Below are 429,468 nucleotides of genomic sequence, written 5' to 3' on the forward strand. Positions count from 1 at the left end.
AGCTATTATAAGATATTAAAATATTAATAAAATTAAAAAAAACATTACTTTTAATTATTATAGTTAACCTCTTAGGATATATTATTAGATTAGGCAAGATTTATATAAAGGGATAAAGTCTCTGCTAAAATTAATTAAAAGTTTCCTATTATTATTAAAAAAGTATAAGCCATTCTAGGCTTTATAAATTATTATAGAAAGTATACTAATAACTTTAGTAAGGTTATAAGTCTGCTTATAGAGCTAATTAAGAAGAATTAAACCTTTATTAGAATAATAAGTTTTATAAGTATTTAAGTAGCTTAAGTAAGTAATTCTTAGTAGAATTATCTTAGTAATCTTTAATTTAATAAAACAAATTAAACTATAAAAAAATATATTAGATTTTACCTCAGGAGAATAAATTAAATAATAAGATATTACTAGAAACCTATATCTTATTATTCCTACTTAAATAAGCTATATAGAGCAGAATTAAACTACCCTATATATAATAAGGAGTTTTCTATAATATCTAATTGCTTTAAGGAATTTAAATTCTACCTTATAGGAAACTAGTATCACATTAAAGTCTATATAGACTGTAAGATTATTATTTACTTTACTATAATATATGAATTTAATAGATAATAAATAGAATATACTAAGTATTTAGCTTTATCATTACTTATAAAAAAGGATTAGATAGTATAAAAACTAATATAGTTAGCTTGTAAGTAGACTTTAATACTAGTATAATAAAAGCCAAGGAATAACTTCTTAAATTAATTTAATTGGGAGAATATAAGTTTATATAATAAGTACAAGTCTTAGGCCTTATTATAAAGCAAATAGGAAAAATAATTGAATAGAGTAAAAAATAGAATGATTAAATCTAGATAGAAATAATTAAATATAACCTATAAGACCCTATAGAATAAGACGTTACGCTATAATAATATAATAATAATATATACATACTAAAAGTTTTATAATATAGATTAATATAGGAAATCTATATATATCCCCTATATAGCTACTAAGGCATTATAAAGATACTTAAGAGAATATAAAAATACTTTAACTAGGAGAAAAGTTAAAAAATAGGAAAATAAGTTATTATATAATATATCTTATATAAAAAAACTAAAGTATAATAATATAAGCCTTATAAAAACCTATAATTATTGTCTATTATGTAATAACTATATGACTTAATAATAATAGATTTTATTATAAACTTACTATTCTTAGAAAAACCTTTAATTAGAATCTTCTATAATAATATATTAGTTATAGTAGACTGTTTAATAAGATTCTACTATTATATATCCTTACTAGGAATAAATTACTTAATATTTACTATACTTAGACTATAAATGAACAAATAAATTAAATAAATAAAACAAATACTAAAATAATACTTATATTATTATATTAACTATAAATAAAATAATCAAGTTAAAAAGCTACTTATTACTTTATTTACTTATAATATTATAATAAGTATTTGATATAGATCTAAGGTTAATATATTTTAACATGAACTTAGTGCTTTTATTATAAGCTATAAAAAAGACCTTAAAATAATAAACCCTATAGCAATACTAAAAGTAAATAACCTTAAGAATCTATATAAGGAAATAAAAAGGGAACTAAGAAATATTAAATAGCAAATAAAGCGGTATTATAATATTAAGAAGGTAAAGGGATTAACTATTAAGGAGGGAAATATAGTTTACCTATTAATAAGAAAAAATGTAATAAATAACCTTTATATAAACTTAACTATAAGTATATTAGGCTATATAAAATTAAATAGTAAGTTAAGAAAGATATATATAACTTAGAATTATCCCCTAAAGTTAGACTTTACTTAGTCTATTATATCTTCTTTCCTAAACTAATAGCTAATACTATTTAAATTAAAATTAGTAATAAACTAGAGGAGATTAATAAACTAGAAAACTATAAAGTAACAGCAATTAGGGATATATAAAAGATTAATAAGAAAATAATATATTTAGTAAAATAGAAAAAAATATCTAGAAAAAAAATATATAGGAAATACTAAAATACCTAGTTAATGCCTTATAATTTTTAAATAACTTCTACTAATAACTAGATTAATCTACTTAACAGAAATGCTAGTAAAAATAGAATCCTAATTAACTAAATCTACTGCGCCTACTTATAGACTCTACTATAGCATCTAACTCAGGAGAAATATAATTCTCTACCTTATCTTACTTAGTTATTTGCATAATATCCTTATCTAGTAACTTTAAACTCTTATTTTAAATTTAATACTTTAATATACAATAAAAGAAGGCTAGAAAAATTACGCAGAACATACTTATTGCAGTTATACTTATAATAGTAAGGGTATTTCCTTATCAAAAGGTAGGTATTATCTTATTATTATATTTTAGAGTATTTGCTACTTTATGTAAAAGATTATATTAAGGCTAATAAAGAGGCTACTAAGGAGGAGCTAATTTAATTATAGCGTTAGTTAAATAAGCATTTATTAAAGTTAATAAATGTTTATTATTAAAAGGCAATTCCTAGTATAAATAGTACAAGGTATAATTTATAACCTTTTAGAAGCAATAATTCTAGCTTAAGCAGTATAATACTAGGATACTGCAGAAGATATAATTAACATAATAAATAATTACAAGTCTGAGTTAATTTATATATATAATAAGAACTAATAGCAATAAATAAGTAAGGCCTTAAGGATAAAACCTAAGGAGGGGAAATATTATATTATAATCTTAGTTATTATATTATATATGCCTTACATTTTTTACTAATTAGATAGAATCACTAGGTATACCTAGATTTGACTAATAATTATTAAGATTGGATTACTGCTAAAAATAAATAATTACTAGTAACTCTAGAAGAATTACTAGTAATTACTAGAATTACTTAGTAATCCTAATCTAATATAGTAATTACCTTAAGTATATATATTCACTTAATAATTATTAATATGCTTACCTTAATAACTATTAATAAAATATTTTTACCTAAAGATACTTAACCTGCCCTATTTACTATTAAGGGATATAATATTTTATAACTAATTAATATTATATACTCTATATCTCTGCTAATATAAACTTAGAATAAACTAATTTATTTCTTAGAAAACCTAACCATTATAATATAGTAAAAGTATTATAACTATATATTAATTCCCTATTGTAATTTTAAATTATATTTTAAACTAAGGGTTTTTAATTTATTTATATAAATTCTTTCATTTTAAATTTATAAATTTTTTTGGAAAAGATTTATGCTTAATATAAAGTAGAAAGTAAAAAAAAAAAGATAATAATAAGTAATTATAAATGTCTAACTTATTTATAGTGAGAATGTCCACGGCGCTCTGGAACCTTTCCAGTTTGCGCTGATGCCAAGTTTAATCCTTCCCTCATAAGCTTTTGTCTTGTACTGTCAGGATGCTTCTGGCCCATAAAACCATCAACCAAAGCTGCACCAAGAGCAGCAGTGGCCACCTTTGCTCCTTTGGGGCCTAACCAAGGACCGGATTCTTTACCAGATTTCATCGCTGCTTGGGCACCAGCAGTAAAAGCAGTACGCGCGCCTGCCTGCACCATAGGGTTCTGCCACCATGCAGCAGCCTTGTTCTTCGTAGAAGCCGGCATAGAGCTTCGACGTCCAGATGGGGCGCCGCGAGCTTTCTGGGTAACTGGTGGGCGACCACGAGTCGGAGATTGTTCAAGATTTCGTCCGCGCCGGTCTCTTCCCTGAGAGCGTGAACGTCGTCGACTAGCAGCCGCCGCAGCTCCCGCTCCCGCTCCTGCGGCTCCAGCTACGTAATGACCGTTTTCTGTATCTGATCCAGAATCTGAGTGCCGCGATCTCCCAGTTCTTCCTCGTGATCTTGATCGGGCAGCTGGCGGTACTGACCTTCCGTGGCGACGGGGAGGATAGTCGGAATCAGGATCCCTGTTTTGAGCACGACGGGTTTCCCGTGCCTCGTCTGGATATCCTCGCTGAGGTGGCCCTTGGGTATATGGGTCACGATTATAAGGATATGATGATGGACTGTCATTCTTATATCGTGGGTCTCTTTCTGGGCGCCCTGCACGTTCATCTCTAATGGGTACGTCGCGCTCCCGTCTAGGCCGTGGCTCTCTTGAAGACTGACGATGTTCATATTCAGGGCGATATGACTCTCGTTCGGGCCGCGCGGATCGGGCTTTGCGACGAGGTGAATCTGGGGGCGGTCCAAATGGTGGAGGGCTCAGTTTTCGTGATCGCCGATTAGGTCCTACACTATGACCACGACGTTCTGGCTCGTATCTATGAGAATGGCTGCGATACTCGGGCCCACGGTCATCTGCCATGGACTCATCGCGATAGACAGGTCTTCCTGGACTTCGTGGGCGGCGGCCTCTTTCCGACTTGTAACGGCGTGGTGGAGGCCCAGACGACGCATCGGTCGCCGGTTCTCTTCGTACTCTGCGGGGCGGGGCTTCGTCGTAAGGATTATATGATCTCTCGGGATCGGGAGCAACGAAATCATCATCATATCGATATGGACGAGATTGTTGCCTGGGCTGATGATAGTATGCCATGGATGCAACAACAATACGTCTTAACAAAGGGTACTGGTTTGGGGAGTTTGAAAAGGAATCTTGGTGTAACTGTTGAGTAAATATGGTTATAACAGCAGCGATCAATCAATGGTGGAGAAGCAAGTAATAAGAGAAAATGACGGGAATACACTCTTCTTTATGTAAAGAGACGTCTGCATAAAAAAGACGTAATGCAACAGGTGATGAGCGGTAAAGAAACAGAGCATAACTTAAGGCTGATCAGGGATCCATTGGTGGTGCACGACTTGGTTCGGACAGGCTAAGGCATAAGGATACAAGAATGGATGTCACAGCATCTGATGCAACTGAAAGGATTTCCCTTCAGTCCTCTGACACTGACTGACTTAGATTGGGTGACCCTGGTGGCGGAAATATGCGGTGACCAGACCCTTCGTCATTTAATAAGCACGAAGGATATAAATGTCTACGCATCCAAGTTAAAGAATGGCGTAGAGCTGCAGTTCCGGAGGAAGATACCAGCCATCCAGCCATCGACTTGACGAGTTTCGTGGGGAAACCGACGTGGAATCCATTTAGACCCTGCATGCTCGACGTCATAAGACCCAGTCTGCTCAGCTGATTGACGTCACAACCTCAATTGGGACGCTCTGGAACCAAAAGAATGGTGGCCAACTGCATTGCACCTTATACCTACCTACCACTAACAACATATGATCATGTTGAACAGGTCTGAACTCAACAGCCATTAATTAGATCTTAACCGTGGTTTGCCGGCACACGTCTGCTCTGTCAAATGATGCTTGGGCAAACGCTGGAAAGAAACGCGTGCTGCTCCGTTGATATGCATCAGTTGTACTGGTCGCTTCCTTTATACTATGACGATGGTGTTGGGCAGATCTCCCTAGTGTCTGATATAGCTGGTGTTTATAACTTGAACCATGTCCCATCTGTTGTCGACGATACCGGGACTATTCAGATCCAATCAGGCACTCTAGCATATCTCATAAGGCATGAATAGCTTCTGTATTCCAGCTTCTCGACAGTACCACCATAACTAAAAGTCTTGACGAACTCCTGATAGTGCATTAGTTCATGTTTGTTTGGAGACATATGTTTCAATCCACAGGAACTGTATTGTAGGTTGTTGTGGAACTCGAGACTAAAGTGATCGCATTTTGATGGGCTGGGGTTGCTTGTAGCGTCGGGGGGTTTTGCCTTGTCTCAGCTGATCGCATTTAAACTCACATCAACACGCGTAGACGCATAAGACAAGGGTTCCCCATACAGTCACATTGCACGATTAGGCTTAGGGGGAAGCATGCTGTATTCTACCATGCTACGGCTTGCCTGCCTGGATCTACCTCGTCCTCAGTTAGTTGGGGGTAGTCTCATTGGACGCCTTGTCTTACTTAATGGCAGCCGACCATCGGTCCTCATGAAGAACAGAGTCGGAACTCACACGTTCCCTGCACGCACAGAAGAAATGAGATCGATGGCGGTGAGTGAGCGAGTATCGTCGGGTCATGCCGCCATCACGCTGAAGTGATACCAGTGCCAGGATATGGTTGAGACAAATTTTCATATATGAAACTCGGAGCTTTGAGCTCATCTACAACAGCGGGAGTACGCACCCAAGGTCTACCTTGGGAAAGTGGGGGGCGGAAGCCTGCAGGCCAAGTGCCTTGCCTTGTACACATCCAAACCTGGGGAACACGAAAAGACAGTTCGTTCTAAGTGCCAGGAGGCCGGCAGTGAGCTGAAACTAAGCCATGAGGATGGGATTATATGGAGCTATGAGAGAACCAAAATCCCTTGGCAGTGGCTCGTGATGATGATACCTGATTGTGCAGATGGTCACACAAAGCAAAGCCAGGATTTGGCTACCAACATATTCATATTCAGTGTGTAGGGAATTGAGGGACAAGAACACTGGCTGAAATAAGTCCGAGATGCAGTGACTAAAACACAATGAACGACTTGAGAGCCCTTGCAGAAGCCGCCATGAGTGAATGAATGATCAAGGCAATGTCTTGTAAATAACTGTCGCCGGAAATAAAGCATTCGTGAGAAGGTGTTGTCGGAATAATTCGGATGGATCTCAGGCACAACTGAACATACATATATTTCGTTCACTAAAACTGTTAGCAGCCGAAACTCGATCCTATGCGATAAAGGATAAAGATCGGAGGACGGCCCTTTTCTGGGTCTCCGTTATCTCTTCCATGCTTATCGCCACTGATAAACGGCAAGGGTTAGATTGTCGACCGTGCACAGGATGGAAGTACCTCAGATTTGAACAACTGTTTCCGCACGGTGCGTCCAAAGTTCCAGCACAGCAGCGCACGCGAGGGTACTTTCTCCAACTCCGACATAGGAAGGCGCTCAGCCACAAGCTGACACAGCAGCACAACCGCCAGGCTTACCCACACCTGCCTACTACCTGCCCCGTTAATAAAGACGATAAACGTCCTCACTCATCTGGTAGTGGAGACCCCAGCCAGTTCAACGTTGATTAACAATTAATTAAAGTAAGCACTTATATTACTTTGTCGCAGAGTGTACATGCACAGACGACTTGATAAACCGTTTATCGACCTGAAAACTGAAAACTGAAATGGGCAATCTTGATGCACATTATGTATAGACTTAAGCAGATCTCACCTGCCCTGCCTGCCTGCCTGCATAGCACAACGCAAGGGCAGATAGACATCAAACATGCACCGTCGCAGAGCGCCGCTGTCCTATTCATCTATAGATAGGTATGTCTATCAACAAGAGAGACTTCGTGGGGTACAGCTAAAGGTGCCTGTTCAACTGAATCCATCTTACAAATTGTATCACGTCTCGGCTTTTTGTCTGCGTCACTGTGTGTAACTGGCCAACAAAGCAGATAAACACAAGATCGATGGATGTAACCATTGGTACATCAATTGAATAGCACCCGAGCCTCGTGTCTGCTATCATCATCTGTGCTTTCCTGGCTCGAGTCGTTCGTTTCCTTTATGGTTCCACAAGAACGAAACTCGCTAGCTTGAATATCGACGTATACACCTCTACCCACCTGTACAGCTTCGTTCGAGATCACTCACCTTGGAAGCACCATTCAGTCAATTGTCTCATGTCTTAATTGCGACAGGGGATGCTCGGTTTAACACACGAAGCCAAGATCAAATTCGAGGCCTGTAGCTGGACGGGCATCTTGTGCGTGGCGTTGTACCCGCGTCGTTATCACTGTCGACTCCACGTTACCCGCACGATGGCTTGCAGACTGGCGCGCTTCCTAGACTCGAGAGGCGATAGCGTTTTAGGAAAGGCTGGTAGAAAGAAGGGTTCAATGAAGCAGCTAGTCTACTCTGTTTCAATGGGACCAAAAAGAACTGGGGACACAAGCTGATGAAGAAGAAGAAAAAAAACCGACCCAACCTCGGTATTTCCGGCCAATTCGTACTTGCCTTTTTTTTTTGTTTTAGCGGAGCATTTTTGGCTTGGCCTGGCTTGATTTGGAACCGGAACTGGAGCTGGAGCTGCTATCACGAATTCGCCTTCCGCAATTTTGATTTTTCTCGATTTTTCTTTTCTTTCGCCCTCTCTCTCCCTCTCTTTCTTCTCTTATCCTGCGCAAAATCAACAATCTCGCTTGGTCGCGACCCTTTGCTCAAGCCTGTTGTGCTGGGATCACTGACATCTTGTCGTGGATATAGCTGAAGCCTCTCGTTCTATTCCACCTTGGAGAAACTTTTCCTCGGCAGGTCTCCGCCACACCAGAAAAAAATCTCGACAATTTGGACGGGCTAGACTACTACTCGATATTCACTTGGCAACGAGAGATCAACTTTCTACCTGCCTACCCCAAGCTCTTTTTGCTGCAAGTACTAGTTATATCGGACCTCTGCTCCTCGAGACCCTTGATATCAGAACCCTACTATCTTCCCTAATACGGTGCACTCGTCCGTCGTCGCATTGCGCCGTCTTCCTATCAACACACTGCAATTGGGACCGTTACTTTCCGTCCCATCTTGCCTTGTCCAAAAGCGACAGCTGCATCTGCAACTACACCACCCGCGCATTGCATTACTAGGTCCCCTTGCACCACATACGAGGTTATACCTTATTAGCAAGCGCTCTCTTTGTACCTCATTCGGTAAGTGCCTAGTTCATTACCTTGCCTGGGTCTTCTGTCCCCCAGATCGCCCTTGCACACCAATGTACAACCTTCGTCTTTGTATACCATGTACTGGTGATTTGCATTCATCCACAAACTCGAAACCCCCGGCTCTTGTCTTCCCCAGTCTCTTATCTCCCCCGTTTATAAGTCAGCAGCTTTGACCCCGTTCCATATCCCACATTCCTGCCCATGGTTGTCGCTAGTTCAAATCTTACTCCGTCCATCTTTATCGCAGGCACACCGTTGGCCAACTATCTATCCCACCCAAGCTGAAGCAAAAGGAACTAACTCTAATAGACTAGCTGTTCCGCCCGGTACACTAGCCAGGCCGCTGCTCTAAAAGGTTGCTGCTCCCCAGCTTCGTTTTGGATTTTCTTGTCTGCCAGTCTCGTTTGTCCCTTGGCTTTTGGGGCATTGCTTGAGTCTTGTACATCTTTGGACACACATTGTTGCCGCCTCGACCTTCAAGATGGGTTGGATGGAGAATGCCAACCACAAGATCGCAGCCAGCGCTGTTGGTCGTTGGTTCCAACTTGATGGCTCCGGTCATGTAAGTCAATTAACCTTCTACAATCTCGGTTGCATCACTGACAAAAGCCTGGTGTTAGCCTCGTGAGCGCAAAGGCTCTCTGTTCTTCACCGAGATCCGGGCTGGCCTCGCCACCTTTTTTGCCATGGCGTACATCATTGCTGTAAACTCCTCGATCGTTTCCGAGTCTGGCGGTACCTGCGTTTGCCCTGCTTACAAGGATGGTGCTTGTGTTCCGGATGATGCTTATCAACTTTGTGTTGCTGAGGTCAAGCGCGACGCTGTTACCGCAACTGCTGCCATCTCTGCTTTGGCTACATTCTTCATGGGTCTCTTTGCCAATCTCCCTGTCGGTCTCGCTCCTGGAATGGGCTTGAATGCGTATTTTACATACACCGTCGTCGGTCCCAGTGGTTCTGGTCCCGTGCCCTATGAGCTTGCTCTTACAGCCATTTTCATCGAAGGCTTCATCTTCTTCGGTCTTGCTCTTTTCGGTATGCGCCAATGGTTGGCGCGTGCCATTCCTCGTTGTATCAAGCTCGCCACTAGTGTTGGTATTGGCCTCTTCTTGACCCTTATCGGTCTTACCTATAGTGAGGGTATTGGCCTCATCGTTGGCAGTACTTCTACTCCTCTGGAACTGGCAGGTTGCGAAGCCAGCTACCGAGACCCCGCGACGGGTCTGTGCCCTTCTTCTCAGAAGATGAGAAATCCTTCTATGTGGATTGGTATTTTCTGTGGTGGTATCCTCACTGTGTTACTCATGATGTACCGGGTTAAAGGTGCTGTTATCGCCGGAATCTTGCTTGTCAGTATCATCTCTTGGCCACGAGGCACCGACGTCACATACTTCCCCTACGACACTCTTGGTGACGACCGATTCGACTTTTTCAAGAAGGTTGTCGACTTCCACCAGATTAAGCGTACGCTTAACGTTCTCCAATTCGACATTTCTGGCCACAGTGGTCAATTTGGTTTGGCGCTCATCACCTTCTTGTATGTCGACATCCTGGACTGCACAGGTACTCTATATGGTATGGCACGTTTTGCCGACCTTGTCGACCCGGTCACCCAGGATTTTGAGGGTTCCTCGATTGCGTATATGGTGGACGCTCTCAGTATTTCCATCGGCGCTGTTCTCGGTGTGCCTCCCGTAACTGCTTTTGTCGAGTCTGGTGCTGGTATTTCCGAAGGTGGTAAGACTGGCATTACCGCCATGGTTGCTGGAATTTGCTTCTTCATCTCCATCTTCTTTGCCCCTATCTTTGCATCCATCCCACCATGGGCCACTGGATGCGTTCTGATTCTTGTCGGTTCTATGATGGTTGGTGCTGTGACAGAGATCAACTGGAAGTATATGGGAGATGCTGTACCAGCTTTCCTCACCATTGCCATCATGCCTTTTGCATACTCCATTGCCGATGGTCTGATTGCTGGTATTTGTACCTACATGGTTATCAACACCGTCGTCTTGCTTGTCAAGGTCATCTCTGGAGGTCGTATCGTGCCCCCCAACTACGAGGAGAGAGACGGCTGGACCTGGCGCATCCCCGGTGGTTTCTTGCCTCCTTGGATGAACCGACTAGCTCATGGCAAGAAGGACTTTTGGCGTGAGGATAACCCACCTCACAACACCAACAACGAGACAATCGTCAACGATACAGCTGTTCCCAAAGAGAACGGTTCTGATCATGGCGGATCCGAAGGTGGTAAGCTAGCGGAAACTACTCTTCCCCGAGAGAAAGAGACTTAGATGTTTGTAACAGTTGGGATGATATCCGAGGTGTAAACATATTGAGTGAGGAGAGAAAGATAGATACCCAGAAAAGGAATGACGTTTTGTTTATATGCAATGAGTCCTCATACTTGTAGCCTGAAATCCAATTGTGATCTTTGTGCCGAAATGAGTTGGTATCGTCGTCTGGCGAACGTTTCTTATTAGATCGAGGTTGAGTTTCTTGAGAGCCAAGAGAATTTTCTTACCGTTCTGCGACGCACACAGACATATCGTAGTATGAGTGAGAACTAGCATAACAACGATCCAAATACAGATCTTAGAATGTGGTAACAATGTTTTTTTTTTAGTATTTCATTAGCATGTGTTCAGAAATTCATGCAGTAGATAAACGAGACTATTGTACTCATAATATCTCACTTCATACACTGTGATCTGTAAATTGTCACTAGCTTTCGATCCGTATCGTCATGAATCATTACTCCACATGTCCCGTGGTCTGTAGAAATTCACCGTCAAGTCATCAACGCAATGTGCTTCAGTTCTCTGTATCATGATCAGTACCAAATTGATTTTGGGAGGGATGTGTTGACGTACGCCTGTACTTGGTGTCCAACCTTCATAGGGGGGTACTCAGCCTCCCGCCCTTCGTCACTTCCCAGTTCCTTCTGGCGCTCCCTGACTTCCTTCGCTCTCGCCGCAAGCTTAGGTACAGGTGTCAGGTCAACGTCACTTCCCAGGTGCCAGAACAGGGTACTTGAAATCCTGACAAGAGGCCTGTCAGGGAATTCGCGCTTCCTCCTCTCGATTGTCTCGATAGTCTTATCGTTGACGATTACTTCATGGAAACCAGCCTTGATGAGCCCGCCGGTTATGTGCTCGAGCTGTTTGCCCGCCTGGACTAATAAGTAGTTCCCGGGCGGGATCTTTACTGCAATCCGATTTCCAGTGTTGCGAGCCCAAATGTGAAGACCGGGGTAGCGGGAGCGCCCATGAATGGTGAGAAAGTTGAGGTCGGTATGGAACCCAGCGAGGATGGTATCCTTCTGGCCATACTTGGTTAAATCTGAAGCTGTGGGAGCAAGCAGGTGAGGTCTGTGGAGCGTGTGAGTCTAGAGAACTGTCATGGAAGTTTATAAGAGGAACAAACCCATATTTTCCAGCATCACTGAAGAACTGAGCCGGCAAGTCAAGGCCAACAGCAGTCATTTCTGCAAGTTTGGAGACACTGCATATCCAATGATAAGCACTGAACTGGTCAAGCGTGAGCAGCTCGGGTACTTACGAGCTCTTCATAGATGTTCCCCATTGGTTCATGGCCGGTTCCCAACGGTCCTTGATGTGAGAGGCTTCAGGCACAACGTTTGCGGCGTTCAATCCAGGGAATTCAGTCTCGAAAGGCGGCTGCTCCCCCATCCTCCAAAAGAACCTGCATTTTGGATCAGGAGAGTGTGCTGTGATGTCCAGGGGTCTTTGCGATGGGTCAAGTCTCTGGATGACATCCAAGCAAGGCTCATCGACTGCACACTTTGGCTTTTCGGTGTTTTCTAGGGTGACACCAATCTGATAGCTTAGCTCAGGCTTCTCATCCTTCTTGAGAATTTCCACGGGCTGTGCAAAGTAATCTTCAAGAATGTCGAGGAAAGTTGAGTTATCTTTTTCTGAGACGCGGCTGTCGTGAAGTACAAGGGCTCCGTAGGTGATAAGGGCACTGGCTGCTTTGCGACATTCTTCCTGTACGGCCTCCGAGTCGACAGGATTGTTGAGGTAGACATCGAGGTCGATCACAGGCAAGTTCATCGAGGGTTCTGCTGAGATTGAATCCATCTTGTTGTGCGTAGTATTGTAAGCTGACTGGTCGATAAGCCAGTTGGTTCTTCTTACCACCTGTTGACGGATTATACCACGGATATATATACGAGGAAAAAAGGAAGAGAAGGGAAAATTTAGCGGCACAGCAAAACCTTCGTCTCAGGGTCCCTCTTTCGGAAGTTGTTGCGGATTGAATGTGTCTATGTGATAGAATTGTAAATTACTCGTGTCCTGATTGGTTAACATCTTGTGGTCTTGAGGCGGAGTTGGCCGGTTCCCGATGGTAACTCATTGTGAGGCCCGGAGTTGAACGGATTTGGACGGAGTTGGGACTTGATCCAAGCGGATGCAAAGTCTTGCTTGGTCCCTGACTATCGGGTCATTTTGGACATGCCATGACTTTGCCTAGAATGTGTGATGACGGGCGCTTAATGCGTATGTGTAGAAATGACTTTTGGGTCCTTGTACGAGCTATCCGTAAAGAAAATACCATTCGCGACATCCGGGCAAGTCAAATATATACGAAGCAACAAGCCCTGAGTATGTCGTAAAGCAACCTGATTAGAGCAATTGCATATCAGCCCTTATATTGAGAACAGTCAAATAATCAAGATGAATGTGCAGAAAGTTGCGGTATGAGCCGACTGGTGTTTCTGCTATCTTTTGTCGTTTGTTTATCATCAGCTCTACTCTCATGTCCTTCAAACTTGACTTGTAGCTTAGTGAAGGCGCTCGCCGAGTCAGTAAGTTCCTTCTCGAAACCGATGCGACGAGAGAACATGGCACGGAGCACATCTAACCTTTATGCAGGAAACAATAATGGTTCAATGAATCTATTTCCACGTATCGCAGGAAAACTGGCCAGGCCATTGAGGGAGTGCCCTCCTCCGCTGGTAATATACGCCTCTTTTCTCTCGACCTTTCTTCAGTGCCTGCTTAAAATTTACCGCTACTGTTGTTCACGAGCGCTCCGTCTCCAATTCTCGCTCAGCCTGTTGGTAATACTTGGCTGTGTCAACACCGTGCTGGTTGTGGTTGACAAAGTTGAACCAGGGGATCGTGCTCAGGAACAGAGCAGAGTACCTGCTCTGCCGGGCAGCGACACCCTGAAGATGAGGGCTTAGTCGACTAACTCCATACAGAGGCTCTCCCTTCTTAACCTTGTCAACCATCTCGCGCATGTCCATCTGAATTTCGCGGGAGTTCTCAGTAGCACCGTAGAATCGGACTGTTCAGATTAGTTCAACATGTTCCAGCTGTCACCAAGACGGTGTAGACATACGGGCCGATCTTTGGTAGAAGTAGAGAAAACCGCCCAAGACACCGATGCCTCCGGCCAATCGCATAGCCTTAGCGAAACCACCTTTTCCTACGTGTGACGGGGCAAACTTCTCAAGAGCATAGAGGGCTGCAGGAGCGAAAGCGGCAGCGGCGGTGCCGGCGAGGTAATCGGAGGTTCGGGCATATCCAACGACTCGCTTGAAGTGACTGCTGAGGGTCAGCAATGCCCACAATCCAACAAATCCAGTTCATTCATCCGTATCGACCAGGGAAGCAGTTGTTTCAGCACGTGTCGTCGTCGCTTAGTATCGAATGAGCTTGGTTTACGTACGGGTCGTTGTCAATGAGCTATAACATCATCAATTAGCAATAGCAATTGTAGCGTCAATTACAACATCACTCACAGGGTAGTCAGTCTGGACGACCTTGCTGGTCCCGACAAAGGATGGGGTCGCCTGCTTGGTCGCGGTCTCAGCCATTGTGTGGTGCGTCGTCCGTGACAATTCCTTGAATACTAGCACCAAGCCTTTCGAGGTCGTCGGTTTCTGATACACTCAGAAGCTGAGTTCCAGTCTTGATGCCTCAGGATAAATCACGTGGGGTCAGCCGAGCATGCCAGTAATTGGTCACGTGTCGTGAGGTGGACCTGCAATCAATTAAACTCACGACGCGTCTCCCTACAAGACGCGTCTAGCAGTTGAGTTGAGTCTATCTACACAGGTACTTACTGACATACCCACATTGCTGATCAGATCTTATAACACAGTCAATCTCACAATGCCAGCATTAGACTCCGACCCAGCCAACGGCTTAGACAACTACGACGTCGCTGACCTGTCGGACGATCCTTTCGCATCTCCCCCACCTGAAGCATTCAACAAGAAGCGCAAGGAACCAGATTCGGGTCTTGGAATTGATGAAGAGGTTGATGTCAAGAAACGTGCCCGAGCTCCCAATGTCAAGCTTGATGAAGAAAGGTTTGTAGATAGTTGGATTCCCAGTGGTATACAGATAAGACTAACAAAAGCAACAGGCTACTTAGCGCTAAAGGAATACCCAAACTAAGGCAAAGAGCACGAGACCTGAAGATCAAGGGCAAAGGCCATGAGGTATTCAGACGTCTAGAAATCGATCGAACCGAGTTGTGCTAATTTTGGTTCCAGTTTTCAGATGCCTCGCGGCTCCTATCCTTCTATCAGTTATGGCTTGATGACCTTTTCCCAAAAGCCAAATTCCTCGACGCTTTGAGCATGGTAGAAAAAGCAGGCCACAAAAAGCGAGTCATAATTGCACGCAACGAATACGTCAACGAGAGTAAACCCAAGGATACTGTGGCCGACGATGAAGGGGAAGACCTCTTCGGTCAGGATAGCATTTCGAGACCCACGGATGAAGCGATGAGACCAAGGACGCCAGAGCAAGACCGAGACGTACCAGATGATGACGATCTATATGACGCGACACCAAGGCCCTCTCGGCCAATTGTGCCTATCCGGAACGATGTCCCTGAAGAAGACGATCTTGAAGCCCTAATCGCAGAGGCAGAGGGTCAAGACAGAGCCCAGAAAGCGAGGCCTGCACAAAAAGAACCCGACGAGGATGATCTGGACGCATTAATGGCCGAGGCAGAGGGACAGGCGATGACGAAGAAACCAGGTCCGCCTCGACAAGATCCCAATGAGGATGATCTGGATGCTCTCATGGCAGAAGCTGAGAGTCGAGATCAGACAATAAAGAGAGATGGGCAGATACGGATAGGGAACAGCAAAAGCATGAACGCCTACGAAGACGATGAAGCAGCAATGCAGGAGATAGATGGGCTATGGTAGTTCCTAGAAGAATGGCGTCAGGCGTTGGAACATTAAAGATGTGCCAATCGTTATTGCATTTTATGGGATACGAGCCACAATCGTTATGTCGAGCTGTCCAGGCGTTGTTTTGGGACAGATAAATTGCCTAGGGTAGGCACATACAGCTGACAAAACACTTTCAATAACGAACAAGAGTGATAGTGACCTTAACAGTAGTACCCCAGAATTAGGTCAGGTGCCATGTGTAAGAGCGAAAGCATATTGTAGACATATCTTTATTTGCTACAAAATGGTCAAATGCTTCTAGAGACTGGCCACCCATGCATAACAAGTCGAGATGTTCCATCTCACATTATGTGTTAAGATTCATACACACAAACGCCACCCGAGTTACCATGAAGGCAATTTACCATATCAGCCCTGTGTGTCCATTCAGCTAGCAAAGTTGATTTCTCAATCACGGCATTGAAAAAAGACAGAAACACAAGTGTAGGGGAAAGATGATGACGATCATGCGCTTCTTTGAGCGGTTCATTGTATTTGTTACAGAAGACCTATCTTGTAGGTTCTTTACCGGTCCCTCCTGGGACATTGATCCTTTACGCCTTGCACCACCATTAGGTTTTCAAACAAATAAACGTAAGCACATTACAACAGGTCATCATGAGGCAGGCCCTCACGATTCTGTCCAATTATTCTCTGCCTCCGAAATAACTGGCGAAACAGATTTTTTGGTTGGTTGGTGTCTGTGTGATGGAGAGCGAGTCTGCGGGTCGAGAGCTCGGCCATTGCCACGTTCAAGTCGACGTTCTTCTGATTGTATTGTCCACAGAATCGTCATCAGTAGTTCACGCGACGGCAAAGCCATGTTAGTCAAATATCCTGTCAACACGTCTTGGCCGCGCGATCCGTCAGTTCCGCGCCTCAAGACCTCGACCCTGTCCTCGCATCTCTCAGACACCAACCGCAATGCCACCAACGTCGCATCCTTGAGTGGACGCGCCAGGATGGGGCTGCTGGATAGGATTTTCCGAAGAGACTTGATTCTCAGGTTCATAGATCTTGGGCTCGAGGCCCTGGATCGCAGCGGCGAAGTCGCTCGTTGCCATAGATTCTGATGAGATGGCGCTGTCGTCGTTGAGCCAGAGGCTGATGTCGAAGTCGTCGTTGAGGTTGAACGCGGGAGTGTCACCAACCAGATTATCGTCGCCAATAATTGAGGAGTCGGATGAAGAGAGATACCCGTTTTCAAGGACATAGCGATCTGCGTCAAGGGACGTTGGCAGAAGGTCAGAGTTGCCAAGGCTGAAAGCAGCATCGCCTGGAAGGGCGGGAGCCAGGCCGAGGTTGGCGGCATCGAGGTTGGCGGCGCTGGGAACGACTTGAGCATCTCCGCCGACTTGTGACACTGCAGGTCAGACAACATCGCGGCAGGACGTTGTGTCAGGTCGGGAGAGGTGCTTTCAGTCAGTTCCGGCTTGGCCTCATTCGATGGCTCTTGGTCGGCAATCTCTTCAGAACATTCAGCCACTGGTGACAGAACAGGGGAAAGTGCTGTGGGATCGACGGTGGTGTTGGAAGACACTAATGCGTCGATAGGTTCGTGCGTGTGCTGGGAGCTAAAAAGCTCCTGTGATAGTGAAGGATTGACTCGGAAAGAGTCCAAAACCGAGGGGGAGTATGAAACGGCTCCAGACCGTCGGATCTGCTCGAGTTCCATCATGAGTTTAGCGTTGGCTTGTTCGGCCGCCATTACGGCTTGTTCAAGTTCCTCATTTCTCTTCTCGAGAGCCTCGACCTCTTGTCTCTTGCGTTCACGAGAAGACTGAGCAGCGCGGCGATTTCGAAGAACGCGCTCAACGCGGCGCTGCTCTTTTTCGTCTTCAGTCTTTGCTCGTTTTCTGTATAGTGTCAGTTGGCTTGGCTTAGTGACGATATGCCTCAATATATCACCATACCTAGGGGGAAGATTTGTCTTGGGCTCGGGAAGGACTTGTCCCCACGACTTTCGCTTCTTGGTTGTCTTCTTCTCAGGGGCAGGAGATGATGATGGCGTTGACATGTCCTCCTCTTGCTTGATCTGAGGAAGGGATGAAGGGATTTGGTCGTCTGTGAAAGACTTAGGGGTCATCATCTCCATTGGGTTCATTGTTGAAGTGGCACTGGGGGTGGTGACGTCGAACAGCGATGTGAAGCTGTCCCCTGGAATTGACATGAGAGACTCGGCGGGCGAGTGTTGAAACTTATCGATAGGCAAGCTTTGTTGGTAGTCCATTTTGGGTGGGTGTTGTGTGATGTGTGAAAGAGGCAGTTGTGGATGTTGTTGATGATGTTCTCCAATATCAGATATCCAGTGGGAACAGATGAGATATTATGGGGATGGCCGTTAGTATTAGAGTTGCATAAAGTGCAGGCAGCGACGTTCCACCACGAGAATCACAAGACTCGATCAAGTAAGTGTGAGTCAGGGACTAGGCTTGATTGTCGTTGCCTTGTCAAAGGTGATGAGTCAGGCAGTGATGGCAATGGCAATGACGAAAGGGTGCACTCCAAGAGGATGTAAAGGACAGACTGTTCACTTGACAAAACGCTCTCTTCGTGACCAGTCGCTGAGTGTCGGTTGGCTTGTGATTTCAGGACAAGTTGGATGGAGCGGACAGGCCCTCTTTATCTCTTGAGGACACGTTGAGAGTTTGGAGGGGCACAGCTCGGTAGATCCAACAGCCTGAGGCATCAACCCCTGAAATAACACCCCCTGAACGTGTTTTGGGGACCCAAAGGGGGAAGGTGGCTCGGAAAGAACCCTTTGGGTGCCGGGATGTGCTTGCCTCGCAAGCCAGCCCAGCCCATACTAGAACAGGCTCCAAGGGGGGCGCAAGACAAGAGTCAAAGAGGGAGGAGCCACCAAGCGACACGCAGTCTTACCCCACTGCCATTAGGGAAGGGGAAGGAAGGAAGGGCTGAAGGGGAATGGAAACACTCAACGCAACTAACTGCAGGGGGAGGAGAGGGCTTGGGATGCTCTCCACAATATTGATGTCAAGTTTTGATTGGCGGAATACGATTGTCACAGCGCTTTCGGAGATCCATGGACCGTTCGAGTTTCCAAAAAAAGGGGGTTGATCAATCGGAAGCTGCGAGACGCCCGCCGTTAGTAGACGGACACGGAGGCTACACTGAACTATCTACCTTTGTAGAGACGAGACTCTGTTCTTCCTTCTTTGTAGAGTAGTAGGTACTAATCATAGCAAACGGACCTAGTTGCTCCATGCGCCTCTATTTGATCATGGTGCGACGAGTTTCTTTGCACTTGTGGCAAACACATGAGTACTGAGGTTGGTCGACGCGGCGACAATTAGAGTGCTCCCGTATTTCCTTTGCTACGTTACGCACGCTACGCCATGTCCAATAAGAACCGCACTGATATGAATCAACACAACATCAAAAGTCAAGTTAAGAGCACGGAGGCTTTCTTTGTTTTTTATGATTCAAGACGTGTTTCCAACCCCTCTTTACCAAGCAAGACCAGCCTTCGGGAGCTTACCCAATAGGTCTGCACAATGACGAGATCGCCTCATCCTCCAAAAACGGAAACCAAGGAATATGAGCGAAGGAGGCCAAAGGAAATGTGTACGACCACACTTCGCACTGTAATTAGGTGGCCCGTCACCCCCAAAAAGAGGCATCATACTGTACAAACACAGTCAGCCTCTGTAAGCTCGTAAGCTCTCCACAAAGGCCGAGTTGATCCCCACCTCTCCACCCGAGCCACGCCAACTCGACCGAGGGAGAGAGAGTTAATGCAGGGCAGTGACACTATCGATGGTGACGAGAATTGTGGTCAACAAGGGAGACAACATTTCATCACCATGAACTTGCAATTCCGAATTATTAGATGCGTCCCAAATATCGATTGGTATGTGACCACAAGAAGATCAACATTCGTAGGCATTCAACTTGCAAACCAAGTTATCAAGTCAGCCATCAAAACCCCAAGCAACTAACTGCTTGTAGGTAAAATACCCTTCGATTTAATGTTAGGGGACGAGTGCTAACAAACACTTCGCACGATATCACCGAGCTCGACCGCCTTTCACTGGGCATGCCATCTATGCGTATGCAGATGCAGACCTCGTAAGACGACGTCGTCTCTTTGCTCTTTGATCCCGATCAGCGGTGATATCTTGAGTTAGATGGATGCAGAGAGGGCTGACGCTGACCGACCTACCGACCAAACGACTCAGCAGTGCGACAGTGGACCTTCTCATGCGTGTTCCAATAATAAGAGAATCTATCACCGGCCATACCGGGGACGTATCCGTCAACACCAAAAAAGCCCACCATTACTACCACCTCCTCGTTTTGTTTCGCTGGCTACTATTAGCCTTGCTGGCTAAAAATGTCTAGAATCTCAAAGATATCCACCAGAAGCCCCGTTTGCCATCATTGACTGAACCGCACCCAACTCGATTTGTTGGATGTGGGAAGTGCAGTCTTCATTGCTCGCCGCAACCAGGACAATCACAGTCTTAATATTAGGATTAGTTTGGCTTTGGCTTGCGCAGGCACTGATATCACATTGCCCAGATAGATGGGCATCGTAGCCTAACAGATGAGATCCGATACGTATGATAGGTATTTAACCGAAGTATCGGGAATGCCCTTATCCCAATACCCGCACTAAGATTACCGACAACCGTAACATGCGTCAATCCTACGCCATTCGATAAACATGTCGCCATTTATTAGTTCCGCCTGGTGTTTGGGACTAGTTACTATGTATGTCCGTGAGCCAAACAAAGAATAGCTTTTCAGCTTCGACTTTCCAAGCCTCAATACCCCATCAGTATTGAGAAGCTACAGATACATACCTTAGTACCTTATTAGGCAGGGAAACAACCAGCTCTATGCTTTCTATGACCGCCAATTCACCAAACATCGGTCAAGCTCTCTACCCCATCCTGCAATGCATCTATCCATCGGGTTCCATCCCCGGGGCTTGGAATGCGAAGCTACATATATAGCTGGCTGGACATGCAGCTGGGATTTGGAGATGGAGCCCCTTTTCTTGGCGAAACTGATCAACTAGCCTAGGTACGTATCTAGGTAGGCAAAGTTAAAGAGAATCTCATCAAGCGAGCGGGAATCTAGCGAATCTACGGATATCTATCTCTCTACCAGCCGTCAGTGACATACAAGAAGGATAAGGACTTCCTCTGTGAGACACGGAAGGGAGAGATATGCCAACGGTCACAAGACAGGAGAGACACAAAATGCTTCAAGGCTGTCTAGGTGTAGCTAATTGCGACTGCACTATCGCCATTAATTATTTGTTTCTCGTTTCTCGTTTCTCAACTGTCTCAAGAGTACTTACCATGTTTCGTATTAAGTTCAATGATCTTCGTGTTTCCTGTTCCCTGCCTCGCCAGTAGCCGACCCTGATCTTCAAGAACCCCTTTCTCAATCCCTTCTATTGCCTAAGAATGCTTCTGCGCTCCTCACAGGAAAAGACCCTGGCAGTCACCTTGGATTAGATCCCGTTCCGATTTTCCTCGTGCCCCTGTCTCCCTTAAGGCCCCCTTCTGCCACGGCACTGAGAAGTCATAGACTAACTGTTCCAGCCTTTAACAAGTCTGACGATAAAGTCGCATATCGAGAAGGTCGGTCGGTTCATTTTGGCCCATTCCAAACATAGCTCACAGCTTTGTGAACCCTGGTCGGCAATCTCGAGTCTCATATGAGCTTAATTGAGCCAATTAATCTCAACCCCCATTTCCGGATATTACATATTTATCTCAACGCCATATTATTATTATTATTATTATTATCGTGGAAACTCATCTCATACGCCTCCATATTGTATCAGGTTTACCGCCCCACCCCTGTGATAAAGAAGTAAATGGAAGCACTATGAACCCACTTTACTTTTGAGATCAGACGTCTATTTACAATCTCCATATGATTGACTTTCCCATCTCTTCTCACCAGCTAAAACTTGTGCGCTGTTGCATTGATCACTATCAAGCCTCTACTGTCGCTCAGCCCCCTCTAGCACTCGAGCGTTCAACCACTACGGTACCACCCGCTTTTCCTTGGTTACTAGACACTGTTAGGGCCAGACACTGAACAAGGCGAATCCCGGTTACCCAAGCCTGGCTTGGGCTTTCAGGTGGCTCCGTCAAGGAATACGCAGTGCTGTATTTCACATAACGTAGTTTTCCACGTCACCTTATGGGAAATGGCTTTGTGGGTAGTAGAAAAGTTGCCTCCGAGTCCAAGTATAAGATACAGAGTCTAAAAAGTCTGGTCTGAATATCGTAGATTGATTAATCTTGTTGTGTGTTGGTTTGGTGTTGCGTCTGTTCATGTACATATTTGAGTCATCAGCAACTCAACTCCATCAAGTTTCTGGCAGCATAGAATGGAGTTAGTCAATGCATGACCTCTCTCTAACAAGTTGTGGATGTATTGAATGTCTGATCCAAAAATTTGGTGATTTTACACGATTTCTAAAGTATAATATTGACTTTTTGTCTGCCTGACGTTTATTAAGGTAGTAGTTACCCTGAATCACTCGTTATTTAGTGGCTGTGCATAAACTCATTCAGCCTGCTTTCTCACCCCTCTCAAATAATCCGGTTCCGTTGGTTGCGTCATTCGCCCGCTTCCCCATCCTGTCTTCGTGTGCGCCCCGCAACCTATTATCGCGGGTCTTGATTCTAGGCCTTCGGCGGTTCCATGTCAACCTAAAACACTCACATGACATTGACTGTCTCTTCCAACCTCGACACGCAACTGTAAAATCTACGCTCGACGACTCCAGCCACCGACCTATCCATTTCGCGCCCGAAAAAAAAAGTACAAGCAGAACCCTTTGGCCCACAATGTCTAACCGTCAGATGGCTCGCGATATGCAGGTAGAGTTCCAGGCTCGATTCCAAGCCAAACAGGCTCGTCGCGAGGCCCAAAAGGCCGCCAAGCAGGACCCCATCCTCAAGAAGCAGATACAAGACCTACTCAAGAAGGGAGAGACCCAGAAGGCGTACCAGAAGGCCAAGATGCTTCTCTCCAAGCAGGCACTCGCTCAGCAGATGGACCAGATGGCCGACATGGCTGAGCTGTCTGCTGCACAGATCCAGGCCAACAACTCGATGAATCGAATGACCCAGATGATGGCCCAATCATCGCGAACCATGAACGTTGCCCAGAAGAACACCAATCCTGAAAAGGTCAGTCCATATACAAGTTCATCACGTCCAACTATAACTAATAACTTGCCAAGACCCTCGTCACCCTCGAGCAATTCAAACAGCAAAACGAAGAATACGCCATGTCCAACGGCATCTACCAAGACGCCATTACCCAGTCTACCTCGACCCAGGTTGGCGAGGATGCTGTCCACGAGCTACTCGGAAAGCTGGCCGATGACGCTGGCCTTGAGCTCAGCAAGGAGCTCAGCCAAGCGACACCTTCAAACGCTGAGCCTGCACAGACTAATGAGCCCAGCGCTGAAGAAGAAGATAAGCTCCAGCAGAGACTGCGAGCTCTGCGAGCATAGTCTTCATGTTGCAGGCCGCATAAGTTCAGGGGAGCCTTGATATTTTCTCCCCACGTGACAATGATACGACATGCATAGCAATCGATTCTTCAGAAAGGTGCCTTTTTTGGTTATGGTTTGGCGTTTCGGGGTTTTCGGGAGGCGACACGAATTCATCTCTAATTTGAGAACAATGCGAATGTTTCAATGGTTACCACACATCCGATAGGGCCACTTCTTCACATTTCACTTTGATTCATTATAACGTACATGACGGACACGCTGCTGAATTCAACAGTTCTCTCTGCCTCTATGATGCCTGTAGATATTACACCCATTGCAGACTCGAAAAACACGGCGAATACCTCATCTTAATGCTGGGTTTACATGTAAAGACTTGCCACTGCTGTGATATCCCTCTTGATCATCTCCTGAGCCTGCTGCATCTTCTGATACAGTTCTGGATCACCCACAATTCTGGCCGCATTCTTCACTTCACGGCATGTCTCGTCTAGTCGTGTAATCGTTCGCACAATAGTGCCCTCTAAAACGTCGGTCAACCCGGTGATGTTCTTAAAGCTCATGCCCCGAGCCCATTCGTACACCACCTCCATGAGGCCGAATCGTGGCCGAGACACGAAATCGTTAGAGTCATCAGCAGATTGGATCACCTGCAATCGAGTTTGTACATCGTTGACCTTCTCGGAAATAGCGACAATGGTTTCTTTTCCACGCTCGAGGTTGCCAGTCAAAGACGGTTCCATGTCGGTCTTTTCTTGGAACACAAAGGCGGACAGGAGGGCGGCAATTTCAGCTGGTTCGTAGTCGGCAAGGACATTGTCGAGAATGAGCTCAGTAAGAACCAACTCATCACCGGAATGGATTTCACATGCAACCTTGCCTTTGAGCTGAATACGGGTGGCGTCATCAATGAAACCAAGCTCTTTGAGCACTTGAACGCGCTGCTCGTAATCGGGCAGAAGCTGCAGATTTTGATCCGATAAAGATTGCTTCAGCTGAGAGATATGCTCCTTAATGAGCCATTCATCATGACACATGGCGAACTGTTATAATGATTAGTTCCATAAGTTAGTCGCACAGAAAGGTGTGAACATACATGCTTCAAAAACTCCGAGCACCTTTCAGCAGGCGAGTTCGATATCGTCTTAACCAAGTCAACCCTTGTCTCTACAATCTCCTGAAGCTGTAATTGCTTGATTCGAGACAAGTCCAGCTCTTCTAATCTATCATCCCATGAGCCACATAGTTCTTGCAAGCGATCCTTCGCTTGATGGTAGCCATCTCCACCCTGGAAAATCTCAGGGACGATGCCCTTTGTTACCCATCTTGTAAGGCATTCTACGTCGCTCAGCGGGACATGAAGGGTTTTTGTCTGTACCCGCTTCTTGCTCTTCGGGAGCTCGTGGAAGTATTTTCGGAATGCAGGAACGAATGGAAGCTGGTCGGTGGCATCGCGTCGGTCCCGAAGGGACTTGATGGCGCATATGTGGAGTGTTGGATCTTCCGACGTACCCTTATTACTAATTCCGTCTGCCAGAAGAATACCGACTGAACGGATGCCGTCCCAGTTAAACACCACAAGACGATGTTGGGAGAACATCCTTCGTCCTATAGGGATGGCCAGTAAGCCCTTGTAGAGATCGAACGTGAGCTTTTTGAAGTCCTGAGAAGCTTGGTGGCATTCGTCCATTGAGACGTCACAGATCTCACACGAGTCTCGCTTGACTTTCGCCAGATCTGCCTGTGCTAGTTTCACATCCTTCTCATGCTCCGGAAGCAGCTGCTGAGTGGCGTGTTCAGAGAAACTGCGCTTAATCATCTCTTCAATCTTCAATGCCTCTACTCGAAGGAGGTTCAGGATCATGTTGTATGTCAGCCGGAATTGCGAGCGTAGCTTTGAAGGTTCTCCCAAGATCATGTTGCGCAGGTCTGCAACGGGGGGTGCATCGTCGAGACCCCCCGGTGGTACAATGATGACGGATCCAACAGTGTCCAAACCACGACGGCCAGCTCGGCCAGCCATTTGAGTGTATTCTCCAGGCAGCAGATTTCGGAACGAATGTCCGTCATGTTTGCGGTATCCCGAGAAGACTACCGTGCGTGTAGGGAGGTTCAGGCCCATGGCGAACGTCTCGGTGGCAAACAGCACTTTCACTAGTGTCTGAGCAAAGAGGATTTCGACCAATTCTTTCACAATGGGCAACAGTCCACCATGATGAACAGCGATACCTCTGCTCAACAGTTCCCTCAGCCTGATAATCTGTGGAAGCTGCCTGTCATCTGGCTTCAGCCGCGCGACTGACTTTTCGATGATCATGTGAATATGGCTTTTCTCAGATGCTGTGCAGAAATCTTGGTTGCTAAGAGCATCGGCATTCTCTTCACATCGCTTCTTCGAGAACACGAAGATACAGGCTGGAAGTAGGGTTTGCTTCTTGAGGTATTGAACGAGATGGACCCAGAGGTTTTTGTCCTGCGCAACAGATGTGAAGCCACCTGCACGACCGCCACGGCCCATATGACCAGGCGCATGACTTGCACGAGGTGGCCCTCCGCGACCACGCTGCTGGTTTCCTCCCCTTTGCTGGCCTCCGCCTCGCCCGCCTCGTTGAGGCCCTCCTCTTTGAGTACCGCCGCGTTGGTTGCCCCGAGGGTTACCTCCACGCGCAGCAACAGTAGCCTCTGCAGGCTTTTGCTTGTCCCTTCCCTGGATAGCAAAATGTGCATCTTTCCAGCCCTTTTCGATGAACTTCTTTTCCGAATCCACAATCTTATGGATGTCTTTCCCAGCCCAAAGGTAATGCTCAAGAGGCACGGGTCTCTTCGGGGTAGAGATAACGTAGATATCCTTCTGTTTCGTTCGACCAACCCACGAAGCGAATTCTTTAGTGTTCGGAACAGTCGCTGATAATAGGATGAGTGACACGTGCTCAGGCAACATTATGATAACTTCTTCCCAGACAACACCGCGTTCAAAGTCGTTGACGTAATGGACTTCATCAAAGATAACGAACTCAACATCTCGAATAATATCAGCGCCCCGATAAAGCATGCTTCGAAGGATTTCCGTCGTCATGATCAGGCAGCTGGCCTCAGGGTTGATCTGAACATCGCCAGTGAGGATACCCACTTCATCAAATGTTTGTCGGAAATCGCGGAACTTTTGGTTGCTCAGCGCCTTGATCGGCGAGGTATAAATTGCTTTCGTCATATGCTTAGCAGCCAACGCAATCGCGTACTCTGCCACAACAGTTTTGCCAGCCGATGTATGCGCTGCAACAAAAACCGAATCACCATTTTCCAGGTGATATACTGCTTCCTTTTGGAAAGTGTCGAGTTCAAATGGCCACTCTCTAGCCATATCAGGCACAAGCTCTCTGAAATTGGACATATCGTGGTTGATGTCAACCATGTGCGCCCACTCGCGACCAGCTTTGCGAGCACTCGAAGCTGCGAGGACTCCATGGGGCTCTAGAGCAGGGAATTCCACTGGCAAGATGCCGTCGATATCATCCCCATCTTCCCCAGAGTCTGCATTTAGCTCTGGCGTAGCGGTATCTGGTGAAATTTCGTCACCCTCAGGACCAACCTTGGCTTCCTCGGGTTCCTCCTCAAGCACTTCCTTGATAGCATTTGCATCCTCTTGGCTGACACTTATCTTTTTCTTCGCGAAGTCAATACCTCGACTCATTCCAGGTGCAATCTCCAACAGCCCGCCTTCGGCACCGAGTTGTATGACTCGTTCCAATTTGTTCCCAGTACTGCCTGGCTCTGCAACACCTCCTGTGTGAACGGAGTCCTCGAATGCTGCTGTCGCCTCAATGCCTTCAAGACCACCGGGTGCGAACGGGAAGAAGCCAGCAGCCCCTCTCACAAAGTCAGCGCGGTTCGCAGGTTTTCTCGAAAGACTAGTCGAATTCTTGGCTGTGGCACTGTTGGCAGGAACTGTAACGTTCTTGTAGCCTGTAACGCGACCTTCCAGTCCATGACGCTGAAATCTAGTAAGTGTTCGAGTGTGTGGTGGTGCAACTTTGTACAGAGATGTATAATCAGCCTCGAAGTCCCATCGCTGTTGTAGACGGTTCAGCCATTCTGACGAGAACTCTGGTGAAGGCGAGAGGAGTAGCTCCTCTAGATGACGCTTGAGCTCCTCAGAATCCTGGGTCGAAGGTTGTCGCTGGCCGATCTCTTGAGCTTCCCCCTCAAGGAGAGCATCTATAGCAGCCATGCCAGTTGAGTTCTTACGACTTCAAATGTAATCAATGCCGTGTTGTTTTTCTTTTTCGTTATGCCAAGATCAAAGTGATGAAAGCTCCAAGTTAGAAATGCCCCACCATTGACGTTGGTGATTCTGACATTCATGGCGGGACATTCATGGCAGCTTATAGCTCCACTTCATCTACCCTGTACTGACCAACACACGTTTGATGATAACTTGAGACGTCGAAATTTGTTCGCAGAAGGAACTTGAGATTTCTTTATTTGAGCGGCCTCATGGGTGAAACTCTATACTGATTTGTGAGTGGACATTTAAGAATTTATTCTATCATGGTGACATGACCACTATTTCTCGAAACATCTTTTGGCATTGCCCTGACTTGGGCAAATCACGACACTAGTTCACCATCATCTATTTAAAGCACATATATGAATTTGTAGATCATTAATAAGACGGGTGCCGTGCCCTTAACATACATGGCAACACTCGATAAAATTACATTTCCTTTCCTTCCGCACGTCTATCAAAGGTAGCGTCCATCAAATACGCCAATCGGACCAGGTTTTTATCTGTCTCAATCCCGATGATCACAACGAGCAGCGTAGGACACGCACTGCCACGCTGGGCACATAAACATGGGCGCTGTCCTGATGTGTGCAAGCAGCTGGACCGGATTCTTTCTCAGCACTCATTTCTCTCTCCTTTTTTTCTTACAGACGAAGAACCTTGGCAGCGTAGTCCTCAATCAACTTCTCAGTAGGGAAGGACATCTCCTCGAGCTTCTGAGCATAAGGAGTAGGGACCTCGGCACCAGTGACTCGAGCAGCAGGAGCATCGAGATAGTCGAAACCGTACTCCATTGTCAAGGCAAGGATCTCAGATCCAACACCGAAGGCAGGGTAGCCAGACTCGACAGATAGAAGACGGTGTGTCTTCTTAACGGACTGGATGATGGTCTCAACATCAAGAGGCTTGATGGATCGCAGGTTGATGACCTCGGCTTCAACACCGTACTTCTTCTTGAGGTTCTCAGCGGCAATCAGAGACTGGCCAACAGTGCGGCTGAGGGACACGATGGTCAAGTCCTTGCCGGATCGCTCAATCTTGGCCTTGCCGAAGGGAATAACGAAGTCGTCCTTCTGGGCGGCCTCGGACATGGGGAAGCTCTGACCGTACATCAACTCGTTCTCGAGGACAACGACAGGGTTGGGGTCACGGATGGCGGCCTTCAAGAGACCCTTGGCATCCTCGGCACTCCAGGGAGAAACGACCTTAAGACCGGGAATACTGCCGTACCAGGCGGAGTAATCCTGGGAGTGCTGAGCGGCAACACCAGCAGCGAAACCATTGGGACCACGGAAGGTGATGTTGCAGGGCTGGATACCTCCAGACATGTAGAGGGTCTTGGCGGCAGAGTTGATAACCTGATCGATAGCCTGCATGGCAAAGTTGAAGGTCATGAACTCACACTAACAAGGCAAAAGCGGTCAGAATGTGATTGAACATGACGAAGCAGGTGCTGAGATACTTACAACGGGGTGGAGACCACTGAGGGCAGCACCGACAGCGAGACCACAGAAACCAGACTCGGTGATGGGGGTGTCGATGACACGCTTGTCGCCGAAGCGGTCGAGAAGACCCTTGGTCACCTTGTAGGCACCGTTGTATTGGGCAACCTCCTCTCCGAGAATGAAGACCTTCTCGTTCTGCTCGAGCTCCTCAGCGAGAGCCTCGTTGAGCGCATCTCGGACGGTGTACTCCTTGACGCCGGAGCTGTTGTCGGCGTAGGATCGGGTCTGGGCGGAACCGAAAACAACGGGTCGCGCAAGAGCAGCGCGGGTGATGGCAGACTGGGCAGCCGAAGGAGCAACGGGAGCACGGATAGCTCGAGTCGAAGCAGCAAGGCGAGCTGCGGGTCGAAGGATGCGAGACATGATGTACGTTTGTTGAACAGCCAATTGACCCAAAGTCGAGAAGAGGACGGTAGATTGTCGACGAGGACGAGAGAAGGAAACGTCAAAGGCAAGAAGCTGCAGAGAACAAGCTTCTCGTAATTCCCGAGTCGTCGACTTTGACGTGGGAATTGAAAATGGTGATAAGCTGAAGTTGGTGTTGAGAAATGAACAAGTCGGGTTGAGAGAGGGAATTTCACCGAAGAACGCTTCTGCTGGCCAGCTCTCAGTTTTTTTTTGGGGCCAGTCGGTACGTATCGTGCCGGAACTGCGAGGTACTTAAGCCCTCACCAAGTTTGGGTGACTAATGGAGTACCCGCTCTCCAAATCCCCCCGAGCGACCCTCCGTTAGTTCGGGCAGCTTTATCCCTCTTTACTCCCCGCCTACAGAAGTGCAGCCAACGTTTCGAAAGACCCTTGCCATTGAGTGAGTGTAGCATTGTTTGGAAGGGGTAGATAGCCAACTAGACTAGTAGAAAGCGCCTATCAAAGCTCAGAGCACATCCTTTGCGACCCATTCAGACAGTCTGTTGGGGGATCCAGGGGGAACATTGAGGGACCATTCTGAACCCACCCAAAGCATAGAAAAAACGTGTGCACCAATTGTGGTTCATCATGGGCGGTACCGGAGAAACAGAGGAACCGCATATTCTTATCAGCATCCATTGATAGAATGAATGGAGGCGGATGAACGACCGGAGATGAGTTATGGATAATCATGCTATCAACGACAAGAAAGATGAAATTGTATTGGTATGTGTTTATTACAATTATAAGCCAATATTGTCCCCAAACTCCTCTGCCTTCTGGGTCCTCTATATCCCGAGGCGTGCCACTTCATACGTATGTGCATCATCAGCCAGCATAATTTACTCCCTTTTTGACCCTCGTGAGAAATTGTTGTTTGGAAATTTTGTTGTCATGAACCTGTCTGTTTACGCAGCAGGCTTGCGAGCCACCATGAGGTACATGGGGGTGAAGAGCTTGTCTCGGCCACCAGCGACCAGACAGTCAGCAGCAAGAGCCAAACTGTCAGCAGTCTTCTTGGTTCCGGCAGGGGCAAGCTTAAAGGTCTCGAGGATACCAGCAAGACCGTGGGCGATGGTTCGACCCCAGGTGGTCATGCGCACGATAGTGAAGAAGTCACCGACAGTCTGGACGTAGCGAAGCTCACCAGCCAGAGGCCAGTACCAGGGGAGGGCATCGGGACGATCCGCGAGATCCTCGTGGTGGAGCATCTCGAAGCCAGAGTCGTGGATGGCAGCAATACCCTCGGAGACCTTGCACATGTTGGAAATGCCATCACCCTGCTCGATACCCAATCGAATCTCACGGTGACGGAGGTTGTCATTGTCATACTCGTCAGTCATGAGCCACTCGTACACACCAAAGACACCACCCGGCTTAAGAACACGGAAGATCTCGCTGTAGATGCCCTTGAGAGTGGGAGCGTGGACGGTAGCCTCGATGGCATAAACGGCATCAAAGCTGTTGTCAGGGAAAGACATTTGCTAATAACGGAATTAGCCTGCATCTAGGATACCGAGGTAACTGGAAACTACTAACCATGAAATCACCCTTGACAAACTGAAGCTGGTTTGACAGACCCTCCTTGAATGCGTAGTGGGTGGCTCGCTCAATTTGGTAGTTGTTGTTGTTCAGGCCAGTAATGTGAGCACCTGTGAACTTGGCGATCTCACGGGCGGGACCACCCACACCGCAACCAACATCAAGAACCTTCATGCCCTCCTTGATACCAATCTGGTGGGCAAGGTAGTGCTCATGGCGGGCAATGGCCTGGTAAAAGGGCTCGCCCTGGGAGAATCGGCAGAAGTGGAAGGATTGGCCCCATCCGTATTCGTAGAGATCGGTAGCAAGGTTGTAGTAGCTGCGAGGTTCAAGTCAGTACTTGGCTTGGTAAAAACCCGAGGCTTTTTGGACACGACTCAGAAAGTCAAGGGAAACGAAGACAGAGATTAGGTTACTTACTGTCGGGTCAGAGTAGCGTACTCAGCTTGACGGGCCTGACCGCTGCGTTAGTCACCGCTATCAAGGAATAGGAGGGGCATCTTACAGCTCGCTCTTCAGGAGTCTCGTTCTCTGCGGGCTTGTTGTCCCAATGCTTGAAGTACTCATCAACAGCAGCCTGCTTAGCAGCACCGCCCTTGCGGAACATGGCAGCGACACCACCTCGGGCCTGGGCTGAGGTGCCGTGCATGGCCCTGTTGAAGTCGGCATCGCGCTGGTGATCCTCGCGCTCGAGGCCGGTGTTCGATGAGGCAACCATGTTGAATATGGTGTGAAGTGTTGAAGTGAAGTGTTGAAGTGAAGTGAAGTGAAGGCGAGAAAAGATAAACGAGAAGTCAAAGGAGAAGAGGACAACAGGCGAATTGAAGATGTAGGGTTTGAAAAATCGAAACTTTGAGGGAACGGGTTGGCTTTAATGGTAAAAGGGTATGCAGACTTGACGGGTTGTACAGTAGCAACAAATTTCAGGGCCTCCCCTGAGCTGCACAAGCCATCCCGTCTAAGGGTATCCAATCTCAATCGCGAATTGAGTAATATCCGTACACTATACCTTATGTGTACTAGACCCCCTGTCTATCGTTTAGGTTTGGGGTGATCGGAAAGAATACGACCAGAAGTAATAGTGCAGAGGATCAACTCTCCACAACACCTCAAGACTCTATACATGTGATAAAGAAAGACATGGACTTTTCTTACGCTCCCTCTTCTATTAAAGAGACTCTGACTTGCTTTTGCATGATGCAAACAGAATTATCCTTGCAACTTTGTCGTCGCATTCGCCCCAGCTTGCGAATGGTTGGCGGTGAGTGTGCAGCTAACAGATAACAACGTAGATGCTCGCATAGTATGTACTGTCAATTTGCGAGAAATGATACGAATACGAAAGCGCCTACGAGAATAAGTTATCAGTAACAACACTGTTGAAATATCAAAAAGAATCAAAACGGGATATGTTCTAGCCGTGGTGATATTAACATTGCAAAAGATGTACCGAATTCCTTACCCGTTACAATGTGAGCTGTGGTTGGAATCGGTACCATGATGTCCTTCGTTTTCGTATAGATACCGAGTTGAGTTGACTGCTGCACACCCACCTCAAGTCAGCACGAATCCTCATATCTACATATTAAGAGACAACAATGCAGCATGATCTTGGGTAAGCATAATGATGACAGTGTTTTCTAATGATCGGTATATTCGTGATCCTTCTAGGTATCTTATCCATCCCGGTTTTGCTTGAGCTTACAAGTCTAACCACCCAACAATGACGGTGCTTGTCAAGGTACAGGCGCTCCAAAAAGTTATGCCGATGCTTATCGATAAGTGGAACACGCTTGAGTATTCCCAGTGCCCAATAGCGGCCAACTCCGGCATTGCAGTTTGTTCTGAGCCCATTCTGTATTACATAAGGTGGCGGATGACCGAATTTCCACGCCTCAACGCCAAAAGTTATCAATGCTAGCTTGAAGCTTTCCTGCGCAACCATCCTTTCAAGTATCCGCCATGCCACCCCAGATCAAGCAAGATCTTAATCGTTCAGGATGGGAGACCACCGATTTCCCCTCCGTTTGCGAGACGTGTCTCCCCGAAAATCCTTACGTTAAAATGCTCAAAGAAGACTATGGTGCGGAATGCAAATTGGTACGTTGACCGCGCGGATCTCTTTCGTGTATTCGCATCAACACAAAGCTAACGTGATATATAATAGTGCACTAGACCTTTCACTGTATTTGCTTGGAGCGCTACGCGTGCGAACGGTCGCAAGAAGCGAACCAACATTTGCCTGACGTGCGCGCGGCTCAAGAATTGCTGTCAGTGTTGCATGCTCGATCTTTCCTTTGGCCTTCCTATCGTCGTACGCGATGCTGCCCTCAAGATGGTCGCCCCCGGACCCCAGTCCGACATCAACCGAGAATACTTCGCCCAAAATAACGAACAATTGATTGAGGAGGGAAAGGTTGGACAAGAAGAATACGAAAAGACAGACGAGAAGGCGCGTGAGCTGTTACGAAGACTCGCAAATAGTAAACCCTACTTCCGCAAAGGAAGGACTATCGAGGAGGGTGAAAGTTCCAAGAGTGGAAATGCAGCTGTTGGTGCTGGCCTTGGCGGACCTGGCCCTATTCGAACTCGAGATTCTAAGGCTGCCGCGGCTGCGGGAGCCAAACCAGGCGGTAAGGGTCGTCAGGTGTTCCCAAGTGCTGCTCAGTTGCCTCCGAGTCCGCGCGATTGGCTACCCCCTGCCGACAAGAGCATCATGTCGCTTTTCGTGACTGGCATCGAGGACGACCTACCCGAGTACAAGCTCAGGGACTTTTTCAAGGCGCACGGTAAGATCAAGAGCTTGGTCTGCTCACACATGTCACACTGCGCCTTTGTCAACTACGAAACTCGAGAGGCGGCTGAGAAAGCCGCGGAGGCATGCCAAGGTCGGGCTGTCATTGCTGGATGTCCGTTACGGGTTCGATGGGGACAACCAAAGGCAATCGGTACTATGGATAAAGAGCAAAGAAGTCAGATGCTGCGTGATGCCAGACAGCGCCAGGGAGGTTCTCGGGGTCAAGGCTCACGATCAGCGGATGGCGGTGGCGAGTCTACTACCCGGCCTGCAGCTCTCCCTGCACCTGTGGCAGCACCTCCTGGAGCCTCTGATACACCTGCCTACGCTGCTCTTTCTGGAGACTAGACGATGCCATGACCTCTTTTTTAATGTTGATCAAAGGTAGATAGATTGCCTGTCATGCTTTCGGAGTTTGGCGTTAGGAAAAGAGCATCATGGTAAGGTGGTCTTTAGCGAAAATGATAATTAATCATGCCGGCTGGGAAATGCTCGAGATAGGTATAAGTGGGAAGAAAAGTGCAAGAGTGGTCATTATTTTGTTTCACTTATTCTTCAGGGTATCGTTACAGTATGTTACAAATTGTACAGTGGGACTAAGAGTCCTCTTGTTTTTTACCACCGCCGCAGCAGCCTCCACCGATTGTGCCTTTGCCAGCTGTCTTGATAGACTCGTTGTCGCCTCGCTCGATGTCTTTGTGTATTCTCAGCTCTAAATTGCCAATGAGTCCTTTTCCGTGCTTGATGACATGAAGTCTATCCCGAACTTACTGTAAGAATCTTTGCCATCCTCTATTCTTCGACCCTGAACGACATTCTGGCGGAGGACCTTGGCAACCTCCTCGGCGTGCTTGATCGCCGCAGGAGCATCAGACGCATCGATCGTGGCCTTTTGACGAAATTCATTGCGGATCTGGATCTGAGCTGCAGACATGACAGGAGCGTCCCCTAAAACGCCAAACAGTCAGTATAGCCGAGACGTTGAACTGCCTCAACAGGAGCAAAATGCCCCGTTCGGTTCTGGCTTGGTTGCATACCTTGGAAAGCAATGCGCGCCGCGCGCATCAGGTGTCGGTAAGCATTGAGAGCCGGGACGGTAGTCATTTTGGCCCTTTGGAGATTGTGAAAAGTCGAAACCTCTAAGACTTGGGATTCACAGCAATTCGTGAGTCTATCGTGCTGGGGAATTATCCGAGGTCGTCAAATATGGCTTTCAAATCGAGAGAGAAAAAAGCACAGTCCAACTTCAATTGGATTGGATGGATGCTTCCAGCGTCTTTGACGGTTCAGCGGAGTCCATGCATTAGTGGGCCACAGGCTTGCCAGCACTATCTTATGCAGCACTAAGTTACCTAATTCCGGAACCGCCCAGGGCACCGTCTCACTGTAATCTATTGGTATAATCAAGATTCTGTACCTACCAATTGAAGGATGCCCGGTGCTATGGAGGATTTACCCCGCCAATAATGTTCATGGTGGGGGAAGTCGATGTAGCGCCATTGAAAAAAATTATTGCAGGAAGAAAAAACTGTCGGTTTTTTTCCCTCTCCATCACCATCAAACCCACACATCACATCACATAATGGCTTCTGTGGCTACTGTGACACTCCCCCTTCCCGCCCTTCCCAGCGGCTGGGCTGCTGATAAGGACTTCAAGGCTGTTGGCAAGCTTTCTGAGGCTACTCAGCGAAGCATCGAGCCTGTCGGTCCTCACTTCCTCGCCCATGCTCGACGAGCCCGTCACAAGCGTACTTTCTCTGAGGATGACCGCATCCAGGCTCAGGAGAGCGCCAAGAATGTCGAAGATGGCGACGTCAGCGACGAGAGCGAGCCTGAGGACCCCATGATGCTTCAGCGTGAGGCCAAGGACTGGAAGGTACGTAATTATCGATATGCACCTCAGCACTTTTATTAACGCATATACCTCTAGACCCAGGACCACTACAAGATCCTCGGTATCTCCAAGTACCGCTGGAGGGCCACTGAGGACCAGATCAAGAAGGCCCACCGCAAGAAGGTTCTCAAGCACCACCCCGATAAGAAGGCTGCCCAAGGTCGTGTCGACGACGATCAGTTCTTTAAGTGTATCCAGAAGGCCACCGACGTCCTCCTTGACCCCATTAAGCGCCGCCAGTTTGACTCCGTTGATGAGGAGGCTGAAGTCGAGCCCCCTACCAAGAAGCAGCTCCAGAAGGCCGACTACTACAAGGCGTGGAGCAAGGTCTTCAAGTCCGAGGCTCGCTTCTCCAAGACTCACCCCGTCCCCTCCTTTGGAAGTGCCGACGCCACCAAGGAGCAGGTCGAGGACTTTTACAACTTCTGGTACAACTTCGACAGCTGGCGAACTTTCGAGTACCTCGATGAGGATGTTCCTGATGACAACGAGAACCGTGACCAGAAGCGACACCAGGAGCGCAAGAACACTAACGCTCGCAAGAAGAGAAAGGCCGAGGACAATGCTCGTCTCCGCAAGTTGCTAGACGATGCTTCAGCTGGAGATGAGCGTATTAAGCGATTCCGACAGGAAGCCAACGCTTCTAAGAACAAGAAACGTCTCGAACGTGAGGCTGCTGAGAAGAAGGCCAAGGAGGAGGCCCAGGCTGCTAAGGAAGCTGAGGAGAAGGCTGCCAAGGAGGCCGAAGAGAAGGCCAAGGCCGATCGTGATTCTTCCAAGAAGGCTAAGGAGGCTGCCAAGAACGCTGTCAAGAAGAACAAGCGTGTGCTCAAGGGATCCGTCAAGGACGCCAACTACTTCGCTGCCGGCGAGCCCACACCTGCTGATATCGACTCTGTTCTTAATGATGTCGAGACCATTCAGGGCAAGATTGACCCCGATGAGATTGCTGCCCTTGCTGGCAAGCTCAACGGCCTCAAGGTTGCCGACGAGATCAAGGCTGTCTGGAGCGGCGAGACCAAGAGGCTTGTCGAGGCTGGCAAGCTCAAGGATGGTGACATCAGGGTTTTGGCTTAAGCGATGCGTTTAATGTGACTGGGGAAAACGTTTGGGATTGTCATGATAGGCTCTAGATAAAATAGAAATGACGTTATGGATTCTAGATTAAGATGAGACGAACTATAGACTATGGTTGGGGTATGTCCTGATTACAATCATAGTTACATGTCTTGTTCCCTCCTTTGGGGTCGTGCGTACCCGTTTGTGTGACAAGCTTCATCATGGTGGCTACTGAGATATAGATTCTATTTGTTCCAACCCTATGGGATTTGGTCTATGAAGAATATTACAAGAATCTATCGATATATGCCGGAAATGCCACGACTATGGCTAAGTCAAGAACAGATGAGAAGAGATGACACACCAAAACCTAGAACAAACCGATATCCGCTGCCATGTGATCAAAACAATAAAGATTTAGTCCTCTCAAACCCCGACGCACTTCTGAAGCATCATGCCTCTCTATCTAGAGATTGGCCCAAAACCATTTCATAATACAACCCCCTCTTCGCAACAAGATCTTCGTGTCTCCCTCTCTCGACGATTTTCCCACCAGAAAATACGCAGATGGTATCCGCCTCCCGGATTGTGCTTAGTCGATGTGCGACAGCGACTGTCGTCCTTCCCTCGGCTGCTCGATCCAGCGCCTCCTTGACTACCTTTTCGCTCTCTGCGTCAAGGGCACTAGTGGCTTCGTCGAGAAGTAACAAACGGGGTTTGCGAACAAGAGCGCGGGCAATAGCGATGCGTTGGCGTTGGCCACCTGAGAGCGAGAGTCCTTGGTTGCCACAAGAAGTGGCGAGGCCTTCGGGAAGAGAGGACACAAAATCATAGACGTTGGCTTGTTTGCAAGCCTCGATGATGTCGTCGTCAGGCGGGTTGCCCTCTTCGATACCGAGGGATATGTTGTCTCGGATCGAACCTTGATACAGAACCGGCTCCTGTTGAACAAGAGCGATGTCTCGTCTATGCAATCGCCTATCTTTTGTGCTGATATCTTGACTTTCCGCCATTATCATGCCACTGGTTGGATCGTAAAACCGCTCAAGTAGTGCAATCATAGTTGACTTGCCACATCCAGATGCCCCAACGAGAGCTACCATCTTGCCAGGTTCGATGCTGATGTCCACACCTCGAAGCACCGGCAGTTTAGGTCGACGAGGATACGCAAAGGCGAGCTCTTGGCAAGAAATATCGATGCCCTTCCCATTCGGGTTCTTCTCACAGCTAGGCTCATTCCCTATGTCATCGTGAAGCACCTTTTGGCGTCGAAGCTCGAATATGTAGTTGATCGCTGTCCGTGCTTTTGTGATACTCGTAGTGTACTGGAATAGCATTGCTGATGTTTCTCCCGAGAAGACGACGGCGATGAAAATTACATAGAATTGATCAGTGGTATACTCACCAGTGGAAACAAGACGCCCGCCATACCTGTGGTCACCTGTCAGTGCTGTCTCAACCATTCGCAAGCAAGTGATACATACCAAAAGCCAAGTGCCATGGCAAGGAAAGATGCTGACTGGCTGAAGGAGTAAAACAACATCTTCCAGCCCAGGCTTCCGATCGCCTCTTTTGCAAGACCTTCGAGGGCATTGCTATAACGCTCGATGACAGCTCGTTCCAATGCTAGCGAGGAAACAGTCCGTATGCCCAGTACCGCTTCTGAAGCTAAACCACTGCTTTTGGCGAATCTTCCAGCAGTATCGTCATCAAACTTGTATTCAAGTCGGATTCTGACATATCCCGAGCCAACTAGCACTGGTAGGGCGGCAAGTGTAAGGACCAGGCCCAACTTATAGCCGTAGGCGATCGCAAGTACGGAGCTTGATAGAACTGTAACTATGTTGATCATGATGAGTGATAAGTTCATGGACAATAATTCCTGGAGACTAGTGGGCTCAGCGGCCAGTCGTGAGACAAGGGCACCAGTTCCGCGGTCCGGGTCGTCGAAGAAGCTCATGTCTTGTCGGAGAGTGTTATCAAAAAGCTCACTTCTATATATCGTCATTATATACTGAAGAAAATTAGCTAAAAAGGGATGTTGGAGGCAGGCGAGTAGACAAATTACTTACTTGGCCGATCTCGTTGCAGACCCAGCCAGCCACGGCGTATATGACAAAGTTGGCGAGGGCGACCACAAAGAACATTAACGAAAAGAAGTTCGCATCGCTAACATCTATAGTCTCGAATGCCTTCATGGTTCTCGAGAAGAGAATAGCGAGTGCTGGATACGTGGCACCTGAAGTAGTGTAAGTAAGCTTCTTTCCCCTTCGAGACGTGGACAAACAACTCACCTCCCAAAATAGAAATGATGACCAGAATGAAACCAGAGAACCATAGAGGTCTCTGTTCTCTGATCACAAGCCATAGTCCTTTCAAAAGTCCGTAGTTAATTGCGTCGTTCTGTGTAATATCCGCTACAGCATGCTGAGAAGCGCGGGACAAGACAGGATCAAGACGAGCACCTGTCTCGTCTTTCACTGTATCTTCATCCTCATCATCTGAAGATACACTGCCCTTGCCAAGGTCCTGTAAGCGGACCAAACGCGAGTATGTGCCGCCTTGTTGGAGGAGTTCGTCGTGTGAGCCTTGTTCGATTGTTTCGCCCTTGGCCATAACGATGATGTTGTCAGCATCGCGAATTGTAGACAGTCGGTGCGCGATAACGATCATTGTTCGACCTTTGGCGACATTATTGAGAGCTCGCTGTACGATCTTTTCGGCGTTGGGGTCGAGAGCACTCGTAGCTTCATCCAACATCAAAACCTTGGGGTTAGAAATGATGCTACGAGCGATAACTACACGTTGTTTCTGGCCACCGGATAACGACGCTCCCCTTTCGCCTATCCAAGTATCGTAGCCCTGGGAGAAGTCAGTGGAGGACAAAAAAGATAAGAGACGAACATACCTTGGGCAGCGTCTCGATGAAGTCGTGGGCGTAGGCGGATTTACAGGCTTCGATAACCATTCTTTGCTTCTCATCTTCTGGAAGATCGGCCATGGACGTACCAGTCAAACCGTCGACGACATTTTGATAAATGGTACCACTAAATAAAGTTGGTTCCTGAACAGATGTGAGCAGTTACTAGGTATTTGACATTGGATGCCTCATGCACACCTGCTGAACCATTCTGATATTTGTCCGCAACCACTGTATGTTTAGATTCTCAACCGGATGTCCATCGAGTGTGATCAACCCACTGATTGGCATATACCATCGTTCCAAGAGTCCAAATACAGTGCTCTTTCCGGATCCACTGGCACCTACAAGCGCCGTGGTCCGATCAGCAGGAATGTCGAGATCCAGTGAGCGAAGAATCGTCACGTTAGAACGGGAAGGGTAGGCAAAATTGACCCCACGGAATTGAATATTGCCTTTGAAATCGGGTATGGTCTCGCCTTTTTGGGATAGCGGATCGATTTGCGACCTGCGGTCAATCATTTCGAACATCTCTTGCGCAGCAGCAGTGGCCTTGGAGATGGCTATTGTCTGGGGTGCAACCTGAGTAAGTGCTGTAGCAGCAACTAGAATAGCAAAGATGACACTATGAAGTTCAAAGTTAGTCAAATCATCCTAGGTAGAAGCATGTCAAAAACACTCACGTTACGACGGTGCCTGGCTGCGTGATCTCGCCCTCGGAGTACATCCTCATTCCCTGCCAAAAGGCCAGGCCATAACCTGCAAAGATACAAAAGAATTCAGTGGGGAACAGAATCATGTACACCCAAGACTTCTTGTGGCCAATTCTCCTTGCTTCTTGGAGCGTGCTTGTAAATCGTTTTGACAGCTTTGGGAAAGCCCAGAAAGCGTGGGCTGTACGAATAGTCGAGAAAGCCTCCTCAGCCAAGGAACTAGACCTCGAGTAGACGTCAAACATTGCATACTCGTAGCCAGTATCGATAGCCACGCAGATGATAGTGACGACGAGATTCACTGGGATGATGGCGAGTACGATGAGAGTGAGCTTCCATTGGACTGCAAACGCCACGATGAAGGCAGAAACAAAGGTCGAAAGGGCTGCAATGGTAATACCAAACTTTTCAGAGATTCCTTGGTTGATGAGGTTTCCATTAGTCGTGATCTGCCCGGGGATTGAAGATGCGGGAGAATCAAAGAACGAGACCTCTTGGCGAAGAGTGCTCCTGACAAAGTCAACGCGGAGCGATTTTGTCGTGTTGATGGCTGCGATGGAAACAAGTATCTGGGCACGCATTTGATTAGCACCACATGGACTCGAAGACTACTGCCTACCTAGGCATGTAACTTGGCGGGTGAGCGGGAGGTACTTACTGTCCATATATATGTCAGAACAAATTTCGCAATAAAAAGATAGACAAAGTACAAGCTATAAGCAAAACAATGGTCAGTTTAGGTGTCCAACCCTGGGAGCGCACCGCACAATTGATAGAAGGCCGCACCTGTACTTGCTGACCTCAGTTCGGTATCCAGCAGGTGATAATGATCCAGTAGCAAAATCGGTAAAAACATTGATGAATTTTCCAAAAACAAAATCCATCAGGGGCAGAATTGTGCCTGCAGCAACCATGCAGACAAATGCGACCCCATTGAGGATCCATCCTAAGCGATCGTTGTAAGTAAAGACGCGCTAAGATATATTGTTAGCGTTAGCTGTAAGAGACATTCAAGTAAAAAGAACTTGCCAAATAATATTTGAAGCTTGTATCCTTCTTTTCTTCTTTTGTATCGCCATCGCTCTCGCCCTTGTCTCCAAGTGTAACCGTCATTGTGCTGTTTGGCTGTTCTGTTGATACTCCTTCGGTCTTGGAAGACGAATTGCCAATTGAGCCCTCTTGTTTCATTGTATACCCCGGGTTTTTCCACTGGAAAACGACTATAGAGGTAGCTATGTAATTAAAAACGGACAAACGTCAAGACTTTTAAAGAAAGGATGACTCTTGGCGTTGACGTTGGACGCATCCCGCGCGATACGATTCAGCCAATGAGCTTACACAGGCATCAGACACCAATGAGTTTAGGAGAGAGTCTAAGACCGGGGCAAATATTTAGCCGTCTGTGGTTAATTTCGACTACCTTGTTGCTCTTTGCAGGACCACCATCAGAGAAGAGAGTTGAAGGTCAGATTGAGTTTATTGGTGGGCTTTGTGACTTACTACCTCTAACCTACTACCATAGGTAACGAACACGAAAAAGAACTTGAACCCGATTTGGTGATGGATCAAGTATTGACTTTCCATGCAGCCACATTTATTTTGACAAGCCACAATTCGGTACCTGACGTTTTGTTATCGGTCCCCGCGCTTTCCGAACCCTCCTTCCCTTTCTTCCATCCCATCATAGTACGATATTCTCTCTCATCTGTTCCTGTTCCGCGTCGTCAGTACCCAAATTCCAGTATTTTTCCCCAATTACGAAAAAGAGGGAATCTTAGCTGCTCCTTTATTTGCCTCATTTCCCATCTCGACGTCATTCATTGGCCACGTCAAGATACATACATTCATTCGTTATGGATCATTCCAGTACTGGCCCGGGATTCACCAACAACGGACCCGCGGCTCCCGATGACTCTGCACGGCGTGCGGTAAGTGACATTTTCCACATTAGGCATTCTTCACGGGCCGACATAGTTGCCGCTTGTACTGCAATGGACCTGTTCTGTTGTTTGCGAGATCCCATTGCTTTTGCTTCGGTTTGGGCGCATATGCCACAAACTTGAATGCATGCATGCATCATGTATGCATACATGCATGGGTCTAGTTGCTTGTCCAGTATCACAACTACTAACTAAATATCTCGTGAATCAGTGTGATCAGTGTCGTATGCGCAAGGTAAGCACATCCCATAGGTGCCATCACAAAATAACGTAGTCTGTGTGCTTTGTATCAATAACGCTCGTATGGAATAGATCCGTTGCGATAAAGACTGGCCTTGCTCCAACTGTCGCACTGCCAAACGCTCTTGTACATCCACTGGTGTCGGTCAGAGACCTAAAGAGCCCAGGCAACGAGTGCTCATCTCGTCTCAATAGTCGGTTACCCCGTATCCTCTTGACTCCAAGAAACCTACATCGTCTCTGCCATTTCTATTTGCAAGCAGGCCATACCATTTGCTAACCAGTGACTTGCGCTTCCTTCAGTGAGCGCAAGATTGATCAGATCGAAGTCCGCCTAGCTAACATAGAAAACCTCCTCCGCGACCTCTCTCAGCGCCCCACCTCAACACCAGGTAGCAATGTTTATCTCCCCGTAACCCCTACAGCCTTTGCTGGTCTAGATGCCAACGCTGCCTCGACGGTCGGCTTTGAAAGCTCTGATGATGAATCTGCACTGGGCGGCGATTCTGTGATTGCCCAGCAAACCACGTTTGCTAGCGAACTCCTTGAGCATGCCGTAGAGCGTACCTCATTGCACGATGTCAGCCCTAAGATGTGGGAAGCCCTTGCCAACCTAAGACAGATAGCCGAACTCCAGAGTCGACAATCCATCAGCCATGGCCCCAGGTTTCCATTGCAACAACCATTGCCACCGGGTGGCCTGGGTCAGCTCAAGATGCCTCCTATGGATATCGTTGTCTCTATGCTGAAGCGTGCCAGGGGTATGTGTGAAAACATCTGCTCTTCAAACCGTCTGCTCACCGACCAATTCTAGCTTCTCCTCCGGGACTCTTCACATTCGTGTGTTATTTCGTAGGCATTAGTGACTTCTCAAACCTTTGTCGAATGGTCTACTTCCCCACTGAAGACTTTACTGATGCTACATTTATCATTGTCAACGTTGGGCTCTATTATTTGTTTCTCGAGCAACATTCATTGGCCACAGACAACAAGGCCCTCAAGGACGAGTTTGCCTCGCACCTTTACACAAGTCGAGTCAACTTGGAAACAGGACTGGCAAACATGTCTCTCTTCATGTCGGTTAAGATCGAGACGGTCCAAGCTCTGTTGTTGGGGGTGAGGAAGCGCTTTCTTGTGATGAGAAGTATCAGAATAGACACTAACAGAACCATCAGACGTTGTACGCCATTGATGTGTGCAGACCCTCGGTGGCCTGGCACCTTAATAGTGCTGCCGCACAAATGTGCCAGACCGCAGGTTTTCACCGCAAAGACCACTCCGTTCGCAATCCGGAAGAAGCTAGTATCAGGGCAATCCTCTTCTGGTACGTTTACACGACAGATAAAGCATTGGCAATCCGACTTGGACGTGCCCCTCTCATCCAGGATTGGGAAATTGACATCCCACGCACCTTTCACTTTGAGGGCATATTGAGCCTTGAAACCAAAGCTGTTGCAGCCATGTGGCTCAGCGCTGCAACGCTCCAAGGCCAAGTATATGAGCAGCTGTAGGTTTTCTAACATTCGTCTTTGGCTGTTCTTGCTAAACGGAATCAGCTTTTGCCCAGCAGCACTAGCTCAGCCTCCTGCTGTTATTGCTGAGAGGGCTCGGATGCTAGCAGCAAAGTGTCGAGAGGTAGAGGCGCAGGCGTACGAGAGCCGAGGAATGGCCATTGCCTCGCTCGAGAAAATAGGAGCATCCCCCCTTGTCGATATTCACGTCAAGGGTGACGAAGTCCAGCTGTTATCAACCATGACACTCATCTACCGAGCGATCCCGGCCCCCGAAGGCTCCTCCAGCAGGTTCTGTGACGAGTGTATCGAGACCGCACGAAGGGCAACACATACGCATCTATCTTGTATGGAACTGGTACGGAAGGATCCTCATGCGAGAAACATCTATGTCCATTGGTATGTTCACAGTAACAATTATTCCTGAACTCCGAGTACATCTGACACTGTGGCAGGAACCTGGTATTGACTCCATTCGCCCCCTTCTTCGTTCTGTTCTGCTATGTCATAGAGACATCATCGGCAGAGGACCTGCGTCTCTTGTGTGACTTCAGCACATCAATTGGCGAAACCAGTGACGCTTCGGAAACCATGCAAAAACTATCACGGCTGTGCCAAGTCATGAGCAATGTCGCGGCGCTTTATGTCGAGGCCAAGTCGCAACAGCAAGAAGATCAAACAATGGTGCCAATCGGAGACGAGTTTGACGTTTATCTGAGCCAACTGGGCTTCATGCCTGTAATGGACCCAAACATCAACACCGCCGGCAGTGACTCTAATGCTGCATTTCCGGATAACTCGCAGGTGGCGCAAATGGCAGACTGGATGTCTGGAAGCCGCAACTTGCTGGGATTGTTGGAACAGGATATATCTCAAATAGGCGGTCCCCAGTGGCCACCAATGTGAAGGGTGAAGGGCAGGGCCAATAGATAGAGATGTATCATTGCAACGTTATCATTCAGTGTTCCGAGTGTCGCAAGATCTAGTTCGTAGGAAACCGCGGATTGTAAACCTCATAGCCTTCGTCTTCAGTGTCGCTTTCTGGCGAGAGGTTTTTCTGGAGACCAGGGTTGATAGGAGCAGGCTCAAACGCGTTGGTCGGCTTGGGGTTCTCAATGATTGATGGTGTTGATCCCGACCCGCTACTTTCGACTTTGGTGAAAGCACTCTTGAAGCCACTCTTCTTAAAACCGCCTTTCTTGAACCCTCCGGCTCCGGCTCCTGTACTCGCAGCAGCTTCCTGGCCGGGGAGCTTGATGCTAATGAGACCATCCGCTTTGGCCTCTGCCTTACGCGCACGTGAGCCAGCATTGGGGTCACGAACCATGGCTTTCATATCCTTAAGGCGCTGTTTGTGACTATGGTCATAACTGCCGAGATGAGCTTCATAGTCGTTCATCCTCGAATAGCCTTTGGAGCAGAGCTGACAGTAGAAAGACTTTTGCGCTTCCCGCGCAGCCGCAGTCTGTGCTGCTGGAAGTGTTTGGTGTCGCTGAAGACGCGTTAGTAAGAGGGCGATCATCGTGTTGCTTGAGGCTTACTGGAGGCATGTTTCGTTGCTTGATGTTCTCTTCAAGCGCGTATGGTGGATTTGCTATAAGATGTGGATCTCATCGACTGGTGAAAGTTTGATCAGGAAAGATTGAGCAGCGACCCAGCGCCTGGATACCTATGGAGATAAGGTACTAGGGGCCTCGGGCACTAACTTCATATGGCCAAGGTTTTCTAAGGCATCTGCCACCAATCAGAATTTGGCATGTGTTGCTGACCGGGTTCCCAGAACATCAATGAACGTCATTCCCAGGGGCTTTCGGCAGGGGCTTCCAGAACAACTGCCCCAGAATCTATGGCAGCTTCCCCCCGTCTCCAACCACGTTGAGGCGCTAATCCCAACTGGAAAAACTTCCCTGTCACGAGCGCGCCATCATCTCTTCTTCTACGTTTGGGCTCCCCGCCTACATTTCCAGGAGCTGTTTCTCTCATCTTCGTACGTACAAAGAAAGGTAGCACGCTGGGCGTGGTAACACCATGGATTTCGACCAATCTCCTGACCGTCGAGCCTCACAGGCAAGCTTCTTATCTCTACAACAGCTTGACCCTTCCCCGATAGATTCTCCGCCAGCAGATCCCACTATTGACCGCCGTGATCTTGGGCGACTACCTCGAGGAAGCGATGATGGGTACGAGATGGTGAACGCTGAGGAAATGGAGAACAGCACCTCATCCATCAGGGCCCCTTCGACCGGTGCTCCAGGTTTGAGTGCAAGCGCGAACCTCAACCAGTCTGGAGCTGGTCCTGGTCCTATCTTCTACCGTAAGGATATACTCGTGTGTATAATACCCAACAGAGCCATGCTTACTCTCGATTAGTTATGCGGATTCAGAAGTTCTCAAGTTACGCAATGGGTATCTTCACATCCCTTCATCTTGCCAACGTTTCCCTCATCCCCGCTATCACTCGCTCGGTTCCCGGCTCCGAAACCTACCTCCTTATGACTCGTGAAATTTACCAAACCTCACTCACCGAACCCATACTGGTCGCTCTACCTATCATCGCCCATATCGGATCAGGAATTGCCCTTCGATTACTGAGGAGGTCGCAGAACATGCAGCGTTACGGTGCAGCGACCCCAGGAATGTACGCCCTTCATCGCTCAAGGACAGAACTTGAAAAGGATCAAAAGAGTGCCAGGGCCGCTTCACCATGGCCAGCATTGAGCTACATCTCGATCTCCGGATACACTTTTACATTCTTCTTCGCTGCCCATGTCTTCGTTAATCGTATCTTACCTCTACAGGTTGAGGGTGACAGCTCTAACATTGGCCTTGCCTACGTCGCACATGCTTTCGCTCGACATCCCATCACGTCTTGGTTTTCTTATGTCGGTCTTCTTGCCGCTGGCTGTGGTCATATGGTTTGGGGGCAGGCTAAGTGGTTCGGTCTGTCTCCTACGACCAAGTATATCTGGGGAACAAGCAGCGTTCCTGCCGAGAAAAAGGCTATGAGGCAAAGAAGACGAAAATGGGTTGCTCTTCACGGCGCTTCCGTTGCATTCGCTGCACTCTGGGCGGTCGGAGGACTGGGTGTTGTCGCAAGAGGCGGACTGATGGACGGCTGGGTTGGCAAAGTCTACGATGATCTCTTCTCGGCGATCGGTTTGTAAAAGCAGAGTTAGTTTAGCATCATTGGAGTTTGGGAACACTTATACGGTAGACATTAGGTTTCTACCTTGACACGCATTATGGAAATACCCTGCGTTTATACGTCAGAGAAAGAAGTAAATAAGCACAAGGACGTCAGAAAGAACTTTAATGAACACGTTTCGACACTAGCAGAACTATATTAACATTATGCTCCTCACACATGGCGATTATTTCCTTGTACTGATCTATTGGTAATGGTGTACCAACAATAATTGGCGAATATGTGTGACCCCCACTGTCTAGGCATACTTAACTTGCGAACGATGTGGTTAAAAGTCCATACGTAGGCATGTATATACCATGGGACAAGTCAAGACAAAGGTATGAATATAATTATATGGCTATTAACGTTAAAAATGTTAAATAGGTCCTTCTGTATTTGGGGTTTACACACACACTGCCTTTATCCCCCAACCATGATTTCAGATAGCACACGTATAGGGTAAGCGTCAGGACTGCAAGCTCCAACTATCGCCACCGATATTTCTAGCCTTCCTCGAAACATCTTTTGCTCCACATCATCTTGACATTCAAGCATAGAAACTTACTTTGAACCTCTGCAGCTGTAAGTTGGCTTGGGCTGCTCAGCGCAACAAGTGATTTTCAAATGTCAAAGCGTAAGGGTGCATACAGCGAGGAGAGCTCTGGCTCTCACACCCATGATGTAGTTCAACCTCGGCCATTAAAGCGTTCACGCATCGCCAATGCAGCTTGCAACTCGCCATTTCAGGATATACTCACCAGAATATCTTCTGAAATCCTGTTGCGAATCCTTTCATTTCTTTCATCATCCGAGCTCCTCACCATTTCCCCCACTTCCCGTCGCCTTTACCGTCTTGCCTCGGATCCTCACCTGTGGCGCGAACATTACTACGAGCGGTTTGTCCTCCCGCGCGCGTTGCGCATACCTGGATTTCGCATCGGTGGAGCTGGCGGTACCAGACTTCAATACTCGGCGCGGCGGGCTGTGTGGGCAGACGGAAGAAAAGGCAGAGCGCCGGACGATGAGTTCTTGAAAGAAGGCAGCAAGAACGAAAGCGTTGATTGGAAGAGACAATACAAGTTACGCCACAACTGGGCCAGAGGTAAATGCGCAGTGGAGGAAGTCAGCGTGCGGGATGCGTCAGAAGAGGGTGACGGGCAAAAGAGAACGCTGATCAAGGTCGTTGAGGGCATAGCGATAACGGCCGACTCGGAATCTGGATTACGCGCATGGGACCTTCGGACGCGACGGCCAACCGCGCAACTCGAATTTCGCGAGGGCGACGAACATGATGATAATGCGCCGACATCGCTTGCAGTGGACGAAAGCAGCTCCGTGACAGAGGTGGATATTGTAGTGGGATTTGCTAATGGCGGTTTCGGGCTGTGGCGGTTGAACCTGGAACAACAAGAATTGACACGGAGATACCGGCACGAGAAAAGCTGCAATGGGGAAATTATCGCGGTTGCCTGCGGTCATCCTTATGTATTAACAGCGACAACGGCTGGTCTGATCTCACTCTATACATTTAATCGACCGGCCCCTGAGCCTACAGACGACTCTACGAACAATGCCAACAAGATTATCAAACCGCTCTCGCACGGGGCAGTGGAGCAACAGGTGAAGCCTCGAAACATGAGCACGATCCTGCCGCCGCCCTACCTTCTTACGTCTCTCAAGTCGCACACCACACACCTTCCTCTCGCTCTATCGATACGACGTATGCCGGCTTCCGCAAACGCCTCTATCGCGTACACCTTCCCAGTCCGCGACGGCTGGTGTATCGGCGTCCAAGACCTACTCATAACGCCGTCTCCCGATGGCTCCGGCGTTGACAAATTGACATCCCGCCTTGCTTCGACACTCCCCATTGCAGCCTCAGGCGGCGTCGATACTGTCCGAACTCACGGGTCACGTTCAGAGCTTATGACCCTCTGTTACAGCCACCCATACCTCCTCGCCACACGGCCAGACAACACACTTGTTTTATATCTCTGCACGTCAACCACCAAATCTTTCTCGCTGTCTTCTGGCATCCGCCTCTGGGGCCACACGTCAGGCATCTCGGACGCTGAAATTACACCGCGGGGTAAGGCTGTTAGTATAAGCACACGGGGCGACGAGATCCGCGTATGGGAGCTAGAGGGCCGCGTCGGAGGCAGCAGCATCGAGGTGCGACCTACGACTAGGCAACCGGCTGATGGCACAGACAGTCCTACAACAGTACCGCGGGCCGAGTGGGAGGACCGCAGGAATTGGGTCGGCTTTGACGATGAGATGGTCATCGTTCTCAAAGAGACACGAGACGGTCGCGAGAGCTTGATGGTTTACGACTTTACATGATGCTGACTGCCCGACACCGCCATTATCGTCAAGTCAAAAGCGACTTCATCATTGTTCTATTGAGAAATGGACAACATACATTCGCGTCGGGACTTTACCTACAATGGCAATCGCCGCCGCCTCCGGCTCACGCCACGTTCCTGGCGAGGGACACCAGCTAGGCGTGGCAAGTGACAATACCAGAGTGTGTATCATGATTCAGCGGAAGTCCTAGCAGCCACCCGTTGCAAACCAATGCTTGTCTATTGAGGCTCTAGGCACCAAGGCAGCACGGCTGAAAGTCCTAGCAAGCCTTGCTTACGCGGAGCGGACACAAGTCTGGCGCATCATCAGTGATACGGACACAAGTCTGGCGCATCATCAGTGATACGGACAAAGAAAGAAGTAGGTCGACTGGGTCCTGCTTTTTAATCGCAGCAACTGATAACCTGACTGTCCAGGCGTTGCGATTAAACTCTGAGCGACATACCGATGGATCGTCCGACATAGTCACTGGCTCGTAGGCCGGAGCATCAATCCAGGCACTTCCGTTTCGCTAGCTGAAGCTTATCGAGACATGGAAAGCCAATTCGGAAAAAGGCAACGCAAGCCAAACCAAGGTCGTACAGAAGCTGCATTTCATCAGGGGGTGGCTGTATGGACGGATTCATAGCCTGGGCTGAAATGTCTCGAATAGCCCGAGGCCACCAATCTGGGGTGACTTGTCAGGTTGTATACTGTAGATACCTAGGTAATGAGCGATCAATGCATCAACGCAAAGATTAAACTTCATCCTGAGAGGGGAGATCTTCAGGCCCCCATGTTTCTGAAACAACACCCATTGACTCAACGATGCACCAGAAGTCTGCTGAAGTGTCTCCCCAGTGAAATTGGCGTTGCATATCATGTCATGCATTGTGTGGCTCCACGGCATGAAACGGAGAAACCAAGGTCACACTGACAGCGCATCAGAGAGGAGACAAGGGAAAAAACAAAAGAGTAACTTTCATCGCATCTTGCCATTCCAGTAGACGTGTTGATCAGCTGCACAATGCCATTGGGTTTCCTCTACCCAAGCAGATACTGACACGCCAAGGTTCTGAAACGACCATGGATGGGAATAGTACAGTGCCTTGTGCCAGCGTATCAGCTATGTCAATTGAGTTCTGCTTGGATTCAATTCAATGCAGTGGCCATCCATTGCTTGCCTGGCAGCCCTAGCCTTGTCCGACCGAGCCAACATGCGCCACGCCGCCAGGCTTTTTCTTGGTCTTGACCGTATGTTCCTTTGCAGAGAGGCAATTCGTTAGACTTGTACTGTGAAATACCCACATGATGACCTACTATCTGGGTACGTAAACACTGGACTAGACCATTAGAAAGTGCACGTTGCCGATGTTCGTAACCGTCGAGAACAAAGACCCCCACCAAGCGAGGGGTATCGACTTTCACATGGTAGTAACAGAGGAGCCATTTTTCCATTCTCTATCTAATCAAGTCAAGTCTAGGAACAAGACCTAGATGATTGACTGGATGTTGTGGAGCCCGTCCTTTATACTTATACCTAGTAGAGTTGAGTTGTCTTGTGGCCATGGGTGGGTGATAGTGGGGATGCTTTTCTTTAGGCGGAGGGAGACAGGACAGGCAGGCGGTTCTAGTTGGGGGAGTGTGATTATCACGGACTTGGATGTGCGAAGTTGACTTGCCATTGAATGCTATTGACACAAGAATATTGCGTGGAGTAGATGAATTTTGGAGCCATCTGTGATAAAGAGTCAGCAATGGGCCTAGGAAGCAGTAATTACAAAAACAAAGATGTTGATACACCAAACACTGAAAAACAGGTGTCGTAACTGATGACTCAAATGAAATTTAGCTTTAGTTGTTACCCGTGCACGCGGCCCGAATTTATCTACTACAACCTAGCCGCCAAACAAGGCAATATCCCTCACCAATTGTCGCCAGAGATTGGCCGAACCGAAAGACGGCAGGGACGACACATGGGAAACGGAGGGCCGATAATTATGTGTATTTACAAGACGGCTTGGGCAGAGACGGTGGATCAGATTACGCTCACCGTTTCTTTGACTGGAACAAAATGATAGTAATAACGAGCAGTGGGTTTACAGCCAAAAGACAGAAAAGAACAGATGACACTCTTCTAGTCGACGCTGTAAGCGCATGAAACATGGAATTGATCCCTCAAAACGGCGCTATAGACACTCCGCCCCATTGCGAATGACGCGGGTCAGAGGTGAGATATAATATCTCATTCAATTGTTGGAGTGAATTGACTCAATTCGACCCCTCCATCGCGGGGTTGCTGGCTCGCACCGCTAGAAAACAGCACTAAAGTCTATGCCTCTAGTACCTGCTGTAGTAGGAGCTGATACGCCTGTGACATGGAAGGTCTTTGATATGACGTCTTTCGCTAGCACATGCACATGCGCGGGCAGTTCTAAATCTGAGGGTCTAGATCGTGTAGGATCCAGCAACGCCTTGGATTGTTGCATCCACCTCTAACCTCGTCGGATGAATGAATATCAATGGAGAAGGAACAACTTGGAGAATGCTGACCGCTCTCGATAAAAATCGATCAATCAACTAATCTTTCCACCGTCGCGCCCATCGGCCAATACTAGCATTGGTTCTCATTAGTGCGAAGTTGGTTACTGTTCTTGTAGTTCCCTGTGTTGACACTGAGACAATGGTCAACAATGACTTGCTTGATGTGCTGCTAATGCTGATGCGCAACACATCTCCTCCCCTCCCTCACCTTCGCTGACTTTCCGAAAGCGACCTAGAACCCAGGGTATGTCTGGTGCTGATTGTCTCCGATCCTGTAGGGCCATGCGCTGCCATGCCATGCAATGCGGTGCGGGAGTTGCTTAGTCTCGTGCGTGTTTTACCTTGGGGACTTAGTACTTCTTTGTGGGAGAGAGATTGAGACATTGTCTGAGCGTGTCAAGATAAAGCGAACTGTCTCAGACCAAGGCAGTCAAATGACCGAATGTATGGTAGTAGTAGTGATGCTCCACGGAAACATGCCTCGTGAGCCTCAGAGACACACACTCTTATCAAGCCGTGGTCCTCTCAAGTTTGAAAGCCACCCTCTAGGAGCAAGCCTTGACAACCACCATCAAAACGATGAGTACATGAAGTGGATGGGACGGAGGGTTCACGCGCCGAGCGGGCCGTTTCACAACCAAGGCATTGGAGAAGTCGACTCTGGCACCAATTCGTGGAGGGTAGATATTATCAGGACCACTTGAATTGAAAGGGACATCCTGAAGTAGTTGAGCATCTCGTTATCTAAAGATTCGACAATCAATCATAGGTAGTCATGCGCTCCTTCAATCACTCAGCTGCCAAAACGTCGGTTGATGATCAAAAAAGAAATGGTGGGGAACCTTGTTAGCAGCGCACTACCTCCACCGCTTCTACTACTAATGTAAGTCCAAAATCTGGGGAACGGTCTACTCGATCGATAGATCACGAAACAAGCTGTGTAGGCAAGAGATAATTACGAATCAAGTTCATCTGGCGAAAGGACTTGGCTCGGCTGACTTCTCGGCCCAACTTTGCTTATGTGAGTTGTCTTGCAAACAAGTACCCAAGTTGGTACTTACGGAGCCTGCACTTCCTGGGTCCGATTCTCCTTCGGCTGGGCCGGACACTCATCAATGATGAGCTTGGGATACGGACAGCACAACAAGCCGTACATAATTACAGAGCCAATATTTAGTAGTTTATGCAGTGGAAGATCGAAAGGAACCGAATTTGCATTGCCCTTCACCATAGATTGTCTTTTGCTGACAGACTGAATCGATAGGGGGGATACAGGCCAACATATTTCATGTAATCTTCAGAGTCCATCGATAAAAAGAGTTGACTCATGCCATTGGCATCAAGGGACAGAGCGTTTAGGACCTGGCTATGGTGTATGTAAATGCCATCATATAATTCCTCATCAACTACAACTCAATTCATCGTCAACGCCCAACAGTCAGTTACCAATCAACAATCTTTCCAGAAGCCTCCAAGGTACCAATTTGGCAGACCCCCCAAAGTCCTTATCGATAATCTACGGTGATGTTCGTCAATCATCAGGCCAGCCACTCACTCCCCCTGTCGCAATTCACATCCATCTCAATGAGCCCCCAAATATGTCAAGGGACTAGACTCACTAGACCGGATATAACTTGGCGCCAGGTCTTGTTTCGGTCTCTTTAGTCTATTTTGTGATAGACCAAGCCTGTTTCTCTCTGTCCTGTGACTCACATCATATTGGTGTGGGAGACGCACCACGACGCTGTGTCTGAATGTAAGATGTCTGAATAGAAAGGTGAACGAGAAGCATTCAGCCTCAATTGATGAGGATTGGGAGCGCAATTGATAGTGGAATAACCGAAGGCGGCAAATATATAGTCTGACAAAACATCCCTTCATAGCTTAAGATGTCATATTGACCACGCATGATTCGCAATACACACATACATGTATGAACGACCCAACGCTCATATACTGCGATAATTCAGTCATGCGATACACTTCATGCGCCTAACATCGGATTAGATCATGAGTCGACACGAACCACAATGAATGGTTGAATAAATGAACATTGCCGTGCCATGACAGTTCTTGGTACTTGGACAATGTTGATCCTCCAGGACCCTTCAGGGCCGAAACAAAGGGTCTGGAAATCGAAATCCGGATGCGGGAACGATTGACGAGATGCAGTGCCAAGCGGGGAACCATGGGAGTCGAAGATGATAGAGCATCTGAGTGCTGGCACATTAGTCGCCTGTGTTATTCCGAATCCACGTATGTGAATGTGGTCAAGGTGATTGTAGAGGTATGTGCAAGTCGTGACAACTGGCGAGATGACGTCCTTCAATCAATTGGGCACCGGGTAGCGAGAAAAAGGAGGGCTGATTCAAGACATGAACCATCACACACGGATACTACACGCCCCCTCAGATACTGGGTATTATGTATCGTTGCGATCGTGATTTGTCGCGGTGGGAAACAAGCAGGGGGGGCGGGGGGCGACAAGACGAGATCAGTCTTTCTGTCGAGAGACTCAATAACACAATAAGTGGGTGAGGATTAAGTAGCAAATACAGTTGAAGACAGTCAATCAGTGATGGTGTTGTGAAGCCTACTCGTGTGATGTCCTCAAGTTCAGATGGCATCATGATCGCCCTGGCACTGGTAGGAACATGTTTAACATAAAGACGCGCATCTGCCGCTGAATAAACGCAGGCTAGATCTCTTGTCCGAAGGCTTCTGTAGGAACAGAACAGGAGGATGGCGCCTACGTTGGAAACTAGCTGAGTTTGGGAGACTTGGCGCCGGCCTCGTGGACATTGCCAATTCTGACCAAGCCACACAGCGCCTCTGTATGTGATGGAAGGCTGAATAGGATAGGTGGAACGTGTACCTACATTCATACCGCATTCCAAGGACGCAATGGCGTACAAACTGCTGGCATCACCAGTGCCCTGGCAAAAATGCTTGATGGACAGCCTCTGCCCCGATCCATGCCTTGGTCTCAAGACCGAATTGTGACGGGCAAACAGACGCCTACACAAAACTACCTGGGCGGCGATCTCAGTGACCACCGATGCACCTCAGGCTGCCCTGGCATATTACCGTAGGTAGATAGAGATAGTCTAGAGGCACGAGATGAGATGCTCGCTCGAGATATTGGGCAATTTTACCCGCGGAGCTAATAAGGGACCTGACGGCTGTCCTGAGTGGCATGGTCCGTCCATCTTGATGTGGAATACGACAGGCAAGGGGAGGTAGGCTTTGGGCCTTTGGCTGAGGCTTTCAGATTGATTGTCACTGTTCAATTGTGAGTTGCTTTGTCCTCTTCTCCTCTGCTTCATCATTCATTCATTCATTCTCCACCCACACACTAGCTTAAGCCCGAGATTCCTCGTTTGAATTGACTTTACAGCCCAATTCCTTGCTGAGCGTCAAAGAATAGGCTGGACAATTGGAGTCTAGGTAGGTAGGTTTGCGATACTGAGGCTGTTGTAATTGACAATCTGCCTGCCCGCCTGCCTCCTTGTTTACAACAACCAACAGCCTGGAAAATGTAGGCACAGGCACACCCTTAGTGATTCAGTTTCCAGATGATTGTGGTAGGATATTTATTTTGGGAGGGAAGAAGGAAGGAAGGAAGGGTCAGCCCGTCACCACCCGCTTGCTCTGGAAACCAGGACGGGACCCACAGATCCACCCCTCCCGTGGTTGACAAGAAGTCCCTTATGACCTTTGCGCGATCACACATGACTTGGCTTGAGAAGCAGATGATGGGGGATCAAAGATACACTCAAATACAAGGTCAATTGATTGTGAAACTCTTTGCGTCAATTCTTACTCTTACCATGAATCAACAATGTCCTCAAATTGTCATTTTGATCCAATGTCTGAGTAGGTAGTCACCGGAATTAATTCATAATTCCTTACCAATGGATCCTCACTCTCTCTCTCTCACCGAAGGCTAATCGAACCTTCTATGGCACTGGACAGTTGTTCGGGGCCCACTTACATATGCTAGGTTAGCTTTGGATCTCCCCTACAGCAATCAGGGTCGGTGCAGGGAGCTGCAGGTGTCTAACTTACAATTCAAGCCCCGGAAACCTATCGTCTAGGAAGGGGAAGGGAAAAGGGAAGGGAGGTCGCCAAGGTGACAATTGATGTCTATTGGATGCTGAATGATATAGATTACCTACTACCGACGTACGGATACTGTATCAGTACTGTCCAGTATCTCAAAAAAGAACAAGAAAAAAGAGGCCAGGCTTAGGTGTGTGAATAGTAATATTGACTCTGTTGCATCCCATCTCAATGTGGCTGCGCCAAACCCACGTTTCCTTTATTACGCACACGCCTAGTCGATCTTCTACACTCTGCCTTACCCTGACCCCCTCCCTCTCCTTCTTTGATCTTTCCCGTCCGCCTGTCTTCCTTTCTCCGTTTCCACAAGGCGCCACTGTGTGAGTAAAGGGAGTCTCAGTGTATGAGCTGAGCCATTATACCGAAATAATAGACTCTGAGTGCATTGTAGTTCAACTACACCGTATTGTAGTGTATAGATTGTGCTGATTGTTAGGCAGTTCACATCAGCCATGACACGCCCCTTTCTGTGCTCTTGCTTGCTTGTTTTCTTTTCCTTTCTCCCTTTCCATTCCCCATTCCCTTTTCCTTTGCTGCTCTCCTCTGCACTGTGACTTTGAGCATCACTGATGGACCCTTAATCTCTCCTCCTGACCCCGGCCGGCTGCAACGTTTATTGCCTTTACGTTGACCTGAGCATCAATCGACATCTCGTTCCACTAGCACCCCCACACGCCTGTCTGCTTGCTCAAGCAAGCGCACAGTCATCCTGACGGTTCCTGCTCTGGCGCCGTCTCGAAACGAAAGGCCTCTCCTCTCTCCTCTCTCCCTCAACTGCTGCTCTACTCGCAGGGGAGGAGTATTCGACTACGACCTAATCTATTCCCAATTGGACATTCGTTGGGGAAGGTGAACAAGACTTCCTGTTGCTGGCTCTTTACCGAGACAAAGACCTCCTTTCTTTGTACTCGCTCTCCTCTCTTCTGCTTGATATTCTCCTTACCTCCGTTCGCATCTGCATTGAAATTTTGCGCAAACAAATTGAACCGTATACATACTTTCCCCAGTTGCAAATTGAAAACCTTGATCTACTATTACCTTTTCTGCCCACATTGAACTCTCGTGTGCAGCTCTATGCGGGAAAGGTTTCTTTTTTTTTCTTTTCCACTGCTTTATAAACAGCACCTGCATTCTCCTTTTCAATTGCATGCCAGAACCTCGACCAATTCGTCAATCATTCGAGAGTCTCGTTCCGATAGCCTTCATCTCAACAAACATCTTTCTGCGCGCAACCGTCATTGAGCGCCCCCTAGCCATCAGCATTCTCATCAATCGATAACCATTGGCCTAGTCACATCATCAACCCTCAAAGGTCATCAGGTTACGGTCGAATTGATTGTCCAGTCGGCAGTATCAAGAACCATTGCTCTCCAAAGTCATACGGTCTGGTACGGTGCCCGTCCCACAGATCGGGTTTTGCTTGGACTTTCGGACCTATATCTCACCCCCCTCCCTCTTAACTCCGCCCCCCTCCTTCGCCCCCCCTCCTCCAGTTTCGCCGCCCTGTTGCTGCCTAGGTACTCTGGTTTTAGGCGCCCGTCCAGTCACTGACAGCGCACTTATAAACACTTTGGGCATACGCAAACAAAGCCGACAAGACTCATACTCCGGCTTATTCAGGCGTTTCTCTCAACCTATTAATTGCGAGCCCGCCGCTCTTTTTAGTTCCTAAAAAGAGCTCAAACAAACGGCTTTGCCACACCAACAGTCATTGTCGCTGACTGACTGCAACTCGACTCGTGGCTGACAAACCATCCTCCGTCTTTGCACTGCCAGACATCTTCCACCGCGTTCGACCATAACTAACAATTCCAAACGCATTATTCCAGTTCAAACACTCATCTGGATTTCTTCCCCTCTTCATCAACATATCGTCGTTCAACACAAACATCGCAGCAATGGCGTCCAATTCTATGGACCGCGCGCAAAGGAGCAGCCCAATGGGCCCTCCCAAGTACCCTGCCTCAAAGGCCTACAACAACAACCATCCTCACTTGATGTCGCCTCCGGATCACGTTCAAGATAGTTTTCATCACAATCAATACGACACCGGAAAGTCAGCATTTTCCAAGACTGATGGCGAGAAGCAGCACCCAATGCCGATGTCTCCTCCAATTTCTCCTTACAACCAGCCCGTCTCGACCGCAGAGGCTCCAACTGGGCCCTCCAATGCAATCAAGGACCCTCTTCTCTATCCTGTCGACGAGGTGCCGTCTAGCCCTGCTCAACAGCCTCTCTTCGCCACCGCTGAGGTTGAGCAAGACCACGATAAAATCATCGATCAACATATCCGTGCTCGCTCTCAGTCCCCTGCAGCTTTCAGCATGGTCGCACCACCAAATCGCGAGCATTATCGTCTGGTTCTTTCCTTCAAATCCCAAGTTATGAAGCACTTTCGACAAGATCCCCGGGGCTGGCTCCGACAGGAACGGCGCTACCTCCAAGAGGACCAAGCCGCTCGCAATGCTCATGGTAAACGTTTCCCAAAGATCATGCCTGCCAAAACCTCAAAGTCACCTCGACAACGCGGCGATCGGGTCCAGAAGCCCCAATCCACCCCGCGGCCGATCCGTACCCACCCTCCCGCCGGCCCCAGCCCTGGCGCCGGCATCGTGCGACCAGCTCGTCGTGTTAGTGCCACTCCTGAGCCGTCTCGTCGTGCCGTTCCTCCCAACCGTGAGGATAAGGACTTTGCCTCGCTGGAGAATTACTGCCCGCCTCTTGATTCATTGCCAAACAAACCCAACAGTCTCAAGGTGGAGTGGAAGGGTCAGCCACTCGATCTCAGCAACGATCCAAACAAGATACACCTTCATCCCGATGAAGTGTCCCTAGCAAGCAGCCTGCGCCTGGATGCTGCCACCTACTTGACTAGCAAGAGACGTATATTTATGTCACGACGTGACTGCTACCGTCGCAAGAAAGAGTTCCGCAAGACGGATGCTCAACAGGCTTGCAAAATTGACGTGAACAAAGCCTCAAAACTGTGGACTGCTTTTGAAAAGGTCGGCTGGCTCAATTCGAAGTGGATGGAACAGTACCTGTGAGATTGGTCTGTTGCCATGTCTTTTCATCGCACGACAGACATCACAGCACACCTCGTTCAAGACATACGACTTCATGGATTATGGGAATGAGCATTATTATATTCAGCGAGTCGATTACTTGTAACCGCCTGATTGGATGGTTCTTTCTTCTCCTGGAATAGCCGAAGCAACATTGCATTCCAGGTGTCTCTGGCCTTGAATAGGCCTTCTTTTCTCTCTCTTTATCTTTACGCCTTTGTTTGTTTTGGAGCACATCTGTTGGCATGCTTGCTTTTCGTTTCGTCTCTTCGTTTCATCTCTCTGCCTGAATTCACGCATGATTACAGGCACCATTCGGCATCACGGCACATTTGAACGATACAACAGAGCATAAGGGATTCTCATCATCATGATACCCGGAGTGCGATATACACTGACCCCCTCGCGCGATCACGTCACCACTCCACTTTTTCTTACTACTCGTTCTCGATTTTCTTTGGTTCACCTCGCCCCTAACGAGTCTTGTTGTTTTCCATACTGTTGGGGCGAGGGTTTGCAAATATCGAGGCATTGCATGTACGGCGTTTTTGTATATGGTCCCTACCAACAGACTGTTGTGGCATGGGAACCATTTTATCTGGAAATTGAAGATGTAGACTCACATCGAGTCGATGAGGGTACCGAAAGCTGTCAAGCCGCCACGCTTGCAGATTACAGATTACAGATTACAGGATGGATTGAGGTTATTCCACATCAGCCTTGCTGAGGCGGCCTCAAAAGGACAACCTTCTGGTCCGTGGCAGAGATTGAGCGAGCCACTGTTTGTGGCATGGTTAACCTATATGAGAAATAAGGACTTTTTTCTTCAAACATCTATTGAAATGTAATGTTCGCTACGAATACAAAGTGATGGCTTATGAATGAACAAAGACAAATGCCGCGATCAATCAACCACGAAGAAGAGAATCGTGCCCAGACACCAGCCATGGTTTGGTAGCCCAATGTCGCAATGCAGCAGGATGCATGTAGGGCACTCTTGGTAGAAAATCCCTTCAGCCCTACACTACTCCGGGGGCCGGCCGCTTCCTCTAGAGGTTAAGCGTGAGCCATATTTCTGGGAACGGATGGATGTCTCTTGATGTGCGTGCGGTACAGCGGGTGAAGCCGCCATTGCAGCGGGGACCAGTGAGGGCTTGCAAGTCAGTCGTATGTACTTCTGTGGTTACTTATGGTGGCCTGGTACATGGTTGGTGAGGGGGGAGTGTGCTAGGAAGGGACATGAGCACCAGGATCTCGGTGAGGTGGAGTCAGACAGCGGGAGCTTATCAAGTGGAGTAAAGGAAAAGAGAGAGCGAAGGGCAAAAAAGAAAGGTGGTAAAATGTGGCTGTAGCGACGTGGCTTAAGGGCCTTACGATCAAAGTTTCCAATAGTCAAGAGGCACTGAGTACCTAAGTTTATGGGTAGATTCAGTCATGTCCATAAATGTCTGAACTTTGCCTACCGGACTGCTTCAAGTCTTTGTTGCGGGATTGTGTTTTGACGGTTTCCCACAAAGTAACTGACTCTTTTTGAAAAGGTTAAGACCAAAGACTTCAGGGAAATGGCAAATACACTTGCTGGCTACATCCAGGTTATGGGAGATCGACTTGGAACCGCTATCAAAGCTATGCAAGTCCTTCAATCATTCACGACACTCTAAAGTGAATTCGAGAGCCAGTACCTTGTCGCCTACCATACGACTGCCACTCGATAAAACCAAGGAAGAATAGAAGGGCAGAAACTAATTATTGAACTAGTTTGTTAGGTAAATAGAGATGTCAAGACCCTAACCATGCTGTTGTTGGTCTTGTGCAACGTGCTCTGGAGTGTATGATGTATTCTGTCAAATCTCTTTAACTATAATCCGGTATGGTGTAGTGGCTAACATTTCGCGCTCTCATAATCTGAGAGATCAAGTACCGCGGAGCCCAGGGTTCGATTCCCTGTACCGGAGTATTTTATTTTGCCGACCTACCGGCAATCTAAAGACTGTCTTTTTTTTGTGATAGCAAAAACAGAACTTGTTATGAAGCCTGTCAATGATTTAACGTGTACCCAGCAGCTCTTGGCAATATTCTACTCATGACAAACTTGAAATGATTGTAACCATTTTATTTCCTGCTGTTGCATATCAAGACAATGATCAGTTACTTTTCACGCCAGGAAACCATCGTCAAACCCTGTTGTATCATAATGTCCCATTCATTAATATTGTTTCGTTCTAATATTATAACTTGAGTATTTACTCTCACTCTCTACTGACCAGCGGCAATTGTGTAGCCTCCATCGACAGCAAGTGTCTGTCCAACCAAGTACTGGTTTGTGGCAAAGAACAGTACAGTGGCAGCCATGTCCTGATCCTTGCCGGCCCGTCCAGCGGGAACCTTCTCGGCATATTTCTCTTTGGGGATGAAGCTCTTTTGGGCCTCGTCGCTTCCGTCAGTGGTCATCTCGGACGGGAATACACCAGGGGCGATGCTGTTGACTCGAATCTTGAGCTTGTTGCTAACAACTTCTGCGGCGAGCATGCGAGTGAGGTGAACAGCAGCACCCTTGGAAGCGTTGTAGGCAAAGTGGTGCTGAGATTTCTGAATCAAACCACTGATGGAACTGATGTTGATGACGGTAGAACTCCAGCCTTGGTTCTTCTCACTGCTCTGCTGGAGAAGAGGCAGAAAGGCGGCGGTGGTGAAGTACGTTCCAGTAACATTTGTGTTGTATGTTTGGTTCCAGTCCTCAAAGGTGGCATCCTTGTTGTCGAAAAGGTTCACCTTCATCTCCTGTGCGGAATTGTCCTCAACCTGGAAAGAGTTGCTTGAGATACCGGCGTTGTTGACGAGGATGCATAGACAGTCCTCTTTGGTCTTGTACTCATCCAAGAGTTTCTGAATGCCCTCCTTGTTACCGATATCGGCCTGAATGGGAATGATCTCTCCGGCAATATTTTTGCCGTAGTTCTCGACAACACGGTCGAGCTTCTCCTTCGTGCGGCCAGTGATGTAGACCTTTGCTCCGTTGACAGCGAGAGCCTGGGTAGCCATTAGGCCAATGCCAGAGCCACCGCCTGTTTATTATCAGCTATAGTTTTTGAGAAAGGAGTCGAGATACCAAACATACCTGTTACAAGAGCGACCCTGCCCTTGAGGTCAAAAAGACTGTCGCGAGCAAAGTCTCGCTGCTCGCCGCCGCTAGCTGGTTGTATGCCTGCCATCTTGTTTGTGGTGTATTGGAAATATCTCCGGATGCTTGTTTGAAAGGTTCTGAATTGGGTTGTAGCTGGGACGCAAGAGTTCTTAATCAGAGGCGCTGTGAATCGGAGGGTAGGGGCAAGAATGCTTCTGGAGTTGGAAACTCCAGGAATATGAGCGAGCTGCTTGGACATGATTCTTATATGGATTTCAAATTTCAAATGCAGAAAAAAAGAGGGGTAGTTACACAATAAAAAGGAATAACTGACAGGAAGAGGCTGTCATGAGCATGAATGAACCTCCTCCTTGTCCTTGTATTTACGCACATGACGAGCTCATAGCTCCAACATGAGGTCAATGCAGCTCTCCTGCCGTAGAAGCTCTATCCATGACGAAACTTGTCGGAGGAAAGTGCCCGGCGTGGCCAGAGAAAGCACGTCAATGGAAAAACAATTGGAGTTGCACATTCTTTTTGTGCTAGAGAAGGTCTTATCATGACGTCGACGTGGAGTCAGCATGATGAATGATCCGTACTTCTGCTGGCCATGATCGCGATCTCCAAGGTCAATTGAAGGCCGACAAAGGGAATACACGGCGAATGCTGCAATAAATCAAGCCAACCAAGACTCCAGATAAATCTGTAATCTCTGCATATTTTTGAGTGTCATGACTTCTATTGAGGCTAACCGGAGCTTGGGGACCCACTCAACCTTCGACAACTTCAACACCATCACGATCCCTTACATTACTGAGGCTCCTTCCTAACAGTGACGTCCATTTATTTCACAATATTCCTACAATTATCTCTGTAGCTGTACCGTTACAGATCTCAGCTACGTGAAACCCAACTCACGAACGCCGTTCCATGATATCCTGTCCATCCTCCTTTGGCTTCATCCTGCACCATCTATTTAACCTCAATATGTTGTACAGCTTTCTGCCACTTCTGCTCGTCCATCCTAGTGATACCAGATTAGCCACTGTCTATTAGAATACAGTCGGTAGTAAGTAACTCACTTGTCGAAGCGCAACAACTTGCCAAGCACTGGTACAAGCTGCGCTCTTAGTTTGGTGTCCTTTTGCTCCAAGAACTGTAGTAGGATTGTCTTGAGGTAGACAGTATCCGGGGCTCCAGCTGGTGAACCATTGCTTCCGCTTCGTACCGAATCAAACGAACTACGGCTCGAACTAGCTACGAGTTTGGTCTGCGCTGCCTTGAGATCCTTGGATAACTTCTCATAACGTTGCCTCGACTCTTCCAGCATGCGTCGAAGTTCTGCTCGCTGCTTCTCCACATCGCGGACTTGCTTCTCTGATGCATCTAAGGCTGTTCGGAGCTGTAACGCCGTTGTTCGGAGCTCGTCGGCTTCTGCCTCAGCCTTTTCTTCGACTGACTCGAGCTCTTCCCTTCGTTTGCGCCACTCCTTTTCGCGTTGCTCAAGCTCATCTCGCTCATGAGTCAAAGTCTTGACCTCGCGTTCGAGGTCCTTCAGCTTCTGTTTCAAATCTTCCGTCTCTCGTGTTTTGCGCCGTGCAAGGGTGGCCGACTCATCCTCGATTCGATCTCGCTCTTCGACTGCAGCTTCCATTCGTACCCTCATATCTCGTACCTTGTTGTCGGCGCGTTCGTCAACGTCCGCCAAGAGCCGTCGCATTGTTTCGCCCTCGCGTGTCCGCTCCTGAAGCAAGCGCTGAACTTCAGCCAACTCCTCCTCCAACGACTCGGCTTGGGATTTGGATTCCTTCAGTTGTAGTGACATCTCGGCCGTCTGGTCTCGCATGCTGCTCAATAAACCTTGGGCATTGCTGTATTGCTGCGTCTTGAAGTCCACCTCCTCCTGCGCTGCTGTTTTCTCTCGCTTCAGTTTGTGCATTTGCTCTTCAAGCTCCTTCACCTTGGGTCGCAGTTTGCCGAGTTCCTCCTGCACTGCCTGAAGCTCCTGCTCCGCCTTGTCAGCCCTTGCACCAACTTCAGCCTTCTCGGCCTCGCTTCGACGAAGGTCTCGTCCGGAAACTCGCTGAGCATCCTCGAGGCGAAGCTTAGCGTTGATCTCGACAGTCAGCTTCTCCTGTAGACTCTTGATCTCAGTCTCGCGATCGGAGGATAGCTTCTGAGCACGTTCCACATCCCGCTTTAGGTCCTTCTCTCGTTTCTCCATATCTCTGAGCTCCTTAGTCTTGTTGGCGAGCTCTTCTTTCGTCGTCTTCAACGTAGCGGATTCCTGGCGTAGGCTCTTCAACTCTGGCTGCGCCTTTTGTAGTACCTCACGTAATTCTGTCAGGTCCTTGAACCGGTTTTGAGCCAATTGTTGCGCGGCACCAAGATCAGCTTGCAGAGTAGACGTCTTCTCCTTAAGATCGTTGTATTCTGTCCTGATGGAGTCCATTTCGCTCTGCAGCTTGGAGCCAGCCTCGGCGTCTGATGTGGATGAACTGATCTTCATTTCTAGATCAGTAATCTGCGCCCTTAATTCCAACTTCTCAGCTTCGAGATCCTTAATCTTGTCCTTGGCCTCAACATGATCTTGGCCAATCATGAGAAGGTTCTCTTGCAGTGACTCGATCTCCTCCCGTAAATCTTCCTCAGTCTTACGCTTCTTGCTAAGACGATCGATTTGCATGTCCTTTTCAACAACCTCTTCCTTGAGTCTAGCAATCTCAGCCTCTAGCTCGGCATTTCCAGCGGCGTCAGAAGTAGTTGCTGGCTCAAGAGTTTCCACGGGACCTCCTGCTGCTGGAGCCTGAGAGGGTGCTGCGGCACCACCGGCACCGCCCTTGCCCTTCTTCTTCTTGTTGTTCTTCTTCTTACCGCCGCCACTGGCAGCTGTAGCAGAGGCCGCCGTGGGTTGCGAAACTGTAGGCGTTGGTGTTGCGGCAGGTGTAGTCGTTTCGGGCGTGGGCTTGGATTCTAATCTCTTGGTCAAATCGGTAATCTTGCTCTCGCTATCGGACCTTTCCTTCTTCAAGGTGTCAATCTGGTTGTTGAGGTCATCGATCAGCTTCTTGGAAATGGTTTTTGCGTTAGAAGCCTTGGCCAACTCTGCGTCAAGCTGGCTTGCGCGCTTATCTGACGATGCGATTGAAACCTTGAGTTCGTCAACCTTGACTGTATGCGCATTCTTGTCCTCTTCTAGCTGTTTGAGTTGCGCCTGTGCCTCCTCCAGTCGTTGATTGAGGTTTGTGATCTCCTTGTTGCGGTCATCAAGCTGGGCCTGTAACGATTCCTTTACCGTAGCAGCGTCGCGAGTCTCGCTCAGCTCTCTAGTAGCACTCTCCAGGCTTTCAACTAAACCAGTACTAGTCTCTCTGGCTGTAGTGAGCTCCTTCTGGAGGTCCTCGACTTTAGACTTAAGTTTCTCAATCTCTTCGGACTTTGACGCAACATCAGCCTGAAGCTGGGGGATCTCATCGTCGTAAGAAAAGAACTCCTCGTTAGACCCCTTTGTTTCGGCGACCTCGCTGAGTGGCTTTTGAGGCTTGTGCTTGGGTGAGAACATGCCCATGACAGAGGACACAGGGGATTTCGATTTTTCGGGCTCCTCTGTGGAAGTGTCTTTACTCTTATCGTTCTGGGCACCCTGAGAAGTCTCCAAATCACCCGTCTTTGGTTGATCAGCGCTTGCAGATTTCGCTGTCGCTAGCTCTTCTTCCAGCTTTTTTGCCCTTTCTTCGGCTTCGTTATACTTTTTCTGCAGTTCCTCCTTATCTGTCGATACCTTCTTCAGTTCCTGCATCACCATGTCACTCCGGAGGTTCACTTGGTTGAGGTATTCTACAAGGGCATCGGGATCACTGATAGAAGTCAAGGGTGTGTTCTCGCGAAGGGCTTTCTCGAACGGCTCGATTGCCGTGGCACGTCTATGGGCAACACGGTAGGAGCGAAGCAGTTCTAGACATTGGGGTCAGTCCCAGAAACATCTATAATATCATAGGGTTGAGCTTACCAGGATATGTCGCCTCGAGCTTTTCCAACTTGCGCAACTTCTGTCGAATCTCAGGGCTCAACTCCTGAGGCTTCGGTGCCTGTGGTTTAGTTGCTGGAGCATCGGTGACACCATCTTGACCCTTGTCCATACTGGCTTCGTCTTTGACTCCCTGACCTTCCGGAGTCTTGCCTTCTAACACGTTTTCTTGACCATTGGTATTGTCGGCATCGGCACCAGCAGGAGGCAATGGGGTAGCAGCTCGACTCGGTTCGTCACTATCATCAATCACGAAAGCGGCCTCAAATACAGCAGGATCTGGGTTGGGGGCGTCGCCTACATCGGAAGCTTGCTTTCGGGACTTCGCGCGCTGACCCGGTGTGGCATCGCCTTTGCGCGACGACGTCGAGCCTGTTCTAGAGGGGCTTCTCGACTGGGTGGCTGTCTGCTGGCGGGCTTGTTCCTCGGCAATGGTCCGATCGATGGCGCTTTTGAAACGCTGTTCAATTGTAAGTGACCGCACGTATAACGCAGATCAGATAGCTGTCACGGCAGAACTCACTTGGAACATGATGGCTCCCTCAAGTCGAAGACCAACGTCTTAGAGACCAAGGGACGCGCGCAACGTAGGTAATGGTGTAAGTCTTGGAGATAGTAAACAGGAATGTGTAAATGAGTGTCCGGGAAATGAAGACGAAGGGAATGTCAAGAAGCTCAACAAAACGCCTTCATGGCAAATGAGAGATTGTTGGCGGTTGAAATGATGAAAGGAGTTGCAGGCTCTTGGTCCCTGCTGGCAGAAGTAGCTAGTTAGTGGACAGAGTTACAGTGTTTCCATGCGTCAGGGTACCAGAAACGTTAGCCGCTACAAGCACAAGAGACGAAATAAATAGACCAGTCTATGCAGTACAAACCATACTTCTTAGGTTATTTATTTTTGTATCTTGAACCTTGGATGCTAACTTTTCTGCTACCCACTAGTAACCGTAAAATTTCTGGGGAAAGATTATGTGGCTCGTGTATTTCTGTGGCTTAGACACTTGAATTTAATACCTACCTCTCCCCGGACAGGCATACAAGCATCCAGATAGTTAGATGAAATAGTCCTTCCTAGTTTACTATATGTGCAAGTTTAACTGATGAGCCCCTCTTTGCGACAGAAAAGTTTAATAGCCCATTTCCGAGATATAGAAGCTGCGTAGGATGGGTTATAGTCTGAACTATATATAACACAGAGAGGTGTGCAAGATGACCTGTATATATTATGTATTGGCGTTTTAAATAGGCGTATGGACATCCTTAGCAAGATTAGAGAAGATAAGACGAGAGGGTAGCGAATCGTTTCGGTTATTGTGAATGAGTTCTACTCGCTGACAATCAAGGCGTCCTATAACTAACACGACAGATCTATAACAACGTTTGTACTATATAGGTCTAGTTCTCCTGTAAGCAAACGACGTGTATCTTGATCGTGATGTTCTGAGAAGTAAGTTGAGTTAGTAACAATGAAACATATTGAAGGGAGAATCGTCCATAAGTCCTGTTGGTATACATTCTCCCCTGATTTAGCGAACATTGTTTCAGTTGATGCTATCTGTCATTTATCCTGGGTAGACCATTGAAGCTCAAGCTCCCATTTTTAGCATCAGTGGAGCTATCACAGGCTAACTGCCCTCCCTGTTCTCCCCCTGGGTCCTCAGGTCGCCCACATGAGCTGAGCCCGCTGAATGAGGTCACACCTTGCACTTGTTCAACTCAACTTCACATTCTACCATTCCTTTACATCGCCACTTTTCTCTATTTTCCCCTTCATCTCTTCTTCGCCTTGCGATATTTTCTTTTCGCCCATCACTTGGGCATACTCTCCCTTCCTTGTGTTCTTTCCTTCTGTTGTCTTCTCTTTGTATACTTGGCCCTTCCTGCACTATCTATCTTCTTGATTAAAATGGTGGCCTTTTGGCCCTGGGGGGTAATGCCTCGTCTCTGCTGAAATAGAGTGCAATTGCTAACATATCCTTGGTAGGGCGAATCCTCCGACACCGCTTCCTTCGAAAAAACCCTTTCTACGCTTTCGACTAAGATCAATGATGCTCAGGCCTCGCTCGACAACTTCCGCGCAAGCTCTCGCCGCGCCCGTGTCATTTGGACACTATACCTCAGCTTTGCTTATCTCGTTTATGCGATCGTCCTTCTTCTTGTCGTCGGATATGACAACCTCGGTGCTTTCGAATGGGGCGGTCTTACAGGCGGTCCGGTGCTGTAAGCTCTTCACCGAACGTAGGCAATGCGACTTACAAACTGACGAAATTGTGACAGTATCTACGTAACGCGCACGACCCTCGCTACGTACTACAGCTTTCGCATCGAGACTCTCAGTGCCCGTCTTAGAGAGCATCAGCAAGAGCGCGCAAAGACGATCCAGAAACTCAAGGAGGCCACCAAATATGACTCCACTATGGAGTTAATCGAGAAGTACGGCGGGGCTGACAATAAGAGCAAGAAGAAGGATGGCGAGCAGAATACAGACAAGACGTCTGGCAAGCAACAACATGCTGCCCCTGGCCAGGGGCCTCCAGGTCGAACGCGCATGCCTCCTCCTCCAACAGCCAACATCCAGCGGGCTCACAGTCCTATGCCAGGCCCAAACCCCATGGAACCCGGTGCCGAATTCGCTCCTAATGCCGAATGGTCTACACCTCTGCCACCTCCTTCAGCTCCCGGTACCCCTCAGCCTCCTCCTCCACCCCCGCTGCCGCAGAGAAGTTACTCTTCCTACTCGACCGCTGCCCCTGAAACTCACTGGTACGACCGTATCTTCGATGTCCTCCTTGGCGAGGATGAGACCGCCCCCAAGAATCGTATCGTTCTTATCTGCCAATCGTGCCGAGTTGTAAATGGCCAGGCCCCCCCCGGAACTAAGACGTTGAGCGAGCTTGGACAATGGAGATGTATGTCATGTGGTGCCTCGAACGGAGAGCTAGACGAAGGGAGGCGTATCATGAACGAGGTTCTGGACGCCGCCAAAAACGCAGAGACTGATGGCGACAGTGTTCATGAGAAGTTCGCTCCTGAAGACAGTGAGCCCCCCATGGTCGATGTGAGCACGCCCAATGATGGTCCCGCTGCAAACACCAGAAAACGCAAGGGGGGTAATGGAAAGAAATGAGATGTATCGATCTACAATGTAGTCCTGCACGACCACGAAAGTATTGACAAATTACGGAGATGGGGTTTATGGCATTTATTAATAATCGAACGTTTTGAAAGCTACCTATCTACATTATATGAGCCTTGGAGGAAATACGTATATGCTACTGTTTCTTTACTCGATTTTCCACTTACGAAGACGTAACTTCCGTTATCCCTTAATTACTTCTAACTTAGATTACTGCTCTAGAAAGTAGACTATGATGATTGATCGTTCGGTGTAGAAGCTTGAAACGCCCTTCACGTTGATAAATCCTTTGCCTTTACATGTCGACACATGCAAACCAGCACTAGTTTTAATCACATTGGGTGCTGTATAGCCTTGTGCATTGGGCGCAAATTATTTTACATCAGTCGCTGTGAAACAAGTCAAGTCTATCATTTTCACCTACATAGTCCTGTGACTAATTTCAACAATGCAACTCTTGAGACTTTCATGTAATAGTGCAAGTCCAACATATGTACCCCAATATCTCTTCATGGCCAAAACCAAGGCACGCTGAGCAATTGGTTAAGTATGAAACCTTTTTCCTGTCCAAAAAGACGAGAAATCATGCGGCTTTGAGGAGATTGCCTTGGTCCGAACAGATGCACAAGTGTAGCACCTAGGGCCGCGTGGGTCATCAACAAAAAAAGACTAGTCATCCGCATCATCTGGATGGCCTAGAATGTCGGCTTGTGTTCATTCGTTCCTCTGTATTCGACATGTCCGGAGCGTCTATAGTCCTTCTATCTCTTCCTCACCTCCGTCGACCACCCGTCGATGCCCTCACCGCGACCACCAACCTCCAAGCCTTCAATTTTCAATCCTTTCATGCCGGGCGTGTCCTCTAACCAGTTATGGCCTGCCATACCACCTGCGTTGGCTCGCTTGTCGGGAACCAGCTCCAACATTGGGGTCAAGAAGTCTGCAATACGCTTTGCTTCGTCTTCTTTGAAGTGATATTTTTCGCGTAGGACATCTGTTAGAGCCCAGTGTCTAAGTCGGTGAATGTTCCGCAACTCTCCCTTTCGATTGAAGATCTCTTGACTCCACTTGCCACTGAGACATAAAGATTTGGGAAACGGTCCAAGAAGTTCAATGATCTGGGCGATATGATCGTCGTCCTTACCATACTTGGTGCCTGACTGGGGATCAAACAAGTAGTCACCTGTAATCAACTCAAACACCTAGTAATTGCAGTCATGTTAGCAAGAGCTGTGACAGCCTCATCAAGAGTTTGGGGGCCCATACCATAGCTGCCATACTCCATACATCAGTGCTAGCACCCCATTTCGAACCCAAAATTACTTCCGGCGATCTATATTGTCTTGTCTGAATGTCGTTGGTAAAGTGATGGTTGACCCAGCAAGCATTACCCAGGTCTGCAATCTTGACGCTGATAACGTCGAAGGCATGCGCATCTTCAGCCTTGCGCTTATCGCCTGCTGCGGCAGGGGGGGAGCTTGATTTGTCCAGAGAAATGCCAGAGACCTCACGGCTGAGAAGGTCGCTTCAAGTTCGTTGTCAGTATTTGAACAAACTTTTATTTGGTGAGGATAATTAGCTTACGCTGACTTTTCTCGTTGCTTCTGAGCGTCGTCGGATGGCTTAGGGGATGCCTCATTTGATGATTTGCCTATTGGCATAATGTATTAGCCATGTTTCTATCGAATAGGACAAGGCAATGGGAATGCCTGAGCGACTTACCATCGTTCAAAACACCAGCAAGACTCGAGTGGGGGGTCGGTGAGGGAAAAAGGTTGGACTGGTTGAAGCTCGTGTTGAGGGGAGATGGGAGTGGTTGACTGCCAGTGATGAGAGTTCTTCGACGTCGCCGTCCGTTACGATTGTTCTCTTTCTCAGCAGCTTCGGGCTTAACGACACGCTTAACAATCTGCTCGACGTCTCCAATCTCAATAAGAACGTTTTCTGGTTTGAGATCGGTGTGGATGATACCGCATTCGCGATGGAGGTAATCGAGGCCGAGAAGCACCTGCTTTGTGATTTGTTTTACAAGGGGCATGGGAATACCACGATGGTTCCAACGCTTGATGAGGCCGAGCAAGTTCTCTCCTAGGACCTCGAAAACCATACATACGTGGGTGCCATGAGGTCCCTTGTGCTCAAACGAGTCCAAAAGACTCACAACATGCTTGCGACCTGGGTGGTCGGGCTTGGCCTGAACAATCTTATTGAGAAGCTTGATCTCGTCGATGGCGGTCTCGGTATAGTGGGCGGCGGAGCGGACGACCTTGAGAGCAACATGTTTGCCGTTGGTGTTGTCTCGGGAAAGCCAGACGGTTGAGAAATGGCCCCATCCTAGCTTGCGAACGACTGTGTATTTTCCGTCTTTAAACTTCTCTCCAACCTGTACTGGGTGGTAACCACCTTTGCAGTAGTCTTCAGAATCTTCCTCGTCTGCAGTGTTTTCGGCGGCGTCTTCGACGGACGAGGATGAGGGGGAGTGGGCCATGGCCGAGAGTTGGTGAGATCTAGAATAGGAGAAAAGAGGTTAGTGATGGCCCAGAATGTATCTTGGTATGCGGCAAATATCAGCGCACGAAGGCAAGGGTCTGATGATGAATGAAAATAATGGCGGAGCCAATGCAATCTGAACAAACAACCACGGTCGCAAGATTTGGTGGGAGAGCGACGGCGGCGAAAGCGCTGATGGCCTTGCGCGTGGTGGGGGACCTTTTCCGGATTGGGCTTGGGAGTGGTGAAATGGCGGGGAAGCATCAAAACATCATCCAAGAAGATAAGGTAGCAACGAGTCAAGACGTGCTGGCGCAATGCATTCATGGAACCAGCGCGTCGAACCTCAGACCCTAAACTACCAACAGCCCAAAGCCCAATCCTGGGCGCCAGCATGTAATGGAAGAGCGTCAACGGGGTAGGGAGGTGCAACCTTGATTTGAGAAAGCTGCTCATGGTGTCTTTACATGACGCAGCTTACGCTGGTAATAAATAAGCCGGGCGCTGGTTCTTCTTCTTTGCACTCTGCACTCCTTGGCTTTAGGAGCACGTCCAAGTCAATTGGGCAGCGAAAGTGGTTATAATCGAGGCAAGAGTACGCAAAGGTTACGCTGGTGAGTGGTGTGGCGGACGATGGGCGGGGAATAGGGAAAGAAGAGAGAAAGAACAAGGATCTTGTGAAAATGACGATGATGACCAAGGTGTATGTTAGGTGACGATAGCGGTCGCGGGCGTCTGCAAGCTATGGCAAAGAGCAATAGGAGAGGGAAGCAAAGGAAGGGGAAAATAATATATATATAAAGACAGGCCAGGCCAAGACGAGGGAGATTTGTTGGAGATTAACCAGAGGTCGGGGGCGTGCTCCTTGTCTTTGGTTTTGATTCTTTGACTCTGGGCTCAGCGTCTTTGCGGATCTGCACTCGCTTGGCTTTCAGTTCTCTAGGGCCCTGCCAAAGGCCATGGGATGGCTGGCACGCGGCGCAACACGGAGCGTCCCGCCCGGCGAATAAAAGGGTCTTTGAGAGCTCAAGTCCAAATGTTCAGCTCACCAAGAACCTTCTGAAAGACAGGGAACGTGAATGCTGAATGCGCAGTGATGGCAGAATGGCAGACACACAAGTCAGGTGGTTGTAAATCAGACAGCCATAGGGACAACCACTATGGCAATCACATTCTCATCGTCCTCCGCTTTCATTAGCCAAGGGCAGCCCCAGGCACCTCGAAAGGTGCAGTAGGCGAGTGACCAAGTGCACCTCTACCAGGGCAGGCCAGGCTGAGATCAGGTACAGAGGGGCCCAGTGATCGATCGAGGGATTCAAGGTTGGTGAATGCCCAAGATTTATGGGGTCGTGTCGTCCTATCAAGGCCCAAGCCCACAGTCCCCCAGAGGCTCAGTGCAAAGGGAACAATGCCGCTGTGAGCAATGTCCACACTTGTTTCAACTTGCTTCACGGCTGTTCCCTGTGAGGTGACACAGCATGCCACGCCATGTTGTTGAGTGTTTCCTGGGCACCTGAATAGGATGATGTTTGCATGGTTGGGACCGCCATTGACTTTTGCCAATCGCCAGACATAAGCAAGCCGTGAGCGTAGTTTCATGTCCGTAGCAAAATCCCGTATTCTGTGGATGGACAATCGCAGGTACCAATGCGCACCAAAACTTGTTGGTGACGCCGTAGCTCGTGCAAAAGACCAGCGGTCACAAATCACTTGAGTAGACCACGCAGACTTCGTTCGGGCGGTTTCAATGCGACAAGCAGAACAAGGTGCGACCATGAAATTTCCAAGGCTAGTGGAAGTTTGCCAGAACCAAGACAGGATGGAAAGTAACGAGGGTAATGCAGAACGGAAGATAAACAGAGATAACACGACGAACAAATAAATATCTTATACATACTCATCTGTCTGGTTTGCACCCTCCATGGTGATTATAGGCTTCAGATCCTTCTTGCGCTTCTTAGCCGCCAGACTGCTATTGTTGCTGTTTGATCCGTTGCTGTTGGCATTCAAGGCCTTCTGGGCGTCGGGAGATTGTGTGCCGTTCATTGTGTTTGGTTCGTTCAGTCTGCTTGTGCGCGACTGTGCAGGGTCTATATGGTAATGCGAGATCGGAATAAAGAGAGCGCTCGTATGTCCAAGTCGTTAATGGTCTGTGTCGTGAATTCGTTCAACTTTCGTAATGTATGTTTGTAGGATGCGACAAGCGTCTAATTTCTTTGATTGTCGGTAAGATAGGTAGGTTGGTATGGAAGTTGAAGTGGGGGAAGAGGGGTGGTGCTTGTAAGTGCTCGGTTGGTCGGTATCGCAAAGAGAGTATGTCTATGTTTTTTTTCGCCTTTCGTATCAATGATACCTAATACCGAAATCGCCCAGATGAACTGCTCCAGATGAAATAGAGTCAAGATAACCAGAAGATGATTGCGGTAGGTACTCCAATTGCGATCTTGGTGCGGCAGGGTCGTGTTGCGTAGTAGCGGCCCAGCACAGTATTTTACCAGGATCAAACAAAAGTATCAGTGCTAGCTGGTGTGCTATATTGGTTCCAAGGTGAGCCAGCAAGCTATTGTAGGTAACTTGGTTGACTGAGTAATGGCTTATGACGGGGAGATGGTGATCCAGATGAGTCGCGATAGGTGCTGGAAGGTGAAGAATAAACAGCCGTGTACTATTTAAAAAGATAAAATCTATGGACTTAGAATGCAGAAGAGTGAAGAGAAATAGCCAGCTGCCAACTGATGGAAACAAGGAGGGGCCCAGATGCCAGGGTCCCGGTTGATGGGTTGGGCTGGGATAAGAGGAAGGTGACAGATTTTTGCAGTGTATGTACACCTAACGTTAGCAGCCAACAGAATTTTGCGTTGACTTCTGTAAACATGGCAAGCGTCTAAATTCACAACCCTATAAACACAAACAAGATTACAACAGCTCCATTATGATGGCAGTCTCAGACGACTCACGGCATAATTAATATCAAAATAATAACAGGGACAGATAGTCCATCCGCGAGATACATGCATGTGTGGATAGGTATGTCAAGTCGCAAAGCGATTCACGGCCCTGGAGCAGCCCAAGAACCTACAGCAAGGACTGACAAAGAGAAAGACGAGCTTGTCGTCGCAATCGAAACTTGATCTCTTGTTCTATTGATCCCTGCTGTGCCTAAAGAACGACGGGCTCAAGGCAAGGATTCGTAGAAACAATGCATTTGGACGGCCAGGTAGCGGCATTTGTTTTGGGTAATTGCTTGTGTCGGTAGTCGCGGTGATGCTCTCATATTAGGCGCTAAAAGTTGACTTGCACATTCATTGATTCGAGCAAGGAGCTGACGCCATTCTTGCAGGTACCGAGCAGGGCACTCCAGGTTGTCTCCTGCAAGGATGCATGTCGCAAGTTTGTATACCGATATTAGGCACTAAAATGATTCAGAACACTGTAAAACTGATTTAACTTTACGTGTAGCAGATGCAGATGCAGATGTATCTCATAACTATGGCGCGCTTCGACTGCTGCTCAAACTTCTCATTGACCGTTTTGATCGTAGTCGCATCCATAGCGCATGTCAAACATGGAGGTAGCCTCTCCATCGAATCTTGGGCTTCATCAATTGAGACCTGACGTCACCGTTCCAAGAACTTACCAAGGCACAGTTCCCGATAGTTCAGTCGTGAAACCAATATTGGGTAAGAATACCATGCAACTATATGAGCGATTGGTGTGTCCGATTTAGATTAGTACCCTGGAACGGCGCTCCTTTGGGATGTAGGGTTGTGTCCAATATTTTCTTCTTTACCTAGGTATTTATAGGATGGGCTCATATTATCTATGCCGTCTTTTTGTGTCTGGATCTCGTGCATTTGTACAGAAGCACGGCGACGCTACGTTTTAACAAGATGACAAAACTTGCCTATTATTTGCCACGTGGCTAATAATAACATCTTACAGTCGTGTAAGTGATCACGCCCGGATCAGCTTCTTCTTCTTCTTCCAGTGTCAAGCGCGTGCATTGCACGTGTGTTATGGATCACCCGTATTGTACTAGGACATGGGACAAACAACCATACTGCTACCCAAGTCGGAAATGGGACATATGAGATCTTGAGAAAGCAGTTCACATTAGCCCATCATGATGGGCTTCCATTTTATGAGTTTAATAGCCTTCCTTGTATACGTACGCCCTAAACGCCAAACCCGATATCTGCCTCTGCCATCGTCGCCTTTGATATCAACCAATAGCTCGCAATCAATACGCTCCTCAATGAAAGATGCAACTTCAAATAATCTCAGTGGAGGAGTCCTATATTAGCCGTCTTAGTTGGCACGCTTCTTGCTCTTCTGCGTCATCTTGCGGAATGCCTCCATACCACCGGCACCCAGAGGACGATGGCCCGAGCCCTGGCTTCCCATGAAAGTGCTTTGAGGGGCGACTGTGTAGCTCGAGGGAAGATTAACCATACGGGCAGAGTTGTTGCCGCGTGAAGGGGCTAGAAGACGCTCACGCTCAGCCTCCTTGGTGTTAGGTGCAGGACGTTGGGATAGACTGAACTGCGAGTTGGTTTTCTGGCGTTGTGCAATCTTGGCAGCGCTGATATCTTAGTTAGCAAAAGTGGTATTAAAGAGAGCGATGAGCCACTTACTCGTAATCATAATCCCGTGTCTCAATCTGTCGCTTTTTGTAATCGTCGGTTCGGTTGAGGATAGGTCTGCTCCACTCTCCAAGAAGACGCTGCGCAATTCTCTTGATGCTAGGCTCGGGCTTCTTACTCCGAGTGTAGAAGACAACTACCTTTCCAATACCACTGCTGAGGAGCGCTTCCTTTTCGATATTCATTTTGGCAAGAGCATTGAAAATATCTCGCTGGATGTTGTAGGCCGGGAGGGACCCGTCGTTCAACGGTTCCAAAAAGAACTTGACATGTTGCAAAAAGTTGGTGTCTGGATCGAGAACTTCATGCTGAACATTGTTGCGGTTCATGATAGCAGTGACTTCAGGAAGCAGCTTCAATTTGTGAAGTGCTGGTTGACCAGCCTCACGAGCCTGATTGTCGGACTGGCATGCTCCCTCCATTCTAACCTTGAGATCCGCCAGTAGGTCATCGATCTCGGCCTCAAGATCCTTTGGAAACGAAAGTTAGTTATCGCCCTTGTCTATGCATCAAAGTACCTACGATCTCGTCCTTCTTCTTGCGCTTCTGGCCGCTAGGCTTTTTGATCGCTGCATCAAGAGCTCGGTCAATAGCCCTCTTTCGCCGTTCTTCTGGTGAAAGATGGTCTTCGTTCTCGGGTTCCGGCGTGGCAGCCTTGGACTTTTGGCGTCGTTCTCCATCAGCAGCAGCGCGCCTTGATCGTCGGGGCTTTTTGGTCCCGTCGTCTGCATCATCCATCTCGATATCTTCATCCCGATCTCGACGCTTCTTATCTCGGCGACCTTCGCGAGGCTTCTTTGGTGCCTCACCTTCTGCACGCTTACGCTTCGTTGCCTTCAGCGTGCGAGCAACATCTTCATCAATTTCAACGGGACGATCTTCAATATTGGCAGTTTCAGGGTCGTAGTCCTCGAATTGGTCCTCATCTACTTCGGACAGCGCATCCGAGTCGCGATCAGAGTCGGCAGCAGCAAGAGCATCTTCGTATTCCTGCTCCTGACCATCGTTGACAGGCTCGTTGGCGTGCTCGCCGATCGGGGAATCCCTTTCGGACATCGTCGCGTCGTCGATCGCGTTTGACTGCGTCAGCAATTATTTCGGGATGGTGAGATGGTAGATTCTCTAAGGACAGGCAATATTGAAAGAGGGGCTTTGCTGGAATTTCACCCGTGAAAAGTGTTTAAGAGCTTTGATCATCAAAGATCAGGTAAAGAAACAACAATCCGCAAACCTTCAACTTTCTTTGCCTGGTTGGAGCCGCCACAGGCATGAGGCGCGACCCTTGTCTGCTGACATAATCACATAGCTCCAATTAGGAGCCTGAGGCAAGTGACCCGCACCTTTGTTTACATTGGCCTTTTAGGTAGTTGCCATGGATTGATTCATGAATCTGGTGGCAGCTGCTTTTGTTCACAAAAAGCTGCCAAACTTCAAAAAGATCTCTGTTCATCTGGGAGGGCCTTATACCGTAACACTTCGAGCTACTCATTAGCTGTCAATCGATTATGGATCGTCGAACTTACGAAAGTCCTATGGACTGGGAATACCAGGACAGCGGCCCTTTTGATCCCACGAGTCCCTTTACACATGCAGCCAAGAGTAATTCGCAGAATGGTGAGTTGAGACTTTGCAGGATTTCAAAGTCCCTAAACCAAGTCAACAGGCCCTTCTCAAGTGCCAGCAGCTAATATCCCGTATCGCAGTCTTTCCTTCGCCCTCAAAATCGAGCTTAAAACCCAACCCTTTCGCAAACTTAGGGACACCTTCGAAACCCAACCCTTTCGCAAATTTAGGGACACCTTCGAAATCACAACCACCTCGGGCATCTTTCTTTACTCCCCAAGTCCCATCTAGGGCTGCCGCGCCTCCGTTCCGAAACCCTGCTTTTACAACGCCGCGGCGACCATTCGAGGATTTAGCATTGTCTGAAGCTTCAGGTGCAGAGGATAGTCCTGCCCCAACAGAGGTGTCTGACTTCCCAAACGATACTCCTGAAGTAGACCATACCAGCGATATCAATATGGGTGGTATGGCAAGTCCCTCCAAGATTGACAAGTCGCACCGATACAACAAGACTCCTTTCTCGAGTAAGAAGCACACCCCGGGTCGAGGCGAGATCAGAGCAAACCGAGACCTCCCCGTATCCGAGTTTATTCGCAAACGGAAGCGACACAACCTTGACAGGGACGTCAGCAACATACCTCGGCATCGATGGACAGAGTCAGACTCCGACTCAGGTGATAGTATCGCACCACGACGACGATCGCGCGGCAAGAGAAATACAAAGGAAGAGCCCAAGGGCTTCCTGGGCTCCCTACTTCATATGTTGGATGAACACCCCAATGCCCCTGATAATCTATATCGTTGGGTGAAGTTGCTTGTCAACTTTTTCCTTGTCGCAGTCTTCGTCTATATTGGGTGGTCAATCGTGAGCACTATCAAGACAGATATCGAGAACGCAAATGAGATGGCCCGTATCGAAATAATGGGCAGAATCACTGAGTGTCAGACACAATACACCATCAATGGTTGCTCAAGAAACGACCGCCCCCCAGTGATTGCAAAACACTGCGATGAGTGGTTCGAGTGCATGACGCAAAACCCTGAAGCTATCATGAGGGTCAAGGTGACAGCAAAACAAATCGCGGAGATCATCAACGAATTCTCTGACGCCATGAACCTCAAGGCTTGGGTACGCTGTTCCTTCGAATTGTCTATTAACTTATAACTAATATTTGTTTAGGGTTTCTTCTTCGCTGTCCTCATTTTCTGTGCCTTTGCGAACAACTTCTTTTTGGGAGGATATGTTAACAAGCCGGCGGCGCCCGTTCCATCACAACCTGCCTCTTCATCACGCGAGGCATCAATGGTTCCAGAGAACGGCCCTGGGTTCATGTGGGTTCCCGTACAGACACCAAGAATGAAGCGTCATATGATTCTCGACGAGGGGACGGACACGGACAATACACCACCAAAAATGAAGGCACTACTTCCACCATCTTTCACGCCTTCGATCCGCCGAAGCTCAAGCAAAGGAGATCGAGGTCGCAGCCCTGTCAAGAATCGGAGCCCAAGTAAGGGACGCCGGGAACCATTCGCATAGCGAACTGTGATGAATAAGAATATACAATTATTTATTTTGTTATGATTGTCGAGAGATAGGAACTGTATAACACTGATGCATAGTAACTGGGCGCATACATATGGCGGCGGGATGGATGGTGTTTGGACAACCAGGTTATGGTATTGGATTATGGGAAAGATCATGGATGTTGGGTGATACTCTGGTTAGGTAGATAGTTTCTCGGTCCATCTTACTACTGTTTTCTTCAATCAAAGGTCCCTTCCATCATGGACGAACATGGTGGCCTGTAGGACATATCATGATTGGGCGCTTGTTGAACTAGCTGAATATCATTTTCAAGCTGAATTGACTTGGGGTGATGTTAATAAGGCTGTGATGTATTTATGCTAATGACGTCGATACTGTGGGGTTTCTGAGGCCAGGGTCAAGCTGATAAAACAGCGATGAAAGAGGTTCATTGTTGTAGATACCAGGTGATTATCGACGAAATGCTACCTAGACAGTTGCCAGAGATCATTTTAAGACTCAGTAGCATGCGAGTAGACCTTTCTCTCACCTATATCGCATAACTATGTTCAAATCCTTATTCGGTTGAGTTGAAGCTTCTGTGAGTAGAGACAAGCTTGGGGCATTGAGACTAAGAATCACGCTAATTAAACAGGAGATTGGGTGGTAGCCGTTTACTCAGGAACGACCATTCTACCCTGTCTATCTGCCATTCCCAAAGGAGTAGCTGGCCAATTCTGTTGTTCACAAGGAGTGAGGGGCTTGTGATGACGGGATGCCGGTACTAATGCTGATCATAGTCTGGGGTAGCAAGATGAGTTCAAAACACTGATGTCTGACATCATCCTCGCAGGGGCAGGAAACCTTTTTTACCTGGGAGGTCCAATTGGATGAAGCGGGGTCCAAATGGCCATATGTTTTATGCCCAAGAAAGACACATCCAATGCGAAAAGCCAAGATGATGTGGACTGTTGGTGGGCTTAAGCCAGGTGCCTTGCAAGGGAGAATGCACAACCTAAACGGTCCGTGCCGATCCAATGGGAGACTGAGAGTGATCAAGATCCCAAATCGGGCTTCAATGAGGCTTGGAGGTTGACATAACAGACAATAGTAGCGTAGTTCTGCTGCTAGTTGTTGAAATGTCTGATAGAGACAAGAGATGGAATGAAGGAAAACACGGCAAGTTGTTGTAAGCACGGAAGGTGATATCCGCCGTCTACAGAGGAGGTGACGAGAACACAGATGCTGGCAAATTGATTTGCTTTGACTAGACAATATAACCGTCTGGAAAGAAGACAGAATTTGTCGTTGCCCAGTAATCACATTAAAGAAGATCGATCGCGCTTCCTCCGTGACTGGTTACAGATCACTCTCTTCGTTCATTACCGGCAACCTTTTCGTCTGGCCTTTTAAACTCAACCTCGTGTCTTCTTTCTTGACTGTTCCAAAGACCATTCCCGTCTTCCCTTCACTCCTCACTCTTTCTCTCTCTGAGTTGAAATGGTATGAGACTGAGATTGACCCTCGGCGGTTACCTCTGATCTGTTTCTAAAGTACAGAGCCGCCGGGTCGAATCGTACAACATTTTGCAAAAAAAGAATTCACTCAGGAAACCTGCGTACCTGGAATTGGGCGCAACGGTAATTGTGATCGCAGTTACCTTGGAGTCAGAATTTTCTTTTTCTTTTTCTGTTCTTGTTCCCTTCCCCGACTTCTCTAGATTGCCTGTCAACTTTATGTTAACTGCGCGAAATTTCCGCTCCTAGTCTTATTGTCGACTACTCATTTCGTCATTGCCAATTGCTGCACGCCAGTTATGGTTTGGTAGCTGTCAATTCATGCTGTGCATTGACCACTTCAGCCAGCAGTTTCTGGTCTCTATAGTACCGACACCATCGACGATCGAGTGGACACCGATTATCTATCTAATCCTCTAGCTAACAGCATCGTGCGTTCATTCCTCCTGCAAAACGCAAAACACAAAACACGGTTACAAAAAGAAAGAGGAGACTCTATTGTGCGCTTCGAAGCGCCATTGATCTTGCAACATTCTCACGCCAAGTTTCTTTCCCCTTGACTCGCGAGACCAGTCACAAGCGCCTTCAGCCCCCAGTCGCAATCCACAAACTTGCAAGCTTCAAAGCTCACTTCTAGTCCAGTTACGTCGTTGCTAGCTACATGCGTATCTGCCTACTACCTGGCTAGGTCAACAAGTGCGCAGTTGCTGGTCTGTTTACCGAACAATAAACTATAACCAAGTGCGACTCGTCTCCAATTCATTGTGAGAGCTTGGGTCACTTCAGCATTGTGTCTCCGCATCGCATTCTCCCCGCTACGAGGCGTGACGCGACATTGAATCCAGAAGCCATTCAAGTAGCAGCAGCCCAAAATATTCCTGAACCAGGCCAGGCGCAAGAGCCAGTACTGCATCTCCGGCGCCAGCAGAGAAAACGAGAGCTCGAATTTTCAAACTCAAGTTTTTACTCGGGCGATACCAACACGATTTCCTCTACAGCATGTCCGATTGCGCCGTATCCTCCACTGTCGCCCCTCCTAGACCTCATCCCACCAGAAGCTCGTCGAGCTGAAGGTAGGACTTCAAAGCCTAACGGCAAACGCTGGGCTCGATTCGCATACGACTATTTCGGGCCCGCCCTTCTTCCGCCGCTTTTATCATATCTGTGATAGCCTATAGACAAGGCTACAGTTCGAGAGATGGACGTAGACAACGAGCATTCAGATGGCGGTAGTCAACCGCCCCCCAGCGCTGAACACACGCCTCAGGGAACTTCTGCGCAAGTTGGAGGAGCATCGGGAAATCCAACCCCTACCTCGGTTCAGTCTGCAAACACGCCCTCGACTGCATCCGGCAATGCATCTATTGTCGCCCATTCTCAGAACTCGAAACGTCGCCGAGGGTTGGGTGTCGTGACGCCCAATGCCTGCACCGAGTGTCGTAAGAAACGCGCAAAGGTATGTAGCAAATTGGCCCGCCTCCTTCTGCTCCTATATCCCCAATCGTGGTGAAATGCTTATTTTGGCTTGCACATGACGCTGTCTGACGATAAATCGTGTTGTCGGTTTTGCGACGGAGTCTTTTATATGCATCTTGTCTACGCAACGTATATTTGTATTTGCGTTGCTTCTCGGCTAACAATTGCTGCGCATAGTGTGATGGGAAGAAACCATGTGGGCGCTGCAGAGCACAAAAAGATGTCGAGTGTGTATATGAAATACCAGTGCGCCAGTCAAAGGAGAATTTGCGAACCGAAATCGAGACTCTACGTCAAAAACAACGATCTAGTGATCAAATCTTCGCTGCGCTTGTTCGACCCGAGCTATGGGAAGGGGTTCTCACCCGACTTCGAGGTGGACAACCCATCGAGAGCATTTCAGAATGGCTAGCGAGCGTGCCGCCCTCTGGAGGGGGTCCGATGCCTAACTTTTCCAATCGACCCGAGGGACCTACGATGGGACCCGCGCCAGGTTTCCCGGGAGGTGGACTGGGAACGTTGGCGGCGATGAGTCTAGGTGTGAACCAGGGGCCGCCGCAGCAGCCTCCGATGAGAGAGATGGGCCAGCAAAGTCCCTGGCATTCTTCTTTTCACAGTCAAACAGGATCAACGAGGAGTAATTCCTACCCAGATGTTATGAACTGGACGCCACAAAACCGTGTCGGATCTTGGGCAGAAGGAATGCATCCAGAACAGATGTCAGATGGCTTGCCGCGATATCGAGGGGTCGAGCAGATTTTGTCCCCTCTGAACGAACCGGAACTCCGAACACCTACTTCAACATGGACCGCTCTCACTAGCGATAATACTCTCGTTCAGCATCTTTTGGCACTGTATTTTTGCTGGGAGTACCCGACATTTGCATCCCTCAGCAAAGAGCATTTCTTACATGATTTTCAAGAAGGACGAAATCGCTACTGTTCGCCGATACTAGTAAACGCCCTCCTCGCGTTGGGCTGTCGTTTCTCAACTCAGCCCATGTCTCGAGCGAATCCCAATGACCCATACACTTCCGGAGACCATTTCTTCAAAGAGTCACTACGACTCTTCTCTCAAGAGACAGACCATCACTCGTTGACCACCATCCAAGCCCTGGGCATAATGTCTATCCGGGAAGCTAGTTGCGGACGCGATTCGGAGAGTTGGTATTACGCTGGTCAGAGTATCCGGCTAGCTATTGAGATGGGATTGCACAGAATCATGGACGAAGGGGATGAGGACGAACTCGCTGTGCAATCAGCGACCTTCTGGGGAGCATTTGCACTAGATCAGTATGTCTATCTCTGTGTTGCGAGAAAGTATTTGTCTAACTTGCCCCCGCAGCGCATGGTCCCTTGCTACAGGCTCACTGCCACAATGTTCCTGCTTCCCGCACTTACCGCCAAAACCGGCAATAATAGGAGACATAGAGGCTTCCTTATGGGTACCATATACCGATGATGGTAAGTTTGTTATCGAATGGTTCCATAGGAAGTTACTAACGATATCAGGAGCTCCATTACAACGATCCTGCCAGCAACCGTCAAATGTTAGGTCTGTGTACAAGTGTTTCTGTGAGCTGAGCGAGCTGGTACACCAGTCTTTGTACATTCTACATTCTCCCGGTAAACCTCTCACGGCGAGAGAGCTCTTGAGCATGTATACCCAGTACCTAAACTGGTATGATAGAATCCCCGAGGTTCTTCGGTTGGGGCACAACTTTACCCCAGCTGTGTTATTTGCACAGTGAGTTTCAGCATGAAGATGCTCTTGTCGAGATAAAATACTAACCGGGAATAGCATGTACTACCATTTTGCCATCTTACTCTTGTTTCGGCCTTTAATCAAGCTACGAATCATCGGGTCCAAAGTCTCTCCCCGCGACGTCTGCTCCCAGGCAGCTGACGCCATCCAAGGTCTCCTGAGATCTTACTCTTCCCTCTACACGCTGCGAAGAACTCCCTCATTCGTGCCGTATTTCGTCCTCACATCAGCCATCATGCACCTGGCAATCGGCGCGATTTCTGTCAATCCGGAAGCCACTGAAGCCGATATGAAGAAGGCGGTCAAGGTTGATCCTCGCGTGGCTGAATCTATTACCCAAGGCATCTCGGATCTTACTGAGATGGCCCCTTGTCACCAGTTTGCCGAGCAGGCACTCAACATACTACGATATCTTGCTGTGAAGTGGAATATTGACGTCGAAAACAATGTCGATAAGCTCACGGCGGAAGAATATGATCGTCTTGTCCTGCCACAAACTGGCAGTTTGAACTTTTTTTCACCGAATTTGCGTCATGGAGATATAACGTGCCAGTGGGGCACAGGAAACTTCATGCCAGGAACACCAAAACAGTCGCCTTCAGTCCAACAGACGGGGGACAATTTGGAAAACCCTCTTTTCTGGCCCTTTCCTATGCAAGGCCGGCCTATACTTCCCGATGGCATTGAGTTAGAACATGCCGGCTTTTCTGTGCTCTAAGATACCCAAAATAGCTGACCCTTCGGATAAAGCTTTTCTGTTGCTCGTGTATGAGTTTATATACAAATACAGGCTTCATGTTGGAGTAAACTGGAATCAGGGTCAGTACTTTTACCAGGTGAAACAGGGATCAAAGCCAATGTGATGAGCATCTTCTGGCGAATTGGAGCTTTGGGTGTGTTGAGTCATCATCTAGGTTCCAAAGGCGAGTGTCAATGTTCCATGCTGTGTGTGCGTACATCCAGTGAAGGGGATGGGTGATTAGTCGTCAGGAATTATGGGCTTTCGTCGCCATGTTTCACGAGGAACTGATTGAACCTACCCTATAGGCTGAATAACAAGAGCATCAACTCCTCTCCTATTTTGTGGCCAAGGGAAGTTGTATTTGTGATTGTGTGGGTTAAGAAAACTGATATATGTAGTATCTGATAGCTTAGTAATTTGTAGTAGACAAATCCTTTCATGGCCACGTTAATGACTTGCCACGCACCATTGTCAAACTAATGCCTAGGGTTTGTCGTTACTAGGTAGAGGTAGGTAAAGTAACAAAGTGATATCTAGATAAATCAGCTCAGCACTATCTTTACCGATCGTCGATTCTAGCAATGTCAATAACAAGTGTCTGGATTTCTTCCGGGATGTTTATCGGTGCACTGTTTTGGAGGTTTGCATATTTCATTAAATGGCTTCATGCGCGACAGGATCCCCTTCACACCGACACATTATTTGTGGAAGTACTCTAGAAGCATAGGGAAACCATGCAGATAGCCAATCTGCATACTAAAAAGACTCCATGCATAGGGGTTTCGGACGCATCTGACCGGCGTGCTGGATGTGCAAGGCAAACTGAGAGCCACTATCTGCGGCTTCCCGCGATTTCGCCAGAGGATTTTTGGCATCGCTCGAAGCACGTTTCCTTCACGTTCTTCTATTTGTTTCTCATGCATTCTTTCCAATATTACAAGAAAGTCTTTCAATATGTGGTTATATCAAGTTCTTTATTGAGGTTGGAGTAGTATCTTCATCGACGAGTTACGATACAATACCCCTGAGACAGCCACCTGCTATAAGGTTATTCACGAGCAAGCGACTTAACACATAGGATATATCCTTCTTAAACTACAAATAATCCTATTGATTAGAGATATCCTGGATATATTACGGCTTACGACTTGAAATAATACTGCGCAATCTAGATTTTGCTACTTGACGCTGCAGGGGATTCTTCTTACCTTCGGCGACGGCAGCCACCGAACTACACCGCAACAACGCTCCTATCTATCGCAACAACTGACTGGTACAAGTAATTGGCGTGAATAATTTACTACAGCCATTCGATAATTTTATGCAAAATACTAGTGTTGGGCTGGAAGGCATTTGCGACTCGATACATTACCTCATCAGGGGCAAGCATACATTACTCCTACAGCTGTTGCAGCTGCTCAAAATTGAGGAAAGAAAGCACAGCTCCTTACACGCTTGAAAGAGAAAGGAACCAACCCCAAAGTTCCAGTGCCCTCAATGAGTTGGTGTCATTTATATTTACTTATCACTAGACGTACATTCTTCTCTAGGCAACTCAGGCATTGGAAACACTCTCTCGGACCTGCAGACACCTGCTAGGCAGCTGGCAGTAACTCAATTTTCTAGATTAATCCATCACGATTGGTAGGGAAGGTCCATGCTTCCTTCTTCGGGAGGGCAATCCGTTTCACTGCTTCCTCCCCCACACCTTTTTCTTCTCTCCTTCTCCTTCTCACTCCCTCTCCCTAGGTAGTCCCCTTCTCTTCTTACCTTCCTTCCGTCGCACATAAGCTGCCCAGAAACTTGAGAACCTGGGTTGTGAAGCCCGGAATTTTTCAACAAAGCAACGCCGTCTGCATATTTCACACACACTCGAAACATCTCTCTGCCATCACCATTTGGTGTCTATTCTTGATTTCCTACAGTCCAAGTTACGCTGTTCCTGTTTAAGTTGTCCCCTTGTATTTTATCCTACTGCTCATCATTTATCCTTGCCACATTCAAGTGTCAGCTGCACTTGCAGCTCAACCTCTCCGCAAGATTCCTGTATCGCACCACGCTGCCTGTTCTTCAGCCAGGCATACTGTACTCTGCTTCAAAGATGAATCGCGAATATGAGGCAAGAATGAGAGCCACAAGTTTACCTGTACCTGCTAATAACACCATACAGGTTTCAAGGGACCAGCACCCGATTGAGATTATAACCCAACATGTGATGCATAGAAATAACACCGACACACAAAGCCGACACTGGCTTACATCTCCCGAGCTTCCTCGGCCCGAAGAGTTGATGGCAGAATACCCTGCTGAACTGCCTGCCGGGTCTTTAGACGAGAATCCGCTTGACAAAAACGCTTACCTGGAGTTCCAATACGCCATGAACCGTTTCGAGGGTACTGAGCTGCTGAGGCGAGCGATCAGAGACTTCAGACAAAGACCGGTGAAGGAAGATTCAGACTCTTTCCATGTCTACACTCAGGTTAGTTTTCTTCTCGTTGTCTTTTGTATCATTAGCTCAACTACAAAAGGTACGCATTCAGGGATATCTGCTTGCAAAAAGAGGGCCTGCCTGTCGAATCTCTTTTTCGACTGAGTGCTCGACAACAAAGGTAGTCTGGCATCAATCCACCCGTCTCACCACGGGAACTCTCGTTGCGCTGTCTCCTCGGTCAGATAACTTCAACAAACAGTGCTTTGTCGCTGTAGTTGCAGCCCGGTACCTTCTTGGTGGGCTAGAGCCGAACCTTGATGACGGCGAGGACATCAACACCCCACCACGTATCGAAATCTTCTGGTCCAACGTCGAGACTGCTGTGTTTGATCCTTCGGTCGAGTTGGTGATGCTCGAGGCTAAAGGCGGCTATTTTGAGACTGTTCGTCATGCAATGGTAGGGCTACAGCATGCTGCTAAATTCGAGTAAGTCTTTCTCTCCCTCTTGTCTTCTACAGCCCAGTGTTGATACCTAGAACAGATCCAAATTCGATAAATACATCATTGATGGGTCGAATAAGGAATGTACTGCCGCCTATCTCACTGATGAGGGTGCTACGATTCCAGAAAGAGCCAAACACTTTGATCCGTCTCAACTGGAAGCCTTTCATCTCATGACTTCACGAGAGCTCGCGGTGGTTCAAGGCCCTCCGGGTACTGGAAAAACTTTCACTTCAGTTGTGGCTCTTGGAAGCCACATACGTACTCTTAAAGCTGTCCAGGGAGGCAAGGCTATCGCGCCCGTTATAGTCGCTGCACAAACCAATCATGCATTGGACCAACTCCTCGCTCGATGCTTAGAGTTCGAGGCTGTCATCGCTCGTCTAGGTGGTCGTACAGAGAATGAAGACATTGAGGCTCGAACACTCTACAACATCAGGAAAGACTCCAATATTGCACGTGGTCCTACACGAGGCGAGAGATTTCGAAAGCAAGTCCAGATCCAGATCCAAGATCTTTTGAAGGGATGCTTCCCTGCCCAATTCATCGCAGCGGAAGAATTTCTCCGCGAAGGATTAATAAGTCAAGAACAGTATGAGTCGTTGGACGACGAAGAGTATGAAACATTACCCATTGCGGGAGGCAACGGACAGAAAGACGACGAAGCAGTTGATTCCATCAAGTCGTGGCTCGGCACATGCGTGGAGCACGACCAAACATATGTGTATCGCCCCCCCAAAGGTCAGACAGAACCTCCAGAAAACAAATACAATGCTATTGATGAATCAAAGGAGGAAAACGACAAAGAACGACTTCACGGAGACTTCTTCCCCACCAAGTTCTACATGACTGGTTCTGTTCCCTCCAGGTATGCGGATGGGGACGCCATATCCGCTCAAGCCAGCAGATTGTTGCTGAAATATCATGATCTATACGATATCAAACCAGCGCAACGCGGCATAGTCTACCGTTTACTAAGAAAGAGACTCATTAATGCGAGAGCCAAACGCTTTCCGGAGCTCCTCAAAGCTTACCAAGAAACTTGTGACGAGATCAAGATCGCTCGATCATTGAGCGATGTCAAAGTCCTCATCAATGAGAAGGTCGAGATTCTGGGCTGTACAACTACAGGGCTGTCAAAATATCGCGGCTTGATTGCAGCCCTGAAACCCCGTATCTTGATGATCGAGGAGGCAGCTGAGACACGAGAAGCGAACATAACGTCGGCTTTATACCCTAGTCTTGACCAGATCGTCCTGGTCGGAGATCACCAACAACTTGTTCCACGTGTGGATGTCAGTGAACTCGAATGCGAACCATACAACATGCATGTCTCGCTGTTTGAGCGATTGGTCAACCTCAAATTGCCGTATACCATGCTCCAGGTGCAGCGCCGTATGGTGCCACCAATCCGCCAAGTGGTAAATGCATTCTATCACAAACTTACTGACCACTCTTCTGTCAATGATCCTAGAAACCGACCTCCCGTTTTGGGAATGGGGAATAAGAGTCTTTGGTGGTTCCAACATGGTTGGGAGGAGTCTCGAAATACTAATGGCTTTTCCTACTCAAACTCCAACGAAGTGAGCATGATCGTCTGCTTCGTTCGGTACCTGGTACAAAATGGAGTCTCTCCCAGTCGCATAACTATTCTGACCTTTTACAAGGGTCAGGTCAATCTCTTGCTCGAGATCTTGCGACGAGACCCAACTTTGTCGGCCAGGAACCCGACAAAAGAATGGTCGGTCAAAACAGTAGATGGCTTCCAAGGTGAAGAGAACGACATTGTGATTCTCTCGATTGTACGAAGTGCTCGCCCAGGCTTCGTACGGAACAAGAACCGAGCCGTGGTTGCTCTTAGCCGCGCGAAGTGCGGCATGTACGTCTTTGGCAATGCTGGGGCTCTCTTGGAAGAGGAAGAAAGCTTTGCAACTTGGTTGGGTGTCTATAACGTCTTTCATGAGCAGGGTTGCTTCGACGATTTCCTTCCCGTCACCTGCGAGAATCATGGGCGTGAGACTAAAATATCCTGCATTGAGGACTGGGAAACAATCGCTGCAGCCGGCTGTGACGAGCCGTGCACAGAGCAATGCTCAGAAGGTCACCCTTGCACGAAGACCTGTCACCCGTTCAAGCATTCAGAGTTGAGATGTGAAGCGAGATGTAAGCGGATCTTGAGTTGTGGCCACAAGTGCAGCTCGTCATGTGGCAATCCTTGTCGTTGCATCCAGCGATGTGATGAGGTCTATACCCAAGCTTCTCGTGCACCGAAATCTCAAGCGCCCATTCAGCCTCTCCGACTTGCACGCACACCACAAAGTTATGAAGCCAAGGGCTTCCAAGCTACCAGAGGTGGAAGAGGCGGAAGATCGACGACTGATGTGCGACATGGACGAGGCGGAACAGTTCGACACGGTGTCTCTGGTACGGGTTCATCGACCTCCACAAAATCTTTGGAGAGTAGTCGGAGCGCCTCTCAAATCCGTGCTCATAGCGACAACATAGGAATGCGGTCAGGACAGCTCAACTCCGTTGCCGGAGAGTCCAGTGTGCAGGAACCCACCAGTGAACAGTTCATGGAAATGGGCTATTACTCAGGGCCAACTTGCCGACATGAGCAGCTTACTGTCCAGACCCAGAACAACTTCAAATTAGCACCCGCATCCTCAACTACAAATTCTCTTTCGGACAGATGGAGTCCGGAGAAAATTTCGCAAAAGGATAGATCGCTCGGTGAGGAAGCTAAACGGGCGTCACGACAAAGAAGTCCCTGTTCGGTTGTTATCAGGACCACGTACCGCCCAACTACAATGGAGCCAGACGGAAGGCGTCGGTACGGGGTGCAAACACGTTCAAGCCACACCGTCCCAAAGCCTCTCCCCATAAGGAAGCAGATGCTCCATGATGCTGCTGCCGGACAGTACATCACTGACCAACATCAACAAGATGAGCTGCCGGGCGCGGACGTAGAGCAAGTGATTACAGGGAACGGAGGATCTGATGTCGTTGCCGGGCAGTATATCATTGATCATCGACAACAACAAGGTGAGCAGCCAGGCGCAGACACGAAGCGCGTGGGTACAGGGAGTAGAGGATCAGATGTCGAAGAAGATTTGATCAGTTTCGACTAAAGAGTCAAAAACACAGTTGATGACACGATGTACGTTGCGAGGCCATACTCATGGATATCCCGTGGACTGATGATGTTTTGTATGCTTCCGCTTTGGTGGGTTAGCATAGGTGTCAAGGGATATGAGCCACAAGGAAGAAGGCAAAGGCAGTGGAACAGATCAACACCAGCTTATTTGAGAAGCGAGGCAAGAGTACATGGCAGAAACTACAGTAAAGTAGAGAGTACTGGAACTTGTACAAGTACTGTACGTTACAATACAACTATCGTTGATATTATGATTCAGTGAATCTGCATTGTAGGCACAAAATTGGCGATCTGAACTGTGGCAAATGGCCATTGTATTGTGATCTGGGTTATCTCTAACTAGGTGTACAGAAGAACTCTCAAGTTAGCACCGCTCGGTCCAACGCCTCAAACAGAAAGACAGATTTTTTGGGAAGTTGAGCGCTCAATTCAAAGATGGTCGGTCCATGCTCCCTTTTCTCGGCCAGAATTCATCCGTCAGTGACATTGATCTCATAGCCGATAAGAACTTCAGTACTGGTGCCTTCCCATCCTCTAGTACCTGCTGCGCTCAGCATGAAGCGGCTGGTCGGGTCGATGTAAAGACTAGAGATGACACCTGCACGGGGAGGGCCAGGGATAATCAGGAAGGGAACAGTGGAGTGCTTGAATGCACGGGTGTCACGGAGGTCGTATAGGCGGAGGATGTCATGGGAGGCGCTGATCCTGTTAGCAAGAGAGAGAGAGAGAGAGAGAGAGAGAAGCGGCGGAGAAGAATGAACCTACCAGACGAGATGACGGCCGTTTACCATGGGTCTTACGGCGCTAACAGCTCCACTGCCAGCAGGGAACTTGAAAGTTCTCTGGGGTTCCCAGTTTCTCTTCGCCTTGTGGATATCGAACTCTTCAACTGTGCCGTTACGACGACCTGCGTAGATAGCATTGCCTGAGGGACTCCAACATGCCCCCATGCACCAGGGCGGGACACCGTTACGAGTGCCTATGCGCGCGACAGGATCGGGCTGGCGCCTATCCCATATGCGAAGGTACCCATCCATGGCGGCGGAGAGGAAAGTTGTTGGAGATGTTTGTGTAGGGTCGTGCTGCGTTGGGGCGTGAGGTGATGTGAGCATGAGAGATGGTGAAGCGGGGACTTCTTGAGATGCAAGAGGTTGAGAATCCTGTGTTGGTTGGGAAGGTTCTGTGGTCTGTGTTGGAGCAGGAACGAGATCTACGTCCATAGCATCGGCTGCATCCTGCGATGTGTCTGGTGGAGGAGGTTCAACGGCGGGAGCAGGTTGTATTTCCGCATCTTTCCCTGCGTCGAGAGCAGCCATGTCTGCAGAGTGGTCCATTGCACTGTCATGGCCGTGGCCAGGCATCATGTCCATGGATCCAGCGCCAAACTCATCGTCATCATGCCCAAAGGGCTGATCTTCCTTTGTTTCGCCGAATAGGCTTCCTGCATCGCTTCCCCCAAAAAGACTGTCATGAGCAGGAGATGCTTGGCCATCGCCGGTATTGGCGTCGGGGTTGAAATCGGCATTCATGTCGTCTACCCCATCTTGAGTTAGTCCATCTGTAAAGCTCCCGCTTGCAACTGGAGCTCCGTTATTGGTGACCATTGTCGTAGATGGCAGTGGCTCGTCATCGTCTTCTGGGATGGGGGCACCATTAGCAGGCCGCAGCTCGAGGGCTGAAATCTGGCCAGCATTGCCGTCAAAACTACGGATTGTCTGGCCGGTGTTTAAGTCCCAGTCGTAAATATTTTTATCCCAACCGCCACTCAAAACACTCTTCTCATCCTGTGCTAACGTTAAGACGGACACGGCGTTGGTATGCTGTTGTAGACAGTGGATCCGTTTGCCCTCGTCGTGTCGAACACTCTGCAAGTTGATACCGCCTGACTCAAGACCAGATAAAAGCCACAGAGCCTCAGAGTGGACAGCAAGGGAGTAAACAGGAGAAAGTATGTGTTCTTGGTCGCCTCGGCCAGGGGGTGAAGGCTCTTCGTTCTCCCAGTATGACATGAGGATGCCAGCTTTTGTAACGCTGTCCACAAAAGGATGCCTCTGGGCTACGGTCAAAGGCAGCTTTCCGTTGATGGTATTGGGACCGTCGTATTTGCGGATGTAGCCGTCAGAACCTCCTGTGATCCAATATCGCAAATCAGGTGTGATGGCCATGGCATTAACACTGGTCGACTGAGGTGCTGCCATAGTTGGTACGATGTCGTAAAGGCGGGCATTGATGACCTCTGGTCGAGGCTGAGGCCATTTCCTGTGCGAGCTCGGTGAGGGTGTGGTAGATTCGCGCTCGGTATCACCACCATTGGGCTCGGTCTTGATATGAGCACTCGTCTGGTCATTGGAGTCGGTAGCGGGAGGTTGGCTTTCGTCGCCATCGCCTTCACCATCAGCATCTCCATCTCCATCTCCATCATCGTTTGCGTCACCATTCTCATCATCGTCGTCGTCGTCGTCGTTATTATCATCGTCGTCACCTTCTGCGTCCTGGTCTTGATCGCCGTTATCGTCTACATCCTCCATTGCCTCATCGGCGTCATTGTCCCGATCAATGCGGTCGTTATCATTGTCATTGTCGTTATCATTATCGTTGTCCGAGTCGTTTGAGCTGTTGGACAGCCGATCATCGTCTAAGACATTCATTATGAATAATACTAGACAAATGAGTTAGCCAGGACTTGTTAAAGTGGGATACAGCACCAAGATGATTGAGAAGGTAGAAATAACAGTGTTTGTTTGGATTTTAGGCATACATTAAAAACTAGCTTCTTAACATGTAATCGAGAGCATCGATCAATACATGGGCAGATGGTTCGCAATAGACCTGGTTGTCAATGGCAATCGGAAGAGTCGCAATGAACCTGGAACGGTGCGCGGGGGCGACAGAGCGTATTTGAAGTTTTGTGTAGAAGCGCAAATGACTGAAGAACGTCCTGAAACCTGAAGAGAATAATTATTGATTTGGACTGTGAGCTAAAAGGTGACACTTTTTGTGCTGCGCTGTTGGTACTGCGGGGCGTAACATATGGGTAAAGATCCAAGTTGAAGCTTGTTCGCGTCGCGTGGAAATGGAAATACAGACATGGGTGGGGCTACCCAGTAGCTATCCCCTTCCTTTCATTGACTTACACAAGACAACTGCAACAAATTTTTAATTGTACACGAGAAATTCAAACAAAAGAAATATATTGATTGCTGTACGTAGCTTGTCTATAGTCTCTCTCACTGAGACATGCTCTACTTCTACGTCTACTTCTACTTCTACCTTTCGGGCCTACACACTCCAATTGATACTAATAATCATCAATCCGGGTACTTCACCAGAGGGCTAGTTCCTTCAACCCATCTTGTCTGACTCAATGTCGGCGGCGACTCTGTCGTGAACTCCCATTGTGAGAGTCTCTAGCACGAGATCCATGTGGCCCTCTGCAATCCTGCCCACGACGGTGCATCGGAATCTGGGTGGCACTGTCGTCAGGGGCCAAACTAGCACCATCGCGACCTTGATCTGGGCCAGGCCAAACGGTCACATAGCTCCCTCCGAATACAGACGGTTCCTGGTCTGCACCATGTCGCTCATTAGGAACCTCGGTGACGGTGTTGCGCCAGCTACCGACACGATTACGCGAGCGTTCAAGAGGCACGCGAGAGATGTTTTGCGCTGTGGGCCATACATCTGAGTTTACTTGTTGGACCGGGGGAGCAGGGCGAGGATTGCTGAAGAATTGTGACTCTTGCAGAGACTGGGCGTTCACCTCAGTCTCTCTTTGGTTGTCCTCTCGGGATCCTGCTTCGCCTGTCCGCTGCCCAAAACTCTCACTAGCTCGCTGCTGATGAACGAAAACGTCGTCTATATCTCGCCTTACCTCAAAGTTAGGAACATTAGCGAACAGTTGATCGTTGTTAGCATTGAAACTTACGTCATTTCGCGAAAGCGGGCTGGTAGGTTCCTGCATGGACGTGCGACCTACAATGCGATCCAAAAGCGAGTCTCGTTGTCTAACAGCCCCATGTGCACGAGTCACTGCTGAACTCGAAGAGTGTGACCATGCAGAGCGAAAGGGGCCCGGCTCAGGCTGTTTTTCAGGGGGGAGAGACCGTCTCGTATTCTCACGGCTGTCATCTCCATCCTCTGCATCTGTGCAGTATCCGGCAGGGACTTGATCGGCATACTCCCGCCACTGACGAGCTGTGAGGTTCAGTTCAGGCGGTGCATTGTCAAGACGAGCCTGTCTATACGCTTCGGTATGGCGATGTGGACGGCCACCGTGACGAGAAGTGCGACGAGAAGACTCAGGGCCCATAGTCCACTGTCCAAGAGCTTCTAGGAAGCTGACAGAGTGGCGACGGGAGCTATGCTTACGAGGCATTGTGAATGTGTTGTTAGGTTAGTTGAGGTATGAAATAAATGACGAACCTGGTGTGTGGTGATGGTCCTCTATTATAAAAGATCTGGAGATTTGTTGATGAGGAATTTGTAAGTCAGTATATGCGAAGATTCTTGTCATTATATAATTACAAGAACAATAGCCATCATGAACACAATGAGTTACTTTGTAGTGTTCGTAAGAATCGCCATCGGGAGGGTTGTTACCAAACAAAGGATGATCGGTAGTCATGTTCCTTCATTCTATACATTAACACATTTTGACTGTTCGATGCGATGCCTTTGTATGAACTGAGGATATGGAGCGAATATCAGAACACGTCCGTCCCTTGGCAACAGTGACTGGAGTTGCAGATGAACTCCACGACTCCTGGATAACTGGTCAGGCACACCTAGTCACATTCATACAGGTCTTTGAAAGGCTAGGGGGCATTTCAGTGTTCAACACAACTCTCTGGTGTCATAGGTCGTGACTTCACATCTCCATATAAGCCAAATAGGTTCCAAGATAGATCCCTGGTTGGAGTTCAGCATACATGTCATACCGAGGCATTCCCTACCTAAGCATTGTCTCACATGCATGTCATTTCAGTTGCATTCCTCACATAGCCTCATAAAAACGGCCTCTTGCGCACTTTGTTCATTCAAATCCGTTCCTTCCGGGGTCTCTATTCCTTCCTCTACCCTATCTTACAGCACCTAGGTTTCCAGTGTCGTCGTGCGTGCTGCATGCGCACCGCCTTAAATGGCCAGTCCATGACTCTCCAGCCTCGGCCCCTATATTCCAAGCCCATCCAGCCCATGGGGTAACTCCCGCAAGACTTTATCCATCAATCACATCAAGGAAACAAAGGACGACAGTGACAGCATCCCAACTCCACCTTTTTTTTAAACCAAGGACATGAGAAGCCAATCCACTTCTTTCAGACTGCCGTGACAAGACAAAAAAGCAATCCACATGCCCTCACATGCCGTCTCGATGATGGGGTATTATCATTATCTACTAAAGAAAAACAAAACAAAAAGGAAAATGCTTGCACAGGGATAGCTTTCGCAGCATGTCGATAATGTTCGATTCAAGGAAAAACGTGGCAAACCCAAATTTGGGTAGACAATAAAGCAATTGGCTCGGTAAAGTCCAAAGTGTCAAAGAGTGGCTTGAGCGTGAGCTCATGAGGTGACCCGGGGGTCATTAAAATACTGCACCATGCCCCAGTCGGCTGGTGGTCCGTTATGCTGTTGGCCAGGCTGTTCAATAACAGCGCCTGTGAGACTCTCCCAATCATCAAACACTACAGGGGCCGGTGAATATTCGAAATCCATCATTGATTCGCCGTTTTCGTGTCCTTGAGATTGAGGTGGAGGTGGTAGCGGAAGCTCACGCTTTTCCAAGGGCGACGGTGCTGGTGGAGGCATCAGTGGTGATGTTGATGGCCCCAACGGTGAGTGAGCCGACGATGCAGGCGAAGGCCTTGAAGGTGAGGTGAATTGTTGGGAAGGCACCATTATCGTGTTTCGGAAAGGTGTGGTGAATTGCGTCTGTTGAGGATCGGGTGAAGGCATCAAAGACTGGTGACCTGGGTGGCCTTGAGTGGGCAGTGGCATGAATGACATGCGAGGATCGTGTCCAAAACCTTGGGGTCCAAGAGAGGCATGAGAATACTGCGGCGAGGGGATAGGCGCTGAGGTGAGAACAATATCGGCCAGGTCATAAGCAACGCTGACAATCCACTGCGCTTCACCCTCATCGCCGGAAAAGAATTCAAGAAGATCTTGAAGCTGGCCGGGATTCTCGTTCTCGAGGAATCCTTGGGCACGACCAGTTTTGCTTGGGTGCCAACTGAACTGAGGTCGTCGTCCATTGTACTCGGGCTGCTTGCTAACGACAAGCGCGTCCCAAGCCTCGTGGATCAAAGGCTGGTGCAGAAGACCATAAACAACACGCGAGTGCATCCAGTCGCCTTTGGTCATGCCCGACTCAAAGTGGCGGGCAACATGTTCGACATGGCGCTCGCGAGCTGGATGAAGAGCAGAACAGAAGCCACAAGCCCAGTACTTACGTTTTCGAAGAAACTTAACGACTTTCTCGGCGTGGGGACAAGTCTTGCAGCCATGGCATTGCTTGTGATGCTGATTGAACGAGTTGGATCCCCAAAAACTGCGGTTACATCCAGGCTCGGGACAAGGGTACTTGCGCCAGCGCTCGTGAAACTCGTCCTCGTGGCGCTTCCAGTCGTACTTGCGCTTGAAGCTCGTTTCACAGGAGGTGCACCAATAGATGTTTGTCTTGCCAGCTGTACCTACCGGGGCACTCATAGGGCTAAGACCGTTCATGGAACTGGAAGGGGGAATCGGAAGCGGCGCCTGTGATCGGTTACAGGTGGAAGTAGATTGCCATGACATTGCTGACTGCCCCGAGTTGGTTGACCAGATCGACGCATGGCCGGAGGATCCAGAGCTTGTCGAAGAGACGGAGATACGAGGACGATGGCTGAACGCGACCTGAGGGGGGAGGAACATGGCTGTGTCGTGATCTTTGTAAGCATACATGTCAGTAAAGCTAAAGGGCTAGGGAATCGACACCACATGTCGGGTGGGAACAACGCACAGTTCACGTCCTCGGAGAGGACTTCATGCTTAATCTCAACGGACGGGGTCGGGGTCGTCGCAGTCGATGAACGGCGAGAAGGAGCTATTGTAACGGCCTGGAGACTAGGCACATTCGATGCAACGGGGGGCGGGGGAGGGCATCGCATTGGGGGTGGAGGAGCAAGCGAAGCTGTATTGGCGCTTTGATTCGGGTTGCTGGGTTGCTGGTTGAACTGAGTCTGAGAGTGAGGCTGAGATTGAGATGGAATCGCGGGCATAGTTTGCATGGCAGTCATCGCGCTGAGATTAAGATTGAGAGCCTGGCTCCCGTCGACCAGCTGGTGCAGCAGTTCCTTGGACAGGCCTGAGTCAATTAGGCACTGTAGATTCTTGCGTGCCTCGGCGAGGACGTCTTGAGGGTTGGCATCGTGGGCCTGTTGAGCCGAAGGGCTTGGCTGCTGCGACATGTTGTGTTGCTGAAATTCGAACTGTTGTTGAGAAGTATTGGTCTGGTGCTGGCTCTGTCTTAGAGACATGGGCTCCGCTCACATGGAGGAAGAGTCGGTGATTAGAGTATGAGCCAGAACAAAATCTTGCGAGATGATTCTATTCCTTGCTAAACGGTTCAGGTTGCGGATTGATTATAAAGTGGTTGTTGAAGCGAATGTGATGGCCTTGGGCGATGAGCTGATGGCACGGGGTAGCGAGAGTTGGTTGGATCCTTCAGATTCCGGGAACGAGCAAACAGCGAGTGACAAGAGCGAAAGTTGGAGGTCCCAAGACCTTTGAGCGAGAGTGGATATGAAGCAAAAAGAAACAAGAACGAAAGAAAGAAATGTTGGTGATGGTTGGTTTGGAGTTGTGAAGAGACGACGGAAGAGGTGGGAAGGGGATGGGGGATGGGAGGGTAGTGTAAGAAGGAGTAAATACAGGCGCAGACGTTGGCTGGTCCAGGCACAAGGCAAGGCAAGGTAGGAGACAGGAAGGAAGCTAGACCAGGGGTGCTTGCTCTCTTGCTGGAGATACCGTGCTGGGTCCTGTCTGCTGGGAAAGAGGCAGGCAGGTACGGATACAGTACAAGAGCCGGGTACTCTATGTGGAGGAAAGAGAGATGGACGGGACAATCAATCAGTGAGTGAGTGAAAGTTGGGTTAGACAGGATAGCCTAAGGAAGGGGCGTGGGCGTGTGTGTGGTCAGGTTATTTCTCCGACAGTATTGTAATTAATTAATGATCGCCTGTGGTGTTTTGTATCTTGCTGTTGTGAGCAGGGGGGTATGATTTGAGAGGCGAGAGAGGATGGAGATGGATCCAAGGCCCGGGCTGCAGGCGCTGTAAACTTCTGGCGGGCTGCTGTCTGTATCCGTAGGAGGAGAGAGGCCTGCGCTGAAGGAAGGGCGGGCAGGCTTGTTCTGAGTCCCGTGCTTCAAGCTGTGGTCTAGCACCACCAACACAGGCACAGGCAGACGCAGCCAAACCCACGAAACTAGGACTGGGACCTAAAAGAGAGAGAGAAAAAAAAGGAGCAGAGTAGACTCAGTAGAATAATGGATTGACCCGGGTGGGCAAGAAAAGAGACGGAAAGAAAGCTAAAGCCAACCAAATATGGGCCTGTGCTGGGGTGTTTTTCTGGTCGTGACTGGGTACAGAGTATGTATCCGCGCTCTGATTAGGCTCGGGTACCTTGCTGTTGAGGTCTTTTTTGGGGCCTGTACCTAAATCTGTACTTGTCCCTAGATGACCAGTTCTTTTTTCTTCTTTTTTTTGGGTTCTTTCTCCCAAGCCCCGTGCAGTCCGTCTCTGGGCCACAGTTTCACAAGAATTAATAAACTGCAAGAGTTTCCTAGGCGGAAATGAAGATGTCGGCAGCCAGCAGGAAGCCTAAAATGCCAGGTTCATTTCTCGAACAAAGAAAGAGTGTAAACGGAAGAGAATATGGTGAATGAAAACTGTATGTGGAGGAGAAAAGCATCCGGGGGGATCGTGGTAAGATCCAAGGTCTAGGATAGAATCGACAAGTACAGCGTGGTAGGTAGAGTGACGTGACGTGCAGGAAAGGATTGACTGGATGATTGCAACTGATACGATGTGGTGAGCTTTCCCTGTTCTGCTGACGGATACTACCTGGTGTTTGTGGATGGGTCCTTTCAAGAGACAATGTATTAGAGCAGCTTAATGGATGATAGAGAAAGGTGCCTTCTGTCTCTGTGTGTTTCAATTGTGCTATTGTTATGATTAAACGCTAGCCTGTGGGTGGACTACTCAGCATGTATCTTGAGTACCTTGGTATACAGATAGCTTTTCTACACTGATTAAGCTTACCTGCCTACCTCATCACGATCTCATTTAGTTGGGAGCGTCATGACAACAAGATCTCCTCTCGCGCCGTCGACCGACAAGCGGGACCTGATAGTATCAACCAGGAGTATCCCTGCCGTCTTTGGACCAATTCCCACTTTGGAACGGCATCAGGGGTTAACCACGAGCCAGGAGCCTAGGACAGGGGCTTCTGCAGCAGAAACCAATCTAGCCTAACCAAGACAAGTCAACCAAAGGCAACACTCAGTGCTTGAGACAAAGCTCCAAATAGGATAGCAGATGGGATGGGCATGATTGATCGCACAGACATGAATTAGTCCCAGAGGTCAAAGGCGTTGAGTGAGTTGAGAGTTATTTGTGACAGACAAGAAACAATAGTGCGAGCGAGCGCTCGTGCACAAGCATGTATTGTTACGCCATATTCTTCAGCACCACCACGCCAGTATTTTAATTACATCCAACACACAAGACTTCTCTCTGTTTCACCACTTATTGACTCTAAAGATAGTAGTGGTCTTTTACTTTTTGATGGCACAAACAACAATATCTCTTCTCTTCTTGGGAGCCAAAGCAGAGCCCCTGTCCTGCGCAGAGAGAAGCTTGGCTGCAGGTTCAGGTTCAGTAACAGGCAAAAGGGAAAACGCCATGGGATGGATCGTGTTCGGCACTGTCACTCAAGATTACGATGAAGCTGTTCTCATCCGATAGTAATAGTAATAGTAATAGGCGCATGCATAATAAATTTACCATGGCACGATCAATTGACCCACAGCAAAGAAAATCCATTTAACGTCCCCATTATCCTTATGGATGGACTTTGATGTATAGAGTACAAATGAATGATTTCAAGCATCCACTGACTACTAACCAGGCGGTACTAAAAGACACCCGATTGCTGATCCTAGGCTGTTCGTTTCCCAATTCCTCCTCGTCACTGCGGGATTTGGCTCGATCAAGGTAGTCTACTCCGTCGCACGTCCCGTCATATCAAAGCTGCTCGCTAGCTAAAGAACGATAGGAGATCACCACGTTTTCTTGCAATTTCTAGGATCATCGGGCAATCAGATCGGGGGTTTACCCGCACGACTCTTGAGCCACCGAGGCCAAGGATAAGAAAATGCTGTACCACATGTAGCACACGCTGAGCTGAGCTGGGCTGAGCTGAGCTGATCTGATCTTATCTGTCTTGGAGGACGGAACACACATTGTAACAGAATGCTTACCTGAAACACGCGACAAGCATTCAACAAGGAATACCCAGGGTCTATCTACCTCTTCTGTTACTGTTGGATGGCGACCCTTTGGTTATGCCCGTTGACGCCGGCTGTTGAGCGTTTCGAAACGGTTTTCCGCCAATCAGCCACTGCAAAACGTAGTGGTCTTGGTTCCAAAGGGAAGCCGTGCTCCGTGCTCCGACAAGAGAGGGGGAGGAAAAGGAGCTCCGTCCATCCTTGGCTCGAATGTTGCGATTTTCATGGCCTATACGAACAAGGGTGGTTTACTTCAATCAGAGTCGTCTTTACTTGATCTCGCTTCGCTTCTGCTGGTCAAAAGCAAAAGGCGACCGTTGGTAAATCAAGCATGGATCATGACATATGCCGATTCACATGTCAGTCAATCCTGTACTGTACTGTCTTGTCTGTACAGACTCCCTTTTGTGATGGGGAGGCCGGGTTCTTACTTCTGGGGCTGAAGCTGGAGCTGGGGTTGGGGTTGGTTAATCAAGTTAGGCTGGTCATCGATTATGGCACCATCGTGTCTGCACTGCAACTTTGCGTCGCGTCGCACCTTTGACGCCTCTTTCATCAGCCCGGGCCTCTTTTGGTTTCTTATCCGCGGTGCAGAAGTGTTATTAAAAGATACAATGGCGGAAAGCCGTTGTGGTAAAAGTTTGGTAGTAGTTGTGCCATCATCGTCATTGCTGATTTATCTCTCTACCCGTCTTGGCTCTGCTCCACCAACGAACGATGGACAGAATCTCTGAGCGAAACCCTTTTTCAAGCGAACCACAGAGAGCGAGCGCGCGAAGCGGAACAGCTGCAGACGAATTAAATCAACCAACTTCCCGGGCATTAAATGAACGACTAAGTTTGAATGTTCAGGGGTGAACTTCTGGGCACGGCAGATGTGGAAATTGCCTGACTCTTGTCAAGACCTAACGTGCCCCCAATTCAATAGTTACCCTTCATCAGCCTCAGCCTCTAGAGTTATTACATACACACTGCTTCTTCCCGCACAACAAGGAAATCTTCCGCTGCCAATCATGTGAGATTAGAAATAAAGACGATTTGCAACCAGTGCTCCATCAGACCCAGTAATACACACAGCCAGCAGTGGAGGGGAGGGCCCGACCGACTTCGAGAAGCAGACCAGACCGGCTTTTGTTCTTACTTGCATCATTTCGCGTATCACGAAGCCCATGTCTCGCCCCTTTTAACGGCTTTGAACTCGGATCAGTTCCGCAGAGAAGGAGCAAAGACAGGACGATCATGAGAACCCTGAATGATGATGATTATGGATGATTATGGATGATGACAAGGACAATGGAACTGTAGCATCCCGTCTGACAACGATTATGTCGGCCCCGATGGAAATTGAAGCTAGGCAAACATCTCATCTCATTACCCTACCCTATTTAGCCCACTCATTTATGATATCCATTTCAATTGTTGGCGTCCTACGGATACTCCGTACAGAGAGAGTACAGTACTACCTGCATCGTGACTGGCCCTTGAACTCTGTCCCTATCCGTTCTAGTCAGGGACCAAAGGTTACATGTCATCATCATCACATGAACCCCGATCAACGGCGCTATATCGCTATAGGCATGGTTGCCGAGCCTGAGCATCCGTGCTCTAATTTTACCTAGAGGGCATTCGCATAAGATAAACCCAGCAGAAAACGTATGACCCAAGCTAAGGGTACAGAAAATAGATAGTCTAATAACGGGTCCGATGTAGCATAAAAGTGACCGAATTATTCTGTCTCTTAGACAACCAGCATCATGTTTTCTGTAACCCCAATGGACTTTTATGAAGCGACTATCCATCCATTCAGATTTGTCACTGCTTATGAACACTTGATCGGCTTGTGCAGCCACAAACTTACTCTTCCAGTCTAAGAATACGCTCAGCATCATCAAAGCGTGGACCCATGCCGTTTTTAAAAGCAGATCATATGCACCAGCATCTTGCGGTCTACCCGATTTCTGGTTATTAGCCTGTATCTACAAAGTACATTCTCATGGATGCTTCATGTAGGCGTGTTTGTGTCTCTGCCTTGGTAGGTATGCTTAATAAAGCTTGCTGCTCAGTCACAGCCTCTGTTATTTTTAAGCTCGCGAAACTCTGTGCACCTTTGCCAGGTACGCACTGCGTTCGAGGTAAATCTATCATCGAACCCAACTTTAGGCGTACTAGTCTTCCCGAATTGCCCATTTCAGCCCTAGTTCCTTACCGAGAAAAGGGAAAAATTCAACGTTCAACGTTTCACCATTCTTGGCTCGGGTACCTACTAACTTACCAAAATTTTGTCTCAAGGTGTACTGTACCAAGGTACAAGCTACAATACCGTGGAGATAAGAATGTATCCATTTGGAAAAGAGAGAAAACAACATGTACGAAATAGGGGATGACAGCTCTGCTAAGACATGGGCAACGTTAGCAAGCAACCCTGCCAGATGAACAGAACGTTTCTATACCAAAAGAGCAATATAGCGCCGAACCCTGGAATTTAAAATGGCAGCTGGAGACCTCGAATATATATATAGCACAGCCAAATATCGTTGTATGCAAGGTACCGCGTTACACTGCAAATTCTTCCTGCGAAATGATGTTGTACACATCTCTTCACCGTCTCTTTGTCGATTCTTGCCTTTCACGAGTACATCGTATACCATGAAAGAATTCCCTTTTGTCAATACGACAGAATGCAGTAGAAAAAAAACAGCCCACCAGACACTCCTTCAACTTCAACTTGAAACCCGCCTCCAAACAACCGGCTCAAAGGCCGCTGCATCCTTCTCCTCCACATACACCCCGAAGCTCCGTGCTTTTTCCAGAAACCCTGAAAAGACCAGGGGTCTCTTTTCTCTTGAGTTTTCCTCATTCTTCACAATCGTTGATAGCTGTATGGATGGATACCTTACAGTACATAGATACATGGTAGAGGCTCGTTCTCGGCCGAACGTTGCACAGCCCAGTGGGACTATATGCACACCCCTTTTTCGCCTAAAGCATCATTCATGTCTAGTCTCGATCCTAGTCTGGGAGATGGATGGGATGTCCTTCTCAGGGTTACATTTCGTATCTCGAATTAATTAATGAAAAGAAAAGGCAAAAAAGCGAAAGCCGATTTGCAGTTGTTGTTGTTAGAAAGGTTTGTAGTTGTAAGCAGTTATGTCATACCCAAACGCCCATGCCATTTAATCAACTGTACAAGTGCATAACATTATACGCATCGCCATAAAAGTAAAAGGAAAAGCTAAATAGCTGAGTAATGTAAACAGAATACTGCCAGCCGGCAAACAGAATTCTCTGTTCGATCGCCCGACGCTGATCGGAGAGGGCCTCCCAACACTTTTAGGTACCGCACGGGCAGCTGAAAAAGCAATCGTGCAACACCGGCGCGAATGTGGTTATCCAAATCGGCAGAGGGGTCCAGAATAGCCACAAGATCAAAGCTCCCAACCTGCCCATCCTGTTCCACCTTCCGATCTGGTTCTCTATTGTGTTTTGCTGGTTGAGCAAGAGAGGATCCAAAACGTCCATCCCTGGATTATGCCAGATTCGTGAACTGACAAGTCCCGGCGAACTATTAACGTTCATTGTACTCGAGACAAATGATCTGCTGCGCCGCTGTGCTTCTTATGCACTGGTGCTAAAGTAGTAATTCTCCCACAAGTACTCGTAGTCTTCAAGAATACCTCCAATGAAAGAGGGCATTCTCTTACTAACTCCTCCCACAACGCCCTTGGTGATGTTCTCGTAGGCGGCACCCCTCATAGCCCACCAACCCATGGCCCATCCACGCTTGCTCCATTCTTCACGCTCCAGGGACGTAGTCCGCAGACCGCGGTCCCTCAATTGTCGGGCCGCGTACTCGACTGCAAATCCGATCAACCAGGGGGTCCAAGCTTTCTTGTCCCCTCCACGCCTGATGTTGTGAGCCATAGCGGCAGCGTAGATGAGTGGCGACAAGATCTGCAGAATCTCGGCACCGTGGCTGCTGCCCTGGAGCTGGTTGAGCAGCTTAGTCGCAGGTTTAATGTCATCAGCGGTCAACACACGACCCAGCAAGTAGGAGCTGATATCTCCTCCAGTAGGCAGCGATGGCAGGCTCATACCCGTTCGGGGCATGTTCCACTCGCGCTCGTGCGCAGGTCTCGACGACTGCGAAGATCCTGATCCGTCCGCCGATATCTCATCCATCAGCTCGCTCTCACTTCGATACGCAATCTCTTCATCCTCTTCTGCAGCTGCTACGTCTTCGGGTATAGGCTCCCGCTCCGGCAACACCGGCGTGACTAGTGGTCGAGACTTGGTAATGCGTAGGAGCAAAAGCCGGCAAAATGCCTTTAGTGCTTCGAGGAGCAAGACCACCTTCCACCGGGACTTCTCGCCACCCTTTCGCTTGGCCGTCATCTCCCATAACATCTCTGTATAGATGATCATCTGCAAAAACATGGCTATTCTTCGATATGCGCCACTCCTTTGGGTCCAGTATCGTGTGTATCGAGCATGCGCTGATGGCATGCTGGCCATTGGCAGACGTGCGATAGCCTTTTGAAGTAGAGAGTCATGGTATAGTGATAGGAGTTGAACACCCGAATGAATCGACTCGGATGCGATTTCGGCATCGCGGAATCGGCCTGGTAGTGATTAGATACTGCTCTTGTGATGAGAGACTGCCTTTCAGGTTGGCTCACCTGGAATTATATATGTCAAACTCCGTAGAGCGCTCTCGATCTGCGAGACTTGACCAGCGTTCTTGGTTATGAACTCATCATACATGGAGAGCCATTGTGGAGGTAATGATAGAATGCGTCCGATTCCTGGTCGCGGTGACTGTTTAGAAGCCGTAGAGGGAGATGGTATCTTGGTAGAATTAGGAGCCGAATTCGGCAGATCGCGCGTCAAAGATGGATCCATGTCGGCGTTGTTGGGAATAGGGTATGATATAGAAAGGAGATGCGCGCGTGATGTTAAAGCAGCGAGTAATTCGGTCAGTCACCAGCCATGACGCGTCAATAGGAGTTAAGGATGCAGGTTTTTAGTGATGGCGGTGATGTTGAAAGGCGGTGGGTGATGTTTGTGTATTGAGTTCAGTTGTATTGGGTTTGATTTGATTATGGATGGGATGCTGGTCAGCCAGCTCAGTCCCTGGGGTGCCCGCCAATTCACTCCGAGGCACGTCACCTCTACTGTCGAGAATGTGGAGGTGGCGCGTGCCTGAGGCCGGTTACCTCGGCACATGCGCCGAGGTACCCTATACATGGCAGTTGAAGTGAACAACGAATATTAATGAGGTTATCATCAACTATTCGATACTATATGACTTGGAAATAACTGTTGTGTCTTTATCGTCACTTAATCAATTTAGCAGAGATTGTTATGATGTTGTTGTTTGGTTGCTAAACGATTTCACCTAGTAATTTACACCACAGATCACCTCGTCAGAGATGCACCAGGACTATCCAAATACCCTCAGAAGCGCAACGCTTGGGGATACCGAAAACAAAACATCAACATCTGGATATTACGCTCCTCAATACTTCACACCCGTACGAGCTCCTGCAAAAGCGACCATTTTCAAATGAGTGATAACACTCGGGACCTGTAATCGCAACCATTCCTGTTCATTCGTTGCCTTGATAATAACATATCTGGTTGATCGCAGCCTAAAAGCACGCACGCCAGAACTCCTACGCTTATCTAAAAACCAATGCAGGCTCCGTCTCCTGCTCCGTATAGAACCATGTTCAACCTTCCTCCACTAACATACCCCCGATAGAATTGAGATGGATTCGGAGATCGGTTGTCTATGCCAATCCAATTGTCCATCCTCGCCAACCATAAAGGCCGCCACCTCCTCGACAAGATTCCATTCCCCAGTCATTGGGTTCTTCTCTGCATAACGGAAGATAATGTTCATACCGAGATCCTCAAACACCAATTCTCTTCTCCTGAGCCGCAGCCACTGCTCGTCTTCGTCATCCTCCATGGCGTTCATCGCCTCAACCTCCCAATTCTTGAGCGCAATTGCACGGAACACGCGGCTATCGCGCAGGGCATTTCGAATAGGGTATTTTCCAAGGATACGGATGGCGTCCTCCTTGACGGCTTTATCTCGACACCCGAAAGCTGACACAAAGAGCGGCCATGTCCAGCCAGAGTCCATCGCGAAGCCACAGTTGGGACGAGACGCAATTAGTGTCTCAGCGATGATATTGATCTGGCTATACTGCGGCGTGAGATCCTTGGCTGTTTCGAGACCTGAGTATCGTGGCATGGATGTATACACATAGAGGATGAGGAACTCAATGTGCAAATTGATGGCGTTTAGGTAAGACTGTGAGTCGCTCTGTCGATTATCCGACACAGATTGGAGCAAAGGGCTAAACGAGGTTGACCATCGATGGAGCCATGATCTTGAATCCTCCAAGAATTTGGCGATTCGTGGGGTTTGTCGCACACTGGACAACTTGGCTAAAAGTTCATCCCTGTCTTTGACCTTTGGCAAAGCGAGCTGCGCCGTTGTCGCAGTCAGAAGAGGAATGTACTGAACCATAAACCTCTGTAGTAAAGTCCAGTAGCCATGGGCCTCATCCAACGAGCTGAAAGCTGCCGGCATATCATCGATAACGGTAATGTTGGTCTGTCTGGGTCGAAAGTAGGGTGAGTGTTTGGTGAACGGTGCAATACCTGGCGGTCTCTGTGGTGCTGCTCGCGGGGGTGTCTGTTGGTTTGGCATTGCCTGTGGACTTGCTTGACTCTGAGGACTTGGCAAACCGACAGAATTCTGTTGGCCCGGAGTCGCGCCCGCCCATGGTGTACCAGGTTGGCTCACTGGACTAGACATGTTCTGAGGGCTGGAAGCCTGGTTCGGAGGAGCTTTATTGGACACAACACCAGGTGGCTTAGGTGGAAAGAAGAACTTCTTATAGGAACCCATGAAAGACCGCGACTGCAATTCCAGGGGCTTATAGCAGTCTAAGATCTCCTGAACCAGCGCAGGAGGTGCTGGTGCAATTCTGACGAGACTAGGGGCTTTGTCTGAACATGCTGCCAGTTCATTGAGCATGCTAAAGCCGTGGATGATGTGCTTGAGAGCTGCTGGCATGTTGCCTCGTTGCGTCTCGAAGCAGATGAAGAGGAGGGATGCTAACAAAGCTGTTCGTAAGCCTTCCTTTGTTGGCCTAGCTTTGGCCTGTAATTGCAGAGCCTCGCAGTAGTAGACAATTGCGTTGAGATAGTGCTTGTTATTGCCGGCGAGCTCATTCCCGGGGGAAGATGCTTCAAACTCGACATTTGAGGACTTGCGCAATGCGCCAACTGCCATGGCAGCATATCGCAACGAAGGTTCCTGTAGTGTAAGTTGAGGCATCGTTGTAGTCCATAACCGCGAATCGCCTAGACCTCCGCTGAGGAAGGTGACACTGAGGGAGGACCATTCGTCGAAGTAGGATCGCTGTTCACTGCTTGTAAAGCATATGATGTTGATTGAAGGTTCCTCCGGGATCGTCGGTACCCTCGCAGTAACGGCCGTAGATCCTGTGCTAACTTTTATTTTCGGAACTGCCCGAGACTTGGCTGAAGAGTTCGTAGACGGTTTTGGCCTTGATGTAGCAGGGCGTGGTCGTTGTTCTGTGGTAGTGGCTTCAGACGGAAGAGCTGAAGCATCAGCGTAGCCGTCGCAAGAGCCCCTCCATTTCAAGCAGTTGAGACATGATGGCTTGGTTTCATCGCATTTAACATGTCGCTTCCTAGAATGTATTAGTGATGAGCTCCCCAAACTGTCACACGACTCGCGAGCACTGCAAAACCCGACAGAAATAGTATACTTACTTGCCTAATAAATAGTCAGCGACCCGTAAACAATGAATATACAGCAAACTCACATGTGGCACATCCTGTACGAGCTCTGCTAGAGCTGCGCCGAGTATGCCGGGCCCGTGTCTCAAGCGCAAAGCGATGAGTGCCGCCGCCACGGGCAGCGGTGTCATTTGCAGATCTCTCAGTGGAAGAGGCTGATGCCGATGTAGAACTAGAAGGACAAAGGAATTGTCAGCTCAGCTGTACTGTACTGTACTGTAGTATACTGTACTGTTGAATGAAGGAAGGGTCCATGTACGACAGGGTTTCGTAGCTTACCTAGCTGAACTGTTGCGCCCACCGTTGATAGGTATCGAGAATTGGATCTCCATGATTATGGTTGGCTCGGGTCCCACCGGATTGCTGTAAGAAACGAGTAAACAGACAAGCAAACACGGTTCGACGTATGAGGTTCAGCTCGGAGTGGTAGTTGGTTGGGAGTGAGGAGAAGCTTGTGCAGAGACGAGAAGCCGTTCTGGTAATGTAGGCAGGGAATGGGTACTGCGAACCCCAGGAGGAACTCGGCACTTGGAGTGCCTAGGGAATTTGCAACCCCTGCCGTAGCGTACCTGGCTAGGAGAGTCAGGGTGCAGGATCTTTCAACGTCAGCGGCGTTTAGTATGGATTGAGACGCAGCATTATGTGAAATGATTTGACGATAGAAGCGATAGAAGCGCCCCTGGTTCCATTAAATACCTACCTCCAGGTGCTGTACAGTAGCCAGGGAGGTACCCAGTGCCCACATACAGCGAGCGTACAGTCCTTGAAGTCAAGGAGCCATGAAAGGGAAAAAGGAGAGGACAAATGTGGGCGTGTTTGGATAGGATGCCTTGTGCCAAGGACAAGAGTCACCACTTAGTCAAGCACCGACACGATTAAAATAAAAAAGACCCCTCCACTAGAATTGGAATGAAGCAATTCTTGAGGTCCAAGACAAGACGCCTCGTTGTGTTTCGGGCAGAATGAGACAGTATTCCCGTGGGACTTGCTCTCTTGGGCACGTCTGGTCTAACTAGATGAAGAAGCTCATTATTAATGCATCACAATTCCGCGTTTAGTCGAGGCGAGCGGTATGTTATGGATCAACGGGGAGGCGTTTTTGGCGTGGCTAGTTAGTTCTAGCTTGTGTAACTCCCGGGGCATGAAGAGGATCTTTGAGCGGGATGAAGATTCTTGATTGGTTGAGGGCACGACGGTTATTGTAATTTTTGAAGGGGGGGATAAACAATGGAGTGCTCAGGCAGAGAGTTGACGTCTTGAGCTTCACTTGGTGCTGCAGTATTCGTACATGTGGTGTGTTGTCGAGGAACAAAGAATGCCGAGTAGGATTCCAAAATACCTAGTTGAGGTGGTGTAGTTAGGTTTGAGATAGGTGAATCCTTCAGACATACATGTACGTCACTGAACAAGATTAAGATCAAGATTAATATCTAGCATGGCGCGTGGCTGTGGATACAGCATGGCTAGGTAAGTATCTAGTCCAGATTCGACGAGAACTGCCGTTGCAGCCGAGGACAAGATGAGGAGATGTACAACTATGAACGAGGAAAGAGAAAACTTAGTACCTACTCACCTGTTCCTAGGTGTCCAGACCTGTGAATATTGATAAGATGCTGGCGGCTATCCAAGACAATATTCTCAATGACATTTTGACAGTAGTTTACTTTCTCAACTCCGACACAAACTCTCACAATATTTCAGTCACCTTGACTCTGATCATCAATCACTGCCAATCGAGTCTCGCCTATTTCCCCCCACGGTGGAGATACAGGGACCGTTGGAGGCGCCGCAGCAGGGATTGTCTTAAATGCTGCACATACCGAGAACAGAATTGAGTTTTTTGTCAAGGAGGAGACGATGATCAAGGTAACATCAACGGTAAGGTTCATGCTCCTGCGATTTCAGGGCTGACTACGAGGCATTCTTGAACACTGAATGGATGTTGATATTGCAAGACACAGGGCCGAGGGCTACATCAGGCTGTAAAACTTAACATGTACAACCTCATTTTGTCCCATGTAAGCCTATCTGGTTGAGAAGAATGTTCATGTTTCAGGAACTAACGCCACTATCGGCACTTGATGCCCAACGAGATCACCGCAAAGGATCAAGTGCCGCCCCAACTGCATTCCGCATGAATGCAGTCTGATTGATAATCAGTTCCTTCCATAACCTACTCGGTTCCTTCGGATGCTCACTCTGGCAAATACAATACGTTGGGCATCTGTTCCAACCGTAGCTTGCAATGAGTGCTGCTGATTTATAGTCTTCACTCATAGGTTCACATGCACCACGGCTCCAAGATTGTCATCGTTGTTCATATCATTGGCATTGACTCATTAAGCCTCCGTGGCTATTACTACAGTTCTTGTCCGCACAGGAGACAATTTTCAACGACGCTCGCTCGCAACCTCCTCAGCCTTAGCAGGCTCACGATCTTCAGCACCAGCATAATCCAGCGCGTTCTCGCCACCCTTTCCACGATAGTTGGTAGGGTGGTCCCGATCAGCGCCCTTGTCGTGGATGGGATCAGAAGGGTTGGCACCAACGCCCTCAAGACCGGAACGGTTCTTCTTCTCTGTGCCGTGCAGCTCCTGGCTAGTCTGTCCAGAAGCGGGCTTGCCTAGACCGGTGTGGACGTCGGCAGAAGTAGCTCCTCCGAGAGTTGCGGCCGCAGGAACGGCGCCCTCGTTACCGGAGGCTTGGGCTGGGATTTCGGACTCGGGGTTGGGTTGAAAGGTGTTCTCGGAAGGGGCTGTACCGGGAGGGTGCATCTCAGCATGGAACTCGGGGGCAGCCTCGTTGCCAACGAGGACTCCGGGAGCGTGCTGAACAAGTTGTAAGTACAAATGTTTGAGACGACAAAAATATATATGATGATCAACTTACACCACCCTTCATGAGAGGCTCGGCGGGAGCGACCTTGCTGCGGAACTCACCCTGCTGGGGAGTAGCGGACTCGGGGTTCACAGACATGATGATTATTGATGAGGAGATGAAGGGCTTGATTGGATGTGTGTATGCTGGTGGCGAGGGATCCTTTAAGGTATATGATTGCGGAGATGGTATTGTGAGAGTGATGAAAACAAAGTCATCTCTTTTATGCTGCGAAGCTACATATAAATCCTCATGATGCCGTCGTTTCACATGTATGACATCAACACCTGAGTCGTCGACATGACATCACGGTGACCAGATCGGAGCAGGCCCTTCCATTATGAATGGCTCCTTCGTCTTCGCCTTACCGTCCGTAGAGTAGCAAGAGCATATCGAGCATGTCTGAAGAAATCGCAGTCGAAACAGACAGAGGAATGCCACTTTTCGACGTGCAATCGATCGACATAGATATTCAGGTGAGCATAATATGTGGAGCGGATGTCGGAGTTATGCTCCGCGCACCAGCTCGTTGGTTGGGGTTGTGGAGGATAGTCCTTGTATACAACGTCATTATGTGCTTGGCTAACATGGTCAATGGTGAGATTTCGGTGAATGTGTGCTTGTATGACCTTGCGATGCCGGCTTCGAGGTTGAGAACAAAACGATTTTCTTCAGAACTAGCTGGTGTTTGTTCAAAGGTCCGATCACATGAGCGGGTTGATCCAGCATGGCGATATATACAACCAGGGCTCATGCTATGTTTCCTTGTTCTACAATTAGTCTACTAGGTAATTATAGATTGCGGCGAGGAGAAGCTATTCTACTTGGTGGTCTATACGTTGAAGACACTAGAGATGGAGCTGTTTGACAGGTAACCAATGGAATTCTTCATAGTGCTCAGCAACTAAGAGTCACTCTTATTTCGGTTGCAGTCTACATGTAGGAGCACAATACCAAGAGATTCATGCCCCCTACCAAACAGGTAACTTGATTCCTTCCTTAATGGTCGCACTCAACAAATGCTTTGTCAATTCTATGGCCTGCATACTCAACGTAGCGCATGGTGGCTTGGAATCCGGCCATATAAATAGATGTAAGCCATCAAACACAGCAATACGAGTCGGAGCCTCCGTGATGGCAAGCAAGGAGCAAGGTGGTACCAAAGTTGGAAGAAATATTACCAAGACTAAACATCATGATCAATACTTAGATATTTGAGATGTAGAAAACACCGTATAGATTCAAATCAGGTTAGAAGAGAAGCTAGGCTTCATAGCCATGGCTTCTCTTCCAGAAGCCTCCCTGGTTTGGCAGCTTGCCTCCAGTGAATAACTAACAAACATAAACTAGGCCTTAGGTATCACTCCTGCCTAACATCAATTGCGTAAACGCAGTCGGATTCATCGAGCCATACCTAGATGTGGTCGACGTTGACTACCCTGGAGCGTAATGCCATGTCGCAGGTCTGCAGTAAACAACAACCACGTACAACTTATACACCATATGATACATCAGCAGCCGGTGTGATATCTAGGTGTCAAAATTGACTGTGTATCAACGGTATGCATTGGTATGATGATGTCCATATATGCTTAGTGTAACGTTCCACGACAGTCTCTAGACAGAGTGTTGGTTTGTTAAACAATTGAAGTTAGATGTACGAAACACCGTGACCAGATACCTGCCATTAGCTATTAGCAATATGCGGTGACTTTGGTAAGTCTCAAAATCTCCGAATAGGAGTCTCAGCGCTAGCATTCCTTAATTTATCGCGTGATCTCTTTTGTTCAGCCTCAAGGGTCCATGACTGATTTGACTGAGCTGAAGCTAGACATAGTTCTAGCCGCGATTGCCTACTAACCTGGTCACGAGAATAGCACTACCTCAGCCCTAAAGTAACGCTTGTCAAGTTTAAGGACATGCCACTGTTAGAAAAGCCTGGCGTCGAGACTATTTAATTGTTAGTGCTTTGCTTGAGAAGAGAGAATTGACATGTTTAGGGGAAGCCTCTGTTGGACTGTAATTGGACGACTGGCTCATCGTCGATGACATGTACAATGTTGCGGCGATCGTTATCATAAGTCTTATCGTCCAAAGCACAGATCTTTTTGATCAACAAAAGTGTCACATAAACACTTCTGGATCACCAATTAAATGAAAGCGTCGCACTAAGTAAAGGAAAAAAATGGGAGCAAGACTGGGTCAGTGAGGATCCTTTAATCTGCTGATTGTTGTAAGTAGGTCCGCAAACAAGCAAGATAACAAAAGGCGAGTGACGATGGTTAGTTAATTCAGTCGAGCATTATTTAATTTGAGCAAATAGTGACTGGGAAGACGCGATATAACGAACGGTGCTGGGCCTTATTTTTAGTCGCTGTGCCGTCGGTGATAATCAAGGCGATAAATTAATATAACGCCACGAACCAGGCCCCCAATGTTTGTATTGCATTAATTAATAATTGCCCATGTTGTGTTGGATGTAAACTGTACCGCCTCATCAATGTGAAATGCATTGCTTTGCTGATTGCAATGCGTGCTGGAATGGATAGATACTCTGTAGTCTACACGCTGTTTAATTGACCCATATCGCTTTGCCGCGTTCCATGATCCTGGGCCGCTTGATCGTCAATCGACAGGCGAAAGTACAAGTACCATACTTCGCCAAGAGGAGCCGTCCATGGACTAGGGGAGGTACTGACTGGGGTTAGAGTCGAGAATTTACTGTGCCATGCTCTTACAGAATAACCCTCATGTAACGAACGAGGTCTCAATACAACGACGCTATTGTTGTAAACATAGATTCCCATGTTAGATTAAAAGGGACAAAGACTAGTCTAGACAGGAAGAAGTTGGCTGAAAAAAAAACGGTTTCCGAATATAGATCAAAGTTTTGAGAGAGACGGTAAAGTAAAAAAAAAAAGGACGCGCAACGCATCCACGATAGAAATAGCCTCAGCAAGCCAACCTAAGCTGCCTGACCAACCCCGTGTTGGTGATTCTCTTACACCATCTGACGACTAAGATGGTTTAGATCATTGCCAACCTCGTTTTCTGCCGTTGGACCCGACCCGATTTGGGGGAGAGGGAGGCTGTGCTCGTAAAACCTCTTGTCTCGTTTTTCTTCACCAGACAAGATTCATTTCGTAATTAAAGACCGTTTTCAATATGATCAAGTATTCCTTTTGATTGGAATAGAGTGACAACAAGTCGAGGAGGTAAGGAGATAGTGTAGACTAAAACGTCTGCGTCACGGGTCCCGCCTCTTACCGGGGTTATTGACCTGCTGTATTGTAGCTGTAGGGGCCGGTTGCCGGGGAGTCCAGGGCGGAACTCCCGCTAAAAAGGGCAATTCCAGGTTATCGGTCCGCATCCGGTGTGGCTCCCTAGAAGCTGCTTGATCCTCTCATTCGTTCTTTCCAACTTTGCAACGGCCCCAAAGTTGCACTGAAATCAAGACTCTTGCATCTCCTCCATCTTTTCCCCCCTTCCATTCCCTTTCATCTTATTTACTGTACGCATACTCGTCAATCAATAGCTCAAGACTCGGTCTTTTTATTCCACTCGCTCACTTGTATTCCTTGCATTTGTTGGTCTTGCTCCGCTTCCTGTCGCTAAAGCCACCACAAACCATCATCCGATCCACTTGATAATAGCCCCATCACCTTGAGGCGGCTCGCCGCTGCTGGCATCATCCATACTCTTGGCATTGCATTGGCTGCTCTCGAGTCGCAATCCCTAGTATCGACGGATACTCTGCCACTTCCTTTCGCTGGGCTCCAACTTTCTACGGATACCTTATCCACAATGCAGAATTACCACGGGGATCCTTACGAGCGAGAACCTCTCGACTCTCAAAACTACTACAATCCCTCGCCGCAGCGACCCATTCCTCCACCCCATAGTTATTCGCAAACCGCTGCACACGACGCTCCCGCAAGGTCGAACCACCCAAGCGCCCATCCCGATTCTTCCTACAACCGCGTGCAGGGCGGCTACGACGATTACCATTCTCAAGGTCGCTCGGCTTCACCTTACGGAGGATCAGCTGGCTACGACAGTCCTCGGCGCCCATCACCTCACCAAGGCGACCGCAACTACCACAGCGACCGTGACTACCACGCCGACCAGGGCTACAACACCTACGGGGGTGGCGGAGGAGGACATCTGGGGTAAGATCATTCAAACTTCTATACTGTACCGGTCGCAGATAAGTTTGGAATGTCGGCGTCTGGTAGAAAGACAAGAATCGCACACGTTGCTAACCGTAATCCTTATAGTAGTGGTACAGGCGCAATGGAACACTCTCGTTTGCCTCCACCCCCATCGCGGACACAACAGAACCCGCATGGAGGAAATGGCGGCTACGGCTACGGATACGATTCGCCTCGTGGACCTCCAGGCTCATCATCAACATCCCATTACAACGGAAGTGACCCTTACGTTGACAACCCCTACCACGGATACACCAACTCACGAAACGGTAGCGCCAATCTTGGTGTGGTGAATCCTAATGAGATCGTCGACGATGGAGATGATGGACTGGTGTATGGAAAGAGTCAACGAAACTCGATGCTAAGTCTCTCCAATTCAGACCGCGCAAAGAGAGGTGCTTCTGCTTCTGCTGCTGCGGTTGGAGGTGGTGCGGCTGCTGGCGGTGTGGCTGCTGGCGGCCTGATGAGCGGTAGAGGTCAGTATTTACTTACTCCTGGGTATAATGCGTAGTTGCTAATACGATGCAGGAGGAGCTTATGAAATGAACGCAGCACGTGAAAAGCATTATGGTTCGGCAGCTAACGACACTGGGAGAAGCAAGAAGTGCAAATGGCTCGTCATCATTGTGGTATTCCTCGTCATTGTCGGTGCCATTGTGGGCGGCGTCGTGGGTAGCATGGTCAACAATGGAAGGGACGAAAGCGGAGGAGCGGGTGGCAGCAATCAGGGAGAGTCAGCTAAGGACGACACGAAGAAGAACGGTGATCTCGGCAAGAACAGCGCTGAGATCAAGGAGCTCCTCAACAACCCTGACCTGCACCGGGTATTCCCTGGCATGGACTACACCCCGCTCAACTCTCAGTATCCCGACTGCATGCATAACCCACCCTCTCAGAACAATATTACACGCGACGTTGCCATATTGGGTCAGCTTACCAACAGGATCCGACTCTACGGTACAGATTGTAACCAAACTCAGATGCTGATTCACTCCATTCAGCGCTTGGAGCTTGACGACACCAAGGTCTGGATGGGTGTTTGGTTGGACAAGAACGAGACGACCAACGAGCGACAGATGAGCCAAATGTGGGACATTCTGGATGAGTACGGTGATGACCCGTTTGAAGGCATCATTATTGCCAACGAGATCCTGTTTCGAGAGGAGATGAACATCACCACCTTGGCAGAGATTCTTGCCGACACCCGCACCAAGCTCAAGAAGAAGGGCCTGAAGCTGCCTGTTGCCACCTCGGATTTGGGCGATGATTGGGATTCCGAGCTAGCCGCCGACAGTGACTACATTATGGCCAACATTCATCCTTTCTTTGCAGGCGTCGAGGCCGATGAGGCAGCTGATTGGACCTCCAGCTTTTGGAAGAACAACAATGGACAATTTTGGAAGTCGGACAAGGAGAAGAACATCATTTCAGAGACGGGCTGGCCAACTGGTGGTGGAACCCACTGCGGCGGTACCGCAACTTCTTGTACCAAGGGTTCAGTCGCTGGCGTTGATGAACTGAACACCTTCATGGAGGACTGGGTTTGCCAGGCCCTCAAGAATGGGACCAACTACTTTTGGTTTGAGGCATTCGACGAGCCCTGGAAGGAGAGGTACAACGAAAAGGGCAAGGAGTGGGAGGACAAGTGGGGCCTCTTGACTATTGATCGCGATCTCAAAAAGGGAGTCAAGATTCCTGACTGCGACGGCAAGACGCTCAAGGATTACAGCGCCTTTTCCTAAACGACCAGAGACGCAATTCTACGACATTCTCAGCCACGATGCATCCTTCAGTCGATACCAGCTTACGAGGATAAGGGTATGCATTGGATATAGCCAATAGCGACTCTTGACACTCAGTATTTAATGTCTTTTTTTCTTTCTTTTCCTCATGGAACCGGAGTTAAGGAGTGCCAGGAAAACGAGCGGAAACCTTGCGATGCCTGTTGTTTATTTCATGTTGAAGATGATGATTGTTTTGTAGAGATGGACCGGAAAGAAGGTTTCCTGCGACGACTCGTGCTTGCGAAAGTATATAGTTGATGCATGAGGTAACAAATAGGAAGCATATTTGATGAATCGGGTCATTGGCTGTTCGCTATGGTGATAAACACAGGGAAGTTATTCGGTTCGGGCTAAGGCGCTATCGTGTATAGACAGTTTCGTTGTCATTATCGTCATTCATTATGAGCTATTTGGCAAAGCTAGAAGTATTCATCGTTTTCCCACCCCATGTTTGTAATCAGTTCCTCTCGATTTGCGTCGTGCCTCTAGTCCAGTCCTTTTGCTGATTGTATCTTTTGCGCCCCATAATCTCATCCCATTTGTTCAAGCTTCTACCAATGGTGCGCCTCCCTCTTGACCATCTTCATCCCCATTTCCGTCCGAGATCTGGCTCGCAGGCGTCACCTGCCCTTCCATGGCAAAGTTGAGGTCACCGCTATTGAGACCTTCCAACGGATATTGCATGGCATAGTGAATGGGATAGACAGGCTGGGCAAAGGCTGCAGTTCGGCGTTCCTGGCTCATCTGTTGCATCTGACCCTCGAGTGTAACGATCCGTCTGTGGTAGCCGCGGAGGGTATTGACCAATCTCTCCATGAGCTCTTTCTGAGCGGCCACTTCGTCACATAAAGAACGGACGGTATGGCTCTCGGTGTGCATCGGCATGTCCAAACCAGGGGGCACCGCCGGGACTTGAGGCAGATGCTGACTCTGCGGGATAGCTAAATAGGGGATTTGACCTAGATTCTGAGCGGGGTTGAAAGCCGCAGGGTTGGCATTGTAATGCTGGGGCTCGGCAAGGAAAGGAACCAAGTTCGGGGCCGGGTTCGGAGCAGGAACAGCGGCCTGCATCCTGCGAGGAGGCGCGCGATAGCGGAGACGAGTGACTTCGCGTTGAATATGAAGATCGACCATGCTGGTCACGTTGGTTCTGCACATAGTCTTGCCCTGAGCACGTCTATCCAACAAGGTTAACAAAGTCCAAGAGATGAAGTCAATGGATGTACCTCCTCTCAAGACGATCGTAGCAAGCAATGCGCAAGATTTCACGCTTTGTCTCCCCGTCGGCATAGATGTAGTCGCCACTTCTTGTGGCGCGATCGCAGGTTTGCCAAAGGGCTTGATATTCTGCTTCTCTGGCCTTTGAGTCGAAGCCCTTAGTCTCGGGCGAAGAAGACATTGTTGAAAGGATGAGGAAAGTTTAGGAGAGAAGGGTTGAAAGGGATGGAACTTATAGTCTGCTGCCGCAAGACCTTTGTGAATCACTGTCGAAGACGGCGAGTGTAGAATTGGCCGTTCAACATAGCCAATTGAAGCCCTCATCGGAACCTTTCTCTTTCCAATATCCTCCTCTAATCCATCCAAATCTTCATCTCCAATTAGTAGCAGCAGACTATAAATTCCATCCCTTTCAACCTTTCTCTCCTCAACTTCCCTCATCGTCTTCTCAACACACACCAAGCAACAACAGGGATGAATAGGTCAAGCCAAGTGATATGCAAAGATAAGGGAAGTTGGCGGGTCGCAGAAAAGTTGTCCGCTAGAAGTATAAGAGACGAAATTAGTAGGTTATTTTATGCTTCTTAGACCATAGTTTGTAGACTATTTATTTTTGTGCCCTAAGACTTAAGGAGACTGCCTTTTCTACTGTCAGTCAAACGCTGATGGCACCGCACAAGAGTAAATCTCCACAAAGTAAATTGACTCGTTGATAATTACTTATTACGAGATAGTAGTCGACTCGAGTTTCTTGGCTAGTTCATCCTCGTCTTCTTCCTTGACTGCAACCTTTTCCCTCTCATCCTCTCCCTTCTCCTTTCCTTTGCCCTTGTCTTTGTCCTCGACCGACTCCTCCTTCTCACCCTCAACCTTCCAGTAAATGCTTGTAGTCGAAAACGCCGTGTCATACTTGTCCTCAGGAAACCTGCAATGCTCATATGTCTTGTGTATCTCGCGAATTTCTTCGAGACCATCTAGACTCGGCATACTGAAAGTTCACTGTTAGCCACATCTGACCATCAAGTATCGGAGGGCAACTTACTCGTCCCAGGCATCCCAGCCTGTTCCGATGAAGAGCGCAGGGAGATGCTTCTCCAACGCTTCTTTATAAACACCCCTGTAGAGATGAACACCAAAGAAGAACGTGGTTGGTGTGACGAGGTCGTTTCCAGCTGGTTCTTCGACGACAGTATGGCCAATGTTGCCGAGGAAGGTCTTGTCGGAGGCACTGAACATTGGATCCTGAACATAAGTCTCCATCTTCTCACCCGTGATTTTCTCTATACATGACCGTTAGCTTTCTACTTTTACAAGAGTCAAGTTGCCATACCTAATTCTTCTACAATGATATCAAATGCTGCGAGTTGCACAAACGACGCCTTGGGATCATATGCCCCCTTTGGATCAAACGTGCCAACGCCAAAGTTGACAGCACGATTGACGTTGTTGAGTTGTGAAGCTTTGCTTGTGATGAGATCGCGGACTTTTGCACATGATGGCTCAGACTCCCAACGCTCGCGGTATCGTCTGTAAGATGTTTCAAGCTCAGCCGGGTTGCGGATGTTTTCTGTATTGGGAACGTTCACGCGGGCGGCGACACGCGGGCTAGATGATGAAGATACTTGATTGGAATTTGTGGAATTGTTCTTGTTCTTGCGAGATCTGCGAGAAACTTGTGTCCATTCTTGAGAATCTCTAGGGGAAGACATTGTGATGAGTCAGTGGAGTGATATTTGTAACAAAGTCAAGGCGGGGGGTAATCGGGAATGAGATGATGGTAAGTGTGAAGTATGGGATTAATCGATCTTGAGTGAAAAGAATGTTCTTGTGAGATGTTCACTTTTATAGTGAGTTTCAGTGAGGATGTCGTGAAGGTTGAGATTTTGGGACTCCACCGCCTCGGTGTAGCTCGGTGAGGTCAAGGTGAGCTAGTAGGTAGCAGAAAAATTAGCCTCCAAAGTCTTAGGGTACAAAAAATAAGTAGTCTAAGTACTATCGTCCGAGGAGCATAAAATAACCTACTAATTTCGTCTCTTATGCTTCCAGCGGTTAATTTTTCTGATACCCTGATGAGAGGTGCTTTACTTGGTGAACAATTAGATTAATAATAATATAATTCTCCGACTGGCTTGGACTTGAACATGGCTTTATAGTATTTTATGAATGAATGGATGATTGTCTTGATTATCTTTTGTTGTTCTACAACATGGCATTGCGGTTCACGAGTACAAGACGAGGTTGTGATTCATCCCAGTGGCCGAACTGCTAACAATCAAGCCAACGTTACAACGTAGTACTGTGACTGTGACAACTATCAGCTTACGGTTGTGTCTGTACTCTGTACTGTACAACACGGCGTTTACTCTAAAAAGTCAGCAGATGAATGATTACGGATAGGCAAGAGTGATACTAAAAATCGGCTCAACTGATCCGATATTTAAACAAAGTCGGTTCATAGAGTTTAGTTTTTCTTCAAGACATTTAATTTATCCCCTTGTCAAGCGGGGAGATAGAAGAAGTTGGAGGTTGGATATGGAAGCCGAGCGCCACGATATAACCTCCCGTAGATCATTGGCCCTGCGCCCCGCCCCGCCCTAGCGTCAGCGCTTAAAGCAACCCAACCAAAAGCCAGAAACAAGTCAACTCACAGATTGTCACTCCTTCCTGAGCTTCCTACTGGCCCTCTCTACGGGTCCTGCAGCAGGGGTCACACCCTCCAGCAAGCATCCCCAACGGCTTCTTACTGGGCAGGTTTCCCAAATCACACTCAGCACTGCTTCTTTGCACCTTGACCTCTTTCACCATGTCCATGTCCATCACATCAAATCAAGTGCTTGCAGCCGCCGCCCTAGAACCCGGCCATGGAAAAAATGGCCACTCGGTTCCCCGGCTCCTTAAGACCATGTCCATGCCCCCTCGAGGCCCTGCGGCCAGTTCATAAGCCCTTTTCTCCATCTTCAATCATTCTTCTGTTCTTTTTTTCTCCGATAGTCCTTGACAGCTATTCTGTTTATTGATTCGTGACATGTTCATTGCTTCACGAGGCTGAGCCTTATCACTTGGACGCGAAACATAGCGACATCTGTTTGCTTGCTACAGCACAGCCCAAAGAGTACCAACTCAACTCTTACCGATATACCGATAACCCTTACACAATCGCAAACATGCGGACGTCAGCACTTCTCACCATCGTCCTTGCGACAATCGTATCCGCCCACAGTGTAATCACCTATCCAGGCTGGCGCGGCAACAACCTCATCACCAACGAGACCTTTCCCTATGGCATGCAATGGATATATCCATGTACGTCCCTCGTGTACTCAAACAAACACGGAGCAATCAGCTAATCAGTAACAAGGTGGTGGTCACAATGTTACGACAAACCGCACATACTGGCCCACGACAGGCGGTGCCATTGCTTTCCAGCCCGGCTGGTTCCGTGGTCACGAGACAGCATTTGCCTACATCAACATGGGTTTCGGCGACGACGGTCCAGACGGTGGCCCTGCAAACATGACTCTCCCCATGGTCCCCATGTTCCAGATCCTCGGTCCCACCAACAATCCATTCCCTGGAACCATCTGCCTTCCTCAGGTGCCTCTGCCAAAAAACACAACAGTAAAGGCCGGAGACAAGGCGACAATTCAAGTCGTTGAACTCGCCGTGCACGGCGCAGCTCTCTACTCTGTACGTCACATGAAATCAACTAAGCGTTGTCAACAGTCAGCTAACACAAACGCAGTGCGTCGATATCATCTTCGCAGAACCTGGCGACAAGAACCTCAAAGAGGTGAATGAGACTAACTGCTTCAACTCGACCGATATCGGCTTCGCAGAGATATACACCATCACGACCAAGGAATCCGGCTCAGATGAATACGTGAGCGAGTCCGGCGCCACCCTTGCCTTCCGCCAACTGGGCTGGATACCCTTGGTGGCAGCTGGTTTCTGGGCTTTTCTGCTAGCGTGATGAAGTGAAGAAAATGTATACCTGAAAGCATAATGAATGGCGTTTATGGTGGGAATTGGGATATCCCCGGATTTTGTTGTTTCTTTAATTACTTCTGACAGACCCTGAAATGGGCCAGAACGTCTTGTTTAGGTGTTGGAGGAGCTTCTATATTGCTTCTTTCATTTGAGACACTACGTCAAATAACATATTTACGATTATTCAACCCCAAAATACTTGCGGTATTAGTCTAGCAGCGAAAGTGAGATCCACTCGATAATGCACATCCAATTCACCTAATAGGGTCACACGAGTGAACATCGAGACTAGACAAAATGGAAGCTTCACTCGCTACGGGCAAAAACAGCTGGTATCCATTTACTGCTCTATGTACTCTGCAATTCCCTTCTAATACCTTACTTCCGTCCCTCTACGTCAAGCGGAACCCGGCTTGGCGCTGCAACACACTTGCATTGCCGCCATCGCCATCACATTTATGGAGCTACCTTAGTGCATTCTGCCGCGACAGACTTGACACGCTCTTCTGAGCTGCGTCCTGCAGCACCCTGGATCCACCCCTTGATGCCGAGATTGGCTGCTTCAGTCTTTGATGCTGAGAGCAATGTGCCGAGCGCCACAAGGGCACGGTATAGAACTTCTGAGTCCGTCTGACCATCACGAGAAAGGATTGTACCGAGAAGAATAGCTAGGCGACGACGTTGATCGGGAGTGAGAAGACGCTCGCGGTGTACGAGAACTGAGAGGTTGATTGCTGCTGTGGTGGCCGCAATGAGAACGTTACGGTTCAAGGGTCCAATAGGATCGGATGATACACCAACGACGCGCTCCAAGAATGAGATTGCTTCATCCGATTGAGCGCTCACAATCGAGCGGCCATTGGCGGTGGAGAAGATGTTTGCGAGAGTACGAAGGCCCATCATGACTGCGTTCTCATTGGGAGTTTCGCCTTGGGGCAGAGATGATGCGAAAGCAAGATCGAGAAGAGAGCCCACTGTCGGATCAGAGAACTGTGCGACAAGAGGATACTTTGCCACGCAGCGGAGGAGATCGAGGCCAGCTAGACGGTCTGAATAGGGCCATTGGGTAAGAATTCGGACGAGAAGAGGCATGGCGTGTTGAGGGACAGGCTTGTTGGACTCAATGGCAGTGCGTAGCTCAGATAGTGTGGATTCGTCAGATGGGTTGAGAGCAGCATCTTTGCCACCTGATGAAACCATGTTCTTGTTGATGGTCAATATTTTGTTGAACATAGCTAAATAGTCAGCGGATGTTTGAGCAATGAAGATAAAATAGGAGACTTACCTTCATATTTAGCTGCTGTGATGCTGAGATATTCCTTCTGAGGGAGCACCTTGGGCTGAGTGTTCTCACCAGGGCGATACCGCGACTCGGTGCCAAGAGGATCAGGACCGCCGGGCTCTGAAGTCTGGCCTAGAGTGGCGCCCTTGGTATTCTCCGTAATAAAATTGGCTACATTATCGAGGTAGGAGAGTGGCAACTCGTTATCGCCCAAGAACTTGGTAGCTCGCTCGTAAGGGTTTTCAGAGAGGTTGTAGGGAAGCTTGAGAGCAGGTTTTCCGTCCTCAATATCAACATCAAATACAAAATCGTACATTTTTCCGTTGTACTCGACCTTCTTGCCAGTACTGCCGACAGCATCGACGACTGTTCCGACATTGACCCATTGCTGCTGGCTCATGGACCATGTGTGAGCAGTCACGGCACCATTGTCCTCCTTGATCATTTGAACTTGACCCTCCTTGGTACCAGCCTTGGAAGTCAGGAAGTCGGGTCCGGGGAGCTTCTCCTTGTTGATGCCTCCGACTTGTTGTTGGGGAATCGATGACGACTTGACGGATTCTTCGAACTCCTTAAGCATCGCGTCGTCACCAGTACGTTCAGGGCTTCTTGTGAAAACGCGAGCAATGCTATCGCTGGCGCCTGTAACGATATCTCCAGTTTCGGGGTTCGCCGCCACTGTCCATACAGAGATGGCGGGGTGAGTAATGGTCTGTACACACTCGTTGCCTTTCCATACTCTTACAGTGCGATCCTCTCCTGCGCTGACCAGTTCGCCTGTAGGGAGACTTGTGATACTGTAAACGAAGCTCTCATGGCCATGAAGTTCTGCAACCTGCTGGCCGTTCAATTTCCATAGACGGATAGTGCCATCGTTGCTCGCGCTCGCAATATCGGCACCGCTCGGGTGATTCTGAGGAACCCGGCAGAGGGCGCGGACAACGTCGGGTGTATAAATAGTCGAATTTGGTGCTACATCTCCAGAGGTAGACTGCCGCAAGTCAAAGATGCGGATGTTTTTGTCGGCGCAACCAGTTACTACTGTATGGTCGTTGAGAGCAACAACGCTCCAGACCGACATGCCTTCGTGGCCACTTAGTAATAGCTCTGTTTCCCACTTCTGGGGGCTCCAAACACGGGCTTGACCGTCCCAGCCGCCGGACACTAGATACTTGCCACTGGGGGCAGCATCAATAGTGCAGACATTGTTTGAGTGACCGATCAGAAGGCGCTCGGCATTATCGGTGCTGGTTGCGTTGGGGGACTTGACTTCGATGATGGTATCTTTTCCGCCAGAGACAACATAGCCATCAGGGTGCTCGTTTGATGGAGGAAAGAAGGATAGAGAGTTGACATATTCGGAGCCGCGGCTCAAGAGAGTGGCTTCAAAATTCGGAGGAGATGCTTGGGTGCGACGCCATGCGCGGACGCTGCAATCGCGAGAGGCAGTCACGACGGTATCGGGAGAGGGGAAGCTTGCGGCTCGAACCTAGACAACCCGTTAGTCGGGAGCACCTTTTAAATGTGGACTGAATAATAGCACCTACATCAGCTTCATGGCCAACCAACTGTGCTGATAGCTTGAAGTCAGTCATCTTGATGATGGTGATAGACAAGATGAGTTGGGTATGTAACACTGCTCAATGTAGTGGGGACCTCAACGGACTGGATGGGATGATGATGCAAGAGTGACAAAGGAGAAAGAGAAGGGCCTGCTATCTTTCCAAGAGAGAAACCACCGACGTCAAGAAAGAATTACGGAAGAAGGGATCATCAAAGAGCAATGTGACAAATTGTAAAGTCGTTGACAGATCGAAAGTGGTCAGTGATGGAAGCTGATCGATTGCCCCTTCCCGTCAGTCCAGCTTAAGCCACACTGCGTCACTAGAAACTATCAACCAACCTAGCCACCTCCACTCGGCCGGACTTATGCAGACAACCAGAATGTAAAGACAAGAACATGAACACCTAAAGCCGGGGTTCGGCGTTGAGATGTAGCAGTTCACTTGTTTTAAAGAATTGCACTTTATAGAATCCTTTCCCCTTGTCGTCACACATCAATCACTACTATGTACATATAAATCTCGGCCGTACAAGGCAACCTGCAGCACCCCGCCCTGTGGCGGTGCATAGGTGTTCCGAAGGAAAGGTCCACCGCCTTCATTCCTGTAACCCCGCTGTACGAAGTGGGCAAGCGTGACCCTGTCTTTTGAATGCGCGCTGCTGTTTCCCCGTCTTTCGCAAAGATTTGGCAATTTATCACCGCCCACCCTCCTTTTGTCTTCTCCTCTTCCTACTCTTTTCTTGCACGGGGGTTTGATTTGGGGGCACACTTACGCTTCTCTTATTCTGCGATTCTCTCCGGTACTCCCAATCATCCATCCCTTTCCTCCAAGTCTCGCCCTTGTCATCGCTTGAGAAAGACGCTCCACACTTCTGCGACGACACGCGATAATCACTGCCACGAGTCACGATACAGATCGCTCTTAACGACGCTTACGACCGTTACGACTTCAACTCTCCTTTTTAGAAATTTGACGCTCGGTTCCCATTGAGCAATCCCTTCTTGTCTGTCTGATACAGCTTCACATTTCGATCAGCCGCAATTGGCCAGAGTCAACAAACACCATAGACTATCGATTCTTACAACTGTCGCAATGTCCTCTGAACCTCGGCAGTATCATCCTCTGACCTGCCACGGTCACTCTCGACCCGTCCCGCATATCGCCTTCTCGGCTATCGAGAAAGACACCGACAAAGACAAGAACGATGTCTACTACATGATCTCGGCCTGCAAAGGTGCGTTATTGGGTTTCTTCTGGTAGAGCGTATGCTGACATTTGTTAGATGGCAACCCGATGCTTCGCAACGGTATTACTGGCGACTGGTAAGGTGTCCTTGGCAATGATCCACCGGCTCTTCTGACTCGTCTAGGATTGGCACTCTCATCGGTCACAAAGGTGCTGTTTGGCAGGCTCGGCTCAGCCCCGATGCCCACCATGCTGCGACTGCATCCGCCGACTTCACAGCGTAAGTTAGCTCGATGGACAAGGTGTTATTGCTTCGCTTACACTCTCAAAGCAAGATTTGGGATACCTATACCGGCGAGCTGCTTCACACTTTGCAGCATGACCACATTGTGCGTGCCATTGCGTATCCTCCCGATAATTCTGATCTCATCGCGACCGGCGGTATGGAGAAGAAGCTACGCATCTTTGACTTATCAGAGCTGCCAGTAGCCGGGTCCCCAACTACCATCAACGCTTCGACTGGGTTTGAGATAGGCGAGGGCGTCCACACTGGTTCTATCAAGTTCATTTGCTGGACCCAGGACCCCAATATCGTTGTGACTGCCTCCGACAAGACACTCCGCTGGTTGGACCTGCCCAGCCGAGCTTGCATCCGGCACGAGGTTCTTGATGGAGACATCAAGTCCTGTGAAATGGTGTCAATGGCCCCCCAGTACGCCTCGCCCAGCGATATTGGTGGCGGAAAGCCTGTACTCGCTGTTGCGGCTGGAAAGACGGCGTACTTCTGGGGTGGTGTTCAGGCGCAGGACGAGCTGAAACGCATTTCTTTGCCCTACACTATCGCTAGTGTCTCGCTGGATCTTAAGGGTCGTAAACTTGTCGTCGGCGAAGAACCTGGTACTTGGGCCAAGGTGATTCGATATGACGATGGAACGGAGATTGACACACACAAGGGACATCACGGTCCCATCTGGTCGATCGCATTCTCCCCTGATGGCAAGCTTTACGCAACCGGATCCGAGGATGGTACCATCAAGCTGTGGAAGAATTGTGAGGGTTTTTACGGCCTTTGGCGCGGAGGCGCGGAGAAAGCTGCAGAATAGGAGCGCAGGTCTACTTCCGTTTCATCTGTGAGTGGTGAGCCCAACTCCGGCGGACAACAATCCGGGACTGTTTCTACCCAGAAGCAGGACAGTCCAGAATCCGTCAGACAAGAAACCACCGCTGTTGGAAAGAGAGGCGCTAAACGGAGAAGGGGTCAACGTTTGTCCAGAGCGGCCACTTGCAGCTTGGACTAGTCTTTGAACAAAGCTTCTCTGCTAGATCGCGCTTGTTTAAAGGAGGGGGATGCAGAGGTTATGTTAGACACTACACATGTTAGGGGTAGAGGGCCTCGGTGGCCGCTGAATAAGGGCAAGATATTAAATACTTATCTACAGACGCCATTAATACCAGTGTACTATCAGCATATCTCGATACGGAATGCGATCATATTGTACCTAGATGCCTTGTGCTACCCAAGTCTACCCAAGACTAAGATATCTGTATACGATAGGTAATCTCCTACGATACCAGTCTAAGCGATCTCCAAGATCACAACCTACAAGACACTCCACATCTTATAATGAGATTACTATCAAGGGCGCAAGTCTCATTGCCCAAGAAACAACTACGGTTACAAGCAAGTACGCACGGTCAGCATTTTATACTTTTACTTCTCGTGTGCACCAGGGAGCATGATCACTTACGGTCTGTCTTAGAGTCATGCTGCAGATGGCGCTGAAGTCGAATGCATGCGTGCTCGAACGGCTCACTGAGGATGAAGGCAGCGCAGTCTTCATCCAAGAAATCCATAACGTCACCGTAGCTGGTGATTTCTGAATCGGCCCGGGAGGCCGTATACTTCTCGCCGGGACGAGAGACTATCACCCAGTCATCCTAGGCGTCGTCTTGGGTAATGTGGGCGCCTCATCGAGCGAGGGTTGTTGACAATTACCCAATCCTTAAAACCGTAGTATAAATGCTTGTGCTTACTTACCCTGCGGCGAGAAGGGCGACGGCCGCGATTCTTGGATGGGATGTAGACAATTGTGTCGGCTTTGCGGCAGAACTTGATATGTCGTGAGGTATCGGGGGAGGATGGGGTATTCTGGGACAACTTCAGAATACCCTTCAGGGCAGGGGCGGGTTTAGTGATATGTTTGCCCTTTCCCCATAGACCTGAGGCTGCGATGTTCCTTTGGTTAGACATGTTATTGACGTTGTGTCGATAGTAAACGATTTGGTGTTTGTAGTGTAGATAGGGGATTAGGATAAGAAGGCAAAATAAGCAAGGCGTAATATGCGTAATCAAGAAAGGGTTAGGAGGAAAGGAAGTGGGGGTCGTGACCGAGGATTGTGGAGCTGTTATAGATACTGTTATGTTGTTAATGTCTCGATTGCTCTTTGTAAGTTGATTAAGTGAGGCGGGGTGTCCGCTTGTCCTAGAAACAACATGGCAATCGACTATCGAGAGTTGCGCGAATAACCAGTAATATGTATAGAACTGGTGACCAGGACTATGGTGTCAATTCTTGAAGATGTCTCCAGTGTTCGTGAGAACATGTGTGAAGTGATGGTGTTGTTTGGGGGTTGAGTTGAGTGTGACACTGACGGCATGTTCGACGTTGATCCCAGTGCTCAGTAACAGATACTCCCAAAGCAATTACCAGCGATACTAAGAAGCTCTGTACTACATAGAATCACCGTGAATGGGCTTTGTGACATACTAATAAAGGTTATGCTGGTTTCCCTGAGTGTTAGCAAGTGAACATTCTGCAGGGTATGTCCTTTAAAGGAATCCTGGAACTCGGTAATAACAATAGTGACAAGCATTTCTAGGCAATGTAGAGAAGTTGAAAAGAAACCAGAGGATCTTATAATTAATCAAGGAAAAGATAACTAATGATGTGATTCTTCGACTGTCTTCGCATGCTCCTTGGTCGTGAACTTGAACCACGAACGTGCATCACAAACGTATTATAGTCTTGTCGAAGATCAAATATTGTATCGGAGCTCACTTAAAACTATGAAGCAAGCTTCATAGTGTTCGAAGATTGTTTAATGTATGAATAGATCGCCTTTGATGAGCAAGGTGCTGGTGCAAGATCTACAGTAGATCAAAAGCGACACCTGGACATCAATGAGTTCAACGACACAAGAATTCCTGTTGCAATTATTAGATGTGCTTTTTGGGCGTATTGAAACGTAATGATATTATCAGAGTATCAATCTTTAACTCTGTGATACAAGAGGACGAGTGACTGGGCTTCTTGTTGTCTGGAAGTACTTCTAGCCTGATGAGCTCGCGTTACCAACATGCTCTTCTTTCAACCCTCGTAAACAAAGAATATACAGTAGTCTCCACGTACCATGTGACTCGTCATTATTTAAGGTAAAACAACGTTTCTGCCATGTGAAATTGAATGCGGATCCTTGTTAACAACCTTGATCAGCTCCAAGACTGAAAACTTGCGCGGCCGTCGGCTGTGAACGACTGACAAGCCGCCAAGCCGTCAATTGTGGACCAGAGTATGTATCGAGGCAACTTGATGTAAACAAAGAAGTTAAAGTCTGCCAGATCACTGGAACCAGCTTCCACCGTGACTGTGCCTCCCGGGAGTCCCGAAGTCCGGATGGCCGGTAGTTCTGGTTCTGGTTCTCTTGCAACTTGCCGGCCACGGCATCTAAAATCGCAATAACCACCTTCTCAATGGCACAACTCTTAGTATCATGTCTAGACCAAGCTACAACAAGGGGACTGCTTATTTACTCTTGGCTTCTGCTGTGTCACGTCTCCAAGTGGAGCTTATCTACTACCTTACTGGATACACGTTAGCTTTGAGGTGCAGATTGGCGAGCTGAGGGATTCCAATGAGTACAACGGCAAAATTAGGAAGGTTACCATGCAGATCAATTGGCGAGGCGAAGGTGCCGTGTACCGAGAACAAACGAGGGGAAAGAGGTTGGCTGCAACAGTCGGGTTCTGCACCAGTGAGCGAGATGCGGCAAAGCCTCGACAGAGATCCTGCAGACTTGGCTTGGCTGGGGAATGGAAGGGTCGAGGTCTGATGCCAACGGTTCAAGGTGGAGGTAGAGAGTGTCAGTGTGGCAGCGCAAGGTTGCAGGGCAGCAGGAAATATGCATGTTGTGCTTCAGCATCTGGGATTGGGAGGTGCTTTGAGTGTGCGTGCAGTAGACATGAAGCAGGGCAGAGAACAACCAACATGGATACGAGCATAGGAGATGAGGGGTGATTGTCCGTTTGTTGGCCACAGGTTTGCGACAAATTGGGCGGTTATTTGCATGGACAATGGTTCGTCTCAAAGACATCGGCGATGTAGCATTTTATGAGATATCATCTTTTCTCGACTGAGGTACCACATTAATGTACTGTGAGGGGGAGGGAAGCAAACGGGCCTCAAGCAAGTCAAGACCAACAGAGACAAAATGACAATGATAGGTAACAGAGACAACCCAGCGCAACAGGCCGGCAAACCTACAATACGAATTTCCACTTCAATGGCAGACACTGTTCGTTGCGAGTTATAGCGCATGCGCCACTTCGGGAAGGGACATTTTGGCCAAGACGGAGAAGTTTACCAAAATGACATTTTTGACAATTGGCTTGGTCTGTGTTGAGAATAGAGGAGCGATGGACTGGACTTCCACTCGTCCGGCCGAGCTGCAGGGTTAAAGTTTGTCCATATGAATGTGGGCATCAAGCATTGAACACATAGGTACTGAATAGCTTCAATGAGAAGGGTAAGATCTGCTCTGCTAAGAGTTTGTGTGATATCATGCTGCATTTAAACAATGTCAGATCCCCTCAGGATTTAGGTCACCAGAGAAAACATGTGCAGCTGGTCCTGATGATTAAAATCGATATGGATGAAGTGGAAGATGATGCACGGACGTTGGGGCGTCGAGAGGTTAATTAACCAAATAAAAGATCTCAGTATGTACCTATACCGGAACTAAAATGCATCAGGCCTATGGAGTAAGGAGAGTACCGAGGAAAAAGAAACATTCAGTTGAGCTACGGTATTGAGAGGAGGGTATGTGTGTGCTGTAAATGATTGTCCACACCAAAATTGACAAAAGCAATTCTAGTGGATGGAAATGGTTAGCCGAGGCGGGCCGCTGCAGGGACGTTACGCCGTGCCGCATGTCAGCTACCTAAAAAAAAAAAATACATACTTGACCTTTTGCTTCTTCTTTGCGTTGCAGCTTCTTTTCAGCTTTGACGTTTCCTTGTGTTACGATACGAATTTTTGACTCAGCTGCAGTATCCCGTTCGACGTTTGTTATTGTAAAACGGCGTGGCTTGGAGGTACGGGGAAAACACTCCGAGAGTAGAGATCATCCATGAGGTGAGTAGCAAAATGTAGGTATCCGCATCAGATGAAAGACATGCCTCGGTTTGTCTTTGTGAACATGGTTCCGATCCGGGGTTAGGATGATCTCTTCTGTGCTTTTGCTAGAACAGGGCTGGCTGATCAACGCCGACGACCTGAGCAGAAAAACAATTCAACGTTTATGCTGTGCAGATCGAGTATCTGTACAGAGAGTTTGTTCTCTCAAACACAGTCGTGATGTCTCACTCATTATTGTTTGTTTGTAGTCCAACTCTAAGAGACACAGAGAGAGGTTAGTCTGCGGCACGTTATTTTAGTGGCACACCAAACTAGACTAAACCTAATCATTTGCCGCAATGATGCCGCTCGAGACCGCAGACATGCCGCAACCATGACGGGCTTGCTCTGCCGTAGACTTGAGTGTCTGTGGTGTAGAATGGGGTATTCCCGGTGAAACACGGTGATAGTTACCGTCAAGTATTGACGATGATCTCTTAAACGCGCGATAATTAGGTCCGCGTTTATTGTTTAAGGCGACTCCCGGCTCCGAGGCACCGTTAGGACCAAGGAAAAGGAAACGGGACCTCGTGATGCCCGCAAAACATCCCATCAGCTGTACAACGGACGACGACGGGGACGTCTCGACGAGTATTTCCCGCGATGTTGATCAAGTACTTGTGTGCTAAGGGTAGGTGTGGAAGTACAATAAAACTAACACCGCGTTTCCCGAACTCTCCGTTCCGGCCCCCGCCGCTCACGCGTTTTTGGGTGGTCTCTTCAGTTATGGGCTGTTGAAGAAATCAGGCCACTTTTCCCTCCCACCATGACATCCCTGCGCCTATCCTAGGTAGTTACACAGCCAAATCTACCTGGCTCGTAACGATTGTCACAGATACAGATGTCTGTTTGATGGGATATTTCTGATCTTGTTTCCGATATTTCCAACTAAACTAGGATTGAGATGGATTTCCGACGGGAGCTTGCATATTAACGGTATGATGTGAGTGCATCGCGACGTCATGTTCTATGGTGGAAGCTTTGAGATCGAGATGGTCATATCATCATGAGGCTGTAGACTGGACTAGTCGATAGGGTATGTATCTTTAGATTGAGAATTCTGCTCAACACGTGGGTTATTCCGATCGTATTGAATGAGTATTTTAGGCGTTGAGAACAGACGTCGACATGGATTCTATGCACGGCATTACAAAGAGTGGACATGATGTGGTCGCCCATCTGTCAGATATTGGTGATGTTGCACATGCATAATCTCTAGAAATGCCATCTCTAGAACATATTGTTTTGACCGCTGTGGGAAACCCTTGAAAAAGAGTAATCTGGGCCATCTCGGTAGGAACAATCTCTCTATGATCCCACGTTGTCATGATCTGCACGTTTCCCACCCTGCCGTGATTCAACATCAAAACGGTAGAAGCTATCCACATTTCTTTGTCGAATTTCCTATTTGGGCATCTCGTTAGACGCCACTGTACTCCATCTTCGGTCGCCAAACGTCTTGGAACGTTCCTGGCCTTCTAGGCGCGCGGGCCTTTCGGAAACTTGTAAGCGAAGAGAAGTCTGCGGCAGATAAAGTGTATAGACTGGACTAGAACTACCACAAGGCAGATGGATACTACAGTACCTTTTGCCACGATGCAACGCGGAATAATGCCGGGTGATAAGATGGAGATGACTGATGAGACGCGGGATGGTATGCTAAGGGATGTATTTGGGCCCCAATTTAAACGAGCCCAACACTAACAATATAAGCAAGACAAGGCAGGTCTGGAACGATAGGCGAGGCGCGCTCGTTCGCTTCGGTGAATGCGGATGCGAGTCGGGTATAATTCGTTCTTCAAAACGCTCGAGTCAATTTGAGGCTGATTAATTAGTTGCGATAGTGGAGGAAGATGGACAAATGGATATTATGGATACGAACAATATTCCTTTGATGGAGGAGCCTAACTGAGTACCAAGGTTGTACCGAGATGTTGCACTCATGAACAAAAGAGTCAATGCATGTATGTTCGCTTAGAGGTGAAGAGTTCAATGCTATATTTGCCACAAAATGGAGATGGAGATCAAGATCAAGATCAGAGATAAAAAGATACAAGATTGTTTGTACTGCGAGTCATTATCGGCGACGGCACGCCGTCGCTCTGACAGCTAGGTAATTTAGTCCCCTTTTCTTGTAGGCTGTTCCGCCCGTACCTCGAAACTAGGATTTAAGGCTGTGTTGTAGTGTGGGCTTAGCGCTTGAGCTGCCAGGAGTGTACAGGTACCTTGGCCGCTGAGTCGGCGTTCTGGACCTTTTTGAGATCCCGAGGTGCAGCGGGAGATCATATTTTGACAGCGCTTACAGCGCACGACGAGGCAAAGAGCCAATGATTAGGTGATTGATGATGACGACCTCGACAAACGTAAAGCAAGACATCGCCTTTCTTTTTCACGGGTGGCTGAGAGAAAACAAACGCTCAACTAGCAAACGATTGATTGACACTGTAGATCGGAATCTTTGATATGTTTTTCGTGCATTGCAGCTGCTGCGAGCTGGGAATCAGAGACAGCACAGCAAAGCACAGGGCAGATGATGGACCTGACAAGCGAAGGACGGACAGGGATACATCAATTGAAACCCACAAATGATCCATTCTCATTCATTCTCATTCTCTCTTTTCGATTCTCGTCCGTCGTCTCGTCGGGGTTCCCCTTGCGTTCACTGCCTGGTTTCGAACGACCAAGGCCACGCAGTGTCGATCACGGGAAACGGGAGCCATTGCTTTTTTACTCACCCCTGGTGACATGCACCTGTCGATAGCCGCTGTAATACAGGGCTTTACTTAACTCGAGCAAATTAAATTGAAAGGATGCAAGAAAAGAAAAGGTGTGTTGCTAGGATAACTGAATACCGTTACTGAAAAGGCGAAGGCGAAGTAAATCTTTGTTGCAAGGAAGTTGGGGGTTGAACCAACAGAACATTTGGCCTTGTTTATCTGGTATCAAGAGGGAATCAATCCTACAGAGGATAGAGTGTAATGACCCTGGTCTACGATAATGAGGGGGGGAAAAACGACCCATGGGAGTTAAAAGTCAGTTACAAAGTTGCCCATTATTTGAACGACAATTCCATGGCATGGCATGGGACCTGATGCTGTCTGTATCTTGTTGTTCTACTAGGATTAAATTTAATTGCAGTCGCAAGAAAGAAACAGTGTCGTACCTGTACCTTGGCAAAAAAAAGATACGTATCTCACCAAGATCCTTGTCGGCGGCAGCCCCCGCCAGTCTTATGGTGCGGTCGTATGACGCGGAACGTACTTGTCGGGCGCTGTCGCTCTAAGCTTTCCCGTCCATGCCAGACCAGACATCCTTGGCTCCTTGACTTTTCGCTGTATACTTACCGGAGAAAAAATGCATCGACCATGGAAGAAGCTATATATCGCTTGCCCCGTCTCGCCATCCCAAGAAGAAAGAGTGTCTGACCATCCCATCACATCCTGTCCCATACATTCAACAACATACAACACAAGATACATCACGACATTACCGTCTGATAGCGATTCTATTCTCAACTCGACGGTTTAACAATTTATCTACTCTACTCGGTATAAACATCAACACACCCTTTTATATCCACACACCCTCGACTTGACTGGCCTCGCCTCGACTCGACTACCATACATACACAACATCACTCATCAATCAGCCAATATACAAAACCAAATCAGATACAATGGCCGACATATCATTCGACTACTTTGACCATCCTCAGAACAAACAGGTACGTTATCGACTCTCCATCTCGGTCCTTTCCCTCTCTGCCTCTGCCTCTGTCTCCACGATATGTAATGTAATTGCCCACACCCCCTGGTCTCTCACTCTGGGGCATTACACTTTATATGCCACATGCCATGCCCATTTTCCCCTCCTGTCCCCCTCACCTCACCTTACCTTCACCTCATCTCAGCCCACTCTTCCTCTTTGAGCATCCCACAACCTAAAGCTTGAACAAGCTATATCTATCAATCTCATCTTTATATCATATCTGCACATCCTCTCACCACTAGACTTTACTTGTACCACACCACAAACCACCTCATCAATCTACAAAGCTTCTGTCCTAACAATCTACTGCAGCATCTCGGCTTCTACGACCCTGCAGACTTCAGTGGTGATTCAGCTCACTCTCCCGACTCACCACTCTCTCCCGTCTTTGCAAACCCATACCAGCTTCCTGTCTCCAACGACTGGATAAATTGGGACGACAAAGCTGCGCTATCACCTGATCTCGACGCTCTTCCCAAGCAGGAACCATTTGAAGGCATCAACCTTTCTGCCATTCCCTCAAGAAACAGCATGGAGCTTAGCCCAGCCATCAACCCACACGACCTCTCGGGTACTATCCCTGATGCCGTCCCCTTTGGCCGAGTCGGTCTCAACGACATCGACACTCAACCTCTTTTCCAAACTCCCATTCCTGCCATCTCTTCTCAGCCTCCTCATCTCCAGTCCAGTATGATGCGTCCCAACCCACCTCAGATGTCTTCTTCTCTCGACAGCATCACCTCCAAGGATGCCAACGGTCGATATCCTTCGCGCAAGCGCAAGTCATCAGGCTCTGGAAGTTCTTCTTCTCGTTCTTCCACCTCTCCTCCCCCCGCGACCCGCCGCCATTGCTCTCCTCCCAAGAAGACCGCGCATAACATGATCGAGAAGCGCTACCGCACCAACCTCAACGACAAGATCGCTGCTCTCCGCGATTCCGTCCCAGCCCTTCGCGTCATGGTCCACCGTTTGGAGCAGCCCTGCGTTGAGGGCATGGAAGAAGATGGTGATGAGGACCTCGGTGGTCTCGCACCAGCTCACAAGCTCAACAAGGCCACAATCCTCAGCAAGGCAACTGAGTACATCGCCCACCTTGAAAAGAGAAACAGAAGCCTTGCTCAAGAGAACGGCCAGCTCCGAAATCGCATGGAAGGTTTCGAGATGATGGTAATGTCTCGAGATCAGGGACCACCAGCAGGCGTCTGGGCATAGACTGTGTTTACTTGATTATCTTGTGCACTTGCCCTAGACTTGTTTTTTTAGAATATTTGTTTTCTTTTTCTTTTGTGCGATATTATCTTTTGGATCGACAAACTGGAAACGCAACGCAACGCTTCAAGCTTGTGTGATTGACGAATCATGATATCCCCGGTGTTTATCGTTTTTACAAACTCGGCGTTTATGAGGATATGGGAAAGGCATTCTGATGATATCTTATGGCGTCACAAAAGCGAGCTCTGTGTGATGAGCTGCTTGAACAAAAATATGGGCATTCCGAATGGAATAGTATAAACAATATCCAATACACATTTAATGTTTTGCACTATCTACCTCGACCTAAAGAGCTTCCACTGCCGTGATACTAACTTTCAGGAACATCAAACACCAAGGATCCACACCCGTGGAGATGTCTCTTGCAACTTGAGCCTCAACGCTCGCTTGTAGATCGTGGGTCCCCAAGTCAGATGCAGGGTCCAACATTCCGTCCCATCTCTTCTAGAAGGATGCGAATAAGAGCAGGGGAGTTCATGCCATGTCAGGCCACGGCAGTGAGAGTGTGATCCGGTGGAAGGGGCAGGTGATGGAGATCAGACCACTATGGGTCGGTGACTTAGACGGTATATAGTCCCATGTGAGGCTGATGGACATGATAAGCGTGTGTTAAACGGGTGATCGTGGGATGGATCGAAGAGGAAGAGCCGATAACTGTTGGGGAGGAAGCTGTTGGGTACGGGAATCGGTGAATACATTGGATCGAGTGAAATGTTTGGCTGCATTCGATCCGAGGCGGTGAAAAGGTCGACCTGGAGATACTAACATATCCAAGATCCTTCCTTTCTTGAGGTCCTGGCTATGGGTACAAGTGACTGTAGATAGTAATTCTTCTACCATAACGAGGGTGAGAAGCCAAAGATGTGTCTTGACTTCGTGACTCATGATTCATGGTCTACTGCAAAGCTACGCACAAGTAGATCCTCACATCATAGCCTTCAAAGCTACCTCGAACTCTTCGGAAATGGTCTCTTCCCATCGTAAATCATCTTTTATCGGCTTCCACCCCAGTTCCTGGCTCCTGGCTCCTTGTGTTTGAGAACTACAAAATATCAGTAAACGGTGGAATGAAAGTGTAGGAGGACTTACTGAGAACAAATAGCAGGTTCTGTCATATCTTCATCACCATCGAAGAACGCCCGACCCGCCTCACACAGAGAAACACTCCTTGGTTCAGCAGCGAGTTTACCTCTCTGGTATCCTACCTTTGCAATGCCCTTTGCTATGTCTAGCCAGCTCTGAGTCCCGTGATTGGCAAAGTAAAAGCCGTCTTTTCCTGAGTAAATCTTCTCTCCATCAAGGACTTTGGCCACGATGAGGGTGTATAGGTTGGCGATGTCCTCAACATGCGTGTGATCCCAGACTCCTAGACCGTCGCCTGCGTAGATGGCTTCGCCCCTTTGAAGAGCAGCTTTGATCATGATAGGAATCTGGATGGATGATTTGTTGAAAAGACCCGTTCCACGGCCGTAGATCAGAGGTGAGCAGATGATATAGGTCTCGACGCCTAGTTCAACACCTGTTTCGAAAACGACCACATCTCCAGTTCGTTGCTTGTACTGTTCCTTCTCTTCTCGGAACTTTTCATAAGCGTAAATGTCGTCTTTGTCCGAGAACACTCTTGGTTCTTCAATATACTTTCCAGAGACAGGTCTGTTGCCAAAATTGGAAGTGCCAGAGTTGTGGATGTAGTGCACTGATTTTCCTGTCTTTGCTTTGCGTTGGGACAGACCTGCGAGGAGGGCCTTTGCCGAAGGGATATGATAGCCGTTTGCAGCATGGACAACAATGTCGTGGGTTGATGCTGCTTCAGTGAGCAACTCGGTGTCATCTAGACTTTTGAAAACCATGGGAGTGACACCGAGATCGAACAGAGTGTCGGCTTGGTCTTGTCGACGAACGAGGACTGTGATGTGGATGTTTTTGAAAGACGGGTGGGAGGAGGCCATTATGGTGTTTAAAACAGTTCCGCCTCTGGTATTGTTAGTCTTTTGAGCCAGAGATCTACATAAAGTAAAGCTTACATGTAGCCAGTAGCACCAGTGAGAAGGACTCTCGGAGTTTCCATTGTAAGACGTGGTTGATCGCAAAGTGAATAGATTCTTGAGCCAAACTTGTGTGTCTGTTTATCTTTTCGTTGAAATATTCCGTCTCAGGGCTGTTCTATATAACCTTCAAGGACTATCTCACACTTGGTAGAACATCAGCCGAAAGGAGTTTTTGGAGTTTATGGAGTCCCAGAAACAGCAATTCTTGTTTACTGGAGTTAACATCGGGGATAAGTGACCGGACTTAAAGCAGAGCCTCCCCAAATGCGTGGTTTGCAGATCATTGATTCAAAAAGTGTCGACTATAACGTTATCAGTCTTGAATGGAATAACGCTAGATTCTCTGAGTTATGGTCACGCTGAAACTCGGTGTCATGCATGATGAACAAACAGCAACTGTCGCGACTGGATGAGACATTGGAGTGATCTCGTCGTGGCAGAAAGAAGAATAGGTGCAAGTGATTGGGCAAATCTAATGTGACTGCGTAAGCAAATACAAATGATTCTTTACAATAAAATAAAGCTCAAACATATAACTTTGTTTTGAAACTTTGAAGGATGCAGCTTGACGCAACAGGCAACAGAGCGATGACTGAAGTGACCAATCAGAGCGACGAATCTACCCGGCGACGACACAACCACCAATCAAATGCTCGGAAAGGACTCATAGGCAGAGGAGGCAGCCACTGAACTAAACTCAATCAACGTCACTCAGCATTAAACTTGAGTCACAGCGAACAAAGAAGGAGCAATTGCTTACATCTATAAGAATGTCTCTTTAGACTGATCTTTTCAGAAACATATTCTCCATCAACAATAACATCAACTCCTCATTCACAGACACTCTGCATCTCAATCTGACTTGGTCTGTTCAGCTGAGCTTACCTCCCCCAGTACAATCCAACGATTACTATCTATATCACGACTTTTTATTTCATCCGCATCCTCACTCCATACCCTTCAACGTCATGGTTTTCGGCTCAATCAACCCCGGCTGGGGAAATACCAACATGACTACCCTCTGTGGCTGCTACGTCTTCATCGACAACAACCTCAAATACCTCCCCCAAGTCCAGGTCGACGCCCACACCACAATCCTTGCCACAACATCTCGCACCAACCTCACTCAAACTTTTGTTAATCCCACCTCCAACACCATCCAAGAACTTCGCTATGTATTCCCTCTTTATGACGGCGTCTCTGTCGTCGCCTTTACCTGCACTGTTGGGTCCAAGGTCATCAAGGGAGAAGTCAAGGAACGCCAAAAAGCACAGCAGGACTACAACAAAGCCAAAGCAAAGGGCCAAGTCGCTGGTCTTTTCAAACAGTCCCTCGAAGCCGCTGACACTTTCACCACAACAATTGGCAACGTTCCAGCCGGTGAAAGCGTCCTTGTCGACATCACCTATCTTGGCGAACTCAAACATGATGCCCAAGTCGACGGTGTTCGCTTTACCATTCCGACCAACATTGTGCCCCGATACGGATCTGCTGAGTCGCTGGCTGGACCCAACGTGACTCAACAAGGCTTTTCCTTTACTATTGATGTCGAAATGCCCAACGGCTCCTCCATCAAATCCATCCAGTCTCCTTCGCACCCCCTGTCTGTTGAGATCGGCACCACTTCTACTACAAAATCCCAGGAGCCTACGCTTCGTAAAGCCTCTGCAACACTGCAACAGGGAACCACCCATTTAGAGCAGGACTTTGTGGTACAAGTGGTCGCTACAAACCTTGGTGAACCATCAGCCATCCTTGAAACTCATCCTGGTCTGCCTAACCAGCGTGCAATTATGACAACATTGGTGCCCAAGTTTAAGCTTCCTGCCGACAAGCCTGAGATTGTCTTCATCTGTGATCGTAGTGGAAGTATGGGCAATCAAATGTCCAATCTCAAAACCGCCCTCGAGGTCTTCCTCAAATCGATTCCTGTCGGTGTCAAGTTCAATATCTGTAGCTTTGGGTCCGACTTTAGCTTCCTTTGGGACCGTTCTCAAACCTACAGTCAAGAAACTCTTGACAAAGCGATCCAGCATGTTAAAACCTTCTATGCCAATTACGGCGGCACTGAGATGTACAGGCCTGTCGAGGCTACCTTCAAGAAGCGCTATAGGGACATGAATCTCGAAGTCTTCCTTCTCACGGATGGTGAAATCTGGGAACAGGATGCACTTTTCAAGCTCATCAACGACGAGGTCGCTCAAAGCAAGGGTACAGCGAGGGTATTTTCCCTTGGCATTGGATCTGGCGCCAGCACCTCTTTGATTGAGGGCATTGCTCGCGCAGGTAACGGCTTTTCTCAAACTGTTGCCGATCATGAAAAGATGGACAAGAAGGTGGTCCGTATGCTTAGAGGAGCTTTATTTCCTCATATTACCGACTATTCTCTTACCATCAGGTATGAGAAAGTTGAAAATGACGGTTTTGAGTTGATCGAAAAGGTCATGGACGGCCTCAAAATTAACACTGCCGAGGTTGCTGGCCAAAGTTCTGGAGGAAGACAAGCACCGAAGAAGCCAGTGTCACTTTTTGATTCATCTATCGACAACGATGACAGCAGTGGCATGATTGAAGCGCCCGCTGTCGACAACAAATTTGACCACCTTCCCACTGTACCAGTGCCACGTTATCTCCAGACTCCTAGTCAGATTCCTCCCCTCTTCCCCTTCAGCCGCACTACTGTCTATATTATCCTCTCTGATGAGGCCCCTGAGAAGCGACCGAAGTCAGTTGTTCTCAAGGGCACTTCTCGCAACGGGCCACTCGAACTTGAAATCCCCATCACTGAATTTTCCGAGAGAGATTCAACAATTCACTGTCTTGCAGCTCGCAAGGAAATCAAGGAACTTGAAGAAGGCAGAGGTTGGCTAACCCACGCCAAAGACTACTACGGCAAGCCTCTCAAAGAAAGATACGACGGTTATTTCTCAGACATGGTTGAGCGAGAAGCAGTGCGCCTTGGCGTCAGATTCCAGGTTAGCGGCAAGTGGTGCTCATTCGTTGCTGTTGAACAAGATGGACAGGAGGCGAATGTTGAACAAGTTCATACATTCGACTTTGAAGAAGGACAAGACGAGTCCCTCAGGCCAGCAGCCTTTGGTGCTGGTGTTACCGCCGTGAAGAGGGGGCGTACAATGATGCACGCTCAGGCTGCATCTGTCTTTCAAATGAATGCTCGCCCCCCTACATCGAACTCCTTGTTTGGAGGCATGCCAAATACTGGTAACACTGGAGGTGGTCTTTTCGGTTCGGCCTCAGGAGGGCAACCCAGTTCTGGTGGTGGACTTTTTGGATCAGCATCAGGAGTTTCGTCCAAAGCCGGTATGAATCCCTTCGGCTCAGCCTCAGTAGGACAGCCCAGCACTAGTGGTGGACTTTTTGGAGCCGCTCCTGGAGGGTCGTCGGGTTCTGTTAATTCTCCTTTTGGTGGTGCTACCCAGGGCCTTTTCGTCAACAGTCAGCCTCCAGTCGTGCAGGCCGCAGCACTTGCACCTCCAGCAGCACCAGTCGACGAAAACCTGTTAATTCAGTACCAAAGAGAGATGGACGCGGCTGCTGCCATGCCATTGGCGGACGAGTCAGATGAAGACATGGGCTTTGGGCTTTTTGATGATGGACCTGCTGCTCCTCCTTCCGCCGCTCCCTCTTCCTCTACGTCAGTCAAGGATAAAGATCCGTTGCAAGCTCTTACAAGTTTGCAGACATTCTCGGGTAGCTGGTCGTGGAGTGCAGACCTTGAACGCGTGCTTGGCGTGAGCTTTGAACAGGTCACTAAGCTTGGTCTTCCATCTACTTACAAGGATGACATTCTAGCAACAGCTTGTGCGATCTTGTTCTTCAAGCTCAAGCTGAAGGAAGAGGAGGATGTCTGGGAGATGCTGGTAGAGAAGGCCGAAGGGTGGTTGGAGGACAACATTGGAGAAGATGGTGTCAAGGAACTCCAGGTTGCTCTTGAAAAGCTGTTCTAGGCATTGACAGGAGCAGCAAAAGGTTAACTTCTGAGTGTTAGGTGGTTAGGAATGGATAACATAGCTAGCTGTTTCCTCTTATGGGAATAATACAAATTGATAACGTATATTCTTCTTTCAACTCAGGTGACTATGGAGGGCTCCAAACTTTAGGATACAAATAAACAGCCGTAAGTTTGACCTAAGCAGCATAAACCGACCTACTGATTTCGTCTCTTATGCTTCCAGCGGCTAATCTTTCCGATACCTTCCCTGATGGTGCTTTCCTTGCGGTCCATAGGCTTTCGGCTTGTGGGATGATGCTAGCAAGCACCAGGATTCGAGATCCATACGATGACAAGCAAAAGTTGTAGCCGCAGTGATGAGGGAAAATGTATCGGGAATAATTATTTTTGCCGAACACAAACTCGTCTGACCAATTCTTTCAGGGCTGTCAACTATAACAGTTTTAGTTTAACGGCTTTGGTTGGGTTTTGTCGGTTTTATTATTCCCGGACGGGGATCCCACATCCTTGGGCGTTGAAGAGTGGATGCTCAAGTGTTTTAGTAGGGTAACGTAATTAAAATAAGAACCAAGTTCCATCCTGACCTGATCTGACTCTGACGTAGAAATTCGAGAATTGGAAGGAATAAGCTTTTAGCTGGTCGGTTGGCTGTGGGCCTTTCTCATGTTCAGTCTTGTCACTGTTTCAAATGCATGAATTACCATGGGCCATAACACGAGAATGGACATTACCTGTTGGCTAAGAAGAGGTCGAGTCAAACCTTGCTGCAGGACATAAGCAAGCTAGAGACTGTTTTTACAAGTTGTTTGTGCGACTGTTACTAACCAATGTCTCAAATCTTGGTTTGTACCCTGTATGGAGATCATAGTCCGGTCATGTTTTGATGCCCAACAATAACACAACCTGCCCACAACAACCAATTAATTCCAAAGTCAGCAGCAAGTCGAATTAAGGTTGATGTAACAGTAACGTGGAATGATCTGGAATGAACAATCCGTCGATCCAAACAGCCAATAGTCCGATCGTCGTGATACTATCATTTGCATCCATCACAAGTAAATAAAAAAATTCTAAAACGATTCGCTTGCTATTGATTCACAAAGAAAATCTAGATAGAAGAGAAGAGAAGGTCTAAGTATATCCAAGATATCTAGCCAAGAAGAAAATCAACATCAGAAAAGAGTCCCCCATGTTTTCCCGCTCTCATAAAACTCCAAACTTTTTTTCAACCCAATCCAAAGAACTTTTTTACGAAGTCAAGATTACCGCCCCCAATTGCCAATTCGCACACATCAAAATACACGCTAGCCACAAACAAGAAATCTGAGGGTATCGGGGGTATCCTATGTTGTACAAAGTAGCGATTCCATTGCCCTTCCCGTATACTTTTGCTTCTCTCCCAACTCCAGTGACATAATATATATAAACGAGAAAAGATGACATAAGAAAATGAAGAATTAAATGCGGTTCGTCAGAGAAATGCCAGGCGAGGCAGGACGGTCCAGCTCAAGGCGGTGCATGTGAGCGTCGAGAGCGCTGACCGAGGTAGAGGCGCCGATGGAAGTGTGGCGCTTATGACGAGAGGGCTTCTTGGTGACACTCATCTTGCGAGGGCGACCATTCTTCTCGGGGATTGGTGACTTGGGGGACTTGTCGTCGGCGCTGGTGGAGGAGATGGACGAGGCGGAGGAGTGGCTGGATGCGTTGCTGGTGTAGGATGAGGCGCGCGAGATGGACGAGTGGACGGACGATCGCGAAGAGGCGGTCTGAGGTCGCTCGGCGATGTCGGAGAGAATCTCTTGGGGCGTACGGGGCTTGTTGTTGACCATTCCCAGGCAACGCTGCCACCAGCCCTTGTCCTTCTCATCCGAGAACTCAACCATGTCAGCCAAAGCCTCCTCCGCTCGCTCCGTCTTGTCCTCGTCGAGAACCAAGGCACCATGCTCAGAGGCCAAGTCGAGCAGGGCAGCTGCATCGCAGGCATCGCGTCGCTTGCTGTTGTCGTTCTCGTGGAGACCGCAGGCGTCCATCTTGAAGATGATGATGTCCTCGAGGGATGTGTAAGGCAGGGTGGACTCGCCCTTTACATCGCGGACGCGCTTGGCGGCTTCGGGGAGGTATGGGCTGAGCCAGTCGGGGATGAGCTTGACTTCAATCTCCCATCCTGTTGTGTGGCGGTACAGAACGACGCCGGACTTTTCGACGAGGGGAGTGATGGGATGGCCGACAATTTCCTTCTTGACGCGACCGGGAGAAGAGGACTTGCTGATGACCAAGTCGATGCTCTGTTGGCGGATGTTAGAGAAGGGTTTGGGAGGTTGAGATTGTGTGGGATGGCTTACTGTAACTTTGGCTTGTTGCGACAAGTATTTGTTGACAGCCAAGTCTCCAACAATGGCGAGACGAGTGTTCTCGAGGCCGGGAATGTCTGCGATGAGACGAATAATGTGAAGAGCAGCCTGCTCGAGCTGGGCGAAGCTTAGTCGTTGTGTCATTGTGGACTGCGCTTTTCTGTTTTGGAACCGTTAGAAAAAGCGACTAAACACTTCGCCCAGTGGCTGTTTCTTTTAGTTAAATGAATGAATGGTAGGAAATCCCTAATGGCTTCATTGTTTTGTGAGTGCAGTCCCCTTGATATATGTGAATTTATTTTTGAAAGGTCCCTGCGTCTGGGGCCTGTCAACAAAAGGACCCGCGGGGTGCATAGGGACCTTACGCTTTGAGCCTTTGGGCCCTGAAAGGTTGGTCTAATGCCCAACAGGGCCGAAAGTGTTATCAGCAGGGGGTACCATGCTGTACCTGAATTTGCAATTTTAATAATTTCAGGGTGATCCCAGCACCGGGTTGAATTGGAGCCCAAAGGGGCCATTTCGCTAAGTTTTTTGGGCGCTGGAATGGACAAATATGATGACGTTGTTGTGGGAATTGGCTTTTCCATGGGACAATACTCTTCAACTCTCGTATCCGACAAAAACAATAAACAGGGAATCAAATCTCGATGTATGGAATGAGTAGGAATGTGGTAGGGTTCAATTGGCACGGCCTTTTCTCATCAAGATGGTGTATGACTGAGATTCCGACTTGTCTAGAAGTTGACCACCCTTTTTTTTTTTTCTTTTTTTTCTTTTCTTGTCCCTTTCTTTTCTTCTTTCATCCTTCTCGACTGTTAATTACTGGACCCCTGTTCTTTTTTGTCAACAAACAATTCTCTTGTCGCATGTTTTTAACGAGGTCGGGTAGAATAACCACCAAGCCGGTGAACTAATTAAATGCTGACAGCCCAGGTCTGACAAGGCTTACCCGGAAAAAGAGATCAGCGACGTAGTGAAACATTGGGCGCAGTTTCAGAATGACTCTCATAATATTCATGGAATGTTTTTCCAATACTCTGGAGATGAAGGAATACCCGAAACTGATTTCCCATAAGTCGAAACATGACATCCATAACGATTAATGTTTCGATGAATACCTCGACAACAGACATCATGCGCCTCGTTGGAGTTGAACTTGGTAATTATGCATAGAAGTATGAAAGAGAGAGGGAAACTCACTGCTCATTTCAAATGCACTCCGAATAAGGCTGTCTCCCTTACAGGCTATATGCAGGGTAGGTGCACTCTCACAGCCTCTTAATTGAAATGCGGCAGAGTGAATACTTCTACTCCTTACGGCTTTTACCTCTTGCTGTCTCAGTTGTCACTTAATCCGGCCTGGAACAGCTCTAGGCAGAACAGTCACTTCAAAACCAGAGGTCTAACTACCCCGTTGCTATAGCTCTAAAGGCACGTAACCTAAGACAATAATACTCTTCCCTAGTCCAGATCGAGATCGAGACTTGTCCAATGTGACAGTAAAAGCTCATGTGGCTAGCAACAGCCGTTATTTACATTTGCAACTCAGTAGTAGCATTCTATCTATATTCAGTTCTCAGCATGGTTGATACGCTATTTAACATTGTGCAGGGACTAAAATCCAACACAGCTCCGGTAACACGCCACTCAGAGTAAATGTCAGAAAGAGAAGGGGCCACTACCGCACGGGTGAGGCGTTTCTCAACGTCGTTGGAGCATGGAGCAACACACATTAACCGCCAGGTACCAGAACAGGGCCATGTTGTACGACCGGTGAAGGACGTTTCATCTTAGACACATAACCTATATACTTCGCTCAGAATTGGTAGTATGGTGCGTTGGCCTAGTCCCTTCGTTCTGTGCCTCGAGATCCATAATCTGGCTTCTCCGAAACTCTGGCCCAAGAATCTCCTCTTCACTCTGATCGTCTCCAAGACGCCTTGCATCACTTTTGGGATAAACTCTCGTCCTTGCAAACGGACTGTTAATGCCCATCTTTCGCTCACGTTCTTCGATGTGTTCGTGAGTATCAGCCGTGCTGCCGCTGCCATTCCTATCCACCCGCTTAGCTGGATGTACACCTCCGCCTATCGTTTGTAGAGGGTATGACGCTGCAGAGTTGGGGCAATTGCTGGAACCGCGAGACGTCCACCTTGTAAAACATTTCTTGTATAGAGGTCGGCAGACAGGAACAGCAATGCAAATCATTGTTACTGTGAGCTCAGCGGCTGACCAGACAATCAATCCCATTGGATCCTCTTAGCAGATGTTAGTTGAGTTCCAGCTATTATGTTAAAGGGTTACTTGCTCGTATGGTTTGGACTTTTAAGCTTGGGAACCTCGAGTGTTCGCTTGATTCCAAATGCTCCAGCACTGTAGATCGGTTAGTCAGTATCATCAGCAATGAAGAATGACTCTTACATAACGCCTAAGCTAAGACTCAAGAGAATCACCATCTTCTCTTTCATCTTCATCTGTAAGCCGAGGATAAACAGCCAGGGAAAGCCGGCGAAGAAGAAGTCGGCCACCACACAAAGAACTATCAAGTTTAGCTCGCCATGAAAATAATACGAAGGAGGTCCGAAAATACTTACCACAAAGTAGCATCGACGCCGGGGCCGTATCTACATGACAATGACCTGGTATATTGCGATTCCAAAGGTATTGCGGTGGAGTACACTGAAGCCAATAGACGAAACATACTGAGATGGAAGCTGACATCAGACAAGCCATCATGCACCAGATAGCAATCCTGTGCCATTTCTCCTTCACGAGTCGTAGTAGGAAGAGGCCCAAAGACCACTTTGCGATACTCATGGCTATTATCGCAAACGTTTGGCTAGCAGCTTCGTAGAGTAGTGAAAGTGGCAGATGTTCGGGGTCATCTCTCGAAATATCCATTAGATTCCGACCCAAGCCATAGTGTACCCCTATGGTCATCAAGATGGTGTTGATGAGAAGGAAGAACTGTGATACAAGATATCAGTAAGATGCATCGATGGTGACAGGGAATGCTGGACTAACAAAAGCAAGATTGTACATATGATCGTCAACGCCAAAAGACTTGACGATGTAGACTCTCGTGTACGTCCGCAACACGACAAAGACGAAGCTGATGACCGTCAATGGCCACATGGAAGCAAGGACCCAATATCCATCGCCCCCAACCGCCATGGCAGTCTGAAGTTGAGAAGTTGTCGCTAATACGAAACTGCTGACTTGTAAAAAAACAAAAAAACAAAGAAAACAAAAAAAAAACAGAGTACACAGGTAGAATTCAGTCAAGGGTGCTGATTATGCATTTTGGTCGAGGAAGGAGTAGGAATGGACAGTCTTGCTGAAGAAGGGAAACCAACAGTTTTCAAGCAAGCCATAGTAACACAAGAACCGTCTCGACACCAAGACGCCGGGACGAATACCAAATGCGGATGGAGGCAAAGTGGTCACTCGTTGTTGACTTCTATTGAGGCAATCAAGCCACATTCCTAGCCCACCAGGTCGGTTAGAGAACCTTTTTGTCCGCCTGCAACCCAAATACTTACTGTAGTTTTGAGTAAAAGACTGTCCTTGGCTAGTTGTCGATTAGTGAGAATATCAATGACTGCAATTATTGAAGTGATTCTTGACCAGCTGAATGGCAGGGGTTAGTGAGTGTGTAGGTTACAGAAGCTGCTTTTTTGAGTTTAATAAAACCCAAGCACTTAAAGATTCGACCATGAACAATGTCTATGCGCAGCTGTCCTCCTAGTGGGCGCAGCAAGGATCTTCCATTAAACAAACACTCGGTTAGTAAAGAGCCGATCAGATCTTAGGTTCCCTTGAATACCAACTGCATACCATTGACTGTGATGGAAGACGCCGAGATGATATGATAATACGCACATGGACATATTGACCTACAAATCAAGACTACACTACCCGCTCGTAATTAATGGCCAGGAACGTCACCTTCTCAACAAAACACAACGTCTAATTAACCAAGAGCGCTGTGGAGTCGTACAAAACCCGTACGTATCCAGCCCTGTAGCTCGCTAGCCAAAAGAGGCGTTTTGACAATAGGAACCTTGATGAGGTGGCGGGCGCTTGATCGTCGTCGATCGAGACAACAATAGTTTGTGGCTGACAGCCTTGAACCATAAAGTGGAAATTGCACTGAGAACAACGAATGACCCTGGATGGGCTTTATGTAGATATATCAGATCATGGACGCATAATTGGGAATATTGATGTCAAATCTTTGCTCTTTAACAACACATTTTGTTACCATTATACTTTTGACTAATGGACAGTTCAACTGGGGGGGAAGCCAACACTGTTCTGTCTCGGTGGCGTCGACTCACCAATGGTCTCTACTCACTGAAACAAAACTCTGTCTGTCTAAACAGAGTCTTACATCCGGCCAAGTGCTTACATGCCAGTGGTTTTCGAAACTTCCTTCCAGTTATTCATCAGTCCTTCTTCTCACGAACCTCATATGCAAACATCTGGTTCGACGCCACTCCATGTCTATCCTTCATCTTGATAGCTGTCTCCTTGCCAGCAACTGGTAAGCGATACTCAAAACCGGCATCAGAAGTTTGACCATCTGGTAGAGCATAAGGGAACGGTAGATACTCAGGCAATAGACCCAACTGTCTAAGTAAGGTTCCTTGGTCCCAAGAGATATGCTCATGATACAGGCGGTCTCCTCGAATATTGACCACCGCCGTGAACGGGACTTCGGCTTTGATGTTGGTGGGCGGGACACCAGGTAACCTGCAATGATTTAGCATAGCGGCCTCGCATGTTTGGGGAATACTAACATCCAAGGAATCTCTTGATTGTGTGTAAACTTAAAGAGAAATTCGTCAACCACACGATCTATTCCAATGGTTCGACTAATCAAGTCCAGTTCAGAGTCTGAAGAGTTGTTAAAGATAAAGTTATGCCGATAAAAGTCTGATAGTTTGTCTCGGCCAATCCCTCCTGTCAACTATAATTTCGTCAGCCCTATCATCAGGAGCACTTGTATGTCCACTCACAGTAGGCGTATGGTTGACGTATGGTTCTTGAACCATGGTACTCATGGTATGCTCAACTGAGCGATCGGCAAACTCATAGTGAGTATGCTCTTCCCAGATGTACTCAAGATCAAAGTAAGGTCCCCCGACCTTGGGTTTGAGGAACTGGAGGTTTCTCGTGTGCGAAACAGACTCCATGTTGTAGTCAAAGTGCTGGTGGAATGGCGTTGCAAAAGCGCAGCTTTCAGCTTTGGGATAGTAGTACTCGATTCCATCTGACTTGTCAGAACTACGCTTGCCGGTAGGCCCAACTATATGTCGTACAAGTGGAATGTTCGCGGAAGATAGTTCTGATAGGTTGTCGGCGTTGGTGTATACGGCTGCTGCTACAACATCATGGACGTCTGATAGGCTTGGCGCAATTGTGTTCCAGAGACTTGAAGAATATGCTACGGATCATCAGCAGATTTCATGAAGATATCATGTTTGCCTTACCGACTAAACCAATATTTCCTTCGTCATATTTATCACATTGGCGCATAGTCTCCAAAGCGTCACGTAAGATATCTACGCTATTGCCATCTTCAAACGCGGAAGCATCGATTTGGACTACTGTATATCCTTCCTCAGCCCATTTGATAAGCACAGACGGTACGCCATCTTCTATCTTGAGAAGATCCTCGGAAGTTGGTGTAAGAACCACAAGCCCTGGGCCATGGCCTCGACGTGAGAGCGGAGGCAACAGCGAGACACCTGACCGCACGGCTTTGAGCTGAGCTGTAGGGAGTGGCTTCGGCGGCTGAGTAATATCAGCAAACATCTTGATCGGTTTGTTATGTGATAGTCAAGTTGCAAGAGTCAAGTCGGTTTTGACCAGAGATCACTTCTCCGCACGATTGAGGGGTTTCGGATATAACTTCCCGTTGAGGAACACATGACCGGCAGAAGTGTAGTCCGAATTGCAAAACCAGACGACTTTGTATAACACTGAGAATAGAATGGAAAGGGAGAACAGAGACACTGAGAGAAGCATATGTGTACAACAAGGGGCTATTGACTTTCTCTAGAGTTCAATAGAGACGGCACCATTCATTTGACATCGTCCAGATTGTTCAATTAGGCTCAAAAGATTGCAAAGAAGGATGGTAAACTTAAGATGTGTTCATATCTCATAAATGTCAAACTCAATATGGTATATGGTGCTGAAATCAACCCACGCGTATGTTCCGACATGCTTCAAATTGGTATAAATCGTTCCAAAGTCCCCAAAGCAAATTAGACCTTGGCTTGCTTGTCGTCAATAACCAACAACCCAGCATCAACACCTGCCCTAGCAAATCGATCTCCGAGCACACCAACTGTGCGCTGGAAATCTCTCTCTACGCCAAAGTCTTCCACAAGAAGGTTGTCAAACAGTGGGTGCGAACGGCCAACGATGACCAAATCGCCGACGCTGAAGCGAGACTTGCCAACGAGTTCACGGGAGTGAGCTACAGCAAGATCAGGCAGGTTGCGAACCGAATCAACAGGGATCTCAACAAAAGTGACGCGGCCCTCGAGTTTACCTGCAGCGTTATTCTTTGCGGTGTTCAGAAGGTCCATGTCGCTTGCAGATGGGAAGCCGACTGCGTTCTTTCCAAGTTCGTTACCCGTGGAAGGATCGCTGTCAGGTGATGCATTGAGTGCTTCATGATCGTCTTCGCTGAAATGTAGGTGGACGACGTGAATAGAGACGTGAGGGTTATGAGCGAGCTGGAGAGCAAAGAGAAGGGCAGCACGATCATCCTTGCCGCCAATGAAGGGCACGAAGATAATTTGGCGCTGATCAACGGGTCTTTGAACAACTGCGCCGTCATGGGCGCTGTGAACAGACAAGCCGGTGCGAGTTCGTGTAAGGGTAGGTTTCTTGGTCAAGGCATCGTGGGGAATTCGGTTGATGAAGATACCAGTGGTGCAACTTGACCTGTCGATAGCGTTCTGGACATAATCGATGTAAGTTCTACTAAAGAAACGATCGTTGATGTTGCCAGTCTCGGTCAAGGCGGCGGTAGAGCTTTCCTCGGCGATACCGCCATATGTGCTCCAAGGGATGATCATGAAGTCAGACCTGGCTTCTTCGGCATACTTGACAATAGTCTCGGCGTAAGCATTGGTTGGGATGATAGAAACTTGGCCAGCAACGGCAACACCGTTGAGACGAGAGAAGGTCTGGAAAGCTGAGAAGACGGCGTCGCGGGAAGCGAACTCGTCGAGTTCGGCAGATTGCATGACGGACGAGGTACGGTCGGTCAGCTCCATAAGCCGAACACCACGAACCTCGAACGGGCGGCTGGGGATGACTTGAGTCTTTTCCTCAGCAGGAGTAGCATCTGCGCCGTCATCGTTGGGTGCGGGAGTGATAGCAGGGAGAGTTTGTTTTCGGGATCCACCAAGAAGTGAAACGAGGTTGAACAATCCAGGAAGTGCATCAAGGCGGAGGTGAAGAACGAGGCGGTTGGTTTGAGACTTATCAAGAGCCTCTTCCATCTTATGCTCAGAATTCTGGGCCTCGGTTTGGAGAGGGTTTCCATCCCAGTCGATCTCCCCTCGGCGCCACTTCTCCACCTTGAGGCGGTAAGAGAGAGGGTAGAGCCACCTGGTGAGTGGTGAGGTTGTGACGGTGGTGACCTGGCATGGTTAGCGAAGCATTGTACAAGGATGCGAGATACTTACAACTGCCATGACGACAAACATGGTGAAGGTCCGGGGCGAAAGAATGCCAGCTTGAAGACCGATGTTCTAAACAGATGTTAGCGGGGGCTACGTGACTGGCGACGTCAACTTACCAAGACAATCAGCTCGACAAGACCCTTACAACTCATAAGGGCACCAATGGTGAAACTCTCTCGCCACAGACATTTGGTCAACCGCGCGGCGAGGGTACCGGCAATGATCTTGCCAAAGAAAGCGCATGCGATAATGGCAATGACATATCCCCAGGTAGTGCCATCATCAAGCAGACCCAAGTTGGTGTTGAGGCCAGAGAGTGCAAAGTAGAGAGGTAAGAGAATAGACCCAACAAGATCTTCAATCTTTTCAGTCAATTTGATGGCGAAACCACCATCGTGAGGGCATATAAGACCGATGAGGAAGGCACCAAAAATAGCGTGGACACCGATAGCGGCTGCGCAGAGTGTTAGGGTTAGTTGTCCCTCGACTTGGGGTAGATGACTTACCAGTGAACCAAGAAGAAGCCAGGACAAGAAGCAGAGTCAAGGTAGTGATACCTTGAGATGGACCGTTCTGGATACTGTCCGTTCGGCGCAACACCCAGAGAAAGACAGGGCGCACAGCATAGACGAGGAAAAGGACCCATGCGACTGCAGTCAAAAACACATACAGCGCCGTGAGGCCATTGGCGTTGTTAACCAGAGCGACACTGAGAGCGAGCAGAACCCAGCCAACGACGTCGTTTCCGATACCGGCAGCGAGGACTGTCACACCAACAGAAGTGCTGAGAAGCTGAAGCTCGGAGAGAATACGACAAAGGACAGGGAAAGCAGTAATGGCGAGCGCAGTTCCAATGAAGAGCGCAAAGGTGCCAAACTCCATGTCCTTCATAGTTCCCTCATCTCCGTATTCTTCATACAAACCCCAAGCAACAGCGACACCAAGACCAAAGGGAAGCACCATGCTGGCAAGACCAACACTGGCAGCGACACGCCAATTGGACTTGAACATGCGTGTATCAACCTCGAGTCCAACAAGGAACAAGAAAAGAAGCAGACCAATGGTAGCGACAGTGGAAAGAACAGGCATTGACTCGGTAGGGAATATGTTCTCCTTGAAACCGGGGATGCGCATCATGACGGAAGGACCGAGGACGATGCCACCAATAACTTCTGCGATGACGCGCGGTTGGCCTAACTTGGAGAGAGGCCATTGAAGAAGACGACAGAAGATGATGATAATGAAGGCTTGGACGATGAAGAGCGCAATGGGGTCCTTGGGGTTGTACGTGATTGGGTTGAGGCCTTCGATAATGCCTCCTTGGGGATGGGCACTCGTGGCTGCCGCAGCCGTCGTCGTCGGTGAAGACGACATTGCGAGACTGTGAGCTCTGTGCGACTGTGTAGTATTCTAACAAAACTGATTGTTCTTTCGTGTCTCGGTCGTTTCGTGCGGAGGAGGCGCAGACGTGAGACGACGTCGCAAGAGGAAAACCTCTATAAGGAGGAGGAGAAGAGGAGAGGAACAAAGGACAAGATAGTAAATACAAGAAACAAGGGTCGGGTCGAGGGAGCAGCGACTGGCGCTGGAGCCTTTTTGTATCTGTCGCCCGGAGGATGGATCAATTGGCGACCAAGAAAAGAAATGATCAAAAAGTTGGGATTCAAGGGAGAAAAGAGGCGGGGGGTCATTCGCTGAGGGGAATAGAGTAGTGGGGAGCTGTAGGCCAAGGACCAAGGGTCTAGGCTATCGTAATGGAGGGTACGATGCATGCACTGACTGAACTGCCTAGACTTGTCACTTTTCTTTGGTGTTGTCTTTATCCAATATGAGTCAAGGGTCTTTTTTCCCTGTCTGCTGTGTTACCTGGACCAGGGTTGATCGAGAAGATAATGCAGTATAGCAATTGTAACCGAGTACGTGTATTTCCCAAGCTGTTAATTCTGTGTACGATTAAACCAGCAAAGGTTGAATGTTCCGTTCTAATTTATAGGTACTTACCACAGTATTGACTGCACTGACTGTACGACCATCTCCCCTAGCGCAAGCCAATTCAGTGGAGAAACCCCAACCTCAAGACTTGGCAATGTCAAGTCTGGTCAGAGGAGGTGACTTGTGATTGTGCTGAAGCGGGCGCAAGCACATATTGCTGGACTAGACAGATTATTCTATGTATGGAGATAGTTTCCCCATATATGAAACCTGCTTATGGGCGGTTAATCCGGAACGGTTTTTTATTTTATCGTAGGTATTGTAAACAAATCTTGGCTTTGACTTAAACTTTGGAATCAACAATCGATTGTGGAGTAACAATCATCATCCCAGTCTGACTGTACATATTGACCATGTTTTTTTCTTTATTTGCCAACCGAGTTGCCCTTTCAACAGCAATCCAACGACGATCCAAAGCCAGGGAATGCACTCCTTTGTCTCATCTCCCTGCCCGAATGTTATTGATCACTCCTCCCTCTACTCCCCGCACATGTGATCCTCCCCGTCCTCCTCAATCGCACCACCCCTGTCGCTCACGCGCCGTTGTGTCTCACCGCTTGCATCTAGGCCCGGGCCCTTCAAGATCTGACCTGCCTACCTGCCATGTTGGGTGGTCTTTGCTTTCTGTTTTGTTTCCGACCAAGATCGGCTTTAACTGAGGCTGAGTTCTGTTGCTGACTGGCGTTTGACGCACGAGATGCAATATCACAAGTGGTTTGTTGGTGGTGAGTTTTGTGTAACCACCCACCATGGCGGGCAACTTAAGGTTAGACGTCGCACTCATTCACCGCTACACGGTCGTCGAATACCGTTACACTGGTCTTCGTTACGATGCATCGGTTCAAAGGCAAATTCCTTAATTCAAGCATGATTCAATACCCAGACCAAGGATCGCCACAATTGCAACAGCTTGCATTGTGAAGTTATTAGGTCAAAAGGTGGAGAGTTACTAGACCCCGCATAGGGTCACATTGACACATTGCCGCAACTCTTGGCTCCAACTCCGAGGCTCTGTCAACGTGCAGCACCTTTCAGCCAATCTCTGGGCATCGCGATACCTGATCAGCAGGGGTTGTCGGCTGATGGTAAGCCAAGAGTAATGTTTCTTGAGAGCATGAACTTAATTTCCACATCGATTTTTATGGTTGTCTAGTTCTATAGTCCTTGTCTTGTTTCAAACGATCGTGCGCTAGACATGAACGGTGTCTCATTAAACTGTTTAGATTCGATCGCCCAATCCGTCAAGGTATTGTTTGAAGCTATTCCCAGTTGTACCTCCCCACTGTAGTAATACTACTCAATGAGTCGGCACTTGAATTTTCCCACTCAAACCTTTTATTGACATGGTTCTTGGTGCAAGGCCCTTATCAAATTCGCTCTTTACGATCTGAATTCCATTGCTGTGTTCTATGTCACAGCGGATATGTTCTGTCTTGGACCAAACACTCATCAACGTCAGTGCCATCGGTATAGCAATCTGCTGGAACCATTTAGCCAGTGTATCAAGACCAGGTTCTGCTCTGTGCATCTACTTCAAAGTAGATATGCTTATACTTTGTGAGATTGTTTACACCCACTGTGACGATAGACCCTGGCCCCAGAAACAAAAGAAAGCACAAACTAGACAAAGCCATCATCGCAAACCAACACTACAAGCCATGGCAACACCTTCACAAAGCACAAAGTTTCACATGTCTTTGTACACCAACGGACCCTACATGTTACATCCGCTAGCCTGTGTTCTTTCAGCCACCTCTACGGACCAGACACGTGTTGCGACACTAATTGTCACTGAAGGTTTTGCACAACTCAAGACTATAATATCAATGTTGAGGGGGAAGAGATAACAAACTTACGATTGTACTGGATCGACTATTCCATGCACATATAACCAATGATAGTGAATGGTGATTTGTGGTAGATTCAATGGACGATATCAATTCATAAATATCTCTTAATATAAAACTGTATCGTTTGCTGTGTCGAGAAAATGTATTTCGTTTTTTACAGGTATTTGATGGCATAAGAATAATCAGAACATATTTAATTTCAATATTAATAAGTACGCTTTTTGTGTGCTATTTGATGTAATGCATGTAATCTCATCGTGACGCCCAACCTGTAACCTCTATAATCGGTTGGCGATCTCCTCTAGCAGCTGAAGCTCCTCCTGCATAAGGAAGAGATCCTGAGGCAAAGCAAGTGCACCACCGGGCTTGAGAACAATCTCCTTGCCGTCATGTCTCTCGTGCCGATCGGAATCACTTCCATCATCTGGCACCACCTCACTTGGCTTGCCCTTTTCAACATCCGCCGATTTCTCCCTCTCCCCTTCGGTCCTCTCAGTGCGTAGGCTCTCAGGTGTCCACCAATAGACAGGGTACACGCGCTGGATATTATTTACGAGGAGTGCCACTCCGAACATGATTGTGCAGTTGAAGAGCACCACGGGGATGAAGAACCAGCCCAGTTGAAGAAGTCGGTCATCGACTACGGCGAGAAGGCCCGTTGCACCGGCGGGCGGGTGAATCGTTTTTGTAAGAGCCATGATGGAAGTTACCGTCGCGCAGGAAATGGCGCCACCGAGCCATTGAATGGAGGAGAAGCTGTCACTAAGGAGGAAGAGCTTTCCAATACTGACACCGATGACGGCGGCGATGAGTTGACCGCCGAAAAAATTACGCGGTTGTGCGAGGGGAGATTCAATAGCATAGAACTCAAGAACAGCGCCCGCACCCTAGGATTGTTAGCATATCATATCAAGGATTTGGTCTTATGGCAGCGGGAGAACATACAAAAGATCCGACAATAATAGGAGCGCCTCTCTCAACAAATGAAGGAATACGCTCCGAAGCCAATTCAATAACCGATAGTGAGATGAAAATGCCAATGAATGCCCAAATCACTGGCAGAATAGTCCCAATGCTACTGGGTTTTTGGTGACGGTATCCAAAGATGTAGGCGATGGGATATGGGAGGTGTTTCCATGGCGGCGGTGGAATGAAGGGATTGATGAACCGATCAATGTCGAAGGTCCATTTTTTGGGGTCCCGGGACGGCATCGAGATAAAATGGGGTGACCTGATGTGATGTGATGAGATGGGGTTGTAAAATCCGGGGTAAATGCAGATGAGATCAGGCAATGCAACCAGCCAGAGTCAATGAATGCGAAAGGCGAGAATGGTTGAAGAAACAGAAAAAGAAAGTTGAGTAAAACGACGTCGAATTGAATAGAGATGGCGTCAGAAGGCGTCAGATGAAACAGCGAAAGTTTTAATTAAGCCGGAACCTCTTTTAACATGGAGTTAATCTCGACTGGCGATGGCTTCAAAACTCCTAACAGAACAAGCCAAAGCTTCCATGGAACGACAGCGCCTCTGGTCCTTATACCAAGCACGTTGGCCCGCGGAGATGATCTATTATTTCCCCTCTCTAAAGAGAACCCGTCTAAAAAAGTATGACACCAAGGAACACAACAAACAAAGCCGATTCAACCGGTCAAGAGAAAATGGGAGACTTCTATTGGCATCATTAAGACTCGATTTCGTAACAAAAACTCGAATGTCCCTGTACGTGACCAGGAACGATGACGGCTAACAGTGGACCTGTACCCATTTATTCCTCTTTCGGAATCCGGAGAAATGGAGCGCCGGGGTTTGTTCGGTATAGTGGATTTACAATGACATAATAGCAAAGAGTCTTGTTTTCTTTTTACTCTGCACCAGCCCGAAACGACATTCCTACACCGAATTACTTACTCTTTCTCGGTATCCCCGATATATACGGGCAGGCGAAAACTAACCTTACAAAATAATTTCGGCATCGCGAAGTTTGGAAAATGCTTCAATCCAACCCTCTGATGGATCTCGTTCCTCCTTGAAGCCTACGCTTCGTAACCTTTCCGCGCTCAATTGGCGATCAAATGTCAACCACCAGCCCACATTATCGAGTTGTTTCCTTCCTGCTCCGACACCCGCCGTTTTACCATACTCCCCCAAGAGATGACAATAGGTCTCGGTGTATTCACTCGGCCGCTGACCCTCGGCATTCCTCGGCGCGACACCGACAAGCCCGAAAAACGACGCGATACGAGGCCACGCTTCCGCGAAAGTGGTTGGTTCCGCACGATCGAGCATGTTGATAATCTTGCCTCCGCACGATGATGGATTGAGTGCTGCGTGGATTGCGATACGGCCGAGAATACAAGACGACACGGACGTGAAGCGCGCACTGTAGGCTTCCTCGTTCCCCGGAAACACCACCTCTGCGCCTTCTCCGTTGTTCTTCGCATACAGGGAAAGATACTGCGCCCAGTGCAGGGCGAGAGAGTAATTCGAGCCAATCGCACTGAAGCCTACGACCACGTCGGGACAGACCTCTGTCCATGTCCATTCGCGACCGGCTGAAGCATCAGTAAGAATGCTGCGAAACCACGGGTAAGCGACCGTCTTTGCGTAATCCGCGGGTATATTATCGGCCATGGATTCTTCAAGAGGATGCGTGAAGATACCACCGGGAATGTAGATACCGTAACCCTACAAGAGTCAGTGATTGTACGTAAGTGAAAGGTAGAGGAAGTTGTACCCTTGTGCCACCAGAGTAAACGACAGACTTGAGATTGGGAGAGAGGTCGTTGAGTGCGGATGCGACATTGCGCATCATGGCGCAATTAATCTTGCATTCCTCTTGGTGGTCCTCGTCATGCGGTGCAAATACTGTCGCGGTAAGCAAAGGTCATTGTGCGTTTCTGCAATGCTCACCAAAGTAAAAGACGTGGGTAGTTCTCTCGATTCCAGTCACGTTATCCCTCAATTGTTCTTTCAATTCACCGCTCTTGAGATCTACACCTGACACTAGTCGAAGTTCTGGTCTTTCACCGGACTCTGCGGGCCAGAATGTTCGGTGTGCGTCCAAGGGTCGATTGCTCACAGCTGTCACGCTTGCAAAGGTGTTAGGTGCAGGGTAGTTCGAGAGGAGTTGATTGACAGCGGCCCAGCCGACGAGGCCTGTTGCGCCAAAGATGACAGCGTGGTTTTGAGGAGTAGACATTGTCAATTGCGAATTTGGTGCCATGCAAGGTGATGTTTAGTTAAGGCATCCGTGGTAATATTTATTCGAGCGTTGTTCTCATATTGGAGTGTTCACATCATGGCTCACCGATCTCCACTGCCCAAAACAGCTCGCCGAACACGGCCTGACTCGTTTAGTAGTTTGAACGTTAGGATGAACCACATTTTTTACGACAAAACGCCCTCCACGGATGGGCCAATCTATAGTTCTGAATGCATTGTCAAAAGGACATCAAAAACTCAAAGAGAAAGTATTGGCCTTGAGCGGATAGCTTTATGGCTCGGGCCATGTATTTATTAAATTGCGAATATCTCTGTTGGTTAAAAGCCATCAAGTTTATTGATAGACAAGGTAAGAAAAATTGAATAATAACACAGATTAACGCAACCAAATGTACCAGATATCGCTTAGCCGAGAGAGAAACAATAATCTGCTCAACCAACTACAGCATATAAACCATCGCAGCCACAGACAGAACAAGGCCAATAACGTTATTTCCAATCTTCACTCCGGCAGAGCCATCTTCTTTGCCATCCCCGCTACCACCAGTCCTCGACTCAGAAGACCAGTCACTCTCATTCCACTTCTCAAACGTCAGTCCAGGATCAAGTCTCGGCTTCAGGTCAAAGTCAGCAGCGGTAGCCTTTCGTGAACTCGTGGTTCCGTTCCAGCAGTGCTTATTGAAACACTCATCACATTGCTTGGGCAGGTCAATATCCACTCTTCGTAAGGAACCCTTGATAGCAGCACATGCTAGACAAGCGGGCCAGTTCTCATCGACACTTCCGTTACCGTATGTAGCAACCTGGAAAGCGTTATCGAAAGCAATGTCCAGCTGGTTCGAGGTGAATTCGGCTTGCATGTACGAGTAGTTTGTATAGCCTGTCCACGGTGCATTAGGGAGCCAGAGAAGAAGAGGGGTCTCTTCACTGGCGTTGCACCCGAAGAATGTGGGCTGAAAAGAGAGGTTCTGAGCTACAATTGTATTCACGTCGGGAATTTCAGGGAACGGAATGTTGCCTTGAGAAGCGGCGATGGCCGTGTCTGAGTTGTTGTTAGCGTTAATCTTGTTCAAACGTTTGCACGACGTACGTCTCAGGTTTGTTCCATTGACCCATCCATTAGGCGCGTCAGATGATGCTTCGTACACAATTATCAAGTCGAGTTTTCGTTCAGGAATGATTAAAGGGCGGAGAGGATTGGTATCCAGGGCAAGACTGCCATCGATCTAAACAAGTCAGCAAAGTTCTTTATGTAAGTTGGTTGAAACCTACGAGTAGAAGCTCCGAAACATCTTTCATGTCCTCATTGTAGCCCTCGAAAGGGTTGGGATAAGTCGCCCAAAGTGACTGGTTGAAGGTCAAGCCAAAGTATGAAGCCGTCTGGTTGGCAAGTTCCACCAGCGGATTATCATATTCATCATCCGGGATAGGAACGTCGTTGATATCCGGGTTCACCTGCTGTCTCTTATCCAACCAACGCTTCGCAAATATCGGAACCCCATAGAAAGAGTCGATGAACCATGCGGTAAAAGCGTTGGTAGTGGTTCCTTGCATGAAAGTGAGTTTATCGAAGCCCTCTACGCACTCGCTTCTGTTCTGTGGTTTGCCGTCAGACATGGACGTGCCGAGATACTTGGTTGGTATGAAAGCTTGCACACGGCCACCAGCCCAAGACCCAAACTCGTATGGTGTGACTTCATAGGCGGTCAAGTTGAAGAGATTGGAAGTGTTGCGAGTTGGAAACATGAGCTTTCCGATCTCGGGTGACTTGCCAGGTACGACCTCTGCAAAGCACATGATGGGCATAGGAGCATCGCCCATAGCAAAGGCTGTGCCATTGCTAGCAACGTCGGAGTAGTTACTAAAAAGTTGGTCCTCAGGGAGCCATGTTCCCCAGAACTGGCCAAAGGTATCACCGACAGACACTGGGAAGCCGGCTTCTAATTTGGCGCCGGTGTTTTCGAAGATAGTGTTGAGGAACTCTGTCTGGTTGCCATCGGGACCTTCAGCATATGAAGTTGAGAAGTTGGTGGTATTTTGGATGTTGTCTGTTGTGGTGAAGTTGTTTGCCGCGCTGAATGGTAAGTATGGCGGATACTAAGATTGATGTATGAACTTACAGGAGGCCGACAGTGACAGCACCACCACCTGATAGACCAGTGATGTAGGACAGAAGCTGGGCTAGACCTCCGGTACGAGCAGCAATGGCTGCATCGGAACGAGAATCAAAGGCCTTCCAGACACCAAGGCCACCTAGACCAGACTGCGTACCGCCACCCGAGACAGAAAGACCAACAATTGGGACGTCATCTTCTTTGAGCTTGTCCATGTACTTGTTGATGTCAAAATCATTGATTTTGGCTAGCTTCAGGTAGTCCTCTAAGTTAGACATCATCTGCTTTGCTCGAAGTTCTCTCCATGCACTTTCTTCGTCAGACAGGCCCTGGAATGGTTAGCATGCGTCATACGATAAGCTATGTGATGCTTACATCTTTTGCAGCGCGAATCTCTAAGTCTCTCGGACATTGTGTGTAGACGGGGACATAAGGATCAGCGTCAGCGCCTCCCTGAGCCAACGCAAGGCTAGAGTATGCAGAAAGAAGGAAAAAATGTTGCGACAAGGAGAGATGCATCCTGAAACTTGCAGGTGCAACTAAGGTCAGAATCTCAACAGTTTACGATTGAGAGACGTTGGGGAAGGTTTGGCATGTAGTCGCACACTGGGTTTTAATATCCTGAACCGTAATCATACCACGTGAAAAGCATACCAGCAAATTGCCCCCTTTGCCATCAACCCAGCCAGCGGTACTCTGATGCCGGCGGGGTTGAACGAGACTTTCCCACTAATAAACTCGACGAAACTCAATGGCGAGCTCCAGCCAACGAGAACAACGAGGATCTGGGGTAAGCCGCCCCAATGCCTAATATAGCGTCCGCAGCAGCGATGCATCTGGAGGCGTAACGAATGCGAGAACAGCCACGGCTTGAAGTTTTGCTGAGATGCAGCTGTTATGTCTTGGCAGAGGAATGGTGCCGTAGACCCGAATAACTTCGGGTTCTGGGACCTTTGCAAACGAGCTTGACACGTTAGACCGTTTAGTCATAGACTGGACAAGTCTGGTAGGGGCGAATTGCCATGGCGTTGTCATTCGGATCTTGCACTGGAACCGACATTAGGTAAAGACTAACTTTTGTCTATTCCTTCTATGGTAAACCATTCAACATATGCATCTTTGATACCTTTTATGCCTCTAGCTCAAAATGCCATCCCTCTGTTCCATTAACTTTAATCTTAATTGTCTCACACGATAAAACATAATCTACTGTTTCCAAGTTCTACTGAATCTTGCAATTAATAAGACAAAAACGCCCGCAACGAGGGATAGACTTGTGGCTTTTGGTGGTTAGCGGCGTATTGGTCTTTTGGTAAAAGGAGTTTACTTACTGACAGTAAACGCCCATCCTACCCCAATACCATCAATCATGGGAACTACTCCGCCAACACTTATGGCACCAAAGCTGTACTGAATGACATATTTGCCCGTGATCACAGCAGTTCTATGTGCAGGACGTACTTCTGTAAAAGTGTCAGCAAGAACAACAAAGCACATAGATTTCAACTTACCAGCAGCAAATGTATTCAATCCACTGAACGACGCCATAAGTCCAAATCCTTCAATGAATGAACTGACAATCGGTAACGCCATGCCACCTATTCTAGTCTGAACACTCCATCCGTAAAGCAGAGTACCGAGAGGTAATATGATGAGAATACTGGGCAAGCTGCTGTTCAGTCGATCTTCGGGACACCTTTCTCCGTTTCGCTTGCGTATATATCGTTTGACGACAATATCAGAAATCTTACCACCCACTGTACTTCCAACAAGAAAGCCTGCACCTGGGGCAAGATAGAATAAACCGCTGGAAAGAGGGGAGTCGAGCTTAAAGCGAGGGTTGATGACGCGGCGGACAGAACTAAGAAGACCATATTGGTTGAAACCCAAGAGACCGCAAGCGATATTCTATCCATGTCAGCTAGTTTTCATCTTGCAAGTCATATAGTACTCACTGCGATGATGACCTTGGGGTATGAGTATTGACAAAGCACGTGCATAGGGTTGAATGTTTGGACAATTTCTCTCCTTGTTCGAGGACGTGGCTCGGCGAGTTTTGGATTCTCAACTTCACTTGCTCGAGGGATGAACAACACGGAAAGAATAAGACCGAAGAGAGACATGCCCGCTTCCACGCCGTATATGACCCTCCAGCTAGTATATGTAGCAATTACACTACCGAGGAGAGGAGCTGCAAGAGATTAGTCAAAGCATTGAGTGTGATCCTGGGTTGACTTACCAATCGTGTTGGCAGAAACACAACTTCCTAGAAAGAAACCCACAGCTGTCCCACGAACAGTCTATTGATGGTCAGTTACGGCTCTCTCCCATCCTTCCAATTACTTACAGGATCAAAGATGTCAGCAAGGATAGTTTGTCCCGCTACCAGAAAGAATGGCCCTGCAGTCCCACCAAGAATCCAAAGGGATGCAAATCCAGCTAGGTTCGGAACCACAGCGCAACCAATTGCACAGAGACAAAGCACAGCATTTGCAGCAAGATACGCAGATTTTCGACCGATGATAGTGCTGATCGGTAACCAAATTAGTCCTGACAGAGCTTGTGCGACGAAAACTCCAGCGTTGACTGTTGTGATAGTGGTCATGGGTATGTTCAGGTCCGAGGCCACTTCGATGGTGGCAGGCATGATGGCCGTGCTCCAGAAAGTCATGGGCAGAGGCATCCAGCAGACGACAAAGAGAATGACCCATTTTCGCCAGGAGGGTATCGAGGCCACATCATCGTCTATTGCTCTGACTTCTGGTTGAGGTGATGCCTCTGGGGCCGCTAACGTTTCCGTTTTTGGTTCACTCATAGCGATTGTTTTTGAATGATACAGAGACAGGAGTGCATATGGATGGGAAATTTATAATAAAATTACAACAAAAAGCAACAGAAATTACTTTATAAATTTGTGAAAAATATACAGAAAAGAGTGTCTGATCCTACTTTAGCTGCTGAACCTAAAGTCTAAGAGAGTTCTAAGAAGAGTTTTAATAAAGCGCACCTTCTCTTTTAAGAAGAGTCCTCTTACTCATTTCAATGGCGATATGTGGATCTTCCAAGACTTCATTAAGCGGTGTCGGCTCCTTCAAGTATGATTATCATCACGTTCATCTAAAACCCGGTTAATTTCCATGATCTATTCGGCCTAACACTCAGATCCGCCGATGGACCCGAGGTTAGTATAGGAGTGCTGACTCATCACGGTCAAATTCAATTTTCTCGCCGCAAAGCTTCGGCTTCTTGCACCGTTATTCCCATCTTTCTCAGAACGTCACGCGAGCAACCGTTGAACAAAGCAAATCGATCACTGACTGTAAATGGAAGTTTGCAGATCTTAGCGGGGAAAAATTAAGTCATTAGATTGGTTAAGATCCTCTGCGGCCCTGCGTTACCGAAGCCCGATCTTTCGAATTTATTGACCTTGACAATTTCGGGTTACGCCATGACTTCCAACGATGAGAGTCCTCGCGATTCGGAGCTTGAAAGTAGAGATGATCTCGGCTCTTCGAACGTTACGCCTTTCAGCATGACTGACAAACGACAGAGAAAGAAAAAGTCTACGGCGTAAGTGAGGCGTCTCTCAATCTAGAACAAACTTTTTTGCTAACTCAACTGTAGATGTCGAAGGTGTCACGCACGTAAAGTTAAATGTTCTGGCGGTCAACCATGTCAGAATTGTCGACAGGCGAGTAAAGGCGCTGAATGCTCTTATCCACGTAAGAACAGACTTGTCAAAGTCAGCCAACAGTATGGTATTTTCCCTTCTTAATCTTCTATTATTCTCATCAATCGCTACAGGTATATTGATGATCTCGTTGCTGAGAATGAGCGCCTCCGTAATCAAAATGCAGACCCCAAACCTCATCCCGAGACGACTATATCAGACGTGGCCATACCTTCTACCAACCAAATAGAGGCACCCTCAACATTGCAGGGCACCTTGTTAGAAGAAAGGCCCTGGTTCTTTGACATGAATGTTCTTCATACCCCTGTGCTCATCGGCGAAGCTTCCGATGCTGCCTTTGCAACTCGCTTTCGGCAAGCCATCTCCGAGCCGGGACATAGCCACATACCGAGAGTCAACTACGCTCCAGACGAGACATTGCTTGCTCTTTCAGATGAAGATTGTCCGTGGCCCATACCATCCCGGGCACGACTTCTCGTAAACGTTGCGTTAAAGTACGTTAGCAGGAGCTATTACATTGTACGCAAGAGTCAGATATTGGAAGGACTTGAACAGACAATTCTGAACCCTCACTCTACAGATTCACTCCTAAAGAGCAAATTGTGGGTTCTTTTTGCTATTGGAGAGATGTACTCGACTAGGACAGCGGCAAAGGACAGGAACTTTCCTGGTATGGCTTACTTTGCCAGGGCCACAAGGATACTTCGTATTATTAGTGAAAGACCACGGATTGATGCCATCGAAATTCGCCTGCTTCTTGTAAGTGCCATACTCAAGTATGGAAGATACTTAGCTGACCTCTCAGTCTTTTTACTCGCTCGCCCTGAATCGCCGCTACACTGCCTACGCTCTAGCAGGCTCATCCGTTCGACTCAGCGTAGTGATGGGTCTAAATCTGAACGTGCCAGAATCACAGCTCCGCGATGCCGGTGCTCGAGAACACAGGAATCGCGTATGGTGGACAGCCTACAGCTTCGATCGCATGTGGGCATCCAGACTCGGTCATCCTGTAGCTATACGCGAGGATGAAATACAAGTTGACTTGCCGACCGATCCGGTTCTTGAGATACCTTCAGATGATTTTGGAGACTCGTCGTATTTCATCGCCAGTATACGACTTGCAAGCCTAGCTGCGAAGGTAATTAATTCGATCTACACGAGGAGGCCACAGCAGAAGACCCTCTCGCAAAGGGTACAAGAAGCACTAAAAGATTTGAGGGCTTTTGTGGAGGAGTTACCGGCACATCTTCACATTGAACCTACTGATGCCCCTGAACCAAGTCCCAAGCCTTTGTCATTGCATCTATACTTTAACCAAGTAAGTGGTTTACCAAAATGCTGAACTGAGCTGATCAATACAGGTTGCCATCACGGCTACCCGACCTATTCTTCTTCATGTCCTACGAACCCACGTAGCGGCATGGAACACGCAACCACGTACCGAGCCTCAAATTCCAGTCTCGGCAATGACACTCTCAGAAGCCTGCGTCCGCTGCGCCCGACACTCATGCCGGCTACTGATCGAATGCTGGATTGACGGTTCTTTTGCAACCTTTGACTACTTCTACACGCAATATCTCTTCGCAGCAGCAACAGTGCTTGCAATATCGAGCCTCATCGATGGCAAAGAGTCACGTAGCGACAAGGAGCAATTCGAATCAGCCGCACAATTCCTTGCCCAACTCAAAGAGAATGGAAACTTTGCAGCAGAGGAATTTTGTAGACATATTGATGCGATGAAAGTTTGCATGGTGACGCGGCAGGGACAGTTCGCGCCAGACGCTGTGATTCAACAGTTTGACGGGATTGATGTAGGAGGGTTTTCCAACCCGACGGCCGGGATGGCTCTGTCGGAACCTTCATTGCAGGAGCTCTTGTCGCAACCGGTATTGGACTTGCAATTTATTGATGCATCAATGTATCAAGATGGAGCGCAAGGGCTGTATTGGCCCGATATAAGCCCTGAGAGTTGGACCACCAATGGCTGGACGCCGAGTGGATAAAGTTGGTCTGGGTCTATGTATGATAGATAATAGTATTGGTAATTACTTCTTCTATAAAACCGTAATTAATATTGGAGGTTTAGATACGCTCGAGTCAGGCTGCTTCGAAAAGGCCTCTATGAAACTGGGGTGTTGTGGCCGGCAAAACTCGGCGTTTCGGGATATTAATATAAATGAGAGATATTGCCTACCTGAAATGTCGCTTCCAGATTGGTAAAGATGCATCTATATTATCAGGAGACATATTGTCACAAGTCGAGAGGGACTGGAAATGTGGTGTGACTGTTGACTCTTAGAAAACGCGGGCACGTATCGGAAGCTCGGCTTGGAGATTTGCCCCGTGGGGTCCAGGTCGAAGACATGGTTAACGTCACTCACATGCTTGTACTGTACAAGTTAGCTTGCGGCTCCGAGACATGAACCACCCAAAACGTCAACCCCATTTTCAGAAATGGTGAGATTATCGAGGCATATAAATACTCCCTTGGCACCCAAAGCTTTAGGCTCTTTCCCTCTACGATTACAACTAATTTTCCATATCCTATCTTATCTTTGTCTTTCTTATCTTGACCCAACCATGTCCATTGTACAACCCATCATTAGGGACGAACTATTCCTCCAAGATGATGACGACTGGGACTCAGTACACCATGTCGAATGGGAAATTGACGCCAACTTCTTCACCGGCAATAACACAAGACCCAGAACGCCATTTTGCAAGGCCACAGCAGACCATCAAATCATCATCGCCCGCGCCGCAGCGCTCATAATCCGCGCATCTCTCAACAACATTCCAATGGATATCCCGGACTTTGATCCCACCACACTTACAGGCCCGAGAAAGAGCTTGTACCAATGGATGAGTGCCTACAACACTTCCCAGGCGGGTAAATTGGTGTTAAATGATGTTACCATGACTGCCATGATTGAGATCCTTTCCTCGTTGACAAAACTGGATCGTGAGGGCGAGATTCTTGATAAAATTGGTCCCGATATCGGTGGTATTCTCCAGGGAAAGGTTGATCCTATCGAGTTAATGGTTCAAGGCGACAGGATCCATCACATGCAGGACGGTATGGAGCTGATGTTGAAAATGAAGGCGCACCTTGGAGAATATCTATCACATTTCGCAACCAAGAAATCCGTTCAAAATGTTCTCGAAGTCGGAGCTAGCACAAGCAACATGACCAAAACACTCTTCAATGCCTTTCCTGTCGAAAAAAGCATTGCTTATACCCTCGCAGACCGATCGCTTCCAATACTGGAGCAGATGAAAGCCTCACTGAGGGGTTCGTTTAAGCTCAAAGCTCTGGACATCAACCAGGATTCACTTGAACAGGGTTTCAGTCCAGAGTCTTTCGACTTGGTCATCGTCAACAATATTCTATACACAGCCAATTCTTTGTCAGGGGCTCTGAAGAATCTCCGTAGAGTTATCACCCCTGGCGGCGTCCTCGTCCTTGTAGGACTTTCAAGTATTTCTCCAGCCTATAATCTGATATTCGGTATGAATGAAAATATGTGGTCAGGTATGCGTACCCATGTGTCATTTCAATAGAATGTTTACTAACAATACTGGAGACGAACGATTTGAGCCATTGGAATACCCTTCTGTAAGCGAGTGGAACAAGGTTTTGCAGAGCAACAACTTTAGCACACTCGAACCGGCGACGAGAACATTTGATTTCATAGGGCAGTCATCGTACTGTTTGGTTTCAACAGCCCTTGCATCTACTCAGAATCCAATGGTCAATATTCTACCTCGTACTCAGGGTGACCCTCTCAGCTTCGCGAACCAGCTATCAACCGCTCTTGCAGAAGACAACACAGCATCGACCATCTCACCAAAATTCCCTGATGACATCTCGCCTCGTTTCATCTACACTGTTATTGATGACGGCTCTGCTCCTTTAAGGGAGTACGAGAAGCTCATCAAGACCAAGAATATTTTGTGGATCAGCTTGAAGACAGATGATGCTGAGCCTCGCGACATGGCAGTGGTACAACGCTTTGCGCGCCATGCTCGTAAAGCTAACGACAACATCAAAATTGTTACACTCGATGTCAAGCAGAAGTTTCCAGATCATGCGGATATCTTGAAGGTAGTTACACGAATCATTCGAGTCTCGTTTCAAGAAGGTCGAGGCACCCGGACGGAACTTGAATACGAGTATGTTAATGGTCAGGTGTTTGTACCGCGTGTGAAGCATTTGGAATTAGCTGGTAAGATAGGATAAGATAAGAACCTAAAACGTGATTTACTGAGCTTGTATTTCTCACTACTCTGGAGGGGATTTCTTTTTATTAAGTTATAAATGATGGGAAACCTTAATAGGCCAAGCTTTGGGAGTTCATTCGTGTATCAAATAATGTCATAGGCAGCCGCACTTCAAGGTGTTTGGTTGAATCATGTCTCTGAAAAACGAAAGTTTGGTGGATATAGTTTTGTACAAATTGACTTCATCATCTGATTTAATAACCGCAATGAATCGACATGAGGGCATGTAGACAAACACACATTTTGTAACAGCGCAATTATGAACTTATTCATTATTTAAAACCCATCAATGCATAGAGAGGTTTATAGAGTTTCATTGCCTTGAATATATAAAAAAGCAATTGCTTCTCACATCCTCTCACATTTACTTCCCCTTCCCATCCAATACTACACGCTGACCTTCACAGTCTTTATCTCTTGCACACCTCTCTGCTTAATCAATATGCTCGAAACATCACATACCCAGGAGGCTTTTCTCCAAACTTGTTCGTACCATCGAAGCCGATATTATTTCCCGCTGCTTGAGACAAACCCCAGCAAGGTTCCTGACATATTGTTTGAGGGTTTGTTAACCACATCGTCTTTAGCCCAGACAGATTTAAATAATTCGGAACCAATTTGCAATCTGCCTCCGGAGATTATTTCCACCATCACAATGATGCTCAACATCAAGTCATTTCATTCTTTTCGAAATGCCAATCGCCAAACGCGTCTCATATTGAATGAGATCCCTCAATATCGACAAGTCGTACAGCATAGCTCCGAGGGCATCAAGGCACTTGCTCGAACAGCTCTGAGTCGCCATGTCACATATCAAGACCTCTATCATGCTCTTATCAATGGAGAGTGCACATTGTGTGGAGAGTTCGGAGGCCTCCTCTTCTTCCTGACCTGCACTCGCTGCTGCTACCATTGCCTTCGTGAAAAACTAGAGTTGGCTGTGGTGGAAGGCGATGACATTTACTGCCCCGGTATACTTGGGGATATGTTCAACACATTGGGCTATCGCTATCTGAACATCCAAGACTGGGCTAACCCCACGATGATGCTGAACAAGACTTTAGGTATACCGGCCGTTGACATGTGCGAAGAGATTCGGTGGCTTGACTCTATCCAAGGCAATCTCGGAACCGCTCTTCATCGAGGTTAGCTGCACTATCGCTCGGCAGCATGCATCGTGTACCCTACTTTGAACCAAGATGCAATGAAGGTTGAGCGTGGAGTAAGCTGCAAGGGGTGTGAGAAAGCATTCGTTGGGGAGCGTTTCGAGGCTGCTGGTCAGGGCTGGGTGAGATCTGACATTCCCTCGGATTGTGTAGATCGCGATTTATCTTTCTCTGCGGTTGGTTTCCAGAAGCATTTCGAGTCCTGTGAGCATGCTTAAAAGATCTGGGAGGATAGTGAGTACGGATCAAAAGGCATCAAGGACTCGCAGACTATAAAGAATAGAGGACGGCATCTCGGGCAAGCGGGTATGTCCGGTTACATACACTATCATAGGAATTAATTGATTCATCTGCTTGAGAGGATATCTCGTTGGCGATGTTTCGGTGCCTAGATGGAAATGAATCAGGATGGGGTACTGTACAGTTAGGATAAGAATGGAGCAACGAGTCAGACAAGGAAATATTGCAAAAATACTCAACTCTACTGTATCTGGCCTGCGTTTGCTTGCTCATGACGAATTACTCGGTTGAATTTATTAGCAGTTTTCTTATTCATTGATGATTTGATATGGTATCCAACTTTCAACATGCGACTATCGATAGAAGAGGAATATCATGCAAGCACTGCCTCTCTTAGTCGACCTATGGCATACAAAGGATGCCGGCGTTGGGATCCATCTCGCTCTCGCTTACAGACGCTCTAACTGTTTTCGTTAACTCATTCGAAGTTGATAACCACTCGGAACTATAATCGGAGTCTCCTATTGGTTGAATAAGAACATTCCTAAGGCTGAGACGTTGCCGTACAAATGCCGCTCTACCCGATGACGAAGTGGCCGATCCAAGTGGAGGTTAAATGGGCTTTGGAGATTGATATAAGATGACAGTTCTACTCTCAACTTGGAGTCTAGATCATATCAATTCATTTAATCTATGCTTAGCGGCCCATTACTCCTTTCATCAATAACTTGTTTCTTCATTCACGTTCATAATGTCTTCTAGCAAAGAAGCAGAGCATATCGCCAACCAGGCTCAGCTTCAACAACCTCCAGCTCCTGCATACAGCGAAGCTGGTCCCTCATCACAAGCTGGTCCCCAATCGAATGACAAAGTTCCCACTGCAGAGAACCCCTTCAACTTTCCTGAATCTTCTCTTCCCACATATTCTGAAGTCTCAACAAGCAAGGAAGCTCCCATCGCCATCCCTCAAGAGTCACCTTCTCAAACATCCCCATTTCTCAAAGCTTATGCGCCAGCACTTCTTGGCCATGGTATTACTCAAGAAGCTTGGTCTGCGTTTCTGGATACTATCTCGGCTTTCATGACTGCCAAAGTCGGCGAAAAGGCTATTAATCATGCTGGAGACGTGGCCAAGACCATGGGTCAGCAACCAGTGTCGTATGTCAAGGGAGTCGGAAATCATGCCAAAAGCGTTGGAAAGAACATAGTTGCGAATGCAAAGAAGGGAAACATCCTTGGCGCAGCATTTGGAGTTGTCGGTGGTGCTATATCCATCCCTGTGGGCGCCGCCTTTGGTGCAGTAGGAACTATTGTTGGACTACCTGGACGCACAATCGCAGCGGCTGTAAAGAAGCCCAAGACACCTGCTGAAAGAGCTGTCGCGTATGTCGCTGTTGCGAACCATGACTGGTTGAACAAGAGGGGTCTTCATGCTACTCTGGTCAATACTGAGCAGCTTTCAGAGGTTGTCGGGGTCTCTGTCAAGGCCTTATTGGAAGCTTCAGCGGAAGGAAATAAGAGTGCTGGACCTTTGGGACCTATGAGTGCTTTGAGTGAGCATATCGCTCATCTTGAGGTGAAAGGACCTGGTGTTGTCGATATTGGAACGGAAACATGGTGGTTGACTGTGGTTCAGATTGAGACTGCTTCATGAGTTTAGTTGTCTCTTTATTGTTTATTTCTTTTTATTACCTAGATTTATTCATATTTTGTTAATATCCTCTAATTTACGTGGTTATTTGCGCTGTTGATTAAATTTGGGTCACGATTATTTACCCCGCATGTGCTGCAAAAAGTGACACCTCGTGAACTAACCTCGCGTCAGCCGATTTCGCTCACAAGACGCATAAAAAAGCTGAGTCAACCAACACATGCCACTATTCCTTGACTTTATTTATATATCTATATCTCGGGTTACTTCCTCAATTCCTTTGATAGCGTAAACCCTACTGAGCTAGGCTCATCTTGAAACGCCATGGCTCCAAGCTCACAAGCCGTTTCCAACTATCTTTCCAGCCTCTTCAGCCTCGCCGGCAAAGTCGCCGTCGTTACTGGAGGAAGTTCCGGAATAGGAAGAGAGATGGCAATCGCCTTGGGTCGTTCTGGATGTCGGATCGTTCTCATTGCGCGAAGGCCAAAACCGCTGCAGGATACCATAGATCATCTTGCTGATCTGCATGTCACTGCCGAAGCTATTGTCGCCGATCTTGGCGACCAGACTTCTGTGAAAGATGCCATTCAAGCTATCAAGGCGACTGTTGGATCGCCTGATATTCTCGTCAATGCTGCAGCTGTCAACTATAGACCTCATATGAACGACCTCTCCCAAGGAGCCTGGGATGAGACAATTGCTGTCAACCTGACTGCACCCTTCACTCTTGGTCAAGCATTTGGACCAAAGATGGCAGAGAATGGCTGGGGTCGTATCATCAACATCATTAGCCAACAGGCGTTCCGATCGTACGGCAATAGCGGTGCATATGGAGCCTCCAAAGCAGGTCTCTTGGGTCTGACACGATCACAAGCAGAAGCATGGTCTCGACATGGTGTTCTCTGCAATGCCATCGCACCAGGTGTCGTCGATACGCCCATGACTCGTGTTGCGTTCAATGACCCTGCAAAGGCTGAGGCTCATGCAGCAAGGACCATGATAGGAAGGAATGGTCTGCCAAGAGATTTTGCGGGGGTTGCTGTGTATCTGGCGAGTGATGCAAGTGCTGCAGTTACGGGGCAGACAATCTTTGTGGATGGTGGTTATTCTTCCACATGACTAGAGGAACGGTATCTTAGAATTGGATAGGCGTCAATAATAACAAGAAGCTCATTAGACGACAACTGGAGGGATCATTTTCTTTTACTTGAACAATAATCTCACAAGTTTAGTGTAATGGATTGGGTTTTCGGGTGTTCAAATTATATCCTTTACAGCTCAACAAAATTCTGATACGTTACAATCTATACTACATGTTGGTCAGCCTCAATAGAGAAACTTGGGTATTTTTTATAGGTAAAAGACCTCTGACTATCCAATGTAAACTGGCTCTCGCGTATGAAGGGTAGATGAGTGGCATGATATTGACGGAGAAGCTGACTTTGATCAGAGAATTAGTCTACCCTGTAAAAGAATGATCCAATAACGTGTGGGCTATGCTTGCATAAACTAGCCACTAATATGTCCCCGCTTTGGTTCGCATAAAGGCAAGGCATATTTTCTTCAGTAACGACCAATTTGACCAAGACTGTCAACCTTGAGTAAAACATGTTTGATCAAACATCAATGTCACATACTGAGTCTATCTACCATGCTCAACCATCAGAAAACCAAATCCGCCTTCTCCGACTCAACACGGATACGTCATCTTCAGATGCAGGTTTTCTCGAGATAGTATCACTCGACGATGCACCACAATTCTACGCCATTAGCCATTGTTGGGGTACTAAAGCTCATGATACTGTCATTAAAATTGATGGACGTCCACTAAGTTTAACGTCGGACTTGGCATCTGGACTCAACGTGTTGCAAGACCTAGCCATCACTGGTTCCAACTTCGACCCTCCACTGAGATATATCTGGATCGATAGTATCTGCGTCAACCAACAAAGTATCTCAGATCGCTCAACACAGGTGGCTCTCATGCGACAAATTTATTCGACATCGGTGACCACTCTGGTATGGCTCGGACCTGAACAACCTTGGGTCACGTCAGCATGGAGGCTACTGGACCAGATATATCATGTCTTTAAGTCTACCTGCCCCGAGGTACAGCGTGAGAACGACATGTCTGTTGGCACATACTCGGACTCATTACATCAACACACAGGCCTGCCCACATGGGATTACGAGAGTTGGGGACATCTTAGAGAAATGATGCACCTCGACTGGTTCTCTAGGATCTGGGTTGTACAAGAGGTCGTTCTATCCCCCAAAGATCCCACCATCATCTGCGGAAGTCATCTATACCCATGGCATAGACTGCAATGGGCAAGTTCGTGGCTACGTCGGAAGGGATATATGAGACTATCGCAAATTCCAGAAAAGCTACTCAATGTAAGTAACATGGGTAACTTACGATACTGCCGGGCAAACTGGCCACTGGACGCCTTGTTGTCGTTTACAATGACGAAATTCCACGCAACAGACCAGAGAGATAAGATATTCGGTCTTCTCGGTATAGCGGCAGAGTGTCAAGATCCATCACGAATTCCACCTGCCTTGCGTCCAGACTATAGCGCCGACTTGACAAGTACGTATTTAAAAGTGGCTCGTTTCTTGTTGGAGAATGGCAGTTCACTTGCTATACTCACTCGGGCACATGGCGCAGATGGCTGCTTAATGAGAAAACAGCGAGTACACAATCTTGCAGACTTGCCCTCTTGGACTCCCGACTGGAGCGATTTTCGGGTCTTTAACAAAGGTATACGGACAAGTCTTGCTCGTGTGCACTTCTCTGATCTAGAAAAGCCACCTAGGCTAGGGTTTGCCAAGTCATTTGCCGCATCTTCTAGCCTGGAGCTGAAGTTACATGAAGTCGAGAACATGTCTGTTCTCCGCGTTAGTGTTGCGAGATTAGCTATAGTAACCCATTGTTGTTACTTTGGCGAGAACGAGGCATCGAAAGAAGATTTCAAACATACAATCGACCAGAACCTGCGAGCGGCATGGAATATGTCTCTTTCAGTGCTGACTGTAGGTGACTTGACTTCTTGGGTAACAAGCTTCGTCAAGACCACTACTGCCGAGCGCTATGACCTTATCGGACTTTCATACGAACAGACAATGAAAGACGGCATGGCGTATCTCGTTCGGCAATTAGAGATTCAAGGAACGGAAATGAGGTTGCCTTGTGACGAGGGCGATAGGGGAAAGAATATCGACCTGCTGCAACAGCTGTCGGTAGGCGGAAATGCCAAGGACTACATTACTCTAGCCTACACTTATTGCTTTAGTAGGTGCTTCGTGACAACGTCTACGGGGAATGTCGGGATTGGTCCATCGGATACCCGGGTTGGTGATTTCGCTGCTGTCATCCTGGGTAGCGATGTGCCGTACATTCTTCGGAATAATGGAACTTTGTGGTCCTTTATCGGGGAGTCGTACATGGAAGGATATATGGATGGTGAGGCGGCGAAGATGATAAAGCAAGGGGTAATTCAAGAGGAGGTACTGGATATTAGATAGGATCATGACTTGGTAGTGTGGGATACCCGTTTATAAATGTGAGGCCAGAGACATTCATGCACTATCTTATGCCTGTCCTTGATCTGAAACGACCTGCCATTCTTTGGCATAGGATAAAACATGGGATGAAAGATCGCGAAATAATTCAAAGGACCAGGATTGTTACAAGCGCTCACTACCAAGATTGGTGATGTTTTCTAACCCATGACGCAAAACAGAGTGCTGGTAAGAGTTCCACCATTCCAAAATTCCATCCCGCGGAAGCTTCATCCAGCGTAGGTGTGCCTTGTCGTAACGAGGAGATGTGAGAATCTGTTCAACATATAGAAAACTCCAGATGTTTCTTCCGGACCCGACGTACAAGTCGGTATTCCAGTCAAGACGGAACTTCTCCAGCGTTTTATCAAAACGGAATCGACCAAGACATTCTCGATGGCCGTTGCCATAGTACACTAGCATCCCTATAATGGGTCTATGCGGAAATGAGGAATCCCTGCAAAGGGTTATTTCACTTATGTCTTTCATGCTGCAAGATGATTTGAACCAAGGGCCGTTGGTTTTGGTGCAGATGCTTGGGAAGTCAGGAACCAGAGAAGAGGGAATCGGCTTTTCTTCTAAGGATGATAGACCTTCGCTGAATGCAATATATCGTATTTGGTCTATGAAGTCGTATGCCCAGTCGTTGATATAAATCTGCGAACCATTTGGTGAGAGTGTTGCCAACTGGTGGAATGCCGTGATGTCAACCAGGGAGCGAGCGGCGCCGAACAACCTGGTTCTCCCTTTGTTTGTAACGAACTGTTAGGTATGTCAGAGAGTTTCGAGACCGAAGAGTAAGGTTTTATCATACCACAAAACTGCCTAAAGACTCTTCGTCGGAGTAGGGATCTTTCCCATGACGACGGTAGATTTCCGTCAGATATTCTCCTTCATCCAGCGGCATGTAAATGAAGAAGCCACAGGGCCATGAGTGCTCTATCTCATCATAAAATCTAGCCTTTTCGCCAGATCTATGGGCATGGACAGTGGCTGTTCGGTGTCCGTCAGTGACCACGGTATACCCGGTGATACCCTCAGCGTTGTAGTCAAAAGATGCCATCCGGACGTTTCTATTGTCATTATTCAGGCCTTTTGTCATGTTCAAAAGATCTACGATGTTGGATGGGTGCTCGAGATTTGCCCACTGCGTGTCGTCGCTAATACGTGGATGAGGCTCTCTTGGGACATCTATGCCCCATATCATTAAACCCTGGAGACGGGTTAGTAAGTGTTCTTCTTTTGTTGAAGTCTGCTCACATTTTCGTGGATGACCATCTTTTCAGCGTCAGGGATGTTTCTCCAATAACAATCCGTGATGGGACCTGGACCCGACAAAGGCACATGTGATGGGTCTAACCTGATTGCTCGGACACCTCTAAAGTCATGCGCAATGTAAAGTCGGCTATGAGTATACCCTTCCTTGCTGAGTTGTGTGTATTCTTCTCTGTCTGGCACAGGGGAATTCGTGAGACTCTTGACATAACGCACACCATCGACAACGGAATAGGTCGCATATACCGCAGAGTCCAATCGAATTGTCCGAGCGTCTTCACCTCTCCCCAAAGACTGTTCTTCGTTTGTGATTGTAGCACATTCGTGAACAAGCATCTCAGCTATTGTGTCTAATACCTCGGCGGGAAGCTTCACTTGGAAAATGCCATCCAATCTTCGCGCCAGAGAATGCTTGATACGAGTGAAACGCCGATTCTGCTCATGTACAGTCGGTTCAAAACGGAAGCATCCAGTGGACACAACTCTGAAAACGTCACGCTGTTTGAATTTCCAACACTCAGCGTGGAAGAACGGGGTGAGGCGGCCCCTTTTTTCACAAGGCCGACGACAGGCATGTATTCGGATGTGGTTGACACTGTCGTATGTGTGATGCATTATTGAGAAAGTGAATTCCTGGGAGAACTTTTCCTTTGGGGTATCCGACACCCGGGCGACAACCATATCATCTTCCTCCAAGTTGAACAGACAAAGTCTACATCTCAAATCCTCCAGGCATAATCGTCTAGGTTGTGAGAATATGGCATCTTTTTTCTTCTTGACTTTGTCCAACTCCTCAGTGAGGGTAGTACGGTCCATCGACATGAGATCCATCGAAAGGCAGGTCAATGTAGCCACCACGATGTGGGATTAGAAGCTTAATAGAAGTGTCTGGTACAAGCTTCCCTAGCAGGGCGAATTTGATGAATCATTTTGCAAAGATGAAGGAATGAAGATTGTCTTATAATAACACGTCTAAAAGTAATACAATTTCCGTAAGCCGGGGCGGTCAAATATTTGCCCGTGTGCGATCAAAATCCATCCATCTTGCAATGCCTCGTCTATGTCTGACCAACGAACATTATGATACTCGGGCGATGCGCAATAAATGTCACATCTGTTGTATTTCAAAAACTGGAGGTCCAAATCGACTGATGAGATCAGAATTTCGTATCCCATTCTACGTTGCGCAGTGTCGGTTTAACAGCCTTAACTGATGAGTCTTTTTGGAGAGATGGAACTCTATTGTACAAACTTCATAAACTTTGCCCTACAATTTGGGAGCTCTATTACATCAAAAAACCCGGTAGATCAACCTCAGAACTTGGCTGTTTCAAACACGCCATGTCTACCCACTCCACCACTAAAAGCTGCAGCACCCTTTACACTCTCAGTATTGATGACCTTGACACCATTCTCATACTCATTCCTCAGAGCATCCTGAAAGGAGCTAGCATTGTACACAGAATAGTAGCAGCTAGATCGATCAACATTCATACAATCTTGGGGAAATGTTAGAAGCTGTTTAGCAATCTTGGTAGCTTCTGTCAATGCCTGACCCTTGGGGACAACTCGGTTGGCAAGGCCAAATTGCAGTGCCTCGTCAGCCCTTACGGTTCGTCCTGTGAGGATCATGTCCATGGCTCGGCCTAGACCAATTATGGCTTGGAGTCGAACAGTACCGCCATCAATAAGCGGTACTCCGAATCTTCGACAAAATATGCCAAAAACGGCATCTTCTTCGACGACGCGCATGTCACCAATGAGTGAGAGCTCCAATCCGCCAGCCACAGCGTATCCTGAGACTGCACTGATGACAGGTTTCTTGACTTGCATTCTTGAAGGACCCATCGGGCCATTGTTTCGACCGTCAACTGTTTGTGTAGGATCGACAGTTGGGCCACGATACTCCACAGATTCTTGGCCCGAGTTGTACTTTGCGACTTCATGAAGATCGAAACCAGCACAGAAAGTACCATGATCTCCATAAAGAACGCAGACTTTTTGGGTTGCGTCATTTTCGAAAGCCAAGAATGCTTCAGCAAGCTTCTTCGCAGTGGCTCCATCTACCGCATTCTTGCGATGTGGCCGGGAGATGATGATGGTTGTGATTCCATCTGGAGTTTGAGTAGCTCGAATAGCCTGAGGCTCTAGATCAGTCATTGTTGGAAAGTACAGTTTTATAATGTTATCACTAGTGGTATAACAGGCACAATCATGATGCGGGGTGATCTCTTGAATGGCTTATATGTGTTGTGATCGGCAATCACGGGTCAGTCAACCCGCAGTAGCCGAGGCTGGACGATGTGATTTATCACCGACTTCGGATATTTTTATTTCAACTATGATGGTAAAATGCCATTCTGACTCATGGGAAGCATACTCTGCCATATTCATTGGTATGTAGATGAGGATCTTATCCTGTTACTTTGTTAATCTTGATCCATGGCCAGCCTTTCGCGTCCATTTGGTCGTTATGCTTGCTCGATAAGCCACAGTCAGCGTCGAGTGAATGTCATGTTCGATATACTTGTTATGTTTATCATGGGACCACGTGAAATCCATGGCAGTTTGGATTTAGCCGGCTCAAGTAGTGCTTTGTTTCATGCGATACCAGGCATATAAGCGGATTTCAAGCTCTGAACCTCATGAAACCATGCGGTGGTCTTCATAACATCGCCAGAGCATCTGGGCGTATGGGGGTAGTTTTGAGTTTAGCATTCTTCAGAGTTCCATATAGTTGTAAAGTATGGCATGTTTTGATATGTTTCCGCTGGAAACCGATATAGGGTATTGATGTGCAGTCTAGCCTCCACTTTCCTTGTGACATTCGCTCCCTCTATCGAGTAGAGAGACTTACTCATTGGTAGTAGTACCCCAGCAGCCTCCATCGTATTTCATGTTGCGAACTATAAGCGCTTCCTTTCTCGATAATCCCCTTCAAGGTTCAATTGTATCAAGTAGCACCGTTATTATTGCGAGATTGCGGCCGCGTACGTCTTCTGTCTGACCGGCAATCTCCTTCCTATTGGGGACAAAAAAGACTATATGTCATATGTACATATCTTCCAGTTCCCGCACCATGGACAAGAATCCTGCGAAACGGTGGAACAGAAGATCTTTCGAGGCTATGCTCGATAATAAGCATGATTGTTACCCAATTAACAAGAGAAGTGTGATCCGTAGTAGTGAGTTGAACATACTTTTATACGCCAAGAGTTCACGTAGACAGCTGTGAGCGGTAACTTCGTATTGAGACTCTCCTTTACAAGTCTGTATTTTTAACGATAACCAATTACCTGTTCTGGTGGCTGGCCTAATTTTGTCATCGCGGAAAGTTCCATGCCCATCTTAATCTCACCACGCTTTGGTTTTTCTTCTATCAGGTAATAAATAAAGAATTGTCAAAAATTAACAATACTGACAGTGATTATTTGTCATGGAAACTCGTGGAATAATGCCTTGAGAATTGGTTAGTCTCGGGACAAAAGATCCTTTCTGTCGTGAGAGCATCGCTAAGTCTTACAACTTAGACAAAGGCATGGTCCCTGCCAAGACAACAGTGAAACTGCCTTATGGGGTTGTTAGTCTCATAAGCTAGAGAATCGACTATCAGATGTGAATGTGATGTATAGTTGAAGAATCTTGATTGGTTATAATGTGCCGACATGTGAATTATGCAACGAAACTGTGACAAAATTCAGGTCCAAGGAACGGTGAGTCAACCAACATACGTAAGCATCTTCGGTCAGCAACTTCGGTCTAGCAAAAGTGCATTAAAGTCTGGGGAAGTCAGCCTTGCCAAGAGGGAGTCTTGTGCCGTAGCCGAAAGCACGAATAACGGAGGTACATGATCTGAAGATATATCACATCACATCGGATTTATTGTTGTTCTAGACTTGAACATGGCGTTGGGAGGAAAGGCTTAGTGCTCACGGTGATAGGTGTGATTACGACGCTTTAATTAACCGAAGATTTATGCATGCCTGTCGTATCTCGGCAATTTGGAATGAGTCTACAAGTTGATGAAACAAGGCTATATCCAAGAATTTCATGGAGATCACCATATTAAACTCTTGTTCACTTGCTAAGTCACATTAGGTTATTGTTTGTAATTTGAAACACAGCCTCAAACATAGCACATCCCAGATATCACTTTGTGATAGCCCTGTTAGGCGGACTTTCGGACAGCGAAACACCGAAAAGACGCTAGAAATTAAGTTTCGGTATGACACAGAATAACCGAGCAAGGAGACACGACTTCAGCTCTTTAGTAGAGCCTCCCATTGGCTGCACCGTAAAAGCAGGGATCCGACATGTCTTAGCGTCTCGGCTTCGCCCCCTGAAGACTCCACGTAGCAGATCTTTGATATTTCCCTTGTACGGCTCGTCCAACAGAATAACTTCCTTTGCATCCTCTTCCTTAGTCAAAGCCTTTCTACTCTTTTTCGGCTCGTCTACAGATTACATCAATTCGAAATGAAGACAGCGAACCAGAACAAGCTTGTCATTCTGCCCAGGAAACCCAAATGGCAGCGTGCTTCCAAGCCCAAAGTTCGCACCGGCTGCTTAACTTGGTAAGTTGTATCCCTGCTTCATCCAATAAGCTTGGTCATGAGTCTGTAGCTGATAAATGAATTTTGCTTTTTATAGCAAGTTCGTCTTCCTTTATACCAATACTATTGTGTGATATCCTAACCCCTCCTAGAGTCAGGCATGTTAAATGTGACGAAGAAAAACCAACATGTCGTCGCTGCCGTGATGGCCGCGTAAAGTGCGACGGCTATGCAGCACCTGACAAGGCCAAGCTCCAGGCGCGTGCTGCTGTCTCTGTACCCGTCAAGGCATATCCTCTCTCCGTCTTCAACCCTAGTATCGCGGAAACATCCATCGAGAGCTGCTATTTCCATCACTTCCACCACTGGACATCAACACAACTCACCTGTGCTCCCGGTTCATCAAACTTTTACCTCACAGTTGTCTTACCTTTAGCACATCAATGTGAGCCCATCAAGCATGCCATCATTGCTGTCGGCGCAGCGCATCGCTTCTTCATGGCTGGCCAAGACACATGCTCTCCACTCCAACAACTCAAAGGCTTGGCTATGTCGCAATATCAGAAGGCCATCTCGCGTATCATACCCCACATGTCACTCGAATCAGCTTTCGATATCCAATGCACTCTCGTGTGCTGCCTCTTGTTTGTTGCATTTGAAGGTATCACTGGCCGATACGCAGAGTCAATTCGACACATTCGTGCCGGGACCCGTCTTCTATCCTCGCCAAGCCTAGCCTCCAACCCGTTCGAACAGAAAATTGCAACCAAGCTGCTCGACATGTTCTCCAGTCTTGGCTGCGAGGCCTCAGCCTTTATGGAAGATATAATCATTCCAGACATACGGACTGGACCGTTTGCTCTGACTTACGATACAGAGTGTCCCGACGAGCCTTTTCGGGATCTCGACGAAGCAACGAGCGCACTTCGAAGACTAGATGTTGAGACGGTCGAATTGATATCGAGCATGCCTCGTGGAGATGGCTATGGTTCTCCAGGGGGCTCATTCAATGATTTGGATATCATCACAAAAACGATCATGCAAGAATCATGGGATCAACTTGAAGACCGGTTCCGAGCCTGGAGCAGGCGTTTTGAATTGACCAAGAAGTACATAGCCACGTGGGAATACCAAGAATGGACATCGCCACAGCTCATGTACCTCGATCTACAACAGCAATTTTGGAGGTTGAGTATGTCTCTCGAGCTAGAAGACGATTCGGAGCCAGATCCACGGGCCGTAGAGGCCTATCTCGATGCCGCGGAGGCTTTTGCACAAAGATTAATAATACCCGGCCAACCAAGTTTCTCGCTTGATGGCGATCTAATTTCCAGTTTGTCCTTTGTCATCTGGTGCTGCTCTGAGTCTCACCAACGATATCGGGCACTGAATATTCTTCGAGGTTTAAATAGGAGGGAGGGTATGTGGGACAGCAGGGACTTGGCTGAGATGCATGAGGCGGCGCTGTCAATGGACAATCCAAAGGAGTGGTATAGCAAGGAGATCCCTGGCGGCGTCCCTGGTTTCATGGCTGAGTTGGCCAAGACGTCATCAAAGTATGGACTGCATCGGTCGAGACTCTTGATGGAAAATCATGATGGTGAGTATGCCTTGTAGTAATAGTAAATAATTCCTGGGTCGAGGTGGAAACACAGCAATCAAAAGAAAAGTATCTAATATATATCATGAGAGTGTTTATACTGAGTTTGTGAAAGTTCAACTGATGTCATTTTTGTGTTGTGTAACGATGAGAAAGGTCTAGTGGTAATGGTCTCGCAGCATCCAACGTCATTCTTCAAAACAACACCTACGTCACCAGCTAACGACAATCTGAATCTATCACTTCCAACGAACCCGACCTCCTACAAATAGTTTTTATTTCCAATACTATTCAAGAAATAAACCGCCGACCCTCCAATACTGGCCAACATGTCCCACCTCGAGCGATCCCTCAGATCAACGAGTCTTGCAGAGACACTATCGACTTATGACGAATGGGCAAAGAATTACAACCAAGATGTTGAAAAAGAAGAGTATGTCGCACCAAAGGTGGCTGCTGAGAAACTGGTCAATCATCTGCACCCTAGAAATATTTCAGAAGTAAAGATTCTCGATGCAGGATGTGGAACAGGCCTTGTCGGCGAAGCCTTGCTCAACCTCGGTGCAAAGCACATCGATGGCATCGACCTTAGCCCTGGTATGCTTGAAGTCGCCGAGAGAACAGGCGTCTACGAGTCTCTCAGTATCGCGAATCTGGCTGAACAGCTCGAGATTGCAGCAGACAGTTACGACGCCGTTATCTGCGTTGGGACCATGACAGAAGGCCATGTTGGACCAGAGGCTTTCGATGAGTTTGTCAGAATTACAAAGCCTGGTGGAATAATCGTGTCTACTATCAGAGAGTCTGTGTGGAAACCGAAAGGCTATGAGAAAAAGGTAGATGGTCTCATCCAAGACCGGAAGGTCAAACTTGTCAGCAATCTGAAGGAGTATCAGAGGATTGGAGCAGGGGTCTATGCTTACTTTGTTATCCTTCAGGTTATTTAGTATTGGATCGGATATGGAAATGACAGTCTTGGGATGAGGGGGCAACGACTATGATGATGCTCACGTCAGACAGGCTCGGACTTGGAAGGCTAATATCTGTCTTTTGGCACTGATAAGTGATAGGATTTTGGCAAGATATTACTAGTGTTTTTGACTTGCATCACATTTCTGAATTTGGAGATATCTAAATACATAGTAGAGAAATCATACCATATCCATGACCATTAATCAACTTCGTAGAAGTGACTCACGCACTATTGCCAAATCGGGAAGGTGTCAATACAAGAAGCTGCCGCATAGCCGATTACCACCTCCGTTAAGTAACCTCCTGTATGTAATTTAGACTAACTGTGTGGTATGAGTCTTACATGTCTCGAATAGTGACATGAGTGGAGTATAAAACCACACGTTACCATCCTTCAAACGGGACTTCAGTACATACACGATCATCGTACTTTATCATGGACATGCCAAATATACCACAAACATATTCCTCTGAAAGGCTCATCTATAGAGCTTTGGAGAACAATGAACAGGATACAGCATATATCTTCAAGTTTCACGAAAATGACCCCTTCAACACAGCTCTGGCAGATCACTCCCTGCTCCGCCCACGAAACAAGAAGAGCTCAGAAGAACTCATATCCGGAATCCAGAAGTGCGCTCTGTCAGTGATGGTCTGCCTATCACCGTCAGAAGCAAAAGCTCAAGGGATTGAGTCCTCTGATCTAGTGCCCATCGGCTTTGCCATCTTGGGCTGGGGGGGCATCCCAGCTGGTCGCGAGCACCACAGACGTACATCGCTGGGTATCACACTCAGTGAACCATATCTTAACAAGGGATATGGAAGTGAAACTATCAATTGGCTTCTTGATTGGGCTTTCAGGTTTGGGGGCTATCATCGAGTGGGGTTGAGTACGGTTGGGTTTAATACGCGAGCCCAGCATGTTTACACCAAGTTGGGATTTAAGGAAGAGGGAAGGGAGAGGGAGACTTTTTATATGGATCGGAAGTGGTATGATATGATCAACTATGGCATGTTAGAACAGGAGTGGGTCGCTTTAAGAGGGATTGAGTAATTGTTGGTCATCATCGTGAAAGGGTTTCTCAAAGGGATATAACATTATTACTGATGAAACTTGTCATAATGAAAGAACTAATCAGAGTTTTCGACTAAACCCAATCCTTATTATCCAAGCAATCTCAAACTCCAACCTCATTAATAATGCGACCCTCAGAGTCTTCAGCGTAAGCATCGACCTTGGTCTCAGCAAACTTCCTAGCAGGTGTCTTGTTGGCGAAAAGAATATCGATCTCCTCAAATGACCGGTCCTGGAAATAATTAGAAACTGTAACACCAATTGCTTAGAGGCCCATACCTTGGTTTCGGGGAGACGGAAGTAAGCCCAGACGAAAGTCAATAAAGAAAGACCGGCCTATGTTAAGGTTAGAAAAGGAACGGTTCTGCAGGTAATGTGTAGACTTGCCCAAAAGTAACCAACTTTACCCTTCCAGTCGCCCTCAGTGGGGTTAATCATATACGGTCCATAAGTATTGTTCAAGATCTGTGAAATGTAGTACGCAATACGAGCAAGACAAATACTCTTGCTACGAACATTGACAGCAGGGATCTCGCCAATGATTGCGTAACAAACAGGGCCGATAGTCGCGTAAAACACAATCTCCCAGATCAACACAATACCCGCCTGTCCAAAACTCACAGACTGGCTTTGTGGAAGGCTGGCAAGGATACCGATGAGAAGCATGAGCACCGTACATGCGCCACAAGCCCAGACGTACAGTGTTCGCCGGCCGATGCGGTAAATGAGAGCCCATGAGAGGATAACACCAACAGAAGCGAGACCAAGAGCACCCGTGGCAAACTTGAAGGAGTTCTTGGGATCGACACCGGCTTGGACGAAGAAGTAGGTTGGTGTGCCACCGATACCTACACCAGTGGTGTTTTGCGCGACAAACACGAGACTGACAATCTCAGTTCGACGAAGGTTAATACCCTTGAAACAGTCCAGGTAGCTAGATCCGGTGCTATGCTCGCTTTCGATCTTGTTTGTATGCACGATCATGGCAAGTTGCTTATCAAGATCCTCATCGGACTTGTTGCTCTTGGCCGAAATTCGTCGAAGAACCTTCTTCGCATCTTCGAGTCGGTTCTTTCGAGCGAGCCAGTAGGGAGATTCGGGAGTGAACCACAGAATGATCAGAAGAGGGATGGGCCAAATCCACTGAATCGCAAAAGGGATGCGGTACGCCCACTGCGTAGCATTGTCAGAGAAACTGAAAAGAACACCAGCCGCGAGGAGTTGACCGAGAGCCCAGCACAGACAAACGTAGTTTGCAAGATATCCTCTAAGAGCCATGGGACAAATCTCGGAGGCGTAAGCTGGAGCCATAGTTGCAAAGACGCCCCATGGTAGACCACATAGAGTAGAACCAACGAGCAACATGGGCAGGTTGTGAGCGAAAAAGGTGATAAAGATGAAGCCTGTAATAGCTAGAAGTGATGCTACCAGTGTTTTTCGATATCCGAAACGTTGAGTAAGCCAACCATTGGCAAAGGCACCAATGATAGTTCCAATGGCAGTGGCATTGCCAAGTCCGGACTGCCATGGCCCAGAAATCTGATAGCCGAGTTCGTCGCCGTACCAGTCGCCATACTTCCTCTGGAAGGCGGGTTGGGCCATGAGGTTACCAATGAGGACAATGTCATAGCCTTCCATGATGATAGACGAAGAGAGTAGGAATGACCAGGTAATGGCACCGGGATAAGCCTTTACGGCTTCCCAGAGTGTCATGTTTCGATCAATGTCAGCACCCTGTTGGCCCTGGATGTGACTCCATTCCTTCGAGTCAGATGCGACTTCATCTTCAACATGATTGATACTGGGAGTCTTTTCGACTGCCATGTTGATGAGTTTTCCAAAAGAGTAAAAGATGAAAAGAGTCGTGTGTGGATATGATGACTCTTGAAATTGGTAATGAGCATGAAGAAGGATAGATCTTCAAACCTGCGGCTCAAAGGAAGTTTAAGTATCAACTCGATCTGACGATATCGACAAGGATTTACCCCGGGACCCCATGGGGAAAAGAGGTCCAAAGGTCTGGATCAGGATTGCCTTGTTTGCGGGGGAGGTTGAAGAACGAAACGCGCCAATCGGAGACACAATCCCACCGGAAATCCCACCGGAGACCCCCGCGGCGGGTTCGGTCCATATTGTGGCTTTCACGAGTGACCTTGAAATGAACTATAAACTTAGCATGGCAAGTGATCATTTTCACAGTAGCTTTAGAGTCATATCCTCAAGAATAATTTTCCAAGATGCCTGAAGATTATATGTCAATGTTGCGGAGCCTACCCGATGAGGAGGCGAAAGTCAAAGGACCTGCTGTTGGTGTCGCAACCGTTGACTTGACCGTCACAACTGGGCCACCTCGCCACCTTGCCTCTGGTATTCTTTATGGTATACCTGATAAGCCTGATCAGATTCCTGAGCGGTTTTACAAGGAGATTAGTTTCAACTACGGGCGAGGTGGAGGGTCTCAGCTTCCAAACACCAGAGGCTATGCCGTCAGTAAGGAAGACTATAAGGTGAGCTCATATGATCTTCTGAATATCAAGTAACTCACATATCTACAGGCACGATTCTCATCAGCATTGAGTAATTACAGGACAACGCGCAAGTATGGGGGAGAGTTCATCTACCTACTCCCTCCGCTTTGGGGAGCTGATGGTGGCCAATCTGAGAACTTCGAGTACCCTGGTGACAATAGTGACTGGACGCGCTGGGATGCCTTCTTGGAGCAGACACTTAAGGACATTCAGGACTCTGATATGTCAAAGGGCCTTGTCATTGACATCTGGAACGAGCCTGATCTAAGCTTCTTCTGGGGTGCTTCCAAAGAGCAGTGGCTAACTCTTTGGTCTCGCACTTTCAAGAAGGTCAAGTACGTACAACTTTACATCTTCCATCTTTATACCTGTATACTAATGACTCATAGGGAAACACTTCCATCAATCAGGATAGCAGGTCCAAGCATATCAGCAATCCCAACCACCACTCATGAATGGTGGAATGACTTCCTGTCTGAGTGCCTCAAGAACGACACTCTCCCTGATCAATGGTCATGGCACATGGAGAGTGGTAACGACTGCGATACTATGGCCGGATCGATTAAGACATTTCACGAACTTTTAGCCAAATTCGACATTCCTTTGGATAAAGCGCAGGATGTCAACATTAATGAGTACGCTGTCTATGGCGAGCAGGTCCCGTCTGCAGGGGCCTGGTGGATCGCCGGTCTCGAACGCGAAAACGCTCATGGGCTGAGAGGTAACTGGGCGATAGCCGGAGCTCTGCATGACTTCTTGGCTGGTAAGTTTCATGTTTGATGTTTAGCAAACTATTACTGACATTGTTCCAAGGTCTGTTATGCAAACCAAACAAGGCAGATGGAGAATACCAGATTGAGGGCGACGGATACTGGCCTACAGCAGAGTATCAAGTATACAGGTACTACGGCTCCAATATGACCGGCGAACGCGTCAAGACCACACCAACCCCAGATGGTTTCCTAGACGTCTACGCAACAAAAGACGCAAACGTCATCCGCATCCTTGCTGGAACTCGCTCCAGATCTGGTGACTGGTCTATCGAGGTGATGGGCTTGCCGGACAATGCTGAAGTTCAGATGAGAACTCTGGCGTTTGCGGTAGTGGGGGAAGACAAGTTCAAAAGGGTTGATGGTCCTGAGCATTTGGGGGAGACGACGCGGGTTGCTGAAAATGGTAGTTTAAGACTCAAAATGGAGCATAAAGACACGACGACGGCTTATGCTTTTGAGGTCACGCTTCCGATGGAATAAAAAGGATGGTGTTGGCCCTAAATTACTTAAGCCATATAGACTAGTCTCAGCAATAGACTGACCCTCATCCAAGAGCTTTCAACAAATCCAAGTACTCTGTGCTTCGACCCCAAGCCAGGGACACTGACTCAAGAATCTTCCTCCCCTCGCGCAGAATGCGAGTAGGCGCTGTAGGGGCATATATGTCTCCAACGCCACTAATATAGGCCTTCAAAACCCCTGCCCTCACGAATAATTGGACCATTTCATCGTCGTTAGGTCGATCTAGTCTTATGAATGTCGGGTTCTCGTCGTCCGAAATGGCCTTGACATGATCTGGTGATGGACGGCGTGTCACACTCCCACTACGCTCTTCGTCTGAAGATCGCCTTGACTTGGATGAGTACACACTGTAGGCCCATAAAGTGAGGATCGCCCAGAACACGCATGAGGGTTCGTAAAAAGCCATCTTGGCATACCGACGGATGTGCCAAAGGAAGCAACCACAATGCAAAACTGCGAGTCGTGCTTTTGACTGAACTTTTGTTAAGGTATGTTTCAAAACACCGACATGCTTGACTTACCCCATCCTGTTGCGCCCATTTGGAGATTTCCCGTTCAGCCTGTAACGCTTTTTGCTGATTCAACGCCATCTTCCTGACCCTCTCTGGCGACTCAATGTATTTTGCCAAAGTCATTAGTATTTCCCTAGGTACAAGCAGCACAACCCTCGAGAAGTGTAAGTGAAGTACAGTAGGATGCTCAGCACCTAGCAATGAAGCTATCATCCCATTCGCCGCCCAGTGTAGTGTATCTACACAATCGAGTGCAGCATTTCTCCAGTTCGACTCAGTAAGAGTTAGTACGCTCGAGTCTTCGCTGTGGTGATCAGGGTTGTTCTGCGGCATCCATGATGATAAAGGGCGCTTGCAGTAGGTATTTACGGTTGAGTATTCTCGATAGACTGCGTGAAGCAGAAGGATGCGCGAAAATTCTCCCAGGTCCGACTTGGCGGTTCGATCGCGGAAGATGGTGCTTGTAGCTGATGAGAGCGAAGGGTTTTCTGCGATTCGTAAGTGACCTGTCTAGTGCTTTGGTCATACATAGGATACATACCCTCAACACGCTTGTATGCTTTTGACCAGTCTGACGAACATGTTTGAGACCATAGGCCATCGTGAGGCAAACTGATATCTTGCACATCAAACGTGATAGCTTGATGGTCGGTAAAGAAGTAGCAGCTCATCCGATCCAAAAGCTGTGGGGAAGTCAGTCCAACCTTTTCACTTGATGACACTCGATGGGATCTCACCCAAATAAAGTAGCACAGTCTCCTCAAAGTCTCTTCTTGAACCCATATCTTCCACTCTTCATGGGAGTTGGAACCCCTTCGGTTGAGTTGAGTATTGATATCGCTCTTCGACTGTGAATAGGATTGCCAGTACAGGTTGACGACTTTTTGTAGGTCACCAACTCGTTGACAGCCGCTTCGACGAAATTCGCTTGTACCATAGTATAGCAGACCTACCTGACTTAAGACAAGAGCCTGTGCTAAAGCGAGGTTCATTTCCGAATTTTCCAACTGTAAACGAACGACCAAAACTCTCCTGAGAAACTCATGTAGGGGTCGAACACATGCGTCAATGTCCTCAGTAGCCGAATACTGGCTTCCTATTGCACAAATCGCGAGGGTAAGGATCCAGTCAGCATTGAGGTCCGTCAGATTTGGGTGTACAAGAGGAAAGATGGGATTAAAGTGTTCGAAGAAGAGCTTTGTGCAATAATCCAAGACTGCTAGTGGTGGGAATTCCGAAGATGTAAACTCGTTTGTAAAAATGCCCGATTCGAGGCATGTGTTCTCGAAAGAGTCATACATATTCGCATAGGTGGATTCTGTGATTGTTGACTCTCTGAGCCCTTCAATGTCTTGGATGTTGATGTGATCCAAGTCTGGAAACGCCCAGTCACTATTTTTTGTTCGTGATCTAGAATCTTGAGAAACGGGAGGCAGTTGTTTGCAGCTCTCAACACCTGGTGGAGGAAATAATTGCTTTGATCGAGCCGTGCAAGGTCTTCGTGCACCATTTGAGCTCGTAGCATACAAGTCGCCAGGGTTAGTGCGATCGGACGTCATACTGAGCTGGGGAGAGGCAGCCACTCCACTTCCTTGGGAGAGTGAAGCAACCGTCGAGACTGTCTGCGGAGTGTTGCCCATGGGGAAAGAGCTCAAAGTGGTCTGGTTCATGGGTTGCTCGTTTCCATACGAAGGGTCGAGAGACCCTGTTGAAGTCGTGTTTCCATTGAGACCCAGTATTGAACAGTAATTGGTTTCGATGTCGTTGTTGTATGGTAGCCAGTTAATGGGAAAGTCCCAGTCAATATCGCACGGTCCAAGGTCATATTCAAATGTCTGAGGTTGTTGCATCGTTGTTTCCTCGTTACTCTCATGATATTGGCTTGGCCTTGTACTTGGTTCATCCTGAGGTGATATCGGAAAATGCATGTTGGATGGCATGGATTGCATGTTGGTTGTAAGATCCACGCCACTGTCTGATTGCACAAGGGGTGCGCTATCTTGCTGTACTGGCGGCATGGTTGGTTGCCTGTCCATGTTGTTTGGATATTCGCAGCTTAATGACTTTATTGAACATCTTTGACAGGGTGTACTTCTTGAGCACTTCTCTCGTGCTCGGGCACATTCCAGACAGGCTCTTTGCCGAGTAACATCGCGTCTGGCTGAGGCTGGATGGTCATGAATAGCTATGTGCTTGGTCAAGATATCACTAGACTATAGTTAGTGACCCCTTGTTTTATGCATTTTAAATGCTTGTTACCTGCGAGTAAAGCCCTTGTGGCAGATGTCGCATTCGAAGCGTCTGTGCGTTTCGTGACCTTTTTGATGTCGCCTGAGGTGCTCTTGTCGCTTGAAGTTTCTTGGACATTGTCCACATTGGAATTTATCCATCGGTTTCGGGTGGAGAGATGATGCGACACCATGGAGGATGTTTCGCGATCGGATGATGAGAGAGAGTCAATATCGACTTGGAGGGAGGCTGGCAAGCATGATTGAGGCAAACCCCACTTCCCTCCTCGTGGTCAAAAAGTGGTCTAGTTCAGTTTAGGCTGTAACTGCCATTTTCCTAAAATTCCATCATCAGAAAACATTTACTGTATGTGCACATAATATTCTTCTATCGATCGAGTCTCTGTCTAACCTCTGCGTAGTGATGTGGTTTGCTATAAAAAATACTGAGTCAAAGCATCAAAGTCGATCAAACAACGGCATGATCTGTCACGACCTCGCTTCATTTTTCACGCTAATAAAATAAGCTCGGGTCGAGACTTGCTCTGGTAAGATCTTTGCCAGCCAACCAACAGCGGAAAAATCCAGCGATTACTTTCAACAACCAGATCGAGCCTTGATAATGAGGTTAAATATATTGACTTGATCATACATTACATAAATAATAAATTGCAAAGTTGGTATTGGGCCTTTTTTGCTCGGCATGGATTTTGTTAACTCGTGGTGGCGATGATAACTCATTTTAATTATTTCAGAGGTAGGTCATTACTCACAAACAAGGAAAAACACGAACAAACGCACAAGTAACAAGCCAATTAACCAAACAGATACTTATCAAAGATTAGGAATGTAAGATAGGTCGATATCCAGCTTTTTTTTCCCATGTCCACCTCCCACTTCAAACCCATCAATGTTGCACTTTCTCAGCTCTAGGGTATTCTCTACCATTCCGGTGGGATGCCCGGTGGGCTTTCCGGCTCCAATATCCCACCGTAAACCACTAACGCCACATTATCAACCGAAACCGAGCGACTGCATCAATGAAACGATAAGTACTCACGAACCAAAGCCCAGGATTCAACCTCGAATCGCTTCTGGTATACCCCTCACCATGTCTCATCCTCAATCTACCTTCCGCCACACGACCTTTGCCCCAGGCTCCATCCTACATCGTCGACGGACCACAATTGCAAAGACAACTCTGCACACACAACTAAAGCGTCTTCGCGAAACAGGTCGTTATGACTGCTTCAAACTAAAATGGCATGATATCTATGGCGACAAGTCTATGTGGCCTGTCCCCTTCCATCTTTTCTGGGATAGTGACATAGCAAAGTGGATTGAAGGCGCTTGTTACTTTCTTCATGATGAGTTTGATCCCGAGATAGACACCGCTGTCAAGGAGTTGGTTGAGACTATTCGTGGAGCACAACAAGATGATGGGTATCTAAATGTCCACTATACCGTGGTTGAGCCCGGGAAAAGATGGACTAATTTGCAGGACATGCATGAATTGTATGTGGTCTAATCCGAATCATGTCTCTTCATTCTTATCACTCACATTCAAATTAGGTACAACGCAGGGCACCTTATCGAAGCCGCTATCGCACACCATCACTACTACAAGAACAACCTCCTACTTGAACCCATCGAGAAATACGTTGCTTTGATCCATCGAACGTTCGGGTCTGCAGACAATCAATTACACGGCTATCCAGGCCATCCAGAAATTGAACTAGCACTCTTCCGACTTTACCAAGCTACTGGTAATCAGACAGCCTACGACCTATCTCGATACTTCATAGAAGAGCGAGGTAACAAGACAGGACAAGCCGGAGAGCACTACTTCGAGTGGGAGTCCAAGCAGCGAGGCCAGAACATCTATCAGAGGCCTGACAGCTACCCAGAGCATGCTTCCCACTGGTACTGCCAAGCTCACAAGCCCATCCTGGAACAAGATACTGTGGAAGGCCACTCCGTTCGAGCAATGTATCTTTTAACCGCCGTCGCTGACATGGTCTGCATCGACAACCAATCCCTCCAAGCCTCATCAGACTGGAAGAACACACTAAACCGTCTATGGAACAACATGGTCGAAAAGAAAATGTACCTTACCGGTGGCATAGGGGCTATCAAACAGTGGGAGGGTTTCGGTCGTGATTACTTCCTTCCTCAGAGCACCGACGAAGGAGGTTGTTATGCCGAGACTTGCGCCTCCATTGCTGTCATGATGCTTGCGGAACGCCTTCTCCACATAGACCTCGACGGGAGGTTTGGAGATGTCATGGAATTGTGTCTATACAATAACGTCATGACGTCAATGAGTCTCGATGGAAAGGCTTTCACGTATGTGAACCAGCTTGGAAGTTCAGAAAGTGACAAGAGCGTTCGTGAGGAGTGGTTCTGGTGCGCTTGTTGTCCGCCCAATGTTACGCGTCTGTATGGCTCCTTGGGCGGATATCTCTGGGACTTCGGGAACATCTCCGAGGGTGAAGTGTATATCAATGTGCACTTGTACTCAAAAGCTAGCCTGAAGTTCGAGGTCGCTGGACAAGAAGTGTTACTGGAGCAAGACTCAGACTGGCCATGGGATGGGCTTGTCAAGTTTCGTCTATCAGCCCCCGAGTCACTGAAGACCACAATACGACTCAGAATCCCTGGGTGGTCTCGAAGTCAGTATCAAGTAACCCCAGAGCCAAGTCAAGGAAGCGTTAATCTACATAAAGGTTATCTTACCCTTAACTCGGCTTACGTCGCCAAGTACCCAGAGTTCTCTTTAAGCATCGGCAACTTCAAACCACTATATCTTGCGCCTCACCCATATACCAACCAGCGCACATTAACGCTTACTCGGGGACCTCTGGTGTACTGTATGGAGGACGCTGATAATAACTGGGAGGATAATCATTTCAAGGATATCGGGCTAAAAGCGTCTACGTTGGTTGATGAGGAGAGGAAGAAGTTTGGAGATGAGGAGTATGTTGAATTGAAAACGTCCTGTTGGCGCCGAACGTTGAATGATGCCGAAGCTGGTACGGCTCCTGGTCCTGGTAGTGTAGTTGATTGTGAAGAAAATGCAGGTACAAAGATGGAAGCCATTTTTGTGCCTTACTATCTACGGGCGAACAGAGGAGGCAATGGACACATGAGAGTTGGACTCAACCGTATCTGAGTTAGACAGACTATGATACAGATAAATACATTCCTTCCAACTCCCTTGCTAAAACCCTCACTGATATGGGACTACAAAAATTGGTCCTGCATCCTGGACCAAGAGTTGTCCTGGCGACGATCTTCTTGTAGGCCATTTTGCTACCTCAACAAAAATCCCAACAGATGGTTCCCTTTGTTGCACATGGCTTGGCAGGCAGATAGATTGAGACGTATGATTGAGTCTTCTCCACCAAATCCCCAACTCGGCAGCTTTATTGTCATCCCATAGGGCTTTGTGCCAGGGACATTCTGGTGCTGTCGATGGCGTTATTTCCTGGATTCTTGGATTCCCCCCTCCTCCTCTACTTAGCGTCTCTGTCTTAGAGGAAGCTGCCTTGATGTTGCCATATAGGGACTTAGGCGCTACAAGGCTCCCTACTCCGCATCCAGAGGCTGACAGTGTAACTTCTCGACCTGTATTCGCGTGAAACTGCTACATATTTTAGATTCAGATGCCAAGTCTTCATTATGGATCAAACTTACCACAACTTTATCAAATTTCTCTTCAATTATTGGCCTCCAGTGACTCCGCGAAGTCTTTATTTCCAAGCATGTTACGCGTTCGTTTTGTCCTATTACTGCAGAAGCCTTGATTCCTGATGTGAGGCCGACGCAACTTGAGAATTTATCACCATAGCAAAATTCGAAACCGCAAAGACACTGTCCCTCAAAATAAAAATAGGCATGGATGTGGGTGACGGTTTGGATCTTAGCTTTTGAGTCTCGAATTTCCCAGAACAAAAATTCATTGGTGCAAGGTGTCTTGAGGCCAAGGCAGGAGACCAGCCTTCCTCGTGCTGGATCGCTCGGTCTTTTCTCGACTGTGGCTGTATTACCTGTAGTGCTCGGTGTCCATGTCAAACTGTTCTTACTTTGGTGTTAGTAACTTCTGGCTTTGCTTGAAAGGGCGTTCATGTACCTACCAGTCGTTCAAACTGATTCGCTCTGAAAACTAAGGGTCTCTTATCACACAACACATCACTCACTTCGTCCCCGTGAACTTCAACTGCTGTGATCCCCGATCCTGACTTTTAGATCCTGATCCCAATGATCTCACCATGATAACGCCAAAACTTGATGTGCTCTATTCCATCTTCCGGGCTCAAAAGCAGCCAGTCGACCGCCGTGGACCGACGGCCCATGTAAACTGGCGGAGTCAGGTCCCAGACCTCGAAGCAAAGGCCCGATATGTACTTTCTTAGCAGATTTCGCAGACAGGCAGCTGTATACATCCTAGTTCTTCTGACTCTCTCCAAACAGACCATGGTGGTGATGCTGGGATAGCCAAAGTCTGGATTTGTAGTCCGTTCCCACTGTGGCTTGTTCTTGGCAAGCAGTCCTTCTCTGGGTCCATCGGCTTTGAACACAAGGTTTGATGTGAGAGGATTACCTTGATTTTAGATACAACTGATTCCAAGAGTCTCTATCCTCCCACTGCCTAAAAGGAGCTATGTATGGCACATATAAACTTCATGAACCATTGCGAGCCAGGGCAGTGATCTGGGCTTACCTCGACAGATGCGAGAATTCCAATGATAGTCTGCCCATCAGGCACCTCTCTGCTTTGGATCAACAGGTTTTGTGTCGAACTTCGCATGCTGTCTCCCCTTTTTCTATCGTCCTGTTGCATCTTCAAGACTCTAGCGAAATTGGTGATAACCTGGGAACGGATAAGTCAGTCAACTGTTCTCTCATCAGGTCACCGTTCCTCAACAGGGAATGGCCATAAGTCATGAGTCATACTCTGAGTTGAAAGTTATTGTCCTAATTTCCGAGCATAACCGCGGTATTTCTTTCTCCACCTGGCCCATTCAGCGGAAACCCTAGTTCGCGAACGACGGAGCGACGGCCTCGAAAATATGCCTTATCAGCCCGGAACCAATACAGTTTACAAGATCCGTCCTTATAGTAAAAAGCCAGCCCCCTGGGTGCGTGGGTTGTTTCAGAGGTAAAAACCGAAATTTGGAAGAGAAGTGGAAGCCAGGTTCCATCTGGGCCGCCGAAGTTCATGTTGAATGCGACAGTCGGTTGCCCAGGATGAGCCCAAAAATCTGGCTCTTCGTTCTCGGCTTGAGAGTTACCACACCAGAGAAGTCCGGTAACTTATCAAGTTGACCCACCGATTGCCACAGAGCCTGGCCTGTAGCGTCCTCCTCTTGAAAGTCAAGCCCGATTATGTCTCCGATCGAGACAGCGACTCGGATAGCCACCAAATGTTCTGATGCACGAAAACAAAGATGCGTCTCGGTGGGTGGTAAAACAAAACCAATGCGTGAGATCTCGTCTTCGGCAATTATGCCATCTCCCGTATAGATCCTCATGCCACAGATATAACGAGTGGATTTGAGGGATATGGTAGATATGCAAACCGGCAAATCATCAGCCTCGGCGCGTTTTGGATCAAGGTCGAGAAACTATGAGCATTTCTCTCTGAGCAATTTCATCTTAGCGAGGCCTTGAGTCTTTTCCGTAACATGAAATCCCTGTAAAGTAATGTCCTTAAGGAGGCCCCTAGTGCCTTGGAAATTAGGAGTTTGCTGGAGCATTATCTTAATGGGTCACCTCAAACGCTTGACACAACGCCAGATTCGTTTCCGACTCCGCATATGACCCATTCTGGAATGTTCCCTTAGGTTTTCTTTCAACTTGAAATATAATTGCCACCAGTCTTTATGAACAAGTAAAGTTTCCCAGTTCAGTGGAAAGAATCCCATTTTGTGATCGGCAGCGAATCGACTTGCCCAAAATGCTTGAGGAAGGTTATAGGAGTGAATCAGGCTCGCGATAGCCCTTGGAGACAGTCTGAAATTGCATAGAGATGGAGAATCTATGAATGAGATGAGAAGATGAATTAACTCGGTGGGTAGCCGGGTGAAGCTGTTTGCGTCAGCTTCAAAAGGCAAGGGTCCCGTTTCGGTCTTGAAGGTTTTCATGTCCTTGACATGTATCATAGATAGCGTATCTGGGTTTGCTCCTGCATATTCATATCTTATTGGCAGGGGAGAGTTTTCCCGCCAAAGTCTTGTGAAGCCTTGCTGTCCGATAATGACAGAGCAATATTCACCCTGCGGAGGTTCAGAAACAATATCATAGAGACACTGAGAAATGTCGTTCTTCTCATGTTTAATGGTCGTTTTGAGGGAGAAATAGTCCAGTAGCATATTCCACCATGAATCATGAAAGACCGTCGGTGGAAAGAAAGGCTTGTTCCAATGTCGTTCCGGTTCAGGATTAGATTCCCCAGGGCTAATGCAAAACGATGCATCTTCGGGGACAACGCACCCGTTCCGTACAGCGTATCCGACTCCTGTGACCGTGGCAAACGAACCTTTTGATCGTGGACAGCGAGCTGGAGAGAGTTTAGCATGATATTCAAAATGTCTTACTCATTGCACATTTCCAGGAAGTGTACGATATCAGATATTCTCATACCTAGACGTATACGGCCAAGCCATTTTTGTGCGTCACTAATCAGAGACGAGAGAATAAGTCTCCCGCAGATCACGCGAGTTTGTTCCATTGTCAGTTGTGACGATGATGTAAGAAAGTTCTGTGGATTGATGATTGAAGGAGAAAGAAATAGTTTTTGGCATAAATCCCAGCGGAAGCTTCTTCTGTTAAATAGTCCTTGTTAGAGAGTTTAGTCGTTGCTATGTCAGTCACGTACATACCTTTGTTGAGAAAATTACTTGTTGAGACCAACATTATTCCAATCTTTCAATTTTCTAATCTACACAATCCTTCATGAAAGTTTCAGGGAAATTCAAGACTCGGGCTTCGGTTCACAGACCAAAAACATAAAATAAAAGGTAAGAAGTTCACATGGATAAAATTTAACCACGCCCTACCTGCCCCGGGCATATGCCATAATTGGTGATTACTTGGCTCTTTCCTACTCGTCATGTTATACCGAGCTTTTAGAATTAGCTTGCTTTCTCGGCAAAATGATAAACAGGAAAAAACAGCAAGGCCATCATTCCACAAATCTTCTATGACCTTCGGTCCTAAGTACAATCCTATGAGGAAATGGCTTCACCCTGGCAATAACTCCCGGCAACTGCTCATATACTACATCAATTTCTCTCCCCTCCTCATCCACATCTTTCTCAATATTGAAAACAGCCAAAGTCTGTGCAATAATCAAGAACATTGTCTGTTCAGCAATCCACTTGCCCGGACAAGTTCTACGTCCAAACCCAAATACTACATCAGACGGCGAAGGCTCATTGTACGGTTCGGAATACCGTTCAGGTCTGAAGGTCATCGGGTCGTGATATATCTCTGGGTCATGCGTGATCGAAGCTACTGCGGGAAATAAGAGAGTGTTCTTCGGGATAAAGTAACCGTTGTATGTGTCGTCTTCTGTAGTCATGTGTGGGAACCCCATAGGTGCGAGTGTGTGCCATCGTAAGGCTTCTTGGGCTATCGCGTTGATGTAAGGAAGATTTACCTTGTCAGAGAAGGAAGGGAGACGTGAACCTCCAACGACACGATCAATCTCCTCCTGTGCTCGCTTCTGAACGTCTGGGTAGATGACCATGGCCGCAAAGAACGATAGAAGTGTGGCGCCAGTTGTGTCTGTGCCAGCGTTCATCATAGAAGCAGCCGTCCACTGGATGACACTCTCCTCTTCTGGGTCTATTTTACGATGGATGTCTTTGACCAAACCAGCAACATACGAGACATTGTCGTTACCTCGAGCCATCTGATCTCTCACGTAATCGTAAGGGTCTTTGACATTTTGCAGAAGATGCTTCCGGTAGATCTTGGCTGTCTTTTTGAAGCTTGCACCGGGCATCCATTCTGGTAGGTATTTGAGCCACGGTATCAAGTCTACCGTCCAAGCACCTGGACTTGTCGCCTTCGAGAACTCTTCCATGACTGTATTGGCCATGGAGACGATATGGTCGTTCTTACTAGGGTCTGTTTCGTAGTTGTAGAGAATGCGGAGCATGATGGAACCTGATACTCTTGGATATTTTAGATAATGTTGACTTGACACAAAGGTTGGCTTACTGGTTCAAATGCTCGGGTAGATTACCACCATCATTGTCTTTGTAGATGCGCTGTAACAGTCGGAGAATTTCAAGTTCCTGTATCGGCTCGAATCTACCAATAGATTTGCTACTGACTTGGGTCGCCGTGAGCTTTCGATGCAACCGAAACGTCCTGTCAAACGGCATCATGCCCATGATACTATCATATCCAACACTGTGTAACAAAGGTTAGCAAAGAAAAATCACCAGGCTGAGAGATTTCCTACACGTCACCCGCAAACACCAGCTTTGGCCTTGAAGCACTTTTCAAGGCACGCATCTCCAACAGATCTGTGATGGTCTGTTTGTCGTGCAGTATGACAAACAACTGTCCCAGAACGGAGACGGAAGAGATTGGACCATATTTGTCTTTGTGTTTCTGCCAGTGAAGCCACTCTATCGTGCCCGGTGAGGGGAGATCAAGTACATTTCCGAAAAGAGGTAAACCTTTAGGGCCTGGCGGTAAAGAACCTTTCGTACGTTGTTGAGTGTACTTGAAGATGAGGTAAGTGACCAAGGCCAAGGCGCTGTAATAAAGAATGGGAACCACAGTCATAGTGGTGTTTGTACAAGGGAAAGGGATGTTTCTCATATCAAGTTCTTAGAGCGAGGAGCAGAGGTATTTATAGGTGAATCTGTTACAAAAAACATCTTGACCCATCAATATCATCGCTGACATTCTGCAGGAGTATCACCCTTGGATAGCGTTGCGGGGCGTTGCGCACTGAGAGAGGTCTGATTGGCTGCTGAAAGACTGGGTGCTATGATAGGGCTGACCTACGGCCAAAAGGATGCGTTAGAACTTGGCGTGATCCTAACTACTAAGCTTTTTGGGTTCATGCCTTCGCAGTACAGTAAGGACTGTATAGTAAGTCAGTGGCTCTCAAAAAAAGAAATGGATTACTGTCGACCATAGTAACTAATGAAAGAAAAAACAGAAACTCCAGATCTCGTGCCCCCTTCTATATTCGTTTGCCATCCCGCACTAAGTGAAGGACCTTGGCGTTTAGCAGTATTTGCGCGATGTTGCTTGCCAACTACTTCACTCAGCATTAGTGACTCGCCCCATTCCTCGAAACATCTCCGCCAGCACATCGCCCGCTGAAACACGGTCCTTGGGGTCATTAGCCGCCATAGCCTCGAGAACAGAAATCCAATCTGGCTGAACGCGGCCTTGCTTGTCATAAACTTTGTCATCATAGGTCAGGCCAAAGCCAAATATAAAACAGAGCGAGACACAGAGTGACCAGATGTCAATCTTGGTCGTATGGGGATCGTCGCGATCCAGATCCTCAACCTCGGGTGCCATGAACAGTGAGGTTCCATCGCCAAGAAGCGGGTGGGGGCCGTTGTCGCCATACTAAAGCCAGCGAGACGGTAGTGGTAGGTGTGTTTGTCGATGCGGCGATATAGAATGTTTTTTGGCTCAACATCCCGGTGGATTATTTCGTTCAACGAAAGATAGTCCAAGGCTTGTAACATCTGATGTATTAGAGGTCGGCCGACGTTTTCCCCAAGCTGGAACAAGCCTCGGGCATCCACGAACCCCTCTATGTGTGTGAGTTCATAGACATTGCCATCCTGCAACTCCATGACAAGATAGAAGTAGTCTCCCATGATTTCGACTTGGAAGAACCCCATCATGTAAGGCTGCTAACGTTAGTTCTGGGTTCAAGAAGCGGATTCAAGTATTCTTACATGGTTCAATTCAGTGGTGAGTTCCTTTCTCGACTCTCCTTCCAAGCGATAGCGACCCGGTTCTGCGTCAATGACCGTCTTGATGACCACAAGATGGCCAGTGAGTGCATCGATGCCACTGGTGATTATTTAGCGTCTCTCATCATGGATGTTGTCGCGTGGCAGATACCGGTTCTCTCGGTTGGCGCCATCGAAATCCAAACGTGTTGTTGGCGGAATGCTTCGGAGTGCCATATTTTATCCGATCCGAGCATGGAAACCTACTTGCGCTGCCCAAGTCTGCATGTCGATTGGCCCTGGCATTTGCCAATCAACAGCCCATTTCATCCAAAAAAGGGCTTCCTCTCTCGCCGGAGTGGAGTATGGTTCTTTTGGCTTGTGGAGAAATGACCATGGCTCCAAAATCTCTGAAATCCAGGATCTCACGGGACACTTTGGTGGTGTAGCGCACATAGCAAGTCTGGTTAGGTGACTTATCCACAAGCATAACCTCTCCAGTGTCTTTATGGATTTCAAAAGCGCACTGGATGTTCGCGGGGAATGCTTTACGTAGCATGATGTGCCCTGTCCGGCCGATTGTGGACGGATAGATGCCTTCACCGCGATGAGGGTTGAAGGTGATGTAAATCTCATTCGAAGGTGCATGTCGATCGGGTCTTTTGCAGAAGCGCCTGTTGCGGAAGTCTTCCTGGACATTGGTAGAGGCAGTGTTGAGCGGGGTGAGAGTAAGGAGCACAGGACCAGTTCTGCAGTACTGTGAGGATGCCATGGCGCAGATAGCCTGGGGGCATGCGGTTGTGTCGTAAAAGATAGAAGAGGAAGATGGTTGTGCTGTGTTGGTGATTTGATTTTGAAAGTGCAGAGCTGGTGGTATTTTGGTATTTCCGGTGGAGGCAGTCTGTTGTTGATGCGGCAGGCAGTAGCAGTGGCAGTGGCAGTGGCAGGCAGGTGGCATTCTACTGTTTCTTGACCTCCTCCTTCCAAACCAACTACCTTGTGGGTACAAAGACAACACCATTCTGTTTTCCCCCCTCTTTCTTTGTTCGTGGCTTTGTTCATTAATTCCTCTCGAGCTTCGTTCTCCAGTGAATGGTAATCATAACCGTATATTATTTAGAACAGTTTTTCACCGCCGCCTTTACACCACAGCATAAGCTTAGTATTTGATGGAAGCACAAAAAGATTTACCATGGCCATAGTATCTCTTTACCTTGTGGTAGAACATTGCACAAAGCCATTAGGTAGACAATCCGACTTATCATAATGGCTAGCGATTCAGGTTGTTTATAGCAGCCACTGATTTCATTTCTACAACGGAGAACAAAGACAGGAACCCTACAGTACGCTCAACTCAAGTCAGTTAGTTGCATGGCAATCGGAAGACTTTGATGTATCAAAAATTGGCTGCTGAACACCAGAGACGGAATTAGGATGTAAACTTTTGATTCTCAGACCAGACTTTTTAGGTTGTTTATTTTGGTAATCCAAGACTTGGAAGGCTAGTGTTTCTGCTATGGATATGTCCACTAGGAAGGATTTTTAAATCATAAGTACAAGGGTAAGGTTCTGGGTGTATTGTTCCTTTTTTAGCAACAGTGCCCATGTGAAAGTTGTCATCAAACACATCACCCCACTAACACCATGATCAAGATGTCGGATACTCATCAACAAATTACGCAGAAGACCTAGTCTTGTCACACATTACACTAATGAGCATCAAGTCCGAATCATTTCATTAACAACGTGTGATGTAGTAAATGGATTCAATTATTTAAGAGTAATCCAGGACATTATACTAGTGGTATCTTAACTAAAGCGATAACAACTCTTGCACTCCTTTGGGAGTCACATCTTCTCAACATCCCGAGGAGCATTGGAAGGCTCCTCATGCTCATCGGCAACCTTGTTCTCAACAGCATTGGGTTGGTATCCACCCTGGAACTCTGAGGCCTTGAGCATGTTCCACTTGTCTTCCTCACCGTCGAGGTGCTTGAATTGGAACCAGAAAGCAACACCGCCGACAAAGGCGATGACAGCAACAACGGTGTAGTTCCAGACGAGGAGAGGGTCATCGGAGAGAGGTGTGAAAGCCTGACCGATGGCGGAGGCAAAGGCAGACATGAAGAGGTTGACACTCATGACAAGTGACTTCATGTTCTCGGGAGCCTTGGAGTAGGCGTACTCGTAAGAAGTGACGTTGGTGAAGATCTCACCGAGACCGATGAAGATGTAGGGAAGGCACTGAGCCCAGACGTTGATATCGGCGGGAGCGCACTTCTCGCCAGTTGAAGGGTCGTCACCGTTGGCATACTTGCCACAAGGGCTCTTTTGGTAGATGTAGTGTTGCATCTTTTACAAGTTAGCATCGAGTTATTTGATATTGAAAAGATAGTACTTACCACTGCAGAGGCGACCATGGATAGGGCGGAGATCAAGAAACCAACTGTCATACGCTTGATGGGGGTGAAAGAGATGCCCAGCTTTCGGAGACCGGGGTACAGAACGTGATCGATGATGGGAACCATGATGACAATGGAGATAGGGTTCAGGTTCTGGATAACATCGTTGGGGACACCGTTAAGAACCATGGTGGAAGCCTGGGTGGTCAGGTTACCGGTCATCTGGTTGTAAGCCAGATGGAAGACGGGCAGGTAGAGGAAGACCTTGCAGGCCATGAGACCACGTCGGACTTCGTCAACCCAGGCGTCATCGTAGGTCATCCAAGCAGGGCGCTGGTCGACAGGAATCTGAGAGGGCTTGGCGTGCTCCCAGTTAGGTCGGAAAGCAGGGCTGCGCTTGGAGACGTAGATGAACATGCGCAAGAATTTGGACAGGACGGAACCAGTCGCAGGCTTGAGCTTGTACTTCTTCTTGTTGACAGCCAGGACAATGGGAGCGATGAGGAAGAAGATGGTAGGGATGAAGAAGGCCAACCAGAAGGAGTGGTACTTCTCAACGTAGACCATAGCAATCTGACCGCAGACGGAACCGATGTTGATGGCAAGGTAGAAGTAGAGGAAGACACGGGTGTTTGTCACGGCAGGGTCGACAATAACTCGCTCGCCGTTGCGGACCTCGACGCGCATCTTGGTGTCCTCATTCTGATCAGCCAGGAGGGGAGAAACGTTGGCCTTGAAGAAACCAGTTCCGACGCAGAGAGTGATGAGACCGACGATGAAGGCACCGAATGCAGGGTCCTTGCGGACAATGACGTTGGGGGATGAAGCAGCGACCAGGATAGTGTGAGCAATGGTAGAGATGGCAATGGCGATGTGAAGGGTGAGGAAACGACCGAGCTTAGCATCGGCAACCCAGGCACTGTTGAGATGTTAGTGAGATTCGAGAGATGAGACGCGATGAGATGTAACGTACCCGACAAGAGGCATCAGATAAGCGAAGAACTGGTTGAACAGAGAGATACCCTGGGCGGCTTTGGGACCCATGCCAAGAGCGCCAGCCTGACCATCGGGATCAAGAGGAGCACCGGTTGTGGAACCAGGAGGGAGCTTCTGGGCAACAAAGTTGGTGTAGAGCACAGCGGATCCGTAGTAGGAGAAACGCTCGCAGGCCTCTACGAAGGCAATGGTGTACATGGCCCACTTGATCTTTCCAGAGACACGACGGAGCGTCTGAAGCTCCTCCTGTGTGGGAAGCTCATCGTCAGAGTCGGAGACGGAGCGGCGTGTCACGTCCATAGAGCCCTTGGCGGCGACCTGGGGGATGCCGTGAGTCTCGGGGTCTACGAGCCCTGAGCGGGCGATGGCGTCGTTGTCGATAGGACCGGTGGAAGTCATTTTGACTTGAGTCCTGCTGGCAGTCTGATGTGGGAAAGACTGTTGAAACGAAGGGGGGTGAAACGAGATGTCGAGGATGCCCTGAGGGAAAGGAAACGGAGAAGTGGGAGGATACGGGATGGTTATATATCAGATGCAGGAATGGGGGTCGTGTTGCCCCAGACTCAGAGGTGAATGCACATCTCCAATATCCGACAGGACGGGCTTGGCCGTTGCCACCTTCCCTGGGATGAAGCGACGATCCCAGCATGATAGCAGTTGTAACAGACCAGACCCCAGAGTTTCCACTTTGACTTTGACAAACTGTAGTCTATCAACAGTAGAGTTAATGAGTGGAGACAACGACCTTATCTTCGCTAGCACCAATTGACGACCCCAGAACAAAAGTCCCCAAGGCCATGTAACAGAGGTTATGCCACATGCGGGGTCAAGGCCCGAGCACTAACGGAGAAGGTAGACAGATGTTCGGTCCTTTTGCCGATGTCTTATCGCCTAACAGGGAAGGTCGACCTTTTGGAGGAGCATTGCAGCACTTCAGTCGGCCGATGGTCATGTCGTTGGCTTTGAGGCTCGGGGCCAAGACGGCAGATTAGTTACTTGGCCATCTCTTGACATTTCTTGGAAGGGGGAATCCCGGAGCAGTGGTTATATCCGAGCTGTGGTCAATTCTCAGCCTCAGCTTCAGCTTGTGCTTTATTCTCAGCTTTAATGCAGAGTCTGGACCTCTTCTGCTGGAGATGCGACAATGCATTGATGCAGTAACATTGTTTCGCGAAGCCATGAATAGAAGCGTGGCGTATTGAGGTACCGAGGCACAAATGAGAGAGTTGCCATTTCCAAATTTACTGCCCTCCATTACCGCTTCGGAGCTGGGCGTCTTCCGGCTCCGAATCAGATTCCCAGCTTTTCATTGGTTCAAGCCACAGAAATTTGGAAGACGGGAGCGGCAATCTGTGGCTTCATCTTGGTTACCGTTTCAGCTGCCAAGAGGGTAATCGCCTTTGTTCAAATTCGAGTGGTCACTCTTGAAGAATGGCTTTCCCTTGGTGTAGATCGTTCCTGGTTGTGAATGTCGTAATATTTACTCTTACAATCAAGTGATGAAAGTGGCTTGCGCATGTCACGTCTTGTCTTGGCAGTGACATTAGAAGGGAAAACTTACCAACTGTCGCGTGCTTGGATGTACTCTAGGGTTGGCTCAAGACCGTGCTCATCGGAATACCCCGATGAGAGATTGGAAACCCACAATCGTTATGCCTCATATTCGTGTCGTAAATAATTTCATATCAAAAACTCACAAGTTGACGCTACAATATAATTGATAGCGCGACTCGCGCACATGTTAGCTTCGTGATAATGGTACAGTTTGCCTCCTGATTTCTTCGCCTCATGTAACAGTAACCTTCCTAACCTGGTTACGGTTGTTACAGCTTCGGGAATACAGTGGGATAGCGATTCTATGGCAAGTACTTCTAACGCTGACATCGAGATTACCAGAAGCTCTAGAACAATGAGTCCAGCAATTGAAGACAGCACTGACGAATCACTCTGCATTGAACCCGAGTATTGTTCAAATACGTTCTCGTCACGCTCCAATCCTACTGATAATGCCCCGGAAATGTTACTCCAAAAAGCCCAATCCACCGCGTCTAATTAAGCTCCATCGTAAAAGGACAGCCAACCCTGGAGTCCTGTCAAAGGTATCCCCACCAAATTAACATTAGATGCATCACCGTTGGCCTCTGCGAATGGATTTTCTTACCTCACAGATTCACCATGAGCTGCCCCTTTTGGGGCCTCCTTCCACCAACAAGTTAAGCTTGTTGAGCAAGGTTACTGGTTAGACTTCACCCTCCTACCGGTCATGGTCTCGTGCGTTGCGGGGAACAAATCAATTATGTAAAACCCCGTATTATACCTGGGGGAACTGGACCTTTTGCTTTTCGACTCCTAAATCAAAAGAGAAACTGTTTCGTTCGCGTTTAAAAGCCATTACCAAGAACAGACTGTAGGCGCGCGTGGCGTTTTGCTAATCGGAACTTTTGGCATGATGAATCCTTAGAGGTCTAAGTCCAAGACGGACTTTTCTACATGGCCCAACACTATCCCTGCAGTGAAACCCCCCGACGAGCTACTGCGTGCTACCGCTGATAATACCCACAAGCAAAGGACCCTTTGTCTAGCGCCTCGGATTCTTCTTCTTCTTCTTCTGTTACAGTGGAGCTCGTATCTTTTGTCATCGCATGCTTATGTGGCCAAATTTGTCAATCCCAATTCATCAAGTAACAGAAACAGGCTCTCCCCAGATTTCGCCATAGTTTAATCTCAAGTCGCAAGATCAAGTGGTGATTTCGTGCTTGACACCTTGAAACTGTTGCGTAAATAATTGTTCAACATGCGAATTCTGTAAGCGACGTTTTAACCGCAGAGCCGCAGCGCAGCCAAGCAGAAGCTAACCTCGAGCGAGGCTTGTCGTAGTGTGAGCCAAGACGGACGGATTCGATAGGGCTCTTTTTCGGCCGACAAGCAAGGAATACCACGCTGGAGAGACATCATCCCAGAGCACGCAATTGCCCAATCTTTCGGCTTTCGGCAGACTTTTTCTTGGTATCATATCCTATCAACAAATAATCATGACATTGTTCTTGGCAAATTTGATTGAACTGGTGGTCGAATGACTGTATAACCCATGTGATGACGGTTACTGAATAGGCAGGTCTATCAGATTATTAAACACTTAAAACACATTCCAATATGGTTCCAATCTGCGCTCCATGTCAGCACCTATCTCTGGCACCGAAGTACAATCCTTCCTGTAATAGATCGCATTATACGGAATAGACAAATCACACATACCGCACCGTATTGGCTTGTCTGACCACTCGGTCCAGCCCATTCCAGGGAATCACTATCCCTGAAACCCATTGAGTGGGTCTATAGACATCCCACCATGGGACACGATGGGTAAACTGATCCGCGGTACAGATAGGGTCACTCAGAGGTGCAGGGAGCCCCGTTGAATAGACATTGTAACCCTCCCAGGTCCGCCATTAGCTCCATTCACGGGAAATCCAGGTTACTTCAATCGCCTTTCCAGCCATATGCTTCGATAAGGAAGCTCTAGAATCCTGTGATCAACGTCTGGAATTGCTTTTCGTGGTTGGTCGTGTTGCATGGTACAGCCCTACTGCATGGTCTGTTCTTGACCTGTCTGTCCGGCATTGGTCATTGAAGTCTTGTTTTCCCATCCACACAACCCAAGATGTAATCCATGTTGGTGAATATACCGTGCCACCGAACTATCGCTTTGTTTGGATGTAACAGTTTGCGATCAACTCGAACTCGAACTCACCAGGGACTCCAGGGAGGCACTTGCAAATACGGATTTTCCGCCCCCTCACCGGGCATTGTAAGCGGTTTGGGTGCATTTATGAGTGCAGATATTAATATCAGATACTCGATCAGACTGATAACTAGATCGAAATCGACTGATTCACCCTGGAATCTTCGATCACGCTTCCCTGCCCATCGAAAGCCGACGTCTGTCAACAGGGCCAGGATAGCAGATGACGCGTTTCGGAGCCGAGAGTGTCACAAAGTATCTCAGAGACCCAAATGATCTGCTTGAGACCTAAAACGACATAAACCACTCAGGTGTCATATCTATTTAGCCGATATGAAGCAACCACACCAAGCCGATCACCACTACAAGCATGCCGCAACCAGTCCTCTCTTCGTTGTGGCTAACGTATTGCCACTGCCCTTGTAATATAATGTTCTTTAGCCATAAAGGGTATTGCTACTGACCGGCAAGACAGACTTTCGTTCAAGTTCTGTTCGGATACCTTCTATATACATTTTTTGCAAAGTCGAAGACAAATATCTGGTAGTAGAAGCGTCCTACTCCAACGATTGCACGATATTCTGTACGAATGCCAGGATACATCAAAATGAACCTTAATATAACAAGAAAGCTGGCCTCTGAGCATTACCCTAGACTAAACATATTATATGATCTACGAATTTGGGTTCTCATGTCATAAATTGGATAGAAAATTCATTGCCTACCCGTCACGAGTCGGATCTCTGACACCTGACCTAGGCGCAAGGTGAGATGAATAACTCCCTTTCTGCAGCAAGGAGCTGGACTTCGAAGTCACGTGAGACCTGGCACTGCCTCGTCGTGTGGAAATCACTACCATTGCCTTTTAGTCTTAGTAATGAGTCTTTCGGTGCGGTTCATTGTCTCTATTCTTCCTCTCTACCGTTGCTATCCTCTACGAACAAGTACTACAGATGTTGGGTTCTCCTAGTCGTATTTTACGGCTTTGTTCTATTTTTAGCGTCCCTTATCATTTCCCCCCTGGTCAAAAGAAGTTGAACTCTATCCCCTTTAGCGTTCTTAAAAGCTCACAATATTGGTTTGCCTTGTCCAATGTTATGCCGTCGAGGTTCAAGTCGGAAGACTATAATGCAGCGCCCGGTTGTATCTCGACCAGCCCGGGAATTGCTATCGTGATGACATCGCAATCTAGTGAGCTAGATATCGATTATCAAGTAGAAGTAACATGGGGTTAATGTGAAGTAGGGACAAGTTATGGCCTAAACCAAGGCGAGAAAGGGACTGGACCTTGGTATGTGGTGATAGCGGATCCTTAACACCAGTTGCCGAGGTAACAGAGGGCCCGGAGTTGCCATATCGTCAGATTCATCAAGCGTAAGGATAACAGTCCTATGAATCATCCAGTAACAACTAGTTGATGACATCACGGCGTGCTCGTCGAGCATAACACTTATGCTACCGCCGTTTATGAAGGCTCTCACGCCTCTACTCATGCTTGCTTAGGAGATGATAGTGCTTTTCTTCTATAGCTGTGTTTCATATATTACTGCCAAGGGCCGGACAACCTTCTCATAGTGCGTCTGGCCAGTACAGTTCAAATCATATTCTTGAAGGTATTGGCAAGGTACTCGCAAAAGGGCAAGAGTAATAACTCATAGAAATGTCTGTCCAACACCGTATCCGCATGAGATCTTGGAAAGGGAAATATGATAGAGTTACTATAATGTATGAACTATAATATGGAAATCGTGGTAAAATCTACAAAGTAGAAACTCTCTGCTTTATCGGTAATACAGCGTAAACATAGCTTTAAATATTAAACGTCTGACCTAATAATGTCCCGGAATAAAATAACAAAAAAAGAAATAAAATGAAGAACTACGTTTAACCATGTTGGTAAAACACGCCAATGCTGGGCCCGAGTGAGGAGAATATCTACTGGGCTACACTAGTGTGTTTGGAGGGAGAAAGAGGTGGTGGCTTAAGAAGAATTATTACCACCATTTCAATATAAGCTATTGTCCCCAGATTTGTGCTAGTGGTTGGATAGAATGACTGTCCTTTCCGTAACTCAAGTAGTTAGACAGGTTGGGAAAGAAGGTCGGCAGTAGATCTCGTATACAACCGCTAATCTCGTATAGGTTCAAGCTTAAAACGGCTTATTTGCAACGAGATCTGACTCGCGATGTTATTTATGGCGTTGATCAAACGTTATTCTGACTATAATGGACATACGCCGCAAGATGAATCCTTCGGTGTGACCATTATGAGGCGCAGAGGTCGCTAAGCCCGACACATCGGTTTCATTCGCTAGCCTTACAAGCTCCATTCAATGGATGACAGAAAAGACACTCTCTTAGTAGAAATAAACAGTCCAAAAGTCTGCTTTGAAAAGTCTCTGGGTGACCTAATAATTTCGTCTTTCTTATTTGCACTAACTAAAGATTCCTAGCGCCTCACGGTCCCTTAATGATTAATTTCCAGACCCTTTCATCCGCCAATCATTTCCGTTCCGGTTAAGTAGGCGTCAGGGGTAAGCTCTTAGCAAGACACGATGTCAGTGACTTAAATACCAAAAGGGTCGCGTGTCTCAAATCTTGCCCTTTATTTTGTATCATCATCACTATACTGAATCAACATCTCATCTATCATCATGACTCGTCTACTCAACGCGTTGGTTCTTCTTGGTATGGCCGGTAGCTTTGTAGCTGGCCAGGCGTACGATCAAGAGAAGCAAAACAAAGACGCTACCTGTAATGTAAGTTCCAATTCTACCGCCTGCGCATAATCTCTTTAACGTGTAATTCGTCTAGAACAACTGCTTCTTCAAGTATTTTACCAACAAGTGTAATGAAGACAACAAGGCTTGCGTTTGCACCTTGAACGACATGCGAGAGAAGTTCTTTTGCTGTATCGCCGAGAACTGTGCCGACAATGTTCTGCCTGGTAAGCCGGGAAATCGCCTGCTTTGCTATGACATGTTGACTAACCATACTAATAGAGCAAATTGAGAGATCCAGTGATGGTTGTGTCGCGTGGAATCTCCCCTTTACATTTGACGCTGAGGCTGCTTGTGGTATTAAGCTACCTGCATCGTCGGATACATCGTCCGAGGCTACTTCTACTACCACAGTCGCCCGCGTGAAGACTTCTGATGCCGTCACTACCACAGCAACTGGCACAGAGGCAGAGACAACCGCCTCTGCTACAGAGACTTCAACGGCTGACCAAACGACTGCTGCATCTGAGCCTACGACTGTGGAGAACGGCGCATCGAACCTCAAGGCGATTGGTGGCGCTATTGCGCTGCCAGTCTTGCTTGGACTCTTGTGATGATATATGAGGATACGAAGAATGAACGCGTTGGCGCTGCACTCTGTATACTGTTTAATATTGGTCGTGTCAAGCGTAGCCGCTGAGCATGACTCAAAGCTAGTCTTATAAGTTTTATATAATATTTAATATCTTTCTCGCATCTGCTTACTGAAGAAAGGCATAGTGCCAGTCTTACCCATAAGAAATTCCGTTTTGTACGAATACTTTTCCCATAATAAATCTTAGATCTCGCAGGTTTTTATATTTACTTAGTTTTAACATATGGCAAAGAGCGTGATGTAGATATAGTTACTCAGATAATGCCAAATGACTCTTACTTTATTGGTAGCGATGGACAATACCCTGGAGTTGAATAGTGTACGAAATTAAAATACCAACGGCCCCTCCTGGTTGAATTTGTCCTTTCCTGTCAGATATCGTGAATGCTTAGAGATCAGCAAGTGAACATACCTGGCAGATGTACAAAGCTCAAATTGCCCAGTTCGCGGCGCACAGACTGGCCAATCCAAAAGCGAATTAAAGGGTTGTTTCAGAGGACTCAGCCACTGAATGAGTTGGTCCCGGCACTCGCCAAGCCCTAATTTATTGCCGAACTGGCGATAGATCGTGCTTGCGAATCCTTCTTTTCCACAATAAGGCTGATTGACTGTTTCAACATCAGAAGGATTTCTGCCAAGGTTTCAACTGTAGTAATGATTGTAATTAGAGGTGAAAATGAGGCGAGTTTCTTTCTCTGGGATGTCAGAATATCCAGACGAATTCGGCTATGTAAGTCGACAAAGCAGTTTGAAGCCAAAAGAATGATACACGTGTAGTTACAAAGTATATTCGATGCCTTCTTGTTAATGGCCATCTCTTTTTATTCATCTGTATCGCAAAACACAGCCCGGTCTCTCGGTTAACCAACGTCACAACATCCTCCAAAAGGAGATAGATAATTTGGCAACAAGACACAATTATCAATCGAGTCTCATCCAAGACTCTCATCCTTTTTCTATGCATTAATTATTGGATTTCCACTTAAAGTAAATCGAGTTGCAACGATAAGCTGATGATCTCCACCGCATCCTGCAAACATCTCATCCTGAATCTCGACGCACGGCTCCTTTTGCGGAACGAGAGTCGGGGAATTGAATTTTTTTGTAACGTCATGATTCATGTTAATTTCCAAGGCGGTTCTACCATCAATCATGCGACTCTTCGATATATATAGCTGGCCGCTTGCACTTCGATTACTTATTTCTGGCAGGCTATCCAGTCACAACAAGAACCCCCCTTGAATCCCCAACTTTTACTCTCATTCAACCAAATCTTTCTTTACTGTCGCTCTTTACATCATGAAGCCCAACGCCGCCATTCTGGCACTTGCCACCATAGCAAGCGCTTCCCCTATGTCCAAGAGACTTGATCCTGCTGCTTGGGACAAGAAGGAAACTCTCTGCAAAGGATGGGACGGGAATGGATGGGATACACGAACTCCTGAAGGTGTTGATAAGCTCTGGGAAGATTCCGGAGCCGGTGGACAGCTCGACATGTTTATTCTCATGCAGTGGGGTAAGTCTGTTAGAGATCTCCTCTTGGTCGTAGAAACTGACAACTACAGAACACGAGAACAACTGGCTCAAGAATGTCGAAAGCCAAGTCATGGATGGTACCAGTGGCAAGAGTGGTGCCGCTGGTTGCGGTGTTCTTGGGTCTCAGTGCAAGCCCTTGAACGACATGAGCTGTGAAGACCAGTGGGACAAGTACGGCCAAGACACAATCATTGGCAAGAACTCTTACTGGATCGTCCAGGCTGCCAAGGGTGTCCACGCCAAGTTCAATGAGCTGAAGAGACAGCTCACTGATGAAACCCTAATCAGTAGTCTCCGAATCGGCCAAATGGTGAAGGACTTTGATGGCAGTGAGAATGATGCTGGCAATGTTTTGGGTTGGCTGGCTGCTGCATCTAGCATGGGTAATGCCGTCGGTGGACTTGTCCCCGGTGCTGTAAGTTCAATCTCTTCAATACCTCAACTTACACTAACTTGACAAGGGTAATGGGTTCGCTGCCGGCTTTGGTATCTTGGGTGGCATCTTCTCCGGTCTTGCTAGCCAGAGTGAAGACGAGATTGATCAGAGCACCATCTCGGCAGCGCTCGCCGACATCTTTGAGTCTGCAACCAAGAAGATCGAAGATACCCTCCGCATTGTTATGGGTGGAGGCACCGAAGACGAATACAATTCCCTTCCCGCTCCCAAATGGGATACTTTCCAGTCCAAGATTACCAAATTCTTTAACGGTGGATGGTTCCTCCTCGACGATGACGCTGCAGCTGTCAAAGTCGCCATTTCATCCATCAGCAACAATATCAAGACCAAGGTCGCGAACGATGTAATGAAGGCTGCCAAACTTCACCTCGTCGCTGACAAGCGCGCTGGCTATGGAAGTCGCGAGGACTGTGGATACTCAACTGGCCGCCAGTGGATGTCTCTCAAAGACGGCGAGGAGTACTGCTTTTACATCATGCGCAACAACCCAAACAACAATCGTATCAAGGACTGGGTTGAGGTTGAGGAGGTTATTTACGAAAAGATGGCTGACTACGGTCTTGGTGACCGGGAGAAGTACTACCGCGCAGTTCTTGATTGTGCGCTTAGTGATGCTGATGACATTGACGTTGGTAACCTGGCCTGGGGTGAGATCCCGCAATGCTACTTTAACCTTCCTGCTGTCTTTATCGAGAAGGATAATAATGTCGGCTGTGGCGACCCTTTCTCCAACCCCGACTGCGCTTACGTCAAGGCTACTCCTATTGAGTAGGTCGGAGTATCGAAGTGTACATATTACATAATTTCACAAACATTAGACTGAGAATAATAATGAATCATGAGTTATGGTATTTGAAATGTTTAAACTATGACAGTATTGCCTGTAAAGTGAAAAAAGCACCATAATAATAACGTCCGCCATGAAACCAAAAAACGCCATGTGAGCAGCCGGATTTCCAGACTTATCCCACATGGCATGCCGAAAGAACTTGGTGAAATTCCGGGTTAGTCCTGATGATACGACGGCCAATCATCAAAGTGTTCATAAGCGACTTCATAAAACTTTTCGCCCCCGTCGTATTCGCTGTTGGAGTCGCAGTCGTCTTCATCATCCGACGACCAATCGTCATCTGTATCATATTCTGGCGCCGGCCTCTCGTTCAACTCTTCTCGTCGGGCTTCTAGTTTGCTCTCTTCGGCGTAGTAGGTGTTGGATATTTTGGAAGAATACACATAGTTTTCCAAAGTATCTTCTTGGGTGGCTTCCTCCTCCAAATCGCTCCAGGAATACTTGGTAGGCAGGATCATGTCATCCCATGAAGTACAGGGACGCTCAACTTCCTGAGCCTCCTTTCCAAACCAGATACGTTTTGAAGTCACGTCTTCTAGTGTATCATCGTCTTCCAATTCGCTCATGGGGAGGATCATGTTGTCCGATGTAATGCAGGGACGTTCAGCTTCTTGCGCCTCCTCTGTATCATTGCCTTCCAAGTCGGTCCAGGGATACTCGGTGGGTAGGACCATGTCATTACACGAAGAACAGTGACCCTCGACTTCCTGAGCCTCCTTTCCAGACCTGATGCGTGTACAGGTCATAATGAAAGATGCTGGAGAACTTGAGAAGTGGTGGTAGTAAATGGTAGAAGAGTAGTGGTGAGTGATGGAAGAAGTGCAGATGAGTTGTGGTATGGATTGAATTTATGTGTGTAGGAGATTATTATAGGAAGAAAAAGAAAATGGCAGGACAGGGAGGGCACACTCCTTTATATAGGATCCCCGGAGATGTGGTGGAAGACTTACTTTTGGAAATCTCTGGAAATTCAAAGAGAGTTTTCGTGACTAGGCATACGTGCTGCGCATGGGAATTTCATAGGAAGTATCATTTGGGTTAAGCATCTCAGTCATTAGGCAGAGGTCCAAAATCTCGCAAAATGTACCCCTGATATGTGTAAAATATCTCATGCTGCTATATTTCTAAATGATCAAATATTCTCGTGCTCGTTCAATCTATCCTGCATTTTGCGCGGTCACCGAGTAGCAGATCCTACTGAGTGGAATGTTCACGTGTTTGGGGCGAAGTAATCTTGTGAAAAGATTAGATTCCGATGCAAACTTCAAATTAACCACGCGCTTCACTCAAATTCTAGGCAGTGAAAGTGGTTATTTGCACCACCAATCCTTATGTAGGCAATGGGTTGGTAAAGGTTCAACAACCAGATCAACTAATTCCTATAAACTCGGTCAATTTTTGATTTTAGGCCTTCTTATCTTTGACTTCCTGAACTGACGGAAACTCTTTCCATTTAGCCCCCATGAGGTTACATTTACTTGTTCCACCTTTTTGTTCTTTTGTTTTCTAAAATTTTCGAAAAGAGGCCTCATAATCACGATAAGAAGAAGCATCCTACCCTGTATATTCTCAATTTATTCTCCTCCCTATAACAATCTTCTCAATACAGAGAAACAGCTTCTTTTTCCGCTATTCACCTACCATTACTACTACCTAACTCATTCCCTACCTTTCACTATGAGTTGGATATGCAGCTGGTTTGGCAATGAACCTCAGAGCAAGACGCTGGGAGAAAAAGATGCCATGAATAATTCCATAGTTGACAAGTCCTACTTTTCCTTTGACGACTTGTCATGTGCAAGCAAGTTGATCAAAGTCATGCCAGCTATGGACATGGAGAGGCGTGTCAGAGAGTTCCGACGTCAAAACCCCCAGCCCTTCACTATCAGTGTTACGTTCAAACTCGCTGTTATCGAAAAACGTATCGACAACTGCCCCTAATATACCCTGCAAGGGTATAAGGTAGGTAGCGAAGGGGCCTCGTCTCTCAAAACCCTTGCATCATTTGTACTCTTCACCTGCCCCGACCTTTCGTGGGAAGTAATGTACACGCCGGACGAGGAGCCTCGCAGGACGTTCAAAGCGACTTACCATCCACACGGCTACTGGCAAATGCTACAGCAGCACAGTGTCCAGGGACGGGTGCCTGCCAGGAATTTCAACAACCTCATGTACCCTAGCCGCTGACGTATCCCTGAAAGCGCGACCGGGAGAGCTGAACGACAGGCAATCTGCCGATAGGCCAGTCATTGACGCCAACAAAGACGAAAAGAATGGTTTGTGGGAGACCGTCGACAGGGAGGCTGACGACAAATTGGGATCCAAATCGGATTCTGGATGGATTCGATTGCGAAAGGGATTTAAATCTGATGTGCAGTGAAAGATTGGCCGCTCAAGGCATAAGAGACAATATCAATAGGCCGCTCTATGCTGCTTAGACCATACTCTTAGATACTTCATCTTTGTACCTCAGAGTCATTGGCTTCCGCATATTGCGAGTCAATATTTGCATACAACAAGATGTCAGGAACCAGAGTGACGTAATCTGGCCGATTTAGGTACGTCGACCATTGTTGAGTCAGAACCTAATCTTGACCTCGACCAACATTCACATTGGGAACCATGACTTCGACCGGCGTAAATTACTCGGATGATACTCTTGAGCATCAACCACTGATGCGTCGTCACTCACGCAAAACCAGGGTTCCATCATTGAACCTCTAGCACTGGCACTCGTCTGCACTTAGAGAGGATGGACGGAATGTTCAAACTGCCAGAGCAATGACTGCCCAATTCATTTCCTCAAAGGGTGGCCATTACTCTGTCCTTACTTTGGTCTCACTAGATGTTCTTAGCATGATTGCTGGTGAGTTAATCTTGAGAAACTTATACAAGAGTGTAGTCGGCTGAGAAGCACAGATTTTATCCTCAATCTTTTCAAGTGCGAGCAAGGTGTGAAAGGATCCAATTGGGATCTAGCCCTGGAGATACTGGGATCCATAGGTCTGGTCTTTTCGTGTCTGTTTGTCGCGGAATTGATTGCCTCTATTTGGGCATTTGGTTGGGAGTAAGTATATCCCATATCATTTCTGTCGATACGAAGGCTGATGTTTAGGTACTTCAACTCTTGGTTCCATTGCTTCGATGCTTTCATCGTAGTTGCGGGCTTCGTCACAGATGTCGCCCTGCGTGGCGTCCTAGAAGAAGTGGCTTCTTTGATAGTGGTCATGCGACTGTGGAGAGTTGTCAAGATCATTGAGGAGCTTGGTCTTGGTGCACAGGAGCAGACCGAAGAATTGAGTGAAAGACTGAACGAATGTAAGAAGGAGAATGAGGTGTTGAAAAAACAACTTGATGAGCTGCGAGGAGCGCAGTAAAGTGGGTTACCTAGTATTGCAAAATTTTCAAAAGGTCAAAAGAACATCATCATATCTCTACTATTGTAGCATTTTACAAATTTCGACGGATTCTATCGAGAGACAATTACCAATGCCATATCAGTAGTGCAAGCGGATGTTCTTATTACTCCATCTACCTCGAGGCAAGTTCAGCCTCGATTACACTCTCCACTGATTGAAGTGGTCTCCAAATCTTGACCACCTTTAATCCGACACTCTCAATTAATTCTCGCCACTCAGCCTCGGTTCTCTCCTTGGCACCCAGACAAGCCATCATGGTGATATCAGATGTTGTAACACGCGCATGGGGCTTAATAGTGCTGATCAAGCTCTCGTGGATGAGAAGCTTGGAGTAACCAGGTTCCATAGCTTCGGCAAGGTGTCTGAGGATCTCTTTGGCTTGCTTATCTTCCCAGTCATGTAGCACGTTATGCATAAAGTAAGCACGGGCACCCTTGACGGGTTGAGGAGTGAAGAAGTCGTGAGGATGCACCGAGATAGTTTCCGCGATTGTGAGTTCTTTGAGAATGTCGGGTAAGTCTTGGAGAACTAGGCTACCGTGAGGAATATCAGGATGGCGCAGGTGGAACTTGGTCAAGTCGTGACCCTTACTTCCACCAACATCAACTACCAATGGTCGGTCAGACTTGGAGTCAGCAACCAGTGTCTCAGTTGGATAGACCTCAACCCAAGGCGTCAGGTTATACTTGGAGTGGCTCTCCATAGCATCGTTGAACTCCCTTGCAGCGACAGGGTCTGCACCGAGCGATTGGAACAGATTCTCCTGCTTGCCCTTCATGAACTGCCAGTTACAGTCATTTGGGTCGGTGGGGTTCTTGTATCCAGTTTTCTTGAGGTAGAACGGTAGTGTCCTAAACATGGGAGCGTTGACAAAGTCCGAGAGACCGCCATAGACGTTGGCGAGGGCTTGATCGGCAGTCAAAGCGTGGACCCAGGGTGTAGGTTTATAGGTATCCTCAGCAGTCTCAATGACGAGATTCTGTCCAGAGATCTGTCTAACCATGCGTCCTGTGGCGTTGTTAACATTGCACTTTCGTGGAAAACAAGGTGAGGCTTACGAATGAGCACTGGGTCGGTGTTTGTAAGTTCAGCCAGTTCAGCACAAGTCCTTTCCTGGCCACCAGCTTCAATCCACTTGTGAAAAACACCAGCATCGATTAAAGTTTTGGCACACGCATTTGTGGCTGGGTTTACCCAGCAGTGATGCCACACGGTGTCCCAGGGTGTCTGGACCTTGCTAACAGCCAATGCAAGGGCATCAAGAGCACGAACACGCTCGGCTTCATTGGCGAAAGACTTTGCGTCAAGACCTTGGAGGGCCTCGATGAGTTTGTCTGCAGATGCCATGTTGGAAAAAAAGCAATTGGGTGACAGGGGGAAGTATGCAGGACCGAGAGAATTGATGAGCGTAAAGAAATTATGGCGGGTAATCCATGATATGTACAGTACAGAGTACATACACTAGACGCTTGTTTCTCAGTGTGTATAGTAATTGGAACGGTAGACAGGAGCAAGACTTCCGAACCCTTGTACCTGATAGCATTTCCAGTTCAATTCCGTCAAGTCAAGTCCGTGCCTCTGACGATCTCAGGTGAAGAAGAGCTAAAAAGTTCGCCTCTGAACCTGACAAGGGTCTCATCGTTGAATCGTATCGATTCTGCCAATCAGAAGCTTGCTTGAAGTCTCCCCTTGTTTAGACCTTCCGAAAAAGCCGCTGTGTCCGCGTTCAGTTCTGGGGAAAGTTTGATAGATGATCTACGCCGCTTAAACGCTCAGACAAGGTGAGACTATGGCTTGTAACACGACTAACATATTATATCAAGATTATTACGTACCATTTTTTATTATAATGCACACAAGCAGATATGAAATCACGCACTTGGACTTAGACTGTTAGTTCGTGTGAACACGGAACAAGATCCACAAGTGAACCAGGTCCCGAATCCTTGTGGGAAATTTCCCGCGAGTTCCATCACAAAGAGGATCTGCATCCCTGTCATGTCCCCTAAAGTCTGCAGCAATACCAAGAAAGAGATGACACCACATTCTTGATCAACTTCCAAAATCATCTTTGCTTGCATTTTTCCCGGCATAGTGGTTCAGGAACACAAGGGAACAAAAGTCGTATCCCAGCAGCACGGTAAGGTACAGTTGCATTCTCTTGAATTCTGCATAACAGGCTAAATAATTCCAATCATCCGGTTCGTTGTCCCATTATTCAACAGATGAATAACCGCGGAAGCCAGCCGGTCGAGTCCCTGTTCCGTCATTGTCTGGCTCAGCATGTGATACACCGAACTCAACTGTCTTGTGGATACTTGTCGAGTTATCCGTGGCGTGATTCAGGCCCATTACAAGCGGAATGTCGTCGACACTGGAGCCGATCCTACTAGATCCATGCTCCATATCAGCTCCCTGTCGACCTCCCAATTTGTCCCACCTTCCACTCGATTGGCCGCTGTGCGTGTCTTTCCTGCTGCTGTCTGTTATACGGCTGGCGTTGGCAGTGGCTATCTTGCCTTTTGCGAAACGGAACAGGGGACCCAGAGTGGGTAGAGAGGCACAGATGAGAAGGATGCATCCTTCACCCAGACCGAGTATGTCAAGGAAAGGAACGGGGTCTAGGAAGGTTAGCAGTTGTTGACAAGGCAATTTCGAGAGACAACTCACATGTTGGGTTCTCTGCGAGTACCACAAAGATCTCCCCAAAGATGGTAAGCTTGTATATCGATAGGATACAGGCTAGGAAGCTCAATCCCAATGCAATTGATACCAGAATCCTGTTCTTTAGTGGCATGTTGAGTCGCATAATAAATGGAATCGGATACAACGCAAAAAAGCCATCCAGGAATGCAGAGTAGGCGGAAGTGAAATATCCCAAGTCTGACATGACCTGCACAGAAGCGCAAGTCCCACCCTCGATACTTCTATCCCAGCCAAATTCCACTGGGTCGCATTGCTTGTACCACCAGATTGAGGTAGCCAGGATGCAAGCCTGAGAACTGATTGCAAGGCCCCAGAAAAGTATCGTTGTCTTCAATCCGTAGTCCAAGATGCGCTTCAGCGTAGCGATGATGGCGAACTTGGGGAGTGAAAAGGTCCAGATCAACACAGAGCTGATGATGACATTCCATTTCAATGCGCTAGGGATGAGAGCAGGATCGATATCGTTTAGTCGTCGACCGAGGCCGTAGTGTGTACCAATAGTGATCATGATGCACGTAACGAGCATGACTACAACACAGAACGCTGTGATAAAGTCATCCCAGCCGAGGCCACCTCCGACATTCCCTTTACCGAAGAACTGGCGACTGATGAGTCTGAGTACAACCACCACTGTACCAAAGGTTAGCGACAGTTGGAAATGTTTGGCCGTCAGTGAGACGTACCTGTTGTTACCGCAAACATAGACCAACATGCCTTATCGGCAATGATGCCAAAATCATCAACATCCCACAGGCCCATTGTGCGTGATTTGAAGTTCTAGCAAGCATACATAACCAACAGCTTACCAGAAAACCGGGACAGAACAGAGGGTCATCGGGGCCATGTGCATTTATAACTATCATCAGCAAAATGCCCGGGGAGGGTAACGGATCTACAACATGTCGTCCGTCAAGACGGGCCGTGTTCATAGTTCCTTGCGCCATGGGACTAGTGAAGCACACGCTGCAGTTTGCAGAACCAAGAAGAGTACGTATCTCGTCGCTGTACGAAGGATTCTGCCGTGTCGGAGACTCCACTTGGAGTGAATCCTTCGATTTGGTTGAAGATCCGGTTCCCAGCTCATGATCTATGATGGGGCATCTTTGGTCGTTGTTTTCTACTGTTTTTTATACCTGAAACACTTTGCTTTAGTTCCTCTGTAATGTAACCAAGCTCACATTGCCAGTCAGTCACTGCAAAAGAACTCCCCCGAGCAACAGCACGTGATGTGTAAACACTTTGCTGCACATCAAAAAGCATCACGTCTCATGGTATGCAGAGAACTCCTGTTGTACCGCATGATATACAGCTTGATACAGATATGCATTGAGCCAAGTATAGATATATGATCATTAAACAAGCATCTTCAGTCGCCAGCCTCGGCTTGAATAATTTGTGAGACATGGCCATCTCGTTAGTTAGCGTATAAAACTCAAGCCTCCAGCGGCACATGCAATCATATCATGTAAAAGATATGAGGGTCCTGGTCGCGCCAAGACGTGCTATAGCACTCAATCCTGGTATTCCCGGTAGCGCAATGTCCTATTCACGCCGATATGAAACTGATGGACACGGGATTGTCCAATAGTTGAGCTAATATCTAACGGCTGGTAGACTAAGAACAGCAAGTTAGGGCCATGCCATGGTCCAATTACAACCCTTGACGCACTGAAATCTGAATGATTCCAATGTTAAAAAATGTCTGTACAAGTCGCAGGTCATTCGTGTCCTGTTTATGAGTGAGCCGAGGCAAAAAATGATGGACCACTTTTGGAGGGGTTGGCAAAAACAGAACTCCCCCGGGAAGGCTCGAACTTCCGATCTCCCGATTGTCTATGAATAACAGTCGGACGCTTTAGCCAACTAAGCCACAGGGGAATGTGTTGGTTATTAGTGCGAGACAAATTGTTGTTTATATGCACTACAACAATCTCGGTTTAGCAACACTTACCCTATCGGAAACTCGATTCCAGATAATCATTTCCATCTCTTCCACTTATTTGGAGTTATTTCAATGCTTTAAAGACAAAATCCATGTTACTAAACAGTATGTTATTCATTTGTCTGGTTCTTATGGTTGAAGAGTTGTGATGCGCAGTGTTTTTTTGTAAACTTTAACAATTCAAACGACTTTCATCGATCAACCGCTGCGAAATCATGCCGCCATATCCGCTTAACTAATAGCCCACATATTTGACGCACTTATTGTCGATACAGAATATTCAACCAATGACTATCTCAAGACAAATAATAATTCGCAGCAGCCCCAGCAATACAAAGTGGCGCAAATACCCAATGCATCCATTCTCCGTGCCCAATTACTGACTTGGCAACAATTCCATCCGTCACGCACATGGCGAGTCCACCAAGATAAATCATGTTGATCAGCTTCGGGTCTCGTGTGAGACTCAAGTTGAGGCCGATGGAGCCGATGACGACATTTCTGATACCGTAGACACGCGCAAGACCTTGAGTAAGTTGTCGCGCTTTGGGCTCCGACGGGATGGTGAACTCCATTTGCTGCAGAGTTGCTTCGGGGCGGACGAGAAGGTTGAGGCCGATGAGACCAGGGACAAGGGCCATCAATTGGTTTCCATAATGGAGGACGTTTTCGTTCATCTTTATGACTTTAATTGAGATTTTACTGTGAGTTACTGTTTCAGTAGATTCGTATTGTTGTTGAGTTTGATGTGGGTCGAAAATATGGTATGAGAATAGAATTGGGAGAGGTTGGCAATCAGACAAGGAACAAGCTCAAAACAAATAACTGTCTGACCATGAATGAGTTAATATACTCTCTAATAGTTCTGACAAGTTAATTGAACTTGATCCTTCGTGCTGACACCCGGACTTTATTGTCCGTATCACCTAACTCCGCCTCATCCATAGCAATTGGCCAGCTCTCTGTCTCACCTCCGACGCGCCACGTCAATAAGCGAATGCGATCATTCGTTATTCTTGTCGTAATCAGGGTTTTATCGATTCTATATTTCATGAGCATTCGTTAAATAAGTTGAACATGTACTCCGCCATTACTATGTGATTGTATCCGAATTATGCACTGTTCAAGCTCTCTTAACACCACTGCCCCTTGGTACCCTGAACAACCAATACAATCCAAGGGCACCGAGGACATTCGCCAAAACATACACCCACAGCAACCCAAAGTGCCACCATCGATCATCGTAGTCAATGTTGAACCTGGCCAGGAACTGCTCCGTTGAAGCAAGCGAACAATATTGGCAAGCATCAGTGGAGGAGCGGTCAACAAGATAGCCACCCGCGGCCTCAACAAACGGACCCATAAAGTCGCCGCATGTGAGGTTCATGCCACCAGGAACCTGCATCTGAAGGATCTCATTATCTGCACATACTACATCTGAGCCGTAGACTGCGACCGACATGATGCCTCCAACAATGTATGTTGCTGGCGAAACATGGTACATAAAGGTCCAAAAGGTGGGGATGTCATTGTATATGACGCCGACACTGTCAAGATTTAGCAATTGATAACATGAAGAGAAAGGATAGAACTAACCCGCAAAAGGCAATGCAAAGCATCCAAAGTAAAGTGGCAAGAACACCAGCTTCTTCAGCTGAACCAATACATACGATACCAAAGTGTGAGAATGTGCTCGTGAAGAGCATAAACATCATTAGGAAGAGGAAAACGAGGAAGCCTCGGATGTGTTGATCATCCGAAGTCGTGTTCTGGACGAAGCCGACGGGATAGTACCAGCAAAAGTAGATGATGACAGCCATCAAGGTGTTCCATGCCGCTTCGACGAGGATATTGGAAAGGATATAAGCTACATGATTAGCATGGCTTTCTTAGTGAAGGGAAGTTAACTTACTATTCCAGCGATAAATCTTGGATGGTCTCTCGCGGACCTCGTACAAGGCTCGCTGCGGAACAAATATGGGCATGATCTGATTGGTGATACTTTGGAAAAGAACCATGTACATAAAAATAGCATAAAGCTGGTTCTGTAACCCTTGAATCGTATTCTTCGCTTCGAATGTAAATCCGATGTAAAGAGACTAGCACGCATTAGCCAAAGCCAGTATCTGTGTATTAAAAAAGACATACCGATAAGATGATCAAGACAGTCTTGGACCAGATGTACGTAGGCGACCGCCAGAAGTTCTTCCAAGTACGAATCAGCACCTCGCGGAACTGCGTCCAGAACGAAGCAACAAACTCCTGATGCTGTGATGCATCTGTGTTGTCGAATGCGCTACTACCCGTTGGCTGCGTAGATGGCAGAGCGTTCAGCCGTTGAAGCTCCTGCTTGACACTTTGGAACTCTGGAGAACTTCTCCAAACATGATGCCAGTCGATGTTGTCGACTTCTTCGTCGTTGGAAGGCTGGATGATGTTGAGCATGTACTCGGCGGGGTTTGCATCTGCAGGGCATGGAGGAGCGCCGTTACGTTCGAAGTAATTGAGGAGAGTCTGCGATTGATGTCCGAGGTCTAAAAGTAATTAGTAAAGGGTGCCGCATACGGCAATTGAAGACCTACCGCCGAAGTAAACTGTCTTTCCACCAGGAGCTAACAAGAGTAGACGGTCAAAACGCTGGAAGAGTATGGCGGAAGGCTGGTGAATGGTGCACAACACAGCCTGGCCACTTGATGTGAGTTTCTCGATAAGGTCGCAAATCGCCCAAGAAGTCTGTGAATCAAGACCGGAAGTAGGCTCATCCAAAAAGACAAGCAACTGCGGCCTAGCAGCAAGCTCTACACCAATCGTCAACCTCTTCCTCTGCTCGACGTTGAGACCCTCGCCAGGAACACCAATAACGGCATCCGAGAATTCCTGCATGTCTAGCATATCGATTACTTGCTCCACGTAGTCGAGCTTGTCCTGTCGGGATATCTCGGCGGATTGGCGTAGGAGGGCGCTAAACTCAAGGGCTTCGCGGACAGTCATGGTGTTGAGATGGAGGTCTTGCTGTTGGACGTAGCCGACGCGGTGCTGGAATGATGCGTCGGTGGACTTCCCATCAATGTGGGTGTTGCCGCTGACTATACCCATTGTGACGCGTGTGGCGAGGACATCGAGAAGGGTTGTTTTGCCAGCACCAGAGACCCCCTGTGGCAGTTAGCATAGACATATTGAAGATTGATACGAGGAGAAGCTTACCATAAGAGCTGTGGAAAGACCAGGCTTGACCCAACCGTCAACATGATCGAGTAGACGTCGGTCTTTACCTTTTATCTGAATATCATAGCACAAATCTTCCCAGTGAAACACACTTGCACCAGCAGCGAGACCACTGTTAGCGTTGGTAGTCCCTTTTTCAGCAACAACAGGTCGGTCAGTAGCTTGCGCTTCAATATCGGTACTGTCTTTCTTGTCGAAGCTGGGAGGCATGCGACCCTTGCGGAAAACAAGAATCTCGCCCTTGCTTCTGGGAGGCTTTGCGTGTTCGGCAGCGAATATGTAAAAGACCAAGAATGCACCCAAAAAGCCGAGAAGAATACCAATATTCCTTTTAAAGGTTAGCGGACGACTGACGGAAGGAAGAGAATACTTACCGCCATTTGTGTGAGTTGTAGTATTTGTATGACAAGTTGATATACCTATCGCCATCAACCATAGACGATCCAGGTATCGCACCAACAACTGAGCAAATAGTCGAATTGGCAGGAAGATTGTCATAGCCGGGGCCCTGGGGAACCATAGTCGCGCAACCATACTGCCTGTTATGAAACTCGTTTGCCATCAAGGCTTCGAACGCATAAGCAAGCGGATTGATGTAGTTCATCCATCGAGACCACCCGAGCATGTAATCCGTAGGCATAGTAAAGCCAGTATAAATCATCAGCCCTAAACTCAGAATTGAGACAGGGATCATGGCTTGATGGGTCGTACGGGTCACGCATGCCAGAGTGCGGTAAATACACGACATGACGAGAGTGGTGAGGTAGGAAGTGAGGCAGAAGAAGAAGAAGCTGCCAGCATCGCGACGAAGGTTAGACATGAAGTAGATGAGCAGGTTGAAGACTATCATGTTGATAGTCTTGTAGGGCAGGTCGATGATGTAGCTTGCAATAGCTTGGGCAGATTGATGGTAGAATGCGTAGCGGTTGTGCTTCTCGACAACAGGTCGCTCGGCATAGACAGCAAGAACCTACTACATTAGTACAGCCACAAAAAGGTGAAGTAAATGTCACTCACCTCAAGTTGACTGGCAAAGGCATTAAACAGCAAAGCGAAGAAGATCAAACCACCTCTATAGTAAAAGCTTGACGAGTCATCGGGAAGATTAAAGAACATACTACCCAATACCAGTGCCATAACTAAATTGAAGACTAGAGACGCGATGGTGAATCCGGGGTCCGCAAGCAATCGACGCCATCCTCGCCAGAGTGTAAGCTTTACCTGCGCGAGATACGATATCGTGTACGGGGACTTGCTGCGCTGATTCTTAAATTGCTCCGCCCGACGTGACTCCTTGTACTCCGCAAGACGTTCCTCACGAGGGTGGGTTTGTTCATAGGTCTCCAATTCGCGAACGAGTTGCTTGCGGTGAGAGCTGGCTTGCCATCGCTCGGCAAACTCGGCGGGTGTTCGAGGGGCGGTGCGTTCAAATCCTAGTTTCACGCGACGTTCTTGCGGGCTTGTCATTGATGTGAGGAAGTCGGGTGTTGTTTGACGGTCGGGGCCTTCATTATGTCAGTGTTTGCCTTTGCACCACATTGACTTTCACTTACACTCGAAACCCAGGCTCTCGAAGTAGGCCTTAGCTTCATGAATCCGACCAAAGAAAATTTGATGACCCTCGTACAAGACCGTCACACGATCAAATAACTAGATCGCGTTAGTTTAACCCGTCCTGCATATCATGTGTCACGCAATAGCAAGGCTCAGTTAAAGACCCATTGCTTACCTCGTAAGCTGACTGCGGCGCCTGGTAAATAGCCACCGCGGCCGCAACCCCGACAAGATCAGCCTGAAGACGCAAGTTTCGGCAAAAGTTAATGGCATTTCCACTGTCAAGACCTCTAGTTGTGTTGTCCCAGCATTGAAGCTTTGCGCCGGTTAGGGCCGCCTCGGCAATGCTAACACGCTTGCGCTCGCCGCCACTAACGCCCCGGACAAAATCGTCGCCAACGCGAGTGTCGACGGTATGGGAAATGCCAAAGATAGACATCATAACGTCGCGCATCATTGTATCTGCTTGGGAGCGGGTGACACCTCCGGGGACATGGCGAAGGGAATGGGCGCTCGAGGCAAATGAGAGGGTCTCGCCGACGGTGAGATGGGCGAGATGACAGTCGATTTCAGCATTGTATAGTACATCTCCTCTAAAGGATGAACGCATGTGGTTCTCGTCGATACCTAACTATGTAAGCGATGTTGTGATAGGGTTCAAGGATTGGTTACCTCTAAAGTTCATGTAAGAGTCAGATCCAACTCCGAGACCGGCTGTCTCGCCCGCGATAGTCTTGAGAAGTGTTGAGCATCCTGATCCAGGGGGACCAAGCACAAGAAGAAGCTCTCCTTGTTCAATAACACCCTCAAAGTTGCGTAGGATGTCGACCCTTTTCTTCTTTCCCCGTCCGAGAAGACCCAACACGTACGACACGGCATCCAGAGGATAATCCACAACTGTCTTTTGGTGTTCGGCTCCCGTGCCCCAGCCGTAGACATTGAGGGCCTTGAAGGCGACACCCAAACTTCGCGATGGTGCTGAGCCATCTTCCGATTCAACGAGTTTGACGAATGCCTTTACCCATGCACGCGGATCGAAATTGGTGGAGTTGGGGTCGAGTTTTGTACCGGCTTGCGGGGAGAAAGCGTTTAATTCAGCACCTGCTGTTGTCGATACTCGCGATAGCTGTCGTGCAAGATTGTTGATCTCTTTATCGATGTTCGGCGTGGGATTTGCTGGTTCTGTAATGTCGTCTTTGATGCTGTTGGCTGTTGAGGCTGAACCTAAACCTTCGGGCGACAAGGCCCCTGTCGTACCTGTCATGATGGTGACAGTCCACTAAACTGGTTACGGGAAGATTCGAGGGGCAATCAAACCCAATTACCGTCGTACTGGAATTGTATATGTTGACGTTTAAATTGAACTATGCTTGTATTCCATCTAGTCAATATAATTTGAAACAAAGATAGGTATCGGCGTGTGGTAGAATTGAGGAGGAGGCCCTTCCCATGGTCCGGGGCAGGGCATTGTAGATAAAACCCGGAGAGACTCAACAACAATGGGGGATTGACGGCGTCATGATTCCATCCGATCGCTTCTACCATTTTCCCCTTCTCCTTTGTTAGAATGCAACCTTTTAGGGATTTCAGTGGATAATTCATCCACTCTGGAGGAGCCCGCGGGGGTCCGGACAAGCAAAAGCGAGCGTCTTGGAGGGTAAGATTCGAGCTGACACTTTCGCTTATGAAGAGGTCCCCCGTTTGGGAATCGCCTCGCAGGGATTCAGTATGTTCTTAATGCAACGTTTTTTCGCACTCTTTTTTCTTTCGTTGGTCGACAACTGATGGTGCCCAATGGTGATTCGAGAATGCAACTTAATCCGGTTAAAGACCCTTTATCGTAAGATTCATTCGAATTTGGCTTGGCTGATCTTATTTTGCCTGCATCCGCTAGCATCGCGAATCTCAATAAACCAATGCAATGCCACGTTAACCTGCACCTTCACCGTTTGCTTGCTTCAGCCATCGGCGACACCGTTAGCTTTGCCAATGTTGATTGAAATAGGTTAATTATTTGTTTTTTGTGAATGTGTTTGGAGAGGCCAAGATGTTCTGGACCTTTACTATCCCGATAAACTTGTCATTGATCTTAATTCAGCCAGCCACTGTGAGCTATCCCCTGTATGAGATCGGATTAGTCGCCGTTTTCTGTCTAGGCTGGGGCTATAGGGAAAAGGTGAAAGAGTTGGACCGGGCGGAGACTTTTCGGAGCGTGGTTACGCCGCCTTTATTGTTGATGTGCGATAACGATAACAATGACGGTATTCTAAATTGGCCGATGCCCCGATGCTTGACTGACATGATGGCGCGATGTGGGTTACACTTGCACGTAATCACTACAAAGACATAGGTGACAGCTGGGCTGATTGACAGCCATGAATGTCTGTTGCGGTGAGCAAGCAAGCAGCAGTGTCTTCATTGCCCGTGTTAATGAACAAGACGATGTGTGCAGAAACAAACTGCTAATGAGCTACAACGAGCTCTGTAAGCGTTCAGTAAGCCGGGCCCGTTAGAAGAGCCCTGTCGGGTTGGCGTGTGACAATTCGGTATAAAAAAAACCATCTATTTGTTGTAATGGCAGGAAATCAAGCCCGGGAATAAGTCATATTGCTGAGCAGAAGTTATAGCGCCAAAGTGAAGCTATAACCTGCGTGTTATTTCAAGATAGGTAGGCTTAAAGTCCCAAAACTGTAAGTGGCAGAGATGGCAATAATAATCCATCTTGCCATACATGTAGTTCTTTCTTATATCTGTCAAGGTCCATGTAAAGAGGTCGATAGCATGTGACTTCTTCAATCTGTACGCGTCGCGTCTTCTCCATGATTCAAGATCCACTCTACCAACAACCGAGCCGAGGTAGACCCACCTAAACCGAGCTTAATCGGTCTTTAATTCAAGATGTTAAGAACACAGAAGTCTCCCTTTACGGACAACTTTGACGAGTCAACAGTCGTTTTCTAAATAATAATGGCTAAAACACTTACAGACCAGGTCGCCGTTGACCAAGTAAGTGACGGTGAGTATGTCTCGAGACGGAATCCCGTCCGAATGGGTAACGCTGCGCCCATCGCCTACGGAGGCTGCACAGCGGGCGTAGCTGTCAACGCTGCATGCCATACAGCACCTCCTACAATGTCACTCTACTCGGTTCTCGGACACTTCCATGGTCCTGCCTCGACAGAAAAGAAACTGTACTGCAGCGTCACCAACATCAGAGATACAAGGACGTTCGCGACGCGCAGAGTACAGGTCAAGCAACAGCAGGCTAATGGCGAGTTTCGCGTCTGCATGGAGGTCTTGGCGGATTTCCACGTTAATGAGACGTCCGACTTTGAGTATTCTGAGGCGACATGCTCAAAGTGGCCGAGGGCGGAGGATTGTCCAGACTTGGAGACACTTATTAAAGACCTTTCAGACAAGGGTAACATCACTGGGGATCAAGGCAAGATTGTCGCCGAGACCTTCGCTGCAAACGCCGACTTTTTCGAGACGAGATACTGCACAGATGGTGTCTCAGCCCAGAACCTTACAGGCGTCGCCAAAACCACCGTCACAACACAGGACGACCGCTCAATCACCGAAAAGGTCTCCGCGGAATGGCAACGTGCTCGCGAACCACTCAACACGTACATCGACAATATGAGCGTGCTAGCATTCTTAATGGACGGCGCCCTTTCGTTTTTACCGCTTACGCATAACCACATGTGGTTTGACGACACGACCGCCTGTTCCACGCTGGACTTTGCGCTACGCATTTTTGTGCCGGAGATTAAGATGAATGAGTGGTATCTTAGGGAGCGCAAGACGTCGAGGGGTGGTGGGAACAGAACTTATGCGGAGGGGAAGTTATTTGATAAGCATGGCAATTTGATCGCGTCGAATACGCAACAGTCTATTATGAGATTGAGGAAGGGTGTTGTTGTACCAAAGCTATAATCGTGTCACTTCACGGGGAGAAGGATGCGATGGCGTTAAAGATAGAATTAATAGGAAATAGATAAGAGCTGCGTACATAAACCCCCCCTTCACCCAAAGAGCAATCATTCTTCTGTTGTATCGTTCCCATTCTTTCTTCCTTTCTTCCCTTTCTCCCTCTTTAATTACATTAACTGCCATTCAAAGATTGTTGCTAAGAAAAGATGGCCACAACCGCTGAAGTCCAGACCAACAGCCACGTTGCCCAACCGTCACTCCACACAATGGCCTGAACTGGCCCCTCCTTCGTCAAAGAGTTATTCAATTGAGAGTACAGGCTGAATAGACGTTTATCGACAAGACCTGTTGATTGCGCAATTTTGTACAAGTAGGTCTGCTTATGGGGATTGGTAGATGTGCTATCCGCAAGAACATCCTGGCAAACGTTAGGAGGGTCTTGATTCGGACCTGTTGGACAGTCGCGATCGACTTACATGGTCGGATGAAACTTACTATCCTAGATCGCTTGTAGCTGCAGAGGGTGGATCGGCCAATATTCTGCTATAGGCCACCTCCGCCGCATTCCTTGCCTGCACTCTAGCCTTAGACCGCTCCTCACTCTTGACCACAGCACTTCTAGAGCTAGGTCCAGCTTGAGCACCATCACTCATGGATAGGTCCTCAACCTCTCGATGCAAGTGACTGTCGTAATTGGTGCTACCCAATTGGAATGTGCTCCTTACAAAGGGCAGGTAGTAGCCAGTGCTGTCAGAGCTGTCAGCACTGTCATTGATGGTCCGGCAATCAACCTCCATATGATCGCCATGGTGGTCCAAATCTGGCCCATTGTCACTAGGTCGGTAAGGCTCTTCGTATCTAGGTAGACCATCACAAGCAGGAAACCGAACGTCAGGCGCGACGGCGACCGGACGCCGAATTGCTTGCTTTCCGGCGGTTATAAGGGATCGTCTCTCTTCGGGAGAAGCGTAATCTGTGCCCGCTGTGCGGTTATAGAAGACTTTAGAGGTTTCGTTTGCGGAAGTACCGTCGGCGATATTGACGCTATCTATAGCAAGCACGGTTAGTATCATCACTTACACCAAGCTTGAATATTTAGAACTTACTGCCAACTGGGCCTTCTATAGGCCTAGCGTTGTATTGGCGAAGACGAGTTACAGAACGGGTCCGACTGGAATTCGGCGCAGCGTCGGTGTTGTCGTCCGCGATTGCAGTTAGACTTGAACGTGTTCGAGTGGATTGCCCGTTGCGGACGTTCTGCTTCCCCAGAACAAAAGCATTGTTCCTCTTCGCATCATATAAGGTGCAATACAGCACACGTTTACCAAGCTTGGCGATTACCTTGTCCCATGTTAGGGAAATATCAGGGTTGTTGGCCGTATCGTAATGTTCCGGTGTCCTGAGGTGGGTCTGGGCACTGTTTATAGCACCACGGACGTGGAATTCCTTTCCATGCTCTGCACACTCAAGAACATACGGAATACCTCCAAAGTGCTCGATAACGTAGTCCTTCGGTCCATTTTCGACCTGATAGAGCGTGATTGTCTTATCTGTCAGGGGTACATCGGACACAAACCTTCTCTTGCTTTTGTTGGGCTGGAGTGGTTCCGTGTCGAGAGATCTTGGACGCCTGTTATTCTGTGTGGACGGGGTAGACGCGGAAGGCTCAGCAGGCTCAACATGTCGAATTACGTCTTGATGTTCATTCGTTACGACGAGCGACTGATCTGGCTCGTCGACCACAAAAGATGGAGCTGTAACCGTAGACGCTACGATTATTGATTTGTCCAAGCTGCATGGCAGGATGGGCGATCGCGATTCTGTTATGGAGTTGGCTGATAAGGCCTCGTCCTCGACTCGGTCTTGCATAGGGGTCGGTGGCGCCTCTTGATCGGAGAGCCAATTGGTGCATACCCTTCTGGCAACTGGCCCAAGTATGTCGAGATGTTCCTTTAACGCATTCTCTGCTTTCTTTCCTAGTCCCTTCCGTTGCTCATCCTCATTCCGATATACGATTTGTGCGAGATTTTCCTTCACATGGTCAGATACTTTCTTACGAGCCTGGGAAGAAAAAACGTCCTCATTTTTCAAAGATGCCAACCACATTTCGTCGGTCTTTCTGTGCCATGCCTCTGCGTTTCGGCGGTTCACTTCGAAGACATCGTCTCGGGGGGTTGGGGTATCGACAAACAGCAATTCGCAACGTCGATGGTATTTTTGAAGCCGTATGGCCATTTCGGAAGGTCTAAAAGGGTCGCTCATTGTTTTTTGTTACTTCAATCCTAACAAAATTAACCAATAGGCCCTGTAAAATGATAGATAGATGACTTCGCCCCGAGGCTACCATTTTGTGGAGGATAGATCAAGTCGAAGGGTTGAGCTAGGCGGCAAGTCCTTTATGTGTTGGAATTCCTTGGCAGTCGGAGTAGGTCACCCATAGCATGGAAAAGCGCAGAAGGAATCAGAAGAAAACAAAGTAACTGTGGGTTGAGTGAGGACGCTAATTTCCGCTGATTGCAAGTTGGTATCCGATTCATATTGCACAAAGCACTTGCGAGTTGGCCAAGCCTGATTTCCCTTCCGTTCAGTGAAACCATGGAAAGTGGGCCGGGGTTTGGAAGACTCCAGATATACTGTGTAGGAGAAAAAGCAAGGAGTGGGATGCCAAGTCGTTGTTACAATGAATAAAGAAACATATGTATAGCGAAGTGTTACTCTGAGTGATAACTTTACATCTGTAGTTTGGCGTGTTTGCTGAGGGAGGGGGGTGCATAAAGAAGAGGGCTTGCATTTGAGCAATTCCCTAGGTATGTTTGCTATTTGGCGTTATGAAAAGTAACCTGATATGGATCCGTACATTTAGCAGGGGTATCGGAGATATAATATTCGCCATGAAGCTAGAAAAGATGCCGACCGACTGTTTGACAATCCTGGAGATTATTCATTGTATTGCGGCCTAAATCAATTCAACTAGCGTAGTAATCTCTCGACTTATCACATTCCATTCCATAAGCGAGGCAGGGTAAGTAAGGCGACTGTAGCGAATGCGGGTGGATGGTAATCCGATAGCCTCATAAAGATGCGGCTTCTATATACCAGACTAGAAGCAAACACGTATCAAATAATAGCGCCCCGGTCTATTAATGCACTGGGGCCTTTGTCTAGATAGCTCCCAAGTTAATAGGATTTAGTATTTGGTGTATACTGTGTTATAAACAAAGCTTCATCACTGTATAATATGCCTATGGGGATAGGGGCGAGATCGTGCTTCGAGTGTTTCATTGTGCCTATTGTGGTCAACTAGGTATGGTAGAGACCTTCTACTACCTTAATAAATACAAGCTATACATTGTTCCTCAAAGAATTAATCATGTTTGTGTTGTATCCGTTCTGTTCCCTTCTCTCTCTCTTTCTTTTCTACTTCTTTTAATTCGCACACTTCCATTAACCTTTCCATTCTTCAGCTAGTTTTAAAATGAATGTAATCGTCAAGCAACTCCGTATCCTCTGCTGTGAACACCCTTAGCGTCTTCGAGGTATAAACAACGATGGTTTTGGACGCTCCCTTCGTCTCTGTCGCGAGTAAGATGACTGCAAGGCTCTATAAGGAGTCTCATTTGGAGTCCCAGTCAATGCCCACATTCCGTCCCCATCACTTCGAATTGTGTGTTGAAGTGCTCCATGTCCTTCTACCGTTGAACGTCTGTTCATTTGCCTGTAGAGGTCGTGTAGACTTCGTCGAGCGACCTTTAGGCTCTGCGGGACGTCATGCTGGCCGGTCTCGGTATGCTATAATACCGGGTTAGCCACAACTTCGTAGGAGATTGGGACTTCTGTAGAGCTAATCCCACCTTGGGTATCCACGCTCATGTTTGCGACCTCGGCCTGTGGCCGCAAGGGATCGCGAAGAGGGGTAGTGCTTGATTGGGGAGGCATGTCATTTAGGATATCTCGGTAGCACTCGTGAGTACGCCGCTCCTCCGGAGTGGTCATGCTGTCATCGTTCACACTTTCAGCGTAGGAGTCAACGTCCATGTAAGAGCCATGCTGCTCAAGATCTGGTCTAATATCACTAGCTTGGTCGTTCTGTTCCTCTTGGCTCAGCATGGCGGGCTCTTCTGAAGCCCCAACTTCCTTGTTGCGAATCGGAACACCAGACATATCCATGGGGCTAGGCTGAACCACTTCCTCCTTCACTCGAGAGGAGTTTTCACGAGTCCGTGCGGTGAGGCTTCTTTCGAACTCGATGTCATCGTCATAATTCAGTGGACTGTTATCCCTGCTGAAATCTGACTGTTCTGCTGCTGGAGAAGAGTGATGTGGGGTCGGAAGGCAAACGTGGAAGGTCTCGGGGCCCAGGCTACCAGCAGTGGGTTCAGCGACATCGTCTACAGTAAACTTAATTAGTAACTTGCGACTGAAGCTGAATGGAAGATGACTCACTCGCTCCTTCGATTCCTGCATTTTCGGCGTTGCCGTAATTCGACAAGTACTCGTTGACCAGCTGTCTGTGCCTGTGCTCAATGCTGTCGTCGGAAGGATCATAAGGCTCGAGATTTGAGACATAAATCCAGTCAAGATCACACTCGCTCGGGAACCTAGTCTTGTGGAAATAGACTACGGGGTACTTGCGCTTGGTCTCTTTCGAACCGCCGGGTTTGTGATCCTCGGTAAACTCTAATCGACCATCTTCCGACTGGACGTAGCATGATGGAAGACGAGGTCGGAGCGGCGTATGCTTCAGAGACGTGTCCCAATCCGAAACCAAGTGGCTGAAGTTCAAGTTCATGTCTAATGGGAGGATCAGGACGGCGTAGAACTTTTGCTCGGACTTCCAAAAGGTCTTGTAGACCTCGCCAAGTTGAGGCCAAATGTCTGAAACATGGCTTCGATGAGTGGTCATAGTCGATGATGACTGGCTAGCTCGAGTGGGAAGTATGTCATCCATGTTTTGGGGATTATTTGTTTTTCTTGCCTTGTAAATGATAGCTCTCTTGTTGTTCAACTTGGCCTTGTCGTCGTCGCAATGCAACACTTCCGTACCCAACTCAACGACTGCCATGTGGTAGTTGACTCCATACGAGTCTGAGTAGTGCTTCCGACTTCTAAGATGCTTCCAGGCACCTTGAATAGGATTGGCGGTTCGGAATTGTTTTTTGTGTTTTTTACACTCGAAGATATACCAGCGGTCGTTGAATTTACTAATGACATATTTGCGAGGGGCGTTGCCGCCTTGGTACACCTGTTCGAACTCGATAGATGTCTTTGCCAAGGACTTCTGAATACCGCCATGGGCCATCCTCGTGATCCTGGATGGCCCAGGATTGGGACGAGTCTCCTGCGCTTCATCCTGTACCGTTGTTGTAATCTCAGTCGGCCGTTGCGGGTCACTTGTAGACATGTCCGGATGGTATCCTTGTTCGGTAACAGGAGGGTTCTTCATAACTGGAAGGGCTGCGGCAGGTGGCTGCTGAGCGTCGGCTCTGATAGGGCTAAACTCCAAGTCCATGTAGGTAGATTGGTCTTCGTCTCCAACTTGGTCTTTCGTAGGGGTAGGTGGCGCCCGTTGAGCGGCAAGCCATTGGGTGAATACTTTGCTGCATAGCGGAATGCCAAGTATGTCGAGATGCTCAAGCAGCCCATCCGCTTGCTCTTGTTCGAGCCGATGCTGATACTCGGACTCTTCTTGTTCCATTGTCGCTTTTATACCTTCGAGTTCTTCAATCCTTTTCCAGGCAAGACGACAATCGTTGTAATTAGGGTTGGTAGCAACATTACCACCGCTACCCATGACGACTGTCGATTCTCTACCGTACAGTAGGCTGGCCTTGTGATGCCGTGTCTGTGCATCGCTGAGTTGTACATCGAAGGCATCCTTTGGGGATACACGCTCGACATGCTTTCCACGGTGCTGGTGATATTGTTCAAGTAATATGGCCTTCCCTGAAGGCTGGAGAGAGTCATCCATTGTTCTTTGGGGGTTTGAACTTGGTAAGATAAACTCGTGAATAGCCAGGGTGTTACTCGTGGGGTTTTTCGGATACAATGAGTCGAGGACTTGTGCTGAGGATGACGGCCCTTTTTATTGCTGGGCTCGGAGAAGAAGCAAACCCCCCAAGACGGAAAGGTATCGAAGAGCAGAGATGAAACAATGCGGCTTCCTGTGTGATGGCGCCAATTTCCGTCGATTGCGAGTTGGTATACTGTGTATGAAGTACTTGCAAATTGGCAGCCTGGTTGTTCTTCCATACAATGATAGCATCGTAAATAAGCTAGGGTGTGGGCTTGTTGGTTGCTCAAGACAAGAACAAAGAGTTGTAATGCCAAGGTGGCGATCCTGGTAGATACGAGAGACGGCAGGAAGAGAGATTAGCAATAGAGAGAAGAGCAAAGAGGATGCGGACAGGGCTTACATTTTGAAGGCATGGGTACTCGATTCCCTTGATTATATCTCGCTTCGTTATTTGCTTACCCTTTAAAGTATGCAAACCATATCGGATACAGACCATGTGTTCTCAGAATAAATCACTATCGGAGGGAGATATATTGCTTGCTATACAATCTATTGTTTGAGGCCGCAAATTGGCAGTAGCATTGAACAGAAATGTGACATCAGTACAAAGGGCTAGTAAGTCGATCAAGTTACTTACTGTGTACACGTACGAATATCTTTTTCCTATTGCCAATAGAAGGGTGTGTGACTGTTAATGAAACCTGTAAGTTCCCACTTCCACCCTCTTTTTCCTATTATGTTAGGTGGCATAGAATAACATCGTTTCTCATAATCCAAAGAATTAGACGATAGTGAAGGGCGCGCGCTTATGTATGTTTGTATGTTTAGCATGAATAACAATACGGACAGGGGTGTCGGAGATATGGTATTGATTGTGAGACTGAGAGTGACGCCACCAACAGTGTGCTAGAACCTGGTAGCCTGTTGCATTCAGAGCTCTTTAATGTACTTGTGGCGTACTTGAAATTCACTAGCGTAATTGTCTGCTGACTTGTCATATTTCGTCTCGCGGATGAGACAAAGAAAAATAAGGCCGCTATAGAAAACATGAATGCGAACCAGCGGCCGCCTAAAAGATGAGGTTCTAAGGTTGGAGCCAAGAGGCAAACAGACATCAATAAGAAACACCTGACCTATTCATGTCTCAAGGCAATCATTTGTCCCTCCCTCACCTAGACTAGATAATAGGGTGTATTATGCAATGCCAGCTCCTACGCGGGACAAAACTCTATTGTCGTATCACATTCGCTCAGTAAGTCGCGCCATAGTCTAAATATAAGTTAGACAGCTTACGGATAGTTTATTGTACATTTAGCAGCTTAACAAAATTTGCATGTGTTCTTTGAGGATTTTATAAAAAGTGCGGTTAATGTGCGGTGTCAGGCTTTAGCTTGCTAGATCTACTGGATTCAGTGGCAGCCTCTTCTAGAGCTAAGCGGCTGGGGAATTGCTAGGCCTCAGTTGAACCCCCTATCGCTAAATCGTTGGCCTTACTAATTTCTATATAATACTTATACTAGATACTAATACATAATACTAGACGTAAAATAATAAGGTTAAAAGACCAAGCCTCGCTATTTTCCCTATCAGAGGGGGACAATTAGTACTTGACTGTCTATAGAGAAGCGATGTTGTTCTGCAATGCTTAAGCTGTTACTAACTCCATTAATAAGTATTTCTATGAACTACGTATTCTGCGTCGACTTGGATCTTTACCACGGAGTTCCACGGCGCGACAATTAAACCATCCACGGACAAATGGTTCCACTTCCCATCTTATTCTCGGTGTTATGGTCCACTCTATAGACCCGTAGATATCTGGCTTACTTTTCTATAACCAATCAGCGACCCAGGATATTAGTTAAAGAAGACTTGTAAATGAGGAGAGTAAATGATATAAAAGATGTTGAACAATAGACAGCTAATTCCATAATAATCAAACATATCTCATCTCTCTTTCTCTCTATTGCGAACCGACAACTCGCCTCCATGTCTCATCCCTCACCCAAGAAAGAAAACCCAGCATGGCCCATCGATGGAGGGCATCGTGCCTGGCTGTCAACATTCGGAGCCTGGTGGGCCATGTTCATCACCTTTGGCTGGGTCAATTCTCTGGGAGTTTTCCAATCCTATTACGAGCAAAATCTTCTCCAAAAATATTTGCCGTCCCAAATTGCATGGATAGCGTCTGTTCAACAGTGCTTGACTTACAGCGCGGGCATCTTTCTCGGCAAGATCTTTGATGACTACGGACCGAGGTGGCTTCTCATCATTGGCGGTATCGCACAGGTTTTTGGTCTCATGATGACCTCCATCTCGACTGAGTATTATCAGGTCTTCCTGTCGCAGGCGATTTGTAGCGCTCTAGGTGCTAGTGCTGTCATGTACGGCACCGTTGGGTCGCTGGCTACATGGTGGAAAGCCCGGAGAGCGACCGCGTACGGCATCGCCATTTCCGGCTCATCAATTGGCGGAATGATTTTCCCCATCATGGTCAACAGGCTCATACCGCGAGTTGGGTTTGGATGGACGATGCGGGCGGTCGCTTTCATCATCCTCGCAGGGGCCCTCATTGCGACAGCGACTATCCGTTCCAACAGAGACCACGTCCCGACACCGTTCAAGATTACATCATACTGCACGCCATTGAAAGAAATGACATTCGCGCTTCTATGTCTTGCAATGACTGTGTTCGGCTTTGGCTTATTCCTTCCTTTCAACTTTATTCCTCTGGAAGGACAGGCATTTGGTATGTCCTGGGAACTGTCCATCTACTCTATCGTCATTCTCAACGCTGTGAGCGTTTTTGGGCGGATAATCCCGGGATTCCTGGCCGACAAGTTCGGTCGTTTCAACATGATGATGGTCTGCACAACCATGTCAGCCATTTTGACGTTGGCTGTATGGCTACCCGGAAGATCTAACGCAGCATCACTTTGTTTCTCAGCATTCTTCGGCTTCTTCTCCGGCTGCTACATCTCGTTGACTCCAGCCCTGGTTGTAGAAGTCTCGCCGGCATCGGAGATAGGACATCGTACCGGAATACTCTACTTCTGTATTTCCATTGGTGTTCTGGCAGGTAGTCCCATTGCCGGTACGCTTGTTGAAACAAATGGTGGTAATTACACATATCTCAAGATTTTTGCTGGTGTTACCATGCTTTCTGGAGCTATAATGATTGCTTTCTTACGTTTTTACATCAACTATTCGGCGAAGAAGGCTATGGCTGCTTTGGAAGATGGTCAGATGGGTAAGGAATAAAGCAGTTTCTAACTCTCCATCAACTACGCGACACCTTCAAATGGCGTCGCCATTTAAGATCATGTTTAAAGGCAGCGCTTGGATCAATTAGATGGGTATTTGACGGGACTACATTCAGAGAAATTGAAGTGAATTCTTCAAGCGACCTCGAAATCTGCGTGTTAGTACTCGGAAATATGATTAAGTATAGGTATAGAAGATAGTTCCTTAGGAATACAAGGGACAAGCCCAGGCATTAGGGCCCAGTATTTAGAACATGATATACAGAGATAGTCTTCATCTTTTGTCCTATAAGTAGATAAGAGCCATTGACAATAGCGACTCATTGACAGGTCTGAACAAGCCAGGACGGCATTGAGCCAGGCAACATGTTGGGTGTTAGTAACGAACCCTGACCATCAGGCTAGCAAGGCTCTTAATCCACATGGTGGAGTCTTAAGCTAATGAAAACAAATGTGTCCATAATTTCCTCCATCCCTTACAATTCTCTCAGTCTTACCTTTGCCAATACAATAGGATGACTGACTTGTCTACTGCGACGATGGGCCTTAACTTGGAGTTGTACAGAAGCGTGAAGGACCTACCCCTATCGGAGCGTAAAGAACGTCTGCGACACCTTTCACATTCGGAACCCTCTAGGGTTTGGATGATCGTCAACAGGGAGGAGAAGGCCCAGAGGCTGCAAGAACTCATCGCAGGTCGTGACCTTGTTCAAGCCGCCCTGATTAGCCCATCCAAGATTGTATCGAGCATGTCGTTGAAATATACCCTGCTTGGCCGAAGCACTTACTCCCATGACGAGAATATGATGGTTACACGAATCGCCAACGACGTCGCAAGAACGAGTCAGACCTTGGTTGACTACATCGCTGATTTCGATCAAAAGGCTCGACCTTTCCCCTTGGATGCATGGAAGCTAGGGTATTGTGATTTGTATTATATCGATGGAGGCAGTGCTACACTAGAGGGGATCTATGAGGCATGCCTTCGAGATGAGGAACTCCAAACCCCTGCCGCACGCGCTAGAGAACTCGTTCGGTAAAACACACTCAAGAAAGCTCGGAGGAATGCTGGATGGATGATTCCTGCCATTCAAGGTCTTTCATCAGAGGAACAATCACAGTGGACTCTAGAAGACGCAAAATTCGCACAAAGAGCCTTCGCCCAAGGGAAACCTGAGGAGACCATGCCGCTGCTTTCGAAAACGCTTGAATATGAGAAAACCCTGAAGACGCTCTGGAAGCAGGTTTCCCCTGCACCACCAGCTTAGATGCAGCATATCATCGACACTCGAGAACAATGGGGTTTTGTATACTACTTATCAAGAGAGGCCTATCGTAAATATGGCAATGACTGGGAACTACTGTGGAGTGAGATCAAATCAAGCTGGACGAATACTCATTCTGGAAGGGATATGGCAGATGCGACCTGGATGAGTATCCATTGTCAAGGCGAAGACAATCGCCGGCAGATCTTGAAACCGCTTCTCACTGAGGATTGGCCAATGTTGGATTTCAACCATGACTTGGAAGAATACAACGACTTAAGAAGGTACATCAAACTAGTATCCTATCGCAGAATACACTTACTTATTCCTCGACAGAAACTTCAAAAACTACAAAGAGGAGAAGGCCCACCTCCTATCCCATGGACTTCTGCGAAACACTTTCATCGTAGTTCCCCTTGAATTGGTTCCGGATGTTTCTGAAGACGGCGGTTTCGGTGAAAACCACAATCTTAATCCTTACTGGGTTTGGGCGTGTGATTCAGACTGGGATAATTCAGAGGAGACGATTGTTGACGGAGAAAAGTATGAAGGTCGGGTTAGGGTAGCCTTATACTCACTTAACTCATGGTTTTATGCGGCTCGCTGGGAGGGAGTGAGTCTTCGAGACATGTGGTTGAAGGCACAACAGCACCCAGAGAAGTTATGGATATGCTACACAAAGAGACTCGAAGAATGGGATCATGAACCGTATATTTAATCTCAGAGGAATGACCACGGCATGTTAAATACTTGGGTGTGTTCAAAGAAGCGGACAAGGGCTTAATCAGTACGAATAATCACTTTCATCATTGACCGGTGTTCCCGCCTTGCTTCTTAATCTGTGGAATTTTGTCCTCATCCTTTCGAACACAGACAAATTACTAACCAGTAATGCCTAAAGTCTACAATCATAGCCACACGTACGTATACTATCATATTGGCTGTTGAGAATGACCCAAGAACAGAGAGATACGCTGGAAATTACCGAGATGCTTATTGACCCATGCTGAGCCGGAATGAAATGGCGGAATCTCTCGGCCGAACTTATAGCGGAGTCATTCCGTTTCCGACCCCCGCGTCATCCCCCGCACCTCGGCCCTAGTCCCCGGTGCAATCGGTTTGCGGCGGCTTCATAAGCAGTATACAAATTAAACGATTGACGTCTTTGTACTTGTCACTGTTATTCTTCATTGCAATCACTTGTTTGTATTTTGATCAAAATGTCGTGGTTATCCATTCCCTCGGAATCTCACTTCTCTATCGCCAACATCCCGTTCGGCATCATCTCTACATCCTCCAACCCAACTCCCAGACCCGCTGTCGCAATCGGAGACCATGTTCTAGACCTTCAAGCCTTTGCGAAGGGAGATGGTTTCTCTGGTAGCTCCGATGCTCAAAAGCATGTTGATGCCTTTTCTCAATCCTCTTTGAATGCTTTTGCAGCTCTTGGACGTCCTGTCCATCGCGTTGTAAGAAGCTATCTCCAAGATGTATTTGCAAAGGACACCAAATATCCCCAAGTTCTCAAGGACAACCAAAAACTTCAAGAAACAGCTCTTCTCAAGAGCTCAGATGTGAAAAACCATCTTCCCCTCAACATCGGAGACTATACCGACTTTTACGTTGGAAAGCATCACGCCTTCAACGTAGGTTGTCTTTTCCGTGGTCCAGATAACGCGCTGCAACCAAACTACACACATCTTCCTGTCGCGTACCACGGAAGAGCAAGCAGTGTTGTCATCTCTGGAACACCAATCCGTCGTCCATGGGGTCAAATCCTCCGCCCGGGCAACAAGGTTCCTGATCTTGCACCTTCTGAGAAGCTGGATATTGAGCTTGAGATGGGCATGTTCATCTGTCGCGAGAATGCTATGGGTGAACCCATTCCAATTAGCGAAGCCGATGACTACATCTTTGGTTACGTGCTTTTGAACGATTGGAGTGCGCGCGACGTTCAGGCATGGGAATATGTGCCTCTTGGACCTTTTACCGCTAAGAACCTGGGTAGCAGTATCAGCGCCTGGGTTGTCCTCGCTGATGCTCTAGATGGCGCAAAGGCAGCTGGTATTAAGAACGATAGTGAAATCCTACCGTACCTAAAGGAGAATAAGGAAAAGAACGTATTGGATATCGACTTGGAAGTGGAAATAATCAGTAAGTATCTTTTCATCATCTATAAATGCACTGGCTAACAAATGGTAGCGGCCAATGGAAACAAGCAGATTCTGAGCAAGACCAGCTCTAGAAACCTTCTCTGGTCATGGCCCCAAATGATTGCTCACCACACTATCACCGGTTGCAACCTGCGTCCAGGTGATCTTCTGGGCTCTGGCACCATCTCGGGCCCTGAGATAGGCACCGAGGGAAGTTTGCTTGAACAGACAAAGGGTGGAAAGGTGGCCATCCAACTGAACAACGGCGAAGAGCGCAAGTTCATCCAAAACGGCGACATGTTGGTGCTTCGAGGATCCTACGGCAATGGTGATGCAAAGGTTGGCTTTGGTGAGGTCTCTGGAACTATCCTCGAGCCTCTTCCCTTGTTCAAGTAAAATTGGAGTGTAGACGAAGTTTGCAAGAGAATGGTAGAAAATAAATAGAGTCTATTTACAGCTGTATACCGCGACTAAGCTTTGAGGTTATCTGGTGTATCAGGCTGGTTCTGCCAATGAGCCTTTACCACAGCAGGATGATCCTTCAAATTCTCCGCAATTCTTTGTAGAGTTGGAAACGCCGACAGATCAACACCAAATCTCTCTGCGTTCCACCAAGCAGGCATGAAACAAGCATCAGCCATTGTAAGCTCGTCACCAACAGAGAATTTCCCAGCAGTATCCTTGGCCACTTCCTCGTAAGCGCTTAAACCGTCAGTCATGAGCTGACAATTCCACTCTTCTGCATTTCCGCCAAGTGCTCTCACGCGGCGCATAATGCGAAGGTTGGTAACCGGTTGAACATCAGCGCAAATGATGTTGACGAGAGTGCGCACATTTGCCCGTCCTTCCAGATTCGAGAGCGAAGGGAGAAGAGGATGTTCAGGGTGCTTTTCTTCAAGATACTCTAGAGCTGCAACGGACTGACCGATTCGGAACGGCTTTGAACCTGAGGTGGGAGGGATGAGAACTGGGACGGATCCCGAAGGGTTGAGGGCTTTGTGTTCATTTGAGCTATGCTCATTCTTCAAAAGGTTGACGGGTGTCAGATCATATTGGATCCCCTTGACGTTAAGTGCAATGCGAAGGCGGGCTGAGCATGATGATCTGAAGTACGTGTAGAGAATGTAATTAGGGTCTGACATTTTGCCCAATGATTGTGCAATGTCTACTAAGTTCTTTGTGTCTGCTTTGGCTTCCAATGTGCGGAGATGTTTAGAAGACCTTACATCACCGAGCAGCCACGCCCTTCTTATGTCACGGACACATCATTGTGTAAGTAAGTACATGTATACATAATCATTCTGCTAAGATCCATAGCACCCGCTGCTAGCCTGGCACTGCCGAACATCAAAGATGTCACATGTCTTGATTCCGCGGGGGAGTTCCGATTGAATGCGGGGGTGGAGTGTTGGGAGTATGGGGAAGGTCGTAAGCCGGTCTTGGCCAGTGAGGATATATCAGAAGGTTATCATCGGGCGTCGGGCTAAACAACTGATTGGTAACGTTGGATGACCTCTTCATAGCCATTTACCGTGGTCGTTAACGACCAGCGCAAACATATCGGTGATGCTTTTGCCTACAACGTTATCCTGGTTGCATTTCTGAAGAGACTTGGCACTCAAATAGACAACCTGGTGAGTGACAACTGTGGCCTGGTTACCACTATTATGACTGTGTTGGTGTAGTAATTCTTGAGGATAATTTGTCCAAGAGCACTACCAAAACTGGCATGGTCCTTGTCGTTTTTGCTCCAGGAGATGTCTACAATCCTCTGCAAAAGGGACTTCATACGTCATCTAGAAAGCATCCGGGGTACCATGAGGATACGCTTTGAACGTAGTACTGTCCCACATGTCGGCCGTGACGTTGGCATATGGAATGAAACAGTCGTCCTGGACGTCAGTGAAGATCTACTTCATCAGATACTTGGCAAAGGTGCCACAGTTGATACCACCGTGAGCCTTAGAGGCATCGAAACCGTTCACCCAGGACCGTGTACCGTCAGCCGCTAGAGAGAATGCTTTTTTTCCCAGTGACGTACAGGCAATCCAAAGTCTTTAGACCAGGGTCCAGTGAGCCGTTGGGACTGATATAGAAGTTGACGTCAGTCAGTATTCCTACGCGATGAGCAGTAGAATATGTCTTGACATACGGAGCAGTATTTAGGTGTGTTTTTATTCATGTACGGTGCTACTTCCACGTATTCGATCAATAACCTGTTGTTCTTTGCCTTCCGTGTGGGTAGATGGCACATGAATCTGAACCATAAACTCGTTACGCGTAACTCTAGCCAATGCTCTATCACTCACTGCTCTATTTATTGTTTCGATATGACAACTATAGAAACTTGGCACTGGTTATTGTAGTTATATGATGAGCCTGTAAGTAAATTTTATTCAATGCTCAATATTATAATATTAAAGCTCTATCTGAGGCACTTTGGCGGAGGGCGGGAGTCTCAGCTCAACCAGCGCAACATCGCTCACATCCGTGCAACTTCTCCTGCCATCATCCGATACCCCCTCATAATTCTCCCAATTCGAGGCCCTTCCTGTGTTCTGTCGTTCAGAGGACGATGACGATTCTTCTTCATCATACTTCCTGTAGTTATGTCGGAGTGTGTCAATGCCAAACTTTGATGGTCTTCGGAACCGTTCCTCATTCCTGCTTTCGAAACTCGGCTTTTCTGATTGAGTTCGCGATCCAAAATATGGTCGTAACGATGGAAGACAGGCGATCATAAGGCCCATGTTCACGTCTAAAGCACTCCATAACACTATGACAAAGATCAGCCGAGGCTTTTAAATAACAACAATGAGAACCGTACCAATGGTGCTAAGTGAAATAGACGAGTCGGCGCCTGCTTTGAAGATCATGATGAAGCGAACAAGGCTGACCACAATATTAACAATTCCAAGTAAGAATGTGAAGTAGATGCCAAGTCTTAGTGCTCTCTTGACTTGTAGAGCTGGGACAATCAGCCAAGGAAGAATGAATACTGTGATAAATTAGTTTCTAAAATATGTGGAAGCCCAGATCTACAAACCTAAGATATCTCCAAGAAATGACAGCGCCCAGCCAACATTAAAATTGACTGCGTAAGTCCAAGCTTGGCATGTCACATCGGCGTCCAAGTCCCTGTGACACAATTAGTTTCATCTTTAGCGATATGACAGTGGCAACAACTTACCAATGTCGTTCTAGGGGAAGGCAGATACACAAGACGAGGATCATAGTAGTAACATAACTGATGGCCGTGAAACATATGGTAGCCCAGAGAAATCTGCGTCTCTTCACCATGAATTCCGGAAATGCCTGTAAATAGACCGATAAGAGAACAGCCTTGCAAAGGTAAAGTGTCGTGTAGAATGGAAAGTTGGAAGCGAATAGCAGCTAAGGGTACCACACTGTCAACCAACATATTCCTTTGAATGTTCCAATAGCCTCTTACTTTTAGTATCAGTCGAAGTCTTCTCCTGTTGCCACTATATCCTTCCAAGGTCGAGTGTACTTTCGGATCGAAGGCGTCAAGTGCTGCAAACGCGGGAGTAAAAGCAGCGGCTATGACACCAGATATACATGCCGCTATCATGAATTTGTCGCTGAGAATGAGTCGTCGCTTTTGTATTCGAAGACGAAGATTGAGACGGGCTGCGACGAGGGCTACCGCTATGACGACCAGGATCTCGGAGACCTATATGGGTCTCAGTTTCAATGGAACAAACAAGAAAAAGCACTTTTTGGTGTTTACAAGAATGTCATGGGCTCCCGGAGTACGCATTGCGTTGTGTTAGAGTAAAAGGCCCGACACCTCTCCCATCGGTGGTTAGGGTGTTAATTTCATACACTGATGGAGGGTACACATTGGAGAGAGGTTTGCGACACACAACTGTAACGAGCGTTCTAAGCTCTATTATAAGCTTCTGAAAATAAAAAGCCATGTCAGTCCCGAGTCGACTTAAGCTTCGGACCTGGCGTTGTTATCCATTTGAGGCGTTCTTGGCTACATACCGACGATGGCGCTAGGTCGAAAACGTCATGAACCAGAGACAAATCTCACAATGAAAGCAGTAAAGATTGAAGACCCTTGGACGTTCCTGGGACATGATACGTCTAGGCTTTCTTGGCATAGGGCAGAACCTGCTTTGCCTGCCGTATGTTATGGAACTAGTCTCTCATATGGACACAGGAGTCATGTAGGACTTGACCTGGACAATCTTACTTATTCATCTTATCGACACCACAATGACACCATGGTTTTCTCAGAAGTTCATAGGTTTATTACTGTTCTAGCCACGTCCATTGCTATCCACCCTACATAGGTGGTAATTACGGGCAGTTCGAATTGAGGTAGGCGTTGCAACGAGATTCCCCGGCTTTTTGAACAACACTTTTACAGCCACATGAACAGCTACAGGCCGGGTTAGATTGCTGCCAGTCACCCTTTCTGGGAACAAACAGGGATGAAGGTGAGTCTTGGGACCGGGAGTTGGAAGGAGTGGCCTTCATGCAAGGCGATGTGAAGTCGTTGTGCTGACACATGGCTTTCAGAGGTTTCGAGATAGTTCGTTTTGTTATTGTTGTTTTATGTTGGGTTTGCTTTGTGAGCGTGATTGTTACTGCACGAAAGGGATGTCACGAGTTTATATACATGATTATGTACCTAGTATCGATTCACCTGATGGACGGCTTCAACCTTTAATCACAACGAACAAAATGCATATTCACTATCAATAGTACCACTTGTCAACTGCCGATTCATGTTTCAGTGCATCGTATTTCCCAGCCATCTAACTGTCCCCATTCACGCTAAAATCGATTGGTTGATCACTCGACTTTGGACCTCCACAAAGCTAGAATCATCTATATTAACAAGTAATTCAGAAGCAAGAAGCACGAGTTCTGTCCATCGTCACAGCCAAGGTTACTATATTATTACTAAAGGCACTGGGTGTTTTACAAGACAGGTAGGGCAACATCGAGCGGACCCTGAGTCACTCATCATTGTGCAGCCGCAATAACACCAGCATCGAAGGTTTGGACTTTGCCGGAATTCTTGGATAGAATGTGAGGGACTCTGGCACCGCTGGGCGGGAGTGGTATTGTTAGTATGAGGCATGACTGTCTGTAAGAGTCCTAGTATTTTAAGATAATTCGATCTTTTGAGAAATACGAGTCAAGGTTTGTGATTTACGAGATTGTGTGAAGAATAAATCTTATCATTTTAACAACGTCGGATTTATACTTGTCAGCACATGTCCATGTCTTGTGTTTGGTTGCATTATCCTCCTTGCTTTGAAAGCTCTGTTAAACTCACAGTCTAGCTTCTCTAGTCTGAGGGGGTGATTAAGTTCCCATGTTATTTTTGTCATTATGCGGACCACTACACTCTTGTTCTTCGGGTAAACATCGATTATGCCTATTGATATATCATTATTGCCTGGTTGACAATGTAGAAGAATGAAATTCAGCAACTACCAACTGCGTTACAGCGTCACCACCACTGTGCTTACATTTCAACCATTTACTGGGTTTATAACAGACGGCTCTTTACACACCAAACGCAATGTTCATTCACCTGTTGTTCAATTTTAATTCCACGGTTGCAGAAGCAACGGCATATGTAATATGGAACTTCCTTCATAAGTACATGAATGAAAGTACGTGTGGTGGTATTAGTCCCGGTCACAATTGTAATACCTTCAAAAACTGGTAGATCTTCTTGTTTATTGATGTTCGGGATTGTTCGGGATTGTGAGTGTACAGTCGATTATTGGAGATGTTGATTGTCCTTGTGTTTTGTTGATGACACCCTCGCTCTTATAGTTTTAGTTATGGTATGGCATTTGCATTTGTTCAACCATTCACTTTGCTAAGCCTGCTGCAATCAATGTCACCATCACATTGTATCAAGATCTCTGAGGGATGCTGACTTACCCTGCATATGAATAACGCGTAATCGTCCCAAGACAGTTTAGCTCCGTCAGCATGAACCCATTTTATCTGTCCATGCATAAACACCGCTTCAAGCCCAATTCACCTTGCAATCTCTACAAAGTGAAGCGCTAACATCATGGCTGTTACAGCTGAAGATGCCCCCAGTAAGGGAAAGCGAAAAGAAAGACAGTACACTCGCAGCCGAACGGGGTGTCTGACATGCAGACAGCGCCACCAAAAATGTGACGAGACACGTCCCATCTGGTTAGTAAATGTGCCCTGTCATACACGTTCTTGTCCATATTAACTATTCCCCAGTGGGAACTGCGTAGGTACCAGACGTCATTGCGAATATCCCACTGCAATCCTCCCGCTCCGAGAGCGCAGAAAGAAATGCCTTCCAGGTGAACAGCAGCCATGGACCAATGTAGTAACGATTTCCAGAGCTGTTGGGCCTTGTACCGCTGGCGCAGCCCGGCCTATAAGCATGGCTTACAGATCTGACGCGCTGTTCCACTACTGTAAGATCCTTGAAGCCATCGCAAGCCAAGAGACTGACTACCGCTTCATAGTCTATGACCTGGAAGACCCGTTCGACATTGCTCCCAAAGAGAAGCGACAAAGCTTGTAAGTCATTTTGATCACTTGTTTCTGTCAATACTGACGTACTGGCTTGTTAGGTTGACATCTACCATGCATAGCAGTGATACACTGCGCAATACTATGCTCATTGCTGGATTACATTTTGCCTGGAATACAGGCCAGTTACAGTCTTTCGAACCCACGTTCTTATTTCACAAGATTGAAGCTATGAATAGTGTGAACAAATTCCTTCGGAACTCGAGTATGAAGTACGCCGTTTGTGTGAGAAATATCGCGACTTTGTGCTTTACAGAGGTAACAATACCACGTTGATTGTTATCGATATTGGACGTCGGCTGACCGAACCAGTGTGCAATGGGAAACATCATCGCTAGTGAGACACATTTGGATGGCCTGATGAAGTTTATGGACATTCATAGACCACCCCACAAGGCAACACCAGCAGAATATGAGCTAGATGATGAGTTGGCGAATCGATATGTTCTATTGTACGTGGACAACTGTCTAATACAACCCACAGCTAACAGTGCGTCGCAGCTCATACAACTTCATTCACGGCTTCAAAAGCCGAGTAGAAGATGTTCTTATAAACGGCAGTGTCACAAAGACGGGCCAGACACCATCGCCCGCTCTTGTGGAAAAACTCATGCATGAGTGGCACAAGCACGAGGTACAGGGTCTTGACATCAGACTGAAATCATTAAAGATGATCCCTTTCTTCTTTTCCGAACTACCCTCAAGTACAAAGTTTGTTGATATTGATGGGACAGCTATTATGGAATGCCTGGAGACGCTGACCTCAACTGCTCAACTCAGGACACAGGGCATGGATTTTGACGATCAGCAAATGATATGGCAGGAAGGTGCTGCGACTCGACTTATGCTGGCCTTTGTTGAATCTCATATTGAATCCATATCGACTGGTGGCAGTAAAGGTCCAGGTGTGAAGGCTCATTCTCGGATGGCTTCATCATGGTCTGGCATGGCTACAGCAACAGGCCTTTACCTCAACACAATTCTTCGCTTCTGGAACGCTGGTGAACCAATAGAGCCACGGCTTCACCGTCGTGTTTTACTCGTACTCCAACAAGACTTGGAGCGCAGTCGTCGAAGTGCTCATTCTCTGAGTGATCTTTGGTTCTGGAAGGCCTTTATCGGTGCGATGAGCGTTGAAAAGCACGCTGTTTCATCTACTAGTGGTGTGTTGAATGGGATGAAGGGGATATACGAAGGCTTTGTTAGGGAGTGGAGTATCGTAGTTGAGACCATTCTGTGGGAACGAGCAAGAGTGGCATTGTCTAGTATAGTGTGGCCTGAGATGTTTCACTCCGAGGAAATGGCGCAAGAGCTGTGGTATAGATGCGTTTTATAATACTGAGTCGAAAGTCATGCTCTCGTTACTCGTGAATCTTTAAAGGCTATCATGTCTCGTACCACTTGCCAACCAATACTTTGCTGATTGAATTCCTCGTACTCTTTTCCCGCAACGTTACACCACTTATTTAAGAACCACGGCGTAGCCTCCCAACTCTTCATGTCCCAAGGTGGATAACTATCCCTGGTCTTCTCCCCCTTTCCAGACCCCAACTTCCATGTTACTAGACCCCCTCTTTCATAAACATCAAGTTTTAGCTCCCAGCCGTTGAAAGTATCTGGTAACGCTGCGGATAACATGATGGCTCGTTCGCGCAGGAACGGGAGAGGTATTAAATCTAAGCTGATATGATGTGGAATGAGGACCTGTGCCATTGTAGGTCGTAAATGAATAGGAACACTAGAATTGGCAAAGGTGGAGAGAAAGTCTGAGCCTTTTTGAACAAGGGTTGAGTAATCGACAATGGAGGAGAGGTTGGGTTGATGAAACGGGGAGAAATTATATGCGGTGCAGTCTGCGACAAGGTTGAGATCGAAGCCCAGTGATTCTGCATTGGCGAGGCAAGATCCAAAGAAGGCTGTTGGGAAGAACTGAAGCATGTTGACATAGACATCGGGAAAGCTTGATGATATATCAGAGTCTGTTTCATCCGATGATGAGGTATCGTTGAAGGGAATAAGTTGTTGGTCTTTGGAGCAAGGGACTCGTCGCTTCAGAAGTGGTCTTGGCCGGTTATTACTTCTTGCTCGAGCAATGACCTCTTTTGTGATATTTCTCTCTTCCTTTTGGCGTTCTCCTAAACATTTCAGGTTAATGACGTTTGAACTGTGAGCCGAGAATACCCTTCAACTCACTGTATGCCTTTTGGGCCAGTCGGTTCTGCTCTCTTCTGGCAGGGGTCAGGACACGTCGCTTAGTGGGCGGATGCGTGTCATTGCCCATATGTTTTGGCTTCAGGGGCATGGTTCGATCGGTTTCTGTGGCTTCCATTTTCTATTTTCTTAAGATGGCGTCAAGAATGAAGAAGGGAGATTGTTTGATCACGGAGCTTGTAGTGGTAAAGTCCAAATTCTATGCGGGGCAAATTGGCTGGCTTACGCATTTGGAACCAATCAGAGGCTGACTGGGATTCTGATCCTCCGTGGCTTACTCGGCTACATCCATTCAGAAGTTGAGGTTATCGCCAGGGTCAGTTAAAGTCCCCAGAAGGTTAATAATACTTACTCTAGAAATCACTATAAGTAGAACGAGTGACCGCAATGGAAATATCAATTAAATACGTTGACATTCATCAAGTAACACATACCTTGCACTCAAGAAACCAACACCAACAATGACCACCAAAACTATTACAGTCGTCGGTGCTACTGGCACTCAAGGTGGTTCAGTTGCCAGGACCTTTTTGAGTCTTCCAAATTGGCACGTTCGCGCTCTCACCCGTCGATCAACCTCCCCCAAGGCTCAAGCTCTAAAAGACCTTGGAGCCGAGATTGTGGAAGCCGACATGGACGATGCCGAGTCTTTGGTAAAAGCCTTTGACGGCGCCCATGCAATCTTTGCCAACACCGACTTCTGGGCTCCTTACACAACTGCTCTCGCCGAAGGGAAAGACCAGGCTACCAGTCAACAGATCGGCTATGACACCGAACACCGACACGTCAAGAACGCTGCCTATGCTGCATCCAAGACTGATACTCTCGAAAAGTACATTTACTCTGCTCTTGGACCCATGAAGGAGGTATCCAAGGGTAAATATCCTCACTGTCATCATTGGGAGACCAAGGCTGCCGCTGTCAAGTACATTGAGCAAGAGATGCCTGAACTGGCCAAGAAGACATCATACATCTACATCGGAGCTTACGCTACCAACGCTTTCCTATACCCAAAGAAGGATTCTAAGACTGGCGAATACGTTTTGGATCTTCCTGCATCCAAGAATCTGAGATTTCCCATCATCGACACCGCCAATTCAACTGGCCCGTTTGTCCAAGCTCTGGTTGAAGACGAGCCCGTTAGAACAAAACTTTTGGCCTATGATAGCGAACTCTCCATGAGCGAGGCAGTGGACATCTGGACCAAGGTGACAGGGAAGAAGGGTGTTATCAACAGCATGTCCGAGAAAGACATGCATCAGAAAACAGGTCTACCGTACGAAGTTTTAGACGGAGCTGCTTACTTGGACGAGTATGGATACACTGACGGGATTGAAGGTGTCATCATGCCTGAACAGTTGAAGAAGCCTGTCAAGACGGATAACTTTGAGGAGTATCTCAGGAAGCAGGACCCTGAAGCTCTGCTGTCGTTCCAGTATGGTCTTCCTGAGCCTCCAGCGAAGAAGTAATAATTTGTGTGGTCACATTAAGTAGATTTCTAGCATAGTTCAATCACACGCTGGTTCATTAGATGGTTCATATCACATAAAATCCGACTGAACGTACTCAATAGATCATTGTGAACGATTAGTTGTATTCTGACCTGTCTAATACTACTTCAACTGCCATGCAACTCCCCAATTACAACCACTTGCTTCGGACTCTGGCCTCGGATGACACTTGCCACTCCCAACATGCCCCCATATCAACACAACTTCTCAATCCTTCTTAGGACGGGCATTCGAGTTGCCGCTCTTCAAGTTCTTCAAAGGCCTTCGCCCAACCCGACCCTCCTGGTTCTTCCTGATCCACATGTACTTCTTCTTCAGACGTCCGTTGGTCATGAAGACCGTGGGCATTCCACTAACTTCACCCTTGTTGGCAAGGGGTCCATCTCGGAAGACACCGCCAGTAGCACGGAGATTGGCGGGAAGGGATTGCCACAACTTGACGGCGATAGCAATGTCAGATTCAGACATGTCGCTGCGTTTGGGTTCGATGGCATCGTTCAAGGCCTAGAGAGACATATCAGTAATGGTCAGTAAATGAGTTGGGTCGGAATACATACCTCGATTTCGGCGAGTTTAACATGTCTCTCGACATGACGCTCCATGGAGCCGTTGCGATCTACAATAGTTGCTTTGCAGATAGGACATTCTTTAGCACCACGGTAGAGTCGCAACTTGATTTGGGAATACTTTCTGGCACTCTCGGGAGAAGAGGGAGCAGAGACAGATAAAGATGCAGAAGATTGAATAGGAGAAGAAGGCTGAGACTTGCGCTTAACAATGATGCGAGTCATTTTGACGATGCTTGATGCTGATGCTGTCGTCAATGTTATGCTGATAACAATTGCGAATGGTGTTTGTAGGTCGGAAGATGATAAGCAGTGAACAGGAATGAAGAGAAGGATTTGCAAAGTCTGGAATTTCCTGTCAGGTTAAGAATTATGGCTGTTATTCTTGTGAGTGTTTGCTAGTTCAGTCGACCGTTTACAAGTGAGCGGTGGAAATGGTCAAGTCGCCAGCTGTTACCAGCTGGCTGGCAGTGACAGAGTCCATCTGACTTGGGAGATTGCGGAACACTGAAGCTGACCACAGCTGGTTGGCTGAGCCCGCCAAAGTCAAGTTATTTTTTGTAGGTAGAACGCTGGACAGGTCACAAAATGTGTGGAGAGTGATAAGTGAAGCTACGCTGGTGTATTAGCTCCATTGTCAGCATAGCTAATCTATGAGTATGTCACTCATTTTGCGACGTGATTCTAATGGAAAACAGATAGAGAATACCGTTTTTCCCGGTGTGAGTTTGCCTTGTCCTTTGTTACATGAACGCCTAGTTCCTATGATCAGTTCCGAATAGCTTCACTCCTGATGTTCGTCTATTCACCGAAACTCTCGGGTACCCATTCCAAAATTCTATGACGCCGGATCCCAGCTATGTACTCCTTTTTTTTTTCTCGGGCACCTGTAATCCTTCTCAAATTTGAATCCGCTTTAGTTGTCCTTGCTGAGCTTGCTGCTGCCGCTGGATCCATGGGACTCGCTGACTGGCTTCAGGTACTCTTTCCAAGATTTGATGATACTCTCAGCGCATTGAATCTTGCCAGTGTCAAGGTCCAAGGCTAGGTTGTAAAGATCTTTTTCCAGCCAGTCGGGAACAACCCCCGACGACCGTTCGATGATTGAAACCATGTCATTATGGGCGGATACAAGGTAATCTCCTGTGCACAGCATCAGTATTAGCTGCAGTGAGATTAGAGGGATCATCACTTACGTACATCAATCGCGGCCTTCTTGAAGCTTACGATTCCTTTGTCCTTTCCTTTGAGTTCCTTCTCCAATTCCTCGTTGCGAGCGACGAGCGAGGCGATGAGGTCCGGTGAATCCTCTGACTTACGGGTCGGAGCGACTGTAGGGCGAACTTCAGCTTCGTTCGTAGCCTGGGCGAGACCAGCCTCAAACCCAGCCGCATACCACTTGCGACCGAACTTCTTGACAGAAGAGAGATGATCGGCAGATGATGCGCAGGCTTCGGCGTCCATGCCGGGGATCTCCATGTCGGTGTTAGAGCTGAAGACAGGCATCTTGAAAGACTTGAGAATGACAGAAGATGAGGGAATGGGATGATTAAGTAGATGGTGCGATGTTGGGTGAAGAGGGGGTTGGAAGATAGAGGAGGGACAACTGGAGCAGTGGGTAAGCTTTTGTGAAAGACACAAGAATGTTTCTGTGTGTGATGCTATTAAATCTGAATGTGAAGATGATTTGTGTTTGGGTGAAAAAGATGCAATTTGGAGCAGCAACGGCTTCCTTCTTTTTATACTCTGTATTTAAACTTCATAGCAAGGGCAGTCTACGCAAGCCCTATCTTGTTTCTACCTTCCCCTAATATAAGGTTAGGTTTATTACGGCATTCCCTCCTGGTGCTATCTTCCGCGCCCTTTGTGACCTGTCCAGCTAATACACCAGCGTATCTTTACTTATCACTTTCCTTCCAGTCTTTTTTTTTCTTCCTTTCACCATCAACCACAACCACCAATATTGCTATGCCAATAAGCGTCTGAGAAACCTCACAGCTCACCACCCTGCCAGTCAGACTCAGTATCATCGCCCTCCACATAATCCTGCAGTCTCTCCTTGAGCTCCTCGACACTGATCTCACCGTCGATCTCAGAAGGATGCTCGTCCCTTCTGTGAGGAGGGATAGGAATGGTCCTGGGAACGTGGATAACACCATTCTTACCAACAGCGTCGTTGAAACCAACAACGACGTGTCCGTTCAGCACAATGGTAGTCCAACTCTTGAAAGTGTGCACATCAACACCAACGCCCCTCTCAAGTAGCGTAGGCAGCTCAATGTGGAAGTCACCTCCGTGACCGAGATCCGTCTTCTTGAGGGTCTGCTTCTCATCACCGTAGTAGATCTCATCGCTGTAGAGTGTGATGTTGGGCACGATCTGGTACTTGAGAAGCGCACGAAGATACTTCTTGCCTGTCTCGGTGTTGAACAGGAAAGCGTTGGCGCGTGGGCCGAGACGTGCCCAGGCTTCGTTTGATGGGGCGAAGACGGTGCTGCCAATCATGGGGACATCGTGAATGTACTTGACAAAGTCGGTCTTGTCGTAGGCAAGGAGGAGTGTTGAGAATTGGGCGGGGAAAAGGCTGATTTCTTTGCCGATGTAGGGAGGAGGGACGAGAATTCTGTTGACAGCGTGGATGATGCCGTTCTTGGTTTTCTAAGGATAGTCAGTCACGGATACAACATGTCGAAGGTTATGATGATACTCACAAAGTTAACGGCAATGACCTTGCTGTAAAGGTTGACACGCACACCAGAAAGTCCAACACTAGTTCGAAGTCGCTGAGGCTGGTCGCCTAGAAGCTTCTCCTTGAGAGTGGTGGGAACAGTGTGGGTGAAGAGGATTCTTGACGCGGGATACTCGCCAATGCCGAGATGGTAGTTGAGAACATCCTCGACAAACTCATCGCTAGGCTTGTGCTTGTGGTCATCAGGGATATGCTCAAAGGCCTCATCGGTGGGTACGAAGAGAGTATAGTTCTTATCAGTGCTATTCAGAAGCTTTCCAAAGCTTTCGTGCTCCTGAACGAGCTTGAAGAACTTCTTTGTGTGGTTACTCTTAGCGATGAGTTCATATGTGGTGTGGTCTGTGAAGTCGCCACCTGTTCTACCAAAGACAGACAGGGGCTCGTCGCTGCTGGTGACATCGTTGTCGACGAAGTCGTGGAAGAAAGCATCTTCATCTTGAAGCTTGCTGTGAATGGCGGAAGAGATCTCAGTGGAGAGCTGATCGGTCGCTTCATCAAGAGACTTGCGGAGACGCTTTGGAATGTCCTCTAGAGTTTCCTTGAGATCGTCTTTGAAATCATTAAAAATATTGAGCGACTCTGGGAGGACGAAAGCTGAACTAGCCGTGGCCAATGTGAGAGTCAGAAGAGACCTCATTATGAAGATGGATGATAGTATCGACTATCAGGTAGAAATGAAGAGGTTGGAGGACGAGAGGAATAAGGAAGACAGAAGGATTGAGCCGGCACCAGATGCTGGTATGTATAACGACGTCTGTCAATGATGCCCAGACTTTATGAGGGTCATATCGTTGGAAATGGTGGGATAATGAGTTGCTATGACACTGGCACAGTACAACGAGTGTTGGCGTCATCAGCGAATTTACCCCGCATTATCAGGGTGTCAAAAAGGGTTACGGTAAACTTTGAGTGTTGACTTATTGATCTTTTTCTTTCACTCCAAGCCCGGCTTCTTCGGGTCTGACGTGAGGCGTTGAGTAACGCGTGTCGGCTTATCAACCTTGAGCTAAGGAATTTGTACGCGTATACCGTAACCTCCAATGAATAACCGCGTATTTTCACGTTCCTGGTTCATAACATGTGATGTAACAGTCGAATGGAGGAACTAATGGTAGAATTCTAAGTGCGAAGCACCCAATAGGATGATTTCCTATGTTCTTACAAAATTATGCGGCCATAATAAGCCTAATAGGATCCTAATCCGGCTCTACCTAGCTCCAGTAAAGCAACAAGAGTGGGCTCAAAGCTAGCCATACCAGTCTACGCGACCTACTTTATTTACCAATACGCTAGACCACCATTTAGCTACCAGCTACATTCTCTTGATCGGCCTTTCCAGCCTTATCAACCGGCTCCAAATTGCCTTTAGATGGCCCCATCACACAAATACCCTCTCGGGAGAATCGACTTCCATGCACAGGACAATCGAAGCTCTTTTCTGTAGTGTTCCAACACACGACACCCTTCATATGTGGGCACAAAGCGCTGTACTGCTTGACGTTTCCTTCTTCATCCTTGTACACTGCGATGGGCTTTGATCCGACCTTTGATGAGTTAGCATATATTCAACGAGTAGCCTAGTGGCACAGTTCTTTCTTACCTTGTTCAGAACACCGCCCATGCCCCGACCAAGATCTTCAATATCGGCAATGTCGGATTGCAAAAACCTCTTGTACTGCGCGTTGATCTGCAAGTCATGTGATATCATGCTGGGCAGTGACTTCAACATGGAAGCAATACGCTTAGGGGAGTAGACCTCAGCCCATGGGTTCTTGACTCCATCAATCTCATCAGCGATTAGTCGGCCAGCCAACACTCCACTCGTCAAGCCATCGCCAGAATCGCCCGTGATGATGTAGATGTGGTCATTGCCCTGGTTCTTACCAACAAACTGCATAAAGTCCACTGGCTCAAAGATCTGTCCGCTCCAGCGGTAATCGACCGAACCAACCTGCGAGAAGCGCTCGCGTGTCCATGTCTCCAGTTCTTTGAACTCAGTTGTGGTGTCTTCCTGGCCGACCTTGTGATCACAGCCTCCAACGACGATGTAATCATGTTCATCATCGCAGGCTGTCAGTCGAATGTACTTGTACTCCTCAGCCTGGTCGTAGAGGAGGCAATCCTCAATCGAACCCTTGGGTACTCTGGCGGCAATACAGTATGTTCGCATAAATTCCATCTGTGCGATGACACTCAGTTTCTGTAGAGGAACACAAGTAGCTTCGACAGCATTGTTGCATTTGATCGAATTGCCATCTGAGGTTTGCACAACAACAGACTTGTTACCGATTCCCAAGATCTCAATACCCTTCTCTTCGACTGACATGACTCGGGTTTGGTCGAAGCAGCGGAAGTTGGGTTGGGACTTGAGCCACTTGAGGACTCCGTTGAGATACTTTGTTGGATGAAAAGTAGCTTGGTCCTTGACAATGAGTCCTCCTCGCTGGTCAATGGCTCCATCCCATCCACGAACGGTGAGTGTTTCCTGGCAAATGATTAGTTCAAGTTAGACTGTAACAGAAGGGAACATTGTAAATCATGGCTTCAATGTGTACTCACATCAAACCTGGAATCGATTCCAAACTTTCTTTGCGCTGCTTCCTCCTTCCTTAATTCGTGCATCTCTTCTTCGTGATCTTTCTTCTCTTTGGTCGAGTACTGAGAGACTTCATACGCGGGTAGTTTACGATATTCGCAATCAATGCCAAGCATCTTTGAAATTTCACCAACGCGGTCTCTTCCCCAAGCGTGGCTCTCTGCAGCAACCTTGGCACCTGCATCGCCGTGCTTCTTAGCAATCTCGGTATAGCCATCATCCAAGTCGTTGGTCAAATGCCCGCTGGTGCGGCCAGTTTCTCCTGACAGAACCTGACGGGCTTCCAGAAGGACAACTTCACGCCCTCGACTGACGAGCTCATATGCGGTGGATATTCCTCCGATACCACCACCGATTACACATATATCAGTCTCGATATCCTGGTTTAACTTTGTGAACGAAGGTCGGTTGGAGACAGGATCTTGGTGTACCCAGACTGCGTCGGTTGCGCCTGAGGTGTGAAAGAACTGCTGTGATTTGGAAGAGGCCATCGTGGACTGATAAGCTCTAAAGGATAGCTGGAATGTGCAATGACGAGAAATTCGAGAGACTTTGAAAGCAGTCGAGGTCACAGAGAAGAGCATTCTAGGCTGTGGAGCTGTGATGTAGGTCAAGTGTGCTGCAGAAAGGGCAACCTGCACGTACTGGAGCTCTCTATATCATGCGAAACAGCACATGATGTCTATGAGCAGTACAATGTGCATGTTTTAAAAAGAACATACTGATTGGCAAGAGCTCATGCCCTTGAGAGGGGAATTCATGGTGAAGTGCGTCAGTATTGACAATTTCACATCACAAAGTCGTCACTGTTTGCACAGCATTCCCAACGGCTATAAGAGGCCCGGAAGAATTGGTCCTTTGACTTAGAAAGGAACCAATTGAAAGAAAGATTATGCAGCTGTCATCCTTGGCGCTAGTGAAAACGTCACAATGATGGACGACATTGTATTACAATAGAGACAGCAAACCGTGTTGGCTACAGTTATGATACAACTTCACTCTATCACTATGGCATTGGGTGTTACTGCTGAGTATTAAATGGATTGAATTAATTATCTTAGTTTAATTTAACAGCTCGGAATTAATTAAGCCTTCTTCTCTCCTCCCATCTTGTCCTGGACAGTTCCTCCAATGCTTCCACCAGTGGTGAATTCCTTGCCAATTACACCATCCTTTGCAAGGGGGCCTCCAATCTTTGCCGCGGTACCTCCAATAGCTCCTTGCTCTATATGACTCTTGTTAATTGATGTCACAAACATAAAGAGGCTACTTCTGCTTACCTGTGAATTGCTTGCCAATGGTTCCTTGCTCGTCCATGGCCTTGGGGACAGTGCCAGTCAGGTTGGTTGTGGGCTTGTCAGACATGGTGATTATAGGAGATGTAGTGAATTGGCTGTTGAGAGTTATTTTTTTTTTTGGGTGTGATGCGATATTTGAGATGTAAACAATCGAGAATAAACGGAAATGTTGGTTTTTTATAGGTAATTGATGACGACACATCTATGATCGCATCACTGTACAGTCGTGATATCATTCAAGAGCTGGAGCTACGAACGCGGCTTACTGGGCTGAAGCCACTCCACATAGATCGGTCCAGATCAAGATCAATAAGTAAATAATTCAATTATTTTAGTAACGCGACAAGGTCAATTTCGTTTCCAGTCCTGCATTTTGTTCCATGCTCAAGGCGTTTGTTTGGGTGGCATAGAGTTTATTCCCTCGCTATCACCGCAGCAGCTCAGCAGCCGACTTAGGCTCAGATCCGAAGCCGGCATGACATTCTACCACTGACTCCTCAATTGATCATGCTTTTAATTGCAACCTCAATGTATAGCCTTACCGTGAATAAGCTCTAATTTTTAAAGCACTGGTCGACTCTACATTTCGTCGGAAGCTGTTATTGTTCTACAATGGACGACCCTCCATTCAATTCACCAGACCTCTCAATCCAACGAGCCGAGATAGATGACATACCAAACATCCAGTCAATCATTCACGAAGCCTACGAAAAATACATTCCACGAATGAACAAACCCCCAGCTCCAATGACGACAGACTACAAATCCCTTCTCGCGTCGCCAGGCCATTCAATCTTCGTCCTCCGGCCTATCAACAAAGAAATGGTCGGCGCGCTAATCCTTTACCACGCAGACGACGCAGATGAGGTTCAGATTGACAATGTCGTTGTTGACTCAAAGGCCCAAGGCCGCGGGTATGGCAAAGTATTGATGCGATATGCTGAAGACTTTGCAAAAGGCCGCGGGCGCGACGCTCTGATATTGTACACAAATGTGGTTATGGTGGAGAATTTGGCCCTGTATCCTAAGTTGGGCTTTACAGAAACTGGGAGGCGGACGGAGCAGGGGTTTGAACGTGTATATTTTCGTAAAGAGCTATTGTAAACACTGGTATCACTTTTCCTTGGTCTATTTTGTATATGCGCTCGCTCTATTTGCCGCAATGCACGGCGTCGCGCCTTCAATTATGCGCATCTCGTAACCTTTCAAAGCTAAAGTTCCACACTTCAGCCCTCCTAGGTCCATCAGAGGACTCCACAAGTCCGACGTGCTGCAACACGCTCGGATCAAGCGCCCACTTGGTCAATCCGTTGTCGCGCGCAAAGTCTTCCATTATCATGTCGCCAGGGAACTGATACGGTGGCTCGCGCAAGAAATCCTGTAGAGCCTGCAAGTGGTGGTTTGGAAACACGAGACCCTGCGCGCAACACCCGTAGCGTGGCATCTCGCGCACCGTGGGTGAGGTCGTAAAGAGGCGGTGCAACGAGATACGCCCCGTTACAAAAGCTAGCGCGAGACAGGCAGGGATCCAAAGACCGAGGAGGAAAGCGATTGTTTGCGCAAAGTCTTTGGACGCAAACGATCCTGCGTTGCGACGTCCACGACAGCGCAGAGCGAGGAGGAGACACCCGATAAGGCATGTGTAGCCTAAGATCACGACTTTTAGGTAGTCGAAGATCTCCTCGTTGTTCCATCCCATCAAGATCTCAGAGTAGAACAAGCGCAGGTACATCCAATCGTGATGCGCATCCTTCGCGTGCTGCTCGACCTCGATCACGCCCTTCTTGAAGCGCGTGAACCAGTCTGGTGAGGCTATTATGTCGTCCTCGATGAGGGCAAAGTATGTGGGGTCTCGTTCTCGGCAGGCTTCGAAGAGGACAGAATGATCTAGACGGATGTTCTCAACTCGGTCGTCACTGCGCCCCATCCCACGGATGTCGTGCGCGAGGACTTTGTAGTCGAGGTCTGGTCCGGCCTTTGCAGCAGAGCTGTCATTGGAGTAGATGAGCACATCGTCGGCAAGCCCAAAGAGCCAATCCTTTCCATAAGCAAAGTGCTTCTTGGGATCTTTGTCGGCGAGCAGCACCACAATGTGTATTTGATTGCGCTCATTCGGGGTCAGGGTATCGACCAGGCTGCCGACCGTGTGCGCGAGAAAAGCCGAAGAGGTGCGATTGATACTAGGGATTCCGATGCAAAGGAACTCATTCTCGACCTGCACTTCGGTGCGCTGCTTGTGTTTGACAGAGTAGATTTCGCGTTCGAGGTACTCGTCGACCTGGGCTTCGCGGGTGGCTGAGAAGCGACGGTTGAAGGCGATGCGGCTCTTGTAGAAGAACGATGAGGGGTCATCGTAGCCGTTGCGGTAGCTCCATAGCAGAGCGATAAACCATATCAGCCAGAAGCCAATGTTTGCGTGAGAAGGTCGCATGACTTCATTGCTGATTCAAATTGAGGAGAGGAAAAGGAAAGGCTGAGAAGAGAAAAAGAGAGGAGAAAGAGGCGCATTCAGCTGTCAAAAAAAAATGCAACCCACTGTGTGTTCCTAGGCTAGGAGGCTTAGGGGTCGAGAATACGGCAGGATTGTCTTGGCTAGCCGCTGACGTACCACCCATTTAAGCCCATTAGCAAGGCTGAGCTTACTGAACTCGGTGCCTTCTCCGTTGTAATTCAATTCGCTGACCCGCTATATGTAAGGAACTGTTGGGTTTAATTGGCACGGCTCCACAATCTCCGGATTATACACGCTAAGCCTTACGATATGATTGGTTCATCTACCCCACGTGCTGAATCCACGTCTGATTAAGAGATGAAGACGGAAAGTGCCCCCGTGAACATGAAGCTCGATTCTAGGGTAGACAATATATTTGATGACTTTCCATAGCCTTAACCTGACTACTTCTATAGTTGACGATGTGTTACAAGACAATCATTGTAAACTTACATGTATTTCATTGACGGTCAGGTCAACTGTATATTCCTCGCGGCCATTCCGTACGGATAAATGCGGTAGCAATGTCCATGTTAACAATTGTGATGGTCAACAGTGGTTAAGGTAGTGCGACAGTTGCACGCAGTCTGTTAGGCACACAACCCACACATTGAGCTTGCATAGCAAAGTAGGCAATTGATCAAGCAAACATCGTGTTAACCAATCTTTACGAATTGACATTTATTTTTATCTCCGATGTGCTGTACTAATTGTAAGTCTTTACATGTGCTACCATGAGCACGTGACCGTTATACATTGATGAGTGTGCAGTTTGGGATGTTAGAGATGTCTAAACATTACCAGCAACCATAACAATTGTTAGTTAGCAATCCTCACCAACGGCTGGCACAAACATATCATCTACAAGTAGTGGCCGAGACTAGCGATCAAACCTTGTTAACCCATATTTCCTAACTGTTCCTATTCTGTGATTTCCCCAATTGAATGTGCAAGACCCATGCCACTGTTTGTTACCACCTACAGCGAGTGCTTGGTAGGTACCTCGCTGGGATGCGCAGCAGATCGGACATGCTACATCGCGTACATACGCGTGACAGTAAGCCATCTGTAGTAGTAAACCACCGTAGAATGTGAATAGTATAAAAAGAAGCGCTCCCATTGTTTTTATTAGTCATGAGTCGCCATTTATCGGTCTTTTCATCCCAATTCACCGTGACTCGCTCTTTTGCGACAAGATGCCGACCCGAGTTGCCGATCCAGAGGGGGCCGATCTCGGGAATTGATTTCGGATATCCGGCAAAGGGAACGCGCGGACGAGGTCTTAGATTGATAAGATGGCTGCAGATAAAAGACCCCGTAAATCCGTGTTCGATCAGATCTTCGTTTTCATAATCTCATATCTCATTTTACTTTCTGCCAAGATGACTGCCGGTCTTAAGAATGTTATTGTCGTTGGTGGCTCATTTGTTGGGCTTGTAAGTTAACTCCGACCACCATCTAAACCTAAACTAACAATTTTAGGCTGCTGTAAAAGAACTCGCGGCTCTTCTCCCACTTACTCATCGAGTATGTCTTCATAATGTCATCCTCAAATTTGAGTACTGACATATTCCAGGTCCTGTTAATAGAACCACATAGCCACTTCCACCATCTGTTCGCTTTTGTAAGTGGCTTGCTAGCCTAAATAAATCTCCATCTAACACTCCCAGCCTCGGTTCGCCATCGTCCCGGATTACGAACACAAAGCCTTCATCCCCTATACTGGCTTTTTCTCCTCTCTACCAAATTCTACAAACCATGCCATTGTCAATGCTAGAGTAGTTTCCTTACAAAAGAACCAGATCACTCTTGACCGGCCATGGCAAGGTTCAACAGAAATTCCATTCGACTATGCGGTTGTTGCTACTGGAACACGTCTTCAAGCTCCTAGTAACATGCAGCATGACGATAAAAAAACTTCTGTCGACTACTTCAAGACCTATCAGCAGGGTATCAAGAATGCCAAAGCGATCGTCATTGTAGGCGGTGGAGCGGTGGGCGTGCAAATGGCCACTGATCTAGGAGAGGTTTATCCTGAGAAGAAGGTTACGCTGGTCCATTCAAGAGATCGACTCATGCAGCTCTACCACCCCAAGATGGATGCCATCATCCGTGACAGATTGCAAGAGCTTGGCGTAGAGTAAGTTGTGTTTCTATTCCTTCTCGACTGGTCATTTACTAAAACCTATGACAGTGTTATCACCGGCACACGTGCCACTATCCCACAAGATGGCTTCCCAACAGATGGTTCAGAATTCCAGTTGGAATTGAAAGATGGCCGCACGTTATCAACAAACCTTGTCATCCCAGCAACTGGTCAAACCCCAAACAGCCAGTTTCTACATGATCTACAACCCACTCCTGGACACAAGATCCTCAACTCAGCCAACGGCTTCATCAAAGTATCACCAACCCTACAATTCGCCGATCCAGGTTACTCGAATCTGTATGCGTGCGGCGATATTGCCGATAGTGGAGCCCACAAAGCAGCGCGACCAGGAGCAGCACAAGCACATGTAGTGGCGCAGAACATCTCAGCCGCGGTTCAGGGTGGAAAGCCTACGAATGAGATCACAGTTGATCCTCCAGCCATTCATCTTTCGCTTGGATTGGTAAGTAAACTTACCGTGATAAAAAAAAATCCATTACTGACTTTGATGTGTGATAGACCAAGAACATGGTGTTTAGAAATCCTCCAAAGGGCCAGACTGACCCGATAATTATGTGGAGAGACGAGTAAGAAGAACCCTTCTTTGATTTGAAAGATGAAACTGACTTTATACTGCAGTGGTGCAAGGGATATGAAGATCGATGGTGTTTGGGAGAGAAGAGGCACGAGAGTTACTCGACCTGCTGATTACCATTTATGAGAAAGCCACCGGCGCTGATTTGATAAATTTCTTTTGGATTATGTTTTGCAGACAGTTAACTTAGATCACTATACCTGGATGCCGTTTTAAATAATTGGATATTCTTGTGCAAGAGTGATGATATCAAAGGAAGTCCACCCATGGGTCTGTATCATTGTTTTGAATTATTCTCCTTGCTAACTGCATAGTGCAAGATCTCTGAAACCCAACTTCTCTAACCTGATCCTTGACGTTTCAAAAACGCCCTTCCACCCTCGACAATACGCTTATTCTCGATCAGAAACGTCCCCTCTGGCTCACTCTCTTCACTGACAGCCAAATACGTAAAGTACGCACCCAATTCGCGATTCAGAATTACCCAGTTATCGCCTAATAGTGCTCTTGCAATCATGCCCGGAATCATCAGGTTTTGCGTAACCACACCGCCCGGTCGAAGCACTAAGGCTCGCCAGACAGACTTATGTTCTTCTGCCAATTCTTTGAATCGAACTTCGCAGAGACCCTATATGACAACCGTGGTCAGCTATGTCGCGATAAGTGATTAAGAAGGGAATATACCTTTAGTTTACGAGGGTAGTCGTTAACCCATAGCTTTGCATCTTGATCTTGAATGACAAATTTGCCGCTGAGGTGAATGAAGCGGAATCGCGGTCGTTTTGGTTGCTTCTCTAGAAGAGGTGCGAAGGCAAGTTGGAAAGCAACAGGGTACTCCAGATCTACTCTTACGTCTCCCCGGTATGAGCCCATAGCACTGGATATTCGTGTTAATTGCAAGCACAAGTTGAGATATGCAAGAAACGTACCAGATCATGGCGGCGGCGTCAACATGAGGAAGCAGCACATCTTCTGGCCAGACAGAAAAGTCTTTGACCATAACTGATTGAAGTATTGGATTGTTTGAGACATCTGACGGGAGCGGGCGGCGCACGAAGCACACTACCGAAGTGACTTTTGGATGAGCAAGGCATTGGCGGAGAGCCTCGCCGCCGATGGAGCCTGATGCGCCGATGAAGAGGATTTTCATGATGAGTAGATGGTAGAATTAATGAGTCTGTTTAGTACGGAGGATAAATAAGTGTTGCACCGTGTTTATATAAATGCATTCCTAGTTGTGGCTGATTTGCGGAGTTGCATGGATACAAGTCCGCCAGTCCGACCATCGAGGCTCTGGCTAGGAGATTTAGGTGGACGCTGATTATCGTTTGGAATACGGAAAATACGTCAAAATAGCGGATCATAGCACCCGGAATAGGAAGAACGAGTATCAATCAACCAATAAATTTGTACAACAAAATTAGGCTTCGATGTGGTGCTTACTCTCTCTTCTGGTAAGCCACTTGCTGTTCCGCAGCGGACGGAGGTGGCTCACATCAGCCATTTCCCTTGTGAGACATTCGGATCCTTCAGGAACGCGGACATTGGTGGCCTCGGTGGATTACTTATAAGCCACATTGAATTGAGAAGCCATGATACCATCTTTATAACTGGCTCATCTATAGGAACATATCAAATCAATTGGCATGTGAATTAATTCATACAGCGATTCAGCGACGAGTATAACCCTTACATCCAAGTATTGGTAGTAAATAACCTCGCCAGTTGTTCGCAAACCACGGTCAGGATGGGTATGATACATGGTTTTTCTCAAATTACTTCTGTAGTAGTGGAAAACTTGAAGTATTCGATCTAAGTTCACCGAGATGTCCCTAATACTCTCGTGTATCTTACTGTGTCACGCTCCCATTCCTATCAGATCGAAAACCACCATCTCAATCACAAAATAGAACAACCGAGTCATGCAAGGCTGAAAAAGACCCCTTTCATTCAACACACAATCTCTCAACAAAGGCCACTAATTACTTCACCAATAAGCTAAGAGACTCATAAAATTCAATCAACTACATCGTGTCCCAAAAGTCATGGGCGTCATACCTCAAAAATATCCATGACCTCACCAAAACTACCCAAAACTCCACCACGACTTCATCGTAAAAGCTCCCTACCACGCCAAGCCAAACTTCTTCGAGAATACTACCATAATAGCCTATTGATCCATTGGCTCAGCGGTTAGTATTAGACATAGCACGGCTCAGCCCGATCTAGATCTGCCAGCGATGATCGATCCCCGTTGATTCTAGCGATGTTTCTACATCCGAAGCTTCCACTCTTAAATGATGAGTTAATTAGAAGAACAAGACAAAAAGCTGGACCCGGTTTAGGGATCCTCGATCCTCTTGCTAACGTACCTTTCTATGACACGGTGATCATGACGACTCACGCCGTATCCCTATCCCGTTCACTATAGAATGGGCGCCTCATGTCCCAATTCGGTTCTTGGCTCCCACGTTCTTCATGCAAGGCTTGTGTCGTTAGCTATCCTTGGCATTTACAATGAAGGACCTAATTCGAGACACCATTTTTAGCCATATCCTTCGTTTCTTGACAGGTGGCAGGGTCTTCAAATACCCCGAAGAAGAGGACCCATTGCTATGGAAGAAATACGTTCACGCCGAAAAGTCGGCCAACATGGCTAGACATGGTCAAACGGAAGCACCCGAGGCCGATGGCGAACAGCAGAGCAGAAGATCACAAACGAGGTCTTCTTCTTCCGATACGGCTGTGTCTTCAGGAGAGGCAGGGACTGTGAACGAACCCAGTGGGCGTATTGTTGATAAGGAGAAGGGAAAGGATGTTCATGTCGTGGACTGGTATGGTCCCGACGATCCTGAGGTAAGCCTTCCATCTATCATCTCTTATGGTGTACTGACAATCGCAGAACCCCAGGAACTGGTCACGAATCAAGAGATTCTTTGTCACCTTTGAGATTTGCCTCCTAACATTCTCTGTCTACATTGGTTCAGCCATCTACACAGCCGGTATTCAAGATGTTATGCAAGTCTTTGGCGTCTCCCAAGTCGCCGCAACTCTGGGCCTCACTCTCTTTGTCGCTGGATACGGTCTTTGCCCTATGGTCTGGTCTCCACTCTCTGAGATCCCCCAGATCGGCCGTAACCCTGTATACATCATCACTCTGGCGCTGTTCGTCGTTCTTCAAGTCCCCACTGCCCTTGCAACAAACTTTGGTATGCTTCTTGCTTTCCGATTTATCACTGGCTTCATTGGATCGCCGTCACTTGCAACCGGTGGAGCATCCATTGGTGATATGTACAGTCCAGCAAAGAGGACCTACGGTATTGCTGTCTGGGGTGTTGGGGCCATCTGTGGTCCTACTCTTGGACCTCTTGTTGGAGGTTTCGCAGCTGAAAAGAAAGGATGGACCTGGACTATCTGGGAACTCATGTGGTTATCTGAATTCCCTCTTGTTCTCTTCTTCTTTTTCCTCCCTGAGACATCCTCTGCAAACATCTTGTACCGCCGTAGTAGACGCCTGCGAAAACTCACTGGCAACGACAAGCTTGTTTGTGAAGCCGAGTTGGCGACACAAGACATGTCGATGAAGGACGTTGCGCTGATGACTCTGGTACGACCGTTCCAGTTGAGCTTAGGCGAGCCAATCGTGTTTGTGCTTAACCTCTACATCGCTCTCATCTACGGTCTGCTATACATCTGGTTCGAGTCATTCCCCATCGTGTTTGGTGAGACTTATGGCTTTTCTCTGGGTATTCAAGGTCTTGCCTATCTAGGTATTCTGATTGCTGTTTTCGTTGTTCTGCCGCCCTTTGTTTGGTATCAGCACAAGTACATCGAGCCAAAGTTCAACGAGAACGGGGAACTCAAGCCTGAGTGGAGATTGCCACCATCATTTGTTGGTGCTTTTGCGATTCCCGTCTGCCTATTCTGGTTTGGATGGTCATCACGGGCAAGGATTCACTGGATTGTGCCCATTATTGGCACAGGTTGGTTCTCTATTGGGGCATTCTTGTTGTTCAACTCTGTCTTGAACTACCTCAGCGATGCGTATCCCCAGTATGCAGCCTCCGTTCTTGCTGGCAACGACTTCTTTAGAAGTGCATTTGGTGCCGGATTTGTAAGTTTGGCCCATGACTGGGGTATATACAGAAGCTAACATACACAGCCACTATTTGCGTCGGCTATGTACAAGAACCTTGGGGTTGGCTGGGCTAGTTCTACATTGGCCTTCATCTCCATCGCATTTATCCCCATCCCGTTCTTGTTGTTCAAGTACGGTGAGTGGATCAGACACAAGAGCAAGTATGCTTGTCATGATCTGTAAGAATTTCCGGAAGCCACGGACGAAATCGGATTGGTAAACGGGATATCGGAAAGTGGGATAAAAACAGGGATTCGATCAGATTAGAGTCTATACAAGCTTAATACTTGTTAGCAAGGCATGTAACCCTATAGGTGGATAAAATTTAGTAATGAATGTCATCAACTCCTTGTATCCGGCTATCACTTGTTGGTTGATGGTTGACCCCAAAGGAACAGACGAGACGAATACCTAATTTAGCTCAAGAGTCCGATAAGAACCATAAGATCGTCCAATATGGCAAGATCTGTTCCCAACATCAGATGAAATATTTGCCGCAGGGTGACAGCCAAGGCTGCAGCACCCCTATATCAGAGACATCTGCAGTAACGGAAGACATGGTCCTTTCCGAGAAAAGAACCTTCGCATTAACGTTGGTTGCCATCGAAATTCAACCGCCGCTAAGGCAGGGGGCCAGCATCCACTTTATGCAGATCCTAGGGTCCCCTGCTCTAACTGAAACAATCCGCTTGGTGGACATATTCCTCCAGCCCAGGTTTGCCCTTGCGGCGATACTACCCAAGACGGTGAAGGTGCGCTATAAAAGGTGGCAAAGCATTCTGGAGATTTGAGCTACTCGTGTTATTGGCTGGTTGTCAACTATCATGGAGAAAACATCGTCTATAATCTAAAATGACCAACACGGGTCAGAGTGGATCGCACTCACGCCATGTCAACTCAATCAAAATGAATAAATACTTTAATATTTCCACTGAAATGTCACTCGAGAGTTTAGACTATCGATCTCGAGTCGACAACTCCTTCACATTCGTTCTTCCTCCTCATCTCTCGCCATGAAGTTCCAGTCTGTCTGCCTCGCCTTGGCTTCGGCCAACATGGCTGTTGCCAACAACCTCCTGGCAAACCTTGCTGACTCTTGGATCCGCAACAACCATGAGACCCAGCGAGCTTACTGGTACGGCCGCGCTGTCGTCTTTGAGGGTTACGAGGCTGCCATCGAGTTGACCAAGAACCAAACCCTGGTTGACTGGTACCGCGACCAAATGGATCTTGTTGTCGCTGACAACGGAACCATCATCAAGTACGACATGACAAAGCACTCGCTCGACAACTACCGCATTGGCATGAACTGTCTCTGGTGGTACAAGCGCACCGGCGAGGAGAAGTACAAGCAGGCTGCCGACTTTATTCGTGACAGGATGAACCAGCACCCCAGAACTCCCACTGGCGGTTTCTGGCACCGAGAGCCTACTTACCCCGACCAGATGTGGTTGGACGGTATCTTCATGGCTGATACCTTTTACGCCGCCTGGACCAAGGAGTTCGATGCCAAGAACACCACCGCCTGGGATGATATTGTTCTCCAGTGGGACAAGATCCAGGAGGTCACCATCGACAAGGAGACCGGTCTTCCCGCTCACGGCTTTGACGAGAGCAAGACTGCTGTCTGGGCTGACCCCGAGACTGGTGCCTCTCCCATCATCTGGAGCCGCGCTGTTGGCTGGTACTTCTGGTCTCTGATCGAGGTTCTCGACGTCTTCCCCAAGTCCCACCCTGGTTACAAGCGTCTCCGAACCTACTACAAGGACCTCGCCTCTGCCCTTCTCCGCGCTCAGGGCCCCGAGAGCCACCTCTGGGAGCTCCTCATGGACAAGGAGTACGAAGGTGTTGAGGGTAACTACATTGAGAGTTCTGCTTCTGCCATGTTCACCTACGGCTGGTTGGCTGGTATTCGCCGTGGTCTCCTCGATGAGAAGACCTACGCCAAGCCCGCTAAGCAAGCTTACAAGCGTCTCTACCGTGACTTTGTCACCAAGCACAAGAATGGAACTCTTACCTGGGAGGGCACCGTTGAGGTTGGATCTCTGGGCAGTGATGCTTCTTTCGAGGTAAGTTTGCCTTTTATGATTTCATGTTTGAATCTTTGCTAACAGTTTGCAGTATTACACCGAGGTTCCTATTGTTCCCAACGACACTCGTGGTCACGGACCTTACATGATGGCCGTCTACGAGTGGGAGGTTCGCAACAAATAAGTGAAACGCGTTTATATGAGTAAATGATTCAAGTATATATGTTACATCATTAGATCATATAGAAGCTGAACCGGGTAGTTGGCCATTTTTGAGTCAGCTTAACCTTGATATTATATAATTCTACATACTTCAGCGTCTTTGCGCTGCTTTTCTCTGAACGATTTCACATACCCATTACGTTGAATTGCCTGGCGTATTTAATAATGACTGTCTTTATCAATAAGACGCGACGTGACGCGAACTCTAGTTCTGACGTCAGTGTCCATCTAAGAGGTAGATTTAGCTGCATTTAGGTAGACAGACAAGCTTTCTATCTGCAACAGCCAGATCCGATCAAAGTCCAAATGCGATATTCATTAATTGACATGTCAATAAACAGGTCAATTAATTCTTATTTCGATTCCTTTACATTCCAATTCCAGTACAGTTACGTCATGTAGGCCCGCTTCCGGCCTTACGTCATGTCTCAACTATAGCTGTCACTGTCAGATTCACCTCAAAGCTTCGCCTTCAATCTTTTCTATATCTGATCTAAACAACAAACAACCCAAGTTTCTCGGTCTCTATCTACACAAACATTCAAAATGGCAGAAGTCGCAGCAGGCGCTCTCGCTGTAGAGCAAGTCGTCTCTACCGGCCTCCAGGTCGGCGCAGCAGCAACCGTCGCGAGACCTACACAACCACTCACAGCAGTCCTTAGCCAGTTTGCGTCAACTCCACAAGAGGATGCCTCGTAAGACTCCATGAACTACTCACGCAATTCAACGCTGACTCAGGTACAGACTCTCTCTAGCTCGCTCCCACCACTCAGTCACAGTCATCAACGGCAAAGCCTACATCTTTGGAGGCAAAAAGGACGATGGAAAACTATGCAATAACGATGTTCATGCGGTCGCTATCCCAGGCGAGAACCATGCTCGGGGCGAGGGTGAGTACGCGTGCTACCCAGCTGTAGGCGACGAAGGTCACATCCCCCCTCCACGGATCAACCATGCAGCGTGTGCGCGTCGCGATACCCTCATCATCTTTGGCGGACAGAATGCCGAGGGCCAAGAGGCAGACGATGAATTCACGCTTTGGGAATGGGAACCCAAAGCTGCCCGATGGTCGGTGATAGAGGCAGCTGGGAAAGCTCCCCAGTCCAGACACAGCCATCAGATCTTTTACGATGCCAAAAAGGATAACCTAATTCTACATGGTGGCTACGAGAACGAGCAGCGATCGACAGGTACCTGGCTCTTCGATTTCACAACCCGCCTATGGCATGTTCTACCCGATGCGCCCGCCGCACCTCTCGCCGCGCAGTTCGTCGAAGGCACCCTGTACTCTATCAGCGCGGAGTCGGACCTTCATGGATCAGTACACTACATGAAGACTGGCTTCATTCAGGACGAGTCAATTGACCAGCTCCCCGAGTGGGTAACCGTTGACTTCCCCTCTAATCCTCTTGTCCCCGGTCCTCGACCACGTGTAGGAGGCGCTTTGATTCCTGCCACCACAGGCCACGGCCGTCGGTACCTACTCTACCTTCTGGGCAGCCGCCAGGACGCCGACGTAGCATCCACAGACAAGTCCTTCACCGAAGAACATCCTTTTTACTCCGACATGTGGTCGTTGCAAATACCCTCGGATGATTACAGTGCTACGCGTGTGAAGGATGCCATCCGAGGTGTGATTCCTGGCGTTGAGAATGGCGCATTTAGCTGGCATGAGCTTGAGATTGCTCCGGCAGAGATGACGCAGGAGGCTGGAAAGGTTCATCCTGGACCAAGAGGCTTCTTCGGAGCGGATTCATGTTTAGATGGGAGGGGAGTCTTGATTTGGGGTGGTGTAAATGCGAAGGGAGAGACAGAGGCTGATGGTTGGCTTTTGAAAGTTTCTTAAGCAGGTTAAAAGTCATTGTTGTACATGGGCCAGGTGGGTAGGCAAAAGGAAGACCGGCAATAGGAAGTCAATGCTAGTAATGGAGATATAAGAGTATTATTACAATTGAAATTTCTTCATAACAAAACATCGCACCCTTCAAATAGGTGAACAAACATCACAATGTAAATAAATGACTAAATTATGCTGTCACGATGCCATCTTCCAATGACGTACAAGACTTAGTCAGCATAAATTCTGGCGTTAACGTCAACCAGCAGTGGCCATTTATTTCTTCATTTCATTTCCTCATTCCGTCAACATCAATCCGACAATAAAAATGAGGCGCTGTATCTTCGCATCAAGTTTGAGGGCAACTGTCCCCCTCAGAAGAATCCAAACAACTTCTCTGCGTGCTGTATCCGACACTGCAAAATCTCAACCCATGAATCAATCTCAGCCAACACAGGAGGAAGCTACGCCAACAGAAGACGCAATCAAAAAGACCGCACGTAAAAAGACAAGTGAAGAGCTGGACCAGGAACTACGGGAGAAGCTCGAATCTCTTTCGGGAGAAGGAGGAGGTGCTGGGGTTGAATATGAGGGTGGGAAAGCGGAAGGACTTAAGAGAGGTGTCAAGTCGAATATGTTTAGAGTGATTTGAAAGATTGGGTACTTGTTTCTATGATTGCATCGTCGAACAGTGCTAGTGATTGTCGTACTTGACTTCCTGAATAGTTTCTTTTACCATTGTAGGCTGAACTTCTTGATCGACAGTCCTGTTCTCATCGATCTTTGCTTCATCAACCTTGTTCAAATCCACAGTCTTCAGAGCAAACATGAAGACCAGCATAGGCGCAAGAGCACATGTGGAAGCGATGGCAAGAAGTCTTTGCGTCTCGCGGTATGCTTGGTCAATAGCGGCTCGAACAGGCGTCCCTTTGGCGAACGTTTGAGCAACGACAATGGATTTGTAAATCTTCAAAGCATTTGGTTTGGCTTGGTCGGGGAGGTAGGTTGTAAGTTTCTGGGGAAGCATGTTATTCCAAATCGCACCTCCGACGCTGGGGAGACTGTTAGTAGGATGTTCCGTTTAGACAATTCATGTAAACTTTACCTAGTACCGATGGCAGCGCCAAAGTTCATAGCGGCGTAGTAAACGCCCGTGACGACGGGAACATCCTCTTTAGCAACAAGAGCCTGTATGGATACTTGTGCAGCTGTTTGGTAGAATGCCCGGCCTACACCCACAAGAGTCTTTGCGGTGATGAAAGATGCCTCGTTGGCGTGGCCGCCGTTCATGTTTACCAAGTATATCATCAGGCCTTGACCCAGAACACAGAGGGGAACTCCAATAAAGACAAATATCTGACTGCGTTTTGTGTACTTCATGAGGATACCGACGAGTACAGATGCAATCTGAAATGCCACACGAAGTGCATTGCTGGTTATGAAAGTCAGTGTCAGGCTTTGTTCTTGTTGAAATGACTTACTCGATGCGAGTGGCGTGGCCTGGGCTGAAACCACCAGCTACCTGGAGATAACTCGGGAAGAAGAGTGTGAAGCATGAGTAATGAAAGAAGTCAAGCATGGATAGAACACATGCTGCCACTACTGTACGTTCTTTGATCATTCGAAACGGGACAAAGGGAACTTTTGCAAACTTGGTATCCCAGACAAAGAAAGCTGCGATGACAACAACACCAATGACTAGCATGGCGATATAACTCCCTTGATCCCACCGGTCACTGTTCCTGGCACCTGTAAGGGACAAAGGGATGAGAGTGAGTCCAAGGCCAACGACGAGCAAAAGAGCGCCAGCAACATCGAGATCAACCCACAGTAGGTTCACAATGCGTTTACCCAATGGCTGAGTGCTATCGGCAGCGTCCCAGGCACCTTTCCGTCTATATCCAGCCTTATGAGCCTTCCTCTGTAGGATGTAAAGCGTAATGATTAAAGGTGCGGCGCAGAATGGTAGAATGACAGCCCACATCCCATAACCCCATCGCCAAGTTGAGTGTTTGAGCACACTGTCAGCGACAATGGAGCCGAGATAGAGTGTTGGTATCGAGGCTATCGATTCGGGGAGAGAAGTCCAGAGACCGCGGTTTATGAGACTGGTCGTGTCTGCGATGAATAATTGTTGCATAATGACATAACCTGTATCGCCGATAGCTTCAAAAATACCTCCAGCCTAGAGTGTATTTAGTGAGTTGGGAAGTGATGAAAGCTGGAAGGGTAGAAATACGATGTAAGTCTCAATGTTCTGGCATGCTGCGTACATGATTTGTGAAAGAACAAGGAACAAGATGGAGAACGTAAGACCTTCAGCTCGACCAAAAACCTGGAGCAGATCAGTTGAGGTACATACACTTCCCAATTTGGTTTACTTACATTGGAAAACTTGGCCATAATGGGATATGTAACCAGTCCAATGATTGTTCCTACTACATTTGCTGTAGCGAGGGCCGAATGTCGCTGAAACGCTGAAGTAGCATACGCATCGTAGACTTTGGTGGCATACTTGAGGAACGAGGTAATGAATGTTGTCGCAAACAGACTGTCCAGATCAGTGAATTTTTGGATAACGAATGAATCAGAAAGCTAAAACATACCCTGTGAACGCGATGATCAAGGCCTTCTTTGACCATGAGTCCCGTAGAATATCTGTATTGGTGAGAACATGTTTGTCGTTTGCCTCTTTACGTGAAGCTTCGACATCGCCTGAACTGCGATGATCAGAACTGTTTTCTATAGCCATTTAGACTTCGAATTGCAAAATTATAAAACAACGCAGTGTCACTAGGTTGATTCAGCTGCCATCAACAGGTTATATCTACGCTGTACCATACGTGCGGACGGATTCCGCCCTCCCACAACCCGTCAGACCACTTACCTTGTCGCGGATCCATCTAATCTTATCAGATCCGCAACCGACTTTCATGCCATTGGCTACCATAACCGGTGGGCAAGTTGATGGGCCGATTCGTGAGTCGAAAAAGCCTCAGACGTATTAAGGCCTTTACTCGATTTGGTGTAGTTTCTAGGTTTTTAACATGTGGTGTTATCAATCAGATCAGCAAAGTAGACATTATGAGCCGACAGTGTGGAAATGTCAGCCTTTACACTACTAAGATGAGGTATGCTGACAAGCAAAAAAAATCTTGGTTTGAGTCTCTGGGTTGACATAGTCGCTATAGTTGACACTTACAAGTCTTGTTCAGTAGACAGTACTAATGTTTGTAAGAGGGGCTGTTGGCAAGAGGCAGCTGGCAAGAGAGGATAGGCATAGCTGAAGCTCAAGTTTTTTCTCAAAGTCACTTCGGTCCAAGCTGATCCATTGTTCGGGGCAAAATCCACCCCAGAATTCATGTGGCTTATACGAGTTGCCGCATGTGGACAAGAGAAGACACGAATGCTGGGGTACAAACTCAGAGGCCAGAATTTGTATACAACAAGAGATGGGCAGATATGAAAAGAATAATCACATTTTAGTAGATACATAGTACCTTTTTAATTACAACTATTATATAAAGGTTTGTTAATCAAACAACGGATGATTTAAAGCAAAATACCAACCAACACGTATATTGCACAATTTGGACGCCTGCCCATCTATCTACTTCGAAACTTCTAGCCAGTAGATAAATCATCTACTCAAGGTTGTTGGGAACCTTTGCTCGAATCTTTGGCCCATATAGGTAAAAGATAACGGGCACCGGTGCAAGTACCAGAGCTAGGAACGCCAGTATACTGTTCCCCCAACCAAGACCAAGATCATCATACATGGACAAACCAGCCAGAGGAAGGAGAGCGCCAGCGAGAGATCGAAGGACTGTCTGTGCCGCGACAACTGAAGCAGCGTACGAGATGTATGCGTCAACGAGGTATGTTTGTAAACACATCTGTCCTTGTTAGCAACGATACTGATAAGTGTAGATCAAGAGAGTAACTTACCATGATACCCATAAGGCCAAAGCAGAACAATGCAACGCCAATCATGGGTACAATCCAATGCGTGTGCTGCTCAGTCGACCAACCGTACCAAAATAAGGACGCGACAATGAGTAAACCAGAAGGTAACGTCATCCAGATCTGCAATCGATCCTCAGGGACAGTCTTTCCGTTCTGTGCAATCTTCTTCTTAACAACAACATCTGTCAAACCTCCAAAGATCACTGTTCCGAGAAGCATACCGATGCCGGTGGGCAGATAGGCCAGACCGACTGTTCCTGTGCCGAAGCCGTACTGCATGGCGAACACAAACGTGAATGTGCTGAACATGAGGTACAGGACACCGTAGACCATGGCGACGTAGAGTGAGAGGATGAAAACAGGGAGGTGGGTTGTGAGAAGCTTCATGGGTCGGATGATGGCACTGCGGAAGCGTTGCTTGGCTGTGACACCGACAGTGTCGAGAACAGAGTATAGGTCTTGGTTGCCGGTCTCCTTCTTTAGATTGTTTGCCTTTCGGCGAAGGAGGATAGTTGCGTATGTCTCTGGTGCACCAAAGTAACAGAGGGTGCCCATGAAGCCAGTCTACAATCTTATCAGCAAAATACTCATCTCAACAGGGTCGCGAAACTTACAAGGATAGCAATCAGCCAAAACACCCATCGCCATCCGATAGCTTCAATCATGTATCCACCAGCTAGGGGTCCAATACATGGACCCAGCAACGGCCCCATAGCCCATACAGCCATCGCCTTGCCTCTTTCCTGTACAGGGAAGATATCAGATATGGTACCACTACCGTTGGTGATGGGTGTGGAACCAAAGAAGCCCATCAGGAAGCGAAAGACGATGAGCATGGGCATGTTCTGACTCAAGGCTGTGGCAACGGTCATGATCAGGAACAGCACATTAGATATGTTGAAGATGATGGCACGACCGTAGATTTCGCTGAGAGGTGCGGCGAGGAGAGGACCAAAGGCGAAGCCGAGGACGTATACGGAGACGACAAAGGTGGCGACGTTGCGGTTTGAAGTTTCGAACTCGCGCATAATGTCAGGGACACCGGGGGCGAACATGGATGAGCCCTAGATACCTATGTTAGAGATGTACTGTGTGATGTTCTTTCGCTTCGGTACGTACGAGTGGTCTAAACATGGCCAGTTAGTTAAAAGACTTTGAAGATGTGGCGTCAACTTACGTGAGAAGAGTCATGAGTGACAATGATCCAATGCAAGACCACTTCTTCTTGGCTGTCCAATTCATGGGGTTGTTGGGATCATCAGGTCCATCCCACCCAACAGCGTTGGGATCATGCGGCTGAACAATGTCTTGTCCCTCGGTAGCCTTCTCCTCATCACGCACCTCTCCCGTACAACTCCCATTGTCTGAAGGAGTAAGTGTTCGCTGGCTCCCAGGACGAATATCCTCCAACTGGACACTCTTTGAAGAATCGTTCGTAGCCATGATTAGATAGTCAAAAGCAGTTCAAACAAAAAAGTGTGCAGAGCTACGAGATGGAGAAGAGGAAAACGAAAGATGGTTAATTTATACAGGCTATCTTGGGCAAACAAAAAGTGCAAGCCACCAACTGGAAACGCCCAATTCCGAAACCAACGAGCATAAAAAAAAAAAGGAACCAGAAAACAACCAATCAACAAACGAATATGCAAGTTATCGGAGATGATGGGAAGGCAACATGCGCCGGTTTTATGCGGGGCCCCATAACGGGAGATGTGATATCCGGTCCGTTAGTTATGCATTCTAGCCGACGTTTGTGCAATATTGTGCAAGCTTTCGGCCGGATCGCCCCTTTTTTCTGTTCCGGCTATTTAGACGTATGCAAATGGAGGAGAAGCTATCTCAACTCTAGGCTTGAAATGACTCATGGAGCAATTCAATTCCTTCCATTTCGATTTGGTATTTGTTTGTCATAAATTGCAATGCAGCAGCCACTGAAGCATATCTTACCATGCAAATCAACAGAGCTGACAAAAGTACTGTGAGGGACGTTTGGTACGATCAGGCTGTCACAAATCGGTTGCATACCCGCTGTCAGATAGCCTACTTCCGATACCCATGTCCATCGTGCTTCCTCACCGGCTGACTTGTTGTCTCGTGCATCACCAGGTGCAATAGCTGAGAAAAGTGGATTAAATCATCCGCCAATTAATTAAATGTAGGTAAGCTAACTACTCAAACTTGACCCTAAATTCTGATCATACCCTGGTGTTTCATCTAAGATTTGCGCTTCTGCATAATCTTCTTGAACGGATTCTTACCGCGGAACTTGAGCCATGTGCCGAAATAGACAACAGCATAATTAAACGCGATAAAGGCGCAGAAGATACCAAAGTCCCGCCAAATGTGTCTGTAGTACACACTAAAACTAGCACCGAATTGATCGCCAACCTCATACTGGCAAAACTCACAAATGCCGTTCTCGCCAGTTTGGACGTAGCCACCAGCCATCTCAATGAATGACTTTGTGTACTCGGCGCACGATTGGCCCGAAGGAGGCTCGAAGCGTGCAAACTCACCCTGCTCACAACGAACAGGCTGATTGTGGATTACAGCAGCAAGGAAAGCTTCGAGTAAGTAGTGGAAGGGCGTGAGCCAGTACATCCACTCTCGCCAAAAGGTGGGTAGACCCTCTGGTGGGACAACGACACCACAGAAGGACACGACGAACAGGAAGAAGATGGGGACGAGAAGAGAGGCGAGCAGCTCATTAGGGGCGAATGCAGCGATAGCTTGACCAAAACTCGTGTAATACAACTCGAAGAGGAGAACGAGGAGGAATGCAAAGCCTGAGACAAAACTCGACGCCCGCCAGCCAAAGACACCCCACCACCAGCAATTGAAGTAGATACCGCCTGCGACAATGCGGTAGGGTATCTCAACAATAATAGCGGCAGTGGTCCATGCAAACCAGCTGTAGATCTTTGCGTTGTTCTCGCGCCACTGGAAGATCTGACGCGATTTTAGAAACACGGGCTGCAGCTGCTGGATAAGCGGCGGGCTGATGGTAAGCGTCATGAAGATGGAGAACAGTCTGTTCTGGTAGTCGATTGAAGCAAAGCCAACCTTGTAAAAGGTGAAGCAATTGAAGAGACCTGTCGCGACATGAAGCATCATGTTGCCAAAGATGTAGTCGGGCGATCGCCAGTACGAGATGAAGCTGCGACGAACTACGGCCCAGGTTTGGGTGGATATAGGCATAGCATATTCACGGTCATCTTTCAGGCTCTTAGAAGGCTCAACGTTGCGACGGTGTTGAATGATCTCGTCAATCTCCTTCGCACGCTTCTCGCGCTCGGACGAATCGGCCCAAACGTCACCCCAGTCTTGACCATCGTAGTCGGGGTTGCCAGCACCAATGGCATCGAGCATGTACTCGGCCGGATTGGCGTGGGGAGGGCACTTGGGGCCGCCATTAGACTCGAAGTAATTGATGAGGTTCTCCGAATCATGTCCCAGAGGTCCGTGGTAGACGACACGGCCGCCCGACTTGAGGAGGAGGAGCTCATCAAAGTTCTCAAAGAGGACAGCAGACGGCTGATGGATAGTGCAAAGGACGGCCTGGCCTGCGTCGGCGAGTTTGCGTAGGAAGCGGACGATGTTGAATGCAGCCCCCGAGTCAAGACCAGAGGTAGGTTCATCGAGGAACATGAGCAGTTCAGGCTTAGAAGCCAGCTCGACACCAATAGTCAAACGCTTTCGCTGCTCGGCATTGAGGCCTTGGCCAACGGCACCAATGATAGCGCCAGCGATATCGCGCATCTCAAGAAGATCGATAATGGTCTCGCAGTAGGCCATCTTCTCCTCCTTTGAGACTTCTTGCGGTTGTCGAAGGAGGGCGGAGAATTGAAGGGCCTCGCGGACTGTAGCGGTCGGTTCGTGGATGTCCATCTGTTCTGCAAAGCCGGTCGCGCGCTGGAAGGATTTGGGGAGAGGGCGGCCGTCGACAAGGAAATCACCAGTGATGGTGCCAAATTTGAGACGCTGGGCTAAACCGTTGAGGAGGGTTGTCTTACCCGCACCTAAAGTTGTTAGTAGATGATAGTTAATACGTGATCGAGTAACTTACCTGAAGCGCCCATGAGAGCTGTGAGTTTACCAGGGCGAACGTAGCCTTGGACATCCTGAAGAAGCTTCCTCTCGCCATTCTCGAAGGGGATTGTATAGTTGATGTTCTGGAATGTGAAGACGGTCTCATTCTTAGCAACTTCTTGAGTAACCTGTTCATCGCTCTTGGTACGTTCAGCGTCACCAGTAGCGACAGGATTGCTTCGACCAGACTCTTCGTCATTGTTGTCGCCCTTGGCCCGACCACCGGTAGCGATTGACTCCTCGACCTTCTTGGGGACTTGGCCGCGCTTGAAGACAGTGATAGCACCACCTCCCATGTTAGGCTTCATAAGTTCCATGCCCAAGGCAGTAAGGAACACGAAAAAGAAGAAGAAAGCCCACAAGAAGCCAAAATTGCGCCAAAGATGAGCACGTGTGTAAGTAAAGGATTGCTGAATGTAGTCGGCACCAGAGACAGTTGTTGATCCACGAGTTGAACCTGCCAATGCACAGCCTTGGTTCTGAGCCTGGACACCAGGGCCTTGCGGAACGAGGTATTGACCTTCACAACTGAGCGAAAGGTTGTAAAACTCGTTGGCCATCAGACACTCAAATCCGTACTGGATCCAATTGATCCATCGCAGCCACCCGAACCAGGGGTGCATCGAGTCGGGCGGGATGAGATAACCGGTATACACGACAAGGATCTGAATAGCGACACCAGTAAATCTCGTGGCGACATCCAAAGTCCCGCACCACGCAGAGATGGCACGGAAGAAAGCATACGTCACCATTGTGACAAGCCACAGAATAAGACAGGAGATAAAGAACTGCGATGCTGTACGAGCCAGATTCGCCATAAAGTAGATGAGCACGTTGAAGATAATGACCTGGATAAACACAAGCGGTACATCCACCACCGTCTGCGCAATGGCAAATGCAGAGGGCCGATAGAACGAGAAGGACTTGTGCTTGAGAAGAATGGGCTTGGATTCGAAGGCAGCTGTCTGTTCAGCCAGGGCAAGCAGGGCGTTGAATAAGAGGAGGAAGAACAGAGCACCACCACGAGGGAATGCACCAGCAGCTGTATCAGGAAGATTGAAGAAAAGCGAACCGACGATGGGGCCTTGGAACAAAAGTCCTCCCCATTTACCGAAGAGAGAGGCCTTGTCGCCGAACATGACAAGGAATTGACGGTGTGTGCAGGCCATGACTTGCTTGTGGAAGGCAATTTCGTAATTCTTCTTCTTGCTCTTTTCCGACTCGTGCGCGCGACGCTCCTCAGCGAGTGTCTGTAGTTCGGCCTCAAACTCATCGATATCGCGAAGGTTCTTCTGGTAATCTTCGCTCCGACGGTAGGCATCGGCGAATTCCTCAGGCGTGCGTGGGATGCGATTCTCCCAGCCCTTACGAATGCTGCGCTCATGATCATCCGTCACGGAAGTGAGGAAGTCGGCTGTTGTCCAGCGCTCTGGGCAATCGAAGCCGAGATTGAGGAAATAATTCTTCGCATCCTCAGAACGACCAAAGTACAGGCATTGACCATGGTCGATAAGTAGAACTTTGTCTACAAGGTCGTAGAGCTGTTCACCGGCTTGGTAGAGCGATACAGCAGTGGAGGTATCGGCCATGTTGGTCATTGCGCGGATGGACTTGACGTATTCGACTGCTGTGCTAGCATCGAGACCTTTACTCGAGTTGTCCCAACCTTGGACCGAAGCACGAGTGATCATGGCCTCTGCAATGGAGACACGCTTTCGCTCACCACCAGAAACACCTCGGATGAACTCATTGCCTACTTTTGTGCCAAGCGTGTGCTCAATCCAGAAGAGCTTGGTAACGACACGAAGAAATTCGCGGACGTAGTCTTCTCGAGACTCTCCCTCAAGACGAGACTCTTTACCAGGCGTACGCGTCTGCAGAGCGAACTTGAGTGTACGCTTCACTGAAAGCGTAGCATAATGCAGGTCGTCCTCGGGATTGTAAATGACCTCGCCTCGGAAGTCCTTTGCCATAACAGCGGAGTCGGTTCCGCCATACGTAACATTTCCTTCGACGGACTCAAAGCCCGCGCGCTGGTTACAGAAGGTCTTGAGGAAGGTACTGCATCCAGCGCCAGGGCGACCAAGAACGAGCAGTAATTCGCCCGGTCGCACGCAGCCATCAAAGTTGCTAATGAGGTCACGGACAGGCGGTTTCGCAAGAGCAGCTTTGGGACCTTGGGTAAAGAGCTTGGCCAGCTTTCGGGGGAGACCCATGAAGAAGTCACCCACGGTCGGCTGAAGACTAGAGCCCAAACCGACGCCGCGAACAGTCAATCCGCGGAAGATGACACCGCTATGGCGCGTCTTTTCCTCCTCGCTCTGCTGCTGTCGCTTTTGTCCAAAGATACGGGACATGAGTCGATTAAGCTCTTCATTGTCTTCGCGCTCTTCTTCCTTCTCGGCCGGGGTGCTTGCATTCGTCTTGCGACGGGACAGGACTCGAAAGAGGTCATCTTCTGTCCGGTGGGATTGACGCTTCTCGTAGGGTGGTCTGTCGGGTTTTTCGTCGGTGTTCGACTTTATGGGTGCGAAGACTGGGTCGTTGGGAGTAGAAGGGACGGCGGAGGAATCATCGTTGACGACTACGCTGTTCTTGCGCTTCTCGCTGGGTGACGCATCGTGAGGAGCAAGGATTGTGCTCGAGGAAGAGCGTCGCTCAGAAAGTGGTGGTGGTGGTGCATTGTTGCCATCATGGTCGGAAGTTTGTTGTGCTGGGATGTTGTTCTCGTGGGGGTGTTGAGAAGCCAAGTAACCCCCGGTAGCAGCCCCGACGGCAGATGCACCAAGTGCCGCTGAAGTCCCGTTACCGCTGTAACGGTAATTGTCTTCTTGGCCAGACGTGACATTGTCATAGGTCGTATAACCAGCCGAAGTTTCCGTATCACGACCTACCAAACCAGCCTCAAGCCTATTAGCAGTGTCGATAGTGGGCGTCAACTGGTTCATTGAGTTGATACTGGGCGTCACAGGGAAACCGCCTGGGATATCTTCATCCCGAGGCGTAGGTCTCTCGTCAGCCATGGCAAGGAACTATTTTCCTCAGACAACTGTAACAGATTATAGAGTCACTGACTCCTTTCCCTATCATTTCTGGGCAATTGTTTACTATAATACACTGCTGTTTTTGTTTGTGATATCTATGACGACACCAGGTCTGCCACAATCGGCATTTCGGACAACTTTTCGACCGCGACTGATATAACTAAGAGATGGAAGGATGCGCTTGGTGGAGTTGTAGCGTCATAGACTTTAAGCTTAAAGTGGTGGATATTTACTTACCCTATACATTATCCGGATCTTCCGAGCATTGATCAAGACGTTTTAACAATATCAAAGTCATTTCCAGCTATTGATAGACTTTCCACGTGTTAGACTACTTGATTGCGTTGCTTTCCAGCACTAGTTACTCATGACGTTTGACGCGTGGAGCGGCGGCCTTTTTAAATGTCCGTTGGTGTCTCAACTTAATAAACTTTGACTTTAGTAATCCAAGTACGACATCGGGGAGGATCGAGGGAGATCGACCATGGATCACACCTTTGGCAACTGGACATCATTATCTGATGGATGAGTGCCTGAAAATCTATTCTCGGATTATTTTACAATTTACCGGCCCCGATATCAAAATTGTGTGCTCGTTAGGGCCAAGATGGCTGTTTAATGAGATGGCTCTGCCTATCGTACACTGTCCTGTCGCATTCTTGCGATGGCGCGTCAAAGACATGGCGGCCATGCAGGTAAGATAATTTGCTCTTTCGTGTAACACGAAACGCCATGGAACCTCAAATTCTGTGGCAAAAGCGGGCACGATTGCGAGTCAAAAGCGAACAAAATGACAATCCAGGGTAGTACAAAGCAATGCACATTGGCATAACGTTGAGTATGCTTGTCACTGAGGCGTCGGTGGTAAGCCATTAATTAAATACTTGTTGGGGCGATGTTTCACGCAGACTTGAAGCCCTTCTACCTGATTTTCGTCTTCCCCATAATCTTCAAACCGGTCTGATGCATCGCATTGTCCCTCAATCCCATTGTTCTAAATACGACATTTCGCACTGAATTTTCCGGCTATCAGGGGTTCAAATACTCGTCAAGGCACTCATTCCAGCTACCTGGATAAATAAAGCGTGCTAGTAGTAGCAGCCGTTCCTCAGCTTATGGCTCCCGATGATCGTCGGCTTAGGATGGCACCAGACAATCCAGATTCAGTTGCTTGCATCTGTTCTCTGTGGGCTGTCTCAGACAGATTCATCTTTGCATATCCGTGTTTCTCCGAACAGCCCATTAGATCTTGATATGCGGAGAGCTCAAAGAAGAACATGAACATGGGATGCAGAGCATGCAAAAGCAAAATACATTTTGGCCACCAGCCTGAGTCAAATATAATTCATCTGGGGTATAGTGCCCGTTACATTTCAGGACTGGAGCTGTGAAAAGGAAATCAATAGTTGATATATGGTTAGTAAAAGTGACTCTAGCCAGAAGGAATATCGATATCGAGGCTCGGCTCATCAAAATCGCTAGGCAGGATTACGTCTAAATTTCGATCAATTGACGACTCCAAGATGACCGGCAGCGTGTCTCGCCCCTACTTCAGGCACGCTTCCACTTGTGGTTGCCAGCTTCATCCTTGCATGCCAGGCCGCTGTTTCAAACATGCCCAAAGCCAAGAAGAGAAATACACCAACAACCCAGGGGTGATTATCTTGCCAATCAAAGACCAGGGACCGACCGCCGACTCACTTCTGACGAATAACGGCAATGCTTCCCGTTATACCATACAAGCTCCGGCCGCGGTACTTAGTGATACTTCACTTACAGCTGGGCAAAACATCAGCAGATATCCTCCATGCTGAATCGCAGCAGAGACACCAGGACACCAAGCAGCGACATGCAGATGAGACATGTGGGTGATCGCGGTGAGTACGGATGTTTATCTCCTGGTTAATAAATTGCTTCTGTCCGATGTCTGCGTCCAATAGTCATAGCTGGTGTACTGCGTACACAAGTTGATCTGGTCAGCGGGAGAAGACAGAGGCTCGCAGACGTGAAAAAAGTATTTGAAGAAGAGGCTCCCCGACATAGAATGTTCAATACAAGCCATCAAAGCAAACATCAATCCTCTGTTACCTACCCACCTCCTGCAATCATGCATGAACAGCCCAGTGCCCAGCAGCAAGAGAGCAGCGACAATACACAACACCAGAACGGCGCAGAACCAGCCCAGCCTAATCAAAACCATTCTCAGTATCAAGACTCATATGTCGTCCCTGCGTCTCAACAGCCCGTTGAACAAGATTTTAATTATCGCACCAACATCACTGTCCAGTCGCAGCAACGCCAATGGCCACAGGAGATGTGGTACCATGGTCCAACCCACCGTGTGCTCTACCGCATTGACTTGGTATTGCATGAGCCGGGGTATCAAAACACTCCACCACAAGACACTGCCCCTGCCCAGAACACTGAGCAAAACACTCACGGAGGTGGGACCAACGGTTGTTCTTCAGCATGAGGGACTTCGCCAAGAGGGAAAGCAATGGCAGGGTACATGAATGATACGATACATGGACTGTTATGTATACGAGCAAAAGGGGGGACGCGCAAGTAGTTGACATTTGCTTGAAGTATGCCACACATTCACAAAATGGCATATTTTTGTTTCTTCAAAAGAGAAACGAGGATTTCCTGATGTCTGTCTGCACAGGAAACGAAAAAATGGGGTCTATTGTATTAGCATTAGTGGCCAGCATTTATAGGAAACGATACCATCCACTATCAATCACTTGTTTGAACTTAGCACGTAAACTTCCACTCAACGTTTTCCCAACCTTCTCTACTCTTGATGTGCGCACCAAGACCAGCGCCATACTTTTCAGGACGCACCGTTCCACTGGCAAGCTGAGGCCCAAGCTTCTTCATATCGCCGAAGCCCATACTCGTAGCTTCGACATCAAAGCCAAGTAGCAGAGAAGATGCAAAGCCAATGATCTCTGCAAAGGCAAAGTTTCGACCGGGACACAGGTGGCGTCCACCACCAAAGGGTATGTATGCTGCTTTGCGTTTTCGCTCCTCGTCAGGGCTGCCCTTGGAGGATGGGTGGAAGCGCTCTGGGTCGAAAGTGTTGGCATCAGGACCCCAGACGCTTTGCTCATAGTGGGCTACGCCAGCTGGGAGTTGCATGTCTGTTCCCTTTTTGAGGAGATATGTAGTTCCTTCGGGGGTCGTGATGGTTGTATCCTCTAAGATGCGGCGCATACTGACGGACTGATTGACGAGACGCATCGTTTCGCGGTAACAGCTGACAAGAAGGGGAAGCTTAGCTTCATACTCTGCAATATTGAATGTCACTGTCTTCTTCCCGTTCTCGTGCGCTATCACAGCTGCGGCTTCGGCTTCGGATCGCACACGTTTGAGGAGATCGGGTCGGTCGAGGATGTACAGTAGAAGCCAGTAGAAAGTAGGCACGGCATTGAGCGTTGCGACATTGGGTAAGATGACTTCGAATTTCCCGATCTCGGAGCCCGTGAGACCGTTCTTGCGGAGGGCGCCGGCGCGGTTGCGGACGATGGCTGATACGGTTGGGTCGGTAACGTCGTGATCTTCTGAGTACCATTTGCAAACGACGTCTTGAAGAGTTGAGCGCGCTTTGTAGGCTTTTGGCATCGTGATCGAGGGGTACAGGGAGAGGAGGAAGTAGGGGACGGATTCTTCGAAGCACCTGTGCGAGCATTTGTTAGCGACGATGATGATTAGCAGGCGCTTTTTACTTACCACATGTCTTCAATCAACTGTGGATTGAGTTCGAAGGGATCAGTGTCGCCGTAGAGAGCTTTCGTGGTAGCCAAAGACATGACGTCCCGACACCACTGATACAGGTTCTCGACTTGTAGCTGTCCATTTGTGACCTTCTCTTTGCCATGTGTGTCTGCGTGGGCGCGCATCGTCCCACTGCTCATAGGATCCAGCTTCGCTGAGATGCAGGCTAAGAAATGGACGTTCATCTGGTGCAAACTCGCAGTTTGGAAGCTCGCGTGTATCGCGTCGGTGAATTCATCGTAAACGCCTGGTGCTTTTACTTTCAGGAACTCTTCTTGTGTCAGGTCGAATGTTTTCTTGGCGTAGTCAATTGCGAACGGCTCGAATGACGCGGTTTTGTTGCGGAGGAGTGATTGAAGAAGGTTTGGATCGAAGACGGCGTAGAGTTTGCCATTGAGCATGGGGAGAGTCACGATTTGGTGGTTGGGGTACGCATTGCTGTAGACTTGTGTTTAGTAATAGAGACGGACAGACTGGAGCAAGAGGACGAACTGAATGAGTCGGCCATAATCTGCCTGGTGACGAATGATACCCAGAATGTGACCGATCCATGGAATTGTTGGTTTTACAACTGGTGGTTCACGTGGGTCGACGCGGGGTGTCAGCAAATAATTTAGCAACGACAGCGCTATAACAGTCGCTATTGCCGCTGTGGTCCATGCTGAAGAAGAGCTTAGATTTCCACTGCGTAGATCCAGATACGTCTGGGCCAAGAAACTGCCCGAATGAGAATCCATTGCCATTACACTGAGCAACGCTATTTGATATCGTACTGGTGGGAAGGAGAATGTAAGATCATGGCCAGACTTTTATTCAGAGGAAGGATTAGCTAGTGCTGACTGTCATTGTGCCTCATCGTCTATTTGATCTTATTCCAAGCTAGAGATCTAGTTAGTGCTGACATGATTGTGACCTTGGACATGTTTCTAGGCGATAGACCAATTAGGGAACGAGGATTCGTGATCATCATTCCGTGTTTTGGTCAGGTTGTATTGAACTTCAATTACTATTCAACACTTGTATTATTTACCCAAGATCATAGCTTCGCGACTGGTTTCTCTGCAGCAACCTTTGCCTTCAAAACCCGTCTCAAGATCTTTCCACTGGGTGACTTGGGAATGATGTCCAACACTCTTACACCACCCTTCAACCACTTGTGCCTCGCCTTGTGCTGCTCAACATGCTGATGCACAGCTTTCACAACTTCATCGCCAGAGATACCGCTTGCTTCTCTACTCTTAACAATAAATGCCAAAGGAACTTCTCCCGCGCGCTCGTCGACAATGCCAATTACTGCGCTGTCTGCGACGTAGGGATGGTCAAGGAGATGAGCCTCCAATTCAGCTGGCGCAACTTGATGACCCTGGAACAATTAACATATGAGCCATTACGAGATGTTGGTGGTGAACAAACCTTGACTTTAATAAGCTCCTTAATCCGATCAACCACAAAGAAGTGCTCGAAACCACGTGGCGACTTTCGCACGAGTACTTCGTCGCCTGTCCTCAACCAGCGCCCGTCTTCTCGCCAGACGAATGTCTCGGCATTGGCTTTCTCATTATGCAAATAACCCAGCACCACGTTTGGAGCTTGGACGTATAGCTCGCCTGGTGTTTCATGCTCTGTGACTTCGTTGCCGTGTTGATCGATGATCTTTACCTTTGCACCCGGTAGGAGAGAGCCTGATGATCCTAGAAGGGCATCTGCTTCGCTTGTGTGAAAGACCGAGGGTGATGCTTCCGTCAATCCTGTCTATCATTAGTATGCTTTAGCCTTGCACTGTAAGTCTGCGTAACATACCGTAGCCTTGGCTGATACGCCATTTGGGATATAGCTCCAATAACTTCTGAATCGTCTCACCTCCCAAGGGCGCAGCGCCTGAGAAGACGAGTCTGACGGAACTGAGATCGTATTTACGACACTTGTCCTGACTGCTCAGAAGCTGAACAATGATAGGCGGCACGACGCTGAGTTGCTCGATGCGGAACTTCTCAATGTAGGCCAGAAGCTGATCGAGCTGGAAGCGCTGTAGTACGATTATCTCGTCGCCTCGATACTGTGCGATGTGCGCAATGACAACTAGTCCATATATGTGGCTGAAGGGTAGTAACCCAAGGGCTACTTGTGTATCGATGCCGTCTTGTTGTCGCGTTACACTCTCGTACGTGTGAATCATGAGGGTGCATGCAATGACGTTGTAGTGAGAGATCATAACCGCTTTCTATATTGCATTAGATAAGCAGCTGGCTGGACGAATTGCCGTTAACTTACGGGGAGACCAGACGTGCCGCTTGAGTAGCAGAGGTACGCTGTCTGTCTCTTGCCCTGTCCTGGTACCCATGCGGGGATGGACAAAGCTGGGAGATTCTGACCCTCAGAAATGAGGCCTTCAATTGACTTGTAGGATCCATCTGAGGGCGTATCAGGCAGGGGAAGCAGAAAGATGTGCTTATCGGGAATCCCAACTGCCTTGGCTGCTTTTAGAGCAGTACTAAGGAGAGGAGCGCATGTAAATAGCGCTTTCGCCCCAGATGATCGAAGCTGGTGCTCCAACTCAGACGCTGAATGCGCCGAACTAGCTGGTGTGACGATACCATCTACACGGTGAATAGCGTGTGTAACGGGGATGTAGTCAATCTGATAATCTCATTAGTCCCTGTACTAAATCTTGGAGAGGATATACTCACAGAGTTGAGAGCATAGATGGCAACAACTCTTTCCCAAGCTGTTCCATCATGAGCATCAAATCCAACGTTTTTAGCCAAACCCCGCGCGAGAAAGTCGACTCGCTGGGCAACTTCAACAGCAGAACGCGATTGACCGGTGACGCCGCATGTATAGGGACTTTTTGAACCAGAAAAAGCTCTTCGGCCTGCTTTATCGGTATTTATAAAGTCTGCTACACTAATTGAATCGGGGATATCTGTCTTTGTTAGAATACTTGGTTGATTGAGTGTAGGGTTGGATGAAGACGCGTACTAGGTAGCTGAGGAGCCCAAGAAGGAGGATTAAACGCCATTTTAACAGGTTATCGAGATGAACAAAGAAACACAGTTGATCAAGTTGAAGTCAATTAGTCTAGGAAGCAAGGTAATTTGTATTTGTTCCTACCCCGGCTACCTCGGTTTGCCTGTTCAAGTTCCGCGGCAACAATACCGAGTTAAATTTAGGGATCTACGGGGCCCCGTTTTAGGGGCTGAGGCCAATTACAAGTGACGAATATGATGCTGACGTAGAAAAATCTGGGGAAGCCACGTGAGGGATCTTCCAGAAGCTTTCTGGTGATTTTAGAAGAAGTCTTTATGGAGAAGGTTCAACGGGAATGCTCGGTAGATGCGACCTCGGGAGATTAGAATTGATGTCATTTCCTCCAGATCAAATTTCATGCAATATATACATAGACTACAAGGGAGTATATAGTAGAGATGAGTAGTACTGACTGATGAACCATGTCTTTGATCATTGAGAAACACTACCATCCTTCAATTAAATAGTAATAATTAATTAATTATGTAATCCTCCTCGTTATCTCATATCATGACCCTTTATGTCTAGCTCAACTATATCATCAATTTTCTCTTTGCCCCAGATAAAACCTCAGCGCACCTTCTTGCGCTATCCGACTTCTTGCCCAAAATCCACAACGCCCTAATACACTCATCCGCCTGCGCCAACCTCTCACCCACGTCACTCTTCGCCTCAAACATCCTCAAATCATTTGCCTCGCCCATCCAATAAATCGCCGCTTTTGAGAACGCGCGTTCCAGGATCACCGTCCACGGTTCAGTCAATATCATACTCTCGTTGAGCGCGTGGTGAAACTCCGAAGGCTGTGGTGTACTTGTTGTTGTCACGCGTGCGAGATCAGAGAGCTCTTTAGCGCTGCGCTCGCGGACACGGAGGATCCATTTGCTATTTGTGCGGCTTTGAGTTTGCGCGGGAAGACCAAGAGAGTTGCTGTCGACCTGAGATACTAGATCGGCAAGGAGGAGGACGCCGAGATGCATGGGCGCAGAGATGCAGATAAACCAGCTTTGGATGCGGCCTGGGATCGAGTCATAGTTTTCAAGGAGCTCTCTAAAGAATGTTCCACTGCCAAGTGTTAGACAAGATTGTAGCTGGCAAAAGGGCTCAACTTACTGAGTCATGTTCCAATACCGATAGACTCTCACAGACCGTTCAATAATTTCTTCCACCTTTTCAGGACTCTCGCCTTGTCGTAAAACAGTCTGGAGATAATGGACATGCCGGAACATCAAAACCTTGACGGGCGCAGATCTCGCGACGGCCTCGGCAGCCTCGTCGTAGGAACATGGCCAATGTACCACCAGTTTAGGCTTCTCCAAGCTATCTTGAATGAACAGCGGTACATTCCAATCCTTATCGCCTGTTGCGTCGTCATGCTGACTGTTGGCATCTACTACCACCACCGGTCTTTCCGCCATGGATGAACTGACCGTATCGAGCATGACAGACAGCCAATAAAGAAGACTGATTGTGCTTTGGTCTTCGGTACTCATCAGGGACAGAGTGACTGGTCTTTTGTTCTTGCGCGTCTTGACTATGCCCCGTCTTTCGGCATCGTAGCGGTATTTTAAGACATGCATTTTTCGAGCTGCGCGTTCCATATAGATTGGAGGACCATTGTTCTCGATAATATCGGCGATTTCCTCGGATAGTGCGTCTGCATCGAAACTCCCACCTAGAGGAACAGATGTGGTCCAGTCGTTTGCCTTATCGTCTTGTGAGAGTGGCTTCTGGGTGAATCCAAAGATCATCTCTGCAGAAACGACTCGGAATGATTCAACATCAGCAACGTCGTCGAGAGCCCTACGAGCTTGATCCCAAAGATTTCGCTGAAGATGACGACCAAACTCTTCATTTACATCATCCATGTACTCATTCAGCGGGTTCTCGTTGGTGTCTGCTAGGGAGGCGTACCGTTCTTTCTGACGACGCGACTCTTGAGCCCACTGTGTGGCAAATGCCATGATGGCTAAGTGGTAGGCTTTAGAAACTGCTGCTTGTTGATGTTTGGATATGTGTATGAGTTGTGCAGACTGAGCTCCACGATCGACACTCAACGTTCGACGAAGCACTCTATTTGACCATGAAGAGCCCCATTCTGCTGAAGATCTGGGCATGCTTGGGCCTTTCGAACGCCCAAAGGGGCACGTAATTTCGTTAAGCCAGCATGTTAGGTTGTGCTCCAGAACGTCGTGATAGATATGCAGGAGATTTGATGAGATGAGCTGGTTGTTGGATCGGGCCATCATGGACTGATCAAGTGAGAAGGACGATAGAGAACTGTGGGAACTGTTCTGGGTATCGCTTCCGGCTTGGGATACTCGTCGACGCTTTGTTCGTATGTTACTGTCGTCGTAATCTACTGAACCACTGGGATTGTATGGTGAAAAGAAAGATTGTTCAGGTTCGCTTATGTTGACCTCAGGAAGGTGTGTGAGTGGAAAGACGTCGATCTGATCAGGTACGGCAGTATCTGCTGTCTCTTTGAAGATATCGAATGGCTCCGATAAACTATCTGACGGTATGTTGAGGTCATTGATGTTGACTTCGCAGAAGTTGGCGTCTAGAGGATTGTTGTTCGGGTCTCCAAAGTCAAAGGGTAAAGAGTCGAGTGGGTTATTCAAGAACGAGGGCACATTGAACTCTTGTGATCCGTTATGTACATCCGAGAAGTCGAAGACTGGTGGAAGTGATTGAGACACGTATGATGCTGCAGTTGACTCAGCGCCGACGCTCGACGTTGTGGGCGATCGACTGGCCCCTGAGGACTTTCGCCTTGAAGGGATGATGCATTCTATGCTGGACTCTCCTCCTGCAGCAGCGGCCAAAGCATAGGACACCTGGAGTTGAGTCCATGCCCAGTTCATGGTGCACTTTTTGTGAGTTTTGGTACAATAAGAACAGGGCGATGATTGAACTAGCGGTGCTGAACAGAGTGTTAGTCCATAATTTGAGTATAGGAACAGCTGGCACTGACGCTTCTCTCCAACGATCAACTTGCCGTCGCGTAGAGGATCCATATCTTCTGGATATTCCAGAGGCGGGGCATCGCAACCTCGCTTGGACTTTCTGCATTGATCGCAGGCATACTGTTGTCTCTTCATTCTGTTGATCCGCTGATAGTACCTCACTACAAGTTAGTAGAAAAGATGGAAGTTGTAGGAGGACAAGATACGGACGAGGGAAGAAAAAGAGTGGGCGATCCTGCCAGTTATCAGGTTCTGAATTCTACCCCAGTTCTACGTTACCCCCACATAGAGCCAACTAGTTCCGGATCCCCGGATTTCACCTGGTTAGACGAAGTTGGGGCTTGAGAACTCAGGTTTCCCCGCGTTCTTTGCTGTTTTAGTTTAGTTGATGTGTGGATTTGTGAAGACATTGGGCAGAAACTCTCGTGGTTTTTTTTGTTTCGTTAGCCTTACTTTGGAGTCAACAGCCATAGTGTTCTGCGTGATTAGGTATATGTAGTTCAATTGTTGTAATTGGATTAATCCGTCTAATCTAAACCTACTAAATAGTATCATAGCGTAACTACAAGATTGACTTATAAATCTCAGTCTCAACGTCCGTCCAAAGATCCAACACTTTGCTATCAGCGAATGGTAGAATTTGGGTACACACGATCCCAGCAACACCGTGCTCACGATCTGCCCACCACCAAAGATTCGCAAGTCCTGCCCACTGGACGGTGCTCTTCGACCTTCCAGTTGGACCGCCATTTGTAAGCATAAAAGTCAATCCCCAGCCCTATTCAACAGTCAGAATTGTTTACTAGAGGAAAAAGCAATGGTCATACCTGAGGAGGATCGCCTTCGACCTCGTACAGCTCTTCAATACGGTTGGTAAGATCGGGCTTTGCAGCAGGAATAACTTGACGAGAAAAGTTGGGGAATTTCTCAACGCTGTTGCTGAACATGAGCTCGATTGTTTCTTGTTTCAAAACTCGATTGCCTGTCTTTGGGCATGCTCCACCGTTGAGAAGCATTGTGAGTACCTCTGTTCAAGTTAGCGGCGGTTACTCTAGTGTTGATGTTTTTACGTACTTCCATACTGCTGCGGTTGTGCAAACATGCCAGCACCTCCACTGTTAAAGATGGAAGACACTTCAGATTCATTGTTTGGATCAATGACCAGAGGAAGGCGCTGCAAATGATCCCGAATGCGAAGTTTTCCGTCTGGATCTCTTTGATGCATATAAGCTAGCTTAGAACGCATCGACTCGTCGGGGAACATGGACATGTTCGTAATGCCCAACGGCTGGAAAACATGTTTCTGTAGGTAGTTGTTCAGACTTAGCCCACTAACACGTTCGACAGCCATGCCGGCCCAATCGATGCCCGTCTGTATATGTTAGCAGGCTCTTTGCTGAAAACAACGATGACTTACTCCATATTCCCAACCTTCGCCGGGTTGAAAGAGGAGAGGAAGCGAGATTATATCCTCGATCCTTCCGGAAAACTCATCTACGCCAGCTGGGTGAGTCCAATCTCGAAGTCGTTCATTGAAGAATGTGTAGCCAAAACCAGCAGTGTGAGTCAAAAGCATTCGCAACGTGATCAAATTCTTCTTCTCTTCAAAGGTTCTGTCAGGTTTCAGAACTTTGAGGCTTTTTAGCTCCGGTAAGATATTCTCAGTGTGTTCACCGTCGTCGAGCTTTAGCTTTCCTTGTTCTACAAGCTGCATGCAAGCAATGCCTGCCAACATCTTTGTACAAGAAGCGATCCAGAAGATATTGTCAAGAGTCATAGGCTCTTTGGTGCCTAAGCCCCGTGTGCCTGTCGAGTGAGCGAATATTTCGCCATCGCGATCGACAACTACAATTGTTGTGCCGGGAATGTTCGTTGTCTGATCAGCACAAGCATTGTCTATAATAGACTTGATCTTGGATGTAGCTTGGGCGTCGAGAGGCATGATTGCTGGAAGTGAGTTTGCCCAGTCAATACAATGTTTGGGTTCATGAGGTATTATAAAGAGTGAAGCGGTGTATATATACAAGCTAACTATGCAACTCTTAGATCAAGGTTCGACCTACGTATGTATGCTACACGACTTCATTGCTACCCAACGAACCACAGGTAGACATGTGACTGCGAACAGACACTGTCACCTTTCAGCTACTGCAGCCTTGTGCATGTGCCGGCAGGCATAGAGACCATCGGCATGGGCCATGGGCCATTGAGCATTTACTTCTTTGTTCTGTCCTTGATATCGGCACAGGCCTCTAGTTATAAACCCCGCATCACACATCGTAAAAGCCAACCTTGTTCAGTAAAGCGTCGATCATTTCCTCTTGAGTTGCGGAACCGTGTCCGCAACCCCAAAGAGCAGCAATGCACAGACTTGGACCCTGGACGAGTGCGGGGTAAGTAGAATCAAGAATCAAGGTTGTTGTTTTCAAAGACCCTTTCTCTGTACCTTTGGTATCTGTAAGGATCAGGGATTTTGCCCAACCTTAAATGTGTTTCCTTTTTCCTTGTTCAAGCATGATGACTCGTGTTTGCCATGTGACTCTGGTGTTTTCCGCTTAGATGCTTGGCAGCATAGAAGCTCAGTGGAATCGACCCCATCTAAAGACTAAAAAGCCAACCAATTATCAGCGTACAAGGTGAATTTTAGGTGACATCTTTGCTGATGTTCATGGTATTTACATGAAAGGTGTAGAATATAGACAGGCCTAGATGCAGGTACAAGCACATACGACCATAGGTAGTGGAAAATACGGGATCCCGTCCGCTCTCCCATAGTCAAGCCACTAACCGGCGGATTAGTAGTTGGGTCGGTGACGACCAGCGAATCCCCGCTGTTGTATGTTTTTTGCCCTTGTTGTCTCTGACTCCATTTTTGCAGGAGACTTTGCTATCAAGCAAGACACACGATTTGCTATTGTAAGCTTGTAGAAATCCTCTGGCGATGAATCTAATTTGTCATCTCTGTTAGTAGTGTACAAAAGTCGCAGTATCAGTTAGAACCCCTGAAGAGTCATTTTAGTTCTCATGTCACGTATGTTACTCTGGATATTCATGTAGAGGTAAACCATTTTATTCGCAATGCAATAATCAATCTAGTTACTCCGTGTAAATGATCATTTTTCCAACGGCCAGCGTCAGAACCGTCTGTTAGCAGCAGGCTCAGACTCGTTTTCCCAAACTCCAAAATCCAATACAAAGGAAAATACAAAAGAAAAGGTGACTGTGACTATTGTGTCACCTTACCACCACCGGCTTAAGCCTTGATGATGTACTGGCGCATGCCAGAGTTCTCGGCCTTGCCAAGAGTCTCGATCTTGAGACCGACCGCGTTGGTCAGCTCATGGATCTCAGCCTCGCAGCGCTTCCAAGATTTGAACATCTGGTAGACAGTGCCAGCCGAAATCTTGATGTTAAACTCCTCGCAGAACATGTTCTGGATGGCGGTAACATCGAAGTAGTGCATGGCCTTGGACATCTTACTCTCGACTGTCCAAGCAAGTTTGGGGTTAGCCCCTTTGATACCAGCATGGCCCTGGAGACCCTGAAGGTAGTTGGTGAAGAAAGCATCGTATTCTTCAGTCTGGTAGGCAGCATGGGTGTTGCTGGCTTCAGCACCGGTTGGACCATCCTGTCCAACGATCAGACGATCATTGGCAGTGAGATGGCCCTTGAACTCGATGCAGCGATCCTTAGCCATACCATCGGGAGCATTATAGAAAATGCTACCAAGAGAGAGGAAGAGGCGAGCGACAGGGCGAGTCTGCTTGAAGTAGACATCGCCCTGCTCGAAGCTGCCCCAGAGCCCAATGCACTTGACACCAGGGAAGGTGGCTTTGGCCTTGGCGATGTGCTCAACTAGAGACTCACGAGAAAGGTCGAGAGCGACGTAGACGCATTCCTTGCCTTGAGCAATGAATTCTCGGACATAGGGCTCGAACTTCTTGCTGTTGGCGGCACCGAGGTCGATGATGTGAGTTCCAGCCTTGAGCTCACTGACCACCTTGGCAGCGGTGGCCTCGATTATGGACATCTCGTCGGTAGTCTGGTAAGACTTGTCAGCAATGGCGTTCCACTTATCCATACCAGTGGTGTAAGCAACTTCCTTGGGGAAATCGCCCTTACCTGTAAAGGCCTTGGGGAGTTGGTCGTCAACGAAAGTGAGGTTCATGGTGCTGCCTCCGATGTCGATGACTTCGCAGTCAACGGCGTAAGCGGTAGAAATGAAGAGAGACATTTTGTCTGATTTCTTGTGGGTTGTGAGTAGGAAAGTTAGGTTGTTAATGAGGTTGAGAGTCGTTGAGTTGCGAGAGTAGTTGTTGTGATCTTGGTAGTTTGTTGACTTGTAGTCAGAAGGTTTTTAATGAGGAAAGAGAATTGGATTTTGAAGGGGGGAGTTTTGAGGTATTTATACTCTGGAAATTCTGAACAAGTTGGATATCTCAATCGTAGTGATTTTATGGACATGATCTGTGTTTCTGGAGTACAGGAGGTTGTTCGTTGTTCTCAATCCTGGGTTAAACATCAAAGCTCGTGCGTGCGCTGGCACAAACCATGAAAACAAAGGACAGTGCTATGTTTCTACTAGAACAGTAACGGTACGTCAATGGAAAAGCTTAGGCAATAAAGAAATACCGAAATACTTGCATGTTTATTATATCGAACAACAGAACATAGAGGCCTGTTGTATTGGCTGCAGTGGCTGATCGAGCCCCTTGATAAAAATTACCAGTTTTACTCATAGGATACCGGCAAGGTTCCTTTGATCCACCCACCTAGTACTAACAAAGGAATCATCTCATCTGTACCTGGCATCTGACTGTGAGATGGTTGGAGTGTTGAGATACAGGCTCAATTGACATCCAGATTTAATCATTTCGACTTCTAATAAAATATCACAGGTGATAAACTTAAGCAGATTAAGCTAGTAGTGGTATGTAACATAATTATAAAGCCTAGAAAATCGAGAACCACAGACTGCGAGGCAAATTTGCTGTCCTGCGGGTTCATGGCGTTGAAGAAGATAACCGGCCATTGCTTCTGGTCAGTATCTTGGAGTGCGGGTTGTCACGAGTGCACCTTGATGCAATTTAATAATAAGCCACAACAATACACCTGTGGTTCATCATTTAAAACAGAAGCCACGATATAACATTATGCAATGCATATTGAAGCAATTGTTCACGGGGACCGTCATTGAGGATTTGCAAGGGACAACTTGGGCAACTCCCCAAGATGCCGAATGTCTTTGTTCTTATTTCGAAATGTTACACAAATAAAGAAAAAATGGATCAATTGAAGGTGCAGACCAACTCTATCGTTATCTGTGTGGGTAATTAGGTAGAACGTACAGTGAGCTGAGATTGCCATAGGTCTCGGTCTTTTACTTTCGCTTTTCTTATTATAGATTAAGATTTGTAATACATCTTCGATAGCTGTTCCTCGATGCCACTGTGGATGAATCAGCGGCCAGATGTTATATCCTATATCCGACAGTCTGTCATCCTTCGGTGAATTGAGCCCCATGTTAGTCAAATATGGAGTTGTGATGTGGAGCGGCGCATCATAGTTCGGCCTTTTGTCCCTGGCTCCATTCGAATAAGCCGAGACTATCAACACCAGTCTTGTAAGAAGTCAAGTATATAAGAGGAATTCCGCAAGTTGATTCAAGCTTGGAATCATATAGCACGAAGAACAAGCACTTTTGAAAGCCCATTTCTCCCCAAGCCACAATTCCACGAGTCAAAACAAAATGTCTCGCTACGCAAAAGACCAACCCAACGGCTTCAATAATGCGATTGAGAGAGTTGCTATCGTTGGAGTGAGTTAAATTAAATACAAGGAGTTACAAATTCGTTTACTTGGACTAAGGAACTAACCCATCAATCCAGGCGGCCGGCACTATTGGAGCATATATCACAGCTGCCCTCCTCCAGACGGGAAAACACACTGTCACAGCACTCACCCGCGAGGATAGTACCAATAGACTCTCCAACGGCGTTATTCCCGCATACATCAACTATGACGATGAATCCAGCATTATAACTGCCCTCAAAGATCAGCAATTCCTCATTATTACCATGGCACCCACAGCACCTCGAGACACCCATAGAAAACTTGTTCAAGCAGCTTCTAAGGCCGGTGTACCGTACATAATGCCCAATGGCTTCATGGGAGACATCGAACAGGTTAAACTTGGAGAGGACATCCTGCTTGGGCCTGCTGCCAGGGCAAACAGGGATGAGATCGAAAAGCTAGGCTTGCAATGGGTCACTATTTGTTGCGGCTTCTGGTATGACTACAGTCTTGCTGGTGGGGAGCAACGTTTTGGCTTTGATTTAGATAATCGTTCAGTCACGTTTTACGACGATGGGGAAACCAAAAACTCTACTTCCACTTTGTCGCAGGTTGGCAGGGCCGTGGCAAAGGTTCTCAGTCTGAAGGTGCTTCCTATCAACGAAGACGATGATAGCCTTACACTTTCAAGCTTCCTGAACAAGCCTGTCAATATCAAGAGCTTTGTTATCAGTCAAAAGGATGTGTTCGAAAGTGTCAAGCGAGTCACTGGTACTTCCGATGTTGACTGGACCATCACTTACGAATCAACCAAAAAGCGATACGAAGAGGGCATGAGCCTAGTAAAGGGCGGCAATATGGTTGGGTTTAGTAAGCTTCTTTATGCGAGGGCTTTCTTCCCTAAGGACCCCAGTGATCTGTCAGCAAAGGCACAGAATGGCTTACTTGGTTTGCCGGAAGAGGGTTTGGATGATGCCACGAAGGCTGGGATTGATCTGGTAAAGGTTTTGCAAGGTCGTGCTGAGAGGATGGCGTCCTGAAGGCCAACTATGGATGATAAACCGCTACTTATGTGACACTGTACTACTATTATTCTAGCAGGTGACAGACTGGTTGGTGGGACAAGGGATCGTGGGTTGAAGAACAACGTTGTGTACAGTCAATAACGATAGCTGTGTATAACGTTTTTATGTATGAACAATATATTTATTCTTCACGTCAAAGGAATCCTGACCTTACGGTCTCGATTTACTTTGCACTCAATTGAAAGAGCCACCATTCTGTAACCAGTTCGCGCACTCTTCTCCAAGTTCCTCCTTTGCCTTGTCCAAGTATCTCTTGTTGTCCTCCTCAGACAATACATCCTTCCATCGTCCATTAGAGCCTTTGTGCACAAAATCCTTAGCGCCATTCTCCCATGCTACCGCAGCCTGAGGTGGCGCAGCCAGTTCTGCATGTTCCTTCATCCAGTCAAAAGTACTGTGCTCAACAACATCTTTGAACTTGTCCTCGGGCATATCCGGAGTTTCGAGAAACTTGGCAATCTTGCGAACCTCGCCGTCAAGGTCTTTTTTGAGGTCATTGAAGTGAACCAGCATGAGGTTAGACTGATCACGGCGCTCCCACCATCCTCGAATGTGGCTCCAGAAAGGCCAGCAGATTGTTGGACGGGTATCGTCTTCAATAAGATCAATCAGCATGTCTCGCGGGTTCTCGCTAGGACGTTGGAAGGGAGTCACCCCAGTGTTTTCGAAAAAGCTGTAAAAGGTGGGGGTTGCAGCGTAGAAGTGATGGTGAAGACTCCAGATCATGTCACGGCCATCACGGGCGATGAAGATGTACTTGACTTTAGGGTCCCACACGAGACTATCAACGGGCAAGTGTGTCTTCATAAACCGCCTGTGTGTCTGCGCCTCAACCATGTCAAGCATGACCTCTCTGGGAACAATGCGTATATCGACCCATGGAGATAAAGCGCCTGCTGCAACAGTTGGATCACCTTGATGAATGAGCTGAGATACGATTTGTTGCACCCACTGGATTTAGTGATTAGTTGCTATAATAGACTTTCGAGGCGATGATGGATATCATACTGTTGTTCCTGATTTGGAGTAGGTTGCGATGATGATATCGTCTGATCTGAGCTTTACATCGTTCCAGACTGTAGAGTCCATGTGATGGTTGTTGACCTCACGGGTCTTTTGAGGTATCTTGTTAGCGTCGTCATTCATAGTAGCCATAGTGATGTTGTTGTGGGGATCAATGGTGATGAGAATAGTGTTTTTATTCAAAGGAAACATATCGGCCTTTATAACCTCATGTTCGACTAAACCTGACATCACAACCCAAATGTTGGTTTTCGTATCATGGCTGAGCAGGATCCATGCAGGTCAGACAAAAGGATTCGACCCCTTGTTAGTGTCGGATGTCGGACAAGACTTTCGTTAACTTCGCTTCGGTTTCGGAACTCGCTGACAAGACTCTCACACTGATAGGTCAATTAACGGACTAAATGGCCAGGCGCAGCAATGATCAGCGAACATTGGCTTACAACCAACTCACGACCAGTACAGTAGATGTCCACAGGGTTCACTTCAGCCCTACCAGTGGCTGAGTTAATGCTAGGTCGGACTAGAAACAGGCCGGGTGATGAAGATGGGCTAGCGTTTAGCGGAGGATGGAACTGAGTTGAGCCTGATAAACGGCGGTGAACCAGTCATGTTGAAGGTGACACGTTCATAGAGCATCCCTCTTCCAACATTTGGTTCATTTTGTGAATGAGGGTGTGCTTGAATCCTTGACTACTACGCACCGTCAACAGTCTTTCTGATATCCGATGTCGATACTTAGAACATGGCTCAAATCAGAAGAGAGCTATAAGACGATGCATGAGAGCATAGAGTTGGGTGAGTAGTACAATTTGTTGATTGGTAATCCAAGTAATTAAAATGGTCTTTAGGGTCCTTTGTACAAAAGTTCTAATCGACAGGCAGACAGTAGCACGGGTCAGCGGTTAAAACGGCTCTGAGAAGGGCACTGCTAACTAGTGTTGCTTGAAGGCAAATATGATCAGCGCTAGCAACCGAGCAAGCCGTTTAACTGAGGAACCTTTAGTGCCACCCATCAATTTCAGACCCGAAAATCAGTGGATGCATTTTAGTAGCCTGGTGATTAGGAAGAGATTGCAGAGTTGCTAAAAAAAAATGCTGCTAGTGCTGATACGTGCAAGGCTTTTTGACAAGGTCGAAACCTCGCGTCAGCATTTCGTCATAGCAAGTCGGGACGAAACTGAAATGGTATTGTGATCTAAATTAGAAAAGCGACAATCATATTTGACGAGTTCCCTCTTGCGTATTATCCGTTCGGAATGGCTGAGTATAATAGACCAAACAGGGTCAGATTATGATAAATCTGGATTATTCTGATCATATACATGTACACCTAGAACTACAGCTGTTGCCTAAAGCTTCGACTTGCAGCATATCAGTAAATACATTATGATACTCTTAGAGAAGGAATACCGAGAGAATACGATCAGATCCAGATATGTTCATCTAATATATGCGGCGAAAATTTATGTTATAGTCTATCGTCTATGTCACAAAGCATTTTATTGCCATCTGGTTAAGCACAGTGTGGGCACTGGAAGCAAGAGATGTCATCCCAAACTCCATCTCTCGAATGATCCGGCCAAGCTCTAAACTTTTGGGATTCGAGGACAAAAGGTGAAAACATACATCTACTATCCTTGTATCCAGATCCCCTGCAATCTTCCCTCGTACGGCAGATAGCCGCACACTTGGCAGGTGAGCTCTGGTCAGGATACCTCTCCAGAGACTCCATCCACGCCATTTCCCAGAAGCCTTGGTAATTGCACAGAGCACCGTCCTTGTTCGATGTCACGCGTTGACAAACGTCGCCTTGTTCATAGGAACAGGTTATATCACGAGTGATAGGCGCGGGGGTTGCTTGGCAGGATGGGCATGCACAGCAGGATTTATGTGTCCATGTAACGTGTTCGAAGCTGCGATCGTTGTTGATGGTGAAATAAGACTCGGTGATCTTCTTGGCAGTAAAGAGATAACGGTTTTCAGTCTGCCAGTATCCGGCAGATTCACAATTCTTCATAGCTTGACAAATGGCAGCACACTGCTCCAGGGTGTCCTGATAATGGTAGTCTTCACGACTTTCCTTCCACTGGGTGCCGGCCTCTAGCTTCCCTGGGGCCATTGTACATGATTGACCACGGTTGAAAATACATACTTCAGCAGGTGTCGTCGTGGTCTCCGGCTGTTGGGAGGTCCGTGTAGCCAGTGTCGTAGGTTGAGAGTCGACAGGTGTCATGGTCGTTGTAGGGAATGACAGCTCAGAAACAGAGATCAGATCGAAGTCACATTCCGGATCTGCCCAAACAGTCTTGTAAGTAGCTTGCTCATCGGTCACCAGAGTGTCCCACGTGATGCGGTTGTCACCGAAGAGACAGTAACCTGAGCTTTGGTACTTGTTCCAAGTGACAAACGCAACAGCCTTACAGTCGCAAATGCCGTCGCAAGCCTGTCTACAATCCTTGAGACTGCTTTGCTTAGGGAAGGCCGTGTGGTTAGCCTCATAAGGACCACCACTACCAGTGTATTGACCGACATAGCCACAGACAATGTTTCTCGTCTCCGTGGGAGTGGCCTCTGTGCTTCTCGTCCTGGTCTCTTCGGGCGCAGTGGTAGAAGAGACTTCCGCTTGAGAATGGGTAATTGTTGGTGGATTAAAGAGTGGTGGCAGGGAACAGTCGTTGCACCGGAAACATCTCTGTTCGTTCCAGAAACCCTGGTTGGGTGCTGTGCTGTCCAGAGTCTGAATCTCAGACCTGCGAATCAATACATCGGTGAAACGGCACTCTCCATTGACCAGAGCAGATGAATTGCAATCTGGTATATACTGGCAGATTTCAGCACAGTTGTCACTGGTGAACATCTCGGGGTGGAGAGTCTCAAGGGACGGTGTAAGTTGGGCCACTGTAGATACCAAGAACATCGCAAGCCCAGTCGCGCTCGAACGCATCTCTTTTTGGAATACACATAGGCAAACATGAGGTCTCTGAGGGAGAAGCAGCGTCCCTCGTGGGGGCAGGAGTACCAGGAGTACCGGAAGTGACAGGAGTGACAGAAGTGCCGGGGCCGGCAGGAGTAACTAGAATGACAGGGGTATTAGCTGGAGTGCCAGGTGTGGGAGTGACCTCCTCATTCTGGGATTGAGTCACGACCGTATTGGGCTTGGGAATGATGAGAGGGAAGTTGACTATGCGATGTGAACTCAGTGTCTGTGTTATGGGACCCGTCAGTTGGCTGATTGGGGTTTCCAGCTGTCTCTGTAGGTAATTTAACACCTGGTTCAGTGGTCTGATCAATGTCGGTGGAGAAGACTTCGCTGGACGGATGGATTGGCTCCTCGGTAACAGTATCGAGGGATTCTGTGGCGGCGGTAGAAAGGAGGCTCGCGGTGCGTGGTCTATCAGTGGTGACAGGTGCTTTAGATGTGTTGACAGGATCAACTGCAGGTGTCCCAAAATCAAGCTTGACATCACCAATGGTTTGGGGAGTAACTTGGTTCGAGATAAAGATCGAGTCGACGAGGATCATAGAAGTTCCATTGCCAGTGCAAGACATGGAAATGGAGAAGACGGCAGAAGCAGAGTCGGCAACGACAGTGGTAAGAACATAGTTCCACAAGACACTTGCACCACCAGAGCTGGAAAGCGAGCTGGAGTAGAACTGTGTGTTTCCCAGTGAAGCACTGACGGTACAGGCCTGGCTACGACCAGAAGCGACAAAGTAGTAGAACTGGACCGTATATCGACTCCTTGCACCGGTGCTTAGAGAGTTGAGCATCTGGAAGATACTAGCCATGGAGCCGAGGTCACGCTTGCCGGCTGGGTTTCCAGATGCTGTCAAAGAAGCACAACCATCATCCGAGATGCCATCCTCCTTGTGACATCCACCCTGATGAAACTTGACATCGCCAGTCCCTTGAAAGTTTTGAAGGAATGTAGGAGGGTTATTCAGGTCAGGTGCGCTGAATCCGCCACCTGGAAGAGCGTTGGTGACGACGGTCCCTTCCTCCTGGGTTAATGTACTAGATTGAGGAAGGGTAGCGCTTGAGGTCTCGCTGATGGCGACAGAATCGAGGAACAGAAACTGGGAAAATATGGAGTTGTTATGTAGTTGACCCCTTATTCTCGCCAAGCAGCTATCTATCCAGCCTGAAGTAGAATAACTAGTTCGTGGTCGACAATCGGACTTTTCTTCTCAGTTCCAGGGTCCAAAAGGTTACTATTGGTAAGTATTAACAGTCTCAGCGGGCTATTTAGGTAGGGTTTACTGTAGGTACAAGTCTAGAACTTCTTCGCCAAGCTAAGTCAATGGTAGTGTTGGCCGATATAGCAATAATGGTTTGATTTGAAACCCACTTTACACTGTCAGCTACACCAGAGGAAATGAAAAATCAATAGTCACTATTAAGTAAAGGAACTTGTAAAGTTCCCAATACGCAATTACCGATTTTTTTCAAGTGATGGCTGTTCAAGCTTGTTGTTAAGCTAACTCATATTGTTCATCTTCCGATGCTAGCTCGGTAGAACAGTGAACAACGCAGTACTTCAGCACCTCACCATCCATCAATATTGGGCTGTGACCGAGAACCCTGGACATGTGGTGGTAAAGGCTGATACTTCTGGCCTTACTATCATTGATACTTACTACAGGTTGCTTACTATAAGTAGACACAGTACATCATCTCTAGACCATCACACATCGTTGCCACTTACTAAAATAAGTCGGTTGTTATTCTCCTCTTCATCATCTGACATAGTAAACATGGAACATCTTGGTTTTTCGTTAATTATAATTCTTGTAAACAAAAACGGAGTGCTTTAATAGGTTCAGCATTGCACCATTCTGGCAGAAATACTAATGACGACCACGTTTGTTTAGTTGCAGTTGTTTGAGACACCGACAGGGTGGACAATCAATCGCGTTGCACTAGCTGGGAATGGAAGGAAGGTTGACGTTACCCCAGATTTGACAAGGGCTGTCACGCCTCCATTCCCAGACCTCGGCACATCAGGTCTTAGTGCCTCACTATAGCATTGCCGTATCGGAGAGTTGTTGCTGGGCGGGATGGAACGGTAAAATAAACTCTACGGGACGTGAGTGTCTCAGGGTTGAAAGTTGGGAAAGCCTAAAAACGACTGAAGACCTGGACTTTGTTGATCTGACTGTAACCAACCACCTTATAAAACCGGGTTGGAATGATCTGAATTATGATAACTTAGCGGGTCAAGTAGGCTGAATATCTACTAAGATAACCCAACTCGGATCCCGGCCAGTCAGTGCTGGCAAGACTTTAGCCAGACACCTGACAAGATAGGAGGAAATAACCTATCTATGGCGATTGACCCCCGAGACGCCAGCCTGTTGAGTTTGGAAAGGCTTGCGAAAATGCAAAGCAATTCCAACTTAGCCAACCTTGGCAAAATTGATGACTCCCATATCAAGGGTCTTAACTAATATCTTCAACGAGGTCTGATCTATGTTAGGCACACACGCTTCCAGGTTGTCTTGAAGAATGTCCCCAATTGGTTCAAAATCTTATTTCCGCATCCGCAAGATGTATTATTCAGGTGGTTAATTGTGGATTGGCCTCTGTTTCGTGAGTCGCCGATCGCAAGTTTGCTGGACTTCTTGTAACGGACACTTCGATATACTCATCACTGAAGTGTGAACAAAAATGCCGAGGCTCCATTGTCACCTTGGCTTCCATGCCATTCGCAAGATAAGCTAAGATTGGCTTAGTGTCTCTCCAAATACTCAAGCTTACGGCTCTAATTTCACTAGCGCAACGTAGGAATTCGACAGAAGCTTACCATGTAAGACACTTACACCACCTTCAAATCTTTTCTACCCATTGACATGAAAGCAGAGACAGCTTAGTTCAGGTTAGTTTTCGGATATGTTCCGGTATATAACTTAAGTTCAAAGGGTAGGGTCGCAGACAATAGTAACTATTTCCCAAAACGATACAAAGTAACGAGCTCCGGTAGACTAACTCTCTCATGTAATAGTTCTAGAGACAATTACTTCGACATGATTTGATAAAAGACGAAGTGATGGTGTTCTGAAAGTGCGGGGTTTTGGTCTTATGATAACTTGTTATAAGTCGACCTTGCTCTTTGTGTGTGCTTTTCCCCCTCTTCCATGAACACTGCCGAGGTTTGGAGAAATTCCGGGGAATTGAGGTCAACGAGATTGAATGAGAAGACGGTCAGAATGATCGAGGAATAGTAGAGAGACCGTTGAATGAAGAGGAGAAGAGCCAAGAGTAAGCAGTGTACGATATTATGATAAATAGTGCTGTTCGCTCCTTCAAATGGAATTGTTCTTCACCTCTCTCGCAGTTCAATCGTTCAGGAAACAGCAGCAACAACAATCCCCAGTATCAAATCAACAACTTAAGAGCAATCATGAAGTTCTCTGCCATTCTCTCATTCCTTGCTGCTTCATCAGCTGCCCTACCTACTTCCAACTCTTTCGTTGCCCTTGAAGGCCGCCAGGCTGGAAGCATCACTCGCAATGATCTTTCCAGTGGAGTTTCTTCCGCATGCCCTCCCGTGATCTTCATCTATGCTCGCGGCTCGACTGAACTTGGAAACTTGGTATGTCATAATTTCATAGGATTGCAAGACCGAAATTGACTGTCTTCCAGGGTACCCTTGGTCCCCGAGTTGCCTCTGCTCTAGAGAGTTATTATGGTAGAGACAAGGTTTGGATTCAGGGTGTAAGTACTATTATCAAACAGCTCCGAGTCTGGTACTTACTTAGTTACTGTAGGTTGGTGGAGCTTACGATGCTACGATTGGAGACAACCTCCTCCCTCGAGGAACGTCTGCAGCTGCCATTAGGGAGATGATTGCTCTTTTCAATCTGGCCAACAGCAAGTGCCCTTCCGCAAAGGTTGTTGCTGGAGGGTATAGCCAAGGTGCCGCATTGGCCGCAGCCAGTATCGAGGATCTCTCCACAAGTGTTCGCAACAAGGTCGTTGGTACTGTTCTCTTTGGGTACACCAAGAACTTACAGAATCTTGGCCGCATCCCCAACTACCCACGTGAGCGAACCAAGGTTTTCTGCAACATTGGCGATTTGGTCTGCACTGGTTCTTTGATTGTTGCTGCTCCCCATCTTGCTTATCAGTCTGATGCTTCTGGACCTGCTCCTGAGTTCCTCATTCAACGCGTCGCTGCCTCTAACTGAGCTGGAATGCTGGATTTGCGAATTTCTTCAATGAAAAACGTTCATCTCGGTTGGTATTAAATGTGAGGGAACCCGGGTTTCGCTGTTTAGTGTCGTTCTTTTTACTGCATTTCCTGTCATTCATTTTCGTCAATTTATTATTCAGTATATATCAACGTCGTCATTTCATCAGCTTTCTAGCAACATGTATATCATCATGGCTCAATGAAAGTATTGCTTGTCCTGTGTGGAGCATAGACTGAATTGTAAATTCGATAAAGGGCTACCATCGTTGGTTAGCAAAACCGCTATCTATCAAGGACCCATGTCAAGCTTTCTGTATCCTCCTAAAGCCACATATTAAGGTCCACTCAACATAATCTCCTTCTGTGATATGGTTGTCGGATTGCATAATATGAGAAGTTTATCAATCAGCATCACGCATTTCTTTGGTGTGACCCATCAGCCCGGAGTTTCTCCACCCGATTCAGGATTTCTTCACAATCATTCCAGATCCTACGCCGATTCCGTAGCCCAAGTAGCTTGTCCCGGTTCCGATACATTTCTGCATGCAAATGTAGCCAGTTCGTTCCTGTCCGGTCGAGCTGATTGATAGGCATCGCAGGGTGGGTACCTCTTTCGAAATTGCTTGTGTTATCCCATTTCTCTTCCAACTCATGCTCTGTTTTAGTTGCCCAAAAGGACAGAGACAGTGAAGACCACGCCTCGTATATCCATGGGGTGTGACGAATTGTCAGCTCGTACAGAACAAAGTTCGGCAACTGTAAAAACAACGGGGAGGTGACTCTCAGGTTAACTAAATCCTTGAGGTAGAAGTGGAGTAGTACATGATGCACTATCTCCGTGGACAGTTTCGAGAACGGATTGCTATTCAATTCTTCTGTTGAAATGGCTGTTGAAATTGTCAGCTCAGAGCTTGAGCTATCCAAATCTTAGCATGATTGGAGCAGCGAATGGAAGCCGGGTATAAAACATGGAGTTGCAGCAAGATATTCATTCCCAAGCTATGATGCCATCACCCCTCCTTGAGAGCTGCTTTGACAGCCTGCTCTCGGGGAAAACTATGGATGACACCAGAACTATGTTCACGCGTCCACCACAGCGTCAGACCTTTCATATCCACGACACCATACCGGTGCAGAGAAGCGCGCTTGAAGATCTCGAGGCAGGTCGGATGTAAAGGCACGCCGTATTGGTCCGCGTTAATTCCATTGTCGTCGTTGAAATCAACTTGAAGAGAATTCATGCCATGTCGAGCAGGAAACACCGTTGGCCAATTGGTGTTCCTGTTGTTCATGTCGTCGCCCAAGCCAGTCAGAAAGTAGTTGCCCTTTACTTCAAAATCTTGATCGTCAGATTGTTATTGCCAATCTTGTGATTTGTACATCAGACACTGGAATGTCTTGCAACCCTTCATATCCTCGACTGAAATGCGGTGTCCATTGTATGCGTAAATTTGTCCGCAATTTGGGCCGGCGATGTGCTCCAAATGATGATCAAGATTCATCATGTTTAACTTGCTGATCTCGGAAGGAGAATATTTGATTTGCTCATTGTAGGTCAAGCCCTCTTTAACAAAGTAGCATCCCCCTTTGTCGGGGCATTCAGCAGGATCGGCGAATAAGCCTTCCGAGTCAGCGCTTAAGGGTTCTTGTTCGGTTCGGTAACGATTGATGCTAAAGGGAAACAATGACAAGATAATTGACGTGATATGCCGCTTCTATAAACAACAGGCTTCCTCCCTGACGTTATCTAAAAAGCAAACGCTGCTTAACTTTATAACTGCTGATTAGTGGGTCTAGCTAGCAGTGTTCCCGGGAGTTTATTGGTTCAATGAGTCCGAGCTAGCTGATTGTAGTCTAGACGCTCTACTCCCCTTTATTAGCGTTTTGGCCTCTCCTACAATTTACTATATATATCACAATGATATGTATCAGATCTGGTAAGGAGCTCATCTAAGTCTCGGGCTGTTATTTGTACTAATTCATTTTCTCTAGAGCCTAGATTATGCTGCCGGCTCAATCGCCCATCTTGTTTTGGTTGGACAATGCCCCTTTGTTGTTGCACGCTAGGCCTAATGAACTTCATGGGGCTGTATAATCACTCATAGACCTTTAACTCCAACCTTGAGCAACCACTGGTCTTCACCAATCTGGGCTCGGAGCTCTCCAGATGCCAGATCATTGATATCCCATGTTGACCAGACAAATCGACCATGTAAAAACTGCGCCTCGGCGGAAGCAGCCCAAACTGCAAAGCCACCAGGGAGGTTTTCTAGTATATGTGAGTGACTTTCAACATCTGTGGTCCTGTTTGTTACATACCGTCTGTCCAAGGAAGAGTGTCCTCAGTATACCCAGTCTTACGTGCTGACTCAGTGAAGACTATAGAAGGATGGAATGAGATGACACGCATCTTTTCTTCGGGTGTATCCCTAGCGACTTGCTGCATAACCGTGGCAAAGGAGCTCTTGGTCAGCTGGTACCCTGGCATTTGAGGAGCACTATCCCATCGATGGATATCTTGCGTTGAGACAGAGATGGCAAACTACAGCTGGTCAGTAACTTGTACTAAATATGAACATTGTTCTCTATACCTTTTGCTTGGTATGTCCAGGCTGCTTGTAGAATCTTTCGACAAGGTAAAGCGGGGCGTGAACATTGTTCTCAAAGTCTTGCCACAGCCTGTCGGCACCTTGGTCGAGTATCGTCTGCAATGCCGGCTCGCCGACAGCGTTGAGGACGAGGACATCGATTAAAATACCCTCCTTCTCCAGGTCATCCCAGATTTTCTGGGCCTGATCCCTATTGAAGACATCACAGGTGCGTGCAGTGACAGCCGTGCTGGGGTAATTCTGGTCAAGCTTCAGTGCTGCATCACTAGCAACATCCTCACGACGTCCCAGGATTATGACACTAGATGCGCCAGCGATGCAATAGTTTCGCGCGATTGCATGGCCAATACCTGCTGAACCGCCGCAGACAAGGACAGTTCGGCCTTGCTGAGACAACTCTGTTCTCTGAGGAGAGATTGCGTCATAAGGCCTGTCATGGTTACGCTATTTGATATCAGTATGTTTACTATACTTTATAGAACTTGGTCCATACAATGGTAACGCCGTTGATGGTTGCGGTGGGAGGATTCATGTTGTTTTGCGATTTGTGAGAGTAATATGAGTTTGTAGAAGAGAGGATAGAGTGTCGTGTTTGATCAATGCGTACAGATGGAAAGAGACATATTTATACATGAATTGACATTCATTAAGCAACTTTTGTCTTTCACTTATTGCTGACTTGATATTGTTCCTGCCGAGTAATTGTCCCAAGATGGTAAAGTCCATTGGCCAGGGTACTGGGTGGATATGGTGTGTCTTGTCTTGAGCTTTGGAGCGGATAGAGTTTAGCCTTATCATCCCCCAAACAGACATTAGACCAGAGTTGCATAACAATTTCATATCCCAATGCATAACTTCTGTAGTGCCAATGCCATACCCTAGACCATTTATTAATATACTGCCAGTTAGTAAGTTATATACTTATAAGTTTTGTTTTATAGCAGCTGACACTCTGAAAGGAGCTGCACGCTTAATAGTAGCTTTAATAATTCAATAATATATATATAAATAAGCTTACTATCTAAGATATTTCTGCCTTACTCTACAGTCTTAGATCATTTGTTTCTTTACAACGTCCAAGATGGTGTCGTTAACTACTCTCAAAGTGCCCTCATCGCAGTTGTTCTCGCTGAGGCTTAAGACTGCGCTTGCCACTGGAGGATCTCGTGGCATTAGTGCTGCTATTGCTCTCGCTCTGGGCGATGCCGGTGCATGGGTTTGCATTTTACAGCGAGATATGTTCAAAACGGAAACAGCGGAAACTATCAGGGCGATAAGAGGCTCAAATACGAACTCTTCAGTGCGGCCGGATACGGAGACAACTTCAGCTACGATAGTAAACTGTCCAGCCGGAAGATGAGGAGTACTTGCAAATTTTGCTGGTCCCACACTCTTCTTAGCCAGTGTAGCATCTCCATATGTCTCAGGTGAGATACTCGTCGTAGATGGTAGACTGCTTGGTAAACAGGATTAACAAGACCTATTCGGCAACCTTGCCTTATTAATCAAGGCTCGATTAATCTGACATAGTGGAGGTATCACCCATGTAGAGATTTATAAAGATAAGGACAGCCTTGAAAAAAAGGACATTCATTACTATCATCAATTCTTGCACCAACGAATCATTACTGTAAATAGTATAGGTCTGAAACTAGCTGTAAGCCCCTCACAGCTACACAGCCAGTGCCAAGCTACTAATAGTTCGGGTTAACCTCCACTTTTAGACAATAACGTAATAAGCCTTAGTAAGATTCAAGGGGTAATAGCTTGCAATTTTTATTCAAATAATTAAACTCAATCCCAACTATTGGCAAACCCTACCAAGTAATAAATCAGGTATTAGCTGGTATGATAAGCCAGCCGCAGCCGCAGCCACTTGCAAGATGGAACACTATTATATTCCTAGTGCTTTATCTCCATGTGCTTCTATGCGAAGCTCGCTGGCACGATAAAGCGTGGGTTCGAAAATACACGTGTGATCAGTCGCGTCACGAGTTTCTATCGCCTGAGCTCAATCCTTTCTGGATCGACAGCTTTCGAGGAACATGGGATACGCGTGGGAATTCGACTCAGCTGCAACTGGGCATTCTCGCTGTTTATAATGAGTCACTTATCACTTGTGATGATATTGATGTCCTTTCGTTAGAACATTCGCTAGAATTCCAAGTTCTTGGACATGCAGTAGGACGCTTAACTGAATTTAATACAGAGTGCCCTGTACCGATTACGGAAACCCTAACGCCGTGAGTTTTGTCCACTCCGCATTCTTCGAATGAATCGACTCAGAGGTCATCACAAACGAACGGATCTCTTGTCTTTCTTGACTCGCTTCTGCTAAAACATTCACAGACTTGGGTATCAAAGGTTTTCCCACTACAGTCTCGTCTATACATTCCATAGTGCTTACCAACTGCGCTCACTCGAATCAACGTTCCGATTCAGACACTTCAATGGCACAGAGCTAGACTGTGGTGCCGTTAAGATCACTCCGGACATTGGAGCTATAGCTTCAGCAGCTTTCACCTTTCTCCCGCTTATCGTCATGGCTTTTGTAGCTATCTCTTCATGGCAGAGCCACCCAGACGACTTCGGCTCTAGTTACGGTATCGATCGCAGCTTACTCTCAGCTGGACAAGGACCACTCTGGGCCACTGTCTTTCAAGTCACTGGTTTTTTACGGCATCTTCAGTTCATACTTCTATCCACATCTATCACCATAGAGTATCCAGGCTTTTTTATCCCAGTAACAAACAAAGTGGCCTGGGCTTCTTTGTTATTCTGGAAGGGGCCACTCCATCACGGGCATTCATCCCCAGGAATCGACGGCGGTATGTACGTGAGCAACGCTACATACGGGCTCGATTTCGTCACCGTGACTCTTGGATACCCGAACATGCTTAACACACTATGGAACTCCCTGTTCAACCTTGCTATGCTTCTTGTTCTGGCTTTCGTTATCTTCTTAAGCCTCATTTGGTATCTATCGGAACGCCAAACATCATCGCCGTCCCTGTCCTCGATCATGACAAAAGCGGTGGGAGTAACTGCCAACATTGCGCTGTGCTTCTTCAGTGTCCCTCTACTATTATTCATGGCTTACGATCTGGTGCTTGTGGGCTATCTGCCTAATTATAGGATCGGCTTAGCGGTGCTTATGATGCTTATCATTATTGGGGCTAACTCCTTTTTCGCTACTCGAATTAACAGGCGTTCAATTCACCATCCCTTCTTGGCACCCGAGCAACCACAAATGGACGATAACGCGATAACTTACAAACAAGCTTGGGGCTACGTTCGCCGCCATTTTTCGCACTCCCTCCCATTTTTTCAGGCTATCTTTATAGGTGCCTTGCAGGATTACCCTATGGCTCAGATATTTGCCCTGGTAATAACTGAATGCATTTCTTCTGTCGAACTGGCCCTTCAAAACGGTCTGCAATTTTACACCACAACGTCAACATATTTCTCAGTTGTGCGGCTTCTTGCAGCACTATCGAGCTTTGTGTTTATATTGTCTGAAAGCCAGGCAATGAAACAGTGGGCTGGGTACATTGTGCTGGGCCTACATGGGGCAGTGATTCTGCCTGGTTTCGCACTTAGAGCAGTCTATCAGTTATTGCCATGCATAAGTCGAAGAAAGCTAGGAAATTCTGACGGTCTCCAGGCCGATGAGAACGATCAAGAATTAGCTATTATTCCTGTAAGTTACTAAATTCTTATAGATCAGTCTGACAGAGTTCTTAACACAAGTTTCAATAGTCTGTACATCTGTCTTATTTGCCAACTACTCCCTTGAATAATAGCAAAGATCGCAGCGAAGTATCTCAATCGCACCGGTCAGACTCTAGGCCATTTTTTCGAGAACCACGACTTCGAGTAGCCACACCGGTGTCTGGTAACTCTTGCCAAAGCTCAGTTTTAGAGCAACCTATGTCGCTCGAGGCTGGAGCATCTGTCAGCGAGACAAGATTGTCTGTGAGCGAGGCACAATTTGATCTAGATTTGGCGCTTGCCCAGGTACTACCAGTCTCTGGTGTCGATTATTCTTTTCGAGAAGCGGACCTGTTTTACGGTAGAGAAGCGGAAACGGATCCCGTAATAATAAGACAGACTTCACTATCCAACATTTCTGGTGGAGATGATAGGCCAAATATGAAAAACGCCTTTCGAAATTGGAGGCCTTTCAGAAAACAACAGCCGGAAAAAGGGTTTCAGGTTACACGGCCTCGTAACCCCCATTTATAGCAACTTGAAATACAATAGGTAAAAGTTATATAACGGTATACCAGATTTATTGACGCTGATCGTCTTATTTAATATACGTCTTGTTTTATACAACGCGGTTCTAGACAATCAATGCATATGGCGTGTCATTGCTCTTACTGAGGACATCTCAGGGCAGACTCAAGAATAAATCCACAATTATATTCGTAAATCAAGCTTGTCATTAGCTATGGCGGATCTGATAGCATTTTGCAAACTCCTAACACCACCAAGTCCGCCATCTACTTGGAGGATATCAGTACAATGCCCTGCCACCTCTTCTTCACACATTGATGAATTCCCGGTGGTACTCCGGCGAAGAGTCATATCATTGTGTGGGCAAATATTAGTAAGTTAGAAGCATGGCAGCTAACACAACCACCGAGATAAACAATAAACTCCTTCCCGAAGGATCAATGGTAGGGATTAACATACCTCGCTTAGCATGTGATCGACAATGCCAAGCTACAACTAACTTTCAATCATACCGACCAGACTCCCTAACTTTCATGGCAAGTGTCTTGTAGTTAAGGCCGAGACTGTTCTTCTAGAAGAAACTTGGAAAGGCTGTTCGACGGGGCTTTACAATATTGACTAGAAGACCACATCAGGTGGCATCATTAGTGTCTGTTTCTAGACCTTCGAGGGCTAGATCTGTCTGAGCACAGGGGACTGTTTCATCCGCTACGGGGTAGAATTGCGCTAAATCCAAAAATACGAGCAGCCGAAGGGATGAGCTAACAAATCCACAATTGTACGCGTGAATCAAGCTTGCCATTGGCTGTGGCGGATACGAGATTGCTGTCAATGCGTGAAATGCCGATGTCAGGAGAACATATAAGTAAGAGGCAGAGTTCAGCATTGGCAGGCAAGGCGAGGTAGGTAGACAGGAACTCAGCTTTTCTCCAACCACCATGCATTTTCTCAACGGGAAAGCGGCAGCGGTCGCCTTAGGTATATGGTAGAAAACTTCTTCTATTGATTACGCTAACAACTCTTAAAGTGTTTCTCAATTCTTGCAATGCCCTCAAGATTACCATCCTCGCAGATACCAATCGCGATGGCAAGGTCGACAACAACGACGTTACTGGCAAATCCACGTGGACAAACGATAAAGGCGCTCTAATTCTTCCCAACATTGGCGATACTGGTCGCCGTTGCGCCAAGAAATGGGGTCCAAGTGCTGATATCCAAGGAGACGAATCGTATTTGGACAAGTGCAACGACGCCTCAGACAACGTGCAGCGAAATCCTAAATATCTCGCTCCACTGAAAACTCTCCCTTTGGCCAGCTTGAGCGCATCTGCCAAAGGTTCAATCGCCATTGCCGACAAAGCAGCCGCCTCCAAAGTCCGAATCTTTGTCAAGCAGAGCGGCAAGTGGAATTACGTGGCCGCAGACCATGTCTTCACTGCCCAAGAGCTAAAGTCCGGACTTGAGCTGGGTATTGATGCCCGTGATGTCCGTCGCCCTCAAGGCTGGAATGGTTATGCCAAGATCCAGTTCACTATCACCGATGGCAAGGCCAAAGCGACTGATGCCGTTGCTGTGCGAGTTGCGCCAGTACTGACACATCATCATGGACAACACGCCCAGCGTATCTTCACAACCGGCGTCAATGAAGCAGGTTTCAACAAAGTCCAAGAGAAATACGTCGCTGGTCTGTTGCGCAACGTTGGTGACGCTGGCATCAAAGAGCCTGTCTTTCAATTCCACAACCAGGATATTTGGACACAGGACTTTTTCGAACCTGGTTACGCGAGCATCCCTGGCCCAAAAGGCCCTGTTAGCATCCGCATCATGATTCGGTCTGTCCAAAGCAGCCGAAGATCAGGTCGCGACGCTTTCCACGACCTTCGCAATGATCAAGTCGGTGCTGTTCAGCACCCTGGTGACGGCGACTCAATCGATTCTACTGGTAACCTGGAAACCATCCCTCCTTACAGCCACAATGGAAAGAGCTTTCCCGTTGGTAGAACCATCATGGGTGCATGGGAGGGAAGAGCTCCTCTCATGGTAGAATTCCTCAAAGCTCAACAGGTTCAGGACCCTCTGATTCTCGACACAAGCTGGCTATATGTTGGCCACGTGGATGAGTTCATCCAGTTCCTACCTAGTGATAACAAGCGTGGTTGGGTCATCATGGTTGCTGATCCGATGAAGGGTGTTGATCTCTTGAAGAAGGCGGCTAAGGCTGGCCATGGTAAAGTGAAAGCTGTGTCGCGTCCTCTGTCGGCAGATGAGAAGAATGAACACTTGTGTCTCCCCCGACAGACCATTGCCGAGACCCTCAAGTTCAACAAATTTGATGCTATCAACAAAAATTCAGCTCAGCGCATCGAAGCAAATCTCGATATCATCAAGCAAGAGACCAGCATCACAGAGGAAGATATCCATCGCGTCCCTGCACTTTTCTACTACACCGAGTCAAATAGTTGGCTATGCGCTGGTGAGAGCTCGTCTCAGACTGCAGAGGTCGCTTCAACACAACCTCAGAAGGCTGCAAGCAACTCAGGTATCACAATGAAAGCTCCGCAAGGCGGGCCTAGCTTCAAGGCCAAGTCCATTGTCGAGGCAGCTACTCCCAAGAAATCTATTCATCGCCGTGCGATAGACCCCGCTACCCAGGTCACGACTCTTTATCCAGACAGTGTCAACGGTCTAGTTATGACAGACTCCAGGGTTCTGGTGCCCAACCCTTGGGGTCCTGTGATCAACAAACAGGACATCTTCGCGGCTGCCGTGTCCGAAGTATATGCCAATGTTGGCTACAATGTTACATACCAGGATGATTGGTTCTCTCATTTTAAGTTGCAAGGAGATGTTCATTGCGGTAGTAATTCGTGGAGGGCTATAACTAAGAAGTGGTGGTGATCTTGTCTCGAAGTAGACATTTACCAATGACAAGCCTCCATTAATACTCACAACTGACTAAATGCTTCTGATGATTAACACCTATTTGTGAATGATTGAAATTAGGCCGCTTGTGATAACTCCCTTCTGCCACATGAAGAACCTTGAGCCTGTTCGCAGCCAGATGTCTGGATCGACATTGCTGCCATCTTGATCTCCCCAGCTGACTCGCAGTCCTCTTGGATGATTTCCTTACCAGCAGGTGCAGGACGAGTAATCGCGAACTCCTTGAGTTTATAATCAGAGTTACCCTTCAGAACCATCTCGGACAGCGCTTTGCCCAGAGTCGGCACGAACTTCATCGCCCAGCCAGCGGTGAATATAGCGATACTCTTCTCAGCACCTCCATTTAGATATTTCTTAGGCAAGAAGTCGAGAACAAACATGTTATCTAGAAGAGTTAGATGATGCTAAAAATAAAGAGTTGATGCACTTTTACCAAAAACGTTGGTCTGTAGGCAGCTGACCGTAGACGCTGGGACTGTAGGATCGACACCGACGACGTGGTCTCTCACGAAGTCTTGGGTATCCTTAATGTCCTCTGGACTGAGAACATGGGTTAGGCGCTCACTTGGATCTTTGATTGTTCGAGTTGCAGCATCGACAGCGATTCGGACTACATTAGGTGGACCCCATGGAAGTGCTGGAAATCCGTAAAACAGGCGAGATCTCTTGTCCACAGAGGGAGCGAACTGAAACCACATGCCTTTTGACTATCATTAGAGGATGAAGCGGTATGTAGAGGTGTGGGACTTACTAGGGAAGATGGTCCCGTTGGGGCCGGCATTGGTGTTAAAATATGTCGCAACCATTTCCCAGATCTCTAGTCCTAGGGAAAAACCAAAGCTTGGTTTCAAGATATGGTTGACATAACTTCCACTTGTGATGATGATCTTCTTGGTGAGGTAAGTCGCCGATTTACCATGAACAGTGCCATGAACTTCCCATATGGACTTGTCCTTGTCTGTTGGACGGATCTGCTTTACTTCAGTGTGCTGTTTGGCATCAGCACCATAGTCCCTTGCCAAACTGTAGAGGGTTCTCAGGAGTAACTGAACGTTGATGACTCCATTGTCTGGTGCGAAGAGGCCCATCCAGTCTTTCTTCAAGTTCTTGAATGGATACTGGTCTTCAATGTCTTCCACGGAGACTATTTTTGTCAACAGAAAGGATGGGAATGAGAACATCAAGGCACTCACGCTTTTTGTAACGCATATCAAACTTTTCCAAATTATTAATAGGTCCCAGTAAAGTTCCTAGTATTCCTTTCGTTAGCATAAAACCCCTAGAAACGACAAGGCTTTCTACTCACCCTCAGGCGTGTCACCACCCATATCCTTATCGCCAAAATTGAGCAAGCCGCCCATCCAGCGGAGAGATACTCCAGCATCTTTCTCAAGAGCGTCCCAGTGCTTCATAGCTTTGGTAGCAAGTTCAGCCATGAAATCTTCGGTGTACCTAGATAATGTAAATCGCTATACAAGACCATTAGATCCTTGCTTACATGGTGCGAAACATGCGAGCCAAATCACCAGAGCTTCCAGCCTGATTGAAGAAGTTGTTTTGCTCGAGGATCATGACACTGGCCCCTGCTTTGGCTACCTCGTATCCTGCAGCCAACCCGACTGGGCCACCACCAACAACAATCACGTCGTAGATCTGGGAATATGCCATGGTGAACCTTGTGGAGTTTGTTGTATGTTTGGTTGTAAAATATGTCACATCTGAAAACTACGCTACTAGTCAGAGGCATTGTTTTATTTATAAAGACAACGGTTGATGAGGTAAATCTCAGCCGCACCATTTACAGAACTATGCCCCATTCCAAGCTATGTATAACAGTCATTCATTGGTTGAAAAGGTGCTTCGCTTCTCTGTGGAATGCCTTTACAGCAAAGGGCAAGCATTTCAGAGTTAAAGTAACCATTGAAGGCATTGGAAGGGTGCAATGAAGGCCGTATTTGGTCTAAACGAGGGGTTGAGTGTCGTTGAAGTGTCCAATATGTCTCAGCCAAACATAATTGTTAGTGAGTGTTGACAGCTGAAAGCTACGGTCTGGAATGGCGGGGATGTACGGGAGGTTCCGCGCTTCTCTCTTATGTAGCGTGGTTCGACTTGTAAGGCTTAGCCACCAAGTTGGGCGCAGCTGAACGGTAAGATGACCAGTTATCATGAGCCGCAGAAGTTGTCTGCTCAATTCTGGATCAGATAACAAGCTCTCGGTTACCCCAGACTTTGCCAGTTAACAATGAGATAAAGACACGGTCCAGAACGAGTCACTCCAATATACCTTGAAAATAAAAGAGCTTGCTCTATGTCTGTACCTTGTTGAACTCACCGATGCGGTATCTTAATATCAGGTATGACGCTGATGTCAGCTGACAAGATCCTTTAATTTCTGCGCAACAAATACTTCAGAGCCAATTATTAGTGACATGATCCGATATGTTTATCTGCTGTTCCTTTTCGGTCGAGCGATTGGTTTAAATCAAGAGTTCCTTTTCTTTCCTGGAGAGAATAAGTTTAGGCGTCCAGATTCCAACGAAACTTGTTCGGCACTACAAGGACAGAGTGGAATTTACACAATGCTTACTCGATAGGGATATTGAGAAGTGCCACTCACAAACCATCCGATAAATGGACAGTTCACTCAATTTGGTTTGATGGTTTTTAATTGCCATGTGGTTTCACTTGTCAAGACCGCACCGATGCAACAAGGGCATGGTATAAAAATACCAGTCGTCACAATTTATACGGACATCGTTAGACTAATGCGATGACGGGGGTTGAGCAGTGTCATTAAAATATTGTTCTTCTAACAATCACGATTACCATTACAAATGAGACCCTTGCAACCATCTCTAAAGTTCATGCCGGCAGCACAATGTTAATGTCGATACGACCACTCACTTTGTTGTGGTGACGCATTCGACAAGGGCGAAAGTCCATTGTGATTCACTTCGTGCATACCCCCATCAGCAGGCAATTCGACAGGTCGATTGTTACTCTTCAAGTCAGGATAACCCGTCAGCTCCGATGCAGAACGATTATGAGCGGGCCATACCACTGATTCAACGCCGTGAGACGGAGTCGTGCCTGCAGGTGATGATACGTGGTGTTGATCCCAGCCCCCAGGCGAAGTTGATTGACCAGGGCTCATGGGATTGTGCACCATAGCCGTCTCACCTTGCGGTGGTGGCGCCGCCACGCCGCGAGGTCCGCTGTAGTGCTTCCTCCTGCGATAAATCAGAAACCCGCAGCCTAGAAGTGCCAGGATAGAGGCGACACTGCAGCCAACCGCTATCCCTGCTATGGCTCCAACGCTGAGGGATGACGATGATGATGGTTCGTCTGAGGGTGATGGTGATGGCGTTTTGGTACTTGTTGAAGTTGCTCGCGTCGCACTTCTTGTGCCCGACTCAGCTGTGCGTCCCATGAGAACTTCCAAATCAGGGTCATCAAAACCGCTGACGGGTGTTGTCTCGGTCGCACCACCTGTGGCACTGCCTCCGATCGCGGTTCTAATATCATCCGGTACTTCATACGTGGTCAGATCGTCTTGGTATCGTGCCCAAATGGCATCCTCCTCGTTTTGCTTGCCCAAGTTCATGTTGTGTACGCCCTGAATAGGTGGTACATCGCAAATTTTCTCCGTGGCGTTTGCATAGCTCCCGCCGATTACAAGCATCTGGGCGTTGTCGACGACGTTGCAACTCATCATACTCTTGGGATAAGTTCCGGTACCATTTTCGTAGCCTGGATATGGCCCTCGAATCCACTGAAAGCTTGGAATGGTGAGGATGTAAATGTCATCGTAACCAGTTTCGAAAGGAGGGAAACCTCGACCTCCAAAGATGTAACTGACGAGAAGTTAGCTTTGACAGAGGTTTGAGGTTCATTGTGGTGGGACTTACATATTGTAACTTGACCGATCCTGAGCCCATGTCGCGCCGCCACAGAATTTCCGTCTATCACCCGGTGCGTCTCCAGATGTCTTTTGTGTATACCACCTCGTATTTGCCATGTCGTATAGTAAGATCTCATTCATGGGCTGAGGCTCAAGAGTCCCATTCCCATACAAGTCCTGACCACCTCCAAAGTATGCCAGCATCCCATCGTCTCCGACTGGGAGGTAAACCATAGAGCCCTCGGCTCTTCCCACATCGTCCGGGCCGCTGACGTTACTCCATTTGTTCGAGTCCATGGTATACTTGATCAGCCCACTTGAAGTCTGTCTATCGCCTTCCCAATCTTGAACAGACTTCTCACTGAGCCACCCACCGTAGTAATATGCCTCGCCTCTCGATGGTACCGAGACTCCAGCACCGTAACTGGCAGCCTTGACTGAATTCGGAGGAGAGCCGTAGTTGTGCCATTCATCGTAGAGGATATCGTAGCTGTACAGACTGAAAGGTTCTGTCGGAACGTCTTCGTAGTCGCCGCCGTAGAGGTAAAGTCGCTTGTTGATCGAGTCTTCCCACAGAATACCGCCTTGGACGCTGGGTATTGTTCCGTTTTTGGACAGGCCGGTATGGAATTCGGGCATGGCCTCATCAGAGACAGAGTCGAGGTCATTGTATGTGAAGAAGGTATCTGAAGAATGTTAGTATGCCGTTGGATGCTTGGTAGTTGTGATACCCACTTGTAAAGTTCTCCCTGGGTGGTTGGTAGTTGATGATGCCCCCATCAATGTAAAGCTTCCTATCCACCACAGCAGTCTGATGACCAAACCGCCGACAGAAATTGTTAGTTGGGTCTTTCTGAGCAAGCGAGGTGCCCATTAGACAACAAGCAAGCAAAAGCCGTGGCCATAATGGCCCCGAAGACTGGTCCATAGTGCCGCGAGCAACAGCAGTTGGTGACTACTGAAGAAGAAACTGCAGGTCTAGGAACAAGCAGATGCGTAGAGATATTGTGTAGTATTATGAGATCAAAACCACAGTGAATCACTGGGGAGGCAGCCCCTGTGTGACGCATGGTACGCATCGGAAACCAACCTCTGTGGATGAGTTCCAGCTGCATGTAAGATAAAAGCGCCGCACTCCATTGCTGAAAAGGGAAATATTTGTGATGAGTGAGCTGTAGTTGCAGGGGTTCCGTAGAGAAAATTTGACGACTGTGTATTGTTGGTCGTCAGGTCACACTGCAGTGCATAGCGCCTTGGTGCTGTACGCCCATGCTGACTTGGCGCTGAGCATGAGAGTAATCTCACTGCTTTTTGAGTATGAGAATGGATGGAGATAATGATATGGCGGTATCATCATAGTCCATATAAAAAAGTAGTAAATAAGAAAAATAGCAACATACATGCCACACTATCTCGAGTCTTGTCTTCAGCCCTGTTTAAAATGATATACCATGGAAAATGTGGTTCAGTGTAGGGTTCACAAATATGCATAAAATTAGCGTACAACTAAAAGGCCACCATAACAAGGTTACAACTCACCAGGCCCGGGGAATTAATCGGGTCACTTTTTATTGGTGAAACTTGTAAAATCCCCGATTATTGTTGAACCTGAAGCAGGGATGAATCCAGACCTGCTGATTCCGGCCTGAATGGCCCGCTTGATTCCTCCCAAGATGCTGACTGCATTGTTCACTACCTACCAATCGGGATCGGAAGGTTTGAGTTAATTTGAGCAGTTGGAGAAACAGCGGGTAACACTAATGGCTTGGCTATTATCTTACCAGCATGTTCTAGACAGGACAATGCTGAATCAGCGGAAGCAGTTGGACATGGGTCGATGAGAGAACGGAATCGAACCATCCGTTAATTTCAATTGGAAAGGATGAGATTGTTTATTGGCTCTACCATAGGAAGTGTAGGCTGAATCTGACGCTGATATCATCGCATAGCTTTCCCGTTATGTTTCCGCAATTTCCTTTCTGCAGTTGCTATTCGCTGTTTTACTTGGCAACTCCATCCTTGACCTCTATCTCGACAGCATCCCCGCACACCAGCATCGCCGGTAGGATCTTGGGATTGTACAGATGACCGGGCACTCGATCCTCCTCCGCTGCTGCGAACTCTTCACAGTTGCCAACACACCACTGCATACCCCGAGGTTCCATTCTAAGACTGAATATCCCATCTGCAAGCTTGGAAGCCAGGATGCCAACGTCAACGTGTCTAATGATTGGCTCTCCGGGCCTCAGAGTAGTGAGAGTTTCCAGTTTCGGCCGTGGATCGTGCTCCTGATATAGACCGCAGACACCAGGTTGAGTTGCTTTTGGTACATTTGTTTAGTCTTAGAATCAAAGATCTGGAAAGTCGCTTCAGGTGCGGGCGTCTCAGAGTCGATGATACGAGGACAGGGATCAAGCGGCGGAAATTCTGGTTCAGGTTCTACTGACCCTCATGAGATAAGAAATCTCTGACGATCGCGGCTTTGGACACTGATAACTTCAGGACCCTTATTCGTAATCATGATCTCCAGATGCAAAGTGTCGTCTTCCGTGTCGTCTTCCGTGTTGTCTTCCGTGTCGTCTTCCGTGTCGTCTTCCGTGTCGTTGCATCTTTTCATCGTTGTCTCTATCTCTAGAGGCCAGGGAAGAGATTTCACCACATCAAAGAGTGCGCGGTCATTCGCTCTGCTGCTGCACAGCTTCTCTTCATTTGTTTCGGATGGTTGGCCATTCTCGTCAATTAACACGTATTCGCCCAAGTCTCCTACTTTGTTTAAGTCGGGGAAGAGATACACGATTCGGAACAAAGCCGCAAGATCGCTGTCAGGATGGACGTGGTAATGATATGCCGACTAGTCTTTCTTTACACTATCAATTCTGCCAACTGGTGCCTTGAGTTGTAGAAATAGTCTGTCGACATTGTTGGAATCTGCTGGTTTTAGTTGTCCAACGTCAACTTCCATATCATCCTCTCGTAGTGAAAGTAGCCCATGAGACAGGGCATACGGGATGTCAAGGATTGGTCTTATCGTCTTCAGGCCCACGTTTCGAGGATCAGTATCATCACCCGCAGGCCGACATAAGCCGAAAGCTATGCTGAAGGGTATGTTGCTTGACTTGTCAAAGACGATGCATTTTCTGCCGAGAATCTTGAAATGTTCCATTATAGCGAAACTACACTCCGTGCTGGAGCAAGACTATTATCAGACCGAGTCGACGACGTCTGACCATACTGTCGTTCAAAATACATTTTGCGAAGGAGTCACATGCTACGTCATGGTGGCGATTGCATATAATATGAATCAAGTTTGGCCGCTGCCTAATGATGCATTAAACCTTTGAGTTCCTGATTTTTTCTCGTTGACATCGGAGCTAAACTGAGATCTACCCGCTGTTATAGACATGCCTCCACTATGCCTGCACTAGTTAGTCTGATAACTTCATCACGAATACTTTGGGGGCGCTTTCTTAATGGGAGCAATATTCTTAAACTCCTCTTTTCAACCAAATTTCCCATAATAAACAGCAATAGACACTTGGTCCAAACGACCATGTCCGTATCCTAATAAGAGGCTAGAGGCTGTATATGACTATTTTGATGCGTAATTATCATTTCATTAGTCTTGGCCATTCTGTAACTACTAGATGTAGCCGAATATACCGTATGTAATGGGTTTCAACCGCGCGGCCCCCATCTAAACGAATATCATGAAGTACATTTCTGCCTAATAAAGCAATGACCGATCCGTCCTGCGATCATCACGGTTATACTGTCACATGATGTGAAGATGATCAATAAGGTTTCTCTGTCTCGTTTACCGAAGACTTGGCCGATTCCGATACCTAGTTCTCCTAGACATGAAAGAAACTTGGCAGTCATAGTCGTGCTTAGCTGGATGTCATGTCCAGCTCATCATCTTGATCGTTTGGCATCGCGATTTTAGCTGTGCAAAAGTGCTATCACCATGTCTACGAGCTTTGACATAGAGTAATTGTTTGGAGGCCAGACCCTGATATCTTGATCGCGCGACCAGCAATTATCTGTACAGTATAGCCGCCTCTATTTCCATGAGGACCAGCTGCCCAAAGGTTGGCTGGCTGCATAACAACAGTGTCTGGAATAGTATAAATACATCCAATACCCACCGTTGATTAATCGACAAGACAGCAGCACACAATCTAATTCCTTCTACCTTATCTACTCTCTTCGCTATGTCCCTATGAAAGCTTTTGATCGTGGTTTATTTTTCAGCTGCACATGCCAAACCGAAATTCCCCTCCAAAGTGTGTCGCCAAGATCCTTCTCCATCAAGCTATCCTCTCAGAAAAGCCTACGGCAATGAATGGAGATACCTCGATTTCGATTCGAACAATGACGGAGATAGGGCTTATCTAGAGCTATTCCGTGATGTACTTTGGTCCGGCTAGCTTCGTGCCATTTCGTCCTGGGGGGCATTCGCTGCCAGAGACACAAACTTCTGAAAACGTCGTCTATGACGTGTTTTTTGATACAGAAGATGGCACTCCTGCAAAAGTCCACGAATTTTCTATTACTATCGCGGGAGAAGGCACCGTGGGCACCAGGGCAGGGCCAAAGGTTGGCAATATGATCATTGATAACACAGGTCAGTCTATCTTCACTCAAAGGTCATAGAAGCATTGTACTCTATGCTTTAAGGTATAAAGATCAATGGCCTGAACATGGTCTAAGTATCATAAACTGACCTACTTATTTCATCCCTCATACTTCCAGCAGCCACCTTTCCTGATACCCGAGGCCTCCATCCGCTTGCTCTTCCTTTTCCTATGGCGTGTCTTAACAAATACCCCAGCACCAAGATGGATAACTTTTCGCGCGTTGCACTCCATGAGATTCTGCACTACAGCACAATTGGACCCGAGTCGGCACTAGGGGAACAGATCGGCGACCAACTGAACAATGACAATGAACCCGCATACAGCCCAGAGCGCGCGCACAGTCTGCAGGTCAGAGAACAATGGCGATAACTATGCATGGATGTCACTTGACGATATCATCAGCAATCGGTGTATCGAAACAACAGACAGGGAGCCATGGCACACATTGTTTATTAAACCACTCCCAAAATACTCTTAAAGTTATCATCAACCAGTTACGAAGGTTTTTGACGAACGCCGTATCGCATTGGGATTTAGTGAACAAAACATATCCTGTATGTACGGCTTAGTAGATGGTTCTACTACTGGATAGAGTCTACATGTACATTATGGAGTTCGGTGAGTACTGTCCTCAGTCGCGTCAGAAAGCTCGGTAGCTGGAACCACAAGAGACTAAATTAGTAAATCTATTTTCAGGTTTACCCTTGCCCTTATATCAATATATCTTCCACAAGAATATCGACTTTCACCATAGCATTATAGATCACCAGCAAGATACGTGTCGCAATGACTGCAACAATATAACTAGCGGATGCTCTCTTCCCATATTCCTAAAGGTCTCTTCAACATATGCGTATGATATTTCAAGAACGAAAATGATCCATTAAAACATCATTGCATGATGTATGCTAAATATCCTCATAGCCACCAAAGTATAATACAAGAATGTCCAAAACACCCCCTTCTGCTAAACCACCTGTCCATCAATTATGCTCTATCCAACGTACAGAACAAATCCCAATTAACGTTGGGCCAAACTTTTATAGTCCCCACGAGCTGTGCACTTGAGACCAGGCCCATTATCAACAAGTCCAAAAAAACCCTCAACGCATTGGTTTGCGTCGGAGCACGCATCTGTCACCCCACCTCTATCCCCACTATCATGGCCCTTCCGATAGCTCAACACAAAGTCCAGCGATACAAAGGCAGATATTGATAAGACCACTAAGACACAAACCCGCGTTAGCAGTACAGTCATCAGCTGTATTGCAAGACGTTGTACCAGGATCGTTCGGGTCGGGTCCACAGACACCACTATCCAAGCACACGGAGCCTACGGTAGTGCAGTCACCGTCGTCTGTACAAGCATCCCCGTCGCCACCGCCTCCTCCGGGTGCTGCAACACAGACAGCATTGACACACAGACAAATGTTGAGAAGACCATTGAGACAGAGGCCGGCGTTAGCAGTGCAGTCAGTAGCTGTATTGCAAGACGTTGTACCGGGATCGTTCGGGTCGGGTCCGCAGACACCACTATCCAAGCATACGGAGCCTGTGGTAGTGCAGTCACCGTTGTCTGTACAAGCATCCCCGTCGCCACCGCCTCCTCCGGGTGCTGCAACACAGACAGCATTGACACACAAACAAATGTTGAGAAGACCATCAAGGCAAAGACCAACGTTGGCAGTGCAATCAGCAGCTGTATTGCAATCTGTACCAGTATTGTCCGGGTCAGGTCCGCAGACACCACTATCCAAGCATACGGAGCCTGTGGTAGTGCAGTCACCGTTGTCTGTGCAAGGGTCTCCATCGTTGCCACCACCTCCAGGAGTAACCACGCAGACAGCGTCAACGCAGAGACATAGGTTTATAAGACCGTCAAGGCAAAGACCAGCGTTGGCAGTACAATCGGCAGCTGTGTTACAAGAAGTTGTATCGGGATCGTCGGGATCAGGTCCGCAAACGCCACTGTCAAGACAGATTGAACCGGCTGTGGTACAATCGTCGTTTTCAGTACAAGCAGACCCATCTTGGCCGCCGTTACCTGGGCCCAGAGACAAACAGACGGCATCCACACAGACACAGAGGTTGAGTAGTCCATCTACACAAAGACCAACATTGGTCAAGCAGTCGTCTGCTGTTGTACAAGAGGTTGTATCCGGATCATCAGGGTCGGGCCCGCAAATACCACTGTCGAGACATATAGATCCTGCGGTGGTACAGTCGCCATTGTCCGTGCAGGGAGAACCATCATCTCCATCATCTGGACCGTTGCCAGGAACACAAATGGCATCGACACATATACAAAGGTTAACTCCCAGGACCACACAAAGATCAAGGCTAACGGCACAGTCATCGGCTGAGGAACAGGAAGGCGCAGCTGTCTCTGTAGGCACCACTCCGCTTGTTGTGGCGTCGCCGTTGGGTGTAGCAACACAGACAGCGTCAATACAAATGCAGATGTTGATAAGGCCATCCAGACAGAGAGCAGCATTTGCAGCACAATCATCAGCCGTATCGCAGGCAGTCGTGGGTGTAGGTGCAATTTCTCCATCGGTTGTGGTGGTGGCATCAGCAGGGTCGGAGATGACACATACTGCGTCTACACAGACACAGAAATTGATTAGTTCAATGACACAGAGATCTACGTTGGCAACGCAGTCATCGTCGGTAACGCATGCAGTCGTGGGTGTAGGTGCAACTCCTCCATCGGTTGTGGTAGCGGCGTCAGTTGGCTCACCACCGTCTATAGCAGTGGTACTCGCGGTAACTAGATCAGGAAGAACACAGACTGCATCTACACAGACACAGAGATTGACGAGACCATCGGTGGTGCAAAGACCAAGCTGAGCTAGACAGTCGTCATCTGTTGTGCATGGGAACTCAGTCTCTGTGGCCGCTGGCTCGGTTGCTGTGAGAGTTACCGTTGCTGTGGGTTCGCCAGCTGGTCCATCGAGTGTCGTCAATTCAGGGTCATCTCCAGTGAGCGTAACAGTTGCAGTTGGCTCTCCGTCGGGTCCATCAAGTGTTGTTACTTCAGGGCCGTCTCCGCCTGTTAATGTCACGGTGGCAGTTGGCTCTCCATCTGGCCCGTCGATTGTAGTAACCTCGGGACCGTCAGTTGGCTCATTATCACCAGTGAGGGTAACAGTCGCAGTTGGTTCACCATCGGGACCATCAAGTGTCGTCAAGTCAGAACCATCGTCGTCAGTCAGTGTAATAGTGGCCGTCGGCTCACCATCCGGTCCATCGAGAGTAGTTAGTTCAGGGTCGTTGGTAGAGGTAGGCCTTCCCTGTGGGTCTCCGGTAATGGGTTGCTGAACGCAGATACCATCGATACAGCGGCAGATGTTCTGGTTGTTGAAGAGGCAGGCGTTGCTGTCAGCGAGACAGTCCTCGTCAGTAGTGCAGGTCGTAGTTCCAGTTGGTGGGGCAGGGAAATCATCTGTGGTGGCTGGTTCATTGCCTCCGGTGGTAGTTGGGTCACCTGGAGTAAGATCTGGATCAACAACACAAACAGCATCCTTGCAGATGCAGACATTAATTCCGGCAACGATGCACAACGCGGTGTCGCGAGCACAGTCGCTGTCAACAGAACAGGCAATGCCGGTCTGGGTAGGGTTGATGGGAAATGTGATGGTGGTGCTGCCCTCAGTGATGATACCAAAGGTCGTAGTACGGTCATTATCCTCAGGCTCGCTCTGGATAGCAGTCGTGGAACCCGTAGCGCCGTCTGTGGCATTAGGGTTGGGAATCACTGTGACAGATCCAGAAACGGTGACGGTTAGGGATGGTTGATCGTCAGGGTCTCCACCACCGTCACCAGGTCGGCCACTGTCTCGGGTTGGCTGAGCATCGGGTCCATCTCCGTCTCCACCGATGCCACCACCGGGTCGACCACCATTACCCTGAGGGTTACCGTTGACACCAGTGCCAGCTGGAACACAGTCACCTGCCAGACATCTCTGTCCAGTAGGGCACACAATGCCAATACAGCTGGCCAGATCCGGGTTCGGCGTGCAAGTCTCAGCCAAGCAGATCTCATCACTGGCGCAAACCTCACCACCACAGTTGGTGGGATCTCCAAGGGCCACGCAAGCGTCGTCTATACAAGCATAGTTGAAAGGACAATCTGATCCACCACAGTTAATAGGACTATCGACAGGGACGCAACGATCATTGATACAAGCAAACCCTGGTGGACACTCCCGGCTCTGGCGACGGGTTAGACCGGAAGAGGTACCGCAAGACAAAGGATCGGAGACGGTAAGACATTCTCCTCCAACGCAAATCTCATTGGAGGAACAGTCGGGATCGCAAGCTGGAGCAGGAGAGCCTGTGCCATCGCTGCCTGGGCCTGGACGACCAGGACCGTAATTGCTAGAGCCTCCCTTGTTACCAGATCCGGAGCCTGGACGTCCAGAACCTGTTCCAGGATAGTAACCGTTGCCGTTGCCGTTACCGCCACCATCGCCGTGCTGGGGCTTTTCAGAGCCATCCATATAGTACCCGCCCTGGTTATAAGAGCCTCCTTGTGATGAGCCACTTCCGTATGGCTTACCACCAGGGCGACCCGAAGTGCCACCATTTTGGTAGGATCCGCCAGAGGTGCCCTTGCCGTTAGATCCCTGGTTTGATGTTTTGCCACCAGAACTATATGGTCCTTGGGGTCGGCCGCTCGATCCTGAGGAGTCGGTAGTGCAGATGATTACGGATGTATCGGTCTCTCTGAAGAGGTTCTTGGTGCAGATGCCGGAGATGCAAATCTCATCCGCGCCACATCCCTTACTGCTCTTGCCACAGTGAGAATCATCAGTCGAGATACTGATAGGCAAGCACTCGTTGTCCCAACAAAAGAAGCCAGGATCACAAGGTCCATGGGATTTACCACAAGCTTCAGTTTGGTATTTCTCTTCTGTAAACGAGAGAAACTCGCAAGATCCAGAAACACAGAGTTGGCCAGCAGCACAGCTCTTGGCAGATTCACCGCACTTGTAAACATCGGCAGAGATGGAGATTTGTTGGCATTGTCCGTGATGGCAGGATGAACCAAGTGGGCAAGGAGTCTTCTTGTCGCAGGATTGAGGGTATGTTCCGAGGATGAATGGGATGCAAGAGTCATCAAGACACCAGGTTCCGGCGTCACAAGCAACCTTTTTGGGTCCACAGGATTTAGATTCGGGGTCGATGTCGATTATTTGGCATTGTCCATTGATGCAAATTGCTCCTGCGCCACAGTCTTTATGATCTTTGCCACAGAGTCGAGCGTTGGCTGCAATCTCAATGGCAACACACTTGCCATCATTGCACCACTGACCAGGCTTACATGCAGTGTCGCACTTCTGGGTTCCGATATCTAGTGGCTGGCATTCACCAGCGACGCAGATCTCTCCCGCCTCACATGAGTTGCCATACGTACCACAGTTCTTGGGATCAAGACCGATGGTAGTGTCAGTACAGCTTCCCCATATGCAGAGTTCGGATATAGGGCAGTAGACATTTTTATTTGAACGAGAGACATGGTTGTAGGATTGGAAGGGATAGGCAGAGACGGTGATGGCTGTGAGAGTGATAGCCGTCAAAGCTCGCCAACTCATTGTATGAGTCATGGCTAAATTTCGGTTTGTAAATCGTTAAACAAGCGTGAAGATCGTAACGGGTGACGAGTTTGAAACGAATGCTGTGATTAATGCAATGAGGTTATCATGGGGTAAAGACCAATACTATATACCCATCACAAGGCTATTGCGAACCACAACACAAACAATACGCAGGCGTGCCTAACATCGTGCCAATATCGTTCTCTCCTCGGTAACAGGATATTAGATGCCAGTTCAAGACGATGTGAAAGAAGATGTCTGATTAGACGGAACTTGGCATCTTGAGTCCACTCACAATACGGCTCCAGATCTTTGAGGTGCTCGGATCTGGTATGCAGGAGACATTTCAGTATTGAGATAAATACTTGATTTTACCAAGATCGGTCTGCGACACGATAGTTTTTGTGAAAGTCGATAGCTGGCACCGTACGAAACCGGGAGTGTTTTACGCGACACATTCTTTCAGTAATGAGAGTTCTCAAAAAAGGGGCGGATGTTGTTTACCCGATGAAATTCTGTTCTAGCCAGTCATTTTTCGTTTACTGGTAAGTCTATTGAACATAACAGACACGAGTGTCAACATTTCCGGTATGTTCAAGAGACGTTGTTAAATTTCCATTCAATGAATGTCCAATCACGTTTGAACGGCCGTTGCTTTCCCGTGTCTGACTTGAAACAAAAGGATATGAGTGACATCTCTAGGTATCCATTGAGACTACCACACTGTACAGTTGTAGACCACCTAGCACAGCCACACAAGAGTCTTAAGAACTATCGCGTTGGTTTACGTTGCCTTCTATATGTAGTTTAATAAACATATCGTTCTGGTCGTATAGTCATGTATAACCACTTTTGTTACGAAGGCCCTATAAAACAATTATCATAGATACATATCAATATATTTCTTTTGTTCATTTTGCCCTTTCAATGCATGAAACTTGGAAATATCCCTTGATTACAAGTACCAACAACGTCTTTATTGACATATGTACCTCTCAGCTAGAGAAAGCGGCTGAAAGTTGGCTGTCACATCTATCATTTTATTATCATCATAGACCTCGATATAACATACATTTTACAATTTCTGCATTAAAACAAAAACCTTTTTGTTTAAGCCCACTTCAATCACCTCTCTCTCCTGAATCTCAGATCTGGGTCTAAAGACTAACTGGCTGGAAGTGTTATGTGAGACGAATCGTGTCTCTAGACCCTTTTCCACAGTACCAAGACTGTTTCTGCGGTTAGAATCGGACGCGCCCTAACTTCGGCTCTCCGCCCGTGGGTGAAACCTCTCAGGCGGTCTGGCGTATGTATCCCTGGCTGGTCACTATCAGTTGAGAGCTTTCACTGGCTCTAAATCGGAGTAAATCTGTGAAATGCTAACTCTAGTCCCTACCTAACCTTTTCAATCGAAGATAGTACTGACAAGAAGAGGTATGTTTGGAGGCAGTGTTAAGATCTCTTGCCTTGGACTCTCGCTTGGCAGGATGATCTGACCGTTGGTCAGTAGCTATCACATTCCTTCGCGCCACACAGGCAGTGTAATAATCCATGTACGGCTGAATACAAGCAGTTTTTAAGTGGAGTGTGCCAAGACCTCAGGCATTGGCTTCGCCTTTATTTCTGCACTGTCTTACTAAAAGGCCACTGTAGGCGAAGTAACAGTGCTCCTCCATCATGACATGTTGTGTAACGTCGGCTAAGCTTACAAATATCTGAGTATGTTCCAAGTTCTCCCTTTTACTCTGGGGCTATATATGTCTCGTGTGCGGGTAGTCACTTGATTGCCAGTGATTGATGTTCTGATACGAAAACCATATCTCAACTCACCAATGGCTATTAATTTTTGCAATCATACAACGTGAGCGACACCATCAAGCTACAGCTGACATAGTTGTTTTCGCCCTACTTCTTGGCTGTAACTTTGCATATTATATGGCTTGAATACTTATGCAATGTTAACATCATTCTCCAATGACCATCTGAAACTGGGTCAAGGGTTGACTGACACCACTCGATCTATGACATAAACATAAAGACATGGTCTGCCAATGTAAAGAGATTGGTAGAGGTAGTGCCCCACCTTGTGTAACCCGACGAAAATAACTTTGTCTTGAGACCAGTAGATCCCGCCAATTAACTATATTAAAAGACGTCCTGGGGACGCCACAAGCTCTCACATGACCTATCATACTTTGTTTGTGGAGCAGGTCTCAGCGATCGACTGACAGATTTGTCTTATTTAGCCCACATGCATTTCAGCTCTCGCCCGTCGCATCACCATGTGCACGATGTCACCCACGTTGAAACACCTTTGATGTTGGTGGTGTCGCAGTTGTTTCTCATTTCGCTAGTCACTTTGCCCTGATGTCCCAGACCAGGGTTGATCAAGAACATATTTTTATTACATTCCAGCCAAGCTTTGGCTGCATGGTGTACCGAATCTCGGCACCTAAATTTGACGCAGATGGAAGTCGTCACCCTTGATTGTAGTATGATATGATCATTTGTCGTATTACGAGATATTTGGACTGGCATCTGCTCCAGTGCCACGTTCCGCACGGACTCCACCAACAGATGGACTGATAGATCAAGGGAGAAGCAGGCTAGAACGTATCTTGATATTGGTGGCTTCTTGGCCGTTTTCACTAACGGTTGATAGCTCCGATCCCTATCGACCAGCCTAACAAGTGAGTGGGTGGCTTTAAGACGGGATTCAGTCACTCCTCGAATTGAGATGCCTCAATCTCAATATGTACCTACTGCCTGAAACACTCGGCAATCGGCTCGTTGGAAAAAAAGTACCAGAAACATCAAGTTCTAACCTATAACAAAAAAATCTGCATAAAAATGTTTCTCCGATACCCCTGTCAGTCATACTGAGGCAATGTACAGTGTGATACAGAGTAGTGGCTTGCGAAAGCAGCGGAGATACCGTAATGAGTTAGAATAGGTATTTATTGACTTCGGAGCCATGATATAATTTGGGCTGCTAATTTCAGGATGTGGCTATTGTCTCAATCAATGACTGTTTGAGTAAAAACATTGACATCATCCAAAGTTCAATGCAGTACACATTACCCTAAAACAGTTTGTATCCCGGCATGTTGTATGCCTCCCAGTTATCCTCAAACTCATATCCCACAGCCTGGCCAGCTCTCTTTGCCATCTTTCGCATAGGACAATCCGTAACTGTTGTTTCTGTCGTGCTGGTCTGGGTAGGGATTGTGGTGGTAAAAGCAGTGACGCCAGCCTCTGAACAAGCCTCGTAGTATGCCTCTGGGGAATCACAGTACGTAGCATAAGCAGGGGTACTGGTCGGTTGGATTGTAGTGGCGGTTGGTTCTCCTTCCGCTCGGCGGTTAAGAGTGTTAATGACTGGCTGGCCTGTGTATTTACCCGTTGGGATACGGACGGCGAGCTCGCGCTTAATAACCGTGGTTGTCCTTTGCTTTGTTAGTTTACAGCACTTTGAATTTTGTGAGCTGTACTTACACTGGGAGCGGGCTCACTGTGATGACGTTCAAGCGGGAACAGTCGGCAAGACGGCTTGCTCGGGGAGGTTGACCGTTTGGACCACCGATGCCTACCACGCAGACATCGGCAGTTGCGGTCGCTTCAACAGTCGTAGCAGGCTCTACTATATCGCTAGTCGAAGTCTCAGTACCAACAATCTGGCCATTCTGACACTGTGTCTCTATGAGAATATTAGTCTCTAACTCAACTTTAATTGTTAGTACAATAGGTGCATACCTTTGTACGCTGTCAAAGACACCACCTCGCAGCCATCAGGCGATGATCCAAAGGTAATGTAGATCTTTCCATCAGTCTCAAGATAGCAAAATCCTGCGACACCAAAAGCATCGTTCTCCCATGCGAGCTTGCCTCCAGAGACGGAAAAAGTGGTGGTTATTGCATTAGCTGGAGGTTGACCATCGGCAGCTAACTCCTGGTACTCGTTACCAGCAAAATAAATAGGCACGCCGTTATAAAGGAGTTGATCGAAATCGAGACGGAAGACGGAAGCATAAGTGCAGTCAGAGGGGTTATCGTTTCCGACAAAGATTGTATCTCTCTTGACCAGACGTGTGTTGGTGTTGATCTGCAAGATGATTGCATCACCAGCAGGTTCCACAACACTTGTGGTAGTAGTAGAAGCTTCCTCAGTAGTGGAAGAAGAAATAATCGCAGAATCAGTAGTGATTGAATCACTAGTCGTTGTTTGGCCAGGTCTGCAAGGTCCAGCAGCCGCCGTGGCTGCGAATAGGGCGAGGGCAAAGCTCTTAGCAATCATTTTGGTGGAAGCGAGTGTCGATAGTTGGCAATAAAAGAGTGGAAATGTTTCGCACTACAAGACGTCAAAGCAATAAAAACACGGGAATTGTCATGAATAAATATGGGGTTGTTAAACTGCTTCCTTTTTCCGCTTCATCTTACAGGATATATCTTAGCGCTGATTGAATGGGATCGTACCTGGATTTAGTCAGGGGCTTTAAAATACTATCGATTTTCTTTTGCGTCTATCGAAATGCTAGACCAAGAGCGTGCTAACTTTGAGTCTCGAACTTAATCGGCCATTCGAAACTGGAGAGCCAAAGGAGAGGCTATTCCCTTTCGGGTGTAGAAGCCGAGGTTCACGATCGTAACATGACCTATGGCCTTAACCGCTAGCCTTATGCCATACTTGTCAATTATCTCCTTTACATCTGCTAGCGTATCTCTAATCTCTCAGGGGTGACATTTCGGAACATCTGTTCCAGCTTATCAACTTCCTGGCCCATAGTGTTCAAGAAAATCATGTCAACGTATTCATAAAATGGCGTTGTATCCTCCTTCTTTCTCAACAACCGCAGTGTAGCATCAGTGCCAACTATCGCTACCACCATGCCAATCTCTGCTTCTCCAGGGTTCGTTAGACCAAAGTAACCATTCTCTGTGTAAATCAGGTCTTTGTCTGTTCTCAACACATCTTCCACTAGCTTGAGATTATCCAACTCGAAATCGGCAAAAGCTTCATCGTCATCGGATTCGTCGGTCCACCTCTCTGCAAATTGCTCTGCGTAGTCTGGCGCTGTTTTTGACAGTCCCGGCGTGTCCTTGTTCATCGAGAGTGTCCAGATAAGGTATCCCGTCAGAAGGGGCAATATCCTTTCTGGTGTTGCGCCATTATCCTCATTATTCAACTTGTCTTCAAAAGAGGTGATGGTGTTGAAAAGCGACATTGCGTTTGTGCTCCTCATCAGCGAGCCCTCAGCACCCTTCCCCTTCCCTGAATGTTCGGTATTGCTGTCAAGGTTAAACCCCTCCCCAACCGGGTACGTGCCGTATATGCTGCGGTCCGTATTTGCAAGTGCATCGACAACCAGCAAAAGAATGGTTGAGATCTCAAGGTCTCTCCTCAGGGTCAATTTGAACACAATCTTGTCAACAATACAGCCACTAATTCGCAGAGAAGTCTCGCTAGTTATCGGATCCTCCTTAATATCCAACTTGCATGATGGTTTAACATCTCTGAATGGGTTGATTTCCGCAATTGCAGGTCTTCGATTGAAGTCGGGAACCCATGAAGGCAAATTGTCAATCTCCTTCGTGCTGCGTTGGATGCCCAGCCTCCAGGCCCAGAAAACACCACCGACATCAATCATATAACGAGCAGCATGTACAAAGACTTGCTGTACGCTCATTGTATAGTCGGCAACAGGGCTTTCCACTAGTTTCTTGCCAATTGATATGCGTCCCTGTGATACGAGCCCCAATGATGCAAATATCTTATCACGAGGGTCAGTAGCTTCCAGCGTGTGGAGTATGAAAACGACATCTTCAAAAAGCATTTCAGCCTCTGGTCCCAACTCACCAACCAGGCCGCTGTTGAAGATGATAGGTGGTTGCCCAAACCTACAAAATTTGTAGATAGGCATACCATACTTCAGGGTCGCCCAATCGCAAGATTGATTGCCACACATAGCGATGCCTCTGGTGCCACCGATCACGATTTCAGGAAGAATCCAAGCTCGTGTCCAGTATGTTCGCTGCATCAGATCCTCAAATGCATCCATCACATTCTGTTCCTTGAACATACTGTTCAATAAAGTCTCAGGGTCTTCTACTTCTTCTGTCAACCCTTCCTCAATTGGGAAGTTCCCGGCTTCCTGCAAAAGCGTACGTTGTGCTCTGGCCACTCTTGGCAGCAAATCGAAAGCTGTTTCGATGGCTTCTGTCTCTTCTCCAAACCACATAATAACTCTGTCGGCAGCTCGATATATTTCTCCCATTATGGCAACTTGCTGGTTTCTTTCTTGGTCGTGGGTCTGGTTGATACATATAGCATCTATCCACAAGTATCTTGACTTGTCTCGCAGCCGAAGTCTTTCCATGGCTGCTTTGCAATTGGGAGTGATGAGGATCTTCTGCCCGTCGCATTGAACTGGTATCGTCCCATACCTTTCTTTCCACTCATAAGAAAGGGCTTCGAATGGAGTTTTAGAAGCAAGTGAAACTTCTTCCAATTCAAACTCCATTATGTCCCCGGGGTTGCCTGGATACAGCTCAATGATGCGGATGGAATCTCCCATCATTAGAGGCTGATATTGATAGTAGTCCTTCTTGTTGAAATCCACCTCATCAGCCTTTCTCCGTTCTCGGTGACTGTCTCGTCGTAGGCTGCTAGCTCGACATAATAATCTCATCGTGGCATCGTTAGAGCCCTCCTTTGCCAATGATAACGCAGTTCTGCCATCACCGTCCTTCAAATCAACATTCGCACCGGCCTCTATCAGCATCTTCATGACCATGAGGTTACCCCGATCTGTTGCAATGTGTAGTGCGGTGCACTTTCCATCCGAGAAATAGTCCACATCTGCCCCATGATCAAGGAGTAAATCCACGATGGCTTCATCGCCATTGGCAGCTGCAAAGCACAAAGGCGAGTAGTTTTGCTGAGACTCTGGCCTCATCTGGGACCCTTTCTCAAGAAAAAACTCGGTAAGTTTTCTGTCTCCATTTCGCACAGCTACCATCAAGGGGGTGAAGCCGTAGTGGTCGGCGGCCTCTATATTGGCTCCATGTTCAACCAAAAGCTTTACAGTGCTTATGTGTCGGCTCCAAGTGGCATTCCATAATGGCATTCTTCCATAGTCGCCCTTTACTTCGGTTTTTGCACCAAGTTGGAGAAGTAACGATACCGTTGCCTGGTGCCCGTTTTGTGCGGCTTCCACTAAGGGCGTTTGGCCCCATTCTTGACCCGCCTCGATACTGGCTCCAAGGCTGTGAAGCAACTTTACTGTATTCGTAAAGCCATAAGACGCTGCAGCTACCAAAGGGGTGCGAAATCCATCATCCGGATCGACAACGGCACCTTGCTCTACAAGGATAGCTACTGCCTCAGACTGTCCGCGAGTTGCAGCTTCATAAAGAGGATTTTCGCGACCGAAAGAGGAATTTGGGTCAACTCCTGCTTTGATCAGTCGTTTGATCATCGCGATTTGGCCCTCTCGTACAGCATCTATCAACATCGAATGGCGTTTTAGGCAAACGTCAGAAACGAGTTGAATGGGGCTCATGGGCGGAGGTGTTGCACTTTCTGATTTTACCCTAACCTCTGACTCGTCCATGATCAAGTTCGGGTGGGCTTTGAGAGTATTCACTATACCGCCGAACCTATGCTCACTTGCCAACGATAGCGCTGAATCTCCATGTGGGCTCTTATAGTTGATGTTAGCTCCGGATTCCAGGAGCAGCTTCACCGTATCCAGCTGCTCGTTGTTGACTGCAAAGAGCAAGGGTGTTTTCCCATAGTGAGTACAAGAATTGGGATTGGCTCCATGTTCCAACAGAGTTTTGGTAGTTTTCAGATGTCCATTTTGTGATGAGACGGAGAGAGGTGACTGGCCATCTGCGTCCGGGCTATCGAAATGTGCCCCTTTATCGAGGAGATGCTCGACAATCATTGCATGACCATATCTTGATGCCCACCAAAGTGGCGATGCACCATAATTGTCCTGCACGTTTGGATCGGCATCCCTACCCGTTAGGGCGTGAACAATGTCACTCCATCCATGTTCAGCAGCCAGTGACAAAGGGCTTCGGCCATCAGCGTCCAGCGAATTAATATCGGTTCCCTCATCTAGTATTTGAGAAACCTTGTTCAGCTGACCGTTTCTAGCAGCATAGAAGAGTGCGGACAGGGTTCGAGCCTGTGACTTATTCCGCGCGTCCAGTGATATTGGCACACTTCCGTCTAATATCGTTGTCACTTCATCATGGTGATTTTCCCACGAGATCGTTCGTGGTCGTTTGCCGTCAAGTGTCTCGGCAGTTGGGTTAGCTCCAGCCTTCAACAGTATTTCGATGACATCTTTAAAGCCATTTTCGGCGGCGAAGTGCAAAGAAGTCCAGCCGATATTGTTGGATGCGTTCACATCAGCACCCAGTTTGATCAGTAACGAAACGATCTGAGGGTAACCATCGCGGACAGCTCTGATGAGTGCCGTGCTTCCTTCATCCATGGTCCTAGCATCAATGGCCACCCCTTCTTGGGCAAAGAACCGTATCAGAGATTTGGCCTGTCCGATAGTAGCCATGTGTATGCCATTATAGCCAGCACTGATTGCCTTGACGTCGGCACCATGATCCACAAGTATGTGGAAAGTTTCAACTCTCCCAAATCTAGCAGCTACCAACAATGGTGTCATGCCTTCTACTACTATCTGATCATCATCGACCTTCGAATACGCCCTTGCCTCAATATCTGCACCCTTTTCAAGCAAGAGCTGCGTCATCTGTCCAAAGTTTTTCTCTGCGGCTAGGTGCAATGGTCTTTTACCACTATTGTTCGATGCTTCAAAATTTGCGTCATGGTCGAGAAGGAAGCTGGCCATTTCTATGGCATTGTAAACAACTGCTGCTATCAGAGGTGTTGTGCCACTGATGTCACAGCTTTCGATGCTAGCACCGTACTCCAACACAGTTTGGGCGGTAGCTACAGAATTGGCGCTCACAGCGTAATCGAGAACGCTTCTTCCCATCTCAGTAGCGGTCGCATTGACGTCTGCTCCATGTTCGAGAAGCTGTTTGCTACGATGTATGGTCGATGTCAGCGTTTCATTTCCCGTTTTGTGACCAACAGATAGCTCGCGTTCGAGCATGAGTTATACTTACACAACCTTATGCTGCCCAGAAAAAGCTGCGGTATGTAAAGGAGTGTGATCCTGCTTGCATTTCAAAGCCATGTTTGCACCGCGCTCGATCAGAAGCTGCACTGCACTTTCGTGTCCTCTTCTGCACGCAACATGCAATGGGCTCCATCCTTCGCCATCGACACCTTGGATGCTGGCATCGGCTTCCAGCAACGCCTGAATAACTTCTACATTCCCATTATCAGCGGCTAGATGCAAAGGACCGCTTCCTTGAATCGTTTGCGCGTCAACATTTGAGCCATGAGAAATAAGAATTTTCACTGCTTCTAGATCCCCAAGGTCTGCGGCCCAGTGGAGTGCCGTACGTCCAGATGTTCCAGCAATAGTAGACACATCCGCACCATTTCTAAGCAGAACATTCAAAGTCTCAGGATCGAAATTGCCGGCAGCAAGATTCAGGCAGGTCCAGCCGTCCTCAGCTGGCAGGTTCACATCAGCTCCATGGCTGATAAGCTCCCGCACTAGTTCGGTCTGCTTCTTCTCGACAGCCCATACCAGAGCTTCAGTTTTGTTGATGCTATCATAGCTATCCGGGAGAAATCCGCTTCTTAACAAACGTTTGGCAAGGTCTGAGGATATGGAAAGCCGACTCATGCCCGTCGCCAGCAAGTTATCGGACGAAGCTGACTCAAAGTCGATAGGATCTGTGCCTGTTTTGTTTTGGGGACTCTGTGAAGCCATCCTGTGTCTTGGTTGTGGGTCATATGGAACCACCAGAGACAAGTGTTTCGATCTTTATCAGTCAACGTTGAACTGCCTCAGCCTCACTTGCCATCGAGATGATAAAGCGGGGTAAGAGAGATGACTGACTAATCATATTGCGCTTTCTCAAACAAGTAATATGCGGCTGACATGTTACCAGGAAAGGAACTTATGAAGCAATTCTTAGGTGGTGCAAAGTACGAGAACTATTCCATGATGTGGGCATGCAATTTAGAATCAAAGTTGCAGACCATTAAAAAGTATACATTGACAACTAGTAAGTACATATCTCTAACCCGTGTTGCAAGTAGAGCTGGAGCTGCAAACATTTAAAGCAATCCAGCTCCAATGACGACAGCGACAACAAGCCCCATTGCCCCAGCTTGAGCACCAGCAAGCTTCATAGCTGAAGATGGTGTTGTGGTGTCTGAAGCAGCAGGAGTTTGAGCTGCAGAAGCAGCTTCAGAGGTGCCAGTAGTAGCAGCCGCTCCAACACTTGTGGTCTTGGTCTCGGCATCAGTCTTGGTGGAATCAGTGGCCTCTGTCTCGGTCTCGGTAGAATCGGCAGAATCAGTAGCTGCAGATGCAGCTGTTGTCTTTTCAGCATTCTTTGCAGTCGTCACTGAAGTGGAGGCATCCTTCTTGGCACCATATTCCTCAATGTCCAGGACATAGGTGCCATTGCCAGTAGTATCGCCCTGCTCAAAGCTAGCCCAACTAGCCTTTCCATCAGTACCAAGCGAAACACAGGCCTCTCGGAAAGAGTTGCTGGCGCAAATGCTGTTGCCATCACTGTAGACAGCGCCACCGGCGTTGGTACAAGAGACAAAGAGCTGTGTAACGAGCTTGGCCATGTTATCAAAGAAGTCTTCGTTTGTGTTGGACGAGAGACAAGTGCGGCAGCCGTCCATGGAGCCGTACCAGCCGTCGGGGTTGGGAATGCAAACACAATCCTCGGCTGACTCCTCAGGGAACTTGAGCTTCTGACACTTGAGCATGGCCTGGTAGATGGGCCAGCAGCCGCAGTCGTCGAGCTTTGAAGGGCTATCCTCGGCTTCTTTGGTCTTGGACCAGCCGTTGGGCTCGGCAGAGGTGAAGCCGGAAAGGGCAACAAGTGCCGCAAAAGTGGTTGAGAAATGCATTGTATTGTTTGTTGAGAATTAGATATTAAACGAATGACGATGTTGGAATGAGTGTTGTGCAGCAAAAGAGTGTGTGCGGTGACAAGTCTGGGCTTTGGTGAGATTTTAAGAACGGCTCTACCTCACCGGGTAATCTTAGAGAACAGGGATTGTGGGTAGTAATTTCCGGGTTTAGGCATCCGCACCCATAATTCTAGCGCTTGTCCTTCGTCAAGTCTTATCGTGAGGTGATTGCTTGGTGTTTTCAAATCTCGAAAACTTACTTGTCCCGCCTTTGAGATATACCAGTACTACTGTTTGCCAAAGACTTCCTGAGCATATTGGCTGTTTAAAGAACCAGCGCAAACAATCGAGCACAAGAGACAAAAATTCCCATTACCTGTTGAAAAGTTAGCGAAGGATCTACGCTATCCCCAGATGGAAGTGGCCGAAACCAGCTATCTAGTCGCCTACCCACTTCGCCTATCAGAGAACATCAGCACTAACTTGACATGACACGACTTTGGCGTGAGAAGGTTAAGAGCGATGTAGTGACGGTTCCAGGGATGAGACATGCTCCCACAAATCACAATGCGTTGATGTCAAGCCACTTCCACGCCCCTTGCAAGGTTTTCAGGGGTTGCAGCCTTGTGGATTTCGATGACAATCATGGGATTCAGTCATTTTCCCTATGCGATCGTGTATGTTTGTTCACAGATTGTGTTAATGATGCAATAGCCCACGTGGATCTTGGAGTAGGGACACTTGTATTCCGAACTTAAGTACGTATCATTTTTCTTGTTTTGGGCCAATGTGATGGCATCGCCACATAGCCCGACCTGAGCGAGATTGTCTCAATTGAGGGTTTCATGTTGGTCAATTTCTTGACAGCTGATAAAACACCACAACATGCTGTCCACAATTGCCTTTTTTCTTTTGTCCTCATGTCCATCCAATAAGTGAAGAAAATGTTGCATCCATATTTTTCTCCTAACTCGCACAGTTCGGGCATGTATCTTGTTTTCAGGCCAATAGACTACAGGGTAATATGAGGCGTCGTGAGCCAATGAAGAGTGTTTCATTTGTGGTTGTACTGATGTCGGCCGACTAGAAACCTTGGCGACGGGAATAACGGCATTTTGTTCCAGATGCCAAGTCGCACTGCAAGTCGAATTCGGTCATACTTGAGCAGTGGAGTATGTGGGTTCCATTCTATGAATCTAGATAACTATAGCATGTCACTGTACGAATATGGGAGTACGATCTCATACAAGTTACAGTTACAAAGAAAAAATGTACTTGTTGGTATTTGCAGTTGTAAGCAATATCATTTGTGAGTACATACGATTTTTATGTACACACTCAGACCATACACAACTACTAGTCTAGGTTCCAAGCACGCCATTTAGAAGCGCTTTTCCTGTTTACTGGGCATCTAGCAATTGGGTGCCAGACTTCATGATAGCCAATACCCAGACTACACAAAGCACAATATATTTTTTCGCAATATACGACCGGATTGAGCTTTGTATTACCTTTTCTGCCTCAAACGCTTACCTGGACAGTATACCACCCCTTGCAAGCTGTTCTATAAAGCACCTCTGGGCTTTCAAGGCGATTTCTGTCTTGACTTCCCTTGGCTAATTGATAGGTAGGGGCAGCAACATAGACTTTATTTCATGCGGGGTCGATCCTATTTACATGCATTGGCAGCTATGTCAGACGTCAGTTAGACTTGCATTCTAGCTCAAGGAAGGATTCTCATTACAAAACCGGTATTTTCGAAAAGGCTTACAATAGCCTAACTTGTGCGCTGAACGACGTCACACTTTTTGTGACTTGCCACTATTATTCTGGTTTAATAAGTCTGCGAAAAGAATTACAGGAATGTCTCCCCAAGTTTTTATTTTAAGTTCGTGGCGATTGAAGGCTGCTGCCGCCATTAGTTAAAATTATCCAATTTGTTTCACACTAAAACACCAGACTGATGGTGAAAACAGTCCGTGCCTGGTTGACGAGATGACACTTCTGGCAGGCTCAGAAAACAAAAGCCAACAACTCATGACACAAGTCATCAAATCCAGACATGGAAACGACCGAAAGGGGTGCTTAAGTGAGGCGTATACGAGGTGAATTTCGTTTTATTGGTCTCGGGTAAGTAAGACTGGCGCTTGGGGGCCATGTACGTCGATCTTTTACCCTAGCTTAGAGGCTCTGGACTCTCATCCTTACCAAAAGTTCTCTGGCTTTTACTGGCACAAATTCACTGACTCGGCATAAATTGCCAGAGTTCTCTCATGCACAGCCAGCTCAACTGCCCTATTGTCCTAACCAGTCCGTATCAGGCTAAATCTAGCCCTGACCCCTATTCTTGGATGTATTAGCTTGCTCCACTGTTGATCATCTAAAGCTGAGTACTCGGCACCTCGGCTTGACGTAAGAAATGTCAAAAGTCCGTGCCTGACCAATTATGTCTAAGAAAGAGTAAGAAATGGTGCCGAGCTCCGATAATACGAAATGAGACGAGCACAAGCTAGTCGTGTAAGGGAAACAGCCCACGCGACCTCTATCTTTTACATAAGATCAAGGACCCGACTAAATGGAAAAATAGGAGCACGGAGGCTGAAGCGGTCCCGTTTCCCTTCGTATCAGGTGCTTGAACTGAAAGGCGACTCCGGATGGGACGGGCAGAAGGGGGAGACAAGAATAACGACATTTATTAATGAAACCCATATTCCCCATATTTCCTGTTTTCCATTTTTCTTTCTGGAAAAAAAGTTGGTCGTATTTTGTTCTGTTGCATTTCTGTCGGTGATCCTTGATTTGTTTGTGCTCGGTTTGCCCACACTCATTCTGTCTAGCTGTGGTTTGTCTGCCTCAGCAGACTACCTTCTTTCTTTCTTTCTTCATTCCTTTACAGTCAAGTCAATATGGTCCGTCTACCTGCTATGCTGACCAAGTCGGCTTCTCGTCTTGCCAACCGCCATTTCATCTTCACATTTGCCGTCTTGGCCATCTTGGCAGCCAAGCTCTCACATATCCACAGCCATCGCACTGCTGTTGCTACGTCTCGATTACTTACCTTTTTCGGTACATTCTTTATCCAAGATATCGTCCTTCTTATTATAATACGACTTCTCCTCGAACCTCCTCTTACAGCCAAGATCGCACAATACACAACCGCTACCCTTGCTGGTGTCCTCATCATCTACAATGTCGCCCTCGCCGTTATTTCCGTTACATTTTACCTCGTCGCCGGATCCGAAATCCACTGGCAGAACATCAATATGGTCTCTGACCCCACGTCAAGAGCGATCTTCCTTTCCGGTCTTGTCACCCTGATCCTGGTCCTAGCAGCCCTACTGTTAGTCAGCTGGCCACTGCAGGATGTTTGCTACGCAACCTTTGGATGGGGCGCTGATGTCGTGTCTTTTCCCTTCTTATTCGCGGGGAGGGCAGCCAATCGTCTCTTGAGAAAGCGAAACATTTACGGCCGAATCCCCGAACCTGAAGTCGATGCATTCAACAACCAATACTCCGACGGCGACGATGATTTGTCTCAAGACTCGGTTGGCTTTGCAAAGTCGCAAACTTCCTATTCGCGCCTCTCGCAGCGCATGCGCAAAGTGTGTGGTGTTCGCATTCAGCCTTCGACCGTGAGACGTCTCTTTCATAGTATTCCTTATCTTTCTTGGCATGTCTTCATCTTGGCCCTTTTTGTCCTGTCTCTCGAACGACCCAGTGATCGATCCCTGACTTTCCTTTCTTGGACTGCTGGTCTTCTCCCATTCGTTGACATGTCTTCAACCTCGCCTCTCCTGGACCAGCTACCAACACACTTCAAAGTCGGCATCCAACATGAGTGGGATGAGCGATCAGCTGTTGCCGAGCCACCCAAGTTTAATTGGCTACCCAAGGGCAAGTCACTGGCTGGTTTCGAAGATTGGTATGCCCAGGACGAGATGCACTACTCTTCCGTCTCAGATCCTACCAAGATCTCGAACCTTGAACAACCACTGCTGGAGGAGCTCCAAGGCAAGCTCAAGGATGTTCCTGTGAAGCATGTGATCATGTTCCTCCTCGAAAGCACCAGAAATGATGTGTTTCCCATTAAGAAGGATGGTCCCCTCTGGAATCGCTTCCAGGACTCGTACCCTAACAAGAAGATTCCTCGAGAAGCGCTGGATAGACTCTCTACGTTAATGCCTACCGCCAATTACATCACAGGTGACTACGACGACGGTTTCAAGCATGATAAGACTCCGAAACGCGGTGGTCCCCGCTTCACAAACGCCTATACCTCTGCCACATACACTCTCAAAAGTCTCACGGGCACAATTTGCGGCCTGAACCCTCTTATCGCAGACTTCAACCTCGACTACAAGCGACATATCTATCAACCCTGCCTCCCTCAAATCTTCGACGCGATGAACAAGGCCGACCCGTCTTCCTCGAAATGGAAGTCCTACTTCTTCCAAACTGCTACGATCCACTACGACAACCATGACAAGCTCATGGCAGCTATGGGATTCCCCAAGGAGAACACGATTGACCGAGATTGGCTTCGCAATGAGAATGCGACACACGGAGCGGTTGAGTTGGAGGACATTAACTACTTTGGCTTCCAAGAAGACCCTCTTGAGGACTACATCCGTGATGCGTTTGAGGATGCCGAGAAGAACGATGGCCGAGTTTTCCTTACACATATCACAAGCACGAGTCATCATAGCTACGGGCTACCCGCCAATGAAACGTCTGTCCCTCTAGGCTCAGGAAAGGAGATCAAGGAGCTCTCTGACTACGCGAATGCGGAGGGTTATGACGATAAGTGGATTAAGAAAGTCCTTGATCTTCTTGACGAACAGGGTGTTGCCAATGAGACTTTGATAGTCTTCCTCGGTGATCATGGCGTCTCGCTGGTTGAGAACAATAAGGCGTCCCCTTATTACAATCCCAGTGTTGGAGCAGACCATGTACCTCTAGTTTTATCTCACCCTCTTTTGCCTTCGTTCGATGTTCACGATGCAGTCCACTCTACCCAGGTTCTACCCACAATCCTCGATATGCTTCTTGAGACAGGCTCGTTGGAAGGTGTCAGCCGAGAAGCCGCAGAGTCATTACTACCAAACTACGAGGGCCAATCTCTCATAAGACCCTTGCAGACAAGCAACAACGAAACAGGTCAAGGGTACTGGCAATTTACTGTCATCAACCCTGGCCGAGCTATGCTCAATGTTCGTGATGCTCGTCACCCGGAGCGTCATTTGACAATCCCCCTTATTGATAATGTCGAGTGGAGACTAAGTGACGTCTCTGTTGATTCCTTGGAAACAGATGGTATCCAAGCCTTCGACTTTGTGTCGTTCTTGGAAGCCGTCGAGACAAGGTGGGGTGCTGAGTGGGCTGGGTGGGTGGAAGAAGGTGCCTTTATGACGAGGTGGCATGTGCAAGATAACAGCAAGCGATGGAGATATGAGAGAAATCCAAAGGTCAAAGAAAGAAAAGGCCAGTAATTAGATCAAATTTTTTATTCAAATAGCGTGTCAATTAAACAATGTTAAAGTTCATAAGCCATTGAGTGTTCTTGGTAACCATAATATATACTGACTCGAAGTCATGTCTGGGAAACATGGTACAAAACATTCTGAAGCCCTACAACAGGCAATTGCCATCTCTCTTCACACTTGACAGATACTCTTAAAAGCCTCATGGCTTGAGACGATGTAGAGTGCTCAACTGGGGCATATCGGTGACAGAGGCACCTTCCATGACGAGGTCGACACTACAAAGTGGTTAGCATATTAATGTGACATGAACGAGTTCTTTGTGGGAGAGGTTGTCCTTACTAAATCCCGTTAGCGTTCGATCAAACATGCATTGGGTAATAAACGTACCAGGTTATTAACGTCTTCATCAGTCATGTTGCTGATATCATAAACATTTCCATCACCCAGACCTAGCTCAGATGCCTTTGTTCGATCTTTACATTCTTCGTCTTTAACATCTCTCTTCTGACCACTCTGAACAAAGTCGTATTTTGCGCTCTTGAGACTGTTGCCATTGTGGGGCAGACACAAGTCTGCTCCGTTACCGTTGCCGCTGGCGTACTGCATCGGTAACTCATTACATCTAGAATTACCATAGCCTCGACCCATGATACGCCATCCCTTAGGAATCGCGTGAAGACCAGCAGTGGCCCAGAAGGTGTTGGCATTCGCACCGGCAGGGATGCAGCATACACCTGGGTTGACGTTTGCGAAGCCAATCCATGGGCCCTCGAAACAAGCTCCATTGCGGTTGGTGTAGAAGCGGATATCAATTGCTGTGGCTGTGGCGACGAGGCCGAGAATGACGCTTTGATAAAGCATGTTGCCTGGTAATAGTAATTTTCTAGTGCGCGGCAGTGTCTGTACGATGAAATTGTTTCCTACAGTAGAAGAGAGATTCGAAAGATGTTATTTATACTAGACTCCCTTATCGGTTTTGTGTCCCGGGCCTATCTTGTCAATTGTCTTATGTTATCGTGACCTGGCAAATATCCTTCTACCGAGAATAGACTATTTAAGTAAGCTTATACATCCTGAACTTATCATCAGGCTAGAAAGTATGAAAGTAGATTCAAAGCCACAGGCGATCGGGTAAGCTTACAAGCAGTTGGCCCACGGACAGAACTGTTGATTAACATGGGACCAGTGATACATATAAGCCCACCAGTCCACTTTCTATTTAAACTGCGAAGCAATAAGCGCCAAGGCCTAGGCATATGTGGCACGAGTTATTGGAATACAGTAGATAGAATGCTCTAGACTGGCCGGCATTGCCTGTCATAACCTCACGATACGCCACCCATCTTGGACTAATGATAGGTATGACTACAGGTGAACACTTGGTAAGACCGGTGTGTGTTAAGACCAGGAGACGCATAGTAGTGAAACCTGTCCAAGCTCGTGTTGGTCTTATTTCTGTGTTCTGCTCATCTAGATTTGACCAGAGTCTGCAAGAAATGCTTTCGTAATGTCTGACGTTATATTTTAACCTATTTGCAATTGTGTCGAGTGTCATATGCTTGAACGCACCCCATCCTCACGCTTGTGTTCGATCAAAACCTGCCATCAACCTTTCTCCTCCATTGTGAGGCTGGGTATAATTAACAGGATAACCCTCTGCTGTCATCTGACCTTTCGTATCATCAACATAACCGGTTGTTTGTTCTCCATAAACAGGGGTAGGAGAACACAGAGTGACCTGTCCTCCTTTCACTGCCAGAAGCTTTCTCTTACCCATGGGCTGCAAGGACACATTGGGATCACGCATCATGTACCCAGGCTTTGCGCCGCCCGTCTCTGTTGTAGTATGAATCAGATTGGCCAAGAGTGAGCTGGCCCAGTGGGCATCAGCGAAGATCATAAGAGCAAGCCATAAAGCAATAGCCATCAGCAGGGCCAGACAGCTTAGAGCAAGCTGGAGATAAGACACGGCAACAATGAGTTTGTCCACGCTGATGTACACAAGAGATGGGTCGATGCCGACACTATACGCTCTCGAAATTAGAAGCGATTCCATAGTGTCTGCATTATCCCGGATCCAGGTCAAGGCATTGTTGTCCAGTGACTTGGAGCTGAGGTTAGATCGACCGTCGCCAAGATCATGGGCGACCATTACCGCAGCAGTGTCTACCAGGCCGAAGAATCTGGGATCGTCGACGGCCGAGTGCCCAAAACAGTCGGATCGGCCGTACTTGCCACCGAAAGCTTCAGTCTGAAAGTTTGAATACTCGCATTTCTCCTGTGGCTCTGGCGCTTTCGAAATACTTTCGGATCGAATGAGGGTCATGTTGGTACTCGTCATCCTGACGAGCGTATACAGGCGTCTGCCGTTGCTCGATACTGTGTATGAACCCCATGTGTTTTGTAGCGTAGATATTTTGTTGTTTGAAACTGTGTTGAGACCATAATGATAGCTCATGTTTTGACTTTGAGCATTCATCATGTTGTCGACAATGCGGCTAGAGGAAATAACCCTTTTGTTATCATGATCAAGATGTCCTGTTCGTTCTACAAGGTCTGACACTTCTTTCTTGACCAGAGGAACTCCAGAGGTCGTGAGCATAGTCGTTTTGAACGTGGACTGGAAGAAAGTGTGACGCCTCTTGCCCTTGGTCACTGTGAAGACCTGATTCATGAGAGCTGAGCCACCGCCCGAACCAAAGGAGTACCAGATGTTGTCGTATCTGTTGGGCAAGATGTATCTAGAGTCAGCCAGTCCATCCGAGGCGGTGTCCCAATGGACCTCAGGCTTTCCAGCGATGTTTTCAACAAAGTCTTTCGAGAAGACATCGTCAAATGTACTCTCCCACACCGTGTATCCGTCGCCATCAGTGGTGTTCACATAGTAGTCCTTGTTCTGCAATACTGGGTTGGGGGGATTCACGAGGCTAACTTCGATTGAGACAGAGAGGCCATCATCATCGAGCCAGATCCGAGCACCCACATCAACTGGTCCTGTTTGTGGGACAACTTCTGGTGCGCTATTATTATTGGAGACTTGGCCAGTCAAGGTGTAATTCAGTCCAGGTTGAAAGAGGTCAGATCCAATAATCTGCGATAGCCTCTGTGTAGAATCGTTAATACGGGAGGGATCTAAAGACAACTGAACGATGTATGGTGGATTCTCGTTCCTCAAATCCGCGTAGTCGGCGATCGTGACAGTCGAAGTTTTGAAGATGTAACCAGGAGCATCCAATGCCCAGAGAAGGGTGCCATAGAGTGACAGGACGATGTTCAGAAGGCTGAAGGCAAGTACGATGAGGCCTGCTCGTGATAGACCGCGCGACGAGATGTAAAGGGTACGCTGAATGTAATCTTCTGTGAACATGAGATAAGACGTGAACTGGTTTGAGCCGGCTGCGATTAAGGAGAAAAGCTTATAGATAAAGATACCCATAAGCAACTCGGCGCATTTGAAGATGATCGACTTGACAGCATTGTGATATACTGGCACAGCAGATTTTATGAAGGAAATGCTTGTTTCCAACATTGTGATGTTTTTGCTATCGTACGTCGTACAGAGAAGCCAAGGAAGAAGGATGAAGAATATCTTGCGGGGGATGGGCCGTCTTGACCTTTTCTTGGCAGTGCTATCACTTTGCCGTTTGACTGCAGAACCCCCTTGTCATTACCCCTGTAAAGACGTTATAGCAACCATTTAAAGACAAACTTCGACGCCATGAGAAACAAGGTGACCTGTTGCAATTGGTGAAGTCGTGTTGTGGCGTGGATCATTGCTTGTTATGGTTAGTAACCTCTTTCAGCTCAGAGTCGAGAATCACTAGTTCGTGCAAGGGTCCAACGGGTTAGGGGACTGAAAGCTTGAAAGTTGATTGGTTTAGACTTGAAAGACTAAGGAGCATTTATTCCGTTATTCCCTACAATAGCTAAGCGTGACTGTCTAAATAGAGTCTACAGATGGATAGGTGCCAAGAGAAACTCGAGATCTAAGTGGTCTGCTGCACCGCGGTTCTGTAGTCTGGAGCCGGAGGCAGCAGCGCCAGTGTCGTCTCTTGTTTCCTCCATTCTCTAAACCATGTGGGTATATGTTCATCCGCATAATCCCACGTAGACATCATGTAAAATTGGATATATGTGAGACAGTCACACCAGTTGCCCAAGGTGGGTCGGTTGGGCAAGAAGAAGCAATCTGGCCTTGCGTCGGGATCCATCTTTATGATCTCAAGATATTCCCAATGTCTAAGTTTTGTTGTCAGGAACCCAATCCATGATGCTTGCGGCATCCCTATGCACCCGGTGGTATGAATGTATCTCAGTGCCGGATCCCCACCCATTGGCATTGCGCCAACAGCCAGACGTGGGTGGTCATCGTAATCGTGCGCAGACCAGCCTATTGGAAATATGCCGTTCTCGAGGACATAATCTGGAGTGAACTTTCCTCTTGAAGAATTACCAAGGTCGATAATGAGGGACCCCTGGCCGCCGATCTGTTGCAGTGCTCCTTGAGGGATGAGTTCAGGAGCTTCATCAGGCCATATGTTTGTCCAACCGAAGGCTGCATATTTCCGCAGTATTATGTCCATGTGATCATTAGAGGGCCCGAGAACAAATAATGTGTGCCGCTTGATGGTAGACAATGGAAACAGACAGTAAACCTTGTTCCGGATAATAAACATTAAATCAGCTGAAGTCTGAGCCCTGTTAATTATGTCGATGATAGGGTGGCCTCTCGTTCGGATAAGGATGCTCACATCGGAATGTGTTTTGTGGGTAGTTAGGTACGTTTGCCGTCATTTCGTATATTCGCCATAGCCTTCATCTTTCTCTAGATAGCGCAAGAAATGGTAGTCCTTCATTCCGTCAATGAAAATGGTTAGTCTAGCACTAGCTGGGCTGCTGAAGGTCAAGAAATTCCGTACGAATGACCCTGCAATCAGCCCATCACATTTACCGAGCTCGTATCTGAAGCGAGTGGGATTGTTGGAGAATCTCTCAAGGTGCTTATTGATGTTAAGCAGATGAGGTTAGTCTGTCATGTGATGGATTAGCCATCGTAAACGTTGACATGTCGCATGTAACGCAAAAATTCTAGCGATTCCGATATTGGAAAGAATTTGATCCACGATGTACGAGTTCGGGTTGTGCTGATCGCTCAGCAGTTGGACAATTTTTGAAGTCATGTTGAAAATTTCCGTCGTTTGGGGGCTGAGAACGTAAGTGAGAAGATGGGAAGACGAGTATCAAAGCAAAGTGAAGTAGGTAGTTAACTTATTTATACCTTATATAAGTTTTAGAAAGTCAGAGATGGCAATAATAAGTTTTTATTTCTTTCCTAAAACTACGAAGTAAATAGCAAGTAGACGTAGATATACTGGAAATAAACTTTCACATCGTAGGAATAACATTATACGTGATAAAAACCTTGCGTACAAATTATTAAATATAAGGAGAAAGTTAAACCTTAACGAGACAATATTCTAACACAGACGTATCAGCTCTAGAAATTCCTGCTAGCGAATATATATAAAACCTCCTCTTAGATCTTGGACTCAAAATTCTCAACAGTTTAGGAACGATGCCAGCAGGCATCAAAAAGTGCATTTCGGCATTTTCTATGGGTGGTTTTGCCACCATGGAACAAGATACAGGCAAATTTGGTGGCTCTACGTGAGTTTTGAAGCCTAAAAGTAACTTTATCCCTAGCTGATGCCCACCATTTCACTCCTGCAACTAACGGCCTTTGTGGTGGACTTTCGACGTACTCATGCTGGTGCATCATGTTTCGCTTCTAATAGTTTGCTTTTCCTGTCAGACAACTGGTGATGGATCAATGGGATCTTTCATATCATGAATAGAGCTGTTCGATTAGTCAAAGGCTGTTTGTAATACTTCTATGCCGCAGCTCTGCAGAAGTAAAGCTACCAGACCGAACCACGAGAAAGTCAACAAAAGAAGTTCATTGACTCATAAAGATAACGCAAAAACTTGGCGAGTGTCTGTAATAAACTGTGAGCTTCTCATGTTAGCTTAGGGTTAATTTAATTCTTCGAGTAAGAGTTTCCTGTAATCAGTGGGGAACGATTGTTTTCATGGTTAGCTGAAATTTCCAGCTTGGGTATTATTGATCTGTCTCTCATCAAAGAACTTTCTCAATGGTTTTTACCACCCCGGAGATTAAGCCTCAAGGTCACATCTGGTCGGACGGGTTTATGTCATGTTCCGGTACAGAGCGTCCAGATTATCGCTCCGCCTTCCTTTCTTTGCTCTTTTGGGCATGGTTCTATACTCTCGTACCCTTGACAAAGTCCATGCCCTTTTCTCGGTGTTGTGTCTTGTTCCATTCATCAATCGGATGAACGGGACACCAATTCTGTTGTTGCTGGTAGTCTCCGTATAGTAGAGTTTCCATATAGAGTTTGAGCGCTTTGTATGATTGGATAAGTCTCAATGGATTGGCTAATGAGTAACAGCGCAAAGCAAGCCACGTACGCATCGCTATAATTAGCTCGGAGCGTGCCGAAGACCCAGACTCTCCTCAGCAACCATCATATTCGGCAGTGACAGCCGTCCCGTCATAGCCGCTCACACTTAGATCTGACGTCTTGCTCAGAGTCTCAGATCCCGAAAGTCTGTATTATGCGGAGAAGATCCTTTGTTTGCGACATTCAGATGAATGGACATTCTTCTCTGATTGGGCGGCGCGTATCGGTCACACCCAGTCTGGCTGGTCGACAGATGTCTCTATGGCCGTTCCTGCGCCACTTTGTCACAGGGCCATCGTCCTTGCATTCATTTCATTGTCAATCATGGCCCGGGTCGCTGTCATTAAATCACTCCCTAACTAGGGTAATCGGTACATAGCAGCAAGGATGACCTCTGGGCTTCGAGGTACAAAAATAAATAACACAAGATAATGGTCTAAACATCGTGAACCTACTTGCTACTCGTCTCTTATTCCCATACTGATCAACTCCCTGATACCAGAGGGTAGGCAAATACATCATAGTCCGATCTAATCGCAACAGACCATGTTTGCAGGGGAAACTGAGAGTCCAGGACACAGCCACAAGCCGCGTCAACCTTCGTATCTCCTTACTACCAGAGAATGTAGTGTTAGGGTTTAGTCTCACGATTCATGGGCTTTTGAGATTACCACAACCTCGGATGCCGTTCTATCCAAAGTTCTCACTCCTCCCCAATACCATGGTCGTGGGACTTTTGCCAAATGCATTACCGGTAGTTGGGTAAGATGTGACAGAATATCAGACGAAACTGTCCTAGCGTAGACACATCATTTGGTGCAGCTAATTGCAGTGCCGAAGACTGGAGCCTGGATACGAGGACCAGAGACGAAGTATGGGGGAAGTTGACTAGTTGCCGATCTGCCGTCCGCGACATCCGTTGATCAACGGTCTAGACCACGTCCGAGTTCCGAGTCGGAAAGTATCACGGAGACCCTGGGGAGCCATACTGAAAGAGAACGGAACCAACCAAGGAGAAATGATTTACAACTCTACTGAGGCTACCATTGCAGCGTTTCTAATATTGGCAGTGTCGTATACAGACCCAAAGACTCTGCTACTCTATATTCTTATATATACATCCCTTTGCATCCTTCCATTTTCCAAATATCAACACTCACCTCACTCTCGATTCATCAGCTTACTCTTCCATACATACAACCATCTCAACAAACCTCCATCATGCTCTTCAACAAATTATTCCTTGGCGCTATACTCGCCATAACCTCTGTTGCTGCCATTCCCAACCCTGCGGCCGAGCCTGGAAGTCTTTTGGAGCGCAGCAAGCACCACGGCCATCATGACTGTGGCAAACATGCCTCTTATAATGAGGAGAAGAAGGAGTGTGTCTGCAATGCCAGTGGGGAAACCTACCACAAGAAGCATAAGAAGTGCAAGAAAGAGAAGGAAGACAAGAAGCACAAGGAAGAGCGCGACATCATCGAGGAGCGCAACCCCAAGAAACACAAGCTCCTTCACCACTGTGGCAAGCATGCTTCTTACAGCGAAGAAAAGAAGGAGTGTGTTTGTCACGACAGCTCAAAGGTTTTCGAGAAGCACCACAAGAAGTGCAAGAAGTCCAAGGATGTCAAGAAGGTAGAGGATGATAAGAAGAAGGTCGAAGACGACAAGAAGACCGACGATGACAAGAAGTCCAAGGATGGAAAGGGACCCAAGTCAGAGCGAGATGTCATCGAGGAACGTGACCCCAAGAAGCACAAGCACCACAACCACTGCGGCAAGCACGCCTCTTACAGCGAGGAGAAGAAGGAATGTGTTTGTCACAACAAGGCAGAGATCTTCGAGAGGAAGCACAAGAAGTGCAAGAAGCACATCTCTTTGAGAAGCATCCTCCACCACTGCGGCAGACATGCTTACTACGATGACGCAAAGAAGGAGTGCATCTGCCACGACAGCGGTAAGGACTTTCTCAAGGAGCACAAGACCTGCGCTTGTCCCCAAGGCGAGAAGTGGCACCACATCGAGCGCAAGTGCTCCAGACACTAAGAGTGTGCAAGGCTGATTTGGCTTGTAATTATGTTTCAAGTTCAATGTTCTCTTACTATACTGTTGGCTTCTGCGGCAGTGATAGCAAACAGGTCCCGACATGGATATGGTCATTCGGGATAGGGCTTGGTTTGCTTTTGGTAACATTCTAGTCTAGTTGCTCTTCAATCATTACCAATTAATTACACCTGTTTGCAATCTTGGTAGAAGTGTTGTCTTCGGGTACTAGGATAAACAACCTAAGAAACCTAATCTAAATAGCAAAAGCTAACCTATTAATTTCGTCGCTTCTGGTAATCTAATCTAAATGGCAGAGCCAACTATCGTAATATTCTATCAAATTAGTCAATAACAGTAAGCCGACTAAGGCATATCACAGGGCCTTGCCGTATCAATCATTTCTATATATCATCTAGTCCAGATAACAAAAGAAAGAGAAGCTATCATTAATTTACTCAAGTCTTAAGTTGTCTTACCTGTACCCCGCTGTAGCTGCCTTAATCTTCTTACTTTTCTCGACCAATCTGACGGAATATTACGGTACCTACCTACCTACCTACCCAGTATGTAAGCTCCGGTATTCTTAGTGGGTTCCTCCTTCCAACAAACCAAACAAAGCCTCAGTTTCCGCTGATCAGTTTGACTTTACACAATCATGATAAGGCATCACCATTCAACACACTTGCAACATCTAGTCACGTATCGCATCCCCAAATATCGACTTTCCCATCAGAGAAAATACGTCTTTGCATACCTACACAAGCATGGATGATCCTCGCCGAGACCAACCCCCCTTTAGGGTCATTGTACACGGACCTAAAGAGTCCTCTACTTTAGTTGCCACTGCCGACGCTCAGCAAGATGTTCAAGGCACATCACCAAACAACGCTAGCACGCCTGCATCTTCCTCTTCTTCTAGGTCCGACGCGGCCAGGCCTCCCCCGTTCGCCAGCCGCCGGAACTACCGCCGGCATTGGCACCAAAGGGGCGGCACCGATATCGAATACAATACCGTCTATCGCCGCTCCTTCTTGATCTGGGCCATCCATAACTGCATAGTCGTCAGGTCTAACGCAATCGTGGCACGTTGGGTGGCGAAAAATATTGAAGGCATTTGGAATCTCATGCCCCCGTTGTACCCCGGCCTTTACGACAACTGTCAAGTCGTATGCCTACCGATATACAAAGTAGCCGAAATAGCTGCTCATCATGGCAACAACATTTCCGCTACGAATAGCTCTATAAATGGCTCTGCCAACGGTTCAACCAATAGCACGAACGTTACGCTGAACTACTTTTATGCGACTGACCGAGAGGAACTTATAGTCCTTGCTTGGCGCTATCACCAAAGCCCGGCTGGTGTTTGGTTTGATGCTCAAGGTCAGCTCATCAGATCTGATTTGAACGATTAGTCGGAATGGAAACCTTGACTGTATTAGTAGATAGACTATTTTGCAGCGGGCTATGTCGCAATCAATAAGACAACAGTCTTCTCGTGTATTATCTTCCCAAACGCCTGACGTGATACGAACGAAATATATACCTCTCATCTATCAGGGTATCGTCTCTACCATTAATCCTTTTTCGCCTTCCAAAGTCCAAAAACGCCAGTTATGATCAAAAATATCTGAACGAAAAGCATATACACACCGCCTCCGATAAAACAGACTGCTCCGACGGGATCCCTTGCTCCTCTCTTCATGGCCCCAAAAATCCATTTGGCATCAGTCTTGGCCGTGCTCACAGCCCATGACAAAGGGGACGGTTTGGCGGGCTTCTGCTTGATCTTGGGCCGGGAACCAGGGAACTCAGCAACTCCCTTTCTTTTGCCTTCCAAATCTTTGAGTGTCAGGGTGTGGTTCTCGTGCTGCCTGTTGCGGACGCTTTCCTTAGTGAGCATGCCCCGGATTGTATCCTTTTCCGAAGCCGTGTTATGGTTCCACCATTCCTCGACCGCGGTGAACATGTACTTCTGGATAGGTGTTTTGTGGCGACCTGGGAAGGCAGGGTGATGCATGATGGTCAAGATCTGGCGGATGGTTTCTTCTTCATCGCGGAAGGGATCGTCCCAACATTTCACAACTTGCTGGGTGGTCCAGTTGGTAGTGACGGTTGATACGAGACCGGCTGGCTGGTTGAGAACGTTGCTGAAATGGTCTTTGGAAATATCCGAGTGGCTGGGATCTGATCCTTCGCCATCAAGGTAAACTTCTGCGGAAGTAGATTTCGCAGCTTCCGCATCGACACGTTCCTTAGCTGCCTTGAGCGCATTGCGCAGCTGCATGATGGAACTCTCAATCATGAGACTCAAGTACTTGAACACAAGTTGATCTGTATATTTTCCCAGCTGCGTGCTTGAATCCTCCGAGAGCGGTTCGTCATCGTGTGTTTCGGTTCGCTCCTGGATCCACTTCTTGATGCGATCGTGAAGATAGAAAATGGGTTCGATGGTCTGCCAGAGGTTGTTCGCGTCGAGGCTACTTTCGGCTGTTGTGCTAGCCTTCTTGGATTCTTCGGCTTTTTGGAATAGCACACCGACGCTTTCGAGTTGTTGTAGGATGGGATCGTGGATTGTAGTGTTGGAGGCAAGCTTGCTGAGGGCTTCGATAGCAGCTCTGAGAATGTCGTACAGATGCTGGAACGCGATCTCTCCGATGTTCATTTCCTACAAAAGTCAGTATGCATGACCCAAGAAGGGAGGTGTGGTCGTACATTCTCCAGGTTCTCCAAGGAACCTTTGCATTGAAGGACAGCCATATCATCAGCCTCGCCTAAAAGACTGTGAAATATGTCAAGCATGCCAAATGTGCCCGTCACAATAGGCGGGACCATTCGCCCTCTCCATCCCGGGGTCTGGACGCGACAGGCATCTCCGACGAAAGCAAAGACATCGGCCTCGCCAAGATCCTGAAGACATAGTTCGGTAAAGTTGCTATGGGCTGAGAAATCCTCAAGAGTATGTAGTGCTGCGCCAAGATGAATAAAGGCTTCCTTCTTGGACTTGGGGTTCTTATCCCGGCCGAGCCGGATGCATTCGCGGAGTTGGCGCGTGACGTAATCAGCTGATGTATCCCAACCGTGTCCGGAGTTTGCAATGTAATTCTTCATGCCCGTCTTGGGGTCGAACTCGAGTTCCCGGGGATCGACAGGCCCTCGAAGCCTCTCGTCGACGTCTTTCGCATTGTCGGGGTATCCTTTGGGGTTGTCGATGTGTTCCACGTGTGTGTAGCATCCCAGCCTCTCACGCGTGACGTCAAACTCGTCGGTCGCAAACCCAAATTCCATGAAACCCAAAATGCTGACAATGGCTCTCAACACAGGTTCAGGGACAGTTTCGAGACCCGTTGTATCGATGATCTGCGAAAAGTCCCTCAACCAGTTCCCAAAGTATATTTGTCGTCGTTCGAGGGCCGTAAAGCGATAGTGAGTAACGAAGCTGGCAGGCAAATAGCGCAGTGCCTCTGCAATGTCGCCATGTCGCCAGACGTAACCGTTGAAGGAACTAGTTCCCGCCACTTCACCCGCGCCAAAGGCTGACACTCGGCTTGCGAAGAGGAGGCATACGAGGCTGACGAGCAGTATTTTTGTCGTGAGCGAGAATGTCATTGTTGCAAAAGTTGGGGAATGCTTTGTGACGTCATAGATGTCTTGGGAGTGACGGAAAAGAGAAAATGATGAGCACGACGACAAGGATTTTGGTTTCGGAACATAAATTAACCGTACCGAACAACTGATTCAATGCGCTAGGAAAATTCGGACTGACATTGAGGCACTAGTTTGAGGATAGAGAGCACATATATCTCGGTTGATTAAGCCCCTTAGACAAAGTATATCTTAACTCCGGGGACGTATCTCGATCCTCCAAATTGAAGTTACTCAATGGGCGCCAAGACACCGGAGACAGATTTCGAGATCGTATAAAGATACAAACACTTTCATATTTATTGGCAATTAATATGCATAGAGACGTATCTTAAATAAACAGAATTTGTAATACATTTATGGCAAGATTCTTTTTAATTGTTGCTAGCGCTGTTCAACTGCTTTTCAATTATCCAGTGGTGTCTATAGGGTAAACCCTATGTAAGAGACGTCTTGTGACCTGACGTGCAAAAATAAGCTGCTCAAGAACGCAGGTTTTAGGAGCGTAAACCGACTGACTAATTTCGCTCATCTTCGTCCCTCGATCCAGCGGAGATCAGTTATCTTATATGAACGTGTCTTATCTTATCACATAAACTCAGGTAAGAATGGATCTTCCGGAGCTGATTCCGCGGTTACATCGAAACATTGGATCTGCATTTTGCCCCAAATGTGATATGTCACTCCATTCACGCGGTTCTCAACACGGAGTCCAAGATCACTGCTATTGTTGGGACCAATAATGTATCGGTCGCATCTTCTAGAAGGGATCTAGTCTCACGATGCTTGTACTTTGAGGATATGTGTTGAATAAAACCAGCGAGTGAATAATTAAAATGCCATGTATTGGGACCAGCCCTACTCTCATGTTTAAAACGGGTCTGTAAATCGCTTCCTTATGCTTCCCAATCCTACCACCCATCACAATGTCTAATCTTATTGTTTTGGCTTCAATCCCACATCGCCATTCCTCTTGTCAATGCTTATCTGCCCTTGAGGCACCAAGTTCTGCGGGCGTGCAAATAACATTGATGTAGTGATGGGTGCATCAAAGTTTTGTCTTGTCTTGACAGCGAGTGCTGGATGATGGTTAGTACAAAACATGGTTGCGCTGTGTATAAACGGCCTACCGGCTACTGTGGCTGCGAGCAAGACTACTGGAAGAGCTTTGTTGACGCGTGCAATGCGAGACATGGCAGGTTGTGGTTGAGCAGGGAAGTCGAAGCGAGGAAGAGCTCCGCCGAAAGAGTTGGTAGTCATGATGATAGTTGTAATGTAGTGTTGGACTTGTGAGAGTTGGTAGGTGTGATGGATTGAATGCTGATGAGTGAATGATGACCTTGAGTAAAATGATTCTCTCATTGTCTTATATCAATTCGTTTGCCGTATAGCGAAATAAAAATACATACCCGTTCTATCATTAATTCTACATCGTCTTAGTCGGGTCGCTCCGTTGTAGTGAGGCAGCGCCAAGTCAGACCACCATTTCCAGGGCATATCTTACAGTGGTGCCAGCCCCCTGATGAAATGGCGTGGAACTTGTGGGGTCATGGTCTGCTTTCTCCAACTCCCAAAGTCATCTGCGTATCGAATCTGCTGATACTTTAATGCACTGACAACTGTAACAAACAAGACTCTGATGAAGTGTTTGAGATTGGAACGTGGGGGATAAACACTCGATTTGTGAGACCGAGATGGCGCCTTTGTTAAGCAAGATTATCTAGAGATACGGCTTTGTTTCAATCCATCTACCCGAGCGCCTCAGATCTACTCCGCAGTCAACTAACTCTCTTGTTCATCCTGAGCAATACTATGATCTTTGAGACATATTCAGGTCAAGAACAGCTGATGTCAGTCATTATGTACTTAGGCACCCTTTTTTCACTGCGAGAATAAGTCGGACATCAGTCCATTTCCCTCCGGCTTTTCGCGAGCCATCCATTCTTGGGACGTATTACCCCAGCTCTCAGTAGGATTTACACTGCGCGCCTAATTCTAAACCTGCAATCGCTAATCTGCATTTACTCACGCGCTAATTGAAGTGGTATGATTGCCAATCTGTTGCAAAGAGAGAATTATGTCATTGCCAACTCATACGGGGAAGCGGACTCACCGAGAACTGCGAGTATCAAGATTGGATCCTGTGATGCATATGTGCTTGTGGAACCGATATGGCTCGATATTTGATGAAATATCACTGATCGTATGACTGAAGCTGGTATTATAGCAAATAAGGCGCATGTGTTTGGCATAATTTGATGCTGCAATACGCGACATGTTTTACTTACCGACCCTACTGGAGGGGCTTGCTTGTTCAGCGCGACTGCCCGCTAAAATTAGGGGTCCGCTTCTGGAACCACATTCTGAGATGGTGCCATCAAAGCTTTTATCGCAGCCACATCTTATTAAAGGTACGAATACTTTTATATTAGGCATCGGATACGCTGATTTGAAGCTATACGGAATATACAGGTCAGCATCTATCAGCAATTGACTCGGACTTAATAAGAAGGGCGCAACATATGAACATCCACTAGATGGCCAGCCTGATTTTCGAGAGGTAATGTTGGGTGACTGCTAGACAATATTGGGAGTCAATCTGATGATTGGAAGACTACCGGAGCCATTAAAACATATTGTCAAAGGTCTGGATATCCTGCGAACTCACATGCATGCCGGGTCTGTAGCTATGGCGGCATGTTCCATGTCTCGACGCCGCCATTCATCTATCACGATTTAACATACAGGTTATTTATGTTGCCCTGATTCAGTTCAAGAGATATTGACATTATGTCTCATATTTAGTGATCTCCGAAAAAGGGAACACGCTTGACGTCAAATCGTCGGGGTTCATCACGTTAAGTCCGTGGTAACCGGTAGCAATTCCCCTCATGGCTAAATCGTCCACTAAAATGAAGCCCCATTAACAACCGCCAGTGAGTGGAGGCGGAACGGCAGTTGTATTGCGCGGAGTTTGCGGAGTTTGGCTTGACCTATTAATCTTCATTTCCTCAATCTCCATGGACAGAATCTATCAAGGACAAAAGAACAAAACGAAAATGAAGGTTGCAATTGTTGGAGCTACTGGCGCTACCGGAGGATCCATCGTCAATGGCCTCTTGGAGTCTGACACGCAGTTTGTATGCTGTTCAACTCTTTTCGGTTGACGTGATGACTGACGACGAATAGGATATCACAGCCCTGGTCCGACCAAATTCGATTGAGAAACCTACGACAGTCGCTTTGAAAGAAAAAGGCGTCAAAATAGTTGCCGTTGACCTTCAAGGTAACCAGGATGAACTCGTGGCTGCTCTGAAAGGCATCGACGTAGTCATCTCGGCCATCTATTATCAGGCACTCCATGACGAGATTCCTCTTTCAATCGCTGCAAAGGCGGCCGGAGTCAAGCGATATGTGCCTTGCTTCTTTGCTACTGTCGCTCCTCGAGGTGTTATGATGGCCCGTGATATTGTAAGTCTCTGCGAAGCCGTTCACACTTTGACTAATAATCATCATTTTACAGAAAGAGGAAATATTGGACCACATTCAGCGTATCTATCTTCCTTATACAGTAATCGATGTCGGCTGGTGGTATCAGATCACACTCCCTCTCGTCCCTTCTGGAAAATTCGAAGGTCGCCTCACAGCCGCAAACAACAACATCATCGGCGGCGGGAACAACCCATCTGCGTTGGTCAGCCTCAACGACATTGGAAGATACGTTGCCGTTATAATCAACGACGATCGAACTATAAACAAAAAGGTCTTTGCATACACAGAGTCGAAAACGCAGAATGAGGTCTTCGAACTGGTCGAGAAGGTTACAGGTGAAAAGCCCGAGCGCACAGAGGTGACCCAAACCCCAAAGCTCCACACCCGATAAATAAAGCTGACGAAATACTTGTAGATGCCCAAGGAACAAATCGAAGCTCAACTGGCACAGTTCAAAGATACCACTGAGTTGTCGCAAGGAAAAGCAATTACGGAGTATTGGATGTCCTGGGGCGTCCGTGGCGACAACACAGCCGAAAACGCAGTGTATCTTGGATATGTCCTTGCCAAAGATTTGTATCCTTCTCTCAAAGGCCAAAGTCTTGAAGATTTTATCCGAGATGTCGTCGATGGGAAGACCAAGTCGGTTTACTAGGCCCTTTTCGTCGCTCTTCATACAACATAAGGACGAGTCAAGCAACACAACTGAACAGGCTCAATTGTTCCATGCTCTTAAAAATGCGGTTAAGTCATGTGTTAATTACCCAGATCGCATATTATTGGACATATAACGAGCGGTGGCACCTATAATGGCGATGTGTTATGGGAAGGAAATAGTTGGTTGGGTACATACTCGTACGTTGCTTTAAACTGACTATCGGAAAACGATATGACCAAGTTTGTAGATGTAGCATGCTATTCATGAAATGACTGAATCTAAGTTCGGCAATCGAGAAAAGCATGACAAGTAAAGAAATGTCCTTCAACTATTCCCGATGAAGCCGAAATCATCGGATAAAGACATCTTCTCATGCACAATATGCAGGGGAGCCTGTCCATGGCGGGTTTTCTTCCCGAAGTGATCCATGCAATGGTTAACGGAGGATGCACCGCATGTGCTTCCTTCATTTCCGCCCGCCGGGACGTACGGGATTGAGAAACACCCTAGAACTCTGCACCAATCGCGAGTGCAATGGCCCCGTTGGCTACAGCGTCGGTTCGGACGGCTGAATTGAATAGATTGCGCTCTAGGATTTGGATCTAGACTAGTCCCTAGTTCCAAACTCCATTTTAATTGCGACATGGCAAGGGAGATCGCCAATGCCCAATTGCGGAACGCTGGATCGTGACTCCGCCTGGAACGGTAATGTCCAAGTCTGCAACGACGCTCACGCGAAACAAGGCTTATACCCCTCTACCTTAGGGACGATCTCACCATCACCATACTCTTCGCCAACAATGGGGCATACTATTACCATCTTGCTGGAATGCTCCTCACTGTTTTGTCAATGGGGTTGTCTCTTCTGAGCTTGGTAAAATCAAAGAGGCTATGGCTAGTTAGTCCACGCCCTAGCTCAGGTACCAAATCGACAGTCAGTCCATGGGAGAAGATGCCTCAAGATGGACCCCTATCTATCATCACTACGGGCTTCCGCTCCGGTAGTCAAGCTGGTTCCTTCGTCGCCGAGGCACCATCATCTGTCCCGGACTTTTTGGGTATCGAACAGACTATCTCCTCATCCTCGCTCGAGGCTGGTAAATCCTACAAGCTATCAGCTTGGTACCTTCTCGCACAATCAGACTGCTTGGGCAATCCGTTCTTGCTATGTGGCTATGGATGGCAAAACTTGGCGGTTACGGCACCACTTGTTCAGAACACCGATTACTCTCAGTCCGATGTGACCTGCTCTTGGACCCAGGATCAGTTGGATGCCGGGCCTAATATCCAAATCTCGGGCTTCAATATTGATGTTAATATTGACAACGTTATTTTGGAAAAGGTTGTGCAACAACGGACTAACAATGGTGGCATTGTAAAAAAAAAAAACTAGAAACAAAAGGGAGACGCTCAGTTTTCTTGTGCTCTAACCCAATTATACGAGAAGCAAGATGGAAGAAATAGACGAAGAGTTCTTGCTGACATGAATTTGTATCTATGCTTTAACGATGTTGGGCTGGTTCTGTAGAGAGGAGGATATTGGTAGTATTGGCCCTACTTCTGACACTTGAATACGCTAGGATATAGGGAGGCGGCTGTATTTATCTTGGGAGGCGTATGGGGTAGAATTGGCGGCCGGTAATTAGGAATGAACTTGGTTGGCGTAACTGACTTATATGAATGTAGCAGAGAGCTCTCGATATATCTGTAAGCTGTGTTGTTAAAGTGATGATATCACTGAAAGTGACGAGCTTTGATGTTGCCTTTAGTGTAACAAGAGAATATACATCTGCATCTAAGGCTATAATAATCTTACCAATGAGCGTATAAACCCCGGAAGAGATCAATATTGGTACAGAAGAAGCGCAAAGGTTTGAATTGCATAAATAGTAAAGGACCACTCTGTATACTCGGTTGCAAATATTGCATGCATCGTTGTTAGCGTTAGCATTATGTTTCAAGTTGAAGACCTACTCATTACCGAATGAAACTCGCAAAGAAAGACGAAGAAGGCTAGTATTAATTGCCCATGGCTAAAATCGTCACAAATTTCTAGTTCAGAAATGTTACAACTCTAATAAAATCACGTTTTGGTGGAAAAAGTCAGGCCACGGGCGCAGATTATCCCAAGGGAGTCTACGGGCCGAGACTGATCTGTCGGGAAGCGAGAACACGTTTCGATCCAATGAAACGTCTTGGCAATCAACAGGTTCTCTTTGTGGATATGAACTCTAACAAACAGTCTTGAGTCGGTCTCGGAGCGAGAAAAAAAAAATGACCCGCGGAATAGTGTTGGTAGTCCGTGCCTCTTAGCCTGGCGCCGGTGCGAGTGCCCAGAAACGGCCAAAGGCACAGAAAATACAATGAGCCATAGCGGTAATGAGTGGACGGATTAGTTCTTAGTCAAAGGTTAACACGTGGTTGACGTCTGCAAGCATTCATTTTGATCAACAGCTAAAGTGATGCTGTATCTCTTACCTAACCTTGCAGGAATTGATTACCCGGGTCGATGGCATCCATGCAATCTCTTAGTTTCAGCCTTCCATAAATTCCAATGACCAGGTAATGAATCCTATAATGCTACCAACAGTGGTTCCGGGTACTTTGTGGATAGAACCAGGGTGGAATACTTCCGCGTATTTTGACCAACAACTCCTCAATTGGGTCAAGTTCCCCCTAAATCCACCTGGTAAGCTTCTTTTTTCAACTGTCACTCGGGCTTTCGACCTTCCCTAAAAGATCCATCAATGCGAAGCTAGTGGCAACTGTAGCTTAACTTGCTACAGGCTATTAAGCACTAGAAATCTTTCTGGTTAGTGATGTCGACTAGAAAACTTTAATGGCCCGGGCTACTGATCATTCATTAACTGTGTCCCTGGCATGATCTTCTCCCCCCTTGTCCAAAGTTTTCGACATTTGTTTTTCTTCTTATTTCCCATGCTTCCCTAAATGTGACCATTCCTGGTTTTGCCTTTTGTTGTTGTTCTACGCTCGTTTCTTTGTTCCAGGGCAAGGAGGGTGATCCTCCTTGTTGAAAGCCTCCAGCATGGTTGGCATTAATGCTTCAATTGTACGTTTCCACTAAAAATCCCGCAAGCTATCATTTTTCTGACACCTTCCAGGCTATCCAGGCAGTTCTTCTTGTCTTGTCCTTTATCGTCCTTCTCCTCCGCGGCTGGGCGCGCATCCTCTCCCACCAATCCATCTTCACACCGACCGATCTTTTTGCCTGGGCAGGATGGATATTTACACTGGGATGGTTTATATGCTCGACATTAGCCCTTCGAATCCTCATCGATAACCCTGCATACACCACCGAGCTCCTCGTCGATTCGGAAGAATACCTCAAGGTACGGGCGGATATCCTTTGTTTGCCAAGACGGACCAAGGAGCTAACATTCGCTTGTCTTGTAGATTGTCTTTGTGGCGCAGTACTTCTTCGACATTGGAATCTACCTCCCCAAGATTTCCATCACCTTGTTTTACTGGAATTTGATACCGAGAATTTCGGGACGATTGAAGAACGCATTGCTGGCAGTTTCCGTCTATCTGGGCTGCTGTTTTACTGCGACAGTCCTTACCGACACCCTCATATGCCAGCCCATCACTGATAACTGGTACGGATTCCCTCAAGACTGTGTCCCGTAACCACCAACTAACTGCTCCAGGTCTATTCCAAACCAACTCAAATCAACATGGAACTCGTATGCTGCCTTTGTCATTCAATGGGTTCTGAACTGGTCTACAGACTTGGTCGCGTTTCTCTATCCCTTCTTCCTTCTTAAGCACATTGCACTTCGCAAGGAGCAGAAGCTTGCCCTTATTGGTGTGTTTTCTCTGGGTGCCATCACCCTCCTAGTCAGTCTTTCACGATTCATCGCATATAATGCGACTGATTTCGAACTCGAAGACGAGTCTGGCAGTACGTCCCCCCCCTAATAAACCCGAATCCTTCCTGACCTAACTGATCAACAGACATCCTGTCCACTGCCGAGATGAGCACAGCGATCATAGTCGTTTGCCTCCCCGGTCTTCGAAGGTTCATCTCACGGGGTAAATCACGTGAACAATCGTCAGGGCCATCTAGCGACTACGCTCAAGGAACAGCCAATAATGGCACACAGCGAACACGGCATCCACCATCAGCTTACAAAAAATGGGGAGTGAGGGATGATGAGATCGGATTAGTTACTGAGATTCGTGGTGGTAATTCAACCGAGCTGACCGATGTCGAGCGTAACAGCGATGGAAAGAGTGTGTTTGTGACACATAGCATAACGTCCAGTACATAGAAAGATAAAAGTTAGATTCCTATTTGAATAAATACATAGACATAACACTGTTTGGACCCACGTGGTCGCAGAGATTGTGCAATACTATAGAGGTACCATGCGGTATATTCATGATTACAAGCCAAAGTGAGGCCCTTACATATCCACTTGAACTAAGATGGAAGATAACAGGAATAATATTCATTCAGTTACACATATCCGACTTGTTTATGTTCGTCATAGACAACACGTGTAGCAGTACCACCATTGCATGAGTGCCATCAAAGCAAAACTATGACATTTAGATTGTGGAGTGGGAATCCGAGCTGCCCTCCAAGTGCGGCAGAGGGGAAAGATATCTGCGAATCTTAAGCAATTGTGGTTTAAAGAAAACAAGACATGTTTATAATCATGATCAATGTAGTCGATGCATAGAAATGCATGTACGTCAGTGGTGTAGAGTCTGTTCCAAGGCTACCTAACATATCAACTAGTCTACGGAGATTCTAAAGCTTATGATTGGCCTCTCTTGAGATGTTCATATTGACCGTAGCATTGGTTCAAGATAAGGGAGGTACCAACAGGGTCTACGCACTTTTATCTCCCGAGCCCTGGGTGCGTTTCCGATGCCCCTCTATACTTTGATCTGATTATATCCCTTCAGATAGCATGTGGTGTTCTCATTCTTAAGTAAAGTATCTATTGTTCGAAGTTCTAGGCTACGGAGCGGGACAGTGGGACAAGGAAGCTGCATCGGGGACCTAGAGACGGGAGAGTAAAACAATACTTGATGTATAGTCTGGTTTGATCCTGACGAGGCATGTGATAGGATTTGACTGAGAATATTCTGAAGGCTGTGACCGAGACAAGGAAGTGGTACGTTGGAAGGGCTCTCTATCATCTTATCTTCCTCAACTGATCATGGGTTCAGCGCCACTAGGGAACAAATACCGACGAAACCCCTTATCGGCTGTCCCCTCCCGTTTGACTTGAAACTTTGCTACTCTAAAATGTGGCTTGACGTATGAATTAGCGTAAAGCTATGCATGACTGGCTTGCTAGTCTCACGCGATGCCAAGATGAACTATACTTGGGCTGATGCAAGGTATTTTGGGGATTGACCGATAACTTGATGAGAAGTCTTGTCGGTTGTGGCGTCAAGCAAAGTCCAATATGAAACGAGAAACGCTTTTGCTGTCGCTGTGGGATACAACGAGATAAGATATGGTTCCATCGGCTATAATCCCGAGGTTCGGGATCGTCGGAGCATGATGGACGGACAAGGCAAGACTGAGGAAACTCGGATGCGCAATCGATGGTAGTATTGAGCTGAACAAGGGCAGACCTCGTTCTTTTCTCTTGCCTCAGTAATATCTCAAATGTATGATACCAAGGTGACATAGCCAATTCCAGACCTTTTCGGGAACACCCATCCACAAACTTAGTTCCTCTTCTGACACCGTTCACCGAGCAAGCTGCAGGAACATCGGCACTTGAACCATCTACCCCGGGGTCTGGAAAACCAGTATCAAATGGGAACAAGAAGAATATCCGTTATCATAGCACCCTGTATTGGTTAGTACGGACATAACGGCATAAGATCCCGTTCTTCTCGTCTTCTGAATCCGACGACCCGATGCACATGATCATGAACCTCAGCTCACCCAAACTCTCTCCTCGCCAACGAATGCCACGATATCTTTCCATATGCACAGTCTGCCCTCCATTTACCATTTCAGGTAAAGTTCATGTCATAGATAAGCTCCAAATACCAACACATCACAGCGTCTCTTTTACCCAGCCGATCTCGGCTTCGTCGGATTCTAGTCCCTGGTGAGCCTGGCTCTCGGCTTTAGAACCCGAATGTGCGGGGTTGGCCAATCACAACATCAATCAGTCTCGTTTATTGCCTGTTGCGGCTCGTGGACCTCGAAGACGCAAGTCTAAACCCAATATGACCGAACAATGATAAGTCAGTGGCGTATTGAACCCCTCGCTCGCATATGCCAACCCCATGTTTGATGGCTGCACACTATGTAGGTACGGCCAATGGCACATTTGCGATTAGTGTTGTGACCCGTTCTTTGTCTCTTTGATCTTTGGCTGATCTTCTGTCACACGACCTCGTTGACAAGCTCCTCCGCGCGCCATCAACGACATCTGGCCTCAAATTAGTCCGAGATACGGGATGGATTCTCCTGGGAATGATATCCGAAGGTAGGGGGTTGGCCTAGGCACCGGCATTCAACTCATGGCTTGATCAGCTGAGCGGTGCTGGAGAGCGAGCCGTTGTCTATAAGAATCCCCCTTCCATTCCATCCCAACTCCAGAAACAAAGTTCCTTAGCTCAACAGTACTTACTACTTTCGTCTCACACTTGACAAAAGGAACTATCAACAAGATATACCAGCAGCCACAATGAACAAGATCAAACTCCACATCGAAAGTGACAACTTCACGGATGAGAGCCACCGAACCCCAGTTCGTGCTCTTCCTTCAACATGGTACACCTCTCCAGAAATGTTTGAGCTCGAGAGGCGCGCCATCTTCTCCAAGAAATGGCTTCTCGTCACACACCAGAACAGACTTGCCAAGGCTGGTGACTGGCTCAAGTTCAACACGACAGGATATGAGTTTGTCGTCGCTCGTGATCGAAAGGGCAACTTGAATGCCTTCCACAACGTCTGTCGCCACCGGGCCTTCCCAGTCGTCCAGGGTGGAACTTCAGGAAACTCGTCGATCTTTGCCTGCAAGTACCACGGCTGGTCTTATGGTCTGAGCGGTAACCTCGCAAAGGCTCCCAACTACGACGTGCTTGACGGATTCGACAAGAGCCAGAATGGTCTTTTCAAGATTCATCTCAAACTCGATGCATATGGCTTTGTCTGGGTCAACCTCGACAGTTCCGATAACCCAGAGCCTTGGACAAACTATTTCGATGGGATCGACCAGCAGGAGAGACTGTCCAAGGTCAACTTTGAGGACTATGTTCTTGACAACGAGTATGGCATGGATGGCAACTACAACTGGAAGATTCTCGCAGACAACTTCAACGAGTGCTATCACTGTCCCACAACGCATCCCGATTTGCCAACACTTGCCGACCTTGGAAAGATGAAGTGTGATACCGACAAGGCATGGATCAAGCACTCGAGTGTTCAGACAGAGGAGCAGAAGAAGGCCGGCCTCCAACTCGCAAGCACGTATTTCTACCCCAACGCCTCGGTAGTCGTTCTGTAAGTCACTACTTCCATTCCAATTAATATGTTTTCTAACTCTATTTAGACCTCATTTCATGATGATCCAACGCTTTGTTCCCACATCGGCATCACACTCATCGATGCACTATCAAATCTTCCGCAACAGGACTTCATCCGACGAAGACTTCCATTTAATTGCGGACATGTACGCTCGAGTTGTCTCTGAGGATAAGGACCTTTGCATTGGCGCGCAGCGAAACTTGGAAGCCGGTGTTTTCATCAGTGGCGAGCTTCATCCTCGCCTTGAACACGGTCCTCTGTCATTCCAGGATGGACATCGAGACGCCATTCATGCTCATGTCAAGCTTGAGAGGGAGGCTGGAAAGCAAATTTGGCCGGCTCGACAAAAGTTGCCTGATACGGAGGGCGCCAAGAAGAACATGGAGGACGAGGAGCTTTGTTCGAGTTTGTCTTGTGGAGGGCTTCAGGAAGTTTTAGCATGGTAAAATGAAAAACTATGAGAGCTGGGGTTTAGTAGATTTGGAGTATGGAGAATGATAAAAAGATCTTTATTGGATCAGTATTGTTTATGGAAAAAACTTATGTCTGCTCGAACCTCCACTGAAATGGTACTTATACAATCATCGCGCCATGCTGTAACTCCATAAGCTGCGACGTATTGTATGCCTAAGCATATTATTACCAAATTCTTCTGTTGGATATTAACAAAATAATTTAAAAATGTACGCCTGCCAATAACATCATGGTAGAATACCGAAGCCTTATTTCCCATCACTGGGTTCTGCGTGGGGCTCTCTGATCATAGTAAACAGCTTGATGGCATCCCCGTCATCATCGCAAATCATCTCTGTCTGTAGCTTGAACCCAAAGCGACCATAAATAGCCACGTTAGGTTTGTCTCGGCTTGACTCAAGATAGCACTTCATGTTCTCGGCGTCGGCCTGTTCAGTCACGACCTTCATCATCTTTGCTCCAACGCCCTTCCCTTGAGCCTCAGGTAAAACGACCATGATGTTAAGAAAGTAATAGCCTCGGGAGTCTGACCAAACTTCTGATTGAGCTTTTTCTTGGGCGTCCTTCCAGATGTAGTATCTCTGTGAGTCTTGTAAGACAGCGCGGTGACCTGTTCTGGTACAATTGTTACTTACTGTGACGTTGAGTCCTCCCCGGCCATAGACCAAATTCATCCACACTTGGCCAAAGTAGAGTCGCCAACTCTCAAGCCAGTCATTCCATGTAAGAGGTTGATCTGCTGGCTGTGGACGCAACCACATGGCGACACCGAGGACTTTGTCGCTACCCTCTTCTTTGGCGACATGAAAAATACCATTGCGCATGCCCCATCGCATTCGGATACCGAGGGATACTGAATTCCTTCGGGGATTAAACTAAGTGTCTGTGGTTAGCCGAGATGACTCTGTCCGCAAATATGAAGCACGAAGGAACAAGCCGGATTGGTAGAGGAAGGTTTAGCGAATATAGTAGTATTACTTACATTCTTATGATCGTAGACCCATTCGTTGTACGGATCCCCTGCGAATGCTTCTCTATAACAATCAGCTATAGAACAATGATGTGACAAAGACGAACTGGTATCTCCAGTACAACACAAAGGTACCAAGTCCGGTCGGGATACCCATCTATATCGAAATTACTTACTGCACAGCTTTCACTGCTCCAGGGATATCTTTCTCCTTTAGATCTGTCACGTATATTGCCATGATGAGAGGATGACAATGAACTTTGACTTTAGACCTAGACAACTGATAACCATGACACTTACGTATCGCTGATTGGACTTTAGAGTATAGAAAAGGATATTTAATAATGAACCTCGGTATTTCAGATGGGTAGGCGGGGTGAGCTGGAATGCAGGTTAATCTCTGTCGCACATACTTGCCTAATTAGACTAAGTCGCCAAGTTTATTGCGTGGACTTCCCCGCTATCCACATCTTGTTCACTATCGCATGCCATTCCCAAAGGGAGTAGGTAAAAGCGAAAGGGCAAATGGCTTTCTTATCAAGTTTTAAGAGAGTTGGAGAGGAAGATTTACCTTGCTGTTTCCAATCGCTGAGCGAAGTTAGGTTGTTTTGATAAGCTTTGTCAATATCTATCCTGCTTATCATTTTCATCTGCAACCACTGAACTTTCTCACACTTCAGATATCTTTGTACTAAATCTGGCAAGATGACAGGACCTCTATCAACTTCTGTTAGCGATGGCATACAATATAGTGAGTACCAGAGCAGCGTATGTGATAAATACTAAGACTATTTGTGTGTATAGGTTCGTCAATGGCTAAATTCCTGGGCAATGTGTCAAGAGCAATCCTGAAAGATCCCGGCTTACCGCATCCGAATCCTACAGTATCGGCGTGGCAGGTTCCGGCCCATCCCATAGTGTCATCCATTCAGTCTACAGAGCTTCCAGAGTATACTGACTTTGTTGTTATCGGGTCCGGGATTACAGGATGCAGCGTTACTAAAGCCCTGCTAGAGCATGGAGCCACCCAAGATTCTCACGTTACAGTGTTAGAAGCGCGTACACTTGTGAGTGGCGCTACTGGGAGAAACGGTGGACATCTCGTGACTGCTGCTGGTCATACATTTGGCCCTTTAGCTAAACAACATGGGATCGAAGCTGCAAAGCAAATCACACGCTTTAGTATATTGAACATACAGAATATGATCGACATGGTCAAGGCAATGGATAAGGCAGTACAGGATGATTGCCAGATCAGAGATGTCCGAAAGGTCATGGCCGTTGGAGACGACGAAACGTGGACAGCTGCGAGAAACTCAGTTTTAGCCTTCCAGAGAAATGTGCCTGAGTGTGAAGGTTACCATCGTATTGTCGATGCGGATGAAGTGCCTGAGGTATGTAGCTCTAATATGGTTGTGATCAAACTGACACGTTCAGAGATGGAATATCCAGGGAGCATCTGGAGCCATTGAACACGATGCTGGAGCCATCTGGCCCTACCGTCTTTTGACCGGTATTTATCAGCGGCTACTGGCACAATTTCCAAACAGGCTCGCCATTGAGACTCATACCCCAGTTACCGAAGTCGAATTCTTGGGGAATGCTGGGTATCCATATACAGTAACCACATGTCGCGGGACTATCAAAGCCAAAAAGGTCATTCACTGCACGAATGGACATGCATCCCATTTGCTTCCCCGGCTTTCCGGAAGGATATATCCGTTTAGGGGAACAATGTCGGTTCACAAGCCTGGCCCGGAGCTTGCAAACGTCGGTGCATCCAGATCCTGGAGTCTTTCCCATAAGCCAACGCTTGACATCAAAACTGGGTTGTACACCACTGGCCTTTACTATCTCCAGCAAAATGCTCTGACAGGACGAATCTGGATTGGAAACGAAACTGCATATATGTCAGATATTCTAACTGCCGATGACACATACGTACCTGAAGCAGCTGTACAAGCTCTTTCCACAGTTCTCCCAAAGTTCTTCATCAGAGGCTGGGGCTCTGAGTCTACTTCCGAGATTGAATCAATATGGTCCGGTATTCAGGGCCATACTGCAGACGGATTACCTGTCGTTGGTCAGGTTCCTGCTACTGTCACCGGGAACGAAGAAGATCAAGGGCAATGGATCGCAGCTGGATTCAACGGATATGGCATGGATAAGTGTTGGTTGACTGGTGAAGCCCTGGTCATGATGATGTTGGGGGAGGATGTTAGTGGTTGGTTCCCCCAGTGCTATCGAATTACTGAGGATCGGCTCCAGAGTCAGCTCACAGCCGAGGCCACAGTGACTAAGTTCGCCAGCTTGGCCTTAGAACCGTTAGACGCAAAGCTTTGAGTCTATCAAGGACACAAATTGCTTTGAAAATATGTTATAAAGACGAAGTCTATTTGCTAGTCAACCAAACATTGTGCCCATTTTCTTCTCATATGCCACGTCCAACCAGTAGACCTGCTGTTCCCCAGCATCTAGAGCCGCCCAGATATGATTGATGAGTTGAGAAATAGCCCGAGTCTTCTGCAGGGGTAAGATATGAGTATATGCTGCTAATCTAGAAGCAAGAAACTTGCGAGCCCTAGTAACACGAAATGGTAAATGATCAAGGGTCTCAAAGTCGTCGCCTGAAGATGTTTGCTTAGAACTAAGTACTAATTCGCTAGATACCGCGACCATGATGAATGGCTGGGCACTGCGAGTGTGTGATTCAAATGGAATAGTTTCCAAGATTGTAATGACATGCAATGCTAGTTCGGTAAGCCAAGTTTGTCTTTCCTCAATGGTCGGGGCTTTGGTCCCCGGTAGAGGCTGGAGTATTTTCTCTTGATCCCATGGCGCATAGCGCTCAATGAGAAGATCTGGGAAGACACGGTACAGCTGTAACAGACCGGTAAATCGATAAGCCTCGTCCATTAGCTCTAGATGCTTCAGCGGCGTTTGCGGATCACCTGGGTCTTTGATCTGTGACATGTCGGGCGGTCGATGGGCCAATAGGACTCTCTCCAGGCGTCTTGCCTCTCGCAGTGAATGCCTGAAGACGTCGACGTGTTCCTCTGTCATGAAACTGGCTTTTGACATTTGGTTTCTGTAAGTGAATATGATAATTCCAATGTCTCTCAGTATCTTGATGACTCCGTTAGATATACCGCAGTAGGGGTGCGGCTCTACTAGCTTTTCTTGTCTTGTCGCGGCTAGAGGAGAATATTTCTTAGAGATTCTTAGGTGCTGGGTGTCAGTTAGGTATGCAAGCAGCATCGCCCAGTAGTCCATGGTATTGTCAAAGAAGGACGTTGCCGAACTTCCATTGTCGGTAGTCATCTCATCAAGAATATCCCAACTAGTTTGATACATGTCCGGGGCGAGATTGTCTGGACTTATCCAGCTTGATGTATGACCCAAGAAAGTAGCAGCCAGAGCCATAGCCTGTTTTTGGGCCGTTACTGTTGTTTTGTCTTTGATAAATACTAGAGCGCGAGAATGTTCTTGTCTGGCTACTGGTAGCAAATGAGGGAAATTTTCTGATAGACATGCTGCCGCCATACTTTGGATAGTGTGATGCAGAGCACCGGATGATTGCCACATGGTCTCGGTAATATTACGCATTATGTTCAGCTTGCTGTCCCAAACACAGTAAAGAGGAATGACCTCTGAGAAGAAGTACTCGGAGAGGGCGGTGGGAACATGAAGTATTTGACGTGGCACTTGTACTTGGTCCATCATCGGACGCTGAGGTAGAGTTGTGATCTGGAAAGGGTTTTCCGATGTCGGAGGCAGCAATTGTGTTGCCGATATGTCCTCAGTTTGTAGAACTCGAGGGCCACTCAGCTGTTCTATGACACTAAATGGTAAAGGGAGAGTGTCTTGGATATCGGACCATGCCATACCATCCAAATCAGGACACTCCCAAGTAGCATCAGGAGATTCCATAGACTCGGGCTCCAGTAGGACAACAGCAGCATCAGTGGCTTCTACATGAGGAGGAGTCACAGATGGCATGGAATCCCACTGGCTTGGCATGTTCAACCAGGGTTCAGACTCGTCGTCTCGAATAGATGTTTCAGTGGTACGAGCCAACAGTGACGGATCATCCGGCAGTGGTTGTTGCGGCACAGTTTGCACTGGCTCTAAGGACATAAGTCCACCAGCCCGCAGCTCATGCTTTTTTGACCATCGAACATTAAGAGCATATCCAGGGCAGTGAAGATTTCTCGCTTCGCAGCGACCGCAAGTTGGCTTCTTTTCGTCGCATTTGATCTGGCAAATTTAGTTACTGCGTATCGCTGGGAATGCAGACTGGGTTCACCTTTCTCGCTTTGCACCGTAGACAGCCGTTTCTGGACTTGAAGTGAAACGCTTTCGGTGAATGACTCATTTGTCTGTCTATTATGATAATCGACTTCCAACATTAACATAAAAAAATGCATATGTTGAACAATCGCCTTGCCCTACCTCAGTCCCCTCTCCATGTTTCCCCGCTTCTTTCCCCAGATACGACACTATTAGCGACCAGATAAGACCCCGCGTGATAAGATCTGACCTTGACTAGAGGCCTAGATTGACCTGAGATTGTCCAGTCTCGCACCTACTTGCCTGATTCATCCTAGCTTCAGATAACCACCACTAACAATGATCGCAGCGCACTTCCTCATTCAATATGGCTTAAAGTTCAGACAGTCACTGTTATGAGATAAGACTTGAGATTTGGTCTATTAATTAACTACACATTCTCCAATCGATCAAGGGATCCCTTTGCAGATACGATTGGCGAAATGGAGTCGCATACATCTCATTCTGCTTCGGAGGAAGCAAAACAACTTTCCATGATGCCTGAAAAGTCCGACCACAAATACAATGATAGCGAAACAGCACCATCTGGGTCCCTTCGGCATGGGGACGTTACAGTTCAGACTGTGAAGCCATTCACGACCCTATCTGCCCTTGGCATTGGCTATGGGACAACAAACACTGCAGTTGGTCTGCTTCTCGTCCTTGGAAGCACTCTTCCTATGGGCGGCACACCTCTCTTCTTCTGGGGATTCTTGATACAGACCCTTGTTGGTCTCGCCACTGCAACAACCCTCGGAGAGCTGGCTTCAGCGATACCCCATCCCGGCGGCCAGTATGTATGGGTAAATCACCTGGCTCCACCAAGATACCGCCGCGTCTTGTCCTATTTTACGGCCGTCATTAGTTGGGTGGCTGCTGTCGCAACGGGTGCATCAGCCTGTCTATCCGTACCCACAGGCGCCTGCGCCATCATCTCGCTGCTGAACCCCAACTTTGTGTATAAACGGTGGATGGGTTTCGTCGGCTTCCAGCTTCTCAATATCTTGACTGTCTTTGGAGCCAGCTTCGAGCACGCTCTTCCCAAGATATCAAAGGTTATGCTGCTGTTCAGTTGCATGACTATCTTCACCATTTTTGTTACACTCTTTGCCATGTCCGATATGCACATGCCAGCCAAAGATTATTTCACCGTGTCGGTCAACATTTCCGGGTGGCCGAAGGGTATTGCATTTTTAATCGGTATGAACGGGGCCAACTGGAGTTTTTCATGCCTGGACGTGGCTACACATCTTGCAGAGGAGATGCCCTCTCCAAGCACTGATATTCCCAAGGCTTTGATATGGACGATTGTAGTCGGATTTATTTCTGGACTTTTAGTTGTCACTTCGACTTTGATCAATGTGTCAGGAATTGATGGAGCCGCTGATAACTCTGCATTGGCTCTCTTCTATCGCATTACAGACAGCAAGGCCACAGCTGTGGGTCTCTGGGTACCAGTTCTAATCACTACAGCTGGAGCAGTATGGTCTATTCAAACGTGGCAGTCTCGACTCGCTTGGACCATCAGTCGAGAAGCTGGATTTCCGCTCCATCGTCATCTCAGCAAGCTCGCGCCTTCACCAATGCACACTCCCATATGGTCCCTGATCGGGTCAGCTTCAGGCATTGCCATCTTTGGATGTCTGTATCTTGGTTCCGACTTGGCCTTCAACTCTCTCATTTCAACAGGGATTCTACTGCAGTATATCAGTTACAGTATTCCTGCCGTTCTTATGCTTTGTCAGGGTCGGTCTAACTTTCGGCATGGTCCGTTCTGGTATCCAAGACTAGGGCTCTTGGCCAATCTCATCATGTTGGCCTGGACAGTGGTTGCTCTTATCTTTTACTGCTTCCCATACTACGTGCCAGTCGTAGCCGACCAGATGAATTATGCATCTGCTGTCCTTGGCGGTATTGGTGTCTTGACCATTTGCCTGTGGTTCTTCTATGCGAACAGCCACTATGAAGTTAAGGAGATATTGGATGACTAGCATCTAGTGTCTACCTATATGATCATTAATACTAGCCCACTTCAGATTTTATCACCATGACAAGTCCGGCCATCTTTTTGAGATCTTCTGCGTGCCATCTGTAGACGATTCACTGGGAGCGGACCATTATACTACGTAAAACTTCAAAATGCCTGAATGATAGCGGACAAGATCATCTCCCCCTTCGCTCAAATCGTTCACCGCCATTTGTGAAACAGATATTGTGAACTTCCAGATGTACTGCATGTGAAACCTACAGAGACTCAATCTTCTTAAGACACAACTGAGGGTTATCTGTACCTCGCATGCAGAGACTTACGCTTCCGGTTAGTTGATAAGCCATAGAGAAATTCAACGTCATGGTTTGGGAATACAATTGGATAATGTGATAAATGTGCGGGTGTACAGTGTCTCAAGATACCTGTCCTTGCAACTCGGTTTATTCGCCGGTGTTGTCTCTACCGTTATCTGGTATATCACTCTCGAAGATTGGCATAGATGCAATGATCATCTGCGAGTATGGTAGAAACTTTGATGACTTGACGGCTAATAATAGGTATCAGCGGTGGAGTCAGGCTGCCATGGTTATTGAATTCATGCATTAGCTTTGATATTTAGTGGAGCTGTAAAGCCATCATGATGCTCTGCCTCTGCAGTGCAGATCAAAAGGCCATTGGCTCTTTCAGCTGAACTTCACGCCTGTTCTATTTAGTGGTTGAAGCTGTGAGACACTGGAGTGACGTGGCTTGAATCTTGCGCGAGAAGTCTCAGAACTGCTTACGAATGTCGTTGCACTCTCACCGCTTGGTAGATTAATTGAGAGCAACACTGTGTATGCTCCTTTTTCATGACGGCATTGATTAAACTACAAATAGATTCATCGAACTATATATACCAGCATGTACGTAAGGATAAAAATGATATCTAGTTATTCAGTCATCCATCCAATCCAGCACCATCAAATCAAGCCAACACCATTCTTACAACAGCAACACAATGCCTGTAAGAGCCATCACTCTCATCACAACTTTAACATTTATAATGTATACTGAGCATTACTTAGGTAGTCACTATCCGTTGGGAAGGAATTGAACAATGGGAGAACAGCAGGCACCAGGTAGACAGGTAAGTTCTGAATGCCATTCAACATGAATATATCCTCTGACATACCTCAGGATACTCGAAAAGCATACTGGACACAACCAGTACCCCGCAACAAAGAGTCTGCCGCCGATAATATTTGGTGTGGAGTATGTCCCCCATATTTCGAACTAGAACGACATCTAACACAAATTATTAGCATCTCAGAGGAAGGTATCAAAGAACTAAAGGCACTGGATGGCGTTGTAGTACGGGAGAATGAGGATTAGGATGACTGACAGTATTTTGTTTGTTTTGACCACCTAAGCTTTCGCCCAGGCCTTCTCAGTTTCCTCAAGGTTATCAACAAATGTTAGTTTCTACCGTTAACTGATTTCCCTGAAGGTCATGCGACGGTCTGATGCTTTTGTGGCGACAAATACAATAACGAAATGGCTATGCTCTCTTTTCTCTAACATTTGAATGTTTTGAATCTCCCAGTGCTTCTATTTCACAGGATAAAACCTCTCACTATCCTGGTGGCTATTAATCTCGTTAATAATGACATGACCAAGGATCGTCAGAACAAATCAATGCAACAATCCAGCACAGTTATCGCCTTAACATTGGGCCTCGTTTGATCCAATCTTGATATGCCAATCCAGTGACTGTTGTTGTTGTTCAACCATTCCACTGCACGGTCAAGGATAGTAGAATGTTTAGTGCCCCGAACAACAAACACTGATAGATACACTTAATCGGTGGTGACGATTTGCCAAGTACCGTCAGGGACATCACCAGGAAGATACTTCTGAACGCAAACCTCTCCACCACCGATACCCAAATCCTCGCGAGAGCAGTCGCCGCTAAGGTCAGCCTCGGCGCCTAGTATAACATGTCAGTTTCTTATCATGAAAGAATCCATAACATCTACTTACAGTAGAGAAGAGGAGTGAAAGTGGGGTAGCCAGCATGTCCAGGCTCGGGAGCCATGCTCTTCGAGACAGATCGCTCCTCCGACTCGCCCTTGCTAATTTCATAGCCATCAGAGAAAGAGTTGACGAAAACAATGTACTCAGAGAAGCCGACCTCAGTGCTGTCCTCGTGACTTTCACTAGTGGTAATGTCATTGCCAGCAGTGTATGTCCAGGTCTGACCGCAGGTAGTCTGGTCGGGCTCGCATGTTTCTTCGGGGCCGACCTGGATCTGTCGACCAAATGTGGTGTAGAGTTCACTCTTGAGGTTGATGATACACTTGTCGTTGCCTTGACGTTTGTTGAGGATGGGGGCACGCTTGACCTTGGTTACGTCCTTAGCCTTGGGAGTAGGAGCCCGGTCGGTGAGGCTACGCTTGGAAGGCCAGGTGCTGACATCGTCATTGCAAAGAGAGCCACAGCAGTATCTATCATGATAGAGTTAGTAACACGTTAGATAGAACAAAGTGACTGAATAAGAGGAATTGTACTTACGCGTATCCGAACTTCTGAGTCAGTTCCAAATCACCGCAGGGTGTCTTGTCCTTCTGAATCTTGCGGTAGAGTCCATTGCGGCAAGGCCAGATATCACCCTCCTCTTGAGAACCCGGGAGGTTGAAGAAGAGCATACTGCATCCCTGACCAAACTTGGAGGTGTCAAGCCAGACGGGGTATTTACCGTTGGCAGTGGTAGGCCAGCCTTGAGGAACGATGGTAGCAGCATTGCAGCCAGAGAATTCGTTACCATTAGCGTCTGTCTTGAGATTGACGCCTAGCTGGAAGGACTGAACGTCAAGGTCATTGGGGTCCGGGTTGCAGGTTTCAGTGCTGTATAGATCAATGTTGATCATGTCCTGCGCTTGGACCCGGATGGCTGCGAGGGCCAGAGCAAGAAGGGAAGTTTTGTTCATCATAATGAAGACAAGTGATGCAAAGATATGATGCACTAAGAATGGGAAGTGTTGGGCGGACTGTGTGATCTTTGCAGTCTGTGATGAGGATAAAAACACTTCTCAACTTGAGGACAATGGTTTTATAGGTGGCCGATGAGCTATCGAGATAATCGGGAATATCAATTAAGATCGAAACAATCTACAATGACGTATCTTTCATACTCGACTTAATGGAGTCTTCCACAACATGGTGAAACTATTCCTGGAGGATCCGAAGGATGTCGTCAGGGCAAAGCTGTCCGCTCACAATGATGCATTACCTTCCAATAACAGGTCAAATGGAGTATATACTGAGTAGTGAATAGTTTTGGGATCTACAAAATAGTGGAAACTTGACCTGTACATTCATGTACCATGGCCCGTAAAATCTCCTATAGGAGAAGATGATCCCCGTAGTATCCGTGCACTTTATCCTCCGGTTGGTTAATAAAGAGCCCAGTGGAACTGGTGATTTTCCACAGAAGGATGCGCCAAGCCCAGGGGCAGCAAGTCGAAATGCAACATCAACGGTTGCATTAGGAATGACCCCACGGACATCTTGTGTTGTGTAAATTATAGTATCGTCATAGCCCGCATTCAATACCATGCGAATCCACAATCTGAAGGATTCTCCGATAACACGTGCCTGAGCCACGGTTATAAACAAGTTTAAACTCAACCAAGGGATCTGATCGACACAAGGCGACCAATCATCAGCTCTCCTCAAAGACATCAACCTCGCCAGAGCTCAATCCTTCCATGCAATTAACTGCACTGCCTGTCACTCGTTGCATTGACAGACACGACATACCCTTTTTAGCTTTTGAATCCCGGATGGGGATATTCGGGTCCATCCATCGGCCTTTTCAATATTCCCCGGCTCAGGCCACTTCATAACCGAACATAAGTTACTAGAGTGGGCACGGATGGGGGATGGTTGAGGCAAAGTCGGAGAATTGTTTGTACACCGGTCTGCAGATTGTTCAGGAACGCGATACTGGTCCTAGTTCTCGCCGATACTCGAGATAACCAAGATATTGAGTCAAAAATATGTACGTCATTTAGTGAATCCTTCGTCGATTCCTAAGATGGGACAGTAGAAACAAGTCCTGCATGTTGTCTCCCAACAATGACCTCGCTACGCATAAAGCTCCCAGGACGTGTATAAAGGTTTACCATCAACCACTCTTCTCAGCCTTTCTCATCATCCAACTCTACAACTACAGGTCATCCAACCATCACTCAACATCATCTATCTCTGAATACATACATCTCAAATACCACCCATCAACCAACCAAGCACTTCTTCAGACCCCACTCAAATCAAACCAAACTATCCAAGATGCACGCTCTCAGCACTTTCACCACCCTGACCGTGTCTCTGTTCGCGGCACAGACCGCCAATGCATGGCTACTGGAATTCTGGGGCACGCAGAACGTCTGCTCCAAGCCCAAAGGCAGCGCCGCCGATAACTCAGCCGGTGGAAAGCCTGGAGAAGGCAACGATTGTATGATGGCCTACTATGACTTGGAAGCCATGCTCGTCAAGGACTGGGACGAAGGATGCACTGTTAGGCTGTACAATGGCAAGGGCTTCAACTGCGATGGTGATCTCATTCTCGAGTACACCAAGGAGAAAGCAGAGGAGGAGGAGAGGCTCTCTGATGATGGAACCTACATGTGCCTTACTGACTTGGCTGGTGAGCCTGGACCTTACCAAGCTTCATACACCTGCGAGTAAATGTTAGGGGCTGTGTATCTTTGAGGGGGGGCTGAACTATGTGTATACACTAGCACGCCTGTTAGTTTTAAAGAAATTCTGTTATTATGAATCAATTCAATGCGTTAAGACTATATTTCAAGAAGTTTTTGTCAGTGTTTGATTTTGACTCTCAAATGGTGGTTCAGCAATGATGCGCCACCCTGATCTGCAAAGCAGTTATTTTCATCCTACCCGTACTCTGACAAATCGGCAACGTGAGCTATTTACATTAACTCCTATCTGCCCACTCTGTCCATTATCTTCGAATTTCCCTATAGTTTGTTAGGATGCTGTCTATCTCCAATCCCAAATGGTTAAGATTTGAACCCGTCCAGACTACCCTGTATAACCATGAGTTCTTAACGATGGAAAGCCGAGGGCATATTAGATTGCTTAGAAAAAATGTCAGAACAGTAAGATATCTAACAAAAAGACTATTATATAAGTTTAGCAAAAGCTATGTCTGTCAACCGGATCAACAGATGAATTTCGTTCAAGAAACGCACTCGGTACAAAGCAACACGGGAGGTTCATTATCATTTCACAATTTATTTAGCATCTTATTCTTCCTATTCAGTACTACACGAGGTGGAAAGCGCGTGAGAGGAGCTTTGTAGAATAACGCCAAGGGCATGTCTGGATCAACAGCTGTGAGATGACCAATACTGAGACAGTTCTTTACAGAAGTCGGCGACTCGAAGTAACCCGAGGGGATCTTACCCACAAAACGCGCTCTGACCACTGTGACAACTGAGACCAAATGCGACAGGACCCGTCAACACGAGCCGACAGTGGCAGACTAAGTCGCATACAGAAGGGGATGTACACTGCCAAGCCTGTTGATCAAGGCACCACTACGCATACCGCTCCAGTGGTTCAGATCGTGATGATCAGTCAAGGAGGAAAGAAGAAATATGCTTCTTTGCGTCCTCAGCGTCCCACTCAATCAGAACCCGTGTTTTGGCCTCGGCCATTTTGGCTTGTACCAGCGGCTTCATTGTCGCTTGCTCCTCTTCACTAAGTAGGTGGACCCTCGTCTTCCACATTTCTTCAGTGGGGATACCATCTTCTCTTTCACCAAAGAACCTCTCGTCGAGGTACTTCCAATAGATCGCGTCAAAAGCCCAACTCTTTCTAGCAGCGTAGTTGAGCCAAAAACGACCTGTCGTCCAACTCTCTCGCATGTACGCTGAAAGCACAAAAGAACCTGGGCTCATCTCTTGCTCTGCCTCTTGCATTGCTGAAATCCAGATATCTAGTTTTGCTTCGTAGATCTTACTCCAATCGTCGATGCCTGCATCCCACATTTCGGGTGTGTCGAGTAACAGCCACCAAGGCGAGTCCAAAACAAACTGTGTCGGCGCGATATAGGCAAACTCCCAATCTATAGCTCCGAGAACGTGGTCATGATTATCAACAAGGACATTGGCCGGTCTAAAATCATCTGACCAGAGGCGGAAGGAACCTGAACAGTCTGGTGACGGTAACTTTGGTCCAGTGTGCTTGGAGTAGGTAGACCAATTATCTTCGGCGAACCCAAAGCTGGACAGTTGACCTTGCTTGGCCAATCTGCGGAACAGTTGTCGAGCGACATACTTGTTTCTGCAATCATCTTCAGATGACACCACGTCATTATGCTGAAAGACCAGAGTGGCCATTTGCATTTCAGCCAACGCCGTGTACCACTCATCAGCAGTATTATAAATCTTTCATTCAGACAGGAAAACCGATTTGGGAATGTTTGAAAGCTGAACCATGTTGTTCATATTGAGGGTCATGGGTCTTCCCAACACAATGTGGGAACCCGGGGAGACCTCGACAAGAGCTCCGATGCACGAAAATTCTGGTTGCGCCAACTGTAACATACACCGTGCCATCTCAGCATACAAACTCTTAAGCTTTGTTTCCGGCATGTCGGATTGCAAGATGGCTGGATTGTTAAGGTCCTTACGAGGAACCTCGAGCGCTTGACCCATCCCTCGCCGAGACCCAAGTTCTTCAATAATCATGAAAGGTCCAATATCAGAGTCAACGCCATGGTATAAGATTTTGGGCACTCGGAGTTGCGTGTGCTGGCTTATATACGCGGCCGTCGCAGCTTCTGCGAGTGTCTTCTCTGCAGGAAAAACAGCTTGGTTAGGACAAGGCAGACGCACAAGAACATTTTCAGAGAGCACATCAACTCGAACAATGTATAAAACGTTGAAACCGCCGATAATTATCGGAGGGATCAGAGTGGCGGTTTGTCCGAAAGTCCTCTCAGCGAAAGATTCAATCTTGCGACATGTGGATGTCAATTGAACATGTTTCACCGCGTCTTTCCAGAGTGCGTCGGTTCGGTCCCAAGCAAGATTATCAGAATCTTGTCTAGCTGCCATCTCAAAGAAGCCATATGATATGGAGATGCCTTTTAAAGGCAAAGTGGACAGGATATCGCTAGAGAAAATGCGGATAGTATTGGGCACCTTTGTTTGGTTGGGACGCCTTCTGTGAAGAGGGGCATTATTGGAACAGTGACTAAATCATCCACACACAACACTGTAGATGAGAGAAGCGAAGTAACGGAAGAATAATATAAATTTGAATTAAACAGCCATAACGGTCATTAATCAAGTAGTCAATGCGTCTATATATGCATGCATTTGGTCACACTCCCCAACTAACAGGCCAGAATCTTAGCAACAGCCGCCTCAGCGGTGACCATAACAATGGTCTGAATGTTGCCGGTGGCGAGGTCAGGGTGAATACTAGCATCGGTAATGAACTGCGTATAATTGTTAGCATCTGAGAAGGAATTTCAAGTGATATATAAACTTACAAGGTTGTCCATTCCAAAAACCTTGGTGTTGGTGTCAACGACGGAGCCAATCTTGGCAGTACCGATGAAATGGTCCCCCTGGTCAGGCTTCTCGAGGAGAGCATCGATGGTGGTGTCGCCCTCGAGGGTGTAACCAGTTGACTTGTCAGTGATGGAGGTGATAAACTCCTCAAGGAAAGCCTTGGAAGCCTCGGTATCGGCCTTAGTGGTCAGGTAAGGAGTCTTCTCGAAAACGGTCTTTCCATCTTGGTCAAGTCCCAGAACGCCAGACGAGGTTAAACCGTGGGTAAGGTAAACCTTGATGGAGATAACACCATCACCAGCAGCGGAGGTAGAGCCCTGGAAGTAACGGGTCTTGCCATCGGTTCCCTTGCGGGAAGTGAAGAAGATCAGGCGATGACGACCTTGGGTCAAAACACCAGAGGCAGAATCCTCAAAGAGCTTGATGTTCTTGGTGTCGGTACCGTTGAGAACACTGTCGGTGTCGAGCATGCCCCACTTTCCATCAGTCTTGATGTTGAAGGCAAAGATAGGGTGGTCCTTGATCTCCTTGCCGACGGGAAGGTCGATCCAGTTTCGCTGGGCAGGAAGGGTGACACCAGACTTCTTGGCGTTGAGGATCTGCTTCTTGGGACCGATACCAGAGTTGAAGAGGATGCGGGGAGTGGACATGGCACCAGCAGAGAGGACGACGCGGCCGTTCTTGGAGAGGTTGATGATCTGCTTCTTACCATCGGCGGTCTCGACCTCAACACCTGTGGCGTGGGAGCCGGATCGGACAACGCGGATGACCTTGGTGCCCATGCGAAGGCTGAAGTTGTCACGCTTCTCAGCGAGGGGAAGGTAAGTCCTGACGGGTCCAGCTCGAAGGGAGTTTTGGACGTTCCATGAAGGCCAGCTGTAGACTTGGTGCTTCTCGTTAGGCTGCTTGAGCATATCAACAGACTTCCATCCAGCCTTGTTAAGGAACGAGGATAGGGTGTTGTAAAGGCCAGTGTCGTAGCGCTTGTTATCCTTGGAAGGCAGAGTGGTACCAGGGTTGCGAGCGTACAGCCTCTCGGCAGCGGGTGCAACGTCATCCCACTTCCATCCTACTGGCCACTTGTCGTTGAAATCGCGCTCGGGAGGGTGAACGAATACCATGTAGTTTACAGTAACACCGCCTCCAAGAACACAGGCAGCGAGACCAGCAGTGTCAGGGCACATATACTCATTCCAGAGATCGAGACCACCGACAGCAGCGGAAAGGCCAGGAACATCAATGGGAGTGAGGGAGGTATCCCATGGCAGAGAGTGGTTGGATCCAGTGTTGATGGTAGGGCCCCGTTGGCCACGCTCAAGAAGGAGAACCTTCTTGTTTGTCTCAGAGAGTCGCTCAGCAGTGATGATTCCAGATGGACCACCTCCGACAACAATGTAATCGTAGGTCTCTTTGGCGTCGCGGCCTGAAGCGATAACTGAAGTCGACAGGGCGACGAGGCCGAGGTTAGAGATGGAAGAGAAACGCATGATTGAGCTGGTTTACAGCCAGAATGAATGTGGGTAATTAGATGGGAATTGGGGAATATTCACAAAGATGGGAATCGACATTCCCTTTTATTATAATGATGATAGATTGATAATCTCTTCATACACCCCATTTACTGTAGTTGCCCCATCGCATCTCCGTCATCTGTTTCTTAGAACCCTGCTTTTAAGGTTTCATCGGGTGAAAAACTAGAACCAAGGCAACGGTTCACATCTGTCAGAGTACTTAGTCAGTCTAGTACCCTGATTACAAAACCGGTGACATCCACTATTACTGTTGGTTTCTCGGCTTTCGTTGCGAATACAGTGGTTAAGAGTTTTTCCTACGCAGACAACAGAGTTTGCTTTGTGATCAAGTCGGCAGTTCAAACTGTAGTTGGCAAAGCCCGTTCCGAACAGCCGGATTTAATGGGGACATATCCCTGCAAGTTGATGAATTATTCATGCTTAGCTGAGACGGATCTAGCGATGTTGGGTATAACTCTCTTTCTGAAACAATGGAATATTTCCAGAAGGAGTGTCAGTACCGAGTCCAAAGCGTGCCTTATCTCATCTGATCATTGGGTTCTTGTTTGTGTTGCATTATCTCATTTCTCGATTGCGGGCTAAAAATTATAAAGAGCCGATGCCCCCCCTTGACAGGCAACATGTCATGTCGGCAATGACAGTTTAACACTAGACTCATAGTGGAATGTATTGCCACTGGACCCAAGTCCAAATCGTACCTGATCAACATGGCCATGGCTGTTTAACCAATTAGATGATTGCTTGGCTTCTAGCACGAGTCAACCCTGCTCAATTGTTTGCTGACACACTCTAGAGTTGGATAATTTCTCTAGGGCAAAGAGAACTCTGCTAAGCCAAGTGATGTCATATCATCAAGCAAACCAAAGTAACCGTTAAAGTTGAAACACTCAAGCGTAAATATACCGATCAATTGCATAAACCACATAACAAAAAAAAGCAAGCACAGACTATGCCTCATGACATCGCCATGCAACTACTAAAAATATCCCGGATTATCCGAGATTGCCTCGTGTTTACGGGTCCTGTTAACCCACTCAATCTTGGCCGCGACGGCGGTCAGAGCGCGTTTTGTTTATAAGAAAAGCGCAACCACGACATTCTTTACATTGAATGATATTCACCTTTATCATCGATCTTCGACAAAAAAAAAGATGACTGTCACTCGTTTTGCCTCAGCCCTTTTGGCTTCTTCTGTCCTGGGCTTGGCCTCGGCCGATGTCCTGGATATGCCTATTATTGTCAAGGACGGTTATGTATGTCGATCGGAATCTCTACAGGCCAGTTGCAAATGGACTAACTTGAACAGAAAATGGTACAGTTTGGTATTGGAACACCCGCACAAACTGCCCGTCTTCTCTTCGATACTGGAAGTTCTTCTGCTTGGATGGTCGACGCTGAGTGCGCCGAGACTTGCACCCATGTCAACAAGGGTAACCGAAATGGATACAACCTCACCGAATCTTCTACCGGCAAGAAGACAGGCGATGACGCCAACATCGACTATCTCGGCGGCAAGATTGTCGGTCCTACCATCCAAGACAAGTTCACAGCTGGTGGCTTAAAGTGGGATTCCAAGTTCATCGCTGCCAACGAGAGCACCTGGACAGCACTTGCGGCTGATGGCTTCATGGGCCTTGGATTCGGCAGCATCCAGGATGGCAATGCCACACCTATTTTTGAGTCTTTGATGGAGCAGAAGCTTATGGACAAGCCCCGCTTCGGTATCTACTACGACGGCGAAGATGATACTGGCGATAAGCCCGGCAAGGGCGTCTTGACCCTCGGAGGATCACGAGAGGACAAGTACGTTGAGGGCGACTTGATCTCTGTCCCTCTGACCGCCACCAATGGGGACTACGACCTTTGGAGATCTATCATCCACAGCACCACTGGAAAGCAAGACAAGAAGAAGTGCAAGACCGACCGAAATGAGAAGCGAACCGAGATGAACGGCATGAGCGTCGTCTTCGACACGGGCGCTTCAAGCATCACATTCCCCGAGTCTATGATCAACGACATCTACGAGTCCATTGGCATGAACTACACTGCCATTCTCAAGGGAGAGCACACCCCCCTCTGCAGCGAGTTCACCAAGGACTGGTCTGTTACCTTTGAGATTGGCTATTACGGCGACGAGAAGAACGTCACCATTCGAGGTGATCAGCTCCGTCGCCCTGGCTTTGCTGAGCGCGAGGATGCTTGCTGGCCTCCTTTCCAAGACGGCCCTGAAGGATATGCTCTTGTCGGCACCCTGTTCTTGAGAAACTTTTACACCGTTTGGGATTACAGCCTCTTCCCCGGTGAGGTTGGATTCATGAACCCTCAACTGTCTTTCGGCTACCTCAAGGAGGGCTTCTAGGCTTATATCACGAGTCGGATTAGCATGAATGCTGGACCGGATGCATCTCGTCCATTATAAAGTGCCCAAAATCAATTGTTACATAATACTACTATATAATGATGTCCAAATGAATACATGGAGCCCAACTTAAAAATGCACCACCCCCTCACATCGAAAAGTCAATAAGTGCCCAATTAATACTGCCTCCATTCTCCCCAAAGTCCTGGCCACCAGTGAGAAACTCATTTAACCACGCAGACTCATTGATCGGCGACGAGAACAACGTTAGCCCTGGAAAGTCCCACTCAAACACGAATTGATCAGGCACAAATGACTCTAGTTCCGTGTACCCCCCAGCTTGTCGTTCTTGATTCGCGTCGACCTCCACAGCATCGTCCGAGTCTAGGTTAAGTCCTCGCTTATACTTTTGAATGCTCAACTTCAAAAGCTGAAGGTATAGAACACTTGTATTTGAGCGACTGTCACCTTTCAATCCACCAGCGACAGCCATCTCCAGTTCGTTCAGCAAAATACTCGCTTTGGCGACTAAGTCATGTTGTGATTGGTGATCGTCCTTTTCTGGAAGCAGAGCGGATAATTTGAGGAGAAGCAAACAACAAAAAGTGTTCTTGGCCCACACAAAGTCCATAGCGTATCGGATGCTCTTGAGATAAAGCCTCGGTTCTTGGATTATTATGTCAAGATGTTGTTTCAGTGATGCTTTAGTCATGTCAAGAATGGTCTTTTGGGTAACTGACATGACATTCACATTCTCCACACCCGCAGCTCGTACCGCGCGACAAAGAGCCATGTTATCAGCCCAGCATCTCTGGACCGACAAGTTCGGTACAAACCACGGCATAGCTTGATGATGTGGTTCCGAAATGCGTATCCAATCATGGAACCAAACATCTATGTCGAGTTTGGCATCTTTAACCAAGTCCATGATTTCGCTGTCGCCGAGGTTCGCTCTCTGTGGTAAAGACGCGTATATTTTCGCGCGAAGAACATTAAGTTCTACTTGGGCAAAGAGGTAGTGATCCATGCCCGTGGAGAAAGGGCTTTGAAGTAGAATTCTGCACCGACGTGAGGCGCCTCTGAATTTAAATGTTGGCACACCTCCAGCATCAACATGAAGGATATAACTCAGGACGAGAAGGTGAAGCCAAACCCGTGCTTTTCTCATACGCGTAAAATTGTTTTCGATGATCGTTTGTTCGCCATTGGACAGTGTATCACCGAGAACAGACTCGGCCACAAGTGTGTCATATGCTTCCGTGAAGCCCAGATCCATGGCCATACGCGTCGCAATAGCTATGAGAATAGCCCTCTCACCGGCATAGCATGCCTGCACCAACAAGGCCTGAACAGTCTCAAGATTGCCCGTCGATGGGTTTGCTATTGCAGCGTTGAGCATACGCTGTGTTCTCAATGCAAGAGCTCGCCATCTCGAATTCGTCCCATTCAGAACACGGCATCCCACTGAGCATATGGTGCTGAACAGCAAATCACTCCGGCTGCGAATTGCCGGAAGGGAGTCGTAACGCGGATCAAAAACAGGAACGTAGCGATCACATCCAGAAAAGAAGGCGTTGAAGTACAACTCAGCTTCTTCGTTACTCAAATCATCATCGGTGAAGATGTTGGCAGCAGCCGGGGTCTCCGTTTCGAATGATGATCTGGGACGTTTGGATGGTCTTGGAAAATGAGATGTAGTTTCTGGGGAGCTCGTGCTAGTGGAGACTGCCAGCTGAGATGGAATATTTGATGCATGCGCGAAGTTGATATCTGAAGGGGGATTGAATGTTCTTAAACCGCTGAACTGGAGTGGTCTTTCTAGGTCAGACACATAGTTCTGGGTAAGTGGTCCGGTTGTATTGGGTGCATTTGGTGGTAGACGTGCTCTCAGTGACTCGATCTCTTTTTCCAGAGCTTCTATTCTCCTGCTCGGCCGTTAGTTCCTTTTCCCGTCGCTCTATCAGGGTAGCAGACAATTCATGGGGTTCTTTGGGCTTCTCAACAAAATTGCACGTTTTCTGGAGTTGTTGACATCTGAACGTTGTTAGTATATATTCAGGTTGATGTATAGACTACAAAGGCAAAAGATCATACCGAGAACACGGCCGGGATCCATCACACTTAACCTAGCAACCATGTTATTATCTTATCATAGAGTTGCCATGCCATGTCTGTATACCTTGCTCTGGCGACAAGAGCCGCACGACGTCTTGATACCAAGTTAGTTCGTGGCACAGTCAAAGCGGCGTCAGAATGAGAAATACCGGGATTCGTTTCTTACGAGCACGAGGTTGTGCAGATTCACTAGCTGACCGATGATCGGTCGAATGTTCTCCGTGTTGGACCTCGTTTGAGACCATGCTGAGCGGCGATAGTAGGAAAAGTCCGACAACAATAATGCGGGGATAGAGTTAGTGCAGCAAAGCAAATGTGAGGAGAAACTGATAGGGTCACGCGAAGATTGTGTGGAGATGCGGACAACACTCCGACTAACCTGATCTGGCTGGCTTTTTTTTTTCATGTCGCAACAAGTGAGAACAACAATTTTGACAAACTCACGTCAACCTCTGAAGCCTATGGCCTGATCAAGTTGCAGAAGAATTAGAAGAAGAAAACCGAGAGTCCTTTGAGGTACAACTGCTGCTGTAGCATGCCAGCATCATGCTGGACAACCCCATGGGGATAGCCTGTTAGCGTTCGGACTTGGTCAGTTTTCTCCGGTCTCGGTTAACATACCGGCAATGGAAACGTCACAGCCACGGACATGATCACGATTCTCCGAAAAATGACAACGGAATATGCGTTACAAGTCCGGTCGGCATTTAGAAATGAGACCATCGTGAAGCAAAGGTTCCCCGCTGAGTATACGACTTGATCATATTTAAGAAGAAGCATCCCCCGCATACGTCAATCATCTTATCTTCACTCATCAAGATATATTCCTATCGTTGACAAACCTTTATCATGCCTCAATGCGAACGTATCCCTACATATTGGGGGCCAGATACCTCTGCCACCAAAGACTCATCGAGTCCTTCAGTGCATCTAAAGTGCAATGACTCCAGCCTTCCTTTCGAATTCTCCTTTGAAGCCGTCCGCCCTAACGTCTTCCGTACAACTTTCACCTCTCCAACTCACCCTACACCTCCTCATCCCAGCGTCCCCCGCGCTGAGACAAAGCTGGACGGCGCCAAGCCTAACGTGACCTCTTCTGAGAAGGGCATCAAGATCCAGATCGGCGATGTCATTGCCAACGTTGACTACTCTGGTGAAACTCCTCTGCTTTCAGTCGGGTTTGACGGACAGCCACCTATCCTCCAAGACTTGCCCAACAGGTCTTATGCTATAAACGGCGACGGAGTTGCGCATTATACTTTGTATAACCGCAAGACCTTTCACGCTGGATTGGGCGAGAAGGCTGCTCCTATGGACCTCTCTGGTCGACGCTTCCAGCTTTCCGCCACCGACAGTTTTGGATACGACGTGCACCGAACAGATCCTCTGTACAAGAACATCCCTCTTCTGATCAATGCTACCCCTCAAGGCTGTGTGGCCATGTTCTCAACCAGCCACACTCGTGGCGAATACTCCATCGGCTCGGAAATGGACGGTATGTGGGGTTTCTACAAGGTCTATCGTCAGGACTTTGGTGGTCTTGAGGAGTACATCATCACCGGCAAGACTATTAAGGATATTGTCCAGACCTACGCTGAGCTTGCGGGCTACCCTCTTCTTGTACCCCGTTGGGCTTTCGGATACCTGTCTGGTGGTATGAAGTACTCTATGCTCGACAGCCCTCCTGCAGGCGAAGCTCTCATCGAGCTGGCGCTCAAGATGAAGGAACACGATATTCCCTGTTCAGCTTACCAGATGTCCTCCGGTTATACCGTGGCCGAGAAGCCTCCCAAGAACAGACATGTCTTCACCTGGAACAACCACCGATTCCCCGACCCTGAAGACTGGATCAAGCAATACCACAAGCTCGGCATGCGTCTCATTGCCAACGTGAAGCCTTACCTCACAGCATCTCACCCAGAGTACGAGAAGCTCAAAGAGGCCGGTGGTTTGTTCACTGATTCACACACCAAGAAGGCGGCTGTCACAAAGCTATGGAGCGCTGGTGGTGGTGAGAGGGACGATGGTGGACACATTGACTTTACCTCTGAAGCCGGCTACAACTGGTGGTACAATGGTATTAAGAAGCTAGCGGAGGAAGGTATTGATTGCATGTGGAATGACAACAACGAGTACACTATTCCTGATGACGAGTGGCAATGTGCTCTCAACGTCGGAAAGGACATCCTTAACGTCCCTGAAGGTCTCGAAAAGCGACCCCAAGTCGGTCTCTGGGGACGTAGTCTCCACACCGAACTCAACGGCAAGGCCTCACACGACGCCCTTCTAGCCGTGAACCCCGATTCTCGCCCCTTCGTCCTTACACGTAGCGCCACAGCTGGTACTCTCCGCTATGCTTGTAGTTCCTGGAGTGGCGACAACACCACTAGCTGGGACAGCATGCGAGGATCCACGGCTTTGTCTCTTACTGCTGGTATGTGCCTGATGCAGTGCTATGGACACGATATTGGTGGTTTTGAAGGTCCCCAGCCCTCACCAGAGCTTTTGCTCCGATGGGTTCAATTGGGTATTTATTCTCCACGATTTGCTATCAACTGCTTCAAGACTGGCGAGGACAACTCTGTTGGCGATGTTATTGAACCATGGATGCATCCTTCCATCACTCATCTCGTACGCAAGACTATCAAGCGCCGTTACGCTATGATTCCCTATATCTACTCCCTCGCCCTCGAGAGCCACAAGAGTGCTTTACCTCCTCAGAGATGGGTTGGCTGGGGCTATGAGTCTGACCCCGAAGTCTGGAACCTCCTTGATGGAGAGACACAGTACTGGTTGGGTGACTCTATGCTTGTTGGCGGAGTCTTCCAATCTGGAGCTAGCAAAGCCAAAATCTACCTTCCCAAGGCATCCGACAATGATGAGGGTTACTTGAACCTTAACGCACCTTACCAGTACCTCGAAGCCGGCCAATGGGTTGACATTGATGCCGAGTGGTCAGGCGCCGGTATACCTGTTCTCGGCAAGGTCGGCCGCGCCATCCCGATCGGTCGCGACGTCCAAGTCCTTTCGCCCGGTGAGAAGGAGAACGTTGCAGACCTTCCCCTCGATGACTACCGAGCCGTCGAAATCTTCCCTCCCCAGAAGGCGTCCAAGGGTGGCAAGTGGCACGAGACTACATGGTACGAGGACGACGGAACATCGGCAGCTACTAAGAACAAGATCTCTTCTTACACCCTCTCTTATACTGCGACAGAGGCTGAGATCAAGGTCAAGTTCTCAAGAGATGAGAGCTCAGGATTTGAAGCGCCTTGGAAGACCCTTGTTGTTATTCTACCACCCGGTGATCAAAGGAAGGTTGTTAGCGAGGAGTCAAAAGAAGTTGTGTCTTTGGGAGTGAGCGATGAGGGCAGAGCCAAGTTTGAGCTGAAGTAGGCCCTGCAAGACATCTACTATAGCTAGTTAATTAAATTCAAAAAGTTATCTTTCTCGGTAATGTCACTCATCAAGTCTTTATTCCGTTGGTAAATCGTGTACATGATTCAACTCCTGTTCTATCCAACGCCCAAGTATATACGGCCCCAAGCCCTTAAAGCTCCCTTCCAACCTTCATTTCCAACTCACGATGAGCAGTCAAGATACCTCGGACCCGATGCTGAAAGTAGAGAGGTCCTTGCTCCAGCTTGGGATGCATCTCTCCGTTCACAAAAACACCGGCGTTGAGATTCTTTTGAGCATTATTGCAGAGCCATTTATCTTCTGTTAGGATCCTCTTGAACATTTCATCGATCGTCTTGAAACCTTCGTCGGTAGCATCCTTGTGTCGGTAGACCTCGTATTCCATGGAACATTTTCCGACCGAAGTAGGAACGCAGCGCATCAGGTAGAAGAAGTTAGGGCTAGGAATATTAGCTTTGGAATGTGTTGCCGAAAGGATTACTCACGAGACAGTCATGCAAGCATTGGGAAAGTAGTAATTGCTCACGACCATTAAGCCAGACTTTTCTGCTTCAGCATTCACATTGGCGAAGTGCTCGATGTTGCCACCTTTTGGATCCACCTTGTATGCTGTGAGGTCCGCTATAGCAGCGGCATCAGGATGGGCTGTTTTGCAATGGTAACACTCGTTGTAGTTATCTGCCAGTGTCTTCCAGTTGTAATCGCCACTCATACCCCAGGTATGGTCGAACTTGTAGTCATCAAAGTTGAAGGATTCGTGTCGTTTCATTCTGTCGATGTCTCTGAACTCAATCGACCAGTCTTCAGGGGTCTTGGAGGGATCGAGGTTGACCCAGATAAACCCCTTGTCATCGACGTGTACATGGATGGGGACCTTGGCACCTTGAGATGTCTGTTCTTTAGCTGTGCCGCGGAAACCCTCAATGATGCCGTTTTTGTTCTTAATGAGGAAGAATTGGAAGCCAGCTTCATTGATTTCGACACAAGATCCGGCTTCAGAAAGTCTAATCTTGTGGCTGACAAAGATCCATTTCTTAGCAAAGATGGCGCGGCGTTCGAGTTCGTAGATTTCCTTGGATCTGTACCACGAAGAAGGCAAAGCTCGCGCTGTAGCTTTGAAGTCTTGGACGAATTTGGTCTCAACCGGCTTTGGCGAGCGAGTTGACGACAAATACCTCGCAAGTAAAGACAAAAGTCCGGCTAAACCGGCGATGGAAAAGATGGAAGAGACAAATGAATGAGTAACGTGGAAAGTCATATTGGCAGGAATTGTACACTGGGCAAGTGATGCTGCTCAAAGGGACCGTTGATTTACTCTTTTTTTATCACCAAGGCGTTTATGCGCCAAGTCACAAGTAACATCAAGAAACCGTTCAGTCGGAGAATCCGTGCTGATCCCGAGGGGCAAGGAAGTATCGGAAAGAATCCGCCCCCGTCCGTGTCCCGCCTTCGGCCTACTGCATCGTGGCTTGACGCGACAACCCAACCTATAATCTTATCTCTGGTCTTCAACCACAAGCTGGGCAAGTTATGATGGTCATTATGAACTATCGTTAAGCTGATACCATAATAGTCAAGTCGTGGAAATGAATCGTCCTTGACGGAATTGTGCAACATGGTCCCGAAATGTGACATCCCGACTCAGCAAGGATTGTCTCCCGACGTGCATGTAACTCATGGATAACCATTACCAAGTAATATGGGCCAGAAGCTAGATCAATCCCCATATCAAGTCTTAGCTAGTTCATAAGCTAAAGAGATACGTCCAGTCTTAGCTCGATACTCCCGTTTGTCCCCATCCGTGCCCTATCATTTGACCCATTTCTCTCGCACTACCCCGCGTAATGTCTGTGTGCGTATCTTTTCCTATGTCGAACTTGGAGGAGAAGGGGCCAGGATATCCCTTGGGTTTTAGTTTACCGGTTTGGGATCTATAAGACAGATGAGCCGCATCCGTATCTGGAGAAAATCGAACCATTACCATCTTTTCTTTGACACTATTCTATGCACCGGGATACTATCTCCACCATGTCGAATGTTCAAGACTCTGTCCCTGGCGGAATTGCAAAAACAGAGAAGGAGACCCACACTCCGGACAATGTATCGTACCATGTTGTTCATCAAAGCGGGACTGTCCATGAACTCGGCAACATTGTAGACCCTGTTCTTAGTGCTAAGACCCTTCTGGTAAACGAGGTATGCACACCTTGTCATCTCCGTTGCGATATCTGTTGCTAATTATCCTTGAGGCCATCAACGAGATTGGTTGGACAAACTTCCACCTGAAGCTCTCTTGTCTCGCCGGCTTCGGTTATGCCGCCGACTCCCTCGTCGTTTTCCTCCAAAGTGTCGCGGCATCTCAAGCATACCTCGAAATCGGAAATGGCGGCTATCCGACCGGTTATGCTATGGCCCTGTACGGTGGCCTTTTGGTCGGTGCTTTATTCTGGGGTTTTAGTGCCGATGTTATCGGCCGAAAGATCGCCTTCAATGTGACTCTTTTCTTAGCAGCCATCGCTACGATCGCTGCAGGAGCGGGTCCGAATTGGATAGGTTTCTGTGTCTTGGTAGCTATCCTAGGCTTCGGTGCTGGTGGTAACCTTGTCCTGGACCCTACTGTCATGCTCGAGTTTGTTCCAGCCAGGCAGCAGTGGGTTATCACTGCCATGGCTGCATGGTGGGGCATTGGACAAGCCAGTGCTGGCTTTATTGCCTGGGGCTTCTACTGTAAGTCTCTTGACTATCTCACTTGGCTGATGGTTAGAAAGGCAGCTGACTATTGCCTCTAATAGCTCGACCTGAGTGGTCATGCACAGCCGAGACCGAATCATGTACTTGGCAAAGTAACAAGGCCTGGAGACTCATCATGTTCACAGGCGGTGCTCTAATGTTTGCCATGTCTGCCCTTCGAATTCTTATCATTCAATTACCCGAAACTCCAAAGTTCTTGGTCGCATCTGGCAAGGAAGAAGAACTTGTTGCCATGCTTCAAAACCTTGCTTCCAAGTACCGTCGACCCTGTTCCCTGACTGTTGATGCCCTCAGAGCATGTGGTACCACTGATGCCTCTGAGCAAAGTGGACGTCCTGATTCTCTCAAGGGTTTGGGTAAGAGCCTTGTTGGACATGTCCGAGGCCTGTTCTCTACTAAAAAACTCGCGCTTTCTACCTCCCTTATTTGGTTTTCTTGGACATTGATCGGTTTGGGATACCCACTCTTCTTTCTCTACCTCCCGTAAGTCCATATTATTCCCTTTACTTACAAGACATTTAAGCTAACGTAACTAGGACCCTTATCAGAAGCCGTCTTCCCGACTATGCACCCTCTTTCACCGAAACATGGCGCGACTACACCATCACCAACATCTGCGCCATCTTCGGTCCTCTTATTGCAGCCGGTCTGACTGAAGTCAAGTTCCTCGGCCGTCGATACACCATGGTTGTAGGTGCTGTTGTAACGGCTATCTTCTTCTTTTGTTACACCATCATCAAGACACCAGCTCAGAACCTCGCCATCAGTAGCTGCATCTGTATGTTTCCTCCCGATTTTAGATACATATGAAGACTTACTGATCTCCTTAAGCTGTTTGCATCAACCTTTACTATGGTACACTGTACGCATATACTGTCGAAGTGTTCCCTTCTGCGCACCGCTCGACCGGAAATGGTGTCGCCGTCGCGCTGAATCGTATCATGGGCTTGTTATCTGCTGTCATCTCTGTCACTGCGGACACTACAACTGTAACACCCTTGTATATCTCAGCTGCGCTCTTCCTTGTACTGGCTATAATCTCTACTATTCTTCCTTTTGAGCCCTATGGCCACAACGCGTCTTGATAAGACGGGAGTTTTGTTATTGAGGTTTTTCAGCGCTGTCTTTATTATCTCGTCACGATATTTCAACACTTTTTCTTTATTTTTAATGTTTTTCCTTGGTGCTTATTATTCAAATTTGTGCTTGAGCTACTCGGTACTTCTTTTAATACATCAGAACTGATTCATGTCCCACCATTCTACATTCATATACAAGCTCTCTCCTATGGGCCCTAGATTCTCCCAAGCGCCCCAAGCAAGATCGTATGTAGTGTTATGATCGTTGGTGATTGCTACTGAAGCCAATACGGTTTCATCAAGTCCCCGATCAGCCACCTCCATCTGCGACCCAGCCTGTGTTCCTTCCATCATCCACCTCGGAGGCGTTGCATAGCAAGTTGTTGATTCGCGCATATCTGTCGGCGGTGTGTTCATCTCAGACTCAGGGACAGCTTCGTCATCGGCGGCTTCGGTACTGGTAGCCCAGACAGTCTGACTATTGACAGTTTGATCCCTATAATTTGGGAATTGAGGAGCTGCCATGTCTAGTAAAATCCATATAAGCGACGTTTTCACAGCTGCAGGAGACGCTGTCTCTGAGTTGATTTGCAACGGGCGTTCTATCGACTCGATAAAATGATCCAGGGCAGTATCCTTGGAAGGTGTTAGTTACGGTCTATAAATATATACAAATTGGGCCAAAGACGTACAATTGCTTTGCAAATTGGCCAGCATGCCGCCATTTGCTTGACAAGTTTGCGGCAGATATCCAGATTTTCTAGAGAAGACGCCTTTAACCTTGTATCGCTCGTTCGGGCCCAGTAAAGATGCAGTGTGCAAGCAATGGCTGCTGCCTGTGCAAGGAAAGGATCCACGATCTTCAGTCCCTTTTCGTTGGCTGTTCTAATAAGTCTCGATATCCAGGTGCAGTGTCTCAAAGCCTTCTCGCATGACGCTCTCCAGAAGGTGTTGCCGCCTAGTCTTTCCCTGGGGGTCTCTGCCATCGAGGTGTAAAGACAGGGATGGTTCAACACGCAGTGGATGGCGTGGTATGCTACTTGGATTCTGACCCAAGGGAGTAGGTCCGAACGGTTGGTGTGCGCGTCCTGGGCCGATATCGAAGGAAACTTGACCCTGTTGTAGCTCAAGTGGACAGGGTGGTACATCTCAATATCAAGGACCTGTGAGCAGAGTTTTGTGTAATCTGATTCTGGATGCCAGGGATATTTGACTCGTCCCTCGACACACCTTGCCACATAAAGCCGTAACTCCGTCCAGAGGCTACACAGCTTGTGCGACTGAGCCCATACGTCGGGAAGTGTCTCATGGACACCCGTCTCTACTGCTCTTGGAACCGGGATGCATTTTGTTAGCGGGTCTCGGGCTTCAACTGTTAGTAACTGTGGTGTGTCGACGTCTTGCTGGACCGAAGGTAGTAGAACGGGAGCACCGCACGAGTAGCTCAAAAATTGGATGCTCCAGAAGACCCTTGATTTTGCTTGCAAACTCAGTAATCTTACTGGGTCTCGTTCGTTGTCTGGAACTAGTTGGAGCATGCTCTTGGCGATGGATATATCAAAGCCAGCAGTAGTGACATCTCCGACTACTCACTTATTAGTATATAAAGTACGGATAGTTGTGGATTATATCCTCACTGATGAAATTATAGTACGCTAATAAGCAGAGTGTCTGACTGCTCTGGATCGTCATGCTCCCTTGAGCAATTGTAAGCATGACACTTGTACGGGCAGCTTTATAGTAAACGCCGGGGCTCTCCACGCCTTCTCTTTCTTGAGAGGAGGCATAGTAGGTGGAGAACAGAGCCATAATAGCATGGATCAGTTCATCTGATAAATCTTGGAGAGGGTCGTCGAACAGCCACAAGGGTTGTCGATGGATGTGTCGAAAATAAAAGCCGATTGCTTTCGCACGCAAATCAACCGATACCGGTGTCCTTTTATCTATAAGTATGGGAGAACAAAACCATAAGGGTCACAAAAGACATACGATAATGATTGCTGTTGCGGTGTAACTGCTGAGAAGGATAGCACTTGGTTTGGCCTTTCAGACGTTGAAGATGGTGTAGTTTCCTGCATAGATTGGGGCCTGTAGTAGTCCAGTTAGTATTGGTTCTGAAATTCTCAATCTAATGGGACTTACACAACCCTACTAATGAGATTGTCAAGCTTATCTTCCAGTTGCTCCAGTCGGCTCGACTTATCTGATTAGTTGAGAATTAACCAAGAGCCTCCGTCAAGGGTCTTACCACAGTAGGGTCTACTTGGCTCGTAGATTGCTCGCTTACAGAGGCCGTTTCTACAAAAGAGCAATGTTGACGAAGACGAGAACAGGCTGAGCATTGTGGTCTTTCACCAGGGCAGCGTATCTTCTTGCGTCTACGAAAGCTTAGTAAATCACCTCTGTTTTAGCTAAAGGCGGCCCAGTCATACCTGCAATTATCACATGCTTGCGTGGCTCGTCTGTATTGCCTTCTTCTTGGTGCGCTCATAGTTGGTTGTAGTCTATGTGATCTCGCTAAAGATTGAGTAAGTTAACAATTTTGGAGAAAGGAGCAGTTGGGAGGGTGTCTCGTGTTGTTATGTAGCAGCAGGCATGTATAGTACAGGAGTCCATGTGCGGGGTGACAGCCGCTAAAAAAGAGGTTCGGATGCTTGTAAAATTCCGCTGATAGTCTGTAACCGAGACATAATTTTGCGATAAGCCCACCATGGCTGGGATTAGTTAGTAGACTAAACTTTACCACATGTGGGTTCAAAGCCATAGTATAGAGTCGCAGGTAAACAGTGTTGCATTCATAATTAAATCTCAGAGACAAGTCAATTGCTATCCTTCTGTCTACAATTTACTATCGGCTGATGATCTAGGAATTCCAAAGTTGGAAATATCTTCCTTTGTCGATCCATCTATGGCAAGCTCGGCAAGAACACGTCCAATAGCTGGCGAAAACTTGAAAGCGTGACCACCACCCAGTCCGATAATGATATCAGGGTTATTCTTCAATGGACTAATCACAAACTGTCGATCAGGTGTAATCGCATATTGGCATGTGATGGTTCGCAGAGGCTCACCCTTCTCGGGGATAAGATTGCCCATGAACGATGTCAACTCGTTGAACAACTCTTCCGAAGGAACAAATGTTCGATTCTCGGGTGTCATAAAGTTATTCGACGTGTCACGCCCTGCTTTGATAGCTGGCTCACCATACATGGGGAATCCGTAGTAATACCGATCGCCAGCCCAAATCCAGACGGGGAATTTAGTCTCGTCAAAAGGTTTGAGGTCAGCTGGCTTGTAGTATGTGACTTGCTCTTGCATGACCGTCAGCGGAATCTCTGACCCCAGAGGTGCAAGAAGCTTGTTGATCCACGCATCACAAGCCAAAATGACCTTGTCGGCATAGAAACGACCCTTGGATGTCTCTATTGCCACGCCCTTCCCATTCTCGTTAGGGATAACTGCATCCACACGCGTCTTCTCTTTCAGAACGGCTCCATTGGCACGAGCTTGATACTGCATTGCCGCAACTGACTTTGATGCGTGAACGATACCCGAGTCTGCAGTATATATCGTCTGAACACCCTCGGGGATGTGGAATGCCGGCCATCGCTTCATGACCTCGACCGAGTCAAGCAATTCGTAAGAAATGGCGTTCGCATCCAAACTCTTCATGAACTCACTAGCAGTCATTGTCTTCTCAAACTTGTTCAATTCATTCTCGTCAGTGGTGGTCTTGGGAAAGAATGCCACGCCGCCGGTGATGGTCAGCATTTGTAGACCGCTGCGACGTTCCAGTTCGGCCCAGTCCTTGTAGGCTGAACGCGCGAGGGCCACGTAATCTGGTGATCCGTAGGATGTTCTGACAATGCGAGATGTGTCATGCGATGAACCGTAGACGTTGCCAAACTCATACTGCTCGAAGCCAACGACGCTGGCGCCTTTGATAGCGGCGTGGTAGGCTGCTCCGCTGCCGAGGGCACCAAGGCCAACTACGGCGACATTGAATGTGTTGTTGGACATGACTATGGTAGTAATAGATGAGAAAGAAAGACACTATATTTTGAGATGATTTCTCATTCCGATACTGAACAAGGCAACTTTATAACATGACCTTAGCCTAGATACCATCTTCGCTCCTCAAATCCGTCCCCACACTTGTTCATCTGTCTCGTGATATTGTCCGATATGCGGAGAAGGCTTGCCCGAGTTATCTTCCCCTCTCTAGAGCAAGCTACTAAAACGTAACCAATTGGTCTCAGCATCTGTCTCAATGTTTGCTGTCATCTCATCCTGGGCATTCAAAGAATCCGTCTCCACACGGAATCTTACGGATTCTCCGTCCACCTATAAGTTGCCCCAACTTATCTACCCCGCGTTCCGTTACGGGCCTAACTCGACGATAGCGTGGCTTAACTGAGAACAGTGACGAGATGTGTGTGCGCGACTAGGGACATGGGGATGATAACGATAGGCGTGACAGTACTGGCCCTCCCTTTCGCTATCAACTGGCCTGTTCAAGGGATGAGATCGGTACAAATTAGCGAATGACGCCCGATTATCAGGCATTATCTACAGGCCAATGATTCTAAAAACTGCTTTGGTGTTGAAGGATTAGATGATCACGTTTGTGCAGCTGATTTAGAAAGAGCCCCGGGATACATAAGAGACAACAAGCAACACAAAGTAATTATCAATCAGATTAATATCATCTATCAAACTAAAAGTCAAATAAACATGCTTCATAATCATATATCATTCCCATCAATACCACCCAATACCATACTCCTCCAACTCATCTAGTCGTACGCGATGCCAGAGGGTGTACCAGACGCAAGCTTGTTGTACTTTCCAGCGTTGGCGTTATCCATGAGAGTATGGTCATGTTCCTCCTTTCGCTCTGTGAAGGGCTGAGACTCGTGTTGAGATCCAGGGATGGACTGCTTGTTGGAAGAGTCGAAACCAGTGTTACCCATGCCGGGGGTGTTACCAAGACCAGAGCCAGTGTTCCCGGTCTGGAAGCCGCGTTGGTCGTTGCCGGTGGTGAATTGGTCATTCTCGCGTCTATGTTCAGTGGCATGGGAAGCAAGAGCTCCTCCTCCAAGGCCGGCAGCAGCACCTCCAGCAAGTCCAGCGCCTCGATGCGAATCGTGCTGCTCGTATGACTGAGATGCAGGATTCATGGCAGAACGCTCGCTGGAGTAAGCATTGCTGGACTCAAAGCCTCGGTTGGATCCAAGGCCTGAGCGCTCATCATGGTCGCGACCAGAACGAGAAGCAAGGGCACCAGCACCGAGTCCAGCAGCAGCACCAGCGCCGAAGCCAATACCACGGTTGGAGTCCTGCTGCTCATAGGAACGAGAAGACGGGTTCATAGCGGAACCCTCAGTGGGGTATGCGGACTGGTTCTCGAACCCTCTGTTAGAGTCAAGGCCAGAGTGCTCATTGCGATCATGACCAGAGCGAGACGCCAATGTGCCAGCACCTAGACCGGCAGCGCCGGCGCCGGCAGCAAGGCCAGCACCTCGGTGAGAGTCATACTGCTGAGTCTGTCCCACAGGGTCCTTGTGGGAGAAGTTGGCAGCCTGGGCGCCTTGAGCGTCTTGACGCTCCTTGGAGTCAGAGTAGCCGGCGACAGCGGGCGCACTCAAACCGTGGAGGTGCTGAGAGCCTTGCTGCTGAGAGCCTTGCTGCTGATAGCCTTGCTGCTGATAGCCTTGCTGCTGATAGCCTTGCTGCTGATGAGACTGAGAAGTAGCAGTAGGGTCGTAGCTCTGGTTGTCATAGCCTGACATTGGCTGAGTAGCGGCTCGATCGTCGTCGCGACGGCCATGGTGTGATGCAAGGGCACCAGCGCCGAGACCTGCGGCAGCACCAGTGGCAAGTCCGGAGCCGCGGTGGTAATCAATATCCTCTTGTCGGTAGGGCTTCTGAGTAACACCACCAGAGGAAGGGTTCTGCGAGTTGTAATCCCGAGTAGAGTCGAGACCAGCAGCAGGGTACTTGGTAGTGTGCTGGGCTGCAGAAGGGTCCTGATATGCGCCAGCAGTGGTATCACGACGGTTGTTGTCATCGTCGTGTCGGTTTCTCGTAGCAGCATAAGCGCCACCAGCACCAGCGGCACCGGCAGCTGCCAAAGCAGGGCCAGTCTTGGAGTGGTGATGCTTGTCCTTGTCATAATCTTCGGTGCTTTCAGTCTGATCTTTGCTTCCCTTTCGGTGGAAGAGGGCACCCAGCTTGCTGTCGTGCTTCTTGTCTTCCTTGTATGTGTCTTGAGCAGAAGGCTCTTGATATTTACCGGTGGTTGTGTCACGGCGGTTGTCGTCGTCACGATCCCTAGTAGCGGCATACGCTCCAGCAGCGCCAGCAGCACCAAGGGCGGGACCAGTCTTTGAGTGATGGTGCTTGTCCCGATCTTGCTCCTCGACACGAGTAGTCTCATCCTTGCTGCTCTTTCGGCCGAAGAGACCGCCGAGCTTGCTATCGTGGTCCTTGTCCTTGTGCTTGTCTTCCTTGACCTTCTCAGTTTGATGAGACTCCTTATGATCTTTGCCAAGGAGAGGGAACGCCCTCTGCTTGTGTTCCTCAGGCTGGGATCGATCGGTAGTCTGATCAAACCTTCTAGCCTCCTCATTGTCGTTGTGTTGCTTGTTCAACTCGTGAGCTCCATAGGCAGCAGTGCCGGCAGCACCCGCGCCAGCAAGGCCCTCCTTGAAGTGCGAGCCAGATGTTCTCTCGTCAGGGCGCTGTCGGTCGTTGGGTCGGCCGCCGTAGGGCTCAGTGCCGGCAGCACCCGCGCCAGCAAGGCCCTCCTTGAAGTGCGAGCCAGATGTTCTCTCGTCAGGGCGCTGTCGGTCGCTGGGTCGGCCGCCGTAGGGCTCAGTGTTGGTAGAAGCCTCGTCGCGATCGCGTCGGCTGAGGAAGGTACCGCTCTCCAGAGTGCCAGATGTTCGAGTTGGCTCTGTCGCACCGGTATGAATGGCCTTGTGGCGTCGCTCTTCGTCCTCGGGGCTACCATGGCCAATCACAGAGTTGTGAACACCTCCTCGGCTAGGGATATCGCCCCAGTAGGGGTGCTCGGCGGTAGATGGTGCAAGGGGTTCCTTTTGTCCCAATGCACCGGACTCGCTTGTTCGGTTCAGGTTGTCGTCTCGTCTCTCAGAGAAGGGCTCATTGCGTCTCTCGGACATGGGGTCCTGTGAAGGCTTGTAGGAAGTGCGGTTGTCAGACTCGGTCATTCCGACACCTGAGTCCTTGTATCCATGGCCGCGAGAAGGTTCCCTTTCGCTCTCTGTCCAACCGCGGGGGTCGTCAGCCTTGTGTAGCTTGTTTTGTTCGTGTCCTTTGGACCAGCCTTGCTCAATTTCGCTGGGTTCCATGTCTTCTGTGGGGAACGAACCTGGGGGATGGGGAGTAGTGTTGGAATCGTCAGGGCGGTCCTTATGGAGAATATCTTTAACCTTGGCTCCGAGGCTGCTCATTTTGATGTGGTTCAGGGAGGTACTTGGGTATCAAAAGGGAAGAGTTTTGGGTATCAAGTTGGTGGATGTATTATTTTATTGAGTGGATGCTGTGATAATTGCCTTTGGTAGACGCTATCTCAGCTTCATATATTCCTCTACTGGCCTTCAAACAAGGACAGCTTAGCTTGTCAACGTCGTCGACATCATCATGACCACTACGGGAACTAACAGATCGTGTGGGGTGCCGCCAAATCTGTGATTGACGTCCAGGTTTCCCAGCTTTGGTTGGTAGCATCCCTGTCGATCTTACTGTCTTGGGACAAGGGCGACGCCAACTCCGTCATCCACATGCCCATTAAATCTGCGATCGTTTGTTCTGAACAGCTGGAACTTAAGATCAACGCTGGGATTACGTCTGTACTTTTTATTTCCCTGGTCCTACAAGGTCTAGGCCTGTCGACTTTTGTTGCGCTACCAATAAATTGCATCATTGCGGCTGGATTCAGTGCTCCGCGTTTCGAACAGTGGCTGGTTTGCCCAGAGCTGGGCACGTAAAAACAAGATTGTTGCTATTGCGCCTTTTGAATCCGCTTTTCAGTCTTTCTGGCTTGTCAGTCCAAGAATTTCCATTCATTCCCTGTGAAACAGTCAAGCTGAAACTTGCACTACGTAGTACGACACAACGTGGGCTGCCCTATAATGCACCAACATGACAATATTAAAGTATTTGTGAGAATGAACATGCGCTCATATCTCCATACATAACTGTCACTTTATGTGTCAAGAGAGATATAATAAAAGCATACGGATCATGTATTATGAAAGAGGATAGGTGTACATTGGTTTTAATGAAGCTACCCTAAAGGCCTGAACAGTGACCATGTCAATATAAAATTCAATCAATAACTGTGCCAATTCTAACAATATCGCATCTTGAGCTTGAGAGCAAAATAATTAATTTTCGACTAACAATAAGCATATTTCTTTAAAAACTATCTCCAAGTCCGGCTGCTGTGGAAGTGGTTGAATTGTCTTTAACTGTAGGAATATTTGACAGTGGTACTGCCACGTCTACTTTGTCTGCTTTTCCAATTGCCTCCCTCACACGGTGGGAAAAATGTTAGTGCTAGTGTCGGATCAAGATAATCCGACATCCGCTCCATGTTTAGCTTACAATTATAGCATGAATTATTATGCATGCATAACACAGGACTTATGAAAGCTCTCATTGACCAGGCCCAAAACGATCTCGATACATGCATTTGACTGTACAACACATTCACTGCTCAGAGGGTATTCTATTGGCAGTCATTATGCCCCAAAATAATGGCCCAATCACCCTGAAGACTGCTGATCAGATCAGCATTTGGTGGGCTGAGAATGGCTGAGCTACGCGCGGCCTAAAATTCTTTTTATAGAAACTCCAATAAAGAATCATATGAATTGTCATAGAGAATACGAGGTGGATGGCTGAAAGACATGTCACACCACAGAAATGCAAACATATTACTACTGCCTTATCGCATTTCATAACAAATCTAATTTGACACCCTTCATCGATTAACGACTCTGAATTGCCATCAACATGCGACCCGCGACTGTAATTGTGACGCTTATCTCCCAGGGCTTATTTGTGGCTGGGCGTAAGACGAATGACGTACAGCAACCAGAGGCAAGTGCTTTCGACACACACATAGATGCACAAAATTCACATCAAGAACCATGGGAAAAGGGTCCGCTGGTAGAAAGATGGCAACAATGGATTCGACGACAAGATACGAGCGAAACAGACGACAATGAAACGTCGACAGAACCAAAATCTGAGACGAGAGAGACTACCAAAGACGAAGAGACGACGACAGAGGACGAGACTACAACCACAGAAGACAAACAAACAACGACAACAGAAAATCCTGTATCAACGACTGAAGAGTCAACTACAGAAGCGACGTCAACCGAGCAATTGTCTTCATCGTCCACAGTCTCGTCCACCGAAACATCAAGCGATCCAACGTCTACAAGAAGTACTGTCACATCTCTAGAGCAAGGAGCATCATGTTATAGTACAACTGTATCCACCAGCGTCGTCTGCCACATCACAACTGACGGCCGCACCGAGAGCGCCTCGTGCATCACAAACAGGATGACGTCCAGCACCTGCGCCCCTGGCCTCTTCTGTGAGATACACCCCGACTCTGGCGCGACGGTATGTATGGAGCAGCACAACGAGATTGGCACAGAAGGCATAGTCGTGGCATCAATTTTTGCAGCTTGTATCGCAGGCTGTATGGCTGTCTTGGTGGGCATGTGCTTGAGGGATAAGCGTGCGCAGAAGAAGTTTGAGAATTTGAAGAGAGTCAAGACTCTGAGGACGGCTAAGAGGGAGGAGCAAGCTAACCTAATGGCTGGAGGACATATCTAGCTGATTCAAGGCAGACGTAGTCTTGAGAGTATGGAAAGTTGGATATAGCAACTACTGCTGTGGCTGATAACTCCATAAGGAAAAGTAGCAGAGCCAACAGAGAAGACGCTAGGCGAGGAGATATGCAATACCTTTTCAGTTATTGAGTACGAACGCGTTCAAGGACCTTAATTTACAGTCAGCTGTTGAAGGAAAAACGGAAGAATGTAAGCATCCTCTCCACAAGTTGGGTATTTACCACAGAAGTTATTTTTTTTTGGTAGCGTCCATAGATGTTGTTGGCAATACTCTACAGCCTCTATTAACCCACTGATCTAAGGTATCGAGATAATGATGCATTTACTCAGTAAGCACTTGACTGAATATAGAATTCTGCTCGGATTCCATACATGTTACCCAACACGATGAATAGAGTTAGTCATTTTTTGGAATCCTTCTGGCACAGCAGAGAGTCTCAGTTTCCTATATAGGAAGGTAGCTCCTATCAGTAGTATCTTTCTAGGTGTATTTCACACATTTTGTAAACACTATAACTGCGTCTCTTATACCCTCGGCAACTTGAAGTATAAAATATGATCCAAGTTTGATCAGTAGTTGTATACAGACTGTAATTAAGCTGAAGGTGAGATTGCAAGTCTGCTCCAACCTTCACGCCCAGGATGCAAGACTAAATGAACTGCTACTGGCGCTGCAGCATCCCGACTGTTATATCGGCCAAAATCTACCGTTCATGAGGATTAACTTAGCTTAAGCTCCCGTAGCGGACCGTCGGCGAAGGAATAGAACCCTCCCTAGTTTGATGCAGATATTGCACTAGAGTCTCACATCTATCCAATCACATTCGGGATGGTATGTGTTATCTAGGTAGTTGGGCATGCTATGCATGCATGTCCTTGCGTGGCTATGAAGATACCATCTGATCACTTACATCTACGCGACGCTTTATGTATTGTGCGAGAATCCAGAGCTATATTGGTGGCCTCGGACTGTTTGCTCGGAAACTTTGCAGTCCAAGAATAGGATAGTAGAAAAAAAAAAGCTATTATTTATTGCGGGGTAAATGCTTCGGTGTACCTTAGGTAGTTAACGAAGTGGCGATTGGATAATGATGATGCTGTTAAGGCATGGTCAAGAATCCTACAATACCGACTTAGGCAGGTGAGCAAAATTCCATGACACTTTAATCCCACCAAGATTTAGAGTTGCATATATCTTCAGTAAGCTTCATATGCATACATCTATAGGTCGTTCCGGATAGTTTCTGAAATCTTTGCACATGCATAGTGTCCCATTTACGATCCTGGCCAAGACTTGATACGGCGGCCGCCCGTTATCTTGAGGATTCAACAACACAAAAACATACCCGTAACAGAATAGGAAGGTAAAGAGGAGAATAAAATTAGGTTTGGAGATATAAAAAGCCTGAAGAATCTCCTTCACTGAGATCGTATCACCAAATCAACATCCTTCACAAGTCTCTTCCATCTACAACATCAACTAACCTTCAACATGAAGTTCACTACCACCCTCTTCGCCATTGCCTCGATTATCAGCGTTGCCTCTGCGGTGCCAGCCATGACCGACGAGCAGATCTCCAAGGTCCCCCGTGACGAGCTTCTTCCTCGCCAGGCCTGCCGAGGAACCAACTGCACCGGCTGCCAGAACGGCCGCAAGTGCTGTTACCTCCGCGACTATCCCTTCTGCTGCAGCTGTTAAGTTGCTTCCCAATCGGTTTTATAAGGTGAGTGATTCAGTGCAAGTAGACCGGTCGCTTCTAACTTATTTCATAAAGTTGAACTTGTGACTTCTTCTCTCATCAACAGGCTTTATAAGCACGCTGGTAAGGGAGAACAGCATTAGAGTCGTGGTCGACAAGGTTTCTGTTGCTATTGTTTTGAAGATGGAACGTCGTCTCGGTCAAGGTCAACATAGCTAACCAAGCATCCTATATGAATAGATTTGATGACCATCCGCTGTGACACACTTTCCCACCTGACCTTATAGTTCACCGACAGCGTGTGCCATTCTTTGTACCTGCTTGTATAGATGTACCTCAGTAAGGTGAAGCTGAAAATGATATTTTGTTTAGACAGCAATGGGTCAGGTGAGAGAGGATTATAGGTATATACAATAATCCCGACCAATGTGTAAGATAAGGACGACTATAGGTACTGCATACTGATATTAAATGTTCATTCTCTCTTCTTTCTGCTAACTTGTCCTTGTGTGAAACCTTTCAAAAGAATCTCCTGGCATAGACCGATGTTGTACTCATATAGACATAAAAAGATTTACGAGTCACAGAACTGGATACCTTGTATGATGATTACGGAATGGTTTCTTGTTATAGAAAGAGAAAACAGGTTTGAACTCCCAAGTTATGTATTGCTTGAGGTTCATCGCAGTCATATTAACTGGACCCGATGTTCATGCCACAAGCTTTGTTGAGGAGACAATGGCGAATGCTTGATACTATCAATTCTTCCGTCTGTATCCTCGGATCCAGTATTCAGATTGTAGGAAAACTCCAACATTGATTGAATGCCATGGTTTGATAGGATCTACCACTGAGAGATCAAAGCGTCGGACAAGCTACAAAGTTACGAGAAAACGTTAGCATATTCAACTCCAAGAGAACTTGGACTGCTTAAGCATGCACTCACCTCAACAAAAACTTTGTTTAATTCCATTTGTGCAATGGTCTTCCCCAGGCATTGCCATCGTCCATACCCAAAGACAAGTTCAAGAGTGCCTTCCATCAAGCGAAGCTGATCCTCAGAGCAGTCTAGCCAGCGTTCAGGACGGAATTCATCAGCATCGTCACCCCAGATATCCCTTCGGCGGAATATTCCCCAAGCACAATACCCGATTTTGGTTCCGCCTGGCAAGTACTTTCCTTTGAATGTATCGCCACCGGCAGGAACTTCCTTGGACATGAGACCGACGACTGGTGGGTGAATTCGAAGACCTTCCTTGACGACAGCTTGCAGATATGGCATATCACGTGCTTCACTGTCTGTAATGACAGGTAGACTAGGTCTGGCTTGGTCAATTTCGGCTCGCATTTTCTCAATCACTCGAGGGTTAGTGAGGATATACAGCATGGTTGCTCGAATAGCGGTTGCTGTAGTATCAGCTCCAGCTAGACTATTGGTACGTCAGCGCTTTGAAATGCCCAAGAGTGGATTATGTGGTATGCCATAACCTACATTTGCATGAGAATTTCTGATTCCACTTCGTGCTGGAGTAGTCCTCGGGCAACAAAAGAGCCGATCATGTCTCTTTGTTCCTTGGCATCGGGACCGAATCGCGCCGCCGCAACTCTCTTAGCAATAGCCATGACCTTTCCAACACCAACCTTGTCCTTTTCTGAGGGAAGCATAGGTTTGAAAATAGGTAGCTGCAGTAGTTTCATCATCCAAGGCATGACGGTCGTGACGATGATAGTAGGCATGCTCTCCTCCATTGCCTGGATGTAGCCGTTGACATCAGAGTCGGATTCCAAATCACCAAACTCCTCGCCAAAAGCGAGGGAAGAGATAACATCAAGGGTAAAATACTGCGCCTTGTAGCCAAAGTCAAAAGCCTTATTATTGGCAATATACTTCGTTTCCAGTAGATCGATGAGACGTTCAACATTGGTGTCAACGGTCGTTTCGATGTTGTCGACCTCTTTGCCGGAATACGCCGCGACCATTTTGGAACGAGTACTAGCATGCAAATCGTCATTGCGCTGAGACAGTACGTTGTCCTTGGTGGGATCTAGTCGCATGGCATCGTACCAGCTTGAGCGTTGAAACCGTGTGCGAACATTGAGCATGTGCCTCATCAAGTCTGGATCAGATGTGATGAGATCGTTTGGCCCAACACGTGCGATATCTCCTATAGACCATATTAGTGAGTGGCATTATGGTATGGTCAATGAGTTATAAAATGAATCAATTGCGAAAATGATATGGAACAGATTTCCCACAGTCTTGAGATGATCAAGCTTGGGACTTGGCGTTGTTCAGGGCTACCTTAGACAACTTACCATATTTCTTGCATGCCTCCCAGAGGTCAAGATGAGTTCGGCCACCACCAACGCAGGAAATAAGCCACAACTGGGAGAAGCCAGCGAAAGCGGGCCCCTGGAAGTGTCGTAGACGTGCCCATTGGCGAAGCGTAGTGACAACATATACAGCAAAGACCAGCAAACCGACAAGAGCAAAAGCTCTGGAGTCCAGTTGGAGAAGACCCATCGAGAGACAAAAGAAGGAAGAAACCAATACAGAGTGGTTGATGCAGTTGGTTGTTTGCATGCGCGCAAAGCACATGTCCTCTATGAGTGAATATATGTATCTTTGCATGTGCCTTACAGACCATTCAGTTTTCATCCAAAGCCCCGCTCCAAGTTGACCTCGCTTGCGTTTCCAGGCTGTTGGATGCTCTACAGTGTATAAAACTACCTGTCAAGTTTGAGTTTAATCCCTGACTGGACGTATCGGCATCCCTGAAAACTTGGTCTCGGTGTTGTCGAACAACACGAGCACGATGATCACTACCACTTTAAGACTGTGGATATGCAGCGATACCAATGGGAAAGTCTTCCGTCAGACCCGCTCCGTTCGGAACGCGAGGGTTTGCAACCATCCCCTGCCAATGTTAATGCAGGCAGGGCTTCTTTTGGAAGCGAACACTGTGAGCCTCCGGGCCTATTCTGTTCCGTCTCCAATCAATGAAGACAGACGAATTTCAAATGCCGGGGGAGAAAAATAGACAAATGCCTGACATCACATCATACTGACAACTCCAAATTAACCTTTCCACCTTTCCTTTTCATTTGACGCATGCTAAGAACAGGATAATCATGTCTTCTTCTCGCAATTTGCATCAAGAAGAAGACACCATCGATCATCCTGATCATTTGGTGGCTGATGTAAGTGCACAGTCCTTGCGCATAAACTATTACAAATATCAGCCTGTTGAGATTGTCTACTAATCTAAACCTAATTGGTTGCAGTCTCAAGATGACACCGATAGCGACGCCGACTCAGCCCTTGCTTTGGTATGTCTGGCTTTTGTTGCCAGTACTAAATCACCCGTTTAAATGTTAGTCTCACACTGAAAATACTTTCATAGTCCCTAGCAAGTTCGTCAGAGTCACTCGCTTCGAGTATTATGAGACATCGTCAAGAAAATGGCAGATCATATCATGCGTTCAAGGAAGGAAGTCAGTTACTTACTGAAAATACCCTGCGTGGGGATATGTGACTAACATTGATTCTCAAGGATATGTGCTACCCAACGATGAGGTACGAGTTATTGACAAGCACTCTGCGTTCTATACATGCAGGGAAGAATCAGGAATATCTAGCTAATTTTACGTTCTGGTTCATTAGGCAGAGAATGAAAGACTAGGTATGTTCAAGCCCATATCTGATAACATCCTTCTAACATAGACAAAAAATAGACCTACAGCATATGCTTTTCACCCTCACGTTTGATGGCAAACTTTCTAACTTGCCAGTTGACAAGGCAAATTCACACCGAAGGGTTTTAGATGCCGGAACCGGAACTGGCGTCTGGGCTATTGATTATGGTTGGTTCCCTATCCTAATGAGGCTTTTTGAGCATGCTTCTCACGATGTGTGGTGCCTGTAGCTGAAGATCATCCCGAAACACAGGTAAGGTGGTCTCGAAATCCAGTTGATATATCAATCTAGAACTACGCAGGACTAGCCGCAAAATCCTTCACTAGCGACAGCATCTAACTTATCGCTAGGTTGTTGGCATCGATCTCAGCCCCACGCAACCCAGCTTGTATGAGATCTTGCGAATTTCGTCTCTGCACCTTTACTAACATGAACATTAGCGTTCCTCCTAACCTCACGTTTTACATTGATGACATAGAGGATCAGTGGACGTTCTCTTACAAGTTTGACCTTATTTATGCCCGCATGATGACAGGATCAATTCGCGACTGGCCAAAGTTTATCCAACAAAGCTACGAGTAAGTTAACAGTGTTCCATGGACCCTGTCTTTCTCACAACGAGCTTATCTCACTCCCAAAAGCAATCTAGAGTCAGGTGGCTGGCTTGAATTATCAGATATCATTCTCCAACTCCACTCTGACGACAATACTATTCCCGAGGGATGTGCGGCGGCAAGATGGGGCGAATTGATGCTCGAAGCAGCTGACAAGTTCGGAGCCCATCTTGACAGCTGTACACGATATAAACAGCAGCTACTCGATGCGGGCTTCGTAGATGTCGTAGAAACTATCTACAAGTGGCCAACTAATCCTTGGCCGCGTGATCCCAAGTTCAAGGAGATGGGTGAGTCTACTTCAACATTTGAATTGGTGGTTTTGAGTCATACTAATACGCGACCAAGGCTTGTGGAATTATGAGAATCTCGGTAATGGAGCTTCGGGTCTGAGCCTTGCTTTATTCACTCGCGCTTTAGGTTGGACTGCAGAGCAGGTCGAGGTGTTCTTGGTGGATGTTAGGAGAGATATGAAGAACCGAGCTATACATGGATGGTGGCCTATTTATGTCGTTTATGGAAGGAAACCATAAATAGCATTCAAAAGTTCTTTCACTGTTAAACTTAGGGACCCATCCTACACATTTCGCTTCAAATATTGCCTTCACGTATTTAAGTTGTCAACCCCAAGCTGGATCTTTTGGATTATTCTTTCCTCTTTTTCACTCTCCCATGTACATAGAAGCGACAACTCATTCGTTTTTGGCGTCTTCAGCTGCCAGCCTGGCCCACGTCTTCGGATGTCCCTTCTCAATTCTCCACCTCTCCGATGTTTCGTTGACAGACCTGGCAAAAGTATCCCTCCAGCTATCTCCATGTTCTTCATCACCCATAGTCTTAGCCCCTAGATGCCAAACCAGGACACTCTCTGCTCTGGCTCCCTCTGGTGCTTGGAGAAGTCCAACCGCCACATCAATCACATCCGGGCGGTCATCCACTGTATAAAATACCAAAGCAGAGCACCGTGAGCAGAAATATCGTTGAACATCTGATGAGCTACGGTACATGGCAAGAGTACCATATCGAGGATCCCGGTTGGGACTTTGAACAGCGTCCTTCAGTTCGTGAGTGTTTCGAGGGAAACTGCCTTCCTTGGAATCTTGTGCGAATTCGATTTGCGCTGGAAGGGCGAATGTCCAGTTCATCACGTCAACCCCAACAGATAGTCGACAATAGCTGCATGGGTCTAATGTTGCTAGATGCTTATGTGACTTTGGGTCGACGTAGAAAGGTATCGTGTTTTGGGCCGTGTCGGAAAAGTCCACATTACTTGGTCGGAACATAAACTGTACTCCTTTGCAGCGACAGCGGATAGGTATACTGTCCCTTGAAACAGCCCCAGGAACAGGACCTCCCGCACTTGTAGGCCAGTTGTCACTCAACTCTTCACTCATATCCCTATTACCCTTCCAAAGTCGGAGTCTCGAACCATCTTGGTTAACATTCCACAGCCATGGAGAAATGCCTCCATCTTGAGTGTCACCCACAAATATTTGGTCCACGAATTTGACGAGATTTTTGACCCTAACGTCTTTCAAAGCCCCAGTGAAGACACCAATGCTCTGCGGCTTATTCTGGTAGTGCTGGTGCCAGAACAATGGCGTGGAGCAGGTACCACAGAACAGGATACGGACATTCGAGGTAAACTCGTAACGCTTGAGTTCGGAATTGAGGACTTCCTCTATTGGACCGGGCCAATCTGTGTCACTGCTGTACATGGCCCCAGTGACGTTTCGACACGACGTGCAGTGGCACATGGACGCCTCAAGAGGCACCTTGTTCCGAGGCAATTGAGCAGAGAAGGTGGACGATTTGCAGAGGCATCGAGCCGTGAGGGTTATATTCTGGTCTTCGTGGGTCGGCATATTCAAGATGGGGTTGAAGGTGCTTTTTACAAATGGAGATCGATAAAGCAGTTGAAGATGGAATTTACACTTTATTGCCACGTGAATAAATAAATTTAATGCAACTTTGAATAAAATGCTTTCAAGGTGAAATTATACCCCGCGCTGAAGGGCGCAAATGATCACGAGCTCCGATTAGCTGAGAAGGACAGATAAGCCCGCATATGTCTACTTGTGGAAGACTCTATCTCGATTGGAAAGTAAAATGGTGAATAGACACAGCTTCTACCCGACGTCGTTTCTGTCCTTTAAGTGTTTGTCTGCTTATGTGGGCGCCACACATCATGGCAAAGTATCGTCGCCTCATCATGGTTAGACTCAATCTGACCTTTTCAAACAGTATCACGTTCACCCACTGTTGTTTCTGCGCCGCTTCTCACGCGTCATTTGCCTTCATTCATTGGCTCTGATGCATAGCCCCCCGCACCGCCTCAACCTGGTGACCCCAATCCTTCCACCTGTAGGACCTTGGTTCTTATCGTTGTGGCTGACGTGATGCCACTGAACGACCTTTAAATACATCCAACATGTTATCTGTTTCCTTGAGTTCTTCCAAAAACAACTGCCAAGATGTCTGAGAAAACCAAATCCGCTTTTTACGACTACGCCGAGCCATCTACCTCGAGTCCAACGCCACCGAGGTTCGGGAAAGCTATCCAAAATGTTCCAAGTACCGGAAACCATTTTGCTACAATTACTCGGAGCGCCTTGGATCGTATTAACATGATAAACTTTTCCGAGACAGAGGTCGCTGCGATCCATGAAGTAGTTAATCAGAATTGGCGGAAAGGTATAATGGCTGTCTATCTTCGCGAGCAATCGAGGGAGTTTAAGCTGAAAGGGTACCCATGGGGTTATGATCCAAACGGTTGTGAAGAATCACTTTTACTAGTCCTACGCATGATTGAAGCGTTATACAATATGGGCTGGGTGATTTATTCTGCTATCGAGATAAGTAAAAGAGTCAGAACAAAAGGTAGGAAGAAAATGTTGTATTGTAGTGAGGATGTCATGTTAACTCAAAGTTTCAGACGCACTTGTGTTCCGCAGACAATACCACATTCTACCTCCCTGTGAATGGGTCAATATTTCCTTTCATGGTGGCGACAAGCTCAAGATACTCAACTCACCATCAAGTGATCTTGTCAACGATGTCATTGCCGCTTTCGTAAAGGATATCCAAAGACATGAAGTAACAGCGGAACGAGCCAAGATCAAGTTTAAAGGATTCCCTTGGCGAAGCGTTGGCCACGACGACGAAGACGAGACACAGATGAAACTTTTGACGTTACTTGAAGTTGTCGAGAGGAATGGTTTCACACTTTATGCGAGGACGACCGCAAGATATAGTGATGAGACGAGCGAATCGAATGTTTTGATCTTTCAGAGGCGGCTTGATTGAGTTTCGGGGACCTCGGTTTATAAGAAATAGATATTTGTTTGGATTAAAAACCATTGTTGAATTTGGTAAGCGCCCGACTAATTTGACATTCTTCCTCAAATCCACGTCTGGAACCTTCTGAGCAAGGCAGCAAGCGTTAAGCTGTGTCGCATCATCCAAGCTCAACCCTCTTCATGTGAAGAGCTTGTTCCTTTTCACAGCAAGGAACGTCAGACTCCAGAGCTGTCGAACATTGCTCTCTGTTCCTGACCCTAATCCAGGGGGAGGCGGTAAGGTTCCTAAGGGTGCGAACCGATAGCCACCCTTTTTGCTATAGCTCCAACTCCAGACCTCTGACTGCAGTCTCTCACTATTATCCTCAATAATGTCCCATAGGTGATTGTATGCTAGCTTTACAGTTTTATGCACAGTATTTTCAGTGCAGAATGCTGGAGCATTATCATTCTTGTCCTTTGACGAAGCACACCTTGCAAGTTGACGCTCTAGTCCATTGGCCATCAACGCTAGTTGCCAACTCCACACCACAGTACCATGGTAAGCAGAGTTTGTGAAGCCAGCGGTGATCTCCTTGTTATCTGCCAGGGCTGAATTCGCTACGACGATGCCAAATGGTGTGCTCAAACCTGCAGGGAAAGGGCGGAGTATAGCGTTTGCCGTGGCATTTAGGAACGTCGTAAGTTGCTCGTTGTTTGTAGAATTGAGGAGAAACAGATGAAATGCTGTGTCGGTATGGGTGATCTGTATTTTTTCCTGGTCCTTTGTAGTATTAATGGCCAGAGCATAATCTATTACTCGTCCGGAGGATGAATAGTTAAGCGACTTTGAGTTTGTCGGGCCATCATAGAAGGTATTTGTATCGACATAATCCTCCAAATATGAAGTAGCTTCATCAACTGTGACGTTATACTGGAAGAGTGGCAAAGTGCTGTCTTCCCATATCTTTGCTCTTCCCTCCGCAATCTTGCTCCACTCCTTCGTCTCGGAGGTGTTTGGGTATACACCCGGTATCTTTGACAGCTTCGAGATAGCATAGAGTGCTGCCGGCACAAGGGCGCAGTTCACGTCAAAAGGTATCCGACCATTCGCAAGGCCATAGCTTGAATCTCGCCATTGGCCAACTAGCTCACCTTTCTTGAGCTGAATCAAGTTCTTTACCACCTGTTCCTCTTCAAATGCCTCTGTGATGTTCATGATCTTCTGTGCGTTGATGTAGCTCAGATTCCCCCATGTCAAGTTCCGATTTTCGACATCAACCTCACCTGCCTTGGTGCTGAGTAGCGGGTTGACTCGGCCTGGCAATGCGCTGAAGTAACGGTCCATGAGAATTGGTAAAAAGAAGTCGGTATCGACCATCGGATATGTAAAGCCCGGCGCGGTCGAGACAATGCCCTTTTGCAATTTTAGAAACGTGGCGTAGTCGCCGATAGTCTCTTCGTGGCAGACAGACCCGTCTGTGCGGTTGATGCGCTCTAAAACTGCACCGATCACCGCTTCCAGCGCCGAGCTGTTGCCTGCACTCAATACAGGCTCGAGTAACAGTGCAGCGATCATGGTGTCACGACCGAAATAAGTCAGGAACCGCCAGCCGCCGGCAAGAAGTTTATCGGTATAGGAGAAGAATGATAGAGAGCGGACTTGAGACTCTTCTTTCTGCATTAGAGATTTGGATTGGTTATTGAGGACTTGTTGTGGTGATAACTGTTTAAGCTGAGGGTAGTTGAAGGAAGCAGCGAATCGGTAAAAACCAGCCCCAAAGCTGATAGTCTCGTCATCGATAGCGATTCTACTTTGCTTGTTCTCCCACGGCTCCAGCAACAGGTTCGTAGTCGTGACGTTATCCAACCATGACCGAGAGATCAAAACACCTCCGTTTTTAGCTCTTGTAATATTGGTAGCATTCTGGATCACAGGGTTAAGGATGCTGGGCCCCTCAGTAAAGTCGCGGATGTTCCGGATGCTCCCCAGAATAGCCACTGTAAGATTCGCCGAGGTGTTGAACGATAGCACACCCTCAATTCCAACAAATGGATACTCTGAGTCTTCGTCGATATGATTGATAACGCCAAGCGGGGACCCGACAGTGGAATTAATCAGTTCGATTGCCAGCGTACCATTCTTTTCACTCTGAGGCTTGAAGAAGGTGCATATTCCGCTGTTTCCTGCAGGCCATGCGACAATCAGTCGAGGACCAATGATTGACAAATTGCTATCGGGAAGAGGGCTGGTCACGACGACCTGGGCATCGGTGTTGCAGTCAGAGTAAAAGTAATTCTCATAGGGAGGATCACTGAGCTGTTGAGTAAAGACAGGACAGGCGTCGCCCAAAGCAAAGTTAAGATAGATCACTGTCAACAAAACAACTATAAACGGTGCCATTACAATCGGGATAGAGACGGCAAGTTGTATTTTCAGTAAAGTAGCAACTAAAGTCATGGCTGGATGATGTCGTCGCTCTTATACTTGGGATCGACATGGCGGATTGCGGGGTTAGCTCGTGGATCGAAGCTAGGAAATCAGGAAATCGAGGTCTGTTTAGACTCTTTTGAGGACAGCTTAAGTTTTATAAACAGGTCTAAGGGTGTCAGCGATGACGCCAACGCAACTTCATGTCGTACAATGCTTCCTCTTTAGCTAATAAGTAAGACTACGTAAATGAGTGGCTGGCTCACGTGAGGTGGAATAGATCATCTGTGCCTGCCTGCTAGGTAACAGAAAAGTTTACCCTAAGTTTGAAGATACATAAATAAACAGCCTAAGAAGAATAGTCCAATTAGTCTAGGTAGCATAAACTAACCTACTGATTCCGTCTCTAATGCCTCCAGCGGTCAATTTTCCGGACACCCTGAGTAAGATTGTGCTTCACCTGCCTTAGGTGAGTGACTTTGTCCAAACCTTATCCGTGCCTGCCTAATTTACCTTTACTGCAATAAATCTATTGTTTTCTTCTAACCCCACTTCTGACGACGACGACGACTGTAATGCCTCCGACGATACTAACAATGCTTCCTCCTCCGGCCACAACGACGACAACGACGACGACGACGTATCTATCGAGCTCACTTGTAGTGACATTCCTCGTTGGTTCTCGATGCGTTGTGCAGAT

At 47.6% G+C, this 429,468-nt stretch overlaps 157 protein-coding genes and 2 non-coding genes across 159 annotated transcripts; 62 read left to right on the top strand and 97 right to left on the bottom strand.

Annotated features, from left to right (window-relative positions):
• Positions 1–3,221: 3,221 nt before the first annotated feature.
• On the bottom strand, positions 3,222–4,766 carry EDB82DRAFT_159256 (uncharacterized protein). Its single transcript, XM_025734095.2, has one exon. It carries the CDS (start codon positions 4,593–4,595, stop codon positions 3,351–3,353), a length of 1,245 nt encoding a protein of 414 aa, XP_025584936.1. The 5' UTR covers positions 4,596–4,766; the 3' UTR covers positions 3,222–3,350.
• Positions 4,767–9,211: 4,445 nt separating this feature from the next.
• EDB82DRAFT_427355 (permease family-domain-containing protein) lies at positions 9,212–11,024 on the top strand (the record flags this gene model as incomplete). The annotated part of the gene is made up of 2 exons (XM_025734096.1): positions 9,212–9,292; positions 9,351–11,024. The coding sequence occupies 2 exons, from the start codon at positions 9,212–9,214 to the stop codon at positions 11,022–11,024; spliced, it is 1,755 nt and encodes a 584-aa protein (XP_025584937.1).
• Positions 11,025–11,521: 497 nt separating this feature from the next.
• On the bottom strand, positions 11,522–12,833 carry EDB82DRAFT_474505 (uncharacterized protein; the record flags this gene model as incomplete). Its single annotated transcript, XM_025734097.2, has 4 exons — positions 11,522–11,552; positions 11,604–12,101; positions 12,157–12,234; positions 12,292–12,833. 4 exons carry the CDS (start codon positions 12,831–12,833, stop codon positions 11,522–11,524), a joined length of 1,149 nt encoding a protein of 382 aa, XP_025584938.2.
• Positions 12,834–13,777: 944 nt separating this feature from the next.
• On the bottom strand, positions 13,778–14,578 carry EDB82DRAFT_523808 (NADH-ubiquinone oxidoreductase complex I, 21 kDa subunit-domain-containing protein; the record flags this gene model as incomplete). The annotated part of the gene is made up of 4 exons (XM_025734099.1): positions 13,778–14,046; positions 14,101–14,306; positions 14,431–14,447; positions 14,504–14,578. 4 exons carry the CDS (start codon positions 14,576–14,578, stop codon positions 13,778–13,780), a joined length of 567 nt encoding a protein of 188 aa, XP_025584939.1.
• A 193-nt stretch (positions 14,579–14,771) lies between these two features.
• EDB82DRAFT_497616 (replication fork protection component Swi3-domain-containing protein) lies at positions 14,772–16,175 on the top strand. The gene is made up of 3 exons (XM_025734100.2): positions 14,772–15,076; positions 15,133–15,208; positions 15,263–16,175. Exons 1-3 carry the CDS (start codon positions 14,877–14,879, stop codon positions 15,926–15,928), a joined length of 942 nt encoding a protein of 313 aa, XP_025584940.1. The 5' UTR covers positions 14,772–14,876; the 3' UTR covers positions 15,929–16,175.
• Positions 16,176–16,863: 688 nt separating this feature from the next.
• Positions 16,864–18,600, bottom strand: EDB82DRAFT_554728 (uncharacterized protein; the record flags this gene model as incomplete). The annotated part of the gene is made up of 3 exons (XM_065609637.1): positions 17,869–18,600; positions 17,348–17,811; positions 16,864–17,318 (listed from the first exon to the last, which is right to left on the bottom strand). Exons 1-3 carry the CDS (start codon positions 18,183–18,185, stop codon positions 16,864–16,866), a joined length of 1,236 nt encoding a protein of 411 aa, XP_065464673.1. The 5' UTR covers positions 18,186–18,600.
• A 4,194-nt stretch (positions 18,601–22,794) lies between these two features.
• EDB82DRAFT_474509 (uncharacterized protein) lies at positions 22,795–23,468 on the top strand (the record flags this gene model as incomplete). Its single annotated transcript, XM_025734102.1, has 2 exons — positions 22,795–23,139; positions 23,193–23,468. The coding sequence occupies 2 exons, from the start codon at positions 22,795–22,797 to the stop codon at positions 23,466–23,468; spliced, it is 621 nt and encodes a 206-aa protein (XP_025584942.1).
• A 273-nt stretch (positions 23,469–23,741) lies between these two features.
• On the bottom strand, positions 23,742–27,696 carry EDB82DRAFT_554732 (NUC185 domain-containing protein; the record flags this gene model as incomplete). Its single annotated transcript, XM_025734103.2, has 2 exons — positions 23,742–24,511; positions 24,565–27,696. The coding sequence occupies 2 exons, from the start codon at positions 27,694–27,696 to the stop codon at positions 23,831–23,833; spliced, it is 3,813 nt and encodes a 1,270-aa protein (XP_025584943.1). The 3' UTR covers positions 23,742–23,830.
• A 701-nt stretch (positions 27,697–28,397) lies between these two features.
• On the bottom strand, positions 28,398–29,621 carry EDB82DRAFT_430519 (thiamine diphosphate-binding protein; the record flags this gene model as incomplete). Its single annotated transcript, XM_025734104.1, has 2 exons — positions 28,398–29,156; positions 29,220–29,621. The coding sequence occupies 2 exons, from the start codon at positions 29,619–29,621 to the stop codon at positions 28,398–28,400; spliced, it is 1,161 nt and encodes a 386-aa protein (XP_025584944.1).
• Positions 29,622–30,466: 845 nt separating this feature from the next.
• Positions 30,467–31,926, bottom strand: EDB82DRAFT_554738 (S-adenosyl-L-methionine-dependent methyltransferase; the record flags this gene model as incomplete). Its single annotated transcript, XM_025734105.2, has 4 exons — positions 30,467–31,150; positions 31,206–31,527; positions 31,629–31,663; positions 31,714–31,926. 4 exons carry the CDS (start codon positions 31,924–31,926, stop codon positions 30,575–30,577), a joined length of 1,146 nt encoding a protein of 381 aa, XP_025584945.1. The 3' UTR covers positions 30,467–30,574.
• Positions 31,927–32,939: 1,013 nt separating this feature from the next.
• Positions 32,940–34,535, top strand: EDB82DRAFT_159698 (uncharacterized protein). The gene is made up of 2 exons (XM_025734106.2): positions 32,940–33,308; positions 33,376–34,535. The coding sequence occupies exons 1-2, from the start codon at positions 33,171–33,173 to the stop codon at positions 34,351–34,353; spliced, it is 1,116 nt and encodes a 371-aa protein (XP_025584946.1). The 5' UTR covers positions 32,940–33,170; the 3' UTR covers positions 34,354–34,535.
• Positions 34,536–34,603: 68 nt separating this feature from the next.
• Positions 34,604–35,465, bottom strand: EDB82DRAFT_497644 (uncharacterized protein). The gene is made up of 2 exons (XM_065608555.1): positions 35,043–35,465; positions 34,604–34,953 (listed from the first exon to the last, which is right to left on the bottom strand). Exons 1-2 carry the CDS (start codon positions 35,107–35,109, stop codon positions 34,718–34,720), a joined length of 303 nt encoding a protein of 100 aa, XP_065464674.1. The 5' UTR covers positions 35,110–35,465; the 3' UTR covers positions 34,604–34,717.
• On the top strand, positions 35,466–37,183 carry EDB82DRAFT_497646 (DnaJ domain-containing protein). Its single transcript, XM_025734108.2, has 2 exons — positions 35,466–35,881; positions 35,936–37,183. The coding sequence occupies exons 1-2, from the start codon at positions 35,588–35,590 to the stop codon at positions 36,974–36,976; spliced, it is 1,335 nt and encodes a 444-aa protein (XP_025584948.1). The 5' UTR covers positions 35,466–35,587; the 3' UTR covers positions 36,977–37,183.
• EDB82DRAFT_497649 (P-loop containing nucleoside triphosphate hydrolase protein) lies at positions 37,184–41,818 on the bottom strand. Its single transcript, XM_065608556.1, has 10 exons — positions 41,621–41,818; positions 41,378–41,565; positions 41,250–41,304; positions 40,562–41,160; positions 40,077–40,503; positions 39,867–40,022; positions 39,253–39,820; positions 39,031–39,197; positions 38,443–38,972; positions 37,184–38,389 (listed from the first exon to the last, which is right to left on the bottom strand). The coding sequence occupies exons 1-10, from the start codon at positions 41,777–41,779 to the stop codon at positions 37,411–37,413; spliced, it is 3,828 nt and encodes a 1,275-aa protein (XP_065464675.1). The 5' UTR covers positions 41,780–41,818; the 3' UTR covers positions 37,184–37,410.
• Positions 41,819–42,499: 681 nt separating this feature from the next.
• EDB82DRAFT_523818 (fungal-specific transcription factor domain-containing protein) lies at positions 42,500–45,188 on the top strand (the record flags this gene model as incomplete). Its single annotated transcript, XM_065609120.1, has 6 exons — positions 42,500–42,519; positions 43,075–43,532; positions 43,586–43,887; positions 43,947–44,278; positions 44,328–44,681; positions 44,738–45,188. 6 exons carry the CDS (start codon positions 42,500–42,502, stop codon positions 45,186–45,188), a joined length of 1,917 nt encoding a protein of 638 aa, XP_065464676.1.
• A 38-nt stretch (positions 45,189–45,226) lies between these two features.
• Positions 45,227–45,945, bottom strand: EDB82DRAFT_159848 (uncharacterized protein). Its single transcript, XM_025734112.2, has 2 exons — positions 45,824–45,945; positions 45,227–45,774 (listed from the first exon to the last, which is right to left on the bottom strand). The coding sequence occupies exons 1-2, from the start codon at positions 45,830–45,832 to the stop codon at positions 45,265–45,267; spliced, it is 519 nt and encodes a 172-aa protein (XP_025584951.1). The 5' UTR covers positions 45,833–45,945; the 3' UTR covers positions 45,227–45,264.
• A 214-nt stretch (positions 45,946–46,159) lies between these two features.
• EDB82DRAFT_497664 (uncharacterized protein) lies at positions 46,160–47,621 on the top strand. The gene is made up of 2 exons (XM_025734113.2): positions 46,160–46,596; positions 46,653–47,621. Exons 1-2 carry the CDS (start codon positions 46,311–46,313, stop codon positions 47,444–47,446), a joined length of 1,080 nt encoding a protein of 359 aa, XP_025584952.1. The 5' UTR covers positions 46,160–46,310; the 3' UTR covers positions 47,447–47,621.
• Positions 47,622–47,794: 173 nt separating this feature from the next.
• On the top strand, positions 47,795–50,187 carry EDB82DRAFT_497665 (uncharacterized protein). Its single transcript, XM_025734114.2, has one exon. The coding sequence runs from the start codon at positions 48,094–48,096 to the stop codon at positions 49,810–49,812; it is 1,719 nt and encodes a 572-aa protein (XP_025584953.1). The 5' UTR covers positions 47,795–48,093; the 3' UTR covers positions 49,813–50,187.
• Positions 50,188–52,482: 2,295 nt separating this feature from the next.
• EDB82DRAFT_159927 (uncharacterized protein) lies at positions 52,483–53,239 on the top strand. Its single transcript, XM_065607088.1, has one exon. The coding sequence runs from the start codon at positions 52,662–52,664 to the stop codon at positions 53,061–53,063; it is 402 nt and encodes a 133-aa protein (XP_065464677.1). The 5' UTR covers positions 52,483–52,661; the 3' UTR covers positions 53,064–53,239.
• Positions 53,240–58,005: 4,766 nt separating this feature from the next.
• On the top strand, positions 58,006–59,722 carry EDB82DRAFT_160122 (uncharacterized protein). The gene has a single exon (XM_025734117.2). The coding sequence runs from the start codon at positions 58,380–58,382 to the stop codon at positions 59,526–59,528; it is 1,149 nt and encodes a 382-aa protein (XP_025584956.2). The 5' UTR covers positions 58,006–58,379; the 3' UTR covers positions 59,529–59,722.
• Positions 59,723–61,410: 1,688 nt separating this feature from the next.
• On the top strand, positions 61,411–61,501 carry EDB82DRAFT_t88. Its single transcript has one exon. It is a non-coding gene; the product is annotated as a tRNA-Glu (tRNA).
• Positions 61,496–63,340, bottom strand: EDB82DRAFT_497680 (uncharacterized protein). The gene is made up of 2 exons (XM_025734118.2): positions 62,665–63,340; positions 61,496–62,611 (listed from the first exon to the last, which is right to left on the bottom strand). The coding sequence occupies exons 1-2, from the start codon at positions 62,927–62,929 to the stop codon at positions 61,803–61,805; spliced, it is 1,074 nt and encodes a 357-aa protein (XP_025584957.2). The 5' UTR covers positions 62,930–63,340; the 3' UTR covers positions 61,496–61,802.
• A 7-nt stretch (positions 63,341–63,347) lies between these two features.
• On the bottom strand, positions 63,348–67,537 carry EDB82DRAFT_566361 (uncharacterized protein). Its single transcript, XM_065609824.1, has 7 exons — positions 67,221–67,537; positions 66,680–67,157; positions 65,344–66,624; positions 64,702–65,313; positions 63,979–64,662; positions 63,753–63,945; positions 63,348–63,694 (listed from the first exon to the last, which is right to left on the bottom strand). Exons 1-7 carry the CDS (start codon positions 67,227–67,229, stop codon positions 63,643–63,645), a joined length of 3,309 nt encoding a protein of 1,102 aa, XP_065464678.1. The 5' UTR covers positions 67,230–67,537; the 3' UTR covers positions 63,348–63,642.
• A 1,066-nt stretch (positions 67,538–68,603) lies between these two features.
• On the top strand, positions 68,604–69,824 carry EDB82DRAFT_523825 (uncharacterized protein; the record flags this gene model as incomplete). Its single annotated transcript, XM_025734121.2, has 3 exons — positions 68,604–68,627; positions 68,682–68,917; positions 68,975–69,824. 3 exons carry the CDS (start codon positions 68,604–68,606, stop codon positions 69,822–69,824), a joined length of 1,110 nt encoding a protein of 369 aa, XP_025584959.2.
• Positions 69,825–70,594: 770 nt separating this feature from the next.
• Positions 70,595–72,321, bottom strand: EDB82DRAFT_545071 (kinase-like domain-containing protein; the record flags this gene model as incomplete). Its single annotated transcript, XM_025734122.2, has 4 exons — positions 70,595–71,035; positions 71,100–71,358; positions 71,418–71,484; positions 71,556–72,321. The coding sequence occupies 4 exons, from the start codon at positions 72,319–72,321 to the stop codon at positions 70,595–70,597; spliced, it is 1,533 nt and encodes a 510-aa protein (XP_025584960.1).
• Positions 72,322–73,517: 1,196 nt separating this feature from the next.
• EDB82DRAFT_523827 (uncharacterized protein) lies at positions 73,518–74,369 on the bottom strand (the record flags this gene model as incomplete). The annotated part of the gene is made up of 2 exons (XM_025734123.2): positions 73,518–74,112; positions 74,221–74,369. 2 exons carry the CDS (start codon positions 74,367–74,369, stop codon positions 73,518–73,520), a joined length of 744 nt encoding a protein of 247 aa, XP_025584961.2.
• A 2,262-nt stretch (positions 74,370–76,631) lies between these two features.
• Positions 76,632–78,022, bottom strand: EDB82DRAFT_426418 (transcription factor IWS1; the record flags this gene model as incomplete). The annotated part of the gene is made up of 3 exons (XM_025734124.1): positions 76,632–76,905; positions 76,958–77,436; positions 77,489–78,022. The coding sequence occupies 3 exons, from the start codon at positions 78,020–78,022 to the stop codon at positions 76,632–76,634; spliced, it is 1,287 nt and encodes a 428-aa protein (XP_025584962.1).
• Positions 78,023–78,332: 310 nt separating this feature from the next.
• On the top strand, positions 78,333–80,406 carry EDB82DRAFT_497715 (Di-sulfide bridge nucleocytoplasmic transport domain-containing protein). The gene is made up of 3 exons (XM_025734125.2): positions 78,333–78,580; positions 78,670–79,658; positions 79,710–80,406. The coding sequence occupies exons 1-3, from the start codon at positions 78,472–78,474 to the stop codon at positions 80,067–80,069; spliced, it is 1,458 nt and encodes a 485-aa protein (XP_025584963.1). The 5' UTR covers positions 78,333–78,471; the 3' UTR covers positions 80,070–80,406.
• Positions 80,407–82,630: 2,224 nt separating this feature from the next.
• Positions 82,631–85,786, top strand: EDB82DRAFT_160428 (fungal-specific transcription factor domain-containing protein). The gene is made up of 4 exons (XM_065607089.1): positions 82,631–83,030; positions 83,228–84,342; positions 84,395–84,796; positions 84,851–85,786. The coding sequence occupies exons 1-4, from the start codon at positions 82,773–82,775 to the stop codon at positions 85,530–85,532; spliced, it is 2,457 nt and encodes an 818-aa protein (XP_065464679.1). The 5' UTR covers positions 82,631–82,772; the 3' UTR covers positions 85,533–85,786.
• A 1,761-nt stretch (positions 85,787–87,547) lies between these two features.
• On the top strand, positions 87,548–91,902 carry EDB82DRAFT_160450 (P-loop containing nucleoside triphosphate hydrolase protein). The gene is made up of 4 exons (XM_065607090.1): positions 87,548–87,675; positions 87,727–88,035; positions 88,085–88,473; positions 88,529–91,902. The coding sequence occupies exons 1-4, from the start codon at positions 87,658–87,660 to the stop codon at positions 91,617–91,619; spliced, it is 3,807 nt and encodes a 1,268-aa protein (XP_065464680.1). The 5' UTR covers positions 87,548–87,657; the 3' UTR covers positions 91,620–91,902.
• EDB82DRAFT_497722 (WD40-repeat-containing domain protein) lies at positions 91,887–94,683 on the bottom strand. The gene is made up of 3 exons (XM_025734128.2): positions 94,404–94,683; positions 92,411–94,304; positions 91,887–92,344 (listed from the first exon to the last, which is right to left on the bottom strand). Exons 2-3 carry the CDS (start codon positions 94,291–94,293, stop codon positions 92,116–92,118), a joined length of 2,112 nt encoding a protein of 703 aa, XP_025584966.2. The 5' UTR covers positions 94,294–94,304; positions 94,404–94,683; the 3' UTR covers positions 91,887–92,115.
• A 96-nt stretch (positions 94,684–94,779) lies between these two features.
• Positions 94,780–96,438, bottom strand: EDB82DRAFT_497724 (uncharacterized protein). Its single transcript, XM_025734129.2, has one exon. It carries the CDS (start codon positions 96,018–96,020, stop codon positions 95,007–95,009), a length of 1,014 nt encoding a protein of 337 aa, XP_025584967.1. The 5' UTR covers positions 96,021–96,438; the 3' UTR covers positions 94,780–95,006.
• A 769-nt stretch (positions 96,439–97,207) lies between these two features.
• Positions 97,208–99,093, bottom strand: EDB82DRAFT_429436 (uncharacterized protein; the record flags this gene model as incomplete). The annotated part of the gene is made up of 2 exons (XM_065607682.1): positions 97,208–98,559; positions 98,646–99,093. 2 exons carry the CDS (start codon positions 99,091–99,093, stop codon positions 97,208–97,210), a joined length of 1,800 nt encoding a protein of 599 aa, XP_065464681.1.
• Positions 99,094–105,809: 6,716 nt separating this feature from the next.
• EDB82DRAFT_474532 (peroxisome membrane protein) lies at positions 105,810–107,093 on the bottom strand (the record flags this gene model as incomplete). Its single annotated transcript, XM_025734132.1, has 2 exons — positions 105,810–106,813; positions 106,871–107,093. 2 exons carry the CDS (start codon positions 107,091–107,093, stop codon positions 105,810–105,812), a joined length of 1,227 nt encoding a protein of 408 aa, XP_025584969.1.
• Positions 107,094–107,937: 844 nt separating this feature from the next.
• EDB82DRAFT_545080 (uncharacterized protein) lies at positions 107,938–110,368 on the bottom strand (the record flags this gene model as incomplete). The annotated part of the gene is made up of 3 exons (XM_025734133.1): positions 107,938–109,927; positions 110,059–110,208; positions 110,316–110,368. 3 exons carry the CDS (start codon positions 110,366–110,368, stop codon positions 107,938–107,940), a joined length of 2,193 nt encoding a protein of 730 aa, XP_025584970.1.
• Positions 110,369–112,148: 1,780 nt separating this feature from the next.
• On the bottom strand, positions 112,149–113,161 carry EDB82DRAFT_160571 (uncharacterized protein). The gene is made up of 2 exons (XM_025734134.2): positions 112,926–113,161; positions 112,149–112,864 (listed from the first exon to the last, which is right to left on the bottom strand). The coding sequence occupies exons 1-2, from the start codon at positions 113,010–113,012 to the stop codon at positions 112,427–112,429; spliced, it is 525 nt and encodes a 174-aa protein (XP_025584971.2). The 5' UTR covers positions 113,013–113,161; the 3' UTR covers positions 112,149–112,426.
• A 3,556-nt stretch (positions 113,162–116,717) lies between these two features.
• On the top strand, positions 116,718–118,866 carry EDB82DRAFT_523837 (glycoside hydrolase superfamily; the record flags this gene model as incomplete). Its single annotated transcript, XM_025734135.1, has 3 exons — positions 116,718–117,082; positions 117,191–117,600; positions 117,653–118,866. 3 exons carry the CDS (start codon positions 116,718–116,720, stop codon positions 118,864–118,866), a joined length of 1,989 nt encoding a protein of 662 aa, XP_025584972.1.
• Positions 118,867–119,378: 512 nt separating this feature from the next.
• On the bottom strand, positions 119,379–120,307 carry EDB82DRAFT_574426 (uncharacterized protein; the record flags this gene model as incomplete). The annotated part of the gene is made up of 2 exons (XM_025734136.2): positions 119,379–120,085; positions 120,135–120,307. The coding sequence occupies 2 exons, from the start codon at positions 120,305–120,307 to the stop codon at positions 119,452–119,454; spliced, it is 807 nt and encodes a 268-aa protein (XP_025584973.1). The 3' UTR covers positions 119,379–119,451.
• A 345-nt stretch (positions 120,308–120,652) lies between these two features.
• Positions 120,653–122,224, bottom strand: EDB82DRAFT_535827 (uncharacterized protein). The gene is made up of 3 exons (XM_025734137.2): positions 121,457–122,224; positions 121,169–121,406; positions 120,653–121,114 (listed from the first exon to the last, which is right to left on the bottom strand). Exons 1-3 carry the CDS (start codon positions 121,833–121,835, stop codon positions 120,850–120,852), a joined length of 882 nt encoding a protein of 293 aa, XP_025584974.1. The 5' UTR covers positions 121,836–122,224; the 3' UTR covers positions 120,653–120,849.
• A 933-nt stretch (positions 122,225–123,157) lies between these two features.
• On the top strand, positions 123,158–124,253 carry EDB82DRAFT_160698 (uncharacterized protein). The gene is made up of 3 exons (XM_025734138.2): positions 123,158–123,429; positions 123,485–123,813; positions 123,869–124,253. The coding sequence occupies exons 1-3, from the start codon at positions 123,291–123,293 to the stop codon at positions 124,094–124,096; spliced, it is 696 nt and encodes a 231-aa protein (XP_025584975.2). The 5' UTR covers positions 123,158–123,290; the 3' UTR covers positions 124,097–124,253.
• Positions 124,247–127,416, bottom strand: EDB82DRAFT_160710 (WD40-repeat-containing domain protein). The gene is made up of 3 exons (XM_025734139.2): positions 126,943–127,416; positions 125,399–126,884; positions 124,247–125,348 (listed from the first exon to the last, which is right to left on the bottom strand). Exons 1-3 carry the CDS (start codon positions 126,988–126,990, stop codon positions 124,570–124,572), a joined length of 2,313 nt encoding a protein of 770 aa, XP_025584976.1. The 5' UTR covers positions 126,991–127,416; the 3' UTR covers positions 124,247–124,569.
• Positions 127,417–127,933: 517 nt separating this feature from the next.
• EDB82DRAFT_160736 (WD40-repeat-containing domain protein) lies at positions 127,934–129,448 on the top strand. The gene is made up of 4 exons (XM_025734140.2): positions 127,934–128,194; positions 128,243–128,282; positions 128,330–128,425; positions 128,477–129,448. The coding sequence occupies exons 1-4, from the start codon at positions 128,053–128,055 to the stop codon at positions 129,246–129,248; spliced, it is 1,050 nt and encodes a 349-aa protein (XP_025584977.1). The 5' UTR covers positions 127,934–128,052; the 3' UTR covers positions 129,249–129,448.
• A 437-nt stretch (positions 129,449–129,885) lies between these two features.
• Positions 129,886–130,396, bottom strand: EDB82DRAFT_523843 (uncharacterized protein; the record flags this gene model as incomplete). The annotated part of the gene is made up of 2 exons (XM_025734141.1): positions 129,886–130,083; positions 130,184–130,396. 2 exons carry the CDS (start codon positions 130,394–130,396, stop codon positions 129,886–129,888), a joined length of 411 nt encoding a protein of 136 aa, XP_025584978.1.
• Positions 130,397–136,963: 6,567 nt separating this feature from the next.
• On the top strand, positions 136,964–138,912 carry EDB82DRAFT_497770 (uncharacterized protein). The gene is made up of 2 exons (XM_025734143.2): positions 136,964–137,322; positions 137,679–138,912. The coding sequence occupies exons 1-2, from the start codon at positions 137,275–137,277 to the stop codon at positions 138,576–138,578; spliced, it is 948 nt and encodes a 315-aa protein (XP_025584979.1). The 5' UTR covers positions 136,964–137,274; the 3' UTR covers positions 138,579–138,912.
• A 650-nt stretch (positions 138,913–139,562) lies between these two features.
• Positions 139,563–140,706, bottom strand: EDB82DRAFT_429984 (uncharacterized protein; the record flags this gene model as incomplete). Its single annotated transcript, XM_025734144.1, has 3 exons — positions 139,563–139,680; positions 139,728–140,612; positions 140,663–140,706. The coding sequence occupies 3 exons, from the start codon at positions 140,704–140,706 to the stop codon at positions 139,563–139,565; spliced, it is 1,047 nt and encodes a 348-aa protein (XP_025584980.1).
• Positions 140,707–141,398: 692 nt separating this feature from the next.
• On the top strand, positions 141,399–144,759 carry EDB82DRAFT_497774 (von Willebrand factor type A domain-containing protein). The gene has a single exon (XM_025734145.2). The coding sequence runs from the start codon at positions 141,655–141,657 to the stop codon at positions 144,652–144,654; it is 3,000 nt and encodes a 999-aa protein (XP_025584981.1). The 5' UTR covers positions 141,399–141,654; the 3' UTR covers positions 144,655–144,759.
• Positions 144,760–145,735: 976 nt separating this feature from the next.
• EDB82DRAFT_497777 (uncharacterized protein) lies at positions 145,736–147,389 on the bottom strand. The gene is made up of 2 exons (XM_065608557.1): positions 147,002–147,389; positions 145,736–146,944 (listed from the first exon to the last, which is right to left on the bottom strand). The coding sequence occupies exons 1-2, from the start codon at positions 147,152–147,154 to the stop codon at positions 146,117–146,119; spliced, it is 981 nt and encodes a 326-aa protein (XP_065464682.1). The 5' UTR covers positions 147,155–147,389; the 3' UTR covers positions 145,736–146,116.
• Positions 147,390–148,819: 1,430 nt separating this feature from the next.
• On the bottom strand, positions 148,820–150,184 carry EDB82DRAFT_554771 (uncharacterized protein; the record flags this gene model as incomplete). Its single annotated transcript, XM_065609638.1, has 3 exons — positions 148,820–149,268; positions 149,464–149,977; positions 150,035–150,184. Coding segments are annotated over 3 exons (1,113 nt in total), but the record flags the coding sequence as incomplete, so codon positions are not given.
• A 999-nt stretch (positions 150,185–151,183) lies between these two features.
• EDB82DRAFT_160942 (uncharacterized protein) lies at positions 151,184–153,057 on the bottom strand. The gene is made up of 4 exons (XM_025734148.2): positions 152,506–153,057; positions 152,032–152,459; positions 151,813–151,982; positions 151,184–151,765 (listed from the first exon to the last, which is right to left on the bottom strand). The coding sequence occupies exons 1-4, from the start codon at positions 152,828–152,830 to the stop codon at positions 151,459–151,461; spliced, it is 1,230 nt and encodes a 409-aa protein (XP_025584984.1). The 5' UTR covers positions 152,831–153,057; the 3' UTR covers positions 151,184–151,458.
• Positions 153,058–156,369, bottom strand: EDB82DRAFT_160936 (Sodium/hydrogen exchanger family-domain-containing protein). The gene is made up of 4 exons (XM_025734149.2): positions 155,226–156,369; positions 154,836–155,173; positions 154,723–154,788; positions 153,058–154,677 (listed from the first exon to the last, which is right to left on the bottom strand). The coding sequence occupies exons 1-4, from the start codon at positions 156,091–156,093 to the stop codon at positions 153,286–153,288; spliced, it is 2,664 nt and encodes an 887-aa protein (XP_025584985.1). The 5' UTR covers positions 156,094–156,369; the 3' UTR covers positions 153,058–153,285.
• Positions 156,370–158,830: 2,461 nt separating this feature from the next.
• Positions 158,831–159,902, bottom strand: EDB82DRAFT_160993 (HPP family-domain-containing protein). Its single transcript, XM_025734150.2, has 2 exons — positions 159,507–159,902; positions 158,831–159,448 (listed from the first exon to the last, which is right to left on the bottom strand). Exons 1-2 carry the CDS (start codon positions 159,771–159,773, stop codon positions 158,840–158,842), a joined length of 876 nt encoding a protein of 291 aa, XP_025584986.1. The 5' UTR covers positions 159,774–159,902; the 3' UTR covers positions 158,831–158,839.
• Positions 159,903–160,514: 612 nt separating this feature from the next.
• EDB82DRAFT_426919 (uncharacterized protein) lies at positions 160,515–161,760 on the bottom strand (the record flags this gene model as incomplete). Its single annotated transcript, XM_025734151.2, has 3 exons — positions 160,515–161,246; positions 161,296–161,426; positions 161,472–161,760. The coding sequence occupies 3 exons, from the start codon at positions 161,758–161,760 to the stop codon at positions 160,515–160,517; spliced, it is 1,152 nt and encodes a 383-aa protein (XP_025584987.2).
• Positions 161,761–162,223: 463 nt separating this feature from the next.
• Positions 162,224–166,544, bottom strand: EDB82DRAFT_429925 (acyl transferase/acyl hydrolase/lysophospholipase; the record flags this gene model as incomplete). Its single annotated transcript, XM_025734152.2, has 10 exons — positions 162,224–162,825; positions 162,874–163,009; positions 163,056–163,857; positions 163,904–164,226; positions 164,273–164,449; positions 165,233–165,360; positions 165,409–165,805; positions 165,853–166,088; positions 166,137–166,197; positions 166,245–166,544. The coding sequence occupies 10 exons, from the start codon at positions 166,542–166,544 to the stop codon at positions 162,224–162,226; spliced, it is 3,162 nt and encodes a 1,053-aa protein (XP_025584988.2).
• A 615-nt stretch (positions 166,545–167,159) lies between these two features.
• Positions 167,160–169,956, top strand: EDB82DRAFT_554784 (fungal-specific transcription factor domain-containing protein). Its single transcript, XM_065609639.1, has 5 exons — positions 167,160–167,467; positions 167,522–167,650; positions 167,702–168,347; positions 168,394–168,906; positions 168,950–169,956. Exons 1-5 carry the CDS (start codon positions 167,346–167,348, stop codon positions 169,589–169,591), a joined length of 2,052 nt encoding a protein of 683 aa, XP_065464684.1. The 5' UTR covers positions 167,160–167,345; the 3' UTR covers positions 169,592–169,956.
• A 212-nt stretch (positions 169,957–170,168) lies between these two features.
• EDB82DRAFT_554788 (uncharacterized protein) lies at positions 170,169–173,034 on the top strand (the record flags this gene model as incomplete). The annotated part of the gene is made up of 3 exons (XM_025734157.2): positions 170,169–171,120; positions 171,173–171,814; positions 172,277–173,034. 3 exons carry the CDS (start codon positions 170,169–170,171, stop codon positions 173,017–173,019), a joined length of 2,337 nt encoding a protein of 778 aa, XP_025584991.2. The 3' UTR covers positions 173,020–173,034.
• An 860-nt stretch (positions 173,035–173,894) lies between these two features.
• On the top strand, positions 173,895–175,049 carry EDB82DRAFT_497807 (uncharacterized protein). Its single transcript, XM_025734159.2, has one exon. It carries the CDS (start codon positions 174,027–174,029, stop codon positions 174,927–174,929), a length of 903 nt encoding a protein of 300 aa, XP_025584993.1. The 5' UTR covers positions 173,895–174,026; the 3' UTR covers positions 174,930–175,049.
• A 1-nt stretch (position 175,050) lies between these two features.
• Positions 175,051–176,332, top strand: EDB82DRAFT_497808 (uncharacterized protein). Its single transcript, XM_025734160.2, has one exon. It carries the CDS (start codon positions 175,251–175,253, stop codon positions 176,043–176,045), a length of 795 nt encoding a protein of 264 aa, XP_025584994.1. The 5' UTR covers positions 175,051–175,250; the 3' UTR covers positions 176,046–176,332.
• A 220-nt stretch (positions 176,333–176,552) lies between these two features.
• On the top strand, positions 176,553–178,454 carry EDB82DRAFT_427832 (heterokaryon incompatibility protein-domain-containing protein; the record flags this gene model as incomplete). Its single annotated transcript, XM_065607664.1, has 2 exons — positions 176,553–178,119; positions 178,204–178,454. 2 exons carry the CDS (start codon positions 176,553–176,555, stop codon positions 178,452–178,454), a joined length of 1,818 nt encoding a protein of 605 aa, XP_065464685.1.
• Positions 178,455–178,616: 162 nt separating this feature from the next.
• EDB82DRAFT_545101 (uncharacterized protein) lies at positions 178,617–181,925 on the bottom strand (the record flags this gene model as incomplete). The annotated part of the gene is made up of 4 exons (XM_025734162.2): positions 178,617–179,252; positions 179,305–179,703; positions 179,751–180,557; positions 181,119–181,925. 4 exons carry the CDS (start codon positions 181,923–181,925, stop codon positions 178,617–178,619), a joined length of 2,649 nt encoding a protein of 882 aa, XP_025584996.2.
• A 2,049-nt stretch (positions 181,926–183,974) lies between these two features.
• On the top strand, positions 183,975–187,998 carry EDB82DRAFT_566391 (uncharacterized protein). Its single transcript, XM_065609825.1, has 5 exons — positions 183,975–184,339; positions 184,477–185,918; positions 186,075–186,082; positions 186,263–186,856; positions 187,261–187,998. Exons 1-5 carry the CDS (start codon positions 184,242–184,244, stop codon positions 187,942–187,944), a joined length of 2,826 nt encoding a protein of 941 aa, XP_065464686.1. The 5' UTR covers positions 183,975–184,241; the 3' UTR covers positions 187,945–187,998.
• Positions 187,999–189,965, bottom strand: EDB82DRAFT_497825 (general substrate transporter). The gene is made up of 3 exons (XM_065608558.1): positions 188,353–189,965; positions 188,245–188,301; positions 187,999–188,197 (listed from the first exon to the last, which is right to left on the bottom strand). Exons 1-3 carry the CDS (start codon positions 189,787–189,789, stop codon positions 188,069–188,071), a joined length of 1,623 nt encoding a protein of 540 aa, XP_065464687.1. The 5' UTR covers positions 189,790–189,965; the 3' UTR covers positions 187,999–188,068.
• Positions 189,966–190,141: 176 nt separating this feature from the next.
• Positions 190,142–191,918, top strand: EDB82DRAFT_161337 (glycoside hydrolase superfamily). The gene is made up of 4 exons (XM_025734170.2): positions 190,142–190,472; positions 190,521–190,828; positions 190,883–191,256; positions 191,307–191,918. The coding sequence occupies exons 1-4, from the start codon at positions 190,203–190,205 to the stop codon at positions 191,744–191,746; spliced, it is 1,392 nt and encodes a 463-aa protein (XP_025585003.1). The 5' UTR covers positions 190,142–190,202; the 3' UTR covers positions 191,747–191,918.
• On the bottom strand, positions 191,811–194,150 carry EDB82DRAFT_430269 (uncharacterized protein; the record flags this gene model as incomplete). The annotated part of the gene is made up of 4 exons (XM_065607688.1): positions 191,811–192,260; positions 192,310–192,788; positions 192,842–192,983; positions 193,038–194,150. The coding sequence occupies 4 exons, from the start codon at positions 194,148–194,150 to the stop codon at positions 191,811–191,813; spliced, it is 2,184 nt and encodes a 727-aa protein (XP_065464688.1).
• A 1,489-nt stretch (positions 194,151–195,639) lies between these two features.
• EDB82DRAFT_428478 (uncharacterized protein) lies at positions 195,640–197,700 on the top strand (the record flags this gene model as incomplete). Its single annotated transcript, XM_025734173.1, has 2 exons — positions 195,640–196,043; positions 196,101–197,700. The coding sequence occupies 2 exons, from the start codon at positions 195,640–195,642 to the stop codon at positions 197,698–197,700; spliced, it is 2,004 nt and encodes a 667-aa protein (XP_025585006.1).
• A 263-nt stretch (positions 197,701–197,963) lies between these two features.
• On the bottom strand, positions 197,964–199,274 carry EDB82DRAFT_574454 (uncharacterized protein; the record flags this gene model as incomplete). The annotated part of the gene is made up of 4 exons (XM_065609951.1): positions 199,252–199,274; positions 198,799–199,189; positions 198,225–198,568; positions 197,964–198,171 (listed from the first exon to the last, which is right to left on the bottom strand). Coding segments are annotated over exons 2-4 (759 nt in total), but the record flags the coding sequence as incomplete, so codon positions are not given.
• A 2,440-nt stretch (positions 199,275–201,714) lies between these two features.
• On the bottom strand, positions 201,715–203,333 carry EDB82DRAFT_427435 (cytochrome P450 CYP620D1; the record flags this gene model as incomplete). The annotated part of the gene is made up of 3 exons (XM_025734177.1): positions 201,715–202,711; positions 202,758–202,952; positions 203,005–203,333. The coding sequence occupies 3 exons, from the start codon at positions 203,331–203,333 to the stop codon at positions 201,715–201,717; spliced, it is 1,521 nt and encodes a 506-aa protein (XP_025585009.1).
• Positions 203,334–203,819: 486 nt separating this feature from the next.
• EDB82DRAFT_535854 (kinase-like domain-containing protein) lies at positions 203,820–204,709 on the bottom strand (the record flags this gene model as incomplete). Its single annotated transcript, XM_065609280.1, has 4 exons — positions 203,820–204,137; positions 204,284–204,427; positions 204,476–204,593; positions 204,645–204,709. 4 exons carry the CDS (start codon positions 204,707–204,709, stop codon positions 203,820–203,822), a joined length of 645 nt encoding a protein of 214 aa, XP_065464690.1.
• Positions 204,710–204,785: 76 nt separating this feature from the next.
• On the bottom strand, positions 204,786–205,430 carry EDB82DRAFT_523871 (uncharacterized protein; the record flags this gene model as incomplete). Its single annotated transcript, XM_065609121.1, has 1 exon — positions 204,786–205,430. One exon carries the CDS (start codon positions 205,428–205,430, stop codon positions 204,786–204,788), a length of 645 nt encoding a protein of 214 aa, XP_065464691.1.
• Positions 205,431–206,302: 872 nt separating this feature from the next.
• On the bottom strand, positions 206,303–208,563 carry EDB82DRAFT_161417 (POT family-domain-containing protein). The gene is made up of 3 exons (XM_025734179.2): positions 207,848–208,563; positions 206,875–207,793; positions 206,303–206,824 (listed from the first exon to the last, which is right to left on the bottom strand). The coding sequence occupies exons 1-3, from the start codon at positions 208,267–208,269 to the stop codon at positions 206,321–206,323; spliced, it is 1,845 nt and encodes a 614-aa protein (XP_025585011.1). The 5' UTR covers positions 208,270–208,563; the 3' UTR covers positions 206,303–206,320.
• A 5,633-nt stretch (positions 208,564–214,196) lies between these two features.
• EDB82DRAFT_574458 (uncharacterized protein) lies at positions 214,197–215,085 on the top strand. Its single transcript, XM_025734180.2, has 3 exons — positions 214,197–214,370; positions 214,426–214,558; positions 214,614–215,085. The coding sequence occupies exons 1-3, from the start codon at positions 214,266–214,268 to the stop codon at positions 214,943–214,945; spliced, it is 570 nt and encodes a 189-aa protein (XP_025585012.1). The 5' UTR covers positions 214,197–214,265; the 3' UTR covers positions 214,946–215,085.
• Positions 215,086–216,285: 1,200 nt separating this feature from the next.
• Positions 216,286–217,751, top strand: EDB82DRAFT_474574 (uncharacterized protein; the record flags this gene model as incomplete). Its single annotated transcript, XM_025734181.1, has 3 exons — positions 216,286–216,502; positions 216,552–216,937; positions 216,984–217,751. The coding sequence occupies 3 exons, from the start codon at positions 216,286–216,288 to the stop codon at positions 217,749–217,751; spliced, it is 1,371 nt and encodes a 456-aa protein (XP_025585013.1).
• Positions 217,752–217,984: 233 nt separating this feature from the next.
• EDB82DRAFT_474575 (uncharacterized protein) lies at positions 217,985–218,575 on the bottom strand (the record flags this gene model as incomplete). The annotated part of the gene is made up of 1 exon (XM_025734182.1): positions 217,985–218,575. The coding sequence occupies one exon, from the start codon at positions 218,573–218,575 to the stop codon at positions 217,985–217,987; it is 591 nt and encodes a 196-aa protein (XP_025585014.1).
• A 1,853-nt stretch (positions 218,576–220,428) lies between these two features.
• EDB82DRAFT_535858 (uncharacterized protein) lies at positions 220,429–221,310 on the top strand. The gene is made up of 3 exons (XM_065609281.1): positions 220,429–220,695; positions 220,749–220,896; positions 220,945–221,310. Exons 1-3 carry the CDS (start codon positions 220,611–220,613, stop codon positions 221,204–221,206), a joined length of 495 nt encoding a protein of 164 aa, XP_065464692.1. The 5' UTR covers positions 220,429–220,610; the 3' UTR covers positions 221,207–221,310.
• Positions 221,311–221,360: 50 nt separating this feature from the next.
• On the bottom strand, positions 221,361–222,595 carry EDB82DRAFT_474576 (O-methyltransferase-domain-containing protein; the record flags this gene model as incomplete). Its single annotated transcript, XM_025734185.1, has 2 exons — positions 221,361–222,256; positions 222,307–222,595. 2 exons carry the CDS (start codon positions 222,593–222,595, stop codon positions 221,361–221,363), a joined length of 1,185 nt encoding a protein of 394 aa, XP_025585017.1.
• Positions 222,596–223,462: 867 nt separating this feature from the next.
• EDB82DRAFT_545111 (uncharacterized protein) lies at positions 223,463–224,713 on the bottom strand (the record flags this gene model as incomplete). Its single annotated transcript, XM_025734186.1, has 3 exons — positions 223,463–223,869; positions 223,919–224,584; positions 224,638–224,713. 3 exons carry the CDS (start codon positions 224,711–224,713, stop codon positions 223,463–223,465), a joined length of 1,149 nt encoding a protein of 382 aa, XP_025585018.1.
• A 1,035-nt stretch (positions 224,714–225,748) lies between these two features.
• EDB82DRAFT_t156 lies at positions 225,749–225,832 on the bottom strand. The gene has a single exon. It is a non-coding gene; the product is annotated as a tRNA-Asn (tRNA).
• A 157-nt stretch (positions 225,833–225,989) lies between these two features.
• EDB82DRAFT_497849 (uncharacterized protein) lies at positions 225,990–226,759 on the bottom strand. The gene has a single exon (XM_025734188.2). The coding sequence runs from the start codon at positions 226,571–226,573 to the stop codon at positions 226,193–226,195; it is 381 nt and encodes a 126-aa protein (XP_025585019.1). The 5' UTR covers positions 226,574–226,759; the 3' UTR covers positions 225,990–226,192.
• Positions 226,760–226,840: 81 nt separating this feature from the next.
• Positions 226,841–232,330, bottom strand: EDB82DRAFT_161515 (ABC-2 type transporter-domain-containing protein). The gene is made up of 11 exons (XM_065607091.1): positions 231,348–232,330; positions 230,851–231,302; positions 230,675–230,771; positions 230,139–230,626; positions 229,496–230,091; positions 229,101–229,449; positions 228,479–229,049; positions 228,045–228,430; positions 227,809–227,995; positions 227,493–227,763; positions 226,841–227,443 (listed from the first exon to the last, which is right to left on the bottom strand). Exons 1-11 carry the CDS (start codon positions 231,937–231,939, stop codon positions 227,020–227,022), a joined length of 4,413 nt encoding a protein of 1,470 aa, XP_065464693.1. The 5' UTR covers positions 231,940–232,330; the 3' UTR covers positions 226,841–227,019.
• A 1,185-nt stretch (positions 232,331–233,515) lies between these two features.
• Positions 233,516–234,814, top strand: EDB82DRAFT_497853 (thioesterase-like superfamily-domain-containing protein). The gene has a single exon (XM_025734190.2). It carries the CDS (start codon positions 233,643–233,645, stop codon positions 234,609–234,611), a length of 969 nt encoding a protein of 322 aa, XP_025585021.1. The 5' UTR covers positions 233,516–233,642; the 3' UTR covers positions 234,612–234,814.
• Positions 234,815–235,102: 288 nt separating this feature from the next.
• On the bottom strand, positions 235,103–236,972 carry EDB82DRAFT_535863 (uncharacterized protein; the record flags this gene model as incomplete). The annotated part of the gene is made up of 3 exons (XM_025734191.2): positions 236,953–236,972; positions 235,715–236,882; positions 235,103–235,656 (listed from the first exon to the last, which is right to left on the bottom strand). Exons 2-3 carry the CDS (start codon positions 236,868–236,870, stop codon positions 235,103–235,105), a joined length of 1,710 nt encoding a protein of 569 aa, XP_025585022.2. The 5' UTR covers positions 236,871–236,882; positions 236,953–236,972.
• Positions 236,973–238,236: 1,264 nt separating this feature from the next.
• Positions 238,237–240,852, bottom strand: EDB82DRAFT_554823 (uncharacterized protein). Its single transcript, XM_025734192.2, has 2 exons — positions 239,052–240,852; positions 238,237–238,996 (listed from the first exon to the last, which is right to left on the bottom strand). Exons 1-2 carry the CDS (start codon positions 240,574–240,576, stop codon positions 238,398–238,400), a joined length of 2,124 nt encoding a protein of 707 aa, XP_025585023.1. The 5' UTR covers positions 240,577–240,852; the 3' UTR covers positions 238,237–238,397.
• Positions 240,853–242,610: 1,758 nt separating this feature from the next.
• EDB82DRAFT_554829 (major facilitator superfamily domain-containing protein) lies at positions 242,611–246,145 on the top strand (the record flags this gene model as incomplete). The annotated part of the gene is made up of 6 exons (XM_025734195.2): positions 242,611–243,811; positions 244,226–244,259; positions 244,399–244,915; positions 244,994–245,128; positions 245,159–245,433; positions 245,486–246,145. 6 exons carry the CDS (start codon positions 242,611–242,613, stop codon positions 245,865–245,867), a joined length of 2,544 nt encoding a protein of 847 aa, XP_025585026.2. The 3' UTR covers positions 245,868–246,145.
• Positions 246,146–246,283: 138 nt separating this feature from the next.
• On the top strand, positions 246,284–247,744 carry EDB82DRAFT_535866 (uncharacterized protein). Its single transcript, XM_025734196.2, has 2 exons — positions 246,284–247,303; positions 247,352–247,744. The coding sequence occupies exons 1-2, from the start codon at positions 246,370–246,372 to the stop codon at positions 247,696–247,698; spliced, it is 1,281 nt and encodes a 426-aa protein (XP_025585027.1). The 5' UTR covers positions 246,284–246,369; the 3' UTR covers positions 247,699–247,744.
• EDB82DRAFT_497860 (glutathione S-transferase) lies at positions 247,745–248,565 on the bottom strand. Its single transcript, XM_025734197.2, has one exon. It carries the CDS (start codon positions 248,442–248,444, stop codon positions 247,773–247,775), a length of 672 nt encoding a protein of 223 aa, XP_025585028.1. The 5' UTR covers positions 248,445–248,565; the 3' UTR covers positions 247,745–247,772.
• A 1,154-nt stretch (positions 248,566–249,719) lies between these two features.
• Positions 249,720–251,844, bottom strand: EDB82DRAFT_426921 (uncharacterized protein; the record flags this gene model as incomplete). The annotated part of the gene is made up of 8 exons (XM_065607654.1): positions 249,720–250,078; positions 250,130–250,300; positions 250,349–250,440; positions 250,493–250,695; positions 250,754–250,996; positions 251,314–251,357; positions 251,396–251,424; positions 251,636–251,844. 8 exons carry the CDS (start codon positions 251,842–251,844, stop codon positions 249,720–249,722), a joined length of 1,350 nt encoding a protein of 449 aa, XP_065464694.1.
• Positions 251,845–253,329: 1,485 nt separating this feature from the next.
• Positions 253,330–255,225, top strand: EDB82DRAFT_497864 (uncharacterized protein). The gene is made up of 6 exons (XM_065608559.1): positions 253,330–253,503; positions 253,558–253,760; positions 253,812–253,866; positions 253,920–254,136; positions 254,191–254,330; positions 254,380–255,225. Exons 1-6 carry the CDS (start codon positions 253,376–253,378, stop codon positions 255,212–255,214), a joined length of 1,578 nt encoding a protein of 525 aa, XP_065464695.1. The 5' UTR covers positions 253,330–253,375; the 3' UTR covers positions 255,215–255,225.
• Positions 255,226–255,228: 3 nt separating this feature from the next.
• EDB82DRAFT_426286 (uncharacterized protein) lies at positions 255,229–256,159 on the bottom strand (the record flags this gene model as incomplete). Its single annotated transcript, XM_025734201.2, has 2 exons — positions 255,229–256,013; positions 256,072–256,159. The coding sequence occupies 2 exons, from the start codon at positions 256,157–256,159 to the stop codon at positions 255,229–255,231; spliced, it is 873 nt and encodes a 290-aa protein (XP_025585031.2).
• A 261-nt stretch (positions 256,160–256,420) lies between these two features.
• On the top strand, positions 256,421–257,615 carry EDB82DRAFT_497868 (uncharacterized protein). The gene has a single exon (XM_025734202.2). It carries the CDS (start codon positions 256,551–256,553, stop codon positions 257,556–257,558), a length of 1,008 nt encoding a protein of 335 aa, XP_025585032.1. The 5' UTR covers positions 256,421–256,550; the 3' UTR covers positions 257,559–257,615.
• A 192-nt stretch (positions 257,616–257,807) lies between these two features.
• EDB82DRAFT_554839 (uncharacterized protein) lies at positions 257,808–258,550 on the bottom strand (the record flags this gene model as incomplete). Its single annotated transcript, XM_025734203.2, has 2 exons — positions 258,158–258,550; positions 257,808–258,104 (listed from the first exon to the last, which is right to left on the bottom strand). The coding sequence occupies exons 1-2, from the start codon at positions 258,389–258,391 to the stop codon at positions 257,808–257,810; spliced, it is 531 nt and encodes a 176-aa protein (XP_025585033.1). The 5' UTR covers positions 258,392–258,550.
• A 232-nt stretch (positions 258,551–258,782) lies between these two features.
• EDB82DRAFT_574471 (uncharacterized protein) lies at positions 258,783–259,672 on the bottom strand (the record flags this gene model as incomplete). The annotated part of the gene is made up of 2 exons (XM_025734204.2): positions 258,783–259,309; positions 259,363–259,672. 2 exons carry the CDS (start codon positions 259,670–259,672, stop codon positions 259,083–259,085), a joined length of 537 nt encoding a protein of 178 aa, XP_025585034.1. The 3' UTR covers positions 258,783–259,082.
• A 170-nt stretch (positions 259,673–259,842) lies between these two features.
• Positions 259,843–261,552, bottom strand: EDB82DRAFT_554845 (FAS1 domain-containing protein; the record flags this gene model as incomplete). Its single annotated transcript, XM_025734205.2, has 2 exons — positions 259,843–260,824; positions 260,878–261,552. 2 exons carry the CDS (start codon positions 261,550–261,552, stop codon positions 260,159–260,161), a joined length of 1,341 nt encoding a protein of 446 aa, XP_025585035.1. The 3' UTR covers positions 259,843–260,158.
• Positions 261,553–262,216: 664 nt separating this feature from the next.
• EDB82DRAFT_474593 (FAD dependent oxidoreductase-domain-containing protein) lies at positions 262,217–264,002 on the bottom strand (the record flags this gene model as incomplete). Its single annotated transcript, XM_025734206.2, has 3 exons — positions 262,217–262,459; positions 262,516–263,400; positions 263,475–264,002. The coding sequence occupies 3 exons, from the start codon at positions 264,000–264,002 to the stop codon at positions 262,217–262,219; spliced, it is 1,656 nt and encodes a 551-aa protein (XP_025585036.1).
• Positions 264,003–264,539: 537 nt separating this feature from the next.
• EDB82DRAFT_497873 (uncharacterized protein) lies at positions 264,540–265,128 on the bottom strand. The gene is made up of 2 exons (XM_025734207.2): positions 264,792–265,128; positions 264,540–264,736 (listed from the first exon to the last, which is right to left on the bottom strand). Exons 1-2 carry the CDS (start codon positions 265,009–265,011, stop codon positions 264,597–264,599), a joined length of 360 nt encoding a protein of 119 aa, XP_025585037.2. The 5' UTR covers positions 265,012–265,128; the 3' UTR covers positions 264,540–264,596.
• EDB82DRAFT_497874 (acyl-CoA N-acyltransferase) lies at positions 265,129–265,921 on the top strand. Its single transcript, XM_025734208.2, has one exon. It carries the CDS (start codon positions 265,422–265,424, stop codon positions 265,911–265,913), a length of 492 nt encoding a protein of 163 aa, XP_025585038.1. The 5' UTR covers positions 265,129–265,421; the 3' UTR covers positions 265,914–265,921.
• Positions 265,922–267,682, bottom strand: EDB82DRAFT_460319 (uncharacterized protein). Its single transcript, XM_025734210.2, has one exon. It carries the CDS (start codon positions 267,238–267,240, stop codon positions 265,990–265,992), a length of 1,251 nt encoding a protein of 416 aa, XP_025585039.1. The 5' UTR covers positions 267,241–267,682; the 3' UTR covers positions 265,922–265,989.
• Positions 267,683–268,682: 1,000 nt separating this feature from the next.
• On the top strand, positions 268,683–270,170 carry EDB82DRAFT_429283 (uncharacterized protein; the record flags this gene model as incomplete). The annotated part of the gene is made up of 7 exons (XM_025734211.1): positions 268,683–268,736; positions 268,783–268,827; positions 268,877–268,924; positions 268,971–269,440; positions 269,495–269,912; positions 269,969–270,036; positions 270,089–270,170. 7 exons carry the CDS (start codon positions 268,683–268,685, stop codon positions 270,168–270,170), a joined length of 1,185 nt encoding a protein of 394 aa, XP_025585040.1.
• Positions 270,171–270,287: 117 nt separating this feature from the next.
• Positions 270,288–271,333, bottom strand: EDB82DRAFT_497879 (uncharacterized protein). The gene is made up of 3 exons (XM_025734212.2): positions 270,974–271,333; positions 270,729–270,921; positions 270,288–270,672 (listed from the first exon to the last, which is right to left on the bottom strand). Exons 1-3 carry the CDS (start codon positions 271,192–271,194, stop codon positions 270,385–270,387), a joined length of 702 nt encoding a protein of 233 aa, XP_025585041.1. The 5' UTR covers positions 271,195–271,333; the 3' UTR covers positions 270,288–270,384.
• A 1,228-nt stretch (positions 271,334–272,561) lies between these two features.
• Positions 272,562–274,774, top strand: EDB82DRAFT_444485 (major facilitator superfamily domain-containing protein; the record flags this gene model as incomplete). The annotated part of the gene is made up of 3 exons (XM_025734213.2): positions 272,562–272,900; positions 272,947–274,158; positions 274,207–274,774. 3 exons carry the CDS (start codon positions 272,562–272,564, stop codon positions 274,363–274,365), a joined length of 1,710 nt encoding a protein of 569 aa, XP_025585042.1. The 3' UTR covers positions 274,366–274,774.
• A 403-nt stretch (positions 274,775–275,177) lies between these two features.
• EDB82DRAFT_554861 (Six-hairpin glycosidase-like protein) lies at positions 275,178–276,518 on the top strand. The gene is made up of 2 exons (XM_025734214.2): positions 275,178–276,251; positions 276,304–276,518. The coding sequence occupies exons 1-2, from the start codon at positions 275,196–275,198 to the stop codon at positions 276,394–276,396; spliced, it is 1,149 nt and encodes a 382-aa protein (XP_025585043.1). The 5' UTR covers positions 275,178–275,195; the 3' UTR covers positions 276,397–276,518.
• Positions 276,519–276,710: 192 nt separating this feature from the next.
• EDB82DRAFT_497883 (uncharacterized protein) lies at positions 276,711–278,439 on the top strand. The gene is made up of 2 exons (XM_025734215.2): positions 276,711–277,129; positions 277,179–278,439. The coding sequence occupies exons 1-2, from the start codon at positions 276,981–276,983 to the stop codon at positions 278,278–278,280; spliced, it is 1,251 nt and encodes a 416-aa protein (XP_025585044.1). The 5' UTR covers positions 276,711–276,980; the 3' UTR covers positions 278,281–278,439.
• Positions 278,440–278,504: 65 nt separating this feature from the next.
• On the bottom strand, positions 278,505–281,023 carry EDB82DRAFT_574479 (major facilitator superfamily domain-containing protein; the record flags this gene model as incomplete). The annotated part of the gene is made up of 6 exons (XM_025734217.2): positions 278,505–279,323; positions 279,377–279,703; positions 279,753–280,456; positions 280,511–280,606; positions 280,657–280,822; positions 280,878–281,023. 6 exons carry the CDS (start codon positions 281,021–281,023, stop codon positions 278,966–278,968), a joined length of 1,797 nt encoding a protein of 598 aa, XP_025585046.1. The 3' UTR covers positions 278,505–278,965.
• Positions 281,024–281,749: 726 nt separating this feature from the next.
• EDB82DRAFT_566415 (major facilitator superfamily domain-containing protein) lies at positions 281,750–284,066 on the bottom strand. The gene is made up of 5 exons (XM_065609826.1): positions 283,415–284,066; positions 283,357–283,363; positions 282,852–283,301; positions 282,220–282,801; positions 281,750–282,167 (listed from the first exon to the last, which is right to left on the bottom strand). Exons 1-5 carry the CDS (start codon positions 283,678–283,680, stop codon positions 281,916–281,918), a joined length of 1,557 nt encoding a protein of 518 aa, XP_065464696.1. The 5' UTR covers positions 283,681–284,066; the 3' UTR covers positions 281,750–281,915.
• Positions 284,067–284,350: 284 nt separating this feature from the next.
• EDB82DRAFT_554865 (ABC-2 type transporter-domain-containing protein) lies at positions 284,351–289,646 on the bottom strand. The gene is made up of 2 exons (XM_025734219.2): positions 286,304–289,646; positions 284,351–286,256 (listed from the first exon to the last, which is right to left on the bottom strand). Exons 1-2 carry the CDS (start codon positions 289,347–289,349, stop codon positions 284,452–284,454), a joined length of 4,851 nt encoding a protein of 1,616 aa, XP_025585048.2. The 5' UTR covers positions 289,350–289,646; the 3' UTR covers positions 284,351–284,451.
• A 1,831-nt stretch (positions 289,647–291,477) lies between these two features.
• EDB82DRAFT_523906 (uncharacterized protein) lies at positions 291,478–291,843 on the top strand (the record flags this gene model as incomplete). The annotated part of the gene is made up of 1 exon (XM_025734221.1): positions 291,478–291,843. One exon carries the CDS (start codon positions 291,478–291,480, stop codon positions 291,841–291,843), a length of 366 nt encoding a protein of 121 aa, XP_025585049.1.
• A 281-nt stretch (positions 291,844–292,124) lies between these two features.
• EDB82DRAFT_474603 (cytochrome P450) lies at positions 292,125–293,890 on the bottom strand (the record flags this gene model as incomplete). Its single annotated transcript, XM_065608025.1, has 3 exons — positions 292,125–293,049; positions 293,103–293,585; positions 293,622–293,890. 3 exons carry the CDS (start codon positions 293,888–293,890, stop codon positions 292,125–292,127), a joined length of 1,677 nt encoding a protein of 558 aa, XP_065464697.1.
• On the bottom strand, positions 293,686–296,326 carry EDB82DRAFT_161790 (uncharacterized protein). Its single transcript, XM_025734223.2, has 6 exons — positions 296,127–296,326; positions 295,835–296,070; positions 295,419–295,784; positions 294,948–295,368; positions 294,561–294,895; positions 293,686–294,510 (listed from the first exon to the last, which is right to left on the bottom strand). Exons 1-6 carry the CDS (start codon positions 296,164–296,166, stop codon positions 294,184–294,186), a joined length of 1,725 nt encoding a protein of 574 aa, XP_025585051.1. The 5' UTR covers positions 296,167–296,326; the 3' UTR covers positions 293,686–294,183.
• A 197-nt stretch (positions 296,327–296,523) lies between these two features.
• Positions 296,524–299,345, bottom strand: EDB82DRAFT_460351 (uncharacterized protein). Its single transcript, XM_065607867.1, has 3 exons — positions 299,152–299,345; positions 297,288–299,100; positions 296,524–297,239 (listed from the first exon to the last, which is right to left on the bottom strand). Exons 1-3 carry the CDS (start codon positions 299,276–299,278, stop codon positions 296,708–296,710), a joined length of 2,472 nt encoding a protein of 823 aa, XP_065464698.1. The 5' UTR covers positions 299,279–299,345; the 3' UTR covers positions 296,524–296,707.
• A 292-nt stretch (positions 299,346–299,637) lies between these two features.
• Positions 299,638–301,164, bottom strand: EDB82DRAFT_497901 (beta-lactamase/transpeptidase-like protein). Its single transcript, XM_065608560.1, has 4 exons — positions 300,561–301,164; positions 300,218–300,515; positions 299,971–300,170; positions 299,638–299,921 (listed from the first exon to the last, which is right to left on the bottom strand). Exons 1-4 carry the CDS (start codon positions 301,083–301,085, stop codon positions 299,706–299,708), a joined length of 1,239 nt encoding a protein of 412 aa, XP_065464699.1. The 5' UTR covers positions 301,086–301,164; the 3' UTR covers positions 299,638–299,705.
• A 992-nt stretch (positions 301,165–302,156) lies between these two features.
• On the bottom strand, positions 302,157–303,821 carry EDB82DRAFT_161936 (uncharacterized protein). Its single transcript, XM_025734226.2, has one exon. It carries the CDS (start codon positions 303,375–303,377, stop codon positions 302,397–302,399), a length of 981 nt encoding a protein of 326 aa, XP_025585054.1. The 5' UTR covers positions 303,378–303,821; the 3' UTR covers positions 302,157–302,396.
• Positions 303,822–304,892: 1,071 nt separating this feature from the next.
• Positions 304,893–305,976, top strand: EDB82DRAFT_545135 (uncharacterized protein; the record flags this gene model as incomplete). Its single annotated transcript, XM_025734227.1, has 2 exons — positions 304,893–304,961; positions 305,032–305,976. 2 exons carry the CDS (start codon positions 304,893–304,895, stop codon positions 305,974–305,976), a joined length of 1,014 nt encoding a protein of 337 aa, XP_025585055.1.
• Positions 305,977–306,195: 219 nt separating this feature from the next.
• Positions 306,196–307,176, bottom strand: EDB82DRAFT_545136 (P-loop containing nucleoside triphosphate hydrolase protein; the record flags this gene model as incomplete). Its single annotated transcript, XM_025734228.1, has 2 exons — positions 306,196–306,972; positions 307,030–307,176. The coding sequence occupies 2 exons, from the start codon at positions 307,174–307,176 to the stop codon at positions 306,196–306,198; spliced, it is 924 nt and encodes a 307-aa protein (XP_025585056.1).
• A 1,099-nt stretch (positions 307,177–308,275) lies between these two features.
• On the bottom strand, positions 308,276–311,795 carry EDB82DRAFT_554888 (uncharacterized protein; the record flags this gene model as incomplete). The annotated part of the gene is made up of 5 exons (XM_065609640.1): positions 308,276–309,301; positions 309,665–309,868; positions 309,930–310,120; positions 310,317–311,124; positions 311,754–311,795. 5 exons carry the CDS (start codon positions 311,793–311,795, stop codon positions 308,561–308,563), a joined length of 1,986 nt encoding a protein of 661 aa, XP_065464700.1. The 3' UTR covers positions 308,276–308,560.
• A 1,653-nt stretch (positions 311,796–313,448) lies between these two features.
• On the top strand, positions 313,449–314,235 carry EDB82DRAFT_523913 (cutinase-domain-containing protein; the record flags this gene model as incomplete). Its single annotated transcript, XM_025734230.1, has 3 exons — positions 313,449–313,640; positions 313,691–313,762; positions 313,816–314,235. The coding sequence occupies 3 exons, from the start codon at positions 313,449–313,451 to the stop codon at positions 314,233–314,235; spliced, it is 684 nt and encodes a 227-aa protein (XP_025585058.1).
• A 1,015-nt stretch (positions 314,236–315,250) lies between these two features.
• EDB82DRAFT_554896 (uncharacterized protein) lies at positions 315,251–315,970 on the bottom strand (the record flags this gene model as incomplete). The annotated part of the gene is made up of 2 exons (XM_025734232.2): positions 315,628–315,970; positions 315,251–315,579 (listed from the first exon to the last, which is right to left on the bottom strand). The coding sequence occupies exons 1-2, from the start codon at positions 315,743–315,745 to the stop codon at positions 315,251–315,253; spliced, it is 447 nt and encodes a 148-aa protein (XP_025585059.1). The 5' UTR covers positions 315,746–315,970.
• A 186-nt stretch (positions 315,971–316,156) lies between these two features.
• On the bottom strand, positions 316,157–317,381 carry EDB82DRAFT_460363 (uncharacterized protein; the record flags this gene model as incomplete). Its single annotated transcript, XM_025734233.2, has 5 exons — positions 316,157–316,177; positions 316,233–316,509; positions 316,560–316,782; positions 316,832–317,293; positions 317,343–317,381. 4 exons carry the CDS (start codon positions 317,379–317,381, stop codon positions 316,340–316,342), a joined length of 894 nt encoding a protein of 297 aa, XP_025585060.1. The 3' UTR covers positions 316,157–316,177; positions 316,233–316,339.
• Positions 317,382–318,663: 1,282 nt separating this feature from the next.
• EDB82DRAFT_497918 (uncharacterized protein) lies at positions 318,664–321,200 on the top strand. The gene is made up of 3 exons (XM_025734235.2): positions 318,664–319,092; positions 319,199–320,549; positions 320,609–321,200. The coding sequence occupies exons 1-3, from the start codon at positions 318,698–318,700 to the stop codon at positions 321,092–321,094; spliced, it is 2,232 nt and encodes a 743-aa protein (XP_025585062.2). The 5' UTR covers positions 318,664–318,697; the 3' UTR covers positions 321,095–321,200.
• A 548-nt stretch (positions 321,201–321,748) lies between these two features.
• EDB82DRAFT_161991 (uncharacterized protein) lies at positions 321,749–324,037 on the top strand. The gene is made up of 2 exons (XM_025734236.2): positions 321,749–322,066; positions 322,116–324,037. The coding sequence occupies exons 1-2, from the start codon at positions 322,027–322,029 to the stop codon at positions 323,984–323,986; spliced, it is 1,911 nt and encodes a 636-aa protein (XP_025585063.1). The 5' UTR covers positions 321,749–322,026; the 3' UTR covers positions 323,987–324,037.
• EDB82DRAFT_161986 (uncharacterized protein) lies at positions 324,037–325,742 on the bottom strand. Its single transcript, XM_025734237.2, has 6 exons — positions 325,530–325,742; positions 325,338–325,483; positions 325,225–325,281; positions 324,783–325,175; positions 324,465–324,731; positions 324,037–324,416 (listed from the first exon to the last, which is right to left on the bottom strand). The coding sequence occupies exons 1-6, from the start codon at positions 325,697–325,699 to the stop codon at positions 324,088–324,090; spliced, it is 1,362 nt and encodes a 453-aa protein (XP_025585064.1). The 5' UTR covers positions 325,700–325,742; the 3' UTR covers positions 324,037–324,087.
• Positions 325,743–326,669: 927 nt separating this feature from the next.
• Positions 326,670–329,002, bottom strand: EDB82DRAFT_497921 (uncharacterized protein). The gene is made up of 3 exons (XM_025734238.2): positions 328,668–329,002; positions 327,940–328,618; positions 326,670–327,885 (listed from the first exon to the last, which is right to left on the bottom strand). Exons 1-3 carry the CDS (start codon positions 328,858–328,860, stop codon positions 326,913–326,915), a joined length of 1,845 nt encoding a protein of 614 aa, XP_025585065.1. The 5' UTR covers positions 328,861–329,002; the 3' UTR covers positions 326,670–326,912.
• Positions 329,003–329,784: 782 nt separating this feature from the next.
• EDB82DRAFT_574495 (uncharacterized protein) lies at positions 329,785–331,118 on the bottom strand. Its single transcript, XM_065609952.1, has 3 exons — positions 330,785–331,118; positions 330,405–330,751; positions 329,785–330,252 (listed from the first exon to the last, which is right to left on the bottom strand). The coding sequence occupies exons 1-3, from the start codon at positions 331,093–331,095 to the stop codon at positions 329,933–329,935; spliced, it is 978 nt and encodes a 325-aa protein (XP_065464701.1). The 5' UTR covers positions 331,096–331,118; the 3' UTR covers positions 329,785–329,932.
• Positions 331,119–333,404: 2,286 nt separating this feature from the next.
• EDB82DRAFT_535896 (uncharacterized protein) lies at positions 333,405–338,600 on the bottom strand. Its single transcript, XM_025734241.2, has one exon. The coding sequence runs from the start codon at positions 338,176–338,178 to the stop codon at positions 333,730–333,732; it is 4,449 nt and encodes a 1,482-aa protein (XP_025585068.1). The 5' UTR covers positions 338,179–338,600; the 3' UTR covers positions 333,405–333,729.
• Positions 338,601–341,149: 2,549 nt separating this feature from the next.
• EDB82DRAFT_162059 (uncharacterized protein) lies at positions 341,150–342,670 on the bottom strand. The gene is made up of 3 exons (XM_025734243.2): positions 341,923–342,670; positions 341,665–341,866; positions 341,150–341,615 (listed from the first exon to the last, which is right to left on the bottom strand). The coding sequence occupies exons 1-3, from the start codon at positions 342,461–342,463 to the stop codon at positions 341,252–341,254; spliced, it is 1,107 nt and encodes a 368-aa protein (XP_025585069.1). The 5' UTR covers positions 342,464–342,670; the 3' UTR covers positions 341,150–341,251.
• EDB82DRAFT_162075 (ankyrin repeat-containing domain protein) lies at positions 342,671–347,626 on the bottom strand. The gene has a single exon (XM_065607093.1). It carries the CDS (start codon positions 347,310–347,312, stop codon positions 342,879–342,881), a length of 4,434 nt encoding a protein of 1,477 aa, XP_065464702.1. The 5' UTR covers positions 347,313–347,626; the 3' UTR covers positions 342,671–342,878.
• Positions 347,361–347,801, bottom strand: EDB82DRAFT_415246 (ankyrin repeat protein; the record flags this gene model as incomplete). Its single annotated transcript, XM_065607585.1, has 1 exon — positions 347,361–347,801. A coding segment is annotated over one exon (441 nt), but the record flags the coding sequence as incomplete, so codon positions are not given.
• A 450-nt stretch (positions 347,802–348,251) lies between these two features.
• EDB82DRAFT_497936 (uncharacterized protein) lies at positions 348,252–349,586 on the bottom strand. The gene has a single exon (XM_025734245.2). It carries the CDS (start codon positions 349,205–349,207, stop codon positions 348,395–348,397), a length of 813 nt encoding a protein of 270 aa, XP_025585071.1. The 5' UTR covers positions 349,208–349,586; the 3' UTR covers positions 348,252–348,394.
• A 3,144-nt stretch (positions 349,587–352,730) lies between these two features.
• Positions 352,731–354,739, top strand: EDB82DRAFT_497938 (alkaline-phosphatase-like protein). The gene has a single exon (XM_025734246.2). It carries the CDS (start codon positions 352,804–352,806, stop codon positions 354,697–354,699), a length of 1,896 nt encoding a protein of 631 aa, XP_025585072.2. The 5' UTR covers positions 352,731–352,803; the 3' UTR covers positions 354,700–354,739.
• Positions 354,740–354,979: 240 nt separating this feature from the next.
• Positions 354,980–355,554, bottom strand: EDB82DRAFT_523925 (uncharacterized protein; the record flags this gene model as incomplete). Its single annotated transcript, XM_025734247.1, has 2 exons — positions 354,980–355,027; positions 355,081–355,554. 2 exons carry the CDS (start codon positions 355,552–355,554, stop codon positions 354,980–354,982), a joined length of 522 nt encoding a protein of 173 aa, XP_025585073.1.
• Positions 355,555–356,119: 565 nt separating this feature from the next.
• Positions 356,120–358,278, bottom strand: EDB82DRAFT_497940 (uncharacterized protein). Its single transcript, XM_025734248.2, has one exon. The coding sequence runs from the start codon at positions 358,220–358,222 to the stop codon at positions 356,270–356,272; it is 1,953 nt and encodes a 650-aa protein (XP_025585074.1). The 5' UTR covers positions 358,223–358,278; the 3' UTR covers positions 356,120–356,269.
• Positions 358,279–358,435: 157 nt separating this feature from the next.
• Positions 358,436–359,718, bottom strand: EDB82DRAFT_497941 (uncharacterized protein). The gene is made up of 2 exons (XM_025734249.2): positions 359,445–359,718; positions 358,436–359,384 (listed from the first exon to the last, which is right to left on the bottom strand). The coding sequence occupies exon 2, from the start codon at positions 359,367–359,369 to the stop codon at positions 358,680–358,682; it is 690 nt and encodes a 229-aa protein (XP_025585075.2). The 5' UTR covers positions 359,370–359,384; positions 359,445–359,718; the 3' UTR covers positions 358,436–358,679.
• A 2,600-nt stretch (positions 359,719–362,318) lies between these two features.
• On the top strand, positions 362,319–363,221 carry EDB82DRAFT_554914 (uncharacterized protein; the record flags this gene model as incomplete). Its single annotated transcript, XM_025734250.2, has 1 exon — positions 362,319–363,221. The coding sequence occupies exon 1, from the start codon at positions 362,397–362,399 to the stop codon at positions 363,219–363,221; it is 825 nt and encodes a 274-aa protein (XP_025585076.1). The 5' UTR covers positions 362,319–362,396.
• Positions 363,222–363,702: 481 nt separating this feature from the next.
• Positions 363,703–364,686, top strand: EDB82DRAFT_497943 (uncharacterized protein). The gene has a single exon (XM_025734251.2). The coding sequence runs from the start codon at positions 363,986–363,988 to the stop codon at positions 364,631–364,633; it is 648 nt and encodes a 215-aa protein (XP_025585077.1). The 5' UTR covers positions 363,703–363,985; the 3' UTR covers positions 364,634–364,686.
• On the bottom strand, positions 364,687–367,223 carry EDB82DRAFT_497946 (heterokaryon incompatibility Het-C). Its single transcript, XM_025734252.2, has 2 exons — positions 365,934–367,223; positions 364,687–365,886 (listed from the first exon to the last, which is right to left on the bottom strand). The coding sequence occupies exons 1-2, from the start codon at positions 366,825–366,827 to the stop codon at positions 364,795–364,797; spliced, it is 1,986 nt and encodes a 661-aa protein (XP_025585078.1). The 5' UTR covers positions 366,828–367,223; the 3' UTR covers positions 364,687–364,794.
• Positions 367,224–367,799: 576 nt separating this feature from the next.
• On the bottom strand, positions 367,800–368,123 carry EDB82DRAFT_523931 (uncharacterized protein; the record flags this gene model as incomplete). Its single annotated transcript, XM_025734254.1, has 2 exons — positions 367,800–367,942; positions 367,994–368,123. 2 exons carry the CDS (start codon positions 368,121–368,123, stop codon positions 367,800–367,802), a joined length of 273 nt encoding a protein of 90 aa, XP_025585079.1.
• A 1,564-nt stretch (positions 368,124–369,687) lies between these two features.
• On the top strand, positions 369,688–371,174 carry EDB82DRAFT_162139 (uncharacterized protein). Its single transcript, XM_025734256.2, has 4 exons — positions 369,688–370,003; positions 370,053–370,334; positions 370,387–370,713; positions 370,771–371,174. The coding sequence occupies exons 1-4, from the start codon at positions 369,884–369,886 to the stop codon at positions 371,008–371,010; spliced, it is 969 nt and encodes a 322-aa protein (XP_025585081.1). The 5' UTR covers positions 369,688–369,883; the 3' UTR covers positions 371,011–371,174.
• Positions 371,175–371,750: 576 nt separating this feature from the next.
• Positions 371,751–372,510, top strand: EDB82DRAFT_162117 (uncharacterized protein). The gene has a single exon (XM_025734257.2). It carries the CDS (start codon positions 371,843–371,845, stop codon positions 372,404–372,406), a length of 564 nt encoding a protein of 187 aa, XP_025585082.2. The 5' UTR covers positions 371,751–371,842; the 3' UTR covers positions 372,407–372,510.
• A 1,049-nt stretch (positions 372,511–373,559) lies between these two features.
• EDB82DRAFT_162420 (uncharacterized protein) lies at positions 373,560–375,340 on the top strand. The gene is made up of 5 exons (XM_025734258.2): positions 373,560–374,083; positions 374,136–374,363; positions 374,428–374,630; positions 374,682–374,935; positions 374,989–375,340. The coding sequence occupies exons 1-5, from the start codon at positions 374,060–374,062 to the stop codon at positions 375,303–375,305; spliced, it is 1,026 nt and encodes a 341-aa protein (XP_025585083.1). The 5' UTR covers positions 373,560–374,059; the 3' UTR covers positions 375,306–375,340.
• A 2,284-nt stretch (positions 375,341–377,624) lies between these two features.
• On the top strand, positions 377,625–379,054 carry EDB82DRAFT_460390 (Rieske [2Fe-2S] iron-sulfur domain-containing protein). The gene is made up of 2 exons (XM_025734259.2): positions 377,625–378,520; positions 378,570–379,054. The coding sequence occupies exons 1-2, from the start codon at positions 377,703–377,705 to the stop codon at positions 378,988–378,990; spliced, it is 1,239 nt and encodes a 412-aa protein (XP_025585084.1). The 5' UTR covers positions 377,625–377,702; the 3' UTR covers positions 378,991–379,054.
• EDB82DRAFT_444550 (acyl-CoA N-acyltransferase) lies at positions 379,055–380,362 on the bottom strand. The gene is made up of 4 exons (XM_025734260.2): positions 380,165–380,362; positions 380,001–380,052; positions 379,654–379,893; positions 379,055–379,599 (listed from the first exon to the last, which is right to left on the bottom strand). The coding sequence occupies exons 1-4, from the start codon at positions 380,224–380,226 to the stop codon at positions 379,267–379,269; spliced, it is 687 nt and encodes a 228-aa protein (XP_025585085.1). The 5' UTR covers positions 380,227–380,362; the 3' UTR covers positions 379,055–379,266.
• Positions 380,363–380,800: 438 nt separating this feature from the next.
• Positions 380,801–382,331, top strand: EDB82DRAFT_523936 (FAD dependent oxidoreductase; the record flags this gene model as incomplete). Its single annotated transcript, XM_025734261.2, has 2 exons — positions 380,801–381,382; positions 381,426–382,331. 2 exons carry the CDS (start codon positions 380,801–380,803, stop codon positions 382,329–382,331), a joined length of 1,488 nt encoding a protein of 495 aa, XP_025585086.2.
• Positions 382,332–382,379: 48 nt separating this feature from the next.
• On the bottom strand, positions 382,380–384,469 carry EDB82DRAFT_497958 (fungal-specific transcription factor domain-containing protein). The gene is made up of 2 exons (XM_065608561.1): positions 384,295–384,469; positions 382,380–384,245 (listed from the first exon to the last, which is right to left on the bottom strand). Exons 1-2 carry the CDS (start codon positions 384,361–384,363, stop codon positions 382,392–382,394), a joined length of 1,923 nt encoding a protein of 640 aa, XP_065464704.1. The 5' UTR covers positions 384,364–384,469; the 3' UTR covers positions 382,380–382,391.
• Positions 384,458–386,432, top strand: EDB82DRAFT_497960 (amino acid/polyamine transporter I). The gene has a single exon (XM_025734263.2). It carries the CDS (start codon positions 384,761–384,763, stop codon positions 386,306–386,308), a length of 1,548 nt encoding a protein of 515 aa, XP_025585088.2. The 5' UTR covers positions 384,458–384,760; the 3' UTR covers positions 386,309–386,432.
• A 1,710-nt stretch (positions 386,433–388,142) lies between these two features.
• EDB82DRAFT_554918 (uncharacterized protein) lies at positions 388,143–389,276 on the bottom strand (the record flags this gene model as incomplete). The annotated part of the gene is made up of 3 exons (XM_025734267.1): positions 388,143–388,273; positions 388,327–388,790; positions 388,858–389,276. The coding sequence occupies 3 exons, from the start codon at positions 389,274–389,276 to the stop codon at positions 388,143–388,145; spliced, it is 1,014 nt and encodes a 337-aa protein (XP_025585090.1).
• A 1,184-nt stretch (positions 389,277–390,460) lies between these two features.
• Positions 390,461–391,035, top strand: EDB82DRAFT_535915 (uncharacterized protein; the record flags this gene model as incomplete). Its single annotated transcript, XM_025734268.2, has 1 exon — positions 390,461–391,035. The coding sequence occupies exon 1, from the start codon at positions 390,637–390,639 to the stop codon at positions 391,033–391,035; it is 399 nt and encodes a 132-aa protein (XP_025585091.1). The 5' UTR covers positions 390,461–390,636.
• Positions 391,036–391,677: 642 nt separating this feature from the next.
• On the bottom strand, positions 391,678–393,434 carry EDB82DRAFT_566442 (uncharacterized protein; the record flags this gene model as incomplete). The annotated part of the gene is made up of 2 exons (XM_065609827.1): positions 391,678–392,762; positions 392,811–393,434. 2 exons carry the CDS (start codon positions 393,432–393,434, stop codon positions 391,947–391,949), a joined length of 1,440 nt encoding a protein of 479 aa, XP_065464705.1. The 3' UTR covers positions 391,678–391,946.
• Positions 393,435–393,678: 244 nt separating this feature from the next.
• EDB82DRAFT_566443 (uncharacterized protein) lies at positions 393,679–395,464 on the bottom strand. The gene is made up of 2 exons (XM_025734270.2): positions 393,875–395,464; positions 393,679–393,820 (listed from the first exon to the last, which is right to left on the bottom strand). Exons 1-2 carry the CDS (start codon positions 395,381–395,383, stop codon positions 393,716–393,718), a joined length of 1,614 nt encoding a protein of 537 aa, XP_025585093.2. The 5' UTR covers positions 395,384–395,464; the 3' UTR covers positions 393,679–393,715.
• An 897-nt stretch (positions 395,465–396,361) lies between these two features.
• On the top strand, positions 396,362–397,861 carry EDB82DRAFT_162552 (aspartic peptidase domain-containing protein). The gene is made up of 2 exons (XM_025734271.2): positions 396,362–396,681; positions 396,735–397,861. Exons 1-2 carry the CDS (start codon positions 396,580–396,582, stop codon positions 397,785–397,787), a joined length of 1,155 nt encoding a protein of 384 aa, XP_025585094.1. The 5' UTR covers positions 396,362–396,579; the 3' UTR covers positions 397,788–397,861.
• Positions 397,862–397,883: 22 nt separating this feature from the next.
• On the bottom strand, positions 397,884–400,181 carry EDB82DRAFT_497967 (uncharacterized protein). The gene is made up of 5 exons (XM_025734272.2): positions 400,052–400,181; positions 399,967–399,996; positions 399,882–399,913; positions 399,762–399,821; positions 397,884–399,712 (listed from the first exon to the last, which is right to left on the bottom strand). Exons 1-5 carry the CDS (start codon positions 400,145–400,147, stop codon positions 397,936–397,938), a joined length of 1,995 nt encoding a protein of 664 aa, XP_025585095.1. The 5' UTR covers positions 400,148–400,181; the 3' UTR covers positions 397,884–397,935.
• A 463-nt stretch (positions 400,182–400,644) lies between these two features.
• On the top strand, positions 400,645–403,412 carry EDB82DRAFT_497969 (glycosyl hydrolases family 31-domain-containing protein). The gene has a single exon (XM_025734273.2). The coding sequence runs from the start codon at positions 400,752–400,754 to the stop codon at positions 403,293–403,295; it is 2,544 nt and encodes an 847-aa protein (XP_025585096.1). The 5' UTR covers positions 400,645–400,751; the 3' UTR covers positions 403,296–403,412.
• Positions 403,413–403,414: 2 nt separating this feature from the next.
• On the bottom strand, positions 403,415–404,625 carry EDB82DRAFT_444570 (uncharacterized protein). The gene is made up of 2 exons (XM_025734274.2): positions 403,805–404,625; positions 403,415–403,759 (listed from the first exon to the last, which is right to left on the bottom strand). The coding sequence occupies exons 1-2, from the start codon at positions 404,575–404,577 to the stop codon at positions 403,450–403,452; spliced, it is 1,083 nt and encodes a 360-aa protein (XP_025585097.1). The 5' UTR covers positions 404,578–404,625; the 3' UTR covers positions 403,415–403,449.
• A 478-nt stretch (positions 404,626–405,103) lies between these two features.
• On the top strand, positions 405,104–407,155 carry EDB82DRAFT_444573 (major facilitator superfamily domain-containing protein; the record flags this gene model as incomplete). Its single annotated transcript, XM_025734275.2, has 5 exons — positions 405,104–405,515; positions 405,569–406,046; positions 406,112–406,553; positions 406,607–406,848; positions 406,902–407,155. The coding sequence occupies exons 1-5, from the start codon at positions 405,324–405,326 to the stop codon at positions 407,153–407,155; spliced, it is 1,608 nt and encodes a 535-aa protein (XP_025585098.2). The 5' UTR covers positions 405,104–405,323.
• EDB82DRAFT_444575 (uncharacterized protein) lies at positions 407,154–409,733 on the bottom strand. The gene is made up of 7 exons (XM_025734277.2): positions 409,582–409,733; positions 409,398–409,527; positions 409,292–409,347; positions 409,139–409,237; positions 408,787–409,085; positions 407,842–408,734; positions 407,154–407,785 (listed from the first exon to the last, which is right to left on the bottom strand). Exons 1-7 carry the CDS (start codon positions 409,638–409,640, stop codon positions 407,306–407,308), a joined length of 2,016 nt encoding a protein of 671 aa, XP_025585099.1. The 5' UTR covers positions 409,641–409,733; the 3' UTR covers positions 407,154–407,305.
• Positions 409,734–409,924: 191 nt separating this feature from the next.
• EDB82DRAFT_497975 (FAD dependent oxidoreductase) lies at positions 409,925–411,296 on the bottom strand. Its single transcript, XM_025734278.2, has one exon. It carries the CDS (start codon positions 411,167–411,169, stop codon positions 409,988–409,990), a length of 1,182 nt encoding a protein of 393 aa, XP_025585100.1. The 5' UTR covers positions 411,170–411,296; the 3' UTR covers positions 409,925–409,987.
• A 261-nt stretch (positions 411,297–411,557) lies between these two features.
• EDB82DRAFT_162578 (uncharacterized protein) lies at positions 411,558–414,765 on the bottom strand. Its single transcript, XM_025734279.2, has one exon. It carries the CDS (start codon positions 414,625–414,627, stop codon positions 411,946–411,948), a length of 2,682 nt encoding a protein of 893 aa, XP_025585101.1. The 5' UTR covers positions 414,628–414,765; the 3' UTR covers positions 411,558–411,945.
• Positions 414,766–416,088: 1,323 nt separating this feature from the next.
• EDB82DRAFT_497982 (uncharacterized protein) lies at positions 416,089–417,523 on the top strand. Its single transcript, XM_025734280.2, has one exon. It carries the CDS (start codon positions 416,195–416,197, stop codon positions 417,029–417,031), a length of 837 nt encoding a protein of 278 aa, XP_025585102.1. The 5' UTR covers positions 416,089–416,194; the 3' UTR covers positions 417,032–417,523.
• Positions 417,524–418,540: 1,017 nt separating this feature from the next.
• On the top strand, positions 418,541–418,891 carry EDB82DRAFT_523954 (uncharacterized protein; the record flags this gene model as incomplete). The annotated part of the gene is made up of 2 exons (XM_025734281.2): positions 418,541–418,742; positions 418,824–418,891. 2 exons carry the CDS (start codon positions 418,541–418,543, stop codon positions 418,889–418,891), a joined length of 270 nt encoding a protein of 89 aa, XP_025585103.2.
• A 691-nt stretch (positions 418,892–419,582) lies between these two features.
• Positions 419,583–421,272, bottom strand: EDB82DRAFT_554929 (cytochrome P450; the record flags this gene model as incomplete). The annotated part of the gene is made up of 3 exons (XM_065609641.1): positions 419,583–420,178; positions 420,241–420,913; positions 421,065–421,272. The coding sequence occupies 3 exons, from the start codon at positions 421,270–421,272 to the stop codon at positions 419,632–419,634; spliced, it is 1,428 nt and encodes a 475-aa protein (XP_065464706.1). The 3' UTR covers positions 419,583–419,631.
• A 608-nt stretch (positions 421,273–421,880) lies between these two features.
• Positions 421,881–423,672, top strand: EDB82DRAFT_554935 (S-adenosyl-L-methionine-dependent methyltransferase; the record flags this gene model as incomplete). The annotated part of the gene is made up of 11 exons (XM_025734283.2): positions 421,881–421,949; positions 422,034–422,078; positions 422,153–422,243; positions 422,303–422,325; positions 422,413–422,431; positions 422,484–422,612; positions 422,675–422,697; positions 422,796–422,833; positions 422,886–423,023; positions 423,087–423,349; positions 423,408–423,672. The coding sequence occupies 11 exons, from the start codon at positions 421,881–421,883 to the stop codon at positions 423,590–423,592; spliced, it is 1,023 nt and encodes a 340-aa protein (XP_025585105.1). The 3' UTR covers positions 423,593–423,672.
• A 79-nt stretch (positions 423,673–423,751) lies between these two features.
• EDB82DRAFT_545168 (Mss4-like protein) lies at positions 423,752–425,579 on the bottom strand (the record flags this gene model as incomplete). The annotated part of the gene is made up of 2 exons (XM_025734284.2): positions 423,752–424,908; positions 425,564–425,579. The coding sequence occupies 2 exons, from the start codon at positions 425,577–425,579 to the stop codon at positions 423,752–423,754; spliced, it is 1,173 nt and encodes a 390-aa protein (XP_025585106.2).
• A 957-nt stretch (positions 425,580–426,536) lies between these two features.
• EDB82DRAFT_545169 (uncharacterized protein) lies at positions 426,537–428,741 on the bottom strand (the record flags this gene model as incomplete). The annotated part of the gene is made up of 2 exons (XM_065609429.1): positions 426,537–426,555; positions 426,703–428,741. 2 exons carry the CDS (start codon positions 428,739–428,741, stop codon positions 426,537–426,539), a joined length of 2,058 nt encoding a protein of 685 aa, XP_065464707.1.
• Between the last annotated feature and the right edge of the window lie 727 nt (positions 428,742–429,468).

The sequence above is a fragment of the Fusarium venenatum genome, assembly GCF_020744135.1.
Source record: "Fusarium venenatum strain MPI-CAGE-CH-0201 chromosome Unknown EDB82scaffold_2, whole genome shotgun sequence".
Taxonomy (NCBI): Eukaryota; Fungi; Ascomycota; class Sordariomycetes; order Hypocreales; family Nectriaceae; genus Fusarium; species Fusarium venenatum.

Coding starts and splice junctions, on each gene's coding strand:
- EDB82DRAFT_161515 (XM_065607091.1), bottom strand. CDS start 231,939: ATGACAGGTACGACAGGGGCCTTGTCGCCCGAAGGTTTAGGTTCAGCC. Junction 231,303..231,347: donor CTCTTACATGAACTTTAGAG/GTAACCAATCCT, acceptor TTACATAGTTAG/GTATCGACGAGAACCACATG. Junction 229,050..229,100: donor GTCTTTCCACAGCTCTTATG/GTAAGCTTCTCC, acceptor TAACTGCCACAG/GGGGTCTCTGGTGCTGGCAA.
- EDB82DRAFT_160993 (XM_025734150.2), bottom strand. CDS start 159,773: ATGCCGTCCCGGGACCCCAAAAAATGGACCTTCGACATTGATCGGTTC. Junction 159,449..159,506: donor CTATTATTGTCGGATCTTTT/GTATGTTCTCCC, acceptor TAACAATCCTAG/GGTGCGGGCGCTGTTCTTGA.
- EDB82DRAFT_444575 (XM_025734277.2), bottom strand. CDS start 409,640: ATGAGCGCACCAAGAAGAAGGCAATACAGACGAGCCACGCAAGCATGT. Junction 409,528..409,581: donor CAAGCATGTGATAATTGCAG/GTATGACTGGGC, acceptor AAGCTTTCGTAG/ACGCAAGAAGATACGCTGCC. Junction 408,735..408,786: donor AGCGTACTATAATTTCATCA/GTGAGGATATAA, acceptor ATAAGTGAGTAG/TCGGAGATGTCACTACTGCT.
- EDB82DRAFT_497664 (XM_025734113.2), top strand. CDS start 46,311: ATGGATTTCGACCAATCTCCTGACCGTCGAGCCTCACAGGCAAGCTTC. Junction 46,597..46,652: donor TCCTGGTCCTATCTTCTACC/GTAAGGATATAC, acceptor ACTCTCGATTAG/TTATGCGGATTCAGAAGTTC.
- EDB82DRAFT_497774 (XM_025734145.2), top strand. CDS start 141,655: ATGGTTTTCGGCTCAATCAACCCCGGCTGGGGAAATACCAACATGACT.
- EDB82DRAFT_160450 (XM_065607090.1), top strand. Junction 88,036..88,084: donor CTTTCCATGTCTACACTCAG/GTTAGTTTTCTT, acceptor CAACTACAAAAG/GTACGCATTCAGGGATATCT. Junction 88,474..88,528: donor CAGCATGCTGCTAAATTCGA/GTAAGTCTTTCT, acceptor TACCTAGAACAG/ATCCAAATTCGATAAATACA.
- EDB82DRAFT_162117 (XM_025734257.2), top strand. CDS start 371,843: ATGCTCCTCACTGTTTTGTCAATGGGGTTGTCTCTTCTGAGCTTGGTA.
- EDB82DRAFT_162139 (XM_025734256.2), top strand. CDS start 369,884: ATGGACAGAATCTATCAAGGACAAAAGAACAAAACGAAAATGAAGGTT. Junction 370,335..370,386: donor TTATGATGGCCCGTGATATT/GTAAGTCTCTGC, acceptor ATCATTTTACAG/AAAGAGGAAATATTGGACCA. Junction 370,714..370,770: donor AAAAGCCCGAGCGCACAGAG/GTGACCCAAACC, acceptor AAATACTTGTAG/ATGCCCAAGGAACAAATCGA.
- EDB82DRAFT_162578 (XM_025734279.2), bottom strand. CDS start 414,627: ATGAGCAGCCTCGGAGCCAAGGTTAAAGATATTCTCCATAAGGACCGC.
- EDB82DRAFT_497649 (XM_065608556.1), bottom strand. CDS start 41,779: ATGAAACAAGAGGGCTCAATTGGCAATTCGTCTTCCAAGACCGAAGGA. Junction 41,566..41,620: donor CAAGCTTCAAATATTATTTG/GCAAGTTCTTTT, acceptor AATATATCTTAG/CGCGTCTTTACTTACAACGA. Junction 39,821..39,866: donor TCATCGAGACGCTGCCCAAG/GTATGTTCGTCT, acceptor GACTTCTCCCAG/GGCTACGATACTTGGATAGG.
- EDB82DRAFT_554823 (XM_025734192.2), bottom strand. CDS start 240,576: ATGGATGACTCTCTCCAGCCTTCAGGGAAGGCCATATTACTTGAACAA. Junction 238,997..239,051: donor TGCAGGAATCGAAGGAGCGA/GTGAGTCATCTT, acceptor AGTTTACTGTAG/ACGATGTCGCTGAACCCACT.
- EDB82DRAFT_497958 (XM_065608561.1), bottom strand. CDS start 384,363: ATGAGTCATTCACCGAAAGCGTTTCACTTCAAGTCCAGAAACGGCTGT. Junction 384,246..384,294: donor TACGGTGCAAAGCGAGAAAG/GTGAACCCAGTC, acceptor TAAATTTGCCAG/ATCAAATGCGACGAAAAGAA.
- EDB82DRAFT_162552 (XM_025734271.2), top strand. CDS start 396,580: ATGACTGTCACTCGTTTTGCCTCAGCCCTTTTGGCTTCTTCTGTCCTG. Junction 396,682..396,734: donor TTATTGTCAAGGACGGTTAT/GTATGTCGATCG, acceptor TAACTTGAACAG/AAAATGGTACAGTTTGGTAT.
- EDB82DRAFT_535896 (XM_025734241.2), bottom strand. CDS start 338,178: ATGACTCATACAATGAGTTGGCGAGCTTTGACGGCTATCACTCTCACA.
- EDB82DRAFT_460390 (XM_025734259.2), top strand. CDS start 377,703: ATGAACAAGATCAAACTCCACATCGAAAGTGACAACTTCACGGATGAG. Junction 378,521..378,569: donor AACGCCTCGGTAGTCGTTCT/GTAAGTCACTAC, acceptor AACTCTATTTAG/ACCTCATTTCATGATGATCC.
- EDB82DRAFT_497646 (XM_025734108.2), top strand. CDS start 35,588: ATGGCTTCTGTGGCTACTGTGACACTCCCCCTTCCCGCCCTTCCCAGC. Junction 35,882..35,935: donor GTGAGGCCAAGGACTGGAAG/GTACGTAATTAT, acceptor ATATACCTCTAG/ACCCAGGACCACTACAAGAT.
- EDB82DRAFT_160698 (XM_025734138.2), top strand. CDS start 123,291: ATGCGGACGTCAGCACTTCTCACCATCGTCCTTGCGACAATCGTATCC. Junction 123,430..123,484: donor CATGCAATGGATATATCCAT/GTACGTCCCTCG, acceptor ATCAGTAACAAG/GTGGTGGTCACAATGTTACG. Junction 123,814..123,868: donor ACGGCGCAGCTCTCTACTCT/GTACGTCACATG, acceptor ACACAAACGCAG/TGCGTCGATATCATCTTCGC.
- EDB82DRAFT_497879 (XM_025734212.2), bottom strand. CDS start 271,194: ATGAAAATCCTCTTCATCGGCGCATCAGGCTCCATCGGCGGCGAGGCT. Junction 270,922..270,973: donor GACGCCGCCGCCATGATCTG/GTACGTTTCTTG, acceptor ACGAATATCCAG/TGCTATGGGCTCATACCGGG. Junction 270,673..270,728: donor ACTACCCTCGTAAACTAAAG/GTATATTCCCTT, acceptor GTTGTCATATAG/GGTCTCTGCGAAGTTCGATT.
- EDB82DRAFT_574495 (XM_065609952.1), bottom strand. CDS start 331,095: ATGGAACATTTCAAGATTCTCGGCAGAAAATGCATCGTCTTTGACAAG. Junction 330,752..330,784: donor GATAGTGTAAAGAAAGACTA/GTCGGCATATCA, acceptor CCATCCTGACAG/CGATCTTGCGGCTTTGTTCC. Junction 330,253..330,404: donor CAGTGTCCAAAGCCGCGATC/GTCAGAGATTTC, acceptor ATGTACCAAAAG/CAACTCAACCTGGTGTCTGC.
- EDB82DRAFT_497860 (XM_025734197.2), bottom strand. CDS start 248,444: ATGTCAGACCCTAATTACATTCTCTACACGTACTTCAGATCATCATGC.
- EDB82DRAFT_497883 (XM_025734215.2), top strand. CDS start 276,981: ATGGCAGAAGTCGCAGCAGGCGCTCTCGCTGTAGAGCAAGTCGTCTCT. Junction 277,130..277,178: donor ACTCCACAAGAGGATGCCTC/GTAAGACTCCAT, acceptor ACTCAGGTACAG/ACTCTCTCTAGCTCGCTCCC.
- EDB82DRAFT_497918 (XM_025734235.2), top strand. CDS start 318,698: ATGATAAGCCAGCCGCAGCCGCAGCCACTTGCAAGATGGAACACTATT. Junction 319,093..319,198: donor ATTACGGAAACCCTAACGCC/GTGAGTTTTGTC, acceptor AAACATTCACAG/ACTTGGGTATCAAAGGTTTT. Junction 320,550..320,608: donor AAGAATTAGCTATTATTCCT/GTAAGTTACTAA, acceptor AAGTTTCAATAG/TCTGTACATCTGTCTTATTT.
- EDB82DRAFT_497921 (XM_025734238.2), bottom strand. CDS start 328,860: ATGGACCAGTCTTCGGGGCCATTATGGCCACGGCTTTTGCTTGCTTGT. Junction 328,619..328,667: donor ACCCAGGGAGAACTTTACAA/GTGGGTATCACA, acceptor AACATTCTTCAG/ATACCTTCTTCACATACAAT. Junction 327,886..327,939: donor GATCGGTCAAGTTACAATAT/GTAAGTCCCACC, acceptor ACTTCTCGTCAG/TTACATCTTTGGAGGTCGAG.
- EDB82DRAFT_162420 (XM_025734258.2), top strand. CDS start 374,060: ATGGTTGGCATTAATGCTTCAATT. Junction 374,364..374,427: donor ATTCGGAAGAATACCTCAAG/GTACGGGCGGAT, acceptor CTTGTCTTGTAG/ATTGTCTTTGTGGCGCAGTA. Junction 374,631..374,681: donor CAGCCCATCACTGATAACTG/GTACGGATTCCC, acceptor TAACTGCTCCAG/GTCTATTCCAAACCAACTCA.
- EDB82DRAFT_497665 (XM_025734114.2), top strand. CDS start 48,094: ATGTCAAAGCGTAAGGGTGCATACAGCGAGGAGAGCTCTGGCTCTCAC.
- EDB82DRAFT_497825 (XM_065608558.1), bottom strand. CDS start 189,789: ATGGCAGTCGAAAAGACTCCCAGTATCAATCATGTTGAAGATGAAGTC. Junction 188,302..188,352: donor GTAAAGTTGGTTACTTTTGG/GCAAGTCTACAC, acceptor ACCTTAACATAG/GCCGGTCTTTCTTTATTGAC. Junction 188,198..188,244: donor TCCGTCTCCCCGAAACCAAG/GTATGGGCCTCT, acceptor AATTATTTCCAG/GACCGGTCATTTGAGGAGAT.
- EDB82DRAFT_497967 (XM_025734272.2), bottom strand. CDS start 400,147: ATGGTCTCAAACGAGGTCCAACACGGAGAACATTCGACCGATCATCGG. Junction 399,997..400,051: donor CTCGTAAGAAACGAATCCCG/GTATTTCTCATT, acceptor CTTGGTATCAAG/ACGTCGTGCGGCTCTTGTCG. Junction 399,822..399,881: donor GGATCCCGGCCGTGTTCTCG/GTATGATCTTTT, acceptor AACAACGTTCAG/ATGTCAACAACTCCAGAAAA.
- EDB82DRAFT_497982 (XM_025734280.2), top strand. CDS start 416,195: ATGCGACCCGCGACTGTAATTGTGACGCTTATCTCCCAGGGCTTATTT.
- EDB82DRAFT_554865 (XM_025734219.2), bottom strand. CDS start 289,349: ATGGCTGACGAGAGACCTACGCCTCGGGATGAAGATATCCCAGGCGGT. Junction 286,257..286,303: donor AGCTCTCATGGGCGCTTCAG/GTAAGTTACTCG, acceptor TAACAACTTTAG/GTGCGGGTAAGACAACCCTC.
- EDB82DRAFT_444550 (XM_025734260.2), bottom strand. CDS start 380,226: ATGGCAATATACGTGACAGATCTAAAGGAGAAAGATATCCCTGGAGCA. Junction 380,053..380,164: donor GGAGCAGTGAAAGCTGTGCA/GTAAGTAATTTC, acceptor TGATTGTTATAG/AGAAGCATTCGCAGGGGATC. Junction 379,600..379,653: donor GGGGAGGACTCAACGTCACA/GTAAGTAACAAT, acceptor CAAGACTCACAG/AGATACTACATCTGGAAGGA.
- EDB82DRAFT_497777 (XM_065608557.1), bottom strand. CDS start 147,154: ATGACACAACGACTAAGCTTCGCCCAGCTCGAGCAGGCTGCTCTTCAC. Junction 146,945..147,001: donor CGCAACAAGCCAAAGTTACA/GTAAGCCATCCC, acceptor ATCCGCCAACAG/AGCATCGACTTGGTCATCAG.
- EDB82DRAFT_160571 (XM_025734134.2), bottom strand. CDS start 113,012: ATGTCTGTGAACCCCGAGTCCGCTACTCCCCAGCAGGGTGAGTTCCGC. Junction 112,865..112,925: donor AGCCTCTCATGAAGGGTGGT/GTAAGTTGATCA, acceptor CAACTTGTTCAG/CACGCTCCCGGAGTCCTCGT.
- EDB82DRAFT_444570 (XM_025734274.2), bottom strand. CDS start 404,577: ATGACTTTCCACGTTACTCATTCATTTGTCTCTTCCATCTTTTCCATC. Junction 403,760..403,804: donor AATGCTTGCATGACTGTCTC/GTGAGTAATCCT, acceptor TAATATTCCTAG/CCCTAACTTCTTCTACCTGA.
- EDB82DRAFT_497873 (XM_025734207.2), bottom strand. CDS start 265,011: ATGTGTCGTCATCAATTACCTATAAAAAACCAACATTTCCGTTTATTC. Junction 264,737..264,791: donor CATTGGCAAGCAATTCACAG/GTAAGCAGAAGT, acceptor AGAGTCATATAG/AGCAAGGAGCTATTGGAGGT.
- EDB82DRAFT_161790 (XM_025734223.2), bottom strand. CDS start 296,166: ATGGCGTTTAATCCTCCTTCTTGGGCTCCTCAGCTACCTA. Junction 295,785..295,834: donor CCATCTATGCTCTCAACTCT/GTGAGTATATCC, acceptor TGAGATTATCAG/ATTGACTACATCCCCGTTAC. Junction 295,369..295,418: donor GCGGCACGTCTGGTCTCCCC/GTAAGTTAACGG, acceptor AATGCAATATAG/AAAGCGGTTATGATCTCTCA.
- EDB82DRAFT_497868 (XM_025734202.2), top strand. CDS start 256,551: ATGACCACCAAAACTATTACAGTCGTCGGTGCTACTGGCACTCAAGGT.
- EDB82DRAFT_460319 (XM_025734210.2), bottom strand. CDS start 267,240: ATGCGACCTTCTCACGCAAACATTGGCTTCTGGCTGATATGGTTTATC.
- EDB82DRAFT_497943 (XM_025734251.2), top strand. CDS start 363,986: ATGGATGATCCTCGCCGAGACCAACCCCCCTTTAGGGTCATTGTACAC.
- EDB82DRAFT_497808 (XM_025734160.2), top strand. CDS start 175,251: ATGGCTCCAAGCTCACAAGCCGTTTCCAACTATCTTTCCAGCCTCTTC.
- EDB82DRAFT_497807 (XM_025734159.2), top strand. CDS start 174,027: ATGTCTTCTAGCAAAGAAGCAGAGCATATCGCCAACCAGGCTCAGCTT.
- EDB82DRAFT_497864 (XM_065608559.1), top strand. CDS start 253,376: ATGGCTGTTACAGCTGAAGATGCCCCCAGTAAGGGAAAGCGAAAAGAA. Junction 253,504..253,557: donor GACGAGACACGTCCCATCTG/GTTAGTAAATGT, acceptor ACTATTCCCCAG/TGGGAACTGCGTAGGTACCA. Junction 253,867..253,919: donor AAAGAGAAGCGACAAAGCTT/GTAAGTCATTTT, acceptor CTGGCTTGTTAG/GTTGACATCTACCATGCATA.
- EDB82DRAFT_160122 (XM_025734117.2), top strand. CDS start 58,380: ATGGCGTCCAATTCTATGGACCGCGCGCAAAGGAGCAGCCCAATGGGC.
- EDB82DRAFT_460351 (XM_065607867.1), bottom strand. CDS start 299,278: ATGAAGAGACAACAGTATGCCTGCGATCAATGCAGAAAGTCCAAGCGA. Junction 299,101..299,151: donor GTTGATCGTTGGAGAGAAGC/GTCAGTGCCAGC, acceptor CACTCTGTTCAG/CACCGCTAGTTCAATCATCG. Junction 297,240..297,287: donor CGGTATTGGAACATGACTCA/GTAAGTTGAGCC, acceptor AACACTTGGCAG/TGGAACATTCTTTAGAGAGC.
- EDB82DRAFT_497941 (XM_025734249.2), bottom strand. CDS start 359,369: ATGTTTATTATCCGGAACAAGGTTTACTGTCTGTTTCCATTGTCTACC.
- EDB82DRAFT_160736 (XM_025734140.2), top strand. CDS start 128,053: ATGTCCTCTGAACCTCGGCAGTATCATCCTCTGACCTGCCACGGTCAC. Junction 128,283..128,329: donor AACGGTATTACTGGCGACTG/GTAAGGTGTCCT, acceptor TGACTCGTCTAG/GATTGGCACTCTCATCGGTC. Junction 128,426..128,476: donor GCATCCGCCGACTTCACAGC/GTAAGTTAGCTC, acceptor ACACTCTCAAAG/CAAGATTTGGGATACCTATA.
- EDB82DRAFT_497960 (XM_025734263.2), top strand. CDS start 384,761: ATGGAGTCGCATACATCTCATTCTGCTTCGGAGGAAGCAAAACAACTT.
- EDB82DRAFT_566415 (XM_065609826.1), bottom strand. CDS start 283,680: ATGGCTACGAACGATTCTTCAAAGAGTGTCCAGTTGGAGGATATTCGT. Junction 282,802..282,851: donor TTTGGCTGATTGCTATCCTT/GTAAGTTTCGCG, acceptor ATAAGATTGTAG/ACTGGCTTCATGGGCACCCT. Junction 282,168..282,219: donor TTGGCCTTATGGGTATCATG/GTAAGTTACTCT, acceptor TAACAAGGACAG/ATGTGTTTACAAACATACCT.
- EDB82DRAFT_497724 (XM_025734129.2), bottom strand. CDS start 96,020: ATGCCTCGTAAGCATAGCTCCCGTCGCCACTCTGTCAGCTTCCTAGAA.
- EDB82DRAFT_497975 (XM_025734278.2), bottom strand. CDS start 411,169: ATGTCCAACAACACATTCAATGTCGCCGTAGTTGGCCTTGGTGCCCTC.
- EDB82DRAFT_497616 (XM_025734100.2), top strand. CDS start 14,877: ATGCCAGCATTAGACTCCGACCCAGCCAACGGCTTAGACAACTACGAC. Junction 15,077..15,132: donor GTCAAGCTTGATGAAGAAAG/GTTTGTAGATAG, acceptor CAAAAGCAACAG/GCTACTTAGCGCTAAAGGAA. Junction 15,209..15,262: donor TCAAGGGCAAAGGCCATGAG/GTATTCAGACGT, acceptor TTTTGGTTCCAG/TTTTCAGATGCCTCGCGGCT.
- EDB82DRAFT_566361 (XM_065609824.1), bottom strand. Junction 66,625..66,679: donor GCTCGAGGCGACATATCCTG/GTAAGCTCAACC, acceptor CCCAATGTCTAG/AACTGCTTCGCTCCTACCGT. Junction 63,695..63,752: donor AAGTTGTTGCGCTTCGACAA/GTGAGTTACTTA, acceptor TGGTATCACTAG/GATGGACGAGCAGAAGTGGC.
- EDB82DRAFT_159927 (XM_065607088.1), top strand. CDS start 52,662: ATGCGGTGCGGGAGTTGCTTAGTCTCGTGCGTGTTTTACCTTGGGGAC.
- EDB82DRAFT_160710 (XM_025734139.2), bottom strand. CDS start 126,990: ATGACTGACTTCAAGCTATCAGCACAGTTGGTTGGCCATGAAGCTGAT. Junction 126,885..126,942: donor TGGTTGGCCATGAAGCTGAT/GTAGGTGCTATT, acceptor CGGGTTGTCTAG/GTTCGAGCCGCAAGCTTCCC. Junction 125,349..125,398: donor CACAGCAGCTAAATATGAAG/GTAAGTCTCCTA, acceptor CTGACTATTTAG/CTATGTTCAACAAAATATTG.
- EDB82DRAFT_497874 (XM_025734208.2), top strand. CDS start 265,422: ATGGACGACCCTCCATTCAATTCACCAGACCTCTCAATCCAACGAGCC.
- EDB82DRAFT_497940 (XM_025734248.2), bottom strand. CDS start 358,222: ATGTTGGAAACAAGCATTTCCTTCATAAAATCTGCTGTGCCAGTATAT.
- EDB82DRAFT_566443 (XM_025734270.2), bottom strand. CDS start 395,383: ATGCGTTTCTCTTCCATCTCTAACCTCGGCCTCGTCGCCCTGTCGACT. Junction 393,821..393,874: donor TTTTTGGAATGGACAACCTT/GTAAGTTTATAT, acceptor AATTATACGCAG/TTCATTACCGATGCTAGTAT.
- EDB82DRAFT_497770 (XM_025734143.2), top strand. CDS start 137,275: ATGGCCGACATATCATTCGACTACTTTGACCATCCTCAGAACAAACAG. Junction 137,323..137,678: donor ACCATCCTCAGAACAAACAG/GTACGTTATCGA, acceptor AATCTACTGCAG/CATCTCGGCTTCTACGACCC.
- EDB82DRAFT_160942 (XM_025734148.2), bottom strand. CDS start 152,830: ATGTTTGCTGATATTACTCAGCCGCCGAAGCCACTCCCTACAGCTCAG. Junction 151,983..152,031: donor ACGTCAACCATACGCCTACT/GTGAGTGGACAT, acceptor ACGAAATTATAG/TTGACAGGAGGGATTGGCCG. Junction 151,766..151,812: donor AATCAAGAGATTCCTTGGAT/GTTAGTATTCCC, acceptor AAATCATTGCAG/GTTACCTGGTGTCCCGCCCA.
- EDB82DRAFT_162059 (XM_025734243.2), bottom strand. CDS start 342,463: ATGATTGCTAAGAGCTTTGCCCTCGCCCTATTCGCAGCCACGGCGGCT. Junction 341,867..341,922: donor GTCTTTGACAGCGTACAAAG/GTATGCACCTAT, acceptor ATATTCTCATAG/AGACACAGTGTCAGAATGGC. Junction 341,616..341,664: donor ACAGTGAGCCCGCTCCCAGT/GTAAGTACAGCT, acceptor AACAAAGCAAAG/GACAACCACGGTTATTAAGC.
- EDB82DRAFT_574458 (XM_025734180.2), top strand. CDS start 214,266: ATGACTCGTCTACTCAACGCGTTGGTTCTTCTTGGTATGGCCGGTAGC. Junction 214,371..214,425: donor ACAAAGACGCTACCTGTAAT/GTAAGTTCCAAT, acceptor TAATTCGTCTAG/AACAACTGCTTCTTCAAGTA. Junction 214,559..214,613: donor TGCCGACAATGTTCTGCCTG/GTAAGCCGGGAA, acceptor CCATACTAATAG/AGCAAATTGAGAGATCCAGT.
- EDB82DRAFT_161936 (XM_025734226.2), bottom strand. CDS start 303,377: ATGTCTCTCTTCATTTCTACCGCTTACGCCGTTGACTGCGAAGTCATC.
- EDB82DRAFT_497644 (XM_065608555.1), bottom strand. CDS start 35,109: ATGACTACCGTCCCGGCTCTCAATGCTTACCGACACCTGATGCGCGCG. Junction 34,954..35,042: donor GGCGCGCATTGCTTTCCAAG/GTATGCAACCAA, acceptor TTGGCGTTTTAG/GGGACGCTCCTGTCATGTCT.
- EDB82DRAFT_497849 (XM_025734188.2), bottom strand. CDS start 226,573: ATGAACGAAAACGTCCTCCATTATGGAAACCAATTGATGGCCCTTGTC.
- EDB82DRAFT_161337 (XM_025734170.2), top strand. CDS start 190,203: ATGCCTGAAGATTATATGTCAATGTTGCGGAGCCTACCCGATGAGGAG. Junction 190,473..190,520: donor TCAGTAAGGAAGACTATAAG/GTGAGCTCATAT, acceptor ACATATCTACAG/GCACGATTCTCATCAGCATT. Junction 190,829..190,882: donor CGCACTTTCAAGAAGGTCAA/GTACGTACAACT, acceptor AATGACTCATAG/GGAAACACTTCCATCAATCA.
- EDB82DRAFT_554784 (XM_065609639.1), top strand. CDS start 167,346: ATGACTTCCAACGATGAGAGTCCTCGCGATTCGGAGCTTGAAAGTAGA. Junction 167,468..167,521: donor AGAAAGAAAAAGTCTACGGC/GTAAGTGAGGCG, acceptor ACTCAACTGTAG/ATGTCGAAGGTGTCACGCAC. Junction 167,651..167,701: donor CTTGTCAAAGTCAGCCAACA/GTATGGTATTTT, acceptor CAATCGCTACAG/GTATATTGATGATCTCGTTG.
- EDB82DRAFT_497722 (XM_025734128.2), bottom strand. CDS start 94,293: ATGAATGTCTTAGACGATGATCGGCTGTCCAACAGCTCAAACGACTCG. Junction 92,345..92,410: donor AACGGCCGTCATCTCGTCTG/GTAGGTTCATTC, acceptor TAACAGGATCAG/CGCCTCCCATGACATCCTCC.
- EDB82DRAFT_161986 (XM_025734237.2), bottom strand. CDS start 325,699: ATGGCATATTCCCAGATCTACGACGTGATTGTTGTTGGTGGTGGCCCA. Junction 325,282..325,337: donor GGGTGGTGACACGCCTGAGG/GTGAGTAGAAAG, acceptor AAGGAATACTAG/GAACTTTACTGGGACCTATT. Junction 324,732..324,782: donor CAACGGGACCATCTTCCCTA/GTAAGTCCCACA, acceptor GATAGTCAAAAG/GCATGTGGTTTCAGTTCGCT.
- EDB82DRAFT_535858 (XM_065609281.1), top strand. CDS start 220,611: ATGACTGCCCAATTCATTTCCTCAAAGGGTGGCCATTACTCTGTCCTT. Junction 220,696..220,748: donor TGTTCTTAGCATGATTGCTG/GTGAGTTAATCT, acceptor TGAGAAGCACAG/ATTTTATCCTCAATCTTTTC. Junction 220,897..220,944: donor ATTTGGGCATTTGGTTGGGA/GTAAGTATATCC, acceptor GCTGATGTTTAG/GTACTTCAACTCTTGGTTCC.
- EDB82DRAFT_497853 (XM_025734190.2), top strand. CDS start 233,643: ATGGCTAAAACACTTACAGACCAGGTCGCCGTTGACCAAGTAAGTGAC.
- EDB82DRAFT_161417 (XM_025734179.2), bottom strand. CDS start 208,269: ATGACTTCCACCGGTCCTATCGACAACGACGCCATCGCCCGCTCAGGG. Junction 207,794..207,847: donor TATCTGATGCCTCTTGTCGG/GTACGTTACATC, acceptor ACATCTCAACAG/TGCCTGGGTTGCCGATGCTA. Junction 206,825..206,874: donor CCATGGTCGCCTCTGCAGTG/GTAAGTACTATC, acceptor AACTTGTAAAAG/ATGCAACACTACATCTACCA.
- EDB82DRAFT_497969 (XM_025734273.2), top strand. CDS start 400,752: ATGCCTCAATGCGAACGTATCCCTACATATTGGGGGCCAGATACCTCT.
- EDB82DRAFT_159698 (XM_025734106.2), top strand. CDS start 33,171: ATGCCACCCCAGATCAAGCAAGATCTTAATCGTTCAGGATGGGAGACC. Junction 33,309..33,375: donor ATGGTGCGGAATGCAAATTG/GTACGTTGACCG, acceptor GATATATAATAG/TGCACTAGACCTTTCACTGT.
- EDB82DRAFT_160428 (XM_065607089.1), top strand. CDS start 82,773: ATGGACGTAGACAACGAGCATTCAGATGGCGGTAGTCAACCGCCCCCC. Junction 83,031..83,227: donor GTCGTAAGAAACGCGCAAAG/GTATGTAGCAAA, acceptor TGCTGCGCATAG/TGTGATGGGAAGAAACCATG. Junction 84,797..84,850: donor CCAGCTGTGTTATTTGCACA/GTGAGTTTCAGC, acceptor AACCGGGAATAG/CATGTACTACCATTTTGCCA.
- EDB82DRAFT_497680 (XM_025734118.2), bottom strand. CDS start 62,929: ATGTCCAAGCAGCTCGCTCATATTCCTGGAGTTTCCAACTCCAGAAGC. Junction 62,612..62,664: donor CAGGGTCGCTCTTGTAACAG/GTATGTTTGGTA, acceptor GATAATAAACAG/GCGGTGGCTCTGGCATTGGC.
- EDB82DRAFT_160936 (XM_025734149.2), bottom strand. CDS start 156,093: ATGTCGTCTTCACCGACGACGACGGCTGCGGCAGCCACGAGTGCCCAT. Junction 154,789..154,835: donor TTGTCGAGCTGATTGTCTTG/GTAAGTTGACGT, acceptor ACATCTGTTTAG/AACATCGGTCTTCAAGCTGG. Junction 154,678..154,722: donor TGTTTGTCGTCATGGCAGTT/GTAAGTATCTCG, acceptor TAACCATGCCAG/GTCACCACCGTCACAACCTC.
- EDB82DRAFT_162075 (XM_065607093.1), bottom strand. CDS start 347,312: ATGCTCGAACGCGAGCTATCTGTTGGTCACAAAACGGGAAATGAAACG.
- EDB82DRAFT_566391 (XM_065609825.1), top strand. CDS start 184,242: ATGAAGACAGCGAACCAGAACAAGCTTGTCATTCTGCCCAGGAAACCC. Junction 184,340..184,476: donor CGCACCGGCTGCTTAACTTG/GTAAGTTGTATC, acceptor TCCTAGAGTCAG/GCATGTTAAATGTGACGAAG. Junction 186,857..187,260: donor CTTACTTTGTTATCCTTCAG/GTTATTTAGTAT, acceptor ACATGAGTGGAG/TATAAAACCACACGTTACCA.
- EDB82DRAFT_159256 (XM_025734095.2), bottom strand. CDS start 4,595: ATGGCATACTATCATCAGCCCAGGCAACAATCTCGTCCATATCGATAT.
- EDB82DRAFT_497901 (XM_065608560.1), bottom strand. CDS start 301,085: ATGCCTCTCGACGCCCAAGCTACATCCAAGATCAAGTCTATTATAGAC. Junction 300,516..300,560: donor GCGAAGGTTGGGAATATGGA/GTAAGTCATCGT, acceptor TAACATATACAG/ACGGGCATCGATTGGGCCGG. Junction 299,922..299,970: donor TCGAAGGCGATCCTCCTCAG/GTATGACCATTG, acceptor ACTGTTGAATAG/GGCTGGGGATTGACTTTTAT.
- EDB82DRAFT_497715 (XM_025734125.2), top strand. CDS start 78,472: ATGGATCGTCGAACTTACGAAAGTCCTATGGACTGGGAATACCAGGAC. Junction 78,581..78,669: donor CAAGAGTAATTCGCAGAATG/GTGAGTTGAGAC, acceptor CCCGTATCGCAG/TCTTTCCTTCGCCCTCAAAA. Junction 79,659..79,709: donor CCATGAACCTCAAGGCTTGG/GTACGCTGTTCC, acceptor ATATTTGTTTAG/GGTTTCTTCTTCGCTGTCCT.
- EDB82DRAFT_497946 (XM_025734252.2), bottom strand. CDS start 366,827: ATGACATTCTCGCTCACGACAAAAATACTGCTCGTCAGCCTCGTATGC. Junction 365,887..365,933: donor CCTTGGAGAACCTGGAGAAT/GTACGACCACAC, acceptor TGACTTTTGTAG/GAAATGAACATCGGAGAGAT.
- EDB82DRAFT_497936 (XM_025734245.2), bottom strand. CDS start 349,207: ATGCATTTCTCAACCACTTTTGCGGCACTTGTTGCCCTTTCCGGCTTC.
- EDB82DRAFT_535827 (XM_025734137.2), bottom strand. CDS start 121,835: ATGTCTTCCCCTAGAGATTCTCAAGAATGGACACAAGTTTCTCGCAGA. Junction 121,407..121,456: donor TATCATTGTAGAAGAATTAG/GTATGGCAACTT, acceptor GGTCATGTATAG/AGAAAATCACGGGTGAGAAG. Junction 121,115..121,168: donor GGCTGGGATGCCTGGGACGA/GTAAGTTGCCCT, acceptor GTGAACTTTCAG/TATGCCGAGTCTAGATGGTC.
- EDB82DRAFT_554861 (XM_025734214.2), top strand. CDS start 275,196: ATGAAGTTCCAGTCTGTCTGCCTCGCCTTGGCTTCGGCCAACATGGCT. Junction 276,252..276,303: donor GCAGTGATGCTTCTTTCGAG/GTAAGTTTGCCT, acceptor AACAGTTTGCAG/TATTACACCGAGGTTCCTAT.
- EDB82DRAFT_161991 (XM_025734236.2), top strand. CDS start 322,027: ATGCATTTTCTCAACGGGAAAGCGGCAGCGGTCGCCTTAG. Junction 322,067..322,115: donor AGCGGCAGCGGTCGCCTTAG/GTATATGGTAGA, acceptor CAACTCTTAAAG/TGTTTCTCAATTCTTGCAAT.
- EDB82DRAFT_535866 (XM_025734196.2), top strand. CDS start 246,370: ATGTCGTGGTTATCCATTCCCTCGGAATCTCACTTCTCTATCGCCAAC. Junction 247,304..247,351: donor CTTGGAAGTGGAAATAATCA/GTAAGTATCTTT, acceptor AACAAATGGTAG/CGGCCAATGGAAACAAGCAG.
- EDB82DRAFT_497938 (XM_025734246.2), top strand. CDS start 352,804: ATGCGCAAAGTGTGTGGTGTTCGCATTCAGCCTTCGACCGTGAGACGT.